Raw genomic sequence first — 498744 nt, forward strand, 5'->3', positions numbered from 1 at the left:
GGGGCCTGGCACACAGTGAGTGCTCAGTGAACGCTTGCTTTTATCCTGATTGTTTCCCATTCTCTTGGTTAGCAGCCACGGAGCAAGTGAGGGAAGAGGCAGTGCTGGTTCTGCTCTGGGCTGGCCAGCACTGGGGGCACCCTGGCTGCTGTTGGACCTCTCGAGGCACACACAGGGGAGGGAAAAGACTTCTTCCTCAGGACCTCAAAGCACAGAGTTGGGACCAACAGCCAGGAGTTGAAGTGAGGCAGACTTGGGCTGGGTACCAGGCAGAACTTTCTGATGTAAGGTCCTTCCTCCTGGGATGAGTGCTCCAGCGAGCTCTGAGTGAGTGAACTCGGTCCCTGCAGACACTCAGGAGGAGGCTGCAGCCACAGGGCCCCTGAACTGAGCAAGGTCTGGAACGTGAAAGGGTCTGAGTTAGAATACATTAAACACTGAGAAACCATGCCAGGCACAGTGAAAGTGCTCATGAATGTCTGCCTTACTGACCCTTAGGTTCCCTATGAGAAGACATACCCTGGTAGGAAGAATGTGTTACTTCACCCCCATTCTAGAGATGAGAATACTGAAAACAAACAAACGTGACCTGCTTGGAGTCCATTGCCACCTGGCAGATGGGCTGAGGACAGAAGGCTAAGTGACTTGCTCAGAGCCACACCACAGAGCCAAGAGGTGAGTTCTTACAAACCAAACAGACTCCACATGTCCAGCCTGCTGCCTGCCCTAGCCAGGTCCCCTAGCAAGGGTTGCTGCCCAGTTATCCAGAGCTATTTGAGCCCTTTTGCCCCTGGAGAGTTTCCTTATAACAAACCAGGCAAGTATCTCATTCCTCTTCACTAACCGGAAGAGCTGGTGCCTGCCCCGTGAGCATCTCTGTCCCTTCCAAGCAGGACAATTAAATGTCACCTGCCTCATTTCCTAAGGGACCAGTGGCTGTGCTTAATTCATTAGTTAACTCTGCACATTACCTGCTTCCACCAGGCACTTGTCTCATGATAAGCATCACTCATTATGTGCTTAATATGTTCCAGACACAAGGCTAAACACTTGTCCTGTGTTGTCTCATTTAGTCCTCGCAACAATCCGATGAGATAGACACTGCTGCTCCCCTGAGTCTGCAGCTGAAGACTTGGCGCTTAGGAGCAGACTGGGGCTGGGTTGTGCCGACTCTCAGGCATGTGCTCCCAATGCTGTCTTTCCAGATTTTCCGCGTTGTCCCCAGACTAGGGGAAAAGATGGAAATGTTAATAGAGATTCCATACAAGGAGTCGGAGGGAGACAGAGGGAGACAGAAGGAGAGACCCAGGAGAGGCACGCAGAGCCACCAGCCAATCAGCGCCCTGGGCGTCAGCGCAGGCACCCTTTAAATCAACACTCAGTCAAAACCCCGATGGTGACAACTGAGCAACTTTTTCTTTTTTCCAAGATTTCTTGGATCTTAGCAAATGTGTGCCAGGAATTTTAAAAGGAGCCTCACTGCCAAACCCTCTTTACCAACCAGCTGCCATGCCCTCCATTTCTCCCCATGCCTACTTCTCATTCCCACTCCGCAGAACTTCACGGGGTGGGTTCAGACAGCTGCAGATCTCTGGAGCTCTTGACCTCGTGAAGGGCTGGTTTCTTTCCTGTGCCGTGCAGAGAGCCGCTTCCTGGCGCTGCTCATGATGCCATCTGAGCCATTGTCTGCAAACTGGCTGAATATTCCCCACAAGTAAGCTAGATGGCTTTCCCATCCTCACTGTATAGGTGGTAACAGGAGTGAGGTGGCTTACCCGTGCTCACGCCACCAGCAGGGAGGTGGCGGCACTGAATGGATTTCCTTTGCATGAAGATGCCCGATGGTCACCACCAGACTTGCTCTTTGTGTGATCAAAGCCTGGCTTGATTTTAAGCAAAAACCTAAGTCCAAAAATCAAAATAGGGGGAAATGAGGACTCATGGGTCTGACTTTAGAGAAACAATTCACCATCAGGTTTCCCTAAATAGCAATTTCTCCTGGTGTATGAAAAAAAGGATTTGAGCTACGCACAGTTCTTTCAGGTTGGCGGCCCAAAACAGGCCTGGGGGCGGGAGGAATGCTGTGGCGCTACCCTCCCCCGCCCCAATCACTGGCGTTCCTTCCACTACAATCTGCTTTTCAGTTGCATGGCAACTTCGGTGTACGGCAGCTACTATGTCCCCATCACCAGCATCTTTCCACAACGCAGAGCTTCAGGGATACAACTCAAATCCAACAGAAGGCCAGGTTGCTTGAGAAAACCCCAACATGCGTGGCAGGTTACAAGGGCTCGTTTTCCACCGACAGCAAATGGGGCTTCTGTAAGATCAGCTCGAGGCAATAAAGATAGGACCTTTATGGCCCCGTGTTTCCTGGGGGCAAGTGTGGCAGTCTCTCGGGGTGGCTTGACCGATGTCTGTGTCTCTCTAGGGCTCTGCCAATGTATGTGCTTAATTCACACGCACTGGCCTCACCACTCAGCCTTCTAACCGCAGCCACACGCCACACACAGTCACATAGAAGTTCGGACAAAGTGAATCACGTTCTTGGGAGCCAAGAGTACTTACCCAGCTGCCGCTTCTGACCCGAGCCCTGCCCTGCGGAGAGCAGAGGCGCGAAGTGCTCAGGGAATGAAGTTTGTGCCGGGATGTGGGAACAATGCCAAGAGCCTTTCCAGCTCTCTCTCTGGGAACCTCCCGGAGGGGTGACTTTGCAACCTCCAGGCGTATCCAAGCAGCGGCTGGCCATCCCTTCACAGCAGAGCCGGGCTGGCCGAGCGGGAGGGCCTCTTCCAGCCTTAGAAGTCTGTGAGATTTCAGGAGCAGTCGATGGCTGCTGGGGTCAGTGGGGCAACCCCTGTCTCCAGCCTCTGTTTCAACTGCCCAGCGGCTCTCAGGGCACCAAAAGGGACCCACCGAAAGAGTTTCCAAGTTCTTCTTTCCCAGAAAGGGCCCTGGTTGGAAAGGCAGGAGCCACTGCTATTCCCACCAGGGTGTGCTTACGGAAACCGCCTGTGCCTTTGTGCCGTTGCTAAATGGACCTTTGCTTGGTCGTTGAATAGCTTTGTTCTCTCAGTCTGCGCTCCTGAGGGGCTCTGCCCGACCGAGTGGGCTGGTGGCGGATCCATTCCTGTCACCAAATCTATGTCTCCATGTCAAGCCCATTCAGAGGCCAGATGAATTTCTTTTAAAAGTGCTGGGAGCTGGGCAACGCCCCGACATTGTGATTATTGTGTGATGTTGGCCAGCAGAGTGCACGCACACCCTAGGTCGAGCGTTTCGGACTGAGTGTTGTTTGGATGTGAACAGGAGAAAAACAAGGCGTCAAAGTGTGTGAGACCGAGAGGGTTTAGACAAGAAGGTGTGCAAGGGGTCGAGTGGACGCATGTGGGTGTGCACGCGCCTGTGCAGGCACACGTGGTGGGGGGGGGAGTCCAATTGCCCTGGTTGGAATAGACAGCCTCGTCTGTTTGAACAGAAATTACTGATGTTTTTTAATTCCTGAAACATTTTAAAACATTGTGACCGCAAGCTTACTAAGTTCATTCTTGAGGAAGCTTCAAGGTTGCTGGACGAGGAAATGACGGCTCTGAGGGAGGTGCTTGAAGCAGCTGAGGGTCCCGCAGGGCCCCTCTGTGAATCACAGGACGAGTGCTGCGCAGGGTGGCGGGTGACAGACCGTTTTGTCGTTTCTTCCGTTTTGGAGATTTGTCCCTCCCGGGAAGCGTTACTAAGCGCTCTCTTGATCTGATCGTCACTTTCCCAGACAAACCCCTTCCCGCAGGAAGAGCCAGTCCAGGCATCCATTCATCCTTTCATCCATCCATTCATTCATTCACGTGCCCTGCCCGGGGGGAGCAGAGATGAGGGCCAAAGCCCTTGTTATCTGGGGCCCAGAGGTGGGTCAGGTTTCCAGCAGGTGACAGACAAGGCCTCCTGCGCTGGGTGGGGCTGGACCAGGTCTGTACTGGCGACAGCTAAGTTTGAGGCACTCTGTGGTCACTGAGGCCCCCTGACAGCCCTGTGAGAGAAGGACTCCTCTTTTGGTACACTTGACAGTGAAGAGCCGTGGCCTTGAAGAAGGGAGCGCCTGCCAGGCCCACGCTGCGGCCGGGCCCCCGGGGCCCCCGGGTCCGCACAGAGCGAGCCTGGGGCCGCCATGGGGCCCCAGTCTGTCTTGCTGAAAAACAGGAGATAAAATAAGAGATTCCTGTCTGGACGATGAGACTCTGCAACGAAAGCCATCTCCCGGTAACCTGCCTTCTTCTATCCGCACAGGCTGCAGAGGACGCCGGCTTCCCTTCCGTTAAATAAAGGGACAAGGTGATGCGACTGACAGTTACAAACGTCACGCCACCATGGTAAGCCCCGTGTGAGGCTGGAGCCCTTTGGTCGCCACAGCGAGAGAGCAGTTCCCTCCTCAGGACGGCCTCCCGGGCGCCACGTGCAGCTCTGCCACCCAATCCCTGCAGTCAGACCTTCTCTGGGGCACAGAGACTGAACACGTGGACTTGGCCATTGCTTTCCTGTCAGAACCCATCACTGCCACCAGCCCCGACGGCAGATTTAGACGGGGCCAGGAGGACGGAGGGGGCAGGAGGGCAGGGGGCAACAGTGGGCTTAAATCTGAGGAAGCAGAGCTGAGCACATGTTCTGGGATGGCTGGATGTGGGGAGAGTGTGGGGGCTGTGCCGAGGCGAGGCTCCCTTCTGCCCTGGCCTTGTCCCTGCCTCCCCCCTCCATGTGGGTGGCCTGGGGCGGCCTGAAGCGCGTCAGCTGTGGATCTGCGCTCAAGCAGACAGTCCCTCCGCCCGAGCCAGTGTCCACCTGGTGAAAGGTGGAGAGAGGCGTGGTCTTCCGAACTCCCCCCAAGAAGCCTGGAGGACCGGCTTCACCCTCAGCCTCCCCGCCCGGCCCCTCTTTATCCTGTGCCTTTTCCCTTTCTTCCTGGCCCTGGTTCTCAGGCACTGTCTCAGCTATGGCTCCTTCATCCCCTGACTCTGCACAGGGAGGGAAGGTCTGTGCGGGCTGAGCTTTGCCTCTCGTTTCTCCACTGGCTCCCAGCACCTGCCACAGAAGCTGTTTGTTGAATGAATGAAAGACCTTCACAGGAGAAAGCACCTGCCCGAGGCTCTGTGTCTCCTAGCTTCTCACCCAGACACAGTGCTTCCTCTGCCCTATGCTCCATTCTGCGGCCCCGGCCATCCCGATTCTTCCTGTTGGACTGATGAGGAAACCAAGGCTGTGAGGGGCAGAGGGGCAAGCGACTGGCTGGAAAAGGATGCACCACTCAAGGGAGCCTCTTGGCCCAGAGCCCCTCCCCCCAGCCAGGCTCCCCAGACGCCCTGGGGACGTTGGGCCACTGCCAGAGCCCCTAAGGGAAGCCTCCCTCGCACCCAGTCCACCCTACGCACGCCTGGAGCCCCTCCCCAGCAGGAACTTGCCGGCTGCTCCGCTCTGCCTCCTGCGGGGAGTGCAGCCCTGGCCATGCAGGCCGGTCCCACCACGCCCCCCAGAGCTTCAGGCCAGCGCTGCCCCGGGACCGGCTCTTCCCAAGGGCACGGTTTCCTGTCCACGCCTCACCGCCGCTGCCCACGCTGGTGCCTCTGCCAGAGGCGCCCTTCCCCCCCGTCGTCATCCGACGAGCTCAGTGCAGCCTGCAGGCCCAGCTTGCGTGCTGCTGCTTCTGGGATGCTGGGAGGGTCAGCGTCCTGATCCCGTCTGTGCTCACACAACACTTCGGTCAGAATTCTATCATCACCATTTCTGCAATTGTTTTCCTCCTTGGGCACGAGTGCCTGAGCCCAGTCACACCGGCTCCTTCACTGAGGACCTACTGTGCGCAGGCACAGCACTGGCTGCTGGGACGCCAGGTGAACAGGGCGGGCCCAGTCTTGCCCTCTTAGAATCTACCCCAGCGTCCAACTCGTGGTCTGGGCTGGGCCAAAATTTGGGCCTGGACATGCAGAGCTGGCCACACGGGGAGGCCCCACGCTGCCCTGGGGCAGTGAGGTGGGAAGACAAGGGTGTAGATGTGGACAGAGCGCCCTGCTCCATGGCGGGGTGGTGAACGCGGGCTTTTGCTCAGCTCTCCGAGCCTCAGTTTCCCCATGTGTGGTTCTGAGCCTCGGGGATCTGTTTACCTCCCAGGTGCGGGTGAGGTGACCTGCTCAGCACGGATGCTCTGTGAGCAGAAGCTGGAGGAAAAGGCCATGGCTGTCCTGGCAGCAAGGGCTGCAATGGGACAAAGTCCCACCACCTCCCCCCGGCCTGGGTCTGCGTGCTGCTCTCTGAGGCCCAGCCCTGCTGGCTTCCCCCAGCCCTGCTGGCTTCTCCCAGCCTGGTGTGGGGGGAGGGCTCGACCAGGCAGCTTCCTTGCCTCTGATGGAACCTGCAGGAGGCTGGCCTTCCCCCCTCAGCCCCGTCCTCTTGGTGCTGCATACCGGCCACCCCACGGATGGGGGTGCTCCCCTCCACAGCCCCGCCTGCAGACTTTCCCTCCTCTGCCAGACCATGAAGGGCCTCTGCGTTCTCCGTCTGTCCCTTGGCAGTGGTGGTGTCAGGAGGCCGGGGCGGGAGCAGCAGGCTTCGGGGAGAACACTGGGTGCGTCAGCATGCAGCGCTGAGACCAGGCCTTGCCTCCAAACAGGGCTGACTGGTGCGCCGGCAGTGGGAGATGCGGCAGGGAGGGGAGGCCTGCCACGGGGGCCGCCTCCACGCGCCTCCACCACTGCCCTTAGTCTCATCTCTGATCCTCGGTCACCCCAAATGGGGTCCGTCTGGGGGCAGGAGCACTCTCTGCTGGAGGTTCCAGCCCCCATTGCCCCCTTCCCGAAGCCTGGGCTGCCATGTGGCTCCCGCGTGGGGCAGGGACCCCGGGGGCCGCCCCGTCCTTGTTGCGGGGCTGTGATGGCCCGCGAGGACAGTGCTGTCCCCCCTGCGTCTGCCGGCCTCTCGCTCTGCACGGTGCTGCTTCTGCTCTGATGAGAAGTCTGGGGCAGTCACACCACGGCAGGACGGAGGCCACCCCGTGCACTTGGATACCCTGCCGTGTTTGTGAGTGTCCCCTCGGAGGGGACGCTGCTGCCACCCAGCCTGCCCTGGGTGGGTTCTCACCGGTGGGCCAGACTCGGGGGCTTGGGCTAGAGTGGGTCTGTGTCAGGCACCCTCCAGTGACCCCAGGAATGGCCAAGGCGGGAAACCGCAGGTGAGCAGAGGATGAGGGGCAGTGGGGTGGGGGCCTTTAGAGCCCGGCCCCTCTCTGTGAGGTTGTCTCTCTCCACGTCATCTCCAGGCTCCTCGGACCCAGCTCTCTCCTCCTGGGGCCTTGTCCCTTCCTCCTATGCATGGGAGCCGTGGGAGCCGCAGCTGTCACCACGCTTTACCTGTGGCTCCTCACTGGGCCCTCTTCCTCTTAAATCTCTTTATTAAACCTTCCTTGAGCACCATCACCTGAGTGACCTGCCATTTTCCCTCCGGGACCCAGCCCGACGTGCCCTCTTCCAAGCGTGCGGCACCCATACCGGTTGTGATTGATCTGCATGGTTTCTTCTGACTCCTCGGAGGAAAGTGGCATCGCTGGCTGACGGTGCCTTCGCCCGTCTGCTGGTAGGACGGAGAATCCTTTCCCACATCTGCTCGCCTCCTTTGCCCGTGTTTCCATCTCCTACCTCTTTGTGTCTTCATATTGATCTGTGGATGCTCTTTAAATATTCAGGATGTGAATCCTGAACCCGTTTGATGGGTTGCAAACATTTCCTCCCAGGCTGGTGTCTGTCTTTGCTTCTCTTTGGGGTCAGGCGTCCTGCTGAGGCTGGCAGTTTTCAAGGGTAGATCTGCTGCTGTTTCTCCTCAGGGCTTCTGGGAAGCTGATGAAAGTAGGCAATGTTTCCTCACCAAGGGTGCAGCTCTGACTTTTAGGTTCAGTTTTAACCCATCCAGCAATTTTGCGGATGTGAGCTAGAGGCTTCCTTCTCTTTGTTTTGACACACGACTGGCCAGCTGTCACCAGTTCCCCATCAAAGTGAAACTCGCAGTTCCCCATGAGCCCCATTCCATCCATGCGAGGGTCTGCTTCTGGACCCTTGGCTGCCCTGCTCGCCCGTCCCTCCACCAGCTGTGACGATGCCACGTTCACAGCTCTGTGGAACCAGGTATCGAGAAGGTGAGATGCCTGTCACTGTCCTTTTATCTTGCTGTCAAATTTTTCTTGAGTCTTTTCTCTTCTGAACGCTCTTTCTAATCAGCTTGTGAGGTTGGAAAGCCTTGAGGGGCTTTAATTAAGACTGAATTGAATTATAAGGTTAACTTGCAGAAACTCACCACCTGGAGTAGAGCAGAGGGGCCCAGCCTCCAGGACCAGACAGCCTGGGTTCAAATCCCAGTTCTGCCACTTCCCAGCTGTGTGCCCTTAGATGAGATGCTTGACTTCTCTGTGCCTCAGCTTCTTCACCTATAAAATGGGAGTAATAATAACCCCAATACTGCTGGAAGGGTTGGTATAAAAAAGTTAATGAGCTGAGATACGTAAGCACATAACTCATCAGACATCACCTCTTTTAAGATAAATCATTATTGAATTTATTATCAGGAAAGAAAAAAGTTGCCGGTTAAGCTGTGCTATGCCCTTAATTGTAAAGCACATCTCAGTTTCAGAGGCGTTCAAATGTGGAAAATGTATTTATTAGAATCAACACAGGAGAAGATTGCCTCTGTGGCGTCACAATACCTTCCCATCAAGGAGCCTGGCTCCTGTCCTTATTTATTGCGGCTTTTTTTTTGCCATCCTTCGGTAAAGCTTTACAGCCTCCTTCACATCAGCTCTTTAGGGTCTTCAATAATTTTTAGGAGGGTAAAGCCAAAAAGCTTGAGAACCACGGTTCTGCGTTAACAGAAAGGCAGGGGGACCTTAGGGTCATCTTAATAGGTGCTGACAATGCAGCAGATCCAAGCCCGTGCCCACTGCTGCTTGAAGAGAAACGGAGAGAAACTTGCCCGCCGGTGGAAGGGTGCTTGACCGCCATCCGCAGCAGGCATCCTGCGCGCGGGGAAGCACAGGAGGCGCTCGCAGGAGCAAGGAGATCCGTGCACCCCGCACGACCACGTCCCCGCGGCCGGGGAGGCCCGGCGAGCCCGCAGGCAGAGACGGAAGTCAAAGATGCAAATGTTGAACCAGAAGAGGCTGCACTGTGGCTACTCAATGACACCATAAAATTCCACGCAGCAAATTCAAGCAAAACCAATGAAGATTTATTAGGACAATTTCAAGTTCAGCAAGTTGGCCAGGTACAAAGCAAACATTTAAAAAATCGGGTTTTGTGCCCATCTCTGCAGCCCAGGTAGATACGTGATGAAAACCTGATTCAATCTGAGGAGATGTACGAAGGGGCTTAACTGAACCCGTGACATTTATTTATTAGGCAAAAATAAAGCAAACATGGCACACAGAAGATCTGTGTGGTGGACACATGAGTGTGTGTGACACCATTCTGTGTTTTTCCCACATTTGAACTAAGTCATAATACAAAGATGGCAACAGACAGCAACGTCATTCTACGTTGATTTTTATCTCCCCCCTCATTTCTTCTGTCCCCTGTCCTCCTCTTTCTTGGGTTAGGATTCTTGTTTTGTCAGAATACGCCCTTGAGTAATCCTTTCAGAAAGGGAGGTGGTGGCAGAATGTGGGAGTCCTCGCATGTTTGAATTTTTTAATTTTGCCCTGAATAAGGAATGCTGGCTTTGGGATGGTAGACTTAATAAGATCTCACAGAACTTTGGAGGAGAGCTCTGGGTCCCCTGGCGTCTTGTGACACTCTCAGGAAAACTGGTGACGGTCTAGAACATTCCTCCACAGGGAGCCTTCCTCCCTCCCTCCCTCTTCCTCCCACTTTGGCTCTCAAGCAGAAGAGCTCCTTCCTGGCGCACTCTCTTTGGGAGCATCTGAATCTTCGCTCAGTTTCTGGGGCTCTAAAACGGCCCATGTCGGCGGGCCTGTGTTCCTTTGCGCTGGGGCTGAAGGCGGGTGTCCTTCCCTCTTGCTCTGCGTCATGTGGCCCCTTTCCCCGCTCTGTCCTTGCTGCTGCACTTGGGGATGCCCGCTAGCCGGCCGTGGGGCGGCTGGAGCCAGCCCCCAGTTCCCTGCCTTCCCCCCCATTTCCATCCCCTTGCCCTTAAAGGGCAAATTCCCCCAACGGCGCCCGGCCTGGCCTTCCAGCTCACCGATCTGCTCCTCAGCCATCCTCTCCCTGCTTTCAGCCCGTCTATTTTAAATCTCCGAGCTCTCTAATTAGTTCTTTTATATCAGAGCCCATTCTTCCTGCATGACTACGATAACCCCTCAGATCTCCCTAAAGATAGTAATTGTATTCCTTTTAAAGTCTCTCTCTCTGCTGACGTGATCAATGCCGCGTCTCTGGGCATTGGAGTTCCTGCTCCTGAGATGATGGCTCTCTCACAGGGGTCTCTTCCTCACGCGCTCGGTCCTGCGGGCAGCATGCCTGTCTTGGCGCTGGGTTCCCCGGGCGTCCATCTGCCGCTGTGGCGTCGGCTCCCGAGGAAGATGAGGAGGTACGTCTTGCCTCCAGCGAGGTGGGAGGGACTTGCTCCCTTGGATTGGGGGGTCCCCTGTATTTCACTGGGGACAGTGGTTCCCCGATCTCTGTCCTGCAGGGTGCACTGTCTGCTGCATGCCACCCGGGGAAGGAGCGACTGGCCCCATGGCTGGTCCCCAGGCTCAGGGGACCACGCTGACCGTCGCCCTATCCCACTGGAGCCTTATCTCCGTGGCCCTGGATGTGAGGCACCAGGCCACCCCTGCCGCCCTCCCCAAGCACCTTTCGGGGTGCGGTTTTCTCTGATTTTGTTCTTTGCGTCTTTCTTCTACTTCTACAGAATGTTGATCCCCTGAAAAGACTCCTTTTCATTTTTTTAAAAACCAATTCAGTTATCAATTTTTTTTCTTTTAAAACTGTGCCTTTCTCACACTTGATTTTTGGCAGGGAGAATGCATGGTTTCACATTCGACTGAAGTCTCATAATGTTGTTAAACAACCTGAAGGGCCTGTTGGCCCCGGGCACCCAGCGGCCTCCCTCCAGGGCAGGTGAGGTGTCCCCAGCCCGAGCCCCAGGTGCCGGCTGCCAGGGAGCAGAGGCTACCTCTTCATCGTGGATGATGTTTTCAGACTGAGACTGAAATGTGGGTCTGCCTGACACCGTGAGACCCTACAGCAGAAAGTAATCGCAGTGCCGAAACTGCAAAAGCCATTCGTGCCTTCCAGCCCCTCTCTCTGAGCGAGGGCTGGCAACAGCCACTCCCCAGCGGGGACGCCAGCTTGCCCTGAGTTCCCCTTTGCCCTCAGCGTGCCGTCCTGAAGTGCCCGCTTGTCCAGGTGTGAGGATGGTGGTCCCTGTTTTGGTTTAGCAGGCCCCCCTCTGTGCCAAGTCGATGTCAGTGGCCAGAGGGGCGCTCAGCGGGGTCGGCAGCGTCAACCAGGCTAGACGGGAGGCTGGCAGCCCGGACTCCACGAGGTGGGCTCCTCCCCAGGCCCCTCAGCAGGGCCCACGCAGGGGCCTCGGCGGCCCCACCGTGCAGGGGCTTCAGAGCAGACCAGCTGTCCAGCAGTGGTGACACCAGCACAGAGCCAGCCCCATTGAGGCATCCTGTCACTCTAGATAGTGACCAAATGGCCCCCCCGGAAAGACGTCCCCACCGAAACCCGCGCCGCCTCCCGCTACCTCCTCACCTCCTACGTGCGACAGCCATCTCTGTCCTGGACATTTAATGCGCCTTGTCCCCGGCCCATTACTGGGCAAGTCAACCCATAACTTGATCAGCAGAGGGACAATTGGATCAGGGCGTGCAGATCGCTGGCCCCCTGTTACCGCGCGTGAATGTCAGAGCCCCCGGGCACTGAGCCCTGCTCTTTCCGAGTCTCATCTCTGAAAAGCAGATGGCGAGCTTTGAGCTTTATTGAATTTGCATTTGTGTATGTGATGCATCGACCGTAGCCCAAGGGCGGCTGCCTGGCCCAGTAGCCAGTCTGGCCCATCAGCAAGGCTGAAACCTCCTAGCCTGTGAGAGGCTCTCTGTTCCGGGGGTGCGGGGTTCTGTCTTCAGTGGGCGGTGCGCAGCCAGTGGCTGACAGTCCTCGACGAAGGCCTTTTGAACCTCGGGAGCGACTTCCTCGCGGAAGCCCAGCTGCCTTTGGCCCCCGGCTCCTGTTCTGGGGCTGGATCCTAAAGAAGCACAGACACAAGCGAGCCGGGATGGACGTGCGTGGCCGTGGCCGCACCGCCGCCGCCGCGGGCTTGCATGAGAAAGCAAACGCCCCACATGTTTGCCGGCAGGGAGCTGGTTAAATGAGTGACAGAGCACACACAGCGCGGCACACAGGGAAGACCGGGGGTTACTGAGCGGGAGGCAGCAGCCCTGGGTGTGCTGAGTGTCACGTGTCTGCCATGGGAGTGGAGAGGCCAGTGGGGAACAGGGCGTCACAGCCGTGAAAACCTGGGGATGGTTCCTCAAGAAATTAAACACCGGCTTCCCACACGGTCCAGCAATTCCCCTTCTGGGCACAAACCCCAAAGAACTGAGAGCAGAGCCTTGAGCAGGTATCTGGACATCAACAATCATAGTCCATGTTCGCAGGAGCCAAGTGTCCACTGACGAACGATGGATAAACAAGGTGCTGCGGATCCACGCGGTGGAGTGTTAGTCAGCCTTAAGGAAGGAAGGAGCCTCTGACACCGGCTGTGACACTGCTGGACCCGGAGGACGCACAGCAACACCAGGGACAAACCCCATGTGGTCTCTCACTTCCCTGAGGTTCCTAGCGTCGTCGCATTCACAGAGACAGAAAGGAGAGCTGGGGGGCCAGGGGCTGGGGAGGTGGGAATGTGGAGTTACATCTCATGGGGACGGTTTCAGTTTTCCAAGCTGAGAAGGGTTGTGGGCACGGATGGTGGTGACTCGACAATGTGAATGCTCTTAATCCCTCTGAACTGGACGCCTAAAATTGGCTAAGATGGTAAATATTATATTTTCTGATAAACATACTAAACAAAAAGATAACAAATAGTGAACAGAAGTTAAAACAATTTTTTTAAACAGTGAAAAGAAATTCCAAAGACTGCACGTGGAGCTGTCAGCAGCGGTCAGGTTTTGAGGACGGATTCTGGGGACTTTCACACTGTGTGTCATGTATTTTCGGGGACTTATAACAGCCAGACAGCGCTCATTGAGCCCGGCCTGAGAATCAGGCGCTGTCCCAGCACCCGGCCCCGCCTGCGAGGTGGTCCTCTCACCGTCCCCCTTGGAGATGCGGAAACACGAACACAGAGGTTAAAGAACGTGGCCCCGCCTCTCTCCACCCCTGTCACTGTCACGGGGCAAGGACCGCGTCCCGGTGGGTGACGACAATCTCAGTGCCGGGTCAGCCCTTCCCCAGGCTGTGCTCCCAGCACCCTCAGATGCGGATGCACTTGCCCTGGGTGGTCTGTGCCCCGAGAGGGACAGCGGTGTCTCCCGGCACGGAGGCCAGGTGGGCCCACAGCGTCCCTCAGACCTGACCTCCAAATCCAGCCCGCCCCAAAGTGGGCGTTGGGGGCGGGGGTGGGCTGGGGCCCTCTGACCTCTGGGCCGGAGTCACTTTTCTTGGCTGCGGCTTAAGGACTGGGGGCACGTCAGAGGGTCCTGGGCTGGGTGGCACCAGCCAATCCTTGATCCCGGGCAGCTGGTGTCACGGGGGTGCAGCAGCTCTAAGCTTCAGGGCCGTGGGCATTGTGGCCCCTGAACTCTGAGCAGGAGTGTGGGGGCTCGCTGTCTAAGGGGTGGCTTGGCCAGGCAGCTGTGTTGACCGCTGCATGCTGGCTGTTGCACTGAGGCCGTGGAGTGGGCAGGCAGGGTGGGCGTGGAGCTGCCCGGAAGCTCGGGAAGGCCCGTCCTCTCCCGCAGGCTCCGTGGACGCCAGAAGTCACACCGTCCAGCCTCACCGCCGCTGCCTGTGGCCTTGCCTGTGGCTGCGTTTCTCTAGTCTGGGGTCCTCACCTGTGATGAGGTGGTGGTCAGGGCCCCGAGGGGGCTCCGAGAGGGACTGAATGCCCCAGAACGCCCAGCACATGCAACCTCAAGGTGGAATACTATTCAGCCTTAAGGAAGGAAGGAAAGGATGGGCCATCTCGGGGCTCAGGACACAGTCCTCTAACTGGACTGGCTGGCTCTGGGACAACAGCAGGTGGACTGATGTCCAGGCGACATGCTGGCTGTCCCTGGAGGTGACGGAGCCTGTCGCCGTGCTGAGAGGTGATCACGGGCTAACGGAGATGAGGGGGGATGTGAAGAGGTGGACACAGAAAAGCCCCTGCAAACATCGTGGCTGTCAGCTCCCGTCGCTGGCGTGCGCCCTGCCGGGGGCTGTTCCCATTCTGCGGGTGAACACAGTGAGGTTCAGAGGCGCAGCTCCATCCTGGCCACACAGCTGCCAAGCACGAGGCTTGGGACCCTCTGGGTTAGGGTGTGGTCTGGGTGCCACCGAAGATGGACCACCTTCCTGGCACTGGCCGCCTTCGGAGACACGGAAGTCACAAAAACTGGGCACTTCCACCAGCCGTCAGACTCCTCAAACCCAGGAAAGAGGACCATGTTCTCTTGCTTAGGGACGAAGCAGAAGCAGAACCAAGTGTGTTTTCCATGTAGGAGCCCCAGGGCCCTGCAGGCCTCACCTCCAGACCCACTGGTGAGGGGGCTGTGTGTGTGAGAGAGAGAGGGAGAGCATGTGGCTGGGGCTGGGGCTGGCCTTGGATCCGTGGGTGGGCAGACTGAGGCCCCAGGAGGAGGGACGAGGCCTCACTGCTCTGGCCCAGTGGCTGGGGAGGGAGCCAGTGCGGGGAGGAGCCAAGATGGCCTGGGGGTTCTGGAAGCCTGCAGGCCCCTGGCCCTCACGCTGTGGCGGCCCCGCACGGTGCCCTGGGCCCCGGGCGTCTCAAGCCTTGGATGTGTGGTCCTAACCTCAGGGCCACCTGCCTTAATGGGCAGACCTGGGGGACACACTGGAGAGGCCAATGACGGGGGGGTGCTTCTTAAAACTGCACACCACAACCAACCACGCTCAGGACGAGTGATGGAGATGCGCCCCCCCGGGCGTGCGTCTCGGTGTCCGGCAGCCCCCAGCCAGCCCTTCTCGCCGGTTTCCGTGCCGTCTCAGCTGATTGCTGGACTTTTCCAGGGGCTGCCCTGGGGTTACTGGGGAGCCGCCTGGCCTGGCCTGTCTGGCTCAGGTCCCCAGCTGGCTCAGGTCACCCCACTTGCTCCAGCCGGGTTGTGGGTGAGCCAGCCGGGGCGGGCCTCACGTGGCAGACACGGTGAGGGGTTACGGCGCGCGAAGGAGGACAGTGTCAGGGAGACGTGGGAAAGCAAAGGGCTTATTAAGACGCTGAAACTGGTTCCAAATGAGGTCAGCCGCCGAAGCGCCTTGGAGGAGAGCCAGGCGCTGAGCAGCGAACAGTGTTTATTTCCTGACAGGGTGGCGGTGACGCCCGGGTGCCATCCCCTCACCCCACCCCCACCCCCGCTTCTAGAGGGCAGTTTGCACCAGAACACCGGATTGGAGCCAGGCTGGGGGTGGGGGCAGAAGCAGGGGGCCATGCACCACCCCACCCCGGGAACACAGGGCTGGCGACACAGAGCTGGCGACATTCAGAGGGCGCCTGGGGCAGGCAGGGGCCTCACCTACTCGGGCTGCGCAGGACAGCTGAGCACTGCTTCCTGACTACGGGTCAGATTGCCTGTTTTTAAAAATCCATTAATGCAACGAGCAGCACTTCGTGGCAGGGGCCATCTGACTGGGCCGGCTCCCTCCCACCCGGCCCCCTGCCCATGCTTGCGTTTCTCATCCGATCGTCCCTTCCTCCCGACTCCAGTCGAGCTCCCCTGACCTTGGCTGCCTCCCAGTGCAGCCCCCTGGCTAAGAGTGTGCTCTGGGGTCCTTGAGCCGGGCGACAGGCCAGCCCTGTCCCCGACGGCGTGTGCCCTCCCCTCTCTGTGGTTTCATCTCGTGTCCGAGGACAGTCACAGCCCTGGCACCCAAGGCTGGTGGGGCTGAAGCGACACAAGCAGGGGAAGCGACGGGCGTGCACTTGTTAATTACTAGCACGTGGTAATTACCGTTTCTGCATCAGTTGGACTGTTTCGTCCAACACGAGAGGGAGGCCGGCGTCCCAGCCCAGTTCTGAGCTGGAGAAAGAAGCTCTTTTGAATTCTGTTAAAAATAAGCACGTGTACATAGCACCGCTGTTGCCCAAGTGCCGCCCAGCCCTCCCCTCCTCGGCTCTGAGACATGGTGGATGTCACCCGCACCCGGAGCGGGACGGAGGCCTGAGGTCCGCCCCAGCGCTGCCGGCCCCCATCCCGGGCTCTTGCTCCCAGACCTCTCACCTTCCAATCCCCAGAACCGCCGGGTGGAAGGGAGGCTGAAGGATAAGCCACTGGTGTCGTCCACTCCGTCTCCAGATGGGCGGGGGAGCTGGGTGGGAAAATGCCTCTGCGGGGAGGCCCGGCTCCAGCAGAGAAGAGCTCTGGCCCCGGGAGGCGCCCGATGAGCCCTTGGGGTCCCCCTGCCCTGTCCTGTCTGCCTTCCGGCCAGAGCCACGTGGGTGGACACTTAGGCCGTGGAGCCCAGTCACCCTCACGTTACACCTGCTGCTTTTGTCACTGTGCACGCCGGGAACACGGTGCCCACCCAACCAGCCTGTCTCACCCCCTCGCCGTGGCTGCTCCCTGATCCTGGGTTGCAGAGGCGCACACCCAGAGCATGCTGTGATCTAAGTGCCACACACCTGCTTAAGCGGCGCAGACCAGGAGGTTTGGGCGAGAACTTGGAGAATGAGGTGCTGCCCTCTGGGATGAGGCCCTCGGAGCCCGGCCTAGAGTCTCCCCTGGTCCATGCCCGCCTGTCTTCCACGTGAGACAGCATTACCTAAAGGCCTTTGGCACTGCAGCCTGACACCCCTGGTGTCCCCGCCCCTAACCACGGGAACACCGTTCTCCCAGGCTCCATCTGAGTCCCTGCGGGCCCGTCCTCCGGGGAGCATGCCCTACGCCCCAGCCGGCGGGATTCCCCTGGGCTCCGTGGGTCTGCCGCCCCCCCGGCCCCCGAGGGCCTGCTCTGCCGCCCGCTCTCCTTCCACATCCTTCTCCAGTGGGCCCGTGGTGGCGTTCCCGCACTCACCCACGCATCTGTTCCTTCACCCACTGATTCGCTCGCTCAGCCCTTGTCTTGCTCAGGCTCTGTGCTGCCAGGGGAGCTGGCTCTAGCAGGGGGCAGGCAGCCCCGGCCCGAGAGAACAGCCGTTGTGGTGTCAGTTCCGTGACAGTGACGCGCCCTGTAACCCGCCCCCCACAGCGCATGTAGTTGAGGGGGGTGGTCCCGTGGCCTTTTGTAGCACCTGTGAATGAAAAATACTGCCTGCCATCTCAGTAAACAAAGGATGCTGCAGCCATCAAGCCATCGCGTTGCGGCCGCCCTGGATGGTACCACCACCCCGATGGTACCACTGGCATCAAGCTCTCAGCCACTGCAGCCGCCCCCTACCGTGCACCCTGAGGGGACTCAGGATGAGAAAGCGCAGGACACTGGCCCTGGAGATCTAAGGTGCACATCAAAGGAATGATTTCAGTGAGCCCAGACTTCTGCATCTTCCCATACATAGAAAAGTGCTGAATTCCTTGACTGGGGATGTCTGGTTTCCTTTAATTAACAGGAGTCTTTTGATGTTCCAACTACCTGGTCTTCATCACAAAAACGCCTATACATCCTGGCTCCTCCCCGACCTCTGCAGAGCAACCCCTCAGAGCCACCTGAGAGGCTGTCTCCGGGGCTTGAAGCCCTCAGGAAATAAAACACACTTCTCAACTTTAGGTTGTGTATTTTTCCAGTCAATGTGTCTTTCTTTCTTCTGCCCTGTTTAGCTCTGCGGGGTGGCCCGGCCGCTGCAGGGCAGAGAGCACTGTCTGCCAAGGCCAGGGGAGGGAACTTGCTCCAAACTTCATCTTTTGCAAGACACAGTCATTCCTCCCTAAGGAACAAAGTTCAGAGCAAAACCAGAGCCTGGAGCAGGGAGCGCAAGGTCTGCCTTTGCGGCTGTTTGAGGACTTGTGGATGCTTGAGGACAGAGTTGTGAATGTTGAGGATATTGGTTGGGTTCTTGGTTTCCTCATAGAGAGAAGGACCTGGAGGAGGAAGAAGTAAGGAAGGGAGTCAGGCTCTTGGAAAGAGGGGGCTGAGTTCAGAGCAGAACGCAATCAGGAAGAACTTCCTGGAGGTGGCAGCACAAGCCGATGCCATTCTGCACAGAGACAGACAGGAGTGAGCTGGGGTGCAGAGAGACTGACACGTGAGGCTGGCAGGGCTGTGAGTCCCAGCAGTTCTAGGCAAAGCCCTGTGGTGTGTGTGGGAACCAATGCAATAGGCTGACTACCCTGGGAAGGTTCACAGTCAGGTGGGTGCTTTCTAGGCTAAAGGACATTGTGGGTTTGAGGGCTTTGGTGGCAGAAAAGCAGACCTGTCACTTGTACCCTTTTTGCAAAGTCTGTTTCCCTCAAGCAATGTGCCTGCAGTGTACCCCTCAGCAAGGCATCGAGAAGTCTGCCCCCCAGCAATACACTCTGCTCTCTAGGCCCCCAGCAGTGCACCCTGTGCCACCCGCCCTCGCCCCCCGCAGTGCACCCTGTGCCACCGGCCCCCGCCCCCCAGCAGTGCTCCCTGTGCCACCCGCCCCCAACCCCCAGCAGTGCTCCCTGTGCCACCCGCCCCCGCCCCCCGCAGTGCACCCTGTGCCACCGGCCCCCGCCCCCCAGCAGTGCTCCCTGTGCCACCCGCCCCCAACCCCCAGCAGTGCTCCCTGTGCCACCGGCCCCCGCCCCCAGCAGTGCACCCTGTGCCACCCGCCCCCGCCCCCCAGCAGTGCTCCCTGTGCCACCCGCCCCCGCCCCCCGCAGTGCACCGTGCCACCCGCCCCCGCCCCCCAGCAGTGCTCCCTGTGCCACCCGCCCCCGCCCCCCGCAGTGCACCCTGTGCCACCGGCCCCCGCCCCCCAGCAGTGCTCCCTGTGCCACCCGCCCCCAACCCCCAGCAGTGCTCCCTGTGCCACCCGCCCCCCACAATGCACCCTGTGCCACCCATCCCCACCCCCTGCAGTGCACCCACTCCTTCTAGAGCAGCTGTGGCACCAGCTGGAGCCCATGGGGAATAGAGAGGAGACAAAAGTGGGAACAGCAGGCCATGGAGAGAGTGTCTAAACACAGGGACTATTTGGGGATCGGCTTTTATTTTTAGTTTGAAGTTGGTCCACCCTCCAGCATTATAGATATGGCTCCCTGGGCGCACAGTGCTGAGGTTTCTCTACTTACTGGTCACCTTGGAAACAACCCCTTGGGGCCTCAGTCTGCCCATCCGCAGATGGGGCGGCATGGGCCCAACCTGTCTGCCGCGCGGAGGACAAGCCCACACAGCTCCCCGGGCCCGCCGGACGCCCGGCGGAGAGCGTCTGGAAGGCCTCCAGGCTGCAGGCAGGAGGGCCTTTGCCGACAACTCTCAGAGACGGCTCAGAGGGGATGAAGCAGCCAGTCCCCTCCAATTGCCACTGACGATGTCCAGGTGTCATTAGCGCCAGTTAGGAGAAGCGAGGGCAGCAAAGCGTTTCCCCGGGGCAGGGCTGCTGGGAGGGCCATCAGGACAATTGAATTCCCCACCAGACAAATGTGATTACCGGCAGGGGGGGCTTGCCCCCCACCCGGGGAGCCAGGACATAAACAGCAGGTGGGGCGGCCGGGCTCACCCAGCCATGCAGGTCCCCAGCCCCAGCACGCGTGAGGCCGCCTCCATGTACGGCACGGCGGTGGCCGTCTTCCTGGTCATCCTGGTGGCCGCCCTGCAGGGCTCGGCACCACCCAAGAGCCCTTTCCCCTACCGAATCCCTCTGGACCCCGAGGGGACCCTGGAGCTGTCCTGGAACGTCAGCTACACGCAGGAGACCGTCTACTTCCAGCTCCTAGTGCGAGAGCTCAAGGCTGGGGTTCTCTTTGGAATGTCAGACCGCGGCGAGATGGAGAATGCCGACCTGGTCGTGCTCTGGACCGACGGGGACAGCGCCTACTTCGGGGTAAGTCCTTCCCCGGCCCCAGCGCCCTGACCTTGCCCCTTTGTCTACCCTCTCTCTCCTTAACCGGGAAAAGGGAGCTGCTCTCCCGCCTCTCTGTTCGCATCCACTCTGAGCATCCCTCGTGTCCCAAGCGTGGGGGTCTCGGGGATGCTGATGCGAGGACAAAATGGGAAATGGATGTCTCCCGTGGCCCTTCCGTGCCCGCACACCCCAGACGACAGAGCCAGACAGCCCAAGGAGCACAGCCGCACGTGAAGGACACACGTGCCACAGAAACGCATGCTCTCCTCTGCCCCACGCGCGTGAGGACAGACCCCACGGCCCCACTCGTACAGACAACACCTGGAGGTCACACGGGGCCAAGCGCAGTGCCCAGCGTGCACGCCCACCGCCCAGGACGCAGCGTCTCGGCCCGGTGCTGGTGCGCGTGGTGACCTGAGCAGGGCAGGCGCCCCACCCCCACCCCCACCCGGCCGAGGAGCCAGCCTGCGGGGCCGAGCCGCACCGCCGAGGACGCGCTCTTCACCCCACGCCTCAAATTCACCCCCATTCTTGCCAGAAAGGGTGGAGAAGGGGGGAGTTCTCCCTTCAAACTAGAGGGGCTTGGGGGCCTTCAGGAAGCTGAAGGGAGGCCCCCTGGGAGGCAGGGGCCCAGCCACCCCCCCAGCCACCTTCCTCCACACGGCTCCTCTCCCATGGAAACAGACACAGAAGGGTTAAAACACATTTTCAGTCTGGAGGCACTGGATCTGTGAGCAGAGAGGCTCCACTCCAGTTCAGTGTGGGACCCGGCAGGGGCGCCAGAGTCAGGACAGGCCCCCAGGCCCCGCTGCAAAATGGGGACAGTCCTCCCTCTCCACCTTCTTGGGCGGTGTGAGTTCACACGATCTGGTTCCAGCTGATCTTTCTGGAACCTGACCATGCTTCATCCAATTCCCACAGCCGTTCAACAGGCCGGAGCTTCCCGCTTCGCAGCTGGGCAGGAGGCCGGGTGAGCTGCCTGGTCAGGGCCCCGCGCTGGCCCCTGGAGGCAGTGCCTCCCACACAAGGATGCTCAGCGCTTACGGGTCACGGCCAAGGAAGTCCTGGGCAGCCTGGTTCCAAGCCGGTCCCAGAGCAGCAGCCCAGCCCCCGGGATTAGCTTTTCCTGGCTGCCAAGAGAGCTGGGGTGACTTCGCCCTCCCGCACACGGCTGGATTAATTTGCACAACAAATTCCTATGCAAACAAATGTCAGACTTGTTTTTCCATCCTAAGCAATATGTTCAACATATACACTCTAGATTTCCAGCTGAAAAATCACAAGTTGACTTTCTGCTTCTGTTTAAAACGAGTCCTGCAAAATCTGCAAGGTCCCTCAGCGCCAGCTTCATGCTGCTGCTCTTCTCTGGGGAGGACTTTGCAAAACTGTTTGCAGGTCCCTGGATCCCTTCCTCCCTCCCTCCCTCCCTTCCTTCCTCCCTCCCTCCCTCCCTCCCTTCCTTCCTCCCTTCCTTCCTCCCTTCCTTCCTCTCTCTCTCTCTCTCTAGTTCCTTCTTCCTCAAGGAAGTGGAGAAAACAGGCTTTAGCCCTGAATGCAGGGTTTAAAAAAATCTTCAGGCCAAGGACTGGTGGTCCCGTGTTGTTCCCAAACCCAAACAAAGGCCTGCTTGTCAGGGAGAGATCACAGCCCCTTGCCAGGTGGATGTCTGTCCCTTGCGCTGGCCTGGAGCCCCTGGGTGGCTGAGCCTGAGAGTCGGGGTGTGCGGGCAGCCCTGGGGAGAGTGGAGGGCAGGGGTCGGGCCAGAGCCGCCACTCTCGAGCATTCTGGGGAAACACAGGAGTTCTGTTGCCCCCGAGCCTCAGTTTACTCTCTTCAAGCAAGACTAGGACCAGGGCGAGGTGAGCAAGATGCCCAGGGCGCAGTGTTTCAGGCAGGCTCCCTCTCGGGGGCAAGCACGTGTGGGGGTCCCTGAAACCCTGTCCCCAGCCTCTCCCTCCCGCCGCCCCGCGTCTCCCATTTCCGGGGCTCCATGCGCGGTCACGGCCCCTCCCTCCACACACCAAAGAAGCAGATCACATTCCGAATTATGGCATCTTCCTTGCAACACAGCTTCTTGGGTCCCACCCAGAGGTCTGGGGACCTGCGTGGCTACCCAGCTCCGGTGAGTCCCAACCTGCATTTGAGGCCATGTGTCAAGGCCGCAGAGAAAGAGTGTGGGGTTGGAAGTCAACTTCACTGTCTGAGGCAGACACTGAACACGGGCGTGAGCCCCACCCTGGGCAGAGCCCCGGGGCCCCCAGGGCGGCCAGCCCCGAGCTCCAGCGTTCTAGCTCTGGACCCGAACTCGTTTCTGCAGGACGCCTGGAGTGACCAGAAGGGGCAGGTCCACCTGGATTCCCAGCAGGACTACCAGCTGCTGAGGGCACAGAGGACCCCAGAAGGCCTGTCCCTGCTCTTCAAGAGGCCTTTTGGCACCTGTGACCCCGAGGATTACGTCATTGAGGTGGGTGGCAGTTCGCGCCCAAGAGACTATGGGCTGCATGGATCTCTCTCACATCCTGGGGTCGCGTCCTCGGGGCGGCCGTGCACAGAGAGAAGGGACTCCGGGGGCAGCTGGGCAGGGGACAAAGCAGTTTGGAAGAAGCCAGCTCCACCACTGGCCTCTGATCCTACAGGAAGCAGCTGTTGGGTGACACAGAACCGACCTGTTTCTAGATGTGGGTCTCGTCCCAAAGCCTCTCAGACGGGGAACTGAGTGGTCTTGCGCCTGACACGGTCTCTCCTGCTCCATGCTCTTCAGTGGAATTCTGGGAAGAGCCCAGGAGACCTGGTTTCCCAGCCTGGCCCTGTGGCCAGCAGGCTGTGAGGCTCAGGGCAGGTCCCCTCCTCCTCCCGGCCTCGGTTTACCTGTCTGTAAAGGGAGGAAGGGAGCTAGGCGCTCTGTCAGTCTTCACCTGCTCTGAGTAGCCTCAGCCGATCTAAGAACCCATAGGCTTCTCATGCGGCTCCGAGACCCTTCAGGGAAACAGTTTTCTCTTGAAGACAAAATCCTTTTACTTTTTCAGTGCACTTTGACACCCATCGTCCTGTGTAACCCTTACCGTGTGGCAGTGGCACGGGCTGGTGGTGTGCCCGACGAGGAAACTGAGGCCAGGGAGGGGAAGGATCTGCCCAGAGATCCGTGGCGCAGTGGGGCAGACTTGGAGCCAGAGGGGGTGTCCTTCCAGAAGGTCATCTGCGTCCTCATGCTCTAGATCACCTTCCCCGTGGTCAAGGCAAGGGCAGGCAGAGGACCCTCTCCTGGAACTTAGCAGGGCGTCTGGTACCCACCTGTGCACAGCTCAGAGCCTCCAGGCTGGGTGTGCGGGAGCCTCCTGCCTGGAGCTCCAAGACACCTGTGCAGAGAACAGCCCTGTCCCCACTGGCGCTGGTCCCAGGTGGGCCAACCGGCCTGGTCCCCAGTGATCCAGTTGGCCTGATCCCCAGTGGTCCAGCCGGCCTGGTTCCCAAGGGTCCAGTGATGGTTAGCTGGATGGATGCCAAGCAAATGCAGGTAGAAAACATTTAGAAAGACAAAATATATAAATGTCTGATGGAAACCAGGAGCTCTGGGGATGGCCGGCCCCGGATTTAGCCCCTACCGGATCTACCCTGAGCCTCAAAGCTCCCCTCCTTCACAGAGATGAGAACCAGGCATGGCGCCTGTCGGGCGAGGGGGCAGGGACCTGGCAGCCCCCCCAGCTACCGGGAGTCGACTCTGGGGGATGTGAGTGGGCAAGTGCCGGGCCTGTGTCCGTTGCAGGACGGCACCGTCCACCTGGTGTATGGGATCCTGGAGGAGCCGTTGCGGGCGCTGGAGACCATCAACACCTCAGGCCTGCAGACGGGGCTGCAGAGGGTGCAGCTGCTGAAGCCCAACATCTCCATCCCGGCCCTGCCCGCGGACGTGCGCACCATGGAGATCCGCGCCCCGGATGTCCTGATCCCGGGCCAGGTGACCACGTACTGGTGCCACATCACCGAGCTCCCGGAGGGCTTCTCCCTGCACCACATCGTCATGGTACGTGGGCAGGGCCGGGGTGCGGGGAGAGGCGGCCTCCAGGCCCAGGCCCCCTTCCCAGCTCTGCTCCCGCCTGGGGCCTCAGAGGCCTGCAGAGAGGCGGTCTGGCCTGGAGAGCTGTCCGTGGTCCTGCTTGGACCAGGTGACCCCTACTGCCTGAACCCCAGGCAAGGTCTGAACTTCCTGCAGCCACCAGTGTGCTCTGGTCCCCGGTCACCCTGCGCACTCCCACCTTCCCAGCCTGGACCAAAGGCAACTGACGTCTTGATTTTTGCATCTTCCCCTGGGACTGGAATGGCTGTCTCTCTGTTTGTCTGTCTGTCAGGCCCCACCCGGAGGTGTAACAGAAATGACAGTAGCTGTTGAATGTCCACTGTTTGCCCGGCCCTGGGAGAAGGGAGGGGGGTTACCTCCTCCATCACCACAATAGTACAAACACAGTACTGAGTATTGTCACCCTTATTCCCAGTAGAGGAAGTGCAGCCCAGAGAGGTTGTGTGAGTTCCCAAAGTCACACAGCAGGAAGTGGTGGGCCTGACTCACAACTGCACCTGTCCCCCTGGTGCAGTCTTAGCCTTGGGCAGCCTCCCTGTCCTTGTCCAGCCACTGCACCTCCTCACAAGGACGGCTGCCTCCCTGTCCCCACATTTTGGGAAATGGCCGGCCTGGATCCCCATGCCCTTTGCCTTGGAGCTCATCAAGGTTCTGCCTCTTACCAGTAGTGGTTCCACCCTCAAAGCCCCGAGCCCCAGAAGCACCCCTGGAAATCACCGGCTTAACCCTCCCATTCTACAGAGTGGCAAGCAGAGGCCCATGAAGGGGAGCCACTGGGCCAGAGCCAGGCCAGGAAGGGTGAGCGGATGGGTGGATGTGGGTCTGCTGCCCCGACTCAGTACCCCACCCCCCACAGTACGAGCCCATCGTCACCGAGGGCAACGAGGCCCTGGTGCACCACATGGAAGTCTTCCAGTGCGCTGCCGAGTTTCAGAGCTTCCCCCAGTTCAGCGGGCCCTGCGACTCCAAGATGAAGCCCGAGCGTCTCAACTACTGCAGACACGTGCTGGCCGCCTGGGCCCTGGGCGCCAAGGTGCGTGCGTGCCCGGTGGCGCCCGGCTCGAGGGCCTCCTATGGGAGGTACTGGCGGGAGCCCATGAGGCCCTCCCTGGACCTGCACCACTGGGGTGCTCCGATCCCCGGTCACCCTGCCTGCTCCCCACCTTCCCAGCCTGTGCACAGTCGAAGTCCTGTGGCTCTTCTGAGCCACGAATGCGCCCTCCAGCCTCTGGGACTTCCCTGTCAAAATGCGAAAGCCTCGCATGCTGGTGGTCCTCATGGGCGCAGATCCTGTGTCCCCCTAGACTTGGAGAGGTTTCTGCATGGGGGCCCCAGGGCTGGCTGGTGGCAGGGCTGGTTCTTGCGGCCTCCACGGACTGCGTCCAGGGTCTGCCATCGCTTCCTCTACTAGCCCGGAGGAGGGGCGTGGGCGGTGGGCTGGCCTCGGGGCACAAGCTCGCCCAATTCCCTGACCCTGACTCTAATAAGGGCGTCGTGCCGCTGGGAGTGACTGCGCGTCAGTAGGAGCGCATCACTCTGATCCAGCTGCCCCGCCTACGTCACCCGCTGTAGCTCAGGCTCCGCGCTTGGTGGGCTCGCCTTGACCCCCGCCTGGGGCCCCTCTTGGGTAACCCCAGTCCGCCTGCCTGGGCTGTGGCACCTGGACACCTGGCCCCCTTCCTGCCCGCTCCCGCAGGCCTTCTACTACCCGGAGGAAGCTGGCCTTGCGTTCGGGGGCCCCGGGTCCTCCAGATTTCTCCGCCTGGAAGTTCACTACCACAACCCGCTGAAGATAAAAGGTAGGAAGCGCGGGGAGTGTGTCCCCGTCCCCGCATCCGTCTTCCCCTTGGGAACCCTTGGATGTGGCCGTGGCCAGTCAGGATGGTTATGCGGGCAGAGGTCAGCACTGCGCCCCTCTTCCCAGTGTCCAGCCTCCCCGTTACATGACCCGAGCGGCCTGCACCCTTCCCGTGTGTCTCTCGCTCAACGTCCATCTCCCGTGCCGGTGCCAGGCTCCCCAGCAGGGCTGTGGTGGCGGGCTCATCCCCGCACCCCACCTGGCGGGGGTCGAGCACCTTCACCCCCTCCACCCTCATAAACACCATCTGCCACTATGCAGCGCTGTCCCAGGCACCACCTGGGACAGGCAGGCAGAGGTTTCTTGTGTGCCCATTTTGCAGATGAGGAAATCGAGACCCAGTGGTAAAGGGATGCCATCAGGGCCATGAAGTGAGTAGGAATTTAGAGCTAGGAGGTCTGGTATGAGCTGCCCCCCACCATGGTCTTGGTCACCTGGCTTTGTTATGGCTCAGCCCACACTTGAATCTGGCAAGGAATCACTTAGATGTTGGATCTGTCTGAGTAAACGTGGCTCTCCCCTGTCCCCACACCCTTTCTTCACTGGCACCAGCCAAAGCAGAAGGCTAGTTTTAGGGTGCGCCAACCAATGAGGTTGCAAGCAATGGAGGGAGGCTGTAGGCTGGAGCGGTGCCCCCAGCACGGTCTCCCCTGGAAATCTAACTTGAGTGAGGCTGCTCAGACCGGGAGATGCCTGCATCCCTGATGACCCCTCCCCAACGGGTTGATCCTCTAGCACCCATGGGAGGGGGCTCTGCCACCCCTAGAGTAGGCTGGGCCGGGACAGGGCACCTGGCAGGGTGGCAGGACACAGGCCGGTCCAGGGCCAGAGTGGTCCCTGACCGCGGGGAGCCGTGGCCCCAGGACCGTCTTCCTTGCACAGGGAGTGCCTGCTCAATCAGGGGCGTTCCTGGCTGTGAACGTCCCTCTGGCTTCTCAGATCACCTCACAAGAGCAACTGTGTGCCTGGAGCGTGAGTGTGCGCCTGAGATTTCCTCTCCGCATGTTCCGTGCCAGGGTGGCAAACAGGTCCTGCCTGCGGGGCTCCTTGACTGGCCCTCCGCGGCGGCTCGAGCTCCTGCTGGAGAGCCGGCCGAGGCTGTCCCCCCCTGCAGGGCAGTGCTGGGACTCATCCGCGACTTCTGCCCTGGGCACTGGAGGGCTGGCTCTCATTGGTTTCGTGCTGTTGAGTTTATACTCAGCAAACACAAATCCACAAGGGTCCCCCTGTGCGGGATGAAGGATGGCGATCTCGGTCCCCAGTTCCGGCTCCAGGTCTCAGGTCCAGAAAGGTGAGAGGGCTTCTCAGGAGGGACAACCAGCAAACTGCAGGCACCTGAAAAAGCAGGAGCCCACACGGCCTGGGGGGCATCGTGGCAGCACTGGACCTGAGCCTGGAGGGCGAGGAGGGTTTTCACAAGGGAGGCAGACAGGTGCCACACTCCAGATGGAGGGACGGGAAAGGGAGAGCGTGTTCCGGGAACACAGGCTGCCCAGCCTGGCTGCAGTGCAGGGAGTGGGAAAGAGGGGTGGAGGGGATCAGAGAGCAGGGACCGCTGGATCACCTGGTGCCTGAAGGTGGAGCAACCGGACTCGGTCTTCAGGGTGGCGATGCCAGGTGACCCTGCATCAGACGCTGGGGACATTTTCCTCTCTCTGTTTCACCAGCATCTTGCATCATATGTAGCCACACAGCCCTCTTCCTTCCTGTCTCTTTTTCTTTCTGTCCCTCCCGGGCTGCGTGGCCCTGGGTGGGTGCCCTCACCCCTGCCCATGCTTGCTGAGCCCCCTCAGCCGTTCTGAAGCCGGAGGAGCTTGTGCCCACCCGCGCCCAGCTGGGCGTGGGCCCCGGGGTGCACTCAGCCAACGGCTGCTAGCGATCCCTTCCCGAATGCGTAACTAACACTGCTTGCCACCGCTGGAGTTATCTCCAGCGCGCACAGAGAGGAGCAGAAGTCCGCGTGGGCCTCGGCATGATACGGGGTTTATTGCTCATTTAAAACCTGAAAGCAAATGGATTTTTGAAAGCTCCTTAAGCCCAGGGAAGTCTGTCTCGCCCTGATGATCTGCCTGTATTTATGGAACCTTTGCCACATATTGGAGGCTCCCATCACTTCACAAATCTGGAGACGGGTTGCTTTTCTATAAATATCAAAATCCCACAATTATTTCATTATTTAACCCCCATCCGAATTTTAACCAATTGCATCTGCCTTTTTATGATTATCCTCTGATGCAATCAGCCCAGAGACACAGAGGCTGAGTTTGGACACTGCAGGGGGAGTGTGGCGGAGGGAGGGAGGGAAAGGGGGAAGGAGGCAGAGGGGGTGTTCGTGGCTCCACCTCCGAGTGGCTGAGCAGGGAGACAGCCCAGCCCACTGACGGCACCCTGGGCTGGGGTCCCAGCACCAGCACTTCCCAGCCCCGCAGGGTCTCCGGCTCAAGCTCTGAGCTTCGGTTTCCTTGTCTATACATGTGAGGCGATGATTCTCCGGTTACTCGGGTTCCCCCACCCACCCCCCAGCTCTTCTGCGGATTCTAGGGGGTGGGCCACGTCCACCCTCTTGCCTCCCACAAGGGACCAGCCCAGTGCCCCACCCCGAAGTACTCAGGGCCTCGCTGACCGTTTCCAGGCAGGGATAGGGCAGGGGAGGGGCTCCTGGAGGCCACATGGCTTTGCGGCTGTACCTGGGTGCCAGCATCCTTAGAAGGCGGGCCATCAGCTTTGACTGGCCACTAGGAGGCTGCCCAAGGAGCTTCCTGGACTCTCTTCCAATTAGCTGACGGCAGGAAGGGTCGGCAGGTGTGACTGCACCGTGGTGGGCAGAAGGGCTGAATTCTTCTTTGGGAGAGGCCCTTGGCTTCAGGCCCAGAGAGGGCAGCAGCTTGTCTGAGAGCACACAGAGCGCTGTTGAGCAAGAGGCCCCTGGGCCGGTGCGCGACCCAGGGGCCTGCCCGCCGGGGCCAGCCTTGCTGCGGGGGCCCCCCTCGGTCCTGCTCCGATTTGTCCTGAGATGTCCTCTCGGTAGACTTGGGTCCCGGGTCCCTGCAGGACAGGACTCGAAGCCAAAAGGCTGCACCTTAAATGTTTCTTGCTGGTTTCACCGCACAGACGCGCACTCGCCTGCCCGACGGGGGCCTGGGCTCCTCTGCGAGCCGGGCCGTGCCCTCCTTTCTGCCCAGACTGTAAAGACAGGCCGTCCTGCTGGCCGACTCCTGCTCAGATCCCCTTGGCTGAGCAGTGAGACCCTGGGGGGCTGGCGAGTCTCCCAGATCTACTGCGGGCCTCTCCCCGACCCGCTTCGGTGGCTCGGTCTCCTTGCCTGCCTGAACTCTTTCCGCGGCATTTGCCTCGTTTCCACAGACACAGCAGCTCTTCTTTTCCACGTGGGTGACGTCGGGGTGCGTGAATAGATCCTTGAGGTGGTGACAGCTTTGGGGACAAATGCAGGGCTCTCGGTACAGCCGCAGGCGGGGGCCAGTGTGGGGTGACCGGGTGCCTCCTGGTCGGTCTGCGGGGGGCGGCCGACGGAGCGGGCCTTGCCTCACCGCCGCCCGCCTCCTCCCAGGCCGGCGCGACTCCTCGGGCATCCGCCTGTACTACACGGCCACGCTGCGGCGCTTCGACGCTGGCATCCTGGAGCTGGGCCTGGTGTACACGCCGGTGATGGCCGTCCCGCCGCAGGAGACGGCCTTCGTCCTCAGCGGCTACTGCACGGACAAGTGCACCCAGCTGGTGAGTGTGGGCTGGGCCTGGCGCCGCTGGTCCACCGCTGCGACCCTGCGGGTGGGGCCGAGGAAGGCGGTGTGCGGCTTTGACTCCCGACCCTGCACTTCTCTTTCTCTCTCTCCTGTGGAGGCAAAGGAGGCTTCCGGTGTGCGTCTGACCTCCTGCTCCAGCAATAACAGGGCTCCCACTTTGTCACACCTGCACGCTCTGCATTTCCAAATGCGCGTTCATCCTATGAGTGAGACAGACGTGTTCACCACTAAAAACGCAGGCCGTGCGGCTAACGATAAAGACCCCCTAGGCCACAGCATCCTCTCCTCCTGCCCGAGACAGCTGGTTATGGGGTCTTACGTGTCCCTCCAGACTTTTCCCCTACATGTTTCTACACGCTCTTACGTGGGGTGTGTTTAAAAACAAATTGAATGCTAACCGTTTGCCCCATGACTTCCCTTTTAACTGACACCCGGCGTCCACAGTGTGGATTCACTGGGGGCGTTACCAGTGCTGGACCAGCTGAGGCCAGCAGGGCGCCCAGGACGCAGATGCACTGGTCTCTGGGGCCATGGGAGGGCGGGGAGGGGCACAGGTCGGCGCTTAGACTCAGAGCTGGCGGTGGGACCTAGCTGCCAGAGGAGTGGAAATGACTCCCCAAATTCTGCACCCTTGGGGCTCCCTGGCCTCACCCAGCCCCATCCTTGTGCTGAACTGTCCCCTTCTCACCAGTTCCAGGCCGCTGACCACTTTTCACGGGTGGGAAGAAGGCCACAGGGAGGTCCTGTGCACACGGGGAACATTTATCAGGTGGCTCCTAGCAGCAGGCTTGCCACGCACAGAGATGTGAGCTTTAATTTGAATAAATCTGGCAAGATGCCCCCCAGAAAGCCCCTCTGATGCCCTATGCACACTCAGAAGCAGCGGGTCCCCAGGGCCCGGATTTCCCGACCCACTGCACCATCAGTGCTGATATATCTGCTCAGTCGCTTGGGAGAAAGCAGCACGGTTGTTCAGTTTGAATTCCCTGTTTATGGAACCTGATCTTTCCATCTGCCTCTTGGCCGTTGGGCCTTCTTGCCTGTGAACATCTGTTCATAACGGGTGCCCAGTTTTTCTGATGGGTCGTCCGTCTTGCTCTCGGCGGCAAGTTCCTTTTCTGTCGTGCATGTTATTCCGCAGTCTGTTGTGAGTGCTGCAAGCACTCCCTCCGTGTTGTCCCCTTGCTGGTCACCCCGACCTGCAAAGTGAGTGTCAACAGCCCCGCTTCACGGGTGAGGAGACTGAGGCTGGCCGGTCGCAGTGCCTGCGGTGGCAGAGTGAGGACTCAGACCCGGGTCGGCCTGGCCACACACAGCGGGCCGCGGCATGATGCGCTCTCCAGTAGGTTTGTCTTCCTGGTGAGCTGATTCAGTGGGCTCTGTTCCTCACGTGGGCTCCCTGAGCCTCCAAGTGTCCCCGAGCCAGAGGGCAAGGTGGGCCTGCCAGCCCGCACAGCCTCGCCCGCACCCGCAGGGCATCAGCGCCTCTTGTCTGAGTCCAGGAGTGGTGAGGAATCTCGCCCACAGCTGCACCTGACCCTTTTCCATGTCGTGTCCCCAGACTGCCAGCGGGAGGGCTCTGTGGCCCGGCCTGGGGCTGGGGCTGCAGACTCCCTGGGAAGAGTGGCCCCAGACCGAGCCACTGCCCTTCGCCAGCAGGACGAGGTCATGTTGACAGCTGACCTTGAGAACGCCTCTCACCAGCCTAGGACCACAGACCTGCTTTCTCTCACCAGAGTCTCCAAATACCTTAGAGCGACACAAAGAATTCAATTTTCTGCGTTTTCCCCTTCAAACGGTACATTCTTTCTGTGGACGCTACTGAAGGGCCTCCCACGGAGTGGGGTCTCGCCTCCGTGAGCTGACACCAAGGGGCACCATTCCCACAGTCAGAAGCCTGTGTGGCCTAGAGCTCCTCGCTGAAGAAGACAAGCGAGAAGAAGGTCAGTGTTCTGGTCCAGAGGCCCCAGGACAGCTGTCCCCCCGCACCCGTCACACCCGCATCTCCGGGCAAGTGGTCGGCCGCTGGGGACCTGAGGGGAGAAACCCAGGGCCCACCCGTCAGCAGGGGCTCTGAGGCTCAACCCAATCATCACAAACGTGGCCATAAGGTTTCCCATTCCTCAAATCTTTGCAAGGGGGCCAGAAGTTACCGCAAATTTTCAATAATGACAAAGGACAGTAGCTGGTGGAGAACAAGACAGACGCACAAACGTGGTGTCAGGTGGCCTGCAGACAGTGCAGCAGCCTGGGGTCCCCATTGATGGATGACAGCACCAGGAACTCCCCGAGCTGCCGATGGTGTGCACCAAGCGGAACAGAACACGGAGGTGCGTGGTCGGGGCTACAGTGCCTCGTGGACAACACGCTTGGTGTGTGTAATCCATTTTAGGAGATGTTCTGTCTAAAGCGAGTGGACGTTAAGTGAGGGAAGACACCCATGCTCTGGAAGAGTCCCTTCTGCCCCGGTTGTGACGTGAGGTCTGGCCCGCCGACCACTCTGAAGGTCAGCGTCACGGCTGTAACAGGTGCTGGTGACAGCAGGGACTGGCTGCCTGGTGGTTACGCGGACATAGGGAGCTCATGCCACAGGGAAGTAGAGGCCTGCGGGTGCTAAAGCGTGGCAGGCTGGACAGGAAGACCCAGACCTGTCGCCATCTGTCATCCACCAGACATCACCCTGCGGAGCAGGGTGGCCACAGTGTGCTCACTTTGGTGGCCTCCGCCTTAGAGTCTGTGGAACTGACTGAACTGACCAGAGGGGAGGACCGAAGGGAAGCCATTGGTCCCCAGATGAGCCTCCAAGCCAGTAGAGCTGTTTTGGAAGACCCGGCTGTGACCACGACATCACTCTTAGGACAACAGATTTTTTTTCTTTGTATAAGTGATCTTTTAAACTTGGGTATTTTTCTTTTTTTTTTTAATAATTTTTTTATTGAAGTCTAGTCAGTTTACAATGTTGTGTCAATTTCTGGTGCACAGAGCAATGTCTCAGTCACACACACACACACACACACACATCTTCCTTTTCACATTTTTTCATTAGGGGTTCCTGCAAGATATTGCATAGCTTCCCTGTGCTCTACGGTATAAACTTGCTGGTTAGCTGTTTTACAGACAGTGGATAGTTTCTGCAGATCTCAAACTCCCAATCTGCCCCTTCCCACCCGCTTCCCTGCCGGGAACCGCAAGTTGGTTCTCAATGTCTGTGAGTCTGTTTCTGTTTTGTAAATACGTTCGTCTTTTTTGGGGGGGGGATTCCACATGTAAGTGATATCACACAGTTTTCTGGTGGGGGATTTAACTGCCCAGGGAGAAGGGCGGGCCGGGGTGACGCGGAGTCCAGGGAAGCAAGCTCCCTTGGCTGCTCCGTGGCCCGAGGTGCCGCCGGCCGCCGCGCTCAGGCCCTGGCCCTCCCGCGCCCATCCCCGCCCCCGCAGGCCCTGCCTCCCTCGGGGATCCACATCTTCGCCTCTCAGCTCCACACGCACCTGGCGGGCAGGAAGGTGGTCACGGTCCTGGCCCGGGACGGCCACGAGATGGAGGTCGTGAACCGGGACGACCACTACAGCCCTCACTTCCAGGTAGGGACCCCCCCACCCCTCCCGCCCTGTCGGACCCCCTCTCTCCCCACAGCCCACCCTGGGGCTCCTTCTCCCGGGCCGGGCACAGACCCCCGAGGAGCACACACAGCCGGCTGGTTCCTCTGGCGGACTTACTCTAAGGGAGGGACTCTGGTGGGGGACTCTGGTGTGTGGCCGACTGTGGGCGTAGGGGCACCTGGCATCCCTGAGATGACTGCCTTCGGGTCCTAATCCCTCCCCGGCCAGAGGCCAGCTGTAGCCAACCCTGGCCTCCCCCGGGGGGCGGGGCGGGGTGGGGCGGGGCCGGGGGCGGGGCCTGGAGCTCTCTGACAGCCCGTCCTCTTCTCCCCGCCCTCCGCCCCGCCCCCCAGGAGATCCGCATGTTGAAGAAGGTCGTGTCTGTCCACCCGGTGAGTGCCCAGTTAGGGACGGGGAGGCCTGAGGGGAGGGGCAGGACGCAATGGGGGAGAGCGGAGGCCATGGGAGGTCTTCTGGAACCATGTCCGCGCAGGGCAGGGGCTGGGGCTCCGCACCCCCGTGAGGCTCCCTGGGACTGCGAGGAGAGGCCCAGAGGGGACGGGACCAGAGGGTGCTCCGGGTGATGGGCTCCGCCTACCCGATTAGCCGACCACCAACCAGAGAGCTTTAGGGAGAGACGAGGGCCTGGAGGTCAGTGGGGGCCGCTGACGGTGCCGGAGGGGAGTCCCAGGCCAGGAGGGGGCTTGACACAGCCCGCGGCCCCTGTACAAAGAGGCCGCAGAAGCCAACAGGTAATCACTCCCTGGGGACACTCAGAGTGTGACCTCACCTGTGGGTTCCTCAGTAGCGGACTGACCAGCACAGACACACGTGGGATGGGCCCAGCACACCTGGCACCCCAGGTGGGCAGGTGCCAGAGGGCGTCTGTTGGCTTGGCTCTGCAGGGAGACGTGCTTATCACCTCCTGCACATACAACACGGAAGACAGGAAGCTGGCCACCGTGGTAAGTCACCCCAGCTTCCCTCTGCCACCTGCCCGGGGAGCACGTGTGGCTGTGTTGGGGGGGCTGTTCAAACTGGGACTTCCTACACTTTCATGAGGACCAGTCTTAACTCCTCATCTGGAGCGGAGGTTGCCGGAGGGCGAGGTGCCCCACCCCCATTCAATACACCAGTGGGTCTCGGGCTGTGGTCCCTGGACCAGCTGAGCCTGCATCCCTGGGAACTTGGTGAAAAAAAACATAAGCTCGTTCACTCCTCCTCAGACCTATGCAGAGTTGGGATTTGGGTGGTGACACCCGTGATCTGTGGTCTAACAAGCTCCCTGGGTTATTCTGATGGCTGTCCTAATTCGAGAGCCACTGCAGTGAATGTGTATCAGCATCAGAGCCAGTGCTGGGAGAGGCCATGGGCATGAGGTTGCTCCCTGCTCCGCACAGCTCAGTCGCCCAGGGAGACAGGTCTGCCACACCTGCCGCCAGGGCAACGAGGTGGAGGAGTGATTGTCAGACAGAGACCAAGGACGGGGCGGGGTGGCGATGGGGGCAGAGGAAGGAGAATCAGGGCTCTGGGCAGAGGGGAGGTGGGCAGGAAGGCCCGGAGGACAAAGAACATTCTCCGACCTTAGGTCGCCCTGCCCCTGCTTTTCTAACTGTTAATCAGCAAAACTAAAGGGGCGACAGAAACATTCATCATCATGCCGTGCCCTTCTGGGTTTCGCGCAAAGACAATTCTGTGCAAAGTTATGGCTGACTCTGCTCCGCAGGGAGGGGACACGGGTTCATCTGGGCTGGACTTTGGACAGCCAGGGAGGAGGAGCTACTAGGGGAGAGACTGTCCTCAAGGCCGGGTGTGCAGACAGTGCCAGCAGATGGGTGGTCACACGACGTGTCGTGCAGCTGGGGCACTTCTGGGGAGAAAGGGGATGCTGCTGACAGTTACGGGGGGTCAACGCGCATCCACCCAGGCTGCCCCGGGCACACTGGCCGCCTGCTGACGGAGCCTTGCTGACTGTCCTGTTAGTCGCTGTAGCTCCCAGCAAGCATCTCGTGAATCCCGAGGCTCCAAGCGGACCACACCTGGGTTACATCCCAGCCGGCCGTCCATGCCCCCGGAACCGCGGTCCACACCTGGCACCGCTCTGTCCTTTCACTCAGCCAGCGTTTATTGAGCTTTTGCTCTCTGGCTCCTTTCGCTTTTCTGGGTATAGTTCACACACCGTACAATTCACCCATTCCAAGTGTGCAATTCGACGGCGTTGAGTGTATGTGCTACGTGCAGCCATCACCTGTGAATTTCAGAACATTTCATCACCGCACAAGGAACCCTGAATCCTCCAGCCGACACCCCTACACTCCCTCCCTGTCCCCTCAGCCCCAAGCAACCCCTGATCTACTTGCTGTCTCTATGGAGTCACCAATTCTGGACTTCGGGTAAATGGGATGATATGATCTGCGCCCTTTTGTGACTGGCTGTTTTCACTCAGCATCACATTTCCAAGGGTCATCCACGTAGCAGCGTGAGTCAGTGCTCCATTCCCCTTTATGGCTAAGTGAGACTCCATCACATGGCTGGACCACAGTTCTTCACCACTCGCCTGTGGATGGACACTGGGGTGTGTCCACATCTTATTTAGCTTTGACACCTGTCTCCGAGGTAGGAATCTTTGTCTCTGTCTTCATAGGTGAGAAACAGGCTCAGAGAGGGGAGACACTTGCCCACGGCCACACAGCTGATGGCTAGGATTTAACCCAGAGATGAGTGCCTGCAAATTTCCTGCCTCATGCTTCCTTCCTACCTCTGGATTTGGGGTGACAACTTCTCTGAGTCCATGGTCACATACTCGGGGGGGGCAGGAGAGCTTTGTAGGCAGGCAGCCCTGCCCTAAGCCCCAGCACCCTCTTTACGATACTGTGAGGAGAGGCTCAGTACATAACACGCAGCTGCGAATGTGGGGCACCTGCTCCACGTGGAGGCTTGTTCTAACGACTCACCGTGTCCCCACGTAGGAACCCTCAAAGTCTGGCCAGGGCCCTAGGAGGCAGCTGCCCCAGGAGACAGTGAGGTGGAGCGAATGAGGGGACCCAGCTAGCAGGGGGCACAGCTGGGCCAGGTGCCCACCCTACATGTGCTGCCTCTTGGTAGAGCGCAGTTCATGCAATGAGTAAGCCCCAGGTGGAGCACAGAGTCTCCCATTCAGTAGGTGAGGCCACTGGGGCTGACGGCAGGGGAGGCACTTATTGGACATCCAGCCAGTGAACAGAGAAGGGGAGCCCCCGAGGCAGACCCTGCTCAGTGCTACTTCAGCGAGGGCCACGCTCCCTGCCCCTTCCAACCTCATCCAGGCCAACTGATGTCACTCCCTGGATGTTCCTGCCAGGCGAGCACCACTGGCGTCGCCAGGCCGCAGACTCCCACCCTTCTCTGGGAGGCTACCTCACAGCACCAGGTGGGATCGCAGAGGGCAGCTGGACCTTCCTGCATTCTGACCGCCCAGGGCCCGCTGCCCTGGGGAACTCTGACCGCTGGGGGCCTGCTGCCCTGGGGAACTCTGACCAACCAGGCCGCTGCCCTGTGGGACAGGGCCTTTGAAATGTGATTTCCCTCCCGGGGCCAAGACAAAGGGAGAGCTTCCAGAGGGTTGGGACTCTCTTGATGTTTGAGGCGAAGAATAGTACAAGGAACAGGAATTTGTGGAATCTTGGGAGGGAGGTTATCCTCCCGGTCTGAGGATCGGTGATGGAAGCCCTGGTTCCCCCCAGGAAATAGGGACTCAGAGCCAGGGAGCAACACAGGTGCAAGGCCGCCCCCCCGGAGCCAGCCAGGGGCCCGACAGCTGCTCCGGGGGTTGCCTTTTTTTTAATTAAAAAAAATGTTTTTGGGTGGGGATAATCAGGCTTGTTTATGTATTTGATAGCGGCGCTGCGGACGGAACCCAGGACCTCGTGCCTGCTGAGCACGCGCTCCGCCGCTGAGCTGCGCCCTCCCCTGGGAATTTCCATTTTAAACAGTCGTCCTGGAGCAGAGCCGCTCCAGTGCCTTGTCCAAGCTGGGCTGGGATGAGGAGGGAATGAGATGAGCCCTCAGAGGGGCTTTTTATCATCCTTTTGTTCTGCCATAAAGTATCAAGCATTCCCACCAGCCAGATAAACCCCACCCAGACCCACTTCACCGTTCACAAAGCGCTGGGAGCCCCGGCAAGGCACAGGCGGCCCGGGGCCATGCGCCCGCCCCCGCCAGTGGGCCAGTCCAGCCCGGCTCCTCTGCCACTGGCCCCTCCTCTCCTGGGTCTGGGCTCCACGTTCAGCAGCTCCGAGAGCAGGGACCTGGCCAGGGGCCTAAAGCCAGTGGCGGCAGGACTAAGAGCTCACCTGGGCCCCGGGTGGCTTGTGATGACGTCTAAGTTACCGGCTTCTCTTCTGGAATCCCTGCTCCTTCCAGGGCAAAGCTTTGGAAATGGCTGGGAGGCGGGCTGGGTCTGCTGTGACGGGAGGCCTCCTCTGCAGTCCTCAGTCCCCAGGCTCACACCGGAGGCCGAGGGGGAAGCTCCCCAGCCAAGGTCGGGAGCCTGAGTCCACTCAGGCCTTGCTCTTTACCTGCCTTGGACTCAGTTTCTGTATCCACGAAATGGGTACACGAATGCCCCTCTCTGCTGCCTCCGCAGTATTTTGACTCCTACCGCTTACCGCCACCTGAGACATGCTTGCTGGCTGACCTGTTTGCTTTCCATCTCTCTCGTCAAAAGTGGGGCTTCCAAGAGGGCAGGGACTTCATCACCGGCACCGCGTGATGAAGGGGTGAATGGCTGAACGCAGTGAACAAATGGCAATGCTGAATGGCAGTGTCCAGGAGCGAAGCGCCAGGGCTGACGGGCGTCCTCTCTGTCCTGCAGGGGGGCTTCGGGATCCTGGAGGAGATGTGCGTCAACTACGCGCACTACTACCCCCGGTCGCAGCTGGAGCTCTGCAAGAGTGCCGTGGACCCCGGCTTCCTGCAGAAGTTCTTCCACCTGGTGAACAGGTGACGGCCCCACAGGGAGGGCGCTGCCCTGCTCTCCAGCCCTGGGTGTGGCCAGGGAGCCCCAGCCCAGAGCCCCCCATGCCCTGGTAGGCAGCTGGGGGAGAGTGAGGAGTCCAGGAGCAGGGTGAGCACAGATGTGGCCATCGTGCCTCCACTCTCCCATGAGGTGCCTGTGGCAGACATCACTAATTGATCCCCACTCTCACCTCCTGTTGAGTCTGGACTTGGCCTGAGAAGCTCCCTCCACCCAGCCCTACAGCAGCTACTTCCAGCTGATCCAAGGTGGAACGAGAGAAGTATACTGGCCATCGCTGGTGGGGAGGCAGGGCCAGGGCAGTGTGTTAGGAGGCTGGGGAGGAGGTGGCCTGAGGGCTGCTCTGGGGACCCCACCCCACCTGCAAGATGTGCACTGCTGAGCTCTCCTCCCCTCTGCCATATCCCACCCCGGGCTGTTCCTTCTCCCCACCAGGTTCAACAGCGAGGAAGTCTGCACCTGCCCTCAGGCCTCTGTGCCCGAGCAGTTTGCCTCTGTGCCCTGGAACTCCTTCAGCCGCCAAGTGCTCGGGGCCCTGTACGGCTTCGCCCCCATCTCCGTGCACTGCAACAAGTCCTCGGCCGTCCGCTTCCAGGTACCCCTGCCCAGGCAGCGTCAGGGGCGCGTGCAGCTGGGCCCCTGTCGCGGTGACGCCCTCCCCGCTTCCAGGTGCCCAGGGGCAGGTCTGCAGCTGCCCGCCCCGCTGTGTCCCGCGTCCCCCACCAAGAACGCCGGCCAGCGTGGGTGACGGGTCTCCCCCACAAGGAGCTGGCAAGAAGCACTCACACAGACAGTTAGAGACCTCTGGGGGTGCAGACAGAGGGAGAAACTGACAGCCACCCCAGAAGGGCGCTCCCTTCAGTCACGGGGCTAATCTTGGTGGTGTGAGCCGGGCGCCAGCAGCCTCCCCCAGAGCCTAAAAATAAAGTGCGGAGGGAGGGGCAGGTGAGAATCCAAACAGTCTGAAACTGCAAGCTGGTTCCGCCTCCTTCTCTGAGACCCCCTGGGATTCAAAGGCATCTCATTTACTCCCCTGGAGCTGCCTGTCGGAGGCTGAGGCCGGTGCTGAGGTCCGCAGCAAGGAGGCTGCAGCCTGCAGATCTGGGAGGCAGGTTTCCTGGAAGCCCTGGGGAGCTGGGTTGATTACTAAATCAAACAGTGCCAGCACCCAGGCGGGGCTGACACTGGCTCGTCCCAGTCGTTCGGGGCAGGTGTAGCCGTCAGACGTGGTTAAACTGGCCCCTGAGGCAGGCTTGCCGGGGTGGAGAGGGAGAATGGCTGAAACAGCCTGCACCCTGGGGCTTCCCGTTGCTTCTCTGAATAAAGTGAGGGGTGGGCAAGGAGGCAGATGGGGTGCCCAGGATGACTCCCAGGTGAGGAACCCCAAGGGGCAATGGAGGGTGGGGAGCGGGTGAGTTGGGTTTGGGACAAGGTGAGTTGAAGGGCAAGAGCCCAAGAGGTCGCTGTGCGAAGTGCCTGGGGGGTGGCCCCTGTGTTGCTCCCTCCAGCCTGTTTACCCCCTGGCCCCTCCCTCGCAGGGCGAGTGGGATCGACAGCCCCTGCCTGAGATCATCTCCAAGCTGGAAGAGCCCTCCCCTCGCTGTGCAGCCAGCCGGCGCCAGAGCCCCGCCGGGCCCGCCGTGGTCAGCATCGGTGAGGGCGAGGGCTGAGCTCAGGCCGTCTCTTCCACCCCGCCCCTGTGGGCTCACACCAGCTCTGTGCACCCCCTACTCTGCGAAGACCCCCGTTGAACAGCCGTGTGTGCCCTGGATGAGGGGCTGCGCCAAGCCCCTGCTGGAAGCCCGGTGCATTTAGCATTCTCCCCCCCAGGGGCCCCCTGCATGGCTGAGACAGCCCCGGGCCCGCTCCCTGTTGACACGCCCAGGACTGGGTGGACCGAGGCCTCTGCACGGCTTTGTGATGTAACGTAAGGATAACCCCCTCGGAGGTCTAGAGTCCAGCGCCCCGAAAGCCCTGTCATCTCGCTGAGAGGGGCCGGCCTCCCGGGCCACGGGCCACACCTGGCTGGCAGGCTCGCCCAGGGTGGCCCTGCGTCCCTGGCCCCTGCTGATGGCGGTTGTGTTGTGTGTGATGGTGCGAGCGCTACTTAAACATTTCCCTGCAGAGTGGCTCGTTTGTCACAGTGGGCGTCTCCCCTGCCGACGGAGGCAGGACAAGCCATTTAGCTAGTTAGAGACTTGCCTGGGAAATTCCTCCATCGCAGGGTAAATAGGTATTTCCGCCCACCCAAAGGGAAACTAACAGCAAGTCCTGCCGCCACCCAAAGAGGCGACAGCAATGATCCAGGCTGGGGTCTGGGCGCCAGCTCCCTGGGAAACGAAATGACTAGCCTGGGATGACTGCTCTCTGCAGCGGGACGGGCGTCTGACGGGGTGAGCGGGCCCTAGCATCAGGCCTGTGTCGGGAGCCCTGCCCCCCGCCTGGGTCTTCTCTCCTGTGACCCAGGGCCAGTGCCGTGTGGGTTACTGAGAGAATAAATCTCACACGCGGGCCGGCCCCCAGCGACCGCTAACACGGGGTGGCGCTGCCCCCAGGGGAGAAAGCGTTGCCTGAACACCGCTCTGCCCGGCGCAGGGTCAGGCGCCCAGCCCGGGGTGCTGCGGAACATGCCGCTCGCGTCCTGGGTCAGTCTCCACCTCCCTCCCCTCTTAGCTGCCTCTTGTTTAAGGCCAAGTTCAGCTCTTCGGTGGTTTTTGCTGGGAGTGACAGATTCAACTCTGTTCAGCCAGTTCAGCAAAATGCTGCACAGCCTTTAGGGGAGAGAGAGCGTGATGGATGGACCTTCGAGTCCCCCCCCTTACGCCTCAACAGAGGCCTGCTAAGCAGCTGCCTCTCCTGCCAGCCACTTCATTACCGACGGGACAAGCAGGCCCAGGCGCACGGCACTGCGTCCCATAAATCATGGCTTCCCGCGCCGTAAGTCCCGGGGCGTGATGGCTGTGAAATGCCAGGCCTGACAGAGGCTGGAGAGCGGCCGGCCCTCCGTCATCTTTATAGTCTCGGATGACAGTGGGGAGGGAGGCCCCTCTGCAGGGCGCAGGCCTGGGGAAGGCGGCCTGGAACACCCCCAGCCTCTGGCCATGGTCGTCTGGCCCAAGAACAGCTTTTCCCTCTGATTGTGCCCTCCTGCCAGCCCATACAGGGGTCCCAGTCAGCCCAGAGCTCCGGGAGAGGGTTCGAGGGAGCCCCCCCAGCCTCATGCCGCCCAGCCCTTCCTGGTTTTGTTCCCCAAACACCCGAGAGGCACTTGTGACATCCTGGCCTCACCGAGGAGGGAGCTGCGAGCTGCGAGCTGCGGTTCACAGAGGAGAAACGCCTCGCCCGGGGTCCCTGGAGGATTAGTGGAGATCAGGAATCACACCCGGTTCCAGAACCTTCCAGCACCCACACTGACTCCCCCTCCCCTTCGCTCACTACCGCTCTCAGCCTGGTCACTCTTCCCCGGGGACAACGTGTTGTCCTCCCCCTGCAGACGGCGCTGCCGGCTTCCTGCCCTGCCACCCCAGCGCCCGGCTCTGAGTATTGCGCCCATGTCACTGATAGGAGTAGGCACCCTGGTCCACGCTAAGCTGCCCACAAACCCACACCATACGTGCTGTTTCTGTGCCACTGACAGATGGGGAAACTGAGACTAGGTGCGGAGGTCACCCAGAGTGAGCAGGGAGCCGGGAAGTGACCCCGCAGCTGTCTGACCGTCAAGCCTGGGCTCTCATCCCTGTTTCCTTACTTCGGAAACAGGCACTGTCCCCGGTCCTCACAGGGGCTAAGCAAGGACAGCTGGAGGAATGCTTTATTACCTGAAAACCAGCGGCCGGGTCCAGGCTCACGCACCTTCTGAAGGACCCGGGCGGTGGAGAAAGTGTGGGCGTGGGGGTCCAGCAGCCTGGGTGTCCGTTCCTCCCTCTGCCATGTGGCCCTGGCCAATTTGCTTTCCTTCTCTGGGCCTCCATCTCCCCCTCGCCCACTGAGGAGAAGGTCCCCCAGCCTCCTGGGGGCGACGGCTGACAGGGTGACGTGACCTGTCAGCTGGAAGCACCCGGCGGCCCAGGCGGAGGCGTGCCCGTGCAGACTCAGTGTGGAGAGGGCCTGGCGGTGGGGTGGGAGTGTCCGGGCTGTGGGCTCCGGCTGGAGCAGGTGTGTCCTTCAGGCCTGGACTGCCCTGTGGTCACCAGGCTCAGTGGCTGTTTAAGCTTAATTTTGAATGAATTGAGATGATGTAAACTAAAACGTTTGGGTTCTCGGTCACATCGGCCACATTTCAACCGCTCAACAGCCACATGGGACCATGGATACTGGGTGCACAGCCCAGACACAGAATTCCCATCATGCAGAAACTGGGCCGCGCCGCGCCACGGCTGGGGCCCAGCTGCACAGGGTGGGAGCCACCTGTACCCTCACAGCTGAGCCTCTCCTGACGGGCCCAGGGGCCCAGCTCTGGCTAGCTCTGGACAGAGCTGCTGGACACCACAGGGGTGTGGAGGTTGTCCGCGGGGGCATTTTGGGCAGGACCAGTCTCTGAGGCTAAGGATGGTCCCTCCTGCTGTGAAAGGTACAGCCTCCTTGGCCCCAACACAAAGCGTCAGCAGCACCCCGCATTGTGACCGCCAGAAACAACCCCACAGGCTGCCAAAGGTCCAGTGGGGACAGGCTCAGGTCGGAGATGCTTTGAGTCCCCCAGCTGTCGAAGGCGCTCACTCCCCGGCCCCGCCCGCTCATCCTCTGGTGCAGATGGAGGAACTGAGCCCAGGGGCTGCTGGGGGCACTCACTTTTCTCTGCTCCACTGCAGCGAAAAACAGTGTCATTATTGCCAAGCACCCGTTTGGTCCCCTTCCGGCCCTTCCACAATGCGCTGAAAAAGCGAACGGTCTCTCTCGGACACACACGGTTCTATTTTATGCTGTCTCTCGAGTCTCCCTGCCCCCCTTGCCCCCCCCCACGCACATGCTCCATGTTTCCCTGCATTCTCAGGAGGCTCTTGGATGGAAGGCAGCCCACTGTGTCCCACAAACCCCAGGCCAGAAACTTCTGTTTCTGTGGCAGATTCCTAAGAGGGACCTGGGAGCCTTCAGGGGAAGATCCTAGGCTGGAACCCTCTGTGCTGACGTCATGGGCCCAGGAGGTGCTCGCCCCTGTGTGGGGACCTGTGTCCTCTGTCCCCTCCCCAGTCAGAAGCCAAGGCTTTGCCCTGGACTTGGGTGCTGCGCTGTCCTCATCGCAGGCGCCTGCTTTTCTGGAGGCGAGAGGAGGTGGAGGGGAGAGGCGGAGAGAGGAGGCAGTTATTTAGGGCCCACGGAGGCAGTTGCTAGGAGACGCCTGGAGCGCCCGTGGGGGAGGAGCGGCCCAGGGAGCCGGGTGGGGGCAGCCGAGGGGCGTCACCCCCAGGCCGGCCTGGCCCGCTAATCCCTAAGGCTGGTGCTCGGGGGTAGCCTGCCGGCAGCCGGGGCCTTCGGCAATGAGGCTTTGAACTGGGGAAACAGAAGAACAAAGCTGAGACAGAACGAAGGCAGGACGGGAACCCGCTCACGCTGGGAGTGTTCTGAGGCCTCCCAGCTCTGCCACAAGGTCCCTGGTCACCGTCCCAGGTGCAGGCCCCCTGGCGACAGCTCTGTGGCCGTGCTCTGCCAGGCCCTTCCGGGCCACGGCCCCTGCTCCTCCCCATGGCCCAAAGGATGCCCTGTCGCCCCCTGCTCAGGCACTGGGAGAGGACCCTCAGGGGAGTGGGGGCCATGCCAGGGCCCAGGGCTGCTGCCTGCTGGGCCCTCCAGGCTCACCTCTGTGTGCCCCCGAGCCAGATGGGTCTGCAACTGCCTCTCCAACAGTGACATGGGTAAGACCGAGCTGGCCGCCCTAGGGAAGCCCTCTGGCCTCTCTGTGCACAGTTCAGGGGTGGGGTAAGCACAAAGGCCTTATCCAGGCTGAGTGGTGCTTCTGTGGGGGCAGGGAGGGTCCTCGGCAGGCAGACGCTCCACTGGAAGTGTCCCCAAGAGTGAAGCAGCCCGAGTGCCCCTTCTCCTCTTTGTGGATGGGGTGGCTGAAGCCCCAGTGAGTAAGACACTGCCAGGTCATGTGGCAGGTCAGGCCCACCCCAGGACCTTAGCACGTGACGGGCTCGCTGTCCACCATCACTTAACTCTTAGCGTCTCTCTGCCAAGTGATTTTGTCACCACTCTTACCAGCTATTCTGGAGGGAGGTGGGCCCCATGCCAGCTCCGTGAGTGTGTGGCATCTGGGAATTGAGGGAGCTGAGAGTCAGCTGGGGATTCCACTGCCAGGGCCCTTGGTCTTCACTGGGGAGAGGGGCACCTCGTCCCTGCCGGCTAGGCTCCACCCCACCTACCACGCAAAGCCCAGGGCCTGGGTGCCAGCGGCTCTGATGCAAATGCCTCGCTGGTTGTAGGGACATGGGGCCCACGTGGTCCCTGAGAGCTGCTCAGGCTGACAGACAGGAGGTAGCGAGAGGGCTGGACAAGAAGGGCCTGCTCCCCCTCCCCGACCCCCCTGCAGAAGGCTCAGCTCCAGGGACTGCTAGAGCCACACGCAGGCTGAGTCTCAGAGCCCAGGGAGCGGGGGAGGCCCTTCTCCCCTGTCTGGGTGTCCAGCCCAGCTTGGCCCAGCTTGCCCAGAATTCCCACAGGCAGTATTCAGAGCCACGTGAGGGTCAGGGTGCTCATTCTGTCCAGAAAACTTTCCAAAATAGATGCAGCAGGTGTGTCCGGATCAGGGTAAGGACGGGCCCACCTGCGGTCACTGGCTCAAGGGGAGGGTGACGTGGCTCAGCTCTAAGCGACCAGGCTGTGGCCCGGACCTCCCTGCAGCTGCAGGTGAAGCAGGCGAGACGGGGGCCGTGGGGGCGGACAGCTCATGAGCACCAAGCTCACGTCGGTGACCCAGTGCCCTTTCCAGGAAGGCCAGGGTCAGCTCCCCAGCAGAGGAACAAAAGCAAATAGGGGAATGAGCGTGGACGTTTCTGTTTCTGAGCTCAGCCCCCAGGATGGAGTCGGGTGGAACCTGAGTCCGACCCCGCCTCGTCCTGTGCCTCCCACAAGAATGGCGGTGGACTGGACATGTGCACGGACCAGGGGAAGCAGGCCAGGCCACCTGGGGAGCCGGCTGCCCTCCCCTCCTGGGCCTCATGGGTCCCCCTCGGCACCTCCCAGGCCCTCCCATGCAGGACCCAGGCCCGCCCGTCAGCAGGGCCCTGCAGGCATTCCTCTGCCCGAGGAGGCGAAAGACAGGCCCCTACCCCCCAGCTCGTGGTCTGGCGAGGGGCCCAAATGAACTTTCCAAAGCCCAGCGGAAGCCCAGACGACCTCCCGTGGCCTTGGCGTTATCAGCCTGGCCTGTTCTGGCCCCGTCCACAGTGGGGCTGCGCGGTTGGGGCATCTCAGAGCAGCCCGGGCCCGCCGGGGATCACCCGCGCTCCAGTTACCACAGGGCTTCCTTCGGGCGACTGGGTGTCTGCCGCCGCTGCTCCCCACTGGGCACGGCCATGCGGGGCAGCTTTGCTGGGGCTGCCTGGGCCCTGGGCCGGGCACCATCCCCGGCAGGGAGGCAGGGCTCCTCCCGATGCACAGATGAGAGCCCGGAGGCCCCGAGAAGGGGGCGGGGAGCCCCCAAGGCCCTCCGTGGGTCCCTCCCCGGGGCCGCGGGAGAGCGGGGAGACGAGGACCGGAGCCGTGCCCTGGCCAGGAGGATCACGCCGCTTCTTACCCAGCAGCCTGCTCCCTCTCCAGACCCAGCGAGCGGGGGCTCCGGGGAGGCCAGGGCAGGAGAGGGAGCTTCTGCCCAGGCGAGGGCAGGGCCCACCTGAGAGCCCCCTCCCTCCGCCCGCGCTGATCTCAGGCTGGGAACACTCAGGGGGCTTTCCCGTGTGAAGAGCTGCGGTGTCAGGCAGGAAGGGCTGCTTTCTGGGTTCCCAGCCCCTCCCAGCATCTGGGAAGCAGATCATCCCGCCAGCCTGGGCTGCGGGCGCCGCGCTCTCCGCTGCCCCTGCTGCGCCCCGGCAGACAGTGCTAGTCAATCCCCACGCGGCCCCCACTGCAGACACACCCCGCTGCTCGGGAGCGGGACACGGCGGGAAGTCCCGCGCCTCCTTGCTCTGACTCCTGGTGTTTACTAAGCACCTTCCCAGAAGCGCGTGCGGCTACATGCGTGGTCCCGAGCCCAAGGCATCCGAGCTGGTTTGGGGTGGGGTGGACTGCGACCGCCCTCTGGTCAGTGACCACAGAAGGGGCCTTCTGGGTCCTCTTCCCACCCTCCTTGTCTGCATCTGTTGGGGGGTGGTTAGCAGGCCTCAACTGAGGGCAGGGGGACCCAGATTCTGGTCCAGGTCCTGGGGCCCAGGGCGGCGCGGGCCTGTGGGGGTGGATCGCATGGGACGGGGTGGCAGGACGCTGGCCCCCTGATCAGCCGAGGCTCTGCCCGGTGGCCGGCCTGTCAGTAGATCCCCTTCACTCTCCTGTTGTCGGGGTCGAAGGGAGACTTCAGGTGAGCCTGGGCAGGGTAGGTCACCCCCATCCTCTCCAGGGCGTAGTCCCCACTCTTCACGAAGTCCAGCGAGACCTGATTGCAGAAGAAGAGGGCCATGGGCCACCCGCCACCCGCTGACGCTGAGCTCACACGGCCTGCCTCTGGGGACGGGGATGGGCAAGCCCCAGGGCCTTTTCTGAACAGAACACCTGCCCTGAGTGGGTACATGCCGTGCCCCCCGTGTCCCTGAACTGGGGTCCTGCGAGCCAAGGTCTGGCAGCCGGTGGGGCTTCTCCCACAGGGTGGCACACCTCCACCCATAACTGCAGATTCGTGGGAAACAGTGGGGACCGGGAACGTAAGCACGCCCTGGGCACACGGCAACAGTGGGCAGAGACCACAGGTCGGCCCCACCCAGGGGTCCCGTTCTCCCGATGCAGCGACTACACCCAGGGCCCCGCCTCAAGGAGGGAGCCCCCAGAGCACCCTCTGGGAGTTAGAGAACCCTCTGTCGGCAACTCAGGATGGGATGGAAAAAAGAAAGCCAAACCTGGGAGGCTTTCCATGTGACTGCAGCGACGGAGTAAGTGGCTTCCAGCCCAGGCTCAGTGCTCCACACCGCCCGCCCCGCGCCGCCCCCCCGCGCCCGGAGGCAGGAAGCAGAGCCCACCGGTGCCTTCAGACAGCCCAGCGTGGCAGCCCAGAGCTGGCACTTGGCCCTCACTACTAAACACCCCAGAGGCCCCAGATCCTGCTCCCATCCCCAGAGCCTTTCTTTCAAGGGGCAGTCTTCCCGGCCTACGGAGAGGCTGGGTTATCCAGTAAGTGTTTAACCACCAGCTCTCACGGGAGGCGGCGGGGAGTGGGTGCTGGGCGAGTCCCGATTGTATTGTTTGCCTGTGTGCCCATTTCCATGGTGTGAGCACTCGGAACATCCCTGATGGTGGACGTGGGAGCAGACACAGTCCCTCTCCCCAGCCAGCCCGGGCGACCCTGGCCTGCACTGGTCAAACCTAAGTTCTGGGCCACCTGTCCGCACAGCGTGCAAGTGCTCCCTCCCCAGTCACAGTAAGCACGAACCCATCCTGGCCACGCAGAAAAGCAAGTAACATTGCACCCACTCTCCGACAGAGCTTCAGCTGGGACACAGGGCTCTGCATCCGGGGTGTCAGAGAAGGTTCTTTGTCACAGCCAGATGTCACCACCAGCCATGGCAACCCCTTCATCACACTTATTAAGTCCCCACTCAGAGCAGAGATCTGGACAACTGCCCCGTGGGGCAGGTAGGAATCTATCCCCATTTTACAGATGAGGAAACTGAGGCTCAAAGAGACACCTTCATGCAAGGTCACCAGGCCAGTCAAGAGCAGAGTCCCTAGGCTGAGCCTGTGCCCCGAGCCTCCCAGTCCATGTGGGATGCAGCCTCCCCCTGCAGCATGCAGCCTGGCCGGAGGTCTGGGATGGGCTCCCTTCCCCCCTGGGTCCACACATCAGGCCCGGCCTATCCCCTGCACCTCCGCCAGGGCTGTCCTACTCCCTCCTGCCTGCCTCATCCTCCCTACTTCTCTCCAGTGCGTCCTCTGGTCTGAAGTTGGTGGGGGGCGGGGGAGCTGCAGCCCTGAGACCGTCAGAGGCTGAGGCTGGACGGCTCCAGAGCCAGGCCCAGCGGGGCAGGCATCCTGGGCCTGCCGGTCCGAGCCTCTGGTGGCCTGCTTCTGAGCTGGCACGGGGCTGGGGGCAGACTCCACAGAAGCAAGGTGCTGGTAACGACAGTGAGCCCCTCAACATCACACCACCCAGCCCACCACGGGGTGCCCTCGTGACCAGCTCGCCTGGCATGGGCTCCACACAGCTCCCGGGGCTCAGAGCCCAGGAGGCCCTCAAGGGCCCTTCTCAGCCCTCCCTGCCCTGCCAGTGTGGAGGGAGGCATCTGTGTTCGGTGGGGGATTATTTGGATTTATAAATGGTCACTTGGGCAAAATGTTTAGATTTTCTCCACGCAGAACATGCTGCCCCTTCTGTCTCACTGCCAAGTTCCCAAAACTTGTCTGTGTGCACGTGTTGTGTGCACGTCTGTATGCACGTGCATGTACCCTGATATATGCACACACAGCTATTTCCATGAACATGGGGTCTCCAACTCCAGGGAGCACAGAGTGTCAGGCCCGGCCCAGAGTCTCCTTCTGACCAGGAGAAGCCTAGAGCTCCCAAAGTCAGAAAGAAAACCCAGAAACCGCCGCTGACTCCTCCTGGAGACACAGCGCCATCCGTCAGTCACATCTCTGGGCTCCCCCCACGCCCAGCACACCCAGGCCCTGGTGTGGAGCCGGAGAGGACCCCGGGGCAGGGCTGGGGAGCGGGACTCACCGGCCCACCGCTGGGGTCCCGGATGTAGCCGTAGGCCAGGGTCTTGCCGATGGTGAACCCGAAGTCGGCCCTCCGGACGTGGCCCACCACCTGGCCATCCCTCCAGATGGCCTCCAGGCCAAACATGGGCACTTTCCTGAAAGAAGCAACAGACGGCTGGGGCCCCAGAGCCGCCCCCACCCAAGGGGAACACCTGCGCTTCGGGCTGGCCGAGGAGAAAGGCACCGCGCCCTGGACCACGGGCTCCACCCTGCAGGGCTGCTCTGCCAGGAGCCTGGGGATGCAGGCGAGTAACAGAGCAGAGAGCACCGGAGCCAGGCCCCACGGAGCTGGAAGACGCCCACCCGAGACGTCTGCACAGTCCAAAACGCTGTCTCACGGCTCGTTTCACTCTGTTCGGCTTTTCTTTTCTGACGGCCTGCTGCATAATTTATTAAAAGTGCTTTTCTTTACTACACGCAAGGTGTCGATGCTTGCTGTAAAAATATTAAAAATTCAAAATAGAAAACAAAGAAAAGACTAAACTACAATCACCGAACTGGGAGTCCTGGCAGACTTGCCCTCCTGAGCACCACGCGGGGGACTGCTGGGCCCCCCAGGGGCTGTGACGGGGCCGTGCCCAGCGGGGAGTGGCGCACGGCCGGGCTGGCTGCGGTGACTGGCTCTGTGTGAATCCCACACTGGGGGAAGGAGTCTGGACAAAGTGTCAGGTGCCTCCTGGTTCAGTGACCTGGAGTGAGACGGTCTGGGCACCCCTGGTCCAGCAGATGAGGGTGGGATGGAAGCTTTTGTAAACAAATTTTTGTATCCTTCGGTCTCGCCCCAGTCCCGCTAGAGTGCTGTCTCCATGCGAGGAAACAGCCCCAGGGAGGCCCCCTGCGGGGCCCAGGGCCCCAGAGCAGGGCAGCGGGATTCTCTGTGATTCCCCAGCCGGTGTCCTGGCCGGGTCTCTCCTGGGTCTGGGGAGGGTTCTGCAGCTCTGCAGGGAACACCTGACAGGGGAGCTGGCTGTGGCCCGGGCCATCCGAGGCTGCAGGTGCTTCCTGGAGGGCCAGGCGGCAGAAGGGCTCCGAGGATCCCTGCTCGGTCTGCACCCCAAACCAGAGCTGAGCTGCTCCCCGGGAGACGGCCAAGCAGCCAGGCGGCGCAGCAGCCTGACAGGGCCGGGGAGTGGCCATGGGCGGCGACCAACCCCAGCCCTGCTCTCTCTCTGCCGGCCCCCCAAGTCCCTCGCAACACTTCCTTGGAAGGCTCCAAACTGGGGAGAAGTGGCACCATTTGTGGCTGGCTGTCAGCTCCAAATCAACAAAGCTCGGGGACGCCCGCCACCCTGGAGACGGCTGCTACTCAGACTGCAGCTCACACCGTCTACATCCTCTGGCGCCGTGGTGGCTCGGCCCGGTGGGATCCAGGCACCCGGGGGACACCGTGGGCTTGGCCCCGAGGACATAACAGTGCTGTGCTCAAAGCCGCCCTCAGCTGGGAGGGAGGGCATCAGGCCCGCACGTGGGGCTCTCCTGCCACCTCTGCCACGTGCCTGGGCCCCCGTGGTCTCCATCTATAAGTGGGGCTGGTGGCCTCAGCCTGGCCTCCCTCCAGGGCTGTGGGGACGCTCTAACCGGCAGGGAGCTGGCTGGGCCTGGCAGCACCTTTCTCTCTTAACATCTGCATGTGAGGAGGGCTGCCCTCCCCGCCCCTTACTGACCCGCGCCAGACCCTGACCCGGTTTCATACCCTGCCTGGCCCTGGAGGGATCTGGGCCTGCAGCTTCAGCTCTGGAGCCAGGCCTGGCTTGGCCCTGCTCCACCTCTCGGGCCGCAGTCTCCTCCTCTGTTACGGGCCTGTGGTGTGAGTTCCGGGAGGGGGTGCCCGGCCCGGGTGGAGTCCCACCAGGCTTCAGAGGAGGAGCCCAGAAGCGCCTGCTTTGACTGCAGCGGTCACTCCCGGACGGACCCGGGCCCGGTACTCACTCGTCCACGGTGAAGCACACCAGACGCCGGCGGAGGCCCTCGGCCTGCTGCCTCTCCAGGGCCTCGCGCCCCAGGAAGGGGACGGCGGACTTCAGCTTGCAGGTGAAGGCCAAGCCCGCCTGCAGGGGACTGTCGTCGGGCCGCAGGTCAGCGTGCCAGTGTCGGTACCCTGGGACAGTGGGGAGACCACAGGGTCACTGCCCAGAAGAGGCAGGGGACAAGCCCCTTGGAGACACATGTGGACACCCCCCAACCCACCTCCCCACCCTAGAACCTCAGCGACTTGGGCAACCCGGGACGGGGTCCTCCCGGACTGCAGGAAGTCCCTTGGGTGAGCGCCCTGGGCCAGCCCGCGCCCATCAGCATCGCACGTCTGTGCTGTCAGGTCGGGGGAACTGAGGAGGGCTTGTTAAGGGCCGGGCAGCACTGAGGGCCCCTACTCTGATGCTCCTCACTTCTCTCCAGGAAACGACCTTCGGTGCTAAATCCAAATCCTGCTCTGGCCCCACCTGGCTGGGCAGAGCCCCGCCCCAGCTGCCAGTGTCAGAGATCCCAGCACCATCCCTGGGCCTGCGTGGAGGCCCAGCTCATGGGCAGTGAAGGGGGTCTGGGGAAACTGCCAAAGTCGGGGGGGACGGGAAAACAGCGGGCAAGGAGGCACAGGGGATGGATGTGGGAGGTAGCGGCCCCTCTGCCTCCAGCCCGCCGTACCGCCCAGACCCTGCACACACCCTTCTCGATGCTCAGGGAGTCGATGGCCCGGTACCCGGCGTTGACGAGGCCGTGCTTGGCCCCCGCTGCCATCACAGCCTGGTACACGGGCAGGCAGGATGGCCTCGGGACGTGCAGCTCCCAGCCCAGCTCCCCCACGAAGGACAGCCTCATGGCCCGGACCTGGGAGGACAAGCCGTGGTTCAGACACGAACTGAGGTCAGACCATCGGATCGAGGCCTGGCTGCCACTTACTGGGGGACACTTCCTACCGGCACGATTATTAGCTGGCTCTGGGCCCAGGCCAGTGGCCACCAAGAAACGGGCTCTCCCAAGGAGAGTGCTCAGGAGCGCTCTGGACAAGAGGAAGGGGTGCAGGTGCTGAGAGTGGGAGGAAGTGCACACGTGGTTCCCAGGCCTCAGACCTCCTAAGTGACCCCGTAGCCGAGGACCGCAAAGCAGGGGGTTTAAGAAGTGTGCTCTCTCCCAGTTCTGGAGGCCCGAAGTCCGAAGTCAAGGTGTCACGGGACCTTGCTCCATCTGTGGCTGTAGGGGAGGGTCTCTCCCGCCTCTTCCAGCTCCTGGAGGCCACCCTCCTCTGTGTCCACGTCTCTCTCATCAGGATACTTCCCATTGGATTGATACGCCACCCCGACCCAGGATGAGCTCATCTCGAGATCCTGGCCTTAACCACATCCGCAAAGACCTTGTCTCCCAGGTCCACTCACAGGGCCGGGTGGGGACGAGGAGACCTTCCCCTATTCAATCACTGCAGGGACCTTGGGATGGGCTCTGCGCCTCCCTTTGGCCTCAGTCTCCTTGTCTAGGAACGGGGGCAGGAGCCCGGCTTTGTCTTAGGAGACTCTGGGGTGGGGAGTCAGCACCACAGCTCACTAGTCGCCAGGGCTGCACTTGGCAGGTTCGAGAAGGGAGCAGCCGGGCATCGGGCGTGTGCTCTGATCGCCCCGAGCCTGGTGGGCCTCGGCCGGCCGGCCAAGTGCTGGGATCTGAAGACAGACACAGCCTCTGCCCCCCAGGTCTCGAGTCTTAGAAGGACTTGGCCAAAGCTCAAGTCAGCTGCGCGGCAACCACACCCCGCTGGGCACGCGAAGGGGAGGAAGGAGCGCGCCGGGAGGGACCGGGCGGGAGTCTTGAGCGAGTCTGCCGCTGCAGACGGGCCTTCCAGGCAGGGGGAAGGGCAGGTGCGAAGGCACAGAGCTGGGGCAGGTGTGGGGGGTGGGGGCGGGGGAACAGGGGAGAGAGGCAGCAGGTGGGGCTGGAGGGGCTTTGTGTCGACTGTGGATATTTGACCGTGAAAGTCACTGCCCAGAGCTGGGTCCCACAGGCCAGGAGAGGGACCACGGGCCCCACAGCCCCACGGAAGTGACCTGCTGCTTCTGGAGTGTCCTCAGGCTAAGTTCCTTATGTACACTGCTTCATCCAACCCCTCCTCGGTGGTGGGGACCGCTATAAAAACATCCAGGGGTCGACGCAGGAACAGAGCTCTGGAGACGCCCCGCCCGGCCTGAGCACACGCGGCTCTGACGTGGGCAGCTGGCCCCGGGGCGCGTGTGCCCCTCACACCGGTGTCCGGGGCCAGGAGCCACAGGGAGGCACGAGCGGCGTGGGCGACGCCTGGCCCGCTGGCATGACTTCCCTGCACAGTGGTCTGGCGGCATGTCACTCACCCCAGCAACCGGCCTTCGGGCAAGTCCTTGGACCCACGGTGTCCCCTGCGTGAGGCCCAGGCGCTCAGCCCGGGGACCGTCCAGCTCACCAAAGGGACAGGGGACTGCAGCAAGTCAGAGCTCACGGAGACGGACAAGCGGAGCCCATTACTGCTCGGAGCCGAAAGGGCTGCCCCGAGCGTCTCCCACCGGGATACTATCTGGGCCGAAGGAGCGCGGGAGCCGCTCTCCCGTCCACGGACCCAGCTCCTTGTAAATCTGACACTTTAATCTCATTACTGCTGCGGGGCTGGATCCTGCAAGCTTTTGAAACAGCAGAAATGTGCTCCGAGTTGACATTTGCCCGGCCTCTCAAAAAACTCAAAATTGACACAGAAAGCGTACTACTGACAGTGCCCTGCTTCCCTGGCGCCAGCCCCAGGCCCTGACACAGCTGCCTTGGCAGCGGGGTCTGACGTTAGGCAGCCCACAGAGGAGCGGGGGCTCAAAGCCAATCTCCTTTTGAACAGGGAAAAGTCATTTTGAAAGCTCACCCATTAACGGCCCAGGACTGCGGGTCTTGTCAGACACACGCCCCCGTTCAGTCGGGCCTTTTGGTGAGTTCACGGTGGGATGGAGCTGCCCCAGGCCCCTGCCCGGCTCCCAGGAGCCCAGCGAGGCCGGGAGGCCGCTGGTCCCCTCTCCCACGTACCCCCGTGCGCAGGCCCGGCACACACAGGGGCTGAGCAGACCTCCCGGATAAAGCAAGGAAGCAGGTGCGGGTGGACGGACCTCTGCTTCCCAGCAAAGTTGGGGGAGAGTTTGGGGATTTCTAGGTGCCTTTCTAAGTTGCCGGCACCACTGGTTCTCTAGACATCCTGCGTTTTCCTCCACTGAAGGAGGCGCTGGGAGAGCCCTCGTTTCTTCTGAAAGGACACGTACTAAGGAAAAAGGCCAGGAATGAGGACGTCTGAACACGGGCCTGGGGTCACCCAGACCTACAGGGTCGGCCCTCCCAGCCTCAGTGCTCCCGCCTGGTGAACGGGCCGAGGCCGGTGCTTGTGAGCGTCGGGTTCATGGGAAGCTGGTGCCTGGTACACAGTCACCTGCCAGGAAATGGGGGCTTGGATAGACTCTCAAAAGCCCCAAATGGAGGCCAAGCCCCTGCAAAACACAGCCCCGCGTTGCTATGGGAACCACAAGAATCGGATGGAGTCACAGGATCGCGGAAACCCGTCAGGAAGGACCTTAAACCAGGTTTTGTTTAAAGTCTTTTCTGACCCCAAAGACTCCCCCCATCCTGTTAGAACGAATAAAGTCAGCGAGGTTGCCGGAAACAAAGTCCACACACAGAAACTCAGCTACGTCTCTACACTCTAACAATGAGCAGTCTGAGAAGGAAATTAGAAAAAAATGCCATTTACAATCACATCAGAAAGAACAAAATACTTAGGAATAAAGCTAACCTGGGAGGTGACAGACTCACACGCTGAGAACCACAAACCCTGCTGACGGAGGTCAAAGACGCAAGCAACGGAGACATCCCGTGTTCCTGGCCTGGAAGACCTAGTATCGCCAAGGCATCAACAGGACCCAAGCAATCTGCAGACCCAGCACAGCCCCTGTCAAAACCCAACGGCATTTTTGGCAGAAATAAAAAAATCCATCTTAACAGTCACACAGCATCTCAAGGAACCCCCATTAGCCGGATAATCTCAGAGAAGAACAAGGCTGGAGGACTCACACTTTCCGATATTACGAAGCTACCATAATCAAAACAGTGTGGCAGACGAACTAATAGAAAAGAAAAGAGATTCCAGAGGCACACCCTCACGTAAGTGGCCCAGGGAGGTTCGGCGAGGGAGCCACGAGTGTCCCGGGGGGTTGGACGGTCTCCTCAACAGCCAGCGATGGGCACGCTGGGCCTCACCTGACACCACGTGCAAACACTAACTCGAAACGGACCGAGACTGTGTAACCCCCAGGAGAGAACATGGAGGAGAGCCCGGGACACTGGACTTGGCGATGATTTCTCGAGGGTGACACCGGAGGTACAGGCCACAAGAAGCAAAAGCAGCCAAGGGGGACCAGGGCGAACGTAAAGCCCGGTGTGCATCGAGGGCACAGCCGGCAGGAAGGCTACCCAGGGAGCGGGAGGAACGCTTGCGAATCACAGATCTGACAAAGGGTTCACACCTGGAATATACAAAGAACGCTGCCACTCGACAGAAGCAAGACAACCTGGTGAAGAAATGAACTGAGCGTGACTGAAGCACTGCGCTGCACACCAGCAGCTGACGCTACACTGTACACTGACCGTACTTCGAAACATAAACGTATGTACAAAAAAGAGAAATGAATCAAGGACTTGAAGGGACAGCTCCCCAGAGATAACACACACATGGCGAACAAGCACATGAAAAGATGCTCAACACCACTGATCATCCGAGGAAAGCCAGTCAAAACCACCAGGAGACATGAGCTCGTAGCCATTAGCGCGGCTACTACTTTTTTTAAAAAGCAGAAAATAATCAGTGTTGGCGAGAATGTGAAGGAATGAGAACACGTGGGCACAGCTGGTGGGAATGTAAAATGGTGCAACTGTTAGGAAAAACAGTATGGTGATTCCTCGAAAAATTAAAAATAAAACTACCATATGTCCAGCAGGCCCATTTCTGGGTACGTATCCAAAAGAACTGGAGGCACCGTGTCGAGCAGAAATTTGCACACCCGTGTCCACAGCAGCATTACCGACAGCAGCCAAGAGGGAGAAGCAACCCAAGAGCCCAGCAGTGGGTGGTGGATCAGCAAAGTCTGCTCCATCCACACAACGGCGTGTTACCCAGTCACTCAGGGGAAGGGACTCTGACACCTGCTACAACGTGGCTGAACACCGAGGACACAAGGCAGAGTGGAGCACGCCCGTCACATAAAGACAAGCCCCGTGACTCCACTTGTACGAGGCACGGGATTCACCGGGACAGAAAGGGGAACGGCAGTCACAGAGATGGGGGAGGGGAACGGAGGTTGCTGCTCAGCGAACGCGGAGTCTCAGTTTTGCGCGATGACTGCCTGGTGCGTGTACTTGGCACTAGTGAACTTATGCTAAAAGCATGGTTAAGGTGGTCAAAACGAAACATGCTTTTCTGCACACACGGCCCCTACAGCCAGGGGCTCAGGGACTCATGCTGTCTCCATGTCCTGGGCACCAGGAGCGAAGGGGAGAGGCAGTGGCTCAAACACGGGAACACTCACAGGGAAGGAGAGGACGGGAGGCCTGGCCGGGAAGCCCCGCGTCGTGTCCACAGAAGTGGAAGAAGGAGGTTCTAGAGAAAAGAGGGGAAAGACGGTCCTTGAAAAGATTAACGGTGGAAATATTTCCAGAATGGAAGGTGGCCGGCCATGAGCCCTCGGACTGCAGAAGCACACAGAGCACAGATAAACAAAAACAAATTCCTGCCCAGAAAACGCTGGGTAAGTGTAGACGTCGGAGAGGAAGAGGGAGGGGGCAGGGAGAGAGACAGAGACAGAGAGAGGGGGGGACAGAGGTTGCCTGCAAAGCTCACTGGACTGACTCTGGACGTCTTACTGGTGACAATCGATGCTATTCGACAGAGAGTAGTACCTTGGAAGCACAGAGCTTTGAACATAAGTCAGCCTAGAAACCCACATCCCTTAAGAGCTAGGGTGAAATGCAGATTTTTCAGATAAAGACACAGAGCTTGTCAGTCAAAATTCTTCATGAAAAAACTTGTTGAGGTTGTACTTCAGCAAAAAGAGTGAGAACAGAGCACCTGGCGCCTGGTATGCACCCCCCACCTCCACCTGAGACGCAGAGCCAGGGCGAAACCAGAGCAGACCCTCAGCCAGGTGGGGGCGGCCCCAGGAGCGGGGAGACTGAGGCGGGGTTGGGGTGGCTGTGCCCCTCTGCGTCCTGTCTGGAAATGGTGCCTCGGGACCAAGCCCCCCGAGCCTGGAGCAGGCTGGGGTCTGGTGGTGCACATGCCCGGCAGCGAGCACCCTGTTACCAGCAGACAGTCAGCTCTGCCAGTAAACGGGGCCTTCTGTGGGGCAGCCACTCAGTGTGGACCCTGCTGGCGGCGGGGTGTCCTTTTCTGCTTGGCCCAGCTGGGGGGACGGCGCAGGAATCAGCAGGGTTGGCCAGGGCCCATCTTTGCAGCGGCCAGTGTGGTTCTGGCCAGCTGGCCCGGAGAGGGGGGAACTGCTCCGAATGCCGGTAGGAGCCACCTGTCAGTTGGGTCCCCGGGAGGCTCAGGCTCCTGGACTGTGGAAGGGAGACCATACAGGACCCCTGGTGAGAAGAGATCAAACCGAGGCGGGGAGGCAGCCCCGTCAGGCCCCAGACACGTGGCTGAAGGTCATCACTGCCACGTGGGTCTTCTCCATTCTGAGCTGGCTCAAGGACCCTCTCCTTTTGGAAGGTTCTGGGCTTCAGACCCCTCTGACAGGATCAGTGGCACCCGGTGGGAAGTTCTGCGGGATGCTGGACGGTCCCCAAGGCTAAGAGGGTTCTCCCCTCTGCCTGCCACCTGTTTCGTTCAGGCCACTAGGATGGCGACTGAGAGGGCCAGCAGGGCGAGGTGTGGGAGGAGACCCCCTGCCCTCAGGCTGCCCAGTGGCCCATCAGCCCTGGCTGCAGCAGGCTTAAGGCTTATCTGCCCTGTGAGGACAGGTCAGAACCCAAAACAGGAGTCACAAGACGCTCGGAGCCCGCAGCCCCGCCCACCGTGGGTGGTCAGCAGTATCTGTTGCTGCACATTGGGCCACCTGCGCCAGATGCAGGTGGCAAACCATGCAAGGTGAAGCTTCTAGCCCATGCACAGACACCCCACAGGGGCCCCGGCATGGCGCCCAGCCCTCCTGGTGCTCACACCCGACACAGGGCAGGTGAGGGCCAGCCAGCCACCACAGCAGGGGCCGCAGTGGCTGTGAGCGTGGCTTGGGTGCCGCAAGCCGGCTAGGCTTAAGCTGAGTCACAAACGCTGCATCCCTAGCAACTGACATCCCTCTGAGTCTGCACCGGCAGATCCCGGACGACGGCGTTACGTCGCTCCTGAGGCTCGTGGGCGCACTCATCAGAACTGTCACGCTAGAGCCCCGGGCGGGGTGCCTGTCACTCCACGAGGCGGGGGACGCAGCCACACGGGTTTCACAGATGAGGAACCTGGGGCTCAGGGAGGTCGAGCCACTTGCCCGAGGCCCAGTGATGTCCTAGGAGATGCTGGACATTCAGCTTTTGGGGAGGGCGGGGGCCCACCACTGCCTGCGGTGTAAATACTCCTGCCGCAGCTGACGGCAAGTTTCCAGTGATTTAACCGCCTCGCTAGTTTTCCTACAGATTCAGCCATCGGCTATCGAGAGCTGGCACGAGTGCTTTCCAACAGGCTCGGAGGCCTCACTGCGAGTAAGTCAGAGCAGGGCTTCAGCAGCTAAGGTGCTCACGCCCTGCCCTAGACTGACTCAGCTGAATATTCTGGAGGATGGAAATATGCTCAGGTCTCAGCTAAACAGATCTGGGGGCTTGGTTCCATGCCTGGTGCTTCACTGAACTTCCTGCGAGCTTCCCGTGGGGAGGACCAGGATTAGGAGGGGTGCTGGGTCCCCACCCCGGCCTGGGTCCCCAGGACATGAGGGTCCATGGCCCTCCTGTGGGACGCTCTGGCCACCCGCAGCATCAGAACAAGCGTGGAGCCGCCCTCTGGGCAAACGCCGCGGGAGGGCTTGGGCAGATGAGCCCAGAGACGGCCCACCGTGCCCAGCATGTCCAGCCGCCTCCGGTCTCATCAGCTGGTTGTGGTTTCACACGTTCCAGGGCGTCTGGTTGTGCAACAGCACCCTGACACACCAGGTGCATCCTCCAAACTCAGTCGCCCCTTAAATAAGTGAGGATCGCAGGGGCCTGGGAGGCGGGGGGTGGGCAGGGATCAGAGCACGTGCAGCCCTCTGCAGGGGCCTGGGGTCCTAAACCCACAGGAGAGGGAAGAAGCAAGTTGGCAGTAGGTTTGAAGGATCTTCATTTTTCAAACCCGCTGGACATCCCAAGACACCCTTGGTTCCACAAAGATTCTGCTATGGGGGTGTGCAATCTCTCCTAGCAGTCTGCTCCAGAAAGCCAGCGTACAGCGGTGCTGGGCATTCTGGTGAAGGTGATGGAGGTATAGTGGTAGTAAAGACAGTGGTGATGGTAGTGGGTGGTGATGATGATGTTGGTGATGGTGAAGTTGATGGTAGGGATGGTCGTGGGGATGGTGGGGACGGTGGGGGACGGTGGGGGATGGTGGGTGGAGGATGGTGGGGTGGGGGATGGTGGGGACGGTGGGGGATGGTGAGGAGTTGGGGATGATGAGGGATGGTGGGGGATGATGAGGGATGGTGGGGGATGGTGGTGACGGTGGTGGTGGGGATGGTGATTTGATACCAATCTTTCAAGAATAAGAATAAAAGGTGTGATGCTCGAACCACACTTTACAGACTTGGCCCTCTCTGAGGATCAAAAAAAGCCACAGATTCCAAGCTGCTGATAAACGCCATGGGCCACCCCTAGAAAGACCCCATCGGCACCCACAGACGACAGCAGAGGCACCCCTTGCAGAGAAAGGGCAGGGTCTTCCCTGGAGGAGCTTCCAGAATCTCTGAAGCACACTCCCCGGGGTCCCTCAGAGGCACCCAACCTCATTCCAGCCACACCCTCTCCTCACATTTTCTCGGCAAGAAGATGTCACTGCCCCCGACAGGACACCGTGAGGAGTGGCCTTGGCCACCACGTCTTTCTCGGCCACACCCCGCCCCCGGCTCTCTAGGGCCGAGGCAACTTGCACAGGTTGTGCAAGACACTCTTTAGGTGACGGTTAAAACCCAGCTGGCCAACGCAGGGCCCGGGAAGGCCCGGGCCTCCCGCCGCCGGGGCCTCTATGTGACACGTGCAGGTGGGAGACGTTCCATCCGCACGAATCGGTCCCTAACGGTGCCGTGGCAAGGATCCACGCCGTCGGGATAAGAAATTCAATTTCCTTTTGGCCCGAAATTAATTCTGAGGAGAAAGCCACTTTATCACCTTGCCTGACGATGGGCTCCCAGCCCAGCACCTGCCGCTTTCCAGAGGGGCCCCCGCTTCGGCCGAGGCTCCGGGACACTGTCTCCCCCGGGAACCGGGCCAGGCCCGCTTCCACCGGGAACCTCGCCGGCCTCGAGGCCAGCAGTGGGAGGCACGGACATCTGGTCAGCTGGCCGCCAGCGGGACGACTCCCGCCCCCTGTTCTTCCTGTAGGAATGCGAGGCTGTGGAAGCCTGGGGCTCATCCAAGCATCTCAGGATTATTGCAAAACAGGGCTCGGTTCAGCCAGGGGCGCCCACCCGCGGCTTGCTGTGAGCGTGGGTCACTGGGGCAGCGGAGGGTCCTGCTCACCCACCCTCGGGCAGGGTCTGTGGTTCTGGGCTCTGACCCGCGACGTCCCGAGCTTCGCGACCGGGAGGTCATGCCACCGACTCAGGCATACACGCTCCTGTCCCACGTCTGGGTGGCTGGCACTCCACCATCTCCCACAAAGACTTGGCCCCCGCGTCTCCCCACGTTAGTGGAGTTGTGTCAGCACAGGTTCATGTTACTTAGGAGAGTCTGAAGCTCGCCCGGGCCCAGAGAGAGCTCAGGATGTCTGGACAGACCCACAGGACAGCCCAGGAGGGGCTCTGGATACGGTCTAGACTTTGTGCTACAGATCAGGAAACTGAGGCCCAGAGAGGTGGCCCCACAAGGGGGTTGCTGGCCCCCAGCTCTGTTGAGCACTGGGGGTTCTGCTCCAAAACCCCCAGATCCTTGCTGACCTGGCTCCCACCTCCACGCCTGCCTGTGAGGCCAGCTTGGGTGGAGGCCAGGGCAGCGGTCAGCCCCAGCTCCCAGGGCAGCAGTCTGGCCGGCAGCTGACTCCCCCACCTCTCCTGCTGGCTGGTGGATGGGAAGCCTTTGTGCCCCAGGCTTGGACCATCTGGGAACTTGCGGCCTGGGCCACTGTGAGGTCAGCAAAAGCCGTAACATCAAGGAGCCAGAGCCCAGCCCGCAGGCCCTCAGCTGAAGGTGTGGTCGAGGCAGGACTCAGTTCCTCCTCCTGCAAATGTGTTCCCGGGACCCTCCTCACGCGCAGGCCAGCTCCCTGGGAGTGGCTGCCTCCCACCACCCAGGGCCTCGCCCCAACGCAGGCTGGGCTGTGGCCGCAGCCTCCTCCCCCCGGCCCCCGCACCCAGGCTGTGAGCCCGTGGAGGGCAGGGCCTGCGTCTTCCATCCCAGAGCCCCCAGCCTGGTGGGCCCCTCAGCCAACATGTCTGGAATTCTTTCTCAGGGGGCTGGGGGCTCAGCACTGGGAACAGATCCGTCAGCTTCGGATGGAGTACTGGAGCTCGGCTGGGGACCCAACCTGGCTGAATATGAGCTGAGGGGCCTGGAAAGCTCTGTGCTCCCCCCTCCCCATCCTCCCCCTGGGCTCGGCCAGCACTGGGCACGGGGAGGAGACCGGAAACACCCGATGACCGCCGCGCGGCCGGGAGGCTGGGGCCGTGTGCCTGGGACACCTCTGCCCCTGGGTTCTGGCTCTGAGAAGCGTGTCCCAGGTCAATAATCAGAGTCCTGGAAGGCCCACGTCACGGGAACCCCACCCGAGGGCGACTCCGAGGAGAAGAAATGGCCCAATCAAATGTCCTATTTACAGACTGGGGAGAGGGAGGCGCGGGCCCTCAAAGTGGTTCTCAGACAACATTTCGAAGAACAAGAAACCACCACTACAACGTCGTAAGAGAACCAAGCCGCGTGTGCAAACTGTGCGCACGAGACGGTCCTGCTTCCTGCTTAAACTTCCTAGGCAGAGATTAGGGGAGGCGGCCGGGAGGAAATACACCGTTAACCATGGCTGTCTCTCCGGTGGAATCTCCAGGGTTTGCATTTACTCGTTCTCATTTTACGAACACTCCCAGTGCTCACAGGGCCGCGCTGGTGCCCGTCCACTCTTCAGCCAGACCCTGCGCGGGGCGAGCTTTATGCGGCACCTGTGGACTCTGCTTGCCGACCCCCCAGCCCAAGCCGTGCTAGAGGCGAGGAGGGGAAGGCTCAGAGAGGTCGTGTCCAGTCCAAGGGGTCGAGATAGAGGCGAGGTCTGCACCCAGGCCCCGTGCGCGGGTGCTGGGGTTGGAAGCCGCCTTGAGCTTTCACTCACAGTCAAGTGCTTTTGACAGAAGCCGTAAGCCGGTTCCGGGGAAGGCAGTGAAGAGAAGCAGCCTGCATGGGTCCTGCACCCCCTTCCTCCGGCCCAGGCACCCCATGGCCCCCCGCAACCTTGTGCCTGTCATCCCAGGCAGGGGTTCATCCAGGAGTCTGGCCTCTGCTTCCAGCAGCCGGAGGCCCGGCCCAGCCCGGCTCCCAGGCCCCTTAGGCCAAAGTGCGGCCAGACAGCCGTGGGCCAGGCCTGGGGCGGCAGCCAGGGCCAGGAAGGGCCAGCCCCAGGGGTGGGGAGGCAGCTGGAGCCCATTGTCCAAGAACAAGTCCCAGGTGCCTCGTTGGAGCGGCCCTAGGCTGGGAGGGGAAGTGTGTCCCACCTGGTCCTCTCCCACACAGACTCCTGAACCACACACAGGCTGGGCCTTCGCCAAGCTCCCAGCTCCCCTCCCACTTCACAAGCCGGAACCCAGCCCCAGACAGGGCTGGACGCTGCACGGAGCCCACGGGGGCCGAGAGGGCCCGAGCTGCCGACAGGGCAGGCTGGGTGCCTCCGTGGCCTGGGGTGGAGCTGTGCCATTCTCTCAAAACGCACACCCTCTCTGGTCTCGGCAGGCAGCTCTGCGCCAAGGAGGCAGGAAGCAAGCTAGACAGAGACAGCCCCAGCTTCCTGCCCGCCCAGCGCAGCCTCCGGAGAGCAGAGGCAGAGCGGAGCCGCCGGCCGGCGCTCCTCGGCGCTGCCGAGGTGCTTTTACCTGGTCCTCCTGGCAGCCTCCTCCCTGATGTCATCCAAACAGTGCTTACTTGCTAGCAGGACCCAGACTCCTCCCACCTCCAGCCGCTCTGCAGGCCAGGGTTGCGCTCCCCACTGACGGCCCTTAGCACTTGCCCCCCAAAACCCCCCAGATGAACAAGAAGGAAGTAAGGGGGGGAGGTGCCCCTGAATCCGGCTGTCTGTCCAGTCACCTCCCCCTGAAGGCCGCGTCTGTTATTGGCAGGTGTTCATGTGCTTTTTATGATTCATTCTCTGCGGGGCCCCTGGGAGGTCCATCCAACCTCTCTGAGCTCCATTCGGGGTAGCATCATTCTGGGGGCTCCTACATCAGGAGCTCAGGTAGGGCCCCGCTCAGTGCATCTGGCCGTGGTGGCCACCAGCAAGACCGCACACCTGTGACCAGGGTAATCGCAGAACCTCTCTCTGGCAGCTCTGCCCCTGTGGTTTCTGGCTGTCACCTCGGGGGGGCTCCCGGCATCGCGTGGGGGCAGGCCGCGGATGGTACTCAACACCGTGCGATGCCCAGGATGGCCGCAACACACACATCCGTTCCAAAGCGCCGGCTGTGCTGAGGCTGCTGAGCCCTGGGACGGCCACATCCACGCTGCCGCGAGGATCGAGCGGGACGGGACACGTGAGTCTCGTGCTCGGAACCGTGCCTGGCGCCTCGCGAGTCCCCGCTGGCAGCGGCTGTTATTTCCCCGTCTGCTCCTCACCTCGGCCTCGGGAAGGCAAGGTGGAGATCGTGATCCTTCTTTTCCAAAAAGGACAGCGAGGCCCAGGAACAGGCTGTGCTGACCCAGAGCTGGACCCGGAACCCTGGCCCCAGGGGCACTGAGGACGCGGGGTCCGCTCGACCCTGACGCAGTCCAGTCTCAGAGGCTTCCGGCCCAGGGACCTGGCCTTTCTGGAGTGGGAGATGGGCGGGGGAGCTCCTGGCGCCCGGGGGTACACCCCAGCAGCCCCTCCCCACTCCCACAGCACGGGGGCGGGAGGGGGGGGAACACTCCAGAAAGACCAGCTGTCTCCTCAGGGGACGCGCAGGCGGCTGGAGCCGCTTAATTGCCGGCTGGCCCCACCTAGTCATCTCCACGGAGGCGCAGGAAATACCCTGATCTGGGGGGGCGTGCCCCAGGCCTCCGAAGACAGGACACTGGGCAGCTGTCCAGGTGGCCCGGCCAAGGCCACCTCCCCCGGCAGAAGCTTGGGACGGAGCCCCCCAGCATGTGCCAGGCACCCATGGGGCACAGGAGATGCCTGACTTTGACCCCTATTCCTCCTCTGAGACCCCAACAGCCAGTAGGCCGGACCATCTGGTCCTCACTTCACAGTAGGGAGCCAAGGCCCAGGGAGGGCACAGGCTCTGAAGTCCCAGCCCCGGTTTGTTCCCTGGCAGCACACTGCTGCCACCTGCAACCCACTGCTGCCACCCGCAGCCCAGGGCACAGCGGCCCGCTGGGACCTACCAGGTGCCCGGCGGCTCTCACCAGCTTGTGGGTAGAGAAAGGGAAGGCCTCATTGCTCAGATCTGCATCAAGCACTTCTTGGAGAATGGCCCGGCTGTGAGCAAGAACAGAGTCAATCAGTCAGTCAGTCAACAAACACTTGCCCAGCACTCCTGGGTGCGTGCCCTGGGCAGGGGAGGCACTGGGGATACAGCTGTGAGCAGGACAAGTCCTGTCCTCATGGGCGAGGCCAACAACACACACTACCAAAGGCACACCGAGAAGGAGATGCACCAAAAATCCAGCCAGATAAAGCACCTTCAGCGGGAACAGTGGCAGGAGCAGTCGAGCCCTGGGCAGAGACCAGACTCAGAGGTGAGCTCTCGCAGGCTCTCCTTTCTCGATGACCTAGGGCAGCTCTCGAGCCGTCTAACACCCTCCAAGCCACAGGCCCCCGAGGGCAGGGGCTGCTCCCCTCCCCTCCCCGGCCCCACCGTGCCTGGCATAGAGCCTGGTCCTCATGCTTGACAGGTTACCCGAAACCTCTCGGTGTCCATGGAAACCTTCACTTCCCGGGTGCCTCCCTTTGTCTCCCTCCAGGCCTTAGTTCACTCTTGCACCCTCCACATTCCCGCCAGATTCCCATGTCCCTGCGTGACCATTTGTTATCCTACAGGTCTTGGCTCAGCTGTCACCTCCTACAAGCAGTCCTCGCTGACTCCCTGAATCGGGGTCAGGTGCCCCTCGTCTGGGCCCTGCAGTCCTAATACGTCTCCCGCCAGGGTCCCTCTCACACTGGTTGTACTTGTCCCCCCTGACCCAGGAGCTCCCCGCCAGCAGGGCCCCTATCCTGACGTGCCTGTCACAGGCAGGGCACTCAGTCAGCAGGACCAACTGAAAACAGGCTGGCTTTGTACCGCAGGACTGGCTCCCCGTTGGCAGGAGGCAGCCTCCCCCCCATTTCTGCCTCGCAGGGGTCCCAGCAAGTGCCCAGAAATGCTTCTGACTGTAATCCCCGCCCCCACGGTGCCAGGAGCCGCCCACCCACGCCGGCCGAGCTGCCCAGGGCGCTGCAGTGTGCCAGGATCCTTATGCAACACCCTCGGCACCCACGTGGTGCTGGCCCCCAGAGAACCCATGCCCAGTTTTTAAGATGCACGTCCTCTCTGCGGCCCTGGGTGGCTGGGGCCAGGGCTGCTCCCCTGTCTTCCCTGCTGCGGGGGTAGGAAGGAGGCTGGAGCTGCCGCCCAGGGCCAGTGCGGCCTCAGCAGCGCCAGGTACCCCAGCTCCGGCAGGTCTGCTGAGCTCGGGTCGGGGTGCCAGAGGCTGTCCCTCCCCCAGGGGGCAGCAGGTGGCGCTGGAGGGCACAGGCTCCCGGTCAGAGACCAGGTTCAGCTTCAGCTCCTCGACTCACCACCGACCCCCACCGAGGCTCGGTCCCCACCCCTACTCCATGAGGACAGTTAGCCCATCTCACAGGGCCCTTGCAAAGGAGGAATCTGCTAGAAAGCACATGCCAGACACCTCGGCGCTAACACTCGTAACAGTGACCCCTGACTTCCGCCACGGGCGGCCTCTTGAGCTCAGGTAAACTAAAATAAAAAATTCTGTCTCAGCAGCCACATTTCAAGGGCTCAACGGCCACACACGGCTCTTTGGCTACCGTGCTGGACCACGCGTTATGGAATGTTTCCTGAAAGTTTCATTGCACAGCAGGTCATATAGCCTGTCCCACGGCCCAGGCACTGTGCGAAACGCTTCCCACATGACAACTCAGAAAGCCGAGCCCTCATCAGCGGTGCTGGTAACATTATTATTCGTACAAGAAACTTTGGGTTATTTTTGAAAGGAGAGGACAATTTGGAGGAGAAAGTTAAGGAATTACCGGGAAGAGGAGCGCTTGTCTCCCTGCCCTGACAGCCATCACTCGCCGCCCTCCCAGGGCAGCTTATAATGAGGCTGGGAGAGCCTGGCCTGTCCCCCTGGGGCCCACACCTTGATCTGTCTGTCTGGCGCCCCCTCTCTCCCTTGCTCACCTGCCTCCCCCAAACCAAAAATAGCCCACTCCCTTCCCAAGGTCGCCATGGCAATGAAGCTGAGGCTTCCGAGGCTGGGCCTTGATCGGAGAAGCCTGGACCGCCACCCCATCAGCCCAGTGATGAATTCACCCGGGGGGAAACGAACCCACCCCCACAGGACCGGGAGCGTCCTCCGGGCCGGGCCAGGGCGAGTGCAGTCCCTGCATCACTTCACTGCCCTCCCTCCATCTGCAGCCAGAGACCTCTGCCCCTCCCCACACGTCCCGTTCCTCTCCTCCCGTCCTTCCTCAGCACGTTCCCACCCAGCCAGCTCTCATCAAGTCCACAGGAGCCACCGAGCTGCCAGACCCGGTGGTCAGTTCTCAGTCTTCATCCCACTGGACCCACTGACCACCCAGACACAGCTCATCATGCCCTCCTCTGAATCCTCAGGGATTCAGAGGCCCCTGAGTTTCGTCACACACCTGCCGGCCTCCTACCCCCGGCGCAGCGTCAAGACCCGTTCAGGCCCAAGCCCAGTGATGCCCTCCTCTGCTCAGTCTCCTTGCCGGGGGGAGCAGCCTCTGGACCCACAGGCTCTCGCCTCTGCTGCCCTCTGAGCACCTCTCCTACAGCCCCGGCCTCACTGCTTCACCTCCTGCCACAGGGCCTTTGCATGTGCTGTTTCCGCTGCCTGAAACACTGTCCCTTCAGAGAGCTCCAAGGCTTGGTCCCTCATTTCCTCCAAAGTCCCCTTAGTAGATACTGGTTTTCATGAGAAACCTGAAGTCCAACCATGATTCCATTCATCCTTTCAGCAAGCATGTACTGCGTGCCTGCCACGTGCCTCTGGGCAAAGAGCTGCACATGCAAAGCCAGCTCCAGCTCCAGCCCAGGGCCCAGCAGGGCCCTTCTGGGGCCTGAGTCCCCGTGCTTGGGACCACAGCTCAGTAAATACTTGCAGAATGAATTAGTGAGTGAATGATCATCTGTAGACCTAGTCGTCGGAGGTACTGAGGGAGGAGAGGTGACCTCTCAGGGTAGAGCATCGTTTCCAGCCCAGGTAGCAGGTGGAGCCCCCGTGGGCTCTGCCCACTTGGAGATGGCAGACGCGCTTCCTCAACTGTATCAACCATCCGGAGACACACCTGCTGGCCCTTTCGTGGCCCCGAATCCTTGGACGCTGATTCTCAGTGAGGTTTAGGCTCCTCGTGCTGATGGCTTTCTGCACCCTAGTGCTCTGAAAAGCACTACCCGGAGCGGCCTCTCTGGGGTCACGAGCGCACTTAGCTGACAACAACGCTCCATTCGGGGCCAGTAAGTGGTTCTGCCCCGGGTCCCAGGTAGAGGGACAAGGGCCTAGGGCCCAGGGCCCAGGGGCACCGAGGTGCTGGCTCCTCTCTCCTCACCTGGCTGGGCCCTGGACGCTGATCAGGCCCAGGTCCTCGGAGCTGTCAATAAGCTGGCACCGGAACTCCCGGTCCTGCAGCACCGTGGTGATGTGGGACCAGTTGTGCTGGGCCACAGCCCCGCCCACGGCCAGGTAGTAGCCGTCCCCTGGAAGAGAAGCACCCGACTTAGCGCAGCACTGCAGGACGGGGGAGGCGGGGCAGAGGGGTGGCCCGAGGCCTCCGGGTGGAGAAAACAAACGCTCTTTCCTTGAAGGTGAACCACAAAGGCCCAAACACGGTGACCCTCCCGAGGGGCCCTGGATTCTCACGGCCCACAGGATGAGCTCCCCTGAGGGCCGCACAGGCCAAGGGAGCATTTTTCTGGGAGAGTCTGAGGCTTCCTCCTGCTTCTCAAAGGGTCTGTGATCGGAAAGGGCGAGAGCTCCCAACGCCGGCGCGCCACGGGGAGATTCTGCGACGCGCCTCAGCCACCAGTGCTGGGGGACCTTGGACAAGTCTCTTCTCCACTCTGAACCTCAGCGTCCTCACCAGCTCCCATATCACTCCATAGCCCCATGGCCCTGGTCTCTGGGCCCCCCACCTTGGCCCATACGGGGGCCAACGCTGGTCCGGGGCTTTACAGGCAATACCCCGTTGATCCTCCCCGGGAGGCTGACACTCAGCACCACCCTCAGGTTTTAGAAAAGGAGACTGAGGTTCAGAGAAGTCACGTGGTGGAAGAAGGTTGGCCCCTGTCCAGCTCTGAGTCCATGGCCTACGGAGCACCCACTGGGCCACGCTGCCCCGGGGTCCTGCTGAGCAGAGGGCAGCCCACTCAGCACCCTGGGAGAGCCGCTGCCCCGGGAGCTGTGACCTCAGAGAGCTGCGTGGCCCTGGACCTGTCCTGAAGCTTCTCTGAGCCTCCACAATCTCATGTGCAGCTGGGGGTTCGTTAGTGTACCTCATCTGTAGAAACGCTGTGGCATCAGCCACTATGTGTGCCCTGGGCGGGCTCTCACTGGTCACTCCCCACGATCTGGTGGCCGAGGCAGCCCGGGAGGGACTCCCTCCCTCTCCACTTCCTACCCCCCATCTGGCTTCCTCTTTCCTCCCTGCCTGCCTTGCTCCATCAGGGCTCCCCATCCCGGAGTGATGGTACCCAGGCAAGCCTGACCCCCTGGTCCTGGCTTCCTCCTCTGCATAATGGGAATGAGAACAGACCCCCTCGCGGGGCTGCTGGGGGACCCAAGGAGCTGCCTTGGCACAGGCGTGCCGCCTGGGGCTCGGGAGCCGGCGGCCGGATGCTTGCGCCCTGGGATGCCCGCCCCCTCCCAGGCGTCCGGTCCTGCTGGAGGACCGCTTCTCTCCGCCTTCAGCGCCATTCGCTCTGGGCTCCCCGTGGGCAGGCCCGGTGCCAGCCCTCAGCCCACTCTGGGCAGAGCCAGTGGGCGGCAGCCCGGGGAGGCTCCGGAGTGCAGAGACGCCTGCCTGGGCCTTCCCCACACCGGCACCTCCCCTCAAGGCTCCCACAGTGGCGAAGCAGCCATCACTGTGACAGTAGGTATAACCAAAACAGACATGCCTCTCTTTCCTTCTGCAGCAGGGGAGGGGGCAGCCGGTAGCAGAGCCGGGGATGGGGGGCACAGGCCGAGCGCACAGGGCCTCTGCTCTCTCCCCAAGAGCGCTCACTGGGTGGGCTCCGATGGGAGGTCCTGGAGCCAGGATGGGCCAGGCCACCCCACCAGGAAGCCTGGAGCAGGGAACCCTTTGCCTTCTGCAACCCAGGGTCCCACAGCATCAGCTGGGGAGGCACAGAAGAGCTCGGCTTTGCCGTCAGCATCCAGGTGAGATCCCAGTAGGGGCTCCAGTCGTCCTCCTGCCCGCTTCAGGCAACCCGGGGACATTCCTGACCTCGTCACCCCGTGTTCCATGTGCTCCTCTGTTCCCTCAAGCCTGCCTGTCCATCCAGACCCAGCTCAGAGGCCAGAAAATTGAGCTGGTCTCAAAAGGATCCCCTACTCCCTGGGCTGGGGGCTCTTACAGGACGTTGGCTTCTGGACACCTACTAAGCGAGCCTCCAGCCGCATCCTCTGCCCCAGCGCCCGCCCCCGCCCCCCCAGCACACGCCATGGCTCCCAGGTAGCCCCTCCGGCCTGCAGCCATCCCAGGCCCCTCCCAGGAGGACGTGAGAGTTACTGAGGCCGCCCGGCTCCAGACAGATGGCAGCTGGTGGACCTGGCCTCCTCTGGGCAGCTGTCCTTTATCCAGAACACCCCAAGTGCCAGGTCCTGAGGTCAGCAGTCAGCCGGGTCCAGGTGCAGCCCACAAGGTGGAGAGGCAGTCAGGGGGCAGAGACCCCAGGCTCCGGGCACAGGCTGGGAGCTGTGTGCTGTGGACTTTGTTTTGTGCATGTACTCCTTTTGTGATACAAAATCCTACTCAAAATCATGCTTAGGACGGACAACTGCGTTATTTACAAGCTTGATGTGAAACGCCACATCCTCTCCACTTACTGGTGATCGGATCTAACAGGCATAATGAACAATCTTATAAGCACGCATAGTTAGTGGACACGTGGCTTCACAGCAGGACTGGTACCATTTTTTTTTGAGGCTGAACATAAAACGAGGTCCACACCTTGGTTTTCCCGTGTTTAGTGGTGAACGCGGGACCTCCAACACACCCCAAGAGCACCAGGCTCTCCTCATCACCCACCTCAGCCCTGGCAGGCCAGGGCCCCACCACGTGCCAGCTGCCCGCCAGGCAACTGCATCAGAGGCGCCGGAGTCTAGAACAGCTCCTGGCCCGTTCGCTTTGCCTGCCCCTCACCTCGGAGCCTGATCTTCCCCAGCCTGGCAGGATGTGATCCTCAAACTCTCGGGGCCAGGAATCCACTGGAGTCACCGGGGAGGGCACATGGTGGCGCATCCTTGGGCGGCGGCTCAGCCCACAGATGCTCTGGTGACAACTTCCCTTTGTGTGGGGACTAGTTTTGCAGGTGGGGAAACTGGGGCTCAGGGAGGCTGCTCCCCAGCCCTCCTGGGCCTCCAGGCTCTGGCTCAATCCCCTGTAGCGGCTCAGAGAGAGAAGGACCGTTTGCGTCCACTTGGGTAAACTGAGGCTCAGAGAGGGGCCACGGAGTCAGGCAGCAGCAGAGCAGGACTCTGGGGGCTCGCACCCTCACGGGGGTCCCTCTGTTCTGTCTCCCCAGCCGGACGCACTCTCTAAGGACGGCAGCCGTGGCTGGGCCTGGGCCTCCCCTCCCCTGGGGGGTGAAGACCAAACAAAGCTCCCACTGGCCCTTCTGCGAACAATCCCTGCTGACCTCCCTGCCCAGCTCTCCACAGGCACTGCCCTTGTCCTTTCTAGCCAGCGACTCCTGCCCAGCCCTTTGGGGCTCAGGCCGGACATCACCTCCCCCCAGGAAGCCCTCCTCATCCTGGCTCACCCGCTCCCCACGGCCTCCCGTAACCCGTGCTCTTGTCCATCGCCTCGCACTCCCACCCGGGGCTCTGTTGCTTCTTCCGCACCTTCCTCTCCCGGGGCCCAGGCCAGACCTTGCCCCCCGAGGCCCAGGGGACCCTGACTTCGTCCCACCAAGGACACAGCTAAACGGCCAGCAGTGCTGAGCCAGGCCTGGAGCTGGGGTCACTGGGGTTCCCGGGTGGGCCGGCTATGGCCCTTCCCCCGATGGCGCAGCTCAGCCACATGGAGAGCCGCACGGTCGGCAGGGGTGCCCAGGGCCCCCTCCTGGAGGCTCTCTGGGAATCTCCTCACCTCTCTTCTTCCCTAATGGAGCCAGGTGACAGCACTAGAGACCAGGTTGCCCCCACGTGAACCAAGGGGTAGGTTCCGGAGGCTAAGTGATGAGAGTCAAACCCAGCCCTGTGCAAACGAGGGATATGGCACTGAGCTCCCCATCACAGGGGGTGAGCAAGTAGAAGCAAAGGGCGGTCTGGGTGTCAGCTTGGGCACAGAGCTGGATGTCTCCTCGGGACCTGCCCCAGCCTGAGACCGGGAGTTACATGGGACCCGGCAAAGCCCGTCCAGCACAAGTGTCAGCAGCAGAAACAAGCTAAGCTCTCTGAGTGGGAGGCACGGCCTTATCCTTGGCCCACGCTGCTCCTGGCAGGGGAGCTGAGCACGCTCGCGCTGTGGCAGCTCCAAACACCACGGTACAGGCAGGTTCAAAAGCGTAATCCCAGGGCCCCCGGAGCCCAGCAGCGCGGCCTGAACAAAGGCTGCACTCAGCCTGAAGAGAAACCACCGATCTCCCAGGCCCTGAGAGCAGCAGGCACACGGGCGGTCACAGAGCGGCCCCTCCCTGTCCATCCCACCTCGCCGAGCGGGGCTGCAGTCACGGCGCTGCTGGGCCCATGCACGGGGCATCTCTTACCTTCAAAGGCAGGGGCCAGCGGGGAGGCCTGGGGGCCGGGAGCCAGGCGGCTGACAGTCAGGTCGCTCTCGGTGCCGCCCCGGTGGTTCAGCATGCAGGTGTACACTGTCGTGCCTGGGGGCAGGAGGAAGACCCCAGAGGAAGGGAGCGGCTGAGCAGGGTGGCCCCGCAGCACAGGGTAACCCCTGGCAGGATGCCCTCGTGGGGCGGCCTCAAGAGGCCTCATCCGAGTGCACCTCCCGGCTCCGTACCTGGGGGCCGGCTGACATCGGCCGAGAAGAGCCAGTCGGCGGCCTTCCTCGCGTCTGGGCCCACCAGGTAGAACTTCCCGAAGTAGGACATGTCGAACACGGCGGCCGCCCCTCTGCAGGCCAGGCACTCCTTCTTGATCTGGAAAGTTCCAGAAGTGGGGTGCTGTGGGGCTCTGGGACCTGCTGCCCCCAGGACCCTGGGGCACGGGCTGTTGGCTGCACACCTCCCCTCCAGCTCTACTGCACCGTAACCGCTCTCCTCAAGCACAGGGGCCGCTCTCCAGGGTGGACCAGAAGCCGTAAAGCAAGATGAGCCATTCAAGAGGGTCACAATCATACACAACATGGGGGGAGGGCATGGCTCAGAGGTAGATGCATGCTTAGTGTGCATGAGGTCCTGGCTTCTATCCCCTGTACCTCTGTAAAAAAATACAATAGAATAAAAATAAACCTAATCACCTCCCCGCCCCCTCCCCAAAAAAACTACTGAAGAAAGAATTTTTAAAAAGTCACACAAAACACGTTCTTCAACCACAGTGAAATGAAATTAGGAATCAACGGCAGAAGGAAAATGGGAACATTCGCAAGTAAGTGAAAGTGGACAACGTGCTCCTAATCAGTGGATCAAAGGAAAAGACCTCCTCAGGGGGCTCAGAAGCACCGGGGACCCCGGCAGAGAGAGCACCGCGTGTGCGGACTGACGGCACGGCGCCAGCACCTCCCTCTCCACTTTGAGGAACTAGAAAAGGAAAGCAAATGACACCAGTGCAGGCAGAGGAGAGAAACAACAGGGATCAGAAAGGAAATAAATGAGACCTCGAGAAGTGGAGAACAGCAGCGAAGGTAAACACTGTGACCTTGGGAAGGGCAACAGAACAGGCAAACCAGCTAAACTGACCAAGGGAAGGCTCAGCGCGCTGAGATCAGCAGCGAAGGAGGGCACGGCCGCCCGACCCACGGGTACACAGAGGCCTCAGGGAACACCGTGAGCATCCGGCCACCGACCGATGAGATGAGAAATGCGACACTTGAAACACACACAGCTACTGAACTGACCGAAGGGGAAACAAAGTCGGAATCGTCCACAACAGAAGAGACTTCATGGGTGATTCGCCCGCCGCTCCCCCACGAAGCCCCGCCCCCGGAGGCGTCACTGGTGCATTTTACCAGTCAAAGGGGAATCAATACCAAGTCTTCATAAGCTCGCCCCGTAAGGCCAGCATTGCCCCGATGCCAAAACCAAACACCCGTAAGGAAACAACACACCAGTGTCCCTCGCGCACATAGATACAAAGGAACCTCACCAAACTCCAGCAGACTGAATCCAACGCCGCATCTAAAGGGTCACACACCATGACCACATGGGGTTCACCCCGGGGATGGGGGGCCGGCTCACCACCCACAGATCAATCGATGGAATGCGTCGTGTTACAGACATGAAGACAGAAGCCACACAATCGTCTCAGCTGATGCGGGAAAAGTGTCTGACAAAATCCAACACCTTTCAGGATAAAACTTCAAGCAAACTAGGGGAAAAGGGAAATTCCTCCACCTGCAGAGTCACGAACAGAACCCCGGAGCTGCCGCACTCGGCGGTGAGAGACCGAGCGCTCCAAGAGCAGGACAAGACAGGGCCGTCCGCTCTCTTCAGTTCCATCAGCGCTGCCTGGTCAGCAGTTGATGGAACTGAAGCAATTAGGCACGAAGGCGGAATGAGGAGTGCCAGGAGAGGAGAAGCAGCAGCACGATGGTCCCTACGGGCAGATGACACGCTCTTGCGTGTGAAACCCTGAGGAGGCCACTGGAAGCTACTACAAGCAGTAAAACAGTTCAGCCAAGCTGCAGGATGCAGGGCCAATATACAGCCAGCAAAAAACGATTGTCTTTTGATGCACCAGCGGTGAACTGTCAACAAAATTAAGAAAACCACTCCACCTACATCACCAGAAAGACATTTTAGATGCTTGCAAACAAACCTAACAGAAGTCCACACTTGTACTCTAGAAACGAGAAAATACTTCCGGAAGAAATTAAAGAAGACTTAACTAAACAGAAAGCCACCCCACGCTTATGCAACAAGGACTACTGACGAGATGACGGTCCTCTCTGAACTGACCTGCAGATTCAGCACAGTCCCTGCCAAAGCCTCAGCTGGCTCCTTGGCAGAAGTTGACAAGCCGATCCTACACTTCATATGGAAATGTAAGGGACCCAGAACATTCAAAACAACCTTAAAAAAAAAGAATAACAAACATGGAGGACTTATTGCAAAACTTACTACGAAGCTATTATCATCAAGACGGAGTGGTAGTAACATACGGACAGACACATATAGACCAATGGACTAGAACTGAGAGTCCAGAAATAAACCCTCACGTTTACGGTCAGCGGATTCTTCACAAGGATGCCAAGGCAGTTCAGTGGGGAAAAGGGCAACTTCACACGTGGTGCTGCGACAACTGAACAGCCCCCTGCAGGAGAGGGGGATGGGCCCCTTCCTCACACCACACACAGCATGTAACTCAAAGCAGATCGCAGACCTCGTTACGAGGTTCACAACTGCGCAGCTCCGAGGAGAAAACACAGGAGCAGGTCTTTGTAACCTGGGTTAGGAGATGCCTGCTTAAATATGGCCCCCAAAACACGGGGGACAAAGGGAAAGAATGCGGAAGCTGTACTTCGTCAGAATTAGGAACCTTTGTGCTGCCAACAAGATTACTGAAAAAGTAAGAATGGGAGAAAATATTTACCCGTCATAAATCTGACGAGAACTCTCGCAGCTGAATGCCGGGCAGATGACCCGCTTACAAGTGAGCAAGCGCTCTGAACAGGTCTTTCCCTGAGGACCACCTCCCAACGGCCAACTCGGCACATGAAAGGTGCTCGGCACCGTTAGTCATCAGGGACATGCAGCCCCAGACGGCGAGACGCCGCCTCACACCCACGAGGATGGCTCGAATCAAAGAGACAGTTAACTACCAGTGCCGGTGAGGGTGGACAGGATGGAAGCTCACACCCGCGGGCGGGAATGTAAAACGGTGCGGCCACTTTGGAGAACAGTTGGCACTTCCTCAGAATGTTAAACACAGAGTCACCAGGTGACCCAGCCCTCCCTCTCCTGGACATGCACCCCGGGAGATGCCAGCATTCGTCTAGACACAGAAACTGGTACCCACATCCTGTAACAGCGTTATTCACCAGAGCCGAGTTTAACAACTCAGATGTTCATCCACAGACCAACAGACACAGAAAAAGTAACACATCGTGTGATGGACCATCATTCAGAATAAGAAGGAATGACGTATTGACGCGTCGTGAAACACGGATGGCCCGTGAACGCACCACATTCAGTGAAAGGAGCCAGTCACCAAAGGCCACCGCTGCATGAACCCGTTCCCTGGACTGTCCAGGTGAGGTTAGCCCACAGGGACACCAAGGAGACCAGTGCCGGGAGGCGGGCTGGGCTGAGGAGGGGCAGTGACTGCTGACAGGTGCAGGGTTCTCGCGGAGGGGAGATGAAGACGTTCTAAAATTAGACTGTAGTGATGGCTGTGCAACGCCATGAATAGACTGAAAACACGGACCCGTGCACTCTGAATGGCTGGATTGCACGGTCTGTGAATATATCCCAATAAAGCTGGTCCGTTTTTTTTTAAGAACTCATCATCCATCCTTACTTCCCTCCACACTGTGTGCAAACGCCCCGGCCCTGTTTTCAAGGTCTTCTGCTGTCCACCTGTTTTTTCTGCTTGGTCTTCCCTTGCAATGCCACAAGGCCACCCCCCTCTTTGCCCTAAACACCTCACCCCACCACTGAGCAAGTGTGCCAACCCCACTGTTCTTACTGAAAAAAATGACAACGGCAAAGCTGCCACTTTCGGAGCACTGACTGTGTGTCCGTGGCCCGCCCAGCTCCCGCCGCCCCAGGGAACCTACACGGCCACCCGGGAGCAGCTGTTATGAGCAGCCCATACTCAGCGTCCTCTGAGGCCCAGTGTGTGATCTGCTCAGGGGTGCACAGGTGGAACCGAGGGGGCCCTCCATCAGCGGGGCCGTGCAGCAGTGCCCGATGCCTAGAGGCCACCGTGCGCATCTGGCCCCATCGCGCTGGTTCCGCGATGCCGCGCGGGCAGGGGCAGGGAGCGAGCGGACGGTGAGTGTGTTCACTGGCCCGCGCGGCGGGTCAGGCAGCCCCCCGGCCGTTACACAGCACCGCACTCGGCCTGTGGGTCTGAGCCCCGGATGCTGCTACTCACCCCTCCCTGGGCACCACTGCCCTTTCTGGGGTCCCACCGCCCGCAGGCGTTGTGGGACCTGCCGGGGCTACAGACCGAACCCAAAGCAGCTCCCAGCCGCCTCTCGTCTACCCGGGCTGGGGAGCTGCCAACGCCGAGAACAAGCACGTGTTTCATGCTTCGGGATCGCTGAGGCGCGTGTGCGGGGGTGGGATGCAGCCACGGAGCCAAGTTGGCACCCCCTCCGGGCTCCCACATCCTCGAGGGCCAGAACCTCCCGCACATCTTGGAAGCCGCGGGTGCGGAGGTGCCAGACGGAAACCCGTTCACGCCTCCGAGAGGCAGCCCCCAGGGACGCCTGCGCTGTGGACAACCGTGCCTCCACTTCCCTGGCGGGAGCCCCTTCCCCCACGCCTTTACGAGAGCAAGCTTTGGAGGAAAGCCTGGCTCCTTCCCTTCAGGGTAATTTGTGCAGAATTTGGGGGAAATAAAACTGTGGGTCTTGTTCACAAAGTATTCAGTTTCAGGGCAGCAACAGCAGAGTGTTAACTCCAGCCCAGGGTGCGTCTGAGCAGGGCCCCCCCCCGTGCCTGCAGGGGCCCCACACCCGGAGGCTGGCCGGGCTGTCCTCCCGCCTCGCCACGGACCCCCAGGCTGAGACCCTGGCTCCCCCCCACAGACACGAGACCCGGACTTCCCTGCCTCCAGCCGGCCGGGGGTAGGGGACACCGCGTGTTCTGCTCGGGGACCGCTTTACAAAGCAGCGGGGCTGCGCGGGGCGGACGCTGGCATTTGCCTGCAGAAGCTGCGAGGGGTGGGGCGGGTCTTACCACGTCGTGGTGGGGTGGGAAGTCGAAGGTGTGTTCGGCTGCCAGCAGCCGGCCGTAGGCGTAGTCCTCGTGCGCCCGGTTCCCGTAGGCCCCACAGTAGTCGTAAGGCAGCACCTGGGGAAGAAGCGGGGTCGGCAGCCGTCCTCCCCTCTCCCCCTCCCTCGGGACACAGCGGGGCCTGGGCCGGGCCCTGCAAAGACAAAGACCCGTAGGTCAGATGCCCTCCCAGAGCCTCCCTCTCGTGGGACATCGAGGCCCAGGACAAGGGCGGGGCGGTGGCGGGCTCAGGCGTTCCATCAACCTTGCACAAATGACACCGTAATCTCCGTGGTGGTGGGAAGGGCAGGCTGAGCCGGCTGGGGTCCCAGGAGGACAGAGAAGTGGGGGTGGGCTTGAGCGCAGAGAGATGGGGAAAGACGGGGCCGAAGGAGGCAGGGCCAGGTCGGCTGGGACCCTGAGGGGCCAAGCCAGGGCTTCTGACTCAGTGCCAAGGCGGTGGGATGAGACCCAGGGATCAGCTCGCGGAGGAAGAGGGCGACAGAGTTGGGGGTGGGGTGGCAGCAACGGTGGGTCCAGAAGCTGTTGCCATGACGACCCGGGACCAGGTCCTGCCCTGAGCGAAGCCCTGCTCAGAGGGCCTCGCGCCCCTAGGGAGGGAGAGCCCTTCTACAGCTGAGGAAACAGAGGCTCAGAAAGACTGAAGCTTGCCTCAGGTCAGAACCCTGACGGCCTGGACAACCCTGGGCGGGTGGCCCTGGAGGCTGGCTTCTCAGCCACCACTTGCCTTGGCCTTTCCCGTGCTCTGCCAGCTGCTCCCAGAGATGCCCAGAACCCAGCACGCCGCTCTCGGCCCGACTCCTGCTAGTGGAGGCCCTCCTCCTCCTCTTCCCCACTCCCCACTCCTAACTCTGCCGGAAAAGCGTGAGCAAGCCAGTGAATTCTCACCTCCCAGCAGGGCCGGCCCTGCCCAGTCTCCTGCATGGGCGAGAGCGGGTATGAAGTTCTGAGTCAGGCCCCTCTGCTCCCTCAGTGCTCCCCTCCCCGGCTCAAGCCCTGGAGTCCAGGGACAGGCCTGTATGGAGTCTCTGCAGGAAGTCATCTCCCTGGCCCCCCAGGTGGCTCCCACGGGCCCCTGAGGCCCCTGCAGGGACGTCCCGGCCTGCTCTCGCTCGGCCAGGGAGCCCTGGAAGTGGGGGTGTCCAGTCACCCGGGGCCCTGGACTCCCAGGACGGCTTCTGGGTGGGGGCTGCAAAGCCTGCCCATCCCGGGACCAAGGGTACGTTCCTGATTCCTGCTCTGGCCTCGGTGGGCTGGCCAAGGATCCTGAGGGGCTTCCAGGGCAGGCCAGGCTAGAGGTGGTGGGCTCTGCAGAGAGCTGCTCAGGGAGGGGTCTGCCCAGGCCCCTCCTCTCTGCCAACCCCGGGGGAGCAGAGGCCGAGGCCCGCAGGAGCTCTGGCCTCCACGTCACCTGACAGGCCCTGGCACTTGCCTTGGGACACAGTTGCTATGGAGATGAGATGGGTTGCCCTGGAAGGCGACTGGTGAAAAATAGCAACGGGGAAGGGATTTTAATTTGTGCAAATCTGGATCGAGTGCTGTCCCCCTGGTTGGACCCGAAGCATCGCATCACCTGCTCCAAGACCCCAGGCCGAGGGTTTCACAAGCAGGGTGGTTTTGATCATTTTCTCTGAGAGTCTGACAGGCCCTGGGAGGCCCTGGGTGGAGGAGTGGGGCGCCCCCATAGGGCACCCAGAGGCCAGGATGCAGCGAAACTCCAGCTTACAAACTAGCACGTGGAATGCATAATTTTGTGCTAAATCCTGCCATTAACAGCTGCAGCTGCCAAAAATATCTGAACAAAATCACGAGAAAATGCTCTAATTTCTCCTGTAAACTGGGGGAGTCTTGTGCATGGCCTCCCCACTCTGGGACGCTGGCTTTCCCAGGCCCCTGGCCCGTCCGGCTCACTGAGCGCTGACCGCACAGCAGCCCCCTCGGGCGGGGAGGAGGGGGAGTGGGTGGGGGTCGAGGGCAAGGCCCCGTTGGTGGTGTGACCGCTGGGCCCTGGGGCCTACTCACCGGCGCGGCGCCTTGGGGACTAAACCATCCCGGCCGCTCCCAGCCGTGCCGCTCCTGGAACACGCAGCCTCGCTCGAGGAGCTCCTGGGCAGGAAGGAGAGCAGGCACGCTCAGGCCTGGCTGGACCCCAGAGCAGGGCAGGGAGTGAGCGACGCCATCACCTTGTCCCCGGGGCAGAGGGCCAAGAGGTCCTGGTGCTCGGAACCAGGACCCATGCCCAGGCTCTGACTCAGGCCCCCAGCACCCCACTGTGCCCCCAAGAATCCCCAAGGTGCAGAATTAGCTTCTCTTAAGGACTGAATTGCATCTTCCCCCAATTCCTGTGTTGAAGCCCTAACCCCCAGTGTGACTGTTTTTGGAGAGAGAGCCTGTGAGGAGGGAATCAGGGTGAAATGCGGTCCTAAGGGTGGGGCCCACATCCTGAAAGGAGAGGAGGCGCCAGGGCTCACTCTTTGCTGGGAGGTGACACAGCGGGAAGGCGACCGTCCGAAAGCCAGGGACAGAACTCTCACCGGGACAGGTCAGCGGGCACCTCGACTCTGACCCCCCAGCCTCCCAAGCAGAGAGAAATGCGACTCTGACGTCCAGCCCTCCGTCTGTGGGACCTGTCACGCCACCTGAGCAGTCTGGTGCTCCCCGTGACCCAGCAACGCCACGGCAGGTGCGCACCCAGGAGGAGCGACACCAGGCGTGTGTACAAGCCCACATGCACATGCGGCACAACAGCCACGAGGGGAGGACAGCCCCCTAAGCAGGGCCCATCCACACGACGCGATGTTACCCAGCCTTAAAGACACCTGCCGCCTCAGAGCTGAACCTCAAAAACAACAGTAAGGAGCAGAAAGCAGTCACAAGAGCCACGCGGCGCACGCGGCCTCTCATGTGAAACGGCAGGGCAGGCCGGTCCGGAGACAGCAGCAGACTAGCGGCCTCCCCAGGCTGGGGGGGTTGCTGAAAGGGGAGCTTCTGCCTCACAGCTCCGGGGTTTCCTTCTGCGGAGATGAAAACTCTCTGCAACCAGACGGCGGTGATGCTTGCCCACCATCATGAATGGACTTTATCCCCCTGAAGTGGGGACTTTAAAATGGTTAAAATGGCAGGTTTTATGTTACGTGTCCTTTAGCACAATAAAAAAAATTCCAGCAGACACAATGAAGTAACGTCGTGGCGGATGTCTCTGGAAATATATCTGGTTTGGGGGAGAAAAGAGTCTCCGCCGTCAGGTTTGGAAGGGCCCTGTGCCGGCACGGGGGCGTCCAGAGCCCAGGCAGAGGGGGCTTCGGGAGCTGAGTCTGGCAGGGACATTCAAGTGCCAGGACCTTTGGATGCCCAAGGCCGGGACGGCCTGCACCGCCCCCTTCTCCCTGAGGACCACTGAGACCTGGAGGTGGAGGGGGCATCGGGTCATGTGCCGACCGGTGACACCTGACACGTCCTCCCTGGGTGTCCGACAGGGTGGCAGCCAAGGACACAAAATCCACTCCCCTCCAGCGAGCGATGGAGACACGTCCACCTGAGACGAGTCACCTTTCCAAGGAGGGAAAACGGGGGAGCAGCCTCCGCTACTTAACCAGACCCACGTCCCAAACGGGGTACCGCGAGGAAGAGGTGTGGAGGCACGGGCAGAGGCCCGTTCCTCCCTGGGGGCGGGGTGCTGCACCCCCTCCGGGCAGCACCGCGCCATGAGCAGCCGGTCTGAGCCCATCGCCTGCCGCCCCAGTGCAGCAGGCCCCGAGCTCCTCAGGAGGCCACTGAGCTGCGGGGACGGCGCGGGCCGTTAAAGCCCGGGGGCAGGCTCGGGGGGAGCCCGAGGCCACGTGGGGCCCCCAGGGTTCCCAGCTGGCCCTCTAGGCCAGGCCAAAGGGCAGAGCCGCCCAGGAGCCCAGGATGTCTCTGTTCTCGGGGGGCGCAGCAGACCCCAGCCCCCGCCCTGAGTCCCAGTGGAGGAGGCTCCTTCTGCTTAAATGCCACCTGCGCCCGAGCCTGCCCCCGTCTCCTGCTCCGTCCATCCGGCCCACAGACGTTCCCTGAGCGCCTACCGAGAGCCTGTGCTCAGAGTGCCTGGGGCACAGCTCCCGTGGGCAGCGTCCTGGGAGAAGGTCAGCAAGGCCTGCAGCACAGGAGGAGGTGAGGGCAAGGAGAGGATGGGGGTGAATGGGGTTTGGAGGAGGGATGGGAGTGCAGGGAAGGCGCCCGGGGTGTCAGGGGCTTCGGAGACTACACAGGGGCAGGGCCCGGGAAGGGCACCTGACGATGGGTTTCACCGCATAAGCAGAAGTTCACCAGGGAGGACTGACACCCCAGGCAGGCTCCGCAAGCAGGCACAGGTCTCCCCAGCCCGCTGCTGTCTGGCCACGCCCTCCTGATGGGCGACTGCACACCTGCCCGCGCACCCGCCCCTGGGGACCCCTTACTGCGCTCCAAGCACGTTCCGTCAGCCACCACGCCATCTCACCTGCCCTGTCCCCTCACACTCTGGGCACCATGAGAGCACCTACAGCTGGTAGGGGGTGTGGTACCTCGTGCAGGGGGCCCCTCCTCATGTTGCGTCCGGCCAGGGGCTCATCGTGGGGGAAGACAACGGAGTAATTCTTGGCGTAGGACTCGTGGCTGCGCTCGCGAATCCAGCGGCTGTGGTCTGTGAGCGAGTGATGGAAGCGCCTGTCGTGGATAGAGGGGCCGGTCACTGCCTCGGGGAGGGCCAGCCAGGGACCGAGCGCAACTGGACCCTCCAGGGTCCTCCGTGAGGCTCAGGCATTTGGAGGGGGATGTTCTGTCCTCCCACCAAGGGGCCTTGAGCAGCCCCCAAACCTTGGGGAGCTCAGCCTCCTCGCCTGCACCCCCCACAGCTGTGAGGAGCAGTGAGCAGACACTGCGGGTGCAGGGCCCTGGGCTGGGGACGTGCTCGGGGCTGAGCCGCGCTCCTGGTCCCCGGCCTGGGCACTGGGCTGTGCAGGCCGGGAAGACGGGCCCAGAAGCCCAGAAGATCTGGTGAACGCTAACGTGAGGGATCTTCGGAGCTTGGGGCCAGCAGATGTGACAGAGTGCCCCGTTCTCCTCGCTGCCCCTCAGGTCAGACCCCCCAGGAGGTGCGGAGGCTCAGGAGAAGCCCAGCTGTGTCCGAGAACCCCGCTCCCGGGGACAGTGCGACCGGGATCCCCGCAGGTCTGTCCCCGTGCTCCTGGGGCGGCATCAGACGCAGCCACTTCGCCCCCTGGTGGTGTCCGGCTCCACCCGGCGAGCCCCACGTTATTTCCTGCTGAGCTAAGAGGCCCAGCATGTGTCCTGTGGCCCAGCCCCCGCCCCCAGCCTCCCAGTGGGCAGAACAGCCCGGGCCACCCAATAGCCCCTCCGTCTGGCCTCCCGGGACTGGCCACAGCTGCCCGAGCCAGACTGCGCACAGGCGCCCCGCTCACCACGGCCCCCGCCTGTCCCCCACGTTCACTCCCCACCTGTGGGCGTGTCACACGTCCTCCAGGGCCCACCTCCTCCCAGCTGCGTCCCCATCAGTGCCTCTGTCCTCAGTGACTCCTGTCTGAGCCCCGTCGGGAGTACCTGACCCTCGGTTGGCCCGCAGTCCCAGTCAGCACGATGTTCTGATCTGGGCGGGGGACGGGCTACCGATGCGAGAGTTAGCACTAACAGGTAACACTCACGGTCGTCATTATAGTTCAGGGAGCCCTGTTCCAGCACACGCCGGGGGGGAGTGCCAACTGCAGGAGCCCGTGGCAGTCCTCGGAGCGGCCTCATGTGTGGAACCCGCCTGCACCCGAGCGGGGCTACACACGCTGGCCCAGGAGCTTCCAGCACACACTGCAGGAGAGGGAGCCACGGAGCTGGCTCAGCGGTCCGGGGGGTCCCGGCAGCAGCACTTGGGCGGCAGGAGCAGTGAGGGGACAAAGTGGAGCCTGGAAACTCGTGGCAGGCTTGGGGGGGTGCCGAGCCGGGAAGGGAGGAGGCCAGGAGGCCTGCCCTCCACTGCCTAGTCCGTGGTCAGACTCACCCCCAGGCACCAGGGGCCACGTGGCTCTCAGGATGGGACGTGGTCACCCTCCCAGCCACTCTGAGGAGCCTCAGTTGTCTTCTCAAACCCCCTGGGTGGCAGGAACAGAGGAAGGAGACAGGGCGGGCACAGGGCTGGGTGACCCCTGCATGGACAGATGCTGCCCGACCCGGTAGGCGCCGGCCGGCCAGGACTGTGACCACTCTGTGCACATATCTGTGGGCATCGGCGAGGACACTCAGCCCAGGCAGAGAGTAACCGCGGATCAGCAGGAGGACCGCTCCCCGTGGCCCACACGGGCCCGACCGCCACGTCCACCTGCACACGAGCAGGCAGAGGGACCTGCGGCTGGAGGCCGCGGCCAGCATCCAGCCACCCTCTTGACATAGTAAGGAGCGACTCCTCCTTCCCCGGTTGCCGGGACCCCAAGGACTCCCTGAAAATATCACTCTGGGCGCCGCCTGCGCAGGCCCTGGGGAGGCGCCCCTCCTGTGAACCTCAGACTCACCCCCCGGAGCCAGCGGATCATTGTTCCCATTGCACGGATGGGGAAACCAAGGCTAGAGAGGAGGAGGGACCGGCTGAGGGCCACACAGCCAGTAGGTGGCGGGGCTGGGATGGCTGAGAACCCACTTGGGTTTCACAAAGGGCTGCCACCTCGGCCACGCACCACCTGGTGCCAGGCCAGCCCCAGGAGCCTCACACGCAGCCCAGGGTGCAGACGCGTCCTGGACCCCGCCCTGGGCCCCTCCCGCCACAGCCTGACGCCCGGGTCCCTGAGCCCGTCCTTCTGGGTGGAAGGTGAGGGGGTGTCGCAGCCGCGTGTTGCTGGGACCTTCCACTGGGGACAAGCACCGTGGCGCTTTTTCTTCTCAGGTTTTTGGTGACTTCCTGATGCAGCTCCCTCATTCCCTGCCTCTGCCTCCCTCACAGGGTCTCTGTTTCATCTCCTCCCCCAGCCCTCAGGCCCAGGGAAGCAGAACACCTCATTAGTGCTGAAAGGCCCTGGGTGCTGGTGGTGGCAGCCGCCAGCGTGGGGTGGGGGCGGGGCGGGGGCGCTGGGTGGATCCGAAGTTCCATGTCAGTGACCGCTCGGGCTTGGATGCAGTGAGCCGGTCGTCTCCTGGGTGCGCTGCCCAGCCAGAGGGTGGGCGGACGAGATCGCAGCCCCCACCCCTACCCTCTGGGCCCCAGCACTCGGGCTCCCTCCCCGGACCCTCTGCCTTCCAGCCTGTGACCCCAGGCAGAAGTGAGAGCTCTGTCTGTCTTCCCCACCCCCACCCCGGCAAACCAGCCCGCAAGATGCTCCCATGAACGTCTCAGCTCGCGAGAAGAGGCAGCCGATGAAGGCGCAGACCCCTGAGAGGGAGCTTCACCGGCCTGAGGGCTGGGGCTGCTGGCTGCATGCCCTGCATCCCGCCCTCCCTGCACCTCCTCCACCAGCCCGGCCTGGGAGGTGGGCAGGAGCCAGCACTGCTTCCCGGAGGCCCCTCGCTGGGCCGAGGGCGAGCCCGGGGCCCTCCCCTTCCTGGGCTGACGCCTCGCCCCCTTGGGCGGCTGGGGACAGTGGACACCCCTGCAGGCTTGGAAGCGAGGTCCCTGCCCACTCTGGCCTGCCTGCTGGGTGACCTCAGGCCAGTCACCTCCTGGCCTCGGCACCTCTATTTTGCAGTTTGTGGGGCAGGGGTTGCACTGGCCTATCCCTGAGGCCTCTTGCAGCTTTATCATTTCTGGAACGTTCCTCTCTTGGGAGAGCGGTGGGCACAGCCCCAGACAGGCTCTGAAGCAGCGCCAGAGCAGACCACGCTGTGCCAGGTGCCGCGGAGGGGGTGGCAGTCAGGGGATCTCAGTCTGTGTCTGTCTCTGGTGGGGCCAGACATCCCCCCCAGGGGATGCAATGTCCTCAACAGGCCAGGAAGGGACGAGGTTAGCAGCAGGGGAGGGGGCTGTGCTGAGCCTCACCAGCACCTCCAGCCCTGCTGGGCAGCTGCGCTCTCCCCAGGGCGGCTGTCCGCCAGGAGCGCCCACAGCAGAGCTGGCTGAACACCCACAGAGGCATCTCCAGGCTGCTGCCTCGACCGCCACCTGCAGTGCCCGGGCCACGGACTGCCTCCTGGGGACCAGACCCCAGTGCCACCGAGGCCCACCCTCCAGACCCTGCCAGGGGGCGCCTGCATCTCTGCCCCGCCTCGTGAGGGCTGTGGGCAACCAGGACGCCTCCCAGCTCGGTGCCAGCGCCCCGCGGCCTCAGCTCGGGCTGGCTGAGCGTTTCCGTGAGCGGACCGGACGCCGGGCCTTCCACCTACACCAACGTGCTCGCCGTCCCAACGGCAGTTACAGCACGCGCACCAGCAAGATCGCCGCAGCGCAGCCCGCTCCCGGGCGGCCTGCGCCGTGCCGCCTGCTCCCCAGGCCTCAGCCTCCCATCTGCAAAGCGGGACGGTGCGGTCCTGCTGCCAACCCCAGAGCTGCCTGGTCGGTCAGGCAGGACCCCCAGACCAGACGTCCCGGGAACTGTAAAGGGCCCCGGATCTGCCAAACCCAGGCACCCCGCAGCTCGGCCCCCCACTGGCAGCCTGCCTCCCTTCCCTTCCTTACTGCCACCTCTTCCAAGAAGCCCTCTGGATTTCAGGGAAGGCTCCTTTCTAAATAGCCCTTGATGTGTGCCGTCCCCGCCCTGGCCGCGGGCGGCCACCCCGCTCACAGGTGCCCGCACACTCGCCTGATGTCATAGCCATGCATGTCCTTCTCCGGGCGCCCGTGGACGATCCAGTGGGCCAGCTCCTGCCCACAGCCCCCGCCCAGCATCATTCCTGGCAGGGGCAGAGCCTCAGGTCTGCAATCCATCCCCGGGGCCCCTGTACCCCACTCCCACGCCCCTCCCATCTCCCCGAGCAGCATCAGCCCCTAAGCCCTGGGTCTCACGCCTGGGGCGTCTCCTAACAGGGCTTCACCCGCTCCCCGCAGGCCAGTTGGCCTCCACCCGTCAGGGGCCACGTGCTCCTGGGCCCAGCCCCCACCCCAGGGCCAACTCGGCCCTTCACTCGTGGAGATGCCGAGGATGCCGGGTCAGGGCAGACGCCGCTGCCCACACTCACCTGCGCTGTTGAAGCCGCAGCCCAGGTAGAACCCGCGCAGCTCGGGCGCCTCCCCCATCAGGGGCTTGTGGTCTGGAGTGAATGACTCTGAAAGGGTGGGGAAGGCCTGAAGCTCCCTCCTGGCCACGTGCTCCCGGGTGGGGTCTCCCAAGAGGGCATAACTGAGTGGGGGTGTGCAGCTGCCTCCGTCATCCAGACCCTCCCCATCCTCAGAACCCATCTCAACGCCCCTTCCTGCAGGGCGCCCCCTGACTGCCCCTGCCCCTCCCCTGAGCTCCTCGGCCTTCACTGCCAGAACTTTCGACCTGGGCCTGACCTGAACTTCCTGCCTTGTGGGGTCCGGGTGTGTCTTGTGACTGTCGGCATTCTGCTGCTGGTGGGGCCTCTCCCTGAGCCGCCAGCACAGCACATGGCTTCCGGGGCTGCATCACCTTCCTGCTGGTGACAGCAGGGCACTCTACCCACCGGGCTGAGCGCCCCGAGGGCGCGGACCAGGCTTTGCTCGCTGCTGTGTCCTGAGAGCTAGCACAGGGCCTCGCGAATGTTCACTGAGTGACTAAAGGGTTGTAAGTTCTTTGGGAGAGGGAGCAAGCCTCCTGCTTCCGTCTGCTGCCAGAAGCCTGGATGGGGAGGGAGAGGGACCCCTGGGCAGAATTATAAAGAGCTCAACTTTGCAGCTACAGTCCTGGGTGTGAAACCTGCTTCACTTGGTTTCCTCATCTGTAAAATCAGGCTCGTGGTACTTACCTCATAGGGCCGTTAGTCCATCTGCAAATATTTGCAGCCCACCTGTTTGTACCCAGAACTCAGCTGTGGAGGCAGCTCTGAACGAGACCAGTCCCACCCCTTCGGGGAGCTGACAGGAGAGTGAGGGGGACAGAAAGCGGAATGCTCACATAAGCAGAAAAGAGAGTGTCTGGGCCGAACACACAATGGATCAGGGGTCTGGAGTGGCTGGAGGGCTGGCTGCCCCCGCGCCGCCTGGCACCATCATAACTCCGGGTTACTGTGTGGCTGTGCAGCATGGGTCTCATTTACTCCGTCACCAAGGAACTGGGGCCGTGGGTCAGAGCCGCCTGGCTCCCAGCTGGGGTCTTAACCTCCCTGTGCACTGGTCACAAGCGCAGCCCTGCTTCCTGCCAGTGACCTGCGACCCCAGCCTCTGATTGTCAGCATCTGAGCTGAAGGAGGCCGCTAGCCCTGGGGACCTGGGGAAGCGTCCAAACAGCTCAGGGCCCCTGAGGGCAGAAAGGCCGCAGGGAGGAGGGAAGAGGCGGGTCAGAGTGGAGGGCAGGAGGGGAGGGGGCTTCCCTGGGCCTGTGTGGACGTCGGGCTGCAAGAGGCAAGGAGGGGAGGCCAGGAGGACGCCGGGGTGGGCGCCAGGGTGGGCACCGGGGCGGCCCGGAGAAGGTGGTGGCCGGGCGGAAAGGAGGGAGCGGCCACGGCTGTTTGGGGATGACCCAGTGAGCACTTGAGGGCGCTGGAAATGTTTCCAGGAAGTTCTGAACAGCCTCACAGGGAATTTGAGGAGACAGCCAACAGGAGAGGAGTCTGGAGGGCAAGGGTCGCTGGATGTTTGACAAATGACTCAAGACGGAGCAACTGGAGGACGCAGGCTGCACAGGGCCTCCCAGCAGTGCGGATGGGCCACCACCTTGGCTCTGACCTAGCGACCCAGGAATGAGACGTCTGCCTGCCCCCAGCTTCCCCGAAGTCAAAGGGGCCTGGGACTTCCGTGCTCTGTCCTGGAGGCCCAGGGCCACTGACCGGCGCGTCCTCCCCGGCCAGAAGAGGAGCCGCTGTCCCCATGAGACCTCCCGCACAGCCAGGAAACCAGACCCCAGATGTCCTCACAGGCACGTCTCCCCCCAAGTGGGGCTTGCTGGGGGCAGTGACCCTCGCCTAATTAAAATGAGAACACTCCTCGGGGTGTGCGTGCCCCTGGGACTGCTTCAGGCCTGCGTTTCTCACTGCCAGTCCCATGCAAGCCCCGGGAAGCTGCCAGCGGGCAGTGAGTCTTCAGCCCCCACCAGGAACCCTGTGCCCCAGTCCTGTCACCAAAGGCTCCTTTACGAGCCGAACAGTTTAAAGCAGCCGGGGCTGGCAGCCGTGGAGACACCATGTGCACCGGCAAGGAGGGGGCTGGACTCCCCAGCTGGCCACAGGCTGGGCATTGGCCCCCTGCCCCCTCAGTCCTCACTCCCTGCTCAGCCTGCGGGCACCCATTTGCTGGCCTGCCCCGCATGTGCAGCTTCCTTGCCTCCCCCCACCTGTCACCCGTGTCACAGAGGAGGACACCAAGGCTCAGGGAAGCCAGAGCCTCAGACACAGTTTACTCTCTGGCGATTCTCTTTCTAGACCTCTCTCCACCCCGGGCAGGCTCACCCCACCCACTTCCTGCCTTTGTTGAGGACTAGGGATCCCATCTGAGCAGGAAGGCCAGGGGATTCCCAGGTGATGGTGCTGGAACCGCCCTGGGGCGGCCTGTCTCGGCCTGCACGGACGGCCTCATCCCGCAGTCCCGCACGGCACCATTCACCCCTCTGGGTTTGGCTCAGAGGTCCCCACTCTGGGGGGCACACCCTGCACCCACCACCCCTGTACCTCCTATCCAAGCACTGTCCCCACGGGTCCGCCCTGCCAGCTGTGTGCATCTACCTCTGGCCCAGGCGGGGTGCCCGTTTGAGGTGGGAAGCCCCATAAAAAGAGCGGCAGGACCCCCAGGCAAGGCCACTACTCCCCTGCCCGCACCATCCGGTTCCCTGGCCCACCGGCTTTATCTCACTCTTTGCCTCTGAAACGGCTTACTTCTAGGAAAGTAGAACTTACCCCTAAAATTCTATCGGTTCCCTGAGCTAACTCCTGATTGGTCCATTTGTAGTACTTCGTTTGCATGGAGCTCACTCCTGATTGGTTATTTCTCTCACTCCTGATTGGCCCACTTACCTCATTCCTGATTGGTTATCTCTCCCTCCTGATTGGTCCATTTCTACAAAGCTTGTTCCTAATCAGTCAACTTTTGTTACACCTTATTTGAATATGATGTTGCAAACTGTAAACTTGCAGCCTATAAAAGCCTGTGTCAACCCACAGACGAGGTCTAGAGCTTGGAGTGCTAAGTGCTCTGGGGCTGCTGGTGTAATAAAACTGAGTTCTGAGTTTTCCAACTCCCAGAGTGCTGCTTGGTCTCTCGCCCAGATCCAGGTAGCTGTAACATTGAGCTGTAACACTGCGCTGTGACACACTTTTCTGCAACACGTTTAGGAGCGGCAATAAGTGATGCAGTGGGTGCCTGACCCCTGGGCTCAGCCACACTCAGCCCCGCAGCTGAAATGTCTGGGCTTTAGGGTCAGCTTGGGCCCCTCTACCACCCAGAGGCCACCCTGTGCCAGGCCCCCAGGCCCATGGAACACGCTGCCTCCCCTGCCCTGGTGCCCACCTACCCAGGCTCCCACTACGCGAGCTCTGCCCAGCCTCCAAGAGCTCTGCCCGTTGCTCCTAGTGTGCCCGGGCAGGGGGGCAGGCACCCTGAAGTCGGAAGGGGCTGCATGGACACTGCACTCCTTCACACCACATCCCTGCTCACGTTGCCCCTGGGCTTTAAAATTGTATTAAAAACCCACCAAAAAAATTAAAAATAAAATCACATTCAAATCTCCAGCTGCACAGCGTTTGGGACCCAGCTCATACTACTTGCTCAGTGTGCATGGGCCTCCCTGACCCTGGGGTCTCTCAGCACCCTGGGCAACCCCAGAAGGGCCCTGTACAAGCTTTAGTCATTGGGCAGCATTGTCCCTGCTGAGCTGGGAGTCACTTATGCAAGGACATGACACATCGATTTGGACTTTCAAAGTCTAGCCTGGCTGGCAGGCCCTGAAAAAATAAACCAGGGGCCTTGGCTAAATGCTTCAGCTCTGGGCGTCTCCCCAGCGATCTGTGCGCACACCGGCCGGCGGGGCAGGGGCAGGGGCTGCGCCACATACCTCTGGGGAGGGGGCACTCGGAGCTGAGCGCCTTTGTTCACGGCCCACCTTGAGTCAGCTCTCCCAGGGGCCAGAGAGGAGGCCCGGGCTTGGGCCTTTCCATTCTGTGTGAGCGTGTGGCCTGCCGGCTGGCCACCGAGGCCAGAGGACTAAGGGGTGAGACTGACTCGGAACTGGGGGCCTGCAGCCCTTTGAGAAGGCTGTCAGGAAAGGGCTTGGCTGGCCCCTCCTTTCCTGGCTCAGCCTCACAGGGTGCTGGGAGGGGCTCATCCCATTTTACAGATGGAAACACCAAGTTCTAGGGGATTGAGCCTGGCTGGGTACGTCAGGACGGGCTTGCATGGGGGCGGGTGGGAGGGAAGAGGCCTGGCTGCACGCCGATGAGCACATTTCTGCCCTCCCCGATCTCACAGAGATCTGCCTGCAGAGAGGGGCGAGCGCGGCCCCGGGGCCCTGGACTGAGGGATAGCCATCTGTGCCTGGCTCAGGCCGGCCTCAGGGGGCAGCCCTCCCCTGGCTCCAGGCCTCCCCACTCACCTGGGCCACAGACTGTGGACTTAACCCCTGTCCTCTCCAGCACAGGGACCCGGCGGATGGCACCTTCAATGTGCTGGGCGAACACATCCCAGTCCAGGTCGAAGAGGCCAAAGGCAAACTTGTCAGACACCTGGGAAGGCGGGCAGGGGACCTGACCTATGACAGCCGCCCCACCGGGAGGGCCTGGCCAGCCTCTCGTGTTAGGCGGGTGACAGGGCTGGGCTGGTCCCCTCCGGTCCCCTCAGTTTGCCTGCCCCTCCCCTCCCCTCAGCGGGGCCTGTCTGCTCCCCCTTCTCTGCCCACCGCCCGGGCCCAGGCCCACCTGCTCTGCCCTTGATTGTTACCATGGCCCCTGCCTGGTCGCGCTGCTCCCGGCCCTCCTTCACCTCATTCTCCTGAGTCAGATCGAGCCCTTTCTTGCTCTCAAGCCTCCCGCAGCTCCCTGTGACTCCCTGTGGCTCTCAGAGCCCTATGCGAGCAGGCCCTGCCCACGTCTACCACTGACCTGCAGCCACCCTGACCTTCCTTCAGTTCTTGGAGAAGGGCGAGCTTGATCTGACCTCAAGGCCTTCACCGCCACCTGGAACAGCTCCCCCGGCCCTCTGCCTGCAGGGCTCTGTGCGGACGCCACGTCCTCGGGAGCCCCACCTGAGCACAGCCTGGAGGCCATCCTTCCCCCCAAGTCTCACTAGGCTAACTTCACTCAACGCGCAGATCACCATCCAAAACAGCACCGTTTCCTGGGTGTCTCCCCACGAGAACACAGGTCTCCGGGGACAGGGACTTCTGTCTTGGCCTCCCTCTTGCCCCCAAAAGTAAAACAGTGTCCAGCCCAAAGCCGTCATTTGCCATCCAGTTCATGGACTAAATGCACGGATGTGGGAGCTGGGGTGGCCCATACACGCTCGAGGGGCCGCTGGGCCCGCTTCACCCCCGGAAGCTCCCAGGACAGCAGCCCGGGCCTCTGGGGGACACAGCTGCAGCCACAGGGCGGGGTGGGGGGTGGCGGTTGCTGGTGAACAGAAGGCTTAAATGTTTTGACCACTTTCTAAAGTCCTTGTTTCACTTTTTGCAGCCTCTGACTGTTGATGTTTTGAGCCAAGCCCTCCACCCGCCCGGGTCTGGATCCGCCTGTGTGCCAGCTTCTCCAGGGACTGGAGAAAAGCGAGTCCGACCTTGCTGGGTGGGGGTCCTGCCATTTCTCAGGCGAGGGCCCGGGGCGCTCCAGGAGGGGAGGTCTCTGGAAGGCGGCATCTCCACGCTGAGACGCAGCCCCACCCCTCCCTCCAGCCCTCTGTCTCACCTCCTCCCAGAAGATGGGGTTGGCCTCATAGCCGCCCACAGACAAGGCGTCCCCTTGGAGGCGGAGGTAGACCGAGGCGTCGTGATCACGGACGTTGGGCATGTTCTAGAAGGCAGAGCAGAGAGGCCTGGGGGTCGGCCGGGCTGGGCGGTGGGCCCAGCACCTCCACCACGGGTCATAGGCCCATGCTGGGTCCGGGGCACCCCCCTCCTCCTCCCTGTAGGACCCTGAGGACAGAGTGGACCCGGGGTCTCAGGTTACACAGTGGACAACCACCCCTGTTCAAAGCCCCTAAAACAGCAGCACAAACGTAAGAAAGAGGAATGAAGGCGGGAGGGAGGGAAGAAAACCTATAACCCGCAGAGATAAGAGAACAGGGTTGTGAACAGCAGACATGAGAACGTTAACCAACACTGGAGGGTGCAGAGCGGACAAAGGAGGGCGGTGACGTAGCTCAGCATTGGGGGAGGGAGATGAAGAGTCAGGCCTCCCTCCATCCCCTCTGTCCCCTTCATCCCCTCCAATCTGCAGAGGCCGAGCCTGGGGCAACCCCAGGTCCCTCCACAGGGGTGGTGAGTGTGTATTTGTGTGTGTGCACATGCGTGTGCATGAGTATATGCCTGTGTGTGACAGTGCACGCATGTGAGTGTGCACGTGTGCACATGTGTGTGTTCATGTGTGTGCAGGTGTGTCCGTGAGTGAGTGTGAGAGCATCTGTGAGTGTGTGAACAGGAAGTCAGACTAGGGTCTCTCAAAGCAGCTGGACCCAGACCCCCTCCCTCCTGCCCTGTCAGCCACGGCCTGGCTTGTCCTGCAGGGCCCTGAGGTCTGTCTCCAGAGAAATGGGTCCCCGGAGGCTCCAGGCTCAGGGATGGTGAGGAATGGGCTGCCCTCCCCACTGAAAAGTGGATTGGAGACTCTTTTGTGGAGACACTGAGTAGCCTGGAGAAGACTCCGGATGCTGACACTGGGGTCCCTCACCAAGAGAAGGGCTCACCCCTCAACCCTCTGCATGAGGCTCTCCTGATCCTGCTCCTCCAAGCTTCCAGTCAGCCTGAGGAAAGTCCCTCTTAAAAACAAAACCACACTGGGAGCTTCAGAGCTGCGAGAAGACGCGGCTCATAGAACAAGGTGCCGTGGGGGAGGAACAGTCCCAGACCGAGAAAGGGGCTTCCAGTGAGGCATGCGCATCCAAACGGAAAGTTCAGCAGAAGGACCGGGCGTGGCCAGGAGCAGCTTCCAGACGTTAGGCTAAAACAGGGGAAGGCATGGAAACCAGGAGAGGGAAAAAAATACGGAAATTAGAAAGTGAATCCTGAAGGTCTGACACCCACCTTACAGGGGTTCCAGGAAGAGAAAACAGAGTAAAAGGAAAGTCAAAGCAACAATCCAAGATGTTTTCTCAGATGAAAAATTGAGAATCCCAGACTGAAGGGCCCACACGTGCCCACCGAGTGCTGCGACTGGACCAGGGCTGCCACGGGGCCACACCAGGGAGGAACGTCGGAACGTCAGGACGTCAGCAGACTAGGTGGGTCCTAAATAAACAAACATCCTCCCTCGAGGCTGGACGACCTGGAGCAAGTCCTCAAAATCCTGACAACAATTTCAAATGCAGAGATCTTGACCCAGTCAATCCATCAACTGAGTATAAGAAAAGAATACAGATTCTTTTTTTCAGACATTCATGGACACAGGAACATTTACTCCCCCTGGACCCCTTCTCAGGAAGTGGTCAGAGACCGTGCCATGGATCCAGAAAGCAACAGATCCAAACAGAGCAGGGACGAGGAAGGTCCCAGGGTAACAGTCTAGCAGAGGCTGACGGAGAAAGTCAGAAGCGGCAGGAGGGCCGCTCCGGGGCGGGGGATGGGACTTGCAGACTTGATGTGATCGCTTCGCTGTGTGTGAGCACGCGGCAGGTATTATTTAAGGGCGTTTGACAGATCTGTTGAGATGTTTGGGGGAAACTGTGACAGTTACTAGTATAGATGCAAATATCCTTGACAAAATACTAGGCAACTGAATCCAGTAACATATAAAAAGGATTATATACCATGCCCAATGGGATTTACCCCAGGACTGCAAGGTTGGTTTAACATCTGAAAATCAATCTATGTAATACACCATATCAAGAGCTTAGTGGATGGAGACCACTAATTACTTCAGTAGATGAAGAAAAAGGCATTTGACAGAATCCAACACTTTCCAGGACAAAACCACTCAGCATCTAGGAACAGAAGGGGACTTCCTGATAATGGGTATCTAAGAAACACACACAGCAAATGCATACTTGTTTGCAGCTTTTCCTCGAAGACCAGGCCAAGAGAAGGATGTCTACACCCACCATTTAACATTGTACTGGAGCTCTGGGCTAGGGCAGCATTAGGCAAGAAAAAGTAATAAAAGGCATCCAGAGAGGAAAAGAAGAAGTAAAACTATCTCTATGTGCAGTGACGTGATCTTACATACAGACGATCCTAAGGAGCCCACTGAAAATGATTACACCTCGTGAAATAGTTCAACGAGCTCACAGGACTCAAGGTCAGTATACAACAAACAAACAAAAATGGCTACTTCTCTACACTAGCAGTGGACAATCGAAAATGAAATTAAGGAAATAATTCCATTTACAATATCATCAAAAATAGTAAAATGCTTACAAATAAAGCTCACAAAAGAAGTGCAAAACTTGTTCTCTAAAAACTGGAATGGGAGGAGGGTGTAGGTCAGTGGTATAGTGCATGCCTAGCATGCACGAAGTCCTGGGTTTAATCTCCAGCACCTCCATTTAAAACAAAGAAACAAACAAACTCAATTACCTTCCCCCACACAAAAAAATTTTAAAAATTAGAACATAGTTTTGAAAGAAATTAAAGAAGATCTAACTAAACAGAAAGCCATCCCACGTTTATGAAACAAAGCTATTGATAAGATGATGGTTCTCTCTGAACTGACCTGCAGATTCAGCACAGTTCCTGCCAAAACCTCAGCTGGCTCCTTGGCAGAAGTTGACAAGCTGATCCTAAAATTCATATGGAAATGTATGGGACCCAGAATCCTCAAAGCAATTTCTAAAAAGAAAAGAATAACAAACACAAAGGACTTACACTTTTGATTTCAAAACTCACTAAAAAGCTACTATACTCAAGACAGACTGGTACTAAAACTGGGCAGGAGACCTAAACAAGCAATTCTCCAGTGAGGACATACAAATGGCCAACAGGCACATGAAAAAAAATGTTCCATATCACTAATTATCAGAGAAATGCAACTCAAAACTACAGTGAGGTATCACCTCACACCAGTCAGAATGGCCATCATTCAGAAGTCCACAAATGACAAATGCTGGAGAGGCTGTGGAGAAAAGGGAACCTTCCTACACCGCTGGTGGGAATGCAGTTAGGTGCAGCCATTATGGAAAACAGTATGGAGATTCCTCAAAAGACTAAAAATAGACTTACCATATGACCCAGCAATCCCACTCAATCAGCTCAGAAGGAATCCTAATTCAAAAAGACACCTGCACCCCAATGCTCATAGCAGCACTATTTACAATAGCCAAGACATGGAAACAACCTAAATGTCCATCGATGGATGACTGGATAAAGAAGATGTGGTATATTTATGTAATAGAATACTACTCAGCCATAAAAAAGAATAAACTAATGCCATTTGCAGCAACATGGATGGACCTGGAGATCATCATTCTAAGTGAAGTAAGCCAGAAGGAAAAAGAAAAATACTATACAGTATCACTTATATGCAGAATCTAAAAAAAGAAAAAGACAAATGTACTTATTTACAAAACAGAAACAGACTCACAGACATAGAAAACAAGCTTATGGCTACCGGGGTAGAAGTGGGTGGAAAGTGATAAATTGGGAGTTTGAGATTTGCAGATACTAACTAATATATACAAAATAAACAAGTTCATACTGTGCAGCACAGGGAGCTATATTCAATATCTTGTAGTAACTTATGGTGAAAAAGAATATGAAAACAAATATACATGTGCTCCCTTTGACTGAAGCATTGTGCTGTGCACCATAAACTGAACAACATTGTAAACTGATTGTACTTCAGTAAAAATATATTTAAAAAAAAAGGCAGACTGGTACTAACATAAGGACAGACACATATAGATCAATGGACTAGAACTAGGTCCAGAAATAAACCTTCATGTTTATGGTCAGCGGATTCTTCACAAGGATGCCAAGGCAGTTCAGTGGGGAAAAGGGCAACTTCAGCACGTGGTGCTGCGACAACTGAACAGCCCCCTGCAGGAGAGGGGGATGGGCCCCTTCCTCACACCACACACAACATTTAATTTAAAATGGATCATAGACGTAATTATAAGAGCTAAGACCATGAATTCTTAGAAGAAAATACGAGGACAAATCTTTGTGACCTAGGTTAGGAAACACCTTCTTATATATGACACCATAAGCACAAGGGACAAAAGGAAAAAAATACATAAATTGCACTTCATCAAAATTAAGAACGTTTGTGTTGGCAGTAAGTTCAACAAGAAAGTGACAAGGCAATCCACAGAACGGGAGAAAATAGTTGCCAATCATACGTCTGATAAAGGACCTGAATCCAGAATGTATGGAAAACTCATAATTCAATCAAAGGACAAACAACCTAATTAAAAATGAGCAACGCATGTGACCAGACTTTCCCCAGAGAAGACGCACGGCTGGCTGAGAGGCACGTGAAACGGCGCCCAGCGCCCCGGGTCACGAGGGAGGCGCGGCCCCAGCCGGCCAGGTGCCGCCCCGCACGCGCCGCTGGCGGCTCGAGCCCGAAGCACCGGCGGCAAGGGCTGCGAGGGCGCAGAGACGTCAGGCCCCCGCGCTGCCGCTGAGAACGAAGAGCGGTGCGCTGCTTCAGGAACAGCCCGACAGTCCTCAGAAAGTGAGCAGGGAGCTCCTCTGTGACCCAGCGGTCCCCCTCCAGGTGTCCACCCGAGAGAAGTGAAAGTGTGTGTCCACACAAACCCCGTACGTGGATGCTCACAGCAGCGCTACTCACAACAGCCAAAGAGTGGACACACGTCCATCAGCAGATGAATGGATAAGCCAATGGCGGTATCCACGAGTGTATTATTCAGCCATAAAGTAGAGTGAAATTCTGATCCACGTACCACAGGGATGAATCTTAACACCGTCACGCAGAGTGAATGAAGCCAGACACAAGAGGCCACACCCAGCGTGGCTGCGCTTCATTGGAAGTTTGAAACGGGAAAGCCCATAGTGACAGAAATCAGGTCAGTGGGGTGGGAAATGGGGACTGATCATGTGTGTGGGACACACATGATCTTAGGGACAAAAGCAACGTTAGACAGGTAGATAAATGATAGGTAGATGGATAAAAACAGTGACAGCTACGTAGAAAACTGAACTGCTGGGGGAAACAAAAACTACTGCTAACTCCAGGAAACACAAAAAGTTGGACACTGTTTGCTCAGGAGTCAACAATATCTACATTGTCATCACATGGCAAATTCTGACTACTGACTTAACCAACAAGTGAACAAATAAACGAAGCAAAACCAAAGCATTTTAGAAAGCAAGCAGGGGTGGGAAGAGGCCCGCCTCCACTGCGGTTCCTCAGCCTCCCCCGAGCCTCTCTCTCAGGCCCCCCTGCCCTGGAGGTGGGCACATCAGGTGTGACCCCTCTGCCCCACCTTTGAGGACACACAGAGACCAAAAGGGACAGTCTGGCAGCTGTCCCTCCCTCCCACCCGAGTCTCCTGGTCACCTGGCTCCTCTGCAGAGCAGGAGTGAGAACGCCTGCTTGGAAGGGTTGCTGTCGGGAGGGGCACAGGAGGCTCTCAGTGCCTGAGCACTTCAGAAATAATCACAGTGATGTCATTACCTCTACTGTCACTGCTCTAAAAACAAAACCAACAAAATGCTGCAGCTCCACTGAGCAGGACAGTGGGGACACCTGGTGGCCAGGGAAGCCCCTGACTTGAGTTCCAGCAGGATCGGCACCCCCGCTTCCCTGCCCTGGCAAGGCCCCCGCTGCCTCTGGGCGTCCAGCACACACTCAGCTCAGCCCCAAGGCACCCGCAGGGCACCCTCCCTGCCCTCTCCCCGTGGACGCCCACCCTGTAGGTACGATCCCAGCCCACAGGTGTCCCTTCCCCGGCCTCAGCTCGCTCCCTCCCATCTGCTTCTCCTGTCCCCGCTCCATCCGAATCCTGTTGGCTGCTTCCTCTAGGAAGCCCGCCTGATGGCTCCAGCCTTCCCAGGTCTCTTCCTGTGAAGCACAGCTGGCTGGACCTTCCCAGGCCCTTCGTCGCGGTCATCGTGGTCCTCCCCATGGCTGCCACCTAGTGAGCACCTGCTACGGGCCAGCACTGTGCTCAGCCCTGCAGCTCTGTCACGTGGTTCCTCCCGCCTCACAGCCCTATGTGGTAGCTACAATTATCACCCAGTTTTCAAAAACAGGAAACTGAGTCTCAGGCAGCACCTTGCCTCACCCGGCTGGGTGTCGCACGGCTCGGGATGCAAACCCTGCGCCCCAGCACAACGCTTCTGCACGGGCAGGCGGAGGCCGGGGAGGCTGCGAGCCCAGCAGGGAGCCCCAGGCCCACTGTGCTTGATGACGCAGAGACCGGGGCCGGAGAGGAAGTGAGGCGCTCTCAGAGCAGCCAGGACAGCATCCGCTAGGACCAGGGCTGGGACAGCTCCTCAGAACTGGGGGTCCCTGGGGCAGCACAGCCCTCTGACCACCCAGGAAGAAGGACGAAGAGCACGTGGTTCGGCGGCTGAGACCTGAGCCGTCACCGGCCAGCGCCAGGGCGTCCAGGCCCCCAGGGCCGTGCAGCCTAGCTCGGGACAGACGGCATCCTGCAGTGTCAGACTGCCAAGCCAGGGAGCTGAGCCACCAAGGGGTCAGGCCATGTGAGGCCGGCGTCAGAGGCCTGCTCCTCTCCCAGACTCAGACTGCCCGGGTGCGGCCCCGGGAGGGCTGGCCTCCCGGACTCCGCAGGAGGAGCAGAGCGTGGGGAACCTTGCCCCCGGCCCCAGGTCTCCTCTCTTCTCCTGCCCAGAGACCCGGGGGCTGGCGACCCTCTCCTGCTGCCCCAGTGCAGCCTGGGGCTCCCAGCGGCACGCAGGGTGCCTGTGCGGGGGCAGCGTCCGTGACTAACATGAATGCCCCAGCTTGGCTCTGACCTGAAAATTCATGGAGAGGGTCCCTGGGCCCCCTCCTGAAATCTCTGCTTCTTCCTAAAAGGTGCCTCCGTGCCCGGCATCAGACACATCGGGGGATGGAGAGACTGAGGCCCTGGTCTGGGGGGTCTGGGGCTCTGTGGACGCCTGGAGGGCCTCCTCCCAGGACACAGACAGCCCTGCTCTGCCCCCACCCGAGCTGTAGCCCAGCTCCTCAGAGCCCACTGCGGCCTGAGGGCGACCCCTGGCGGCCACCGGGGACATTCCCACAGAAGCGGGCCGGGACTGGTCCTACCACGGGCGGGAGATTCCTCTGTCCTGGAGCCCCGCCCAGCGGGGCCCACGGCAGCGCCCAGGCCGTGTGAGCTGCATTGCGGCAAACGTGTCCATGAACGGGGAGCCCTATGCCAAGGGGCCCGCCCCGGCTCCCCATCCCCGCCACCACTAGGTCCACTAGCGGCCAGCCTGGTGGCCAGAGGGAAGCCAGGCTTGTCCAGGGCAGGGACGAGGCTCCAGGACCCGCTTTGCTGGGGTCCGACTCTAAACAAGGTCCACCTGGCCTTTCACTCTCCCCACACCCAGCCCTCCAGCGCCCGTCTGAACTGCCTGCGTTTCCGGGCCCCCCCTTCTCCCCCTCATCCCTTCTCTGCCACCCTTCAGATCCCTCAGAAGACCCTTCAGATGTGGCCTCTGCTAGGCAGCCTCCCTGGTCCACAGGCCAGGAGCCCCAGTGGCCCCTGGGCTAGCCCCCTAGGGGCCCCGTCAGACTGCTTTGAAATAAGTGAGTGTACTTACTGGTCTGTACCCTCCCCCCAGCTCACCTGGGCAAGAGCTAGGTCCTCATCTCTGTTAGGGCCCCAGTTTCTAGAACAGGGCCTGGAGCACAGAGCCTACCCAGTCAATGATGGGCGGGGTTAGATGGATTAATACATGTACGGATGGCGAACAAATGCAGGAGTGGGTGACGGGAGAGACGAATGGGTAGAGGGAGTGACGGATGGCTAGATACAAGGAGGGTGGACAGATGAATGGATGGATAAACAGATGAACTGATGGACGGATGGATGAGGGGCTGGAGGGAGGAAAGGATGAACGGGTGGAGCATGGTGAGATGGACAAAAGGAAGGAAATGAATGGGGGGACTATGGATGGAGAGGAAGGAAAGAGAAGCGGTCAGTGACAAGGTGATAGGAAGGTACCAGCCACCAGCACAGGAGAGGGGAGACGACAGGGGAGGAGAGGAGAGAGGACAGGGGGCATGCAGGCCCCTCACCCCGTGCCTCCCTTGGCAGAGGTGCCTCCAGGGCTCCCGGGAGGCTCTGAGGTCTGGGGAGTGTGCCCTCCCAGACTGGCACCCAGGGCATGTCTGGGAGCAGGTGAGCACTCAGGGGTTCCCAGAGACACCTGGGGCACAGAGCACAGCCAAAGCCAGACTGGCCGCACCACGCAGGAAAGGCTCGGGTGCCAGTGGGAAGCCACACCTCGAGGCCCAGGGGCCAGCACCCTCGGCGAGGCCTGTGCTGCCACTGCTTTCTCACACCACCCGACACAGCCAGGGCCACGTGCCCATTTCACAGGTGAGGACACTGATGCTCAGGGAGGTGAGGGAACCCACGCAGGTCATGCCACCTGTGAGTGCTGGGGTTCAGGGCCAGGTCCCCACAGTGCCTGGGACCACCTACTTACCTGGATCCCCTCAATGCGCTCAGTGATGACATAGGCGTGGTGCATGGCCACCAGCGGGACCTTGACTCCAGCCATCTGGCCCACGGCGCCCGCCCACACTCCTGCGGGCAGAGCACAGACAGCTCAGCTCTGTGACACCTGGTGGGGCTGCCAGCCGGGTGGGCACTGGGCACCTCTGCAGGCCTGTCTGCAGTGACTCCCCCAGGTCACCCCTGGGCCCCCATCCCTAAGAAAGGACAGTTTAGAGAGTAGCCAGCGTGGCCGCTCAGGAGCCAGGAGGAAGGCCATTCCCACCTGCACAGTTGACCACGCAGGGCGTCTGGATGGAGCCATGCTCTGTCTCCACGGCCGCGACCCGCCGCACCCCAAAATCATCCGTCCGCACACGGATGCCGGTCACTGGGCAGTTCTCGATGACCTGGGAGCGAAAGGAGCTGCTGCCAAAGCCATGAGGGCTCCCTGACCCTCTCACCACCCCTAGTCCAGAAAGGCCCCGGACCCCTGCTTTTCCTCGGGCAGGCTTCACGTGACACCGTCAAGGAAGCTGTGTGACCACAGGACGGAAACTAAGGCCAATACTCCTTGACTTGGAGAACTTATCCCCAAGTACAGGGCCTGTGTTTGTAAAGTGAATTAAAAACAAAAAGGAGGGCTCGTGCGGCTGACAGGAGCTTGCGGTCTGCTCTGGTGAAGGGGTGCACACGGTGCCGCCTGGCTCCCTTCCGACGGCAGACGCGGCCTCACAGGGAAGCTCCGGCAGTGAAACCAGAAGGGCAACACTGAGTGCCTCTGGGGGTTCTCCTTTCTTCTTTTTTGCTCATTTGTCTTTTCTAATTTTTCCCACAACTCTGTGTGTATTTGAGACAAAAGAAAGTTAAAATTACAGGAAATGATTTTAGGTGGGTTCTCTTGTCCAGCAGGGCCAGAACCTCAGGGAAGGGAGGAGAGCTGGCATCGCGGGCAGACCCGAGGGTGGCCGGCCTTCGCGGGAGCGGGTCCGAAGGCTCAGAGGCCCCACCTGGCCCAAGGTCTCACCGCAGAGAGAATTCACCTGTTCTCTGGCCTTCTGCTCTCTGGGCTCTTGGGAGGACTGGGCTGGGAGCTGGGGATGCGGGGTTGGGCAGCCATCGTACCTGCACTCCCCGGGCAGTGGCGGCCCTGGCGAGGGTGGAGCAGGTGCCGGCGGGGTCCATGGTACCGTCATGCGGCACGTACAGGGTCCCGAAGAGGTCGTCCACATTCATCAGCGGATACAGTGCCTTGGTCTCTGCCGGGCTCAGCACGTGGGACTCCACGCCGTAGGCCTTGCCCAACTAGGGGGAGGTGGAGAAAAGTAACTGAGTCCTCAGGGACCAGACCCCCTCCCCCCGCTCCCCTCCCACCTGGGCCTCCAAGGCTCAGCTCTGACCCTGCCAGGGAGCCTTAGCCAGCCACAGTGCCCCGTGGCCCATCTCGCAGGCCAGTTGCACCGAAGGCTGAGGAGCACGAGGAAGTGCTGGAAGTAGGCTCGGCCCACCCCGCCTTCTCCATCCAGCTCTGACAAGGGCCCTGTGACCCGGGGCCAGCTGCTCAATGTCACCTGGTGAATGGGGTGACAATGGTTCATGTGCTTGGCACCTCTAAAGAACTTACATGAATAATAAGGACCTATTAGGTAAAAGAAATAAAAATAACCGCCACAGGGGTAATATTTTGAGCTTGAAGATCAGGTTTGCTGGTCAGACCAGCTCCCCAGAGACCAACGTGGTCCTCTGTCCCCCCAGCCACGACCGCGGGGTGGCAGACCACACCCCAACACATTGTTTGGCCCAAGGGCAGCCAATCAAGTGTGCCCAGGCATCCGCCCATCAGGACAGGCTCCGCCCAACTAGAGAGAGCTGAGCCAATCAGATTCTCTCTCTGAGCGTCAAGAATAAAAAGTGGCAGAGACTTCACTCAGCAGCGCCAGAACTTGAGCTGAAAGGCCGGCAGCCACCTTTGGACGCCTCCATCCCAGCTGATGGGTGAGCAAGGGGAAGGAGGGGGCAGAAAGGGGCCACCTCCCAACCCCAACGACCTGCCCGTTCTAAGGAGGCCGCTCCTGGGGTGTGCGATTCCGCCGTTCATCGGTCTCCCTGAGCACCGAGCACGGCAATCACCCCGCTTTGCTGGGCCTCTCCCGCCTCTGAGGCTCAGTAAACCGCGGTCCTGCTTCAGAGGTGAGCAGGCCGAGGCTCAGAGGCAGTCGCCTGTCGCAGGTGGCCCAGCCAGCAGGGGCAGCTCCAGGGCTTGAGCCCAGACCTGCTGGCCCCTCCCGGCGCCCCCACCCCCGCAGATGCCCCCCACCCCCGCAGGTGCCCCCCACCCCCGCAGGCGCACACCCACCCCGGCAGATGCCCCCTACCCCCGCAGGTGCGCCCCACCCCCGCAGGTGCCCCCCACCCCCGCAGGCGCACACCCACCCCGGCAGATGCCCCCCACCCCCGCAGGTGCGCCCCACCCCCGCAGGTGCCCCCCACCCCCGCAGGTGCACACCCACCGACATGAGCCTCTTGTACTCATCCAGGCGCTGCCGGTTGGACGCTATAAACAGGCCCCCGTTCTGGATCCAGCCTGTGTGCAGCCCCGTCTCCTCCTCCAGGTCGCGGCTCACCACGCGCCTCGTGTGGGCCAGGAGCTCCACCTCCACGTCACTGGGCCGCAGCTGCCACAGCAGGCCTGGCCGGGGAGGGGCCGGGCGCCGTCAGCCCCAGCCCGGCTGCACTGCCCAGCTTCTCCCTGCAGGCCAGGCTTCTGAATATCAGGCAGCAGGCCCCAGAATTTCTCTGCAGGCCATGGGGAGCCCCAAGAGGTCCATGAGCAGGAGGTGACAGGGTCAAAGCTGAGTTTTAGGACGGCCTCCCAGCTCTTGGGCAGCGAGCAGAGTGACAACGTCAAAGGCTGCCATTTATCGAGCACCGACTATGCACCGAGCCCTGGGCTGAGCCTGTCACAGGGTAACTGAGCAGCCTGTGAGGCAGCCAAGACTATTTTATAGAGACATTAAGGTGGCACCAAATGGTTCTGTGCCCAAGATTACAAGGCAGGTGATGATGGGGCCAGGACCTGACCCAGGACCGGCTGAAGCCCAAAGGCAGCCTCTTCACCCACGAAGCTGCTCCCTTCAGAGCAGAGCTGGGGGAGTGGGAGGCCGGGGAAGAAGTACTGGCTGGGGAGGGCTTGTGCGGGCCCAGTTGAGGTGGGACAGTGGGACGGCAGGGGCAGGGGTGGGCGGGGTTGGCAGTGACAGCTCTCAAACACATGGTGCCTGAACCTTCTTCCGACCCCACGTGCAGGGACCGCAGATTCGTAGTGGGGTCTCGGCCAGAGAGGGAGTGTTTTCCCCCACAGATACCAGCAAACGTGGCCCAGGGTTAAGGTGGCAGGTTGGCTGCGCTGGGGGCATGCCACCGGAGGTGCTTGATACATGCCCACTGGCCAGTTGGATGAGAGTCATCGGTGCGTCTGTGCCCGCGGAGGACTCTGCTCTGTGTCACCCTGATGGCCCCTTCCCCGCCCGCCCTCTGCACCTGCGGGCGCCCCTCATCCCGGGCGGTCCCACCCAGGGAAGTGGCCTCTGCTCGTTAAGCAGGCAGCTGCCCGGACTCAGCCCTGGTCTCAGCGACGCCCCCCGGGGTCCCCCAGGCCACGTCTGGCCCTCCTCCCCCCACGGCTCTCCAGGGACTCGGGGGGCATGCAGGGCCCCCAGCCTGTCCATCTCCAGACAGACCCCGTGCCTTTCCTCCATGTCATTCCCCTCCAGCTCAGCTGCCTCTCTTAAGTGGAGGGTTGTCAACCCAGAGCAGGGCCCTCGCTGCATCCAGTCCCTCCCGCTCCCGCCTGCTCCCCGCCCCTACCCGCTGTGTGCCAGGTGGTCCCGGAGGTCAGCCGCTGCCGCTCCAGCAGCACCGCCCCGCTCACGCCCAGCTTGGCCAGGTGGTACAGGGTCTGGCAGCCCAGGCTGCCCCCGCCGATGACCACCACGCTGGCTGTGCTGGGCAGGGGCCTGCTCGGGCCTCGGGCCGCCGCCGAGGGGTCCTGAGACTCTTTCAGGGTCCGCTGGCACGGTACGCTCTTCTCGGTGGTAGGGCCCGCCCCACTGGCCAGGGGTCGCAGCCCCGGGCCCTGGGCAGGGCTCCGGCGCAGACATGTGGCAGCCACACGCAGGGCTCGGCTCAGCGAGGCCATGAGGACTCGACTCCAGCACCGCAGGGAGCTGGGGAGAGAGTCAGCGCTGGCTGGGGTGCAGAGGGGCGCCGCGGGTGCAGCGCCGAGAGAGAGCCCAGGGCACCGTGTCCCCGTGTTGTCACACTCCGACCTCCCTCCCGCCGCCCACCCACAGCGTGTGTGCACATGTGTGTTTGTCCAGCCCACGTGTACTGAGGGCCTTGTACACACCAGGCTCCGGCTGGGCCCGGGGAGACCACGGTGGGGACAGAAGGTGGGGTGGTGTGCGTGGTGGGGCAGGGCCGCAGGGTGGGTGGTGGGGAGCTGTGAGGCAGGCAGGGACACCCAACCCTCCAGCCTGTATCCAACACGCCATCCAAAGGAAGTCCCGTCTCTACAACAGACAAAAGTTACTTCTGCCTCGTTGGCCTCTCAGCCCTTTGGAACCCAAGGCAGAAGGTGAGCAAGGCTGTGGGGTCCAGGCCTCCCGGCTCCCTCAGGCCGTCTAGGAATCCAAGTAGGGGCTCAGAGGACGGGTAACCAGCCTCCCTCCTCCTCAGGGACCTCCCAGACCTCCCCAGCCAGAAAGCCTCAAAGTTGTTAGAGAAGGTGACAGGGAACCCACTTTCAAGGAGACAAGGTGCGGGAGAGCTGTCTCCCTGGGGGCAGGGGGAGCATGGGGAGGAGGGGAAGCCTCAGAGGGGCTCCTGGACTCATCTGTGGGATCAGCAGGACAAGTAAGAGGGGTTCAGCTGTGGTCGAGGTCCTGAGGGGGTCAAGCCGAGACTGATATCAATTAGCCAATTAAGAAAGCCAGCTTCCTGGGGGAGGGTGTAGCTTAAGTGGTAGGGCGCATGCTCAGCCTGCATGAGGTCCTGGGTTCAATCCCCAGCACCTCTTCCAAATATAAATAAATAAACCTAATTATCTCCCCCTCATAAAGCAAACAAAAAATAAACAAAGTGAAGAAAAAAGTCAACTTCCACTTCCAAGCGTGTACCACGTGCCAAGCCACGTTCTTTGCTCTGACTTGAAGATGGCTGTTGTCCCCATTTCACAGAGTGGGGAGACTGAGGCCCAAGGAGGCAGGCTGTCCTGCCCACTTCTGCAGATATCACAGGGCATATCACAGGGCCTGGTTTGGGGGAGGGGATGCTGGGGGGAACCACTGCCACCCCATTTCCCACCCTCACCTGTGGGCACTGCTCGCCCCCTCAAGCCTGCAGCCACCACGGGGTGTGGGTGAGGGGCTCAGCTCTCAGGCTGGTCAGGACTGCCCTGCCCTGCACGCCAGTGACCCCCTCCTAGGAGGTGGGGGCAGAGGAGGGAGCAGGGAGGGGTGATTTGAGAGGCTTCGGGGATGAGGGGTTGGCGGTTGGACCCTGGCACCCTGGTCCCTCTGTCACCTCTGCCCCACTTCTGACAGCCCCCCTGCCTTTCAGGGAGGGGCACCCCACAAGGGTCTGTACTCACCTTTCTTCCCTGGATCTCCTTAATCTTCCAGGAGCCCCAGGAGTGGTGTCCTGCTGGTGGAAACTCGGCATCACGAGTTGTCCGGAAGGCTTTCCGAGGCCAGGCATCTGCCCCCAGCCCGCGCTGCCCGGCCCCCGGCTGCCCAGCCTCCTCCCTCCCTCCCACCGTGCCAGCGTGAGTGCTGTGGCCAGGGGGCCGCCATGTGCTCCTTCCCTGCCCGCCGGCCAGGCCCACTGGGGCTGGGGGTGGGGGGGGCTGGCACGGCCCCAGCAGGGGCCACCCAGGGCCCTCCCGCCAGGGCAGCAGCTTCCACATTAACTTGCTCTGCTGCCCCCTCCAACTCTCTCCCACCCGAGTCAACAGCCTGGACATTCTCAGCCTGGCGGTGTTTGGGGTCAGAAAGATGGGCGGGGCCTCAAGTCGTTAAGCTGGGGGCCCAGAGGAGCCCTCCTCGCAGGCTGTAGGCCGGAGGGGTTGGTGGACGAGAGCTCCTGGCACAGCTCACTGGGAGGAGGGCAGGGAGGGCGCCCAGGTCCCCTGCCACCCACAGAGTATCCCATGGTCATGCCCACCCAGCCCGAGGGTCACCGCAGCCAGAGGCAAGGGACGTCCCAGCCTGTCCCAACCCCCCTGGCCTGGGAAAGGGCCCGGGCCCTGCCCCTCCCAAAGGGCGTACCTCCAGGCAGCCACAGCCTCCCTCGGCCCCGAGTGCCGGCCGCTGCCTGGCCCAGTGGCTGCAGCGGAGCAGCCACCTCCTTTCTTCCCGGCAGCAGCTGAGCAGGAGCCCGGGCTGCCCCCGCCCGCGCCCCTGGCCGCTCCGCCAGCCCCTGTCCCGCCCACCCCAGGGCAGGAGGCACCGCCCACCCCGGGGCCTCTTGGAGGCTGGCCAGGAGGCAGCCAAGCGGGCAATCCTGAGGCAGGCAGAGCTGCGCTTAACCCTGGTGACGGGGCAGGTGAGCTCACGTCCTCAGCTGTAAAACAGCCGTTTCAGGGTTACTGGGTGAGCCGTGCACCCCTGTCTGTGCCCGCCCTGCTCCCGACGCCGGACGGGAGCTTGGCACAGCCGGGTGGGCAGGAAGCATTGCCAGGCCTGGGGCTCCTTGCTGGGGTGACCCAAGGCCTTAGCACGGGCCTGCCTGTCCAGCCTCAGCTGCTCATCCCAGGGAAGGGGTGCTCACGGTTGAAGGGCCAGGGCCCAGAGAGGGGAGTCAGCTTGCCTCGAGTCACACAGCAAGCTAGTGGGGAACCAGGCCAGAATCTGCAGTCTGCCTCTGGGTCTCGGGCGTCTGGTTTGCACTCAGGCAGAGGATGCCCAGAGGAAATCTGGAAAGAACAAGCACGTTCACCAATGGTTGTGCAGAGTCAGAACGGGTGCTTATGTAAAACAGGACCTCCTCTTCCCGCTGGAGCAAAGCAGGGGTCAGCTGACAGTTCGGTAACGCTGGCTGCCAGGTCAGGGAGCGGTGAGGGGGACAGGACTGCTGCTCCTGTTAACAGACAGACACCTGTGCTCTTATTCCCACCGAGACTGTCCAGCTGTCTCGCTGCCAGTTGATCTGTCCTGTGCATTTACTGAACACCTACTGTAAGCAGAGCACTGCTGAGAGTCCGAGACAACTACGACCCAACCCCTGCCCTTGAGGGGCTCAGGGCCCAGGAGGAAGACAGAGGCCGGGAGGGGTGAGGTGGCATGGGCCGGCTGTGACGGGGCCGCTTCTGAGCAAGCTGCCCCTCCTTCCAGCAGGAACCCAGGAGGGCCTCTCGGAGGAGGTGACCTGGGCTCTGGCCTGCCTATGTGCTGCTGCCATTGTCAGTCCCCGTCATTGGGGTAGAGATTGTCACTCACTCCCCCGGCCCCTCTGGAAGAGGCTGACTCCCCAGCATGAGGCTTCCTGGGGCGGTGCGGGGGCCCAGGGCAGGAGGACACCAGCCTGGTCGCTCAGCTGATGGCAGGCCTGGCCCGGCAGCCAGGAGCAGGGCTGCCCTCCCTGGAGAGGGTGAAGGACAGGCCGAGAGGGCTAGGAAGGAGCACGCTCACATCCTCCTTGGGAGCCCTGGACATAGGGTGCACGGGCGAGGGACAGAGCAGTCCCGCAGCCCCGGGACAGCAGCCGCGGCAGCCTGGACCTCTCCTGGCCGTGGCTCAGACAAGCAGCTGTTGCAAAATCGTCCTAAGCAGGCGGGCAGCACCGTCCACCTGGACTCTGGACAAGGGGTGACGGCTGCAAGGCTAGGCCTGCCTGTGCGTCGGCTTTGCAGGGCTTGTCATCGATCTGGCCCTGCGCGGGTCTGGGAGAGGGGGATGGGCCGCCCCATCTCGGCACAGCTTCGGGGTGGGGGGCGGCACAGCCCGGGACGTGGCCGGGCTCCAGCCATGGACGCCGAGACAGGGTCCCGCCGCATCCTGCTGCGCTGTCTGGGCGGTGACCCCTCACCAAGCGTGTTCCCCGTTTGGGAAGTAGGGCCTACAACCCCTGCTCTGTCAGTTCCAGGTAAGTTTTCTAAGTTTCTCTGCACGTTATTACCTTTTCGTGCACTTTGTAGAAAACAACGGTGCCAACAAGTCATAGTCGACTCCAGGCCCGCAAATCCAGGCAGGCCCGTGGGGGACTCGCCCCGGCCCGCTTGGCCTGGACACACCCGGGCCAGCCCTGAGATGCCTCCTTCTGGCTCGGCCAGCCCTCCACCCCCACCTGCTGGCCGGGCTCCCGGGGCAGAGGGAGGTGTCTGCAGGCTGCCCTCCGACTGGGCAGGGGCCCAGGGTGGAGCAGGGGCCGGGCAGGGGGAGGGGCTCCCCTTGGAGCTCTGCCCGTGGCCCGGCAGGACACTGACAGTTCAGCACCACCTGCCGAGCGCTGACCAGCCGCCCCGGTACCCAGCCCCAGCCACCCCCAGCGGCAAGGCCAGCAGCACCTGGGGGCGGGGCCGGCAGCTGCTGAGGATGTCCTGTCATCTCAGGGGAGGGAGGGACCACCACTGCTCATCACAGGGACGAGAAAGCAGGCGGAACACAGCAGGGGCGCCGGACCTGGGCAGCTCATGGGCCAGGGAAGTTTCCAGAACAGTTTTTTTAAATTGAAGTATAGTCAGTTTACAACACTGTGTCAGTTTCTGGTGTGCAGCACAGAACAGCTTTTGAGGGTTGCACTTGCACTGCCAAGATTTTCTTTCCAAAAAGAACCTTAAAAGATAGAACAACATTGACTTCGAGCAATCGCCCCCTTTCGTCATCTGGGAGGAAGTGCTGGTCCCTCCGAGGCGGGTGGGCACCCCTCCCCCGGCAGCCGCACACCGAGGGCAGGTGGGAACGGCCGGGGCGGGGGTTGGGGGGGCTGCAGCCACCCGGGCATACACGCAGCAGGTGTGGGCAGTTTCAGGCCGGGGCCCCAGACTCCCACTTTACTCCGTCATTTGTTTCCAATGTTCTGATTGAAACAAATGTGGGGATGCAACTGTCACTCTGGCTACAGATGCAACTGTCACTCTGGCTACAACTGTCACAGGGGCTACAGCCCCTGCAGGCTGGGCCAGCGCCAAGAGCCCAAGGAGGCGGGGCCTTCGCAGGAAACATCGCCCCCTAGTGGCCACAGGTGAGCATGACACCCCAGGAGAGTGGGACCCAGAGAAGGCGACACAGCCGGGGGACTGAGACCGTCCCCAGGAGGGAACCTGCAGACAGGCAGGGAGGCGGAGCCCCACGGGGGCCGACAGCCCGGGCTCCTTCCGGCCTTCCCCTGGCAGGGAGCTCCCTTACTGATTACCATCGGCTCCGGCTGTTGCTGTGAGCAGTGTGTCTGGGATGGGTCCGCTTCTCCCCGTAATTCTGTTTTTATTTTATGTGTTTTGAGACTATGTTGCCAGGTGTATTAATCTCCAGGATTGTCACAGCTTATCGTCAAACTGTTAGTGAACCTCCTTCTCTAGGGGCTGCTGCTGGACGTCTAACGTGGGCTCTCCAGGTGGGCAGAGATGGCTGATTTCTGTGGTGTAAATGCTCCCTCGGGGGTCGATTTCAAGGTACCAACAAGGATGTCACCGAACACGGATGTGGGAAGAGGCCCCCCCGTCAGCTCCTGTGAGCTGGCACCAGCCGGCCCCAACGAGGGTCCCAGTGCACCGCTATCTTCACGTGTAAGGACACTTCCTGCCTCCATTGCATCCCGTATGGTACCGCAGGGTTACACTCGCTTCCTTTGGCGTCTGCCCGGCGCACCTTTTCCCGTCACTTGCCTTCACTCTTCCTGTGACGTGATGTCTCACGTTTGTCCAGAACATTCCTATTTGAATGTGACGAAATCTGTGTTCCCCACGGTTGGCGATGACAGCGTCTCGCTGGAGCTGCAGGGCAGAGCGTGGGGCCCTGCAAACCAAGGCTGTCAGCTGGCCAGGTGCGACCCGACCCCGGGAGCACAGCGATCTGTCCCTTTTCTGCTGAACGTACTGAACTCACTAACGAGGGAGGAAAGACAAATGCACCCTCGTGGGTGTGTTGGTGAGAAATCGGTTTAGAGGTGGTGTCAGCAAGAGGTTTTTGTCTCCTAAGAAATAAAATTAATTGGACCAGTGCAGGGAACTATATTCAATAGCTTGTAATAACCTATAATGAAAAGAATACGAAAAAGGATATAGATACACACACACACAGATCTGAATCACCCCTGTGTGCCAGAAACTAACACAACATTGAATTCTAAGTTGGACCAAAAGGTCCTCAGGGCAGTGGAAGTAGAAACCTGTTCTCTCCCCGTGTGGCTGTTTTTCCCGCATATGAACCGAAATCTAACGACTAAGGCATAGCCTGCTTGTGTGAATGGACTGAGGGTCATTGAGAAGCCTTGTTCTTCACGGGGATCAGGTTAACCATCACCAGGACACACCTGCGGGGGACTGACCGCCTCTCTGCGCCAAGCCGACCCCTCACAGCCATGCAGTTTTTGAGGCAAAGGCTGCTACTCCCCTCCCCCGCCATCCACCCGTCTCGCCTTCTTCCTTCTTCTATGGTGATTGGAACCCGAATGAAGACTACATTTCCCAGCCTCCTTTGCAGCTAGGCGAGGCCATATGACCAAGTTATGGCCAAAGGGAGATGGTGAGTGAAGGTGTCCTTTAAGACAGAGGCCGTGCGGCTTCCCTGCCCCTTCTCCTTTCTATTGGCTGGAATGTGGATTCAGGGGCTGGAGCTGGAGCCACATCTTGGACCATGAGGTGAGCTCAGGAGGCCACCTCAGGGGACCACAAAACCAGAAACCCTTGGGTCCCTGACACTGTGAGACCAGTCCCAGCCCTGGGTCACTACTCAGACTCTTAGTTGAGGACGAAATAACTGTCCCTCTTCTTATGGGCTGCCCCTCACTCACGACAGGACTGTGACCCTAAGCAAAGCTTGCACTGGCGTGGAGCTGCAGGGAACGGAGGCCGGGGGTCTGGCACAGCCATCTGTGCTGTGGCCCCGGCAGCACCCACGTCCAGACGTGGAATTAGTCACCCAGGGACGATCCAGGTGAACAACGTCCTGCGCAGACCTTGTGTGAATGCACAGGTTCTCTTTTTTTAGGGAAAGTAAAGGATTAAAACTAAACCGCTAAATCAACTCTACTTCAATTTTTTTATAAAAGAACTTTTCTAATAAACATTTTGATGGACACTAGAAATTTAAACTAAATATATCGTTAAGGGAAATAAATACATCAACTTGTAACTAAGGAACAGGGGTCTGAGTTAACCCAAAATGTTGTTAAAGTCTCAGCGGGAGAGCGGCCCGCCGGCGCACCCTCCCCCTGCTGTGGCAGGAGTCACCGTGAGAAGCCACCGGGATCGGAGCTGTAGTTTTAAAACCCTGTAATTTGTGCACATTTAATACATTTGTAATTTTCTACTTGGAAAAAATTACACTTTAAATAGATAATTTGAAAATGCTTAATGGAGACATGAAACTTTTGTTCCAGGAATCAAGGCTTGCCCCAGCCTGGAGGGATGCCGACGTGTGAGAAGCGAGCCCGCCGCCAGCCCTTTGCTGTCACACACGGCGGCGGCAAGGGCGCCGGCTTCAGTTCAAGTTCAGCCTCAGCATGACCCTACAAGTTTTGCTGTGGAGCATTTTTATCAAGTTTAAATTTAAAAAAATAAATTCGAGGTGCTTTATAAGTCCATTATAATCTATTTTTTGATCAGTAATTATTTAGATGTTTCTTCATTTGCAAACATACGGAAATTTCCTGTACATTTTCCATTATGGACTTCTGACGTCACTCATTTTGGAGAGAGGCGCTAGACCAGGGAGTGTGAATGTGTGAAATGCGCTGAGGGCCGCTGGACGGCCCGGGGCAAGGTGTGCGGGGGGGCGCGGTATTCTGCACGCGCGGTTGCTCATTGTGCCATCCTGCTCCCAGGCCTCACGAACGTCCTTTTTGCCTGCTTGACCTTTCAGTCACGGGGAGTGTCGGGTGAACCCTCCCGCGTGCGGCGGCGGGTCTTTCCAGCCCTCCTTGGGCTCGGGTCAGTTTGGCTTTGCGTACACTGGGGCTAAGTTATACGGAGCATGCGTGTTTAGAGCGGTGATGTCTTTCCAACAAACGAAAACTTCATCACCGTGTAGTCAAATTTTCCACCTGTAGTGATGCTCTGACTCTGCTTTGCTTTGAAAACTGTCCCACGTGAGTTAACACAGCTGCGTCAGTTTCCTTTTGGAATATCAGTTTTCAACCTTTCACTCTCAACTTTTTATGCTTTATAGTTTAGAGGTATCTTTTGTAGAACACACACACACACGGAGAGACTGATTTTAAGCATCTAGTCTGACGCTCTTCCTGTCAATTACTTCACGCTTTTAGTTGCTGTATTCGGCCCACTTACCTTATTGAAATTACTGGTATGTTTACCTCCACCACATTATTTGTGCTACACATTTGTTCTGTCCTGTCCGTTTCTTTTTTCTTTTCGTTCCTCCCTCCATATTCGGATTCAACTTTTTCCTCCGCAAGTTTATAGGTTGCATTGCTTTTCTAATCTTCTAGTGTTACCCTAGGAATTTTAGCAGGCACACTTCGGTTACTGTGGCGAAAACCCCCAAGGTGACCCCCGTGAGTCACACCCTCCTCTCGAGTGCAGGTGGGAGCTGTGACAACGGCGATGGGTCTACTCCCCTGATCGTGCTTGGTTAGCGAAGACCTCTTCCCAGCAGACTGAAGGGAGAGAGTCTCTTGCCGGCTGTGAAGAAGTGAGCGGCCACACTGCGAGGAACTGCGGGCGGGTGTGCGCCGAGAGCCACCCCCGGCCGACCGCCGGCAGGAAGCCAGCCCTCAGTCACACGACTGCCAGGAAGTGAACGCTGCCAACAGCCTAGGTGAGCGTGGACGTGAGCTCATCCCCGGCTAAATCTCCGGATGAGAGCGTAGCCCGGCTCACACCTGGGCTGCGACCTTGGGAGACCCTGAGCGGAGGAGCCAGCTGAGCTGACCCAGAGAAACTGCGAGATAATAGATGTGTATTGTTTTAACACATGGTGATTTGTTACCAGCGATAGAAAACAAACAGTTATCCAAACTAGGAAGTACTAGGTGTTCCCTGGGCCTCACTGCTGCCGTAAAATCATTACAAAGTTGTTTTATTAAAACGAACTTTTCTATTCTCCACGGATGTTTTAAGATCTTCCCTTTGTCTTCAGCGCCCCAGTCTCCCTGAGCCGATTCTAGACTGCGTGTGTGTGTGTGGTTTTTTTTAACCCTCCTTGGCATTCTTCGGATCCGTGAATCTCTGGACTGGTGAGCTTCATCAGTTCTGGAAGATGGCTAGCCAGCGTTCCTCAAATACTGCCCCTCCTCCACGCTGTATTTCCCCTCCTTCTGGAGTCTGTCTGGAGGAGATGCACGTTGCACCTGCTCGGTCTTCATTTGTTTAATCTCTGCGATATCAGTGACGTCATGAGGACTATTTTCCAGCTCACTAACTCCTTCTCTGACCACGTCTCATCCGACCCACCCACTGTAATTACAATTTTTTTGGTGAAAAGGGCTGTTTGAAAATGGCATCACCAGTGGGCTTCTCTCTTCTTTCAGACAGAGAGCTTGCACCGAGAGCCAGCTTTCCACGGGACCCCCAACTCCATTCTGTCTGGGGCTACAACGTCCCCTGCACCCCAAGACTTCCAGGGCCGGGGCAGCAGGCGTTCCCCAGACAACGCCCATGGGCAGCTGGAACCCAAGTCGCTTGCTGGTACCTCTCCCTCTGGCAAGGCCATGCCTTGTGCGCCTGCTACGAGAGCGCAGAGTCAGAGGTGAAGGTGACAGCGTCACTCTGGAATGCAAACACACTGTGTGCGGCAGCGGCCCGGGCCTCTCTGCAGGCCGCGCGTACGTCCCACGACAACGCTTCTTCCTCGGCCCCCACCACGTGACGCTGTGCGTCCAGGCTGAGCCCAGCTGCCGAGGGTTCCAGCTCATACCTCGCAGGCCTTCCCGGTTTCCTCCCCCCAGAGTTTCTTGCTCTTTACACAGGTTTCCAGTCCCTCTGAGTCTGTCTTTAAGCATCCTTATTTTGTACTCTGCTTGTGGATCTGGTGCAGCGGCCTGTGGGTTTTGTTGGCTCTTATTTCCTTGTGTGATCTGTGCTTTTGGACAAGGAGTGTGTATTTATTGGAACTTCCCCTCGGGGAACTCTTTGAGGTTGAAAACTGGAAGCAGATTCTTCCAGAGATATTTGCACTTCCTTTTCCCCGGCACCCAGCAGCGCCAGCCACCTGGGGTCCCACTTCACACTCAGCGCCTGGCCTTTCAGACCCGCAGGAAGTGTAAATGCAGGCGGCACCTTCTGAAGCGCCAAATTAGAGCCCCTCCTTTCCTAGGGCTGACGTCACAGAGCGCCACACCTTGCAGCTCCGGAGCCAGAGGCCAAGAGCAGGGCGTCGAGGGCTGGCCGCCTCTGCGGGCCCTGAGGGGCCGTGCTCCCGCCTCTGCCCCGGCCTCGGGCGCTGCGCTGGCCGGAGGAGGATGCAGCCCCCAAATCCGCCGCCCTCCTCACCGGCCCTTCTCCCTGTGTGCGTGTCTGCGCCTGGACCCACAGCTCCCTTTTGGTAAAGAAGCCCATCACGCCGGTTTGGGGCCCACCCTAATGACCTCACCTTAGCATGACTACACCTGCAAGGACCCTCTTTCCAAACAGGCACATGCACAGGCGTCAGGGGCTAAGACTTCAACACAGCTTCCTGGGAGGGACGCGGTTCGACCTGTAACACAGATTCTCAGGGAAGCTTTTGTTTTTTCTTTCCACCCATCGTCAAGGTCCACAGAAAACGCTTCTTGCTGTCTCGTGGAGGCTGTGGTGGCGAGGTCCACTGGCGTCCCAGCTTTTAAACAGGGCACATCTATTAGACTTGGTGCTCTGGGGGCGCAGTGCTGGGCTTCGCCCCGCCTCCCCCACGCCCGGCCAGGCTCCGCACCTGGTAGAGCTCACCCACCTGGGCACGCGCCCATGAGCAGAGACCGCTGACCTCTCTGGACTCCCTCCCTCACCTGCCTTCTGGCCTCTGTGTGTTGCTTGTTACCAGCTCTGATGAAATCAGAACTATTTCCCCACCGATTCTGTTGTTTACGAGGAAGACCAGTTAGAGCATCTGATCTGCTGCTGTAGGCAGGATGATGGCCCCCCAGAGGGACCGTCCACATCCTAACCTCTGGCACCTGTGGCTGCGTGACCTCTCATGGCAAATGTGATGAAAGCTAAGGACCTTGAGATGGGAGGGGTTTCCTGGATGATCTGGGTGGGGCCAGTCTAATCACACGGGAGCCTTTCCCAGCTGTGGTCAGAGGGAGACAGAGATGTGACGACACAAGGAGATGCCAACTGTGTCTCTTTGAAGATGGAGGAAGGGCCCACGGTCCACGGAAGGACCGGCAGCTTCTGGAAGCTGGAAAGGCAAGGAAGTGGATTCTCCCCCAGAGCCTCCAGAGAGACACGCCCGGGCCGCACCTCGGGTTCAGCCCAGGGGGACCCGCACGGGACTCCTGTAACCGACAGGGCGGGAGGACCAGTGTGTGCTGCTCTTGGCCTCTGTTTATGGAAATTTTGTCCAGCAGCAACAGACCAGCCCATGCACGTCCTGCTGGAGACGGACACCACGCCTCTTCTCTCCGGACACACTCGTCACCTCCACCCCGGCCGCCGTGCTCAGAGGACGCTGCTTCCTCCTCCCAACGCTTCCGCTCACCTCCACCCGCTTTTCGTTCATTACCTCGTCTCTCTGAGCGCTGACCTTTGTGCTCTTCAGCGTCCTCACACCTCCATCCGTTTTCAGGTTCTAAGACTATCTCTTGACTTTTACCTGGAAGAGATGAGAAAGGTAGTGCGCCCACACGGCCTCCTACCTTTTGGCTTTTCCTCTTTCCAGCTACATTTCCTGAAATCATTTCTACTCTCGTTATTATATTGTTACCAGGTGCTGTAACCAAACCTTCCCCTCGGTCAAGGCGGGTTCCTGCACTCATTCACCCCCAAACCCGCGGTGTGGCTTTCCCACTCGCCCGGCTCAAGTGGGCCTCAGGTTTGCTCATTTCTCTGCACAAGCGGCGTCTCCGCACACAGCAGCCCCTGAGGTCTGAGGGCTGGGAACTGCCTGCCTGCCGACTTACATCTCAGCGACTCCGTGAGCATAAACCCCGGGGCCCCTCTTTCTTTTCAGGAGGACTTTGTGGCACCGAATGTGCCCGGGGTGACGTCTAAGGCAAACGCAAGTGACTCCTTGTAAGGCACTCAATCTTTTGCTTGCTGCCCAGTGGATTTTTCATCTTATCTTCGAAGTCAAGGGTTAACCATTCTGTGTTGATTTGTCCCGGAGTGTGCAGTGCCTTTTCATTCCTGTTTCTGGAAAGGTAAAAACGCATGAAAACATTTGTCCTGGCCCATGATTTTGGTTTTACCCAAGTGTGTTATCCACGTGCCCGTGATGGGGGAGTTCTCTGAGATCTCGGCTTTATGCAGGGCCCAGTCTGGCTGCTGGCTTCCGGGGACCCGTGGCTAATGCCGCGGGTGTTAGAATCCCAGCTGTCACCGCGGACGGCCCAAGAGCCCAGAGGCTGCCCTGGTGGCGGCTCCTGCCTCTACTCTGCTCCGTGTCTCTCCTTCTTCCGAGCCCAGGCTCGCACTCGGCATCTCCCGCGGCGTTCCTGAGTTGGTGGCGGAGGACTGGGGTGGAGGAGGGTGTCCACGTCACCTCAGAAGATAGGCTGTTTCCATCTTTCATCCAAGAAGTGTTTCGCAAATTCTGGACACAGCGGCCTCCAGGCTGGACCTGCCCCCCGGGAACTCGCAGGTGTCAGAATTAAGGGGCACGATGCTCGCTGCCCTCTGAGAGCCCAGCTCTGATCTGCTTCCCAGCAGCCGGGGGGCAGCCCTGGGCAGGCAGGCCCCTCCTCCCTGCTGGGCCTCCCCTGGCCACACGCAGGCCTGAGGCTTCCCACCCTTTCCGGGTCCGGGCTTCACAGCAGGTGGGGTGCCCTCCCCCGCAGCCCCCAGCCCCTGGTGCCCCCAGGTCCACCTGCAGCTGCCCCTCAGGCCTCCACAGCTCTCTGCTCCCCGGCCTGGGGCTTCCCGCAGAGCTGCCCAAGCTCGCTCAGCCCTTGCTCAGGGCAGCCGAGTGCTGACGCAGGAGCTGGTCAGCAAGGTCCAGGCCTTTCCTCCCCTCCATGCGTGGACGCGAGAACGCAGAACTGGAGGCTGGCTCTCGGGGAGGTGGTGTTGGGACAACTGGGCCTCTCAGGCCTGAGAAGTTTCCTGGGGTGCGGGGGTCGGGGGTGACCCTCCCATCTGGTTCTCAGGGGCACCAGCTTGAGTCAGGCGCTGGGGCTCCGGGTCCTTGAGACCAGGGCCGGGGGCAAGCTCCAAGGCTCTCCACCTGTGTTGCCTCAAACATCTGCACTCACCTCCCTTGTCTGTAACTAAAACTGACATCTGCCGAGCGCCAGATGTACACCCAGCTCCAAGGCTCCCTTGACCTTCACCACCCCAAGGTGGACTTGTCTCCTCAGTAACAGGACCCAGCATTCTCCAGGCTGTGCACCCAACCCAGGTCCTGCATCTCTAGCCTCTAGTGCAGCCAGGGGTGGTCAGGAGGGGAAGGGGAAATGCTGCACCAAATTCCACTTCTAGCCATGGACTCGATGGCAGGAGCTCCAGCAGCCACCTTGGACCACGAAGCGACTATGAGGGAAGTGCAGGCTGCGGAGGAGAGGAGTCTGGAGTAGGGGTGGGCTCCAAGCCACCCTGGACCACTGCCTCTGGACTGCTTCTCCATCGGGGAGCAATCCGTCTCTACCACACTGTTCTGATTTTCTCTATTATAAGCCACAGACGCACCCTCTGGGGAGCCTATTTTTATCTCCAACGTGTATATATAAACAAACAGGTTCAGGAGTTAAAGAACACATCCAAGTGTCAGGGCTGGGGTCCGAGTCCCACCCGAACGGGAAGACAGTGACGCCACCTCAGGCAGCTGCTGGAGGAATCACAGGACCTGCACGGGGGTCCGTGGCGCGGAGCCAGCCTGGAGCTGCCTGGTCGGTGGCCTGGCATCATTATGTGCTGTCTGGACCCCCAACCTGTGCTGGGGCTGAGCCACCCCAAGCCCCATGTCTGACCCAGGCCACTGTCCCCTGGGCCAACAGCATCCCCACAGGGAAGACCCTGCTGGACACAGGAATCCGGCCACCCTCTCATCCCCACCACGAAAGACCAGTCACTCTTGCAGAAAAGAGTTCGGGTTTATTTGCAGTAAAAACCGTGATCTGAAAAACCTACTGGCAAATGTACAGTCTGTATTCTGTTTGGGGTCACCAGCAGCTGCAGGAGCCCCAGATCGCTGACCCGCATGCTTCGGGCTCCTAAGTGTTCACAGCTGACCTCAGGCCCCGGCCCGCAGCCCCCCGAGGGCCTCCCGTCTCCTGCCAAAACCCCCCGGGCCCCAGCCTCCGCCCAGCCCTCCTCCCCGCCCGCACCCTGCAGGGCAAAACCAGAGCAAACCGAGCCCAGGTTTCGGAACGAACACAAACAAAACGAAACATTCACAAGAACCAGGCTTGCAAATCAGGTTTGCTCAGTGTCGTTACCATGACGCCTTGTTTCCTGATGATCTCAAACATACGTTAATCTCTTGCCTGATAAAGTCTCTTCCCTCTTATTCACAGATAGAAAACGGGAGCTTTGGATGAAATAATCACAAGCCTTTTTCCCCCCTTAAAAAGCAAACAAGCCAAACCCCAAACGAAACAAACAGAACCCAACAACAAAGACCAAAGCAAAACCTTTCTGACAACCGTAAACACAAGAGGCAGGCCGGCTTCCTCCTCCCCCGTCCCGGGCTCACGGCCGGGCCAGCCGGGCTGGCTGCGCCCCGCTGACAGGGGTTCGGGCCTGCTCTCTCCGGGAAGAGTCTTTCTTCCCCTTCTTCCCCCACGGCCCCCAACGCGGTCCTGTCACCCTCACTTCCAGCCGTCACGGGCTGCCTCCCCTCCTCCTTGCTACTCTCAGAGCCCTCCCCATCTCCTCCCCACACCAGGATGCTGGCTGGGTGAGCGACCTCAGGGGAACCCCCGGCCGCAGCGAGGCCACCAGCGCCCACGCCGGCAAGATCCAGCCCTCACGACGCCCAGTCTCGTGCAGCTGATCAAAGGGAGGAGGCGAGCCACGGAGCCCGGGTCTCACCGCAGCTTTGGCGCGGAGCTCGGAGGAGACAGGGTCACTGGGTCTCATGCAACGTCCGGGCAGAGGGAACAGGGTCAGAGGTCAAGGGCCAGGAGGGGTGAGGAGGGGGAGTTCAGGGGGTGGAGCCACCCCCAAGAGCACTTATTTCGGCTGGCCACGGTCCCGTTTCGTGGGCGGCAGGAGCCCTTGGAAGGAAAACTTGCCAAGGCTAGAACCAACATCTGTGCAAAGGCTGGGGAGACCCTCAGGGGCCACCTTGCAGGACACGGGAGGCCCAGAGGGCCCGCCTGCCTGGGAGCAGTGGGGCGCCTCCTCCGGGGGAGGCGGGTGAGCAGCAGAGGCCGAGCGAGGGGGAACCCCGCTTTCTTCCCCGCCCACGTCAGGGTTACAAAGGCAGCAGCCACCTGGCAGCAGGGCAGGACAGACACACCGAGGACGCGGGGCAAAGGGCAGTACCACTGGCTGGGGGCAGGGTCGGCAACTGCGACGTCCCTCCGGCTCCCCCCGAGAGCGCGGCCCGCCCCGGGGGCCTCCGCACGCCCCTGGTGCAGAGGGTCATGGGGGGTCGGGGGCCGCACAGGCCTCACCACGCTCTCCTCCTCTGTACCACGCACAGCTGGGGCCGGGCAGGGGCCGCAGCCTGGCTGCGGTCCCTTCTGCCTCTCAAGGCCTGAAGCCTCCCCCTGGGAGAGCAGGAAGCAGGAGGGCTGAGGATCCAGAGCCTGAGCAGCAGGGGCCAGGGGAAGGTCCCCTCTGCAGTCCCCAGCCCTCCCCCACCAGCATCTGCCATTCAGACCTAGGCTCCTGAGGGCCATCTCAACGGGACAGGAGCAAGGTGCGCTCTGGCCTCAGCGGTCACCCAGCACCCGGCTCGGGTGCCACTGGTGCTCCCTCTCCTCAGCACACTGGTGGTGGCAGGCAAGCAGGGCTGGCCTGGATCCCCTCTATGTACAAGCAGCGTACCCAGGACAGGCCGCCCGGGGCAGGCTGATGGCAGGACCGTCCATGTGCAGGACTTCAAGCACCCCCCACCCCACAGGCTGTGGAAGGCTGCAAGGTTGGCGGGCAACTCCCCTCCGAGTCACGGGCTAGAGGCAGACTTCAGAGCTGGAGCAACTCCTCCAAGAAAGTCCGCAAGTCCCGGCCGCACACTTGCTGTCACTGGACGCCCTCCTCTTCTACGTATGTTGAAGGAAACCAGCCAATCTGAAAAAGACGGCGGACTCACGTAAGCACGTGCACGTGCGTGTGCCTGCAGGTGTTCCGAGGTGAGGCCAAGCCGGGGCTCGTGGAGGCTGGGGAGCCTTAAGAGGCTGGCGTTCTAAGGCAGGTCCGCCCCAGGAGAGGCCCCGGCGAAGAGGCTAAGAGCCTGGTGGGGCCGCAGCGCCGGGGCAGGGGTCACTCTGAAATGCGCCAGCCCTGGGCAGTTTAAGATGACCTGCCCCCCTCACTGGCTGCCAACTGGAAAAAGTTAAACCCTCTCTGGAGGCAAGTAAGGTCATCTACGGCTTCTGCGGTGTTTCAGACGCAAGCTCAGCGCCAGCGAGGACCAAGGGCAAGAGCGCAAGAGAGAGTGCAGACCACGGAAGCCAGCCGGCAGGGCGTCCAATTGTCGCAGCCACCCGTCCGGACAGGTAACAGCGCTAACCCGTGTGCTGCAGAAAGCTGACGGAAAAGCAGAGAATTTCACCTGAGAGCCGAAACCAGAAATCAAATAGAATCCTAGACCTGGAAGATAGAATGACCGTAATTACTGAAAGGATTTAAGAGCCGATGAGACAAAGCAGAAAAGACGAATAAACTGGAGTAAAAAGTAGCTAGATGGAAATCCAGAGACAGTAAATGGAAGACACGTAACAGCGTAAACAACACGGAGGCCGTGGTGAAGACGACCCCGCATCCACGCGGACTGAGCCCCAGAGGGAGAAACGAGGGACTGGAGCAGACGTGGCCTCTGAAGAAATCTCCCAAGCTGATGCAGGACACCAAGCCGCACGCTCCAGAATCTCCGCGAACCTCGGACAGGACAGGTGCGGGGAAGAGCGCGCCAGGCGCATGGTAACAGAGCGATGAGAGACAAAGGCTTGTTTTCTTTTTTCAGCACAGACCCCGGAGGGGAGTAGCGCACACACTTCCTGCAAAGGGGCCCCAGTAAGAACGCGGACTGACGCTTCCACGGAAATGACGGGGGCCTGGTGACCATGGAGAGACATCCTCAAAGTGCTGAAATGAAAGGTCTTCCCGCCTGGAATTCTAAAGCCAGTAAAAACGCCCTTCAAAAGTGAACTCGATACAACTGCTCACAAAAAGGAAGCAGGTCTCACTGGGGAGACGACTGACTCCTGGGAGACAGCGACGAAGGGGAGCAGCTTCCCCACAGCAGGAGGCCCGCTAACACGTCCACAGGAAGTAACGGGGAGTCAGCACCGTCCACGCCGACAGAGGTAACTGGAGAGGCGAAGGGCATCGATGCACGACGAAGCTAGCGGCCAAAGTGTGATGAGGGAGGCACGCTCATCTGATTTCAAACTACCACCCTGCACATTACTTACGAGTTACCGTCGCTTTACGGTGGAGAAACGTGGCAGACACTGCCTTAACCCGGTGATCAAAGTTACCATCGCAATAATGGGACAAACTGACACCGTGAGCCTCTCGCCAGGACACTGCACCAATGACAAAGACATGACGCCCCCACTGTGCTGTTCCCACAAAAACTACCACCTCAACTCAATTGTAAGAAATGCCATACCCACCTGAACGGACGCACAGTCCACAAAGATAACTGGCCCACACTCTTCACAGTGGCAAAGGCACGCAAGACAGAGAGAAGCTGAGGACCTTCCCAGATTAAAGAGAGCTGAGGGTCATGGCCAACAAAGGCAGCGCCAGACACGACTGCGACAGCTGTGGAGTCTGAGTGGGTTAGACACTCGTATCAAAGGGAAACGTCCTTGATCTCAGGAAGCGCACACTGAATTTCTTTAGGCGTAAAGGGCTATGATTTCTGAGACTGACTCTCAGATGGTTTAGGGAAAAATAAACGCGCATACACACAGAGAATGCAGATGAAAAGCCAAGTGGGCAAACCATTCTTAACTGGTAAATCTGGGCGTATGGGGGTCCTTCACACGACTGCAACTTTTCTTTCAATTTGAAATTGTATCAAAGTAAATTGCAAACATTTTACAATGAAAACATTTTAAACAGAAAGTGAAATAAAGACGTATTCAGATCCAGCAAAAATTGAGCAGACCCTCACACGAAGGAAAGGAAACTTCAAGCACCACGAATGTGGTTTTGGGTGGAAACACAACAACGCAGGAAGGAAGGCGGAGCCCTGGGCCAGGTACAGAGGTAACTTGAAATGAACGTTAACGGTTTAAAACAACAGTAACGTCTTATGGGGTTAAAAAATATGTCAAATAAGACACATGACGATACCCGCACAAAAATTGGGAAGAAAATTAATGTAGTCAAAGGTTCTAAGGTCCTTGCGTTGTCTGGGAAGCGGTGAAAGTACTAACTTGAGGTGCTCTCTCAGAAGTCAAAGTGCACATTGCAACCTCCAGGGTAACCGCTTAAGGAACAGGAAAAGAATGTGTAACTAGCAAACTATGCAAGGGAGCGAGAAGTGGAATAGAAAAACTGACCAATCCGAAAGTAGGAAAGAAAACACAAAATAAGGAATAGGTGTCGCAAACAGAAAATGAACAGATGGTGCATTAAGATCTCAATTTCTCAGTGCTCACATTAAACGTAAATGGGCCACAAACACCAGTTGAAAGGCAAATGCTGTCAGATCAGATTTGCTCATAGAAGTCCATTCATGATAAGACTTTATTGCACAGCTATCTTAAATGCAAGAGTACAGAGAAGTTGAAAGTCACACAAGAACGAAAAAAGTGTGCCACGCGAAACACTGATCCCTGCAAGAAGCTTGTGCCTCTCTAGTGGCAGGTAAAGTGGCCGTCACAGCAAGAAGAACTGCCAGAGAAGAGACATTCCACAGCAGCCGGGTTTAAGTCCCAGGGGTACCCAGCAGCCCTCTAAGTCAGCGGGTCTAGGACTGAACTCTGCACGGACATCACCCGGGGAACTGGCTGGCTTCACGACTGGGGCGAGGGCCCAAGTGTGTGCTTATAAATCGCAGCTCCAGGTGCCTCCTACTTTTGAGAGCTAGTGGCCCCAGCCCTCTAGGTTGGCTGCCTAGGACCCAGTGGCAGATGGAAAATGGATCCGACCCGAGGGCCTCCAAGAGACAGACAACATGCTAGGTGGAGGCAAGCCAGTTCCTGCCACCTGGTAAAGGAATGGTGAGTGATGGGAGCCAAGTCTGGCCAAGTCTGCGGGCAGCCGCAGCTCCCAGGAGAGCGCCATGTCTCCTAACGCGTGGTTCATGGAGCTCCGGCCCCCTGCTGCGTGACTGCCAACAGGCAGCTGGAGGTCTGGGGGTCCAGACAGGCGACTATGGTAAGTGGCCACGGGGGCTCAGAGCCTCAGGTTGGGTGGGGACACCAAATGTCCCTTCCCATCTCACTAGGGTGTAAACTGGGCCTTAAGGAATGGCAGGAGGTCAGTGAGGACACCCAGGCTATTCCTGGTCCCATGGCCTTCCTGCTGCAAAGAGGGTTGGCCACATGCAAGTGACTGGAAGACTGCACCCCACACTGTCCCCCTGCTGTGGCCACAAAGGACCATAGGATAGGACTGGGGCCAGATCTGAGCCAGGGAGTCACCTTCCTCACTGTGCCATCTTGGCTCATGGAGCCTGTGGATGGACACCCAGTCTCCTGGGTGCGGTAAGAGGGCAGGGTCATTTTGTGCCCAATCCTGCCTGCCCGATCCCCACAGGGGCCGAGCCGGAAGGCCCCCCTCCCAAGCGCCGCAGGGATGTGGGGCCCCGGCGCCGGGCCGGCCCACTCACCCGGCCGTTGGTCTCGCCCTTCCACCAGCCCTGGTCCCCGCCGATGCGGCTGTAGATCTTCACCACGTCGCCTTCCCGCAGCGAGAGCTCCCGCATGTCCCGGGCGGCGAAGTTGTACCTGGCCACGGCCGTGCCAATGACGCGGGGCGTGAACACTGCTGGGGGAGATGGGTGGCATCACAGGGCTGCAGGGCTGGGGTCCTTCGGGCCAAGCCGGGTCTCTCTCCCAGCGCCCGGCCCTGTGCCCACAGAGGAGGCCGCCAAGCAGAGAGGCCCTGGGGGGACAGACCAGGCTCTAACCCCAGGGCCCCTGAGAGACATGGCCTATCCGAGCTCCACTGACAAGGAGGTCGGAGCCTGGCCACCACAAGAGGGGCCGTCACAGGCAGCAAGCGTGCCCGTGGGGAGGAGAGCAGATGCCGCCGCTCGGACCTGCTCCTGCGGGGCCTTCCTGTGTGCCCAGTGCATGGGCATCACGTGGCCAGCAGACAGCTGAGCGACCTCTGCCCAGCTCCCAGCCTTCACCCTGACAAAGTGCCTGGAACTGGACCCCATGGCACCAGTGCCTGACCTCCCTCGTATCTCCAGTTCCAGAGCCCAAACCAAATTGGAAACCCAGCTGGAGCAGCCTGGCCCAGGGCCGAGGAGCCCCGACAGGCAGATGAGCATGGCCATGAGGGGAGGGCAAACATGGCAGGAGTTGCGGGAGGGCTGTGACTCTGGCAGCAGAGGGCCGCGCGGTGAGGGCCATTGGAGGCCTGTTCCCCTGCACCCAAGTCTGTAAGTGCTCCTTACTGCCGCCACGGGGGGCCCGCCCCAGGTCTGCTCCCACCCTCCCCCCAGAATGGCTGCTGGCTGATTGCTGCTACCAGAGGCAAAGCCCCAGTGAGCAATGGGGGACAGTGGCTGATAAGCTGAGTGGTCACAGGGGTGAGCATGTCAGGTGAGGGCAGCGCCAAGCCTGACTGTCCACAGGTGCTGCAGCAGTCCCCCTGCCCCTGCCCCCTCCCGAGCCACTTCCTTTCCTGTCCCACTCCCCCTCCGCCCCACAAGAGGCTGCGGGCAGCTGTGGGCCCATCCAGGCAGGGGCTGTGGGCCGGCAGGCAGCCCCGTGCCAGGCCCGCCAGGCAGCTGGCGACAGGCCGGGCCCCCCCACGCCCCGAACGGCAGTGGTACCTGACCAGAAGGGCGCAGAGGAGCCCTGAGAAGCAAGGCTGAGGCCCTGAGGACTGAGAAAAGAAAAGTTGTAGGAAGTGCAGGAAGCTGCAAAGAGGCGAGAGAGAATGTGAAAGAGGAGTCCAGAGGAGCATCCGCACGGGGTCCCAGGCGCGGCCTCAGGCGGTGGGGACGGGGACCCAGGGGGGCGGCGGGACAGCACGGGCCTCGAGGCCCACCCGGGCACAGGCGCAGCTCGGCCACCTCCTGCACCTGTTTCCTGGACCGCCTCCTCCCAGCAGGCGGGCCCGAGTGAGGACCCAGGAAACTACACGTGCAAATTGCCCAGCCCCTCGCCCAGCTCGCAGCAGATGCCCCCTAAAGGCCTACTGTTCCTCGCCTGGACTGCTCTGCCCGGGTGGGACCCGTGGTCCTGCAGGCCCCTGCAGGAGGAAGCAAGCTGGCTCATAGTCAGAGCGGGGGGCTGGATGCCAAAGACCCTGGGCCCACCCTGTCCCTCCCTCCCTCTGGCCCCTGGAGCCCCATCTGCAAACAGACGTCCTGACTCTGGCTCCACCACAGTGGCGGCCCCTGGGGAGCTGGGGCACAGCCACATATCTGAGGACAGAAGAGACCTGTCCTGTTCTCTCTGCACGCTGACCTCCAGGCAGAGGCACCAAGACTTGGAGCAAACAACTCAGAGTGGGCACTCCCCACCTGTCACGGGGGGCCACCAGGGCACCCTGGCTCAAGAGGGAGTTGTGAAGAGCTACGGGGCCGGGGCCACTGTTCCCAGGGGTGGGAAACGGGAAGAGGCTCCTGGCTTAGGTCAGCAAAGCCCACGGGAAGCCTTCCTCACACCCAGCCCCCGGCCTTACCTGGGGACCGGCTGGAGGCTCTGGAGGCTGAGCGTTCCCGTGACTTGTAGGGGTACTTGAGCGTGGTGTCCAGTTGCTTGAAGCTCTCTTTGAGCGAGTGGCACTGGTAGTACTCAACTAACTCCTGCAGGATGCACACACTCATTGACCGCTGCCACCGCCTCCAGGTGCCCTGCCCTCCCTCTCCCACCTCCTCAGGTTCACACCCGGGGGACTAATCTCCTTGACCACTAAGGACTACCCTTCCTCCTCTCCCTGCCACCAGCACCCAGACCAGGGGTGGGTGGTCAGTATCACGAAGGCCTCTGATCCTGAAATTTCTCTCCCAAACATTTCTAAAAAGAAATCAGGAAAGAATGCTGAGATAGATGGACACAGATGCTCCCTGCAGCACACTTGACAATGGAGGAAAACTGGAAACCCCTACACATCCAACGCCAGGGAAGTGCTTCTAGGAATCCCAGCGTATCCACGTGCCCGAACGCCAGGCGGCTGCAGCAGGAGCAAGAAGAGAACCTCCTCACTGATGTCGAGAAGTAGACTGAGCCTTGGGTCCAGCATGGCCGTGGCTTGGTTTGAGAAGGGAACATATAAGCCACCCCCAGGCTGCACTCGGAGGTGGCGAGGACTCGCCCTGAGATGAGGACACTGGGTCTGGGGGGGACTGTGGGCACTTCCTTTCACTGTGCGCTCTTCTGTGGCCACTGCGGGGCGTCTGAGAGCTTACATGCTCTAGTCCCATGGGCTCACGTGTAATTAGGCAAAGACACACTTTAAGATCATCTTAAGAAGAACAACGCCTTTAAGAGCTTTCTGGCTGGGCTGGGACAGTGGCAGGTGGGCACTGGAAGCCACGGATGTGCGAGGTTGGCTGGCAGCCAGGCCCTGGATGGAGCCTCCTTGGGCCTCAGTTTCTGGTTCTGACAGAAGGTTCGGGTGAACGCGCTGGGGTGCTGGTGGCCCTCACTGTCCTCCATGGGACTTGGGGGATGAAGTCCTGACGTGGGGGGCAGTAAGGAGGCCCTAGCTGTTCCCAGGTGCCTTCCAGACCAGTTTCCCTGGACCCTTCCCACACTGCGCCCCAGCCCAGGGGTGCGGGACTCCCCCCTGCAAGGCCAGCCTGCAGGCACGGCTGCGGTGGGAGGCGTGGGTCCTCCTTTCGCCCTCAGGGCCAGGCCACGGGAGACCCGGGGTCACCTACCAAGAGGCTTTCGAATTTCTTGGCTTCAGTGATGTGCACCCAGCTGTCCTTCTCCACCACCTTAATGTGCTTCACCTCCTCGTTGAACCTGGGCCAAGCGCACGGCGGCGCGGTTCAGAACGGCACTGGGGGAGGGTCTCCCTGACCCCCCCCCGCCCCCCGCCTCCACATACTTGATGCTAATGGCAAAGCGCTCCGCCTCGGCCGGCCGCTCCCTGATTAGGTAGGTCCCGCTGGCGTGGGATTTGAGCAGGTTGTCGGTCTGCTGCCTCTCCATGTTGCCGGCAAACCTGGAGCAGAGGAACGGGGCCTGCTCACAGACACGGCCTCAAGGGCACCCCGCCCGGGCCACAGCCCCGCCCCGCGGAAGAGCCAGCTGCGACACGAGGCCACGCCCCCAGGAGGCGGGGCGAGCGGGGCCGGGCACCCGCGCGCATGCGCACAGCCCGCAAGGAGGAAGACGGCTGGGGAGAGGCGAGGACCCCAGACCTCGGCCGGTTCCCTAGGGCCTCCGCCCTCCAGAACCCTGGGCCTGCAAGAGGCATTCAGCGTAACAGACGTTACATCAGGCCTCTTCTGCAAGTTTTCACTACTTAAAAAGCAGCGAATAGAAACGCCGCCTGTGGGGTTTTGTTCTGTGTTGCAACACACGGGAGACCACCACCATCTCCGTCAGTGAGTTCCGGGTGGGCTGACGCGACGCTTTTCTTCCAGCTCTATGGGAGTGAAGCCCACCCCCACCCTTGCCTCGGGAACAAAGCGTGTCCCCATTTGCTACTCCCTGCCAGGCTGAACTGGGACTTTTGCAAACAGATGCATCCCAGAGTTCTGAGCTGAGCGTTACCCCATCAAGTGAGAGTCCCAGGTCAGCCCTCCGCCCTCCGCATTAGACCCAAGTGCAGAGTGAGCGACGCACTGAACACACCTGTGGGTCACAGACATGCACGGGGCTGAGCCTCAGTGCCAGGGAGGCCGGGGACACTGAGGCTGCAGGCACATTTCACTGCTGGGCACAGGGGTCCCGGAGTGGCTTCAGGGATGAACCCCAAACCGAAAACCATGAGGGGAGACCTTCCTTGGGTGAGGGGCCCACTGCTCTGGGGCCGCCGCGGGGCGCATTTCTACAGGGAGCCGCGGGCACTGCGGGCAGTCATTTCCAGGCAGCCGGTGAGCCCGCGGCCAACCAGCATCCGAGACTCACACCCAGCACGTCCACTGTCATGTTTTACTAATCAAACAGCCCCCTGCTCTCAACAAGCTCTGTGTGCGTAAATACGCAATTATCATTTTGGCCTTAAATACACCTCCTCGTATATTTTATACGATGAAGCGCAAGTAAGATCCCGTTAAAAAGGGGCTTCATTCTCCCAGATGTTCGAACCTGATGATCTGTTTATCTATGCGGAAACAGGTGCCTCGGGGTAGAAAAGATTTCCCCCAGGCTCCCAGGGATTCAGAGCGAGGAGGGGAGAAGGGGGCTGTGCAAAGCGAGGCTCAACCTTGGAGACAGCCTGCCCAGGGCCTTGGAGGGAACACATCCCCACAACGAAGGGGCCCCGCTGGCCCACTCACCAGGGGTACGCGGTGTAGTCGATCTCCCGGGAGGGCGGCCGGCTGATGGGCGGCTGGCAGGAGAGAACGCTCGGGTTAATGTCTCTCCAGGGGCTGTCCACAGGGTGGGGACCTGCGGCATCTTGTCATCGGTGGCCCGACCCTGGGGCCCAGCGCTGGCTACCAGGATTTCTGTGGACTCAGGCCCAGAGCCACTGGAGTGGGAGGTCCCTGAGGGCAGCAGCTGGGACTCACCATCTCTGTGTAGATGCTCAGTGGGTTTGATTGATTGAATGAAGGACGGAAGGAATGAGAGAATGAACGAATAGCATCCAACTAACAGTGCACTTCATCCCCAGGGAGGGGAGCGGCCTGAAGCCTGCTGGGACCTCAGCAGTGGACAGGAGCACGTCCCACAGCTCGAGTTCCCTGCTGCCTGCCGCCCCGAGGACCGGCACTGGGCGGCTTGGCCTGCAGGTGGAAGGCCACGTGTGCAGGCAAGCCTTGGAGCCCTCCAGACCCCACGCTGGGCCTCGCCGGCCAGCGCCCCCATCGTGGCCTCCCCTCACTGGGCCCCAGGCTGGGTAAAGCCTTGCGGACTACTCCCCACCCCATTCACCGTGCAGACGGGGAAGCAGGCCCAGGGCAGAGCACCTGCCAGCCTACCCCGTGAGTCAGTGACACTCTTCCTCCTCTGCTGTTGGTCCCCTTGACCTGTCTGCAAAGCCTGTCCAAAACGCTTTCTCCTTCAACTGGGCCGCGGGGCCAGAGGCCGGGCAGGGCCCGGTGGGCGGAGCCGGGCTGCCTGGGGTCAGGCACCCGCCCCTGCCCCTTCGGGAGAAGTCTCACTGCCTTACTTTGAGCTGCCTTTCCTCTTGGGGCGCAGGGCTGGGGGCGCAGCACATTCAAGGCTGACGGCCTGGTGCCTTTTCTAACAGGAGTTACTTGCTCTGCAGCACCTGGACGGAAGGGACGCCATACTGCCTTTTTCCCAAATGTCCTAACATCTAGCCCGGATCCTTGTTTGGAATATAAATGATCCTGAGATTCGGAGAAAGGCAGCTGGGTTTTGCTCCGTCATACCTGCTACAGAGATGCCCTTTTAGTTTTTAAAACCACGATGAATTATGACAACTCACTGGCCGGGTTCTCCCCACAGGAGGGCACCCCTGCACCTTGGCCCCCCACCCATCTCCTCTCTGGGCAGGGGACCCCCTCGCAGCTCCGGGGCCAGCTCCCAGCGGCCTGAACAAGTCCAGGACGTCCCAAGTGAGGAGACAGCTCTCAGCACCCACGACACCCTGGCCTCCGTGTCCAGAAGCTTCTGCGGGAAGCACTCACCTTTCCATCCACGGGACAGGGCTTCACAGATGAGCTCGGGAAGTAACCTGACTTCCTGGTTTGCACCAGCCGACCCTGGAAGGGGACAGATGATCAGGGCCAGCGGGACCTGGCCTGGCCCGTGGCGGGGCGAGGAGCAGGGTTTTTGTTAGCACTCAGCTTCTCCTAAGGAGGACAAGGGGTGTTCCTGACAAGCCTGTCACAGCATCATGGCCCTGCTGTGACCTCAGCTGACCTCACAACCATTTTGGGCAGGAAGGTGAGGGGCGTCCCCACTTCACAGATAAGGACACTGAGGCCCAGAGAAGGTGCACGACTTGCTTGGCACTGGGACCGAGACCCATCTCCGGCCAGGCCTTTTCTCTTAACCACACCAGCCCTGCCCAAGCCATGAGGGGCGCGTGGACGGGGGGTCAGCAAAACGCAGTGCGGCCTCGGAGGGTCTGGGGGCGGCTGCTTCATATCCCTGTTCCCTCTGCCTGGAAGACCCTCCCCCTCAGCCCCCTATGTTCACATCGGCAAAGCGTCTCTGCAAGGCCACCCAAACCTGATGGCCCTGGTCACACTTGGGGAGGGGAACTTGGTGGTTGGGGTCAGCGTGGGACAGGCGTGGTACCACAGAGGCCTTCTCAGCTCCCAAATCTCCCGTTATGAGGCACAGTCTAGCACAGTAAGTTCATAAGTAAACATGTAGTGACAAGGCCCGCCACGCAACAACAATGACAACAGTGACAGCACCCGGGCCAGCTCCCGGCACCGGCGTCGGCCCCGAGCAGGGCAGCCCTGGTCGCCCAGGCCAGGTAAGCGCCCCGGGCTCCCATGGCACCGTGCAGACCCGCGGGGGCCTCAGGCTCCCTGGAGCTCCGGCACCTGGGAGAGGGGCGGTGCTGATGGCTCCACTTTATTGGGCCTCACACCCAGAACAGTAGGTGTCACGGCTCAGAACCGTAAACCACCACGCGGACCTGTCTGAGTCCACGTTTGTCCCCTGCACCAGATGGGCTCCTAGGGGAGGGCGCTGGGGGTTCTCGGCCATGGTGCCAAGCATGGTGATGCTGGCCTGAGCTGGGGTGGGGTGTGAGCCGGGAGGGTGTGGCGTGGCCTGGGTGGAGCCTTGGGGATGGTGTGCAGGACCCAGCGAAGGCAGGAGGCAAACCGTGGGGAAGGGGCTTGGACACCAGGAGGAGGGCCTCTCCCTACCCCGTCCAAGCAAACACCCCGAGGCCTCCGGCCTTGCTGACAGCCCACGCCTCTCCACCCCGGTGGTCTTATGCCCCAAACCGGCCCCTGCCCGGGGGAGTGGGGAAGCAGAGGGGGCAGGGGGGGGACCCCAACCCTTCCAGGCCCAGTACCCACCTCCCACCACTGAGACTCGAGGTCCCCTCTCAGCAGCTCGATCACGTCGCCCGTCTGGAAGGTCAGGGCCGGCTTGCCTGGGGGAGCGGGGTTGCCGTGGTAATTCTGCACGGCCACCATCTTGGGACCTGCAGACGACAGGGCCAGAGGGATGTGGTGGTGACTCTGTCCTCGTGGCAGCCCACCCAAGGCTGGCCTTGGCCCCCGCGGCCTTCTCAGGGCTCCTGGACGAGTGGGCGGGGCCTGTACCGCCCCTCCCTACCTTCTTCCCACAAGACTCACACGTCCCTTAGTTAAATGTCAGAAGTAAACTATTTATGTGATTAACACATTCAGCGTCTCGTTTTGGTAAACAGCAGTCTAGTTTTAAACAGCACCCTGTGTGTTTCCACCTAGACGCCTTTCAGATCCGTGACTGGGGGTCAGCCACGCGGAGCGGAGACGGGCAACCCCTCCTGTCAGAGGCGCGGGCTGGGCTCAGCGACTTGCCAAGGGGCAGCTCTGGGTGGACCTGGGGACCCAGCCGAGCGCCCCGAGAACCTGCAGCCGCCCCTGGACCGAGCCCTGCTCTGAGCGGCCCCGCCCCGCGTGGGCCCGCGCCTGTCAGGGCTGGTCGCCCCGGCAGCAGCAACAGCTGCTTTGTGTGGTGTCTGTGTCCGTGAGTAGCTTAGACTCTGTCCAGCAGTGCTCGGGCCGTGTGACACACGAGGCTTCTGGCTCTCGGCACTCCCAGGCCCCGCTCCTACTGCAGAGCAAGGGGGACTCAAGGGGACAGAGACAATGGCGAGGTGACACTAGCAGCGTCCTGATGTCTGGACTCTGCTCGGGGTCTCTGGCTGCAGCTCAGGGCCTCTCCTGGGCTAGAGGGACCCTGACCCCTGCAGGCTGGGCCCGGTCCCCACACCCGGCACTGCACCATCAGAAACTAAGAAGGCTCCGGGGGCGGCGGCCGCGGAGGAGATGGGGTCAGAGGGCGGCACACACCCGGGGAGCCTGGAGCGCAGAGCACTGGGCAAAGCTGACGGCCACTCTGGCCAGGCCCAGGCTCGGCTCCTGGGGGACGTGGACACGGACAATAGCAGAGGAGGCCCAAGTCCCGCAGACTCACCTGGTCCTGCTCCAGAGGCGTCCTGTGAGGACAAGGACAGAGGACAGTGAGGAGGGAAGGCTGCCAGAGCATCGACACTCCCTTCCCCCCACACCCCAGGCAGAAGGGTCAAGGCAGGAAGCGGGGAGGAGACGGACACGTACTGGACACTCACAGGCATATGTGACCCTCTTTCCCTGTGTGACAACCTTTTCCCCATGTGACACTATTCCTACCTATGCCCTCTGCCCTTGGGCCCCTCCGCAGTGCTGGGACTTCCCTCCCCTTCCCCATCCTATCCCTCACCATTAACTCCCACCTCCTCCAGGAAGCCTGCCCTGACTACCCCAGCCGAAGGCCTCCCTGCCTGGGGCTTGTCGTCTGTCTGGGACATGTCCTGCTGCCTGCACTAAATTCTGCCCTCCCTCCTCCACGAGGGCATCTCTGTGCCCCATATAGGGCTTAGCAGGAGCCCTTTAAGTGCTGGTTAATTTGACAGGACCCCACAGCTAAGGGACATGGCATCCACACCCTACAGGTGAATTCAGGGACTGCAACCCCAAGTCAGCCAAAGAGAGGGCTCAAAGCCAAATCAGGATGGGGGCGGGGGGCGGTTGCAGGCAGAACTGGACAGCCGGGCAGGGAGACCGCCATCAGGGGCCAGGAGGCCGTGCACGGGGACCCATGTCTGCTGATGTCCATGAAGGAAAACAAAGGCCCCTCGCAACCCCCAGGGGCCCTGCCAGCCCGCCTGGCCCCGGAGCGTGAGGGCCAGAAGGGTTGAGTCTTTCTGGCTCCAGGCACAGGGCTGCACAGGCTGCAGGGCAGTGGGAAGGGAGCGGTCTGGCGGACTCACCAGGTCTGCAGGAGAACCTGAAAAGGAAGCACATCCGGGTCAGAGGGCAAGCGGCCAACACCGAGGACTGGGGGCCTATCACCCGCAAGGCAGGCGCCGAGGGGTGTGCCTGGGTGTGGGAGTGAAGGGAGCTTCAAGGCCCTTCGTTTCAGACACAGGTTGTAGACAAGTTTGGCAGGTGACCACCACATGACCACGATGTCCCTCAATGACTTCTGAGGGGAAACCCCGAGCTCTGGGGGCCCACGGGAGAACGCAGACCAAGTATCAGACCCAATGGAAAATCAGTTTTCCTGCATGAGCCAGCTCTGCTCCAACAGCCTGATCCTGGGTGGAACCTGGGCTCAAAGGGAGGATTTCCGTAATTGATTAGTGATGCCTGCCGTGGGCAAGGGACAGGAGGTGTCAGTAGGCATGCTACCCTGTTTTCCAGCATGCTCACTCACGGACACGCAGCACCTCAGCTCATCAGATGGAAGGCAGGCTTTCCAAAGATTCTTTCCACCTGCCCTGGGGTGACCCCAGGGGAGGACACAGTGCCAGGGAGGGCCCCAGCCATCTGACAAGCGGACTGCCACTTCACCACCGGACAAAGCCAGCACCACAACGTGTGGCTGATGTGACTTCAACACCATCTAACACTCAGAGTCGCAGACAGACCCAGCAGACAGAGGTGCCAGGTGTCGGGCATTGGGCGGGGAGGGTCAGGCCGAGCAGCTGGTGCCCACAGGGAAGGCAACAGTGAGGCTCAGCCCTGACAAGGGCCTCCCCGGGAGAGGGGCTCTGGGAGCAGCCGGCATCTCCCTGGGACATCCTGGCTCTGGGGGCAGCAAATGGTTAAATGGGCCCTGGCATGGGTTGCTGGCACAGTCCCGAGGTGGAGCTGACGAGGCGGGAATGCCGCCTGAGCCCAGAATGAAAGATAAGAGTGTGGATCGGAGAGGAAGCAGCCTGGGCTCTGCAGAGGGAGAAACCAGGAGTGGCCGGGGCGGGGCAGGTCCCCCCCAGAGCAGCAAAGAAGGGAGTCACGCATATGCCCTTGGGGGAACCACGGGCGCCTTAAAATAAAACCAGGTGCCCAGCAAGGGCTGTCAGTGACACGGGGAGGAAGCCGATAACTTCAGCTTTCAAAAGATACACGACTGCCTATCTGGTAAGGCCCCAACTATAGGTATCATGAAAACACACAAACATAAAAAAAGATCGTGGGCGGGCGGGGGGGGGGCGCGTGCATTTGCAAAAAAGGCTGAATGCAGGTGACGGCTAGCGGGGGTTGTTTTTGCCTGCTGCCATCATACGTCGATTTTATCTCTTGCTTTACCTTTCTCTATACTTGCTACGGAAAATGGGTACTTAGTAATCCCATTAAACAAGATCAAAAAGACTGTTTAAAAATAAGAACACCTGACAAGAACTACACCAAAATGGCACCTTTGGTTATTTCTTGGTACGTTCACAAGTGCTCGTTATTTTCTTCTTTATTTCTTCTCTCTCTTCTTCTCGTTTTTTGATAAATAAGTATGTGACTTTTAAAATCAGGGGAAAAAAATGCCAAGAGAAAGGCACTGTCCAGTTCCCTTGTGCAAAGGACACGTGGCCACCAGAGGGCAGTGTCCACGGGCAAAGCTGGAGAGCCGTGTTGGGCCGGTGGGCGTGTATAGCATCCTCCACCCCGGAGGAGACGGCGCGGTTGCTGGATCTCCACTCGGCCGGAGTGGCCTGAGGTGGGGCCCAGGGGGTCTGGGCTGACCCGCTGGACCCTCCCGGATCAGGGCGCTGGGCCCGCAGTCACGGTAAGGGAGGAACCGACAGACTCCTACTCTGGGAGGTGGTGCCCTGGGTGACAAGCAGGCCTGACGTCTCCCCGTCCACCTGGAGCATGTCAAGCCCTCAGTGAGTGCAGCTTCCCCGAGTGTGGACAGAGGCAGCACAGCAGCATCTCACGGGGAGCCGGGCCGACCCCCCGCAGTTGCCCCGTCCAGCCGGCTGGTGCCCCCAGGATGAAGCCACGGTGCCCGCGCCTCGCCAGACCCAGGGCTCAGCCAGCCCCTGACTGCAGCAGCTCTGAAACCTTTCAGAACCATCTCAGACCTTCTGGCTGCCGGTCCAGCCGCCCTAGGCTGGGCACCCACCCCCAACTCATCCCCCAAACCAAGACAATGCAGAGGGGTGTTGGCGCCGGCGAGGCAGGCAGGCTCAAGTCCCTTCCCCTCCCCGAGCTCAAGCACATGGGTGCTCGTGGCTGCAGCTAAACAGGGCGGGGCCTCTCCAGGTGCAGGAGAATCCCAGGGTGAGGTGTTTCTCTGGGATCAGAAATCACCATGCAACCGCCAAGAAGGCTCTGTGCCCTCTGCGCGGGGGGAGACTCTAGAGGCTTATGGCTGGAGTGGGGCAGGGGGTGCAGAAGAGGCAGCAAGGATCGAAGTTAGGAGGACTTTGGCATAAAGTCCCCACACCTCCCACCCAGGCTGGGTCTTTTGAAACTGTGTGACCCGGGACAGGTGTCTGCCCCACTCTGGGCCTCACTGTCCCCATCTGGTCTCTGCCCCTTGGGGTCACGATGGGAGAAAGGAGAATGTAGGAATGCCGCCATGGCTGGCAGCTGGGAGGGATGGGACCCTCAGCTCAGGACCCGCCCCTGGGCGCAGGTTCCATGGGCAGGGTTGGGGCTGGTACTCACTGCTCTTGCAGGGGGGGGTCACTTCCAGGCACTCCTTGTGTGCCCCGACGCCACACTTGGTGCACAGGTAACCCTGGTAGAAGGTGCCTCTGCACCGGGGGGGAGGGGGCAGGTGAGGCAGACCGCCAGACCTGCCCTGCATCCTGCCCCACAGACCACCCACTCCCCGAAGCCTTGGTCCCCCAGCACCCCTGCCCTAATGCGCAGCCTGGTGCTGGCTCTCCCCTCCAACAGTCCCCGGTCTGGCTTTGCGGCCCCACACAGGGGTTCCTGGGCACCCACAGGGACAGTCACCTCCTCTCCCGGCCAGATCCCAAACACCTGGGGGCTGGCTGGGTCCCACAGCAAGGGGATGTTTCCCCAGGTCCTTGGGGCCCAGCACGGCACTGGCCTGGGCGGTCAGCGGCGACGGGGACGCAGGACAGCCGCAGAGCTGGGCTCCCGCGGGGGCCGGGAGGTGGGAGTGGGTGGGGGTGGGGCAGGAGGCCCGCACCTGAGGAACATCCTGCAGGCTTTGCAGTTGGTGGTCCTGTCGAACGTGTACATCTGGAAGCTGTGCTGGTTGGCGTTGGCTTTGTCGGGCTTGATGTTCGACCTGACGGGGGGAAGCAGATGCCAGGTTCCCTGAGCCCCAAGAAAACAGCGAGCCAGCAGAACGGGCGGGGCCGGGGATCGGGGGGGCAGGACGCAGAGCCTGGGTCTGCCCCGGCTCCCGGGCAGACCCGGGGGGGGCCCTGACACCCCGATGGGATGAGGGCCCAAAGGGGGCTGGAACATGAACCTGCACTGCCATTCGAGAACCTTCCGGGGGGACGGTAACAGGCTACGTCTGGCTGGGCTTGGTATGGGCGGATGCAAGCGCTTGTCAAGAGAGCAAACTGCACTTAGAATTTCAGTCCGCAAGCTTGAAATGTTAGCATCCGAACAAATCATGAGCTGGAGTTCCCCCTGCAGGGCACCCCGCAAGCCAGGGGATGGGCACCGATGTCTGCGAGGCGCTGAGGCACGTCCGCTAGCAGGTGGCGCAAGGGCTGGGGACGGCGCGTGACAAAGGGCAGCACAAGGTGGGCGCTGACTGTAACATTCTTTCAGCTTGGTAAACACCTGACAAATTTCATAATAGAATCTTCGGGAGGAAACTCCAATCCTGGCCCACCGCCAGGCCGCCACCCATTCTGATGGATCCCAGACGTGACCTCCAGCAGCCCCCTGACCTGCCCCCCTTTCACCTCCATTTCCCCAGGAGGAAAACGCCAGGGAGGTGCAGGCACCTGCCCAGTGGCCCCAGGACCCTGCCGCTCTGGCTTCAAGCTCTGATGTGTCTGGGGACCCCGGTGGTCACCCTTCTCTGCTGGACACACTGGGGCTCCTCCTACATGGCACGGACAAACAACTCTGAGGCTTTCCCCAGAAAGTGACAGTCCACCAGCCCGTAAGGCCCCGAGGGTCCAGGTCATCACAGGTCCACCTGGCACCACGGCCATTCCTGGCCACCCACTGCTCTGCCAGTTAGCTGAGTGAGGCTCAGCCCCAGGGGCAGGGGACGGCTGAGCCTGCCTGGGACAGGCTGTGGCAGATCAAAGAGGAAACCCCCGGGTGGGGCTGGCGTCACGGGGCGGTGAAGACAGGCTTGGTCTCCGGTGATCTGAACCACCTCTTGTCTGAGAGGCTCCCTGGGCAAAACCCATGCAGGGCACCCACCCCCCGTAGCGCTGCCACCCTCAGACTCACATGGCCATCTCAAACTGCTCCATCCACTTCCTCTTCATGTCTTCCGTCTTGCAGAAAAACTGGAAGCCCTGCTTTCCTTGAAGGTGAATTAGATAGAAGCCATAGGACCACTGCAGGAGGAAATGGGACACGCTGGCCACAGGCACGGCTTCTGGCACGTGGACACGTGGACACACACAGTCGTGCTGGGGCCTGTGCACGCACATGTCTGTGCACGTAGTCACGCGTGTGTGCACGTGCACTGTATGTGTGTGTACTCGTGCCTGCGTGTGCACACGTGCCTGTGCGTGCATGTATGCACGTGTAGGCACCCCCTCTACCAGCACGTCCCGGGACCACCCCCGCCGAGGTGTGTCCTCAGCGGAGGTCTCTGCTGGTGCCGCCAGGGCCACCTCTCGTGATCCGTGCTCGGGAGCTCACCGGGGCCCTTCCAGGACGCCGGCCCACCCACTTTCACTTCCTAAATGTGTTGCCAAAAACCTCACTGGTCTCAGGTAGGATGACAGGAGGAAAAAAAAACAAAAAAAAAACAGGAAGAGAAGACCATGGCCCGGGGGAACCGCAGCGAAGCCGGCCCAGCTGCCCCACCGCTCAGCCACCACCAGGCCTGGCCGTCTCCCGGGGCTTCCCAGGGGGCCCAGAAAGAAGAGTTCGGAAAGTCTGAGCCACTTTGTGTTGGAAGTGATGGAGGGAAAAAGGATGAGAGGGAGGGAGGGAGGGAAGAAGAGAAGACAAAGGATGCAGAGCGAGAACAGACCAACCCTGCTGGCTAGGAAACCACCCAGATCCTTCACCCCGGGACTGGGAGCGGGAGCAGCAGGAGGGAGGGCGGGCCCTCACGCCACTCCCCTCCGCAGTGGGCGAGTCTTGTTATCGCGAACATGTGTCGCATCGTAATTCAGACACTGAGGGAAGGACGGAGGAGGAGGAGGAAGAGGGTCACCAGCCCGGCTCAGGAGGCGAGGAGGAGGCGGCGAGGACAAGGGCGCGAGGCGCTTACCATTTTCCCATGAGACTAGGAAGCATGAGGAGAGGAAAGGAAAAGGGGAGACGTGGTCACCCAGGGGCCTGGCCCAGCCTGCGGTGGGTCCTGCAGTCCAGGGCACCGCCCACTGCCAAGTGCCCCAGCATGGGGCGGCAGGGCCAGGGCCCTCCTCCAAGAGAGCCAGCTGCCAGGGGCTGAACTCGGAAGGCGCGCTGTGCATTTGGCCCCCGCCTGGGAAGTGGCCTCAGGTCATGCCCCAGGGGCCCTCGTGGCTTGTTCTGAACATGAAGGTCAGGTGGGGCACCCCTAGTAGCTCTTCCAGGTGATACCTGCATTCTACCTGTACGCGCGGAGTCCAGGGTCTGAGATTTTTAGCACATTGGTTCCTGGCCCCCACACCTAGCCCAGGGCTGCACACAGTAGGTGCTCAAGCACTATGTGCAGAAGTCTCTGCAGGAGCAGGGCTGAACAGGAGAGCACGGAGGCTCACCCACAGCAGCCACGGCCCCACCCCCAGTACTCACGGCCCCAGAGGCCACAGCCCACTGGCTGGACATGGAAGTCTGACAAGCTGCAGCAAGGCTCACCCAGAGCCCTCCTTCAAACCTGGGGAGCAGCGGGAAGGTCTGCTTGCTGCAGGGGCGCCCGTGGGCTGGAGTCAGCTCCAAGGCCGCTCAGGCCCGGCCCTCACCAGAGACCTTGGGCCGGCCCCTCGACCTGGCCGCCTCAATGGGGAGCTGTGACCCGGACCCCCTCCCCCGGGAAGGCTCAGACAAGGGCCAGGAAGGTGCTGGGCCCGGCAGAGCAGGCAGAAGGCGACTGCCCCGCCTGGCCACCCTTCCTCCGGCCAGCCCCGGACTCCTCCCTCGGGGGGTGGCCCCGCGGCCCCGCGGCCCCGCCAGGAAGCCGGGCACACCTTCTTGACGTCCTTGTTGTTCATGGGGTCGTCGGTCACCTTGTGGAAGGACAGCTCGATGACCTCCTTCAGCTCATAGCTGTAGCCCCTCCTCTTGCAGACGATGACCACCTTGTCAAACAGGAACAAGTACCTGGCCCGACAACAGCGCGGCCCGGGACCCGTCAGCACGGCCAGCACCACGGCCAGCGCGCTGGGCTCCGGGGCCGCGCGGCAGCCGGGCAGCCGGGCAGCCGGGCGGGCAGCGGGAGGCTGCTCCCTGCCCAAGCCCAGCCCTCCCCCTCTGCCTGGCCCACTCGGCGGCTGGCTGACCCCTCAGCCAGGTCTCGGCTGCCCAAATGCAACTCCTCCAGGAAGCCCTCCTGGGCTCCCAGCCCCCAAGGCCCAAGGTGCACATGGGCTGCTCCACTCCCCGCTGCCCCAGCTGGCCTCTGACGGTCACTGCCTGCTCACACGCCCAGCCCCCACTAGACTGGGAGCCCACGGGGGCAGGGCTCGGATCTGCTGTGACCCTGGCCGTGGCCCCAGGTCTCGCACATAACAGGTGAGCGTGGAGGACCAGACACGGGGCCGGGCCAGCTCATCCCGTCACCCGCCGGCACTCCCACGCAGTCATCTGGCAAAGAGCTGACGCGGCCACTGCATCTGTCCTGGTTCCCGGGGGCCCGTGGGCTCGCAGACCGGGGCCTCTGGCTGCCCCCCAGCCCAGCCCAGTGTGGGCCCAGGGCAGAGCAGCCCCAGGGCCTGACCTGGCTCACCGTCCCTCTCGCTAAGAATGAAGGAAGCAATTAAAACGGAGCGACACAAAGCCGAGTCCACAGGAAAGCTGCTCCCCCACCCGCAGGGGAGTGGGGTGCCTGCCTCAGGGGTGCCGCCCAGCCCAGCACCTGCTCTGCTCACCTGTCTTGCTTGGTGTGGTTGACTATGGACCGGACCTTCAGTTCCCCATCGATCTTCGGTCTGCCAAATTCCTCCAGTTTCACTTGCTGGAAAGAAAGGGGAGGCTGTGAGCCCCAGTGCCAGAGCAGGACCCCCAGCCCAGCCCCTACACAGAGAGACAGGGCAAGCAGACCCACACCGGGGGCCACCTCCCGCAGAAACCGAGGGCGGGAGCTGTGCGATGAGCCCGGGGGCCTGGCTGGCACTGAGGACGAGCAGGGGCAGCAGAGGATGGGGAGGAACCGGCCCCAGAGGCTCGGCACTTGCCCCCCAGCCCCGCCGAGGACTCTCTCCGGCTCTGCGGCAACAGAGAGCGATTGATGGTGTGGGTCATGTTAAACAGGCCACTGTTGTGTGGAGCCCAGAGCGGGAACCTGGCAGGAAAAGCCAGACGCCCAACCCCGAGAAGCCAAATTAGAAAGAGAACAAACAGCGCCTATCAGATGGAGCGGGCGGGGCGTGGGGGTCCTGCCAGTGGTTCACGGCCACAAGGCAAAACCCCCTCTCCAGTTTGCAGAGACCTCATTTTCGTTTTCCGCCTGGTTTCTGTCTCCGTTTTGCTTTGATTCAGAGAGATGTCCCTGAGCACGTCCCCTGCACGGTCTATGCAGACATAACAGGGAGGGGGGACGCCCCAGGATGCTGACAGGCCGGCCCACTGGCGCTGTGATGGGTTTCTCAGCATCTTCTTTCAGAGTTTTCTGCATTTTTCAGAAGCTGCCAGAGCATGACTAGGGGCACAGCTTCAGTGTCACAGAGGAAGGGGCCAGTGCCCTGCTCAGGGACTCGACTGGGCCTCCACGTCACATCTCTAAAGTGCCGAGGAAAAGTGCCACCTCCAGCGGCTGGGACAGAGCCAGGACCGGGTTGGGGGAACGCTGCAGGGCTGGACCGGGTCGGGAGAACCCGGCGGGGCTGGGCAGGGCAGGGCACCTGGCCACAGGGCTGCGCCACACCTGCTCACCTGCTGATTTCTTTTTGTTATTTAATGAGCAAATGTTACTCATATATAAGAACTAAAAACAAAAAGGTCTTCGTGTTACAAAAGTAGTGCCTAGCATTTAGAAAACATCTGACGCCCAGTGAGAGGAGAACCCACAGCCCCAGACCCCACCAGGCAGCAGCAGCAGCAGCCCGGGGCGCAGCCATCCTCAGCCCCCTCTGCACTCTGAAAGGAAACAAGAGTGGGGTCGGGACTTCATGCCATTTGGCAACTCTTATCTTTGCTGGGGGACACGTCACAAATGTCCTGTCTGGGTGCTTCTGACCCTGGTTAGGGGGACCGGGCTAGTGGGCGGCCCAGGCATCAGGGCCCCTTCGCAGAGGCTGCTGTGCTGACTTGCCCTTGACAGGGATCTGCTTGGACCCTGTAATTTCAGGGACCAGAGAGTGAAAATGTGTGTAAACCAATGGTTCCGGTCCAGGGGTACTTCTGCACCCGGGAGACATCCGGCGATGCCTGGAGGTGTATCTGGTCATCACTTGGACCCCGAAGGGTTGGGGGTGCTACCAGCACTAGTGGGCAGAGACCCCAGGTTTTGCTCAACAGCCTACAAAGTGCAGCAGATGATCCGGCCCCAAAAGTCAACGGTGCCGAGGCGGAGAAACCCTGTTTAGATGTTCGGCAGATCCGTGAGAAGTGGGGACTGGTTGGCAGTCAGGGAAATGTCTGCCTCCTGGGATGGCCCTGTAGGACACGGTGGCTCACCCAACACCCCAAGGCTGAGCCTCTGACGGACCAGGCTGGGGACAGGGTCCCGTGAGGTGTCAGCCCTGCCTGCTGGAGCCCAAGGCGGGGGGGAGAAGCCAAGGGCAGCTCCAGGCAGGGTGACCAGACCCTCTCCGTTGTCCCTCCTGGGACAGGAGTTGTGAGTGGGCCAGGGGTCCTGGACCAGAAGGAGCCTCCCGCCTCCCCGGGAGCCACATCCTCCTCCTGGACCCCAGAAAGTCTGGTCCAGGCCAGGGAGGGAGGGCGGAGCTGCCCTTAGCCCGAGGCCACAGCTGCGCTCAGGGCGGGCGGCTGGGCGGGCTGAGGCGCACAGCCGGCGGTCCGAGGTCAGACCCAGCCCCAGAAGCTGCTCCGGGCTCTCGGAGGGCAGCGCTTGGCATGGCCCGCTTGCCTTCCCATCCGGGATGGATGGAGTGGGTGGTCACCTTCCGCTTACTCAATATTGCGAAATTTTAAAAAATACGTATATGTGGTTTTCATACAATATGATGTAAATGTGCAGTCAAATTGTAGTAATTCTACCTGATAAAACTGAAAAAGGAAGTACGTGTATACGGTCTTAACCTTCACTCTTTGGGGAGTCAGCCGCACTCACCAGGTTTTCTATAGAGCTCTGAAATTCGCTGATTTTCTTCAGGGTCTCCTTGTCCCGCTTAACTTCGTTTATGTACATCGCCAAGTCCTGGAACACAACAGGGGTGGGCCCGGGTGAGCAAGGGGTGAGCAGGTCTGTGCTGGGTGGGGCGGGAGGGGGCTCAGCCCCCAACCCCCACCACACTTGTCCAGGGGCGGGGTATTTCCAAAGCACCTTCCACCGTCCCCAGAGGTGGCTGGTCCTGGAAATGGCACAAGGGTGAGAAGCCTCACCTCACTGGACAAATGAGGCAGGAAAGGTGACACCCCAAAGCTGCGCCCCATCGGTGGGCCAAGAAACTCCGTCTCCTACAGCAGCTCTCCACCCCTTCTAGGGGGTCCCTTGCCCCTTTCTTGACAGCGCAGTAGACTTGGACCAGCCCACTTCTTAGCCCTCAGGAAGTGGGCACCCCTCCTGGAGTCTCGGCAGAACTCAGGGACCCCATCTACCCCGCCATCCACACACTGCAGCCTCCTGCTGGCCACCAGGGGGCACTGCCCGCTGCAATCCAGAGGGTTGAGTGCGCCAGGCACCCAGCGTCTGGAGTGGAGTCCCTGAACCAGGCAGAGGGTGGAGGTGACATCTGGCTCCAGCCTCCCCTCCAATGCCTCCAGGTGGTCCCTACGAGGAGCCCAGAGGCAGGGCAGAGTCCAGGATCTTGAGGTACAACATTACAAGATGGGCCTAGTGAGCTATCCAACCACCGTGGCCTTCGTGGTGGTCCAGGCCACAGGGTCCACACACGGCTGGAGTGAAGCTCTCCAGGAGCACAGGGCCACTCCAAGAAGCTCTCGACACAGACCACTGAGCAGCGTGGGGACAGAAACCAGAGAGGGGACAATCCTGGGAATGTCACTATGCAAAGACCGAGGTGGCACAGGACATAGTCAGGTGACAAGGACAGGATCGGCCTGAGCCAACACACAGGTGGGAAAGGACGGAGCACATTCAGGGGCTGAGAGCGGCCCAGCTTGCCTGGGAGGTGGGGCACTGGTGGTAAACACAGCTGCAAAGCCGGCACCAGCACCTGGGGGGGGCCTGCTTGCGGGATGAGGAGCCTGACGCAGTGGGCAATGGGGAGCCGCAGAGGAGGGACGTGAGTTAGGCTCCCCTTCCAGGGGCTGAGCTGCACAGTGAGCTTCTAGGGACAGAGGTTTGGAGGGGAGAGGCGGTGTGGCTGGGGGTGGTGGGCACTCCAGAAGCAGATGCTGCAGCCGGGGCCATGGGCAGCACCGCGCCAGGTGGCCCAGAACTGAGTCCAGCGCCCGGGCACGGGTGGCGGCCCTGGCAGACGGTCAGGAAAGCAGGAGGACGAGTGGCCCCGGGGGAGTCACTGTGGGCCAGGGGACACCAGGAAGAGACCCCTTGCGGCAGCCCCCCTCCACCCAGCCTCCGCCCTTGAGTGTGTCTCACCCACCTCCCTGCCCCTTGCTGTCCCAGGAAAATCTACGCCTACGGTCACGGGGTAACGTTGTTAGCGAGTCCAAGTGCTGCCAACGATGGCGGGCCTGGCGCCTCCCGCCCCCGGCTGGCCCGGCCCCCCGGTCCGTGTACCCGCCCACCTGCATGGCCTCCAGAGCTTCTTTGAGCTGCTGCCTCTCTGGCCGGTCGGTGGAATGGCTCAGAAGTTCCTGGAGGGGAGAGAGGGGACTCACGTGTCACCACTCGGGGGTCCTGGTCTCTGCCCGCTCCCCCACTCAGCACCGGGTGTGCACACAGAGCCGGGCCCTCGGGACGAGAGCCCGCCGCCCACCCAGGATCTGGTCCGGCTGCCCAAGTCCAGCAGGCAGCCAGCCAGCCCTAACCCAGGGGACACACCGCTGCAAGGTGACGTGTCCCCAACTCTCGTGGACAACGGAAGGGACGTTAAGACAGTGTAAAGCAGCGTGCTGAGATGGTAGGGGGCCTGCTGATTCACTGACGAGCTTCGCACGGCTCCTCGCAGAAACAACCGTCCGCCCCACAGGCCTGTCTGTCCAGAATGACTCTATTTCCACGGCCACCAGGAAGCTCGGGGACTGGGTTCAGTGATCAGCTACGGCTCGTATTCCCGGCCTGACGACACTTCTGTCTCCTTCCAGTTCTTCTGCCCTCTTACTGACTTGAATCATAACTTCCCTTGTACATTCACTACGACAGACGTTCACGAGACACCTGAGCGCTGACCCGACCCTGACACGCATTTCAGTCTTTGCGTGCCGGGCCCGGACTGTCTTCCCTGTGTGGCCCCCACAGCCCTGGAGGCTGCCGGGCCCTGACACTCTGGCCGCTCTCACCTTCAGGAGCAGGTGGTATTTGAGGACCCTCTGCATGGGCACCACCAGCAGGTCCTGCAGCTTAAACTTGCCGTCCTGGACCTTCAGCGTGCATTCCTGAGGGCCGGGGAGCAGCAAGTGAGTTCGGAGCTCCCTGCCTGGCAACGCTGGGCCACAGTACTGCCGACCCCAGCCTGGGGAGGCAGGGCCGACCCAAGCCCAGGACTTGGCCCCGGCGTCTGGGCCTTGCCCGGGCTGGCTCCCAGAGACACGCCCCCAGCCAGGTGTGTGCAGACAGGTGGATGGGGGCCGGCTGCCTCTCACGGCCTCAGGGGTTTGCAGCGGCCACGTGGGGTCTCTGGGATTCTGACTGACCCCTGGCCTGCGGTCTACCAGAGACACTCGGGAAGCCAGCTCACTGAGGTGGACTGCCCTCAGGGGCTCCCCACTGGTTGCCTGGACACAGGGGCATCAGGCGTCTCCAAGGGGGGGCGTCATGCCTAGCATTCCTGGAGCAAAGGGACGTTGCACCAGGGTTCACTCTGGAAACAGTCTGGCCAAACACCACATGGGAAGTCCAGCGTCCAGGGGCAGCCCGGCTGCCCCAGTGAGGGGCCTGGAGAGGGGCTCACGTGGGAAACTCAGCAAGGACCAGAGTCCAGCCCTGAGCCTGGGGTGAGGACACAGCAGGGGTGGGAGGCTCTGAGGCTCCCAGCAACGTCGTTACCTAGGGCCCCCTTGGCGTCAGGGGTCAGTCGCAGCCCCTCACTCAGCTGGACCTGGTCCCGGGCCCTGCCACCCCCGCACCCCGGGACTCAGGCTGGGCCCTGGTCTGGGACGGTGACCTTCCCCTGCCCACTCCCAACCCCAACAAAACAGAAAGGAAAAAAATCATCTCCAAAAACATCTACACAAAAAGTCACATCACCGCCCCGTCCCTACCTTCCCACGAGACCCCCAAGAGGCCAGGGCACTGGGAAGGGCCAGGGCCAGGGCCAGGCCGGGAAGCCCCTTTACCTCGACTTTTTGTCTGAAGTCCTCCCTGCTGGCGAGGAGCTGGTTCAGCGTGTTCTGGGCGTGCTCCATGTGGCTGCAGTACTCCCCATAGATCAGGAGCCTGGACGGCAGGGGCGCACACACGGACACACACACACTCGGTGTGAGCCCGCTTTCACCGCAGGCTCTAAGCACAGCAGACGGGTCACTCCCCGTGACAGCTCCCCACGCGTTCACACGTTTGATGGTTTTGTTCTTTCCGTGTGGCTGCCTGCCTCCCTCCCTTCCCGAAATACCGCCGGCCTTGGAGGAGGGTTGTCAAATGCTGGGATGGAGGGCACCCCTGTCCTCCCCAAACCCGAAGAGGGACCCTTCTGTGGTTCTGTTTCAGGTCAGGGCCTGGTGTGGGGATGCCATCCTCAGCCCCGCATCCTGACCCTGGAAAAGGCCAAGCTGGAGAGAAGCCCCCTTTCCCAGGCGGGGGGACCTCAGCAGGCTGAAGCTCCAGCCCACACACGGGGCATGAAGGCCCGTCCTGGTGGCCCCTGAGCTGACGTCTCAAGGTGCGGGGACCCTGTGGGCCCCTCTTGCTTGCACCCGGCACTGCTGCCCTGTGCCTGGATCCTAGGCACCCGCCTCTCCGGGCAAGGTGACGTCAGCCCCAAGTGTCCCTCGGCTCCTGGGAGACGGGTACGTCGGCCTCAGGCGCCCAGAGGAGCCGTGGGGAAGCCGCCGTGGGAGCAGGCGCTCTCTGTGATCCAGCCCCGCCTCCCCCTGCAGGCCCCGCTGCGTCCACTGCATCCTGGTCTCCCACCGGCCAGCCTGGGTCTCATCTTGTGCTGCCTCTTCCTAACCCCCTCTTCTCTGACCCCAACTGGGCGTACGACCGTTCCCCAGGGCCCACAGACGGGAGCCCCCAGCCCCAGGGCCCCAGCACTCTCAGGGCCTCAGGTCCCTAGCCTGAAACTTCATCTTCGAAAACCCGGTCACCGGCTACAGAAGAGGCCCCTGCAGAAGAACCAGGCAGGGGACGCCTCCAGCGCTGGGAGCCACCCCGACCGGATGCTTCACCCACGACGTCATGACTTCACCCCACTTACAGACGTGGGATGATGAGCCCCACTCTCAGGCGAGGAAACTGAGGCCTCAGTGAACTTGCTAAGAGTCCTCAGCCAGTAAGGGGTGAAGGTCTGGCCGCCGCCGCAGCCTCGCCAGGCGGCCGGGCCAGGCACAGGAACCTGTCAGATGCCAGGTTACGCTGCGCGTCAGCACACGTCTGAGGCCGCCCCCAGCCCGGCTCTGGGAAGCTCGGGACAGTCTCTGGGAACAGGCCCGGATGGCCTCAGGGCCGTTTCTCTGTCCCCCGTGGACGCAGCTTCACCTGGGGGCACCCGGCGAGGCACGCAGGGTGGGCAGTCGGGCCTGCGCCGTCACTGGCTTCACTTTCCAGGGGGGAAGGTGCTCCAGAGCCTCCTGGTCCGTGGGAATCCCTGGGGTCTCCCCACAGGGCCCAGGGGGCCAGCAGTGACCACGGCTGGGCCAGGCATCGGGAGACCCCGGCTCTGCCAAGACCTCCCCGGGGCCTTGAGGGTTTGGGGCAGAGGGCCGGGTCCTGTGTCTGCAGCCTGGAAAGCAGTCGGCCCCAGCTGGCAGAGTGTGACGCTCCGACCAGGAGCCACAGTGCACGAGGGCCTGAGCCCTGGTTTCCACTTAAGTGACTCTGCTATTCAAGTGAGAATTTTCATTGAAAAGTTGCTTAAAATCCATCATCTCTGGAAGCAGTTGGGGCCTGGAGCCAGAGGTTTCTGTGCAAGTTGTTTGAGGTGAGCTGACGGGTGACGGCCTGGACACCCACATCAAGGAAAATCTGCGTGGGCAGCGAAAACGCTGATCGCAGCCCAGCAGACGCCTCACTTTCCAGGTCACAAAGGCCCCTGCCTCCTGCTCTCTCTCAGGGCCCCCACGCACTCCCCGTGCTCTGCAGACCTCATCCCAAATGCCCGGGGCCCCACAGCTCTGGAGCGGCCAAGCCAGCCTTTTGGGGGCCCCCTTAGCTTCCACACTCCCCAGGCTCAGCTGAGCCCGAGGTTTTGGCAGACAAGGTGTGCGGAGAGCAGATCCCAACCCTGCTTTCCCCACAGCATCAGCCTGGGCTGGCAGCCTTCTCCAGCCAGCAAACTTGTTCTCATCTGTCAAAACCCTGCCCTATCATTTCCCGCTGCATCCCTTCCACTCCCCACTCTGTCCCCTGGTTCAGTGGGGCCAGACAGAGAAGTATGGAATGGGCAGGGAGCAGCGGGGCAGAGGCCTGTCCGGGCAGGTGGCACGCGCAAAGGGGACGGGGCACCCCCACCTCCGCACCGGCTCCGAGCCCCGGGACGGGTCTCCCTCCTCCCCGCGTCCCAGCATCCAGCCTGGAGCCCCGGCCTGCACAGGCCCTCACGCGTGCACATGCCGAGCAGCTGTGACCACAAGCCTCCTGCCGTTCTCCTCATCTGTAAATAGGTGAGGAGGAGACCGCACCGCGGCCACGTACAGCCCAGACCCTGCGATGCAGCCACACCTCGTCCTCACCGATGCACCACTTCCAGCCTCTGAGACTCGACAGGACTCCTAGGTCACCAGTAAGGCAGTGAGCCGGCCGGGTCCCAAAGCAAACCCACGAGCCATGTGGTGCCCAAGCCCAGTCTTCCCGGCCACACGGCGAGGCTGCAGTGGTCTCTCCTGAGTCCCTTGGACAACACTCCAGGGCCGGACCCTCTTGCATCCCCGTCCAACTGCAGAGCAGACACACACCCCCCTGCTGACCTTGTGGGCAGCCTGAGATGGAGGGGTGGGACTGCACAGGGACTCAGCTGGCCAGCCAGGGATGCCCTGTACTGGGCCGAATGGGGGAGCCCAAAGCCACGTCCACCAGGAGCCTCGGGAGAGAACCATACTTGCACACAAACGAACGTATTTACAGAACAGAAACAGACTCACAGACAGAAAACAAACCTACGGTTACCAAGGGGAAGGGAGTGGGGAGGGATGAGCCGGGAGTTTGAGATTTGCAGGCACTAACCACTAGATATAAAACAGAGGAACAACGAGGTCCTCCCGTACAGCACAGGGAACTGCATTCAGTATCTTGTAATAGTCTATAAGGAAAGAATATGAAAAGGTGTACATATATATATTCACTTATAACTGTATCACTGTGCTGCACACCAGCAATTAGCACAACTCTGTAAACTGACTACACTTCAATTAAAAAAAAAGGAAAGGGAGTCTTTGCAGACGTAATTACAGTGAAGACTGAACTGAGGCCATACTGGGCTAAGGTGGGCCCTAAATCCAACGAGAGTGTCCTTGCAAGAGAGAAAAGGCGGAGGCACAGAGGAGAAGCCGTGTGAGGACGGAACAGAGGCTACAATGATACGGCCACAAGCCAAGGACGCCACGGGCCCCCCGGGGCTGGAAGAGGCAGGAAGGACCGTGGCCCAGGGACCCTGGCTTGGATGCTGGCCTCCAAAACTGAGAAAGAACGAAATTTCTGTTGTTTGACGCCGCCAACTTTGAGATCCGTGGTTACCACTGCCCCAGGACGCTCACACTGACCCCTTCACCCTCCATCCACACCGCAGCACGTCTGAGCGCTGACCAGGGCCCCCACCCGTCCTCAGCTTCGCCGTCCAGCAAAGGTATCGACAGAGTGGGAGCTACAGGCCTCTCCAGCTGAGGGTCCGGGGCAGCCCTCCAGACAGGGAGCCATGCGAACCCCGGCAGGAGCTGTGGGCGCTGAGATACGGGAGGGCTGTGTCCATGCAGGACACCCAACCTCGGGCTCTGAGATGACGGGCCCCTGAGACCCTGGACCCCACGAATGGAAGGCACAGCCAGAGTCTAACACTAGAGCAAGGAGAGGCCACAGAGCGCCAAAGCACTCACCTGCCCAGAGCCTCTCCCCAGACCCTCACGGAAATCCCACAGGGTCCCGTCATCGGGGGGACGGGTGGGGGGACCTGCTGTTCATCGTGTTCCAGATGACGTTCCTCCTGACAAGACCTGCGCGAGGCCCCACAGCAGTGCCCCCGACAGCCAGTCTCCTGCCTTCCCCGGAAGGCTGGCGTCCTTCCTGGTCCTTCCGCCCCACGTCCAACCTGCCTGACTCCCTGACCCACCAGAGGTCAGGCTCCGCCACCATGGGCAGCCTCAGCTCTGAATACAAACAATGGACTTTAATGCAAACTCCTCCCCAGAGCCAGCTCCCTCTGTGTGGGAGATGTCTCCTTCACTCCCACGTGGCAAGGCTCACAGGAGCATCTGTCTGCCTTGTCTGAGGACCAAGGCTGCATTAATGGAAGTATAACCTCCAAAAAGAAGGAGGTGACTGTCCTCTGCACTCGGTGCTGATCATACTGTGCTCAGATGCTACACCACCCTTCATCCGTGTTGAGCTGCTCAGATCTTGCCACTCGAATTCCTCGATGGTTTCTCCTGCTCTCGTTAAAAAAAAAAACTAAATCCCTATCTTGGCCTACCAAAGCCCGCAGAACCTTGCAACTGCTCCTTGGAGAACCTCCACTTTGTGCCCTTAATCCTGCTCCTCTGGCCTCTGCCAGTTCCCAAAATAGTCAGAGCTCCAATCCCTGGCCAGGGCCTTGCCCTCTGCTTCTGCTGCCCCCAGCTCTCCAGAGGTGGTCTCTTCCCACCTGGGACCTTGGGGGTCCCTATCCTCTGATACATACCAGCCCCCTCCCCACCTCGCTGATCCCCCTCCCCGTCTCTCAGCCACTATCACAGCTCATGAGAAGTCTTTTGTCTGTGGACTTGTTTCCCAGGAAGAGCAGAGCCTGCTCTGTTCACCATGGTGTCCTTGGCCCAGAGCTCAGGAGCCACACAGAACAGGCATCATAAATGCTGGTGGAATTGGTGAGCCAGCGGATGTCAGGGCCTTCGAGGACTCAGGGATCGAAATAAAACTAGAAATAAAAAGGAAAGTCCACTGACAGATGACTGGATAAAGACATTGTGGTGTACATGTACAATGGAATACTACTCAGCCAAGAAAAAGAATAAAACAGTGCCATTTGCAGCAACATGGATGGACCTGGAGATCGTCATTCTAAGTAAAATAAGCCAGAAAGAGAAAGAAAATTACCATGTAATATGAATTATATGAGGAGTTAAAAAAAAGACACAAGTGAACTTATTTATTAGACAGAAACAGACTCAGAAACATAGAAAACAAACTTATGGTTATCAGGGGAGAAAGGGAGTGGGAAGGGATAAACTGGGAGTTCAAAATTTACAAGTACTGAACTATATATAAAATAGATAAGTTTCTACAGTGTATATAACAGTATATATTTAATATCTTATAATAACCCATCATGAAAAAGGACATGAAAACGAATAGATGATTGAAACACTGTGCTGTACACCAGAAACTGACACAACATTGTAAACTGACTATATTTCAATTTAAAAAGGGGAGGCAACAGAAAAGGTGGACGCTGGGGTGGACCCAGTGATTTTGGCAAATGAGCTCTGATAAAATACAGCCAGCCCTGCTCCCAAAGGGACCCCGACAAGAGGGCTGGGCCCCCGACGCCTGGCTGGGCGGTGACTGTCGGCAGAGCTCCTGGTGCCAGGATGCACTCCGCTCACCGCAATGCTCAAAGGTGGAAAGGAGGCCCGGGGGCAGGTCAGCCCAAGGTTGTGCACAGAGGATGGCACTGGGCCTAAAGCACACTGGACCGCAGGACAGGATGGGCAGCCGAGCCCGTGTGCCAGGGAGGTGGAGGGTCCCGGGGGCAGGCAGGCCGTCCATCTGTGCCATTCCTGCCCTCCAGCCTGGGCACCGGGCCTCGGAGCCAGTCTGGCTTCAGCCTTCTTCCCACCCGCACCCCACAGCCAAGGAGCAGCGCTCATCAGGCACTGAGAAGTGGCTGCTGTGCCCGCCACCTGGGCGAGGGTGAGGTCTGACGGCAGCTCGAGGCCACCAGCCGGGCTCCATGGGCTCACCTGGCCCGTGGGCTTGCAGCCAGGTGAGAGGAAAACCTCCTCGGGGACAGATGGCAGGCTAGGGAGCCAGCCTGGCCCCCAGCCCCACCTGCATCCCCACCGCTGGGGCCGCCGGCACGCGCCCACCTCCTGCTGGTGCCTGGAGAAAGCCTGTCTGCGCTCCTCTGGCTACCACTGCCACCTGTTCGCGGGCACTGCTGGCCCCCTCATGGCCCCGGGAGCCCCCCGACCCACGGCCCCTTAGGGAGCAGGCTCGAGGACCCGTGCCTGCTCCGGGGGACACGGCTCCTTGCCTGGGGCTTCAGGACACCTGGGGAGAGCACCTGAGCACCCGGCCCTGGGCAGGGAGGGCTGTGAGCTGAGCTGAGGGACCTGGTGGGCAGTGCAGGGGGCGCTCCTGCAGAGGAGGACGGGACGGAGCCACGGCCCCACCAGCCCCCGGGGGGCCTCCTCCAGCTCCCAGGACCCCGACCCCCCATCAGACCCCAGGAATTGGTATTTTTAACAAGCTCCCAGGTGGCACCGCTGAGCAGCCAGGCAGAGGAACCACGAAGGGAGAACCTTCCGGCTCCTTCAGAGATTCTACAAGGGACAGAAAGCGAGGCGCCGTCTCCTGATGGATCCCTTGAGACGCCAGCCGCTGAACCCACCATCTCCCCCCCAGCCCCCTGCAACGCCAGCATCTTGCGAGCACTCCGCGTAGACTGGCTTCGTCCCTGTCAGCAGCCCCGTCTTGGAGAACCAGCTGCTGAGGTGTGAGAGAGGGAAGCAGGGGCCAAGGCCTCCGTTGGGACAGCAGAGCCAGCCTGACAGCTGTCCCCTCACACTTGGTCAGAAGCTTCCAGAATCCAGTCCTCCCCCACCAGGCTCCAGCAAGACATTGTGGAGAATAGAAGTCTGGCTCGGCACCCCCACCATCAACTTGGGGGACAGAGGGGCTGGTTTAAGGCAAAGAATCACACAGACTGACGAAGACCACAAAACAGCAATGCAGTTAAAAAAAAAAAAAAAAGTCCCTGCAGTGGTTCCCAGGAGCTGTCACCCTCCTGCGTCAACAGTGTGATTCTGGACGAGGGTCCCACTCACTCACGGGCACAGTTACCAGGGGTGACCTTCTGGCGGGATGGAGGCTGGGCCCTCTCCACATCTAGACTCAGCCTGACCACTTGGGCACCAGCCTGGGGTGGGGGACCACCTGGGATTCTGATGAGAGCATCTTCAGCCCCTCGGGCTCCACGGACATTTGCCCCGAAGCTGCCGGGAGCCGGATGAGACCAGGGCTCTGTGCATCACGGCCCCAGAACCACCGCCCCACTACGTCCAGGGCTGAAGCCGATTTCTGCCAGGATGGCTGCAAATCCCTGCCCGCTGCTGCCGCGTGCAGCCCGGCCTGGACACCCAGGTCCGGCCCCTCCGCCTGCCAGGCCTTCGCTGGGTGTGGACCGGCGTGCTCACAGCCCAGGACTGCCCTCTGTGCACCCTCACAGCACAGAGTGGCACAGACGCCATCCTTGTCCCTGACCGACCGATGAAGAAGCCAGGGTGCAGTGTCACCCAAGGGCAAGGAAGAGGGACTTGGCCTCGGCCCTGAGGACCCGGAGCCTGGGCTCCCAGCCAGTCCCCTGCAGCCCCGACCCCTCTCTCAGGCCTGCACAGCTGCTCCATGCCACCCCCAACCCGGGCCCAGCACGCAGGGACAGACTGTCCCAGAGCCCAGTTTCCCCGGGACCTGGAGTGCAGCAGGGGCACCGTGATGGCTCGATGCCCGTCAGCCACCGAGACCCCCAGGAATAGAGGTGGAGGGGCTGCGGGACCCCCGAGCGGCCCCTCCCATCCAGGCTGTGAGGGCAGTTTACATGTGAGGACGGGGTGGCGGGCGCCGCCCCCGCCTCAGACACCACCACACGCCGTAAACTGGGTGAAGTGGCCCTGCCAGCTCTGCCCCGACCCCGGGGCAGAACTAAAGGGACGCCTGGAAGCTCCTGAGGCCCTGCAGACAGGGAGGGTGGCAGGGCAGGCCTGCCACTCACCTTTCCTTGAAGTCCAGGAAGACCTTGGCCAGAGTGCTGCCCCCCGCCATCATGGACACGTCGATGGCCCTCAGGAAACTGTGATGCACCTTAATGACATCCTGGGAGGAAAAGCAGTAGGTGTGTGAACAGGCACGGGGGCCGGGAGAGCACACACGCTCTTCCGCCACACTCATCCAGACCCGTTGTTCTGATGAAGGATGCCACGCGAGCGGCCGGGCAGGGGGTGCACCCTCCACAGAAACGCCCTGTGCTGTTCACTAGAAGGTGCTTGGTGATGGGCGTGCACGGAGCCCTGAGCTCATGGAAGCCCCACCGCAGTCTGAGAGCAGCCGTCTGCAGCCCGCATCAGCCTGTCCAGACACGTGGTACCCGACCCCGGGCAGGCTGTGGTGCCAGAAAGGGACAATGTCCCCAGCCAGCATCCTGGGGACCCGCCCGCTGTGCGAGGGAGTGAAGGGCCCACAGGCTCAGAGGGATGAAGTCTCCCCACCGAGGAGTCAGGGCTTCAGCCCCGGAGAAGTGTGTCCCACTTACAGAGCAGGCGGATGGACGCAGGCAACCCCACGGCCCCCCAGCCCCCCACCCGGGCCCCCCTTCTGCCTGTGGTCATTTTGCCACTGTTCATGGCAGGATGAACCCCAGGTCGGGAGCACAGAGGGAACGAAAATCCAGGGTCTGCATCAGCCTCGCCAGGAGGTGAGCAGCGCCCACCCCTGGAGCTGATGAGGGGCCGGGGAGCCACGGGAGCTGCCACACCAGCTGCTGGCATCCTGCAGGGAGCAGGGCCAGCGCCCCCAGGGGAAGCCCGGCCACGCGCGCCGCCCTGCTCTGCCGACCGCGTCACGGGGGGCCTCCTCACAAGGACTCGCCGTCCCATGTCCGTGCTCAGGCTCCGCAGAGCAGCACAGCTAGGTCTCTGCCCAGCGAGGTGGGGCGGGCACATTTCTCTCTGGCTGCTGACAAAACCTCACGCTTTCTCCAGGGTGAGTGCGTCTGAGGTGTGCCACCAGCACAGGCAGCGGGCGGGGGAAGCGCCCAGAAACTCCCATCCCCTAAAACCAAAGACTCTGGAGGGAAGGGCGGCCGCTTTCTTCCCATCTGTCGGCCCCCAAAACACCCTTTAGCCAGGACCAATCATGCAACTGGCAAGAACCAGCCCTCCGGGACCCCCAGGGATCAGCCCTCGGGGACCCCTGGGGATGGTCAGGCTGGAGCTGGCCTGAAGCCCCAGCAGCTAAGGAACCACAGCCTGCACGCGGCGAGCTGGGGTGGGGGGCCCTCACCTCCAGGTTGATGAAGACAGCTGCCATGTCCGCCGGGCTCAGCACCAGTCTCAGGGGGGTCATGTAGTTCTGCAAGAGAGAACCCCATCACTGCCGTCCCGCCCTAGGGGACACCAATCACCTTCCAGACCACAGTCTCCAGTGGGAGGGGCTCCAACACCCTCCGAGCAGACGGGTGACCGGCAGGCAGCATCCCGTGGCGCCGCAGTCCCCCCGTCAAGGGTCCGCGGATGGGGCTCCCCGCAGGGCAGCTCCTCAGCCCGGCACACAGCTCAGTGCTGACCGGAGAGCGCGTGCCTCCTGGGGAGGTCCGGGCACCACCCTGCAGGGCGAGCACAGTGCGGGACGTGCGGGCCCGGGTGGGATCGGCCTGAGCATCCAGGCAAGCACACTCCCCACCGGGGGGGCAGGCTGCACGGAGGGCCCCGCGCACGAGCCACTGGACCTCAACCCTACAGACCCCTGGCTGGGCTTTGCCACTGCTGCTGGGGCTCCCCGGGAGGAGAGGGCGTCGCCCAGGGCTCTACCTTAGGATGGAGACAGGGCCACGATGCCCACTAGTTCCTGAGTCTGCACTCCGGAGTGTACCCCTAAGCCTGCCATCAGAAGAGGCACTGCCCAGCCCAGTAAGCCCCCAGTGGCGGGGGCGCTTCTGCCTGAGGCTCTGAGCCCAGACTCGGACGAGGTGCCCACACGTGGAGCTCAGCCCCTGCCCCGGAAGCCCCTGCAGGAACCCTCCCCTCTCTCTGCCCCTTCTCCAGCAGGGTCCTGCCCCCTGGACCGATCCTGGGCCGCCGTACAGGCACTGGCCTCTCCGGCTCGGTTTCCTCACCTGTGACATGGGGACAGCAGTGTCCCTTGGGGTGGTCAGGGGAGGATTACAAACGTGGTTGTTCCCAAGAGTGTCCAGCACACCACACGCCCCGAGCTCAACCCCCGACGTGCACTGTGCCTGCCACGGGCCGCGCCTGCCCTCCAAGGCCGCGTTCCAGGGGTGGAGACAGTTTTTCTGCCACGGGACTCGGGCTGTGTAGAGCCTGCGGGGCCCTGGAAGGAGCTGACCCGGGAGCCGGACTCGAAGGAGAGGGTCTGCTGGGGGAGGGGTGGGCAGGGTGCAGCTGGGATGACGTGTCTGCGGAAAGGCTAGCAGGCGGGGGCCTGAAGGGCGAGGGTTGGGTGGGGGAGGAGGAGGGGAAAGGTCAGAGACCTGGGGCCAAGGGGCATCTTAGGACTCCTGGCTGGAGGCTCCACAGGGCCCTAAACAGTGGGGACCCCCCCTGGTATCCCCATCACGGCCACAGGTGGCCCTGCGCTGTGACCCGGGCTAGGCAGGGAGGTTCTACCTCAAGAACGATCCTGCTTCCTTCACCCCAGTAAGCACCAGCAGCTGGCAGTGAGGACGCCCCAGTGACAGGGAAATGGCGTCAAGCCAGCGCCCACTGGAGGCCAGGACGGGGCAGGGGAGGAGGCCCACTGTGGTCCTGCAGGAACTGGGCAGGCCGGCGCGGAGACAGCACTGACCAGCCACTTAGGGGAGCGCAGGGTCAGCCTCGGGGGTTCCAAAGACTCACGTCATCGGGCCCAGCTATGTCCCAGGTGCAGGCCACTCACAGCCACCTACAGGGGGCACTGCCGTCTCCCACTTACAGAGGGGAGGCCAGGTGCAGAGTGCCCAGCTGAGAAGGTATGTGTAAGGAGCTTAGCTCAGGGCCTGGCCTGGCTGAGAGCATACAGAAGGTGCTTAGCTCTGGGTGAGGGCGCAAACATAAAAAAATGAGCCGCAGTGACGCTGGGCTTAGGCTGGGAAGAACTGCAGAGACCCGCTCAGGACAGCCCAGGGCCAGAGCTGAGGCCGAGGGACGGGAGGTGGGACCCCGGCCGACGTGGCGGCTGACACGGAAACTGACCTGGATGGAGCTTGTGGGGAGGGCAGAGGGCAGAGGAAAGGTGAGGGCGACCTCCTTTTTGGCTACGAAACCGAGAGGGCCACCGCGCACCCCCTCCACCACCGTCGCCCCGAGGCCCTGCCTGGAGACAGGGACCCGGTGGCCAAGGCCCACGCCCACCTTCTCAATGTCCTCCAGGGTCCGGCAGTACTTGGCCTCAGTCTCCTGAATCTCCAGCAAGCAGCAGCTCCTCTTGTCGTCCTCTGTCATCCCCATTTTCTAGAGGAAGGATGCGGGACATGAGCCAGGACCCGCCAGGCCCACCGCCTGCTGATGCCCAGGCCCGGCCGTGGGGTCGCCGAGCTGAAAGGGTGCAGCCAGGCGGGAGGCGGGACAGGCAGGCCCTTGCCTCCCTTCTGCAGCGGAGGAAACTGAGGCACGGGCAGGGGACGTGGCGTGAGCCTGGCACCGGTGACAGTGCAGAGGACCAGTCAGAGACTTCTGAATCTCGGTCTCCACCAGACCGGCGTGAGGCCCTCAGAAGCGGCCCCCTCCAGCACGTGCAGGCGGGCACATCACACCTTCCCAAGGCCCGAAGCCCGGCTCAGCCTGGGAACGCGGCACTGAGGGCCCAGGACCCCCAAAACTGTGTAAGGATGTGTGCCTGACAGCACCTCCCTGGGGACAGGGTCCTGAGTTGTTTCAAAGGGGTCTGAGACCTCCCTGAAGGTGGAGGAAGGCGGCGCTGGCAGGACTTACCCCGGCCTTCCTCCACCTGCCACTTACCTGCATGTATCTAATCTGAAAGCGTGAAGGAAGAAACAGGAGAAAGAGCCAGTTAGCAGTGCTTATTCTCATTCAAGCTGTGCTTGGGGGAGGCCAGGGGGCTGCACACTTTGCCAGCAGCCCCAGAGGTCACACCACACCCTCCGCGCATCGGCCTGGCTGGGTGGGATGGAGGGACAGTGCCGGGACCGAGCACGGGGCAGCCTCCCCTTGGGTGGGGTCCGAGAGTGGCACCTGCCACCCCCTGGCTTTATCCTCCTTTGGAAACACCATCCTTCCTCGTGTCTCCCACTTAGACTGTTCAGAGAGCCCCAGACATGAGAGGGGAGGAAATAAAACAGCTGTTTTATGTCAGAGGACCTGGTGGGTGGCCGGAGGCCCACCCTGCCTGGACAGACAGGACAGCTCGTGGGTCCAGCACCGAGCACTGGGACCCAAAGCAGCACAGGGCAGGTGGGACGTGGGCCTGTCCCCAGCACACAGGCGGGCATCTGCCCCAGCCCCGCAGGTCCTGCCGTGTGCCTTCAGGACCAGGGACAGCAGCAGGCTCTGGGGAGCGCCCCCTAGGGCCTCCACAGGCCGGGCGGACGGGGTCTCTCGGGAGTCTGCACAGCTGGGGGCGGTCCCCAAGACAACCACCCAGAACTCTACACCCCATGCCCTTGCTTGACCTGCAGGACAGCAAGGTCCCAAAGGGCCCGGGGGGTGCGGTGGCCTGTCTCAGCTTGCTGCCAAAGACGGAAGGCCGGCCTTTCAGGGCAGCTCCAGGGAGGCTAAGCAGGGCCCCCTGCAGCCGGGCACCAGCCTGGCCTTCCAGCCCTCGTGGCCCACTGCCCTGGAAGGCTCGGGAGCAGGGCTGCCCACTGCAAGGCTGCCCGGGGGAGGGCAGACCAGGGGTCACAGACCCACAGCTGCCTCCGGAGCGAGATCCCTAGCACCTATGGAGAAGGAAACCCACCTTCAGACGCGTGAGAGGCCACATGAGAAAACGTCCTTGACGGCAGAGTCTGGAGGCTGTGAGCCGCCGCCCAGCACCCCTGCCCCTCTCCCGGCAGGGGAGCCCCTCTGAAAGGCCTCTGGGAGCTGTCTCCCAGAATTCTGCTTCTCCATCCCCAGCTGGTTACTCCCACACCAACGAAAAACACTGAAATTTGCTTTCTGAGAAATTTCCCCCATTTCTTGGGTGAAAACAAATGGTACCAAAAGCCTCTGCAGTTGGTACGCGGCATCTCGGCCGCCCCAGGAGCCTGGGGGTGTGAGGGGGCTGTGGCCCGCCCCACCAGGTCCCCGTCTCCCATCCTGGCCCAGCAGGGCCACCCCCTCTCCCCCAGCTCGGCAGCTGTGGGCGACACAATGGAGCTGCAGCAGACAGGCGTCCGAGAGATGATTAGCCAGCGCCCGTTGGAAAGAAGCACCCGCTCCTGAAAGATGCGCAGCTGGCTAGCCGAGCCAAGGGCGGCTCGCCGCTCTCTGCACAAAGGGGTGGAGGGGTGCGGGCTGCTGAGACCAGCAGAAGTCACTGCCTGGGCTCCCTGGGCAGGACCACGAGCCCCGGGCGCCCTTCAGAGACTGCCACGGCCGCGCGTCTGGGGAGGTGTCGTGCCGGGGCGGTCACAGTCTCCCTAGAACATTCCAGAGGGAAGAAGGGCTCCTGGCCGACTGGCCCGAGGGGAGGACCCCCATGGGGGCCGGGAAGGACCCGGTGCAGCTCCCTGTTGGTGGCTCAGACGCTGGGGTCAGCGCAGAGGCTGTGACGCGGCGCGGGGCGGGCGGGGCGCAGCGCAGGGCGGGCGGGGCGCGCAGGGGCTCACCATGGGCTGCTGCACCTCCACCTTGATGATGTCCTCGTAGATGTCGTCCCCTTCATCTTCGCACGGGACGCAGTCGTAGATGTCCTCTCCCACGTCATGTTCGCTGCACAGGAGGGAAGCAGGTCAGAGGGCTGAGCGGCCGTCAGCGCCACCACAAGCCACTCCCTCTCGGCCTCAGTCCCTTGGTCTAAGGACAGGGCGCACCCCCTGCCTCCCGGGGTGTCTGTGAGTTTCACTCGGGCAGCCTGGGGAGCATCTGGTGCCCTTCCTGCTGCGCTTCTAGAAGGTCCCACCGTGACCACGCCCAGCTTCTGCAGCCCTTGAGTAAATGCAGGGGCCACACGCCGGGACCTGAGGTGAGACATCGCCCTGGGGAATCTTTGCACAGCCAATCAACAGGCGTGCCCAGCCTGGGGCCTGCGCTCCCGTCCCCCGCGGCCCACACCTGTGACCTGGAGGCCCGAGGACTCCTGGCTCAGCCCAGGGTCCCCCAGCCCTCGCAGAGGAAGTGTGAAGGTCAAAGTGCAGAGCTCACACGTGAACATCTTCCCTTCCAGGCGGCAAAGAAGTGGAGCAGAGGGGCTCGAAGTTTGTGACAGGACTCACCAACCCAGCAAGGAAGCTACTGCTTAATTTGTAGTTCAGTAATAAACCTTTGTTTCAGCTCATGATCTTGCCAGCAAGTCATCCCCTCTGATCTGCAAGACTTAGGTCATCGGACACCTCCCCCAAGAGGCCTTCGGGGCTCCACCGCCCGGTCTGCGATCCGGGACTCTCCCTGACACTCCTGTACGAAGTGCACCCCTCTCACCGCTTCTGCACTTGCTCTGTAAGTGCCCGTGGATGAGCCTGCCTCTTCCCCAGGAGAAACCCCGCTTCTTAATTCCGCTGACCTCCACGCCTGACCCAAGGAGGTGCTTGGTAAACATTTCACTGAATCAGCACACGCGCCGACCGAACCACCCACCAGTTCCCTTGGGGCCGGCACAAACCGCCCCCCATTCCGCGAGGGTCACTCTGGCCTGGGGCTAAGGGACGGGAGCCACCCTGGGCCCGGGGCGGCCAGCAGTTCAGTCTGCCGTGGGGTCCGTCCTCAGCGCAGCCATGCTCCGGGCCAGCTCACCCTGGAGGCCCGTGCCAGCCCCGCGCACCTCTCTGTGCGAGGACACACCCCATGGCCTGGCCCGGAGCAGGCCCGGCACAGTTCTCTTCCGAAAGGCTTCAGAATGAGGTGGAGCAGCCCCCTCCCCACCGGCAGAGCCGGAGTCCCAGGGACAGGGAGGGACGGAGGCCAGGGCAGAAATGACACCACCCGCTCTTAGGAATGGGTTCCTGGCCCCGCCCCACACCCAGCTTTTGAATATTAACTGTCATTCTATAGGCTGGGGTGGGCAGGGTGGGTGGGAAGAGAGCGCTGAAAATCTAGCGGACAGGGAGTATTCAAGGAAGGCCTTCCCGGCCGGAGGGGCTGGTCTCCCCAGAGCCCTGGACGCCTCCCCGTGGGACCGAGCTGCAGTGGGGCTGTGGGCAGGTGCATCTGGACTTCTCTCTGGGCGGTTCCGGGGCTGGGCCAGCTCCCATCTTGGTGAGACCTCCACAGGCGGCTGCTTTGGGGTCCTTCCCTCTATGCTCTACAGCCACTCCAGGTGTGAGGTAGCCAAAAGCTGGCCAGAGGACAAAGCCAGGTCACACTGTGCCGGACCAGCCGCCGGACTCTTGTAACTACGATGTAACAGCCGCCCACCCACTGACGAGACACTTCGGACCCAGTGCACGTGTCAGGCACCGGAAAGCATGTCTGCCTTTCAACCTCACAGACCCTTGGCGGTGGAGAGCACCGGCCGTCTCAGGTGAAAGTCGCACCGAGGCCCCAGCAGCTACCAGGAGAGGTGAGGGGAGCTCAGTCAGGCTGGTCCTCACCCTCTCCCGTCCGCCCTCCACCGCAGGATGAGTATCTGGATGTCGGCAGTCCTGAGAATGCATCCTGGGGTGCAAATCAGTACCCAGACGGTGACAGAGCCTCCCCGCTCCCGCTGGAACCAACGAGAAGGCAAGGAGGAGCATCTGCAACTCCTGGATTTGCTCACTCCCCGCCTCGGAGGTCCGTCCCCCAAGGCAGGCCAGGGGAACGGTCACTTATGTTGACACAAACCACCCCCGCCTCTCCAGATGCTGTCCCCAAAGGAAACAGTTCCCGCAGCTCTGCCCGCCAGGTTCCTGGGGTCCAGGCGAGTCCCTGCAGGGGTCCCTTCCTCTGGGTTTCAGACACCCCGGATTTCTGTCTTGCAGCCAAGCGAGGCTGGTGACAGAGGCCCCATCGAGAATTCTGACAGCGTGGAGCAGAGGGGAGACAGGGAAGCTCCTGGGCTGCTAACTTAGACACCCCGAAGGCACATCAGGCTGCTCGTAAGGTCTGGAGACACATCGGCTTTGCTCTGATGGGCCGGTGGAAGGAAGGTGGTGGGGCGCGTGACAGTTAAATAGTTGAAGAGCCGATGAAATGAATAAAAATGACAATGCCAGCCTGGAAAGAGTCCTCCAGGTCACCAGTGCAGCAACGGCAATCTGCCAGCCCAGGAGCCCCGGTCCTCACCCTACGTTTGGGGAAGCACCCTAGTTGATCCTAGGATTCCATCCCACTCAGCCCGGAATCCCTTTCAGCAAAGGCCTCCGTGCCGCCCCCACCACCAGGCAGCCGGAATCAGGGCCCAAGATGCAACTCGCTCATCTCCCAGAGGAACTCAGGCTCTCCGTCGTGGGGTGGGGAGACCGGGGCGGACATGCGGGAACTGGCCACGGTCTTGCAGAAGCCGTGTTCCTGTTCCGGGGCCTCCCGGTCAGGTGGACGGGTCCCCTGCTTTCATTGGCCGAGTCCCCGATGACGCGGGCACTGAGGGCTCTTCAGAGAAATACAAGAGGCGATCTGTTGATCTTGAGGTAAGGCGGGCACCTGCCCCACGTGGAGCCAAAGCAAGAGCTGCAGTATTCCTAGGAGGGAGAGGACAGCGAGGGCTGGAGGGGTCAGAAGCTTCCAGGACGGGTGGGACTTGAAAGGTGCTTGGAAGCCGTGTGGACTGCAGGGTCCTAGGAAGGTGCCCTTCTACGCCTCCCTCCTTCCTGGCGCCATCCTCAGATCCTGGCACACCGACGTCTACAGAGCTCCCGCTGCGTTCTAAGCACGGGGCAGAAAGCCTTCGCACAGGTCTCTCACCGTGTTTTGACGACGGTTTGCACAGATCGAGCTGCACCCTTAGGCGTACCGTTCTGACGAGGGGACAGACACACCGGTATTGTGCACACCCCGCCATGTCACAGACATTCTCATCTCCGGAGACGCCCCCTCCTCCCTGATCCACCCCTAGTAGCCGGCCCCACCACAACGGCTCCTCACCGCAGGCTACTTCCGTCTGCTCTAGAACGTCATACCAGCCGCCTCGTGCGTCATGTCGCTTCCGTGTCTGGCCTCCTGCCCTCACGTCACGCCTCTGAGATCCACGCAGTTGCCTCCACCGCAGGTCATCCCTCTTTACTGCTGGCCCTAATCCATGCTCTGAAGGCGCCGCAATCTGACAGCCACTCTCCTCCTGAGGAGCACCTGGGTGGCCTCCACGTTCTGGTCGTTCTCAGTAAAAGCTGCTATGAGCATCCCTCTTCTTTTCCTTTCCGTGGACTGAAAGCGCCCGGGGAGCGGAATGGCCGGATCACAGGCGGGTGTGTTCAGCTTCATCAGCAACTGCCACGCGCTCTCCCAAAGCGGCCGCGGCATCTACTGCCCCCCGAGCAGCGTGCACCGGCGAGTTGTTCCTGGTCCTCCCCAGCTCTGGCGCTCCCCAGACTTTTACATTTTAGCCACTGGGGTGGGTATGTAGTGAAATGCACCTGCGGTTGCTTTTGCACCTCCCTCCTCATTGATGACGCTGAGGATTTCCCCATGTACCGACGCGCACCTGTGCATCTTCCCAGGTGGAAGGCTTGCTCCAGGCTTTTTCCACTTCTAACGATTGGTCGCCTTTTTCTTATTGAATCCTAGGAGTTCTTTGTATATCATGGATACAAGTCTTTTGTCAGATTTGTTTTGTGATTTTTTTTTCAGTCTCTGGCATGGCTACTCATTTTTTTTCATGGTGTCTTTTGATAAGCATTCATTCTGAATTTTAATGAAAGCAAATCTATCGCATTTTTCTTCTTCGGTGTCCTGATGCTACCCCGTGTCCCATCTAAGAAGTCTTCATGCCTCAAGTTAGAAATCGTTGCTTCCTTCCATGCTGCAAGGAATTTTCTCCTACGTCCTCTCTAAGAACTCTGCGGTTTCAGTGTTTATGTTCAGGTCTCCGATCCATCGCAAATTAATTTTTGTGTATGGTGTGAGCTAGGGGTTGGGGTGCACGTCCCCATCCCCACATGGATACCCAGGTGTTTCAGAACAATTTGTTGAACACTTTCTCTTCCTCGTTGGATGGCTTGGATCCCGTGGACAAAAGCCAGTGGGCACGTGGGTGTGGGTGTGCTCTGGCCCCTCGGTAGAGTCAGCTGTACTTATGCCACTCAATTGCTTTCGTCTCATCGAGAGTCTTGAATTCAGGGAGCGTAAATGCTCTAGCTCTGTTCATTTATAGGACTGTTCAGACTATCCTCAAGTCCTTTGTGTTTCCACACAAACTTTACGGTCACCTTGTCCATTAAACGAAAAGAGAGACTGCTGGAATTGTAACAGGAGCTGTAGGCGAATCTACAGTTTAACCTGGGGAAAACTGACATCGTAACAGTATCGCCTTCCAATCCATGAAGACAGTATACACTTTCGTTGATTCGGGTCTTTAGCTTCTCCCGGCGACACCCTGCAGTTTTACCACCGAGGCTTCGGGGTGTAGGAGGCGTGTTTTTGCCCCGCCTATTCCCTCCCCCTTCAGCTTCTGGGATTCCGGTTATACCTGCTAGACAACTTGACGCCGCCCCATGTCTGAGGCTCTGCACATTTTCCAGTCTCCTTTCCTCTGTTATCTAGAGTGTGCAACTTCCACTGAACTATTTTCAAGTTCAATGACTCTCTCCTCTGCCATCTGCAATCTCCTATTAATGAACGGGGACTGTTCATTTAAGTTATCGTGCTTCTTGGTCCGGGAAATTCCATTTGGCCCTTTTTTTAATAGTTTCTGTTTCTCTGCTGAGGCTCCCCATCTGTTCCTTCGTTTGGCACACACTTTAGTGGGAGTCCCCAACCGTATTTGTAAAAGCTGCTCATTGTGAGGCCAAGTCACCTCAAGGTGGGTTCCCACTGCCCCGTTTCCTTCTTCCCTTGACTATGACTCACTTTTTCTTGTTTCTTTGCAAGTTGGATGCTTTTTTTTATCGGACGCTGGACAGTCTGAATGATTTATGACGAGGACTCTGGGTCTGACTCTCTCTCCTGAAGAGGAATATTTGTTCTGACAGTTAGCTTGGTCGGCTGGACCCAGACTTCACACTGCATCTTCCCTGCCGTGGGCAGCAGCCGAAATGGCTGCTAAATTAAGTTTCCAGCTGCTTTTTTTTTTTTTTTTTTTTTTTGCTGGAAACCTTAGGGACTTCCCTGCGTTTCATGGTCAACCCGGGATTTAGGTGGATTATATAAGCAGATTCAGGTCTGTGGGTCCCTCCCCGCCAGCATTCCCCTCCTAACTTTCTGGGCTGTTCTCTCAGCCCCAGCTTCTTTCCTCTGACACCTCAAGCCAGTGAGAGTGCAGCTTTTCGCGTGGATGAAGATGTGCCCTCAGCAAAGGACAACAAACTCTCCAGTCCCATCCACGGTGAGCGCCCCTCGAAGAAACGGCAGGTTCCTGCGGGTGGGAGAGATGACTCTCTTTCCCTTCTTTGTACTCACGGAGCGAACAAGACCACAAGACTGAGACACCGGGAGTACACCCAGGTGGCTCCCCAGACACACGTCCACCACCATAACCTCGGCTGTTTCTCTTCCTCAAAACCAATAAAGACAAAGCACAGTCATTCACACGGGGTCCATTTTCACGCACCACATTCACCTCTTCTAATTCACTCTGGGCGCTGAGGTTAAAAATAGGCAGCCAGAAACAGGAGACGAAGAGCTGTGTTCCGGCATCTGAACTTGGGACAGAAAAATCTCAAAAATGCAGACACCATCACCTCTCTCCATTCCACAAAATGTCTGTTGCCCACAGCCGGCTGAAGGCTGCGGACATGAAGGTAGGGGTCACGCCTGTAACAGCCTAACTTCACCCTTGAGTCATGAGGGCCCTCACCATCCTGCTCTCCGCACTTACAGTGCTTTGCACTTATGAAAATACTCTCCAACCATTATTTAATTCAGGCCAATGAACACTAAGAAACATAGGTTCCTGCATATTATATGAAGTCATAAAACGGTAACACTAAAATTTCGTCCTGTGCGTGTTCCACGTTAGGGGAGAAGGAGAAGTAAAAGAAACAGCAAAGAAGTGGGTTTTTTTTAAAATGAAAACAAGTAATGAAAAGGAGTCTGTATGTATTTACATGCGTAGCTGAATCGCTGTACTGTACGCCGGAAACTAACACTACATTGTAAGCCACCTGCACTTCAATTTTAAAAGAGAAGGAAAAAAATGAAAACACAATCACAAAGCAAAATTAAACACATCTGTTAAACTCAGCAATTAAGCTGAAGAGACTATCAGACTGGAGGGTTTAATCAACACTCTTCCTAAGAAGAGCTCTGTGCCAGGAGGTGGCGTTAGGGCCCGGGGGATGCAGAGAAGACAGAGGAGCCAGCGAGGTCTGTCCCAGTCCAGCTGGGGAGACGGTCGGGGCAGAAGGTATGTCTGAGACGCAGACGCCTCTAGAATAAGGGAGTGTTCTTTGCGTGGGTGGCAAGCTCTGGTCCCAAGAGTTTTCTGTTCCTTTGGCCGATGCTGGCACGGAAATTCCACATGTGCGCTGCTAACTCTTAGCGAAGGCGTCGCCCCCAGGAACAGGGTAGGGGACAGGCTGCAGGTCTCAGCGCCTGCTCAGGCAGATTAGCCTGTGCTGTGACCGGCCGGGCCCAGTGCGTCTGACGGCCGTGGCTGCTGACGGACACAGCCGGCGGGTGTGGGCTGGCGGGGAGGGGAGGGGTGCAAAATCAGGTCCCGGCGAGTCTGAGTGTCCCGGAGCGCAGCGCGGTGACCTGGAGGTGAGCCTGGCGGCGGAGGACCCGGGCCTCTGTTTCCTCCCGCGATACGAGCTTGACGGACGTCCAGCTGTGCCCTGGACCTCAGAATCGGAGCCAGCCCCCTCCCCCCGCCACGGCCCCCCGCACACTGCCCTGCGGGGGAGGGGCAAGGAGGTCGCGCCTGCCCATCCGGGCCTGATGCACTTGACCCAACCCCCAGCCCAACCTCCCACAGTCCTTGAGAAGGACCCAAGACCCTGCAAAGCCGGAAAGAGCCTCTGAATTGCCCCGGTGCGAGCCCACCGCGTCAGGTTGCTCCGACTTCATCCCGATTCTCTCCACACCATCTCGTGGACACACAGAGCCTCGTCTTCAGGTTCCAAGTTGTCAGAGGCTGCGCTTCACGGAGAAACTCCATGTCCCGGCGCACTGAGCCGGCTGCGCACAACCGCTCCCGGTCAACGCTGGACCACAGGGCTGGCGCCCCCTTCTCCCGCAGCTCAGGCTGGAGCACCCCTGGTCTCCCGCCATAGGAACTTGACTCTCCCGAGAGTGACCCTGAGAGGGGAAGCGGTCAGGCGAGTCCAAGGTGCCGGTTTCCTGCTCTACAACTCTGGGTGGGAGGACCTAAGCCTCAGTTTCCCCATCTGCAAACCGCAAGGAAGTCCAACCTCCTGGGAGGGTCGTCGGAAGGATGAGCCAAAACGTGGCGACCCGCGCAGGCCTAGCATGCAGCAGGTGCTCAGTAAGTGACCGGCGCGCCCCCCTAGACGGTGGGAGGGGGTGCAGTGGGAGGACACTGAGCCCAGGACCACGCGCAGTACACGGAGGCCGTCAGCCCCGCACAGCCAGACGCTCTGAAACACAGCAGATGAGACAGGTGCAGCCGGGCGTCGGCACTGATTTGTCTTCCGAGGGTGTCAGAGAGGGCAAGGTGGCCCCCCTCTGCCCAGCTGTCCAGGAGAGAGTGGAAGACGCTGTGAACGAAGCAGTCCTGGACTGTGGCAGGGACGCGGCCACCCACACCCACGTGAGCCCATGCCACAGCGAGCCCTCAGTGCCCCCTTCAGCGGGACGCCGCGGCCTCTCCAGCCCCAAGGCCACGTTCCCGGGGGGCAACCTCCCTTCTGGCCTCCTATGCACCTCGTCCTTTCACTCCCGCTGTTTTCCAAAAGGCAGCTGCGCCGACAGACGCTACATCCTGACCATCATCTTGGTCCTCATGGTGGCCGGGGAGCCTCGAGGGGGGCCCGAGCGCGGCCTGCTGCCCTCCCGAGAGGGCAGGACCCGCCTCCCTCACCTCCCGCAGTCACCCCGCGGCCCCCGGCCGCCCCGAAGCCTCGCCTGCCTGCCCCGATTTTGTTACAGAAAGTCAGCTGCTCAGAGAGCCCCTGAGTCCCCGCTCGGCCGCCTTAGGAACATCAGACAAAAGCAAACAATCTCTCCACTTCTGCCTCTGGCAAGCCTGTGTTTACGGTGGACATGAGACATCGCCACCCACAGGCGCGACGTGCATCCTGGCCCCGGGCGTCCGACGCTGGGGAGCAGGCACCTAGCCTCCGGTGACTGGTTGCTAGGAAACCAAATCGGACGTCTCCTGACCTCCGTCCACACCAGTCAGTGGGGGCGGCAGAGAGGGTGGGCCTGGAGGAGCCGGCTGTGCGCTGTGTGGTCTGCACGTGGGGACAGACGGACAGGCAAGGCACCGCTTACACAAAGGAGGGCGGCCTCACGTGCCCTTGGCAGACCCTCGCCCCAGCACACGAGGAAGGGGTTTCTCTCCCCACAGGTGGGGAAAGCAGGGGCCAGAGAGGGCAAGGTGGCCCCCCAAGGTCGCATTCGGGAGCACAGCTAGACAAGCTGTGGCCTCCAGATTCCCAACGGGGGCTCGGCTCGCCCGGCAGTGCCTCCTGTGTTTCCTGCCAGGACACCCTCTCTTCCAGGGATTCTTGCTCAGCAGTAGAGGGATCTCCCATCCTCCAGACCTGGTCACAAGGATGAGGATGGCTCTGGGTTTCCATCCTTCCTGTGTCAGGTCAAGTGTGCTGTGTGACCTCAGGCAAATCACACACCCTCTCTGAGCTTAACTGCCTCAACTACAAAATGGGGGTAGGACCACTCAGCTGGCAGTGTCGTTGTGAAGGCTGAGGTGATGGGGTCAAACTCAGGCCCAGGGTCTGGCACCAAGGGGGACCTACTGAGCTGTACCTGGAGCCACTGCTTGGATCCTCAGTATAGGAGGAGAGAATGTTCAGGACTTTGCTCCCCTGGGCACATCCTCTGTGTCACAATGTGGAGGGCCAAGCTCAAGTTATCTGCTTTTCCTGTGCTCTGTCCCCTTCGGGTGACCCTCATGGGGAGCTCATCTCTGGGGCAGGAAGACAGTGACAACACAGTGACAGATAACCCTGGTGGACTTTTTAATTTCCTGGGGAAGGGCCACCTCATTCAACCTGGTGGGGTTGGTGATGCCTCCTTGGAGGAGGTAACCTCTGGGTGGGTTTTGTAGTATGAATAAGAGTTCGGCAACCACTACAGCAGATATTTTGTACATGACGGGATTTTTTACAGTAAAATCTGGCACGTTATGTTTATTCTCTTCTTTTTAAGCAATTATTTCTCAAGCGCCACTGTGTGTCAAATCGGTGTTGAACACATGGGACGTACCGTAAAGAGGGCTGAGTCTTCATCGTCACGGGTCCCGGAAGGCAGTACCAGGAGAATGACCTGGAGAGGCCCTTACTGGACGGAGTAAACCCGTCCTCCTGCCCACAGCCCAGCTGGCCCTGCCCTCTGCTTGGAAACAGCAAATGAATGTGCACATCCCTCCACATGGGCCCCCTTACCCTGCAGAGACTGTGCTAAATCAGACCACAGCATCGCTGTGACAGCCTTGGCCCTGAAAGGACCTGAGTTTAACTAGGCATTAAAAATAAAAACTCGTGTAAGTCTGTGCCGGATCTGCTGACCTGCACCATGTGGATATTCAGCGGGACAGAGTGGCAGCGGGGCCCCTGCTCTGCGTTCATTCCGAAGGGCCCCTGTGCTCGTTCTAGCACAGGGAACGAACAGACTTCTTGCCCACAGGGCGAGGGGTCAGGGTTTCGAGGTCATTGAAGCCCTGGGCCCCCATAGTAGCCAGGGCCTTTTGGGACAGCTCAGGCGCAAGGAACAAGGGGCCAAAGTGTCCCAGGAGGGCAGGGCAGGGAGCCTCAGAGCCGCAGGGAGCGGAGCCGGGGGCTGTCGGTTCCATGGGCTGCAGCCAGCTGCTTCTAGAACCAGGAGAGAGAGGTGCTCTGAGCCTGTTTACCGGGCAGCCTGTGTGGGTGGGCTGCCTTCAGCCCAGCCACCCTGCAGCCAGCTCCGGGCAGAGACCACAGGGGCGGGAGAGCCAGGCCAGGGGTCCAGGGCCACCTGCTCCACCACTGGGCTGCACGTACAGGGTGACTCTGGGGCCAGGACTGCCGCCCTCGGTTCCTGAGAAACAGACACAGCTGAGACCCAGACTCTCCTAGGACCCCGGCCCCGAGTAAGGCAGTGGCTTGCCCGGTGGGGACGGGGGCAGGTTTTCCCCACATGTGCGGGTCTCCCTGAGTGACAGTGAACTTCCACGCAAGGCAGCGTGAACGCGAGGGAACGTGGGAGAGCTTTTAAGAGCTTTCTTTGCAGCTGGGAGCGGCGGGCAGGCATGGTCGCTGGGGTGGGGGTGAGTCTCTCCCTCGCGTGAGGGTCACAGTCAGGCAGAGGGACTGTTCCTCGCGCCCTGCAGTAAGGGGCCGGTGCCCTCCCAGCAAGCGGCTGCCCCCCAAACCTGTGCACCCCCACCTCACGCCCCAGGGACACAGAAGACCAGCTCCAAGAAGACGCCCAAATCCCCCTGAAGGCAGCCTCGCGACTCGGGAAATTTCCACATTTTGTGCAGCTTAAAAAAATTACCCAGACGATGCTAACGTGACACATTTAAAGCTGCGAAGGTCATTTTACGATGCAGTAAAGCACACGGCTATACGTTCCCGGATAAATCACATTCCCTGCTGTGTCGCGACCACATGTGTTTAAGCCTGAGAAGCACTTCAGTTTCAAGGACAGAGAGACCGGTGGCCAGGAGCAGGCTCCTCGACCGCAGACCGTGGCTCCGTCCAGCTGGAAGGGGTCCACGGACCGCCGGGGCGGACGCCTTCCCCCGGAGCAGGGCTGAGCGCCGCCGTGCGAGCCGCGCGGGGCCGGGATGCACGCGCCTCTGCGGCCACTTGGCCTGCACAACGCTCCCTCTTGAAGCAGCAGAGACGGCAAACCCTCTCTCGACGCCAGGCGCCCCACCCTGAGGCCCAGCCCGGCTGGGGGTCCCTGCGGGCCTTCCGAGATGTGGTCCTCCCCATGACTGCCACAGAGCCTGAATGACTCTGGTTTCTTGCAAACACCACACGGTGTCTCAAACCTGCCACACCTCCACAGGGTGCAGGAGGCCTCGTCTGAGGCGGGAGCTCGGGGTCTGGGGCAGGTTGCCCCACCACCACCACTCCCTACAGCCCCTCTCGCGGGCATCGCGCCCTGCCAGGCCTTTGCAAGGCTGCTCCCCCTGCTGGGACGCCAGCTCGTGGGCTCCAAGACCCGGATGTCACTTCTTCCGAGAAGTCTTCCCTGATTTCTGAGCTGGCTGTCACCCGGCCCCACTCTGGGCTCCCACGGTGAACTGTATCATGCACGTTGGTCTTCTGTGTGCAAGTCTGGCTCCCAGTCCTGGGTGGGGGGCACCCCCAGTGCAGGCACCTAACCCCAGGCCCGCCCAGGAGTTGGGCAGGTCTGAGAACCAAGGAGCAGCTCCAGGCTCCCGGGAGCACCCGGAATGCAGCAGGGGGCCACAGGGAGGGGCAGGCCGTTGTCTCACCGGCAGTTCAAAACCAGGCCTCGCACTTTGGGCTCAGTTTGCCTGATAACGCGTTTTTTAAGTGGCAACATTTTGTGTTAATTTTTTCGAGCAGCTGCTCTATTATCTGATTATACATTATTCAGTGATCTCGCAAGGGAGCTTAGAGCACCTGAGGGCAGAATCTCAGTCCAGAATCAGCCACTCAAGCCCGGGGCTCTGCCCTGCTCCCGGAGTGCTGTCTGGATCAAGACCTGGGCTGCCCGCAGGGGCCAGAGGACGGGCGGCGCCTACACGCTGCAAAAGGGACGCTCAGCGGCTCCAGTCCCGACGCTGTGCTGAAACATGCGCCAGGCTAGACACTGCTTTGGATACAACGGGTTAAGTGAAAATACATTCGTAAAATTCACTTCTCCTGTTTCTTTCTCTCTTAAATGTGGCTACAAGAGAACTTACAACCACCCAGGCGGCCCGTATTGGACAGCACTGCTGTAGCCACTTGGGAACTGCAGAGGCCACATTCCTGGTAGAATGGGAGGCCGGGACCCCCGTCCCTGCCTGGGAGCTCACGGTGTGCCCGCTGGGCACCGTGCTATGCCAGTGCCACCGCGAACCCTCCCGCAGACACCGACATGGGTGTTACACACAGGGAAACCAGGGTGCGGAGCCTGGGTGACCCGCTGGAGGCCACACGGTGGGACATGCCAGAGCCCGGGCGCCAGGTCTGCCCAGAGACGCCCGCAGCCGCTTGGGGAACAAGGCAGACTCTCGCGCGCAGCCTGGTCGGTGCGCCGGCTTTAGGGGTGGGCCCTCAGCGTGGGGCAGCACCTGTGTGGGCTGCGGCTGCAGGGCCCTCAGTAGCCCTCCGGGGTGACACTGGGGCGGTGAGGGCTGGAGACTCCCCGGTAGGAGCAGCCCCTCCAGGGAGTATCCTGAGAGGGGCCCGTGTGGGAGACGCACGCCTCTCCTCCGGGGACGCCCGCGCTCGCCCCTCTGGCCACCCCCGCCTCCCGCTGCGCAGAACCCCGGGTCCCGGGAGGCAGGGGCGCGCCTCCTTCCCCTTGACAGTTCCAGCTCCTGGTCTCGAGCTGACACGGAAAGTGCGGAGTAACCAGTTGGCGGCTGAACACACGCAACGACTGACTGGCTGGCTGGCTGAACGGAAGCGTTCTTCAGGCCTGCGCACCTGGCGGTCCCTCACTGGCGACCCAGATGCCCCCAGGCTCCCACGAGGTGGGTGAGCCACGTGTGGAACGAGTGTGTGACCTTCCCCCAAGCAGCTGCAGGACGCCGGAGGTCTGGGAGACGCCCCTAGAAACACAAGGTGATCATCATTCCTGACGCCCAGCCGAAGCCCAAGGGAAGAATTAGCCACTTCTGCCGGAAACGTCGCTCCCGCGCTCCCCGCTGCTGCCTGGCCTCAGCCCCAGGCCACTGCCCCGGCTCCAGCCTTTAGGAGCCACCGCTGCGTTCCCTCACCCGCAGAGGCCGGGTAAGAAGTGACATTTCTGTTTCCGTCTTGTAAATTGCCATAATGGATAAATATTAATCTCAAGTCCGCAGAGACAGGATGCTGGGAAATCCTGATTTTCAGTGAAAGGAGAAGGGGGGAGCATGAAAAATTTATTAAAATGGAGCCTCTGGGACCAAACCACAAGTTAAAGGCTCAAATTCATTCCCCTTCCCTATAATCTATGATTTAGGTTTGCAAAGCTGCAGTCATGAGGAACTCACTGGATTAAGGAGGCTCACTCTTAAGGTCACGGAATAACATTACTGAACTGGGCAAAGCCACACATCGCCCGGCTGGCTTCTCCGTGCGAGAGGAATGTACGTTTTGGTTTGAGAGGTCGGTCACGACCGAGACAGGCAGAGAAGGGGGAAACGGGCCCCCTGGGGCCGCCGCGTCAGTAACTGCCCAGGATTCTTCAAAACTGAATGTGCAGCGCACGCCACTGGGGACAGGCAGCGGCCCGGGGATGGCAGCAAAGTGGGGCCAGGGCGTTTCACGCCAGGTCCGGGCGCACAAAGCCGGCGCGGTCCCGGTCCTCCTGGAGCTCAGCTTCTGCTGACCACTGAGGCGTGTTTCCGGAGGGCACAGACCCCCCACCCTCAGCTCGGTGACTTAGGAGAAATGGCAGATCAGGGCCTCACATCCAGCACTGGGCAGGGGGTTCCCCTGACTCCGGGGGGCACTGACTGCCTGGTGGGGGGGTGAGGGCACAGAGTCTGCCACTCGCTAGCTGGGTGACGTGGGCCAGCAGCTCCCCTCTGGAGGCCTCAGTTTCCTTATCTGTAAAGTGGGGGCACAAGGAGATGGCGGGGGTGGGTGGGGCTGTAAACAGAAGTCCCAGCAGGGCCCAGCCCCATGAACGCTCTGTAAGCACCGCCCACATCACTGCCATCATCACCTGGGGGGCGCTGTTAGGCCGTGTGCACAAGGTGAGTACTGCTAGGGGCCGAAGATGGCCGGGGCAGGGGGTGACATGGAGATGCAGGCCAGCCTACGGCAGACAGACCTTCCCCACCCGATCCCAGAGCATCCCATCAACAACCCAAGGCCAAACAGGTGTGTGGCGGCTCGGCGGTGCATGGGGGGTGGGATGCTGGCCAGACCAGTGGAGTACAGGGTCTTCCCGAAGCAGGGGACACTTAGGCCTGGAGTTGGCAGACCAGGGCTGGCAAGGTGGAAAACGCCAGGAAGGGAGGGTGGGAGGCAGCTCCAGCCCTGCGCTCAGCACGCAAGGGGGCGGCAGGTGGGCTGGGACCCGGGCCCTCCTCCAGCTGCGCCTCTCTGGGCCTGGGTCCCCTCCCTCCCTGCAGGGTGGGTGCGCAGCCGTCACCCAGCCCCGCCCTGAGGGTCGGAGGGCATTTTCCCGACTTGTTCTCAGTCGCCCTCTTGACTGCGGGGACCGAGCTGGGTGGGCGCCAGCGTCCAGGTGGGGAGTTCCGGGCCCTGGCTGTGACGGGTGCAGGCCCCACTTCTCCCCATGGGGAGCTCTCCACCCTCCGACCCACGGTGGGGTCGGCCAGCTGTCCCAGGGAGTGGCACGCTGCACCCCGGGGCCACCCCGGGGCCCTGGCGCCAGCCCAGTGCCAGGAAGCCAGCCGGTGGCAGCTCTGCCCACTGGCCGGTGAGGCGCTTCGTTCACAGAATCACGTGAGACTGGGCCGCCAGCTTGATGTCCACGTGCTGATGCTTCAACGACTCAAATTATTTAAATGGATGGGGACCCTGCAAAGAATGTCTGCCTGGGTCCCCTACCCTGGAGGTGGCCCCCGACAAGCGGGCGGGCATCGAGCTGGAGGCCTCGCACTGCAGGGGCACAGTAAGCGCGGCTCCTCCTCCGATCCTGATCCCCAGTCTCAGTCCGTGCCGTGAGAGGGAGGCAGACAGACGGCGAGTGTTTCCAGAAGGAGCAGCCGTTTGTCCGGGAACAAAGAAACAGGAGCAAGGCCCCATTGGCAGGAAGCTCGGGAGGAGGGTCCTTGGCCTGGCCTGAAGGGCAGTGCACCAGCCAGGTCAGGAGCCACCAGGGACCACCTCATGACCTGGACAAGCCCGTCACCTCCCAGGCCTCTCCGTCCCCCTCCTGCAGGATGGGGCAGCCCCCCCCCCACCTCCCTCCCACTGCCCCTTCTAGGAGCTGCAGGCCACAGGGCCCCACCCTGGCCACAGCTGACCACGCAGAGCCCAGAGATCTCTTCTGGAAGAGCCAGGGGTTCCTGCCAGTCCCTGGGGGCTCCAGGACCCGAAGGTGAGACAGCTGGGGAGGGGTGTTCATGGCACAGAACACGGAAATCCTCAGAGAGAGGAATGGAGCAGACACAAAGCAGGCAAAGATGGGGCCACCGGGAGAAGGGGAGACGCCCAGTGGCTTCGGGTGGCCTGGCCCCTGTCTGGCCCCACGTCGGGCCACGAGGCAACCCTGAACCGCCAGCCACCTTTCTGTGGCCTGTGCTCCAGGGGCTCCTGCTTTTGGGAATGCCAGCCCCCGCTCTGAGACACAGACTCCGAGGGCCGAGCCAGCCCCACTTCCCAGCCCTCCTCACATCTGACCCGGGCAATCACAGTCAGGCCACTGGCAGATCACCCCAGACAAGCTGGGAGCCTCCTAGAATGCAGCTGAAGAACTCACCCACGAGACCCCACTAGGGCCCGCGGGAGCTGCACCGCCAGCACCCCCCAGGGGATGCCGGGCAGGACGGCCACGGCCGGCTCCCCGCACGGGGGCCGCTGTGTGCGGCCCCTCGGCCCCGGCCCCCCCTCCCGCTGCTCCTTACTCTGCCAGCTCCTCCAGGCTGCGGTAGACGTCATCATCGTTCTCCGCGGTCTCCTCCGAGGGAAAGGGCCTGCGGGAGAGGAGACGAGAGGGTGTGAGCGGGTCTCGGTGGCATCGCTGCCCCTGGCCTGCCGTCCACCACGGGCGGGCCCCTGGAGCGGGCGCCCTGCTGGGCCCTGCCCGGAGGCGTGGGCGGGCTTCTGTCTGCTCTCCCGTGGAAGGAGACCGGAGCCACATCACAGGGCTCTGTGTCACAGGACCCCCGGCGGAGGTGCGGAGAGTGAGGACACCGTGCCCAGCTCAGCCCTGGACACTGCACTGTCCGTCCCTCTCTCTAGGCCCCCACATCTCTGCTGACAAATGAAGGGGCCGGGCTGGGGACAGCAGGACGCTTCCGTCTGTGTGACTATCATGCCTGCACACATCCGAGGAACTCCAGAGACAGGGTGTGGGGCTCCCCCAGGCACCCTGGGCGTGCAGCACGGGAACCTGCCTCCAGGAGACAGCAGGTGGGCCACCAGTGCTCTTATGCACAGCCCTGCCCGTGGGGGGACAGCTGTCCGCACCCCAGGTCTCTCTGGCCGTAAGAGCACGTCTGCTCATATGTGGGTAGAGCTGGCCTCTTGAACACCAGGCGGGGGGCCTGGAGGCGAGCCGACCTCCTCGGCCAGCATCGCCGAGGTCCTGCACCCTCCCTCTTCCAGCTGTGCTCCCATCAGCCTGACGGGCAGCATCGCACCCCCTGGGGGCTGGACAGACATGCCAATTCTCAGGCCCCATCCCAGGCCCAGGGGGCTCAGGATTGCCAAGGGTGGAGCCCAGGAATCGGGCTTTTCATAAGGCTGGGGTGACTCCTTCACGTGCTGGCCCCTGCTGTAAAGCCCTGCGCTCTGAAGTCCCTCGGGCGGGTCTACCTGCCCCGCTCTGCCAGGGGCTCCCTGAGAGACCTGGGTAGCAATGTCCTTCTGTGTAAGGTTGTCCGTGGGGAGGTCTCTAAGGTCCTTCTTGCCTCCAGGGCCCTGAGAGCCCAGACTTGGCCTCAACATCCTTGTGGCTGGCTCGGACCCTTCCCAGAGCAGGGGAATCCAAGGTTAGGGGCACAGGCTTGAGGAGGCAGAGTGGGGCAGGGCTATGTCTTGTCAGATGTTGAAAACAGGTCAGCATGCTGGGACACACTCAAGACAAAAGTAACTGTCTCCATTTAGAGCTCCATTTAGAATTTCTAATAATGAGGGAGCATCTGTGTTCTGCTTTATGATCCGAAACCTTCCATTTTCCGGCTCAGGGTGTCAGCAAATCCACGGCATGCACACCACCTCTCGCTCTGGATGTGCCCCGGCAGACATCACTAATCAACTGCCTACTCCTACCCTCGAAGCCCAGTTCTTAACACAGGGCTCTCCCCCTCAAGCAGACCAGGCACTCAGAGGAAACGCACCTGCTCTGCAAGTGAGCTAGGGCAGAGGGAAGGAGAGGAAAGGTTTTGGAGTGAGGCACACCCAGGCGGACCTGACTCCTAGGTCCTAGGAGATCAAAGTGACCCCTTACGCTGGGCTGCTGTGAAGACTCGCTGAAAACGAGGCCCCAAAGTGGGAGCTGCTACTTATTATTTCTGTGCATCCTCCTCCTCCAGACTAATTACCATGACCCAAGAAAATCAACTTTTGGTGCCTCATTAGAGCCTGAGAGCCCGGTGTCCAGAATATTTCAGGGTCTTATTTCCTTCCAGACAAATAGAAAGTTAGGGTTCGCTAAAACAAGACAGAGTAGTCGTTTCAAAACATTTTGTCTCTTTTTAAAAAAAGAAATTGATCTTGTGTGTGTGTGATTTCCCTATAATTTCCCTTCTCTGTGTCTCTGTCAGTGTCTTGGTTTACACCTCTTTTCATCTCCTTCATCTGTCCTACCCGACCGAGATGAAACAGGAATGTTAAAGTCAGGAGAATTACCCCGCTGCCCACAAAACCCTTCCTGCTTTTGTTCCAACACCCCTACTGGGGGCTACAAATCCCCTCGAGAACGAAGCTGCAAATCCAATTAATTTCTGCCATCGCCAAACAAAGACAGGCTACAGCCGGAGTGGGGAGGAGCGGACGGGGGGACCGCCTGTCAGGGATGTCGTGGAGCCTCGCACCCTGGCTGCTGGGACGGGAATGCAGGGGGTGAGGAGGCCGTGCCAACCATCTGGCCTCCCTCTGCTCCCCTGTCCTGTCCCCACTGCCCCGGGCCCACTCTACCTAAGCCTCTGTACCTGCTCTTCCTCCGCCTTCAGCCCCCCCCTGCCCCATTCACCCAGGTCCCGCTCTACCTCATGTGGGAAGATGCGGCCACTCTCTCAGCCTGGGTCCACTTCTGCCTAGCAGAGTCCACATTAGAGAGGCATGGATGGATAGATGGCAGACAGACGGGTGGGTGGATGGATAGACGGATGGATGGATGGATGGATGTACGAACGGATGGATGGACAGATGGACAGGGGGATGGATGAGTGGGTGGACGGATGGATGGGTGGTTGGATGGACGGATGGATGTCTGGGAGGACAGGTGGGTGGGAGGGGTGGACTTTGTGGGCTGATGGACAGATGAATGAGATGAGTGAGTGAGCCAGTAGGGGGCAGGGGTGGGAGGATGGGTGGGTGGGTGAACTAGTTGGGGAATGGATGAGGGGACAGATACACGGGTGTCAGATGTTCTCAAGCTGTTCACTCCCCCCAGACAACAACAAACGGCCGTCCTGAATAAGACACGAGGAAGCATCTTCAAGACGTGCTTATGAGAAACCACACAGCGGTACCCAAGTCAGCCTGAGCTGTGACTTGACGACACCGACCCTGACTTAACACTGGGGGAGCATATTTGCACAGAGGGCGTTTGAGCAGTTTCCGGGGCCACATTCCAGCTGTAACTTCCAGCCCGGCAGGGGCTGGACCAGGTGTGACTCTGTGGTCACTCTGGCTCCCTCCTTCTGTCGCAGGCACCAGCTGATCGCCCAGACCCACTATGCAGCTCCCCCCCAAGCCCCTCTCCCTGGCTCAACAGGACATCCAGACGCTCCTGGTGCAGTTAACTTGCTCTTTAAGAGAAGGGGATGAGAATCAAGTGTGGTGAAACCGCACAGAAACGCCCGTGGGTCAGACACCAGAGGGCAGTCATCCAGGTCCCCAGGGCGTGGGAGGGGTTCCTCTCGTCCCATCAGACCTTCATGAGGACGCATTTCCTCGAGCCTGGCTTCTGGGAAGCCAAGCTTCCCGCTTTCCCCACTTAGGGAATTAAGGGGATGCCCGAGCAGGAAGCGGAAAAGCTGTGAAGAAATTGCCAGCAGAGCCCACGCACTGGGCAGCAAGAAATCCACCCTGGCCAGACTCCTCACTCGTCCTCCCAGGGCGGGGCGAGAGGCTCGAGCCACACTTCCACCTCCCCAACCCAAATCACGCCTCCCACTCCGAGGTCAGTTTTAGCATCCAGCTGCTGTGACTGCTGGCCGTGCGTGGGCAGGACAGCAACAGTCCCAGTGCCAGAGGCAGAGGGTCCCCAGCTAGAGGAAAAAGGCCTAAACAAAGGGCACCCTGAGTGGGCGGCTGAGACAGACCCCAGAAGAACAGAGAGGGCCGCCGTTCCCACGCCAAACCCTGCCGTCCTCCCTTCCCCCATCCATCGGGTATTTACTGGGCACCTGATCGGAGCTGGCCTGGGGGCTGCCATCCGTCACTGATCCAGGGAGAAGGCAAAGCCTGAACGTAGCCCTGGGTTCAACAAATCAGTCTCTGGTCCTTGCCCGCGGGACTTCTTGGAGAGGCTGCTAACAGCTGTGGCCTCTGAAAAGTGCCCGCTGGTGCGACTGTGCCTGTGGCCGCATGGGAAACAGACACGTGGGGAAGGGGCAGACCCGACGCTCCGGGGCCCTGGGTGGAGGTGTGAGCACAGGAGCCGTCGGACGGGGACGGGGAAGGTCCTGCGTGGCGGCAGCAGGCTTGGTTTATCAAAGACCGAAGGAGCCAGTGAGAGGAGCTCCGAGCGCAGGGGCCCCCTTGGGAGGAGGTCCCAGGCCTCCGGCTCCTGGCGGAAGGACTCGCCCAGATTCATGCTCCCTGTGCTGCGGAGGCTGCGGGGCCTGGACCCGGGGCTCCGGGGGAGCTCGACCCGCCTGTCGGCGCTGATTTACTATCTTCTGGACAGCAGCTGCCGAACCTCCCGTCTGAGTTTCACGCACTTCAAACCCAGCCCCAGCGCAGCACGCGGCGGGCCCAGCCCAGCTGCCGTCTGGCGGCGGCCGGCCCTGTGTTATTCAATCCATCCTGGAGCCCCACGGGCAGGGCCACTTCCCTGGGGGGCCCTCCACCCAGACCAAGGAGCCCCTGGTGCAAGGCAGGTACACATTTCGTTACTGCGCTGTCTGCAGAGGGCCCTGCCAGGACCCAGACCGCTGCCCCCAGGCGCCACCGTCCCCCACCCTGGCGAGCAGCCAGAGCAGAGACCCCACTGCCTCTGTCACTCTCATCTTAGGGGAGGCCTTGTGGGAGGAGCTAAGAACCAGGCCTGTGTAGATAACAGATCCAGGTTCAAACCCCAGCTCTGCTGCAGACTTGCTGTGTGACGCTGAGCAGTGCACCCTCCCTCTCTGAGCCAGCTTCCCCAGCTGTGGGATGGGGGTAATGGTAAGTGTTACGATCAAAGGAGAACACACACAAGCCAAGTCTCAGCCCAGGTCCTTGCTCCCAGCAAGTGTCCCATGAGAGCCTGGGCCACTGTCCCTCCCTTTCCCGCAGTTCACCCCAGAGCCCACCTGCAAGTCCAGGGCCTCAGACACAGGCAGTCCCCCGCCTCCCCACGGCCTCCCAGTGGGCCCACCCCGGGTTTCCACTACAGCTGTAAAGTGCCCCTCGCCCAGGGCGCCTCCAGGACCACCACCAGGTCCTCCCACCCAGTGCCTCCGGGGAAGCACGCTCCGCAAACCAACGTTCACACTCGGGAGGTAAGAAAGCTTCGGGTCCGAGTGTGGCTCCGACCGCCTAGCGGCACCCAGAGAACCTAGGGCACCGGGTTTATGTTCCCACCTCTGCTGGCGTTGCAGATGCAGGTGATCCGGGCCTGAGGCACCTCAGCTCCTCCCCGCACTTGGCACGTGCCGGGAAGAAGGCAGACTCCTGACTCATAGGAAAGCGCTCCCTGCGAAGAAGATCCGCGTTTACCGGCAGCCTTACAGAGCAGCGCCATCGGCAGACGCCCTGGTCCTCCTTGGCCACTCTGGTGCGTCCGACAGGAAAGGCGGAGCCTTGGGCTCCTGGGTTCACATACTGGAGGGGGAGACCAGCCCGTGGCCCCCCAAGAGCAGACTTGGCCTTAGAGGCCTGGGGGTGCTCAGCTCCTGGCATCTGTCCTCTGGGGGCGACCACTGGCCAGCTTGTGCAGGACCAGCGATGCAGGAATTCCAGTGCTAGCGCCGGGACAAGCCAGCCGCTCCAGTCCCGCACGCGGAGGACCGGCAGCACCTGAGAGCCCTCGGAGGTCACTCCTCTGGCCCGGACAAGCTTCCTATTCCGAAGTTGGCCTCAGAATTAGGTGCGACGCGGCTGTGGGAGGTCCTGGCACCAGGCCTGGCATGGACACCGCCACACTCAGACTCACCTCACCAGCTGTGATCAGGGGCCCAGGCAGGTGCAGGGGAGCAGAAGAGGGCGCGTGGGTGGGAGGGGTGGGGGAGCGGCTAGCCAGGGCGCCGGGCACTGGGCCACACCTCCGGTGTACCACTTTGCTGGGGAACCGGCAGCCAGGCAAACTTTAAAGTCACATCAAACCACAGCCTGAAGGCCCTGACAGGCCCGTTTAATTATTCAAAGAGCCACCTGGGTGCCGCCTGCTAATTGGCTGGGAGGCCTTGAAGCACCGGGTTTTGCTTATTAAAAGTGGCTCCCCGGCTAAATAGCCTGGCTGCCCAAACAAGCCAAAGGACCTCGTTTCTCTCCTCAGCCCACCAGGCACCCACGCAGACAGGCCATCACGCCAGGGGCTGTGCCGGGCCGTGCCCGCTTCCCACCACACCTACACTCAGCTCAGACTGAGTACGCGTTGTGCCAGAGAGGAGGGGACCCATGCCCACACCCCCAGGAAGGTCGCGTAAGGCAGAAGGGCGCGAGGATGGCCACAAAGGCCCAGGAGTAGGTGGAGGAGGGAAATCGGGAGGGCCTCCCACAGGAGGTGCCAGGGAGCTGATCTGGTGAGAAGTCTAATTGGAGCTCAGAGTTCCGGCCTGTGTCAGACAGACAGGGCTGGAATCTGCCATCTGGCTTCCTAGCCCCTGAGCTCGCCAGGGGACCTGAGTTAACGCCTCTGTAAGACGGGGACAGACCACTTGCATTTTGTGACACTTCAGGAGAAACAGTGTGGACGTGCCTCCCGCACGGCCTGGCACTAAAGGAGGTGGAGGCGAGGGTGACAGTGGACATGGTCAAGATTTAGGGGCTGCAGGAGGCAGAGGTGAGCACGTCACCTGCACACTCGGGGACGGGCAGGCTCAGAGGCTGCAGGGCCGGGTGGGGCAGGAGTCCAGTGGGGGCCAGGGCTGAGGGACAGAGTGACAGATGCCACTCAGGTGTCACCGCTAAGACCTCAAGCCAAAGTCAGCACCAAGGTAGGAAGGTTCTCGGTCTCCCTGTGTCATGTGCAGAGGCAGGCCCAGCAGACGTGTGGGTTGGGGAGGAGGTGCAGCTGGCCTCAGGCTACTGGGGGAGAGCCGAGTGAACCCCCAGGTCCCAGCCAGGCTGTCCCTGCCCTTGCCTCCAGAATCCCAGAGAGACAGAAGAGGACATGGACCTCGGGACAGGAAAGGACGGTTCCCCCTCCCCAGCTGGTCATCCGAGTGAGGGGGCGCCTGGAGCTGCTGTTGACTGACAGAGGAACGCGGTTTCTCGGCAGCTGCGAAGCTGAATATAGTTTGGTTTTCCGACAGCTTCTCAGAACGGCAGCAGTTGGGAGCAGAAAGGCCAGTGGGTCAGCAGGGCCATCTTCCCCTGGGAGCGAGGTCCAGCCTCCTGCAGCCACTCGGCTGCTTTCTTGCCCTGCCACCTTGACCTCTTCCCGGGGACACCTGCCAGGCCAAGGCGGACATCCTGGTGGCCTGCCAGGGTCCCGCCCGGACAGAATGCTCTGGAAACACCCCCTGGGGAATAGGAGGCACTACAGAGCCCGCTGTGGGCCTGCACAGAGAGGCCACACAGCCCAGGCTTCCCAGAGCCACAGCCTGAATGCCCCTTGGACAGATTCTGCTTCCAGCCCGCGGGCCAAGTTCTTGTGCATCCCCGCCTTCACCAGCAGAAAACCACAGCACACTCTGCACAAAACACTTCCGAACTGGTCACTGACAGGCCAGATCCCCTTGGCTGGGGGAACCGCACCCAAGCGCAGACAGGTCGGGCAGGGAGAGGTGGCGGCTGGGAGCACTGTAGGGTAGGGATGGATGGATGAGGGCAGGCCCGGTCCCAAGATGAAGCAGGCCGGGGGGGGCGGCTCTGCCCAAGGTTCCAGAGCCTGTCGGCCGCAGGGCAGGGTGGAGGCCACCTCCTGGCCCTCAGCTTGACACTCAGTGCCCTGACAATGGCCCCGATGCCCCAAACTGCTCCGCACCAGGGCAGCTGAGCCTGGATGGAAACCCGTGCCCTCCCACACCAGGGAACACGCTGCCCTTTCTTCTTCTCCACGACCAAGGCTGTCTGCTCCCGTCGTGCCCCTGCCAGCCCGGGACGGCCTGTAGCAGCAGAGCTCGTGACACTTCCTGACCTCCCTCTGCCCCCAGGCACCACCCGGGCTTCTCTGGGACATAGTGACAGTGGCCTGTCCGGGTTCATGTCTGGGCACAGCAGTGAGAGGCAGTAAGAAACAGACTGGGAACTTGCTGTGCCGGGTGGGCATCCAACCCACACTGCGGGCTCTGGACGGAGACCACAGGAGCAGATGGCACGGCGAGCCCGTGCTGGGAAAGGGCACCCCCCTCGTAAACACACGAAAGCTCGGAGACTCCGTGGGGCCCCTCCTCAGGGGCCCGCTCGGGGTTCTTAGAGACCACCAAGCAGCTGTGTGGCCTCAGGCAAGGACCTCCCCTCTCTGAGCCATGTCTGCCACCTCCAGACGGTGGCTGGAGGGCTGGGGTCAGAGCCAGGGGTGCTCCTCTCCCCTCCCCCGACTGCCTGCCTGTCTGCTGGGATGAAGGGTCAGCCCAGTGGCCCTTCCACCAAGTTCTAGAAAGGCCTCTGCAGGCCCCCAGGACCTGCCCACCCCTCTGTGGTGGACCCACCAGGACAGAGAAGGCAAACCTGGGCCTGCCCGCAATCACCTCCTCCCCTTGCCATCCGCTCTGGCCGTGGCAGGCATCACTAGCCGATCACATGTTCTCTCTGGCAGAGCAGGGATGGATTGAACTCCAGGGGGAAGACTGGTCTGTGGACTCCAGTTAGAGAAGCAGGCCGTCTTCTTGGGGGACCTCCAGCCGGCCCTCCTTCTCACACCTGCTGCCCAGAGGTGGGGTCAGCCCCAGGGCAGTCAGGCTGAGCCTCCACCCCTGGCTGGGGGGCACACCCACCCAGCTGAAAGGACACAACTGAAACCCAAGCCCTTCCCCTGCTTCACAGACAAGGGGTTCACAAGGCCTCAGGGTGGGGTGCCCTCAGTTTCCCCCAGTCAGTCAAGACAGATACCCACAAGACGGCGCCAAGGCTCAGAGGTGGAGACAGCTGACCGAGGAGACGAGCCAGGAAGTGGCAGGGCCAGACCTGGAGCCAGGACCACCCCCAGGAGGGCCACAGCGGGGAGGAAGCCGGGGGGGAAGGAGCCCGCGCCCCTCATCCCTGCCCAGGTGTCCGCAGCATCTTGGGCTGCAGCCCCTGGCCACCCCGTGGGACAGACCAGCCGAAGGGCCTGGGGTGTCACTCCCTGCACCGCCAGCACCGCCCGTGGCCTGTCAGGCCCCCGCTCCTCTCCCATCACAACCCCTCCTCCGAGCCTCCATCCGTCCTGGCTGCACATCCACCTCACTGGTCCTGGGCTCCACCCTGGAGGCCCTGTGGGGACGTTTCTGGACAGAATCTCCAAGGACACTGCCTTGAAGAAGCCCCCTCCCACCAGGGCTTCCCCACACACTCAGACCAGAGACCCCGCCCCCATCCTGCCCACCACTCCCAGCACGGTCTCCCTCCCGCGCCCTCCCACGTGCTCCTGTCCCCCTACAAGGCCCCCTCTATCCCACAGGGACACCAAGCACGACCCCTCCCTGAGCCTCCACTGCCCAGATCTGTCCACACGGCTCTGCTCACTCTTCGGAGGACAGAGCCAGATCGAACGCTGCCTCGTCTGGGAGGTGCCCTGACCACTGCATCTGAGCACCTCCGTCCCATCCCTCTGCCGTTCCCCCACCAGGCTCGTCCCCCTAGAGCCCGGGCCCCGAGAAGGCAGCACGCAGTAGGTGCACGTGACTGGAGACGGTCCAGGACACGAGGGGACAGCTGAGTGCCAAGGTTCCAGCACCGGGTGGCTCCGGGCTCGTGTGAGGACAGGGACAGAGCTGCCGCCCCAGACTGTGCCCTGGGGCACCTGGCTTGGCCAGTTTGGAGCAGAGAACTGGGCCGCAGTGCTTCTGGATGGCACCAGCCCCAGGTCTGGAGGCGGCCCTCAGCAGGGAGGGATGGGTACCGGCCAGCTGTCCAGCCCTGCGATTGCTCACCTTGGAGTCTTTAGGGCCGAGGGCCCAGCCAAGCCTCAGGGCTGCACTCCAGGCCTCCACTTTAATCAGAACCACTGGTGTCTCGCTGCTGCCCTCCTGGGGACGGGACATTCATTCCATCCCAACCCCGCTCCCGGGCTGCTGGGCAGAGTCCCAAGCTGGAGAGAGACGCAGGGCCCGTGGGTGCTGGAGGGCCGAGCACCCAGCCTCCCGAAGCCACCAAGCCCGCCGGAGATGGGGCCAAGGCCAGAACAGCGCCTCCGCCATGAGTGGCCCTGCATCGTGGAGGGCCGGGACCTTCAGCGCTGGGCGGGGAAGGGCCTGCCTCAGTACCCCCACCAGTGACCCCACTGAGAAAACAGAGCCTCGGCCGCCCCCAGGGTCAGCTCTGCCAGGGACTGAGGCTAGAAGGGGCCCAGAGACACCAGGGGCGGCAGATCTGTGCCCATCAGTGCTGGACCCAGGCCCCAGGACCTCGGACTCCCGCTGGGAGATGGGAGGATGGAATCCAGGTTCCACCCCCACCACCTGGGCCACCCTGGGCGAGAGGTGCCTTCCGGGGCCTCCACCTCCTCTGCAAAGTGGGGCTGAAACCCTGATTCCCAGGGTCCAGGTGAGCACTGGTGAGCCCCTCCGTGGGACAGACGTGGCCTCACGCCTGTCGCTGCTGCTGTGATGGAGGTGGGGGGACGCGGGAGGAAAGGCAGCTCTAGAAAGGCCGACGGAGCCACACAGGACACAGCCCTCAACCTCACGCCCGACTGGTCACGTGACAGCAGTGAACCCAGCTACTGCCAGGGGCCGCTTATGCCCGTGACTCTGCGCTACAGGTCTGGGCGTCGGGGACTAAGCAGAGCTACACGCGAAAGGTAAGTCAGTCACCGTGTGACATAACTTTACAAGAGTAAAGAGGCGGAAGACCGAAGATTCAGGACAGTGATCACTTCCTGGCAGGGCCGCCGGGGGCAGGACCGGGGACAGGACTGGGGATTGGTGCCCCATGAGCTAGAAGGCGGGTTCCTGAGATTTAAAAAGAATTAAAAAACTAAATAAATGAATAAATAAAAAGAGACGGGCTACTGTTTGGCACCGAGGTGCCCGGTCCACCCCGACAACAAGCATGGGTGTTGAGGAGGGACGCGACAGAGAACCATGGAGAGACGGGCGACCCAAGTGACACGGGGGGGACTGTCCCTTTACTAGCAAAGACCCTCTTCCGACCATGAGATGAGCAAGTCTCAGGCTTGTCCAAGCACCGTCTTCACACTTCGTAGCTGGATGGACCCAAGGCACCTGAGAGCCTTAGCAGACGACACCAAATCTCGCGGAGTTTCTGATTCACCAGCTGGGCAGCCTCTTTCCAGGCTGAGCCTTGGGCCGGTCCCTCCCCACCGGCCACAGTGCGGCAGAGCTCAGGGCTGCAGAGAGCACGGCTGACCTGGCCCCAGGGCTGGGCTGGGGCCCGGCTAGCGACCAGCCTCGCGGCCACACCCCCCACACCTCTGGCCGCACGGGACGTCACCTTCTGTTGCAGAGCTTTCTTGATGAGCTCACATCCCTCCACGTATGTATAAATCCCACTGCAAAACATGACAAGACCTCCTCCTCGGTCTCTGAAAACGAGCCGGTAATATGACACAGCTGCCCGATAAATGTTTGATGTGGTATTTGCTGAAGAGGCAGCCTTTGATTGCTTTGCTTGTTACAGAGTGAAGCCGTCCTGCTCCCTGGGGGCAGGGCCGGCCTGGAGGGGGCCGTGGCTCCCGTGCATGTGTACACTCAGCACCTCTATCACTGAATGTCGTGGGGACAGGGCGCCCGCCAACGAGGACACCACCATCCTTGGAAGCCCACTCTCCCACCCCTGCTCTCTGGAGGGGGTCTCCGAACCCCAACCCTCCCTGCCAGCTGCTGGCTGCCTTCTGGGTATTTAGGTCCCAGGCCGGCAGGGGCTAGAGGCTGAAGGACCCCCGCCTGGTCTCTCCCAGAGCCTGCTGCCCAGCAAAACTCAGGGCTTGAAACAACCAAAATTCATTCTCTCAGTGCTGGAGGCCAGAACTCCTAAATCGAGGTGCGGGCAGGGCCACAGGGGGCTGGAGGGGAGAAGCCCTCCGGCCTCTCCCAGCTCCCGGTGGCCCCAGACGGTCCTGGGCTTGGCAGCCTCGCTCCAGCCTCTGCCCTGCCTCCATGTCCCTCCTCTGTCCCTGGGTCCCCTCTCTGTGTGTCTCTTACAAGGAAGGACACTGGCCATTGGATTTAAGGCTGACGGGGCAAGATCTTTAGTTTAATCACATCTGCAAAGACTTTTTGCCAAAAAGCTCATATTCACAAGTTCGGGGCACATCTTTTTGGGGTCACTGCTCACCGGCTACACCCCCCAGCCATGGGTTCACCTGAGGCTCCATGGCAGGCAGTGTCCTCAGACCTCGCTTTGAGAACCATGCTCCAGCTGCTCTGCACTGGCCCTGGGCTCTGACCACAGGCGCTGACCATGGCCAAGGGAGCCTCCCCTTCAGAGACCAGGATACAGGCTCAGGGCGAAGAAGCATGCTGAAAAGCACGCCGGCAGCCCAGACCCGAGTGCCTCAGGCCAGCCCTTAACCCTGCGCCTCCGTGCTCCCCTCCTGTCCCCGCACCCTGCCCTGCACTCACCTGCCAGCGACCGGGGTCCAGTGTCCATCTCCCCCCCTGACAGTGGCCAGTTCCCGCCTGGCCCGGGGGCGAGCATCACCAGGCATGCACAGAATGAATGAATGAGTGAATGAACTGACAACTCCTGGGCCCAGGCACCACTGGTTCAGGCCCCAGTTTCCTCATGGGTAAAGTTGGGGGGGGTGTGGGAGCGCACAAAGGTCTGAAAGGCTGGGTTCTCAGCACCCCGGGCCAGGTCTCAACCCCCCAGTGTTTTCGACCAGGAGGCAGCTCACGCTCCAGGAACTTATTCAAGCAACAGCTAGCTGATCCTCTTGTCTTTGCACAGGGACACCTGTCAGGGAGGATGGACCAGCCCACATGGCACATGGCACATGGCACATGGCATCTCTCCCACCAGGATTCCGAACTTGGGTCCCCGGAGCCACCGGAGGAGTCCTGGGGAGCTGGTGTGGCCCTCGTGAGCTGTAAACTGGAGCAGACAGGTGCCCCGGACGCACACAGCCCCCAACAGCTCTGTGAGCACCGCACGTGGCTGGGGCGCCGCCAGACACTCCCTGCACTGCGGAATCAGAATCGGGAAACACACACAGCCTGCCTCCGCCCTCACAGCCTCCAGGCGGGTGCGGGCAGAACCCCCCCCCACGCAGACGAGGACGCTGAGACCCAGAGAGGCAGCTCCTCGTCTCCCATCCCTCAGTGCTGGACCCACTGAGGGCAGCGCTGTGCTGACAACGGTGAGGACGCCACCTTCTGAATCCTGACAGCCACCAGGAAGGAGCCACAACTGTGGCCCCGCTGTACCAGGGGGGCCGTGGAGCCCGGGGGGGCCGGACCCGGCATCCCACCCGCCCCCCAAGCCCGCCAGGTCACTGCCAGGTGCACGCCTGCCCCCGCAACACGCTGCCGAGGGCAGACTCCGCGCCGGGGAGCAGACGGGCCCACTGATCTCTGCCAGGCCATGGAGGCCGTGACCTGGACCACTCACAGCAGCACCGTGTGGAGACCCACCAACCGACATTCACGTGGAAGAGGACAGAGGGAGGGGGGACGGCAGGACAGGGCACGGATGGAAAGGCCGCAGGACAGATGGGTGGAGCACAGGTGGGGGAGGGGGATGGACACGTGGAAAGATGCTGGGTGGACGGACAGACGGGTGGACGGATGGATGGCCAGACACACAGCTGGATGGCTGGATGGACAAAAGGACATGCGGGCAGGTGAGGGGGGCTGTGTAGATGGAACGGAGCAAGTGTGGAGGGGACAATAACAAAACCCCATTAGCTCAGCCGAGCTCAGCTGGACGCCTGTTCTCTGTGGGCAAACTGACAGCACAGTCCAGTCCAGCCGACAAGGCCACCGAAGGTCCAGGTGTGGAGCAAAGACAGAAACCCAGCTGTGTTTTGTCTAGTGAATGCCCCCTGCCCGCCGTGGGAGCCCCAGCCGGCCGCTCAGCCCCGGCCCGGCGGGCCTCCGGCCTCTCCTGGCCGTCTCCAGCAAGAGCTAGCTCCCCGCTGCCCGGCACGAACTGGCCAGTTAAGATATTTTTAAACAAATGTGTCTCTTTCTGGCCCTCGTGCCCGCAGTGGAAGCAGCAGAGAGACGCGCCCACAGCGTTTCTTCGAAATTCTGTTCAGGGGCGGGTGACGGATTGAGAGGACGTGGCCTTCCTGGTGTCTGTGGTATAGACGGGCTCAGTCAAAGTCTACCGGCCACCGCCTGTCAGGCACGGAGCCCGCTTCTTCCCTCAGGCCTTCTGACAGCCCCACTCATAGATGGTGCCCAGGCTCAGCTGCAGGGGGTAACCACTCCGGTGTAGGGGAAGGATGCTCTGGGCCCTGGACCGTAGAGCAGTTTCAAAGGCTCCACAGTGCTGCCCAGGAGCGCCTCCTGGGGGCCAGTGTGGACAGGACACAACCTTAGTGCCGCCAAGGTCAGCGTTCGGTTCTCCCCTTTGCCCCAGGTCGGAGTCTGAAATGCGTCTTGTGGACTCCAAGGCGGGTGCCTTCCAGCGGCCCCGGGGAGGGTCTGTCCCTTGCCTTCCACATCTAAGACGACCCGCATTCCTCGGCTTGTGGCCACATCACTCCGACCTCAGCTCTGTCAGCTCATCTTCCTCAGACTTAAAATTACAGATGTAATCACATCTATAAAACCTTTATCCACAGAGAACCTTCGCCCTGTCACAGGGTCCAGAAGTTAGGAGGTGGACATATCTTTTTGGGGGGGTCCACCTTTCAGCCCACCACCCAGCCAGCTGCCCGTGGACATTTACAGAGTGTGGGGTCCTGCACTATCACGTTGCATGGTGCGCAGGCTCACAGCAGCCTTGAGTGGCCCGGGGAGCCTCCCCAGCCTGGAGGAGAAGAGACAGAGGTGCCAAGAGCATCCTGCCGAGACCGCCATGGGCTGGGGGCACCTTGGCCTCACCTTTCAGCTTGTCACAGAGAGGGTCTTGCCCTTTGCCATCTCTTCCTTCCTAGGCTGTGATGACCCCCAACAGGACACCCCTCAGTCTGGGTGGCCGGTTACGGCTGTGACAAGGACTCGCATCCGCACACACTGGGCTGGACGGCCCGGCAGGAACCGCGCCGACCGCCGCCCGCCCCGCCCCCACCGCCGGCACCAGGCTGGGGCTCTTAGGTTAAGTCCCCCGTTCCTCAGCCTCTGAGCAGTGTACCCGGGGCTTTTGTGGAAAGTCAGCTCGTTATGCACAGAGCAAGGGTTGTGAAAACGGTCACTTTTTAAAGGAGCACGTTGGGCTCCCATCCAGCTGGAGAAGAAACGAGGAGGGGATTCTTCAGGGCTGCGGCTTCGTCTGTGGGCTTCCAAAACAGAAGAGCAGCCGAAGCAGCCCCTTTTTGCGGACTGACAACACTGCAGGACGCCCGCACACGGAGGGCCCAGGAGTGTTTTGTGTCAGCGACGGTGGCACCCAGGATGTTAAATCGCCTGTGGAAACCTCGCCTGAACCGTGGACGAGGAGACTGTTCAATCGCGTTGCGCCACGGGGCAGCGGGAGCCTGTCTCCGGGCCGCGCCCCGCAGGACAGCAGCAGAGCGAAGCCCCCTCCGCAGTTCCACCAACCTCGCAAGGGCGCCCGCACCCACCCACCCCCAGGAGGAGTCCCTTCCGCCCTCCTGGGCCTCTCAGCCCCACCCTGCTGACCCACGTTCCCCAGAGACGTCAGGACGGGCGGGTCCTGTGCTTGCCCCCACCCCATCTGGAACCTGGTCTCCCGGACCCCAGCTCTGCGGGTCAGAGTCCACAACGGCTGGTCCACGGCGGGGGCTGCCCGCCCCCCACCCCGGGACTGTCAGGGACGAGAGGGCAGACACCCGGGGGCCGCGGGACTCTCTGAGGCTGAACTTCGCTAGAAAATCCAAGCGGGACTGAAACGGAGAGCGGGGAGAGTCCTGTCGGGGGCCTGCAGCCCCAAGCAGGCGGCCCCCGGCCCCGCCCATCGGCACAGACAAACTCGGCCCCTTCCTTGGAGGCCAAGCCCGGCTCTGAGCACGGAGAGTGCGTTCAGGTCGCAACGATCTGTGAAAGGACGCACTGGCCGATCTCATTACCTAAACGGAAGGAGGTCCTGCAGCCTCAGTAACACGCTCGCGAGCTCTCCCTGGTGTGAACGCGAGCCTCTGGCCCCCCCGCCCCTTCCAGCCGCCGCCAGCAGGCCACTGGACAGACACCCATTACTCTCAGGACTGAGACACAGGCAGCGTCTCTGCGCCAAGCCCCACTGTGACCGGGGGTGCCTGGAGGGCCGGCGCGGCAGCGCGCTCCGCAAAGCTCACCTGATGCCTTTGTTCTGGGCCAAGTTGTGAAGTGAGAGTCTGGACACCGCGGAGATGACCTGGGGGGAGAAGAAAAGATGCTGCTGTAATATCGCAAGAAGCCCGAAAGTCATCATAAAACCGTAACGCAGCGTTTCGTAGACGTCGGAAAACAGTTCACAGAACTCTTTTCATCTCGGGTTAAAAACAACCCACAGTGTAAGATGCTTCAGGCTAGACACCAGTTTTGTGCTTGTTGTGAGGAACGTGTCATTGTGGCCGTGTCGTCGTGGCGCCCTACTACTTGCTGAGGGCTGCGGCACTCCCGGTGCAGGGCCCCGGAGGGGAGCAGGCGGGGCTCACGCCCCCTTCTGCCAGCCCCCTGCACCTGCTGTTAAGCTCCTGCCGAGCCTTGTTCTCATCCAGGAAAGGGTCTGCCCCCCCCCAGGGCCACGAGCATGTCAGCAGACATCACACCGCGAAGCGTCCATCCCAGGCTGCTGCTCTGGAAGTTACCGTATGATTAATGACCACCTCTGTTCACGGCAGGTGCGCGTCCATTTCAGAGATGGGGAAACAGAGGCCTAGAGAGGCCAAGTGACTTGCCCCACATCACACAGCAGCTCGTGCACAGTGTAGACGCAAGCATCTGAGTGCAGGGCTCCCTGCTCTTCCAGGCCCTCCTCTCTATGGGTGACCATTTAATCAGAAGTTTGGCTCCCTGGGGGGGGGTCAGGCTATAGAAGGAAAACAGAAAACCCCACGTTCAGGCTGCATGACGGATCCCAGCAGGCCCTCCCCGGACTGACAGCCTTGGGGGGCTCAGGGAGGAGCAGCGGCCTGTCCCACTTCTGCTGCCCCTGCCCCTGCCCCAGCCCAGTCCCACCCCGTGTCCAGCCTCCCCCAGTCACACAGGACCTGTCCGTCTCCCAGCCTCAGAAGCCTCAACGCAGCCACCCACAGATCTTCAAAAGGACAGGCGGCACGCAGGGGGAGGCTCCACGGACGGCTGCTGGGACCCGGGAGGAGGCGAGGGCGGCGATGGATCCTGGAGCACCACACGCATGCGCGTGCGGGAGGCTGAATGAGACTCACTCCGGGAGGGACAGGGCGCCCGCCGGGCCAGATCCCACCCACCACGGAGACAGGTGCCAGCCTGGACTTTGAGAGTCCGCTGTGCGTGCAGGAGATCATCTTTGTGTGTGTGCGCGTGCGTGTCCGAGGACAAGGAACACGAACGTGGCCCACAATGACCACTTGCTAAGTTCGCCGCCACACTCTTCTGGGCACCGAGTGTCCCAGGAACTGAGCCCGACAGGCCTTGGACGCGCACCGTCCCGGCGAAGCCTCACACCCCTCCAAGGCCAGGACTGTGTGCGCGTGCGGGGAACGGGCAACTGAGGCCAGGCCACTTGCCCCAAACCCCCGCCCAGGACACAGGGCCCAGGCTTCTTTCAGGCTGCTCTCCTGACAGAAAGGTTTTCAAAGGGGGAGCAGAAAACTCCAAGCAGCGCAGAGGGGCCCTTCCTCAGCTGGCGGGACGCAGACTCAGCCACGACGCCGAGGGCTGTGTGCTGTCTTCCGGGGGGCTCTGCTCCAGGGGCCGGGACTCGCGGAAGCTACGAATCCGAGGAATGGCACGGTTCTCCTGTGTTTTCTCAGACGAGACTCAATCGGCTTATTGTGCAGCTGCCCAGCCGGGGCGCCCATACTTGAGTGCTCCAAGAGGCCTTTCATAAATAACGAGTAACTTGACTTCTGCCATTATTCTTGGCTTTTAAGGGCTCTAAATATTTAGGAAGGACAAAAATTAAAGCAATACTGCTTTATGGCCTTCTAGTTATTGGACAGAACGCTAGAAACGTTGGGGCTGAAGGGTTTGGCAACTGGAAAGCACACGAGCCAACCATCTCCTGTGCCTCCCATGGCAGACATCACCAATCAACTGCCACACTCCTCCCCAACGAGCCAGACACGGGCTTGGAAGCCTACCCGCAGAGTCTGCACAAGGCACCAGCCGCTGGGCAGCACTGGCACCGGGGCCGAGACCTGTTTGCCGACCTGGACTCAGTGCCAAGGCTGAGTTTCGCACCGGTGGAGCCCAAGACAGACAGGGGCTGCTGCAGGTGAGTGAGCAAGGTCAGGAGACAGGTCTCCGCGCCCCTGGTCCCAGCGGACAGAGCAGCTTCTCCAGCCTCAGCCCTGAGCTCTCCGCTGCTTCACTCCAGGCCACAACCTGTCACTGGCAGTTCGTGGAGGGCTCCGCTCCGGGTTCCCACGCCACACAGGGGCAGCTCCTTCCACAGGGATGGCCGCCCCAGCTCTGCCAGACGCGCCCTGTCCGTCGCGCCACCTGGGCTGCACGTCTCCTCCCGGCTGGTGTCTGCAGGGATGGAGACTCTGGGGCTGAGCACCACCCGACTCCGGCGACCCAAGCCCCAGGGCAGGGGCTGCTGGGAGCAGACGTGGGGCCCGAGAGTTGTGTGGGTCAGACGAGGGGTGGTGGCCCCCGTGAAACGTTGGGGAGCAGTGCGGCTCCCTGCAGGGGGGCGAAGCACCTCCCCGAGGCGCCTCTGGTGGGGGGTTGCCCCACCCCCAGGACACAGAGGAGCTGGGCTTCCCCGGAGACGTCGCTCTCCAGTGATGATCAAAACCCTTCCAGCCCACGGCCCTGCCCACCCCGCTGACAGCGCAAATGTCAAAGGATGACATTTTCCCACCTTTTATGTCCACTTCTCACGCATCCCTGACAATGAGTGAAAAGACACCCGCACCTGCCCCTCCTCCCCCGCCCTGCCCCCTCCTCCCTCCACACACGAACGGCTCAGAGACCCGCCGGGGCCCAGGCTGCCTCAGCGCCAGGCAAGCAAAGGAACGTGTGTGCAGGTTCGGGCAGGGGAGCACTGGGAGAAAGGTGTGCGTCTTCAGGGACCAGTCCCGCTGGGGCAGAAACGTGCACAGCCAGCTCCCCAAACCCGCGGCTGTCTGCGCTGTCCTCTCAGCTCCACCCCCGCCTCGACCATGACCTTTAATGTTGCATCTCCTTTAATACTCGGGGAAGGAGCAAGGAACAGAGTGACAGCCCAGAGGCCGGGAGGCTGGGGTGTGGGGTCTGCACCCTGGATTGCAGTCTTGGTCTGCGCTGACCCCGCGGCTCTCCACCTGGTCTGCATTCAGGAGACGCCGAGACGCCAGCGGCCAACCAGCGTCCTCACAGGCATGGGAGGGGCTCTGGCAGGCAGACCCCCAGGCCCACCGCAAAGCCTTCGACAGAGGCCAGGCGACTCGGCCTCAAGACAGGGTGCCCGGCTTCTCCTCACGCTCGACTGTCTTGTTCACGTTCAAAGCCCCTCCTTGTCCTGGGAAAGCTCTCCAAGGTGAGAGCTTTCCACTTCATCCCTCACGTGCTGGACGCAGCCATCGGCAGCGCACCCTTTCCGGCCCTGCTGGCGTGAGCCTGCCCTGGGACACGGGTCTGTGCAGACGGATTCCGGGGGCTCCTCCCCCAGGGGCCCCCAGCAGAGCTGTGTGCCGGGGGTGGGGCTGGGGACCAGAGCAGGTCTGGGCTGCAGCCGGGGGCCTGCTGGGCGGGGGTGGGACGAGCCCAGGCAGTCCTGGGTGGAAGTTGGCCTCCCCCAGCCCCCCGCCTGTGCCACGGGGAGCAGGCTGCCTCTCCCGTGTGCCTCTGCGGGGTTCGGTGGCAGCAGGTGCTCGGAACAGCTCCCAGAAGGGGGTTTTGCACAACCAGGGCAGCAAGCAGATGCAGCCTCGCCACCCCGCTTACTCGAAAAACACACAGGAAGCGGGAAGCGCCTGCTTCGAGCTCCAGGCTCACGTGCTTGTTAGGATTTAAAGATCAGGACGAGGGCTGGAAGGGCAGACAGAGACCAGAGGCGGAGGGAGAGGTGGAGGGGCAGAGAGCGAGGGAATCCTTGACTTTAAAAAGCAGCATCGTTCGGGGGTCTCCTGGGGAGGCAGGGAGGGTAGCCCAAGGCCTCTGGGCAGCTCTGCAGCCGCCGCCCCTTTGCTGGAGCCTCTGCTGAAACCTGCGGGAAGCAGCTGGACAGCAGCCGTGCAGGGCTGGCCCCCGCGGGCGGAGGCAGCTCGGGGCTGCTGGCCCGGCCCACCCTCCTCTGCTCAGGTCCCTGGGCTGCGGGAGGCCCAGCCACGACCAGACAGCCACCTGCCCAGCAAGGGCTATAACTCAGGTGAGGGCTCACCCCCTGCCTCTCCTGGGCAGAGTTTGCAAACTGCAGGAGCTGACCCACTGGTGGGGCATTAACTCACAAAGGGTCCTAATGGCATTTTTTTTTAATCAAGTAAGACGGGATGGGAAGAAAAAGGATGCGATGGGAAGGGTTGGGAAGGGATGGGACAGGACGGGACGGAATGGGATGAGATGGGATGGGGTGGGATGGGGTGGGGTTGGGTGGGGTGGGATGGGATGAGAAGGGGATGGGATGGGATGGGATGGGATGCGGTGGGGTGGGAAGGGATGGGATGAGATGAGATGGGATGGGATGGGGTGGAGTGGGGTGGGGTGGGATGGGATGGGATGGGATGGGGTGGAGTGGGGTGGGATGGGATGGGATGGGATGGGATGGGAAGGGACGGGGTGGGATGGGATGGGACGGGAAGGGACGGGGTGGGATGAGATTGGATGGAGTAGGGTGGAGTGGGACAGGAAGGGATGAGATACAACAAGACAAATAATACCAGAGAAAAGAAGTAAATTAAATATTATTTCATGAAACTTCTGTTTCAGTATAGAGGACACAGATGATTTTAGCTTCTCTGAACTAATCACTCAACAAGCGTTTCACGCACCCTCCTAAGTGCAGGCACTGTGTAGCCAGGACGTGACAGACACAGGGCCAGATACAGGGGCACTTGGCCCCTCCATAAGCTAAGCGCCATCTCAGAGCTCTAAGAGCCCCAGGAGGCTCCCTCCCACGAGATGGGCAGGGCTGCAATTGTGGCCCCATTTTACAGACAGGGAATCTGAGGCCCACGACCCACGGATGTGCTCGAGCTCACAGTCAGCCGTGACTCTGAGAGGGGAAACTTCCGTTACCCACCCCACTGTACCTTTGGGGGGTGGTCTGTGACAAATGTCCTCCAGCCTCCACACCCCTCTCTTTCCCTACAGGGTGGGCAGAGGCCGTGGTTCCTGGGGCTCCATGCAGAGCGCCTCAGGCATCCCAGGCAATGGACACATTTCATGTCCCACATTCAGCTTTTCCAAGCTCTTCTGGAGCTGGCATCACATTTGACCTTCAAAACCAGGCTCTGAGCTGCCTCTTCTCATTTCACAGATGAGAAAAACCGCAGCTCACCAAGTTTATATGATGGGCTTAAGTCAAAGAGTGACTTTAATTAGAACGCTCAAAGAACGTCTCAGGATATGGGTGAGTAGGTGGATGGGCAGACGAACAGACAGGCAGATGGGTGGGTGAACGGTGGATGGATGGTGGATGGTAGGTTGGATGGATGGATGGACAGATGGGTGGACAAATGGATGAATGGATGGGCAGATGGACAGACAGCATCAGCAGCAAAGGTGCCAATGGGAGCCTGCCTCGCGATCCCCGCTTCTTAATTACCAGAACACGAGCTACCATTCACTTAGCCCTGACCAAGTGTTAAGAGCTGGGATCAGCACGACAGTCATTTCCCCATGTGTCACTCCTCCCCCAGCTCTCCATTTATGAGACGGGGACACGGGGCTAGAGAGAGCAAGGACTTGCCCAGGTCACCAGCCGTCAGGGTTGCCCTGGGAACTGATGGTGCGTTACCCACCCTGAGCTTCTGTCCGCTGCGCCACACACCACGCGGGAGCCTGCAGTGTGCGACGGACCCCGCACCCCACCTGGATCACCTCGCCCCACTTCTCCTGCGGTTAATGAGGTCCACCCAGTGGACGGCAGCAGACGTCAAGCAGGCCACTTGCAGGCCTGGCTCATGAGACCTCCCCTCTCCTGGAGGAGGGCGGGGCTCACAAGCCCTACATTAAAGGTGGCAGAGCTGCCACCAGCCTGGGCCCCAGACGGTCTGCACGGAGCAGAGGCCACACATGCACGCACTCTGCCCACCGGGAACCGCCTTGAACGGATCCACCACCTCCCGTGAAAGCCCTCACAGCCCAGATCTTGTCACAGCAGCCTTGCTGTCACCACAAAGCACATCGCTCTGCACTGCAGCTCGGAACGGGAACCTCAGAACGGCCAGAAGTGATCGGGGAAGAACAGAGATGGATACAAGTCGGCCTTGGAAAGCGCCAGGCTCCTGGGTGCTGGCAACAAGGCGCCCAATTGCCAGTCAGCGGGCAAGGGGACGAGTCCGCCAGCCCCGCCTCCCCGCCCTCATCAGCAATCATTCAGCAGGAAGAGCGCAGACCAGGAAGACGTCCTTATCAGACAGGACCAGCATCGGGAAACACAGGCAGCTCCACGAGCCAAACGGGAAGATTACCAAACCCATTTAAAGACGTTGCCCCGGAAACTCGCCTACCTGCCGGGGAAATCTGCAGCCACCTCCGCTGCATGTTTAGAAGCAAATCGTTGCTTTCCCCAGCTCGGCCCGCGTGGCCCTTGGTTTTTTTCTCTTCTCACCTCGGAGAACAAGGTCACAAAACCTGCGCTGTTGCCTTTGGAATGACAAGTGGCCGGCGAGGAATGATTCATTATGAATCACATGCAGCCCCAGCTCGGGTTCAAGCTCTGCCTCACGGAGAAGCCGGGAAACAAAAGTGACTGGGGGACCGGCCACCTCTCAGCCATCACCTTCTGCACGGCGGCGCCACGGTACCTGATGGATGGGGTTTTCCCTCGAGGGAGCCGAAAGGATGCAGAGAAACCGGAGGGAGCTGGACCCCAGACCCCAAGACAGCAAAACGGCAAAATGAAAAATGCCACTCAGCAGAGCCAGGCGACCTGTGACAGCCTCGAAGGGGGCAGCACTTGGAGGGAGGGTCTGAGCTTGAAAGCGATTTAGGAGGAAAGAAAAAGGCTGAAAAAGTCTACGACCCGCTCAGAATCGGCCCAGTGCTCCTTCCTGCCCCGAAACTGGGCTTCGGTGAGATCTGAAACAGTACCCCAAACACAGCTGCGCTCCCTCACTCAGTGGGACCCTCACAGGCAGGGGGAGGAGGCCACCCCGAGCCTCGGGCACCAGCAGCCTGATCTTCAAGCCCCGTACCCTGTGGGTGGTGGCATCTGGGGCGCGGACAGATGAACAGACGAAGGCCAACATGGAGGGATCCCCGAGCCCCGCTCGCTCCTGGGCCCCTGACGGCAGCTTCGCACCCCTCTGCCCCCAGGGCAGCCAGCATCGCACACGCCCTCGGCTCTCTCTGTGCAAGGGTCCCGCTGTCTCCACAGCCACCCACCCGGGGACAGCACTGCTCACCCTTGCAAGTTGAGAAAAGGGAAGCTCAGCGACGTACGGGGACACGAGCGAGGTCTCACAGCTAGGGGTGGGGACGCCCGAGCCTGGCTCCTAAACCATGAAGGAGGCCCCACAAGAGCAAGGACGCTGAGTGTCTGTCTCAGCCACCCCCCCGGCCCCGACCTCACCCGAGGCGGGGTGGTCAGGACAGATGCGGGCTGCGTCCTGGCTCTGCCCCACCCCTCCGGCCTCAACTTCCTACTGGGAATGAAGGCTGAGACTCCGGTCTGGCGTTCCCATGGCTCAGATCATGTCTGACAGTACCGTCATGGTGCACAGGGCAGATCCAAAGGGCAGGGGGAGCCCCTGGAGGAGGGGGCCGGGATGTCAGAGCTGTGAACCGCCCAGGGCCAGGGGCGTGGGGAAGTGGACTGGACACGGCCCAGGGCCTTGGAGACCCAGGTGCCCACTACATTAAGCCCAGGACGGGAGATGGTGCGAGGGCAGGGGCCAGCCCCAGTTCCACCCTGAGTTCTCTGATCCCAGCACCCCACCTTCTCTGTGCCTCCGAGGCTGTGTTGGCTGGAGAGCTGAGATTTAATTTCCCCTCCTTCGTGACACCCCTGGGAGAGCTGGTAGAGAGGGCCTGACCCCGCTCCTTGGCACCACCCCCTTCCCACTGCCGCCAGCTAAGGTGCCAGCTGCCCCGGCCAGTGTGGGAGGGTGGCGACCCAGCCTCTGACACCTCCGGAGGAGAAGGAAGCCCAGGGCCCAGCCAGGGCAGGAAAGGCCGGGGGAGGCACTCCGTACACCATGGGAACCAGGAGAGGAGAAGCTGGAAGGGAGGCTGGACCCAGGTGGCCTCGTGGACCCAGCGAGGGGCCGGGTACAGACGGAGCACCGGAGCAGTGCGCCCCTCCAGGAAGCCTCCCAGAGGGGGCTCGAGGCCCCTTCAACAGACAGAGTCCGTGGCTCATGGAGGGAGACAGGTGCGGGCGGAAGGGAAGGCGCACGACCCTGACCGGGCTCGTCTGTACATGCCTACGCTGGGCTGGCCTCGCAACAGGCGTATTTTAAATACCTGTGATTCCCAGCAAAGCAGCAGAGAGGCCCGGACCCAGACAGGACCGGCCTCTGCCTACGAACACGCTCCGGCGGGCGAGAAGAAAGCTGCGTCCACCCTGAGCGATGCCAGGACCGGGCGGTCTCAGGAGCCGCTGCGCGCCGGCCGCCTACGGTCCCAGGACTGGGACGGGACCAGGTGCGGCCTGCACTTCAGCGGCTGCCAGTCAGGAAGGCTGGCAGGATCGGCCAGGGAAGCTTAAAATCCTTGGTGGAAGGAGCTTAGCGACCCTCCGGCCCACATTCTTCAATCTGCAGGTGGGAGGCCTAAAGTCCACCTAAGGGGATGTAAGGGATGTGCGAAGGCCGCCGCTGACTTCCAGGCAGGCCCAGTCTGGCCGGCAGGGATGCCGGGAGAGCCCCGCTGGCCGGCCTCGCTGACGACCGCGGCCAGCGGCTGGCAGGCCTCCCCTCGCCCAGCCTTCACCAGGCTTACCCCGCCTCAGTCCCTCACAGCCCCCTCCCTCCGTGAGACCCTCGTGCTGCTCTTCCCTTTCACAGACGAGCGACTGAGGCGCGGGGCGGGGGGTGACGCACGGGTGGCGCGTGCTGGGCAGAGGGGGACCAGCTCACCCCTCGGGCTGCGGGCTCCCAGACCCTCTCCCGGCCCTGCTGCAGAAAGGCCGCTCGCCCCCACCCCTGGTCTGAGGCCAGCAGACAGCAGAACAGCAGATCACACTTCCCGCCTCCAGGCCTAGGAGCAGGCTTGCCCAGTGAGGCCCTGCGGCTCCCGGAGGCCAGGAAGCCCATCCACCCGCAGCAGAGACTCTGGGGGCAGCTGGATGGGCCGCGCCCCGGCCACTCACTGTCTGCGAACGCAGCTCACTCATTCACCCTGACACGCCCACCCTCCTCCCTGTGCTCACAGCGGGGACGGGGCTGCTGCTGGAGGGGAGCAAGGCTGGGCCCCCCCCCCACCTGGCAGGTAAGAGGCGGATGCAGGTGTGTCCACACCTCAAGCCCAGCTGCAGACCAGCAGGACGTGGCTCCTGTGGACCCGACGCGAGGCCGTGATCCGAGACGCAGGTCTGCCGCCCAGCGGGGTGAGCCACTGCGCCGCAGGTTCAAGGACCCCAGGGCAGCACCAGACGCCCCGCCCAGGCCTGCGAGGCCGACACGCCCCACAGAGCCGCACGGGGCAGGGCAGGAAGGGACCCGGGCCCACGCGGAGACCTCGCCCTCTCCAGGAGGCCCCCGCCGCACTCTTCCCTTCCCTCTTTCTGGTGGTGGAGACGGCGAACCAGGAGTCCGGACAGGAGGCGTTTACACAGCCTGCCCCCACCCCAGCCACACCTGGCTCTGCTGTTACATCAATTCCTGCGGCGCCTGGGTGGTCTGACCCCATCACAGTCCTATGGGGTCAGGACCAACATCCCCATTTTCCAGGTGAGGAAACTGAGACCCCGACAGGGGACCTCACTTACCAGGGACCAACGGTAAGAGGCGGCTCCGGGCTGTCTGACCCCAAGCCCTTCCTAAGAGGTGTCTTCTGTCTTTTCACTGAGGAGTGACATGCCTCCCCCTCAGACTTATAAGAAGTTGCAGAGAAACAGGGAGTGGATTCTGTTCACCACCCACCCCGCACCCTCGAACTGCAGCTGGGGACACCGGGTGCCGGGACAGTGGCAGTCCCCCAGCACACAGTCCAGAGGATGCCAGGCCACACTCCCCAGAGGCTGGGACACACCCACTCCCCCAGGCAACCTGGCAATGCTGCTGAGTGTCAGCTCAGGAGCGGAGCTCAGAGCACCACACCAAGCAGCAGCCTCCTTGATTGAGCCGACACGCAAGTGAGCCTTGAGCCCTGACCCCGAGCCTGAGCCTGAGCCCTGACCCCGAGCCTGACCCCTGACCCCAAGCCTGAGCCCTGACCCCGAGCCTGAGCCCTGACCCTAAGCCTGAGCCTGAGCCCTGACCCCGAGCCTGACCCCTGACCCCGAGCCTGACCCCGAGCCTGAGCCTGACCCCGAGCCTGAGCCCTGACAGTGAGCCCGGCACTGGGCCCACCGCCTCACTGAATCCTGAACTGTCCAATGAGGTGACTGTTGCAGTGCCCTTGTCAGAGGAAGAGACAGGGTCAGAGTGGTCACCTACATGCAGTGGTAGAGAAGGCTGAGAACTGGGATGGTCTGATTGGCGCCTCAGCCTCTGGTCTGAGCCTCACCCGGAAATCCCCCAGCCCCCCTCCACCAGCCCCCCTCCACCGGCCTCAGCATTTCTGGCTCATGGGCTCCAGGCTGAGCGTCCTCCATTTGTCAAACTCCCGGCTTGCTAATGGGGGCGAGGTGACAGCAGTCATTACCTGGAGAGGGCCGATGGATTTCAGAGCTGCCTCACTGCCCTCCCTGATTAATGGCCATTTTAACGGGAAGGGGAACAAAAATTGTGTCTCTTTACTGCGGCAATAATTTTTCAATATACACACTTATCTCTGAAGCGATGACTGAGGAACTCGGTTATTAACTGCAAGCACAACCCCGCTCACTGAGCGGCGTGAATCTCTCCTCTGCTGGATCAGCCCTCGCCTACTCCTCGCACCTGCCTGACGCCAGCGCCGGGGAGGGCCTGAGGAGCCCCGCGGTATTTTCTCCACTCTCTCCCTGGAGCTTCTGATGATGAAGGAGGGTGTGGCTCTCCGGCCCTTGCTCCTGGTGCAGGGAGGAGCCCAGCCTGTGCTGTGTTCGCAGGCTCCCAGCTCTGCTGACATCTCTGCTGACAAACCGGGGAAGGGGAACAAGGATATCAGGTTCAACCGCCGGCACTGTAGCAGCCTCGAATCTGCATGAGGATGGCCTGGAGCAGCTCCACAAATTACAGGACCAAGCGGCAAATCCAAGCATTTTAATGGCTGGGTGGGTGTTTCTGGAAAGGTCTGACAGCAGCTGAGCATTAAGAAAGGTCGTTCCGAGTCTGAGTGATGGGGGTCCCCACCCACCCCCAGCCAAGGAGCTGGTACTCAGTGCAGCTGAGTCCCTGACACCTCACCAGAGAAATGGAGGTGATACAGACCCACACGGTTGAGAAGGTGTACCCGCTCTGCGGAGTCGCCATCACAGTCACAGTCATCATCTCTGCCCCTCCGGGGGGACAGCCTCCACTTCCCCCACCTCCAAGTCTCCTGTGGGTGTCACCGGACAGCGGTCACCCTTCACTGTGGACTGAACATTTGTGCCAGTTCATACACTGAAGCCCTAACCCCCGACGTGACTGCCTTTGGAGGTGATGAGGTCATGAAGGTGGAGCCTCATGAAAAGGATTAATGCCCTTAGAAGAACAGACCTGGGTGAGGGAGGAGCGCAGTGGTAGAGCATGTGCTTGGCGTACGCGAGGTCCTGGGTTCAATCCCCAGTGCCTCTGTTAAGGGAAAAAATTAAAATTACAAATTAAAAAGAACAGACTGAAGAGAGGTGGTCTCTCTCTCTCTGTCTCTTCAACACATGAAGACACAGCAAGAAAGCAGCCCTCTGCCAAGCAGGGAGAGAGCCCCCAGCAGAAGCTGACCACGTAGGGACTCTGATCTCAGACTTCCAGCAGCCAGAGATGTGAGACATACGTGTCCTGTTTCAGCCACCCGGTCTACAGCATGTCTGTCACAGCGCCCTGAGCTGACAGGACCACCCTAAGAGGCGGGCCTGCAGACCCTGCCCCCGCCAGCCAGGGAAAAACCTCCCAGGAACACACCTCGGGGAGGGGGCACCCCCAGCAGCAGCCGCACCACACTGCCCACAGCGGGGGGCCCTCGTTCTTGCGGGGGTGGGGGGTGTCCAAAGGCAGGGGCGGGAGGAGCCAAGGGCAGTGGCTGATCCCTGGGTGTGGGGCACCCGCCCTCCCTGCTCAGACATCGCGGGATTCAGCCTCTGGCCCCTGCAGGAGGGAGCAGGGGTGGGGGGCTCTGCCACCCATCCCAGGGTCCCTGTGGTTCAGCCGTGGAAGCGGGGCAGAGCGCCAGGTTTGGCGTCACTAACCCAGCTCTGTATCCAGCTAGGAACTGTCCCCGCCATCTCGGCAACACCCTAAGCCCTGGCGGTCCCAGGCCCTCATCTGTAACGTGGGGTTGACAGTCGGCTGGGGACTCGCCCTTCCTCACCTCAGCAGTGTTCAAGGAGTAGCTGGGACATGCCAAGCACTGCGCTAGGGACAACAGACCAGAGGTGGCTGCTCAACATGACAGGGACAAGACAGGGGGTGGGGAGAGGATGGCATCAGGGAAGGCCTCCTGGAGGAGGTGCCACTCAACCTAAGTAAGACCCGAGGGATGAACAGGAGTCCGCTGGGTGTCAGAGTGCCAGCATACACGCAGCAGGCTCACCACAAATGAAGGCAACCTTCCCACAGGGTGGCCTCGGGGTCGGGCCCAGGGCCCTGCCTCACCGAGCACCTGACACCACACACGGCCCACGAAGAACCTCTCTCCTTCCCGAAGCAGTGTCAGCCCACGAGTCCCTGCTGCCTGGCATCTGCAAGCCCCCTTTGTGCCAAGGAAGCCCGCGCAGGAAGGCAGTCTGAAGTGGTTTCCCCCTGCGCACTGTGACTGGGGAAAGAGACGGAAAACAGCCACGGACAAAGCTCCGGATCGCTTCCCGAAGAGCAGTACCATCTCAATTCCTGCTTAAGCCTGGCCCATCACGGTGGATTTTCTTCCTACCTCAGGTAGGGTCCAGCGATGCGTTTGGGGGGAGGGGAAGGCAGAGCCTCTGCCTGGGGAGGGCAGCCGAGGGACGAGCCACCCGCACCCCTGGCCGCACGAGGGCCACGGCCGGGAAGAGCACGAGGCACGCTGTCTCCGGGAGGAATCTAGTCTGTAAAACAGCGAAAAGGGGGCTGCCAACTGTCCCAGCCCCGAGGAGCCCGAGGGCACCAGACGGTCACTTGTCATGTGGGGCCTTGATGGGGTCCCGGGACAGAGGACACTGCGGAAAACGAGGGAAATGTGAAGCCAGCACGTCCACGCTGGCTGATCAATTACCGCCGTGCCCCACACTAACGCAGATGCCGGCACTGAAGGGAGGCTGGGTGCGGGGGACGGGAGCTCTGCAGCATCTTCTCTGTTCCTCTGTAAACCCAACATGTCCTAAAAACAGCATCTATTTAAGGGGGGCTGCCCTGGGGTTGTGCAGGGGTGGGCAGCCCGCCCGGTGCCCCCGTCTGTCATCCCTCCAGGTCGCTGACCTTAGAACTGACGGGAGGCAGATGAGAACTCTGAGCCTGGGTCGCTACAGGTCCCCCGCGCAGGTGTCAGTGCTCAGACGCTCCAGTGACCAGAGCCGCAGCTCCACCCACAGAGGGGCTGTGGCAGATGCTGAGGGGTCACGCCTCCCCCGTGTCACCAAGCGGCCCCGTGTGGCCGAGCCGGGCCCTGAACCCCGACTGGCAGGCTTTTCCCGCCAGCCGCGCAGCTGTAAGAATTACGCTGCCAGCAAAGCACCTCCAGGACACCAGGCTCCAGACACAGAGGGACGCAGACGTCCAGAGGCCTGAACCCTTGTCTGCTGGTGGCTGGACACAGCTGACCCCTGACAAGGCCCTTCCTCTCGTGCTCTGGGTTGTTCTCTATCCACGAGGATCCTCCCCAGGAGGAGGATGGAAGGGACCCACCAGCTCCGGAACCCCGAGAACACAGCCCCCCGTCGGGGGCCCCGCTGACAGTCCGGTGACGGGGACTTGGTTCTCAGAACCAGGCTCCACGGGTTCGAGTCCCGTCATGAGCCTTCTAAGGCTCGCCAGCGTCTCCTTAAACGGTCTTCCCCGGAGCACCAGCAGGGACAGCAGGTGGACACGGGGACGGAGGGGCCTTGACTCCTTGACCAGCCTCCCCGGAACCCCCACCCCAGGCCCACAGCCCACAGCAGGGACTGCGGGGAAGGGGGGACCCAGAGAAAGAGCCCACAGCTCGGGGAGCCCCCAGCAGCCCCCAAGGTTTCCAGGTCCTCCCTAGCACAGCTACCGCCAAAATGTATAATTCAACATTCTGTATTTTCATCCCAGACTGGAATTAATTATCTAATGTCCTATCAAAAGCAGTTCTGTCCTCTGCACGGATCCTGATGTGGCACTTCCTCCCCAGCCCCGGCTGGCATCACAGCACAGCCAGGGAGGCCGGTCAGGCCTCCAAGCCGGCATTTGCTGAGCACCTACTATGTGCCTGGCCGACTCTGCTCGCTGGCACAGAGCCAGACCAGAGTCGCGATGTCATGTCTGGTGCTTGGCGGGTGCCCAGGGAGCATCATCTGCGGTTACCAGGGAGGGCCCCAAGATTTCAACCTATCCTGAACTAACTCTGATCACTGAGGATGCGTCACGGAAAAGAGAGTGCAAGGAGGATACAGGAGTAGAAAGTGGTGGTGGTGCGGGACACTCTGGGTAAGACGGAGGGGAAGGCCTCTCCAAGGACATTCACATAGTTAACGTGCCACCAGCAAGGACCTTGGTCCTCCCCTGCAGGCCCTCTGCCTGGCTGCCCAGCCCTCTCCTTCCCTCTCTGGCTCAGCTGGGCCACGCCCTCCTCTAGGCACAACTCAGGGCGATCTGCCCTCCTTTCCTTTGCCGCAGTCCCCACTGCTCCCTGCTGTCTGCACCTCCCGCCCATTCACTTGCATCCTTGCTCGGCCTCTCTAGGTGTGAAATGTCGGAGATGTGGCTGCACTTGGCAACTGCTCAGGACCAGGTAAGGGGCTGGGACTTAACCAAGGGATCGTGGCAAGAAAGGTCCTGGAGGGGAGGAGGCCATAGCACATTAGAAAGACACAGGGCAAGGCCGGCCTCGGGTGCCTGCCACAAGGGGGGCTCCTCCACCCCACCCTGCACCCCCTCACTCAGCCCAATGGCAGAGGCCTTGTCATCACAGCCCCCCAAGGGTGGCCCAGCTGGTGCTCGGCACAAAGGACAGGTCACCAGAATATGTTGCTGTTACAGCCAACTGAGGTCTGTACTGGGTTTAAGGGTCCCCCCAAAATTCACATCCTTCCCAAGGCCTCAGAATGTGACCTATGCAGAAAAAGGGGCCACTGCAGGTGTGTATGGTGGGCCCTTCATCCAAGGTGGCTGCTGTCCTTGTAAGAAGAGAACCAGAGACACCTGGAGAGGAGGAGCCACGTGGCCACGGAAGCAGAGCTGGGAGCAATGTGGCCACAAGCCAGCAACACCTGGCATCACCAGAAGCTAGAAGAGGCTGGAAGGACCTGCCCCCCGCCCCCGCAGAGCCCTGGAGGGAGCATGGCCCCACCTACACCTTGAATCCAGGCTTCTGGCCTCAGAACCAGCAGGGATGGACTTGCTGTTGTAAGCACCTGGTGTGTGGTCCTTGTCACAGCAGCCACAGGACACTGACGCAGGCTGGAGGTCACAGACACCGGTCCAGGGTTGAGGGCGCTCAGCCCTTCAGAGCAGACCGACCCCTGAATGCTCGGGAATTACAGCGCCTGACCCAAGGCGACGCTCCAGGGCCGGGGGCCCCCGCAGCAGAGGGCAGCCAGCCACCGAGGCAGGGCTCCCTGAGGAGGCAAGAGCCCAACAGCCCAAGAGGACAACGATGGCTTCATCCAGGAATGAGACAGGGCTGGCGCATCACGACGGCCCGGAACACAGACTCAGTTTTTCCCAGAGGCCCCTGCCTGGCACCCGGGGTTCCAGAGGGGGCTGCACATCCACCTGTGCTGGGCCTGACCCTACAACGACCCCCAGCAACAATCTCCTGCAGCTCCATCCCTGGGCCCCGCCCCTCCCCCTCTCTGATGCATGCCTCTGAGTCACAGGGAGGGATGACCCGAGGCTGCAAAAGCCCGGATGCCCCGCGCACAGCTCCTCGAGCAGGTGGACCCTGCATCGTGGCTCCCCTAATGATTCTGAGAGTCCCGGCAGGTGACAGCGACACCCTGCACAAAGTCCAGACCAGGGCTGGCGAGATGGCCTGTGGCTGCCCCGGGGAAGAGGTGAGGGGTGGTGCCAACGTGGGGACAGCGCAGCGGGAAGCAGGGGCTCACAGCAGGGCCGGCGGTGACCTGCCGGGGAAGCTCAAGCACGTGAAGATGAATAGGAACATACTGAAACAATGTGAAGACGAGGACAACCACTCTGCTGATCCCATGCTGTCCCCACAGGGCGGATGGGCCGCCTTCGAGAGGCGGGCTGCAGCTTGGGGAGGTGACCGCCCCGTCACGGGAGGCGTGCAAGAAGCTGGCTCTGGCTCTGCACAGGCAATCAGACCAGAAGGCTTCCCAGATCCAGGGCCGCTCCGGAGGTCAAGTGTACCGCAAAACCCTCCCCGACGACCGACAGCTTCGCCTACACGGACTCCAGCAGCTCTCCTGATGGAGCAGAGGGACTTCAAAATGAACGGCAAGCATTCAGGGCACTAACACTAAGATAAGATAACACCACACACACACACACACACACACACACACACACACACACACACGGGCATGCACACACTTGACAAGCCACCTGGACAAGGTCACACGCATCGATGATGTGCCGCCTCCTCCTGCCGCCCCCCACGCTCCACTGTCCCTCCGCCGGGAACGCTCTCACCTGCCTCCTGCCTGACCTCAGCCTCCTCCCAAGTGCCCTCAAAGGTCACTCATCCAGAAGCACTTCCTTCTGCTCCCTGGGCCTTGCTGGAGCCGCCGCCTGGCTGGGCCCTGTCCACTGTGCGGCCTGATCGGGGCGGCAACTCCCACTGTGGAGCGTGGCAGGAACTCCCAGGGCGCCCAGCAGACGCTGGCCACGTGCTGTCTCTCCACCCGGGTTACCGGGCTGGGTTGACTTTGTGAAAACTCATCAAGCTGCCCACTTCCGACAGATGCTTGTTTTGTTACATGCGGGACACTTCGATGAAAATTTACATGAAAAAACAAACCTTTCAGCTTTACACCTAGAGCCCAGAGACATTTAATCAGCTTTAGTCATTCAGAACCACACAGCTGGAAGCCTCCGGGTGAGGCTCAGTGAGAACAGAATGCACACGAAGGGAACTCCCAGAGGGGAGCAGGTGGGACCCCCAGGGACACCTGGGCCCTGTCCTGGGTCTGCATCAGCCCCCTGTCCCCGCTTCCAGCCCAGCCACCATGAGCGCGAGGGGGCCCACACAGCGGGGGTGCAGGGCTGTCCCCAGCTCACCCCGGCCTGTAAGTCCTCCCAGGAGGGCCCGTTCACTCCACCTGCGGCACGCGGGCGGACAGGCAGAGTGTGGACGACTTGGACCCGGGAGGCCTCTCCAGGGCTGGGAAGGCACAATCCATATTCAACAAAACCTGCGAATCTTTTCTGAAGCGGTGGCTTCGCTGGCTCCAGAGCATCCTGTGATTCTTCCAAACCTCTGAGCACATTCAACTGGGAGAGGGGTGGTGGGAAGCGCATGGGGCCATCTGCTCGGCCCGCATGCAGACCTGCGCCACCCGCCCTGGCTTCTCCAGCAATTTCAAGGTGCATGTGCTCAGGTGTCCCTGTCACAGGGGTGAGCAGGGACCTGGGTTTCTCCTTAATTCCTAAATGAGGCTTGATCTGAGGACTCCAACTCGCCGACGCTTCCCTTGAGCCCACTGTGCACTCACGAGGGCTTCAATCACGCACCTCGGGGAGCGGATGGTTACTACTCACACTGCACACCAGCGCCCAGCCCAGCTCGTGCGTCCCATGGGGGCAGGTGAGGCGTGACCTCGGGGCAGCCCTGCTCCCAAGGCGTGGCCCCAAGTGACAGGCGACATTCCCTGTGCCCCCGACCCTGTCCCCCCGCAGCCATCCGACAGCTCTGAAGTGAAGGGCCTCCTCAAGCCCATCGCCCCGTGAAGTGCAGAAGCCCCGAGGTGGAGACAAGCCCGCGCTCCACGCTGCCCCCGGCTCACGTGGCCCAGTGGGGCTGCCCGGAAGCGCCCCCGCTCCCCTCTGGGCCAGAGGGAGCACAGCCACTGGTTCAGCCCCCGCCGTGGGCGCCAGGCCGTGACAACGCAGCTCAGGTGCTCAAAGCTCAGGCACCGCTCTCCACTACCTTGGGGACCCACCATTGCCATGACTCTGCTGGACGATGAGACGAACCTTCTGTTTCAAATATCAGAAGAGCGCACACAGGAGGCTGAGCAGCATGGGCGGTGGGGCACAGAGCGGCCCAGAGAAGAGAGAGAGAAACCAGTGAAGGCCAAGGGGAGGGCAGGATGGGGGCGCACCCATCCTCCACAAAGAGCCAGCAGGTGAGACCCAGTGATTCTGTGCCAAACCCCAGGGGCCGTTTTAGTGTGTTTTGTCCGGATCAGCTCTCATGGTCCCCGGCACATCTCTGCTCCAAGACTTCTCGGTCTGTCTGCTGTGCCAGGAATGTGGAGTGGCCCCGTCCCAGGGAGCCCTGGTGTGACCTCATGGGGATTCGGGGGCCGGAGGGGGGCCTCTCGGCACAGCCAACTACACCTCCAAGCAGGACCCCCACAGTCCAGGCTGAGAGCTGGAAGACTGTCCCCAGGCCCCCAGGTCAACTTTTACATCGAGAGACACTTGGTTCAACATCCGACCCTGTCTGCAGGCCTGGCTGTGCGTGCAGCCATCACGGGACACCCCCTGACCCCGGACAAGCCCAGGCTCTCACCCCCAGGTCCCTACAGCAAGACCCACGCCCCACGCGTCACTCCACAGCCCAGCCCATGACACAGCCTGTGGGGTGAGCCCCATGGGAACCGGGCAGGGGGATTCAGCCCAGGGCTTAGATCAACACAACCAACTGCTCCTCGCCAGCATCGGGGGGAGGATGAAGGCGTGGGCACTGCATGCAGGCTGCGGGGCGGGGGTGCTGGGGGCCAGCACTGGGGCCCAAGTGAGGGACTGGAACCAGCCCCCGCTCTGCACGGGGCACAGTGCCCGCCCAGCACCCGCCCAGGTCCGGGCACCAAAGGAGACTCTAGCAAAGGGCTTTGCACACTAGGAGCCCTTGCGTTGGTGCTGATGCGTGTAACTCCCACCGGACACGCAGTCTCATCTCCACGTCGGACCTCGCGCAGGACCCTCTACAGTTAGTCACCAGACCTACAGGAGCGTCGTGGTGCCACCAGCAGCAGCAGGACGGAGCGTTCACCACGTGGGCACGCACAAGTGCACCCCCCACCACCAGCCTGAGTCCAGAGGGCACCCCGTTCTGTGGCTCTCTCCTGGGCAACCAGCCGCATAGTGGTCTCTGATGGGAGGGCTCCCCCGGGCACAGCCCTGGAACACCGCCCCCCAGGAGCAAAGGCCTCGAGGGGTCGGGCCTGGTACGAGGTCTAATCCTGAAGCCTCAGGAGCAAGTGGGCATCCACGGGCCCTCCCACCCTAGGAGCCATCGGCACCCAGAGAACACGCACCTCCAGAGGCCACCCCCCCTCCTCTCTCTGATGGTCCCATCAAAGGATTCCCTGTGAAGGGGAGGAGCCAGCCTGCCCGCCCCCACCGCCCCCGCTGCCCCCTGGCCGTGACTCAGGCAGCTGATCACATCCTGCCTCAGTTTCCCGGTCTACTGAAAGAAGGCCCATGGGCATAATCAGTGCCTGTTTCCCTGGTCACTGTGGAAACTGAAGGAGCACACTGGACATGGAGGGGGCCCACTGCCTGCAGGAGGAAGTATGTTTAAGGGTCCGCCCCGTCAGCAGGGAGCTGTCGTGAATTCCCAGTCCCCCCCAGGTGAAGCTAAGAGGCCCTTATGAATGATGCAGCGAAAACCCCAACCAAAGGCAGGACCTGGCAGAACCCGCGACTGCTTGGGGGGGCGCGGCATTTGGCACCCAGCACCCACCTGCCTGCGGGCCTCCACATACCAGGCTGGGCCTCGCACACTGTAGAGGACTCCTTGAGCCTCTGAGCCACCGAGCCACCCACCCCCTCAGGAGGCATGGCGATGACCCCCCCACAAGACAGACAGCAAACTAAGCCAGAGAAGGCCCGGCCACAGCCCCAGGTCGCTGTGTAGCAAGGCCGAGGGGCCTGAGACTCTGGCCTGCAGAGGCCGCACCTGCGATCTGCACCCTACTCTCCCGCTGCTCCGTGCAGAGGGCTCCCCTTCCCAAGCCAGGCCCTTGGACCCCGAGGGAGGCATGGCCCAGAGGGCAGGACTTTCCTCCCAGATCACAGACAGGACCGCTCTTGGCAGGACAAAGGCAGGACTGAGGCCTCAAGAGACCGGTCTGCCCCCTCTGCAGCAGTAGGGTGCTTCCTGGTGGGGGTAGTAGCCCCGGGTGGGGCCCAGAGAGCCAGCGGGCAGCAGCCTGGCACGGCCCAGGACAGCAGTGCACTGTCACAAGCCATGCCCTCCTTCGTGGTGGGGCAGGGCGGGTGGGGGGCCATCTGCTGGGCCCGCTCAGTGGGAAGTGACCTCTCCACCCTGATGGAGTCCTCAGAGATTCCCTGCAAAAACTAATTGCCTGGAAGCATAAATAACACGGCCCAGGGATGGGGTGGGGGTGGGGCCACCGAGGCCACACAGGCCCCCAAATGGGGAACAAAGCAGACCTCAGCTGCTCCGAGCCACCCACCCGCTGCTCCCAGGGAGGGGGGGGCCCAAGAGGAAGCCAGGCTTTCAGAGATGTGGACAGCTGGGCCCAGGGAACTCTCTGGGTCCTATGAACCCACCTCTCTGGAAAAAGTAATTACCGGCCAGCAGCCCCCTGCCCCAGCAGACCCCCTACCAGCCTCAGGACACACACGGGCCCCACGCTCATCCCAGGAGGTGCTGCGAGGACTCCGGCACCCTCCTGGATGCCCCGGCACCCACGGACAGCAGGAAGGAGTGTGGGGCTCGGGGGAGCCAGCCACAGCCACAGGGACGACAGTGCTCATCACAGCCGGCCGCCAGCCCGTCTCAGTTTCTCGCAGTGTCCCCATAACCCCTGGGTGAGCCCCCATCCTGTTGAAAGATGAGGGACGGAGGCCCGGAGGGGAGGTGACTGCCAGAGGTCCTGCTGGCTGTGGAGGCGACAGAGCATCCCAGCCACGCGGGGACGCCCGGCTCCCTGCCCAGCACGGCCCCGGACGCAGGTGGGAGGGGAAGGCAAGTGCTGGATGAGCCACCTGCCCCCGATGGAGAGAGAGAGAGTCCCTCTGAAGCAGAACAATGAACAACACACTTGGAGCGAAAGCAGCCTTTTCCAGGGGCCCCACTCAGGTGAGCTGCAGGGAAAACCCAGCCGCGGTGGGCACACCCCACACCCGCCACGCCCGGCTCCAACGAGGAAGGTGCGGGGTGAGGGGGGCAGGTCGGACCTGGGCTCGGGCCCCGGCTGCTCAGCCCTCCGTGAATCAGGGTCCCACTCGTGAAGGGATGAACCCGCCAGGGAGACACCCTGAGGTCTGATCCGGCTCCCCATTCCCACGCCCGCCCAGGGGATGTCTGTCTGGGTGCCCCGGACAGTCCTGGGCAAGGGCCCTCGGTCAGCCTGGCCAGAACCCCTGCCCCCTGCCTCCTCATAGCAGCTTGCCTGCTCGCCCGGCTCACGGCCCTCCCTCACGCCCAAGCCGCGTCCAGCGTCGAGCCCAGCGCGACACCAGCGTCACTGTCCCCCACTGCAGCAGCCCCGACCACAGTCTGCTTTCAGCTCCATACGACCGCCCAGGTCTGGTTTTCCTGCACACGCCAGTGCCACGGAACTTACACCTCAAAACGGCTGGAAGGCAAATTCTGTGTGGATCTCACCACAAGTAAAACAAAACAAAACAAAACAGCCGCTGGGAGCGAGGACGCAGCGGCAGCACCTTCTGGACGTCGTCGGCTCTTTAGCGCCAGCCCCCCCACCCGGGCCGGGCGGTCCCCCCAGGCACTTCCCACAGGAACCCGCACGCGCTCCCCGGCGGCGTTCACACCCGGGGCCCGGCCTCGCCGCGGCCGCACGAGGCGCACGTCCTCCGGAGGGCCAAAGCCAGCAATCCCGGGTCTCACCCCAGCCAGCGTCACAGGCCTGAGCTAAACGACTTGTTCCAAGGGCGTCACCCATCAGCGGGCTTCCGCGTACTTAACACCTTGAATCCAGACCCAGAGAGGCTGCCATTAGCAAGATTAATTGTCTGCACGCACTATTTAATTCTTCCCGCTCTGCAGAAGCAAAAGTGACACATCTCCCAATTAGAGGGCGGGGGCCCCGTGAGACGGCCAGTCACTCAGGAGGACGACACGTCATCGCCGCTTACACGGAGTGTCCGTCAAGGACATCCCTGCCGGGCACCATGCAAGGCTCAGGCCTGAGAGCCCCTTGGGCGTCGGCGGCGGGGGGGCACGCAGGGACTCGACCTCCAGGAGAAGTCCCACCGCTGACCTTCTCCAGGTAAGATGGGTCAGGGGACAGAAGGGACGCGGACGCCTCAGCCATCATCTATTCCTTTGCTTCAACTTGGGAAGTTGAGGCCCAGAGAGGCCGGGCGCTGCCCAGGGTCATGCCCGTGAAACCACGGACAAGAGGCTGGAACAAATGTCACGTGACCCTGGACAAGTCACCTCCCATCTCGTGGCCCAGGTTCCTCATCCAGGAAATTAGAATCAGCACGGCCCCCGCCCCAGACGGAGTGCTGAGGACCGAAGGGGCTCGGAGACATGGTGCCCAGCTCTCTGCTCACAAGGTCATTCACTCAGAAAAGTGTGTTCTCTTGTGTCTCCCCTGGCCCTGCTGAGACCTGGTCGGGCTTCCCGAATGTGACGGCGCCCTGCTGACGCTCCACAGGTCGACATGGATACAAGGCCGGGGACCCCGCAGCGTCTGCCCAGGAGGCGTCGGATCTGCAAGATGAGTACTTCCCGTGAATGACACAGGACTCAGAGGGGCCACTACTGGGACGACCCACCAGCTACCATCCTCGCAGGGGAAGGGGATGCGGACCCGGCATGGGACGAGCAAAGATAACTGACAGCACCCGGGCGCACGTCCCTGTGGAGGGCGATCGGCGGGCACTGTGGGGGGCCTGGGCCCACGAGGGAGGCGTGGCAGCCCTGCACACCCACGGGGCGTGGGGCTCTGCACCTGGGAGAGGTCTTAGGGGCAGAAACTGGGGCGTGAGCCAAAGATAGAGCCCAGGTGACGGTTCCAGCTGGGGAGTCAGGCAGGCATGGCCTCGAACCCAGCCTCGCGCGGTCACACAGAGCAGTCTGCGCCTGGGCCTCCGCACCTGTGATAAAGGGCTGATGGCACCCACCTCCCACCAGCCGCCGGGACTCAAGGAGTAATGTCTGCAGTGGGCCCAGCAGTGCACACACACTGTGGTTCCTGGCCCGTGATCTGATTGCTTCTCTTCAAGAACAGCAGAAGGGAAAAAACCCAAGAGGAGGGAATGGGACCTTAGCTGTCCCCACATGTGGCAAAGTCTCCTAGCCGCCCCACCCCCCAGATCTCTCTCCCTCCTTCGCAAGAAATGAGTTCCCAATGAACACAGGGCTGCCTGGCTACAGCTCCCACTTCCCATCCCCTCTTGCAGCGAGAACACTGGGTAAAAAATAGAAAGCTGGGAAGAAGATCCCTGCTCTTAATAGAAAAGTGCTGCCTCCCCCTTTTTCTTCCCTGATGCACGGAATGGAGCATGGATGTAATGGCAGAAGCCGAGCAGCCATCCTGTACCACGAGGAGGCCACATGCTGGGAACAGGGATGGCAGAGCGAGGGATGTGCGAGCCAGAGCTGCGGAGACCGCGGTGCTGCCCAGACTTCTGCACTAGAGAGAGAAAGACTGTGTTTAGCTGCTTTTACAAGCTCTCCTGTTTGAGCAGCCACACCCGTCTCACCACCAGCCATTGGTCTTCCCCAGCCAGCAAGGACCAGCCATCTTCTACAACTAACATACAAAAATATTCAGATCTCCTAACATCCATTTGGGCATTTTCCGGTCTGAAGAGGGGAAGTTCAAATGCAATAAGGAGGCAGAGTTGCAAAAAAAAGAAAGTGAAAACAAAGAGACTCCTCTCATCAAGGCTCTTGAGGGCGAGAACCAGAATCATGCCCAAGGTGGTGGCGATAAATAAGGGCCCACAAGGAACAGAGGAAATGCGGGGACCCACGGCAGGCGCAGCCGGGGCACAGGGAGGCTGGCAGGGCCACCTCGGGGGACACGGTCTCCAACCTCCGCTTCCCCAGGCAGCGGCTCCTCTTCTCCCTCACTCCCACTCTCTCCCGTCCTCTGCTCTGGACTGGTCTCTGCTGTCCACCCACGGCCAGGAGGACCAGCAGCCAGCCTCCCCGACCCCAGCATCGGGCTCTAGCCAGCACCTCCGACCAGCTCCCAGCCCACCTGCCCAGGAGAGGGGTCAGCTCGGCCCTGCTCACTGTGCTGAGCCAGGACACGGGCCATGGGCCACAGGACACAGGGCACAGAGCAGAGGGGACAGGGCACAGGACACGGGACAGAAGAACACGGGGCACACGACACAGGCCACTGGGCACTGGCCAGCCTGCGGCGCAGTGCGTCCTAAATCAAGTGCCCGCCCCAGCCCGGGCTGCTCCAGCTCTGTCCAGGGTGAGGCTGAGAGGGGCAGAAACGGAGAACATCTGACCCCACGCCCTGGCCTGGAAATCGGGACCCCCAGGTCCAAGCCCACCCCCAGCACCAGCCCGCACTGAGGCATTAAGCCACCGCTGCCCCAGAGCCTCGGGGCTCTCGTGTGGGTGGAGGGGCAGCTCTCCCGTGCGGACGCAGCCGGCTCTCAGCAGAGAAAGGAGAAGAGCAGAGCTCTGGAGACGCCCTCCACCCCCGCACACCAGGCTGGGGCCCAGGCTGGTCCTGGGGTCAGCCGGGGGCCGCTGCACCACTGCCGGCCCCCCGTGCGGCCCCCCGACATTCACCCACCGAAGCCGACGCCCCGCCCAACTCTCGCGCACGCTTTCCCCAGAACCTCGCCCGTCGGCACCACGCGGCCTGAGCCTCCAACAGCAGGACAGACGGCACATGGAGAACACACACAGGGGCTCCCGGCGGCCCCCGGCCCCGGCGGGGTGAGGGGACCCGGCAGGACCGGGCTGATTCTTCCTGGGGGGCACCTGAGCCCGCCAGCCGCCCTCCTGGGATCTGGAGTGGGGCTCGCCTGACCCGCTCCCCTAGGCTTCCCGGGCTCAGGGTGCCCATGGGCTCGGCGCAGGGGGCCCGGGGAACCAAAGGCAGGCAGCTTTTCCGCCCTGTTAGTGGAGAACATTCCAGACACAGGGCTGATACCTCACACGAGGACCAGTCCTCTCAGGGACCAGGAGACGAGGCAGCAGCCAAGAAAGAGGCAGAAGGAGGCACGTGAGCCGCCCCCCCCACCACCCTGCGCCCTGGACGTGGGGCTCCTGTCCCCCGCCACGTGTCCTCAGCCCCGCAGCAGGCAGAGCGTGGAGAGGGGGATGCGGGGGGCGGGGGGAGGAGGGAGACCACGAGACCCTCGGTGACGGTGCAGCTGGGGGCCCCAGGGAGCCTCGGGGACAGGCCGGGCTCCAGGGTGAGTGTACAGGGCTGTGCAGGTTGGATTCGAGGCCATCCTGGCTCATGCGGGGGCGAGTGGTTTGTGAGCTGGGGAGCGTCCTCTGAACAAAACAGGCCTCTGTTTATTTTGGAAACCAGGCAGGAGGCGAGGGGCAGGGAAAGCAAACACCCTTTAGAGAAGGCTCGCCCCGCAATCTACAAACACACTCAAGCAGGGACAGGATGAAGTCACCTGCCCAGGGTCTCTCGGGGGATCCGCCCCGGGGTCCCCAGAAGCCAGCCTGCAAGGGTCCCCGATGATTCCCACTGCCTGAGACGGAGCCTGGACAAAGGGCAGCCCAGCGGTCACCCTGAGTGGATGTCGTCTGGGGACCGGGCCTGAGTCAGAGGACGGGGCCCAGGCTGCAGCGAGAGGAGGGGCCGGGGAGGGGCCACACAGGGATGGGCTGGGGCTCAGGGGCCACCGGGCTGGGAAACCCAGGGCCGAGCTCAGCTTCAGCCACTGAAAAACCGCTCCTGAGCTCCTCTAAGGAGGAAGGAAGGAAACTAACCCTTAGTCCAGGGAGGATCCCTGGGCCTGAGGCGACCACAGCCGCGGGGGCGGGGGGAGGGTGGCAGCCCTGGCCGGAAGAGGAGGGGCCAGCCCTTCCCACTCAGTCCAGGCAGACACAGCCCCAGGGGGCCCTCGGAACCCCCGAGACTCTAAGGGAGCCCATGGGCCTCTCCCCGGAACACAGCGCACCGAGGCGGCCTCCGGCCCTGGCACCCGGACCCCGGCGCCCAGGGAAAGAAAGCTCGTGACTCAGGCGTGCGCACCTGTCGCCCGCCTGGGCCTGCAGTGTCCGCACAGCCCCACGCGCTCAGCCCCAGCACCGCATCCCCCCAAAGGCAGAGGACGACACTGGTCAGAACACAAAGCAGTGCCGTCAGACGGGGGAGGCAGGAAGAGGGGGCTGGGGAAGGAAGGGCAGGAGGCCGATGCTCTGGAGACGAGAGGAGGGGGCAGGAAAGGGAGAACACACGGGGTGAGGATGACGGGGGGGGGGGGGGGAGTGGAAGATGCTAATCTAAACGTCAGGGGCAGGGAGGGAGGGGAGGCGACCCCCCAGCCAGGAGTGAGGAGATGTTTACAGCCAGTAAGGCAAGCGCCAGGGCGGTGAGCGCATCGTGGAGAGCCAGAGAGGTGACCAAGGAGACTGAGAGACAGTCAAAAAAGAAAGTGCAGCCCTGGCGGGGCCTGGGGGGAGGGGACCGCCGCTCTCCACTGCAAGCCCGACGGCCTGACTGGATGGCCTTTGTGCCCTGTGCGCATGTATAATCTCTTGGACAGAAATTACTAAGAATTAAAATGATGAACTCGAACATCCATCAACAGATACACGGATAAATGGAACGTTACTCAGCCACCAAAAGGAATGAAGTTCTGAGACCAGAACCTCCAAAATATCACGCTCAGTGACGAAGCCAGACCCAGAGCCACGTGCTGCATGAGTCACTCCACACGAAACGTCCAGAATGGCTAAACCCAGGAGCCGGAAAGCGGGTGCAGGGCTGCCTGGGGCTGGGGGAGGCTGGGCGGGGGGGGGCGCGGAGACGGGGGTGGCTGCTAAGAGCTATGGGGGGTTTTTTGGGGCGATGAAACGTTCTGGAATTAGACAACCCTGTGAGTATACATACTAAAAAGCGCCGAGTGTACACTTCAAAAGGGTGAACTCAGTGGTATGTGAATTATATCTCAATAAAGCTGTTATATTTTTTAAGTGAGAACATTGGCTTCGACACATTGGCAAAAAAGCCGCCTTGAAAAGGCCAAAGCTGTCGACTGAGTCTGTGTCTCCTTCATCAGCAGCTGCACCGAAGTCCTTATAAAAGTCAGGGAGGCTCTCAGCACAGACACGGGCCGGTGACCAGCACCGCGTCCCGCCAGCCACGGCCGCATGCCCGGCCCCCGGCCCCGCTCACAGCCAGTGCGTTTCCGCGGCCCGCCTGCAAGGGAGGCCCTCGATGCTGGTCGCTAAGTCAGTCATGTTTGCACACCGCTTTGTTCGTGGAAGTGACGTTTCAGTTCCGTGTAATGCTTTAATTCCGTTTTGATTTTATCCCAAAACCTTCCATAAGCTGTCTGTTTCTTCCAGATTTGTACTGACGAGGGGACGATGTTAACACAAATGACGTGTGGCTTTTCAGATTTTTTTTTCTTAGCAACTTGAAGAAAAGGTAACTGACACCAACGTTGGAACGCTGAGAACGCTGTGGACTCAGTGCAGCGGGCACCAGCAGCCCTCAGTGTGTCCCGTACTGTCCCTGGGTCTCGGGGCACACGCTCCGTCCAAGGTGCCAGTCAGCCCTTCGGAAGGACTGGGGAAGCCCACCTCCCTGAGGAGCCCCCCCAGGCACTGAGGGTGTGGAAAGGGGCCCTCCCTGGGCCTCCAAGCGTTACAAATCTGCACACTGGAGGGCCTCAAAACGCTGCCTGAGTTAAGAACGAGCGGCATTTCCACCTGTACATGAAGGTGCCCCAGACTGGCACCCAGCGCTGTGGCACCAGCGTCCCTGTGCTGAGCAGTCAGGCGAGGGGGCTGGGCACGGAGCGGGACACAGCCAGTGCTCACGGACAGGAGGACGGGTGAGGGGGGCTGGCGGGGCACAGACAGCACAGGGGCAGCAGGACAGCCCGGAACCTCCTCCCGGGAGTCGGGGCTGAGCCAGCGGCCAAGTGCACAGTCACCTACCAAGTCCCCCACCCACACCCCGCAGCACGAGGATGACCGCTCTGGGGAGGGCCCCCTGAGGACAGGGTCCCCTTTCTGTGCCCCTCCGCCCGGGTACAGCCACCCAGGCCTGCCCAGCTGCCCCTGGCGCCCCTTGAACCATTTCCCTCAAACGGCCCATGTTCTTGTCACTCCCAAGAGTGATCAGGAGCATGAAACACTGGTGCAACCATGGCTGGGGGCTGCTGGGTGCCCCCTGAGACCAAGACCCTGACCCCACACCCCAGGGCTCTGCACACAAATCAAAGCTCTGCAATCACCAACGACCTCACGTCACAGAATCCCAGGACAGCTTGAAGGTCAAACCACTGACCTCAGATCCACCAGGGCCAGGCAGCTGTGGGCGGTGGGCCCCTCCAGAGCCTTCTCTCCCGACATGTGGAGCCCCCGCTTCCCCACAGCACATCTGGGACCCACCCAGGTCACAGGGGCCGGGAAACCTCGGGGACCACCACACCCCCTCCCTCCACCACAGACAGACACAGCAACCTGCAGGGGGCACGGGCCTGCCAATCGGGGGGAGTGAGGCCACACCCACCCTCCCCCGACCAGGCTGGCTGGTCAGCGTCCAAGGGGAGGCCCTGGCTTGGATCTTGGGCAGCTACGCTGTCCCCCACACTTCCTGCAACCAAGGCACAAACTGCACGTCCAAGGACGTGGGGCAGGGAGACACCACCCAGGACGCAAGCCCCGCTGGGGTGCTGCACCCATGTCCCCAGTTACAGAAATGCAAACCTCACAGGCCCGCCATCATCAGGGCCAACAAGCCCAGCCAGCCGGCCTCCGGCTCGGAGGAGCACCACTCCTCCCCCGGGCACGTGAGGACCTGCTGCGTGAGGCCAGCTACCCAGCCCCCGCCACTGCTCTGAACTGAGGCCGATCTGGGCCGTTCACTTGTCCCCCGCACAAAGACTGAAGGTGCCCCAGCTTCCCCGCTGACCTTGGGGACCAGGAGGCAGGGTGGGGAGAAGGCGCTTCGATCCAGCTGGTCCAGCAAAGCCGAGGGACGGAGCAGGCCGCCAGGTGACTACCTCCAAGCTCCACAGAGTTGCTGACGCCCGCTCGGAGCAGATTTACGGGACGGAGAGAGTCTCGCCGGAATCACAGCTAATTTATGGGCTCTGGAGGGAGATGCTGACATTTCCTAGGACCTGCCGCTTCCTCGTAAGTCACTCTCCTGTTCTCGCTTGGCGCGGGCCGGGCCACCCATGCTTTGTAAATAAATGCCAAGCCTGATGAGTTTCCAAACAACCAGGCCGAAAGTAACAAAGAGAGTGACAGTCACCGGCGGTTCCCAGCGCACCTCAGATGATCACAGAGGCACAAACGGTGCAGAAGGGAGGGGGCGGGGCGCACCCCCCCCCCCCGAGAGCACAGGAGGGCAGAGGCCAGAGAGGGGCCTGTCACCCCTGCAGCGGTCCTTGGGGTCACTCGGGGGAGGAGAGAGGCGAGGAGGAGGGGGGCCTGGCCTGCTGGAGTGAAAAGGCGGAGGGAAGAAGCCAGCCTAAACTGAGGTGCGGCCCCGCGGCCGGCCTCACCTCCGCTCCGGCTCCCAGCAAGGCTGGTGGGCGCCGCATCCTCCCTGGAGAGAACCCGTCGGGACCCACCAACCCCCGCCCCCTCCTCACTGCCCCCCCCACCTCTCAGACCCTCCTGGTCCCGGACGCCCCCCACAGACAAGGCCCTCCAGGGTCGGCCCCAGCCAGTCCCGTCCCTCACGGCACATTGCGACTCTGGCCAGTGCACCACTGGCATCTCCTTCCTGCTCAGAGCTCCCCGAGGGCAGGGCGCAGCGTCCAGTCTAGCGCAGGGCACGTCCAGCAAACACGTGGGATTGGCCAGTGAGCCACCCCCCATGACCCCACACTGAGGCCCAGGGAGGGGACACAGGGGGCTAATTCCCTTCCTGCCCTCCGTGTCCTGTGCCACCTCTGACACCCGGTTGTCCCAGGAGGGCAGAGAAGTCCAGGACCCACCTGGAAGCGGGGCCGGCGGGTGGGGAGGGGAGCCCGGGCGCCCCATCACAGAGCACGCTGCCGTCCCAGGAGGGGACGCACCCCTAGAGCTGTGACCCGAGGAGCCCTGAGGGTGAGGACGGAACCCTAGGGCATGGGAAGGACTGCTCCCCGGGGTAGCGGGGATGTGCCCCCTTGGAGGGACTGGGGACCAAGAACGTGTCCAGTCTCTTTTCACATCAGCTTCTGGAAGCACAGCACCCACGTGAGGACAAACAGAGTCCAAAACCCCGTGTGCAGTGAGAGAGGCTCGTTAGTGAATCACTGAGACCCCCTCTCTTCCAGAAGCCATTCCTGACCTGCTGCGTGGGCACTGTCCACTCGGCATCGCAAACATGGGTTCGCCGGCGCTCCCGTGGAGCCGGGGGCTGGGCTGAGTGGAAGTGGGGGGTGCAGGGCGCGGAGCCCCCACTCCCACGTCCAGGGCCAGAGTCGGAAAGCCCCAGCAGTCATCCCCTCCCCAGAGGGAAGTCCGGGCTCCCGGCTTTGTTCCCCACAGAAAACCGCAGCCAAAACAGCAGATCCCTCGAGGTCATGAGAGCCTGGCCCCGAGACCAAAGCCACCACGGAAAAGTCTGGAACCTTTGAGTCTAACGGCCTAAGGAGACTCGAGGAGGGGGCGGCAGCTTCAAGCCGACCCTGAAGCCCTGAAGGGACTGGGGTGCAGAGGGACGAGCTTTTCGGTTCTGGTCTCCGGAACAGACACGCCTGCGCAGCGCCTGGCCGGAGCGCGCCCCTCTCTGGGGTGGCGCTGCAGCCCTGCAGGGCCCCGAGCTCCGGGCTGGGCGCAGTCCCCAGGAACGTGATGACGGCGAGGGCATCTCGGTCCAGCAGAGCCTGCCAAGGGACTCGCTTCTGGGAGCCCAAGGCCAACACATGCCCCCTCCCATAGTGCGGAGGGGCTCACGAGGAACAGGGAAGAATCCTGTGATGTTCAAGTTACAAAACAACAACATAGGCCCAGGCTCGGGCGCCTAGCGCCCTCCAGTGAACCACAAGCCTGCCACCCCATCCTCACAGAGAAAGCTGCTACGAGAAACGGGCACTGCATCATTCCAGCAGACCCTCTCCGGGGGGGGACAAGCTGGACACCTGGACGCCGGGCTGGGCTTTCTCGTCCCTCTGTCTTCCTCAGGATGGGGGGCCGTGTGCCGCCTTTTCGAAGTTCCTGGCCTGAAGGTTACTCCAGGGCTGAGTCTGAGCCCTAGAGCCCACCAGCGGGGCCAAAACCCAGTTTCTCCCCTGTTCACCTGCCCCGGGCCAGACCACGGCCTCGCGCATCTGCAAAAAGGCTGGAACGGCTGTGAGCTACGGGGCCCACTGCCACGAGCTACACACAGGAAGTGCTTAGAACAGAGCCTGGCACAAATCCGCTCTCACTAAATGTTAGCAAGGGATGGTGGGAGGACGTCCACATACACAGCCAGTGGTCAGGCTGCCTCTCCGTCCCTTACAACATCTGGCCAGAGCCGTGCAGACCAGATGCCCCGATGGGCCAAGAGGACGAGAGAATCTTGTAGAAGATGAAGGATGCAGGTGCACGGGGCGAGGGGAGACACTCAGACCCAACCTTCTTCTGGATTCTGTAACTGCACCTGAAGGTTGTGTTTCTATTTCTCGGTGTGTCCCCTTAAATCCAGAAGCACGCATTAACATCAAATTCTTTGTGTCTACCAACAGGGATGAGCTTACAAACTCCCTCTCCTAAACTCAGCCGCAGAGACAGCTGGTGGCCTCCCATCCTCCATTCTCCCCTTCAGCCTTACCAGGTGCAGTCCCGTGTTATCAGGGACAGCCCAGTACAAAAGACTGTATCTCCCAAGTTCCCCTGTAGCTATACCAGGCCACGTGGCTACAATCTGGCCAATAAGGAGGAACCAGAATGGTGAATGGAGCTTCTGCAAAGTCTGCTTCCCCTTCACCATCCTTTCTACTGTGGGGAACAGAGAAGTGATGGCTGGAGCTCTCGCAGCCATTTTGGGCCGTGACCTTGAGGCTGGAAGCCAGCGATGAAGAGGCAGGGAAGAAAGGGGTGAGGTGCCTGGGTCCCTGATGATTCTGTGGCAGCATCACACATGCCCTACACTACCTACCTCCAAACTTCTTTTATGAGAGAGAGTAAACCCTTGCAAGTTTAGGCTACTGTTGTGTTGGGTTTTTTGCTATAAGCAGCCAAGTCTATTCATTCAAGGTGCACCTGGAAGTACCTGTTGAAACACAGAAAAGCAAAACAAAAAGAGAACGCTCAGGTCCCACCTGGGAACACCTGCTTCCTGGCACTCTGTCCCACAGAACTTTCCCGTGATGGAAATGCTCCGTGGCCACAGACACGTGGCCACTGAGTACTTGAAATGTGCCACCAAGGAACAGAATGTTCAACTGTGGTTAATTTTTAACAGCTTTATTTGAGGCTGAGCCACGTACGATAAATCGTACGCATTTAAAGTGTGTAATCTGATTGGTTTTGACGTCTGCACGCACCCGTGAAACCATCCACAGATCAGGACAGTGAACATAGCCATCACCGCATGTGTCCCATCCTGCCCACGTGACCCCACCCCACTGTACGGACAGTATCGCCCGAGGCCAGCGGGCTCGTAGCTGACTCTCCACCGCAGCCAGCCTCCGGGTGGAGAGAAAAGCCTGCAGCCCAGAGCCTGCCCAGGGCGTCCTTCTCCAGCTTGACCTAGTACCTCACCAGGGTACCGGTGAAGAGTTCAGAACCCTGGGCCGCCATCCAGCCCTGCTGAACCACAAGCCCCCCACGCGGGTCTCAGGGCTCCGCATTCTGAAACACACTCCCTCTGCTCTAATGCCCTGATGCCCACTGAAGCTTGAGAATCACGGTTTGCATCACTGCCCAAAGGATGCATTCAGGCGGCCCAGACAAGTCTGCAGACTGATTTTCTCCCAGAAGACACTGTACCTGACAGATTTTCACATCAAAGCCAAGTAACAGTGCACACACCTGGAGAACAGCTGTGTTCACTGGAGGGGGCGCTGTCCCCGTGACCTTCTGTCCCTGTGCCAGCAGAAGAAATGTGTATTTGGTCTCTGCCCCTCCCCATCGCTGACCCGACCCAGGACCTCTGAGACTCGCGGAGCTTCCCGAGTGATAGGAGTGTCTTTGCTCCTAATGAGGCGACTCTGGGTGGGCTCCTGGGTAGTTCAGGACAGGGGCTGATCTCCAGAAGGACCAAGCTGTGATCAGAAACTTGGAACTTTCAGCCCCATACCCCATCCTCCTGGGAAGGGAGGGGGCTGCAGACCGAGTTAACCACCTGTCATGCCAACCTGACGAAGCCTCCGTAAAAATCCCTAAACTGCGGGGTCTGGAGAGCTTCCGGGTGGTGAGCAGGCGGAGCTGCCGGGAGGACGATGGAAGCCCCGCCCCGCCCCACCCCGCCCCCATGCCTCGCCCAGTTCGCCGCCTCCATCTGTCCGAGCTGCACCCTTTACAACGAAGCAGTAGCAGTGGGCTGAGTTGCACTCAGACTCGAGGAGGGGTGGCGGGGAGCTCGATGTACAGCCGGTCGCTCAGAAGCACAGGTGACAACCCGGACGTGTGACTGGCGTCTGCAGTGGGGCCAGTCTGCCGGGCTGAGCCCTTCCCCGGTGGGGTTGGTGCTGACTGCGGGGGCGTCAGGGTCGCTCGGGGAGGGAAACCCCCGCATCTGGTGTCAGAGGTGTCCTGTGAGTGAGCGAAAGTGTTTTAGTCCCTAGTTCACGCCTTCCGGCTGATGGGGGTACACGCCTGTGGGGAGAACCGTGCGCCCTGGCTGGCACGCTGTCCCCTCTGCAACGTTCCGTCCCGACCACGCTTTCTTATTGAAAAACATCTCAGAGAACTTCCATGACTGTGGGTGCTGTCACAGCCACGATGGACTCTGGCCCCAAGACAAAACCCCAGGATGGGACATTGGGCAGGTGCTCGGGGCCGCCCAGCTGGGTTGGGTCAATGCCCTGGATCCAGGCAGGGAGCCACGCTCACCGGAAAGGCCTGCTCGGAGAGGCAGCCTCCAGGCACTGAGAGAGCCCCCCGCCACCTTGTGCAGAGTCACTGCGCAGGGACACAGCCCTGGCAGCGGTCCCCGGAGAACCACAGGCTCACGACACCACAGCCCAACCAGGTCCGGCCCCGTGAAGCTGCTTTCGCCTCTCCAGCAACGTCCGACTGATTCTGGAAGGCCCCAGACGGTTCCCGAGCGGAGCCCCGCACATAACTTGGCGAGGCATTAAGTGCTCCAGCAGGCCGTTCCCCCAGGGGCTGCCTTCCGGGTGAGCAGCAGAAGTCAGCAGAAGGGCTGGCTTGTGCTTCCTGCTTCCAGACAGCGCGAGCGCCCGCCCCACCGCCCTCAGCCTCCCTCAGCCTCCGCACCACCACGGGCAAAACTCCGCCCGCAGCTGTCAGAACCCGTGGGGCCATCCAGGGAGCACTGGGGAGGAACGGTAAAAACCAGCCTGTTCCAGAAAGACGCAGGCCCCCAGAAGGGTGCCCACGTGTGCTTGGGGAGGAAAGAAAGGACGCCTGGGGCGACCGCCAGGAACTGCCGGTCCGGCCTGATGCGTTCGTTCTGCAAACGCTCACGGGGCCGCAGCTCTGGGTCACGCACGGTTCTGGTTTCTGAGATCTGCAGACGAGCACGAGACAGACCCCTGTTCCCGTGGGACCGGCGTTCTCTAGGGAGACTGACACGAGCAAACTAATAAGATGACTGAGCATTCGGGAGGAAGCAGGGCAGGGTCGGGGGGGGGGTGGACGGGGAGGGAGCAGTCAGGACGGGGTGGGCAGGGCAGGGAGGACCTGAAGGCGGTGAGGGAGGGGCCGTGCAGCCATCTGGGGAAGCACGGTCCAGGCAGAGGCCAAGCCAGGGCTGAGTCCGGAGGGGAGAGCGGCCTGCTTGACGGCGCAGCTGCGAAGAGGCCGGTAGAGCTGGGCAAGGAGAGAGGCACCAGGGACAGCAGGGCAGGGTCACCCGTGGGGATGCTGGCTGTTCCCCTGAGTGTGGGGCCCAGTGGAGGGTCTGAGCAGGGGGCTGCACCGTCAGACCTGGAAGCATCTGGAAGGCTACTCTGGCTACTGTGAGAACAGGCTGGGGTAGGGGTCGGCAGGGGCCGCAGCAGAGAGAAGAGACAGGAAAAATAACCCAGGGGCCTCAGCCACCCACGTGGGACGCGGCAAGCGGCGGCCAATTCTAGAAAACTCATGGCTCCTCGGCCTCAGCCAATGGACCTTTGGGGCTGGACGGTCCCTGCTGTGGGCTGCATCGCTGCCCCCCGTCCAGATGCCGGCAGCACCCCCTGGCCCCCAGTTATGACCACCGAAACGGTCTCTAGTGCTGTCATGAAAAAGAACCTGAAACACATACACATACAGGTGGATACGTGTAACTGGGCTGCATTGCTGTGTGCCTGGAACTACATAAACTGACTGCACTGCAATAAAAAACAAGATACAAAAGAGAACACGTCTCTAGATGTCACCATGTGCTCCTGCGGGCAGAACGGCCAGCTGGGAGCCGCGGGGACAGACCAAGGCAGCTAAACCCCCGGGGGGTGCGGGTGGGCTGCGCGGGGCGTGAGAGGGAGAGTGGGGAACAGCAGAAGTTCTGGCCGGGCCCCCCACCCCCGGCTCCAGGTGGATTCGGGACAGCGTGTCCCCGGCTCCCACAGCCAGTCGAACGACCCCCACCAGCTCACTGGCCATGAACAGAGACGCACAGAACCCAGCATCTGGCAACAGACTTATCAGGCCCCCTCCCCTCCCCACCTGGACACACCCCTCCCCACCCGGACACACCCCTCCCCACCCAGACACACCCCTCCCCCTCCCCGGACACACCCCTCCCCTCGGACACACCCCTCCCCCCAGACACACCCCTCCCCCAGACACCCCCCCTCCCCACCCAGACACACACCCCCTCCTCACCCAGACACACCCCTCCCCACCCGGACACACCCCTCCCCCCTCCCCGGACACACCCCCCCCGGACACACCCCTCCCCACCCGGACACACCCCTCCCCCTCCCCGGACACACCCCTCCCCACCCGGACACACCCCTCCCCCTCCCCGGACACACCCCCTCCCCCCGGACACACCCCTTCCCACCCGGACACACCCCCTCCCCCCGGACACACCTCTCCCCACCCAGACACACCCCTCCCCCTCCCCGGACACACCCCTCCCCACCCGGACACACCCCTCCCCCTCCCCGGACACACCCCTCCCCTCCTGGACACACCCCTCCCCCCGGACACACCCCTCCCCCCGGACACACCCCTCCCCACCCGGACACACCCCTCCCCCTCCCCGGACACACCCCTCCCCTCCTGGACACACCCCTCCCCCCAGACACACCCCTCCCCTCCTGGACACACCCCTCCCCAGACACACCCCCTCCCCACCCACACACCCCTCCTCACCCGGACACACCCCCTCCCCACCCAGACACCCCCCCCACCCGGACACACCCCTCACCCCCCACCTCCTGTATCCCTCCTGTCTCCAGACCTTCCAGCGGGGCCCCACTGAGGTGCTCAGGCTCTGGAGGAGGGACACAGAGCCCATGTGGGGGAACGATGGGGAGGCAGCGGGAAGGTCCATGGAGCTGTGGCAACAGACACTGCCCTTTGGGGACGGAGAGGTTATGGGGGAGCAGGGGTGGGGCCCACAGCGGAGAGGGAGAGAGGAGCACACAGCAATGCCAGCAGGCTCCCCTAGTCCGTCCCGGGGACAGGGTGGCCTCCCTCAGGAAAGCCCCTCTTCTGTCCAGAGCCCCCACAATGCCAGAAACCCCTGCTCCAGCAGCACAGATGGCAGACTGACTACATACAGCTCAACGTTAATCCTGGAACACAAGCCACCACCCAAGCAGAAATGACAACTCAGCTGACACACCTCAAGCCCTAAAGCCCAGGAAGGGCCCTGGGCTGTCACATCGGGTCGGAAGGCCGTGGCCCTGGCACGTGAGACACAGAGTCAACACATACCCCGCAATTCCGCTCCTGGGCGCGTACCCAAAGCTTCAAGCACAGGTCTCCAACAAGTACCAGTCCATGAGCTCCCAGCACCCAGCAAGGCCACGGCCACCAACAGAGGAACGTGGCGGGCCACACGATGCAAAGTCACTCAGCCAGAGAAAGGCACAACTCACTGACGCTGCCACGTGATGGTCCCTGGAAACGTGTTCTGCGTGCAAGAAGCCACGGAAACCACGTGTGCTCCGACTCCACTTAACACGGCGTGTCCAGGAGAAGCGACTGGTGGCTGCCGGGGGCGGGGGGAGGGAGGAGGAGGGTAGTTCCTAATGGGTGCGGGGTCTCCTTTCAGGGTGACGGAAGGTTCTGGAATTAGTGGTGACGGCCGCTCTGCACTGTCCACTGATTTAACGCCAGAGAACTGCACTTCACAAGGGATAAAACGGTCAATTTTACGCCACATGTATTCTACCACCAAAGAGGGAGACGGACAGATGCACAAGCCCTGTTCCGAGTCACACAACGAGCAGCAGCGGAGCAGGTCCAGGGCTTCGGAAGACAGAACAGGACGCCAGTCACGTCCTCCCGCTGCCACGTCTGCCCTCGGCCAGGTGGCATCAGCATCCTCCAAGGCGCAGGCGGCTCGCACATGGAGGGGAGCCGGGAGGAAGCAGGGGGCCCCGGTCGCAGCCGTTTGGAGAAGAGGGGCTCGAGGGGAGTTCTTTTGGGGTCCTTCCCGTCCCGGCGCAGGGGGGCGGGCACACACCTACTGACACGGGCCCCCAGGTTTCGTCCTCCAGGGCCCCCCACCCTCCAGGGTGACATCAGGAGATTCTCCTGAGGTAGACACAGGCTGCCCCACGCAGGAACCACATCTGCCCTTTGTTCCCTGCAGACTCGCCCCAACCTGACAGTCTCTGGGGGATTCAGCTCGTTCTGGGATCCCACGGGCAGCAACTGCCAACATCCATCTGAACTTCCCCCCAGGAGCAGAGATGCCACAACGAGGAACTTCCTTTTGAAGAAAGTGCCAGGAGAGGGGTGCTTGGCTGCTTCTCAAAGCCCCCCGAGAACACAAGCCTCCAATGAGCCCCTTGTCTCCCACTGGGGGCTCAGAAGTCACGTGCACAGCACGGCCCACAACACATGCACACATACACACACGACACAAGCATGCACACGTACACACACAGTCACGAGTCCACACGCACCACACACGAGCATGTGTACACACACCAGGGACACACAGCACACACGCAAGCGCACCCACACCTTACGTCTTCCCTTCCCTGGCCTGGCAGGAAATGCGCAGGGCCACGGGGAGCAGGGGGGGCCTCCTCCCAGACGTGCTGCCCCTCACTGGGTTATCATCCGCTCCCTGGAGGAGCTGGGGGCAGCCCGGAGCCAGGCCTGGTCTCTGGTCTGGCTCAGATAAGGCGGAATAAAGGAGCGAGGAGCCCGTTACCGGGCTGAGCGCTAACTGACAGTGATCACGGGGCAGCCGCTCTCCCGGGATAACGCCCTCTTCGTAGGGAGGGAGGGGGTGGGCGCGGGCAAAGGCAGCGCAGCCCAGACAGACAGGAGCGCCTGCCTGCCTGCGGGCTGCAGGGCCGGTACCCGAGCCCCACGGAGTGGCTCTGGGTGGTGAGTGGGTCTCATGGGGTGGGGTGGAGATGGGCTGGGGGGAGAGCAGGGAGGGGGGAACAGGGGGAAAGCCAGCTGGGGGCTGCAGGATTTACCCGACAGACAGAGGAAGCCCCATCTCTGCACCCCTGCTGGGTTTCCTGGACAGGCCTCGGCTTTGTCTGCCTGGGCCTCCCTCCTTGCCCACCATCAGAGCCAAGTGGGCCCCAGACCATCCCTCCCCACCCAGGGGCCAGCGACGGGCCAGCCTGAGAGCCCATTCAGTTCCCTGGACTCTGCACCTCTCGTCCCTTGGGGCCCCGATCCTGTCCTCCCCTTGCCGCGCCCAAGTTCTTTCTCCGTTCCTGATCACAATCCACTCTCAAGAGAGGATCCGAGATAAAGCCTACTGGGTTACTTACATCAACAGGAACCTAAGTCAAAGGAATGATTCTCTAATGGTGGAATGTCAAACTGAACATTTTTTATGACCTATCAGAGACCTGGGAACCCACCCCAACAAAAACAGAGACCTTTTTGTTTTTTTGCTAGAAGGGCTTTTTTATGTTCACAAAAGGTAGAGCTATCGTTCACAGTGAGTTGCAGAGGACATAACCCCCAACGTGCTGTTAGCGACGGTCCCAGTGAAAATGTGAACACTGCACAGAGGGGCCACAGCTCATCCTGCCAAGTGGCCCCCCCCGGCCCCCCGGCCCCCTGGGGCTGCACTCACTCGCTGGGCATCCTCCCCACCCTGGAGGCAGGTGTCACCCTCCCTTTAATTTTACAGACGGGGAAACAGAAGCTTTCGGGGGGTGGGGGGTGGACAATCTGCCGGATGAAGCACCCCTAAAGGGCGGAGTTGGTTCTGTCTCCCCGTCCCCCCAGAAAAGGACCCGAAAGACCCCACAGGGAGAACCTTGGAGACAAAAGAGGCTGGCTGGGCACTGTCTCAGTCCAGCCGGGGGGCAATGCCACAGACCGGGTGGCTTAAACCTCACGTGTCGATCTCTCACAGTTCTGGAGGCTGGAAGTCCAAGATCAAGCTGCGGGCAGATTCGGTGTCTGGGGAGGACCCGCTTCCCGGCTCACAGACGGCCGTCTTCTCGCGGTGCCCCCCGTGGTGGGGGGGCGAGGGAGCTTGCTGGGGCGTCTCTCTTGCGAGGCGCTGATCCCAGAGGCTCACCCCTCATGACCCCATCACCCCACAGGCCCGCCTCAAAGAACCATCACACCGCGGATCAGTTTTCAATGTATGAATTTGGGGGACGCAAAGCTTCAGGCCACAGCAGCCCCCCATCCCGCCCGCAGAGGCTGGGACCATCACGCAGAGAACTGACACAACCCTGGGAAAGCCGGGCCCCCCAGCGGCCTGCCCACCTCGCGGCCCCACCCGCTGAGACCCCAGCCCAGGCCGCCGCCCGCCCCGCCCTTCCCCGCCCTCCCCCGAAGGACGGTCTCGTTTCTCTGCCTCACCAACTCCATCTTCCACAGTGACTGAGATGCTGACACCATTAAACACGACTTAATCTGCTTTCCCTGACGGTACATCCCCAGGCTGAGGACGCCTCTGCTTTCCCACTTGAAAGACACCTCGGGGTGACTTTCCCCAGTCAAACTTAACAGGGAACCCGTTAGAAACGCTGAAGGAGATCTGGTGCCTCTGGCTCAGCTAGAAACTGTCTTTAAGCCAAGAGGAGCGAGGTCTCAGCTGTGGCAGGAAGACAGGCCTGCGGACGGCGCAGCGTCTCCTTCCCCAGCGGCCCAGCGCCTCGTCCCTCTGACCCTCGCCAGCTCCTGCCCTGGCTACCACGTCACTAGAAACAGCTCAGAATCCAGGCCAGACGTAAGAGCCCCTGAGGGCGGACTACTGAGCCCCCCGGTGCCAGGACAAGGCTGGGCCTCCACCCTACCCCCAACTCCAGGGGGCTGGTGCCAGCGATGCAATTTTGCTTCCCGTTTTGTAGATGAGATGGCTGAGGCCAGTGAGGATGTGTAGATGACCAAGGTCACGCATTTAACAAACAGATACAGAACCGAAATCTGGGTGGGCCTGACACCCCCCTTCTCAGCCCCTGGGACCCACTGCCCCCCACCCCCACCCCAAAGATCCGGTGGTCCTTTCACAGCATCCTCACCACCTCGTCCCTCTCTCCATGTGTCCTGGCCTGGCTTGGGCCTCGGGGCTGACGACTGGACTGTCCATGCCTCCTCTCGGGCCTCCCTCGCTGCCCTGTTGCTGCATTTCCGACACATACCCCAGTGCCCACCAAAGGGAAAAACCACCATCATGTGCTGCTTCCATGGGTGCAGCACCGTGGCATCGCTCCCGAGTGCACCCCGCCCACCTGTGGAGCTGGTGCGGACGGGAAATGGAGGCGACTTCCCAGGCCTGGCCACCGAGGAGGGCCCAGCAGGGCCCTGAAATGAGCCCTGAGCCTCCAGCCCCCGCGTTCTTCGCTCGGCCCTGGGGCTGCCCCTGGGCCCTGCCCCGAAGCTGCACAGCCCCAGCCGAGGGCTCCGGGAGCCCGGGTGCCCAGACTCCCAGCCCAGGGCCCGGCCGCCCACCTCCTTGCCTTTCCAGGCCGTGGGTCACAGGCTGCTGCTCGCCAGGTCGCTGGATTTTCCTTGAACACTCTTCCCCTCTCGGGAGGGAGAAAGGGCACTGAGCCACTCCTGCCACCAGCTAAAATACTTCAGTCTCAGATCAGACAGGAACGCGAGCCGGAAACAGCACAGAAGCCGGAGTCAGGTGGACGGGTCTGTTTCAGGGGAAGCAAAAGGAATAGCGCGGCCGCGGCGTCCTTGGGCCGGGAGGCGAGGGCCCTCCTGCCCTCTGGTCCTTCAGCGGAGCCCAGGGTCACCTTCTGCAGACCCGCACTCCGGGGCAGCGCTCGGGGAGCTCCGCCCTGCACTACCGGGGGCTGCCATTTCCTCGCCAGGTGCTGTGGGAGGCCCGGTGTGGACCTGCCCTCGGGCCAGACCTGCCTGCCTGCCAGGAGCAGGCCTCCAGGGTGGGAAAGAGGCCGCTCAAACAGGTCAAGACCTGCTGTGGAGGCCGGGCCTCGTCCCGGGCAGCCCCGGGGGGCTGTGGTCAGTCCTCCCCCGAGCCGGGGCCTGGGCTCGAGGGGCCAGGGGAGGGAGCCCAGGCTCCACCCTAGACCCACAGAGGGCCTCCGTGTCCCTAGTGGCACAAGGGTTCTGTCTGGAAGACGGCTGAGGCCAGGCATTCCAGGACCTGTGCTGGATCAACCCAAGGCGGCTTCACCGAGGAGGAGGTGCCGAGCCCACGCCACTGGGTCAGTCAGTGGGAGGAGAGGCCGGGTGGCGGGGCAGAGAGGTGCGCAGTGCCCCTTCTGCCTGCCGATCGCCTGGGCACTAGGGCCTGCAGCTCTGCGGGTACCACACCGACACCGGCAGGGGACGCTCCTCCCTGGATGCCCAGCCTTGAGCCCCAGCGGGCGGCCAGCCCCCCCAGGGCCCCCGGCACAGGGAGCCCTGGCTTGGCTCAGGGTCGCGTGCCTCATGTCGCCCTCCAAGCACCCTCCACTCTCCCCTCGGCGAGCAGACATCTGCCAGCCTCCATGGCTGCCCGCTGGTGACCACTGCGTCCCCCGAGGTGACAGGCACCCAACTGGGGTCCTTGAAGGTCACAGTCCCAGGGTGAAGGTCATTGTCCCCGAGGTCTCCAGGTACCGTGAACACACCCAGACCGACCATCCCCAACTCACAGCTCCCCACCCGCACCCTCTCTGGCCAGTGCACCCTGTGTGGGGCGTCGATCGGGTAGAACTCATCATCAGTCTCTGATTAACTAAAAATCAGAAAATCAATTACTTAATAAGTGTCGTTGGTTTCATATGTGTAACCTGTGAAAACTCGAAGCCCTAAGGGGAAAGATGGGGATACTTAAAGGGTCCGTGGAGGACCGAAGAGGGGGACAGAGACGCAGGCTCCCGTGAAGACCTTGGCCCCCAGCCTCAGGGGTCAGGCACGTGAGAGATCTGCCCCACTCTCCTCGCCAGCTCGAGAGCAGGGACAGTGGGGGCTGGCCGCTCAGCACCCTGACCCCTGCACCTGGCCACACAGGCATGCCACAGTGTTTGCCGAATGACTGACTGAATGAATGGCTTCTTCCAACCGTCAAGTGTCCAACAGGAAAGTTGTTTCTGCTCCAAGGACCCGGGACGCTGAGTCTTGAGCCCAAATACAGGACCCCCTTCCCTAACGGCCGCTGTCTGCAGCCTCCCAGACCGACCCAGGGCTGCAGCTAGGAGCCCACTCTCAGCCCATCCCCTCCTGCTCCATGACACTGACTGATTCCTCCTGTCAAGACAGGCCCAAGGCACTCACATTCCCTGCACCCACCTGCACTGGGTTCGGGACACGCCACAATGGTGGCGCCGCCAGGGCCGAGGTCACAGCCGCCTCATCCCAGGAAGCCTGGGCCTCATGTCGGCCACTGCGGTGACACGGCTGCACGCTGCCCAGACTGAAGGCCCGGCCTTCCCAGGACAGCTAGAACGGTCCGGTCCTCGCTAGACCAATGGGACTGCGACCGGCCTCAACTGCCCCACTAGGCGTTCTCGTCTGTGAGAGCGGCCCAGCGGCAGCCTGTGTGCACCTTCTCAGTGAGCATCTCATCAGAGCCTGCTGACCTGCACGGATTACCAGCCCTCCTTGAAGAAGCACCTTTACCTTCAGACGCCCAGGGACCCGTGTCACCCAGCAGCGGCCCCCAGCATCCCCGGAGGCTGCGCTGGGAAACAGGTTCCAGCTTCCGAGCTGGCTACACCGCGTTCCCCCGAGCTCCTCTGGCCCCGCCTGGCTCCATGAAGCCACAAGGAAGCCGGGGGCCTGAGCAAGTACCAGAATCAACTGCAGATTAACACAGTTCTCCACGGCCCATCTGCTGGGATGTTCGTTCCTCCTGGAAATGAAGCCATGAGGCCTGGACGTGAGGGTTGTCTAATGACGTCTGCAGGTGGCAGTTAACCTGAGCGTGTCCAGCACTGGCAGGTTTAGTGGGCCAGACGAGGCCACACAGGTGTGCTGACCACACTGAGGAGACGGAAGGGGGTCGCGACTCACTGCGGAGCTGGTGAGGGGCCTGGGCATCATCTGGGTTCAGGCTGCTTTGCAGCTCTGGAAGTTCACCCCATTCCCTGGAGGCGGGGCGGCAGCCTCCCTGCTCCCCCAGGCTTAGCTGGAGGGAAAGGAACACCCACCCTTGGCTCTGTCGCCACTATGACCCCAGAGTGTCCGCCTGCCTGAGCTTCCCACCCAGGGAAGGGGCCTGACACTTGGCCTTGGGGAAGCAAGTGTTCCTAGTGGACCTGATGGCCTGGGAGGGAGAACTCTGGGGTGGGGAGGTTTTAAAGGTTAAGGTCAGGGGACAGGTGAGAGCTGGGCTGGACGGGGCAGACTGCGGCCATTCCGTGAGCGTTTTCGTGACCGTCAGCAGGTGACATCTGGCTGCCCTGCCCACTGAGGCCCTGTCCTAAAAGCTGAATGCCTGCCTCCCTCAAATACATGGTCAAACGAAGGGAAAAAGCATTCCAAACATATGATTAAAAGACGAGCAGGACACGCGAATGAACACTTCTCCCAAGGAGACACGCGGATGGCCCGCAAACACGTGCAAAGACGCGCAACATCGCTGACCCCAGGGGGGTGGAATCAGACCACAGGGAGATACTGCGTCCCACCCGTTCGGGTGGCTGTCATCAGACACACACACACACAGAACAACAAGTGTTGCTGAGAAAGTGGAGAAACTGGAGTCTCATGCACCGCTGGTGGGATGAAATATGGTGCAGACGCCGTGGAAACCACGATGAGGTCCCTCAAGCACGTAACGCAGAATCACCGCGTGAGCCGGCAATCCCACGTGCGGGGAAGCAAAGCAGGAACTCACACAGATATTTGCACACCTGTGTTCACGGCAGCCCCCAGCCTCGCCTCTCCCACAGATCTGGCTTGTAAACCAACGCTGATCAGCAGGCCTGCCTGAGATCCTGCACCCCCGCGCGAGGCTGGCGGCCCCCGCTCTTTGGGAGTGAGTTGGGGGCATCAGCCTTCCGGAGCCTGAACTTTGGAAGGTGAGCGGGATGCGGGCTTAGGAGTCGTGAAAGAAAAACACTGCAGCCGTGTCGGTAAACAAAGGATGCTGCGGCCATCAAGTCGTCAGACGCTCCCGCCGCCCCAGTGAGCGGGAGGGAGCCCAGGACGCAGACGAGCAGGCAGCCCGGCCCCTGCAGCCCCCCTCGGCGCCCCCTGGGGGACTCAGGGTGGGAAGGCACAGGACGCTGGCCCTGGGCAGCGCAGGGGCGGATCAGAGGAGGACTTCAGTGGCCCAGACCTTGCACCTTCCCACACACAGACAAGCGCTAACTTCCTTAACACGAGACCCCTGGTCTTCTTTAATTAACAGCCGTTTTTTGATGTTCCGACTCCCTGGTCTTTGTCGCAGAAACTCCTGTGTATATCTTGGCTCCTCCCCTGCCTCTCCGGAGCGCTTCCTCAGTCACCTGAGAGGCCGTCTCCCGGGCTCAAGTCCTCAGACAGTCCGACGAATAAAACATACTCTCAACTTGAAGGTTGTACTTTTTCTGCAGTCGACAGAGTTCGAGAATAAACATGAAAAGCTCTTGCACACACACGGTCACCACAGCTCTGCTCAAAACAGCCAAGAGGCAGGAACCGCCCAAATGCCCATCAGTGGGTGATGGATACAGACGTGGTCCGTCCATACAACGGAATATTACTCAGCCTCTAAAAGGAATGGCGTTCTGACACGTGCCACATCGTGGATGAACCGCGGACACCTCCTGCCAAGTGGAAGAAGCCAGACACAGAAGTCCACGTACTGAGCGATTCTGGGAAACGTCCAGAAAAGGCAACTGTGTGCGGACAGAAAACGGACTAGTGGTTGCCAGGGGCTGGGGGAGGGAGAGGAGGAAATAGGGTTTCCCTCTGGGGTAAAGAAAACGTTCTGGAACAAGGCAGCGGGGAGGGCTGCGCCATGCTGGAGATGTAAGGAACGCCACTGCAATGGACGCTTTAGCACGGCTAAAATGGTACACTTCGCATTTGGTCCGTTTTATCACAATAATTTTTTTTTTGAAGAATGGAAGTCAAAAAGGACAACCCAGGATAAATATTCCAGGTCTCCAGCCCAAACTCCCTAATCCACATTTCAGGCGGCAACTCAGGAGAATCTGCCTGCACCCTTGTTGCTGGGGACCTGGGGAAAGTTTTCTGAACCACAGCGGGGCCTCTTCCCCAGCAAGGTCACAGCCACACACCCCGCAATTCAGAGGCTTCTTCCCAGGGCCCCACCGGCCACAGACCCCCGCCATGTGGCATCTGCAGAAGCAACAACATTCCTTGAGAAAGGCTTCCAGGATGCCGAGAAAGGACACTTTGTTAAAATTATTTGCATTTTGATGTTTTTTCCCTCCTTTCTCAGTCCCATTCAGCTTTTTTGTTGCAAACATCAAATTGCCAGAATTCAACAGAAACAATTAACGTCTTGGGGCACTGGGGAGAAACAATTAGCCAATTAAAGTTTAATTACTGTGGATGCCGACCAAAAAAAAGCATGTAGGGCGAACCAGGACTAGCTGAGAACATGCAGCTCCCAGACACCCGGGTGGGGCCTGCAGGGCAGCCATGGAAGAGCGCGATGATGCAGACGTGTGTGGCCTACCCGACGCCCCCCACCCCCGACGACCGCCACCAAGAGGTCGGCCAGTCAATCCAACCTCCGTCCTCAGATGGGGAAACGGGCCGGAGAGGACCGCAGGAGCCTGCCCACGCGCAGGGAGGCTCAGCGGTCAAAGCAGGGCTTGGACGCAACGCTCCTGAACCTCCTCTAGCCCTGGCCTCCCCGTCGGATGTGACTGCTGCTCCCACGGCACCTGAGTCCCCTCCCCAGAAACAATCATAAGTGAGAAGGGCGTCCACAGGTACAGATCCGCCCCCAGGGGTCACGGAGTGACCTCCTCGGCCAACGGCCCCTCCCTGGGACCCCACAGCAGGGGACGGAGGCACGAAACCAAAGACCCAGAGGCTCCCCGGCCTCATGCACAGGCGCTGACCATCTCACACAGGGCGGCGGGCCCAGGTCTCCCAAAGCTCGCCGACTGCAGGGACTCAGCCACCGAAACCAAAGCTTCCTCCGCCTTCGCCCACCTGACAGGCGACGACGACCAGTGGTCCCTGTCTGGAGTGGGAGGCAGAGAAGACGCAGGATCAGCACCCGATGGGCTTATCTGACTCCGTGTGCGCGCACGCGTGTGCACGTGTGTCCGGTGGGCGAGCTCTCCCGGAAGCAGGTGGTTAACACGTCCTGAGGTGACAGTCCTTGAATAAGAGGAGGAAATGTTCCCAGAGGCCCGGAAAGCCCCCGCCGGCAGGCCTGCCTCCTGCTCCCCCGGGGCCGCCCGTGAGTAAGCAGTCAGCGCCGCGGGTGCTGCGGAAGCCGCGGCCGAACAGGCGGGCAGCGCAGGCGAGCTCGCGGCGGCTGCGGCGGCCGATGGGCATCGCGCAGGCACAGAGAGCCCGGGTGAGCGCGAGGCAGCCGCCCTCCGCAAAGTGACGGGCGGGCGCGGGCCGGAGGTCGGGCTGTCGGACGGATGCCCCAGGCCGCCTGCCACCTTCCTCCTCGCGCGGAGCCCGGAGGCCGCAATGGTCCATGAGGACACTAAACGGGGAAATGGGTGCAGGGCAGTGGGGCGGAGATGTGGGCAGGGCTGGCCCTGCAGGCCCCAGAATGGGCCAGAGACCGCACCGCCGCCGGCTGCCAAGGCCGCCACCGCCTGCTCGGGCTGGGCTGGTACAACGCGGGCACTGCCATCCACGGGACCCGCACGTGAGGACACACAACCACATCATCTCAAATCTCCCTCCAGCAGCTCTGAGATGGGGCTGACCTGCAGACCCATCGTGCAGAGAGGAAAACCATGGCCCAAAGGTGAGGCGAGCTGTGGTCACGCCCACTCCCCAGCATCACATTCTGTCCCAAGCCCCCACAGGTGTCTCAGCTGGTCCATCTTTACCTGGCTTCCAGAGCATCAGTACTCTCAAAGAATCCAGAGGGCAGGGGTGGGTGGGTATTCAGGGGAGAAGCCGGGACAAGAAAAGGGGTGTTAGCAACTGCAGGCCAGGTGGGAGGTCTGGCAAAGTGAACTGGCTTCCTCCCATGTGCCAACTCCAGTAGACTGTCGGGGTGCTGGGACGCCGTGCTGATGGGCTCAGTGGGAAGTGCTGGGATCGACAAGTGATGCCTGCCACAGGCACTGGAGGGGGTGACAGCATGTGCCAGGTGCTGCCCAGGGGGGTGGAGTGGGCAGAGGACAGGCTGATGAAAAAGGGGGTCCCAGGCAGAGAGGGATGGAACAGAGACAAGCACAAAAGCCAAGGGGGCCGGGGCTGGGGCAGCAGATCCAGGCTCTGGGCCCAACCAGGGCAGGGGACTGCTGATGGGCGGACAGTCGGAGGGACTGCGACGCTGGCAGCACGCGCCTGCCTCCCACATCCAGGGCAGACACAAGGCTGAGGCCTCCTCATCCCAGAAGTGTGACCAGGCCTGGCCCACCACCAGTGCACCCTCAGACCCAGCCTTCCCCACCCTCCCAAAGCCCCATTCCCAGAGAGGCGGGTTTCCTCAGCTGTTAGGGACCCATGGTTTCAAACTATGTTTTTAACCTCTTCCGAACACTGTCTGCAAGCAAAACATCAGACAAAATGCAATACAGAAAACAGATAAAAGTGGACTCACTCTGCTTCAGTGGCGCCCTGCCCTCTGCCTCCTCCTGGCCTCCCGAGAGGGCCCAGATGGTTCCAGATCCACTGAAGGAGGGAGTTATCTGCACCTGTTCTGACCTTCCTCAGGACAGACGTGCATTCACTGCTCTGTCCTTAAAGAGCTGCTGGTCAGCCCTCCCCTCCTGAATCAGGCCTCTTTTGGCCTCACCTCAGACAGCCCTCCTGACCCCGACATGGCCTCCTGGCCTCTACATTGCCTCCTGGCCCCCACACGGCCTCCTGGTCTCTACGCGGGCCTCCAGCCTAGCTTCCCGACCGCCTGCGGGTGGCGGGGTTCCACACGGCTGTCCGCGCCTTGTCCCTGCACACAGCTGCCTCACTTGGCAGAAGGGAAGGGGCAGGTGAAGCACATAAGAACTTGATCTCTGCCGTCCGCAGGACCCGAGCCGACCCCAGTGTCACCATTGCCACAGGACACGAGCGAGGTGAGTCCTGTCTGGGCCCCGGTTTCCGTCCTTCCTTCCTGAGGCCCCTGAAGACAGCCAGAGCTCGTGGATGCAGAGGACGTGGTTCCCGACGAGGCCAGCCCTTGGGGGGACACTGCACCCCCCTACTCCCGCACGCTAACTTAACAAGTGGCCTGTCGTCCCCGAAGCCGTGCTGAGGGGCAGGTTTAACGGCTTCGGGAGATTCTGAGCCCAGCAGAATGTCCTGATGGATAATAAACAGGAGCATTCCACACACTTATTAGAAGGTGCGCTCTGCTCCTTAACTCAAGCAAGAGAGACAGCCTCCTGGACCATCCCCTCGTGTTGTTAATCCACCCAAACAGGGGCCAAAGTGAGGCGCGCTGACCAGGCAGAGCTGCAGGTGCAGGGCAGCCGGGCTGGGAGGCGCAGGGAAGCAGCGCCAGACTTCACCTGACCCGGGTCCCTGATGTGGGCAGCGGGGCACCCCCGGGGAAGACCCTGGAGGGCCACCTGGACGTCCAGTCTCCCCAGGCCCCAGCGAGGCGGCTGGGCCAGCCTGGGCCTCCTGACCCACTGAGGGTGCCAGGGCCTTCTGCAAGGTGCCCCCCACCCCATCCCCACCAAAAGCTTCTTGGCTCCTCCAGGAGGATCCACGCACTCACACCAGGACAGACTGGCGCCCCCGCAGCTGGATTCCAGGCCCCTGGAGACATTAGTAAAGAAGGCACGAAGGTCCCTACGGCGAGGAAGCTCACAGCCCCACCGGGGGCGGTGACCCACGGCCCAGGCAGGGGAGGAGCCTACTCAGACAGCGGGCATCCGTGTGGGGAGGCAGCCCCACCGTTTCAAATACTGAGATCTGAGCACAGGCCCCAGGGAGGCGAGGACGGTGGGTGGGCGGGCGGGCCTGCAGTGGCGGGGAGGGCCAGGCGGGCCGAGGACACCTGCAGGGGAGCCCAGCGCTGAGAGACAGCTCGGGGGCAAGTCGGCGGTGGGTCCTGGGACGAACAGCCCAGGACCACGCGGAACCAGAGGCCGGCCGAGGCCTCCTGCAGGCGGGGGTTCACCCCTGGGCTCCCTCCTCCCTCCCTGCCTCCTGCCCACGGCCCCAGAGGTCAAGAGGTGACACGTCTCACTCCCACGTGGGAGACATGCTGACAGTGGCCATTGCACAGAGGACTATGCCCCCGAGGAAGACGGAAGCCCGCCAGCTCACTGACCACGGGTGGAGCCTTCCGTAGCAGCGCCCGTGGGGCTCCGAGCGGCGGGCTTAGTGGCCCTGCTCCCATCCTCCAGGGGAGGGAATCAACTTCAGGGAAAGCCACCTGCCCGGGGCCGCAGATGGGGCCGAGCTGACCCCAGCGGCAAACCCAGGGCCAGGCACTGTGCTGGCGAAGCCGGCCACGACCTCCCTGCCCCGCTCGTAGCAAACTCCCAGACAGGAGACGCTAACTAACCAAGGCCATGTGACCCTGTGCACGGCGCTCACCCTCTGAGCCTCCGCCTGCTGCTCTGCAAAACGGGTCCCGTGCACCGAGGTCGCCCAGCTCACAAGGCGGAGGTGAGGCTGCCATTTCGTGATGATGACTGTCTACCACCTCCAGGCCCTAAAAACCAGAAGGAAACCGCAGGGCCCTGCAGCCAAAGTTTCCAACCAGACTCCACACAGTGGCGTCCTGGGAAGACCCAGCTCGTACCGGCCACCCGCTCCGCCTTCCCACGCTCCTTCCCTTCCTGAACCCCGTGCGCCCAACAGGCGCCCAGAACAGGGCACACGGGGGACGTGAGAAGGGAAGGGAGCAGGCCCCGGGTCTCCGGCTCCCCACACGGGCCAACTCAGCATCTGGCTCCAGTCTCAGGCCCTTCTCTTGAACCGTAGCTCCAATCTTCCCCGACTGGACTGGTTTGAGCCGAAATCTAATACCTTTAATGTGACCCTTCGGGAAAATACCAGGGATGGTGGCCAACAAAAAACTTCCGGAACCAACGTTCTGGATCCTTCAGCTCCTGCTGGAGCTGCTGGAGCTTGCGGGGCGGGCTGGCAAGAAGAGGGACAAATCACTCATAAAAACGGTGTGACTGCGTGTTTACCGCCTCTCCGAGGACCTATGACATTGCTGCACCCTGGGCCGTCACTGACTTCGCTCTAGCCCTGCAGAAACAAAAGCTCAAAGAGCCCAAGGATGCGACGGTCCGACCCTCACTGGGTCTGACAGGAAGCCCTCCTCCCCACCGGCCGCCCCTCCATCCCCGCTCCGGATGAGAGAAGGTCCCAGAAGGACAGCGCAGTGCGCGGGCCTGGCCAGCTTCCCGGGGACAGGGCTGCCCCCAGGGCTCCCGCAGCCTCTCCAGGGGGCCCCCGCCTGCTGTCCGTCCCAGACAACATGGGGCTGCCCCTCCTGGCACTCCTCCTGGGTTTAGAAAACCCTTTCCTGCAACTTCGAGCACCCCGAAGCATCAGCTCCTCTCTGCACCCGTCCCAAAGGGAAGGCGGGAAGGGGACGCCCAGAGGCCAGAGCGGCAGGAGGAGGGCCCTGCTGGTTCTGGAAACAGGCGGACGCCAGGCAGCCCGACTCCACACAGCGGTTTCCTGGAGAGGAGTTCTCCCTCCCCAGCAACGGGAGCTTGCATTGCAGCCGCCTCCACAGCGCCCAGCCCCCTCCACGCCGAAGTCACGGAGGCAGGGCCCCGGTGGCACGGCTGAGGCAGAGCCGGCCGGCGCCCGGGGAAGAGTCTCACCGTCTCCCTCCTTTTTCCACCATTAACCACACAACAGCGAACCTGCGTGACTCTCGGAGGACAAAGGTCATGTGAGCCCTTCTGTTTTATCTCTCGCACAGTAAGTGCTTAATAAACACTCGGTGAATTGAAGGCTTAATGGAGAGATGAGTGGAGGAACCAACGAATGAACGACCCTTCCCTTCCCGAGGGGCGACCCCGACAACGTGAGAGCCTTGGGAAGCAGAGAAGCAGCTGTTTAGAAAATGACCAGCACAAAACCTAAACCCAGACAGGACCTGCACACCATAAACTTCCTTAAACAACAGCAAAGGAAAAGGTGCAGCTCAGTGGCGGAGCACGTGCTTGGCAGGCACGCAGTCCTGGGTTCAGTCCCCAGCACCTCCATGAAAATAAATAAACAAACCTAATTACCTCCCCTCCAAAAAACATTTTTAATTAAAATAATAATAACAGCAAAGAAAAAGATCTGGGGATTTCCAAACCAGCCTGAGACTGACTAACCGGCTATCCCACGAGGGTCCCTTTCGCTCCAGAATCCCGTGTGTGCAGGTGCAAGACAACCAGGCAGAAAGCCAGCAGGGAACCTCGCCCCTCAAATCCCTGCCCTGCGGTCCCCGCGGCAGACCACTGAGAGCCGGCCCCTTTCCCACGCGTCCTAACACAAACCCCAGCTCCGCTCTCACCCGGGCCCAGGCAGGCTCCAGTCAGCAGAGACCAGAACTGCCCCCAGAGATAGATCCTCCTGCCCCGCTGGGCTGGCAGGCGCGGGCGGCAGAGCAAGCTGGCATCCCTGCGGCCGGACATCCCCGAGCACCGCCGGGCACCGCTGGACAGGCGGGGGTGAGCCCGCAGGGCCGGGCTCCTGGGCCGTGGGGACCTTGGCAGCGTCCGCTGTCTCTGTGCACGGAGGTGACTGGTCCGCAGGCCCGTCCTCATAAATCACACCTGAATGAGAGGCCCAGGCCCCCCAGACCTGCTCCTCACCCAGCAGGCCGGAGCCCCGCGCTGCGCCCCTACCCGCCGTCAACCGCGGCGCTTCCCAGAGGCACTGGGGCGGGGACAGTCCCCGTGTTCGGATACCCGAGCAGGGCAGACAGCTGTGTGGCCGGGGGGAGACGGGGCCCTGCTGGTGTGTGTTTTCCAGGGTGTCCCGTCCCCAGATGTCAGGAGGGACTTGCCGAGCGAAACAGGCCGTGGTCCGCGGCTCCCATGTGGGGAGCACGTCTCGGCGCCCAGCCTCTCCCAGCCCCTCATCAGACGCAACCCGGAGCGCGGACCGCCGGGAAGGAGAGTGGCACGGGGACACGCAGTCAGAGGGAAGGGAGGACGCGGCGGGCAGGCCGCGCTCCCACCAGGGCCGCCTCCCCGGGCAGCGCCAGCAGCCTCAGGAGGCCCGGTCCCAGCCCGGGCGGCCTCCACACACACGGACACACGGGCCAAAGGGAGGTGCGGCCGAGAACCAGAGCCAGCCCCTGCCATGCACCGGGCGCCGAGAGCACACACGCACGGGTCTGCGTGCTGCTCAAGAGACCTCGGAGGGCACGGGCCTCGTCACCAGCTTACAGACAGGACTTGGAAAAAGTCACCTGGGCATGGCCGCCACGGGTGACAGCAGGGCTGGGGCTTGAATGCAGCCTTCAGGGCTCCGCGGTCCGTGTGCTGAGCCCCGCCCCACCTCGGGCTCTGATTCCCAAAATGCAGATGTTAAGTCTTCACGAAAAAGTAACAGCAAAGAAATAAGAGAGAGGGGCTGCCACCCAACCACAGGGGTCGGCTCCATTTCAAGCAGACCTGGGGGCGGGGAGGGCACCGCAGCGGCCACAGCGCCGCCATTTGACGAGCACCTGCTCCAGGTTGGGCACCACGCCGAGGGCTCCCAGCTCCACCCACTCCTCGGCAAACCGGGAGAGGTCAGAGTCACTGGGTCATCTGCTGAGGTCGTCGGCCATTCTGTGGGCCCAGACTTTGGACCAGGTCCCTCTGACCCAACAGAAGAGCAGGGGCAGGACCAGGCCAGCTCTGGGCATCGCAGCACTCTGCCAGCCCTGCCGCTCCCAGAGCCCGGGGACCCTGCGTGCCGTGCCTCCACGCCGGGCTGGGCGGGTCCCTCGCCGCCACTCCGTCCCCAGCACCCACCTACACCGGGACTAATGGTCCAAACCCACTGCACTCCGGGCTCGCCCCATGCGGGCCCTCTGTGTGGGGGTCAAACCACCCACCGCCACGGGGGCTGCCCCCTTGCTTGGTGCTCACCAGTCAGCAGGCCCCACGACGAGCGTTTCACCCAAGTTTACATGCTCCCTGCATCCCTGCACGTGGCTGCAGCCAGGGGAAAGGAAAGCGGGGTGCAGACCAGCGGGCGTCTGAGCGTCACAGCGGGCCAAGCTGGGGAGCTTGGCGGGGGTCTAGCCCGTCTTTTTCTCCATGCGATTATTTTAAATACCAGTGTGTGTATGAGTGCATTTGTGAAAGTGTGTGTGTGTGTTCCGAAGGGCCTTCCCTGGTGCTGTTCACAAGGAGAGGGAACAGGAGAGAGATTCTAATCCATGTGGAAGCCACTCTGAAAACGGAGAAGCCCGCGTAGGGGAAAGGACTGGCCAGCAGGGCTCCACTCACGCTTCCGCGGCCCCCGCCCCAGCACCGAGCCCCGGACAGAGGAAGGCGTTAGGGCCTGAGTCCAGACCGGCGCCCTGCAGCCGGAGGGACCTGGGTGAGTCATTCAGAGGAAGAGAAGCCTCTGAGAGCTGACTGATTACACAGAGGTGGGCCCTTGGACAAGGTTCCCCAATCTCATTTCTAGAGATTTTCAGACCCAAAGGAGAGTCTGTCAGACCCAGGAGGCTCATGGGAAAGCCCCAGTTACTGACGCTAATTCGACACTTGATGGCACTTCAAATAAAGGCTCCTCCTGGAACTGACTTCTCAGCATTTGCAGCTGCAGATACAAAATTCCCCTTGCACTGCATGAATCATGCAGCCATAGAACCCGCCTCAAACACCAGGTCCCCGATAACAGCCCTCAGATAAAGCAGGCAGTAAGCGTCTTCTGACAGCTCCCAGCAGCAGGCGGGAACTCGCCCCAGGTAGTCCGGGGCCATCTTGCAGAGCCGGTGCCAGCAGCAGGCCCTTCGCCAGCAGGCAGGGGCTTGGAGACACCGGGACCCAGGGCAGCGGGGAGCCGGGCTGACTCCAGCCCTCGGCCCCAGTCCACCACCGAGAGACCTCGCTCCTGCCCCCATCTTTTCAGAGGGACCTCGGGGCTGCAGTGCTTCCTGGTGGGACGTGTCACCCTGCGCTGGACTCTGAGCCCAGGATCACCAGGAAGCCGCGAGGAGCCGCAAGCCCCACCTCGGCCTCTGTGCTGCCCAGCCCCAGGCCGCCCTCACCTGTGCCGGCGGGACGCTGCAGCACCGCTGCCAAGTGACACTCCCCGAGAACACGGGGAGCCGCCCCGGGCGATCTGCCCCAGACCTTGGGGACCACCTCCAGGCTCTTGGGTGTTCAGATAACCACCCTCCTTGCCCGATGCCTCCTCAGAGCTGGGGGAGATTGTTTCAGGTACAACCTCGATGCCTCCTTTCGCAGAGTGGCACAATGAACGCGTACCCGCACCATGTCTGCCGGCCCCGCCCCCTCCAGAGCAGGTGCTAACATTGGCCCGTCATCCCATGATGAGTCGGAGATTTGAGGTATAGGAAATACATGCTCAGGGCTGCTCAGACAGCAAGGCCGGGCCAGGGGGATCGCCGTTCCGTGCCCGTCTGTGCCCTGCATCCCCCCCATCCTCCTGGCTCCGTGACGCCCTCACCCAGAATGGCTGGAGAGGCAAGAGGGGCCACCCGCCGCCCCCAGCCCCCGACGTGCCCCCTCCTGTTTGTGACACAGCCCAGCCTACACCTGCCCAGCGTGGGCTCTGCGTGGAGAGGCCAGGCCCACCTGCCGCGGAGCTGGCGCCAGGCGAGACCACTCACCTTGCCAAAGTCTCGGACGTCGAAGAGGTCGAAGGGGTCAAACAGCTCGCTGTTTCTTAAGCCAAATTTGTCGTGGCAGACTTTAAGGAAGGTACGTATGTTCTTCAAACACAGGAACTAGAGGAGAGAAGGGAAGATTACTCAGCTTGCACAATCTGTGAGGGCAGCAACGCTGCCAGCAGCAACCTCTGCTTCCGTGTGCCAACAGGGACCACCACCTCCCTGCGCAGAGGACGCCCTGCTGTCACAGGCGGCCCCGCTCGCCCGTGCGCGGGGATCCACACGTCTGAACACTGAACAACATACGCTGGTTTTCAGTCAGCGCGCACACGTGCACACGTGTGTGATGCCTTCCTGGGCACGGACACGCCCCGTTTCCTGACACGTGACAAAGCCCCACGGAAGCCGTGTGGACCGGGAGCGGCACACACACCAGACGCAGCAGGGGCTGGTGGTGCACAAGGCCGAAATCCACTTCCCAGATCGACACTGGGGTCCCTCCTCCACCCGGCAGCCAGGCACCTGCAGTGGGCTTGGCAACACAGCCCAAGCCAGGGGGATGGGGCAGGCGCCGACCCGGACAGCCAGCTTCCAGTCCCCGTGGGAAAGAGCTGGTCAGGACGTGGGGGCAGCAGGCCTTGGGGTCACACAGCCCCGGGTTCGAATCCTGTCGATGATTCTAGCGTGCGGGACCTGGAGAGAGTGGCTTCCGCTCCTGAGGCCTGGCTGCCTAACAGGACGGGCCTGGCTGGGTTAACTGTGTACCCTGATGGCAGAGTGGGCGTTAGGTACGTGGGAGCCATCAGCCCACCCAATCCAGCTTGGGGTGGGGGTGACCGAGGGGTGAGGACTGCGGCGCACACAGCTGAAGGGTAACCCGGGGTCTACCAGTCGTCCTCATCCATAAGCAGCACTAAGGGCCCAACAGCCCGACTTCAGGAGACCTGCCGAGAGCCTGGGACTGCGTGCCGGAGAGTCAGACCCATGGACAGACTTAGATGAAGGACAGGCCAGAATCAGAAGTGACGGCAGGTCCAGCGAGAACCTAGCTACGCCGAGAACTTCCATAGGGCAGGTGCCCCAACAGAGACACCAACCTCCCCGCCGCCCGCCCCCAACGGGCGACACGCCCAGGCCTGGAGCAGCCTCTGCGCTGGGCTGCCCCATCCTGCTGGCCCGGGCGGGTCACTACCACAGCCGACACCGGCTCCAAGGTTGTGCCCTGTTAACCATCCTGTGTGTGTGCGTGTGTATCTGGGTGTGTGCGTCTGAGTGTGTGTCCGTGTACAATTCTCCTGAACATGTGAGAGTAACCTGCAGATGTGACCTCCTTTCCCCCAAACATACGAGCGTGGTTCCTGAGAACGAGGACGCCCCCATCCACGGCATCAAAGGCAACACCAGGAGATTAACATACACCGACCCCGCCCCGCCAAGAAACGCCCTGACGTTTCTTCCACACAGGAAGGCAAAGGAAGCAAAGCGTGCTGACAGAAGTAAAAGACAGCCCGGCCCAGGGTCCCGCCCCGTCACACACGGCGCTGGTCAGCACGTCTCTCGTCTCCATGAACCTGGAGCAGGGCCCTCCAGCAGAACTTTCTGGAGACGGAAACGCTCCGTATGGGTGCTGAGGGCCGGGCAGCCACGCACACGTGCCCACCGAGCACTCGGAACGCGGCCGGTCCCACTGAACCACCGCACTTTTCATTTAACTTTATTCTAATCCATGTAAATTTAACAGCCACGCTGGCTACAGCTACTGGCTTGGACGTGTGGACCTAAAACTCTCCCAGCCGTGCCTGCCCTGACACTGCAGACACAGAAGGACCAAACTCACGGGATTCCACTTACACGAGGGACCCAGGACAAGGAAATCCACAGCGACAGAAACAGGGTGGGGTGGGGGGAGGGGGTCCAGTGTTTACCAGGGACAGAGTTTCTCTTCGGGATAACGAGCAAGTTCTGGAAACAACGGCGGTGATGGTTATGCAGCATTTTCGGGAAGGCTCCCCATGCCACCCAACTGCATTCTTAGAAGCAGTTAAAATGGTATATTCATGTTTTGCGTATTTGACCCTGATAAGAGAACTTAATGGAAAAAACAGAGAGACACAGAGAAACAGACCGCAGGGAGGAGGCTGGGTGAGGACGGAGGTGATGCTCCCGAGCCAGGGAAGCCACCAGGAGCTGGGAGAGGCCTGGACAGGCGCTCCCACGGAGCCCCCAGGGAGGAGCTTGCCCCGCGGACACCACGCTCCCGGACTCCCAGCTCCCTGCCTGAAAACGCGCCAGGTGCTTTAAGCGCCCCGCCTGTGGACACCAGCGCGCAGCCTGCAGACGGAGGGGCCGGGTCCGGACCAGAGCCCACCTGGCACCCCCGCCCGGCCCTGCAGCTTCAGACCCTCCTGCTCCCGCCCGGTCCCCCCACTACACCCCCTGCCGCCCGCAGGACGGCTGCAGCTTCCAGTCTGGCTCCACTATTTTTTGCACACCACTCGTCTCTAATTGCCGCTAAGTGTGTATTTTAATTCCGCCTCAGCCTCCCATTTTTAGAGCTAATTACACAGCTCCTAACCATAATCGCAGGTGGCCAGCCAGGCTTCCTTTCGGGGGCTCAGAATGGGGCAGGCTCCCCATGGACACAGCGTCTGCCTGGCCCGGCCCTGCCCCCACTGTGGCCACTCAGGCCCCTAACCTTCCAGAACCGCCCCAAGCCCTCCCTGGGCTGGCACTGGACAACAGCTGTGCACACGGATTCGGACCTCGGGCCAGGGACTCCGCGGGACTGGGAGAAACCACCGGGCTCCACGGGGGGGGGGGGGGAGTGGGCAGCAGCCGCACCCCCATCCATCCACGGGGCTCCTGGGTCCTGGTGCTGCCTGCCCTGGCCTCCCACCAACAATTACCCCATTTTACAGGTAAGGAGAACTGAGGCCCAGAGAGCGGAGAAGGTTGGCTCCAGATCAGAAGGCAGCAGAGCTGAGACTGGAGCCCGTGTCTGCTCCAGAGTGGCGCACGCCCTTTGGGGGGACGGGGTCTGTCTCCAGAATGCCCTGGGTCCCAGTCCCTTCTGTCCGGTGTACGTGCCAACACTCTCTCACGCTAAAAGTGGCTAGAGTAGGTGATACGGTCATGATCGCTGTACAATGAGAGAAACTGAGGCCCAGAGATGGAGACGGGACAGGACGGGACAGGCCCCCTTCTCTTTCCGCTCAGCAAGGGCAGTGGGTAGCCGCTGCTTCTGCTGTTCACGTCCACTCCCTGTCCTCCTCTGCTCCGTCCTCACCACCCCTGGGCCCGGCAGGGTGTGTGGCCAGAGCCCAGCCAATCAGAGCCCCGTGCTCCCTCACTCACATCAGGGGTGGCTTCAGATTCTGGAAGAGAGACTCCTGAAGGTACAAGTGACAGGACGCTGGGCCAGAGCGGCTGCAGGGACGTCCCAGCCACAAGCAGAGCGACGGTGGAGCAGGGGGCCGGGGCCAGTGTGAGCCAGAAGCTGCCCATCCGTGTCCTGTGGCCACGGAAGGCCTGATGGGCGGCCGTGTTCCCGTGGCTTCAGGGCCGAGCGGCATTCTCTCTCCTCGGCCAGAGGGGCCCTCCACAAAGGGCGGTCACTGCTTCACCAGCATCCAGAAGCTCGGCCTCAGAAGTCCAGCCGAGTGGCCACGATAAGGGTCTGTCCCCAAAATCTGGCCCCGCGGCAGGCGGCCCAGCACGGGGGCAGTGCCACTGCGGCAGGCAGCCCAGCACGGGGGCAGGGCCACTGTATTTGTCTAGGGCACCCCGTGGGTGTGGGCTACCCCCCCCCCCGCTTCCCCAACCCCAGCCACAGCAGGGCTCTCCTGGCCTTGAGCAGTGCCTCGTTCGGGCCCAGCTGCTGCGTGGAGAGGCGGGGCTGCCTGTGTCCCGGACACGTCAGCCCCTGATTTCGGGCCCTTTCCAGTCTCCTCGGACCTAATCAGGCTGAAATCAGATTAGCGTGAGGACACAGGCTCCCTGGCGCAGCAGGACAGGACAGCCCAGGCCTGCTGCTCACTGTCACCTGTCACTCAGCTGTCCCGGGGCCCCAGCATGGGGACCCTGGATGTGAGAAGCAGAGCAGGGCCCTGAGGACACGGGCTGGATCTGAGCCTCGAGGTCCCCGTCCATCCCTGGGGAAGGCTTCCTGGCCCAGCTCCAGTGGCTCCACTCTGGCCACTTGGCAGCCACCCTGCTGATCGGGGAGATGCTGCCAGGGACACCCCCAGCCCGTGGGAGAGACATGGAGGTCCTGCCCCACCGGGCAGGCAGCCTTCAGGCCCCCGAGGCCCCTCCCGCTGCCCCTCCCTGGGCGTGCTGTCCCCCCAGGCAGGGCTGGAAGGAGAGCCCCGGAGGGCAGGTCCCTCCGCAGCTCATTCACACGCCCGCTGCTCACGCATCCCAGCTCTGAGAGGCAGCAGCAAACAGGGAAACTGAGGCACGGGAAGCTGAAGCCCCTTGCATGAGGTCACATGGCAGCTGGCTTTGGCCGGGGATCTGCCATTTGAACGTACGTGGCCCGGGCACCGGGCAGGCAAGGGAGGGAGGTGACAATGGCAGCCTGTGCTCCAGTGACAAACCCACTGACAGCCTGCGATGGCCCCCGAGGTGTGAGCCGTCGCAACCCCATTCCAAAGACGGACAAAGCGAAGCTCAGAGCAGTGACACGGTGGGCTCGCATTCATGCCGTAACGGTGCAGAGGCACTGATGACCACAGGCCCCTACCTGAGGAGGGAGGGAAAGCACTGCTGAAGAGGAACAAGGCGGGGTCTGAGCGTCCAAGGTGGGCTGGCTGCCCTGCCCCTCGGAGCCCCCAGGACGCCGGGCACCCCGGGGCTGGACTCTGGGATGGGACTCACCCCTCTGTGCAGGCCTGACTCCTGGCTCAAGGCTCATCACTACGAGGGGCTGCACTCTGGTGCCCTGCCACCCCAGAGTCTCCAAAGCTCTCGTGTAGCAAAGGTTTCCACGGTGCCAGGCTCCTGGCGAAGGGCTGTGCTGCTCACGGCAACCAGGAGCCATCGCAGAGAGACTGAGGCCCAAGAGGCTGCCCAGCCCTCCCAAGGTCACCCGCAAGGAGGTGACAGAGCGGGGACGGGTCTGGGTCAGCTGAACCTCCAAGGCCAGACTCCTGGCCTTCGCTCCATCCCTACAAGGAACTTTTACTCTGAGCCCCAGTTTGCAGGGGTGGAAACTGAGGCTCAGAGACAGCACTGAGTTTCTTGAAATATTTCAACAAGTGGCACTAAAACTGCGCTTGGTGACGACAAGTCACTTTGCTTCCTCTGGAGCGAAACGAACTCCTGGGGGGCCAGGCGGCGGAGGCCTGTCGATCAGATGCTCTGACTGGCAGCCAATGACAAGGTCTTTGATCAATAAGACATGGGAAAATGAATTAATTCCTTGTTTATTTATGCTATGCTCATTCAAAACCCATTTTAAGTGACCTCATCACTATTTAATAGACGCTGCCTGCTGGACTGGAGCTTTCAAATTTGGGGCCCTTGGGGTAAATAAACAGGTGGCCTTGAGGTGACAAGCTGGCCAGATGCTCTGTAGGGGCGGGGCCTGGGACCCTCTTCTCCCCCACCTGTGCCAAACACCTGGGCAGCGGCCCACAGCAGGGGCTCGGAATCTAGCGAGGGAATGAATGAACAAATGGTCGATGGATGACCGTCTACGGCGCATTAACCTTGTCTCTGAAACGGCCCTGCTTCCGCCACCCAGCAGGGATCCCGTGACGGCTTCAGAGGCGTCCAAGGCCCCACAGATGGCTGCAGCCACGTGGGTGGCAGCTCTCACTTCCAGAAGCATCTCCTCCAAAAACAAGCAGGCAGGGGGAACGTGGGGTCCACGACCACTGACTCCCGCACACGTTAGCACTGCCCGCCGGCTTCTGTGCCCTGGCCGGGCATAGCGCCTCGCTCGTTCATCCAAGGACAAACCCCCAAGCTGGGATCACTCATCACCCACCTCACAGCTAAGGAAACAGGGAGGCCCGGATCTGGGTCTGTCCAACCTCACGGCCCCAGCTTCCCACACCGTCGGGGGCCGAGCCGCCAGGTCTGCCCGTAGCACTGGACGCAGGGGGCCTCCCCGGGGTAAAGGCCAGCGCGGCTCCAGCTCACCGGCTGCTCCACGCAGGCCCAGCCGGAGATGTACTGAGCGGCTCGGGGACTCGATGACGTCCGGACAATTTAACAGGAGCACCTCCTCCACGGAGGGCACCTCCTTCACTTCTCACGCAGCGGAGACCCGGAGACAGAGACACGCGGTGCCCGCGGGCTGACGGATGAACTCCTACGGACTTCATGCAGGGCCCGAGATACCGAGGTCTTCCAGGGCCCGGCCTCGCCCCACGCCAAGGGCAGGCCGTGAGGGACAGCGGCATCCTGCTCACTGCTGTGCCCGCCACTCGCCGTCGGGCCGCTCTGAGAGAGCCTGGCACTCAGACGTGCTGCGCCGCCGTCGGGTGGAATTCCACTTTCTCCAGTGGCATCGTCAGCAGCTGGGCCTGCACCGGGAGCAGAGCTCTGTACACCCGCGGTCTGCTCGCTGCTCTGCACGGCTCACGAGCTAATACGCGCTCCCGTTTCACAGGGGGAGACACGCCCTGGGGTCCACCAGGTTCAACCCGCAGTGACGGGAGGGTCAGCTCTGACCCAGCTGGTCTGGTCCAGTCTGCCATGAAGCAAGACACCTGCCGCGAGGGACCCCCAGCGCCATGGACGGGGAAGCCCACCTGTCGGGGTGAAGGCAGCTGCACTGATCTCCTAGGGCTGATGCCTCCCTCTGTCTCATCCCAGCTCTCCTGGGAGGACGGTGCTCCCCAGGGATGCGGGCCCCTCCTCCTCCCGCCAAGACTACCAAGTGTGATTCAAACTGCGCTCAGCTGTTCACAACAGCCAAGACAGGGAAGCAACCAAAATGCCTGTTGACAGAAGACTGGGTAAAGGCGTTGTGGTGTATTTATACAATAGACCACCCCTCGGCCATAAAAAAGAATGAAATAATGCCATTTGCAGCAACACGGATGGACCTGGAGATGGTCATTCTAAGAGAAGCACGCCAGAAAGAGAAAGAAAAACGCCATATGAGATCACTAAAGTGTGGAATCTGAAAAAAAGACAAACTTATTTACAAAACAGAAGCAGACTCACAGGCGTAGACACAAACCTAAGGTCACCAGGGGCAAGCGGGTGGGAAGGGGTAAAGCGGGGGTTCGAGGTCTGCAGCCACCAACTACCACACACGAAACAGAGTCAACGAGGTCCTCCTGCGCGGCACAGGGAACTGCACTGAGCCCTGAGGTAACAGACGGTGAAAGGGGCGTGAAAAGGAACGTACGCACGCGCAGTGTGACTGAACCGTGACGCTGCGCACCAGAACCCGAGACAACGCTGTAAGCTGACTACACTTCAATCCAAAAAACCCGTGAATAGGGAGGGTGTATCTCAGCGGCAGAGCGCGTGCTTAGCACGCACGAGGTCCTGGGTTCAATCCCCAGTGCCTCCGTCAAATTAAATAAATGAATCTATCAATAAAATGTTTTAAAAAACACACTTGGCCTCTTCCGTGCTGGAAGAGGGGGTCCCTCTAAGGCAGACCACAAGTCCACCTCAGCAAGCCTCCTGACCTCTGACCCCTGATCCCGGAACCTCCTCCCACAAGGACGCCTTGACCCATTTCCGATGCCCTCTGGCCCCTTCCAGGAGCACCAGGCGGGGGCCTTGGCCTCCCCACACCCCGCCCCCGGCTACTCCCCTCCTCTCTGGTCTGTAAGAAGGCGGAGGCTGCTGCACACCCGGTATCTCTGGGGATGCGGCCCAGCTGTGCTCAGCCAGCTCCTTCCACGCACCTCCCACCTGCTCGCCAGCCCCAGACAACTGGCGTCGTGAGACCAGGAGGGGGCTTCCCAGTGAAAATGCAGAGGGGGCTCAGGTGAGTCACAGGAAGCAGGTTCTGAAAGGTGAGGAGGCCAGCTTCCAGCAGGAGGGAGGCACTCTGGCAGCCAAGCCAGGCAGGGCTGTGCCAAGATGCTGACGGCGGCGAGGCCTCCCCATCCTGATCTCAGTGCACTTCCTCATCAACGCGTGAGGGGAAACTCACCAAGAACAACAGTCCTGGAGAAGTATGACCTTGGAAGTCTGGGCAGAGCGGGTGGCTGGCGGAGGAAGCTGCGTCCTCGGCTTTGTCCGCAGTCAGCACTTACTGAGTGCCTACTGTGCGCCAGGCCCTGCCCCGGGTCCCAGACTCAGAGAACACAGACGGAGGTACGGCAAGAACTCCTCTGAGCCCGCAGCTGTCCGAGGAAAGAATCAATGATTTCCTCTCTGTACGGGATGGGAAATTGTTCCCAGCAGTCCTCAAAAGATCCAGCGCTCCAGCTAATGGCCTGTTTGAGCCGGAGGGATAAAACGTGGCCCGCCTTATCAAGACTTGAAGGTCAGGGTCAAACCAGAGGGTTTCTGCAAAGCCAACAGGAAATTGCTTTTCGAGTAGTTCTCTGTGCAACCAACATCGCTAAGCCAGCTTCCGAACGCCGGAGGGTTCCACTCCACCATCCTTTTGCTCGGGTCCTCGGGCAGGCGAGGCTCAGACAGATCAGCTCGGCTGAGGGGGTGCCCTTCCCCACCCCAGAAGCCCCGAGCCAAGCCATTAACACTGGCTCACAAGCCCTGTGACATCGCCCTTGTCTCTGCCACCTCATTTTCTCCATCTCTCCCTCTTTCCTGACAGTGGCCTCAAGGTCAACATCAGAGCATCCACCCTCACACTCGTCCACCCCCATCCCTCCCAATCTGGCTCCAGAGAGACCCCACAGAACACACTGTTTCAGTGCCCCCTGCTCCCACCTGCTGAAACGAAAGCCAAATGCATGCCTTAATGGCCCGCCTGCCCCAGACCAGGGCTCTCTGGTCTTAACGAGCCAGTCTCCTCACCACGCCTTCCGGCTGCGCTGGAGTGGTGACGGGGAAACAGCTGAAGCACCAGACAGCTTCCGAAACCAGAGGACAACAGCAAGCATCTCTCCACGTTTGGGACCAAAGGCCAACCCAGCCCTTCCCGGGTGAACACGGCGCGTGGGGGCTGGGCCCCTCCCCTGCAGGAGGCCCCACGCCAGCCACGCATGCAGCCGAGGGTCACAGCTCTTCTGAGACAAGCAGCCAAGAGGGCAGCCTTTCTACGAGGGACTGGGAAACAGGAGTGGGCACGTGGGGAAGGTCAGAGTGGGAGGCGAGGTGGGTCCAGGTGACTTTTCACTTGGAAGAGAGCCCCTGGGGCTTGCCAGATGCACCCGCCCCCGCCCTCCGCCTCCCCTCCTGGGGAGGCCCACAAAGCCCTAGTCGCAGGAGGGCGGCGTCACCTCCTCCCCAGCAGCTGGTGGGCTGTGAGGCCACGGGCCCGCCATCTCCCCTCTCCAACCTCAGCGTCCTCACCTGCGCAACAGAGCCGCCACCACAGTGAGTCCTGTTCCCCGTGCCAGGGAGCACCCCTGGGGCTCCAGGCAGGTCAGCTCTGCAGACACTAACGTGACCGTCCAAGTAAAGAACTGCCCCCTTTTACAGGTAAAGAGGTTGAGGCTTGAAGAAGTTGTTTGCCAAGTGCAGTGGCTTGAAAGGCAGTCCCCAAGAAGATGCCATGCCCTGACCCCCAGAGCGTGTGACTATGACCTTATTAGGGAAAAGGGTCTTAACAGACGTAATTAAGGATCTTGAGATGAGACCACCCAGTGGGTCCTTCTAAGAGGCACACAGAGGAGAGGTGCAGAGAGAGGAGGGGCTGGAGGATGGAGCAGTCAGGGTGATGCAGCCACAGCCCAGGAACACCCGGGCCACCTGGAGCTAGGAGAGGCGGAAGGACCCGCCACCCCTGGAGTGTCCTGAGAGATCCCGGCGGCACCTGGATCCGGACGTCTGGCCCCCAGAACCGGGCGGGAAGGAACTCCTGTGGACGGCAGCATGTGGCCTGGGGTCCCGTCCCAGCAGCCCGAGGTTCTGGCCGGTGGGAGGTGCCCGGAAGCCCTGAACCATTCGTTCCACGACCTCAACACTACAGGCAATGTCCCACCCGCAGGCCCTCATCAGAGGTCTAGGCAGTGGACGGATGGCTGATGAACAGACGAATAAAGAGGGTTCCAATGAGAAACTGAGGCAAAACCCCTGGTTTCTCCCACCTGCCGTTCCTGCTGCTTACAGGTTTCCCCGTGGCCCTACTCAGCGGGGGGCCCCAGACCCCAGACCTGGCACCCTGGGGCCCTCAGCAACTGTGGTTTTGACCCCCAGGGCCAACCTACTTGCAGGGCCAGGGCCCCAGAGAGAATCCAGCCAGGTAGCGAAGTCAGGAAGCGCCGTGCTGGGCCCCACCCCCGCCCCCTTGCCGCCCCTGCTCTGGACATCATGGGACCTGGCTCCAGCTTTGGACCCCAGATTGGGGTGGGGGGCTCAGCAGACCCAGACAGCTTTCAGGCGGAGACATCTGAGTTCACAACCTGACACCTCCCCCGGCCACACCGTCCTTGGGTGCTCCGCCCACCATGACCCCAGCTCTAGGCTGACCGCCCGTCTCAGGCCCCCAGACCTGCCTGTCCACGGCTGCCTCCCAGTCTTCTTTGGGAAGGTGCCTGGCTTGAACACCCCAAAAGCAGGGAACCAACACCGGCCACCCCAGGAGGAGGACCCTGCTCAGCGAGCCACGCCCCTGCTCAGCCAGGGGCTGGAACCAGCACCCAGAGGCAGCCGAGATCCCCTCACACGCAAGTGGCCTCCCACGTGCGGGAAACCAGCGCGGTACAGGCGGCATGTTTAAGGTCTCATCACCCGTCACGGACACCAGAGACGCACATCCTTCTCCAAGGTGCCACAAATGCTGCAGGAACTGTCATTCAAGGCCCACACTGGGCGCTCAGAAGTCAGCACACATCACTGCGAGAAGAGAGGACAAGATGTCACGTTCCGTTATCATCCCCACGGCTCCCAGCAGCTCTGAGAAGCAGCATGACAGAGACACACACCACAGCCAAGGTCCGTTCGTCCACGGGCCACCTGCTGAGGGCCTGCCGTCCCCACCAAGGCTGCTGAATCAGCTGTCACCGAGCGGGGATGGAAGGGGTCACCCCAGGGCTGGCCAGCAAGGCCCAACAGGGAACAGTGTCCACGCAACAGCCAAAGCAGGCGATGCTCCCCCGCTGCCCCGCTCTCTGCAGGTGCCACAGGGAGTTTCAAGAAGCATCTCTCCCGAGGTGCTGGAAAGAACCCAAAGTGTCCAGGGCAGGAGCAGCACGTAGTAGGTGCTCAGTGAAATCTGGGCCAATATCAGGCACATCCCTGGGAAACTCCAGCGGGGATGGGACTGCTCCCCACCCAGGAATGGAAGGCGGGCTTCCTGCGCCCCCCGCTCATCCACTCCCACACCAGCCTCGCAGGGCGATGGGGTCTGTGCCTGCATCGTGAGGAATGAGGCCGAGCACAGAAATGTCTGCAGGTGGACGTGGACTGAAGGCAATGGTTCTGATGTCCAGGCAAGTTGAGGGTAAAATGTAAGCACGTTTTTCCTGTTTTTAACTGGACTTTATTTTCAGCAGACTGCCGTGTGTGCCTCACACGTAAGCTTAGCTAGGAGAGGACAGAAGGCACTTACTTGCCCCTCCCACGGCCCCAGAGGACACCCACGGGATGGGAAGCAGACACGCCGCCGGGCCAGGAGCACGGAGGCCAGGACGCCTGCCAGGCGTGGCCTGCCGGGAAGAGGCGGGCCCTCCCGGGAGCGACGTCCAGGCCCTGGGTCTACAACCTGCCGGAGTCCCTGCCCCTCCGGTCACAATCCTTCAGCCAAATACACACTACACATGCCCCAAAGACTCAGGCATCTTTCTCAGCCCAGCTTCCGGGGGCCCGCAGGGCCAGGCCCTCCATGAAGAAGCCGAGGTGAGGGTCTGGCTCCAATGCTAGCACCAGGCTCCCTGCCTCCTCGCCCCCCGGGGCCTCCGCTGCACACGGTGCCCTTGACATAGCAAGTCTCCGGCGTGGCTCCCAAACTCGCTCCTCTGAACTCGCTCCTCTGTTCACGTGGGGAAGAAACTGTTGTTCCCAAGTAGATCCAACTGCCACTGACCTCGGGCTCAGGGAGGCCAGCCCGGCCTCGAGCCACGAGAGGCCTCCACTCTCCAACGGGGCACAAGGCACCACAGAACTCTCTGGAATCCAGCCTCACCTCACCCTCTCTGGGCCTCTCCTGTCCCGTCTTAGTCACCACTGTCAGCCTGGGAGGGCAGCAGGACACTGGGGACACACCCACGCCGGGCACAGAGCTCACCAGGGGTCCCGGGACAGGGCTGCCCCTCTCAGAGCCTACCTGAATGGTAGCTCCGAGGAGGCTGACCTCCTCACAAGGTCATGGGAGAGTGGGGAGGGAGGGGGTCCCACAGCTTAGTGCTGGTCTGAGTGAGATACAACCCCACACACATTAGAGTAGCAACCGTCAACAAAACAGAAAACAAGTGCTGGTGAGGGTGCAGACACACTGGGACCTCGTGCACTGTTGGCAGGAATGTAAAATGCTGCAGCCGTAGTGGAAAACAGTACAGAGGTTCTTCAAAAAAAAGAAAGAAAAAGAAAATCACCCTATGACCCAGCAATTCCACTTTCAGGTATAGACCCAAAAGAATTGAAAGCAGAGCCTCAAAGAGACATCTGTACACCCATATTCAAAGCAGCATTATTCACAAAGCCAAAGAACACAGAAGCAACCCATCTATCAACAGGTAGGTGGGTATCAAATTCAAAAAGACACATGCATGCCAGTGTTCCCAGCAGCACTCTATACAACAGCCAACACATAGAAGCAACCTAAACGTCCATCAACAGATGACTGGATAAAGAAGATGCAGTGTATTTATACAATGGAATACTACTCAGCCATAAAAAAGAACAAAATAATGCCATTTGCAGCAACATGGATGGACCTGGAGATCGTCATTCTAAGTGAAGTAAGCCAGAAGGAGAAAGAAAAATACTATACAGTATCACTTATATGAGGAATCTGAAAAAAGAAAAAGAGAAAAAAGAAGACACTAATGAACTCATCTACAAAAGAGAAACAGATTCAGACATAGTAAACAGTCTTATAGTCACCAGAGGGCAAAGGGGGTGGGAAGGGATAAATTAGGAGTTTGAAATTTGCAAATACTAACAACTATACATAAAACAAATAAAGAAAAATTTTCCTCTGCACAGCATAGGGAACTATATTCAGTATCTTGTAGTAACCTATAATGAAAAAGAATATGTAAACAAATATATGTATGTACGTGATGACTGAAACACCATGCTGTCCACCAGAAATTGACACAACATTGCAGACTGACTATACTTCAATGACAAAAAATTTTTAACAATAAAAAAAAACAGTTAAGTGGATAAATAAAACGTGGTCTAGCCCTACAAGGGACTATTACTCAGCCTTAAAAAGGAAGCCCCTCCTGACACACGCTACAGGGTGGACCTAAGGATGTAGTTCTCAGTGCAAGAAGCCAGTCACCAAGAGACAAATCTTGTAAGAGTCCACTTATATGGGGTCCCCAGAGGAGTCAAAACCCTACAGACAGATGGCAGCGGGTGGCTGCTGGGGGTGGGGGAGGGGAATGGGAAGTTGTTTCAGGGGCAGAGCTTCAGTTTTATGGGAAGTTGTTTCAGGGGCAGAGCTTCAGTTTTACAGGATGAAGAGAGCCACGGCAGGGACGGTGGTGATGACCACACAGCAGTGTGCACGTTCTTGGTGCTGCGGGGCCGCACGCTGCAAAGGGCTACCAGCATGGGCCCCCCCCAGCATGAGCCCCCCAGCATGGACCAGGTGATTCCTTTGGGCCCCCCCTGTGCCCACCCCCCACACCGTCCCCAGCCTTCCCTGCCCCTGTGCCCACCACCCACAGCCTCCCGTCGCACGGGAGGGTCTCCGGCTCCCCTGGGAAGAGGAACAAATGCAGCCCCGGATGGACACAGGGGGTCTGGGGGCCTCGCAGCGGCAGGGACAGGCCTTCGCGGGGCAGGAGTCCAGGGAACTTCCTCCTTCTAAGGTGTTTCTTCTCTCCACTTTTCCAGTGAGTAGGTGTTACTTTCAAGACTCCTCAAAAAGATTCCTCCGCCGTGGATGGGGCTTGGGGAGGAGTGCGACCCGGGCACGGATTAAAAACACAGGCCGCAGCCAGCGAGTGTCTGAGGACGTCACCTTCTGACAGTCAGAAAACGGAGATCAGCGAGACGCCGCGCTTTCTGGAAATCCCAGCCGCACCAGCGCCAGCGGCCCCTCCCCCAGCGCTGCCCCCCAGCGGGGCGGGGCGGGGGCGCCATTGTTCGCCAGGCGAGCAGCTGGGCCCTCCCCCCGAACCGCGGGTCAGGAGTATTCGCGGCCGCAGCTGCACACTCGCCCCCGCCCCCACGGGGGGGGGGCAGCCGGGCAGGGAGGCCGCGCGCAGGAGGGCGGGGCCGGCGCCGGCCCCACCTGCCCGCGTGCACGCGGAGGGCGGGCCTCAGCGCCGGCCGCGCGCTCCCCAGCCTGCGCGCCCAGGGCTCAGGCAGCGGCCGGTCCCTCTGGTCTCGGCGTTTCCGGGGCTCTTGGGCTGGAATACCCCCCCTTAGCAGGTGGGGAACTGAGGCCCAGACGGGCACGGAGGGGCCCCCCCTTGCCGGCTGCCGGGGGTCCTGCGCAGGTTTAACAGGGAACAACGTGGCTCTGTCTTTTCTCCCAGTAGAAACGTCTCCCAGAGAAGGGGGGGCGTGGACTAAAGCAAAACCCACAGGCGCTCCCACCGTAAAGCCTGAAGCTCCACTTAGCTGCTCCGGGGCTTTCTCTGCTCTGCTTCTTGACTCTGCATTTCTTTTAAACAAAACTGACTGCTGGGAATAGCTCATCAGTCTGAGCCCTGGCATTTCCTCACCGGCAACACGAGCACCGGCTCCCAGGCTAGGGGCGTGGAATCTGCCCCCACCCTGCCTGGCCCGTCTTCTACATCCCGTGCCCCCGAGTCCCCACCCCTACCCCCTGCTGGATAGTCTGGTTGTTTCCACAGTTTCACTGCTGTATTTGCATGACAGTCTGAGCTGATCCTCAGAGGCCCTGCTCCTCTCACTTGGGGCCAAAGGCTCGACCTCCACTAGAGGTTCATCGTGGTGGGGCCACCAAACATGATCGCCACAACCCACAGCCTTCAGCCCGGATGGGCACCACCAAAGGGAGATGGCTGAGCCAAGGAGGACCAAAGCCCTGTTTCCACCCCCACCTTCATCCATCCAACCATCCATCCATCCATCCCCCACCTTCATCCATCCAACATCCACCATCCCCCACCTTCATCCATCCAACCATCCATCCATCTCCCACCTTCATCCATCCAACATCCATCCATCCCCATTCAACCATCCAACATCCATCCATCCATCCCCCACCTTCATCCATCCAACCATCCGTCTCCCACCTTCATCCATCCATCCATCCCCCACCTTCATCCATCCAACATCCATCCATCCATCCCCCTTCATCCATCCATCCACCCCCCACTTTCATCCATCCAACATCCATCCATCCATCCCCCTTCATCCATCCAACCATCCCCCACCTTCATCCATCCAACCAAACATCCAACCATCTAACCATCCACCCATCCATCCCCACCTTCATCCATCCAACCATCCATCCATCCCCCACCTTCATCCATCCAACCATCCACCCATCTCCCACCTTCATCCATCCAACAATCCAACCATCCATCCAACCATCCATCCCCCACCTTCATGCACCCATCCAACCATCACCCACCCCTTGCCCACCCACCACGGGAGAGACCCTTAGTTAAACATTAAACCGAAGCTCCCAGGATGGGTCAGCAAGGTGCCCACCCACCTGCCAGCCTGCCCCACCCCCACCCCAGGGGTTATTTTCCGGAGAAGGGGGCGGGGGCTGCGGAGGGAAGTGAGAAGGCAGCAGAGCGGTTCAAAGGGGTGAGAACTGAGTGCAGCCGACCAGCTGCAGACCACAAGGGCCCCCCAGCCCCACGCTTCTCCCAGACCAACCTCATTGACCTTGGGCCCATCTGACTTGGCCCAGCCAACACACCACCTCCTCCCAGACACCTGCCAGCCCCCTCCCTTCCCGGGGGCACCCACCTCTCAGTCCGCACCTCTCCGACACTCTGGCCCCTAGCCCAGCCATTCAGTAAGGCCCCTGAACCCTGCACCCCTCCCCACCAGGAGCCCAGGACTCCGAGGCACCAAGTACCCAGTCAACGTGTGCATAGGAGAAAGAGGAAGCAGGGTGCAGTGGGTGGACCTAGGTTCCCTCCCTCCCAAAATCAAAGACATATCCCTGTCCTCACCCCCAGAACTGCACGGTCTGGCCTTATTTGGAATAAGGTCAGGTGTAACTGAGGTAAAGACCTCGAGAGGAAAACACCCGGGATCAGGCTGGGCCCAACACCCAGCGAACAGTGTCCTTTCTCCAGACAGGCGAGGAGAGGCGCACACGGAGGAGGAGCTGCCTGAGACGAGGGCAGTCTGCCCTGGGACAAGCGAGGGGGCCGCGGGGGCCCCGAAAGCTGGGAGAGGCAGGAGGGCCCTCCCCGGAGCCCCCGGGGTGAGCGCAGCCCCGCCCACACCTGGATCCCTGACCGCCGCCGTCCAGAACTGGGAGAACAGAGTCTGCTGTGTGAGCCCCCAGTCTACAGCACTTCGCCAGGACAGGACGCTCAGGGGAGCCCGGTCCCCGCCTCTGGGCCTCACTCCGAGGCACCTCCTTTGCCCTGGCCCTTCCCTGGGGCTGCTCAGGCCCAAGAAGGTCTGATCTGAGGGGACTTCCACCACCTCCCAGTTTCAATTCTAAACCACGAGAGACTCGAGACCTACTTCCCCGCCGCCCCCGCTCCCCGGAGAGGCCCCCACCCCCAGACAAAGGCCGAGGCGGCCGGGGCGCTGCTCACCCAGAGGCTCACCCTGAGCCCTGGTCAAAGGACCTCCAACCCGGAGAATCGCTCCACGAGGCTTCGCCCTGAACCTGCCTCCACTGAGCAGCACCGCCAGTTACCACCTCCACCAGGAAATCCAGTACCCGTCCGACACGGGGGGCTGACGGTCTTAGGTCTTCTCTCCGCTGGGAGCCGGCAAACGCCACCAGCGCAGAGAAAGGAGGTGCCCTACGTGAAGGAGAGCCTCCTTCCTCTCTCTGGACAGTTTACATCAGATGTCCTGCCAGCCCGGGCCTTGGTGCTTCTCAACACCCTCTGTTCAGCAAAGGGGTCCCAGACCTGAGGAGAAGGGGTCCCAGGTGCAGGAGATCAGAGGGGAGCAGCAGCTCCCTTGGGAAGACAGGCCCTTCAGGTGCCCCCTGTGTGCCAGACCAGGGAATGAAGGCCCCTCAGGGCCGGCACCAACAGGGCAGAAGCGGAGCCGGCCACACCGAGCAGGGGAGGTCGTCCAAGGCGGGAGCTTGGGCTGGACTTGGAGGAATCTGAGAGGCAGGCGCTCAGAGGAAGGAAGGAGGTCACACGGCTGGGTACCCCAGGGCAGGCTCCGAGGCCGACGGCCTTCCCTTCCACCAGGGAAGGCAGAGAAGCGGAGAGCGCCCCCTCCATCACCCACGCCTCGGCAGACATCTCTAATCCAGCTGCGCCCCCGCGGCAGCCGTGCCCGCATGCCCCTCCCTGTCCTCAGCTCAGGCAGGCTGGGCCCCGGACCACAGTGTGGAGCCCCCAGTGAAACTGGGGGTCAGCATGCGACCGAGGAGCCAAGAGCAGCGGAGGGAGAATGCAGCTCTTCAGTGGGGAGCCTGGCTCTCTGTCTAACAGCCTGGCACCCAGAGGCGGGCCAGGCCCCATGATGAGAACTAGGGTCGAGGAACACTGGTGTCTGGAGCTGCAGACCCCACGAAAGGCCTGGAAACCCCCTCTGCTCTGGTCACGACTCAGGACACCTGGGGCACCAAGCGGGTGTGTGCCTGGCCCCTTCCCCAGGCCTCACACTCTGGCAGGAGCAGCATGGCTCCGGCTCCTGCTCCTGCTCGAGGGCCAGCAACAGCCACCCACCCTCCTTCCCGACACGGAGCGGGGCTGCCCGGGAGAACACTGGCCGGGAGGGCCCGGCAGGGCCCAGCGGCTGACCTCTGGTTCCCACGGCCGGTTTCATCCCCCACTTCCAGCCCCACCGGCCAGCCCGGGGGACGGCGCGGCCAGTAGCACCTCGCTCTTTAAGAAACAAGGACAAACCATACTCAAGTGGTCTGGGCCACTGAAAGCCACGTGGGAATTGGCACGCCGTGAACCAGCAAGTCTGAAGGGGCGCGGAAGGGCAGCCTCGGACCCCCAGAGGTCGCCCGGAGCAGAGCCACCCCTCACGCTGCACCCGGCCCTAGGCCTGGAGCGGGGAAAGGGCACCCCCCAGAAGACCCCCAGCCTGACTCCTCGTCCCACAGGCCCACGCAGACCCCTAGCATTGATCGTCCCCCATCTCCTGACAGCTCCGTCCCGGGACACCCCCTCCTAATGGCCCTCGGTCACCATCGTCCCCACCCAGGTGGCCTCCTGGAAGCCAGAGGCTGGGCACAGATGCAGCAAAATAAGCTGGCCCAGAGAGTCGGGGGAGCAGGCAGACCACAGGGGAGACACCCAGCCCCACCTCTGCCCACCCGCTCCCCTCTCTGACCCTCACGGGCCCCAGCAGCAGAGGTTCCAAAACACGCGGCCGGGCATAAAGACAGGGATGAAGATGCAGGAACCACCCGCTCCCCTTGGCACAGGGGTGGGACTCCTCTGCAGAGAGGGGCTCCGTCCCCCACTGCCCAGGTGGCCCGCAGGTCACGCTGCCCAGGGACGCCCGCCCAGACCCTCCCTCCCAGCTCCGCCTCTGAGCACAGCCGGGGAGGCCTGCGCCCGCCTGCAAGGCTCCAGCCGGGCTCTACACTGGGAACACCCACACCTCAGAGATGACTCTATCAACACAGAGGAACCTGGACACGCCATTCGACAGGAGCTCTGCTCCAGGAGTTAATTCCTTGAACGGTTTCTAGAGATCAAAGTTTGATGTGGGGTTTTGTTGGCTTCACCTTTCAGTTTTATTTCGCTGAAATTATCTTCCCTGTTACGCTGGGAGTCTGGACTCCCACGTCCGGACTTCCCTGCACCTCGGGGTCCCTGCCTGTCATCCTGAGCCTGCCTGTGCCCCAGACCCTGCTTCTGCAGGCCTCGGTTCACCTGCAGTCAGTAATGGGTGTCGCCGTGTGCGGCTTTAACGACGGTAACTTTTAGTTTAGGGACTGATTGTTTTCACCCATGAGAATCCTGTGAATTATTTACAGGAGAAAATACTTAATTCTTGCAGCAATGGCCCTTCGAGGGCTGCGAGGGTGAAGGGAATGTGGTAGGACCTGGGCTGCACACAGAGGGCTGGCTCCTTCCCGAAATGCATGGCAGACCCCAGGGGGACACGGGCAAGCGGGGCTCCCTTCCCTTGAAACAGGAGTCATCAGGTCCCAGCACCCAGAGGCTCAGTGAAAAGAGCATTTCTTCCCTGAGTATTAATTAATGACCGATCAGGGACGCGAACCCACAGCAGAGTCTGCAGCCGGGACTCACCGGAAGACCAGGAGACGCCACTGGTCAGAGCCGAGGGCGGGCGGGTAGGGGTGAGGCGCCCTGGGCGGGCCGGGACAGCACAGCCCCCGCCTCGGTGGGGCAGGCTGCTAAGGGAGGGGCCCTGCCTCAGACGTGGCCTGGGAGACATGTCCAGTCACGGGAGCTGGCGTCACTCCTGTTCACGAGGGTGTATGAATGTCACGTCACCCTATGCGGGAGGCGCCTGCAGGTGCGCAGCACGACTTCATGTCTCAGCAGGAAGACTGCCCAACAGACTCGGACACAGCCTGATTGTAGGGCTCCAGGACAGGTGACTGCAGAGGTGTGGGGACGCGGGACAAGCAGGTTCCGCCGGCAGGCCCCGCCCAGTTCCGTAACTAGAGCGGGGTGTGCACAGCTGAGCACAGGGCGTTCTCCTCCGGGTGTACACAGACCCGCCAGCCTGGAATACACATGTGTACCGGCACCGCCCACACCAGGCCCGCGGAGGGGGAAGCGTGCTGCCGGGGGCGCCCCAGACACTCCAGGGTCCCCACCCACGGGGTCAGCCCGGGGCCCTGGATGACGCTGCATCTGTGCAGGCAGCCCTCAACAGGGACAGCCACAGACGACGTCCAAACCTCCTGCTGCACGCAGCCTCCCGTCACAGACCCTGGTGACCCTCAGAAACGGAGTGGGTGCCCAAGAGAGGACCTACTCCTCGCTGACACCTACGTGGAGTCAGGCAGAGGCCCCCGGACCACCTCTGACACCCCTGGGCTCACTCCTGGCTCAGGCACCACTCAAGCTCAGGCCTGGGAAAAGGAGGCCCCAGAGAGCTGGCTCACGTGTGGCCAGCACCCCAAAATCAAAAACCAAGCAGGCTGCGTTCACCCTCCACAGAACCAGCTGCGCGCTCGTTTCCTGATTAAACCTTTACCAGATCAACAGCAATAAAGCAGTCCCAAAGAAAGCCGTCCGAGGCGATGCCCTTTTGAAGAAAAACCACTCTTTCCACAGGCATAAACCACTTAGAAACAACACCCAAGTCTTCTGGGGTTTGAGGCGGCTTTGCTGGGTCTCTGCAAAGGCCGTGGTGTTCGCCTGGAGATGAACCGCGCACGGGGGTCTGCAGGTCCCCGGAGAGCTGGGATCCAGCGTGCCCGCCCCTGGTTACATCTTTATAACCTTTTGCAGAAACTATGGACTTTGAAGGCAAAGCTGGTAACACGATGAGAACGGAAGGACCAGGGGAGGAGGGGTCGGGAATCACGCCCCACACTAACCAGAGGTGTTTCTCTTGGTGGACTGGCTCTGCAAGGAGGGTGCAGAGGTGGGCACACCCCCCACAAAGTCCAGCCTGGACACTGCTGTGGTCAGCCACATGGAAACTGGAAAAGAAGCAGGAAGCTCCAAGCCAGACAGACAGCACAGAGGGTGGGGCTGGAACGTCCCCCAACTCCCGTCAGGGCAGATCCCGGACGGGCCGCCGGGAGAGCCGGGCCTTCCCTGGGCCCTCGGCCAAAGCCAACCCCGAGGGCGGGGCCTGGGCTTTTCCCACCCTCCACGCCCCTGCCCGAGCCCCACACCAGGGCGCCCTCTTCATCACCCCGTGTCCGATCCACGGTCAGCTCTGCACAGCCCTGGACCCCTGGTTTCTCTCCCTCCCCCACCCTGCATCCCCCACCAGGGCAGGCCCGATCAGCTTTCCTGCGGGGGTGACCACATCCGCCTCCTCCCCAACGTCCCAGACTCTAGACCTGCCCTCCAATCCACTCCCAGCACTGCAGCCACAGCAGAAGTTTCTGAAGCCAAATCCAGGCACATCGTGTTCTCTCCAACTCCTTCCAGGACTCCCTGGCACCCAGGATGAAGCCACCCACCCAAGAGCCACACCCTGCCTCCTTCAAGGCAGTGGCTCCAAGACCCTGTCACTTCCCCTCGAGATGACCGCTGCTCCCACTCTCCCCTGAGACTCTGGACCCCTTGAAGAGACGCCAAGTCTCACTCATCTTTCCCTCACCCTGAGGGCAAGTCTCTCACAGGCTCAGTAAATGTTCCCTAAGAGCCAGGAGGCCCAGGTGACCTGTGGCAGTTGCAGGAAGAGCTGGAGAAATCCAGGAGGACTCCCTGGAGGAGGCGCGAGATCTGGCAGCTCTTAAAGGAAGAGAGATCTCCAACAGGTAGTTGGGAAGGAAGGGCCTCGAGAAAAGGCGCAGCCCCCTCCCCCAAGAATCAAACTACAAGTGAAGTGACCACTGTTCACAGAAAGGCCTGGGGCCAGGTGTTCTCCAGCCAGGGCCCAGCTGTGCCCCGGCACGGTCCCACTGCACCACACGGGACTCAAACAGAAACCATTGCCTGCCGGGTCCCAAAACTGGATTTCACACAGAGCAGAGTTTCCAAAGGGGAGGATGGGCAGGCACTCACGATCCGGTGCCCACGAGGAGCCGGGGACTGGGGCCCGCATAAGGCCCGAGGCCCCAGGGACCTCACACATCACACAGCAGCCCATCTGAAAGATGAGCCAAGTGACCTGGGCAAGGGGTGACTAAGACGCTGGCCTAGGGGCTCACTGGCCTCGTCAGCCACGGAGCAGGTCTGAGGCTCAGGCCTGGCCTAGCTCCTACCACCACGACAGGGACCCACCCTTCCCTCCCTGAAGGAGGAAACAGCGCAAGGACAGCCTGGGCTTAAAAGTCCCTCGGGCGTGTGCCGGCTGCAGGAGCAGGCAGCCTCTCCCCGGCCCCGGCCACGGCCAAGTCCGCACATCAGCGGCGAGGCTGGTGCCTCCCGGTCCTGGAGGCCCACTGCCAGCCTCTGGCTAGGCCACGACCAGGGACGCTCCTGCGGTCCTCAGGGACCCGAGGGGATGGGGTACAAACGCTCCAGCCCCCCCACACCCTGTCACAGTGCCAAAGGCACCTGCAGGCTGGCGGGTCTGGCCACGAGTCCGAGCCCCTGCAGCGAACACGCTGCCTCCCAGGCGCTCTCGTCTGCATCTGCGGCTCTGCCCGCCTGAGCCCGGCGGGCTGACAGATGTTTCGTTTAAGCAGCTAAATTACCGCAAATACACCCAAAGAGATGACAGGCCCATTTCTCCTAAGGTTTATTTGCATGAGGAGGGAGTGGTGTATGGAAATTCTATCTTCCCCCTTATTGAGGAAAAAAATTTTATTACACACATGAGTTACGAACAGAGAGTGGGTGACAGTGTAGGAATTACCAATGGGAGCGTTGACACAGGGATAAACCTCACGTCTCAGAGGCCCACCAACACCCTGCGGAGGCCACAGGTGCACGGGAGGCCTCGGAACTCCCACCTCCATCTCCCACAGGTAGACTCAGACAAGCACCTGTGCTTTCAGAGCCTCGGTTTCCAGAGCTGCCAAATAGTCAATGACTCCTCTCCCTCCAGGGGCTGCCCTTTGCTGGGGCCTGACCCACAGCTAAGCGCCTCCAGTCTCGTGACTAATTAGGATCATTTCAGCATCGTCAGGTGGCCCTGGGAGCAGCCCAGAGCAGGCACAGCGAGACAGGCGACCCCATCATGACCAAGGAACGTCAGAGAGGGCTGAGCGCTCCCGCACGAGAAACCGTCCTGGCCAGATCCACTGCCCACCGCCACTGAGAGGCAGCCCAGGTGCCGACCTTCAGTCCCCAAGCCACCAGATGGCAAAGCAGAAGAGAGACTGAGGGCCAGAGCCCCTCCGCTGGGCAAGGCGAGACGGGGCCATGTCACTCTGGCCTCCTTCCCGGGCTGAGCATTTCCCACCACCAGCAGGAGGCCCAGACAGGCAGAGGGGGCAGGATGGGGCCCCAGAGCGGGTCCAGGGTTCCCAGCAGCAAGAACGCACTGCTCAGCGGCCACCTGCACCACCTGTTTCCTGACCCGCAGTGGGGATGCGGCCATGGGGATGCGGCCAGGGCTCCCCGCAAGCAGGGAGGACGGAGGGGCAGAGCCCTGTGGGCAAAACCCCTCAGCCGCTTGAAGGAAAGTGGGCGTGAGCTCCGAGCCCATCCAGAGGTGGCTGGCAGCGTCCAGACGCACCAGGGCCGGAGACAGACAAAGAGGGCACCGCGCAGACGGCAGACCGAGCCTGGCCTCCCGACCCCAACGCCCACTCAGATCTGTCACACATGCACCTGGCCCCAGAAATGCGATGCCTCAGTCCTGGGGAACACAGCTGCACAGCCCATGCAGAGCTCCGCCAGACGGCAAACACACATCTCCCACACACACACACACACACACACACACACACACACATACACACAGAGGCACACACACACACAGACACACACACAGAGACATACACACAGAGGCACAGACACACACACACACAGAGACGCACACACACACCCCGGGGATGGGTGGGAGGCGATGTGAAAGCCTGGATTTACTGACTCAGTCCTTCACTCCAGACAAAGCCGGTGTCCCCCATGGCCCACCCCTCAGCTCCAGCCCAGGAAAGACTCAGGAAGCACACTGCCCGCACGTGACTCTAGGATGGGATGTCCCCAGGGGTCCCGGCCCAGCCTCCCTGCAGGGCGGGGAGACTCCAGGAACCTCGCACCATCAGCCAACGCGAGGAAGCCGAGATGCTCCCAGACACCTCAGAAAACACACGTCCGCCCTGGAAGCAGGCGCTGCGTCCGCAGGCTGCTTCCTGGGGCGACCACAGCTCCCAGGCGGCTGGCCTGACATGGGGCGCCGTGTGACAACGCCCCTCCTTAAGACGTGGTCAAGGACAGGAGACCGCAGGGTCAGAGGCAAGGCAGCTTCCACAGAGCGAGTCCACGTGCACAGATCCCGTGCGTCCCTTCTAGACGCCCCGACAGCGGGTGGCCCTGCAGGGACTGCAGAAGCCCAGGGCCATCCTCCCTCCCGCCCCCGGAGGACCTAGAGCAGACATGATGGTCCCATTTTACAGGTGGGGCAACTGAGAAACAAGCACGAAGCCAGTGGCCCGAGAGCTCCGGTGCTCCCTGGACCCGCCTTCCCTCTTCACTACAGGGAGCCATGAGGGCACCGGGGACTCAGACAAGTCCCTGCTATCAGCAGCCACAGACCCGGCCCGCCTCCCCAGCGCTGCCCTCCGGGCCCGAGGCTGCCGCCGGCCCAGGATGCAGGAGTGGAGACAGAAACACCCGGCCCCACCCCGGGCCGCGCCCCTGGGCGGGCAGTCTCCCCCTGACCCCCGGCTCAGCCCCCCGGCGGGAACCTGCTGGGCCGGCCCCTCCCGACGGCCACCCGCGCTGCCCGCAGCTGCCAGGGCAGCCGCGCGGGCCCGACGCCACCGGGCACTGCCGGCGGCACTTCTAGGGGCTGCAGAAGAGTCTGAGCTGGAAGACAACATCTAAACACTCACGTATCTAAGTACGCTGTTTGTGTGTTTGCCTGTACACCGACGTGGTCTCCAAACGTGACTTAGCGTCCCTTACGGAGGAGGCCCTCACGGGGAAGGTGCCCTGTGCCCGTGGGTGCCGCCTGGCAGGCACCTGCTGCGGCTCCTCCCTCAGGCCCCCCCCGCCAACCCTTCGAGGGCAGCGCTACTCCCGTCACTGTGCTGCAGTACACCTGACATAAACCTGAGCACGCTCACAGCCCCACCTGGCCCCAGAACCTCCACCACGCCCGTTAGCAGGCACCTCACCCCCTCCTCCGCCAGCCCTGGACAGCCGCCAGGACCGCCCCCGTCTCCTCTCCGTCCCCACGGACCCGTCCCTCCTGGGCATTTCCACGTAAGTGGAGTCACGCGACGCCTGTCCTCCTGCGCCAGCTGCTTCCACCCAGCACGCTCCCGAGGCCCGACCACGCTGCAGCGTCAGGGCTGCGCTCCGAGTGGCTGGGTGACGCCCCGCTGCCTGGACGGGGCGCACGCCACTCGTCCCCTCGCCCGCTGAGGACACTGCTTTCACCCCCGTCCTGCAGAGGACGGGACCGAGGCCCCGCCACGGGCAGACTCGGCGGCCACGGTGGTCAGTGGCAAAGCCAGGCCTCCAGCTCTGGGCCCTAGCCACACCGACTGTGCCCCGACACCACGAGAGGCGGCGGCGGCCGGCCCCTCCACAGCCGGGAGCACAGAGGCCCAGAGGGCAGGGGGACGCGGCCAGAGGGGCCGGGGAGCCCAAGCGCCCGTCTCCGGGCCCCGCCTCCCACCTTCTCCCTCTGGGCCCTACAGCAGGGGAGGGGCGTGGACAAAGCCACCTCAGGAGGAGAGAGACTTCCCCCTCCCCAGCACCCAGACGGGCGCTCAGAACCCGTGAGTCACCATCGTCTGAGGACAGAAACAGCTCGGATCTGAAAGGTCCCTGGTCTCACCAAAAGGACTGCCGGGGGTCTCTGAGGTAAGCTGGGCGCTGGGGAGGAAAACACAGACACCCGGTGTCCGGGGCGGAGGAGTAAATTAAGAGTTGGGGGAGATCGGGGGCAAGAGAGGGAGTGTCTCAGGGTGTGGCTGTCATGAGCGTGAGGCTCTAGAACCTTCCACCACCCCAGGGGGACCTGGACACAGGGCGTGAACGGACGAACCCTCCCCAGTGTCCTGCGTGCCCAGGACACGTGGCAACAGTCCCAAGAACCTGACACCCTGGATGCAGCTGACAGATGAGCAGTCCGTGCTGCATCCACGACCTCTGTCCTCCCGGGAGGGACACCCAGGCCCAGGAGCAGAGGCCCGCCCGTCTCACCGGGCCACACCTTCAGGGACACTCCTGCCAACCAGAGCCAGTCCCCAGGGAGCAGATCAAAACGTGGGCCTTGGGAGTCAGGCGGGAGGAAGGCCGGGCAAGTCCAGGCCCAGCTTCTCGTGACGGCATGGCCCTGACAGGCGGGGCCGCACTGGCCCCTCTCCCCGGCACTGGGGTCGTCCACGCGCTCAGCACGGTGCCTGCACCACCACCCCCGAAGGCATCCTACGTTGGTGAGACAGACGTGACAATCAAGCAAGCGTGGTGGAAACTGGAAGTGTGGACGGTACGTCTGCGGAGAGGCCGGGCAGAGGCAGGGCTGGGTGGGACCAGGAGGCAAACGGAACAGAGAAACATTTGGAACCCAAACCCGCCCACCTGCAAGATGGCTCCGTCTGGGCCTGTGACAGCCACCCCCACCCCGCACCTGACTCCGCCGCCCGCCACGTCCCGGGAGACACCTCTCCTGCTGCAGCCGCCAAAGCCCCGAGCAGAGCGGGCGAGCTGGTCAGGAGGCGGTGAGCAGCACCTTACCAAGTCCTCTGACCAGCATCCCCGCCCCCCACAGAGGACAAACGGGCCCCGGGGGCCCCGGAGGACTTGGGGGTGGACCCCATCCCTGGAAAGACCCGGAGGAGGAGCAGCCCCTGGAGGGACGGGAGGCCGGGGGCCAGCAGCCGTGATCCCTTCCCGCCTGGACCAGCGCTCGCCAGACACCCATGCACATGCTGCCTTTAGAACCAAAAGCACGAAACAAAGCAAAACCACAGAAGCACTTGCGGCCTAAAGTTTACGCTGGCTCGAGGGCACAAGGAGTCGGCATTGAAAGTAGTTACTTTAATCCTTACGTGAACGCTGCGAAGACTGCAGACGAAACGCGCAGAGCAGAAGCACCGTGCGTTTTGAGCAGCACTCAGGCCCCCGAACCCACGCTGGCAGGTGGGGAGCCTCGCCTGGGGACCCCCCGTCCCAGCCGGCAGTTCGGGCGCCCACTGCCCAGCCCAGCCTCCCTCTGCAGCCACACGTCTGTTATTCTTGTTTATCTTTTGGATCCAGAAACCAGAACAGTCAGGGCAGCTGCAGGATGCTGACCAGGGGGCCCCCGATGGCGGAGAGCTGGGACCAAGAGCGCGGCCCGAGCTCGGCCCGGCTGCTCGCGAAGCTTCCAGGGCTGAGCGGGGCAGGGGCTTGTCCCGCCCAAGCGTGGTGCCCAGTGTGGAAGCAGGTCTGCGGGTCCTGCGGCGGCCACCCCTCTCCCCGCCCTGACCTCTCCCCCGTCAGGCTCCAGAGCACGAGCTAGGGGAGGGGCCTCTACAGGGAGAGGCAGACCCCCCCACCCCTCCTTCCAGGCTCCAAAGGGCCGGACGCCCAGAGTGAGGCCGTGGAGGGAGAGGATCCCGGTGCGGTGGGGGGGGGCACCATCCACTGAGCACGTACCACCTCCAGACACTGGGCTGACAGCTTTGGGTCCTCTGCTCTCAGCCAAACCCCACGAGGTGGCTGTCAAAACCCCCTTTACAGCAGAGGCGGTGGGGCCTGAGGTGGGGGCAGGGGTCACACAGCCAGGAAGTGGAGACCAGGATTTGAATCCAGGTCCCAGAGGGTCCGGTGCTGCGCCTGTCCCCACCCCAGGGATGAGTCAGCGGTCACCCCACTGCCTGGGGCGCACAGGCCAGGCGCAGGGTGAGAAAACGGGTGGGTCCCTGGGGGGCTGCCCCCAGACAGCTCCACCAGAGTGGGCGGCCCAGGGTCCCCAGGTGCATGGAGGGAGGAGCAGACAGCGGGCAGCCATACAGAACTGGACGGAGGATGTGGATGGGGCAGGCAGAAACACAAAAGCCACACTCTGTAGGCAGAGATTTGAAGCACAGAGGCACAGCCGCTCACACGGCAGAGCTGGCCTGGCCAGGGGGCTGCGTCTTGGGCACATGAGGACCCCGCCCAGAGACCACCCCTTCTGGCAGCGCCCCCTTCATGACAGGCCTGAACGTCACTCCAGACCATGCGCCCGTTCCAGCTCAGAGCAGGCAGGAAGCACGCTGGCAGAGAGGCCCCCAGCACCTCCTCCAGGAAGCCTGCCTCAGCTTCCCGAGTGGCAGCCCCCAGCCTCCTGCCTGCTGCCTTTCTCTGCATCTCTCTTTCTTCACGAATTCTTTATTCTGTCTCCCTCCACTCAGAAGGACACGGTTCTCTCTTCTGCCGGATGCCTGGGGGTGGATGTTCGGCGAATGGGACTTGAGTAATGCCAGAGTGACCCTCTCCCAGTCACCTGGGAGCAAGTGAGGGGACCCCACCCCCGGAAGCTAAGCAGCCAGAAGGCAGAGCCGGCCAGCCCCGGGCCACCTCTGGGTCCAGGCCCTGCGTGGTCCCCGAGACTCCTCATCCGCAGAGGCCCATGCAAGGGCTGGTTTTCCGGTGGAATGAAGAGCAAAGTGAAGGGTCCTCCAGGGACTGAGGGACACGGGCAGGTTGTTGAGGCCTCGGCCCCCACGCAGCTGTGCGACCTCAAGACGGCCTGTCACCTCTCTGTTAACCCGGGCACAGCCTCACAGGGTCTCACAGCGTCACCCGAGGCTGGGCAGCGGACAACAAAGCTTCCCAGGACAGGGAGCGGCCAGGCAGCAGCCATCTGCCTGGGGGGCAGAGTGGGAACCCCCCACCCCAGCCTCTGCCCCTATAGAGCCCATCTCTGCAGCATCCACCCATTTCCAACCCTTAGTTACCTAAGGGCATCCAGTTTTCAACACCAGCTCAAGTGCCACCTCCTCCATGAAGCCCTCCAGTCTCCCTGGCCCCAGGGATCCAAGCTTCGGCACCCGCTGAGGACCAGCACCACCTCAAAGGACATGACAGCAAGTCCTGCCCCCTCCAACCCCAGACTCCCTCGGAAGGAAACGGCAGAGGATGAGACCCCTTTTGGCAAGTGTTCCCCCATCACCCTCAGAGGAAGGGGCAGTGCTGCCGTTCCCCAACCCTGGGCCCTCCACCCCTCGGCCAAGGATCCTCCATCCATCCCCTCCCCCTCCCCCACCCCCCACAGCCTGTGGTGGAAGGGTAAATTAAGAGAGGGAGGGGCAGAGCTGGGGCCCTGGCAGTCCACCCTCCAGGCTCTGCTGCGGCTGGGCCCCCAGAGGCAACGCGAAGCCAGGTGGACAGTGGAGGGGGAGGGAAGGCAGCTGGCCCAGGAGGCAGCGGGGAGCTAGGACCAGTGTCCAGCCGTGGGGAGCGAATCAGGCCCCTGGGCGTGGGGAGGGGGCACGTGCTCTGAGACTGACCCGGCCTGGTTGGAGGCAGGCTCTTACTTTCTCTCTAAGCTCCCCCAACAGCCTGCGAGAGCCCCCTTCCAGATGGGGAGATGGGGGCTCAGCCAGGCCAGTGACCTGTCATCACCGGATCCTCGCCACAACGCAGGGGCCCGCTGCCCTGCCGCCGCCAGGCAGCGCACCTCGCTCACTACATGCTGGAGGACCTGTTCGCAGCCAGCGCCGCTCCAGACGCCGCTCCAGATGTGAGGGGCCTCAGCCTCCCCGGCGGAGAAGTGGGGCTGAGAGCAGAGCCCCAGCCACACGCGTTCCGCGAAGCGAGGAGGTCGCCCAGGCAGCGCTCAGCACACTTCCTGGCACAAGATCAGCGGTGGAAAAGCTTTGTTCTACGGAACACTTCCTGTGTGAGCAGCTGACGCCAAGGGCTCTGGACACAAACGGAGACACGACCGTGATTCATGCAAACTGTGATGGGAGCCAGGAGGGGGCAGCCCGGAGGATGCGGCCACCTTCGCCGGCCCCGGAAAGGGCTCTAAGCAGACGGGGAGCAGCAGGCCGGCTCCGTGCCTGGTTTTGTACAGCCTACAGACCTTAGTAGAAAGGTTTTTAGGATTTCATGGCAGGGGAGGGAGAATAGGATTTCATAACACACGAAAAGTATATGAAATTCAAATTTCGTTCCCCAGAAATAAATGTTATCGGTCACAGCCACACACTCGTTTACAGATCATCCACAGCTGCCCTCGCACTGTGAGGGCAGAGGTGAGCTCTTGCGACAGAGACCGTCTGGCCCGCAGGGCCAGAAATATTGACTGCCTGGCCCCCGACATAAAATGTTTGCCAATAGCTGCTCTGGGAGGGGGTGGCTGTGGCCGCCTGGGTGCCGAGCGAGAAAGAGCTGGATTCAAGGGGGGCAGTCAGAGAGGAGGGCCACCTGGTAGGGCCCCAGTCCCAGAGCTGCAGGGCATCGGCCTAAACCAGGGCACCCCACGCCGGGCCCGGCAGCACCGTCTTCTCCTGGGAAGCCACAGCCACAGACATGGCCTGGGCACAGGGACAAGAGGCAGGGGCCAGAGGACACCATGCTGCCAAGGAGGGGACATCCTCGGTCACCAGGACCTCATGGGGGCTGAAATGAGGCACCAGGGTGGGGGCACCTTGTGGCTACCCACCTTTGTCAGCTGAGCCCCCATGCCCCCATCCCAAGCCCCAAGACACATCATTTCCGGGGCTCAGGGCACAGAGGAGGTTGGTCCCCCAAGATGGCCTCCCCAGCCAACACACAGCGTTCTTCTTGGTTTGACCCCAGCGGCCCATGCCAAAGCCAGATCTTCATAATCAGCGCACATGGCACAAACAGGTCATGAGCCACCAACGCCAGCTTGTGCCCTCCCACAACCTGCGCAGGTGACACCCACCAGCCTTTCCTGCTGACTCCAGACCCCAGCCTCAAACCCTGCCCCACACAGCCCTGCAAGTGCCCCTCCGGTCAGCAGGTCAGTGCTAAACACCAGGCTCCAGGTCCACCAGCCTCCACTCCCCTCTCCCCTCCCCTCCTCCTCCCCGCCCCCTCCCCCACGCCCTCCCCCTGCTGCACACGCTGGGGGCCACAAACTCTGCCACCTGGAAATGCTAATGTTAGGGAAATCAGTGTTTCTCAAGCTTCTTGTCATTACCCTCCCCCTTAGGAGCCTTTCCAGGCCCTCGTCCTAACTGCCCTTCCCGCATGAAATTTTAATGCCACAAGATGTACTGTGTATCTGTTTTGTTTCCTCTGCACATTTGTGTTTGACACTTAAAGAGAACGTGATTTCTTCACCTCCGCAGATCTGATTCCCAGCCCGCTGGGCACGGGTGAAATACAATATATTATGAGAATTAACGAGATACATTTCTTTTTACATTTTAAACATGACCCCCAGAAATTTCAAAAGCCAGATGCAGTCACACATTTCTACTTGGCAGCGCTGAAGAGACAGAAAACAAATATACACGTGAACATGTGCAGCCCCATGTGTGCACACGGACACACACACGCCTGTGTTTACTCAGATGCACACACGGCCCTGGTCTGACTGCTGAGAGCGTCTGGAGGTGCGGACACCCTGCAGCAGGTGCACCTGCGCCCGGATCTCGGCTCCTACATACGCCTCTGCCCTGCGGAGCCAGCTCCTTAGACACACGCCTGCGTCCTGAGCTCGGACAAGATAAGATACAAGAGGAGCTTAGATGTCTTGTGCCCCGAAAGAGACGATGCTCCAAAAATGGTGGGAGGCTCAAGAAGACACACGGAAGCCAGCTTTAAGCAATTCCCACTGGTCACACCTGAGCCGATCTGGGCATCAAAATAAACACTGACAAACACAGGTAATACTCCGCAGAGTAAGACAAGGAACCGTCAACCAAAGTGGTGGAGAGAGAGAGAAAAGAAAGGAAAAGAAAAAGCAAAGAAAGCAGAAGGTGGGACTAGACCCCGAAGCTGTCTCAAAGTTCCTTCCTGGGAATATTTGTGACCTCCGAGGGGGGACAGAGGGCCCTCACGGTGGAGACCCCGGCAAACACTGCCTTCATCAGGTGATCAAAGCCAACACCCCCAGCAAGGGGACACTTGGAAACCATGTACCACCTGCTAGACAGGATGTCAGGACAAGGCAGCATCGTGGCTGCCCGACCCCTACGGGTGCAAAGCCTGAATCCAACCCGAGGAGGTGGCAAATAAACCCAAAAGGAGGGACATTCTGCAAATAAACCCAGGGAAGGTTCTGCCTGGAACCTTCAAAAGCAACAAGGTTGGGAAAATCAAAGACAGGCTGAGGGGTGGCCCAGCCCTCAAGTTGACCCTTTGCTGAAAGGGGCATTTGTGGACATATGGGTCTTCTGGGCTCAGGTGGCGGCACTGTGGTTGTGGAGGGGACCCTCGTCTGTAGGAAGCACACAGAAACACTCGGGGATACAGGGCACCGAGTCACCAACTCGGTGTGGTGTGTCAGGATATTTTCAAAATTAAAAAGAAATCAGACTCAAAAAGGAGGAAAGATACAGCTTCCTTGTTTCCGCTAGAATCGGCCCCTCACACCCCGCGGCCTCAGGAACCGTGTCCTGCTTGCATTCTGGACACTCTCTGGACACCTGAAGGCCACGTTTTCGTCCATGGGCACCTCGTCAACCCACTGTGTTTCCTGCTCACCCAGAGGCGTCTCGGAGCAGGGAATGGACCCCTGCCTGGCAGCCAGGGGCCCAGTGACCATTCCTCGAAGGAAGGACCAGAGCAACAAAGGAGCAGAGGCCTGGCTTTGCAGGACCCAGGAAGGAAGCCTGGGGAGGGCTCACCCTGGTTTGGAGGCGGAGGGCCACCACACATGGATGCCGGCATCCCCCACTCGGAAGCTCTCCAGATCCTGGGTTTTGGAGAGTGAGCAGCAAGGGTGTAGCTCCCGAACGATGTGGGTTTTACTAAAGCAAAGTGTGGAAAGGAAGAGTTAGAGGTACATACCCGGCACACAGCGTGGGGAGGCAGGGGCCAGGCTCGCAACGCAGCAGGGTGGGAAGAGAATGAAATCAGAGGAGGCTTCCTGGAGGAAGGGCCAATAGACTGGCTCCTCCGGGAAGATCCAGAGCAAAAGGAGAGGTAGTCTTCCAGCAAGGGCACAGCACACGATGGACACTGATGGCAAAGGTGTGGGGGTGGAGGGGGCAGGCTGGAGCGTCAGACACGAGGCAGGGACGGGAAGGACTGGAGGCTGGAGGTGTGGGCAGTGGGAAACCCTGGCAGGCTCGGGTCCCAAACAGATGGGGTCCCCAGTCTGTTCTACGGGGAGAAGGCCTGCCGGGTGGTGCGGTCAAGAGTCTGGGCGGCGGTGCCTCAAAGGTTCAAATGCAGGGGCTGTCTGCTGGCATCAGCAAACTCAGGGCCTCATAACCGAAGCTGCTCCAGGCACACACGCTCTCTTATTAAGATCAGCAGATTGTGGCCATGCCTAATTAGTGTAATTAAACCCAAGGTGGCTTCCAGGCATTTTGGATATAAAAAAAATAAAAATAAAGCATACCCTGCTGGCTCCGGAAGGACAAGACAAAGGGGCAACTTGCATCCATCCCTGAACACCTCCCAGTACCTGGCTCTGTATACAGCAGATACTCAGTAAGTGCACACTGCTATTATGCCCCTTTAGGGCCAATAACCCACCTGAGGTCAACTCAGACGGAAGGGGGACTCGAAATGCTGTCCTCTAAAAATAGGATGTCACCAGAAGAAGCCAGTGTGGCACTCTGGAGCGAGGGGCTATGTGGCAGGCATTTGAGCTGGACGGGCCCACGGACAGGCACCCCATAACAGCAGGGAGGGGGACAGGCCCTGCCCACTCGCCAGCAAAGTGTCCAGATTCCCCACAGGAAACAGGCACGCACTCCCCCCTCCCTGTCCATCCCACGGAAACAGACACACCACGAACCACCTGAGAAGGAGGCCGGGCATCCAGCAGGGCCTGCCCAACAGCGGAGGCGAAGCTTGTGGAATCACAGTCTGCCTAAACTGTCCTAGCAGGGAGGGAGACCTAAGTTCAGGCGCTAGTTTTACCACTTACTATCTGTGTGACCTGGGGAAGTCACTCGACCTCTCTGAGCTGCAGTCTCATTTATGAAGCAGGGGTGGCATGCCCCTCCTCAGATCGTGCCCAGCCTAGGGCAGGATGGGTGAGAAACGGCAGCCACGACTGTTCTGGTGATGCAACCACCGGGGACCAAGAGGACCACGTCCTTTCCGTCCCCCACCTAGGGAACGTAAGCCCCCCAGAGAGCAAAGAGCAGCCACACAGAGAGCCCACCGGGTTCCTCTCCCAAGCCCTGCACGGCCACACGTGGTAGGAACAATGGTTTCATTCACTGTGAGGACACAGATGGGGCCACCCAGCTCACCGCCTGACCTGGCGGACACAGGTTTTACGGAGCACCCACAGTCATCCCTGTGCCAGCAACCGAAACACAGAGATCCGTGTGACCAGCCCCACCCTCCACGTGACAACAGACAAGCTGAGGTCAGGAAGACGAGCCCTCGGCGGTAACTGCCAGTGTCCAGGCGCCCCTCTGAAAACCGCTGATGTCCCCTCAGCGCGGCATTAAGGCCCTTCTCTGACTTTGCTCACCAAATCCTCCCAACATGGCTATGATGTGGCCACTAACTCAGCCCCCATTACATACATAGATGGCGAAACTGAGGCCCCAAAGGTGGTCACTGCGGGGGAGGTGACAGCGCCAGGTGTCAATAAGAGCATGTGGCCATGAAGGCACAGACACTCACCCATCTGGTTCTCCTCCCCAGCCCCCCTCAACACCACTTCACCCAGCCTGGGGCAGGGGTGCTGGACAGGACTTTGCCGGCTTCAGTGTTGCCGGCCCGAGGATGGCTCCAGGGACCCCAGGAAGACTGCGCTTCCAGCGCAGGGGCTGAGCCAAGCCATATGCCACAGCCAGCGCCCCTTCCTCCCCGATCCTGCCCGAACCCAGCGGACCCACCCACCCCGGGCTGGGCCCTGGGCCCCAGCCTCTCTGCCAGTCAGTCGGGAACCTCCAGGAGCCAGCAAGCCTGGGCAGCCCCTGCAGTTCACAGCCAGAGGCTGACACGCCCGCGCAAGGCCCAGCTTTGCCCTCAGCGGCTCTTCTTCCCCTTGGTTCCTCCAGCCACCAAGTAGGGTAAGTCCTTCCCAGCCTCCAGGGACCGCGGGTGACAGCAGAGGAGAGCACTGGATCTGTGAAAGCATCCTGCAGCCAGGACAGCTGACCCCAGGACCTTGGGCTACTTAGCGCTGAGTGTGCCCGAAGATGGCACTGGCTTCAGGGGAGCCTGAGGACCAGAAGGCAGGTCAGTGCGGCCAGGGCTCCCTCACCGGGCCACCCGCCTCCGTGGTGCTGGGGTATCACTACAGAGTGGGAAGGCAGCCCCTTCCTCTCCCCAGGACTCTTCTTTGCCAGCAGCCACCCTCCATCTTCCCTGGAGTGGAGGGGGGTGCCCCCATCTCCTTGGAAACACGATCACAGCCAAAGGGCAGAGGCCATGCAGCCCAGCCTGGAAAAGCAGTGACTCACTCCATCCCTCCCTCCCCCAGCCCATTTTCCGATGTCATGCTTGTGAATGGCCGTTGTCCACTTGGACTTGCCGAGGGTCACAGAAGAAGGGGCTCGGGGGCTAGCAGGAAGGTGGCTCCTGAGGAACACAGGCCAGACCTCTGGTGGCCCCCTGGTCCCCTTGGGCACCTAGGGCCCTTTCAAAGGTGCTGGGATGGGGGTTGCACAGCCGGGGAGTGTAGGACAGGAGATTCTATTCTGCTTAAGTCTTAACCAAGTTCCCTTTAAGGGGCCAAGAAAGGCAGCTCCTGCCGGCCAAGGAGACATCTTCCTGCCTGCCCGCGGCCACATGCGCCTCAACCGCGACAAAGACCACACTTGAGGAAGCAAAGGGGCTCCCTATGCCAGTAAGTTTGCGACCCTAAGGATCTGGTGCTGCTTGCATCACCCCCACCCTAGGGTTCAGGAGGACACAGAGGCCGGCAAGGGGGTCGGCACGCCCAGCCCATCAGCCCCCTCATCCGCCAGGGCTCCCAGCTCCCAGCCCTGCCCAGCCGGGCCCCTCCCGCTGCGCCCCGAGCCCAGCTGCCCGCTCCTTCATCCTCTGGGGCATCCAGCCACCAGTCGCAAAGCCGGGGTATGCCACGCCTGTCGAGGCCTCCGGCCCGGTGGGATCTCCGGGGTCGAAAGGAACCCTCACTGGGTCCTGGCGCCATGGCCTGTGAGACGAGGAGGCGGTGGTAAGCACATAGCCAGGGTTCCCCTCACTCCGGGAGGCGCAGCCCCAGTCCCGGGCGCTCCCAGGCAGCTGCCCGCAGGCAGAGATGCGCGCCCCAGGTTTGGGGGACTTTGGCCAACTTCGTGCCTCCCGGGTTCGCCCCTCGGAGGAGCAGGCTCAGAGGCCTGGGACGCGCCCCCTCTCCGCTCCCGGTCCCCCCGCCTGCCGACGTCCGTGAGCAGCCGCTCCGACCAGGGTCCCGGGACCGCCTGGCGGCGCCAACACCCGCGGACCAGGGCCCCTCTGGCGCGCCCAGACCCTCACCTGGGACATCTGCGGCCGGAAGTTGATGTCCTTGAGATCAATGGAGCCGGGGGAGAGGTTGTGTAGCAGCTGGCACAGGAGGACGCCGTCGCGCAGCGCCTGTGCCAGGTCGAAGACCACGGCCGAGGGCCACACGACCCGGTGGTTGGGCGGCAGGACCTTGCAATCGATGAGCCAGCGGCCACATTGCCGCCACTGCTCCATGGCGCCCGCGGCGCCCGCCCGCCCGCCCGCTGCGTGCTGGGCCGACAGGCTCACGGCAGCGCTCTGGCCAAAGTGCGGCGGCCGCGGGGCATACCGCCCGCCCGCGCGGGGCTCGGCGGCCGGGGCGGGGCTTCGCGCTGGCGGCCCCGGGTCCCCGCTGCGCCGCCGCGCGTCCCCTCCTCTTCCTCCTCCTCCTCCGGCTCCTCGCGGGCCGCCGCTCCCGCCCACGTGCGGCCGCGGGGCGGGCGCAGGGCAGCGCGCTGGATCCCCCCTTCACACACCCAAGTCCCCCCGGGCCCCGGACCGGGCTCCGTGCAGCCCGCCTCCGCAGCGCCCCGCGATCCGCCCTGCCGGGCGCCGCATTCTGAGCTCGGGGCGCCCGGAGGCCGCCGTAGCTTCTGCCCCGCCCGAGACAAAGGCCCGGCGGGTCGCTCGCTCCGCGCGTCCGGGGCCTGGGCCGCCCTCGCCGCCACCGCTTTGTTCGCCCTGCCTTCGGGCTCAGCGCTCGGCGCCCAGCGCTCCGACTCCGCGGCTCGGCGGCTCCAGGGCGCGGGGGGCGCGGGGGCGCGGCCACGGGCGGGGTGGGGGCGGGGCCGGCGCGCGCCTGGCCCCGCCCCCGCCCCCCCACTTCCTGCCCCGCTACCGCTCGCGAAAGTTGCGGAGGGCGGGGGCGGCGGCGCGGCCGGGGCCCGGGGTCCGCCGACTTTCTTCGAGGGCCGTCAGGACTCAGGCAGCTCTGCGCCCGGGGCGCGCGACCGCGCCTGCGGAGTGATAGCCAGTCGTCGTCTCCGCGTCCCTCTGGCGTTTCAGAAGATCAGGAGGTGGCCCCTGTCGCGCTGCGCGTCTCTGCGTGGGCCTTCGGGAAGGATAGACCCTACCGAGGGCACCGACCGGGCCGAGGCGTCCCGCAGCCGCGCGGTCCGTCGAGCGGCCCCGCGGGATCATTCGAGGCAGGAGGCGCACGGGCCGGAGACTCTCCTGGAGCGCCTTCCCATCCTATGTCCTGGCCAGGGACCCGCAGGAAGCCCCCGCCCCACCTCGACCCCGCACAAAGGCTGAGAGTCTCCTGTTTTGTAACCCAGAGGCCTGCCACTCGCAGCTGCCCGGAGGGCAAGTCCTGGCGTCCGAGATGGAATACGTGACAGCAAGTGGGAGAGAGGGAAAGAGATGTGGCGAGACGCGCCGGGCGGCCGCCCGCCTCCCTGCTGGCTGCGGGGCCCACTGACCCCGCCTTGAACTCCTTCCCGGGCCACGCCCTCTGGGAGGGGGTGGGCCTGCTCTCTGCAGCTGGCCCCCGTGACAGTGGGAGGGCTTCTCGGACAGAAAGAGCCTATCTGGCCGCGAAATAATGTAGATCCTGACTCGGCTGTCGGGAGCCCTGGGTTCTCAGCACTGATGTGCTGGGTGACTCTAGGGAAATCTGATCTCCTCTCTAAGACTGGCTCAGGCACGGAGTGGGGGTGGGGTGACCAGTCTCTGAGCACCCCCACACACTTGGGTTGAACCCTGGACCCGTGTTAGCTGGGGCAGCCCGGGGCAGCTGCCCGCGTAGCCCAGTTCCCCTCCTCCTTTGGTACTGGTACAGGAGCCAGGGCAGAGCGACACCCCCACCTCACTGTGAGCCCAGCAACGGTCCCCTGAGCCCTCTGTTCTGGGCCCTCTGCAGAGTCAGACTTGCCCCCTTCCCAAACGGAGGAGGAAGCATGGGGACCCAGGCCAGGTTCTGGCTCATGCAGCAACGTGGAGGAGGAGCTGGCCTCCCAGGGCTCACCCCAGACCCTGGCAGGAATAAAGTCAGGCCAAGTGGCCAGTGACCTCTAAGTTCCTGCCCGGGCGTCCTTCCTGCGAGGAAATGGGTGCGGCAGCTTCACGAACCTGGACAGAAAAGAGCTGCTTCAGCTGGGGGGGATTGAGCCTGCCTTGCCCAAGACAAAAGGATATAACCCCACGGCAGCAGGCGGATTCCTCCAGCATCGCCCCAAGAAATCGCAAAGTGGGCTTCATCGCCTCCAGCCCCCCACTCTGAGAGCCTGCACAGACAGGCACCTTCCCCTGGCAGGGACGCCTCCCTCTCTGTAGACTGGGGGGCGCCCCACTCCGTCAGAACTGCTCGTGAGGAATGAACAGGATTCTTCATCCAGGAGCTTTGCACAGTGCTTGGGCCGGATGGGGTACCCTCTTCATGTCCTCGCTGCCCTCGGCCTTCCTGCCTGGGCAGGGAACCGGCCAAGACGATGAGCCAGGACTGGGACACAGGCAGGCACCCGCCAGCCCGCAGCACTGATGATCCTCTGCCGCCCCCTGCTGGGTGCAGAGGGCACTGTTGCCACCTGGCTGCCCCTTGGGCGGGCGCTGCCCAGCGGCACCAAGAATCAGGTTTAGCCTGGAGAATAGCCCCGGAGACCCAGGCCTCGCCACTGAGCCAGTCACAGTACCTTCCTGACTCCCAGTGTCCTGATGTGGACGACAAGGACAGGACCCACCCTGGGTGCCTCCCAGGATTTGGGGAAGGTGCTGCAGGAAGGCTGGATGGTTGTGAACGCATGAATGAAACTTTCTCCTCCCCTTAACGGAGGCACCGGGGAGGGAGCCCACGTACGCCAAGCAGGCGCTCTACTGCCGAGCTGTACGTACCCACCAACCCCCGAATGAAGGAAGAGATGGAAACTCTCTTCCAAACGCTTGGTGTGTGATGAGCAGGTCCGGACTGTGTCAGCTCAAAGTATGTATCAGGAAGAGGGGACACCGTTCCAGAAACTCTTAGCACCATCCGCGTCTTCTCAGACGCGGAGCTGTTTGCCGGAACCGCCTGTGGCACCCCTCCGGGGGCACCATTGCCTCCACGTTCTATAGAGAGGGCACCCTGGAGAGGAGCTCGCAGACTGCACGGGAACGGTCCCCGCCGGCGGCTGCAGCTCAGCTTGGCCCACGTGTGGTGCCATCAGTTTTCCTCAGTGAGGGCGGATGGGCCCAGGAGAGGCAGGAAGCTGGGGCTCCCAGCCCAGTGGAGCAGGTGGAACCCAGGGGCGGGAGTCACGTTTGCCAAAGTATGGAAGGAGGGTCCCAGGCCCCCTCTTCCTGGGCCCCTCAGCCTCCACCCGCACCACCCGTTCCCCCTCAGTCTGCCCTCAGCAGCCACCAAAGACCCAGTCCAACCTTAGCGAGGCCTCGTCACTCTCCTGCCCGGAGAGGGCTCCCCTTCACCAGAGACAAAATCAAATCTCTTCCCCTGCAAGTCCTGTGTGGTGCACCTCGCCCCTGAACAACCTCACTTCCTGCAGCTCTCCAGCCACGCCCAGCACTCCCCAGCCCCAGGGCCTTTGCACCTGCCACCCCTCTGCCTGGGACTCGCCCAGATGGCCGTGTGGCTCGCACCCTCACTTCCTGTGCTGAGCCTCCTCCCACCACATGACTCCCTGTACTTCTGTGCACTTCTCGCCACCGTGTCTGTTCCTGAATGGCTCAGTCTCAGCCCTCTAGACTGTCAGCTCTGGCAGCAGGGCCCACCTCTGGTCCTGTCCCCAGTTCACTCCCAGCACCGTGAACTGGGCTCAGCTCATGGGAGGTAGTCCAGAAACACGTGTTGAATGCAACACCAGAAGAATAAACCGACAGCTCAGCGAAGCGCGGCAACTGCAATCTTACAACCAAACGTCTCCTGTCGTGGAAGTCAGACAAGAGCAACCTGAGTCAGAGGCTTAAAGACAGGCTGTGTAATCCACTGAACTGCAGTGTATCTTACCATCATGAAGGGAATCTAGAACATTCCACTCCATAAGAGCTGCACCGACTTAGCACAGTATTCTCACGGTCTTCGTCATTGTGATTGCTGCTCCTATTTCTTGAGCACGGGCGGCCGGCCTGAGGGGGTTGTGTGTGTCACCTGGTCCCCATTAAGCCTCCCAGTTACAGTCATCGCTTCTGTTCTTCGCTGTTAAATGCAGAAATCCAGCACATTGGGAGCTGCCCGGCGTCACAGCAGGATGCGAAGGAGTCGGGCCCAAACGCCAGGCCTCTCCGGCACCTGCTTACCCACCCACATCTTGCTGTTGCAGGGAGTTTCTGTGCCCGGCACCTAATTCTGTCGGGCGACACACTGGTTTGGGTAGAGAGGAATTGAGGGAGACGGGAAAATGCTGTGGTGTCGAAAAACACGGAGATACTGACTCAGCAGCAGAACGCAGAGCCGGGAAGGCCGCTGCGGGAGCTGGCGCGCGCGCTCGGAGTTTCGGGGCCGGTGGGGAAGTGGCTGCTGGGGAAAGAGCTGGTGTCCCGGCACAGAAGTGCTGCCACCGGCCCGGAGCTCCTGGGAGCCTGGAGACAGCAGGGTCTGGGTGGGTCCCAGAGGGGGCCTTCGGAGGAAGATCAGGCCGCTTGGTGCCCGGGCCTCTCACTCCGGCCTCGCAGGGAATGATGCCCAGCTCCGGGCCGTGCACTTTACTGAACTGCTTGCAGGTGGCGGGTCTCAGAGGACCTGGCCAAGGTTAGGCGCTGCGCAGAGCTGGGGTTGGATCTCTGGTCTGAAGACCGAGTCTGATTCCTGCGACACTTCCAGCTGGGGTCTTGGCTTCTGCTTCTGGCTGATGTATGATGGGCTCCAGGCAGCAGCACGGGGTGGGGGGTTCTGAGTCCACAAACGCTCCACCAGGCCTCCTGGGCGCCCGCGGAGTTGCCCTTATCAGTGGGAGTCCTCCTGGCTGGGGAGACACCAGGAACTTGCTCTGCACAGGACACGTGTGAATCTTCATGTGCTGTGTGTGGTGCGGGCCGCAGTGGAAGGGCTGGAGCGCTTCCTGCCGCCTTCAAACATCTGAGACTGTTCCCTTCCACACAGGCCTCCTCAGAAAACACTCGCAGCCAGACCGGGGGTTCTTCCACCCAGCTTTACCCCAAATGCCAAGAGCCGCTGCGAGGTTGCAGTGCTTCTTGTCAGCGGGGTGCTTACTCCATAGCCAGGGTCCCAGGGCAGGACTGGGACCTTCTCCTGCCAAGGCCCCCCTCCGAAGCCAGAGCCCACCCCCTCCCCATCCCTCCCCTTCTCTGTCCAGAGTACCGAGCACTGGCCTTGTTCGTGGGGTGAGGGGGAAGCGAACGTTTCAACTCTTCCCAACATGACTGGGTGAAGGAATTATTCTCACGTCCAAACCACATGAACACACACATTTTGCAGATTCCATTTGCAGCTACATCATGCAAATTCAGCTGTCACAATTTCCCGGGAGACCATAGGTGCAGAGAAAGACCATCCGGCCCATCTTGGAGTCAGACGACGCCCACTGGGTTGGGGAGTGTGGCTTTTTACATTTTGTTCAAAGAGGCAAAATGAGGACTTTTCACTGTTCGTTGCTTTGACTTTCAAATTAAGTCCAATACTGTAGTCCACGGATCGCATGCCAAACTGTGACCGCTGACGTCTTACCGCCAGGGGTCCTTGTCTGGCCCCTCCTGCCCACTGGAAGGGGGCTCTGCTCTCCTCCGCAGGCGCTGTGAGGTCAGGGTGCGGGCAGGGTTACTTGAGGCTTTAAGGAGAGGAGGCCTCCCACACTTAACGCCTTTGTAGGCAGGACGCCGAAAAGTCCAGACTGGGGGCAGATCCTGGATTTCTTCAGAAGCCAGCTCATCGTGACACCAACAGGCCACCTCACCAAAGGACAGACGTGGGAATCCAGTCTGACTGAGGGAAGCCCCAGGCCCCGTGCAGCTGTCTGTGCGTTATGGGACCCAAGGGGTGGCCCAGGGGCCACTGTCACTGAAGCTGGCAGTAGGCAGACTGGGCTGTGACACTCCGGCTGCTGGGAGCTCTGGCTCTCATGGAAAGGACCAGCATCCCAAGGGATTCAGGGCACAGGGCCAAGGATAGCCCTGTCCAAATCTGTCCCTGCTTTGCCGTTACTGGTGTCCAGTGCTGCCTCGACCTGGGCAGGAGACAGCCCACCTCCTGCAGCCCCGCCACCTCCCAGGGCAATGGGTCAGCACAGCCAGACCCCCGCACGAGCGCTCCGAACCCTAGAACAAGCGCATCAGCCCCAAGAGACAGCCTGCGCCCCGGAGCTGCCGGCCCGCGCTCCCCGCCCACGCCACGCCTGGCAGCCTCGGATCTGTCTGGCTCCGTGATTTGCCTGTTCCAGACATTTTCGTGTCTGTGTGGCCTTCTTTCAGAATAATGTCGAGGTCCATTCATGTTGTAGTGGTGTGAATAAATACTCCGTGCCTGTTTTTGTTTGTTTTGCTTTGCTTTGCTTTGCTTTGGGGATGTGTGATCACGTTTTCATTTGTTTAGAGGAGGTGCTGGGGATTGAACCCGGGACCTCGTGCCTGCTGAGCCATGCCCTCCCCGAAACGTGCCTTTGTTTCGTCAAAGTGGAGCTGATTTACAGTGTCATGCTGGCGTCTGGTGCACAGCACGGTGACTGAGCTGCCCTTGGACACACTGCTTTTCAGATCTTGCCTTTCTGGCCTTCCCCATGTGCTGAGCTGACCCTAGGAGGGCCTGGGGTCCCTCAGAGAGAAAGGCCACGAGTGAGGGCTCCCGAGTCCCAGGCAGCCACTCTGCACCCTGAGTCAGCACTTTGTCTCCGAGAGTCAGTCTCCCTGTCTGTGAAGTGGGCGTGACGGCGATCCCAGGGCAGAGGCCTCACGGCCTGAGTCAATGAGACGGACGCACACACCGCACTCGGGACAGGCCTGGCCCTCCGCGGTCGGCTTGTGAGCTTTCCTAGCCAACAGCTTCGTGCCGCTCCTGCTGCGATTCAGGAAGTCAGAACCTCCTCCGCTTCCCTCCATTGTCCGAATGCCCAGAGCGCAGCCCACCTGGGGAATCCCAGCGCCTCCGCCACGAGGGGGCGCCGCCGGGTGCCCAGCCCCGCACATGCCACTTCTGTCACCTGGACCTTGGCTCAGAGCCTGGCCCAGCTGGCCTGTCCTCCCAGGCCCCACTGCCCCTCACGTTGCCTGTTCACGCCCTCGGTCACTGCTGCCTGAACGAGGGGTCTGCCCCCCAGCACCAGCGTGTCCGCCAGGAGAGCGCTGGCGTCTCCCCCTCTGCACACGCTGTAACTTGAACCTCACCAGCTCCGGTTATGGCATTTCTGGGCACCCACCTTCCCTCCTGCCTCTGGCCCCAGGCCTCCTCTCCCTCTTCCCTCCGGGGTCAAGATGCAGGTCAGAGTTCTCAAGGTCCATACTGCCTCGGCCCGGGACATCGTGAACCCCACTCACCTGGGCTCCCCAGGCCGTGGCCTTGGTTCCCTTTATTGTTGCCGTCCTGGTGTGATGGGGAGAACAAACCTGACTCCAGAACTGGACCTGTTTCTTTTACTTAAACTTCTGTGTCTACTGCTTTGGCTGCAAGTTAATCACTAAAGGGGTGTTGCCTCTAAGCTTAAATTACACACAACGGCCCATCTCTGGGACCCCTGCCCCCAGGCAAAGAGCATTAAGCTAAAATGCCTTCTTTTCGCTCACAGGAAGCCTCCTGAGCAGGCCCGCCTGGGACTGACTGCGGGGAGGAGGCAGTCGGCACAGGCCCTCCGGAGGGCGACGGACACAGGGATGTTTGACTTTACTCCCTCCCCTTTCAGTGTAAAAGAAACCCGAATTCTACCTCAGGCAAGATGGCTCTTTGGGACACGAGTCCACCATCTCCTTGCTCTGCTGGCTTTCAGAATGAAGTCGCTAGTCCTTGCCGCAACACCTCATCCCTCGATTTATTGGCCTGCTGTGGGGCGAGCAGTATGCGTTAACTTGGTAACAGTGGCAGGTCTTTGCCAACAGCTGCTGGCATCAGCTGTGCTCGGCCCGGCTGTACCCTGTTCCTACAGCTGCCCTGGCCAGAGAGAGGCCAGTAGGACCCCGAAGCCAGGGTCCAGGAACGGCCTGACGACTTCCTGGCCACCCCCACTCACCTTTCCTTTCAGGCAAAACAGACCCTGCTGTTCCCCCAACGCCCAGTTCCTTCCTGCTCTCCGACCCCCACTCCCAACACTGGGCTCTGGAGGGGTCCCAGGAAGCAGTCGCTAGCAGCCTCAGCCAGCTGGCAGCAAGAGCCCCAGTGCTGACGGCAGGCGGGGCGCCAGGAGCGCCTGGCATGGGGGCTGAGCACGAGAACGCTCCCCAGGGGTGAGCCGGGGCAAGAAGGTACCTCGTATCTCAGACGTTCGAATGTAGGGGAGGGCTGATGCTCGAACCATGGAAATGATGGCTGTGGTGGGCAGCCGTGAACACACTGGAGAAAGCCGGTGAATGGCGGAGTGGTTAGTCACCCACCGGGGGCAGAACGTGAAAGCCGGAGCCGCGTGTACAGGCCCTCGAATGAGCAGACTTCGCCCCGTAGCTGCAAGGCAGCGGAGGCAGTGCAGCCCCAGGGGAGGTCAAGTTCCGAGCCAGCCAGGGACCTGGCTGAGGGGCGGGGCCACGAGACGCGGGGGTGGGGACACTTGGGTCTGTGCACTGGGACCTCATCCACCCACACCCCCTCTGGAGCCCCTGGGCCAGAAGAAGTGGCCATTATCCCCGGAAGGCAGCAGTCCCCCTGTCTGAAGAACACCCTCTGCCGTCCGGGACGTCACACCTCTGCTTCCGGCCGACAGCACCTTGGACATCGGTCTGCGCCTTAGACTAAGGAGGAAGAACCTTAGCTTTTCACTCTCTTTTTTGAAGAGCCATTTTAAAAGTACCCCACACCACGGCCATTCACTTCTCTTTTATGGGCACCACCCCTCGGTCCCCCGGAGCCTCCCCATGGGCTTGTCGCTCCCTCCCGGGGACCACGGGAGACAGTTTACGCAGCTGTACGGCCCCCTGTGTCCCATCTCCTAAGAAAGCTGTATTGACATCACATTTAGCCACAGACCGGCCGGACAATCAACCCAAGATTCCTCCATCTTCCCTGCACCAGTTTCCACGTTAGGGTTTCCAGTGGGCTGAATAGTGGACCCCAGAAAGATACATCACATCAAGCCCTTGAAGCCTGTAAATGTGACCTTATTTGGAAAAGGGGTCTTTGCGGAAGTGACGAACGAGACTCCGAGATGAGATCATCCTGGATTATCTAAATCCAACGACAAGTGTCTTTGCTAGAGACACGCAGAGGGCAGACGCAGGGAGAGGAGGGGTGGCCAGGCGGAGACCGGGGTGGAAATCAGGGTGATGTAGCCCAAGACGCAGAAAGCCAAGCCTTGCTGGCCGCCCCGGGAGCGGGGTGAGCGGCACGGGACACCTGCCGGAGCTTCGAGGGGGAATGCAGACCTGCCAGCAGCGGGGTTTCCTCCTGGCCAGGGAGGGAGGCCCCTGAGAATGAAAAACATAACGAGGCCATTGATTGAATGGCATCAAATGCGATTCATGCGGTCACACTGATACATTTTTAAATCTATTGGTCTGAAAAGGGATAGGTGAAGAGAGAGAATGAAGCGTTTGTTCTTCGATTTAAGTGTTTTAGCTCCTTTACTGTGCTAGGGTTCCTGCACAGCAACCGCACCGATTTCAGATGTGCAGCTCGATGAATTCTGGTAGACGCGTGCGCCCGTGAAACCACCACCACCAGGGGCGCTAGCATGTCCATCTCTCCCCAGGAGGTGCTCATTTTGAACTCCCAGCTTATCCCTTCCCGCCGGCTTCACCCTCCGGTAACCATAAGGTTGTTCTCTATGTCTGTGAGTCTGTTTCTGTTTTGGAGGTGAGTTCATTCGTGTCCTTTTCTGTAGATCCCACACGTAAGCGATCTCATGTGGTATTTGTCTTTCTCCGTCAGCCTTGCTTCACTTAGGACGACCGTCTCCAGGTCCGTCCGTGCTGAATTCTACTTTCCTTCAGGGTAACCAGAGTTGATGAAGAAAGTTCTTCCTTACGGAGAAGAATTCCAGAAAATAAAGGCAGAAATCACATCGGCACCAGAAGGTCCTGAATTTGCAATCCTTGATGAACAACAGGCCTGAGTTATGATCAGTGATGGCAGGTAGACTTACCCCGTGAAAGACGGATGGGGCATTTGGTGGCGAGTAGATCAGGCTGCCAACACCCACAGCTGGTGGCCAACCTTACTGCGGAGAGCGCGCGGCACCCAGGAGGCGCCTGCCCACGCGTGCGGTGCTGGGAAGCCCGCAGCACCACCCGGGAAGGCAGCCGGTTAACAAGGCCAGCCCCGTCTGAAGAAGGCGCAGATCTAACTGCCAGTTCTCAGGACACATAGAGGGACGGTCACTTTAGTGACGTCGTGGGGACACAATCAGCCAGGCCTAGGATGTGGTGAGTCGAGAAAAAAGTGTGGAGCTTCCATGACGATCCTAGAGGAATGTCACATTTCTTGCAGCCACCTGGCCAATGTTACTGAATACCCGACACCGGATCCTTTTCGGTGGGCTGCAGAATTACAGCATCCCTTGAGCCCCCACCAAGTCCGTCCTGTGGACGTGTGGCATTGGCTGGGGAGGAGTGGGACCCTGACACTCGGGAAGGGACATCCGGTTAGACACAGACGGCGCTGAGGAGCTCCAGTCCCCCAGCCACTCTGAGCCTCTCTCGCCAGAGGAAGTACCTCAAAGGCGCCGTGACACCCTTACCTGGGAGCGGTGCTGTTACTCTGGGAAGGAGATGCTCTTCCCCTCAAAACCCACCCCAAACACCCTTGCTGCCCCAGAGCCACATCTAGGTTCAGATCTCAGCATGCCCTGAAGCCAAGCACAAAGGCGGATGCAAGAGGAAACAGCCTTTACACTAAGAGAGTGGAAAGATTTTGTACAGATTGGCGGAAACCAGGGCAGCCGTGCGGGGAATGGCTTCTGAGGGTGTGATCAAGGCAGACAGAACACAGCACGGGATCGGGCCAGAGGTACTCACACGAGTGCCTTACCAGAGATCCCGGACTCAGTGTGTCCCTTGTGCGGCTGGGATCGAAACTGGCTGAGACTGGTCTCCACGGTAGCCTGTGCTTAATGAGGCCGGAACGCCAGGACTTCACCAGCACGCCGCGGAAGGAGTCCGAGGGCTGGAGCGGAGGGGAGGGCTGGAGTCCACTCACCCCGTGTACCTGCCCACCTCTCCTCCCCTGCGGTTCCGGCACTGGGAACTGCATCAGCGAGGGGCACTGGGTCCTTGGAAATCTCTGTGGTCGCCGTGTCCGACCGGCCGAGTGTGGTGATGGGAAACCCTGGGGTCCCTGATTTCAGAGACCCTGGGGTCCTAGAGCAGCAGAGACAATGGCCAAAACCGAGGTGAGCCCCGCTCCTGAAAAGGGCGAGAGGGGCTAACACAGCCAGAAAGACCCGCCCATGTAGTCGACAGCCGCATCACGAGGAAAGAAGTCACCCACTGAAATGGTGCTTGGTCCCGAGAGCAGGAAGAACCCCAGGACTGGCGACCCCAGACCTGGTTTCAGGGGCCAACGTGGAGATCCACAGCCTCTCCCCCAGTTTCAGGCTTAAGCCAGCTTGCTGAGCCCGAGCCCGTGAGGGGCGAGGAGGCCCGGTCCCGGGAGGAAGGGGCCGCGCAGCCGCAAGGCGCGCCGTCGCTCTTTCTCCAGGCTCTCCGCCCCGGGCCCTGGGCCCGGCACCCACGGGCCGCGCCCCAGGGGCAGGCGTGCCGGGCCTCTGGGGCATTACTAGAGACTGGCTCTGAATTAGCACGAACTCCTGGGACATCTGTTCTCATTCTCTTTTGCCAAGAAATGAACCCCGCCACCTAACAACAGTTATCAATATCTCTCACGGCTCGGAGGATTTGCTGGCTCAGCTTGGTGATTCTGGCTTGAGGCCTCTCAGGTGCCCCAGGTGGCTGGGGGCTGGGGGCTGGAACTGGCCAGAGTCACCTGGAAGGCTGGCCGTCAGTTAGGATCTCAAGCTACTGACTAGGACACCTCCGAGAAGGCCCTCGTGTGGCCGGGGCTTCCACACGGCACGGCAGCTGAGTTCTAAGCGCAAGTATTCTGAGACACAGAGAGCCAGGGGAGACGTACCCCCATCTCTGGACCTAGCCGTGAAGCCACACGGTGTCACTTCTGCCACGTGAAAGGGTCACCAAGGCCAGCCCAGCCCGGGGGAGGACGATCCGGCTCCATTTTTGACAACAGGGCGTCAAGGAACTCGCGGACATGTTTAAACCCGTTACGGTCCATGCTCTGGCCGTGAACTGTTTGTACTTCTTGCACATGCAGAAGATCAATTTTTTTCTTACATGGAGTGCTAGGGACTGAACCCAGGACCCTGAGCATGCTAAGTGCACACTTTACCACTGAACTACACCCTCCCCACCCCATGCACAAGCAGAATAATTCACCCCTCCAAGACCCCACCCCAAAAGCTCGTCAATCTTGGCCTCGTGTTCTCAGCGTCAAGACCAGGTCCAGGGGCAAACAAGGCGGTGCAGGTGCATTTCATCAGGCTCGGCTCGTGCTGTGCAGTCTGTCCAAAGACTGACGGACTGAAGCCTGGGCATTGGCCCCCACCCACACACCCAACAGGCAAAGGCAGGACGGGCCTGAGTCGCTGCCCGAGAGGCTCCTGTTCAGAGCGAGGAGGCGGGGCCGGGGCGGAGGTGGGGACACACAGTGGTCCCAGGCCTGCAACATTCCTAAATTTCTGGGCACTTGATGACTTCCTTGAGGCTCGAGGGATGGTCCTCGTGGCTCCTGGCTCCATCCTTCCTTTCCCACGACCGCAGCTGCATTTGTTGCTAAACCTCCGGGTGTTGTTTGAGGAGTATGTTGTCATCAAGTCTGACTCCTGCCTCGAAGCCTGGGGGGTCAAGTCGTAGTCTAGTTTTGCACTTTCTCTGCCCCAGCAGGGCTGACGCTAGTGCGATGCTCTTAAGATCTGTGTGGGAAAGCGGGGATGGGAGAACGTAAAACACCACAAAGTTGGCTGCTCTTAATAAAAGTCAGCCTTGAAAAAAGAAGTGTCCCCGCGTCACTGCAAGCCTTTGGTCAGTTTCCCGAGCTGCAGAGAAGTTGGTTCCGGTGGGTTTTGCCTATCTTTCCTTGCCTTTGGGAAGGGGCAGAATCGGATTTCCTATTCCATTTGCGGACGTCTTGAGAAAGTGTTGATTCTTCTTTTAGAAACTGCCCACGGAGACGTGGTTCACAGGCGACTGCAGCGCACCCGTTTAAGGTGCGCGGGTCAAAGGCTTTCAGTATCGCCTCGGGATTATGCGAGCCTCACCCACTCTGATTTTAGCCTCACTGAAAGAAACCCCATCCCTGTTAGCCATCGTCCTCCCACTCCCCGCCCCAGCCCTGGGCAGCCATGGTTCTGCTTTCCGCCTCTGCAGGCTGCCCGGTCCCGGGCGTTTTATGTCTGAGCAGTCGGACAAGCTGCGCTCCTTGGTAGCTGGCTCACTTCGCTCTGCGCGATGCTGGCCAGCCTCACCTGTGCGGAGGCTGCATCAGCACTTCATTTCTTTCTTGTGCCTGAATGGTCCTCCACTGCGTTGGTCCACAGTGATTCTCCAGCTGTTCGCACCGGTTTAGCTGGACGGTTAAGCGCTTGGAAAGAAAAGGACTGGGAGCTTGGTGACAAGGAGCTCCGGGGAAGAGGCACTGGATGGACCTCTTAGAAAGGACACTGGCTGCGACCATCCCTGTGTCCTGGTGGAAGGATGTCTCCAAGGCCCATCCACTGCCGAGCAAGCTCTCAGTGATCAGATGGACACGAGGACCCTCCTGCCGAGGTTTTCAGCCTCTCATCCCAGCCAGTGCGGGGCCTGCTTGTCGGGCCGTGTGTAAAGTGATCGTGGTGGGAGGGGTGGAGGCTCAGCACAGAGGGCAGCATCACCTCCGCCCCTGAAGCTGACTTGCCCACCGCCAGCGCGGAGCCGACGCGGAGCCCCAGCACGGCACGCTCCCCGGGGACCCAGCCGTCCCAGAGGACTCCCCATGGCGGTGGGGGCAGAGACGCGGTCTCACCGGAATGCACGCAGACCCTGGGCTCGCCTTCCCCGCCCTTACCTCCTCGGCCGGCTCCACCGCCCCAGACTCGGGGTGGCCGCCATGCCCGTCCCGCCCCAGGGCTCCCGAACCAGGAGGGAAACGCTGGGCCACGGGGTCTCTCACTCGTGGGAGCCACTGGTCTTGCACTCGCCCCGTCACCCAGAGGGCCCGCCTGACAGAGTGTGAGCGGCCTGCAGAGTGAGAGCCGCACCCTTGGGAACCACGCCAGGAGGGCTGGAGGTCCCGGCTCACAGATTCAAGTGTATGCTCTGATCCGGAGAGACACCTGGTGCTGTCGCCCAGCCTGACCCCGGGTGTCTGGGAATCGGAGGGCGGAGGTGGCAGTGGCTCCTTGGACCTCCAGCAATGCCTCCCATCGGTTTTAATTCTGCCCCGCATCTTTGAGCTCTGATGACCTGGAAGTCCTGATGCTTCGGGGAGGGTTGGACCCGCCAGGGGGCACAGCAATGGCTTCTGCGATCTGGAGGAGGAAACTGTTGCTCGGGAGTCTGGGGTCACTGGATCCAAACGCTGAGAAGCGGGTCACCTTACCGGCTGGGGCGGTGGAGTCCTAATGCCAAGGAGAAAGTGAGCTGTCGCTTCGTGTTGAGGGCGTGAGAACCACGTCCGGAAGCCAGGGGCGTCGTCGCTGGTACATTTTAGTATTTCTGCCGCCAATAGCAAAGTTAATGGAAAGCTACAGCGTCCAAAGATAGACAGACAGACAGACAGATGGCAGGATAACAGGGTTTATGCCCTTCAGGAACGACGGTGTACGTCAGCCCACTAGCTGAAGAAATCTTGGCCAGCTGATCCTACTGAGGGCGAAGAAGAGGCCTTGTGACGGTCACAGAGAGCAGCACAGTAGCACCAGTGCCTGCGTCCCCTGCCTGGAGGCATGCACACACTCGCACCGGCCACTCTTCCACATTTGCATCTATTTACATTATATATTAAGGATCTCTACATTTGTATCCACCTCATTCCCCGTGTGATTTTCAGTGCGTTTTGTTGGAAGCTAACTTTCCAGTTTAGTTTCAGGTAGAACAACATTCAGACAGGAGACTGAGGAGGAGAAGCAAAGAACACAGCCCAGAGGCAGACGCTACAGCAGCGGGACCTCGTACCCCCTCTGTCTGGGGAGGTGGGGAGACTGTCTTCCTCCTTTTTTCTTATTTTTTCAATTGAAGGCTAATTGATTTGCCATGTTTCAGGTGTACAGCAAAGTGAGTCAGCCATGCACGCACACATGCATGTGTATGTTCTTTCTCTGACTCTTTTCCATTATCGGTTATTACAAGGTGTTGAATACAGTCCCCTGTGCCGTAGAGGAAGGCCTCGTGGTTTAGCTGTTTTGTACACAGTGGTGTACATCTGTTAAACCCCAGTTCCGAGTCTGTCCCTCCCCCTGCCTCTGTCCCCTTCGGTAACCATAAACTTATTTTCTATGTCTGTGAGTCTGCTTCTGTTTTGTAAATAAGTTCATTTGTATCAGGTTTTTTTTTTTGATTCCCCATATACATGATATCATACAATATTTGTCTTTCTCTGTCTGGCTTACTTCACTTAGTGTGATCATCTCTAGGTCCACCCATGTTGCTGCAGCTGGCATTATTTTATTCCTTTGTATGGCTGAGTAGTGTTCCATTCTATGCATCTACCACATCTTTATCCATTCATCTGTCGCTGGTGAGACTGTTTCATTCTTGAATCAAAGAGAGTTGCATCTTGTTAGGCAGAAATGGAGAGTTAGGGTCTTTTTGTTTCTTCGTTTTGCTTTTATTGCATGGAGGCTCAGACATGGGTAGAAATGTACATACAAACGGCAGGACTGTGCCCGTGAGGGCGATTTTGCCTGCCGCCAGTAAACCTCTCCCATTAACGCAGATCTAAATGTCCTTCGCCCTCTGCTTTGTGTTGCAGGGAGCAGGGGGCTCCACCCGGAGAGGGTGCTGGAGATGAGAATGCTGGAGGAGGGAGCGCGACCTTGCTCTCTGCTCCCTGCTAGCTTCCCGTCAGCGTGCAGTCCCCTGGCGACAATTCTTCACGTTTCCTTTTCTGAAGTAGCAGCTGAATCCAGTCTGCAGTTTTTCCAATGGGTACAGAATCCACAAGGCCGCCACTCAGGGGCAGCAGCTGGCTGGCACCCCCTGCTCAGGGTCTAGTCCTGGCCCTGCTGGGAGCCTATTTTTGATGCAGAGACACCAGCTCCAGCTGCCGGTGTCCCCACCTCAAAACTCTGAGTTTCAGCTCTTTGGTGTCCCTCCTTTAAGTCTCTACATTCTCATAATTCCATCCTCTTCTCTTTGGTCTTTTAGCTGCTAAGGTGGCAGTTGCTTCCTGCAGTTACTACCTAGAGATGTTACAGAGGTCTTTATTTTATTCTGAAAGTTACCTACTTAACAACTTTGTACCTAGTGATCAGTTTCTTCTATTAATTCCTCTCTGGTCAAATCACTGGCGTGATTTCCTCTTCCAGCTGGACCCTAAGTCCCTTATCAACGATATATATTGCAAATTTCTTCTCACCTCTGTGACTTTCCTTTTCACTCATTTTTTCCCTTTCTTTCTTTCTTTATTGGGGTATAGTCAGCTTACAGTGTTGTGTCAACTTCTGGTGTACAGCACAATGCCATACATGGATATACATATATCCATTTTCATATTCACTCATTTTTAAAGTAAGTTTTTAGATTTTAACCTAGGAAAGTTTTAGGTTTATATAAAAATTGCAAAGACAATACAAGTGTTTCCATATACCCCACATATACACCATACCTGTGTACATTATCTTGTATATTTAAGGCTGTCTGGCGTATGGTCAGTTTTTGTAGATGTTCTGTGTCCTCGTGAAGAATGGCATTCTACAGTTGTGGGTTCAGTGTTCTATGAATGTCCCGTACGTGGACCTCCTTAATTAGCATTTGAGGAAAACTGTGAAAAGGAAACTTCAGTAAGGAAAAGGACAGGTAACAAACGAGAGTGTTACTGGAGCATGCTTTGGAGGTGGAGTGCTTAATTTTCATGGCAGTGTGGGGACCTGGCCCGGCTGGCTGACATGAGTCAGTCAGAGACCTATTTTTAAGAGCGTACCCCCGGCACAACACTGAATTATTAAAAATAATTGCATCAATTACTAGGGGCAAGAATGCGAACAGCAACAGCAGTGGCAGACGTACACAAGCAGCAGTAGCACAAAACCACCATCAACACGAGGCTAAGACCAACAACAACGTAGGAGCGAACTGGGCGCAGGGCTCCTCCAGAGGCCCCGCCCCCAGCGGGAGGCCCCGCCCCCCCGCGGGGCGATCGATGGCTCCGGCTCGTGGCGCCGGCCTGCCCGGGCTCGGCGCTCGGCTCGGCATGCCTGCGGCGCTGCCATGGAGACGCGGCCAGCGGGCGCCGCCCGGCGGGAGGCGTCCAGCCCGGGGTCCGCGCGTCGCCGAGGCCCCACCGCGCGGGTGACACGAGCCGGAGGGTGGGGGGCGCGGGGCGCAGCCCCGGGGAGGGCGGGGCCGCGCAGGAGGACGAGCCCGCACGGCGGGGCCGCGCGGCGGGGCGGGGGGGGCGCCCCGGCTCGGCTTTCACCCGGCGTCGTGCTCCTCTCCGGCCCAGGGGCCTCCCGGGGGCGTGGAGCAGAAAGGAGGGGGTACCAGCGTCCCCGGCACGGGCAGGTCGGGCCCCCGAACCCGTGTCCCGTCGGGCTCTTGGGACCTCCGTCGTAGGTCTGGACATTAACGCCCCAACGGGCGGTTTCCCCGGGATCGCCGCCCCCCCCACCCCGCGCCCCCGCTTAGTTAGTGGAAGGCCTGGGCTGAGGCGCAGGTCTGCCTCTTAAGCCCAGGCCCCCTGTGCGCATCCCCAGGGCGCGCGCGACTGCAGAAGCGACGCGCGGTGGCAGCGTGGCCTGACGCTCTGACCCCCAGAGTTAAGAGCGATTCTGCCACTGCTGTTGGGGCCCTTTTCTCCCCAACACCTGACAGCACGTTTGTTTGTTTGCAGCATCACCTCCGGGAAGAGTTGAAGACTAGCCAGAAAAAAAAAAAAGCACTGGACAAATGCTGGTTCCAAAACCATGACCGGTGTCAGCACACCTCTGCTGAGTTGAAAGCCGAGCGGGGAGCCCTGAGAGGGGCTGCTGTCAGTTTCCGTCTCCTTGTACGGGGCCGTTTCACTGGGGACACTAGGTTCGTCTTTTCAGATGAGGTGCTCCAAGCCGCGCTGTCAGAATCGCAGCAGACACCTGGCACGTGTCCCCTGTCCACTCCACAGCTAGTGACACGCACACAGCCGTCCCGGGGAAACGCTGCGGCCGGGGCGCCGGTGACCTGCTTGCTGTCTCACGTGTGGTTCTTAGGTGTGTTTTCAGAATGCTCGGAGGTGCCTCTCAAGTTTCCTTGCAAAGAACTCACATAAGGGTGTGGCCTCCGAGTGGCCTGAATTTCTCATTTCCACCATTAAGTTAAGTAAGGAATCCTCAAACTCAAGAGCTGAGAAGCATGTGCATTTAGTGCAAAGCAGCTGGCGGCTGTCCACGAGGACTGGCTCAGAGGGGCCTGGTCCACGGGAGCCCAGGAGAGGGAAGGCTCCGGCCCGTGATGAGCGGCCGCGTCCCACTGGCGGAGAAAGCCCTGTCTGAAGGCTACGCCCGGCTCCGGTACCGGGACACGTCCTTGCTGATCTGGCAGCAGCAGCAGCAGAAGTTGGAATCTGTGCCGCCGGGGACGTACCTGAGCAGGAGCCGAAGCATGTGGTACTCACAGTACGGAAACGAGGCCATCCTAGTCCGGGACAGAAACAAGCTCGAGGTCTCCCGGGACACGGGGCAGTCCAAGTTCTGCACGATCATGTGATTCTGGGGTGGAAAACCGGTCCCAGGCTCCAAGCTGTCTTGCTGACTCCTAGTCCTTACCGGGAGGTTTTGAACAGTGAACAAGACTGAGATGTAGTGGAGGGACCCAAGAATCTCGGAGATGGTGCCCCAGCCCGCGAGCAGTCAGGGGGCTGGGGGACTGGGCTTCCGGGCTCCTTCTGACCTCCCAGGCGCTGCAGGCACAGCCCAGCCTGGGGCACTCTAGATGCAGCTTTGGTTATGCTTCCAAAGAAATCAAGCAAGAGTGACGCCGCAGTTGCAGACAGCCCTTCCACATACTCAGAGGTGGTTTTTAGGATTCACTTCTGCCTGGTAAAGAATGGGTCAGAGCTAGAAACGGGGTGGAACTGGCATCATGTGTGGTCGAAAACCCACTTGCAGGACCAAGGTGGACTTCCCTTAAATGGTCAGCAGCTGTGGCATTTCACCGGGAACTTTGTGGCCCTTGAATTTTGATTCTAATTGTGAAACTGATTGCGTGTGATGCATCGTGTATGTAGCTTCTATACTGGCCTCCTAATACTTGAGACTTGAGGGCAAATGCATCCAAAAAACATCAGGGAAACCCCAAATCCATTAAGTTACACACCAGTTGCTTACAGGGATTTCAAATTTAATCACAGCGCTTCAAAAGGCAGGTTCTCAGCTGACAGTATTTCAGCCTCCTTGCCCTGAGCGTTGGTCATTGTGTGTTGGTCATTACCACACACCGGCAGCCTCGGCCCCCCTTGGACGGTTTTCCACGTCATTTTGAAAGGCTCTGCTGCCTGCTGGAATTAAAGCCCACGTGGCAAGGCCAGTGTGGAAGGATCTTTTGTCGAAGTCAAGTCTTCTTTGCTAAATACATCTTTAGGGGCCCCTTCCTGCCTCACTCCTTATTTTTATGTGCTTGTCCGTGGTCACTTGGCTTTCAGCTTTTTCCTAACAGTAACACCTAAAGATTGCTGAAAACCCCAACAAGGAAATACAAGAGGCAAATCCCAGCGTCCTCCCCAGAGGCAGCACGGTCAGCGGCGGGGAGGGCGTGTGTGCTGCTTGTCCTGCCACTGTTTTCCTCGCTCAGCCGTACAGGCAGGGCATTTCCATCACGCTTTGAACGGCTGGGTGGCCGTGCTCCTGGTGGGCAGAGGCCTTCCTGCTGGCCACGCACACGGTGCATCTGGAGCTTCACCGTGTGTGGTTCTTTGGGCCGGTGTGCAAGTCAGCTAGCAGACAGCATCCCCCCCGATCAGACATCCAGCCAGGGGACATCTGGCTGAGAGTCCCCTCTTGCGTGCTGCCTTAGGTCAGAAGGCTGGAAGTCACATGTCCTTCAGTGCCTCCCGGAGCTGAAGAGGATGGCCTGGTGCATCTACAGAGTCAGGCCTCTGATAGTGGAACTCCCCAGTAGACAGGCCTTGTCAGCATCTCTGCTGTCCTTCAACTTGAGCCCTGTTTGGGAAGAAAGCGAACTCAAGCGTACCTGCAGCGCCTCTGTACGGCGCACTAGACTAACCTAGACGTGCCGTGGCCGGGGCAGCCCCACGCAGAGGGCGGCAGCCAGGAAAGCAAGCCCTGGTCGTACGCACAGGTGACTGCCGTGCCCCGGGCTCCCGCAGACAGCTGGCGCTAAGCAGCTTAACATGCAGGGAGGGCCCATCTGCGTCAGGGTGCCTGGGTGGCTGGCCTCCCCGGCTGAGGTGGACACGGCCCAGCCAGTCCCCGTTCTAGGGGAGCTTGGGCTGGGTAAGAGAGGGCCAGGGGTCTGAGCCAGGTGACGTGTGCCCCCGAGGGAATGCAGTGAGGTGCCGGAGGAGGGCGGCCTAGGGCCTGGACTTGGGCAGAGCCCTCTCCTCCAGGGCGGTTCTGCCAGGCTTGGCTCACGCAGCCTGACTGCTTTGGAAACAGTGTCAGAACTCGCATTTGTCTCCACCGCCCCTCATCCTTCACTGATGCCTCCACCGTGTGCCGGGTCCCATGTGGTGGGGGGACCCAGCGTGCCCACCAGCTTGACAGGGCTCTATGGGGATGTCTGGGCCAGCCAGGCGAGTGTTAGATGCCTCTAGTCTCAGAAACCGCCTGGGCGCGGACTGAGGGTGCAGCGGGGACACAGACGCCCTATCCTGCACGTCTGCGAAGGCAGGTGGCTCGTGCAGAGTCACACCCCTAGACCCGGGGCCCTCAACCCCGGGCCTCCCCGCTGGGCAGAGGACCACAGCCACGACCTCTTAAAACCTCCTTCTGATGCTTCAGGTGTTCCTGCCAGGAGCTGAGGGATGTGAGAACCAGGGCTGCATCCCGTCGTCCGCGCTGGTGAGGGGAGAAGGGAGGCCAGAGAGCACGGGAAAAGGAACATCCAGGTGCCTCTTTTTTTCTTTCTTTTATTATGAAAACAAAACAAATGCCCCAGGAGAAGGGTCCATGGTTACCAGAAACATCAAAGAGTACTTTCTACCATTTTTATTCTGTTGTGTTGAGGCCAGCATTGCAATAAACAAGCTAACACTACTTACATTGGACTCATTTTCAGTAACTGACATTTACAGGAATATACTAGGAACGGCACTAAAAAGGTTAAGAAAAGTTACGGTCAACTTGCATGCACGTCGTACAGAAAAGTAACGCTTTAAATACAAACAAGGAAGCTTCCTGGAAGTGCTGCGCCAGTATGGAGGAACAGCGCTACACTGGGTGTGACAAATCTTTTTATCGTGGGTGATGGCTTTTCCCAAAGGACGCTGATAAAAGATGTGAACGCTGCAAAAGAACAAAAACAAAAGCAAACAAACAAAAAAGAAAACGTGTGTCAACAGTCTGTACGCAAGATGAGTGAGCGAGGGTCTCTGGAGTTCAGTTAACACCCGAAGCCCGCCCCGGGCCTCCAGGGGTTTCCAAAGCCGCTTCCACTTCCTGCGCGTGGCCAGCCTACTTAACCCGGCCCTTTCCCCCGAAAGCCTGCCCTGCAGTTCTGGGCCCTGGAGCAGCTCTGCTTTCCAACACAAGAGAAGTGGAAATGGTGAACACTCACAAGCTGACCTCAGGGGGAGGGGGGAAGAGGTCCCCCAAAACTCTGCAGTCAGTTCTCAAGCCTGGACAGGAAGCCCTTAAAAACTGCGGCACGGATGAACTACACCTGCTCAGCACGGACGCCGCCCTTGGGGAGCGTCAGAGCCAGTGGAGCTCTGGAAGCGAGGGGCACAGGTGGTTTGAGGACTCTCCCCTCGCACAGAACCAGGGTGTCCAGAGACGCTCCGCTTAGCCAGTGCTAAGCCCTAGGGCCAGGAGTGCCCCACCGAGCGGCCAGCATGGCGACCCCTCCCGCTCGCGGGAGCCCCCAGCCCCGTCTGTTTGCTCCCCAGACCCGTGCCTGCCGCCCCTGCCCCCGAGATCCCTCTCAAGACCTGGCGACTCTGCTGTGTAGTAATCGCTTCCATTGAGTTTAAATTCTCCAGTAAACATCTGATTAGGCAACACCTTCGAAGAACGGGGCAACTTTTAAAAATGGCAAGTTTAAAATCCATTTGTGTTTTTATTATAAACAAGACTTCGTGAAAAATTTAACAGGCTGGCTCAAAACTCACCAAATGCCAGAATCACTGGCAGTAAGATAACTGGCAAACTGCCACCCGCTGCCTCAGCAGCCCTCCACACCCTTCCGCACCCATCCGAGGGGTCCTTGGCCACAAGGGCTGGCGGGACCCGAGCTGACTTTATGATTTATAAAAATCGCCAGGTATTAGGATGCCAAGGACTAGTCCGCCTGTCCACCCTGAAGGCTGGCAGAAGGACCTGGCCCCTGGACAGGAGGCCAGGCCAGCCATGGCTCCCCGCAGCACCTGCCTCGGGGAGGTCCTCATAGGAACGCTTGGGAGAATGCCCCCTTTCAGTCACTTCTGTGCTGACTGCAAAATGCACAGGCAGAGAGCCCCTGGGGAGTCTCGAGGGAAGGAACCCTCCTGGGGCCAGAGGCTCCTCCACCCCGGAGAGAGAAGACAGGCCAGGGAGGGGAGGGCCAGGCCACTGACGGCCGGCTGGAAGACTGCCGTGGGGGCCGCACCCCTCCCCTGGAGGCTGGGGGGCGAGGCGGCGCCCACCCCGGGGCCCGGGCACTCCCAGCCGAAGCCGCAGTGCTCAGGGCTCAGGCGGGCGGCGCGGGGTGTCCCAGGACTCAAAGGCTACGTGGCAGCCTCCGGAGAAAACAAACCCAAGCATAACCTTCTGTTAAACTCTGTATATTATTATTATTTTTTTTTTTACAATAGAAAGTTAAAAAATCAAGACTTAGATTTACTATACATTTCTCTCTCTGATTACAAAGCTTATATCATATAGCTGGGGTTCCCTAAGCTGAATTCTTTTAAAACAGTCCCGAAGAGACCAGCGGTGAACACAGAAGAGCTAAGCAGAGTGGAAACGAAGAGCGCGCCGCGGCTGGAGGCCGCCTCTACCTGTAAGTCTCCAAATTTCAGACACACACACACGCACACACGAAAGAACGAAACGAAGACCCGACGGTCCCGGGAGCGCGCGCCGCCGTGGCCGTGGCCGTGGCCGTGACGTGACTGAGCACCGCGGGGGGGCAGGGAGCTAGCACCTGGGGGCGGGCCCCGTCCGGCAGGCCCCGGGCTCGCCTCACAGCACTTAAAAGGCCTGCATCTCTGCTGCTTCTTAAAAATGCGTTTCTTTTGCAGTTTTTTCTTTTCTTTAAAAAAAAAAGACCAATGATGTTAATAAATAAAGTTCTCATATATACACGGAGCTGGGCAGGCGGCTCCGGAGTGTGCGGCGGGGGCAGCACTCACGAGCTGGGGATGCACGTCGGGCAGGCCTTTTGTAGAAAACTGCTAAACCTTACAAAAAAAGTCTCCTTTTGTTTTTTTTAAATTTTTTTTTTGTTTTTTTTTTTTTAAAGTTGAGGTAAAAGTTTCAGTGTTTGGAAACCTGTGCACTGCGCACGCAGCCACCGTGTTCCCTCCCAGGAGCTCCCGACGCCGCAGAGACCGGGCGGACTCGCCGCGGCGCCCCGCACCCACCCCGCCCCGAGCGCTCTGGCTGGTGCCCGGCTGGCGCCCCGCTCGGCCCAGCCCTGGCTCTCCCGGCAGGCAGGCAGAGCCCTCGGACATGAGGGCCGGGGCCCAGGCCCCCAGGGGTGCAGATGCCGCCGGCCATGCCGAGCTAACCGCCTTCAAACACGGTGCAGTCTCGGAGAACCTCCCGTGAAGAGACCCTGGGGCTACAGACCAGCCGGAACGAGGGGAGGGCTTCTCCAAGAGGCTTCAGACACACCTTACACATTTCTCTACGGCCATCAGGTCAGAGCCTGAAGGCAGTCACCTCCGAGGGATCGAATTCAGTTACGAAGGAAAGACTTTATGCCCGTTCACAGCTTCTCACAGAGCCTCACGTCCACACACAAGAGGGCTTTGACCTATTAAAGCAAGAACTGGAAGAGAGCGTAACACTGAGTCAAGGAGAGAACCCGCACACCATGAACAAAAGGAGTGTATTAACCCGAGAAGGGGCGCTGCAGGTCCCGGCGGGCGGCGGCGGCGGCTCCGGTCGTGCTCGTGGGGAGGGCGCGTCTACTCCGAGTCGCTGCTGTCCGAGCTGGAGCCGCTGGAGCTGCTGCTCCCGGACGCCGAGGAGCTGCTGCTGCTGAGCCGGCTCGGCCCCCCGGGGGGCACAGGGCCGGGCTTCTCTGGGGGAGACGCAGCGGGTGAGCGGCCTGCCCCCCAGCCCACACGCCCAGAGCCCGCCCGGGGGCCCCTCCGCTCACACCACCCGCGCCACGGCCCACGCGGTCCCACCCCTGTGGTTTAGTGAGCAGTGACAAACGCCCGGGGAAATGCATCAGCGCACTGAGGCGGCTGTGACAGCACAAGGAACGCATTGGCCACCGTGCCGTTCCTGGCGGAGAGCGCCTCAAGCCCTCAGGTCTCCTCAGAGGCAAGACTGCCTTTAATCACTTACAAGGAGCTCCTTCAAGATCACACCCCGGTTTGTGCTAATGAGTGGCTGAAGGTGAGGCCGCCAGATGGCCGCGGGACAAGGGCTGGTCACCAAGAAGACCAAGTGATTGGGGGGTGGGAACGCTCAGCTCCCCCAGCACCAGAGACAGCGCCATAAAAGCTCCCGACTCAGATGGCTTCCAGGTGTGAAGACACAGGTGCGGGAGTGTGGTGTGCTGGGGAGGGCGTGGAAGCGCCCCGCCCCGCCCCCATACCCTGCCCATGACTCCCATTTGGCTGTTCCTGAATTGTATCCTTTATAACAAACCATACTGGGTTTCACTCCTCATTCCTAAGTTCTGTGAGCCACTCCAGCAAACTCTCAACCTGAGGGAAGGGTTGTGGGAACCCCTGAGGTACAGCCCGCCAGCCAAAGGCGCTGGAGGCCTGGCCCTGCACTGGCATCTGCGGTGGGGGCAGTCCTGTGGGGGCTGAGGGCCTGCACTAGCCCCGAGCAGGCAGTGTCAGCGCTGAGCTGAGCTGCTGGATGGCCAGCTTGTGTCAGAGACTGGCGACCTGGTGTGAGGAAAACCTACACATTTGGCATCAGACATGTGAACAAAAACAGCTCAAAGGTCAACACATGTAAGTGTGCTTAGAAACTGGGGAAAAATGAATGCAACCTGCTAAGAGAACCTAGGGGGTATGGACGGAGGGGCTGGCGGAGCAGTATGAGGCAGCCGCCCACCCTGCCCTTCCCAGGATGAGCTCGGGGCCTCTTGGCCCCACCCTGGCCCTGGGCATGCAGGGCCCGGCAATGGTGGCACCCGGCTGCTGCAGGGTCAAGATGGGCCCTAGACTGTGACCGCTGCCTGGGCCCTCATGCCCCTGGGGCCAGGAGAAGAGGTCTGCCCTTTCTCACAGGCCCCAGAGAAAGGAGGCAAGGAATCCATCACCTGCTCACCCAAAGTGAGACCCCACAGTCCACAAAGTGCAGGGCCTGGGGGCTGGAAGTCAGAGCCTCCTACGATGCCGGTTAATTGGCTGGGAACTGGTGTTACTATCTGGGGACTGCCAGAAAGCTCTCTGCTAGGCGCCAGGACCCACTGACACTGCGGAGTGGGGCTCCCGTCCCTCCCAAGTTGTGGGGTCTGGCCCCCAAAGACCACAGCTGGGCCCTACCAAAGAGCCCTCTCCTAGGAGCTCCGGAAAGCGGTGCTTCCACAGGCGCCTCCCATCTGCTCAGCTCCGCTCCAGGGCCAGGGTCCTGGTGCCCCATTTTCAGGAAGGGAAATCAGGGTTTCAGGAGGGTAACAGCCTCCTCCGGGGGAACACGGCGGGCTAAGAGGTGGACCCCCATGTGCACACCAGGCCTGCTGCCCACTGCCCTTGCCAGCCCTCCCGTGGGCGGCGGCCCGCGAAGGTACCTCTCTTGGCGGGCTTCTTGCTGTTGCTCAGCTGCCCGCTGACGTCCTGCAGCCGCCTCTCCAGCTCCTTCTTCTTTTCCTGAGCCAGCTCCTCCTTCGACTTGGCCGCCTGCTTCTTCCCGCTGGTCGCTGTGGAAGAGTACGGGAGCTGAGGCCGCTAGCGGACAGCGGCGGGCGGCCCAGTGGTGGCGCGGCCCCCAGGGGCTGATGCCAAGCTCCCGAGGGGCCAAAGTGACTAAGCAGACACGGCATCCCTGCCCGCCTGGCTCTTCCTTTAGAACCACAGGACTCCCAAGGAGGGCCAGACCGCTCCCGCTCCTGTCGGAGCAACGGCGGGACGCGTGCGCCTCCGCAGAGCCCTGTGCGAAGGGCAGAATCATCGCCAGAGCCCGGGCCTCTGACCCTGGTCCTCCTCCACCGCAGCCACGGCTCTCCCTGGGCCTCAGGGAGGCCCGGACTCTGCCCTGAGCCCAGTCCGCCACCTGGCACGCCTGCAGCACCACCTCTGAGTCCCCCAGCAACTTACCGAAGGTCAAGTGTGCCTGACTGCCGGGGCAGCCCATGCTCCGTCCAGGAGAAGGCACTGCCCCGGCGGCACACGAGGACACGCACCCCGAGGGGCCACACGCAAGCCCAGGTGCAGCCTGCATGCTCCTCAGGGCCGGGCGGCTGCCCCGTCCTCCTGCCGCCTGAGGGCAGCCTGTGCTCACGCTCCCCAGGACCCGCTGACCCAGGCAGTGACTCGCTCCTGTCCAGTGAAGTCAGCGACTTCCCGGGGAGCCCGAGCGATCGTCCATGCTGGGAGGCCTCTGGACCCTCAACCCCCAGCAAAAGGGAACCGGTCTGCCCAGGCAGGGGACCACCGGCAGGTCACCTGCAGCCCAGGCCCCAAATGGAGTCGCAGGGAGGCTTGTGGTGGGAGTCCCCACCAGAATGTGAGTGAATCGGGCTGGGGGCCGACCTCGGGGTCCTGCCCGCTCTGGTGAAGGCTGAGGCACACGAGTGCTGCCCACCTGCCTGGGAGCAGGGGAGGAAGCGCTCCGGCTGGGGGGGGACTGCAGCCGGTCTCAGCCAAGCCCCTCGCCCCTGGCTGAGCAGACAGACAGAAGCTGCATCCTTGTGTCCTCAGGGCAGGAAGGCGGTGAGGAGCGCAGCAGCCGGAGACCCGCTCCCACTCCCCTCTGGAAGCTGCCTGGCTCCCACCCCACACCGGGACCGGAGGAGCGATGGGGACAGGGGGGCGGAGCAGGGAGGGGCCGCAGCAACGCTCTGCCCTGACAACTTACAGAATGGCTTCCTCTGCTTTTTCTGTAAACAAGACTTGACGTATCTCTCTAGCTCCCGCAAAGTAGTGGGTTTCAGAGTCTCAAAGTCAATCTCTATCTCGTCGGGGTTGGAGTCCCTGAGCGAGGGCTCCCGGGACTGGATGATGTGCACCACGCGGCCCAGCTTCTCCCCCGGCAGCCGGTTGATGTCCAGGCTGAGCTGCCGCTTCTCGTCGTAGCTCATGGGCAGCCCCTCCTCTTCCTCCTCCGAGTCGTAGGAGGCCGACGCCTGCCTGCCGCCCTTCTTCGGCTGTCTGAGACAGAAGGCAGGGGGCGTCGGCTGAAGCCCCCGAGCCCTGCCCTAGGCCCTCCCCCTCCAGGACCAGGCCCCCTGACCAAGGGGCAGCCCAAAGCAGTGCCCCAGACAGAGAAGCCAGGCCACTGCCGGGAGACTGCACGTGTGTCTTCAGGGACGTGGAAGACCCAGCGAGAGGTCACAGCAGAGGCCGCCCCCGGCTGGGGGTGGCCTGGGCCAGGAAACAGCCGTGGCAGTCAGCTCCCCTCAAAACCCCACAGGCACCACAAGCTCAACAGGTCAAACTCGCCCCAAATTCAAATAGCCCGAAAGAAGGCAGGAAAGGGGGCAAAGGAATAATTAAAAAAACAAAAACAAAAACAGGACAGACAGCAAATAACGGAACAGGAGACGGAAATCCAAGTGTATCAGTAATCACGTTAAACATAAATGGTCCAAACACTCCAATTAAAAGAAAAGGGTGATCAGATCAGACGAGACCCAAACCCAATTTACACGGTGTCTACACAAGCCCCCCTTTAAATATAATGACAAGAGTCGTTAAAAGTAACAAGACGGGGGGCTGTGCCACGTGAACACTACTCGAAAGAAAACCGCAGCAGCTGTGACCACTTCAGACAAAGGAGGCCTCAGGGAAAAGCGGGGCGCTGCAAAGCGACCGAAGGGTCCACCGACCCAGGACGCCACAGTCCTTGCGTGTGTGCAGCTAAAGCCAGGCTTCAGAATAGATAAGAGCTGACACAACGAAGGGGAAGCAGAGAGTCTGCAACTATAGGTGGAGAGTTCAGCCACTCTCTCTCGGTAATTAATAAAACAAAAGGCAAGAACAGAAAAGACCCCAATGACACCACCAAACCGAATTCTTAATTAACATGTTTTTGCCTTTTAGAGTTTTTAAGATTTTTTCCCTCCTGACATTTATACCAGACGTCAGCCAATGCAGGAGAATATGCATTCTTTTCCAGTCCACATGGAACATGCACCAGGACACACCACATTCTGGGCCATTAAGTGAATCTTAACCAGTTGAAAAATACAAAGTATGTTCTCTGATCCTAGAAACCAGTAACGGGAAAACATCTGGAAGAAAGCCTCAGATATTTGAAATTAAGCAACGTGCTTCTCAATGACCGGTGTTAAGGAGAGCCTGAAAGGAAACTGAAAAACGTTTTGCACTAAATGAAACCACAACATGTCAAATTTGTGGGGTCCATACAGCTAAAGCAGCCTTTAGGTGCAAATTCATAGCATTAAGATGCTAGTATTTTTTTTTTAAAGTTCTGAAATCAATAATAATCTAAGCTTCTATTTTAACAAGGTAGAAAAAGAAAAACCAATTAAGTCCAAATCAAGAAAGGGAAACGGCAGAAGACAGACCAGAAATGAAAGAAAAAGAAAAGAGAAAAACCGGTGAAGTCAAACGCTAGTTCTCTGAACAACCAGTGAAACTGACCGACCTCTCTCTGGATTCACTGAAGAAAAGACACAAGTGACCAACACCAGGGACGAAGGAGGACACATCCCGACAGACCCGGAAGATGCTGAAGGATGAGGGAGCGTCACAAACCCATGGTGAGGTGCAGTGCACGCATCCCAAAGCTGACTCGAGAAGAAACCGGTAACCTGACCGGCCTTTATCTACTGAATAAAAAGGACTGAATTTGTGGTTAGAAACCTTCCAACAGCACAGACTCCAGGCGCAGACAGCTTCACTGGTGAACTCCATCAAACACTTGGAACTGACACGCACTCTACAAACCTGCCCAGAAAACAGAAGAGAAGGGAACACGCCCCTACTCGTTCTTGATACCAAAACCAGAGGCACAACAGGAAACCTGACTCCTGCCTCCCCCTCCAAAAGGGAGGGAGGGAGGAGAGAACTCCGACTGCTCTCACTGCCCACTCGGTGGCTCCGTGTGCCCTTCTTCTGACTTCCAGCACCAAGGCCTGTCCACTCCGCCTCACAAACAGTTCTCAAAGCAACACGTTTCCACCCCCACGGCCGCACCGGCCTCTCTTGCCTCTGTGACCCCAATAACCTCCAAAGGGGAGGAACCGTCCACCCAATCCTGCCTCCACTAACCCATTCCCCACACGGGCCAGGCCTGGCCGCTTCCAGCTGAGACGTTTCATGAATCCCCTTCATCTGCTCGGAGAACAGGACGCAGACACCTCGACAGAGCCGGTGACCTCAGCAGCCTCGCCACTCCCTCCTCCCGGCCCGGCCTGTTCTTCTGCGGGACTGACCTTGTCCTAATTCTCAGCAGGAATACAATCTACTGGTCTCCACGGCTCTGTGCCTGCTCTTCCTGATTCTTGGAACCCCATCCTGACCCTCTGTGCAGCTGTCACCCCCTCCTCCAGGAAGCCCTCCTTCTACCTCCGGTCCTGAATGCCTCCCTCACTGCCCTCACCTCCCTCTGTCGTCCCTGCTGGTCTGTGGCTGGCATTCCTCGGGCCAGCGCCTGGCCACGGAGGGAGCTAAAGCAAAGGTCGTGGGGACCAGAGGCCTCACTGTGCGTCAAGGCCTGGTCCCACCACCTGACCCTCTGCCCACCAGCTAAGCCGGGAACGGAGTGCCAAGAGCCCCAGGCCTCCCACAGGAAACTCCCGAGCCCAGATCAGGAAACTGCCCCAAAGCCTCGAGACACTGAGGTCCACGCCAGGCGGTGTGACCGCTCCAGTGCCTGTGATGGAGGCCGGCCCCACAGGGGGCTGGGTGGCGCCCTGCACAGCCCAGTCTTCCCAGCAGAGACCCTGGTCCCCAGACCTCTCCACGAGGCGGGCAGGACAAGGGCCGGCAGCCCCGGCCCGTCTCCTGTAGCAGCCCCGGGACCGGGGCACGGGCTGCGCACAGGCACCCTCCCACCACAGGCGCCCACCTGCCGGCCGCCGTCGTGCTGCTGGCCCTCTTGGCGGGCGCCCTCCTCTGCGGGGGCTGCCTGGCAGGCGGGGCGGCCTTGGCCTTCCTCTCCTCCTCGGGCCTGGCCTTGTGCCTGTCCTTGTCCTTGTCCCTGTCCTTGTCCTTCCTCTTCTTCTCCTTCTTCTCCTTCCTCCTCTTTGGCTTGCTCACCGGGGCCTGAGACAGGGCGGCCAGCTGCTCGTGCACGGCCTTCAGCTGCAAGACACAGGCGGCTGAGGGGGCGCCCCGGGGCGGCCTCTGCTGCGCAGGGAGGGGGCCGGGGAGCCCCGGGCCTCGGTCTCCCCGCCAGGACGGGCACCCCGGAAGGACTCGGTACACGGTAGCTCTGTCCTTCTTCCTAGTTTTCATTTCCCAGATAAGCAAGGGTCTCTAGAGAGAGGTCTGAACGCCTGCGCAAAGGAGATTCTCCCCAGCCGCCCGTGGGCAGCCGCTGGCCCGTACCCAGCCTGCCGTGCGGCTGGCGGCGTGCTACGTGCGGGACGTGCTGCTCGCTCCAGCGGCCCCCCGAGGGCGTGGGAGGCCCCCGGCCCGACGGCTGCCCCCCGGGGGCCTCGTCCCTGTACTGTCATGTCTGATGCGGCCCAGCTCAGAGGCTCTGCCCCACTCTACTATGCGGTCTCCTCCCTGCGGGAGGCCCCAGAAATCTAGCCCCTCTTGGTCCCATGTTGCAAATTAGGAGAGTGAAGAGGGTGGGGAGGACCGATTTACAGGTGGGCAGAGGCTGAGGCAGGACACCCTCGTTCCCATAGGAGCCGCGGCGCCTGGCCCACCTCAGCGTAACCAGCTGCTGGGGCCAGCCAGGATGCGGCTTCTGCAGGTGCCTCCCTGAACTTCCTGGAGCAGGGAGTGGCACCCAGGACTCCAGGGACATCCCGACATAGTCAGGCTCACGTGGCCCCAGGCCTACAGGCGCTACTGAGGGCGCCCCCAGAGCTGACACCTTCCCTGGGTCCCCTCCCCCATGGTGAAGGATGGTGGTGACTTGGAGGGGGGGGGACGTGACCAGAGCAAACCTCGGGTCGAGGCTGGTCAGGACTGGGTCATGGTCCTGTTTCAGCCCCCAGCCCCGGCCGCCCACCTGCTCCTGCAGCTCCGCCAGCCTGGTGGCCCGCTCCTCCTCCGAGTCTGAGCTGCCTGAGTCCGACGAGCTCTCCTCGCTGCTGCGGCTGCTCTCGGTGCCCTTGCTGACCACAGGGGCCGCGGGGGCGGGCAGTGCGGGCGCCTCCACCGGCTCATCGGGCATCTTGGCAAACCGCATCTCAAACACATCCTGTGGGAGAGCAGAGGCCACCTGAGGTCCTGGACACCCATGGGCGGCCCCTCTGAGTCGGGGAGACTGGGCCACCTCCAGCTTGCCCTCTGTCCCACCCTCCCTCCTCAGGCACTGAGTGCCGGTCCTGGGGCAGGGAACACAGGGCCGACGGCCAGACACAGCCTCCAAGGAGCCAGCACACAAGCTCTCTGGCTGGACACGCACGCCTCCGGCAGGAGACTTGTATGTCCTTCAGCATCCAGGCCGAGGCGGCCACCTTCTGCCAAACAGCGAGGGGGCCTTCCCAGGACCCAGCCACGGGATCTGGAGCCGGCCCACGCCTTCCCGCATCCTTCCTCTGTGACCTACTGCATCAGCCCCTCTGCTCTTTGAGTTAGGTCCCAAAGTTGGCTCGAGAAGCAGTCCTATCAAAACTGCCAGCACCTCGCAGCCTTGGGAACGTGCTGGGCGAGGGTCCCCATCCCCTGCTGGCCCAGGTTCACCGCAGATGGGACGAGTGGCTGCGAAGGGAGGGTCTCTTTGCCGAGCTTACACGCCTGAATCCACGTACACCTGGTTTACACACATGCGCTGCAGCCCCACTGATCGGGTGTCCCGCTCTTGAAAGAGCCTACTGTGCGTCTGGGCCCCCAGAATCCCCTCCTGGTATAAAGATGTCTCAGAGCTACGCTGCCACACAGAGCTGCGGCCTGGCCTCCTCTGGGCAGAAGGCCCCCCGAGGGCACCGACCTGGTGGCCGCCGCAGCAATGGGCTCTAGCCCGAGCCTGACTTACACAGCCGGCCGCGCAATTACTAAATTGTCATCAGCAGTGAAGACCCCAGCCTCTGTGGCTGCACTGCGGACACCAACTTTCATGGGAACAGAGTCAGAGCTGCCGGCCTGGGGACTCCGCCCCCAGCGCCACCTGGTTTCTTTACAAAGCAGTTTATGAGGTTCAGGAGTGTCACAGAGCAATGACTGTGCGGGGCTTGGCAAAGCCCTTTGGCTTCATGACCCAGTGGGGATGGTCTCGGTACACAACCTGGGTCCTGGGGGCTTCCTCTGGTGGACTGGGACCACTGGGACTCTCTGCCACATTTCCCAGCAGGGACAGCGCGCAGCAGCCAGAGCTGGGAAAGGCCTGCGGCAGGGCCCACAGGCACGAGGAAGGGAAGACAGGTCGGCAGGACCGAGGCAGGGAAGGAGGCTCCTCCTGCACCCCCGCGGGGGGCCGGGGCCTGAAGGATGCTCCTGAGCTACCGCGTGGGGTTTCCAGAAGGGTCCTGAGAGGGAGCTGGGAACGGCTTGTGGAACAAACCACCTGGGTCCTCTGAAAAGAAAACTACCGGGGTGGGTGTCCATCCACTTTTTTACTCTTTCCTCCAAAAAGAATGTCTTCTGAGTGTATCACGTTTAAAACAGAGGTGCTATTATTTATCAAGGCAACAGCCCACGTGATTGCAAAGAGAATAAAGAACAGATTCCGTGTACTGACCCAGGTAAAAATCCATGGCAGCCCCCAGGCTCTGACAGATGACCCCACACACGCACACACACAGCCCGTGTGTGAGATCTGTGTGCACGGACACCAAGTCCCGCCACTGCAGGCCAGACTGCGCTTCCCAGCAGGCCCCACGTTTCTCCCACACACCATCCGCCTTGTCGCCAGGAGAGCTGCAGGCAGGCTGCACACAGTCATCACCAGCACAGCACCCACGTGCTGCGCCGGCGGGCTCGCAGCGAAGAGCAGGGAGACAGACACCTGCCTTCTCTCTGTCTCCGCCCTACCACCGCCATCCTCGCCCGCTCACTGCTGCTACCCAGGCCTGCAGCACCTGGGAGGCTGAAACTGGCCCATTCGCCACCACGTCCCTGGGAAGCAGGTAGGGGGCCCAGCTGCCACTTAACCGCCACCAAAGAGAAACACGATTTGGGGATGAGGCCCCCGACCCCACAAGGCCCCACGCCTTCCAGGCTGGATGTTCTTGGTGACCCCTGTGTCTCTCCTGGGTGTCTGCCCTGATCCCACCTGCGCCAGAAGCCCGGCCCCACGGAGCACCTCAGTTACCTGCAGCTTCCTGGCCATGGCCACCACCTCGTGGTCTGGGGGGTTGTACTTGTAACAGTTGGAGAACATGAGCCGGATGTCGGCTGCGAAGCCCTGCGCGTCCGGGTACTCGCGGCCGTCCATCTTCCTCTGCAACACACAAGCCTTGGGTGTGAGGCCACCGCCTGACCCCGCTCGCCCGACTCGGGGCCTCTGCATGGCCACAGCCACGGCCAGCCTGAGACCTCGTCCGGGAGCCCAGGGAGGAGCAGAGAGGGGGCTAGAGGGCTTGGAGTGGGGTCTGGGACCCCACAGACAGACAGACGCCCTGGCTGAAAGGAAAAGGTGCTCCCAGGAGTCCTGGCCCCACGGCCACCACCCCTGTCCTCACCCAGAGCTCCCAGCTCCACGCTTGGGGCGACTCTCCACGCACGTCAGTCCCTGTCTGCAGGAGCTGCAGGGCCCTGAGGAACGTCTGGTGAAAACCTGCTCTCTACCAACCTGGGGGGACCTACGCAGTTCAGGGAATGAGACATCTAATGTCTTCCCTCCTGAGAATCCAGGTGCTGGGAGCCAGCCTGCCTTCACAGAAGCAGCAGATGGTCCCGGCCGCCCCACCGGGAAAAGCTGGTGGCAGGCATGCTGCACGTGGGGCACAGAGTGTGTCCAGCGAGGGACGCCACGAGGCGGACACTGAGAACCAGCTGGCAATCGGGCAGACTGCCTGCAAGGGACTGAGCTCCCCCTGCCTGGACGGGTTCACAGAAAGCTCACCTCCTGTCAGGGGTACGAGGTGCCCCTGCCCCCGAGGGCCCTGCTTCGCTGCAGCAGGACATCGTTGCTGGAGCCCCGCCACCTGTCTCACTTGCACCGAGACTGACAAAACCCCGGACCTGATGGAGGGGCTGATAGTGCCCCGACTCCAGGGCCTGCAGCCTCTCCAGCCTAGAACACACCTCCCTTCTCTGGCCCTTGGAGAGCTTCCAATGGCACTGTGGCTGCCTGGCTCCGGCCCTCTGCACAGCCTCCCCATTCGAGGGTGACTCAGCAAGGGAGGACAAACGGGCACCTGAGACCCTCTCAACTTCCGTGAAATTCTTGGGCTCCAATCCTAATTTGGCCACCAGTCACTTTCCTGGTGTATCTGGGAGCCTGAGTACCGCTGCCCCATGGTCAAAACCTTCTCCAGAAGAACCGGCCTGAGTCAGGAGTTAATCAGGAAAGACGGACCCAACCATTAGCTCAAATCATCTCTGGAAAGGAGGGGGGCCAATGGCGCCAGAGGTGAGGTCTCCCCTCCACCTGCCTCTGCTCTGCTTGGATTTTTATGACCCAATGTCTGTATTTTACTCACACAGATGGGGGAAAAAAAAAGAAAAGTAGTTGCCCCTCCTGGGCTCCCAGGGCGGGGCCCCAGCACCACTGAGCCTGTCTGAGGAAGCCGGCGCCCCCGCCCTCACAATTAGGATGAGGGTCAGAGACAGTGAGGACACTGCTGGGTCACCAGCCCAGCCGGGCCCGCCTGACTCGGCCAGTTCCCAGGAGCCACTGCTCTGGACGGCCGGCCCGGCCCGCCCCCGGGGGAAGGAAGACTTCCTACGAGATTCAGCCCCAGGGTGGTGGTCCTGGGACACAGGGCAGACTGCCAGAGACCAGCAGTTTAGGGCCCAGACCCAGGTGATGGCAACAGATCACGTCCCCCTTCATGGGGGCACCTTTCCAGGGTCAGCCAGGCCCCAAGCCAGGGGCATGCCTCCGACTGTCCGAGACCGAGCCAGGCGGAAAGAAGACAGCCGCACCGGGGCCAGAGCCCAATGTGGGAGCTCACGGAAGACCTGTGGGAGCCCAGCGTTGCCCCAGATTAGTTAACCGCAGCCCCACTCTCTCGTCGCGGCCTCGTCAAGGCTCTCTCCTCTGCTTGCAAGCACCTGGCCTGACCTGAAGCAAAGGACCAGGGAGGAGCTCCCGGGGCAAGAAGAGCCTGGCCGGGAATTGGGAGGCCTGGGCTCCAGTCTCAGCTCTGACACCTCCACGTCCGGGGCCCGCTTCTGTTAAGTGAGGGAGCAGAGCCCGGAAAGGGCCTCCTAGCCTGGCATTACAGAAACAGGCAAACGCACTACAGTGGAAATAAGACGAAATAACGAATCCGGATTCAGGAGGAACAGATGACAAGGAAGCTGCAGATGAAGTGACCGGCGGGCAGAGCGGACCTTCCTCCGTGACTCTGCTAGGCCCGAGCTGGGGCCCCTGGCAGCCCTGAGGCCGTGTTTGCCGGCGGTCGAGCCCGCAAAGGATGCCAGCACCACGCCAGGTGCTGCCTGGCCCGGGGGGGAGGCCCCGGCCTGCGCCCCCGTACCTTGACGGTGCTCAGGTCCATTGGGTGCTTGATGATGTCGTGGTAGTCGTGCAGCTCCAGGGCCTCGGCGTCCACTGGCTTGTAGAAGGGCCAGGCGTAGGCCGCGTGCTTCTTGGACAGCATCTCCTTGAGGATGCTGTCGCAGTGCCGCAGGTGCTCCGAGAGCCGGCCCCTCTTGCCCGCGTGCTGGGGCACCTCGCCGTCCTCCAGGTCCTTCTTGGGTGGCTTGATGGGGCGGCCCCCGCTCTCCCGCCGTGCAACCACCTTGGCCTGCTTAGGGTCCGACAGCGGTGGGGGCGACTCGCTGCGGCTGGCGGTGATGGCCGACGTTGTGGGCGTGGTGGTGTCCGCTTTCCGCTTCACGCCCTTCTTCTGTGACAGCGAGAGGACAGTGAGCCCCAGGACCCACACCCGCTGTCAGGACCAGCACCGCCGCGGCAACGCCCCCGAGTGCCGACCACCTCCAGGCACCGAGCGAAGCAACGACATGCACGGCCGCCCCGCGCCGCACACGATGCCGAGGCTCAGGGGGGCCCCGCGGCCGGCCTGAGGTCACACAGCTGGCGGTGGTGAGGCTGGACTCTGAAGCTACCCCTGGGCTGCCTGAGATCCCCCTGAGCCCCCAGGCCCTGCAGTCACGGTGGGTGCTCACCACCCCAGCGACGTGAGGCGCAACACGCGGCCCACTGCACCCCACCAGCACCCAGGCCCGGTCGAGCCAAGGCTCAGGGACCAGCACGACCGAGGATTGCCACCTCGTGGGACTCGGGCTCAGGGACAGCAGAGATGAGAGGAACCCTGCTCAGAAAGGCCACAGGGTCCATCCCAGATGAGGGCCTCAAAGCTGGCTGCAGGACAAAGGGCTCCAGAAGAGCATGCGGGCAGCGGGGCGGGGCGGGGGCAGCGGGGACGCAGGCAGCAGCACGAGGTTTGGGACCAAGGACTCCCGGGGCCTGAGTGTATGGGCAGGTCTGGACTGGACCCTGAAGGCAGCGGAGTGGGAGAAAGACTGCCCGCACAGGAGGAAACACTGAAACGCCTGAGGGAGCCCTCCGTGGGTGTCCAGGGCAGATGCTCACACGGATGTGTCCGGTGAGTGACAGCACGTCTCGTGCCTGGGGGTCCCAGCCGCCGGGACCTGTTCTGCAGCCAGGGCTCAGGGCGACCCCGAGACCAGCTCAGATGGGGGGAGGAGCCCTGGGAGCCCCGAGCCCCCAGACCTCTGCTGTCTGGAACGCCACCATGGTCGCTGCCCCAGCCAAGCTGCCGCCCCCAGGCTGGCAGGGCATGAGCCAGCTCCCACACACACTGAGGGGCGCCCACGGGAGGCCAAGCACGTGCCACAGAGGCCCCGGGGCTCATCCGGCCATGGCAAACGGGACATGCTCCGAGACAGCCGGGCGCTGAGGGAGGCGGCCCGGCCAGGCGCCGCCCAAAATACAGGCAGTGACGGCCACGGGGTAGGGAAAGCGGCGGAGGCGGCATTTTACCTGGGGGGCGCCATTTAACCCCTCTGGGCGCCTGCATCGTCATCTGAAAGATGGGGGAAATACTGTCTGCCCCAGAGGGTCGCTGTGAGGGTCAAATCGGAGAAGACGACACACGTCAGTGGCCGGCCGGGGCCTGCCCACAGCAGGCGGCTCGGCAGTCCTCGCTGGCCCCAGGCCTCGCAGCGAACACCCACTCGGAGCGCAGCCCGGGCGGGGCGGGCCCTGCCTGGACAGCTCCCGGCAAGCGGGGAGCGGGCTGTGGGCTCACACTGGCGGGGGCGCAGGCCGCCGCCCTCCCCACGCCGACCGCTGGAAATCCAAGTGCGAGCGCCTGCAGGGCCCGGCCGCGACCCCTGCTCTCCGCGCCCTCCCACCTCGACCCACGCGCTGCAGAGGCCAGAGAAGCAGGGGTCCAAGCGCAGCCGCCCTCACCAGCTGTGTGACCTGCAGCTCCGGCCTCGGGCTCCTCGTCCGTGTCAGGAACCACGGCCCGCCTTGCGGGCACCAAGGAGCCACTCCAGAGTCACAGGTGCCAAGTGCCCGGCGAGCGGTCGGTGCCCCGGGGGAAGCGGTGGCGCTCCCCCGCCAGCCCCACCCCTGCCTGGATCCAGGACCCTCAGCGGCGTCACGCCCTGGGGACGCTCACCTTGACCACGGGAGGCGTGGGAGGGACGACGGGGATGATGGGCGTCGCGGGGGGCGGCGGGGCAGCAGCCGGGGGCACGGGGACCGATGTGACATTCGCGGTGATGGTTGGCACAGGGGTGGCAGCAATGACAGGCGTCTGGGAGACAGCAGGGGGGACGCTCTGGAAGGGAGCGGCTGGGGACACAGAGGACACGGCCGCCACCTGCTGTGAACCTTGAAGACAAGGGACAGGGCTGAGCTGGCTGGGCTCTGCCAGGCATTTCTGGGAGCTTCTGCGACCAACCCCTCCATCCAGGAAGTGCCCGGCACCAGCAAAGTGAGCCCCTCCTCCCGAGACCCCGCCCCTGGTCTGAACGACTGAGTGAGCCGGACGGGCCGGGCAGCCTGCTCGGTAGCAGCCAGGGGTTAACTCAGATTCCCAGGAGACCAGCCAAGGGACCCGATGGAGTCACGTAACAGCCACAGCCCTGTTACAAAGCGTGACACATCCCGGCCGCTCTCCAGGGCTGGGCCGCCAGTCAGCCTCCATCGCATGCACCCTGTTCTGGCTTCTGGGACCAGGTAAGACCACCGCAGGGCTCCTGGTGCTAACCCTGATCCCCACAGGGCTTCCTGACATGTCGCAAGGAGCATGACGTGCGCAGAACAGGCAAGGTTTTAGGAGAAGAAAAGGGACCGCGTGGCTCCTGGGAGAGCCGGGGCCAGGAGGAGCCGAGCAGGGACATGGTCAGAACAAGGTCCCCTCCCCAGAGCAGGCTCCAAGGCAGAGGCAGCAAGACCACCAGGACGCCTGCGGGCCTGACAGCGGAGGCCCAGCTCCCAGAGCACCTACTGTCACTGCCCAAATGGGGAGACGGAGCTCAGGGCGTGGAGGGCCCCTCAGAAGGGATGCTGTGGTCAGCGGCCAGCCCACCTGCTGGGGCACCAGGCCAGAAAGCCTAGACCGGCCCACCCCTTTACCTGCGCTCTGGGCTCCCGAAGCTGGCTTCCGGCCTTTGCCCTTTGGAGCAGGGGGTAGTAATTCCACTTCCTCCTGGGGCATCTGGGCCACTTTCTGCAGAAAAATTTTCTCTAAGGCTTGGGCCATTAGCACTATGTCATCTGTGGGCTGAAGACATGGGAGAGCTGGGGTTACACGTTGGAAAGGAGCCGTGTGTCTGCAGCAGACAGCGCTGACAGCAGCTCAAAAAAAACACTTACTTATTTACCCATCATCAGGCTTACTTAATTATTATGATGACAAATTTTAATAGAGGGGCTGGGGATTGAACCCAGGACCTCGTGCATGCTAGGCATGCACTCCACCACTGAGCTCTACCCTTCCCACTGAAAAATGTTTATTTTAGAAATTCGTTAGGAGAGCTGGTGGGGCAGGAGGGAGGCCAAAAAGAACATACTTTAACATGGAAACTCTCAGAAGCATTCAAAACGCACTCTTCATCCCATCGTGTGGGGAAAAAAAGAGAGGCTGCAGCTCAGTACTCCAGATCACCCCTAAACAGAAACCCCACAAAACCGGGACCCTACGACACTTCCTTGTCCGCTCCTCCCGCTGAGAACCACCCCACAGACACACCCCCTCGTCACCAGCGCTCCGCGTCATCATGGGCAGCTGTGAGGGGGCGTCACACTGTGCTCGGCCCACCTCCGACTGCTGCGTGTGCAGGTGCTGGGACCTTCCCCGCACACGTACGGGCCCGCACCGATTCCTTTAGTGTTTCCAGAGGTAGAGGTTCTGGGTCCAAGGATGTGGACATTTTAAATCCTTTTTCTCCTTTTGGGTCACGGAAGGTAATTATGCTTATTTATGTCCATTTTTTAACGGAGGGCATGGGACCAAACCCAGGACCTCACACGTGCTTGGCACGTGCTCCGCCACTGAGCTCTACCCTCTCTCCCCGGGTGTGGACGTGTTATAGCACTTGGTGTGCAACGGTTCCCTCTGAAGAGGCTGTTCTACCCTCGTCTCCCTGCAGGAGTGGGGTCCACACGAGGCGACCGCTCAGTGTGCAGCAAGTGGGAGCCCCTCAGGGGGACCACGGCCAGACCAGGGCTGAGCTTGGCCTGCGCTCGAGCCGCTGCACGGTGCCACCCCCAGGCGGGCACCCTCTCCCACCCTGGGGTCGGCCCTGGCCCACCCCGGGGCGGGCACCCCCTCCCGGCCCCGGCCTCCCCGCGTGGGGGCACCTGCGTCCCCTCACCTTGTTGTAAATGTAGCAGTTTGTGAACATGGTGTTGAAGTCCTGCATGCACTCACTCGCACTCCAATAGTAATTACTCTCTAGCCTCTTCTTAATAGTCCCCATGTCCATCGGGTTTTTTATTATCTTATGATAATCCTAGGAAAAGAGATTTTTCACAGGCGTCACCACTGGCTCTGGCATAGGGATCTTTGCGATTCCAGGTGTGGCAACGGTGCACAAGGCAGTCGTCCCGCGGAGCCGGGGCCGGGCCAAGTTCCTGTTCGCCTCAGGGCAGGTGGCTGCCAGGTCTGGGGTGGGCACTCGGCCAGCACACAGCCCTGCCAGGCCTCTCGGCCGACTGGGTTGTGTGTGGACCCAGCACGGCTCTGTGCTCTGGACGTGGGGCCAAGTCCCTTCCCCAGACTCCAGACTCGGCCCCAGGGCCCCTGGTGCCCAGGGACGGAGCGGCCCAGGCCGCTGGCTACCCCTTGCAGCAATCGGGGTTCTTCTGTTCCGGGCCAAAGAAGAAAGCCATCGGGTGGTCAGGCCGCCTGGGGCGTGCAGCTGGGGCGCTACCCCTGGGGAAGCGGGCCTCGCCCGCTCTGAGCACGTGGCTTCACGCGCAGACGCGTCAGCTGCACGGCGGTGTGGGCACAGGACGGAGGCACGGGTGACCCTCTCCTTCTGAGCCCCATCCCCGTCGACTCCGGCTCCCCCTGCTCCCACCCACAAGGCCACCTGGAGGCAGCTGCCCCCAGCCCCCCAACGCCCCTAAGTGTCCTCTCTGCCTCTTGGTCACTGCGTGTCCCAGGCTGTCCTCTGCCGGACACTGGGCTCCCGAAGCCTGGGCTATGCCTGGCTTACAGGACCGGCCGCACCCCAGCACCACCTCTGCCCGGGCCAGAGGGGCCAGCCTCCAGGAGTCGGGTTGACAGAAGGGCAGGGGTCCCAGGGAGGGGGCCACTCACAGGCAGGTTCAGCTTGATGGCGTCCACCGGCTGGTAGAAGGGCCAGGCGAACTGGTGTTTCCAGAGCGTCTTCACCACCACGTTCTGCATGTACTGCAGCTGGTTGGTCTTGCGGCCGGGCTTTGCGGGGTTGGAGACCTCCGGTGGGGGCGGGTTCACGGGGCCCGGGGCCGCCGGGATCCCCGCGGGGGCGACCGTCGTCGTGGTGGACATCCTCCAGCTGCTCGCTCACTGGCTGTCACAGCAGCGGCTCGGGGAGGCCCTGGCTTCCTCTGCGCGCCCCACGGAGGCGCCACATCCCATCTCTGGGCCCAACCCCGCAGCACCTGCAGGGGAGGAGACAGCAGGGAAAGGCAGGTTACCCTGGGCCCGCCGCCTCGCCCAGCCTCAGCCGGCTCCCTGGGCACAGCCGTGCGGTCATGGCGAGGCCAGGCCAGGCACGTGCACCCCTCGCCCTGGCCACTCCTCACCTGTCACAGGACCACGCTCCCCCAGATGCTCTCAGGCTGGGGAAGGGAGAGAACGTGTCCCCGGAGTGGGTGCGGAACGTGAGGGCGGGAAGGCGGCCGTCCAGGCGGGCACCGAGGACGTGGCCACCCTCGGCTCACTGCCCACCAGCCCCTTGCCTGCCAGGGGCCGACTCTGCACTCCTCTCCACTGCAGCAATTGTTTAGGGAATGATCCACACGCAGAGCTACCACATCGACCTAACAGCCTGTCCAGGAGGCAGACTGTTCTCGGACCAGGTGCAGCACAAGGACCCTCTTAAGCGAGGCCGCAAAGATGGCGGTTCTAATGTAGCCACGACAACGGGCTCTGGTTTGTGATGGCGCCAGGCTGTGATACAGCCGGACCTCGGCCAATCGTGGGGGTGGGAGAAGTGGATGTGGCCCTGCATCCTGGGTGAGTGAGGGGCTGCAAGACCGAACCCCGGCCCTCAGGATGCTCTGAGGGAGAGCTGGGGAGGGAGTGGCCAGTGTTGCCCCACGAGTCACCAAGAGACCGACTGCAGCCCAGAGAAATGAATGCTTTGCTGTAAGGATGAACGGGCCGCCCCCAACATCGAAAGCCCGCCACGTCTGGGGAAGAAGTCGGTGGCCCTGCTGTTACTTTAGGGTGCAGGACGCACTGGGGGCTGCACACGGAATCTGGACTCGGGCAGCATTTGTGCACACTACTGCATTCAGCCGGGGTGGGCTGGGCGCAGGGCCTGCGTGGGGGCCAGAGGGCCTTCAGGAGGGACAGAGTGGTGCGTGTCGGCTGCTGGACCCAGCCCTTCTACAACCTGCAAAAGCAGATGGTTAAAACTTAGAGACCTTCTCGAGCTGGTATCGACCACGTGGCCTGCCACGTGGGCGTGTCTACACTACAGCTGTCAGCGCCCCACAGACCAGGGCTTCCCCCAGGCAGCTGTTTGTTCAACCCTGACCAGCAACCCTCTCCCGCTCCGGCCCAGAGTGAACAGGACTTAAGACAACGGGCACATCTCACTCGCCAAGCGACGCTGCCCCGCTCGCCCACCCTTCATCCAAGGGACGCTGTGGGAGCACCCACCAGGTGCCCCGGTCCGCCTGCCGTTCTAGGGGGCCAGCAGCTCCCCTGCTCCGTGCTCTCCCCAGGTAAGCAGGCAGCTTCAAGCTCCCCCACCTCACCAAGCCCCTGGCAGCGCCCGGCCCCCAGCGCATCTCACCACCAGACACAAAGCCGCCTGGCCTGAGCCCTCCTCCTTGACCCCTCACTGCCCCACCCCAGCAGCCTCCCGCTGGGGTCTCCATGAACCCCCCACAGGTCTGCCCTCTGCCGCATGGCCCTGCTCTACACAGCAGCGGTGCTCCTGGCCAAACCAGCCCAGGTTGGATCACGTCACTCAGTTGCTCAAGACTCTGGTGGCCCGAATGCCCCCAGGGGAGAGCATGGCCAGTCCTGCTCCGGCTTGCGGGGCCCAACCTGACCAGTGACTCATCTCCCTGTCCTGGCTGCTGCAGCCACACAGGCCTGTGCCCTCCCCTGCCTTCTTGGTCTCCTCTGCTCCGATGCCACCACGTGTCAGTGCCTCCTAGAACCTCTGGAACCTCCCAGACGCCGGGCAGCTCAGGGTTGCCGAGCAGATGCCGGGGCCAGGCTCCTGGTCCCAGTCCCAGCTCTGCCCGTCACCAGCTGCAGGGCCCAGTCCCCGTGTCCCCACTGGGCTCACTGAGACTAAAAGAATCCAACACACAAGGCACTGGGGCCTGTGCTGGACACACACCGACCACGGCACAGTCCTGCTGTGACCGCTGCAGCGGCTCCGAGTGAGGGTCCCTGTACCTGCCACTCCTGAACCTGGGCCCAGAAGCCGGCCCACTGCAGCTTGGGCCCCCAGGTGTAGGGCTGCTGCTGCACGGACTGGGGAGCAGGGAGAAGGCAGGACTCAGCCAGGGGCTGAAACTACCTGGGTGGGTATGGGGTCCGCGGGAAGGGCCCAAGGCTGCTGGCCAAGGCGCAGATCAGCCTCCTTCAAGCACAGGGACGGGCAGGCACGGCTCTCTGCAGGGATGGGCTTGGGTTACCGTGGGGATCCTTGGCCTGGCCCTCAACGTTCCCCCCTCTTCTGACCAGAGACTGACCACTCCAGATCTGCAGCCGAGGAGACCAGCTCCTGGCGCAAACTCAGGAACACACCCCCGGTCCTGGGGTGATGCCCAGGGACAGCACAGCTGCCCATCCCGCCCAGGAGGAGCCACGGGCCTGAGTCAAGTGGACAGAGTGGCCTCCTGTGTCCGGCCTCACACCAGCCCGGCCCAGGTGCCCCCTCGGCAGTGCCGGGGGTCCCAGACAACGTGGCGAAACTCTGAGAGCAGTGCCGGGCCTAGTACACGCTCGACGAGCACCTCACAGGCACAGGAGACCTGAGCCACTCCACAGCGGCCCGAGCAGCCACCCCAGCAGTGTCTAGGAGGTTCAGAGGGAACACGTGCAAAGGGTGCCGGGCACATGTCTGGCAGGTGGACGCCCCGCCACCCGTGGGACTGCATAAGGCAATGGGACCTCCCCTGGTCTGCAAATGTGAGTGCCATGCCCAGCACCTCCACTGAAGGTGCCCCACCTGCAGGTACGTGGGGATGACCACAGGGGTTGTGGCCTCGCTACCACCCCCTGGCCAGGTGGTAGCACACAGCACCCCTGACAGCAGAGGCAGGCACCTGGCTCGTCCTTTGTCCCCCACAGCCTGGGCACCAGCCTGACAGGGAGGAAGGGAGGGCAGCTAGAGTGTGAGAGGTTGGGGCCCCCCACGAGCCCCTCCACCCCAGGCACCAGAAGACCCACCTCCTGGGAAGGGCCACGTGGCTGGGGAGGAGGCTGGCAACGGGGGCCGTCGGGGAGCTCCAGCCAGACCCCTCTGCAGCGGGAGGACACCCCCGGCTCCCGGAGGAGGCCATACGGTCGCACAGGTCACGGGGCGCTGTCCCCTCTGGGGTGGCAGTGAGTGAAGAGGCCACGCCGCCCCCACCGGAGCACACGACTCACACGGAGACAGAGCCCGGGCCCGCGGGCCACGCGTGCAGGCCAGGCGGAGCTGCGGCGACACTGGCCTTGCCGAGGAAACGAGGTGCTGGCTCCAGCACACTGGGGGCCGGAGGGCATGTGGCCTCAGGATGCTCTCAGGAGGCGCAGAGGGACAGCCGCCCGCGCCCGGGACCCCGCCCACCGCGAGCCGCCAGGGCGCTGCTCCCCTTCTGCTTGTGACTCTAAATGGGTGGGGTTCTTTTTAAGAATATAATACTTTAGTGGGGAAAAACAGCGTGAAGAGATTTCTATTTTGGAAGGAACACTCAGACCAGTCCAAGCTCGTTCCTCCTCCTCCAGGGCCCAGGGACAGGCCAGGCAGCCCAGCGTGCCCCACCCAGGGAAATCCTGGGGCCGTGACGACCCTGCAGGCAGCCCATCCTCAGCGGGGCCCCCAGCCAGGGCACAGTCGGCCACGCCCGCTTCTCCCAGACGCCCACTTGTCCGGGCGGCACAGGGGCGAGGACACAGGCCAAGGGCACGCCCACGCTCCCTGCTGGCGGCCAGGGACTCGCAGAGCAGCTGCGCTGTCCCTCACCCCCAGCCTCCCTGGTCGGGGCAGCAGTCAGGGCCACATCTGAGACCGGGAAGGCACGGGCTGCTTCCAGCCCCCGCTGACTCTCTGCCAGGACTTGGCCATGAGCCAATACCAGCAACAGATGGGGGGTGAAGAGCGATGGGGGGCTTATGGCAACACACAGGGGAGACTGCAGGCAGCCGCCCCCAACCTGTGCCCAGGGCGCTTACGGTCCCCAGTGCTCTCAGCACGGCCCCACCCGCGCCTGGCCCGGACCCCACTGACTGCCCTTCTGGGTGAGGCAGCGGAGAAACACCAAGAAATACGGTGCTGGTCAGCTACGGCCTCACCTCTGCCGAGGGTGAGACCCCACATGGTCCTACGAGGTTAGTGACCAGGCCCGTCAAATGGATAACAAAGCAGAGGCTCCTCCACCCTTGGGGTGTGTCCAGAGCCTGCCCACGTGGGGCTTCGGGTACATAAACCCAGGACTTGTGCCTCCCTGACCTGGTTCCTGGCATCATGGGTGACCACAGGGGAGAGGAGGAGCCGGGCAGCTAAGGAACCAGCAACCGGCGGCCAAGCCACCCAGAGGGCCCTGGGGGCAGGTCCGGGCCAGCAGCACCCTCAAGCCCCTGGCCAGATTCTAACTTCTGGCCAAAGACGTGCAGAGGTGTGCACACAGGGGGCCACACCAAAGGGCAGCAAGGAGCACCCACTTGGGTCTGTCTCATCGCCCCTGCTGGCTGACCTCCGGCACAGCCAGCACCTGTCTGGTGCTCCCAATCCAGCCCCACGTATGGAGACACGGTTTCCCGCCCACAAGGACATGGGGTCCAGGGACACCCTGGACAATGGTTAGAGAGCTGCGTGACACTGGCCCGTTGGGTGGAAGCAAAGGAGATGCCCAGCTTCCCAAGCCACCTGGAGAGGGGCCACAGCACGGCAGAGGAGCAGGGACAGAGCCCACAGGTCCCTGTACACCCGCCTCCACGTGCCACGCGGAAGACACGCGGTCACACTGGAGAAGGACCCAGCCCCTGGAGACATTTACAGCACGTCTGCCCAAAGCAAACACAGCCTTCCCCCTGCTCTCGGCTGCCCGGCCCCACGGACCAGGACCGGCCCCTCACTCTCCTCCCAACTCTGCGTGGTCCCAGCAGGGAACCATGGGTCGCCCGAGCAGCCCTGGCTGGAGCCGGGAGGGAGGCCACAAAGGTGCAGAGACAGCTGGTCTTCCACAGAGGAATGCTCCCGCTCCTCCCCCAGCCCTCCCCCTGCCCTCCCGGTGGGTACTGGTCCCTCACGTGACCTCCTCGGCGCGGCAGGCCTGGGCTCCACATGGGAACAGGGATGCCCCAGCCCCTCCCCTCGGCCACACCAGGCCCCACCCAGGACAGAGGCGTGGCTGCCCAGCCCACCTGGCCTCACTGGCTGGGGACCCAAAGAAGAAACAAAGAAGTCCCGTGGGGGCTGGCTCAGCCGCTCCTGTGTCCACTGGCAGGCCCTCCTCCTCCAGGGGATCCCAGTGGAGGGCCTCCAGGCCCCCAGACTGAGGGAAACTAGGCAAATTCAGAGTTTGGCCTGTCCCTGTGGTCTACACCATCGTGGCTGGATGGGACACCAGGAGGGGCCACAGAAGGAGCAAAGAAGGCCCAGCGGGAGCCCAAGGTGGGCACATCCAGGTGCTGGTCACAGATGGGGAAACTGTGGCCCAGGCACTCCGAGCTGCCAGTGGCACACCCCGTGCAGGGCGCTCACCACGCAAGGCCCCCGGGCACCCACACTCCCGGGACAGCCAGTGAGCCCGGGGGGCCCCGACCTCCCCTCACTCCAGCACCCGGCCCTCTCGGGACACAAGCAGGCCACGCCCACCACGAAAGGGCCGGAAGTGACCACCGCCACCTGGCTCGCGGCCGCGGCCTCACCACACAGGTCAGAGCCTGACCACCCTGCCACTCCCCCAAGCTCTCCCGGGCACGTCCTGATGGGGGTCCATCCCACAGGGTGGGGGTCTCCTACAGACACCGCTGGCTCCCAGGGTCTGAGATAACCCTCCGAATAAATACGAACATTCACTCTGGGGATAAACAAGGACCACTGATGGCCTTTCATTGGCTACAAGGGGTCAGCTTTTGCTGTAAAAGAATGAGGGAAAAAGCTCACCGCCCCCAAGAGTTTTCTGGGGTCGCAGCTGGAACAGAGGAAGGCGGCCCATTGCTGGAGCTGGCTGCTCCAGCCAGTGAGGACCCCTCGCGCGGCCCCCGCTTGGCCGGGGCCGGCTCCCCCTCAGGGTCCGGCGAGGCAGCGGGCGCGACCCCAGTGCCTGCGCCCTGGGCCAGTTTGCCAGAAGCGCCTGTGAAGCAGTGAGTCGAGGGGCGCCTACTTTCCCACTGCCCATCTGATGATCCTTTGGGCTCCACGGTAAACCTTCAGGGGTGACAGTGGTTCTGTGGCTGTAATTCGTTTAGAGGCTTCATCTTTCAGAGATGCGCACTGAAAGCCTTATGAAGGACATAGGTCTGGAATTCGCTGTGATAATGGGGGATGGGGAGATGAAATGAGTGGTGGTCTGGAGGACCAACCAGGGGGCTTCTCCTGGTCACCCTGGAAAGCCCCCAACCCACCAAGAAGAAATGGGTGACCCCCCATTTCCCTAGGTGGTCAGGACCCTGCGTCCACCACCCAGACAGCAACTGTGAGACCTGGGGGATGTGACCCTTCTCCCCCCTTGCCTGGCAGGGCACGAGGACCCCGGCTGAGATGCACTCAGGCAAATCAACAGGGACTGGGAGATCCAAGTGGTGAAGCACAGGGGCCTAACAGACCCCAGTGCCCTAAGGTGAGACCTGAGACATCAAATATGTCAGTTGTCAGGTGTCCCCATCACCCCCACCCGCCCCCACGGGCTCGGGGGTGTCTCACCTCCTGGGGGTGAGCACCCAGCAGCAAACCGTGCAGCTCGATCTCGCTGGGAGCAGAGCCCACCAGGCCCACTCATCAGCGGCCGGGCTGGAAACCAGCCTTCTCGAACGTGGGCTCTGTAAGCACACGTAAAACAGGAGTTTTACGCCCGCCGTGAAGGAGCCTTGAGGCCCTGCTCCCCCAGCTGGCAGCCACGTTGCTGCAAAGGCTCCTCACGGCACAGACCACACGCCCCCGCGCCGGCAGCCCTCCGCCACCGGGATGCCCGCCTGGCCGCAGGGCAGGGCGCCCGGGCGCAGCCTTCATGGGGCGTCCACTCTGCACTGGCACAGCAGGGCAGGGATGGGACCTGGCTACGCAGAGGGGAGACTGAGTGAGGCTCAGAGGACCTCCCCCCTGGCGGAGGGGCTGCCCGGGAATCTGGGTGAAGGTCAAAGTGAAGGAACAACCTTCCCTTGAAGCCAGAGGATCTGAAACCGCCCAGAGCGGAAACTCTCAGACGAGCCACAAAAGCCCCGCACACCAAGGACAGACCAGAGACGGGTGTTCTGGCAGGGTCCTGAGGAAAGGCCTGGACACCAACCAGCCAGCCGGGGGGGGGCACACTGACCAGTCACCCACCCTCCAGGGTCACACACACCCCTCCATGAGGGACCGTGCCGGACACACCTGGCCAGTGACCGCAGACCGGGTGAGGGGGCCCAAGTGCCCCCGGCTCTGGGGTGGGGTGGGCCTGGAGGCCGCGGGCCACCTCCCGGCTGGGCCCAGCCTCCTCTCTCCCGGGGAACTGGAATCCTAAGTAAAACACAGAGATCTGCCCCTGTAGGCTCACTTAAAGCAGAGGGATATGTCAGAAGACACTCAAGGCCAGGGCTATTCAGGGTCCTGGACAAACAAGGAGAGTGTGGGGACCTGTGTCCAGGGGCCGCTGTGGAAAAACATCCAGCAACCAGCAGAGGCGGCTCCGGCCCTGCTGCCACAGCGCCGGGCCACTGGCAGGACCTCGGCAGGCAGAGCTGGGCGCTCCTGGGCAGCCCGGATCCCGCACCTCGAGGGGCGTCGGGGGTGCTGGACAGAGGGGCAGGCGGACGCCCCCTCACCAGCATCGGGGGCAGCACCACGGCCATGGGGGAGGATGAGGCCGGACAGTGGGCTGGGGTCAGAGGAGGAGGCAGATGGAGGGGCAGGGGGTCCCCTGGAGGCTCCTGGGGTGGAGGGCGTCAGGCCTGAAGGAGGGACTCCTGAGGCACCTCCAGGGAGGAGGGGAGTTTTGCGTGGGACACTGACATTGAGCAGGGCGACGAGAGGCAGGAAAAAAGCCAGGGAGCAACTCCCTCACCTTAGCGCAGGGCCTGGGGTCGGGGGCAGGGACCCCTCCTGCCCTGCTCAGATCCACCAGTCCCGCCCCGCCGGCAACAAGGACAAAACTTTGCCATCCTGGAGGCGAGTGGAGGTGGGCTGACTCTCTCTGTGCCCCTGGGGGACCCCCAATGCTACATGGCCCCATGACCATGTGCCCCATCCTGGCGTTGATGGGGGTCACGTGGGCTCCACTTTCCAGGTGAGAACAGAGGCTCAGGGGTGAAGGGGCACAAGGTCACCCCATCAGAAAGAGGCAGAGCCAGGCCATGAACAAGGCCGTCCACCAGACCCCCAGATCCTCCACCACCTCCCAGAACCCTTGCAATAATCCAGCAGAAAAGGGAGTGGTCAGCCGCAGGAAGGGGCCAGGCCCACTGCCCCAGCTCCTCTGCCCGCGGGCGCCAGGCGTCAGGAAACCAGATCCGGGCGGGCAGGCAGGGTCAGCCTGAGTGACAGGCGAGGCCAACTGCCTCCTCCCTCGGGGCCGGAGCAGGGACCCCAGGGAGGCCCAGGGGAGGTCAGGTGGGCCAGCAGGGGCCTCCGCACACACTCTGGGCTGTGCACACCACACACCGTGCCCAGGCAGGGTGCAGTGCCACCAGGCTGCCATATGAAGGGCCTCTGCCCGGAGAACGCGGCCCGGACCAGGGCCCCGAGCCCACTGCAGGCCTAGATCGCCCCTACTCTCCAGCAGCAGTGGACCCAAACAGGCCCAGGCCTGTCAGAGTCCGGGGCACCTCCAGGTCTGTCTCTGTGTCTGCTGATGGGCCTGCAGCCACGGTCCCCTCCCAGATGCCCCCCATGTCCTCTGGCGCTGCACCCTGGCACCTCAGCACCCCAGCTCCTCGTGCCCTGTCAATCAGTTTTCCCCGAAGTCTTATGCTTCCCCCCAGCCCCCTAGCCTGCCTGGAGGAAGCCACCTCAGAAGGTTTCCTCTCCTCTGGAACCCTTGTCTCACCATGGACCTGAGACACCGGCCCCAGGGGTCGCCACCACCTTGCCAACTGGGGCTCCCTGCTCCTTGCGGGAGTCAGGCCAGCCAGCCTCACCCCCGAGGCTCTGACCCCAACCACCTTTCAACCAAACCACTCCCGAGAAAAGCCAACAGAAAGAACACGAAGAAACACTACAACCAACACGCACGTTGAGGGATGTAAAGCCCCACAGGGCTTCCAGGGAGACGCGCAAACACTCTCTCTCTCTCAGAAACGCTGGGTTCTAGCCCAAACACCTGGCAGCCAGGACCTGGCGTTGTTCCCCTGGGGACCCCCAGGATCCCAATGGGCACCCTGCAGGGCACCTCCCTGAGGACAGGCCACCCACCCACTGCCCTCGATGACCCCTTCCATAGGGCTGGGAAGGGGACAAGGGACCCACCACTCGATGGGGAATGTTCTCAGGGGACACAGTGAGTGAAGATGGTGCGGCCTGGAGCGGGAAGAGGGGGACCATCCTCTCTGGGTCAGTCGGTCCCACAGAGGATACTTGAGGCCAGGTGGTCAGCTGCACCTGCAGGGGGCTGGGCTGCAAGCACCGCACTGCGGGGGGCTCTGCCCAGGGCCGGGTGCCACCCACAGGCACTGGCCAGTTCAATCGCAGGGAGGGAGAAAAGAGCCCGCCAGCCTCTCTCCTAAGACAGCCGGCCGATGAGATCCAAACCCACGTCCTCAATGTGCGCCACCTTACAAACCACCAGTACCTGGGCCAGGAGGGCCCCGCCTGACAGATGCATGGATGGGATGAAGGTCACTGCTGCACACGACGGGGCCCGGCCCACCCCACCCCACATCCACTCAGCACACCCTCACCTTTCCTCTCCAAATCCGTCTCCTGGGGATTGCAGAGGGTAGGGGCGGGGACCACCAGAGCAACTGACCAGCCCCTTGTCAAAAAGACCAGGGGCCCAGCACGCGCCCACCACACCCCGCTCAGTGGGGCCCAAACCTGCACCAGGCCCAGCCCACACCGCCGTATCCGCTCATCCCAACAGAACACCCTCCACTCGATGTCCGATCCCTGCGTGTTAGCGGACCCGAAACCCCGAGCAGAAAGCACCTCGCTGTCGCTGCATCCCGGCCTGACCAGGCCCTCTCCTCCAGCCAGGCCTCCACCTCAGACCCCAAGCAGCAGCCCGCAAACAGAGCAGTGCCCCCCTCACCCCGCCTGACAGCTGGGAAATGAGGCTGAGAGGAGCTGGGTGGCCACAGAGCCTATAGGCCTGGGGGTAGGCAGGAAGCCCTGACCACTGCCCAGTCCTGATGCCAAGGACCAGGGGTGGCCAGCTGGCACCAGCCCGGAGTGGGCCCGAGGACAGTCCAGCCTTGGTGAACCAGGGTCCGTGCTGGGCTCTCATGTCCTACCGCCCAATGCAAACATGTCCCCAGGTGCCCACGCCCTTCCAGAACAGCAGGTGCTCCCATGGGAAGGCAGTGAAGAGCCTGGAAGTCCTGGAGAGGGACGGGCACATGCTCTGGGCACAGGGAGCGACCCTGGCGGCCCTGCCCTGCCGCCCACTCCCAGGATAAGCTGTCTCCTGGACGCCGGGCACCACAGCCCAAGTGCCTGCACGCTTACCCAGTGCTCCTGCTGCCTCTCCCAGCCTGCGGGGGACCCTGTCACCCCAGGTGATGGTCACACAGTCATCTGTGTCTCCCCACCCGAGACCCACAGCAGTCCGGCAGGGACCGCCTGGTGGCAGCTAAGACATCAGAGCACAGAGTGGGGTGTACCTTATCTGGCGCACACAGCCAGCACAGCCCGAGTTCTAACGTGCAGCTGCTGGCACCAGGCTGGCACCAGGAGGGCTCTGCCTGATGGCATAAGCAGGCCAGGGGCTGGGCGGCACCCCCTCCCTGCCCTTTCTTTCCCTTCGCACCCACATTTCACCTCCGAGACACTGCCAGGCCAGGGTTCCCTCAAGTTCTTCTTCCTCCTGGTAACGCCATCACTGGGTCTGGCTGCATGGCACCACAGATGCGGGGACCGCCAGGGGGACAGTGGGGACCACCAGGGGGACAGCAGGCACCACGTGAGGGGCAGGTGCCGCACTCGGCCGGACAGAAGGTGGGGACTCTCCCACTTCTGAGTCCCGAGGCTCCAGTCCTGGGGACCTTGGGGGGGACTCCCGAGCCCCAGCTCCTCAGGACAGCTTGGCCCCTGACACAGGTGTCCACACCCCTCCTGAACAACACTGCGGAAACACCTCCACACGGGCCATCAAGCCCAGCTTCTGACACTCGCAGAAGAACCCCACTGGGCCACCGGCAGCGCCATCGCAGCCGCGTGGTGCTCCCCAGGGGCTGGAAAAGCACCCACCCAGGTGCCTCATCACCCTGGGTGAGCTTTCCCGGTGCCACGGTGGGGGGGCTTGCTCCCAGGTGCATCTCTGCAACTCGAGGCTATGAAGGCCCTCGAGAGGAGGGAGGCTGCGAGCCGATTCTCCTGTGGGCCATGTAAACCCTGGCGAAGAGAGAAACGCCTGCTCCCACCATCTCTGTGATGAACGCACGTTGAGAGGGGCCCCCGAAAGGTGGCGCTTTGCCTTTAAGAGCCCCGAGCTGCTCAGGTGCAGGGGCACAGGCACCCAGAGCAAAGGTGCAGGCGCCAAGGGCTTCGCCACAAGCGGGTGCTGAGAAGGCTCAACAAAGCACTCAGCACCTGGACACCCACCAGCAGCCCTGACCCAAGCGCGCCAGGCCGTCCAGCGCTGCCTTGGCACCTGCTGACCTCCTCCATTGAAACAAGGGGCAGAGCCATGGGAGGGAGGGCGGGCGGGCTCCCAAGCAGCCCTCAGCCGCTGGGGCTCCCCTGCCAAGTTCCCAGAAGGCTGCATGCAGTAGGCAGGCTGCTTCCTGCCACGATTCAGCCAAGCTTCCTCTGGAAGCAAGGGTGCTCCAACTGGACACCTGCCTGTGGACACAAGGTACAAGGGGCCTCCCTGGGTGTCCCAGCACTTTACAGCTGGCCCATCAGCTGGGGAGACAGAGGAGGAGGACCAGGCTACTCTCCAACCAGGACTACCGAGCCAATCACCGAACTGCCCCGAAAATCAAGTGACTTGCATAGCGGATTCAGGCAAGTGCCCAGCTGCAGCCGCTCGCTGGGGGAGGGTGGGCTCTGGGTCTGGGCCACCCTGCTCCTGATCCAGCCCAGCTCCCCCCGGAGCTCTCCCAAGAACAGGGCCCACCAGCGGTGGATGGAAACCAGGCAGACACCGGGCCAGCCCCGCGGCGGCGTCCCATCAGTCCTGCACCAACCACTCTACTCAGAGCCGCGGCCAGCACTCCCCGGGGAAGGCTCTGCCCAGAGAAGCAGGAAATGGCCGTGCACCTCACCGCTTGCCGGGCACAGGGCTCGGGCGGCTGGCACCTCGCCAGCCTGGAGGAAGAGGGCGCAGGAGCGGCGGCGGGCGGGCTGCAGCGGGAGCCAGTCGCTTCACTTTGTTCACCGCCCCCCTACTTTCACTTTCTGCCCAGAACCACTCTGCTGGGCCAGCCAGGCGGAGCAGAGTGTTTACAAATCCCCTCGTATTCATAGCTCACTTCCGAAACACGCGTGAGCTGCTGCTGTTGTGAAAAAGCAACTTCTCCACTTTCTAAAAACAAAACAAAAATCGACGCTCTACAGGGGGCTGGGACTGGACCCGAGCTTCCGAGGAGCTGCTGCGGCAGGATTCCAAGCTCCCTGGGCCCCCCGAGGTTACCAGAAAGGTCAGGGAGAAATGCCCCAAGCCGCCCAGCATCGCCTCCAGACCTGCAACGCCGTGTGCCCTATCTCTCCTGATCTGTAACCACCAGCTCACATCAAGGCCTCAAGACAGACAAGGGCAAACACAGAGCTTTATTTGCAAGTGAGAGGCCGCACTAGGGCTGCGGGAGGGAGGGCCGGGAGGGCCAGAGGTCCCTAACGCCTGGGGACTGATCCCTGCAGGAGTTCAGGCATTTTCCTGACCCCCCTGAAAGCCAACTGCTCCCCCAGGAGACGCGCCACCCAGACGATTTTGTGTGGATTTCAGGATCTCCCCAGGCCACTGCATGGACCCCGGAAAAGAACCCCCATTTTAAAGAAAGAGTCAAGGAGAAAACCGACAGTGCAGGGTGAAAAGAAAACTTTCTACTTCGTCCTCAGCGGGGGGAGGGGACACGAGAGGAGGGACGAGGGAGAGTCCTGCACTTACTAGCTTCCTGCCCTCCAGCCGGCAGTTTGCCCACTGACACACAATACCACTCCCCACCCCCTCCACTAACTCTGCAGACACAAACCAGTTAACACACGGGAGGAGGCCCAGTTAAGAACTTCTGGGTAGAAAACTTTCACCCAAAATTAAGGGCCGCGGGACGGCCAAGGCCTGCGCCCAACGAAGGGACCCCTCAGGATGGAACACGGGACCCGCCCCAGGTGGGTCTCCTGGCGGAGCTGTTCCGTGCCCGCCTCTCATCTTCTCCAAACTGCCCCCTGGCCGCCCAAGGCCTCCACTACGGCCCTGCCTCCGTCTGAGCAGCTGGTGGAGAAGGAGCGACTCCCCAGAGCTTTATTCACGGGGAGCCCAGGAGGGCCGCGGGGAAGCGTGAAGTTTAGGGTGAGCGTTCCCCCCTCGATGGGCTTGTGCCATGCTGTCAGGCCGGGGCCCACCCCGAGTGGGAAGGAGGGCACGCACCCCCCTCCTCCCGCTCCAACTCGACCTCGCCCGGATTAAGCGCTTTTCACGCTGACTTCAAAACGGGAACTGGGTCTCCTCTTGGCCGGGCTGCAACGACCCGGCAACTCCAAAGGGCTCAAAGTCAGCTCGGGCCCCGAACTCTGGAGAAAACGGCCTCCGCGCCAAGCCGTCGGTTCCCGGGCCCGGCTTCGCCCCCCGCCCCGGGCGCGGCGAGCGGCGACAGCCCCCGCGCGAGTCCCGCCGCCTGGAGTCTGGGCGGGCGGGGCGGGCGCGGGGAAAGTGGCGCCGCAGAGCACCTTCTCCTCCGCGTCTTCCTCGATCCCCCCTTCGAAAGATGGCGGGCGGAGGAAAGGGGGAAAAAATCCTTTCCGTGAGGGAGGGCGCGCGGGAGGTCGCTGGCGCGGGGCGCGCGGGCCGTGCCAACTCCGGGCTGCGCGCCCCGGCCGAGGCGACGCCCCCGAGCCCGGGACGCGGGCGGCCGGGAGGGCGCGGGCGGAGGGGAGGGGGCCCGCGCTGCCGCCGCCGCCGCGACCCCGGGCCGCCGCCGCCGCGCTTTGTTGCATCGTGGCCGCGCACAAAGGCGGCGGCGGTCCGGGCGCCCGGCTCCCCGGACGCGCCGGAGGCCTGCGCGGGGCGCACGGGGCCGCGCTCCCCGTCCCGCCCAGCCCGCCGCCGCCCGCGCCGCCCGCCGCCCCGCGCGCGCAAGGAAGCAAGAGAAAGGCGTACTTGGCCTCTGCGGCTCCGGCGGCCGTCCCCTCCCGGCCCGCGCGGCCGGCTCCTCTTTGGCTCGCCGGCCCCGGCAGCATAATAGACGCGCCGGAGCCGAGCAGGGCTCATGCGCTGCGCCGCGGCGCCTGGCGGGAGTCGTAGTCCGCGGCCGGGCCCGCGCCGGGGCCGCCCAGGGGAGGCCGTGGCGTGTGGACTACATGTCCCGGCCCCGCCGGCGCCCCGCCCCGCCCCGCGCGCCCCCGCCCGCCGCCCGCCCCGCCGACCCGGCCGCGAGCGGGCCAGGCCCGGGGGGCGCGCGGGGGCGGGGCGCGGCGCCGGCGGCGACTTGGGGCCCCTGAGCGGTCCTCCTGCGCCCCCTCCCGCGCATGGGGCGTGCGCCTCTGGGCGAATTTCCTGATGCCTCGGGAGGCGTGCAAAAGGCGGGAGGGAGGCCCAGCGCCTGCCTGCCGCCGCCACCACCCCTGCCAGAGCACCCCGGAGCCTGGGGCGCCGCTCTCGAACCCCTGGCGCTCACTGTCTGGGCGGCGCGCACCTGCCGGGCGCCCATGTTTGTAAACAAACCGCGCGCCTAATTAGCCTGGCGGGGGCGCGCGGGGTGTGTGGGGGGAGGGCGAGGGGCGGAGCGTCGGAGCGCGCGCAGGGGCGGCCCCGCCCGGGGAGGAGCTGCGCTGGGCCCCGCCCCCTTCTACCCACCTTCGCCTGCCCACCAGCTACCCACCACCTCCTGTTCCCACCACAGGCTCGGGTCCGGGCTCACGAGTTCCTCGTGAGAGAGCGCGCCGAGTCCCCAGAGCTGGCGAGGAGCACGGGGTGCTACTGGCTCTGCCCGGAGCCCTCGCCGCCCAGGCAGTTTTCCCATCCGCCCAGTGAGGGGCAGGAATGAGATCAAAGTCCCTAGCCCGAGATTCCAGCGGTGCGCCACAAGGGTGAAAACGGGGAGCCCTGGCCCTTCTTCTGCGTTTTCAAAGATTCGGCCCGTGGACCCGCTTCGGGTCTTGTTCTTGGTGGCAGTTCCTCGCGCGTACACGTTAAGTAAATTTTTATCCTGCTGTAACTTAAAGTGGGTGTTCGCAGTGTGCGCTGGACCCCCACAAAAATGTGAAAAACGAAACAATTTTCCTTGGTACTCCCTGAACTTGCCAACTGCAGGGTCAACTTTCTTTCTGTGGGCTCGACCCATGCCGAGCCCCTGGGCTCACTGGGTTTGTTTCCGGTTGAGCAGGAGCCCTACTACCCCGAATGCGCACGTCTTTATATTATTACAGTGAACGGCCGCTCTGCTGGGCTTGTGCAGGCCCGCACCCACCCAGGACAGGCCCTCTGTGCCTGGCTTCCAGGTGAGGCACCTCTGGGAGGGGAAGTGGCCCTGGGTCACAGAGAGCTGAGGTGTCAAAGCCTGGGGTCCTGGGAAACACAGTTTGTAGGAGAGAACAAAACCTTCCCCCACCCTCCCCACTGCCTCTTTCCTGGGAGCCCGGGACTTCTTACACTCCCAGGGGCAAGGCTCTGGCTAGGGAAGGCCTTTGCCTTTTCAGTTTACAAAGTGGGAGAAAGTCAGAGAAAAAGTGTGGACAGTAAGGATCTGCAGATTGACTTTTTGGAACCATCATCCCTGTTACATTCCTCCTGAAGCCCTGGTTTGGTACCCCAGTTTATAGACTTCTGTTTTAGTCACTTCCAAGGCTATGTCCCCTTCCTGCCACCTGGGTCTCACCCTCTTGGACATCCTGGGCACTCTGGCCATCAGCATGGTTCATCTCACTGCTGAATATGATCCCACCTCACTCCTCCTGAGGCCCTAACAAAGAGCTTCTCCACTTGGTGTTGACCTTGCAGAGCTTGGATGAAGTGCACACAGAGGCTGCCCCTGACCAGCCAGGCTGTCAAGGCTGCCGACCGGATGCCCAGGACCCTGATGACCCTCCTGTGCCCTCCTGCTGACCCAAGAAGTCCCTCCCAGGAGTATAGCAGGACCCTGGGCCACCCCTGAGAGCCCGGTTCTGATGGAAGGACCCACCTCAGTCCCCACCTCTCCCTTGTAGGCACCCACCGGTCCTGCCTGCCCACGCATGCCTAGCCCAAGTAGCTCCGTGGAGTGACCTTCCCTGAGGCTGGAGAAGTTTCTGGGAAACAGAATCTGTAAGAGAAAGGCAACAGATACCCACATTTGAGCATCCCAGCCCCTGGGCTGACTACCCCTTAAGCCTGGTGTAGGCTCCCCCAACCCCGGCCTTCTTGCAAGCAGGGCTGCCTTGGGAAGGGATTCAGGTGGCCCTTACTGCCCCCACTTCCGCCAGCGTGCTCCCTTCCTAGGTCTAGGTTGGGCCTCCGTGGACACACGCCTGAAGTAGAACCAGTTAATCTCCCCAACTGGGGTTTCCTCATCTGTCAAAGGAGGGTAAACATAGCCGTGGGAGGGGGATGGAGTGTGCGGGATGGGCCTCCGACCCTCCTCATGGAGGCTCACCTCTCTGCCTTGATCTGTTACTTCCTGGGCTCTTTACTGGCTGTCTCCACCCTCCCGCATGGCAGCTCCCTGAGAGCAGGGCTCTGTCTCCCCAGGGCCTACAACTGAATGAATAGACTTTCTCTTCTGCACACCTGTCCCACTCTTCAGACTCCATCTGCAAAGCTCAGTGCAGTCAGACCTCTGCGAGCTAAGGCAGTTGCCCTGCTCACCCCTACATGAGGCCCTGCGGACTGGAGAGCCATGGCCTTAAAGCTTGCACTTGGCCTTGAACCCTTGCTCGAGCCAGGCCAGGGCTGCAGCCCCAGCTGCCTCCTCCCCGGTGCTGGCTCCACCCACCGTGCCCCTGGGGTCACAGGGCAGTTCTGTTATCACTTTGCAGTTAGACAAACATGAGTCTCTTAAAAGTTTAGTTATCATGAGTCCTTCCCCAGGAAAATGATCAGCATTCAGAACAGCTGAAAAAAAGGAATTTCTGTCTCCGCCAAGCAAAGGCTGGGCCACAGAAGTCTGGTGGGTGGGGAGCAGATCATGTAGTGAGTACTTCCTGTGAGCCAGGCAGTGTCCCGAGCTTTACATACGTCATTGCACTGAATTTAACAATTTTATGAGGAGGGGATAATTATGTCTACCTTACAGGTAAAAATGGAGGCACAGTGAGGTTAAATGACTCGCCTGAGCCAAGGTTTGAATCCGGAGGCAGGGGACAGGGAGGTGATTCACAGTTCACCTGCCGAATGCGTTCTAACAGCCTGCATCGTGGCGGGCGAGACGAGGCACGTGTTTGAGGAAGCACACGTGCAGGACGGTTGCTTCTCTCACATGGCGGGGGCCCCCACGGCGGGGTCATCTTGGAGAGCACCTTTTCACTGCCCTGTCTTTCCTGCCCCCGAAGTGGAAGATCGTGTGCACAAAAGTAATAGTAACGTCCTTAAAAGTGCAGTGTGGAAGGGTCTTTCTTGGGCATGACCCAGGGGCTCAGGTGACCACAGAGAGTGGGCTGTGCTGTGTGAATGTGGCCTCAGAAGGACAGCCAGCAGGAGGCATGGCAAGAAGACAGGTGTGGGGCCCCCAGACTCTGTCTACCCGTCTGTGAAATGGTACCTGCCTTGTACAATTGATGGGAGGAGAAAGGTGGTGGACAGTCTCATGCATGAGATGGCTCGTGCACTTGTTCGTTCACCACAGATGTCCTGGTCCTGATGGAGGCAATGGTGCCCAATGCCTCTGCTTCCCGGCATGGCAGAAACAAGAGGGAGTAAGATAAGACCCCGGCTGCCCTGGAGCTGACACACCCTTGGGGACACACAGACTATCTCAAAGAAGTGAAATACGCAGCATTCCTGACAGTGCTCTGTGCCAGGGGGGAAGTCAAGCCAGGGACGGAGCCGGGGAGCTGGGCTAGTGTGACCACGGCAGCTAAATGTGGGAACTAAGATTGTGGGTGATTTTAGTTTATTTTTCTCATTGATCATTTTCCCCCCTGTAGCAAACAGGTATTACTATGTAATGAGAATTGAGTTTTGTTTGAAGACGCAATCATGATACAGTACAGAGAGGGCTGGCCTGGCAAGCTCTTCAGTCCCTGGATCTCCTGGAATCCTTGCTCAACGTTTAGATGCCCCTGGCATTCCTGGGGCTCTGATGGCTTAAAAGACGATTAAACCACCATCTTGCCTTTGCACCCACAGGAACGTTTTCTACATTGAGGTCCTGTGACACCATGGCCCCATCTGTGTCCCCTCCCCATGACCCTGCCTCTCACAAGGAATCCCAAGGGTGTGAATGTGTTAGAAATGATTGAATTGAGAGCCTAATGTAGAGATAATAAATAAATAAATAAATAAATAAGATTATGGAAGATGCAAAATAATTTTTTAAAAAAGATTAACAAAAAAACCTAGAAGTTTTGAAAAAAAATCCTGGAACTTCTAGAAATCAAAAATATAGGCCACATGGAAATTTAAAACTCAAAGGGACAAGTGGCTGCTTAGACAAAGTTGAAGACAGAATTAGTTCCCCGAAAGGTAGATCTGAGGAAACCAACCAGAATGAAGCTTAGAGAAACAAAGATGGAAAATATTGTAAAAACTGGAAAGTTCGGTTAAGAAGCCGGGAAGAGGTGCTAACCATCCTAATAGGAACTGCTGACACGGAGAATTAAGAAAAGGAGTGAAGAAGACTTTGAACAGGTAAGACGTGAAACTTTAACAAAATACATGGAAGAAATGAATCCCTGGATTCAGGAAGCACAAGTAGGATGAACAGGAGTGAATCCACCATCTAAACATGTCTTAGAAAAACTGAAAAAGCATGAAAGTTCTGAAAAGCAATTGGCTATGGTAAAATCAGCAAAAATGGCAGCACAGAGAGCTCCAAGGGCCCAGGGTGCCACAGAAATAGCACATAAACTGGCAAAAGAACAAATCAGAACTCTGGAACTCTGGAAACTAGTCAAAGGCTTACAGGAACTGAGAAAAACAATCAGGAAAAGGGTAGCTTTATCTCGATGTCTAAGGAGATTTCTATTGAATTGCAGACTGACCACTAGGCTAACCAAACACAATGCAGGGGCCACACAGCAGAGGATCCTGGCTGTTCAGCATCCCTTCAGAACAAGTCACCAAACAAAGAACAGCAACAGTGCAGAGTACAGCATCAGCAAACCCCAGGACAGGTTTTCAGAGTTGTCAACATTGTAATATTCAAACTGTCCAATTTTCAACAAAAAATTATGAGGCATGCAGAAAAACAAAGTATGGCCCAGGTATAGGAAAAGAAAATGAATGTAAACTGTCCCTTAGGAAGCCCAAACACTGACTTATGAGACACAGACTCTAAATCAATGCTGTTAAAATGCTCAAGAGCTAGAGGGAATCACATAACATATCTCCCCAAGTAGAGGTTAGCAGTGAAAGGAGAAGAATCATTAAAAGGAATCAAAGAGAAACTCTGGAGGTGAGTTGAACAACTGAAATTTAAAAACTCATTAGAGGGGTTCTACAGCACATTTGAGCAAGCAGAAGGAATGATAAGAGATAAGTCAATTGAGATTATCCAAACCAAGGAACAGAAAGAAAAAAGAGTAAAGAGAAATGGGCAGAGCCTAAGAGACCTGTGGATGGGAATCACAGAAGAAAAGGTGAGAGACAATAGAGAAGAAAGAATATCTTTAAAAATAATGGTCCCAAATTTGGTGAAAAACATGAGTCTGCATATCCAAGAAGCTCACAAAGTTTATCCATGGTGGTAAAAACTCAGAGATCTCCACATTATGATCAATATGTCTAAAGACAAAGAGAACACCCTGAAAGCAGAAAGAGAGAAGTGACTCACCAGATACGAGGGATCCCCAGTAAGATTAATAGCTTCTTTGTCATCAGAAACCATGGAGGCCAGAAAGTGGCAGGATGACATATTCAAAGTGCTAAAGGAAAAAAACCCCCTGTCAACCAAGAGTTCTATAACTGGCAAAACTATCTTTCAAAACAGAAGGAGAAATAAAAATATTCCCAGAAATAAAAATTAAAAAACGGAGTTTTGTTGCCAGTAGACCTGCCCTGTGAGAATTGCTAAATGGAGTCCTTCAGCCTGACATGAATGGACATTATGCAGTAACTTGCATCCACTTGAAGAAATAAAGGACAGTAAACGTAACAACATAGGTAAGTATAAAAGTCAGCACTAATATGTTTTTGGTTAGTAACACCTCTATTTCCTCCATAGGATTTAAAAGACAACTATATAAAACAATAATTATAAATCTATGCCAATAGGCATACAATGTATAAAGATGTAATTTGTAACAGTAACAACATGAGGGACCGATGGCCCAATATAGGAGCAAGGTTTTTGTATAGTATTGAAACTAATCCAAAGTAGTATGTTATAAATTAAGGTGTTAATCGTAATCACCAGGGCAACCAAAAAGGAAAAATAACTAACTAAAAAATATATATGTATATATGGAAGAACATGGTACAGTAGCAAATATCTATCTAACGCAAAAGAAGACAGTAGTGGAAGAACGGAGCAACAGAAAAAATATAAGACATATAGAAAAATAAATTGCAAAATGATAGAAGTAAGTGCTTCTGTATAAGTAGCTACATTAAATGTAAATGGGTTAAAAAGCAGTGATTGACTAGAATGGATCAAAGAAAACAAAAAGAACATAATCCAACCATATGCTGTCTACAAGAACCAAAGAAACGAATAAGTTAAAAGTAAAAGAATAGGACAAGAAACTTAATTTAAACAGTAACTGAAAGAGAGTTGGAGTGGCTATACTGATACCAGACAGAATCTGTTACAAGAGACAAACACATTCTATAATGATAAGGGCCTAATGGATCAAGAACACATAATGATAATAAACGCGTATGCACATAATAACAGAGCCCCAAAACACATGAAGCAAAATCTAACAGCACCAAAGGGAGAAATAACAGTTCAACAATAGTAGTTGGAGACTCCAACACTAAACTTGTGATAATGGATAGTATAATGAGATAGAGGATCATCAAGGCAACAGATGATTTGAATAACAATGTAAACCAACTAGACCTATTGGACAGATATAGCTCACTCTACCCAGCAACAGCAGAATACAGAGTCTTCTCAAGTGTATGTGGAATATTCTCCAGGATAGACTATATCTTAGGCCACAAAACAAGTCTCTCTAACTCTAGAAGATTAAAGTCAGATGAAATATCTCCTCCGGCCACAATGGAATAAAGCAAAAAAATCGATGACAGAAAGAAAATTGGAAAATTTACAAATATGAGGAAATCAGAGAACATACTCTTACACAACCAATGGGTCAAAGAAGAAATCACAGGGAAATTAGAAAATATTAAACAAATGAAAAAAAAATCCAAACATACCAAAACTTATGGGGTGAAGCAAAAGCTGTGCTCAGAGAGAAATTTATAGCTATAAAAAAAGAGGAAATATCTCAAGTCAAACCTAAACTTCCACCTAAAGAAACTAGAAAAGGAGTAAACTTAAAGCAAAAGGAAGAAAATAATAAAGAAGACAGCAGAGATAAATAAAGTAAATGGGAAAACAATAGAAAGAATAATTCAACTAAAAATTGGCTTTTGAAAACAACAACAAATTGACGTGTCTTTAGCCAGGTTGATCTAGGGAAAAAGAGACGTCTCACATGACTAGAATCAGGAATGAAAGTGGGTGTTGCTATTGACCTTACAGAAATAAAAAAGACTGTAAGGGAACACTATGAACACTTGTATGCCAACAAGTTAAATTACCTGGATGAAATGGACAAATTTTTGGGAACACATGAACTACCAAAACTGATGTGAGAAGAAACACAAAATCTGATATCTATGATGAGTAAAGAGATTAAATCAGTACAGTCTGCCCTCTCTATCTGGGGGGCTCATAGCACCTGGGTCTTCGTCTACAGATGTGGTTAAAATGGTAAATTTTATGTTATGTGGATTTAACCTCAATAATAAAAATATTTACAAGCTCCTGGCTGACCCTCATTTTGATGGCTGGTTGACCGGGAGAAGTCAGGAAGGGAAGGAGATGGCTTCACCCTTGGGAGATGCCTCTAGTCTGAAACATGGCTCTTCAGAAGCAGTGGGGCCCCAGAGAGGTTACCTTTGGTGAGGAGGAGGAGGGTGCGGGTCTGGAGGGAAGTTAAATAAAAGAGACAACAACCAGTGTAAGGGGGCGTGTCACCTACAAAGGAACGGCAGCCGAATAGAGCAGGGCTCTCAGCAGCGGTTCTGGAACACACTGGATAACGGTGCTGAGAGAACCAGCTGTCAACTCCAAATTTTCTGCCACTGATATACTTGTGAAGACTAACATGTGAGCCCTTGGCACAAACAGACCTTGCTCAGAGGACCACTAAAATTTACACTCTGATGAGAGGACATTGAACCCAGAAGAACTGAGAGCTACTACAAAGGACGGCAAGCAGGGAAATCAGACAACTTGCAGGTGTCCACTGCTGAGCACGGACTGTCTATAGGGCAGGCCGTAGATTAACCTCAAATGTCCAGGCTTCCCCTTCCTTGGGCATCAAGCCCCTCATTCGTGCTGGGCACAAGGCCTCCCCACATGAAGACTGCAATTCTCAGCCTCCCCGGTAGCTGGGAGTGGTCAGCTGGACAAGAGTAGACTAGGAGAGCGCCCCTTCCAGAACAGCGCTGCCGCCCTCCTCCTCCCAGGGCTGCCAAAATGGACCCAGGTGGTGCCACTTTGGACGTGAGTAGAAGCCACATGTTGCCCTTGCGCCGCCATCTGCAGGAACCCCCACCCAGCCAGCCATGGCCACTTCGCCTCGATCTCTGTTTCCACGGGGGAGAAGTAAAGCTGTTTACAGTGTGCCACTCTGGGCTTCTATCCCTGGAAGCAGATGTTAACCCAACTCCTCTAACAAGAGAGATGGGCTGGGAGTGGGTGGGGATGAGAGCACAACATTCTGTGTTCTTTCCACACTTGGGTAAACGGAAGAGGGACAGTTTCATCTTCGAAGAAGTAGGACTTTAAAATGTCAAGGGGAACCCCTAACATAATAGCAATAGGATGGGCAGCTCCCAAGCCATCAGAGGATGCAAGAAAATAAGAGATTCTTATGTTTGGAGGGCTGCTTGTTGGTACTTATCAAGTTCAAATGGCTTCTGCTTCTGGGAAGATTGAATAGAGACACACTTCTCTGTTCGTCCTGCTAAATACAACTAAGAACCCTAAACACTACATACAAAATAGAAGAAGAGTCTGAAAAGTGGAGAGAAGGCAGCTGGAGATCCCAGGGCTCAAGGAATGCCACGGTAGTGAGTTCTTTGGGTTTTCCTTTTGCCACTTACTGTTGAAAAGCTAGCAACCTGGAAACAAACAATGGTCACAGACACAAAGTCTGCTCTCCTGAGCCAAAGGATCACAAAAAGGGCAGCCTAGCAAGACAGAGAACTTTTAGACAGTAGTGACTCTTCTGTAACCCGACACCACGGAAAGCACTGTGGCACCAGCCCACCCAGGTCAGCAAAGGCTGAGTGGGGAGGCAGATGACTTCTACCCTCTCCAGGCTGTACTGGGACACCTAACCGCCCCCACCCCCGACACCTGTCCACACTGCTAAGGCAGTGTCAGAGAAGAACAAAGCTAAATAGTCAAAATAGATTAGAATCCAGGATCCAACTCTAGGCTGTCTATTACAAACCTACTTCAAATATGATGCAAGTGGGTAAAAATCAAAGTATAGAAAATAATATACTACACAAACACTAATCAAGAAAGCTGGAGTAGCTAAATTAGTATCAAACAAAGTAGGCTTCAGAGCAACAAAAATGACTAGGGACAAAGAGGAACGTTACATAATGATTAACATGCCAATTCACCAAGAAGACATAATAATCCTAAAGGTCTATGCACAGAACAACAGAGCTTTAAAGTACATGATGCAAAAAATTAATAAAGCTGAAGGAAAAAAATGGACAAAACCATGATTATAGTTGGAGATGTCAACATTCCTCTCTCAGTAACTGACAAGAAAAGATTGGCAAGAAATAAGAAAGGAAATCAGAAAATGAAAAATACCTTCAATCAACTTGACCCGATTGGTAGTTACAGGACATTTCACTCAACAACAGTTGAATATACATTTTTTTCTAAAATGTCTATGAAATAGTCTCAATATAGATTATATTGTGGATCATTAAACCAAACCTTGAAACATTTAAAAACATTGAAATCATGCAAAGTATGTTCTCTGACTGTAACAGAATCAAATTAGTGATATCTAACACACATGTAAGAAAACCTCCAAATAAGAAATTAAACAACACAGTTCTAAAACCCCTATGAGTCAAAGAAGAAGTCTCAAGGGAATTTATAACATATTTTAGATGTCATGCAAATGAAAACATATAAAAATTTGTGGAGTGCAGCTAAAGCATGCCCTAGAGGGGGAGTCTTCATAGCATTATGTGCTTGTATTAGTACAGAAGAATGGTATTAGATAAATAATATAAGCTTCCTCCTTTAACTAGAAAAGGAAGAGTAAGATAAAAACAAAGCAAGCAGAAGGGAAGAAATAATAAAAGCAGAAATTAGTAAAATTGAAAACAAAACAGTAGAGAAGATCAATGAAACCAAGAGCTGGCTCTTTCAAGAAATCAATAAAATTAGTAACACTGTAGCCAGACTGACAAAACAGAGAGAAAGCACAATTTACCACTATCAGAAATGAAAGGGAAGATATCACTACAGACACCCACCTCCGCACTAAAGAGATAATAAGAGAATATCATGAACAGCCCTATGCACATAAATTCAGTGACTACGATGAAATGAACAAGTTCCCTGAAGAGCAGAGTTTCACCCAAACTCACTCAAGAAGAAACAGATAACATGAACAGTCTCATAGCTATTGAAGAAATAGAATTTTCAGTTTAAAATTTTATGAAGAAGAAAATAATCTAGGCCCAGATAGTTTCACTAGAGACTCTATTCAGATTTTTAAAAATGAAGTAACACCAATTCTACATCGTCTCTTCCAGAAATTAGAAGAGGAAGACATTCTAACTCAGGTTATGAGGTCAGCATTAATCTGATAGGATCCTGACAAAGACAATTCAAGAAAGGAAAACTATAGACATATATCCCTCGTGAACATATGTGCAAAAATCCTCAACACAATATTAGCAAATCAATTCCAGAGATACATAAAAAGAATAACACATCATCACCAAATGAGATTCATTCCAGGAATGCAAGGCTGGTTTAACACTTGAATATCAGTGAATGTAACTCAGCATATTGACAGACTAAAGAAGAAAAGTCACATCATCATATCATTTGACTCAGAAAAAGCATTTGACAAAAATTCAAGACCAATTCATGATAAAAACCTTGAAAACTAGGAATAGAATGAAAGTTCCTTAACCTTAAGGGCATCTACAAAAAAACCTATGGTCAATTTCATACTGAATGGTCAAAGATGATGCTCTCCCCCTAAGATCAGGAATAAAGCAAAGTAGTCCACTCTCAGTTTCCAACACGACACTGGAAATTTCTTACAATAAGGCAAAAGAAAAGGGGTGGGGGGCATCTTTTCAAAGAACAAGTTTTGGTTTCACTGATTTTTTTAAATTTGTTTTTGTATTCCTTATTTTATTGATTTCTGTTCTAGTCTTTGTATTGTTTTCTTCCTTCTGCTGGATTTTGGATTTAGTTCTTCTTTTTCTAGTTCCTTAAAGTGTAAAGGTAGATTGTTGATTTTAAGTCCTTTAAAAAAAATGTCTTTACAGCTTACATTTTCTTCTCAGCACTGCATTCACTGCATCCTTTAAGTTTGGCATGCTGTGTTTTTGTTTCCATTTGTCTCAAGATAGTTTCTAACTTCCCTTGTGATTTCTTCTTTGACCCATTTGTTGTTAAATAGAGTGCTATTTAAATTCCACGTACTTAAAATTTTTCCCCATTTTCCTTCTGCTGTTGGTTTCTGGTTTCATTCCATTGTGATGGGAAAAGACACTATGATTTCAATCTTTATGATCATTCAGAGCTTGTTTTGTGGCCTAACATGTGGTCTATGTTGGAGACTATTCCATAAGCACTTGAGAGGGTGTGTATTCTGCAGCTGTCGAGAGTTCTGTATGTGTCTCCGTTGGGTACAATTGGTTTATAGTTTATACAAAAGCACGATGTTTGGTTCATATATGTTTATAACTGTAATATCTTGGTGAATTGATCCTTTTATCAGTATGTAATGCCTTTCTTTGTATCTTTTAGCAGGTTTTAAGTTAAAGTCTATTTTGTCTGATATTAGCATAGCCACCCCTGCTCTCTTTTCATTGCTACTTGCATGAACTATCTTTTCCATCCTTTCATTTTCAATCTATCTGTGTATTTAGATCTAAAGCAAATATCTTCCAACTGATTTTTGACAGAAGTGCAGGGGCAATTCAATAGAGAAAGGATAGTCTTTTCAACAAATGGTGTTGGGAGAACTGTACATTTATTGCATAAAAATATACCTATACCTCACACTTAATACAAAATTTAACTCAATCTGTATCACAGGTCTACATGTAAAATGTAACATTATAACTCTTCTAGAAGAAAATGTGGCCTGGACTAGGTAGAGTTGTTAGATATGAAATTGCAAACACAAGTCATAAAAGTAAAAAAATGTGGTAAATCGGACTTCATTTAAAAAGAAAAACATTTATTTTGTGAAAGATGCTGCTAAGAGAATGAAGACAAGTACAGACTGGGAGAAAATATTTGTTAATTACACATCCTACGGAGGAACGTATCCATCAAACCAAAATAACTCTCCTTACTCAAAAATAAGAACATAAACAACCCAAATTTAAAAATAAGCAAAATATTTAAACAGACAGTTCACCAAAGAAGATATACAGGTGAAAAATAAATACATCATTAACCATGCAAACTAAAACCACAATGAGATACCCCACCGAGCTGGAGGCAGGGACTCAAACAGGTATTTGCACAATCATGTTTATAGCAGCACAATTCACAACAGCCAGAAGACAGAAACAACCCAGGTGTCTGTCAGTAGATGAGTGGGCTGAAAACTGTGGTGCACACATACAATGGAATATTACTCAGCCATGAAAAGGAACAGTGTACTGACACATGCTACAATGTGGGCAGACCTCAAAGACATTATGCTAGTACACCAGGCTCAAAAGGACATGTGATGTCTTACATGATTCCAGTGATAAGAAGTACCTAGAATGGGCCAATCCAGAGAGACAGAAAGTGTAATAGAGATTACTGGGGGCTGGGCTGGGAGGGTGGGGTGGGAGTAGGGAGTTTTTTTTTAACAGATGCAGAGTCAATGATGAATGAGTTGATGAAAAAGTTCTGAAAATGGATAGTGCTGATGGTTGCACATGTTACTGAATGTGTTTAGACTGCATGTCTCCACTTAAATGTGCAGTTTTCTCAATAGTAAACACTGCAGCATCCTAGGATCCACAGACACAGAATCCTGGATACAGAGGAACCGCGTGTACGAGGGAACCAAGTACGTGGAGAACCAATTAAAAGTCATATGCAGATTTCTGACTGTGTGGATGGGTTGGCACCCGTAACCCTCAGACCGTTCAAGGGTCAACTGTACACCTAAAAATGGTTGAAATGGTAAACTTTATGTTATGTATATTTTACAATAAAAATCTGTTGGCAAAAATCCCACGGGGAGACTTTACTACACATCTAATAGAATTGGGATAAAACCCTGAAACGCTGACCATACCAAGCTCTGGTGAGATGCAGAACCAGTGGAGATCCACACTGCCGGTGGGAGCGAAAAATGGTACAGGTACCCTGGGAACAGTTTTGGGGTTTCATAAAAGTTAAACACATACTTACCAAATGATCCAGCCATCCCACTCCCGTGTACTGACTCAAGAGAAACACACGTTCATCTTCACACGAAAACCTCTATCTGAATGCTTGCAGCAGCTCTATTCACGATCCCCCCAAAACGGGAAACAACCCAAATGTCCTTCAGTGAGTAAACAGTTAAACAAACAGCAGTCCATCTGTGCAATGGAACATTACTCGCTAACGAAAAAGAACAAACCACACAGCAGCAGCCTGGATGCCTCGTGGAGTGAAAGATGTCAGCCTCAAAGGTTAGTTATTTGCTGCCTAATTCCATTTCTGGAAGAGACAAAACTGTAAGGATGTGGCGCACATCGCCAGGGATCAGGGACAGGGGAGGATCCAACTGCAAAGTGGCAGGGGGAGGGAATTTGGAGGTTTGGAATTCGACAGTCCTGATTATGGTGGCAGTGACACAAATCTACTGTGTGTATAAAACTCACAGAACTGTAGAGCCCCCCCCATTTCAATTTTATTATATATTAATTTAAAAAGAAAAAAGGGTTTACCAACAACGGTGCCTTCTGAGTGCTCACTGGGCTCTAGCCCCGGACTGCGTTCCACATTATCGCACGAGAACCCTTAAAACACCAGACCGGTCAGACTGGCTGTTCCCATTTAACAGGTGAGGAAACTGAGGTGCAGGGAGGTGCCTGGGTGTGTCTTTCTCTGAAACTCACAATTATACCCACTGTGCCACTCAGAGCCTCATAAAAACCAGATTCCGTGTTCTGGTCATGATTTCTAGTGAGGAGAGCTACTCCAGGTGGAGACTGAGAGGATGCCCCCAGCCTCATCAGGGAGAAACCCGGACTCTGACACCAGACAGACCACCCAGTGGGAGGGGGACACGCATGGCCTGGGCTGGATGGATGGGTGAGCACCGCAGGGCGGCTGGAGCTGCCTGGCTGCTGTCCCAGGCAGGGGAGACAGCTGGTCATACTGCAGCTGCTTCAGAGCTCCCCGTGGCCACGGGCCCTGCCAACGGAACAGCCCGAAGCTGTGATACCCCCCCCCACCAAGCATAGCTGAAGAGGGGGTCCTGGCCCCAAGTGACCTCCCCGCTTTGGGTTGGCCACTGGGAAGGGCCTCTGAGCTCCCAAGAGACCAAGGCCCTTAGACGGACAAGGCGGGCAGTGTCAGAGGGAGCAGAGGCTGGAAAAGCAGGGAGACAGCGGGCCTGGCTGAGGCCGCAGCCACAGGGAGAGGCAGCAGGGCTGGGCCCTCCCGAGGGAGGGGGACGTCAGGGCTGGGCCCATAGCAGGGGTCTCCAAGCATGGCCAGGGCCCTGCGGGTGGCCAGTGAGAACTGCAGACCCCCTAGACACACTGAGGGCGCCTGTGATCCTGCTGCCCCCCAGTCAGCGAGGAGGCCCTGCGGCCTCAAAGAGGCTCCCGCTGCTGCCTGTGCACCCACCCACCCTGGACACAGGGCAGGGGCTCTGCCCTCAGAGGCTCGAGGGACACAGACAGCAGCGCTGGCCTCTCGAAGACTGACCATGCCGGTCCCCTTGCCTCGGACTCACTCAAGGCTGTGCCATGCCCGGCCCAGGGCCAGCTCTCCTCCCAGCTTTCCTAGCGGGGGCCGGGCTGAGTGCCTCAGACTCACGCTCTTTGCTCTCACGAGGGCCTGACAAGGCAGCTCCACCCCCATTTGCAGCGAGGGCAGCAGAGCCCACCGAGGCCACCCTGGGAGACCCAGCCAGTCCCAGGGTGCCTCGGTCTGCGCCCAGAGCCCTGCTCCCAGCCATGTTTCTGCTGCTGCCCCAGGCTTGGCTCTTTCATCCTCATGTCTTCTTGACCTTCTGCAAGCTTGGCGTGGGGTGCTGCAGGCTCGCTCCCTCCTGGCTGGAGCTGTTTCCCGGCCTTGGTCTCAGCCGCAGGGGGCTCCAAGCTGGGCCATGCTATCTCTGCACCCTAAGCCCGCCCTCCCTGCAGCTTGCTGGCTGGGCCCTACTCGCCTCTCCAGTCAGATCTCCCCTCTTCCTCCAGCCTCGCCCCTTGCTCCCCACACCCCTGGCCTCTGCTCTTCCGGTGTCTCTGGTCAAACAGCATCTGGGAAGGCCTCTTGGATGGTCCACCAATCCACTGGAAGCCTGTTCTAGAACCACTGGCCTGCGGGTCTGGCACCCCCTTAGTCGGGGAGGTCCTCAGGGCAGGGGACCCGGGTGGCCTGCTGCACATCCACAGCCCCTGGCAACACCGGGTACCTGGGCTGGTTCCAGGGACGCTGGTGGATGAGAAGGGCTGGGGATGGGGCTGGACGGGACGGAGAGATATTGGTAACAGCCTCGCTCAGCTGTGTGTCATTCTCCTGTGGTGGAAATGAACAGAACCCATTGCTACTTCCTTTACTCACAAAAGACGTCTGATTGGAAGAATCCCAGTGGTGTAAAAGGAAAGTGGATCCCTCCTGGGTCCCTCCCCTGGACGCCTGGGACAGGTTGCGAGTCCTCCAGTGCCTGTGCCTTGCAGAGTCTCACTTTCTCCCCACACACAGCTCTGTTCCACAGAACGCGCTGCCCCGTGTGTCCTCTTCCATCGCTTGCTTTTCCTTTTTCCCTGCCCTGGCCGTGGCACAGCCCCCCGTGGTACGACGTCCCCAACTGCCTCACTGCTTTGGAGGCTGCAGAACGTCCCAGTACGCGATGCGCCGTGGCTGACCCTCTCCTCCCCCAGGGCTGGACGTTCAAGTTGCCTCTGATGACTTCATCACTATAAATAAGCGAGGCGGCCAGGAGCATCCTCGGGCGTCCTGCAGCTTCTGCAGCTGTTTTGGAGGGAAGGGTTCCCGGAAGGGAACTGCCGCTGGGTCCGTGTGTCCTAAAGGCCACGGAGGCCCTTCTTTGGTTTGGGTTCCAGGGACCACTGTTTCTTTTATGTGAATGTTCTTCCCTTCCCTCGTAGGCCCTCCTCGGTGGTCCCTGGCGGCTCCAGCACAGCTGGTGTCTGGGATTACATCCAGTCAGGGCACCCGCATCCCACTTCCTCTGCCCCAGACAGAGCCAGGCAGCCCCAGCTTGGAACCTGCTCCCACGTTCCAAAGCAGGCCCAGAGTGGGGAGCGCCTGTCCCATCTGCCTGGGGGCTGGAAGCTCTGGCCACGGGGCTGGGCGTGGCGGGGCAGCCCTCCCTGCCTCCAATTCCACGCCACCCCTGCCCCCCACCCCGCCCGAGGTCCAGCTCACACAGGAAGACAGCTGCAAGTAAGCCCAGGCTGCAGGCCAGCCTCAGAGAAGCTGCGTCCACTTCCCCGCCAATGCAAGGCCCTTAGCTGCTTGCAGGGGGTTTTAAAGACCCCAGAGGAGACAGCCGCCCAGGGGCAGAAGGAGGGGCCACTGAGGCTCCTTGAGGGAGCCAGGGGTGGAGGGAGCCTGCCTGCTGGCAGCGAGAGCTCCTGGGCACAGACTTCGGCCCCGGTGTTTCCCCTGTGTCAGCGTTTCTATTTTAGGCTGGCTGCTCCTGTTAGGGAATTCTCAGCGAGCTGTGGGAAACCCAGAAAGGCAGGCTCCAGGTCTGCCCAGCTTCTGTGCGCCCTTCCTGGGCCCTGTGGTCCCCTCTGGCACCTGGGCGAGGGGCGCACCCCAGGCTGGCACACTCGCTCGCCCACATGAAAGTCCCCTCTTTCCCTGGGTTATGCGTCCCCATAGGGAATGTTCCCATCTCGTGACCCGGTCGGGCTCCAGGACTTTATCCCACAGAAACAATCGCAGACAGAAAACCCTGGAAATGACCCAAGCGCACACAGGGCCGTGGGAAGGGGACGGAGAGGGCAGCGTGGGGCCCCGTGGGAAAAGCTCGCGACAGGCCGTGAGCACGCAGGGCTGCTGGGACCACAGCCACGTGGAAACAGCGTCTGCCTGTGCCCCCGGGAAAGGGCCCCGCGTCTCTGGGGCAAGGCAGATTCTGGAGGCCAAGGGCAGGGTGGAGCCCCAGCCCCGCCTTTCGCTTTGGCCTTGCGACTCCCTGAACCTCTGTCTTCCCCAGCTGTGAAGATCTGAGGAACTTACAGCCGCGGCGGGTGGGTGGACGGGCTGGTAGGAGACTGTGCCTAGAGCCCTTAGGCCAGTGACAGGCATGCGGTGGGCTCCGGGGAAGGATGGCCGCAGTGCTTTGTGCAGCGCGGACACACAGGAACAGTTTGCCGTGAGGGGGAGACGCAGGTGGCCTGCTAGCAGCCAAATGCACGTTCCCGTAAACCTCTGCCGCCCAATCCAGACCCGGCCCCACCCCCACCCCACCCCCACCCTGGAAAAGCCTCTAAAGACTTTGAGAAAAAATGCCCTGGCTTTGTGGGGCTGATCTCCATCTCGCTTGCCACTGGAGCGCGTTCCTTCTCACTGGCTAACCACCGGGGTTCGCCCAGGCCGAGGCGGGGAGGCAGGCGGTCTGCAGACCGGAAGAGGTGGGGCCTGGCTTTGGAAGCGGGAGCTGCATTCCAAGGATTCCTCCGGGGCGACCGCCCGCCCTGCCTGGCTCCCGGTGCCCAGCTCCGCCTGGAGAGGGCCCCCGGAGACCCCCGGCCTGGAGCCGGGCGGGGGCCCGGGGCAGCAGGACGTCGTCGCGGGGACCTGAAGGTCAGTCAGGACAGGCTTAGATCCAACGGGAGGTGGATGTGGACGTTCCAGGGCTCGTTCACGTGGAGGGTCTTGATGCAGGACCCCCTGCGTCCCCTCCGGGCGGGAGCCCGCAGCCGTGGCGGAGGTGGAAGCGGCGGCCGGGGGCGGGGCTTAGGGCTGAGCCCGGGGTCCTCGAGGAAGGGGCAGCTCAGGTGGCTGTCCCACCCCTTGGGGCCGAGGTGGGGCTGGGGGCCAGGGCCTTCAGTCCTATCACAGGGCGGCGCCAGGCAACCTGCATGGGCAGCCTCCCTGGGAGGCGGCAGCGGGACCGGAGGTGAGTCAGGGTGCTTCTCCGCTGGTGGGAAGGAGAAGGGAGCCGAGGGATGGTTCGCGGTGGGGGGCCCACCCTGGCAAAGGCCCTGGAAGGAGAAACCCCACAGTCACGTCTTGTCGAGCGTCTTGTCGAGAGCTGTCTTCTCTGCTCTTTCTGTTCCCGGGAAACTGAGGCCAGGGAGGAGTTCAAGGGTGGGGGCACAGTTGGGACTAGAAGTGGCTTTCTGGATACCGGGGGTGAGAGCTGCAGGCCTGCTGGGCCCCCGGGGTCACGGGGGAGATGCCTGTCCTGATGGGCCTCGGGGAGGTGTGAGGGGAGGGAGGCCAGAGACTGAGGGGAGAGGGGGACACGGCCTCCCAGACCGGCTGCCCTGGTGTCATTTCCAGGGGAAAAGGGATTTTAACACAAAACCCCACTGATCTTGGCAGGCAGGAGCCTTGCGGTCTCCAGGCAGCGTCAGCAGCTCCCTGCAATGGTGGCCTAGCAGAGGTGGGCCATCCAGTCGGGTCATCTGGTGAGCAGGGCCTGGAGGCCCGGGGTCCTGGGTGTCTTCTGTAGCCCTCCCTCATCAACTGCCATGGAATCCAAAGCTCTGGGCTTGGCCGTTAAAGGGCCAGTCCTCCGCACCCAGCTCTGCCTGCTGCGAGGAGCATCACAGCATCCCTGCCGTGCGGTCTGCTCCTTGGTCACCTCCCAGCAAGCCCTGAGAGTGCTGTTCCTGACGAAATATGTACCACTAGGTGGCAAAATACGGTTTTCAAAAGCTTCAAGTCCTATAACAAGGTGATGCTCTTAATTTCAGTTCTGCCACTTCCATAGACCCTTGCTGACTGGTCCTGTTGACACAGGTTGCTCTCTCGCTTTTCATTCATCCACTTATCCAGCCATGCATCCACATACCCACCATCCATGCATCCATCAATCCAGCCACCATCCATTCATCCAACACCCCCCCACCATGCACACATTCATCCGTCCATCCACCCATCATCCATCTAATCTCCCCCCGGCCATGCACACATGCATCCGTCCATCCACCCATCATCCATCTAATCTCCCCCCGCCATGCACACATGCATCCGTCCATCCACCCATCATCCATCTAATCTCCCCCACGCCATGCACACATGCATCCGTCCATCCACCCATCATCCATCTAATCTCCCCCACGCCATGCACACATGCATCCGTCCATCCACCCATCACCCATCTAATCTCCCCCCGCCATGCACACATGCATCCATCCATCCACCCATCATCCATCTAATCTCCCCCCGCCATGCACACATGCATCCGTCCATCCACCCATCATCCATCTAATCTCCCCCACGCCATGCACACAGGCATCCGTCCATCCACCCATCATCCATCTAATCTCCCCCACGCCATGCACACATGCATCCGTCCATCCACCCATCATCCATCTAATCTCCCCCACGCCATGCACACATTCATCCGTCCATCCACCCGTCATCCATCTAATCTCCCCCACGCCATGCACACATGCATCCGTCCATCCACCCATCACCCATCTAATCTCCCCCTCCACCATGCACACATGCATCCGTCCATCCACCCATCATCCATCTAATCTCCCCCCGGCCATCCACACATGCATCCGTCCATCCACCCATCATCCATCTAATCACCCCCCGGCCATGCACACATGCATCCGTCCATCCACCCATCATCCATCTAATCTCCCCCCGGCCACGCACACATGCATCCGTCCATCCACCCATCACCCATCTAATCTCCCCCCGGCCATGCACACATGCATCCGTCCATCCACCCATCATCCATCTAATCTCCCCCCGGCCACGCACACATGCATCCGTCCATCCACCCATCACCCATCTAATCTCCCCCCGCCATGCACACATGCATCCGTCCATCCACCCATCATCCATCTAATCTCCCCCCGGCCATGCACACATGCATCCGTCCATCCACCCATCATCCATCTAATCTCCCCCCGGCCATGCACACATGCATCCGTCCATCCACCCATCATCCATCTAATCTCCCCCCGCCATGCACACATGCATCTGTCCATCCACCCATCATATATCATCCCCCGACCATCCACACATGCATCCGTCCATCCACCCATCATCCATCTAATCTCCCCCCGGCCATGCACACATGCATCCGTCCATCCACCCATCATCCATCTAATCTCCCCCCGCCATGCACACATGCATCCGTCCATCCACCCATCATATATCATCCCCCGACCATCTACACATGCATCCGTCCATCCACCCATCATATATCATCCCCCAACAATCCACACATGCATCCGTCCATCCACCCATCATCCATCTAATCACCCCCCAGCCATGCATGCATTCATCCATCCATCATCCATCCATCAACTCTCCACCACTCATCCACCCATCTACCCACCCACCCATCCACCCTCCATCCATCTGATAAGCACAACAGAGTGTGTATTGGGGAGACTGGTGGTTGGGAGTGCAGCCTCTGTCTTCGCCAGTCCTGACTCCATGGTTGTGCCTACTGCCTGTGGGTCCTTGGGCAGCTTCTCAACCTCTCTGAGTCTCAGTTTTCTCCTTGTGAAAAGGAATAAAGGTACTGAATTCCCAGGGTTGTTGTGAAGGTGCAAGGACATAACATATGTAACAAACTTACTAAAGAATAAACCTCCACCTCCTCTTTCTTCTCTCCTCCTGGAACCCAAGCCAACTCAGCCAGGAGACACTGAAGCAGGAATCACAATGAAAGATGAGGGTTTCCACTGGGGAGGAACTGGGGGCTGTGAAAACACAGCCAGGAAGACTCACCTGGTTGGGAGGTCAAGGGAGAAGTCCCAAGTGAATGGGCATTGGCTGTAGGGGGAGAAGGGTGCCCTGAGGAGGAGAGCCTGGTGGAGGGACCCGAGTGAGTGGGGAGGGTGCCCAGATGTGCTCATGTTGTCCAGCTGATGGGACAGCCTTGAGAAATGTTGTATTTATGAAAACTGTTCATGGCAATAGGTTCACTTGCCAAGTAGCCCCCATTGGCCGAAGCCCAGCTAAGTTCTAAAAAACCCAAATCTCCAAGGTGTTTTCCCCTTTTCTAGTCTTTAATCCTCTCCTCCATTTCTGCTTGGGATTTTTCAGAGCCTGACTGCATTTTGGGAGGGAAATAAAAGAATTTAAAACTTAGACAATAAAGGAAACCCCCTGCTTTGGTTCAATTGCCTTACTTGCCATATTCTTTGGCTTCAGGATTTTAGCTGTGACTGCGGGATGGACTGCAAAAAACACCCAAAACCAAATCAAAAACAAACAAAAAACCAGCCCAAACCTCAACAGAGTTAGACTTTCTCATTTTCTAATGAGCTTTTCTGGAAGGCCCTATCTCCTGGGGTGAGGAAGGCCAGACCAATCTACCTGGGAATCTGGTTTGAGTTCTGAGTTCCAGGGTCAGCAAGTACTTTCAGTTTGGGGCTGGAACGTGGGGTGCACAGTTTGGGGGTGGCATGAGGCTACAGGGGGAGGCCAGTCTGGTAAACCCCACCAGCAGAGTCTAGGTTTGGGCCCAAGGGCAATGGGAAGCCAGCTCTGAGTCTTAAACTGGAGAGTGACAGCTCAGAGCTGGGTTTCTACAAGTTTTTTTGGCTGTGCTTCAGGGAGGTTTTGGAAAGGTCAGTTGGGAGATGGGACTGGGGTAGGATGGAGGGAAGCAACCGGCTTTGAGAGCCATATAATGGAGCGCATCCCTAATGAGCTCTGTTCAGGCCCAGGCAGCCAGGGGGATGCAGACGCCCTGCTTCATCCTGACCTGGTTTTGTTGCCTTTGGCAGCCACTGCCTCAAGCTCCAGGGCAGCTGGCCCAAGGCGCCTAGGCCTCCCGGGGACAGAGAGCCACAACCAGCTGGGGGCTGGGGGGTAGACAGGGACTTTGCCGACCCTGCGTCCTCCTTGGGAGGGGAACTCAAGCCAGCTGCCAGTCTTGGCTCCTGTATCCATGACAACCACACAACTCAAATTCCCTGGGCATTTGCATTTCAAAGGCTCTGTCCATTGGTTTCCACAGGTTCCTGTGTCATATTCGGTGTTCCCATTTTCAGCTGGGAAATAAGACTGCATGCTCTTCTACCCGGGGCGCGGCCATGGGGCTGCGGACATCATGACCCCCTCCACGACTCTAAGGCCCATGTGGCTCGCAGAAGTGGGACCGCGGGGTGAGAGCGCGCGGGACTCGGGGCCAGAAGGCCCGCTCCATGTTCTCCCTGTGCCCCTGAGCCGTCCTCTCTCGCCGCCCCTTCCCCATTTGTAACTGGAGGTGGTAGTACCTGTCTGGGTCATACCCTGCAGACAGCAGAGCAGCCTGCACGCAGTGACTGTATCTCCGCGGTGGGGGCGCAGGAGACAGCAGGTGCGGGCCGCGGGCTCCCTGCTCCGAGGGGCGGGAAGACCCCGCCAACCCCGCAGCCGGCCCCGCGGGGGAGCTGGTGGGCCGAGTGCAGGGGACGCAGCTCCCGGAGTCCGGGTTCTTTCTGCACCTTTTGGAGCTCAGGTTCCTCGTTTCAAAGTTGCAAGGTAAGGGCCCTTTACGGGGGTGTCCCGAGCATTAACGGAGACACTACCCGGGAAGCACTGCCGAGGCCGGCCGGACGCTCTGGACGCGGTAGCCGCCGCTCTCCGGCGTCCGCGACGACGGAGGGACGCGACCCCACGGGTGTCCCATCCCAGAAGAAACGGCAGGGCCTCCCCGCCCCTAAATCCCGGGGGGAGCTCTGCTTCTCCCTGCGGCGCCGCTGCAGGGCGAGCTCAGGATATTCTCATTCGAGCGGCGCACCAGCACTTTCCTGTAGGCATCACCATACTTCCGTTTTCAGAAAGTGCTGGAGAAGGGCGGGAACCTGCCGCCTTTGGGGCTAACGCCTTTTAAGCAGGAAGCGCGCTCAGCACACTATCCCTTTAAGGCGTTAAGCCTGGCCCAGGCGTTCTGACCCTCGCCGCTGCCCGTAGCTCCCCTCCGAGAGGCCGGCTTTGTGCGTTTGCCCCGCCCCACTCGCCCCCGCCCCTCGAGTATGCGCACGCGCACTGCCGGCCCCCGCGCCGCCTAGTCGAGTTCGGCCCGGCTCCCGCCCAGGCGGCGGCCGACGTGACGCCCGGAGCGCCAGCCCCCGTCCCCTCGCCGCCCGGCAGGTAAGCGGGGGCCGCCTGGCCGGCGGGCGCGTCCGGAGAGCGCGGGGGCCGGGGCGGACGCCCGTGCACCCGAGCCGCCCGCCGCCGCACGTGTTCCCGCGGGCCCGGCCCGGGTCCAGCCCCGCCGGGCCTCCCGGCGCAGACGCCCCGCGCCCGCCGCCTCCCTCCCGGGCGTCGCTCTGCGCCCCCTTCCCCGCGCAGCGCCCGGCCCGCCGGCGGCGGCCCCCTCTCCCGACCCGAGCCCGCCGCAGACGGACTCGCACGGACCGCCGCCGAGCCCCGGGGACCCCAGCGCGCAGGTGACAAGCCCCCGGCCCCGGGACTGCGACTTCTTCCTGCAGCCCGCGTGCATCTTCCCTTTGCCTCCAAAGAAAGACCTCAGACCCACTGAGCCATTTAGTGCCTGGATGTGGCTCGCAGACCCCTCTGTCCTCCTCTTGCAGAAACGCCTCCACCCTGGCTTGCTGCTCGCCCCTGGCCCGGGCAGCCAGGCCCCATCTCTCCCCGAGAGCCCAGGGTCCCAGTCAGGTAGAGCCGTCCTGGGGGCTGTGTACGAGCCTCCCTGTAGCCTTCTCATCCCGTTTCTACTCACCCAGGTCCGTTATCGCAGTCTGGCAGGTCCTGTGCTAGACGCTGCGTCTAAGGTTGGCCCAGCCCCATAGGAGGCAGGCAGGTAAGCTGCAACCCTAAGCCTGTTTGAGAATCCAGCTGGGGTGAGGAGAGCCAAGTTCGTTCATTCCGTGGGGCTGGCCCGTTCTGTCCTGTCTTCCCACACCAGCGGGTCCAGTCTCTGGGGTAGAGCCCAGAAATATGCATTTTACAAACAGTCCGGGAGAGCATTCATAAGTTTGGGAGGCTCAGCCTTAGATGGTCAGGCCTACCCGGTGCCAGTGCCGAGAGGGGGTGGGGAGCAAGGGCTCAGAGCCCAGCTCCAAATGTTGAGTCAAGAAATAGTGTTTCTCGAAGTTCGGCTGGATTTTTGTATGTTCCTGTTTTGCTAGCTGAAGGGCTGGGCAGGAATTAGGCCAGGAGGCTGAGCTGGGAGGGGTGGGCCGCCTTGTCTGTAAGACCTCCTACTGCATCCCTGATCCTGACCTGAAGGCAGACAGCTTGTGGGAGTCACGCTCCGCCTCCTGATGGGTCTTGGTTTTTGTGATCAAATCCGGCCTCTGAGCTGCCACTTCCACTCCAGACGGAGGCTCTTCTGTTCCCACTGGTGTTTAGCTGGGGCGGGCCACGGGCTACCCTTCTCTCAGCTCTTGCCGTGGCCTGGCTTCCTCAGACACTGGGTTCTGTGAAATGGACTTTTCAGCTCTCTTCCTTGGCTCCCCGCCCCCGAGTGGTCCAGTCCACCAAGGGGAAGGCAGCACTTGGGTTAATTGGCTCGGCCTGGGTGCACTGAAGATAATCACCAAGCAGCCAGCATTCTGAGTACCAGCTTTGTGCTGGCACTTTGTCCCCGGGCGGGTTTACTGACCTGCCCCTCCCCTCCTCCACCCAAGTGCTTGGCCTTTGGGTGCCTTGGGATCCATCCGAGGCTGGGATCCCGGCTGCAAGTAGTCAGCTGTGGCCCCGCAGCACTCTGCGCAGCTGTGTTGCATCATAATTTCTGTCCCCTCCTCTTGGATGGACAGAGACCTGGAGACGTGTTCTCTGATGGCTTCTGTTTCGTCTTGGTGTGACAAGAAGCCTGTGCAAGCTTCCAGTTTTAAGCGCCAAGCCCGAATTCACAATGCGTAGACTCATTAGATTGACGGTCGTGCAGCTTCTGGGAGTTGGATGCCTGTGATGTTTGCAGAATGTCCTGGCTGCTCGCCTCAATTGAGTAATGTGTTCCCTTGTTTCAGACTCACCTGGTGTGCTTCTATGCCGTGTATCCAAGTAACGGAATCTTTCTGTGATAGAGGAAACCAGTTACTTACTGAGTAGTTCCCGTTTTCAGGCTGAAACCTAATTGAGCTGCAGTCTTTGTCCGTCCTCTGCAGTGAGTGTTGCTTGCAGAGTGTCCGTGCGAACTTCAGGCTGCTTCTGCAGAAGGCTGTCTGGTGGGGACTCCAGTGGGCAGGGCTGGCTCTGGTTTGTGCTTTCCGGCCGTGTCTTGTGGTCACCTTGCCAGGGGACAGAGGGCCTTTCTGCTCGTTTGCGTTCTGGAAGCAGTCTTGTGTCTGCAGCCTGCACGTGGAGACCTCCAGGCTGCCAGGAGGTGTGGGCCCCTAGGGTGAGCTCTCGTGTTTTCAGTGGCTGTTGGCACCGCTGCATCACCGGGACGCACTGGAGGGTTGGGATGAGTTCCCAACCTTCTGCGCCCTGCAGTTCAGTCTCTTGTAATTTGGCACGTTTGTTTCCTGACAAGAAGCATTTGCTCTTTTTATTAAAATGTATCAAGGGCTCTTTGAAGAGAATTGTGTTTTGTTTGTGTGGACTGTGCTGTGTTCCTGGGGACACGTGGGTAACAAAATAGGCGCCCTTGAGGGTGGGTCTCTGACCACAGTGGGCGAGGGCGGCACAGGTCTGAGAGGCATTAGCCTGGAGCTAGGGTGACAGGGTCCTCGGTTCAGAGCAGTAGCTGCTGCAGGGCTCAATAAGGTGGTCGGAGGTTTTTCAATTATTTTTCCTGCAAATTAATTTTTGAAATATGGTTTGTTTATTGGCTTCGGTCCTCCATTGTAGGTTTTGATTAGCAGAGAGCCGTTCCCACAGCGAGGCCTCCACTTGGAGCCGTGAACTCCGCCCCGTCTCCCTGCCCGGTGGGCTTCAGAGCCATGGCAACCGAGGAGAAGAAGCCGGAGACCGAGGCTGCCCGAGCACAGCCCACCCCATCATCATCGGCCACACAGAGCAAGGCGCGTCTCGCGGGCTCCTAGGGAACTGCTGGGGCACTGCCGGGGGACTGCCGGGGCACCGAGGCTGGAAGGGGCTTGGAAATAGTATTTCATGCCCATGAGTCAGTTAAATGTTGCCAGTTGTTATTCCTCGACCACATCCCCAACCAGTGCTGCTTCTGTGCCAGGTCAGGGAATCCCAGCCTGTCCCCTGGTGGAGGGGCTCCCGTGCCAGGTCAGGGAATCCCAGCCTGTCACGGGGCGGGGGGCCTCTGTCAGCCATGCAGGTCCTTGGTCTTGATTGGAAGAGTCTCTGTGGGACTCAGAAAACATCTCTGACTGAGGACTCCCGCCCTGGCCCCCCCTCATGTAGACTGCAGGCAGGCCTTTAAGCAAGGGAGCGAGCCTGGTTTGCTGTGGGGGAGGCTGAGCTGGGGTAGGGGCTGCAGAACTGGGGCTGGCGCTGGTGGGGCTTCCGTGGTATGGCCACGTCAGGTGCTGCTTCCAGCCGCGCTGGGGTGGGCGTTGCCTCCAGGGGCCTCCCCGTGCCTGGCAGGATGGGGGGCTGTCTGTGGCGGGGGGGGCTATGGGAGAGGCAGAGTTTGTGAGGGGAGTAACGAGCTCAGGTTAGGCACGTTCAGTCTGAAAGGTGACATCCGGACAGGTGAGAGTTGGAGGAGGTGCTGTCAAAAGACAGGTGTGCGCTTGAGCTCAGGCCGTGGGACTCAGATCCAAAGTGGCGATCAGCTGAGTTGGACAGCGGTGGCAACTTTCTGCTGACTGGGACTCTCTCTAACAGCCTACACCTGTGAAACCCAACTACGCTCTAAAATTCACCCTGGCTGGCCACACGAAAGCTGTGTCCTCTGTGAAGTTCAGCCCGAATGGGGAGTGGCTGGCGAGTTCGTGTAGGTGCTGGGACCACGGCTGCGGGAAGAGACAGGGAGCCCGGGAGGATGGATGGGGGGCCTTGCTTTCTGACCCTCCGCTGCGGCCAGCGGCATGTCCCCTTGCTGTGACTGTGCGGAAGTCACTGCCTGAAGTTGTGCCCATGCGACTGTGCGGGGGGGCGGGGACCGCTGCTCCCTGTGCGTGGCCATGCTCGGGGTTCCTGAGGGTCACATGGCCGCTGGGGCTTGTGTTGAGGGGCAGCCCAGACTGGCCTCTGGATGACCGGAGACCCCCGTTGCTTTTCACGCCTTTCTTTCAGCTGCAGATAAGCTCATTAAGATTTGGGGAGCTTATGATGGGAAATTTGAGAAAACCATCTCTGGTCACAAGCTGGTAGGTCTGGGCCCTGCACCCTGGAGTTGCTACTGGGGCGCTGGGTTGGGGCCATCTCCTGGGCTTGTTGGTTAAGATCTGAGTCCCTCTCACCCCTCCAGTGTTTTGGGTAGTTATTTGCCTCTTGTTTCTCAAGCAAATACTTTGGACGACCTCGGCCGAGTTTCTGCCCGACTGTACGGCCTGGCCTAGCCCGCAGAGCAGGCTTTTCCTTGGGGCCCGAGGTCCCGGCCGCATGGTTGGCAGAGCTGGGGGTTCCGAGCGTGGATGGCCTGCTCGTCCATCTTCAGTTGGGCATTGCTGGCTGGGCCCGGTTTGCCCCATCGAGGTGGTGACTGCGTGTCTCCTCCCCAGGGAATATCGGATGTGGCCTGGTCGTCAGATTCCAACCTCCTTGTTTCTGCCTCAGATGACAAAACCCTGAAGATCTGGGACGTGAGCTCGGTGTGTGCCGACTCCTCCCGCGAGGCCTGAGCGGCTGGGGGTGCGGGCGGGGGCCGAGTTGGGGAACAGCCTTGCCTGTCGTCAGAGGGGCTCTGCAGCTGTGGTGGGTCCAGCCTGAAGTTGATGTTTGGGGAAATGACCGCCGGGAGTGGCTGTCTGACAGAACTTTATTGTAGGGGAAGTGTCTGAAAACCCTGAAGGGACACAGTAATTACGTCTTTTGCTGTAACTTCAACCCCCAGTCGAACCTCATCGTCTCAGGCTCGGTGAGCGCGCTGGCCTCTCGGGGGGGGGGGTAGGGGGGTGGGCGTCCGTCGCACCGGACGTCCTGGCCCTGTGGTGGGGATGGTGGCCGAGCAGAGTCACTGTGCTGCTCCTGGGGGCGGCGGTGGCAGGTCTCGGGTTGCAGGAAACCCGTCCTCGCCTTTCCTCCCTGCGGAATCACCGTGATGCCCTCTTTTGTCTTCAGTTTGACGAGAGCGTGAGGATATGGGACGTGAAGACGGGCAAGTGCCTCAAGACTCTGCCGGCGCACTCGGACCCGGTCTCAGCTGTAAGTGCCTCTGAGCCGTGCGCGGCTGGCGCCCCGCTCAGCTCTTGCCGGCCACCCAGCAGTAGAGCGGCGACCAGGCATGGGGCCCTGGGACCCTGACCGAGAGCTCAAGGCCCTGTGCTGCATGGGAGGGCGGGTGTGCGCGGTGCTGGGGAGGCGCCCTGAACCGAGTCCCCCGGGACAGGCAGGCAGCCAGGCCTGGAGGTATGACTGTGGATGAGGTGTGTGGAGTGGAGGTAACTTGGGGGGGGTGGCCCAGTCGTGGGTGAGACATTGGAGGACGGAGCCCACGAGTGCTGTCCCCCTGTGGTCCAGGGCCTGCCGCCTCAGACGCGGACCACCCGGGCGCAGCCGGGGCGCAGCGGAATGAGCAGGGGTTAAACTATGCACGGGTCCTAAGTTGCTTTACATAAAAATGGTCGAAGTATTTCTTTGTTAGCAAAGAGCCTAAGGTGGTTTCTTAGCCAAGTTTGCCTTTTGAAAAGTGGAAGGAATCACGTGTAAACCACTTACTCGGTGTGACCAGCAGATGGTCCTTTCAGGCTCTAAACTCGTGGGGGTGAGCGACTGTAAGCGGTTTTGGCCTCGTAAGTCCAGCTGAGACGGTGTGCAGGGCCCCGACCCATCAGGGCCACGTGGGCACTGGCCCTGGGGCAGGGTCCTCGCTGCGCCGCTGTCTCGCCCAGTGCCAGGGGCTCCGGGGAAGGTGGCGGCCGTGGGGAGGGTGCTTTGCGACCCTCCTGCCCCGTGCAGTCGCTCCTCTGTCCCCCACGGTCGGGGACGCCATCCAGCAAGCAGCCACGCGAGAGGTGACCGGGAGACGAGCTGGAGCGACGGCTGTGAGTTGAGAGTTCTGTGTTAGGTGGCAGGTTGGGATTCTCTCTCATGACGGCGCAGGGTCTTTAAAGTCTTTGTTTCTTACAAAAACAGTTTTTAAAAAAGGTTGCGCAGTGTTGCAAGTAGACATTCTCCTGAGCTCCCACCTCGGAGTCAACTGCCGGCAGCTGGCGCTTACCCTCTGGGGGTTTTGGTTTTTTGACGTTAGTGATTTCCAGCATTACCTCCTCTCAGCAGTGGTGCTGCAGCTCTGGGGCGCCCTGCCCCTGCTCGTGCCCCGCAGAAAGGTGTCAGGGGTGCCCGCGTGGGTGGGCGCAACCCCGGCTAGGCACCCCGAAGGACACGCGGCAGGGAGCGCGGGGAGTGTCTCTGCAGCGGCGCGGCGGGGGCGTGCGCGCGCGGCCTTCTGGGGGACCTGTCCCAGGCTAGCGCCCTCGGCGCGGGCGTCCTGCTGGCTTCGTCCCGCTTCAGTGCAGCTGCTGTCCTGTCGCCTGGATCGCCGTGTCAGTTCTCACCTGAAGCCCCACTGTCTGCTTCGTGCCCTGGCCGCTCATTCACCCACTGTTTCCTGGCCTGGTGCCCCGTGCCCACTCATCTGTCTGCAGGTGCCACCCACCCCCAGAGAGCTCAAGCGACTGCTCTGAGTCGAGACCGGGCGTCCCCATGAGAGTCTGGCCCGGTGCCCTCACTGCTCTGCAGCACTGGCTCTCCTGGCCGTGTTCTGGAACGTGGGGAGCGGGCTGTCTTGCTCTCGCCCCTGAGCGCTGGTTGCGAGGGAGAGCCCTGCCAAGTTTGCTGGCGGTGATGTTTGGATGCGGTGGGGAACCAGCAAAGCCTGGAGCTGGGGCCCGTGACAGCTCATTCTCATCTAGCGTGGGGGCTTCGTCAGATGGCGTTTTGCAGATTCAAAGGGATGAATGTGATTAGAATGACTGCTGTGAGTTTTAGAGAAAGTCTCTGGGAGGCTAACGAGCACGTGGGGAAGGCTGAGTCGTGGCTGCTGTCAGCACTGCCGTGGGAGCGGAATGAGAGTGGGCACAGCCACACCGGCCGCACGCGGCGGCAGCGCCGAGCGCAGGGGCCCAGACTGGGGCGGGCCCTGAGTGTGGAACACCGAGGCTTCCAGGTTTCCCACAAAGAAGAAGGTCAAGTGTGTTTTTAGTAGTTTTCGGCGTTGGCTCCGTGCTGACGTGGTGTCCCGGAGGTGCTGGGTTGAGTGGCCTCTGTCCAACTCGTCTCGCCTGCCGCTGCTCTGCTGAGGCTGCGCAACAGTCCAGGTGGCAGGTGCGGCTCCTCCCGTGCCCCTTGACAGTCAAGGCAGGTGGGTGTGTCCCTGGCCCAGCCTCTGCTGTGAGTGTGCTGGAAATGCAGATTCTCAGGCCCAGTGCTGGGTCTTCAAAGCTCTCGAGGTGCTTCTGTGTGTGTGTGTTTGTCTCGGGGCCACCTGGCAGCGTCTGGAAGCATTTTAGGTTGTCACTGCCAGAGGTCCTGGCGTCTCGTGAGTCGAGGACAAGGGAGCTGCTACACAGGACAGCCCCTGGCAAAGGAAAGTGTGGCTGCGAGTCGGTGGCGTGAGGTGGAGACGCTGGCCTGGATGGTGGGGCCAGACTGGCTCCCCGGCCCCAAGTGAGTGAACCAGGTGCCCTTCGTGCGGGTCGCCCGGTAGGAAGTGCGTCGCTCGCAGCAGGAGTCGGGGTTCACAGCGGGTGTTTGCTGTAAGGAGGCTTATCCTGCCCAGGACGCAGACGCAAGTGGTGGACATTTATGATGAGCTCTAGCTTCTGACATCGCGGTTCCTTTCGTTTCCACTGAGATTCAGGTGGAAAAAAGAAAGGGGACAAGCTCAGAGGTTAGCCAGTTACGAGGAAGGGACTCATCAGGCTGCCGTTTCTTTATCAGAAGGTCTGTGCACCTGTCCCTGTTGTGGGCGGAGTTAGGCACCCAGATCAAGTAACTGGTGTGACCACGTGGGCCAGCATCGAATTGGCGGGCCTCACCACTTCCCAGGCATGAAGCCTGGCGTCTGGGGCAGCCTGGGCCTCGTGCCCGTCCCCTCTGGAAGGCTGGAGCCAGCTCTAGTGTACCCAGCGGTTGGTGTCTGGGCACTCGGGCAGTCATCTGGGCGTCCTGGGGTCTGAGAGCACCCAGCGGGCAGGGATGCGTGGCAGAGAGGAAGCACTGGAGTGACCGAATAACTGGGCGCCTCTCCTGCTGACCTTCCTCTTTCTCGGTGGAAGTCACATCCTCAGGGTGAGCGTCAGGGCTGGTTTTCTTCCTGGGGTTCAGGCGCTGGTCAGGAAGCAGGCTGACTGCTGCCTGAGGCACCAGGTGCAAATGAGCATTTTGTCTGTGCTGCTGGTGCCTCTCCGGGAATCTTCTGGAAAACGGCGGAATTTAGCACTTGCTCACAGTGCAGCCGGATGTGTGCGCCCCTGTCGGGGGGCGTTGGTGAGCAGGAGGGCCACTCGGGGAAGACGCGGTCTGTGCTGAGGACTTAACAGTGAGTTTCTTTTCTCCTCCCCTCCCTCACTCTCAGGTTCACTTTAACCGTGACGGATCCTTGATTGTCTCCAGTAGTTACGATGGGCTCTGGTAAGTGGAAACGCTTTACTGCGTCAAGTCCGCACATGTTGGGTAAAGGCCCCGCTGCGCTGTTTGTGCCTCTAGTGCTGAGCCTCTGCCCCTAGGAGCTCGTGGCCAGCAGGGGCTGCTGGCAGGTCACCAGACGCTCAGGACAGCTTTGGGGGAGCAGATGCCTCGGAGAAAGACTGTAGAGGGGTGGTGAGCGTGGCTGGGAGTGCAGGCTCCTGTCACCAGTGAGGCCCCAGGCGGGGAGCCGGGGGCGCTGCTGTCCTGCATGTGGCGCCTGTGGACATCGAGAGGGTCCTGGGCCCGTGGTGCTGGTGGTGAGGTGGGAGGAAGGGGTGAGATGAGGGTCTGCATGGGGGGCTGGTCACAGCAGAGACCCTGGCCCAAGGAGGGTGAGGGGAGAGCGATGCGGGACGCCGTCTCCTGCAGGACGTCTGTTCAGTCTGCGTGGGTGATGCTTGTAGAGCTTGGAGTCTGTAATGCCGGTGTTTTCTGGATTCTTCAGGAGACATGGGGGAAAACGTCCGGGTAGTGTTCAGCTGTGGCTCAGCACGCTGGGTGTAGCGCGCCGGGCAGTGTCTGGGCTGGGCGGGCCGTATCACGACTCACTCGTTTCCGGGCAGGAGGCGATGCCCCGGCTGAGCGGGCGGCCCAAGTGGGACTTCCCACTACAAGGGAGAAAGGAAGTGCACTAGGGGCTTGTCCACATCTGGCAAACGTAAAGTGAGTAAGAGAAAGCAGAGTGACCAGCGCTCCAGGTCAACGCGGCGCGGGAGGAGCGTAGCTCGGCGGGTTAGCTGTGACTGGCGGGCGGGCGGGCTGAGCGCCCTCGGGGGCCGTCGGGCGGCGGTGGGGGTAGCTTGGGAGATGGGGACCAGCAGGTGTAAATGGCTCCACACGAAGCAGATCAACAGGGACCTACCGTAGAGCACCGGGGCCAGCGTTCAGTACCTTGTAACAACCTGCAGCGGGAAGGAATCTGAAAAAGAAAATACGTGTCTGTAACTGAGCTGTTCTGCTGTAAACCTGAAACTAACATGTTGTAAATCAACTATACTTCAATTAAAAAAAAAAGAAATACAAGACCGCGAGCGCCGAGACGCACTGAAGTCTGATTATGTCTGGATGAAGTGCACGTCTCTGAAAAAGAAAACTGAAAGTGAATCGATGTTGGGAAAAGTACCTCAAAGAGAGTTAATGATAAAGAAAAAGGGAGACTAAGATCTAAAGTTAAATGCACAGCTATTAATTATGAGCGCAACACTTTAATCTCTGAACATAGAAACTGTAAGTGATAAATACGTAAAATATAACGACTGACAAAAAGTGGGTAAGAAAACATGTACAAACACATTTGCAAATAAAATTTCTTCTTAATTAAAAAAGAAGAAAATTAAAGAGAGGCTGTCAGGTTTGGGTTTAAAAGCCTTCCGACTCTCCGTCGTTTTCCAGCAGCTCAGCTGAGGCAGAGTGCTCAGGGGGCCTGGGGTAGAGGGGTCGCGGGTGGTGTCGGGCAGGTCCGGAGCAGAAGGGGGACCCAGGGGACCGGGATGAACCAGGCAGAGCTGACGGACCCACCCATGCAGACAGCGCAGCCCTGGAGATGCGGCCGAGAACTAGGGGTTTACGGGGCACGAGCCCTTCCTGCGTGGCAGTGAGTGTGCCGCTGAGCCGCGAAGGAGCCCGTGGGGCTCTGCGGGTCCGAGCGCTGCCACGCTGTGTGTTCGCCACTCAGGAGGAGTGGCCCGTGTGGGGTGAACAGAGGTCTGTTTTCTTAAGAGTGCGGGACAGCCTCAGGATTGCTCGTGGACTGGCTCTAAAAGCTTTGTAAAGAAGCTGAAAGAGAAAAAGCCCACCAAAAAATGTAGGGTGCAAACTTACCAAGTTCAAAGATGAAGAATGCGAGAAACGTAGGAAAGTAAAATAAGCTGTGTTCTTCGTAAAGCAGTTAGTCTAGGAGCCGAAGCAAGGAGAGAGCAGAAGACGGGTGGGGGGGGCGCCGGGAGCGGGGGCTGGCCCACCTCTGAGCAGGATGTGTAGACCGGGCAGAATCCACATTTCCTAAATTGAGGGAGGGGGTCACGCAGCAGAGACAGAGACAGGTGAGCAAAGGTCGGATTTTGCCCTGGACCCGAGTAAGGAGCAGAGCCTTAAGGCTGCTGAAACTGTTCAGACCACAGCACGAGACGGGGAGCCCCAGGTCACCTCTGGGGCCAGCATGACCTCACCCCCAAGCTTTGCTGCTGGTCCAGAAAAGAAAGCCGGAGGAAGCTTGATGTCAGCATTGGCAGGAGAGCATTACAGACAGTCCGGTGGTGCCTGGAAAAGTAGGATTCTGTCCCGGGGGCTCCCGCATCCTGAGAGGACGGTAATAACGTGCCTCACATGGGAGGTGGATCATCTCATGATTACACCAGCGCACGAGAGGCAGAGATCCACGTAGTTCATCACCAGCACACGTCAGACAGGCACCTGGTAGAATCCCGCGGCCGTTCCTAACAAAAACTGCAGCAAAATAGGCCGATATCGTCGTCTTTTAAAGAGACATCTAAGAAACGTGTGACAGGCGGTGCCGCGCTCAGTGCGCTTCTGCTGGAGCCAGGAGCAGACAGGCCCGCCCGCGCCCTTTGCTGCCCAGCGCCGTTGGGGGCCTTGTTACCGTGACCGGAAGGTGAAAGCGACTGAGCGCTGGGCAGAGGTGTGTCTGTGTGGGTGGCACAGGGTGCACTCTGTGAGGTTAAAACTACAGACACTTTAAAGCTGTGGACTCATTTAGCCCTCAGGACAGCCCCGCGACGCGGGTACAGGGTGGTCGCCGTCCCTGCGCCGCAGCTGGGAGACGGAGGCCGGAATGAGCACCTGCCCGCCGTCCCTTGATGGGGTCTGAGGTCTGGGTATGTCGGGCTCGGAACCGGCTCCGAGCCACCGGGCCCTGCAGCTACGGAACAGGAAGGTCGGTGTTGAAAACTGACAGTTTCTGTCTCTCCTGGGAGTTACCAGAGAGCAGAAGGGAACCAGGCTCCCTCTGTAACAGTCACCAGACCTTAGGGCACTTGGAGCATGGCTGCGAGAGAGGGCAGGTTCTGTAGGGTGAACGTGGTAACATGTAAGTGAGGGACACAGAGCCCAGAGGGAGGGGCAGGGACCCGGCGTGTCCATGTCCTGGGCTGATACTTGTGAGCCGTTCCATTTAGACCCTTCCACCTACACAAAATGGAGTTAAAACTCTCAGCAGCGTAGCTGAGCTCTCAGGGTGGGGGTGTAGCTCAGTGGTGGAGCACAGGCTTAGCACGCACGAGGTGCTGGGTTCCGTCCCTGGTACCTCCATTAAATAATAAATAAATCTAATTACCCCCCACCAAAGAAAAACAAAAAGAAAAATACTGAACAGAGAAGAGGGGTGAGGATTGTTTCTGGGTGTCCAAACCTGAGGCACCGTCAGTGCGCCTGCCGATGGGCAAGGTCTTGGGAGGATGGCCGCCTAGGTGGGGCGGGGTGGGGCGGGAGTCACTCCCCGAGGGGGGCCTTGTTGCGGCAAGAAGCAGATGTGGAGAGACCCGCCCCAGTAATGGTACTGGGGGGTTGAGATTTGTCCCGAGTGAGGGCATACAGAGCAGGTGGGGGGAGATGTGAGAGGTGACACGTGGGCACCTGTGCACTCTTACCTGTGAATTCGTGTGCCCTTGACCCTGCGCCCCTTTGCTGGAAACCCGCTGTGGACGCGTCTGCGCTGATACACGTAATGGCTCCCCAAACGGGGCGTAGGGGCAGAAATCACAGAAACAGCTGGCGTTGGAACAATGTGACGCCCCGCACGTCCACTGGCGCAGTGGCTCCTTGAATGAGTCCTCTTGCTCCTAAAGTAGAGGATGTCACAGCAACGCACACGGTGTTCTGTTGCTATGAAAACCCTCTCCCCCGGGGGTCGTGCGCCCGGCATGTTTGTGCGGAGGGACCTGCAAGGAAGGAGGCTGGCGGTGGGCCGGGGAGAGGGTGGCCTGGTGGGGGGCGGGGGACAGACACTTCCTCCTCCGTGGTTCCACCTGTTGCGCTCACAGTAGAGGAGGTCAGAGCACTGGCGTAGCCTGCGTGTGTGTGTGTGCGTGCCCCCCCGTGAATGAGCAGATGGAGCGTCGTAACTGAAAAATGAGGCGAGTTATGTGTCAGTCCTGAAATGCACTCGAATCAGAGCTGGAGAACTACCTATGGTCACTTGCTTCTTAAAATCATGTTGTTTTTTTTGCTTTGCAGTCGGATCTGGGACACCGCCTCGGGCCAGTGCTTGAAGACGCTGATCGGTGAGTCTGCTGGCCTCGTCCTCCAAGGGGCGTCAGGGGGTCCGCTGTGTGGGCTCCTCCCGCACTCTTCCCGCCCTCCATCTTCTGTGGTTTTCTGGAATCCTCCCACCCTGTCCCAGACCTGCTCCCTGCGGGAAATCCTCCTCTTTTGATCATCCCCCACCACTGGCTCCTTCCTGGCTGACTCTGCTGTCCAGCCTCCCCTGGGGCTGCCCGGCCGCGTCCTCTGAAGGACCCGTGAGCCCCTGGGACTCTGCCTGTGCTCAGCAGGCCCATGTCTCCCTCCCCGGCCTGGGGGACTCTCCGCTCAGGTTGTTCCTTGAGCAGATGGGTGGAGCCCCAGCCCCTAGGACCCTGTCTGCTGGGGGTGCCTCAGGTGGGCGGGAAGGATGGGGGAGAGGCACCAAGGTCTTAAAGACATGGTACACTGTGCCTTGTGGGGGAGGGGAGGCTGGGATGAGATGGAAAGACAGCCCCGCCTGGGCGTGGTGTGGGGGGGGCTGGAGGGAGGGGATTGGCCCCCCGCGGCCTTGGGCCTGGGAGGGTGACAGGGAGGTACGGAGCCCTGGAAGGGCTGAGTCGGGAGAGCAGAGAAGGCCCGCCCCCTCAAGTCCGCCTGGAAGGGCTTTGCTGCTGCGGGTGGGCTCCGCGAGAGAGGAGGGGACAGGGCACAGGGGCATAGAACACAGAACCACCGCAGGCCAGGTGGGCTGTCCCCTGTCCCGGAGGCCGGAAGTCCAGGATTGAGTCACCTCGTTCCAACTTACGCCCCCTTTAAGGGCCTCTGGGCTGATGGAGCTGCAGCCTGAGGTGCCTGGGTTGGGCCTCAATGTGAGAATTTGGGGCAGGACACATTTTAGCCCCTAACAGTGGCCTTGTGGTTCTCTTGGTCTACAAGGCCACCCTCCTGGGGCTTACCTTTGCTCCTGACAGCGACATTGCCCCTTGGCTGTCAGTGCAGCCATCTCTGCCCGGCGGGTGGGGTGTGTCCTTGGCTATCAGTGCCCAGCACGGGCTCAGCTGTGTTACTGCATGTGATCCTTGCAGCCACCACGCAGCTGGGCAGGAAGCTGGTGCCCAGAGAGGTTAACAGCCAGCCAGCAGCCAACAGCCTGGGGTTAGGACTGGAGCCCAGGCAGGACAGAGTCAGGATGGAAGGGGTGGCGGCGTTGTCTCTGTCCCGTTTCTAACTTGAGGTCTCGGGACGTCGGCAGCTGAGTCCTGAGATGCTTTGCTGAAGGAGCTCGGGGATAGATCAGGCGCTGCCTCCCTGTCCAAGCTTCGGGGAGGCCCCCTGCACGGCCCTGCATCCCGGGGGCAGGGACCTGCACGGCCTCACGCCTTCTCCTGTGCCTTTCCAGTGTCTGGGACCAGTCAGAGGGAGCAGAGGCCCCCGGTGCGCGGGAGGCAGGCCTGGGTCCCCCGAGGTGGTAATGCAGGGCTTGCTCTCCCCGGTGCGCGGGACACACAGCCTCACCTGCTCCCACACCAGGGTGCACATGGCTCCTCACTCAGGCTGGGGTTCGCCCCCCCGCGCCGGCGTGAGGACTGGGGCTGTCATGTGGCCAAGATGCTTCTGAATGGGCAGCTCCCTCCCCAGCCACTCCCAGGAGGCGGACAGCTCTGAGCCACATCCACGCGGCTGCCCGGGTGCGCCCTCAGCCTGAGTGTCAGAAGCGAAGGTGCGGGTGTGACATCACGAGAGGGGTTTCTGGGGACAGTTACGCATCTCCTGCTGTAACAGGAAACAGGAAAGTACCCGAGGTAGTTCACTCAGGCCACTTTTTTCTCAGTGGAAGTAGTTTCTGAGTTTCGCTGGGTCTTTGCAAACTCTCCCATGAGGACATCCGTCCTGGAGCCCCTCCCTTGCTGTGTCGGAGAGGGAAGGCCCGGCCGGTTGGCTGCAGGGCTTCTGCTCCGAAGCCCTCGTGTCACGGGGTCCCCGGGAGAGCCGGCACACACTGGCGCCAGTGATGGGTGCGGGAGGGGCGGTGTTGGCACAGTGGCGATGGTCTCGCTGGGCAGCCTGGTAGGGGAGCTGCCCTCCCAGCTCCCCAGGCAGAGCCAGGGCCCGCGTGCAGCCATTTCTGTGCTCCATGCAGATGACGACAACCCTCCCGTGTCCTTCGTGAAGTTCTCTCCGAATGGCAAGTACATCCTGGCCGCGACCTTGGACAAGTAAGTGATCCTGTCGGTGTGGGTGGGCGTGAAAGGAGGTTCTCTCCAGTGGGCTCCTGGCCGGACGCCACTCTCCAGAGGGGCCCAGTCTCAGGCCATGTGCTCCGTGCTCACTGTGGTCACTGTGGCCAGGTCTCCTGTCTGAGGGGGTGGTGGGCACGGAGGCCTTGAGGTGCTCCCTGACCTGCCCCGGCCTCTCCTCCCCGACAAGCTTCAGGGAAGATGTCACTGGCTGTCGGCCGCCCTCTGGGAGGCTGCTCGCGCTCGGCCTCCCTGTGGGCTGGGGGCTCGCGGGGTCGGCCCCCGTGGGAGGAGGAGAGAGTAGCCACTGAAACCTATTCTGGGCGTGTCTGGAGCAGGACCTCCCACGTCCCCTTCTAGCGGAGGTGAGGACTCTACTGGCCCAGGGGACACCCAGCAGCTTCTTTCACAAAAGTGTCTTCGAAGGACACGTGCCCGGGGCTCTCGTGCTCTGCTCCCCGGTGTCCCCAGGTCCTGGGGAGGGATGAGCGGGGACAGGCGAGAGCACGCTGACCCGCCCTCTGCCTTGCAGCACGCTGAAGCTCTGGGACTACAGCAAAGGGAAGGTGAGCAGCGCCGGTGGGCGGGGCTTCCTGGCATCCGTCTGGTGCAAGTTTCCCAGACTCGGGCTCTGGCGAGCTGGCTGGGCAGGGCTGGGCCAGGCTGGGCCGGGCATTGGGTCGGCTGCAGGGTGCTGTCGAGGGTCAGCCAGTGCAGCCGTCCTGACCGCAGGCGGCCCCCGCCTTTCAGTGTCTGAAGACATACACGGGCCACAAGAATGAGAAGTACTGCATATTCGCTAATTTCTCTGTCACTGGTGGGAAGGTACGTGTCTCCCATCCCCACAGACGGGCGCTTCACTCTCAGCGACGCTTCTGGTTGTTAAGTGAACGAAGTCACGCTTTGCACAGTACTGGTGACTGTCCCTCGCTTGTGGGACGTCCTGTCACACCTGGCCCCTCTGTCCAGCAGAGGCCCCGCGCTGCGGTGCCGCGGCGGGGTTCTGGCTCTGGGTCCCGACAGGCCGTGTCCCCCCCCCCACCTGACCCTCTCGCTCTAAGGAGTAGGTGGTGCCGTGCAGCCGAGCTTAAGTGACGGCAAATTTAGAACCTGCCGATTTGAGAAACCAGTTTACGCCCGGAAGCCGCCCCGAGGCGCAGCAGAGCCGACGGGTGGCCGGGGTGGAGGGGGCGTCCTGGAGGGGAGAGAAGCTGGGGGCTGTGACCTCCCCCGCGTGAGGCGGATGTGCATCCGTTTCCCACGGCCCTGACCCCGTGTCCCCGCTGCTGTGGCCAGTGGATCGTGTCGGGTTCGGAGGACAACCTGGTGTACATTTGGAACCTGCAGACGAAGGAGATAGTGCAGAAGTTACAGGGCCACACAGGTGAGCTCCCAGCGGCCGCGGCCTGCTGCCTGCGGCGGGGCCACCCGCTGGTGCGCTGAACGCACGGTGGGTGGGCTCCCGGCAGAGGGGGCGGGTCTGGAGCGAGCGGGTCGGAGGAGGCCCTGCTGGTGACCGTCTGCTTTCAGATGTGGTCATCTCGACGGCGTGCCACCCGACGGAGAACATCATCGCCTCGGCCGCGCTGGAGAACGACAAGACCATCAAGCTCTGGAAGAGCGACTGCTAGGCCCGGGGGGCGGGGCCGGGCGGGGGCGGGGCCGGGCCCGGGCGGGGGTGGCGTGGTGCCGTCCCCGGGCTCCGCGCGTCCAGGCGTCCAGGCGTGGGGACCCGGCGGCCCTGGCGTGAGCCGCCGCTGAAGAGGACTTGGCGGAGGGGCGTGTCCGCCACCAGCAGGTTCCCCGAGTGGCTGGTGGCGTTTCTTGCCAGCTCCTCTCGAGCGCCGTCTGCGAAGCGTTCCTAGTCTCTATTGTGTTCAGAGTCGACAAAAGTTTTTAATTTTTTATTACAAAAAGGTGACGTTCAGCTTATCACGAGTTGTGTTTCTTTCCAGTAACCGTTCTGTGCCGGTTCTGAGGATTTGTTACCTGGTGCAGGCGCTGGGACCCGGTGCCGCCTGGGGCTGTGGCCCGGCCTCGCCGCCCTGCCCCCTGCAGGGCCGCCCCCTCGTCTGCTGGGCAGATGGTCGGGCCCGCGCGTCTCTGCCCTCGCGTCCTGCCTGCGGCGGTGGCCGGTGTGTGCGGAGTCTTTCCGGAAAGCCCCGAGCCCGGGGTTCCGCCCGTCGTGTAGAGGCCTTTCGCGTTCGGGGCGGGGCGGCCGCGCTCAGCCCCCGTCTGTCTCCCGGCGCCCGCGCGGCCGAGGTAGGAGCGTGTGCGTGTGGCGGCAGCTGAGCTCTCGCAAAGCCCGTCTTCTCTTGGCTTCTTTATGAAAAGTCTCCCAGTTGGCAGGAGGGTGGAAGAGTTTTCTCAGAAGGTGGGCGGCTCGCTCTCCTCATCCCCGCGGAGCCTGGGCTGCAGAGGACCAGGCCGACGCCCTGCAGGTTACCGGCATCTGGGCGCGGGCGCAGGAAGGAGGCGGGGGCTCCGACTTGAACCGGAGCCCGGGACCCCGATAGGTCCTGCTGGTGTCGCAGAGCTGGCGAGGGTGCGCGGGGCCGTGGTCGGGGGGGCGCAGGCTGGCGCCCACCTCTGATGCCACCTCAGGAGCCGTGGCTGGGAGCTGGCCGTCTGCACCTGTCTGTCCCCCGGCGTCTCTGCCCGCTCAGCCGTGGCCCCCGAAGCGTCACGCTGCCTGTGCTGGGAGCCAGGGTGCGGACACGGGGCTGCAAGGCAGCGCTGACGGGCAGCTGCCGCCGGGCCAGGGGACCCTCCCGGCAGGGCTCTGATCCCGTCTGCACCCCGAGACCTTGGCAGTGGGGGCCAGTGCATTATGGACAGGCCCCAGAAGGTGTGGGTGGCTACATCCCTGCCTGGGCCAGGGGGCTGCCGGGCCAGTTCTCAGGCTCTGGGTTTGCAGGGGTTGTCCGTCCCTAGTCGGAGGCACAGCCTGTACCTCGGCCTGCCCTGCCTTTCCCTGGGTCCCGAGTGCAGGGACACAGCCTGCAGGTGGAGGGGCCGCCCTCTACAGGCTTCCCGGACCCTCCAGTGGCCCTTGTCACACAGAGAGTGACAGTTACAGACGCATCTGTAACTGTCCTGGGGAAGCAGACGTCCAGACGGGTCGGCCGTTCTAGAAGCTGGTTGCTCCTGTGGCAAGGACCCCGCGGGTGCAGCGTGGCTGGACGGGAGGTGCTGGGACCCAGGTCAGCGCAGCAGTGGCTTGGCTTCAGGATTTCCTGAAATGTTGAGGGTCTTTGGGTTTTGTCGGTTCTGGTGTTGAGCTCGCCCTGGGAGGAGGGGGTGTGTGTGCAGAGCACCGTGTCCTGGAATATAGCTTATTTTTTCTACATGTGAATTCTCTGTTGTAGATTTATGTAAAGATACATTCTCTTTTTGAAAATAAAGAATTTCCTGTCTTGTAATTGTGTCTGGTAAGAACTGTTCCTCTTCCTCAGCACGCGGCGGTTACCGCAGGGGCGGTGGGCTGGCGCAGGCGGGCTGCTTGGGCTCGGCGGTGCCGTGGGCCCGCGTGCTCTGGTGGGAAGTTCTTGGTTTTGTCAAAATACCTTTTTCTTACTATGAAAATTACACATTGTGCTCATTATCAACAGTGTGAAAAAATAGGCGGAGACAATAAATCACCCTGTTTCCTCCTACCACTAACGTTCTGGGGATGATCTGGTATTTTAAAAACAAAACCTTTTTATTATGGAACGTTTCTGACGTATAAAAGTGGGGAAGATCCCTGGGTCCTGTCATCCAACTTCAAAACCTTTTAATGATGTTCCTCCCTGGTTATTTTAGTGTAAATCCCAGATGTTTTATAATTTAAGCCGTGAATGCAGTGTGTCTCTAACATTCTCCCACGGCATTACCACAGCACCATCTTCACAGTTGAAATATCAGTTCTGTAACCAGATACCTGAGGTCCAGGTTTCCGCAGTTGTCTTCGCATCTGATGTGTCTGTTCCACGCACGCACACGCGGCGCTGGTGTGAACCGGGACCCCAGCAAAGCCCCTGCCTGCACTGGGTTGATCTCCAGGGTCCCCCTGTTTCTCCCTTGGTGTCTCCGTGGAGACCGGTCTCTTGTCCCTTAGGCCCCCGTCCGGGTTTGCCTCTTGCACCTCTGGGGGCTGCTGACCGCCGTCCTGTCTCGGTTCAGTGTCCCTATGGGTGGACTGTTGGATTTTAAATCGTCGGTTGGGTTGCTTCTATTTAACTTGACATTTTTTCTGGGTCCTTAAATGAGCACTTCATTTAAAACTTACAGCAGTTTGCGCTGGACAGGGAGGGGGGAACGCTCTCTGAACCCTGTGGGCTGCCTTTCTGGGGACTTAAGTCCATGGAACTTTAAGGGCATCCATGGAACACAGGCATGTGCTCTCTCCTGGCGCGGCCTGTTCTGGAGCCTGTGAGGAGGGCACTTGAAGCAGGATGCTTGGCCATGGGGCTGCGATGCATCTGCCTCCTGGGCACCGCTGGCCCCTCCCGGGAGACCCTGGGCCTGGCACCAGGTTGGACTTGGGGTGGGCAGGGGGCAGGAGCGGGGCAGTGGGAGCAGCAACAGTGCGAGACGGTCGTGACTCGCACAGATAAAATGCACACTTGCCAGCGGCTTTACTTGGGAAACCTGTAAGGTGTCAGGACCAGTTCAAAGGAGAGCTCAAGTCCCACACTCACGCAGGCACACAGGACCCCTGGAATGAGTTTGCAAATGGATTTAAAACTGGCACAAAAAAATCCACAGGGCACTCATCAGTCACGTGCCACTGGGCAGTTCGGGGTTTCTGTGGAGAAGAATCTGATAGCCTGCAGTGCAGCTGGTAAAACGGCTCTGAGACACCAAGGTGGTAGGGCCAGCACAGCGCCTGCCCTGGGCAGCTGGCCCTTCTAGCTGTGCCTGTTTCAAGGGCACACATTTTGTCTGGACAGTGACAGTTAGTCAGACTACTCCATCAAAAGGTTGGGACACAAGGAAGGAGAGAGGGTTCCAGTGAGGCCTTCGGGAAGTGCGGGGTCACCGGGCAGCCAGAGGACAGGGGCCCGCGTGCTGTTTCAGTCCCCCTGCTCCCAAACACCGGGCTCAGGCCTCAGGCCTCACTTGGATCTTTGTCCATTCCCTCCTACGTGGCCCTACCAGCCTCATGGCTTTAAAGTGGCCGATGTGCTGCAAGTCTCAGTGTTAGACCTGACGCCCAGACCTGCTCCTGCAATCAGCCTCCCTCAGAGGGACCGGACACTCCCGTCGCTGTGTTGGCAAGTTTCGCTGGCCTTGAACATCTCCAGAATGACCACTTCTCAGCCCCTGGACCAGCCCCAGGCCTTTCTCCCACCGGCTCCAGGCTTGCCCTCTGACTGCTCTTGGCGTGGCTACCAGAGGGATGCTGTTAGAGCCCATGGGGCCCTGGCCAGTAGCCCTTGTGCCCTGGCCTAGCCCCTCCCCACTCCTCCAGCCACAGAGCCTTTGCACGTGCCTTTCTCCATCTGGAACATTCTCCCAGAGGGCCCCATGGCTGCTCCCTCCCTCCAGTCTTGACTCAGGGCATCTTAGACCTTGCTTTCCCTGATCCCCCCCCCCCCCCCCGGTGTGAGGACCCCACCACCACCACCCTGCGCCTGCCCTGCTCACTCCACAGAGGTCACCTCCTTCGGGCTTGTCCGCTAAGGCTCTAGAATGGTCCAGGATGTGACCTGACCTCCGGGAGCAGGGGTCCTCTCTGTGCCCGGGCCAGGGCACCACGGAGGGTGGCGATTCAGTTACTATTGGTCCCCTGAGTGTTGAACGAAAGTCTTTAAGCTTTCAAGAGGCCTCGAATCTCTGTGATGCTGAAAAGATGCAAATGGAAACCTCTGAAGCCAGGAAGGCCTCAGACCACAGCCACCTGCGGACCTAGTCTGACTGTCCCAGGTCCACCTGGCCGCACCTGCCCCGCTCCCAGGCTCAGACGTACCTACGCGAGATGTAAGCCATCTGCTGTCCCACCCCGACCCTGCGCCCCACTCTCCGGGGCTGCGGATGAGGAGGTGAAGGCACAGGTGCGGTGACGCGGATGCAAGAAGGCTGCGATCCACTTTGTATCGTGAAAAATGCCAAGCAGCTCAGCGAAGGGAGAGTTGCACGCGTTTATCCACAGCCGTGCTTGTGCACCCGGCCGTGTCGCGCCGACGTATTGGAGCGCCCACGTGTATCACACGTCCGTGTGTTTGCACAACCACGAGCCAAACACCCCGGCCCCACTAGGAGGAAAAAGGAAAAACAATGGTTAGATGCCACGAAGTAGGTGGCAATGCCTTAACCGTATGCGTGTTGTCAGGCCCGAGGGCCTCTTCCATCCTTGTCAAGGGGAGTGCTAACCTTCTCTCCTTTCATACAACACGTCTAGGGCTCCGCGCGCTCGCTATTTAAGGGCCCGCAAGCGCACCGCTTTTCGCTTACGTCGACTTCGGTCTGGTCCTCAGATACACTAGGGGAAGTGGCTGCATCCAGCGGGGACCGGCCACTATACCTACTCTAAATAGCTTATTTTTTTTAGCGTGAATTAAGAAAAATTTATTTTTGTGCTTTAATATATTCATAAAACCAGCCAATCAGAGGCTGCGAGGAATACCCAGAAATCCCAAACGTCCCTCAGAAAAATAGATTCCCCCGGAAACAAAACAGCGCCGCCGCGCACTTCCTACAGCGACACGCCTCGCGGACTGTCAGGAAATGTCTCGGAACTTTCTGCGGAAATGGAAGTGGTCTGTACGAATCAGAGGACGAGGAAGGAAGATCGGCTCCACGGACTTCCGGACGCGGCTCTGCGCTTGGAACTGTGGGTGCAGGAGCAGTTGGGGGTGCTGCGGCCGCGGTCTGCGCATGCGCCCAGCCCAGCCCGCGCCGTCCCTCCTTCAAGGCCGCGTCACTCGGCGTGGCGCAGGCGCCGCTCGTGTTCTGCGCGTGCCCGAGCCTCTTCGCTCGACTTCCGCGCACGCTCGCAGCCAGCTCCGCGCGGTCTCTGGGCTACAGTTCGCGCCCCGCTTCGGGGCCCAAGTCTGCGCGGTGCCGGCTTCTGCTTCTCGCGTCCGCCCTTTCCTTAGAGTTTTTAGGTTTCATTCGATGCTGTTTGTGCTGACCGTGCCCGCAGTGTAGGCGGTGCCGCGGCGCCTCCCCACGGCTGCGGGCGCGTGGTCCCCGGGCGCCACTCGGGACTGCGGGCGGCGTGCGGCCGGCGTGACCCTTCCATAAGCCATGCGGGCCGAGTAAGGCGTGTGCGCGCGTGTGTGCAGACGTGGCCGCAGTGTCCGTGCACGCTTGCGCGTCCACAGCGCGTGCGCGCGCACAGACAGCACAGGGGGTGGCCAGCGGCGTCCCGCACCCAGTCCTCTTTCGAGGCGCTTCGGGCCAGCCCGTTAGTTACAGGCGGAGAGCTCCCAGGTGCGCACGGAGGGGGAGGAGGGCCGAGGGCGTGACCAGGGAGGGGCTGTGCGCGGTCCGGGCCAGTCGTTTTCGTGCCCCGCGCCCGCACTCCCCAGGTGCAGCGCGAGGCCTGGGCGTGCCCCTGGGGCCGGTCAGGATAGCGGGCTGCTCCAAGGGGCGTCGGCCCTGTCTCGGTCACTGCGCGGTCCCAGCGGCTGGGACTCCTCACTGGGACAAGCTGCTGCAGGCCGTGCTCGGTGACCTTCCCCAGCCCGGGTGGGCCAACTTCCCCCGCCGAGTGTTTTCCTTCCTGCCTGGCACGCTGCCCTCTGTCACCTGCAGGGCCCTGGGCCGCATCTCCAAACCTGGGCCACATTTGCGCGTCCGGTTGTTCCGAGGAATTCCTCCGTTCCTCAGCACTCTGCTCCTCCGGATCCTGCCTTCACTCCCTGCCTGGTCTGGGTGCCTCCAGGGGAGTTATCCCCGATGGGCGCTGTTGTTCTTTCTCAGCACCTGCTGTGAGCCAGGGCCCCGGCAGCCCCGCACTGTGGTCCTCCCATTTCACTCCGCGCCCCCATGAGGAAGGCGCCCTCGGCACCCACACGTGAAAGCTTAAGACACAGGCCGAAGTGGTTGGGTAGCGTGGAGCTCACACCTCCGATGGGACGACAGAGGGGTTGAGCCAGGCTGTGAAGCGGAGGTTAGCGGGGTCAGCTTGTGCCAGACTCTCTTCTACAGCCAGGGTTTCTGTGCACAACCACCCTGCCTGGGACCCTTGGGTCTCGGCAAATGGGGGGGCTCTGTCCAAAGTGGCAACGGGGTGTCTCCTGCCCACTGCCGGGCCATGTGGGGCCTCGCCCTTCCTGTGAGTCTGCAGGCTTCTGGTCCTCATGGGCTTGGAACAGAGGGGCAGCTTGTTCCTCAGGGGCCTCAGACCAGGCCCTTCAAGCTTTGGGGTGACTCCAAACTGCCTAGTGTTAAAATGCTGATTCCTGGCAGAGCCTGCACCTGGGGGCCAGAGTCAGGCCTAGGAATCTGCACTCACGCTCCATCTTGACAGCCTGTGTTTGCTCTGGGTGCCTGGGGATGCCACGTCTTCCAGGGGACTTAGCGATAATGACGCCAGTGTGGGCAGGATTTGCAGAACAAGGCGGAGGCTGCCTCTGGGGGAAGGTGGCCCAGAGGGTCTTCTCAGGGTTGGGAGATGTTGGGAGACCAGGGGGGAAGAAGGATCAAACCTGCCTGTTGTTGCCTGGGCTGTTGTTGCCTGAGGACCCAGACCCGGACAGTGGAAGCCCGGGCCTGTGGGAGCCTTTGCCTTGCAAGTCTCCCCGGGGAACTGCCAGGTTAGATACTGGACGCCCCATTAGACTGCAATTCTCAGATGAATGATGAGCACTAAAAAGTGTCCGCGTGTCTCAAATATTTCATGGGACATGCTTCTACTAAATGTATTCGTTGTTTCTTTGAAATTGTCCTGGATTTTTCAGTTGCTAAATTTGGCATCCGCATTAACAGGGGAGGTGGAAGCCTCCTGTCGCTTGTGCAGGAAGCAGCACCTCCCAAACGGTGCTCCAGGGACCACTCATCCCTTGAGGTTCCCTATGGAAAAAAGGAAAGGAACTTGTCTAGGAAATTATATATTAAGAAAAATTGCAATGTCCTTCCCCACCCCCCCCCCCCTTTTAAGAAAAGAAAAGCCTGCTTGGGTGGCGAGGGTAGGGATGGAGCTTGTGAAAATGAGGCCTGGGGGGCGAGTCGTTTAGTCATCCATCTTGGCTAGTGGGCGGGTGGGATGCGGGTCTGTGCCGGAGGGAGGAGGGAGGAAAGCAGAGGGGGAAGAGGGAGAAGGGTCTTAGCTCATCCGAGGCCAATCTGGACCGGCCAGAGCCCAGACTGGGGCACCCCCTGGTGGCCGCCACTGGATTTGCCGACACAGAGCTTGGATGGTTGACTGAAAACCCAGCCGGGTTCTGGTCCATCAGACCACTTTTGGCCCCAGGAAGCGCTCAGCCAGCGTGCACTGAGTGGACGACTTCAGGCAGCGATCCGGATTATTCAGAGCAGAGTAGTCCTGCTTCTGTCCTGATTACAATAGTCTTATCTTCAGGCCCAGGCAGCTTTGGAGAGCTTGAACTGTCCAGACGCTGGTGACGCCTGCACTGGATCTGATGGAGAAATGTCAAGAGTCAGGATTCGGGCTGCTGGAAGAAGTCTCAGGCCAGCTGGGGCCCCCAGACGTGGCCATTTACCTTTCCCAGAAACCCATCTGTGTGATGGCCCAGCTCTGTTGGCGTTCACAGCTCGGAGCTCCTGGCACCTACAAAGAAGGGCAGAGCCGGGGTGGGGGCACTGTGGAAATGCTCCCCCCGCCCCCAGACCCGTCCTGCAGAGTTAGGGGATTGGGGGTTGAGAGCTGAATCTTGACTCAGGAATTTGTCTGGAGACACATCTTACCGGCAGCGCCTGTGGGCTGCGAGCGGTGGGGGTGGGTGGCCGTGGTGGGGTCTGGCCCCTGCCCTGCTCACCTCCAGCTTACAGACTTGTGCCTGCTGACTGATCAGCCCCCAAGGCCTTTCCAGGTTCCTGGGAGGTCCTCAGCTGGGGGGCAGGACACTCCCAGGAATGATGGCCGGCCCTGAGGACTCATTGTCTTTTGGAACCGAAGGTCACCCAGGCCTGGGGCCATCATGAGCCTTTCGGGGTGACTGCTGGCGCTCAGAAAGTCAGCTTCAAGGCTGCTGCTAGCAGCCACCACACAGACCAAGGGCCTTTGGAATCAGGCAGGCCCCGGCCTGTTTTGCCCCTGTCCACTGGCTCCTGTCCTGCAGGCCTGGGGGTGGCCGGTGGGTCACCCCCTGGATGGTGGCTTCCTGCCCATTGTCTGGGCTTTGCTCTCTCTGGGAAGTGGCACCCCCAGGCGTCGGTGTCCATCCTTCTGCTGGGTGGGAAACGTGGGCTCTCTAGTCCACCAGGGGGCGGCCTTGTACCTCTCAGGGGGGACAAGGCCACCAGGCCCTGGGGGAAGGGCCTGACACCTCCCCTTCTTTAAACCTCAGCTCAGCCCCGGAGCGGAGCCCAGGGTCTGGCTCTCTGCCCTGGGACAGCCATCTCCCTTGGGCCTCACTTTCCTCCCTGGATGGGACTGATGCTCAGGGCTTGGCTCAGACCGAGGGATCGGTGGAGAAACTGAGGCTCAGGGCGTTTCCAGGACGCCGGAGGGTGGTACCCACAGCTGCGGCGCACAGAGGGTCTGGAGCCCAGGCCCCTGGGCCCTGGGAGACATGGGGACGTGCTGTGGGCCGAGGGGGGAGGCGTCAGCTTTGCGGGGTTTCTGGCTCGCACCCGACGTGCGAAGTCTCCATCCAGGTGCGCTTTTCCTGGTGGTAGTTCTTTCAGAAGTGTGTTTTGCTCATCACGCCCGGGACACCTCCTCAGGGCCTGTGCGTCGGAACACACGGGTGCGGAATAGCCTGCTCGGGCTGACCAGTCGTTCCGACGGACACTTTCTGCATTATTACCAGCTTCCTGTTTCCTGCAAGTTACCGAGTGGTGCAACGGCCCTGAGATGGCCTTGGGCGTGCCCGGGGCTGGGCGAGCAGTCGTTTTTCCTCCCTGATTTCAAAGCCTCTCACAGACTTTCCTGGCAGTGGAGGGCTCTGTCTAGAGGCCTGTGTGCAGGGAGGCGGGGGAGGCCCAGGCAGGGCGACTGACTCTCCAGCTCTTTCTGCACGTCAGTGGGCCCGGACGGTTTCACACAGGATATTCACTGTGGCACACAGACCCTGCCCCGCGTCCTGGCGGCCCTGAGGGTGGGGCATGTGGCTCTGCCGAAGCACGGAGTTACTGTGGTTTCTTTTCTACCCCCAAGTGCTGTTACGAAGTTGACGCTGTGTCTTGGAGCCGATGGCAGGAGGGGAAGGTGGGGTCTTTGAAACCTGCTTTTTTCCCTCTGCAGTGTTTGTGGAGCCTCCGAGCAGCGTGGCCACGTCCCTCGGCCATCCCTCTGAGGGATGCCCCCAGGTTGCTTGGCCAAGCCTGCAGGGAGGGTGATGTCCTCAGGGGATGCTATTAATAAAGTGACCGCTGACCCCGGATGTGCGGAAGGCGGAGGGGAACGAGCGTTCCCAGGGTCGGCGTTTGGCCGAGGCTCTTCTTGCGTGACCGGCGGCCTCCTGGGCGCTCTGGCTCTGCCCTGGCCCCCGTGGCCCCGATGGACAGGAAGCTGTTCGTGGACCAAGCACAGGGGCTGCCCTTCCTCTCGGATATAAATATCCCGGGACCAGCTCCCTGCAAGTGTCCTGAGGCCCCGAGGGAGGGAGCCTCAGGCGTCGGGGGACCCTGCTGGGCCCAGACACAGGTCATCTGCCCTGCAGGAGCCAGCTCGCAGCCGCTCCAGAACTTTCCCAGGCTGCCCCGCTGCCCAGTGCTGCTTACAGGGCCTGACCAAGGGGTCCGGCTTTATTTCTCTTCTCATTCAGTCGTGTGTGGGACAGACGAGGGGGTGGTGTCTGCACCTCCCAGGAGTCCTGGTGGCTGGACGGATGAGGAGGGCGTGATGGGGGCGAAAGTGGCATTTGTGCGTTTTGTGTCCCCTGCACCCGTATGCTGCTCTCCCGGGGCCGGGCCCTCGGGTTCCGGGAGGGGAGACTCATGTTTAACGAAGTCGTTGCCGGGAGGACTTGGCTAGCAGGAGGCTGTGCCGGCCCACGTCCAGCTGTGGCGCGGGCATAACCCCTACGGCCCCTGGCTGGGCATGCAGGCTCTTCCCACAGGGCTGTGGGGCTGTAGCCCCCTGGGGCGTGGGCTCTGGTCCCTCCCATTGGAACCTGGAAACGCTCCTGCTGGAGGAAGAACCAAGCGCTCCCATCCCCGTTAAAAAGACCCAGAGAGGCCGGTGTGGATAACCACCCGTGATTCTCCAGGCCCCGTTCAGTCCCCGACATGTGCTGGGGTCACAGAGCCCCGGGGGCCTGGGAGGGAACGAGCCCTGCTGGTTCTTGGGCCCAGTGGGCCCAGTTTGGCAAGGCTTGGGTGGTGTGGAGGGTACTGAAAATGATGAAACTTTTACAAATCCATACAAAATGAGACTGGAAAGAATTTAGTTTAAAAAATGCTGCCAGGCCGAGCATGGCTTACGCTGGAGGAGGCGGGAGGCTCGCTGCCCCTCTCCCAGTCTGCCAACCAAAGCCGCCCACCCCCGGCATGCAGGCCGGAACCAGGTGCCACATGTAGTGTCTCTGCTCCTGGGACCTCCACGTGACAGAGGAGAAAGCTGAGGTTCAGAGAGGACCCCTAGCCAGAAGGAAACAGAGGGGATTTGAAGGCGGCTCTGGGGAACTGTGAAGCCCAGGCTAGCCCTTGCTCTCTGTTAGGGACCCGAGACCTGCCAAGAGCCACCCTCCCCTACCACGGGGGTCCTGTGCCACCCAAGGCCAAATACTTTGAGAAGTTCTGCTTACAGTTCTCCCAGAGGGCCAGCATGCAGGGCGGCTTAAAGGCTCTGAGAAGTCCCGTATGAAGGAATTCTGCTCCCCCTTGGTCCCCCAGCACCTCCCAAACTCCTGTCCCCACAGAGCTGCGCCAACAACCCCCACGGACCCTGGGCTCCTCAGACGTGCGTTTTGAAAGGTGCTGCCCTGCGGAGAAGGAGGAGGCAGGACAGGAGCTCTGGGAAGTGTGAGGGTGGGCTGGGCTCTCCTGCCTGCCTGGTCCATCCCCCGGGCAGGCGGGGCAGGCGGGTGAGGATGGGCTTCCTGCTGGGACCTCCTGAAGTGTTGCCCCAGACTCCAGGCCCCACTCCGTAGGAGCCTCAGGCCCTGGGGTGAGACCTTCCCGTCTCAGCACCCTCTTCTCAACTGAATGGAGAGGAATCATGCGCACCTTGCAGGGCTCTTGGGGAGACACAGGGAAGGCCTCGCCCAGCAGTGACTGTAAACGCCCTTCGTTCAGGGGACCTGTGCTTGTTGAAGCTCTACTTGCGTCTTGCCCTGCGCCAGCCGCGGCAAGAACACATCGCCAAGTGGCACATGGTCCTACCCTCTTGGACCTTCAGGCCTGGGGTGTGGAGGGGAGTGGATTAGGTTCGTGAGAGTTCCAGGGGCTAAGGGGACTCATCCTGGGATGGGCAGAAAAGGACAAGGCTGGAGTCAGCGTCAGAGTCTGCCCAGGAAGTGGGGAGAGGGAGGGCTCTGGGAAGAAGACACAGTCTGTGCAAAGGCCGTGGGGCAGGAGGGAGCAGCACCCTTCAGGATTGGAAGGAAGGAGGGACGCACAGAAAGACCCAGGGATGGAGTCTAGGGGGCAGCAGAGGCAACAGGGGAGGGCAGGGGCCAGGCAGCAAGCTCTGATTCCACAGGGCAAAGAAGGGCAGCATGGAGGAGGTGGCCCAGGGAGGCACTGAGGTTGTGTAGGTGGGATGTGGGGCTGGCCTGCACTGGGAAGGGTGGACTCTCCACCTGATGCTCCTCTTGGTGTCTAACAGCCCTGTCCTGCCCATCCGCCTTGTCTGGGGCCCCAGGGTGCTGGTCTTAAGGAGGCTGGAGGATGCTCTGCCCATGGGTCTCCTTGGAGATGTGGCCACCCCAGAGCCCTTTCCTCATAGCCTCCAGATCCATCCTCTCAGTCAGCCCCGCTGGTCCCAGATGCGGGAGGGGGTGAGAAGGGGGTGTTGGGAATTTGGGGGTGCAGTTCTAGATGTGCACGCTGAATGTCTGGGGCCCTGGGGGATGCCCGGCGGGTGACTGAGCACAAGGCATCTCCCCAGGGCTTCCCTAGGTGAGGAGGGCGGGGGTCACTGCTACGGCCTCGGCCCCACTCCCAGCATGTCCCTGCACCGGGACGGCGCGGGCAGCAGTGTCCACTCCCAGGGCCGGCTGTGTGCCAGCTCGGGCCCCCCAGAGCCATGTGGTATGGGGTGTTCTCCCATTCACCAGTGAGGGGAGAAGCAAGCACAGGGTGGGGTCACGGCTGGGGGTGTGTAACCTTTGGGGTCACGTGCCTGGGCCCCGACCTGGACCTTCTGTGGACAGTGAGGGCTCAGCCCCGCAGGCAGGCATGACTGAGGAGGTCCCACCAGGGACGAGGGCAGGCATAGAGGCGGGGGGAGGCCTGGATGCTGCGGGCCCAGACTGGCCCGGCTCACTCTGCTCCTGAGCATCCCAGACCCGACCCGATGACCCGCCCTTGCCCCTCCCCGCCCCCGCCCCTGCTATTTCTGGCCTCTCGGAGCCTCGGCTGATCACGGGCCCAGGTCCCTGCGGGCTCCACGCGCGGCCTGCAGCCCGCAGAGGGGAGAGGAGCCACGCCGGGGAGCGGAGCCACGCCGGGGAGAGGAGCCACGCCGGGCCCCGGGGCTTGCTGCAGGGCCAGGGTGGTGGTTACCGGGTGCCTCCTGCTGGCCGGGCTGTGAGCCGGACGCGGGGGGGGGGTGGGGGTGCAGCTGGAGCCTGGAGCACAGGCGGGAGTGCCTGGTGCGGCTCTCTGGGGCTCTCTGTCCAGGACAGTGCAGGGCGGTCTCCTGCTTAGACTCTGGGGGTCCCACCCACCGGGCTGAGCCCCCGCTTCATCCCCAGGGGCAAGTGAAGTTCTCTGCGTGTGGGTCCTGTGGCTACTGTGACCGCTGTGACTGCAGACTCGGGGCCGAAAGCCACAGAAATGTATTCTCTCCCGTTCTGGAGGCCAGAAGTCTGAAATCCAGTGTCACAGGGCTGCGCTCCCCCCGGAGGCTCCAGGCGCGGGTCCTTCCTGCCTTGTGCAGCTGCTGGGGGCTCCAGGCATCCTTGGCTTGTGGCCGCCCCCCTCCAGTTTCCACTCCACCTTCACGTGGTCTCTCCTCTTCTGTCTCTGTCTCTTTTTTTTAATGGAGGCCCTGGGGATTGAACCCAGGACTTTGTGCATGCTAAGCACACGCTCTACCACTGAGCTGTACCCACGCACCTCCCCCTTCTGTCTCCTGCAAGGACACCAGCCACTGGTAACCCAGGGTGATCTCACTTTGAGATCCTTAACCTAATTACATCTGCAAAGACCCTTTTCCCCACTAAGATCACATTCATAGGTTCCGGGAGACATAGCTTGTGGGGCCACCATTCACCCCACTGCACTCGCCAAGCCTCAGTCTCTGCATCTGTAAATGGGTCTATGGTGAAGGCCGGCCAGGGCTGGGCAGGCTGAGCTGCCACTGTTGTTTCCAGCCTGGACCTTGTCCTTGACCCCCCGAGGGCTGGGTCCCTCCAGTGAAGCAGCCCTTCCCCGGGGTCAGGACTTGGGTTTTGGCCCTGCACTGTCACCAGTCCCCTCCAGACCTCGGGGAAGTCACTCCTGCATCTGTGAAATGGGAAGATTCTTGCTGGCGGGGTGAGGTTTTGGGGGTCGTCACAGGCCTTTTAAACTCTGAAAGAACCCTGTTCCCGCTCCAGAAAAATGCAGTTGTGTTCAGGATTCCAGGGGCTCAAATCCCCTAGAAGCTGTGTGCTTTTCATATTTTCCATCAGGCCCAAAAGGAAATGCAGAGGCTGGCGAGGCTGTGCAAGTAGCCAGCCCCCTCCCCACTCCAACACTCCCCAGTCGGGTGGGGAGGCAAAATGAAGCTGCGTGAGGTGTGAGGAATGAACCTGGGGGTCAATGGATTTGGGGCCACATGATTGATGTCAGGAGCCCAGGGCGTGCAGGCCAGGAAGGTCAGAGGTCTCTCGCTTGGAACTGGGATTAGAGGGGCTGAGGCTGGAAGGCAGCTGGGAAGGAGGCACCGATGGCCTCCCTGAGCTCCACCCCTCTGGCGCCGTCCCAGTTTGGATTCATCTACCAAACTCACGCTACCTCAGGGCCTTTGCACGTGCCAGCCTGAGGTCTGGATTCCCTTTCTTCAGATCACTGCATGGCCAGCTCCGCCTTGGCCTTCAGATCGAAGCTGAATCGTCACCTCTTGGGAAAAGTCTGTCTTGACACCCCAGCCAAAATCAGCCCGCAGCCACCTCCTGTCCCGAGCACCGTCCCCCTCGGTCCCTGTGTTTTCCTCAGACTTCTCCTTCTAGAAGTTGACGCCCACAGTGCCGGTTGTCCACTCAACTCTCCCTCCACGAGACCTTCCCAAGAGCCCCAGTGGAGGGCTCGCTCAGGTCCTAGAGCCCCGGAACGTGCCCCCATCCAGACAAACACACCCGCGCCCTCACGGGTCACACCTACTGTGCACACGTAGGGCGTGAGGAGGCAGGCAGGGTCGCCCCCTTTTGCTGAGGAGGACACACAAGGGAGGAGGGCCCGGCCATGCTCAGGCCGTGCTTTGCTGCCCGATGTGGTCAGCGCAGGGCCTCGTGCACGGGTCCCCCGGGCCCACCCTGGATACCGGCCCGGGAGGGAAGAGGAGCACGCAGCCCAGAATCCCAAGGTCGTGGGCCAAGTGTGGAGGACGCTGGCTCCCAGCGGAGCGGAGGCAATGCAGGGGTTACTCCAGGCTAAGTAAACAAGAGAGCTGGGCAGGAAGGGATGAGTGAACACGGCACGTCAGCCGGCCCACAAGCTGGTCCGCGAGCCGGCCCTGCGGAGCCCGGGCAGCGCCGTGGGGCTGGCTGCTGGCGGGGGAGCTCCCAGCCTGTTTGGTGACGAGGAGGCGTCTTCGGGGCCGAGGGCCCTGGGGGAGCTGCAGCCTGGCTCCAGCCCCACCTTTCCTGCACCCCCAGGTGCGGCCCTCAGCTGGGTCTGGGGAGCCGTTCTGCCTCCCCGCCCGCCCTGGCCTCCACGTTTTGTTCTAGGCCCGACGGAAAGTGGGAACCGAACCCAGCTGCTGGGGGCTTTGAGCCCTTCGGTCTCGTTCACTTCAGGCAGTGACGAAACAGTCACTGCTGATCGGCAAGGGATGTCCTCGTCCCGTCAACGTGCAGCTGTGACTTTTGTGAAGTTAAACACTCCGAGCTGCGTGGTGACCATGGCGCTCACCCGCTTGTCCCACTTGCCGTAACAGGACAACCACACGTGTGAACGACAGAACGTCTTTCCCCGTTGTGCGCGTGGCAAGTCCGTTTCCAGGAGTGTCTTTTGTCCTGTGGCTTTGTCTGTAATTTGTTTCTCATAGTATTTTTTTTTTAAGTTTCTTTTTGTGGTGGGGAGGTAATTAGCCTTTTTCTTTATGTATTTAGCGGAGGCACTGGGGATTGAACCCGGGACCTCAGGCGTGCTGAGCACGCGCTCTGCCGCTGAGCTGTGCCCTCCCCCACCCCGTCTTGCACGGCTGAACGTTACCATTTTTCTGCGTCCAGTCAAGTTGCTCCTTCCTCGACCGTGGTCACGTCGGCGTGTCTTGGGGGGGCTGGGGGAGGCCCTCGGCCGGGCAGCTGTGGCGGGTGTGGAGCTGCTCCCTGGGATTCAGCTTGTGCTACGGGGGGTGGGGGTGGGTTCCAGCCAGCGGTGGGGGGGGCACGGGTGCGCCCGAGCCATCGACCCCTTCCTGGAAGCGCATTTCGTGGTGGAACGGTTTGGGGTCACCCCCACGGGCGCTTGTCAACCTAAACAGGACATTGTGTGCAGTAACAGAGATTGTGCTCTGTTTGTTTGTTGGAAAATCAAAGATATGCGAACGGGTGTGCGTGTGTGTGTGCGTGCGAGCATGGGGAGGGAAATGGGGCAGGACTCACCCAATTAGCAGTTTAAAAAAATGCCTTTTGATAATCCTGAGAAATCCGCTTCCTTTTCAGTCCAGAGCGCGATGGGCCCAGCCACTCCCCGAGCCCTCAGCCCCCACCCCTCCGGTGTCAGGGGCGAGCCTCGGAGGGGAGGCCTTGAGCGGAGGAGGGCTGGCCCCGGGCAGCGCACGGGGCCCAGGCTGGTGCTTCCCCTCGGCACGGGGGACGCCGCAGAGCGGGCGAGGACGGGAGTCCTTGAGCCGTTTCCAGCTCCTTCCATCAAGCTGGGCAGAGGTTACGTTGGCTCCAGACAAAGCTTGACCGGCAGGCTTCCCAGCACAGTGCACTGGCTGTGGTCACTGCTGATGTCTTTCTTCCGACCCACTTCACAGATGGGGACACCGAGGCCAGGGGAACAGGGCCAAGGTGCCCAAAGCCGCAGAGCCAGCGAGAGGCCTCGGTAGGACTGGGCCCTGCCTGCTCTGACCTGGGCCGTCTCTGCCTCGTCACCGGATTGTGGAGAAGATGACCTGGCTGCTCAGCTGTGGTCAGGCTCATGGCTCCAGGTTTTGCCTCCTTAGGGAAAGCGCCTCCAGCCAGGGTCCCCTCAGATGGTGAGGAGTATTCGCTGGCAGAAAGCAGGTGCATGATCAATGAGAGTGACGCCGGAGGACCAGAGGGTCCAGCTCATGTCATTCTGTGCATGTTTGAGGCTAGTGAGCCCCGCACGAGGGGACAGTTTAACCCTCTCGTGATGGGCCTACTGGGACAAGTGCCCCCAGACCTTCAGCCAATGGGGAAGTGGTCAGATGCCCAGCCTCCCCAGGATGCCCTGGAGTGGGCCCACCTCGCACGTCCCCACAACCTCCCTGGGTGGCGAGGACGATGTCCCAGCACCAGGTCCCTGGACCCCTGGAGCCAGGCATCTTGGAGCAGAGCACGGGCCCTGTGGTCCTGAGGTCTGGCTTCCAGTCCTGGCTGTCCTTCTCCAGCTCAGCCTCAGTCTTCCCCTCTGTGAGATGGGCCTGCCGTCTCTCGCCATCAGTGAGAACCGGACAGGGTCCCTCTCTGTGTCAGCCCCGTGGGCATCACAGACACAGAGCATCTTCACATTTCCTCCACGCTTCCCTCCTGCCACTTCCTGCCTCTCCCAGGCCCTGGGAGAGAGGTCCGTGGTTGCTCCTGGAACCGTCCACGGAGTCCAGGCCTTGGATTACTGAACCCAGGAGGCACGCCCTCTGGATTTATTGCCGGCCTGTCCTGGATGAGTACGGGCTGGCTCTGATCCCTGAGTGCCCGCCTCGCTTCCACCGGCCCAGCCAGCCGACGGGCAGCTCTGGGCCAGCTCAGAGAGTTTCCAGCGGGGGGTGCAGGGTGGAGGTCGCGGGAAGCCCAGTGTGGGGGTGTGGTCCCCTCACCGGCATGTGCAGCCACACGCGTCCGGAGCCCAGGTCCTGTCCACACTGGCCATGGGGCCACGTGGGGTCTGCTCGGTGGTGTAGAGGGCTGAGAGTTTCTGGAGGGGTTAGACCCAGCAGGTGGCAGTGGGAGGGGGGCGGGGTGAGGGGTGGCTGTCCCCGGTCCAGCTTTCTCAGACAGTAAAGAAGTCGCCCCAAAGTCCCACAGGGGGCCAGGCAGAGCTGGCCCTGGAGCTGGGAGTCCTGAGCCCCAGCCGGTGCTGGAAGCCGAGGGAGGAGGCGGTGAGGGGGGCCAAGGACCTGCAGACACACCTCGGGCTGGGCAGGGGTTGGGGACTCGAACCTGGCCTGTCTCTGAAGCTTTCAGGCACTTGGAGTGTTTGACTTTCCACCCCCCCCCCGCTCGGAGTCCAATTAATCAATAGAAGAATTCTCTGGTGTCGCACCTCTCCAAGCCCCGCAGGCTCCTACAAGACTGAGTAACACAAACATCAATTTCTCGGGCTGCATGCCGCCGAAAACACGGCACTTTTTCAGATTGAATTGCGACTGTGCGCTCGGTGTAAATAAAGGAGAGGAACAGCGCAGAAGATTTGTTACCGCGCAGGACGCGGCTGCTTCCCTCCCCACGAGTCGCGGCAGGGAGAAAGCGGGCGGGGGGGGGGGCAGGAGACAGAGAGGGAGAGAGAGGGAGGCAGAGGCGATCGGGGACAGGGAGGAACCTAGAGGGATGGAGGTGGGATCTGCTCGCAGGACCTGCAGGAGGGAAGCTGGGGCGGTTTTCTGGAAATCTGCGGAAGGGTGGCCGTGGAGGGGGGCGCTGCTGGTCTCGCAGCGGCTGGGGGGTGGCCTGGACCCTGGCGCTGGGCTGCCCCAGCCTTTCTGCATCCACCACAGGGCAGGGTGAGGCTGGGCCCCAGGGGTGCGGGACCCGACGGCCTTGCCAGGCTCCGCTGGACCGTCAGAGGCCAGGAGGGCCTCCGTGCTCTGCTCGTAGTTGAAGAGAAGGGACAGGGACTAAGAGGTTTCAAGCCCTTGGCCCCCCCACCTCGAGGGCTCAAGGCGACTCTGCTGTCCTCTTTTCCATTGCAGTCTGAGGTCGATTGGTTCTTGAGAGTCCCTGGTGAGTGGAGGAGCCAGGACTTGGCTGATTCACTTTCCCCTCAGCAGCGGGGCTTCTGGGGGCTTCCTGGAATCAGGGGGCTTGCAGCCCGAGGACTCCCTCCCGCACCCACTGTAGGAGGGCCCTGAGGGTCTCCGTCATCTCCCCTGGGCCCTAAGGGGCGGCCTGGGCAGAGTCCTCTCTGGACTTCAATTGCACGGACGCGGTGCACACTCACAGTGCCGGGGAGGGGGGCTCCCAGGGCCGCTGCTGGGCTCGGCGCTCCGGCCTCTTCTTTCTAGGCCCCGCTCTCCTCGCCTGCTCTGACCTCCCTCACCCATCGCCCATCGCCGGGGCTTTCTTGTTCCTGGAGGCCCGGATCTTCCTGCCTGAGCAGCACTTGAAAGTCCCTAATGTCCCACAGTGAAAAAAACACAAGGTGACCGAGTGTGTACCTCCCCCCCGGCCCCCCAGGAGCCCCCGGTGCCAGGCCTGCCTCCCTGATCCCCTCCGACGCTGGTTGCCCCTGGGGAAGGGAAATCGGATGGGTTAGATGTTTATTACCTTAGTGATGGCTTTTTGTCCAGCGAGCCATATTCAGGTTTTATTTTAAAATAGTTTAAAAATTGAGGTTTAGCTTATACACAGTCAAGGGCATGAATTGTAAGTCTATGGCTCCGTGAGATTTTTACATACTTTTCATGTGTCAGCTTTTAAATGCAACAAAACGTAGATTTGAGAGGAGCCCACCTGACTCATCCCCACCGTGCCGTCCGGGCGGGAAGGAGACAACGTCCTTCCTGCACTGGCCTCCTTCGGCCGAGACCTTGGCTTTTCACCCTCCGCCAGCTTTTCACCGACTCTCAAGGAGTTATTACCTGGGGTCAACAAGTGCCAGGAGTAGCGGGTAGGAGGGGACCACGGCTCCGGACTCTCAACCCAGTGCTGTTTATGTAACCACGCGCTGGGTCTCGGGTCCCTTCCCCAGGTGGCATCCCGGGAACCGAGGCCGTCAGCCCGTCGTGCAGGGTACGCAGAGGGCTGTCAGCCGGCACGCAGGCGCGTACACATTCGTTCTCCCGTTCAGTCATTCAACAAACGCCCGGAGCCTGTGGTCGTGCCCTACCCTGTGCCACATCCTTTAGATGCAGTGGCTCTTTAATACCCGGCCATGTGGGGATTACTGTCCCCATGTTGAAAGAGAGGAAACTAAAGCTCAGAGAGGGTAAGAGACTTGCTCAATGTCACACAGCCAGAGAGTGGTGGAGTGGGGACCGAACTTGAGCCAGTCTCATTTCCTGAACCCCTAAACCTGCTTGCTTAAACTTCTACCTTCTCCGTGGCTTAGCTCCAACCGGCCAGCCCTCTGCCTGTCTCAGTGCCATCAGGGGGTCCTCTGGGGTGGGGACAGTCCTGCAGGAGAAAGAGCTGCTGGCTGGGCTGGCGGAGGTCTTGTCCTGAGGCAGGCTGCTGAGTCTGTGCTGCTGGGTTGCGCCTGTGATCCAGCTCCTCCTCACAGGTGCTCCTCCTCACATGTGGTGCTCCTCCCCACGGGTGCTGCTCCTCCCCACAGGTGCTGCTCCTCCCCACAGGTGCTGCTCCTCACAGGTGCTCCTCCCCACAGGTGGTGCTCCTCCCCACAGGTGCTGCTCCTCCCCACAGGTGCTCCTCCTTATAGGTGCTCCTCCTCACAGGTGGTGCTCTTCCTCACAGGTGGTAGTCCTCCTTGCAGGTGGTGCTCCTCACAGGTGGTGGTCCTCCTCCTCACAGGTGGTCCAGCAGGGGCCCAGAGGTCTGGTTTGACCCTCAGCCCTGCTCCATGGAGAGGACACACACCACCCCAAGGCACACGGCAGCTCGGCTGTTCTGGCCCTGGCACCCAGTCATCAGGGCCGGGTAATTGGCGGGTGGATGGGGCGAGGGTGACTGCTTGTGAATGTCAAGTGGCATCAAGTGAGCGAGTCAGGCCCGCTGTGGGCGAGCGCAGGCTGCGGGCACGACAGTTAAGTGTGGCTAATTTGGTACAAGAACACGGACGCCACCCACAATTTCTGCATCTTGGAGAAACAGGGAACATTGTGAGGCCTGTTCCAGGTGCAGCAAGAAGCGGGGGCAGCAGTGGGGGGCCCTGGCAGGGCCACTGTACGAGAGGCCTGGGATGTGTGTGGGGTGGACAGAGGCAGCCGGGGCTTGGGCCCCACCAGCCACTTCCCCTGCCAGCGTGCAGGGGTGGGGCGCCTGCGCTGGTGGGAAAGGCAGACTTGGCTCCAGATGGTGACAGGTCAGGGTGAAGGCAGAGGCCGAGGACTGTGTCTGCCCATGGTCCTGTGAGCTGTCCACCCTGGGCCCACCAGGCACCTGAGAACTGTTCCCACGTGCTCACACTCTCTGTCTCTCTCCCTCCCCTTCCTTACATGGGGAGCAGCTGGAGGGTCCTGGGAGTGTGGTGTGAGAGGCCTGGCATGGACACCATGGACCATCCTGGCCTGGGGTGGGCTCGTCTGGTGAGACAGAGACGGCCCCCTGGAGAGGTGTCTGCACCCAGGTCACAGCTGGCTGCAGGGTGAAGCTGCCAGCTCAGGACTTGGCATCTTTTCTCAGAAACACCCGTGCCCTAAAACAGTATGGTGAGTCCTTACAAAACTAGACACGCACTTACCCTGTGACCCAGCAATCCCACTCCTGGGCATATATCTGGGGGAAACTCTAAGTCGAAAAGATATATGCACCCTCATGTTCACAGCAGCACTATCTACAATAGCCAAGACATGGAAACAGCCTAAATGTCCATCAACAGATGACTGGATAAAGAAGATGTGGTATATTTATACAATGGAATACTAGTCAGCCATAAAAAAGAATGAACTAATGCCATTTGCAGCAACATGGATGGACCTGGAGATTATCAAATTAAGTGAAGTAAGTCAGAAAGAGAAAGACAAATATTATATGATATCACCTACATGTGGAATCTAAAAAATGACACAAATGAACTTATTTACAAAACAGAAACAGACTCACAGACACTGAGTCTTACAACAAACGTAAGGTCACCGAAGGGGAAAGAGGCGGGGGAGGGACACATCAGGAGTTTGGGATTAGCAGAGAAAAACTACTATATACAAAATAGATAAACAAGGTCCTACTGTGCAGCACAGGGAACTATATTCAACATTTTGAAATAACCTATAATGAAAAGGACATATATGTATAACTGACTCACTGTGCTGTGCAACAGACACTAACACAACACTGTAAATCAGCTGTACTTCAATTAAAAAAAAAAAGGACGAGAACCATGCCCTCGGTTCAGAAGCAAGAACACCGGCCCAGGCTCCGGACTGGAAGGAGAGAGACGGGCCCAGCGGGCAGGGCGGTTCTGAGCTGTCCCCGGGCAACCAGGTGGCTCAGCTCTGAGCCCGGCTTTTCTCCAGTGTCCCCTGAGGGCTCAGGAGATCTCCAGGAACCAAGCAGGCAAGACCCCTGCCCCGCAGCTTCTGCTCTGAGACAAGACGCTGCTGGCTTGGTGACCACAAGGAACATGGGAAAGGAATCCTCATTCTGTCCGAAAGGAATATTTGAAAGTTTAGGGGCCGCTGTCCCTGCACAGTGAGGGCTTCTTGGCTGCTGACAGCATATGCGTTTGGGCTGGCGGACAAGGAGCTGCAAAGGTGAGAAGTCTGTCGCCTTGGAGCATGGTTAAGTGGACCCTGCGTGCCAGCTGCCACCGCCAGAGCACCAGGAGGCTGAGACCCCAGTGCCGCACCAGGTGGGGTGCCCCGAGGCGGCTGAGCTGGAGCAGGGTGTCTGAGGCGGCCTGCTGGACCCTGACTCACCTTTTCTCTTTGGAACAGCACTTTTGGGGCTGGCCTGGGACGGCGTGGATTCCCGGAGTCCCAGAGGGCGCGCCTCCGCTCTGGTGCTCCCCGAGTCCTGATGACCCCATTCGCCCAGGGCCACACAGCTAGTGTAGGAGTGGGTAAGAGCAAGGGAAATGACCAAATCTTCTGGACTGAATGAAAATTAAAACACAACATACCAACTTTGTGTCTTGCAGCTAAAACAATGTTTAAGGGAAAATTTATAGCTTAAATTTGTTTAAGGAATATTTACATATAGAACATTTACTTAAAGAAAAATTTAAAGTTAAATGCGTCTATTAAAAGCATTTATAGTAAAAGAAAATCAGTGATCTAAGCTTCCACTTTAAGAAAAACTAGAAAAAGAGGCAAATTAAATTCGAAGCAAACAGAAGGAAGGGAATGATAATGAGCAGAAATCAACGAAGCAGAAAGGCAATAGGAAGGCATAATTAACGAAACCAAAGTTGCCTGTACAACAGGGTGATACATAACTGACAAATCTCTGGTGAGACTGTCCAAGGAAGAAAGAAGACACAGACACCAGTGTCGGGAATGAAAAGCGGGACATCACTACGAGTCCTACAGACACTCAAAGGCGAGCCAAGAACATGACAAGCAGTTTTACGCCCAAACTTTCTACAGCTGAGGTGAGACAGACAAACTCCTTGAGAGACATAAGCTGTCAAAGCTCTCGCAAGAAAGAATCATCTCATATGTACTGAAGTCCCACATGCATTAAAGAGTTTGTTGCTAAGACCTTCCAGCAGCAGCAGCAGCAACAGCAGCAAACTCCAGGTCTGGAGGAGTGTCCTGGCGAGTCCCATCAAACACTTACACGGCCTGTTCCAGAAAGCAGAGAAGGGAGCAGTCACTGGCTCTTTTTACGAGGTTGGCGTTATGCCAACACCAAAATGCGACAAAGACACCACAGAGAAAGAAGTACAGACCAGTATCCCTCATGCACTTTGACATAACCGTTCTCGATAGAATATCAGTAAATCAAGTCAAGCACTGTCCCCAAAGGATAGCACATCATGACCGAAGGGATGCAGGAATGCAAGTCTGGTTCAGCATTCAAAAGCTGATCAGTATCATCCACCATAGGAACCAATTAAAGAAGGAAAACCATATGATCATTTCAACAGGTGTTAAAAAAAAAGCATTTGGTAAAATTCAACATCTATTCATGAAAGAAAACTTTCAGCAAACCAGAAAGAGAAAGGAATTTCCTCAGTCTCACAGACGATGTCTACAGGAAACCTACAGCTAGCATCATAATTAGTGATGAAATACTGAATGGCTTCCCTCCAAGAGCAGGAGCAGAGCGAAGGCGCGCAGTGTCGCCTCTCCCCTTCAGCAGTGTGTGGAGCGAGTGCTGCCAGTGGAATAAGGCAGGAAAAAAAATACGAGGCACACAGATTGGACAGGAAGAAACAGAACTGCTTCTGTTTTCATCCAGCATGACCTGAAGTTCTCTATTTAGAAAAGGTTTTTTTTTACTGATTAAATTTGTCTGGTGGTTATAGGACTGCTCAGGTTTTCTATTTCTATTAGTTTCCTGTGTCTTCTTGAGTTTGTTTTCTTTTTCTTTTTTGTATATTTGTGTATTTATTGGCATACAGTCAGCTTTACAATTTGTGTCAGCTTCTGGTGTGCAGCACGATGCTTCAGTCATACATGCACGTACTTTTCCCCCCAGCTTTATTACGTAGAATTTTCGCAGTCCGACTGCACACACACATTATGTTGCATGTAAGTACATAGAAACAGCACACCGCCCATTTTTCAGTTTTCGTATATGTACTAATTATTGTTTCTAAGAACAGATTAGATGTTTAGCCTTTTTTTGATGAATTATTTTCTTACTGTATTTAAAAACGTTTGCCCACTTCATCTAAACTTCCTGTACCTTTCAAGTACATTGGCATTTTGTTCATTTTTAATAGCGTTAGATTTTGCGTATGTCTACGTAGAAATGAAATCTCAGGGTCTTTGTCAGACTGCCGTGCAAACTGAGTTTCTTCTTCCAACCGTTTCTTCTTTTTTGTTGCTGTTCTTGTCTTCTTTTTGTTTTTATTGCTTTTTTGGGAGGACGTAATTAGCTTTGTGTATTCAATTATTCTTTTTAACGGAGGTACTGGGAAATGAACCCAGGACCTTGTGCGTGCTAAGCACGTGCTCTGCCACTGAGCTGGACCGACCGTCCCGCCACCATTGCTTCTTGTGCTGTAAAAACACTGGCTCGGTGGCTCGTTTTGAGTCGGGGCAGTTGGAGTTTTGCTTCATCTGGCCGTCCGTGCCTCTCACGCTCCCTCCCCTTGGACCAGCCCTGATCGGTCTGGGGTTCGTCTACCAGACCCTGGGCCCCTAGTTCAGAGTCGGATCTTGAGGTGGTGCTTGCGCAGGGGCGTGACCCCGGCCGGGACCCCTGGGTGGAGGAGGAGGGCAGCGCGGGTTGGGAAGTCACGCTTCTCTCCCCCGGCGTGTCTGTCCGCAGGCGGTTCTGCTGCCGGCCCGCAGCCCTCCTCCAACCCCCCGCCTGGCCTGCGAAGCCCCTCACCCTCTGGTTTCAGCTTCAGCATCGCTGCTGAGAGAAGCCCCCAGCCAGGTCGGCCCCCTTCACGCTCCCCCCGAACCCCGCCCTTTGCCTTCATGGCATTTGGTGCCTTTCGGGCTCCAGGTCAGCCCTGGACGGTCGGCCTGACGGCCAGTGGCCGTCGTTCTGGAGCCTGGCCCCTGGTGCCGGGCCTGCTGGAGGGACTGCGCCGCGTCCGTCCACCGCGGGACTGGATGCTTCTCGCCCAGACTCCCCTGGCCCCCTCGCCTTGTCCGGTGTCAGTGGGAAACGGCTGGAAGCAGGCTGATTTTGTCCCCTTTTATCCACTGCTGGGCATCTGGCCACGCCAGTCTTGTCCTGTGAATCTGAGGATGGCTCTCGGTCCCTCCAGGCCTCTCTGGAGGGAAGGCAGTCCGCCCCGAGTCGAGCACGCGTGCGGAGGTCCCTTTCGGGGTGCAGGGTGACTTCCTGTTTGAAGATCCGCTAAGTTTATGGAATTCGAGAAATGCTCTGTTAATAAAGGCAGAAGGAACCTTTGACCCCCCCCTCCCCGCGACATCCTGTAACAGGAAGCGAACGCCTCTGCCCCACCCACCAGAGGGGCAGGAAGACGTCCCGTCCTGTCCCGGGAGGAAGGTCCTTGCCTTTCCACCCCATCCCGACCTGGGAGGTGCTGCGTCCCCTTCCCTGGGGGAGCGAGCGAGCCAGCTGGGCGAGGCCGCGGGGCTTCGAAGAAGGGCCAGGGCGCTGCAGAAAGACTCGGGACAGCCCCGCTCTCTTGGGGTGCCTGTCGGGGGTGGGGGAGCTGGTGGGTCCGCAGAAGGCGCCCAGGAAAGCCCGTCTGGGAGGAAGCCCGCTCCCCACCCAGGGCGCGGCGGGCGAGCAGACACATTATTTAGGGACTAGAATAAAAAGCCATTCACTTTACTTCAGTTGGCCATTTAGCTCAATTTGTGTGTTACTGCAGGTAATTACTCCAGTAATAACGTGCCGTAATCTGCGCTGATTGGGGGCTGGTCCTGGCTCGGGATTAATACTGCCGGCCGTGTATACTAATTACCCGTGTGTTACCATGGTTATTTGCATGGACGCCGTGTTAACGACACCCTGGAAACATAAAGCAATGGCGGGTTTTGAATTAAATCTTTGTGTTCTCTTAGAGCTAAAAGTGCATTTTACATCAAATAATCATGAATAAAATGAGATCATCTTGGCGGAGTTGCCAGGAAGCTGATTAACTGAACTGCAGAAATGTGACTTTACCCGGCTCAAGAATTAGCGCCTCCCAACGTTGTCGCGTTACTAGGCAACCCCCCAAGATGACATCACTCACACAGCCACGCTGCCGGGATGTCATCGCCATGTACTTACAGTGCCTCCGTGGAGCGGGTGTGCACTGCCGAAAGGACATTATTTTCCTCTGGGATGATGGGCATGAATGGCGAACAGGCTTCAGAGGGCCGGGCGGAAAGAAAATTTGGGAACACCTGTGTGGCTCCTTCTTGGGGTGATAAGTGCTTTATTTCCACCAGGTTACAATAATGGGTCCAGATGAAAAGTTGCGTGTCACAGCACACATCGGAGAGCAGAGGGTCTGTCTTCTGCCAGGGAGCAGGCTGCTAGATGTGTGCCCAGGCCTCGAGGAGGCAGAGAAGTGGCAGAGCCCCCAAGCTGGGCAGCGTGCTCCCACCCCCGCCATGTTGGCCCCGGTTCCCTGCTCTGGCCTAGAACCAACAGCAGGAGGGAATAACCAGAGTGGGGACATGGCTGCTTTGCATGGTGCTGAGCACCCCGTCGTGGGGGGGCATTCAAGGGGAAACTGGATGACCCAAGCAGAGAGGGAAAGGGGAGGGGGCAGGGGGAGGGGTGTGCTGACCCCTGTGGTCTCTCCCGGTGGTCACGGCTCTGGTTCTGTGGCTGTGTGTCAGTGTCCGCTCCCAGCCAGGCTGGCCACACAGTTGAGGCCTCTTGGAGCTGGAGGTCTAGGGGGCAGCAGTGAGCAGACCTCAGTGAGGAGTGAGCCTGGCTGTGGAGAGTGCGGAGGGGGATGGAGGAAGGGCTTCCTGGAGGGGCTGCAGAGGGGCGAGGCCGGAGCTCAGGCCTCTTGGGCCATGAGGGGGTCTGGACTCAACCTGAGGGTGCTGGGGGGCCACGGGGGCTTCAGCAGCAGAGGCAAGCGACTCAGGCGCCCTGAAAATTGGCTTCCTCTGGCTGTGGCACTGGGGATCGGGCTTGGCATCAAAACGCGCCTGATCTCTAGGTTGGGCCGGGACAGCTCCTAAGCCGCTCTCGCTCTTGCCTGGCGTCAGCGCCCCTCCGCGTGGGCTCGTTCCCAGCCACCTGCAGCCAAGCTGGCCCACCGCCCCCCACACGCCCTGCTGAAACCCACCCACCCGCCCGTTGGGAAGGCTCTCCACTCTCCGGCTTCCGGTCCAGAAGCCATCGCCTCCTTCACCCTCTGGGCAGGACCTTCTCCGTCTCTCCTGCTGGTTCTTCTGCCTCCTCCCCACCTGGGAGCACCAGGGCTCAGCCCCAGCTGGCCTCTCCCGGCCCCTTAAATGCCACCCACGTGGTGATGGCTCCGCGTCTCTGTGTGCACGGCCCCACAGCTCCAGCCTCCACCCTGAGACCCAGAATTCTATGCATCCAGTCACCCACTCTCATGTGTCAACATCTTATAATCTTAATTATGAGACTACCTAGCAGCTCAAGTTCGGCATGCCCAAACCAGAAACCCAGCCTTCCCTGTGTCCACACGTCCCCTAAACGGTGTCCTCACTCCCCATCTGGCCCTGCTGACACTGGGACGTCCTTGAAGATGCTTGGAGGCATTGTCCTCTGCGTTCCTTCCACCCAGCCATGCGGCTCCACCCCCACCTCAGGGCCTTTGCACCTGCTGCTCCCCGGCTGGAGCCCCTCCCCAGATGTTGGCTCCCTCTCTCCCCACTGTTCTCGGTCCCTGTCCCTGCTTGTTTGCTGTGTAACATCCAGTCCACTCACAGCTGCCCAGCTCCCTCCTTAGAGGGGAAAGTCTGCCTTGCTCCTGTCAGACCAGGAGCTGTGCTGTGGTGGCGGTGAAACACCCAGGACAGCCCCAGGCTCACTGCTTGCTGGGGCTTGGATCCATCAGCGCCCCAGACAGACAAAGCGCAGCCGTTTGGGGTCTGACAGAGTTGCTACGTTCTTGCTCTGCCGAGTGAAGACACTCACACAAACAAAACAGACCCCAACTTCCACCTGCTGTTACCACGAGTGCATGAAACAAAGGACATCTGCACACCCACAGAGTGGAAGCGACGTGAAGTCGGAAGAGAGGACAGCTCATCACACGTCCAGTTCTTCTTTGTCACCCACGGCGGAAGATGTCACCACCAGAGCCCGGTCTGGGGACCGGGGCCTGCAAGGCCCTGGATCTAACTCGGCCTCTAAGAGGTCCTGGGAGCTGGGGTGACCCCTGGGGTCCCGGGCTGGCTGCCGAACCTGCCCACGGTCCCCAAGGCGCCCTGGCAGCTATGCTGTGACCATGAGGGCAGCCAGCCCAAGACAGAGCCAAGGCATGGAGGAGGCAGAGCCAGGAGAGACAGGGGGGCAAGGTTCTCCCCACCTCTCCTGCTCCTCCCCCCACCTGAGCCCAGGCCTCGCCTCCCAGGTCTGCCTGTGACGCTCTCTGCACCCCAGCCCGCTGCAGCCAGAGAGACTGGGGTGGGCCCACTAGCCGTGGACCCTCTCCTGGCCCTGTGACCATCAGCTCCCAGCGGGCAGGGCTGGCCAAGAGTGCCGGCCGGGTGCCCTGCCCTATTCAGGCTGGGCTGGGAACCCCCGGTGGGCCGCGCCAGGGTCAGCCTGGGGTCGCAGTGCTTTGTGTGTGTTTGCAAGGGGGTGGCCGCCGGGGGGCCTCTCACGAGGAGCAGGAGGGCCAGGAGCGCTCCCAGCAGGGACACCTGGGCCCTCCCCTTGACTTTGGCGTTTGGATCCCATGTGGGCCCGGAGCGGGGTGCAGACCGCCCGGGACAGGGGCGCTCTGCTGGGGGAGGCCCCTCCTGCGGGCAGAGCTGTCAGCCCAGAGGAGCTGCAGGGCTCAGAAGTGAGAGGTGAGGGGCCCGGGCCTCACCCTCGGCCTGACCTAGAAAAGAGTTCACAGAAACAGCTCGGCGTGAGAGTGGGGGCCGGCCCCGCCCGGGCAGGGGGTGCAAACTCTGGTGGCTGGCCCTCCGCCTGCTGTGTGAACTTGGGGGTCACTTCCTCATCTGAAAATGGGGTGAGTGACAGCCCAGGGTCACGGGGCTGTGGGGACAGTGGGGACACACAATAAGTGCTTCATCGAAGCTGTCGGTTCCTCCTGGGGGAGCCGGACCAGGCAGAGCTACTGCAGAGCTGGAAACTGAGGCTGATGAGCGGGTGGTGGAGTGGGTGACTCGGCCCAGGAGGGACCGAGGGTCCCTTTGTCCTGGGTGGTGAGGGCTGACCCCTGCGGGCTCCCTGCCTCCCTCGTGGTGTACCCTCCCCGACTCCTGCTGAAGCCCCACCACTGGCAGCTCCCCAGCTCCTCATCACAGGTTCGACCCAAGGTCCCCGGCCGTGGGCATCTCTGTCTCTTCAGGGGTCCCCAGGCCCCACCACCATGGGGCCGGCGTGGCAGGGCGGCCTGCAGCCAGCGAGGACAGATGGACTGAGGGCGGCGGGCACAGAGCTCCCCACCTCCTGCCCTCTCTAAGCCACAGCCATTCCCTAACTCCGATTTTTCATTAAAATGGCAACGGGCTCCGAGCCGCCCAAGGTCACGGGGCTGCCAGGGGAGCTGAATGCAGGCCATTACGCTGGCCGCTAATGTCCCTGCGGCCGCGGCTCTCGCTGGCGCGATCAAGCTCCGGGGACACTCCAATTTCCGCCTGTCCCGCAGTGATCGTATCAGGGCCTGAGTGATCTCCTCGCTGGCGGGCGGCGGGAGGCAAGGGGACAGTGAGCCCGGCCACCCCGCGGCCCTCCAGCGCCAGCGTGCCTCCCTCGGGAACAAAGGACACAAGGCGGGGCTGGCGGGGCTGAGAGACCGCTGCAGGGGCCTCTCCCTCACCACTGGTGCCGAGTTCGCGCTCAGTTCACCTGCTGCAGGACACACGGTTCCTTCCATCCCCTTCTGGCTGGACGAGCCTGGGGTGGGGCGGGCTGACTGCCGAGGGGCACCGGGCCGTTTGCGGTGATGGAGTGTGCTGGGTCTCCACAGGGCAATGGTTACAGGGCCGCAAGCATTGTCAGAACTCTCAGGCGTGGGCATGGAAAGGGGTGGGCTGCGCTGTAGGCAAATTATAGCTGAACAAAAGCCAGAAAGGGTTCTTCCCACGTGTACCAGACCCAGTTGGCCCCCGGATGGTGCAGGCCGGACACGCTGCTCAGAGACCGGGACAACCAGAAAGGGCCCGTGCCGTCTGTCCCTTTGTCCCTCTGCCCCCTCTGGGCCTGCAGCGGCTGCCCCCTGTGAAGCCGGGACGGGCTCCTGGGATGAGGGTCTCCTCTCAGAGGCCTGGCCACCAGGGGGGCCCACCTCCCGCCTAGCCTCTGGCCCTCCCTGGCCGGGCCACGAGGCGCCCGCTGGGAGCCGAAGGCAGGGCTCTTCTGGGGACACGCCTTCCTCCTGCAAAAACAGCACCCTGGGGAGTGTCACCAAACAGGCAAACAAGCCAAATGCCCAGAGAGCCCGGTGCGGGACGGGGTGGAGGACGGAGCTGGCATCTCAAAGCCACTCGGCTCCTTGACTTGCTCCCCCATTCCGGTGGCCGCCTGGGGAGATGATGGGCTGATTTAGCGTTAGGCGCTCTCTTGGGGCGAGGGGCTCCCGTTTGCCCCCCCGAGCAGTAATTGAGATTATAGGGAGGCTCCTGGGAGGGGTCCACCACCACTCCCCTGAAGGCAGGCCAGCCCTCTCCCTGCCTCCGCCTCCCCCAGCTCCAGGGCTGCAGGCAGGGCCCCTGGCCGCTCCATCTCTCCCCCGCTGACAGCCCCTGCGGGAATTCTGTGCTGAAGGAAGTAGCTCCTGCCTCCCTCCCTCCCTGGGGCTCATGAACCTCCCCGGGCCTTATGTATAGCGCCCAGCTACTTACTCGGGGGCCCTGCGTCTTCAGTGGTGCATTACCCCGTCGGCCAGTTAGACCGGCCACCTGTAACTCTGCTACCTCCCCCCGGAGGGGATGGGGAGACCCCACTAGCCCCCCTTGAGGAAAGGGAGGCTCTCAGGAGGGCGTATTTCTTGGCCATGCACGTTCGAGGAGCACCTCCTGTGTGCTGGCTCCGTGCAGAGGGCCCCCTGGGGAAGCGCTGGGGCCGACACATGGACACGCTCTCCTGCTGTCGGGGGAACGTGGGACAGAAGGAAGCGGCTGCACTCCTGGGCTCCTGTGCTTGGCTCTGGTGTGTCTGGGATGCGCTCACTTCAGAGATGGGAAAACTGAGGCCCGCAGATGGCAGGGCATTTACCCAGCCTGGGACCGGAGCCCAGGTCTGTGTGGTCCGCCCCCTGCCCCGGCTGCACCCCAGACCAGGTGTGTGGGCATCCGACTCGGGCCCAGGCACCAGCATTCTGTAACGCCCCCCGAGGGGTTTGATGGGCAGCCTGGACACTGGGCTGATCTGCTCCCCCCGCCAGGCCCGGTGGCCCTCCCTTTACTGTTTGATATAAAGGTCTTAGGGGAGGATAATTCATCTCATACATAACTTTGAAAAAGAAATCAGTATAATGTCCTGACTGTGATGAAGGAGGAACTGAAGGGAAACCACGGGTAACAAGGTGACCGGCATTGTGGCGTGTGCATGCCCGGGTCTCCTCCAGCAGCAGCCGCGGGGGGTCCCCGCGCACAGGGAGGTGTGGGCCCCAGCACCTGGACATGCGTCTGTCTGGGGTGTGATTCCCCCAGAGGGTAAAGTTCCAAACAGAGCCAGGCACGTGGCCTCTAATTTATAGGCGGACGTGTCCCTGGAGAATCCAGGGCTTGCTAAGGTCACATTCAAGACACTCAGGGTTCACTTTGTAAGCATCTAGCTCACGTGGTGGACTTGAACGTCTGGTGGTGTCTTTAGAAGTTGTGTGAGACTGGGGACAGTGTGGTCGGTGGGGCTGGTCTGCACGATGGAGGGCCCTCGTTCACTGCCAAGGGCACAGCCCAGGCCTGCCAGCCACGGCCATCAGGAAAACCCAAAATAGCCCTTCCTGAACTCCCGAAACGTCCCCTGGAGGTGGAGCCACCTGGCTTTTGACCATCATGATGGATCCTGGGGACAATAAATATTCTGGGGAACAGAAGGTCCTGAACAGAAGGTGTCTTCACGTGCTTGGAGGCCTGGTGGGCCGCCAGGGTGGCCAGCGGTGTCCAGAGGCCCAGAGAGCTGGCACCGGCACAGCAGAGCCGAGAGGCCGGGGCCGGGCCAGGGCGAGGAGGGCAGGACGCTCCTCGCAGGCTCCAGGAAGCTCTGGATGGAGAGAAGCACTGCCTCAATGCAATCTTCTTAAAAACCCAAATTAGTGCAGACAGCCACAGCAGACAAAACACCCGGTTCTTGAGTATGGGGGTCCCTGCTCCTGCCATGTCCCTCTGCCCCAGGCTGGACGAGGCTGGGCGGGCTCCTGCCGCGGGCGCTCACCCTGAGGGCTGTCTCCCGGGCGGAGGCGTCCGTGTGCTCGGTGTGGTCCTGCGGAGCCCTCCTGTGGGTGCCGGGGCCGTCCAGACCCTTCACGACCACAGTGCCACGTGCCACGTGCCAGTCAAGGTGAGGCCTCGCTCTGGCCGCAGACCCAGAACCCAGCGGCCTTGACTGGGGTGGGGAAGGCCCAGCCCGGCGGCTGGTGGGTTTCCTGGTGGGTGGAGACTCACCGGCAGGTGCGGGGTCTTGGGTCTCGAGAGCATCTGAGCAGTCGGTCTGGGTGCCTGGCGACTCCACGTGAAAGGACGCACATCTCTGAAGCCGTCACAGAACCACGCTGTGCTGGGTTGTGCTGGGCTGGGTGGTGCCGGCCCATTTTGAGGCACCGAGGCACCGAAGAGGGAGGCCCACTTGATGGGTGGGGTGCCCTGCGGGGCTCAGATGGCAGGGGTGCCATACCCAGGCCAGTGGCACCCAAGTCTGCAGGGTTTGGAGGACACTGGGCATGAATGTCTTAAAACCTCCCCAGGACTGAGGGCCAGTCAGGACGGGGTCAGCGGACCTCCGAGTCTATGGTGACAAACACTCCCAGCGTGGACATCACCTCCGCGGCCCGCCCCTCCCCTGGGATGGCACGAGCAGCGTGGTGAGCAGGGCTGGTGCCCCTGCCCGTTCTATGGGCCTCGGGGCCCTCTGCCAGGCACTCTGGTGACCTGACAGGCCCCCAGCAAGCGAAGACGCCTTCTGTTCAGGACCTCATGTCCCCAGAACGTACACACACGCTCCCCTCCAAACGCCTTCACCAGCGTTGCTGTTCTGCCTTGGAAGGCCGCCGTCCGAGAGCGGTGGGGCCGCGGCCGTTCCAAGCACATGGACGGGCACCAGCGGTCCAGTGCCCTCACCTGTGCTGGACTTTCCAGGTGTGTGTGTCCTCCGAGCGTCCTGGGACCCCATCTTCCAGACCTGGAAGGTGAGGGGACCCCTGGCCGGGAAGGCCGAGTCAGAGCCCCACCTGGGCTGGGACCCCCTGTGTCCTCCAGGGCGAGACCTTTCTGTGCCCTTTCAACGTCACCGAGCGCCGGAGAGGGCAGCTCCTCGGCGCCGCCACCCGCTTAATCTGTCTGGCTGGACTCGCCGCCTGGTCCTCACCCTGGTTATTGCATTTCGCGCCGAGTGGCTCGGAATTCCTGGGTTATTGGCTCATTTTTCATTTTGCGTCTGTAGTAGCCAGACTTGGAAATGAAAAGGGCTGCGGGGCCTGAGCCTGCGGGGGGCTGGGTGTGAACCCGGAATCGGGACGGGCTTTCGCTGGCAGCTGCGCAGGGGAGGGAGCGCGCGCGGCCTGTGACTTTGCCGACCGGTGGCCGAGGCCCCGCGTGACCTGGGGACCCAGGCGGCGCGGCCGTGGTCTTCCCGGCTGCAAAGTGGGAGAGTGAGGCCACCTGGAGGGTTTTATGGTGCGTCGCTGGTGTTCTGTGAGCGGGGCTACGATGGTTTCTGTAAGATGCTGTCACGACAACATCCACTTCATGTCGTGAAACAGCAGAACTGCTCTGCCTGGGGGGTGACTTCGGAAACATGCATACGAGGAGGAAGCATGAAATGGCTGACCTGAGAATAGCTTCCTCTCTGATGCTCAGTTACCCTCCCCTTCCTCTCTGCCTCCCTCTCCGGCAATCTGATGATTTCGGGGCCCACAGTGCGCTGTGTCAGCGCGTCGGAAGCTCCCCCGAGGATGGGAGGGCACAGGACTTAACTGCAGCTCCTCGCTCCGGGGGTGGGGGCGGTCTCAAGACCCCCTAAAAAGTCCTTGCCTTCTGGGGGTCCGCGGGCAGGCGGAGTGATGGAGAGAGCGCTGGTCTGTGCGTCCCTGGGTCTCCTCTATTGTACGGACAAGAAGGGTTAAAAACGGGCGCAAGCGCACAGCGCCGTGCAGCCGGGCTAGGGCTCGAACCCAGGTGTCTTGATCACAGTGTTTCTGTTTCGATATTCTGTCCGCAGTCAGCTAACATTTACCTCCCCTGGGGCTCAGCACGTGGGAAGTGCAGCTGGGAAGGTGTCAGGCCCCACGGAGGCTGAGGCAGGAAACACACACAGATCAGACACAGGACAGAGGGACATGAGTGCTGCTGGGTCTTTGAGGACGGGCCTCCAGGGGACGCCTCCGTGGCCGGGCCGGGGCTGCTGTCCGGGGGTGGTGGGGATGGCCTCCAGGAGGCGACCTGGAGGTGGGATGGGCCTGCTCCACACAGAGGAGGAGGCGAAGGCTGGGGGCCAGGGGTGGCCAGCAGACCCTGCCGCTGTGTGCAAGGTTTCACTGCAGGCCCGTGAGGGGGACTCTGCCCTGTGCTTGAGTGGCACGTGGGGACTGGGTGCAGGGCCAGCGTGTGGCTCCCGTGACGGGCCGTCCAGCCCGGTCCTTCAGGGGCCGCATCCTTGCCGGGGTCTTCGGCATCCGGATCCGATGAGACCCACTCCTTGGAGGAAAGCCCGCCCCAGGAAAAGGCGAGCGCTCTGCGACCCCCTCCCTGCTGTCCGTGCGGGCTGGGCTCACGTGCCCTTTTCCAGGACAGCCGCCTGCCTTCCAAGGGGTCACTACACCCCACAGGGCATTTATGAATTCAAAGATTTGCAGATTCCTCGGCAGGCGTGTTTCTTGCTAGGCAGTGATATTTCAAAGTCTGGGCAGCTCCCAGCCCATCGGGCAGACCCGGGCACCTGCGGCCACGCCGTTTCCCCGAGCCCTGGGGCCCCACCGGGCAGCGCTGTGGGCCTGCGGCGCCCGCCCGGCGAACACCTGCGGGGCCCTCCAGCACCTGAGGTCCCTGTGAGTGTTGCCCTGTGTGCGTGGCTGCCTCCTGGTGGCGGGAGGCACGCGGCCTCTTTTTGGCCTTTCCCTGATAGGCAGAAGCCCAGGAGGTTGTCCAGGCAGTGGTGGCCCGGGGTGGGGAGCCTGGGTCCCGCCTCTGCGGCAGCCACGTGTGGGCGGCGCTGCGTCAGGGGCTGCGGGGCTGGCAGCCTTCCCTCGGGGCAGGCGGGCTCACACCCTGGGCCTGGCAGCCTGTGGGGCGGCACAACAGACACACCACCCCAGGCTGCCTCTCCCGGGTGGAATTAAGATGGGACGTCTGGGAGGAAACCAGAGAAGCAGGGAGGGGGGTAGTGGCGGGGAAGGTGGGCAGGGGAGCAGAGCTTCCCGGAAGTCTGGGGCAGGTCGGGGCTCTGCCTTGACCCCTGTGGGTGCCCCAGCTGTGCCTGTCCCCGCAGGCTGCCAGGGCAGGTGCTCCCCTGCGGGGACAGCCAGTGTGCCTGAGGGCTTGTCCCTCTCTCTTTATAATGCACCTCCCATAAGTAATCTATTTAACTTAACCCTTCCAACACCCTAGGACACGGGCCTCTCCATCGCTCTGTGGGGCAGCCAGCCCGCGCCCTCTCCTGCCTGCTGCATCCAGGCTCTGGGCTTCCAGGGCTGGACCAGGTGGGTGGGCGGGGGGACATGGCAGCTCGCTTGTCACAGGCTGGAGAGAGACAGGAGGCACTGTGTCTGGGGTCCGGCCCGGGCGAGTGTTTCATAGGTCATGTTTCTCAATGTAAATTTCCTTCTTAAAAAATTTTTTTTATTGAGGTGGAATTCACATGTCTAAATACTAACCATTTTAAAGCAGGCAATTCAGTGGCATTTAGCACATTCACAATGTTGCGCAACCACCGCCTCTAGTTCTGAAACACTGTCACCACCCCAAAAGGATTCCCCCTCCCCAGCCCCTGGCTACCACCAATCTGCTCTCTGTCTCTAGGGATTTGCTTGTGCTGATGTTTCACGTCAAAGGAGTCGTACCACGCGGGGCCTCCTGTGATGGGTCTGAGTTTCTTCCGCGTGGGAACGCCTGTCCGTGCCGCTGAGTCTTCTTTTGAGTAAAATGGGGGAGTGGAGTTGCTGGGCCTGCGTAGCTCCACGTGTACTTTTGAGGACCCACCGAGCTGTCTGCCCAGATCTCCTTCTTGTGAGGCTGCGTCTGAAACACCAGTGGGCCGGCATTCCGCATGCTGTATTGCCTTTTGTTCTCACTCTGGCGCTGAGAGGTACGTACTAACGTGATTCGCACTTGCAAGGCGGGGAAATGGGCTCCCGGAGGTCGGTCGGGTGGCCCGCTACCGTGCGGTGCAGCGAGGGCTTTGGGCTCTCCCGTCGTCGGGCCCAGCCTCTGATCCTGCTCTTCCTTGGAGCGTCTGTCCTGTCCCTGCCTCCTCCCAGAAGCCTTCGCAAGGGCTGTCTGGGAGCAGAGCCCGGTTACAGTTTTATCTTCCGAGGGTAAGCTCCTCGCAGGCAGTGAACTTGTGTGCTTGGCCTCTGTGGGCCCCCCTGGACCATGCACACAGTAGGTGTCTTGCAAATTACCGAGTAGTGACTCTTAATGGGCTCCCCAGGCTGGTGCTGATCCCGGGCTGCGGCTGTGGCCTGGATAGACTTCAACTTCTCAGCAGTCGCTGTGGGGGGACCGATGCCTGCTGGGGTGTTCTGTGAACTGTGGGTCAGCCGGCTTCTCGATCGTCTTTCCGACTTAAAGGAAAACTATGCGCTTGGAAAATGAGATGCTGCCAGGAGAGCCCAAGTTGCCTACCTCTCTCCCAGAAAAACAGATCATTATTTTCCTTCCTTTTTCTTCCCGCCCTTAGCAGAGCAGATGTTAACTTTCCAATAAACGGGGGAAAAAATAGATGAGAGACATTTAGCTGTGCAGACCAGAGTTATCACTCTGATTTCAACTGGGACTATAAAATTTTATGAGCTATTAAACTGTCCTAAAGCCCCTTTAACACACTAGCTCGAGTGCCTGAGATCACCCATTAGGAAAAGTGGGCCACACCAGGAGGACTTCTGCTACCAACACTCAGTTGTGCTCAATCAATAAAACTTTTAACGAGCCATGTTGCTTTGGGCGGATTATGCGGATCTGCTGGGAACGGGCCAGCCAGTGGTCCTGGACACATCCTTGAGCGCGGCTGTAGCCGGACAACAGAGCTCTCAGCTGGGCCCATCCCCGCTGAGCCTTCCAGAAGGTTCTCCTTGCTTGAGCTTCCATGATCAAGAGGTGGGTGTGGCTGGGAGGTGGGTGTGGCTGGGAAGCGGGGCTCAGAGACCAGCATGTCACAGGGATGCTCGCCAAGAACCTGGCAGGGACCCCAAGGGCAAGACCCCACTGTGGGGCGGGAGGTCGAGTCTGGACGGTGGGCATCTCACCAGGGAGCGCTGGGGGCCCCTTGGGAGTGGAGAGGCCCTCCTCTGGGGTTGACCCCAGCCAGAAGACTGTGGGAAGGGAGCCGTCACTACGCAGGTGGTGCTTCCGAATCCTGGCAGGACTCTAACCTCAAAGAGGGGATGGGGGCCCAGGGAGGCGCAGGTCAGTGCAGTCTCTGACCCTCAGTCTGCCTGCAGGGCCGTCTACCTGTGTCTGGTCTGCTGGCCACCCAAGCTGAGAGGCCCTGGGCTGGGCTGGTGAGAGGCCCAGGGGGCTGCCCGGCTGCTGGACAGAGGGGGAGGTGGGCAGGGTGAGTCTTGGTTGGAGGAAGATGGATGCTGAAGCGGGGCCCTGGGCTGTGGTCTGGCTGTGTCCCTTTACCCCCTCGGTCTTCCCAACTTGGTTCTTCCCTGCTTCCCCGGGGCCAAACGAGAGACTCCTCAGGACCGTCCTGGGGTGAGGATGACCATCCGTGAGCCCCATGCCTGCCCGTCCCGTCCTGCCCGCAGACGACGTGTTCGGGGGCCCAGGGACGTGACCTTTCCTCCCTACTCGGCAGCCACGGTCCCCAAAGCCTGGGCGCTCAGGGTGGCCGGGAGGCCTGGCCTTGACGGCCATCTGCAGGGCCGATCGGAACCCTAACCTATTGCAATAGTCTGGTTGGGCAATTCTTGCGGCGAGCTCTGCCCAGAGCGTGGTCTGCGTGTCCGCGGCGGCGGCGGCGTGGGCGCCTCTCCCTGCCGCTGCTCACGGGCTGCTCCATCTCTGCCTCTGTCTCGGGCCGGCTTCCCTGCGATGCTCTGGCCCCGAGGTCAGGGGGGCTCTCCTCCCAGGCCGGCAGCCCAGCCGCTGTGGTGCCTCCCAGCTGGGAGAGGGCGCGGGTCAGAGGCTTCCTGGGGCGGCCCCGGCAGACGGGCCTGGGTCAGTTTGGGTTTGGGGGGGTGTCCCGGGGCAGCGTCAGTGCGCAGACCGGGCAGGAGAACAAGCCTGCCGTTGAGGAGTGTGCTCCCCAGACGCCAATTAGCCTGGAATTTGGAGGCCCGGGGCCTCCCCCCGCCTGGAGATAGGGCCTCGGATCCACTCCCCACCAGGAGTCTCCTGTGAGTCCCATGACCGGGAGATGCTTCCGGGGGCCAGAGGGCTCCCAGCCTCCCACTCTCGGCTGGGTTGGGAAATAGAGGGGTCTGGGCTGCAGGCCGGGCCTCTGGAATCCTGACCCAGTCCTGCCATCAACTCCAGGAGGGGCTGGTCAAGTCACTGTCACACTGTGGGCCTTGAGAAGGGGGGGCAGGAGGAGCCCCCCACCTTGAAGTCCGGGGTCTTTGGCTAAAGTGTGACTACAAGGAGCTCCATATAAATAGTGCTTTGTTTCCAGAGAAAATTCACACGGCTACTGGCTTTTCAGCCATTTTCACTCTAGTATGAATCAGCTGATCAGACCAGCTTGCATGCAGGGCTGGGAGGGGTGGGGCACTGGGCACCGGGCACCGGCCATTGTGATGAGGGGAGTGGGGCAGACTGGGAGGTGCCTCGTGGTGCAACAGCACATCCTGAGGGTCCCTGGGAAGAAGATCCAGGAGGAGGAGGTGTGACTTTAATTTGGGAAGCTGAGTGGGGAAGGAGAGGCCGGCACTGGAGAGGAAGCCTGTGTGTGATGAGAACTTTCATTCTGGGGTAGCGGGGAGCCAAGGAGGACTGTGCAGTGACGGGATGGTAGGCTGGCACCCATGTTTTGGGAAGTTGACGCCAGCAGGGAGTATGTGAGGGCTGGACGGAGAGATGGAGACGGAGCCCTGAGCTCTTAAATGTCCGGTGAAGCCAGTGAGAAATGCCAGCAGTGAGGTGGGGGCTTTGGACTCTCCCTGCCCTTTGGCCGAGGTGGCAGTTTGACTCGATGGCTCTGCCACGTGGAGCCGCCCCAAAGCTCCTGCCACTGCCACCTCCGCCCCCTCAGATGAAGCTCTGTGGGGAGGGGGAAGAGGAAGACATTTGGCTGCCCCAGGGCTTCCGGAAGCTGCTCCAGGAGCACCAGACCTATGAGATGGTAGCGGGGCCCCCGGGAAAGGGCTCTGGGGCACGGGGGTCTCGGGGTCCCAGGTTCGGGCCAAACCCCATCTTTGCTGCAGGATGCCAAGCCCTCAGTCCGCATCTCCCAGGCCCCAGAGCCCCCATGTTGACCCTCAAGTGTGCACGCCCGGGGCCCCCATGTGGCAGGGCCCAGAAAGCCCCCTTGGGCAAACGCTGATCACGTCCCCTTTGAACCCCTGCCAGTGGGGAGGGTGGGCGCACCAGGAGTCAGCGGGAAAGGAGGGCCCAGGTTTTCTGGGCTGGGGGCGCTTGCTGCCTTCCCACTGCAGGAGCGATGCCAGCGGCTGGAAGAGAATTAAGGCTCATCAGGTACTGGGTGGGCCTGGCACCCTGCACGCACACGCCTAGGTTCATCCTCACAGCACCCCTGGTGGGTCAGGACCACACACGTGCCCATTTTACAGAGTGGGACACTGAGGCGCAGAGACATCAGTCTCCGGACCCTGCCCACTGCCCCTGCTCCTCTTCCTCTGGGCGACCACAGCCCCTCCTCGAAGCATTACCTGGTGTCTGGAGCGGGAAGGAGGGAAGCTATTTCTGCCATCCCCCACCCCTGCCAGGGGCTGTCAGCTCTCGCTGGGCTTCTGTGGCCAGGGCGCTGCTACCCCAACCCCCGTGCCCTTCTGGCCGCCCCTTCTCTGCGATGCCATTGGGTCCCCAGAGGGCCGTTCTGGGCGTCTCCGTCCTCCTCCTCCACACCCAGCTGCCCGTTTCCCTCTCTTCCCTCAGCAGCCCCCCGGGGTCTTTTATGACAGGAGTTTCCTCAGGGATCCGCACACCCCGCGGCATTAGTTTTCACAGGCTCTTCCGTGGGGGTGCCCCGCCCCGGCAGGCTCCCCTCAGCTGGTACTGGTGCCGCTCTGTACCCGGTGCCGCAAGGGCTTTGCTGGGGGTTCGAGGCGTGTGGGAGGGCGGGGGTCCTGGTCCCGGGCACCCTGCCTACAGGGCTCCTCAGTGCGGGAGGGCGTCCCCGCAGACAGGCGCCCCTTCCCCGGCCCTCCAGAGGGAGGCGAGGGCGCTGGGTGCAGAAGGGGCTCCGGGTTTGGTGTGACTACTGGGTGCAGTCACTGGGGGGCCTTCTGAGGCAGGAGTGGTGCTGGCTGGGCTCCTCCAGAGCCCGAGGCTGGCACAGAGCCTGGGACCCTCTCCACTCTGGCTGAGTGACCGACAGAGCTGGGGTGTCCCTCTTACTAAGACGTCCCCTGCCCTGGACCCCAAGGACCAGGACGAAGTTCCAGCCAGACCCCTCCTCCTTTCACAGATGTGGGACGGGAGGCCAGAAAGGGGACTGAGGAGCCGCATCTGTACTCTCCCTCTGAACCCTCCCCCCTGCCCCTCCCCCTGCCCCTCCCCCATCCCACCTCTCTACACCCTCCCCCTGCTCCCTACCCATCCCCGCTCCACATCCTCCTGCACACATCCTCTGTGGGTTCCCCTCTCCCACCCCCAGGACAGGATGGACACTGCCCTGTCCCAGGAACACCCACTCCCTTCCCTGCCTCACCCACCTGTCCTCTCGCTGCCTCTGGGAGCTTGGGGGCCTTGTTCCCGCCTCCCTCCCCCCCTTCCTGGGCTGAGGGTTGATAGCCAAGTCCTAATGACCCAGCCATTCGGCCCCTGGGGACAGGGGGAGACCCTGGGCTCAAGGCCCCTGTCCCTCTGTCCATCCACTGACACGTCAAGGGATCTCTCACAGCCATGCCTGGAGCGGTCGTAGGGAAGCGAGGCCGTGCGCACCCGGCCCGGTGTCTCTGGCCTTCGGGGCTGTGAGAGTCGGTGCCTTGTGGACACTGAGGACACCGAGGGGACACCCAGCCAGGCCCCCGGGGAAGCGCCCAGTCTGTGGGAGGACACCATGTCGCGGCCAAGAGATCGGTCCCTGAGAGGCTGTCTTGGCAGCGTGGCCGTGTCACCAGTCCTCACCCCCTGCTTCACCCTGTCCCAGTCTGGCGGGGACAATGCCTCCCGCCTTTGTCCCTTTCCTGAGAAGGGAGAGGGCCTGCCGGGCATTAGCAGACCCCTCAGGGCCAGGACCAGTGCTGGACACAGGAGAAGGGCTTCTGCGCCTACAGCAGGCGGGGGCTGGGGAGCTCAGGGCGTGGAGTCCCACCCTGCCCCGGCGCCCACGCCCTTTGCTGCCTCAGTTCCCCGGGGCGGGGCGGGGCGGCGGCACAGAAGCCGTGGTGTCTCCCTCTCTCCCGGGCACTTTGGAAAGTGTGTTCGTTTGGCCTGTGGTTTCTGAGTGGTTTGGCTCACAGGTGCCCAGAGACTCAGCCGGCGGGGAGTCCCCGCGCCAGCCGCGGGCGCCCGAGGGGTGGACAGCCTGGCCGTGGGCGCTGGCTGGAGGCCGCTGCTCTGCCCCCGAGGCCGCCCCGCGGCTTCGGGCAGGTATTCAGGGACTCGGCTGTTCCCGAGCTGGCTGGCTCCCCAGCCATGCCGGGGACAGAGTGGCTTCTGGCTCTGACCCCGGAGCCTCGGGAGGGGTTTGCAGCACTTGGCGGGGAGCGGGCAGCAGTGGGGACAGGCCTTCCCGGGCGTCGGGCCTGGGGACACCAGCCCACTCTCGGGCAGGGAGGGGCATCACATGGGGCCAGGCAGACAGGACCTGGTGACCTTAGAGGGACGTGCCCTCTCTGGGATTCAGTTTCCTCCAGCCTCACAGGGTTTAATCGTTCACTCAGCGGGCTCTGAGCACCTACTGTGTGCCTGCTCCTGGCCCGCCCTGCTTTTCCCTGGGCTCCCCGCCCTCTCAGGCCTCAGCCTCCCCGCTCCCCAGGCTGGCCGATGCCCCACCATGGTCCCAAGGCCGCCGTGTTTCTCCTGCAGCGTGGCGCCTGCCTCCCTGGCTCTGCTTTGTGCCTGTCCTGGGGCGGGCGCCCCTCCAGCACCCAGCCCTGAGTCGAGCCGACTGCCCCGTCTCCTGGCTCCTGAGTGACGGGGCGTGGTGGGGGGCTGGGCTGTGGGGGGGCTGGGCTGTGGAGGATCTGGGGGGGATGATTCCAGGAAGAGCGACACCCTGCCTGCTCCCCAGGGTGAGGCTGCCGGTCCCAGTGCGCTCGGAGAACAAGGCCCGACTTGGCCACACTCCTCCAGCCCACAGTGCAGGGGTGGGGCGGGCGGCGGGGCGTGTGTTTCTGCTGTAGGCACCTTGTCCCCCTGCAAGGGCTCTCGTCCAACTCGCACAACCGTCCTGGGATGGAGGCGCTGTTCTGCCCGTTTTACAGATGAGGAAACTGAGCTCCAGTCCACAGAGCAGGGAGTGGCTGAGCGGGGCTCCATCCTGGTCTTTGCCGGGAAGGTCAGGTCTGGTGTCTGAGGCCCCCTCCCCCAGCGCTCGGGAGAGCCCCGCAGGAGCTCCCGTGCCCTCAGCACCATCATTACTGCGTAAAACACTCCCGGAGGAGCCGATCGCAGTGTGTGAGCAGGTCCAGGCCCCAAGGCGTGCTCCCCGCCAGGCTCACCTCAGCACCGGGCTCCTGCCCACGTCGCAGCTTCAGACGCCAGGGCTCCCTTAATTAGCTCCCTGGGGGGCGGGGCTCCCGGCTCCCTTCCAGGGGAGGCTTTACCCTGGGTCCCCTCCGGCTGGGCTCCCGGGGAAGAGCTGGGGCGGGCAGGGGCGCTGCTGCGCTCTGCGTGTGCAGACACACCAGCCCCAGCCGCAGGCACAGGCACAGGGGCAGCCCCACGGGCACCGAAACACCCACAGGCGTCACGCCCTCTGAGTTCAGACCCAGAGGCGCGGATCCAGGCGCACCCTCGCCGGTCGGGCGAGCGCGCGGCCCCACATCTGCACACGCGGCCCCCACATCTGCACACCCAGGCTGTGGCCCGGAGCCCAGGCACACACAGTGACCCATCACCATACAGACGCACCCGGAGCCGGTGGGGGGGCAGCCTGGATGCCCTCCTCCCGCCCACGCTCCCCTCCCCAGCAGCTGGCCCTTCTTTTGCAATTCTTGCATTTATTTCACAGTCCTTTACATCGGCAGAGGCTTTCAAAACACTTCAGGCTTGTTTACTGAGCTGTGCGAGAACACGCTGTCTCCTTTCCAGCTCAGCCTTCCAGCAGGATCAGGAACGTGCCCGGCTCTGCGCTGGGCCAGCCGCGCGGGTGCCAGCGGCGGCCCCCCTCCTTAAAGGGCCAGCTGGGCTTCCCCGCCGTGCGGGACGGCGCCGGCTCGGACCTGGGACTGCTGACCGGCGCTCGCACCCCCGGGGCTGCTGTCTTCTGACATTGGGTCCCTGGGGACACAGAGCATTAAAACGTCGAGAGAGGAACCAGCACAGGGGGGCCTTGAAAGCACCCGCTCTGTCTCCGCAGACCCGTGACTGTTGTGCTGACAGAGGGCCCCAGTCTATCATGACGACCTTGTAACCGGGATTTGGTGAGGGACCCCTGGGCACCCCCGCTCAGCCGCTCCCTGAGGCAGGACTGGAGTGGCGAGCACGGCGGGGCTTTATCCTCTGCTCCCGCCTGGAGGCCAGTGCCGGCTGCCTCCCCCGCAGCCATGAGCCCCCAAGGGCAGGGCCGGGGCCGGGCACCCCCCGCCCCCAGTACCCGCCCCGCAGACGGCTCGTCCAAGGTGCTGGAGCCCACAGACAGGCTGCTTCAAGCTGCGTGCTGGAGGGCTGAGTCCGAAAGAAAAGCAGAGCCACCCGGTGGGAGGTGGGGCCCCGGGGACCAGGCCCCCTGCCCCTGCCCGGTGCCGCCGCCTCCAGCCCCGCCAGGTTCCAGCCTTTACAACGACCACCCTGTGGCAGACAGCACCCCTCATCGGAAGACCACTGGGCGACCCACAGACCTTTCCCCTCATCCCTCCTTTCTCCTGGACCTGCCTCCCCAGGACCCACTGCCTCCTGACCTCCTGGCCCATTTGGACTTCAGCTTTGTTGCTGGATACAGCTCCACTGCATGCAACTTCAAGCAAATGAAGTGAGGCCATCTTACTCCTCCAAGGCCTGAGGAGGTTTGCCAGGGACACACGCATGTCAAGGAAGACAGACAAGAGATGGGAAAGCAAAGCCAGCCCCAGGGATGGAGTTGGGAAGCCAGCAGAGCGACCATGTGGCCGGCCCTGAGGGCAGTGCTGAGCTTACTGGCAGCCAGGGCGAAAAGGGAAACGTGACTGAAAAGAGGTCTTCCTGTTCAAGAGAGAAGCCTTCTGTGGCCTCGTTTACTGGAGGGTCCTCACGCCCAGGCCTGGAGGGACAGGCACTGAGGAAGGTGCAGCCCACCCTTCGTCTGAGGCTCTGCGTGAAAGCTGTGAGAGGAGCCTGCTGCGGGGTCAGCTCGTGGGTATTTACCTGTCAGCAGGGAGGAGCCTGGGAGCCGAAGCCCTGCCCAGGGAGCGAGGGCCGCCTGGAGGGTTGGGGATTGGACGTTTCGAGGCAGAAGACTCTTGGACCCCTGGTCTGGAGAGCCTGGGCAGACTGCGGCGCCACCCGGGAGTGAGGGGCCCTGGATGAACCTGGAGGTGACAGCGGTCATTGTGGCTCTGGCCCCCGGGGGGCTACTGTAAGGGCTGCGGGTCCACCTGCAGGATGTCAGTGGGCAGGCTGGCTTCGGGCCCCGCCTGGACGCTAACTGACTGAGGCCTCGGACAACTCCTGCCCCGCCCAGGCCCCTGGGTCCCACACCTCTGGCTCGCTCTAAGTCATGCCTGGGGACACGGGGCACACCTGCCCAAACGGCCTCCCTCGACCCTCGCCCACCACCACCCCCTCCTTTCCGTGGACCTCACGCCCCATGCGGTTCTCTCAGGGCTGTTTACACAAGGGGAGAGCCAGCCTGGTGTGGCGAGTCCTTGTCTCCTGAGCCCGCACGGTGACGCCGGGGACGCAAGGCCAGACCAGATGCCTTCTTCTCCTCCCCCTGGCAGGGCAGGCTCTCCAGCCCCATCGGCTTGGTGGTTCTAGACGTCCCCTTTGCCCGCCTGCCTCCCCCCATGACAGCTTTACTCTTCTCACCTCAAGTGCATTTTCTCTCTAAAAAATTGCTCTGTGTCTTCACATTTGGAAGGGAAACACCCGTGCGTGCCAGGCAGGCGTGGGACGGTCCCCGGATGCTCTCAGCCCCCTCCTTTTGCCTGAAGGTCTGGGGCGGGGTCTGGACTGAGTGGAGCCCCCAGTTCCCCAGCTACAGCCGGGCATGGTCCGTGGGTGCCAACGACTCTGGGACAGAGGCGAAAGGTCTGCTCTGACCCAGCCACATTCCGGGCTGCAGCCTGGAGGCAGCCTCTCCGAGGTGGGGCCCAGCAGTCCAGGCGTCCCACCTCCCGGAGTCCTGGTGTGGCTCCGGCCTGTCCTGGGAGCTGGGGGGCCGCCCTCCCCAGCTCCAGGGGTCCTGAGCAGTGTCGGCACTTGAAGGCTGGACATCTGTGCCAGGGGCTGTGGGAACAACAGCAGCCACGTCCCTTGGGAGCTGGGGCCTGAACCCTCCGGCCACTCCTAGGGGTAGGCACTGGTGGGGGCTGTGGGAACCGGGACAGCCCAGGGGCCTCGGGGCAGACAGGCCTGTGTGGGCCACCAAGTGGCTGCCTCCCCGCGTCTCCGTTTCCTCCCTGGAGGGGACAGCGGCTTGCCCAGCGGCCTCCAGGCTGGGGCAGACCGTACAGTGGGGCACAGTTGAGGACCTAGCAGCACCCCTGTTGGGGAGATGGAGGGGCTCCTCCCAGGAGACGCAGGACACGGAGAGGCACAGCAGATCCCGCAGGGCAGGCCACCCCGCCACCGCCGTCTGCCCTGTGCCTGTGTCTTGGGCCCCAGGGCCAGCCTGGGACGAGCAGAGGCTGCTGTAACAGGCCTCCTCCTCCCTGGCCGCAGCAGGCCTCTAATGGGGCAGTGCTGTGTCCCGGCCAGGCCACCCACGCACAGGGCTCCCTCCCGGCACTGCTCAGTGTCCCCTCCCCTAACCAGGTGGCGTGGGACCCTGGCTCTGGAGCCAGCTGGGCACTGTCCCTCAGATGCATTTCCAAGGCAGGGACGCTCAGCTTCAGACCAGGCAGACGGACTCTTCTGGGGCCTAAGAAAATCAGAAAAGCAGAGCTCCTCCTGAGCCTCTCCCCTCCCCACGTGCTTCTCACAGCGGGGCCAGCGCCCGCACGGGGGCCCTTCCAGGCAGGGACTGCCCCCAGTTCCAGGAGACGGGCTCTCTCCCCTCTGGCCTGGCCACCCTGGTGACCCTGGAAATGAGCACCACGGAGCAAGGATCCTCCTCGTCTGTCTCTGGAGCCCTGACCCCTGGTCCTCTCCAGCTCCGCCTGGAGGATGCGTCCGCTCTTGGCTGTCAGCCGGCGGGATCTTTCTAGAACACAGATCCCACCGCGTCACTTGGGTCCTGCACAAGCTTCCACGTCTCCCGCTCGTCCTCCGGAGGATGTCCAGGGGAACCCGGGGACCCCACCTGGGCTGCCTTCCTGTCCCCGCTCTCCCTGCTATGGCCACACCTCTGCCCCTTGGCGTAAGCCCCATTGACAGCGTCCCTGCCTCCCTGTCCGCCCATCACGCTGCACTCTCCTCCACGTCCAGCTCAGCTGTCCCTTCCCTGGATCTCCTGTCCTCGACAGAGACCCCGCCCCCGGCCCACAGCCATCTCACCCTCCACAGCACCTGCTTTCACTTCCTCTCCCCACTTCACTTCACCTGCCGTGGTTCCCGGGGGCCCAGATGTGCGGGGCCAGGCCGTCTGGCCTTCCTGCTCCACACGGGCTGCTGCACTGCAGTCCCGTCGAGGGCAGAGGCAGTGGTCCGGGGGCCTCAGGCTGAGGGTCACGGAGGACTTTGGGACACGCCGCGAAGAACCCCCGCCACGTGGACACGTCTGCTCTCCCGGCCTCGTTTCCAGGGGTGTGAACCAGAGTGGGCCTGGGGCTGGGGGGGTGGGGGTTGGAGGGCCGTGGCCAGGAAGCCCGTAGTGAGCCGCGTACTCACGTCATCACCATGCTGGTGAACCAGCCAGCGCCACCCAGATCCCGTCCCAGTGGCGCTGGGACCTCGGGAAACCTCTCAGCCTCAGGAACGTTCTGGGGCCGGGCCCTGCGCTTGCCCACGAAGGCCTCTGGCTGTGGTTCTCAGCCCAGCCCTGGGAGGTGGGGGCGTGAACCTGGCGCGGACGAGAGGCCACCCCCGGCGACCGTGGTCCCAGCGGCCGTGCCCCTCCACTGTGGGTGTCTGAGGCCCTGAGGGGGGCAGGGCCCTTGCTGATGGTCACTCTTGTGCCAGGGTGGGCGCCCGTCTTCCCAGACCCGGGGAACCTCTCATGGCTCATCTCCAGGGCCTCTGCACAGCCCTCACCGTGGGTGTCTGTTTACTCCTGTCCCTGTGGTGGTGTCCCGGGGGACGTTCCAGGAGCACCCAGGCACCCTGCTCCTGGGACACAATCTTCCTCTCTGAGGCCTCTCCTCCTGCCCCGCTACCCCCAGGGGAGCCCAGGGCCTGCGCTGGGGGTGAGGAGTGTGTCCAGGGCCTCGAGGAGGAGGGGCTGTGGATTCTGGGCTGGACCCTGGCCCTGCCCGGGGCTTCCTGACTCCTTCTTCTTGGCTGCACAGCTCCCTGGACCTGCCCCTATTCCTTCCCCAACTCCCCACCACTGTCAGTCCTCACTCCTCTCTCCCAGCCTCCTCCTCAGTCTTGCCCACCTTCCCAGTGCCCTGGAAGCTCACCTACCCGGTCTCAGCCTGCCATGGCCCAGTGACCCCGGCCTGGAAGTGGGGCGCCCATCTCGGCTGGGCCCAGGGAGTGAATGTGTTCTCCAGCTGGCCTTGTGCTCAGCCTGCCTGGTCGGTGCCGGTGGGGGTATGAGGGTGGGGCACCTGGGAGCTTTGTGGGTGACCACTCTTGGCAATGCCAACACAGGCAGTGACACACTGCTTGGTTTCCGAGTCACCGAGTCACTGTGATGGAGGGAAAGCAGGTTTGTGGCAAGTCCACAGGAGTCGGACACTGCTGGTAGCAATTTGCAAGAAGGTGGGGGACCCTAATTTTCCCCCAGAGCATGCACACCCACGCCTCTGAGGCTGGCCTCCTGCGTGGCCCCACTGGGGCTGTTCCCACAAGTGTCGATGTCCCCATTCAGCAGGCAGGTAAACTGAGGCCCAGGCAGACTCACAGGAGAGTGTCTGGGCTGCAGCCACCTGCCCAGGGCTTGGGCCTCGAGCTCCCGGGGTTACCTCTAAGGACTATTCATCCTGTGGGTACCTTGGGCCTAACTGGCTGCACACCCTCCTGCCCTGGACCCTTCCCCGCAAGCTGCTGTGTCCCCAGAAAAGGTTCGGCCTGTGGGGTCCCCGGGGAGTTTGTGCCGGAGCTGGAGTTGGCCCGGGGGCATTTTGCCCTCAACACACTCCCCCTGAGCGTTGGTGCCTGGCCGTTGCGGTGAGACCGCGGGGGTGTTTCCTCCGCCTGTTTCTGATTTATTCACACAAAGCTCGTCAGCAGCCCGTCCCCCACCTGACGGCCGAGCTCCATCTTCTAGCTGGGAAGCAGGAAGCTGTAGTTCTGCCAGGAGAAACTAAAGCATCGGCCTCGGGCCGTCTCCCGGATGCTGACCTCTGGGTTCAAGTGGCCTCAGGGTTAGATCAGGGCCCCCCCTGCCCGGCCCCCAGAAGGAGGCGGGGGTCAGGGAGAGGGGTGCAGAGCGGGGCAGGGGTCTGGGCTCTGCCGGGGCTCCTGCGGAGCCCGCTGGCCACTCGGGGCTGAGTGCAGTCATCCGAACGAGGTGTGGTCATTGAACAGCCCCGGGTGCCCCGGCCCCAAAGCAAGGCCGAGCCCAGGGATGTGTCCCTGGGTGCTGCGGCTGTGTGTCTTCCTGTTTGCCTGCGTCGCTGTGCGTTGCCGTGGGCGTCCCCCGGCGCACGGAGGGTGGCCAGAGCGGGGCCCCCAGGGAGGCTGGCGGTGGCCTCCGGTCTTAGCCCTCAGGTGTGGAGTCCGGGAGCAGAAACAAATGTTACCTGTGCATTGCAGACGGGAGGTCAGGCTCAGGGCGGCGAGGTGACCTGCAACGGGGCATAGGGCGGGCTCGGCGCAAGAGCACAGGGTTCCACAGGAGAAGGGGCGATGTGACCGAGGGGCTCCTGGTGGCTGGGGATGTCCCCATGGCGGTGGGGGAGCTCTGTGGTGCGCCCTCTGGATGGGTTCTAGGGAAGAAGGGCTGAGTCCCGGCGCCTTGTGCCCCCTCATCCCCCACATCGCGGGCTGTTCTGGCCCAGTGGGCAGAACCCCCAGGTGCGGGATTCAAATCCCACTGCCGCCTCCCAGTCCCCATTGATTGGCTGGCTGCTGCCGCCCTTCTGAGGAAGGACACGGGCTCAGCGAGGTTGAGGGTCCAGCCCAGGGACCCTTCAGCCGGTGGGGGGGGGCTTGCCCTCCATGGAGGGCTGCCAGCTGCTGGCCCTTCCTGGTCTCCACCCCCGCCCCCTCCGTCCCACACTCCCTAACTGACGGTGGCTGGGGAGGACCCTCTCTGGACGGTAGGCATCCGGGAGAGGCACGGGCCCGAGTGTGACTGTTCCCAGGCAGGATCTTCTCCCCGGTGGGGGTGGCAGGGAGGGGCTGCGGGGTGGGTCTGACCAGGCCTCCACCCCAGAGGAGCCCTCCCCCTCCAACTGGGCAGCTGCTTTCTCCCCAGGGTCTGCCCCTGCTGCACCCTCCTGGAGCGGCGGCTCAGGTCCGGCCCTCTCCGCACCAGGCCCTGGGCTGTCGGCCCCAGGAAGCAGCATTCTAGGTGTTCTGGGTGGGGCTCCAGCAGGGACAACTTCCTCTGGCTGGAGGGCTGGCGAGCCCAGCTGGGTTATCACTCTGCCTCAGTTTCCCCTGTGACATGGGGATCGGCAGCCCCCATCATCTGTGCCCCAGGGCCGAGGGGTTGGAGTCAGAGACAAACCTGCTACACTCCCGGGACAGCGTCCCGACAGGCCAGCATCCCAGGCGGGACACAAGGGCCCTGGAGACAGAGAACGCCCCCCGGCTCTAATCCTGAACTTCAGTCCCACGCAAGGCGAAGCCAGCTCACTGTCCAGGGAGTACGCTGTGGCCATGGCCGGCCCCCAGGCGGCTGCCACGGTGCAGGCAGCCGTCAGCGCCGTTCCTGGTTTGGAGACTTCATTTTATTTATTTAGTTTATTATTTAAATTGTTTTTCTTTAAAAATTTTTTTTAAAAAGTGAAAGAGTGGAGTAGGGGCTTCTTCCCGAACCACCTGCGGGTGGAGCTTGGGCAAGTCCACCCCCACCCTGCCAGGCCCTCCCAGGCCGGGCTGCCCGCTCACGGGGATCCCGCGGAGCCCTTTCCACGTTCCTCCTGACCTCACTGTGGTTTCCACTCGGCCACGGAACCGCCCCCCCCAGGAGGACCGTGCGCCCTCACCTGTCCTGATTTCCCTCTGCTGCTGTGCCTTTGAGGTCTGTGCGGGGTTACAGGCAGGGCACTTGTGGGGGAGCTGGGGCGCCCTCCTCCTGGGTGGGCAGGGGCTGAGAGTGCAGAGCCTGGGGAGCCCCCGAGTCACGAGTGAGCCGAACCGACGAGCCAGGCTCCAGGGAGCGGCAGGGCTGAACTAGACCGCAAGCCGCGAGGGACTCCAACCGAGGGGGAGCGCCACTCCTAGCTTCCGGCTCCGCTCAGCTCAGGGACGGTGAATCAGGCGCCTGCCGCATGCGGGACTTGGATCAGCATCGCCCAAGTGCAGGCTCCGTACGGGCGGCGCCAGAAGGGGGGCCCAGGGGGCCACAGAGCGCAGCACGGAAGAGAGGACCTCCGCTGGGACCGAGGCGGGGTTCGGCAGTGACGAGCCCCCTGGACAGCACGCACCCCGCCTCACCTCCGGGGTCCTCCTCCCCAAGCCCATCGTCCGCCCCCTTTAAGGGACATCTGCAGAAACCCGGCCAGCCCTCCTCAAAGCTGCTCGGCTGGCCAGAGTGAGGAAAGTCTGAGAAACCAGCCCAGCTCGGAGGGGCCCGAGGAGACGCGACGCCCGAACGCCACGCGGGCCCTGGGGCCCTGGGACAGAGAAGGACGTTAGGGGACACTGAGCAAGTGTGTCGCCGTTGGCTGACCCATCGTAACCGACGCCCCACGCGGACGCCGGGTGCCAGCGATCGGGGGAGCTAGGTGCCGGGAGGTGGGGGTTCTCTGGGCAGCCGCCTCAGGCTTGCTGCAGATCTTCAACGAGTCTATAAAAATAAGGTTTACCAACAAAAAGGAGGTTCCAGAGCCCAGAACATGTCAGGGGGTGGCGCCTGGCGGGGGCAAGGCCCTGCAGCCCTGTCCCAACACAGCTCACGTCGCCGAGGGATTCTGCGGGGAAGGCCGTGCCCCTTTGCCTGACCCCGATTCCTGCCCTTGTTTGTCTGTTGAATGCCTTCCGCACATGGAAGCCCCACCAACACGCTGACAGCCGGTCCTCCGAGCCGCGTTTGGTGAGCAGCCCCGGACGGGGTGTTGGGGCATTGTGATCAGCTGGGCCCCCCTCCCCTGTCCCGGCCCTTCCAGGTGGGCAGAAGGGCGGGCAGCCCCCATGGGGGTCAGCCCTGCCCCATCCCGCCCCTTCCTCTGTGTTCGTGCTGGCTGGGCTCGGCGGCAGGGGAGGGCGAGGCTCGGGAGGGAGGGTTTTGGACACAGACGGACTGGAATCAGAATCTCGGGGGAGACCTTGGTAAGGACCCAGCTCTCTGCTTAGCATTTTACCCGTGTCCTCAGATTGAATTTTCACGTCCTAGTGAGGCCAGTGTGACTGTCCCCACCTTTCAGGTGTACGAAGCTGTGGCAGTGGTGGCAGGACTGGGAGTCCCAGCCAGGTCGCTCCAACTCAGAAGCCCAGGCTCTCAGCCAGTTCTCCCTGCCCCTCTTGGGCAGAAACAGCATCTTCCCAGACGCAGTGAAAACACCCAGTGGCCACGTGCCCGTGTGTTAACTGCATCCTCTCCGGGGCGTGGGGCTGGTGGGGCAGCGACACGCTGTAATTCACACACTGGGACTTGCTCAGACTTCTTTATTGTTGTTTTTACAGTGCGCATGTATTTCCTTTATCATCGGAAACAGTCGTTCCACTGGGGGAAGGATGTTTGAGTCAGCCCGAGGCAGTGGGGAGGGAAAAGGCCCTCTTTCCATCCCCTCCCTGCAAGAGGGTTTCAGAAATCCACCCCCTGGAATTTCTGTTCTTAGGGGGAAGCTTGAAACTCAACAAGAGCATCTCTGTCCCTCTGGGCTTGCTGCCCGAGCCGGCTCTCTGGAGCATGGGGCAGGCGGGGCTGTGAGTCCCACACACCCATCCCAGAGGGATAAAGAGTGCCGCCCGCAGGCGTCAGCTCCCCTCCTGCACGCTGCTCTTAACCATCCCGAGTGCTTCCAGCGTTCGTGTCTCCAGGCCACTGGATATCCCAGTGGCCCACAAAGGACAGTATTAGTGACCCCACTTACGGGTCGAGGAAGCCAGGACAAGGCGAGAGAGCATCCAGGCTGGGGGGCGGGAGGCCTGGGTGCTACTCTCTGCCTGGCCGTAAGCTTGCTGGGCGACCCCAGGTGAGAATGGGAGGTTGAGGGTTCTGAGCTGTTATCCAGTTGTCAGCCACCAGGGGCCAGGCAGGACACCAGAGCTCACGGCAGGTGGCTCACAGAGAGAACTGAGTGTAGGGAACCAGTCCCAAAGGTGCTGGAAGGGCAGAAAGGCCAGGCAGGAGGGAGAGGAGGTCTGCAGGGGCCAAGGTGTTCCTGGGGTCCCCCATGGTCTCCCATGGAAGACGGGGCCACCTGGCTGTGATGCACTGCCCAAATCCCCATGGCAGGGTGGAGGTGCCCATTTTCCAAGCTGCTGGGATTGGTGCCTGCCGATGTCCTGGAGCTGAGCACTTCTCCAGAATTGCCTCATCTGAAAAGGGCTGACCCGCCCAAGTTTAAGCCTGGTGGGCAAGGCAGCATGAAGTCCCAGTGCCCTGGAAACTGGAAGTGACACCACAGAGCACATTTTAAAATGGATTTTGGAACCGGGCAGCGGCGCAGGTGAAGTAGGGACAGATCCTGGCATGTGATGGTGGTGCAGCCATTGAGACTTTACCTGGTGGGGAGGTGGGGTGGAGCACTGCGCTGGTGGGTGCAACGCTTCAAGTGTTTGAGATCTGGGGGGAGAAGTGGTGATTATAAGGACTATGGGTCTGGATGCGATTACTGGCTACTGTCAGTGGACGGGAGAAGCATGGTGAGGGCCTGGGATGAAGTGTGGGGTGCTGCCAGCAAAAATGGTGGAGAAGGAATTCTAACTCTGCCCTCTTATAAAGCAGCTTTAAAAGGGACAAACATTGTAAGCAACCACTTTTTCTCCCCCAGAACACTAGGAGTCACCCAAAGGCTTGCAGCAGCCCCGGGAATGCTTACTTGAGGGAAACAGCTAATTCTCAGTGAGTGCAGTTCATCCGATGGCCTGTTAACCCAGTCCCCCCACTGCTCTTCAGCTCGGCAGTGGCTGTGAGAATAACAGCCCACGTTCCCAATACTGGAGAAAGCAGAACAGGCCTCATGCACAGAGTCCTGACTAATTATGTGTTCTGACTCGTCTTGTGCTCTCTGGAAGGCCAGCTCCAAAGCTTGTCTGCATTTCGCCTCCCTCAGAATTGGCCTAGGGCTCGAGGCGTATGCTGGGGCAGTTACTGAGCACAGTTTCTGAGCTCTGCTTGAGGTGACAGAGAACAGCTGGGCAAACAACAGACTAATCACAAAGTCTGGGAGGAAAGGCTGGGAACGAGATGCCCCCAAGGGGTTTGGAGAGCTTGGACTCGCTCCTAGGGATCTAAGAGGCAAAGCACGCTTCCTCAGGAGAGGCCGAGCAGGCCCCGAGCTCTTGCCTCCTGCTGGCACTCTCTGCAGAGGCAGGAAGTGAAGGCTAAGGCAGAGTTGGAAGCTGCCTGGCTCAGTGTTGATGGCTTGGCCCCAGAGCCCTTTGGCAAAGACTGGAAAGTCCCCCCCCCCCCAGGCCCTTAAGGAAATCTTTGTCCATCAGTAGCTGACCATATGCTAACAAAACAGAGATTTCAGGTTCACATATGACAATCATACAGATGTTACAGAATTAGTTCCAAAAAGTCACTTAAAAAAATTCCAACAACTGCAATCAGTAGCAGCAAAAACAAACCTTGGGGAGAGGACAAAATCTGGTGTCCAGAATTGCCACATTATAGTATTCAAAATGTCCAGTTTTCAACTAGAAATTATAAGGTATGCAAAGAAACAAGAAAGTATGGTTCATACACGGGGAGAAAGAAATCAGTAGAAACCATCCCGCAGGAAGTCCAGACTTGGGACTTTTTAGACAGACTCTGTGTGAGCAATTTAAAATGTGTCCAATGAGCTAAAGGAAACTACGTCTAAAGGACTAAAGGACAATGTCTCACCAGACTGAGAAAATTGACAGAGAGATAGAAAATATAAGAAAGAAACAAACGGAAGGTTTGGAGTTGAAAAGCACAATAACTGAAATGAAAAAGCCACTAAAGTAGCTCAGCCACAGAGTGAGGAACAGAAAGAGTCAGCAAATTTGAAGGTAGGTCACTTGAGATGATCCGTTCTGAGAAACAGAGAGAAAAAGGAATGAAGAAAAATGAACGGACCCTCAGATCCCTGTGGGACATCACGAAGTAAACCAAAATACGCATAATGGGAGTTCCAGAAGGAGAGAAGAGAAAGAGAGAGGAAGAAAGGATATTTGAAGAACAGTGGCTAAAACCTTCCCAAATTTGACAGGAAATATTTTTTTTCATATCTAGGAAGCTCAAAGAACTCAGAGATTCACCCATCGTAACCCAACCTTCAAAAGCTGAAGACAAAGTGAGACTCTTGAGAGCAGCAGAAATGAAGCACCATGCACAAACAATCCTGAGTAAGACAGCCGAGGACGTGTATTCAGTTTGCACCTTATTCCTAAAATATCTGATTTAAAAGATAATTGCATGAAATAATAATTATAAATCCAGGCTGATGGGCACACAGTGTATGAAGACACAGTTTGGATGACAGTGATGGCATAAAAGTAGGGGGTGGAGATACACAGGAGCAACATTTTTATGTACTATTGAAAATCAATGATATTAATCTAAACTAGCTTGTTACAAATTAAGATGTTAATTGTAATCTCTGGGGCAACCATGGGAAAGTAACTCAAAATGTACAGTAAAAGAAGTTACGTGAAATTAAAATGGTACAGCAGAAAATATCTATTTATCACAAGTGTGGGCAGTGATGGAGGAACTGAGAAACAAAGAAGACATACAGAAAACAAATAGCAAAACGGAAGTGAGTTCGTTCTTAAAAGTAATTATATTAAATGTAAATAGGTTAAAACTCTGCAATTAAAAGGCAGAGATTAGCAAACCAGATAAAATGACAGGATCCAATGATGTCTATCTACAACAGACAGACTCACTTCAGAGCCAAGGACACGAACGGGTTGAAAGTAATAGAATGGAGGAAGCTATTCCATGTAAACTGTTCAAAAGAGGGCTGGAGTGGCCGTACTAATACTGGACAAAATTGACGTCGGCACAGAAGTTGTTATCGAGACAGAGAAGGGGGGTGTAGTGGTAACAGGGTCAATCCACGAAGAAGACTCAATGATTATAAACGTATACGTACCTGACAACAGAATTCACGCAGCAAAAAGTGACAGAACTGGGAAAAGCGGACAGTTCAACTACAATAGCTGGAAACCTCAATACTCCACTTGCAAAAATAGATATAACAAATGGAAAAGCAACAAGGAAATAAAAACTTCAACAGAACCATCCACCAGGGAGCTTAACAGGTGCCTGTGGAACACTCCAGCCATCAGCAGCAGAATGCGCGTTCTTCTCAAGTGCGCGTGGAACGCTCTCTGGGACAGACCGCGTATTACAGCATGAAACAAGTCTCAGTGCATTTTAAGGGATTGAAATCATACCAAAAAATGTGCTCTGACTGCAACGGAAAGAAATTAGAAATTAAAACCAGAAGGAAATTTGGGGAATTCACAGATATGTGGGCATTAAACAACACATTCCTAAATAACAAATGGGTGGAAGAGGAAGACGGGAAACTAGAAAAAATACTTCAAAAAGAATGCAAACAAAAACAGAACGTACCCAAACCACAAGGGATACGGTTAAAGCAGCGCTCAGAGGGAACTGCATGGGTAAACGTCTAGTGTGAAAAAGATCTCAAATCAATAACCTCACCTTCCGTCCTAAGAAACTAGAAAAGGAAGGAGAAGCTTTACAACAGAGGGGGTAGGGCTGCGGGCATCCGGCCGTGGCTGTGCTGGCTACTGCATCCGGCAGCTGCCGGCCCGGGGATAGACGGAGCAGCCTTGCGAAGGCACCGCTGCCTCTGGCTTGTAGACGCCCCCTGTGAAGATGGCGCGCATCCTCCGGGACGCGTGATGCTGCGCCCCCACAGGCAGAGTCTGGGGGCTGGGAGCCAAGGGTTTCGGTAGGAGGGGCCCTACTCACTGTCGCTCCCAGTGACCTATTTTGGAAATTTTTATTTTCCATCCCCACGACTCCAGCTCTGCGGTCTACAAGTCCTGCTTCCCAGAAGGGGACACTTGCACCAGGGACACCATAAGAATGCCATTAAACATGAAGTCATACCTGCCACCCAGTCATTCCAGGCTCCTTTTTGCCAAGAGGCCATCCTGGAAGGGGCAAGTGGCCTGGAGCCAGTCAGGAGGCAGCGAGCCTGACCGTCTGGCCGTAAGACCAGCCACAGTGACGGGGGCCCCAGAGGAAAGAATTATGAACTATTCTCCTTTAAAACTAAGAATTCTGTTCATCAAAAGACACAACTGAGAGCCGAAAAGGCAAGTCACAGACTTGGAGAATATGTTTGCCATACAGTCACCTGACAGAAACCTCACACCTGGGGGGCAGGAAGAACGCCTACAAATCAACAAGGAAAAGATGACCAGTAGAGAAGGGGGCAGGACTCTTGAACAAGCTCTGCTTCAAACAGAAGGGAAGAGGAAGAGGAAGAGGAAGGAGAAAGAGAAGGGGAAGGAGAAAGAAAGAGGAAGAAGGAGAAGAAGAGGAAGGAGAAAGAGAAGGGGAATGAGAAAGAAAGAGGAAGAAGGAGAGGAAGAGGAAGGAGAAGGGGAAGGAGAAGGGGAGGGAGAGGGAGAGGAAGGAGAGGAAGAGGGAGAGGAAGAAGGAGAAGAAAGAGGCGGAGGAGGCGGAGGAGGAGGACACTGATGAACAGAAGAAACAGACCTGCAGACGTAGTGGACAATCTTGTGGTTACCAGGGAAAGGGTGTGGGATGCGGTATATCTGGGCGTTTGAGATTTTAAAATGTTAACCATTATATATAAAAACAGATAAAAACCAGATTTGTTCTGTAGAGCACAGGGAACTATATCCAATATCTTGTAATAATCTTTGATGAAAAAGAACGTGAAAGCAAATGCATGCATGTATATGGACATGCACAACTGGGACATATGCTGTGCACCAGAAATTGTCACGTTGTAACCGACTGTACTGCAATTTAAAAAACATAGGATTTCCAGGTAGCCACTCAGCCTACGAAAAGCTGGCCAACCTCATCATTCATGTGGGAAATGCCAGTGAAACTCCAGGGGGCACCAGCAGACCTACCCACCAGAACGGCTACAACTTAAGACACCGGCAGCATACCCTGTGCCGGCGGGGCTGTGCCGGAGCCGGGACTCCCGCCGCTGGTGGGCGTGCGGGGCGGCTCCGCCATCTTGGGAAGCGCTCCGGTGTGGCCCGCGAAGCCGGAGCCCAGCAACTGGGCCCTCCCACAGGGGCACACGGGAGCTATCCTACCGCCACGGTTTGAACGAGCCGAGAAGCTGCACCTGCTCCGACGTCCATCATCAGTCGGGGGTGGACTAGCTGTGTGGGTTCCCGCCACAGCTGCGGCCCGACAGTAATGAACCGTGGGCCGCGCGCGAGCGGCGATGCTGGCGCCTCCCAGGCAGCGTGCTGAGCGCGAGGAGCCGGGGAAGAGGAATTGCTCGCTCTGTCTGGTTCCGTTTAGGTGGGTTCCAAAGCAGGCAAACCTACCCTGTGGCTTCAGGAGTCAGGGCAGTGGTTACGGGGCTGTTAGTGACCGCAGGGGGTGGTGCTTGGGTGGCCCTGGTCTGGGTTTTCTGAGAGCCCACCACAGTGCGCGCTTCGGGGGACGCACTGCCCTGCGTGGTCGGGGTGGTCGGGGTGGTCGGTTAGTGGTCGGTGGTCTACAGGCTCGTGAACTCTGCCACTCGGCTCTCTCGGGCTGCTGGGTCGCCCGCCGGTCTGTAATCTGTCCCCTCTTTCTTGTCCACGTGGCCCTGGACCTGGTCGGTCTGGCTAGACCTGAGGTGTGTTCTCTGGCTGCTGGTCAGGGGTTTCCTGGCCTCCGAGTCTCATGATGAATGCATGACCTGGTGATCTCGGATCCTCACTCCCCGTTCGGGGTGAGAGGACCTCCCCACTGTTACGCACCCAACTGTGTCCCCCAGATCCCTGTGCTGAAGCCCTGAGTAACACCCAGCGTGACCGCACTTGGGGACACGGCCGTTAGGGAGGAACTTAAGGTTAAATGAGGTTGTAAGGGTGGGACCTGATCCGGTGGGACTGGTGTCCCTGTAAGCAGAGGAAGAGAGCACCGAGCTCTCTCGGCCCCCACAGGGAAGAGGCCACGTGAGGCCGCGGGCAGAGGGCGGCCACCTGTGAGCCAGGAAGCCAGCTCGGACCAGCACCCAGCCCGACGGCACCCTGATCTTGGACCTCTAGCCCCCAAAACTGAGAGAACACCCTTCTGTCCTATAAGTGCCAAGCCCGCGCTGGGCAGACTGGGACGCCGCCCCCACGCCCCCGCGCCTTGTGGGGGGGGCGATTCCCTGCCCCGGGGGCCAGGTCGCCTCCCTCCGCTCCCACCTGGCGCGGGTGTGGGCTCCCTCCCGCCCACCTCCGCGAGGGCAGAGGGCAGCAGGTACTGGACGGGCCTCTGAGGCCAAGGGTGCTGGGTTCGCATCCGGCTCCTCCGCTTGCCGGCTTTGCCTCCTGGAGCCTCAGTCTTCCCTGCGGCCAAACGGGTTGGTGACACCCACAGCGCCTTCTGCCGAGGGGTCAGGTGCGAGCGCGGGGCACGTGGGGAGCCCTCGGGGAGGGCAGGGGGCCGTCCGCACCCGTCAATGACCCCGTCCGAGCCCTCCCGAGGGGCCGACAGGAGGGGCCAGCGCTGGTCTGGGAGTTCACCCTTCTCAGCAGCTCTAGGCTCATCACCTTCTGCACTGGGTGGGGAAAGGCAGTCATGGAACTTGCCTGTTCGGGAGGAGAGAGCAGAAATTGTCCCAACGAGGGGCCCGAGGTGCGGGGCAGACCCACCCCGTCTCCCCACGGTTCTGGAAGAGGGCGCTTGTGGCCTTGCTGCTTTTTAGCTTGGCCGAGCAGGTGGAGCACAAAGACGCCATCGCCCGGGGCTGGCGCGGGGCCCTCCCACTGGCAGGACCCCGGCGCCCGGCGCTGGGCGGCGTCTGAAGGCCCTCCGGGGCTTCCCGCCTCCCCTGCTCGCAGGCCCCCCGCTGGCCCTGACCCTGGAGGGCCCTCCCCCACCCCCCGATCCCCGTCGCGGAGCCCTGGGCCGGTGAGAGCTCATCACGCGTCTCTTCCCTGCAGGTTGCTGGGCAGGCTCTGGATTTTTAGGTTTGATACCCACAAATGTGGGCACGAGGGGGTTGCCGTGAAGGCCATGTCCTGGCTCTTTTCTGCGTCCACATTTGAAGCCCAGACCCCAGGGGGCCACCTGCTCGGGATCTTCCAACAGCAAGTAGATAAACCGATCGGGCCGCAGCCCTTGGGGAGGCTGACACAGATTCTGTTTGCTCACCGGCTGGAGGAGATGTCTCCAAATTTAATTGTAATTGAGGGCGAAATACGCCTCTTCTGCGGGCGTTTCGGGCCTTGTGCGTAACCGCTTCACCCCCTCCCAGTCCCCCTTACGCCGCCTCAGTGTGCCGTGAGCGATTACTTTATAGGCTGGTAATGGGCTCAAACAATATTCAAAGCCTTTTGCCCGATGTAGCTTTTAGGGAGGGATTGAGATGATAATTATTTAAAGACCCATTTTATCACCTCGGGGTTGTCACTGAATTGCTCCTCCCCAGCCCCCCCCCCCCCCCCCCCGGCGCTGCTTGCTGGCGGCCTCCCTCCCCCCACCCCCTGGGCCCGCCTGTTCCTTAGCAGGTGCGTGGGGCTCCCGGCCGCCTTCATTTGGCAGTGATGATGCCAGGCGACTCACGGGTCCCGGCTGGCAGTGGGGCGCCTGCGGAGATGGAAGTCCGGCCCCACTGGTTCCTCGTTAGCTAAATTGGGGCAGAGTTTACTGGCCACTCAGGAGGCAAGGACTCTGCGGCCCGGGTCGCAGGAGAAGATATTTTGCTGCCTGCCGAAGCCTGGGGGAGGACGGCGCATTAGCCAGAATGCGGAGGGCTGGGCGGGGGACGAGCCCACTGCCGCGGAGGCCACTCTATTTTTATGACTCAGCCACGGAAGGAAGAGAATGGTCACCTTCTTGGGAAATCCTCACACAATTGCATAAAACCATCTCTCCGCGGGCAGGCTGGCACCTGGGGTATGATTCTGTAGCGCAGAGATGGCTCAGGGAGTCGGCTTGGAAACCAGGACGGAGGGGCAGGGGCGGAGGGGGGTGGCTCTGATGGGGGTGCCATGGGGACATTGCTGGGTCAGAGGGGAGCTGCTTTCTTAGCATCTGGCAAACTCCTGCGTTGCATCCTAGGGACCCCCTTGAATGTCCAGACCCCCAGCTCGGGGCCATCTTTGGGGACCTGGAGAAGGGGGCACAGGCAGCTTCCGAAGGAAAAGACCTGGGCTTTGGGATCAAGCAGACCTCAGACTGGATTTCAGCTTTGCCTCTCACCACCGTGACTTTGGGAATCTCAGGAGACCCTTGTGCACGGTGCCTGGGCGGTGCAAGCAGGGCTCCACCTGCTTCCGGGAAGCCTGGACGGTGTCTGGGTGCTTCAGGGTGCATGTCCTCTGACCCCACCCGCACTGCTGGGGAGGACTCATGGGCTCCACCAGGTTCCCAAAGAGCCCTCCACCCCGTCAAAGAAACGAGGGCGCCCCTAGTGCAGGGGGCTGGGTTGGGGTGGACTGGGAGCCCGCAGCCCCTGGGAGTCAGGTGAGGGGCCTCGCCCCCTAGAGTGGCCCCCCGAGGCTGCCCCGCTTCCCAGGACACACTGCCGCCTCTGAGCATAAGGGGCTCGCCGCTCCGGTCTTCTCTAGGACGCAGCTTTCACGCCTGTGAAAGCATCACAAGATGCCTGGGTTTGTCGTGTTTACCGTCCTGGCCCTTCTTTGACTTTCTTGGCACCGTCGCTTGGTAAGGTCTTCAATGAGCTGATGGACGGTTAAGGGAGGAGTGATGAATCCTGGTGTTAGTTCACGTCGTGTGCAAGAAACTGTGCTTTGGAGACAAGCAGAGACATGAGTTCTTGCCTTGCCTTGAATCTGAAGTGGTGGAGGCTGGAGAGGGGGAGAGAGGACTGCTCTCCCCAGCCCGGTCAGGAGGCCAGCCGGGTGGGAGAGTGGGCTCCGTGGGGGGTGGGGGCGGCAGAGCTTTTTCCTGTCGATGCGAAGATTCCACATGAGGACGTCGGCTGGGTCCTGCTCCTGCCCCTCCCCTTGGCAGGACCGCGTGGTCCTTCCCGAGAGCCCCGGAGAGGAGCGAGTGATTCTGGGAAAGTCACTTCCCTTTCTTCCTTTCCTGGGCCTCAGTTTCCCCATCTGTCCAAGGGCAAATGAAAGCGTCTCTAACTGACACTCTAGGATCCTATGACTAGGCTTGTGGTAGGTGCTCAAAACGCTTGTGGGCATTCATTCATTCAACAAACCTGTGTGTGTGTGGGAGCCAGGCTTGCAGTGCGTCCCTGCAGGTAACTCAGAGTGAGGCCCAGGCTTCTATGCCTGCCCCATCAGTGGGCACCGACAGGGCTGCGGTGGGTAGGAGCCCAGAGCAGGGCCCCAGCCGACCCTGGGCATTCCAGCAGGAGCGGGATGGGGGAGCCAGGGGTCTGCGTGGGCAGGGGACGGGGCTCGGGCTCGGGAGAACGCAGCAGGAGGCAGGCTTATCCTGCAGGGCCCTGGGGCTGAGGGTAGGGGGTGTGGAGAAAGAGCAGCTCTGTGATGTGAGTTAGGATCCGTGGTCCCTGGGTGAGTGAGGTCCACCCAGCCTGGTGTCAGCTCCCTGTGAAGGACAGAGCATGGGGAGAGTTCCTCCCTGGGTCCCGCCCCAGCGCCGTCCTCCTCCGCTCACTCTCCAGCATCCTCACGCCCCCGGGTGGTTTCCGCAGGTCCAGCCAGGTGAGGGGCCTTTCCAGCAAGAGCGGAGCAGCCGCACCCACGTGTCTCTGCTGGGTCTCATGAAAGGGGCCCAGACTGGAATCGATTCCTTAAAGCTGGAATCAACAGCAGTAACTGGTATTAATACTGACTGCCCTCCCTCCATCGCATGTCGCACTTGGGCTGGGGAGGGTTGTTTCCAGGCACCGGCCGAGGCGGCTTTGCCGGGCGGCGTGGAGCTGGCTGTCCCGCAGAGCGTGCGGGCGGGAGCTTCACGCGGGGCCCAGGGACCCTGTGCCGGGGGCACTGCGGTCCTGCCTCTTTGGCCTGTCCCAGCTCTGGTTTCCCCATCACGGTCCCCCTGTGACTGGACTCACTGGGCACACAGGTCTGGAAGGGGCATCCACGACCTCAGCGGCTCAGGACGGGACGCTGAGGAGGGGAGGGGTCTGGGCATTTCCACAGGCCCGGGGCTCCTGACTTTTGCTTCTGCCTGCCCGTGGGGTGAAGGGCAGGCCCCTGCCCGTGGGGTGAAGGGCAGGCCCCTGCCCTTGGGGTGCCCCGAGTCTGGATGGGAGACAGAGGGAGGGCATCGTACAGGAAATGGCCCGCGTGGCTCCCAGCAGCACCCAGAATGGGGTGGCCCTGGCTCGGGCCAGCTCTTTGTGGGGTTCTCTCTTGGGCCTGCCAAATCTTCGGTCGGTCTACAGGGTGGGAGCCCAGAGTCAGGAAGGGGGTGCCCCGGCTGCCAGACTCTGCTATTGGTGCCTGGGCGTGTGTTGCTGCAGTCAGTCCTCCCTCCCCTCCGAGAGGATCAGTCACTAACTCCCTTGTTCCAGGTATGTAACTGGGGGCCCAGAGGGAGCCCCCCAAGGCTTCACTTTTATGGGGGCAAAACAGGATCCAGGCCTGGAGCCTCTGCCTGCCAAGTCCCCTCCCACACCCCATTCCCCAGCAGTGTGCCCAGGGACGTGGTGTGTGTTGAAAGGATGGCCGGCCTCCTGGGGGAGTGAGTGTCACATTCATGCCTCTAGAGGTGCACCGCATCCAGGAGAGGGCTGAGGGGAGGGCCCTGAAGATTGTGTCATGTGGCATGCATGTGTGTGCCAGTGCTTTGAGGATCCAAGTAGACATTATTTATTATAAAATGGTAAGAGGCTGGGTATATACACAATTAGACATTTTCTGACTATTAGTTGCGAATCTTCTGGAAAAAATCCATACTGAAACACAGAACTTAAATATGGAAATTGAAGGAAGAGCTCAGGAATCAGCTAGAGAGAAGAGGAAAGAGAAGAGTGTCTCAGGAGACAGAGAGAGTCATGTAATGTGTTCCTGAGCTTCCTGGCAGCCACAGCAAGGAAAGCAAAACAGGTGTGTATTCTGGCCAGTGGGAGGAAGCAGTCACCAGGAGGACTAACTTTCCTGGGGCCAGAGCCCAGCATTGGTTGATCAGATGTTTCCTTATGAAAGAGGAAGGGGTGGGCCATGCCTTCAATAGGCTTTTTCTTCTACGATCTCTCAACGGAGGCCAAGAGACTTCCGTGAGGCATGGAGTCAGCTGAGCAGACACCTTCACTTTCTGGCTGTGGAATCCCACATGAACTTGGACAGAGAGTGGTCCCACAGAGGGAGGAGGGGCCCTGGGACTAGGGGTGTAAGGGCTGTAGGCTGAGAGCAGGGTTGGGGGTCTCCAGGCAGGCCTGTGGCTGGCTGGACTGGGTTCTTGTTGGTCTGTGACCCTGGAGTGGGGCTGGGCCCTTTCCTGCAGCTGGCTCTCTTCCCCACAGGCCCTGACTCCCGGGCTCGTCCCAACCCTGTCCCCAGCTTCTCCCGGCTGTCCCCTGGTGCCCCCGCTGCCCCCACTGCCTCTAGGGGAGCCAACCTGCTGGGGCCATGTTTACCTGCTGGACGTGGGCAAACAGACTGAGGACGGGGGCAGGGAGAGGAGACAGTGTTGGGCCAATGGACCAAAGGTGATGGAACTTACCCCGTGAGTTTACTTTCTGTCCCTGAACGTCCGTCTGCCCTCCGCGAGGGACACAGGCTGAACCATGGGGCACAGAAGGCCCGGATCTTGCCTCCGGGAATCCCGTGGGCTCGACCAGGCGGCGGGAGGAATACACAATGAAAAACAGAAAACTCGAAAGGGCACTGCTAATAGCAACTTTGTATACTGGGCGGCTCACTGCGTGCTCTCGCACGCGTCGCACAGCAAACTGGCACCGTCATCATCTTCAATTTACAGACCAGGAATACTGAAGCTCAGAGAGGCTAAGCTGCCCGTCCCGGGGCACCTCCCAGTGAAATGTCAGGACTGGGGTTTTAATGCATGTTGTTCTGGTTCTTCGGGAAAGCACTGTGTTGTCCCCGAGTCCAGGAGTCGGAGGCAGCATTTGAAGGCCAGGCAGCCCTGGCTGGCGGGGGTGGGGCTGTGGGGACAGCCCCGGGCGCGTCCCACACAGGGCAGGTGCAGGCAGGCACAGGCAGGCGGGCAGGGCTCATCCGCACCTTCGGCAAAGCATCCACTGTGCGCCGGCCCGTCGAGGGCACAGACGCGAGCGGAGAGAGCAGCCCTGCCCTGTGAGCGTCCGCCAAGTGCGGAAAGTGAGCCTGGGAGCGGGAGCTGCTGAGGCCTCATCTGCTGGCTCAGGGACCCCGGCTCAGCCTGGTTTAATCCCGCTGCCACGATCCCCACCCACGCGGCAGGAGCAGAGCCGGCGGGGCGCTCTGCCCGGGCGACACCACCTCCCGGCCCCTCTTCCTCCCAGGGTTGCCGCAGGGACTGGTTAACCCCGCGTGGGGGGGACTCAGCGGGCCAGCTCCAGCCCTTTCCCTGAGCGGGTGCTGACAAGGGCCAGTCAGCTGTGGCTGAGAGGAGACTGGAAGAAGCTTCGGAGTGCTGGCAGGGCTGGGCGGGAGGGGCTCCCCAGCATTGTCCCATGGCTGCCTGGGGGGACAGGACACCCCGAACGGCCCTCCCCCACCCCTGCACTGCAGGACACAGGACCGGCTTCAGCACCAGCTCTGTGTGAAACCCTCCCATCCCGGGAGCAGGGGTGGGGCTCGGCCCTGGACCCCACTGCAGCTCCTCACCCCCACCACCAAGGGGCTGCCATCAGGGGACCAAGAGGCCCTCAAGTGGCCTGCCCCGCTGGAAGGCGGGCAGGTGCTTGGCAAGTGACTCTCTTTGGACCCCAGAGCATGTCACTGGAAGTGGAGGCCTAAGCAGGAGCGCAGGCATTTCAGAGAAATGGCAGCGATTTAGAAGCAGAGCTGAGGGTCCGCTCACAGCGCGCCTACTTTGCCAGAGCTGAGAGGGGTCATCGAGATTTCCTTCCGCAGGGCTGAGCCCAATACGGAGTCTCCCTCCACATGGGATGCTCCTGAGCCCCTATCCCGGCCCCACTTCCTGCAAAGGGACAGCCACCCGCCTCTCCTGGGGCTGCCCCCGGCTGCACAGACCCTCCTCCAGTGCAGAGCCTCCCCTGGGCCTGAGCCCATCCCTGTGGGTGAGACATGGATGGCTTCGTCCATCACCTGCAAAACACCACCCAGATTCTGCTTGGATACCTTCCATGATGGGGAAATCACTCCCTACAGCGAAGGACTGAATTAAAAACCTGCCTCCTTGAAGCTTCTATCTGTTGGCATTTGTCCATGATTTCTTTCAACGTATTTTTACTGGGCACCTACTGTGCGCCAGGCTGTCCGTCGGCATCAAGGACAGAGGGGCGAACAAGATGGAAGAGGGTCTTACCCTGTGGCACCCACAGTTTGGTGGAAGGGAAAGTAAGTCGGGGGGAGCCTAGGGATGGGGGCAGTACCGGGAGCTGCAGGAACTCGGAGTGGGGCCACCTGTCCCAGAATGGGACCAGGAAGCGTCTCCCAGACAGTGACAGGTGAGTCGACACCTGGAAAGTGAGGAGGGTGTATTCACCAGGTGTGGGTGTAAGCAACCCAGCTCCGGGCAGGCAGGATCTGGTGGGTGAGTGTGGACTGCTAACACCAGTTCAGTGGGGCTGGAGCCTGCGTGGGGGGAGGAGGATCAGGCCGTGGTCACGGTCTGCTTTCCCCTGAGCCAGGGATCGGCAGGGTGGGGCCGTGGGGTGCAGGGTCCATGGCACAGGAGGATCCCAAGGGCAGGAGGAATTCCAGCCCCTCACCCTCCTTTCCAAACTCGACTCCTGACCACCACCCCCACACCCTGCTCCATGCTCCAGCCACCTGCTTCTACCATTGTGCACTCTGTGCCCTCTGCCTGAAACGCTTCTCCCTGGCTGAATGCGGTCCTGGTTTAGTCACACCCACCTCCAGGCAGTCCTCTGTCATTTCCCAGGTCATCTGGGTGTCTTTTCTGGGTATGACAGCAACATCTGGGTCGTTCACTCTTCTGACGCAGCCCCCCCACAACACACATCTTTTGTGTCTTCCCCGTTGTGCCCCCCTGAGCACTCCTTCCTGCAAGAGGTCGGGGTAATCTCAAAGCCCTGTTGGAATCAGGGTGGGGTCCACGCCTGCGCCGCCCGCTCCCGGGCCATGGGCACATGGCGTCTTCCCCTCCGTGGGCCTCCTCTGGTCCGCAGGTGCTCGGGAAAGCCGGACGGGCTGATGTCAAGCTTCCCGCATGAAATGCCCCCACCCCAGCAGCCCAGTGGATCACGACTCTGAATTTGAGGGCTGGGTCTACAGCTCTGCACCCTGCTTCTGCACACCCACGCGCCCCTCAGCTGCCGGCCGACCTACTTCTGGGGGGTTTGGAAGTGCAGGGCCAGGCAGCATGGGGGGGCTGGGAGGCTGGGAGGAGAGCGTCACCCCAGAGGTGACTCCCAGGGCCGGGGACCAGGCTGGGAGCCGGGAGAGGGAGGAAGGGGCTCGTTGGCACCCTCTGCACGCTGGGCCCCCAGAGCAGCACAGCAAAGGGGCCAACAAGGGAAGCGGCTTTGCAGGGTTCCTTCCAGGGCTCCGTCAGCCGAGCCCAGAGGCCTGGCGGGAAGGGAGAGAGAGAGGATGGAGCCTGGGTCAAGGCCGGGCTCTGGGCTCAGGTTCACTGTCAGCGACGTTGAGAGTCTTCCCTCAGGTCAGCAGAGGTGCTTCCTTGAGGAGGAGGACCCAGCTGTCTGTCTGATGAGGACTCTCTAGAGGCCCGGGGCAGCCTGGCTGTCCTCAGGAGCGCTCTGAGCCTCCCTGCAGCTCTGTGACAGCCCCACACCCTTGCCCCCTTACGGCGGGGGGTGGGGGCTCCGCGTTGGCTGAGGGCCCACAGCGGCGAGGCAGCGCCGGCCCTGCCTGGTCTCCGGTGGCCTCCTTGGACTCACCTTGGGGGAGGCCGCCTCCTCTGGTTGCTTCCCCTACCCCAAGCTCTGAGGCCTGCAGCAGCCGAGCGTGTGCGGCTGGAGGCTCACGGACCACGGCTGCAAGTTCAGAGCGAGTCGTGCGGCCGGTGGTCAGAATGTATCTGGCTCTGCTGCCCGCTGGTTGGGCCACATGCCCCACCTGGCCTCAGTCTCCTAATCTCGAAAGTGGGGATGGTGAGCTTTCCTAGCCAAGCCATCCCACACTAGCAGGACCGACCCAGGAGCCGAGGAGAGCGAGGGCGTGCCTGCGCAGGCCCAGCCCGAGGGTCCGCAGCGAATGGCACTTGGGGGCTGTCCCGTGTCCCCTGCTGACGTTCTGCGTTTTTTTTTGGTGGCAGGCAAGGTCTGCGACAGGTGCTGGGGAGTTAAGTTCCCGCAAACGACCCTAAAGCAGGATGCGGGTCAGTAAGGTGCCCCCCTAGACAGGGACATTCTGGAATGTGTTCCATAGTCTCACAGGGCCCCCGGGGCCTGAGCCCCCTGCCAGCTGCCGAAGCCCATCGAGAAAGCAGCTTCCTTGTTCTCCCACCTTCCCCCTCTCTTCCCGCTCCCCACCGTGCTTCCCGGCATCCCTGCCCGCAGCTGCAGCCTGGTCTCCAGTCTGCTTTAAGAGGGGACCCGGCCAAGGCAGAGTGGTTGGTTCATTACCCTGCCCTGCAGAAGCGTGGAGGAGACAGGAAAGTACCCAGAGGCTAGCGTGGCTGTGGGGAGGGGCAGGGAGACTGGGGGCTTCCTGGGGGAGGCACCCTTCGAGCAGAGTCTAGAAACAACCGAAAAGAGGGCGTTGGAACAGAGCCCTGCGCCCCCGCAACCCCTCCCCCACAGCCCCGTCCCTGGCCCTCAGCCCCCGACGGCCAGCTGGGGCCCTCGTGGGCAGAGCGGGTGCGGCGGCCTGGCCAATGCTCCACGGATTGCAGGTCGGTGCCTCTGAACCTTCTTATTTGCACGAAGTTAATGTCATGTCATTAGCGGCCCGAAAGCTTGCAGGGAGTTAAATATTAAGTGGTGTGTGTGTCCTGCGAAACGTGGTCTCTGGAGTCCAGGGCTGGCGGTCAAGGCCGTGGCCCTTGGTCTTGGCTTTAGCGTTCTCTGACAGACGGGTGCTCCAACCGACCATTGTGGGAAGACGCTAGCGTGGCAGCCCTGTCTCCCGGGGGCTCAGTGGGCCTCCGAAACGGGCCAGTCCCTCGAAGAGACTCCCAGATGCCCTGCTGGGCTGGGGAGGGGGGCTGGCTGCCCAGGGTTGGGCCAGGGCCTTTCCAAAGGTTCCTTGGTTTCCCAGGACCCAGCCTGGCAAGGCCCCTCCTCGGGAAGAGGGAGTCCCACGCCCTGGGACTGGCCTGGGGGGAGGTGAATAGGAAGACACGGGTCCTTCGGAGCCTGGGGCTGGGATGGGGGCGTCTTTCCTGGGGCCTAGGAGAACAGTCCACAGGCAGATGTCAGGTCCCATGTGTGGGTCCACGGAGGGGTGGGAAGGCAGCCCCCAGATCCAGAAGGACAAGTGGGCTGAAGACTCCAGTGGGGGGATCACGAAAGGGGGCTCTGGCCATTCGTCCCTCCCCCTCCCCTTCCCCCATGTCTTCCTTACACAGACTCTTCTCAAAAGCGTCAGCTCTCACATCAGCTCCACACCGGGTGCTGCCCGAGCAGAGCCGGGTCTCTGCCCTCCGGGGAGCCCCAGTAGTGGGGGCGCAAACACAGCGGGCTGTTTGGATGCAGTGCGGTAGGTGCTCCAACAGGGCCACACAGGAGGGCACGGCTTCAAGGTGTGCCTTGCCCACAGGCAGGGTTTGGGTATTCAGACAAGGTGGAGGGCGTTACGTCTGGAACATGCACAAGTCAGGGGGTAGGAGGCTGTGGGATAGCTGGGGAGGGCTCAGCGGGGACCCCCAAGATGGAGCAGGGACAGTGTGCTGCACAGCCTCGGCCCGTGGTCCTGTGGTTAAGGTCCTTCCCCCGGGGAGGGGTGCCTGCACCCCGATGTGGTTTATAAACATCTGCTTTTGTGTCTGTCTTCCTCAGGAGCGCCACCAGGTTGGTGCGTCTGCACCCTCTGAGACGGTGGACAGTAAGAGAGGTCGTGGGAGCTGAGTGAGTGCTGAATAAGCGGGTGGGTGGGTGGATGGATGGATGATTGGGCAGTAGGGTGGGTGGCTGGATGGATGAATTTGTGGTGATGGGTAGGTGGTAGGGTGAACAGATGGATAAATGAATGGAAAATGTTGGACAGGTATGTGGGGCAGCAAGGTGGGTGGGTGGATGGGTGGGTGGCTGGCTGGCTCCATCCACTGATATGTGTGTGTGGAGGGTAGGTCCTTTCTACCCACCATTTCAGTTCAAATCAGAAATTGCAGACCTTGCAGGCTTTCACGGGGAGCCCTGAAAACCTGCCTACTGCGCCACCTCTGCCGCCGGTCTGTTAGGAGTCGTCCTCTCACCTTGAGTGGGGCCGAGTCTCCGGCTCCCGCTGCGGGTGGTGCTCGCCAAGCCCAGGTTTCCTCGCTGCAGGAGGAGGCACCCTCTGCTCAGGTGAGAAGGGGGTGGGAATTCTTCCCTGAGTAGTTCGGTGAAGGGAGAACGCCCCCCCCGACCCCCCCTCACCTGCACAGCCCATAGTCTGACCAGAAGCTTGGAGAAGGGGGTTGAATCCCTCAGGTTTCAGGACCTGGGGGCTGGGGGCTTCCCCGGGGGCACTTGCCCATTAGTAATTAGAGAAGCCTCCATGCTCTCGTCAGTAGAACCTTCTGGAACGTCAGAAGAGGGGTTGCATTCAGGAAGTGGAGAATCCAGAGCTGGGCACCCAGGTGGAGGAGGACCTGCAGGAAGGTTCAGCTGGTGTGGGAGTCGGCCTGGGGCAGGCAGGGCGGCCTGGGGCCTCCTTCCAGGTCTGAGCTGTCGGTCTGCCTTCACAGAAGACCCCCAGGCTGGCCATCTTTCAGGCTCTCACATGTTGTCAGGGCCACAGGTCAAATGCAGGCTCAACGTGGCATCAACAGGTGAGAGGTTGGGTCACCGAGGTCATGGACAGGACTACAGGGTGGAGAGAAAGAGGGGACTTTGGACTTTTTCAGAAGAACAGTCTTGTTTGTTCGTTAGCTGGGCCCCCAGCCATCCTTCCGTGTGGCACAGAGATGACCATGGCCTGAAACGGGAGCAGTGTCTGGAGTCAGTGGGGAGCTGAGAGGGGAGCAAAGGCTTTGGCATCAGATCCGGGTCTAAATCCTGGCTTCACTGCCGTCCGGCAGCATGAGCAGGAGCGGTCTGGGGGTCCAGCCCCACCACCTGTTGAATGGAGAAAGCCCCCACCTCGCAGGACGGGGTCAGAATGGAGCTGCTGACATAAGCACTTCTCTCCCAGGCGTCAGGACCGCTGGACGAGGACCAAGGTCGCCCCGCTTGTCATGACCTCTGCTACCAGCTCTTGGCATACATCTGAGCAACCAGACGGATGCTTTTCACAGATGCTGACATAAACAGGGAGGAGGCTGCAGGCCCCGCTGGCACCGGCGTCACTCAGGCCCCGGCTGCCTCCCTGCCCCCCTCACCCCTCCACCCATGGCCCCGTCCTGTGGGCAGAGGGGGGCGCTCCTGGGGTGTATGTGACATGAGAGGGACCGGGGACATGGAAGGCCTCTCGGGACTGTTCAATAAACAGGTGGGAACACTGTCGTCTAAGCTCACGCTGCTTCTTGCAAAGTTTACATGTCACAGATTTTGATTCTGGGCAGCCAGCACCAACCATCCTGGGGCCACATGTTGTCAGTTAGCCACAGCAGTGCCCCCCAAGAAGTCTTGGGGCGTCTCGGCTGTGAGGCCCAGCCATGGGAGTGGAAAGAGACCAAGGGTCTCAGTGGGCCTCAGGGGGCAGAGATGGGCAGCTAAGGCACGTGGCTGGCTGCTGGCGGAAAGCTCAGTCAGTAACACGCCTGGGCCCTGGTGGCACCGTCACTGGCCCCTCAGGCCTGGGGGGTCGCGGCAGCTGTCCACTGAAGACCCCGGGGCTCAGTGACCCGGGGTGACACAGCTCAGCCTTGGCCCAAGGGCTCCGTGAGAGACCCAGGGGACCCAGCCCGGTTTGCGCTGGTCTGGGATCTGGGGGGGCGGGGGGAGGAGAAAGCCCGCAATGACCCCCCTGCGCGGTCTCAGCACGCCGCCTGGGAGCTCCGTTCCAACACCGATTTACGATTCAGTTGCGAAATGGGATGAAATTAGGCGTTCCCCCTCTGGGTATCTCAGTTTCCTTCTTTTAAAGGTTCTGTTCCTCTTAGTAAAGTTTACTTACTCCTGGGTGAACGTCTGCGTTGTGTTGCGGGGGGAGGGTATGGAGGAGAGAGGCCTGCCAAGAATTTTCCTTCTCCGCCCGGGAGCAGCCCCAGCGAGGACCCAGCGACCACAGGAGCTGTGCTTGCTCGCCGCGGGGCCCGTGGGGCCCGGTGGTGAGGGGCAGTCCTGGTCTAGCCCCGGCTCCACCAGCTGTGTGGCCCTCGGCGGGTTCCCAACGTCTCTAAGCCTGACTCACTTGAGTGGAAGCGGGAATGCATAGTGCAGGAGCCAGAACAGACCGTGAGACCAGGGTTCAAGGCCGCGCGTGTGCACATGCATGCAAGCACACGTGTCCCTGGGTGCCAGTGTGCATGTGTGTGCATGCGTGCACGTGCCTCTGTATGTGTGTGTGTGTGTGTGTGTGTGTGTGTGTGCAGGGGTGCCTGGCACGTGCAGATGGGGAGTGTGGAATTGCGTCAGGAGAAGGAAGCAGAGAGCTTGTTCTCGTGAGGCGTCCGTGCTGTGAGGGAGACAAGCAAGTGGACAAACAGGGACGCCTGGAGAGCACGTGTTGCGGAGGGGAGGGTGGGGGAGGGGAGGACCTGCGGCTGGGTTGCAGTCAGGCCGTGGCCATGCTGGGGGAAGAGGGGGCAGTGACTGCAAAAGCTCAATGCGTTTGAGGGGCAAAGACCAGAGCAGAGGAGAGGGGGTGGGAGGCGAAGCCTGAGGCTGGCAGGGGCAGCTGTCTGCGTGTCGCTGAATGCGGAGGCTCCTGTGTGCTGGGTGCACCAGGTGAGTGCAGGAAGGCTTCTTGGAGGAGGAGGATGCTTTAGATGGTTCTGGATTGGTCAGCAGATTATCTCCATTCACATCATCAGCCATGCAAGATGCCATCAAAGAAGGAGGAGGGTAGACATCCAAGAAAGCGCCTCTGGACAGGACCAGGCTCCTGGGCAGGAGAACAGGGACTGCCACCTGCTGCACGCCCCCCACCCCTGGATCTGCCGCGCCTGCTCCCAACTTCCAGGCCCCGGGCGGATGTGGGCTCCAGGGCAGCGCTGCACTTGCCCACGTGTATCCCGACTTCCTCCTAACCCGCTTCCCTCCAGATGACATTCTACAAGCCGCATCCCCTCCGCGGAGTCAAGATGCCTGGGGAAATTCTCCCCGCTGGGTTTGCCCTGGGTCCAGTGGAAGGGGAGATGGCGGACATGGGGGCAGAAGCCCCTTGGCCCCAGCACCCCACCTCGGGCTGCAGGCCCCCAGGACACCTCGGCTTTGGTGTGGCCCAGCCTTGTCCCCAGGCATGAGTGTCCTGGCCCTGACTCGCTGAGAGCTGGCACAGCCGGGCTGGCCATGCCCACGGGGCCTGCAAGTCTCAGTGCCCACGGCTGCAGACAGGTGGGCACGGTTTCCAGACACCGGGCATCTTTGCCAGCTCGGCGGCGCCCGGCTCACTGGAGGGTCTGGAGGGAGCCCCGCCCTGACGCGGGGTTGCGTTTCATCCACTCGTTTGCTCCCCCAGCGCCTGCTCCCTGCCACTCTCCCCTCCCTTCTCTCTGGGCCACGCCGCACTGGACTCAAAGCCCCGCTCGCTGTGGGCTGCGGGGACAGCCCAGCGCCAGGTCTGGCACGGAGGGATGCTGCTCGCCCCTGGGGGAGGGTCCAGGCTGCTTGTGCGGGACACTCCTTGACCACGTTCTGCTGCGGCCGCGCCGGCGACCATCGGCCCCGAGGGCCGGACCCACCCTTTCTGCCTGTGCTTGCTGTTTCCTCCCCTTCTCCTCCCCGTCTGCACAGCTCCTCCATCCTTGTGGTCTCAGCTGGGATGTGACTTCTGCCAGGCAGCCCTCCTTGATTTCCCCGGTCTGGATTGGGCCCCCGAACAAGCATACGTCGCTCTTGGCCCAGCCGAGGCCCCACCACACAGACTTAAGCCGCTCGGGGAGGAGCAGAGTCCCCAGAGCCTGGACCTGTTCACGTTTTCCAAGGCCCTGCTGAGCCCAGTGAGTCCTGTGTCAAATGCTCAAGGAACCAGGGAAGGGAGGAGGGAACTGGGGGCGCTGACCGGAGACCACAGGGCTTCCTTTTGGATTCTGCTGCTCCGCCCTGGCTGGAGGGGCTGGCCCGAGTGCCCAAGGGGCCCGTGAGCCAGGGAGGGAGAAGGGCTACTTGGAGCGGCCCTGGCACCCTGGGGCGGGACCCATGACAGAGGTCCGCGTGCTCATGCCGGACCACAGGGAGCCCAGGGCATCCCGCCTGCCTCCTGGGGCCCTGGTTCTCATGGCAGGCGGCGCATGGCCCTGGAACCGTCATGGGGGTCAGGCTGTCTGCACCCTGCTAGTGTCTCGATGGGCACTTCTGGGACAGAGCAGGGGGTTCCCCAAAGCCAGACCTGCCAGTCCTCCTCGGCAGAGACCCCCGACATGTGCCCCAAGGAGGGCTGTCGGCGTGGCCCACGGGGCTGGGTCAAGCTCCGGACTGGAATTTAGCTCTGGCTGGGGCTCACTGTGTGAGCTTGGGCAAGTCCCCTCTTGGGCCTCAGCCTCCCCATCTGTGAAGGGAGGGTCCCCAAGGCTCCCTCCACTTCCTTAAAGGAATCTTGTCCCAGGTGGAGCCTCAAATCCAGGCTCAAGACCCAAGCAGACCTGGGTTCAAATCCTGCCTTGACTGAATACTGCTATGTGACCGTAGGTAGAAGCTGAGCCTCTCTGAGCCTCTGCTCTGTGCTGGAGGTGAGGGTGGTTGTGGGAGGGCTGGCCGTCGGGAGGGCCTGGGCCACGCATCTCCGGGTGGAGAGAGCAGCCGCAGGCCCCTCACCTGCTGCTCTGCCGGCCTGTAGTGACCACACCGCAGGCCCTGCGACGGGGAGAGAGGGACCCCGGCCTTGGAGGAGCAGGAGGACTGGCTTCATTCCTTGCAGCCCGCAGGTGGGAGTGGCCGCCCAGCCCGGTGCAGCCGGCCCTGCGCTCTGCAAGACCGTGCTCGCTGTCTTGAAAATAAGACAAACCCATGCAGAGCGAGCTCAGGGGTGGAAATGCAGCAGATACGTGACCACGGGGTGTCCTGGGCCGCCTTCAAGGGGACGTGGCGTTTGCCTGTTCAGGAGCCCACGTGCAGGATCCGGGCGCTGGAGGTGGCAGGGCTGCAGAGTGTGACTGACCCCCGCTCCCAGCCCCAGGGGATCGGACCGCTGGTGACTCCTCCTCTCGCCTCCTCACCGGGTCTCCACAGTAACCCTGTTTTATGGAGGGGTCTTCTGAGGTGGGAGCCAAGGGTTCAGGGGGAGGTGAGAACCCCCACAAGCTCAGTGTCTGCCCTCAAGGGGCTCCCCGTCTGGCAGAGGGGAAAAAGGCAAGCCCAGGAGGCCGCGTCCCCACCTTCCCTGGAGGGGAGCCCAGAGTTCCCAGGTGTAGCCCCACCTCCAACTCTTGGGAGGGGAAGTTGGGGAGGCCTCCGCGAGGAGGGGGCCAGGCGGGGCCCTTGGTAGCCTCAGTCTCCCGCTCTGTAGAATGGGAACAGTGAAACCTGCCCTCCCCCTCCCCCTTTCCCACCTCTGTTATTGTGAGGAATCAGTGGCGTCTGCAGGGGGCTGGCTGCTCGAGAACTTTCTCCAAGCCCTTCCAATGTCTAAGGATAAAGCTTACCCAGAGTAAAACCACAGAGATGCAATGTGAGTACTTCCCCTGCTCACCCCACTCCTGAGGGTCCCCCCTCCATCTTCTCCGTGTGTGTCTCAGCTTCTGGGAGTCACCTGCAGGCTCCCCATCCCACCAGGGGGGATCCTGTACACCCCCAGACAGAGCCAGGACCTGTGGGGTGGTGTGGGAGGCAGGTGTGAAGCAGCATCAGAAGCACTTCCTTCCAGAAGAGCCCTCCTGACGTGGACCAGTGCGAGCCATAGTGAGCACCCCGCCAGCAGGGGCAACCAAGCAGAGATCAGGGGACCAGCTCTCAGAGGTGTCACGGCAGACTCAAGGAGGCCACAGAATGATCTGGGAACCCTCGGCCTCGGCACTGACCTCTCGGCTGTGGAAGGCAGGCGGGACCACAGAGGACGGGCCGCTGCCTGCCCGCCTCCCGCCCCAGGCCTCCGTCCACTCTAGGGAAACCTGACCCTTGGTTGCTTGAAAGATGAGAGGAACTTGGGTTTGATGTTTTGAAGAAGTGGCTTTTTATCAGAAAGCCCTCTGGGAGTCTGGGCGCAACCAGTGAAATTATATCTGTTGTTTCAAGGAGGGGAGAAAACTTGGGCTGATGGTTATTGAGATTTATGGCTTCCCCTGAGCCTAATTGCCTCGGAATCTCTTTAACAGTTGGGTTAAGTGGTGCTGAGACGGACAACAAAGCCTGCGGTGGCAGCTCCCTCCCCCTCCCCCTCCACTCTCTCCCCTCCTCTCCCTCCCCCTCTCCCCTCCCCTCCCCCCTCACAGGCTCTCCTCCCTCCCTCTCCCTTCCTCAGGCTTTCCCCTCCCTCTCCCCTCTCTCCTCTCTCTCTCCCCCTCCCCGTCTCTCCTCCCCCCACCTCTCTTTTCTTCTCTCCTCCCCCCTTCCCTCCCTCTTTCCCTCCTCCCCCTCCCCCTACACTGGGAGCATACTGGATGGACCACCAGGCAGGTGGCCGGGGTATCACCACTCATCTTCAGGCCTCTGAACCATTTTCCCTCTTACTGCTGGTGGCCGGGGCCCCAGAGGGGAAGGGGGCCGGGGGAGGTGGCAATCCCGGCCGACAACCAGGCGGCCCTGCAGTGTCCGAGCGCCTCGAAGCCCCAGGGGCCAGGCGACGGTGTCTGTGCTGTGGGGCGGGCTGCCCAGCGCCACGCTGCACTCTGCACGTGCTGTGCCCTGCAGAGGCGGAGGTGGGACCCCAGAGCACAGCTGGGGCCAAATAAGGAAGAGCTTTCTAACCGCAGCCCAGGCAGGAGTGAGCTGCCTGTTTCTGGAGGTGTGTAAGGGAAGCTGCATAGCCACCAGCCGGGAGTCTTCTGCGTCAAGGTGAAGCTGATTCAGCCTCTGACCTGGGGCTGGACCCCCTCCTCCCGCGAGAGCTGCCTCGCCCCTGCCCCCCACCCCAATTCGGGGGCAGGCTGAAGGGTCAGTGCGCATTTCCGAGCCTCTCTTTTCGTGGCTGTCTCCTCCGGGCTGGGATTCACAGCAGTTCTAGAGCACTGAGGGGACGGGGCACTGGGGACCAAGTTTGTGGGGCCCCCTCAGGGGCGGTGAGGCAGGGACACCCTCCTCCCTGAGGTTGGCTTGAGCCCAGGGCTGCAGCTTCAGAGGCAAAGGTAGGCAGGGCTGGGGGGCCGGCCGATCCCTGGACGGCAGAGCCTCCATAGTGCCGGGTCCTGCTGGGGCCAGAGGTGGCCCACATCAAGGGGACTCCTGCCGGGAGGGTGGAGTCTCGGGACCCGTGCATGGGGAGCTGAGGTTGGGGGAACCTCAGGGGGCATCAGACCCCTTTCCGGCCCCTCCAGCACGTGGAGGAGCTGGCCATGTCCTCCTGCACAGGGTGGGCCGGGTCTGCTCCCGTGTCCAGAGCACAGTGTGCGCGCTACCCAGCCTGCGTGCCCCTCCCCACGCCCGGGGTGCAGGTGGGGCCTGGGTGGGGAGTCCGGCTCCTCACACCCTCTAATAGGATTAGGACCCCTCCCAGGCCTCCTCCCAGTGGAGGAACATCCCTGCCCACCGCTGCTGGGCTGGGCCATCGTGATACAGGAAAATGGGGTGCAAGAGGATGGCCGTGTTCCAGTTCTCTGACGGGTCCTGGGGACGCACCCCGCCAAGTGAGGGTCCTTGGCTTTGCAAAGGAAAGAATTCAAGAATGAGCCAGAGTTGAGTAAAAGTAGATTTATTCAGAGAGATACATGCTCCATAGACTGAGCGTGGGTCGTCTCAGAGGCCTGAGAGGCCACAGGGAGGGGGTGGGGGGCGGGGTGGTTAAAGTGAAGGCGGATATATACTCCAGGAAAGGCCAGACAGAGGGACCAGGAGGCAGGTGTGGCTAGTTTTTATAGGCTAATAAGTGGGACGGTTATTCCAACTACTTTGGGGAAAGGGTGGGGATTCCCAGGAATGGGCCCCACCCTCCCTTTGACCTTCATGGTCAGCCCCAGCACTGTCATGGTGCCTGTGGGGGTGTCATTCACCACGCTAGGACATTACAATGTGTGTAATGAAACTCAAGGTCCACTGGAGGTCGGGTCTCCCACCACCTTGGGCCTCCAGGTCTATTGTGAATGGACTTCTCTGCCTTCTTGCTTGGTGCCAATAGCCATGTCAGTCCTTCAGTGGCTGTGTCCTGCCCCCGCCCTCCTGCCTCAGTGGGCCTGGCTTGGCCTAATGATGAGCTGGTGGAGACGAGTGAGGCACTGTCAGCATGCTTGGCCTGTCTGCCCTCTCATGCTCTGGGGTCTGCCACTCCAGGAGCATCCCCGGGGCTGCTGGTTCAGGGAGCCCATTGGATCACAGCCTGCAGCCTGAGGCCAACCCAGCCAAGCCAGCCCAGCCCACCAGAGCCACCTCGACCCACAGATGCACAGGCAAGGACACCACTGTTGGTTGTAGTAACGATGTCAATTCTGGGTGCTTTGTTATGCAGCAAGAACTGACTAATACATGGAGGTACTATTATTATCTTCCAATGGCACCAGTGAAGAAGCTGAGGCTCAGAGAGGTTGGGTCATGCACCCAAGGCTGCCCAGCTGGCCAGAGGTAGACAGAGAGCTGAGCCCAACCACAGTGTAAAGTGCCACGTGACCTTTCAGTCCTGGTGAGAAGTGTCAGGCAAATGTGGGGCTTGGCAGCTCTCAGGTGCTGGGTTCAGGCCTCAGGTCTTGGGGGACAGCAGGGCTGGGGGGCTGCATTCATCTCTCTTGTTCCATCTCTGGATTTGAAGATTTTGTGGCCTGACACCAAGATCCCACACATTTATCTGCCAGACACCTTTCAGATGGACCCCAGAGCTTCGGCCCGGGTCAGGACCACCCCCTCTGTCCTGCAACACTGGTGGCCTCCAGCTCATACCTTGGCCACATCTGGCCTCTGGTCCAGCCTCCACCCACCAGCTGGAGGGACAAGCCTAAATCATCAATCTGATCCTACCATACCCTGTGGCTCCCCAGTACCCTGAGGACTGAGTCCCGACTGCTTATCACGTTATCATGGCCCGCGAGGCCCTGGTGACCTGCCACGTGCATACCAGACTGCTCCCACACTCACCTCACCACATATTCACAACACCCTCGCACACTCACGTTCACACTCACATTCACACACTCTCACCCTCATTGTAGTCATATCCACACATTCACACATGCACACACTCACACATGCACACACACACACACACACACACACACACACACACACTCAGTTTCCAGCTTCAGCTCCAGCCTCCTGGCCTCTGTACCTGGCCTTCCTCTGCCAGGAATGCCTCTTTCTGCCCACCCCCACCAGTCTGGCTACATGGCCTCCTCCAGGAAGCCTTCCCTCCCTGCATTTGGCCACCCGCAGTGCTTCCCAGTCCCAGCACGCCCCGTGCATTTCTGTCACTGGTGACACACACACAGCAGGTGCTCACTCGATGTTTCCTGGGTCATCATTTACCCCAGAGGGTTGCTGAGAGGGTGGCCAGGTCCCTCTCAACCCCAGGAGCAAGGCGTGGTCTCTCTGGGGGGACCTTCCCTGGCCCAGCCTTCGCGGGAGCCTCTGGGCTTCCTGGCCCCAGGAGTCAGCTGCAGCCAGGCCCCAGGACAGTGGCCGTGTGGGGTCTGCCCTCAAGGTCTCTGGTCCTCATCAGCTCCCTGTGGCCCCCCCACCACAATGCACCCACCTCCTCCTCCCAAGGAACAGACAGGATAGAAGAGCCCCTCCTCTCAAGATCCAGAACCAAGCAAGTGGATGGAGCCTGAGGCCCGGACCACACTGCACCGTGGTCCGTCATTGGCCAAATAATCTGATGGTCAGCTTGGCCGCCGAGAGCCTCGTTTCAGTGACGAGGGTACGGCGGCAATTCCCACGGAGGTCCAAGCTACGTGTGTCTGTCGTGGAAGTATGACCGTCCCAGGGCTGGTTACACTGTCAGCACGGGGATCTGAACTCCTCCTCCCCAGGGACGCTGTCCAGGCCTGGCCCTCCCAGCACTGAAGGGTCTGATGAGGGAAGGGAGGCACCCCGGCCCCCACCTGCATCAAGGTGCCGTGGCCCTTGGGGCAGGTGGGGCTGGCGGGCAGAGCGCCATCTTCAGGCAGAGGGCACTGGGGAGGGCAAGGACAGCCCGCGGGAAGGGCGGTCTGTGTTTCCTTGAAGCCTGAGTCACTAGTCTGGGAATCCTGGCCTGACCTTGGACTCCGGGGTCGAGTCTCCTTGTTTGCAGTGCTCACCTTCCCAGCTGGAGAACCTGTGGGGACCCTGGGAGCCACTTCTGCAAGGATACCATCCGGCCAGAGGAGGCGGTGGAGAACTCTGGACAGGATGGTGGCCAGGCCTGGTGCAGGGTAGCTAAGCCCCACCCCTCCAGGGACTCAGGGACGTCGGGTGTTGTGCGGACACTGCAAATGCAAGCCTTTCCCGAATGCTGAGCAACTTTGTCTCCCACACCCTGGGGTTCACGGCGAGGGGTGGGAGACACGGCTTTGCACTAAACATGTTTGCACCCGGCCCAGGACCCGGCGGCCTCACCATGAGCAATGGCCCCGAGGAGGGCTAGGCTCCGGGGTGAGAGAGGGTGTCAGGGAGAGGCTGTAGGCCGAGCCAGGAGACGGGGCAGAGCTGCATCCTCAAGATGCGCCGAGAGCCCCCAGCGTGCTGCGTGGGCTGGGTGTTCCGCTGGGGTGCTCCGGCGGCGCTGGGGCTGTCGCTCCCTCCCAGGTGTTTACTGAGCACCTGCTCCATGCCCAGCCCTGTGCTGGGTGCCGGGGAGATGCGTGAATAGGCAGTGAGAGTGGCCAGGCCAGTGACAGGGCCAGCGACAGGTCCAGCTTTGCCTACTGGAAAGCACAGTTCTGATGTCGGCCAGGAGACCGGATTGCAGAGGCTGGACCACAGGCAGGAGAACAGAACCCCAGGAGAGAGAGACCTGGACTCGGCGCAGGGGTGGAGGGGCAGGGAGAGCCCACACGAGAAGCCGTGTGCATCTCCCTGAGAAGCCCTGGGCTGAAGCCGCACCTGAGGCTTCTGTCCTCGTGGCTGCGGGATCCACGGACCAGCGACCCGGCAGCTCCACTTCCAGGCACGCGCATCCTGCTGCCGGGGGGTGGGGACCACCGCAGCCCTGCCCGTGCTGGCCCCAAGCTGGAGAGGACGCAGGCGCTCTTGCGTGGCAGCACGGGAGTAAATCCACATGTGGCTGCAGGACGGACCAGCTACACCTGCACGCGTGGCAAGTCTCCCCTGGGAGCTGGTGACAGCCGCCGGACACCAACTCACAGATGAGCCCCTTGTCAGAAGGTCAAGCAGGCAAGAGAGAGCCGAGGGCTTAGGAGTCAAGACTGGTGCCGGCGGTGGCCTGGGCCCGGGGAGCGGCGACGGGAGGGGCCCTTTCTGTGGTGAAGTCCGGTCCTCCCTGGGCGGGGGTCGTGCAGAGCAGCACTGTGTGAGAAGTCCCATCCTGTGTGCACTTTCGGTAAGCTGGCTACACTTAGACTAAAGACATCAAGGAATTATGTTTAAAAAGGAACGTGATGCCCCCGGGTGGGTCCCAGGTACCAGAAGGCCCAGCGCCCCTGCCGGGTTTTGGAAGGCTGAAGGTTTCCTGTCCGGTCATGAAGCCCCTGGTCTGTCACCCTGGAGACTGGGGTCAGGGTCTCGCCAGGCTGGCCAGGGCCTCCCCCGTCCCCAGGCTGGGTCCAGAAGCCTCTGCACGGGCTCAGGTGAAGGGGGGACAGGGCTGTGGGGGAGATGACGTCCTCCGTGGGAGCAGCCAGCCGGGGGGAGGGGCCCCCGGTGCGTGGGGTGGCATCTCGTGAGGGTCGCTGCGCAGCCTCCCCGACTCCTCCGGCACGGGTGCCACGCCGCTGCGGGAGGAAAGGACGTTCTGAGGTTGTTTGCGTCCTAGTTGCCTTGGCAAACATCAGGAAAAAGAAACAATTCGACCCGCAGCCCTGGCTCTGGGCGGGAAGGCACAGCCCGCAGGTGGGGCCGGGCGTCCGCACCCGCCTGTGCGCGCGTGCGAGCACGTGTGTGCGGCCACGCGCTGCTCACACAATGCGCACAATTGCCTCTGAAGTAATAGATGTCTTCTGTAGAAAGAGGACCCTTTTTTGAATTTCAATGGGCTGTCTCAACAATGTCCGTTTAATTAGTGTGTTTCGAAGGGGAAATGAAGGAAAATTATAATTCACTGAGCACAGGGTTTGGACGTGCTCCGCTCTCGCGGTGGGTTCCGGAGGAGACGCCCCAGGGCCGCAGAGCCTGGGCCCGGACCCCTCCAGGCCAGGGGAGGGAGGGGAAGGCCTGGGTGGCCGGGGCTGTGGACACCGAGGGCCCGGGCGGGTGGGGTGCCGTGTCCCTGCTGGGGCCGGGCCAAGCGCCGGACTCGGGGACACGGAAGGGGGGGCGGGCCGAGGGTCCCTCCCCTCATGGACTGACGTCCAGGGGTCCCTGGGCGGGCGACGTGGTTTTGCTGAAAGAAAGCGAGTGCCCACGGGAGGCCTGGGTTGGATTCTGAGTTTGCCAGGGCTCGCCCTATCCCCTACTTGCAAAAACTGTACAAAGGTGGAGACTGTGACCTGAATGACACCACGCCCAGGAAAGCGTCTACAGCGGCCGGTGAGCGTGGGGAACGTGGCTGCGGAACTTCCTCAAGGGCCCGGGGCAGCCGTCCGTCTGCTACGAGGGTCTGGGCCTGGTTGAGTTTCTCTCTGAGTGTGAACAACCTTCTAGAGGTCCCGGGCTCAGCAGTGCAGGGGGCTGGGGGCCTGGCCCTCCTCAGGGGTCCCCAGGGGCCTCTGATTACTCTGCGCTGGACAGAGGCCGGGACCCCGCGGACTGCCCCGCCCCGCCCAAGGCCCCTGCTTCCCCCTGGGGCCCACGCCCTGAGAGCCTCCCCTGGCAAGTGAGGGAGGCCTGGTGCTCGGCCCTGGCCCGCAGCCTGCCTCCGGAGGGAACCCCCTGCCCCCGGCCCCGCACCGTGCTTGGGCCTGGGCTGGGGGAGGGGAGTCTTGGGATCCTCCCACCCGCCCACCCCCTCGGCCCCTCAGGCCTGCGTGTGCTAGAACTCTGCAGACGGCTCTTGCCCACCCGCCCAGGGGCTCAGCCTGTGTCAGAGCGGGAGGCTTGGGCGGGCGCCAGGCAGCCTGCGCTTCCAGGGCCCACAGAAGCCCCTCAGCCAGCGACCCCACTACCCAACCAGGCAGCAGCTGCCCTTTTGAATGCCCAGCAGCCAGGCGAGGGCCAGGCCCCCGTCCGCTGGTTCAGCAGAAACGCTGCTGCCCCACAGGAGGTGAGGGAGGTGGAGGCACTGGCCGCACTGGTCCCACTGGGAACGACCGGCCCCAGATGTGACTCCAAAGCCCCTTGCCTGCTCCGAGGGGGCACCCGGGCCACTCGAGACTCCGGGCCACTCCCCCCACTCCGGCTCCCTCTGCTTGTGCCCTCGGCGCACCGCCGGGTCCTGCCCACTCCCCGCCTCCGCCCTGCCCCACCGAGCCCACAACCCACGGGGGCCTTGGGCCGCCGGCCTCCCTGCTCCCTGCTGTCGGCACCTGGGAGGCTCCGGTCCGCTGCCGCCATGTGAACGGTGCTGCTGTGATCGTGGCACGAGCCTTGTTGTTCCCTCCCCATCATGCTGTTTCCCTCTTGCAAGGGCTCGGGCACTTTCCCGGACACGATCTCTTACGCACCAGGGGCTGGCGGGGTGCCTCCCAGGAGGAGCTGGAGGGTGCCCCAGCCGCCGAGCCGCAGCCTCCTGCCGTGGACGAGCCGGCTGCTGCCTTTGTGTCCAGCGCGTGACCTCACTGCAGCAAGAACCAGCATCCCCGTCTCAAAGACGCAGAAACTGAGGCTGAGAGGTCGAGCAACCACGTGGAGGTGTTTGGAGGGGGCCGAGTGTGACCCAGGTCCGTCCGACTGGAGGTCAGCACGCCCTGCCGGGACCCCTTCGGCACATACGCTGTTCCTGCGTCCTCCACCCAGGTGTCCACTCCACTTCCCTTGTTTGTCTGTCCTGGAAGGCGTGCCCGCACCTCCCTGTTCCTACCTGCTACCTCGTCCCCCAGGAAGCGCAGTCGCCGCCCCTCCCCCAGGCCCATCTTACAGACCCCTCATGGGGTCCACAGGCCCTCGAGGTGCCAAGTCCGGACTGGGTCACCTCGTGTCCGCACGGGAGGGGGCCTGGAGGCAGGCCATGTCTGGAAGGCCGTCCCTCTCCCTCCTGCGCTGCTGCCCCCGCAGGCCTCAGCTCGAGCTAGATGGACAGCTGGGCGGATGGATGGGTGGACAGGTGCTGGCAGACGTGCAGCAGGTCCTGTTACAGAAGCCTTGGACAGTCTGAAGATGCCCTGAAAGGGAGACATGCAAGGCAGCGTCAGAGGGAGAGGGAGACCGGCTTCCCACACCTGGGCTGTGTCAGCAGGTGGAAGGCCGCTCCACGATGGAACCTCACCTCTGGGACAGACCTGGCAAACCGAGGCATCCGCTGCCAGGCCCCCTCCTGTACCCATGGCAGACATGACTAATCGAGCAGGGCTCCTCTCCCGCTGAGCCTGGCTCCCAGCCCTCCCTGTTCAGCCAAAACCAACTGATTGCAGTTGGCACCGAAGACTGGTCTGGCCAACCCAGCTGTACGTTATTATTAAAATTCAGTAACTGAAATCCAAATCTGCCGGCGTCCTGGCCTGTGGGTGCCACAGAGCACCTGGAGGAGGGCAGCTCAGACCCGTTCTCTGCTGCCCCTCCCACCACCCGGCCAGCATCCCTTGCAGGGCACTCGGAGCTGGCTGGCCCCAAGGAGCTCCATGCTCTGCCCCAAAGGCTCCAGGCCCTGAGTCGAGGTCCAGGGGGGTTGGCCCAGTCGCTGCCCTCAGTCATCCTGGGTTCCAAGGCCCCGTCTCCAGTTTGCCAGTGGGTCCTGGTTGGGGAAGGGGGCCTAGAAACCTGCAGTTTTCACAAACAGGTGCAGGGCTCTGGGACCCCTGACAGCACAGCCTGGACGGTCCGGTCCTTGTGGCTGGCGGGGCACTGCTCCCCCGTGGGACGGCTCTTCCTTCAGCTCTTCCCTGAGCTTGGGTGTCCCCCCGCAGCGGTCACAGCGGTAGGGGCCTGCCCTCCAGCACCTCTCAGATGGCGTCCCTGGGGAGGGAACCTCCCATTTTGCTCCCTCTGCTGCTCGGTGGGGCCCGGCGGTCCTTGCCAGACCCTCCCTCCTGCTGCTCCCCTAGCTCCAGTCCTGCCCCACCTCGCCGCAGCCCCCCGCACCTATCCTGCTTGGGCCCCCGTGTCCATCACCCGGCCCCAAACAGCTCTGTGAAGGAGGGGCATGCTGAGCGCTCCGCCAGGGTGCAGACTCCCTGCTGGGTCTCCCTGTGACCCCGGGTTCATGGAAACCTTCCGGGCGCCCTTGGGGTTTGAGTGACTGGCTCTAGGCCTCCCATTGGGGCTGAATCCCTGCTCTGTCCCCTGGAGCTGTGCGACTTCGGAAGTTACTCAGCCTCTCTGGGCCTGTGAAATGGGGTTATGCACCTGCCCCCGGGGTGTGGGGGAGAATCCCATGGGAGGAACGGAAAACAGGCCCTTTATGGTTATCCTGGGCCCTGTGGGGACAGTGCCCTCTGAGGAGCACGGGTTTAAGATGCGATGAGGCAGCGTGTGCCTGGCGCGGAGGTGCCGCTATTAATGGTGGTACCATCGCCCTGACGGACGGCCCGTACTCTCCACGACAGAGGGACCCGAGCCAGCGGGCTGCGGGGTCAGGACACACGCAGACCTACGCACAGACGCCCTCTGTGCTCGGAGCCGCCGCCCAGGCCGGGCCCACCCGCCAGCCGCTGCGGCTGCCTGCACGCCGCCTCCGCCCGCCGGGCTCCAGGCCACACACAGCCCGTGCTTCCCCCCTGAAAGTCAACAGACCCATTTTAGCAAACGTGGAAGCCACAGAAAAGCAGAAAGGTGTAAACACCGTCCCCGGAGGCCCCCCCTCCCGACCTGGCCTCCAGGAGTCAGCTACCTTCTGGGTCATTCCCGCCCGGCTTCTCTTCCATGGGGCGCCGCGTCCAGGGCCTCGGTGCTCACACACACACCTACGGCCCGGGCCCCATTTGGATGCTCATTTCTCAGATGGGGAAACTGAGGCGCCAGGAGGTGAGTCGTGGACCCCAAGTGTGAACCCGGGTCCCCCGGGCCCCCAGCCAGCTCCCAGCCACAATGGGACTGAACAAACGTGTGTGAGCAGTGAGTGTGCACAGCGAGGAGAGGAGGTGCTGGCGGGCGAGACCCTGCTGGGCGTGCACGGCCAGAGCATCTCCTATGCCCGGGAGGCCGCGGCTGGAGCTCGCACCACTGGCCATCCCACGTCCTCCCACTGGAGGCCAGGTGGGCTTGGCTGCCGAGGGGCCTTGTCTGTCCCCATACCTCTTTCCAACACAGTGTCTGCATCCGGCCAGCGCAGAGGCAGCGCTTGGCTCGGAGGAGCTCCCACATAAATCACCCCACGCACTGCAGCTCACAGCACACCAACCATCCTCGCCCAGCTCGCCTCACCCCTCCTTTCCCGCCTGCCCTCCACCCCTGCCCCCGCCTCTCCCCTGGGCCTGCCTTCCCAGCTCGATTAGCTGGCCCACGGACGGGGCTGTCTTCCAGGTGAACATTCCTTAGAAAAATGACTTCATTATCACCTTGGGCAGCTTGGAGTTGGGGGAGGGATGTGTGCGGCTGAGGGGGGGCAGGCGGGGTGGACGCCACCTCTGTGGCTCTGCTGCCAGGAGCTGGGCCCTGGGTGGCAGGAAGGCCTGGAGCCCCGGAAGGCAGGGACCCCCAGCTGGGCAGTCCTGACGGAGACAGATCTCTGGGCCCAGGGGCTGGACGGGAATATTACATTATGATAACAAATCACTCCGCTGATTGGAACTTAATTACGTCTCTTTCATCTTGGTGACAGTCACGCACCTGGGCTCGAGGCTGGCCTGGGGGTGGGGGCGCCCAGCCCCTGGGGATGAGTGCAGCTGAGCCCCCCACTCCAGAGGGAGCCACAGCTGCCCCCTCCCCCTCTGCAGGCAGGGCAGACAAAGGGGGCTTCTCCTGCCAGAGAACGAGTCTCCAGGGTCTTGGCAGAAAGGAAGCGCTGGGCCAGGTCAGGGTGGGTCAAGGGGTCTGCCCAGTCCTGCCGAAATCAACTGCGGAGGACAAGCTGGCCTCAGCCAGGCTCCGGGGGAGGGAGGCCGTGCCGGAGACCGAGCCCCAAGGTGGGCAACTGCATCGGCATAACTTGGCTGCCGCTGACCTCGGCACAGCCCTGGGATGGAGGGTGTCCTATGTCGGGGCCGGAGGGCGCTGGCCTCTGGGCAGGGAGGTGGGCTCAGGTGGCTTCTCCCTGCCCCAGGGTGGTGCAGGACAGAGCGGTGTCTCCAGCCAGCTCTGGGGAGGCAGGCAGCTGGGCCTCTCGGGAGCACAGGCCGATGCTGGCCGGGTCCTGGTCAGCGAGCAGAACCCTACTAGTAGCTGCCTCTTTGAGGGCAGACGGATCCTGTGGATTTTTCCAGAATGGCTTTGATTCGAGAAATTTTGTCCCAGGAACCAAGGAAATTCCAGTATGTGGCGTTTTGGCTGCAGCCCTGGGGCTGCTGTTCCCAGCTGGGGGCGAACTCAGGTGATCGTGAGCATTAACCACAGGCCTTGGCAACGGCCTCGCTGGGGTCCTTGGTGAAGGGCCGTCCTGGGTCTTGGCCTCCGCGTCTGGAGAGCGGGGTGAGGGCCACGAGCCCCAGGCTTGGCGTGAGGCCGTGCTGCAGGGATGTGGTTCCGTGATGAGCTGCGTGGGGCCCCCACCCCGGCCGGGGCTTGGTGCTTTACAGTGTTAGCTGCCTGAATCCTCCAGCCCATGCTCCCAGGGTCCAGTCGCTGGCCCCAGTGTACACATGTGGAAGCTGAGGCACAGAGGGGTGACGTCACCTACCCGAGGTCGCACAGCTGCTGAGGGCCGGGGCAGGGTTTGAGCTGGGGCGTCAGGCCCAGACGTCTGCTCCGAGGGCAGCTCTCCCGTCCGGCCAAGCGCAGGTGCCCGACACAGGCAGGTGCTGTTACACTGCTGTCATTCACACCACGACGCGTCCCTCATTGAGCAGGAGGCCCGCCCGGCGCGCGGCGAGACTGGGACACGCGTCCAGGGAGCTGGGTAGGAGAAGCCGGTCCCCCTGGCGGCCCGGGGCAGGGCCGACGCCCCAGAGTGCCCCAGGCCTGGGGGCTCTCCCGCCTTCCTCCGGCCCCCCCCGGGGTGCGGCTACTCTGGGGGCTGCCTTGCCTCCCGCCCTGGAGGCTGGGGCTTCGACGAGCGTCGCCACCTGGCGGCCTGTCCAGGGTCCTGGGCCGGGGGCCCGAGTGGCTGTGCTGGCACCGTGTCTCACAGCTCTGAGTGAAGGGGTCTGGCGGGGGCCCCGCCCCTTCACCTCCACCCAGAGGCTGCTGCCTTCCAATGCAAGCGCCAGGCGCGACCCCGGCAGAATTAACGCCGTTTCATAGACTGGCTGATGGCTGCTGAGTCATCGCACGGGGCGATCCATCAGCTGGGCCGCTGATGGCAGGAGCCGAGGACGATGTCATTGCTTTAGGGACAGGGAGAGGGCGGGGTGGGCCTCGTCTTCTAGCCAGTTCCTGGCAGGGCTTGGACGGCCGCTGCGCAGGGAGGGAGGGGTTGGGTAGGTGCCGCTGGGATTTGGATGTGAGCGGGGCGCGTACGGGAACTGGGTGTGCCCTGTAGGTGTGAGCATCCTTGGGGGTGCGCCCAGATCCCTCTTGAGCCAGAGCCACATCTTTATCAGACTGCGGCCCCTGCTTCCGCCCACGTGGTCACCATCTACCCCAGGGCTCCTCTGGGAGGCGCCCACACTGACTGCCCGCTGGCCCTGCTGGCCCGTGCCTCCCAGAGCTCCTGGGACTGGTCCAGGTTTGCCCCCCGGCTCTAGACCATCATCGGACCCACCTTCTGTCTTGTCCCTTGTCCCTAGCCGGGGAGCTCAGCCCCACGCCAGGGCCACTGCCATTCTCATGCTTCTGTCCCGGGGGGGCTCTGCCTCCTGCTTCTGTTCACATCTGCTGGCTCAGACGGCACCCCGGCCCCAGCCACCCTGCTCCCTCACCCCGAATCTAAAGTGGAAAAGGTGTTTGTCTATATACACGGAAACTCGGGTACACAGCCGCCTTCACGTCCAAACCCCTGTTTCTGGGTAGAAAAATACAAATGACAGTGTGTGCGGGGAGGTGGGACACCTGCAGCTCAGCCAGCTGAGCGTGTGCTCTCTGAGCGCCTCAGAGGACGGGACGCTGACTTTCTAGCAAGTAACCACTGGGCCTTTGCTCGGCTGACGTGCGGGTGTGGCCTCAGTGGCAGGCTGGGGCGGCCTGGAGCCGCCGTGGGCTGTCATGCACGTGTGCAGACCGAGGCCGTCTCGGGCGAGAGGTCTGGTGAGCCACTGCCAGTTCCCACATCCGGTTTGCTCCGTGCAGCAAGCTGACACGGGACTGCTGGAAGAGATGGGCTGCACCCCTTCCCGCAGACCCTCTGTCGGGAAACGCAGGCGGGAGAGTCGGGCATGCGGAGACCCACGGGATGCTGCCTCCACCCAGGTCACCCTCTCAGCGGCATTACCTGCCCCGCGGCGTGCAGCTGTGCCCGCCCGGGCCGGGGGCATTTTCAGGGGATGGGGCTAGAGGGCTGTGGTTCTCGTCCCGGCACAGACGCTCTGGCTGCCCTCTCCCCCCAGGCCCTGGTGGTCACAGCCGCAGCGGATCATTCCAGATGTGAAGGGCGGCCGAGGGCCGTCTCCCCCCACCCCGAGAAGGCCGGGGGTGCCTCCCTGCCCTGAGTGGAAGGGACCACAGGAAAACTGAGCCGAGTGGACGAGTGAAGCCTGGAAAACATGCCCAGCCTCCCAGAGCTGGTGAGGGTTTCGGAAGGAGTTTATTCGATATGTCATGTTTATAAGAATCTCGGGGCAACCTCTGGAACCCTAGCCCTGGCTGGAAGTGGAGCTTCCGGATGATGCCCTGGGGATAGATTTCACAGACATCCGATCCCTGAGGACCTGACCCCGCAAGGTGGAGGCCTAGCTTCCCTCCCTCACTTGGCGGCCATCACAAGGAAGGGGACATGTCTGCGCCCTGAGCCTCCATGTACTCGAATTTGTTTAAGCTGCAGGTGTGAATCTTCAAATGAATCCTGCCCAGAAGCCGGATTTACAGAACACAGAGAGTGGCTGTCCTGCTGGCCGCGGTGGGGAGGCGGGGACTTGCCCTGTGGCCGGCCTCAGCTGTCACAGAGCTTCTCTGTGGAACCCTAGGCCGCCATGGACCAGGCTGGTTGGACCTAGGTGGGGGGGGTGGTCAGAGGGGCCGTGGGTCCCAAGCCTGCTGTGTGCAGGGCTGCGTGCTGGGGTGACAGGCCTGTGACACACTCACATTCGCTGTCTGCATCTGCCCGCCTTGGAGGCGATGTGTCGGCAGTGTGAGTGTCGGCAGGGGGGGAAGTGGGCTGGGTTCTCACAATGCGGAGAGATCAAAGATGCGCTTGGCCGTGTCCTGATCCTGGCCTGAGTGTCAGACACGGGACAGGCCCCTCCCTCCCAGGACTGCCCGTGGGGGCCCCACCTCGTGCCCTTTCAGTATGGTTCCTGGGACCCCCTCTTGCTGGCTCTGGAGATGGAGGAAAGCATTCATTGTAAGGAACTGGCTCATGTGGTGAAGGCAAGTCCCAGTCAGTGGTGTGGGCTGGCAGGTGGAGACCCAGGAGAGCTGACGCTGCAGGCGTCTGAAGGCAGTCCCTGGAGAATCCTCTGTTATTCAGGGAAGGCTGGTCTTTGGAGTTGCTGCGGGCCTTCAACTGATTAGACGAGGCCCACCCACACTGGGGCGGGCCATCAGCTTCCCAGAGTCCAAGGATTCAGATGTTAACCTCAACCAGATACACCCTCATAGAAACAACCAGAAGAGTGTTTGACAAAATATCTGGGCCCCATGGCCCAGCCGAGTGGATGCATAAAATTAGCCATCATGGTCATCATTTTTTCCCCTAACTTTGTTGATAACATTTATTTTGTATGCATTTAAAAACTGATTTCAGTTGCATTTTCAGCTTACACAGGACCTGACAGACACACTGGGGTTGTATAGATTATTTGAGGAAGTGAGCTTGCGTCCACGCCTCTCTTTAGAGATAGAAAGCACCTCCGGAGTGAGCGCAGGGCGAGGGGCCCCGCTGGGGCACGCGGCCCGGTTCTGGGGCAGCTGCTGCGGATAACAGCGTCAGCCCGTGTGTCTCGTCTCAGTGACACGAGAACCCCTCCCGTTCCTGTGCCTGCGCCCCCTAGCGCCGACCCCCCAAGGTGCACAAACGCAGCCCTGCTGCCCCACGCAGCCACGCGGGTTACCTTTCAATGAGGAAAATGCTGAACCTCTGAGGGACTCCACCCCCACTGCCATGACTGCTTTTGGGCCCAAAGGGGTCCCCCAACCCCAGCACCTGTGAAGACGGGAAGTCATGGCGCACCCCGGGAAGACAGCGGGGAACGTGGAGACAGAAATCCCAACCCCCACCAGATGCCAGCCAGGAACCAGCCTGCTGCTGGGCATGGGGCTGGGGCGGGGAGGCCGGCTCCTTCCAGAAAGCAAGGGGAGTGGGCTCGGCCAGAAGCGCAGAGTGTTTTCACTGCTGTGGGCCACGTCGCTGTGTCCACACCCCTGCTTGGGCCTGGGGCACACTCTGAGGTTCTGGGTGATAAGACTTCAATACATCTTTTGGGGGAAGGGATAGAATTCAGCTCATAACCAGTGACGCCAAGGGTCAAAGGTATCACAACCATAAAAGGTCTTGCCTGGCCTGGCCCTCAGGAGGTGGCCCCGGTGGGGCTGCCACTGAAGCTGTGGGGTGTGGCTTCTCAGCAGGCCTGGCGGAGGGAGCGCCTGTCACCCTCGGTATCGGGGGGCCTCTGCCCTGGGCCCGGTCAGTACACACTGCATAGGACCAGGGTGAGGCCCACGTGGCCCACGTTCTTGGGTCAGCTGCCCAGGGCCCGTCTCCAGGGCAGGGCTTCCCATGGGAGGGTTGTCACTGTCACCTGTGGGCTCTTCGGGGCTCCCAGCAGGAGCTGGGAATCAGCTTCAGGGGCTGAAAATTTCCAAAGCTCCACATTCGCAAGACCCAGGATGATCTTCCTGCCCCACAGGTGCAGCTGGAGCCCACCTCTCTGCCCCTGGTCTGCAGGACTGTGGCCGGGTGACCTGGCTCTGGTGGGGGCAGGCGGGGGTCTGTGACGTCTGAGGGTGCGAAAGGCAGCGGAGGAGGGGCAGGGCCCCAGACAGGTGCAGTGCCTCCCACCGGCGTCACTCCTTCCCACAGAGCCGCCCCACTGAGCTCGGCCGCCCCAACTCCCGAGAACAAAGCCCCAGGCCCCCTTTTATCTTCTCTGCGCGGGGTCCTGGGGGGAGGAACAAACAAAGGCCTGACGCAGCATCATTTCCCTCCCCTTCACCCTCTGGTCCACGCTTTTCTTTCCTTTATAATGTATTTTAATAGGGCCAGACCAAGATGGATGGCCCTGAGCCCGGGGAGTGGGGACCCTGCCTGTCCTCCTGTCCCCCCGCCCACCCACCAGCCCCGCGGCCCTGGCGCTCCTGCCCGGAGCCTGGAGGAGGTGTCACGCCCGAGGGCTGACGGCAGCTTGCCCATCCCTGCCCCGGAGCTCTCTGCTCTGTCTCCTGGGGTCTCCTGGGGGACCAGTCTGGGCCCCTCGGGATGCTGGACCCTCCGCCTCGACCCTTGTTGGAAACTGCTCCCTGCTCCTGCCTCTCCCGGGGGCCAGCCAGGCTATGTGTGGGCCCCGGGGGTCCGGCCCTGTGCCCAGCCCTGAGTGGGAGGGCAGAGGGGACCGCAACCCAGCTGCCCCCGCCGGAAGGACAGGAGGCGCGGCCGCCTAACCCTCCAGGCGAGCCTCTGCTCCTTCCGTCGCCTGTTTGCTTGCAGATGCAGCTCCTCTTCCCCGTCGGCCCATTGGCTCACTTCCTCTCTGTAAAACCTGCTGGTCACGTGTTGTGCGTTCCCCCAGCGTGGCCTCTGACTTCTCACGGTCCTGGCACGCGGGCGGCAGTGTCCCCACTCCGCAGGTGACGAGACTGGGCCTCTGAGCCTCTAGGCGCAGCGGTCAAGGTCGAGTGGCCAGGTGAGGAGTCGCTTTGTCCTGGCCAGCGCCCTTCCTGACCCCTGGTCCCATGGGGAGACTGAAGCCCTGGCCAACCAAGGGCCTGCCGACCCCTTGAGCCTCAGGGGAACAGGGCCTGGAGCCGGGGGCTCAGGTCCCAGGCACGCCCCGTCTGCACTCAGGCGCAGACAGTGCCTTTGGAAACCCGACAGCACGGGCTCCCTCCCGGGGATCAGTCCACAAAGTGAGCAGAGAACGTTCAAGGAGGGAGCGACGTCTCCCTTAACAAGCGGGCTGATGGTCACTTTCTTCGGCTGGTTTCTCCTTGTGGGGGCGGGGTGGGCCTACTCACGACGGACGAGGGATGGAAACGGCCCGCACGTCCATCAACGGTTGGATGGATAACTACACGTGTCCATCCAGGCAGCAGACTATCACACAGCCACAGAAGGGGCGGGAGTTCTGACACACAGGGCTACAGCGTGGGCGAACATCAGAAGCTGAGCGAAGGAGGCCGGGCACAAACGGCCACCTGGTGTGTGATGCTACACGCACGAGCTGTCCACAACGGGCAAACCCACAGAGACAGAAAATAAATGAGGGGCTGCGGGGGCTGGGGGAGGCAGTGGCTGCAAGACGAGATGCGGCTCCTTTCCAGAGCGATGAGAGTACCCTGAAACTCGACAGTGGTGATGGCTGCATAGCCCTGTGGTTATACCGAAGAGCACTGAGGGGCGTGCTTGAAAGGGTGACTTTTGCGGCTTGTGAATTATATCTCAATTAAACAAAATACACACACACACACACACACAGCCCTACGGGGGAGTTCTGGTTGGCCCAGGACGATGTCTTCCTCTCTGGCTAAACAGCAGAAAAGGCTCTGTTTCTGGTGCTTTTGGAATCGGGGCTTGTGTGCAGCCCAGGCTCTGCTCCAGGAAGGGCGGCCGGTGTCGGGAGTGGGACGGACCCTACCCCCGCTGAGCTCGGATCTCCGGAGGGCAGGGCTGTTTCAGCCCCTCTTCGTCCAGCTCCTCCATTTCTCAGACGCAGAGACTGAGGCTCAGAGGGGGCCCTGATTCCATGGGGTGCTCTGAACTCCCAGCCCTCCGTCTGGGCCAAGCAGCCCCTGGGTGGGTGGGTGCTTCTCCTGGGTCCACCTGGAGGCCCAGAATTTGGACTCCAGGCATTGATTTCAAACTGTCCCGTGGTTTGCAGTAAAATATGGCGTTTGTCTCTGCTGCCGCACAGGACAGGACAAGGTGTGCAGCGGCCTGAAGCAGCAGGAACCGCCTGCGCCCCCACGGCCACGGTGGGGCTGGAATTCCGGGCAGCCCGGCTGGGCACGTCTGACTCGGAGTCTCCCAGGAGGCTGCAGGGATGCCGGCTGGGCTGACGTGCCGTGACGATGAAGACTGGAAGGCCCACTTCCGGGGGCTCGCACACGTCCCCGGCAAGCTGGTGCTGGCTCTTGGCAGGAAGCTCTGGTTCCTCCCCGCGTGGACCTCCCACAGGGCAGTCGGCTTCCCCAGAGCCAGCGGTCTTATGACCGGAAGTCAGAAGTCACACACCACCAAGTGCACAGTGCCCTATGGGTTACAGAGGCCAACTCTATTCATCAAGGGAGGAGACCTCACGATGGCATGGACGCCAGGACGTGGGTTTCTGGGGGCTCGCAGGCTGCCTCCCACGCACAAACTCATGAAGTTGACATTTAAACCCAAAATCCTTCTGGAGTTGCTGCGTGCAGCCTCCTCAACCCTTCAGTATTGCTGCCTTCAGTCCTTCCAGATAAATTGGCAATAATTTACCACGATTACTCCTGCGGCACCACGCCCTGGGACCATCCCTCTGCCGAGGCGACATTTTTAAAGCTGCCCGACACCGTCTCTTTAGCAGGCAGGAAGGCTGGCAAACCCGAGCACTGACGGCCCAAATCATTCCTGCGCACAACCCGTCCTGTGCATGGCAGCCGACGCCAGACAGTGCAGACCGCAGCGGGTCATGGCACCAGGGCTCGGTGCTGGGGGGAGGGCCAACGCCCCAGTAATAAAGAGCACCCATGAATCAATAAGAGAAGCGGTGCCCCCGGGACCCTCTCCCCTCATCTCCACACGCTCTGCTCTCGGAGGCTGACCCTTCCAGACAGAATCCTGAGCTCCTGGCCCTCCCGCTCCGGGGTCGGGTGTTGGTTTCTCTCCAGGAGGCCAGCGCCTGCCGGGTGCCCCCTCCGCCAGCCCTCTCTGCTTCAGGGTTCAGGCCACCCCTGCCTCCCCCTTGCCCCTTCAAGCCCAGGGTGGTGACAGTCCCTATTTCCAGCCACTGGTGGGGCCCCGACCCATGCAACTGTGCAGAGACTCCCTTTTGTAAGCACTCCTCAGGCTATTCTGCTGGAGAGCACCCAGGTGGGGACCCCCGCTGATGTCCACCTGACGGGGAAGACGGGCAAAGGAAGGGCAGGTGACCAGCGGCCCCGCCCTTCTTGGACATTCTGGCTCTCCGCGAGGGGCTGAGGTCCAAGCAGGACTGTGGACAAGAACGAGTGTTCACATACCCTGGTCGGGAAAGAAGTGGAAATTAAAACCCTGAGAAGACACCCCAAAGAGTTGCCAGGAATATGGTAAAAGTGGGTGCCGGTCCCTTCGTGGGCTCACCAGGCCGCATGGGCACAGCTGGACCAAAGGCCATCTGGCAGCGGTGCCAACAGCACCCCCTGACCCCTTGTCCCACAGCCAGGGAGCTGGAGACAGGCTGAGACAGAGAGATGTGCAGGGAGGTCGGGGCGGGGAGGCTGGAGCCCAGTGGTGGGGCGTGTGCTCAGCGTGCCCACGGTCCTGCGTTCAATTCCCGGTACCTCCAATCAGTCAGTCAGTCAACCTCATTACCTCCCCCAGAAAACAAACAAAAAGAATTTTTGAAAAGAATTAAGAAAAACGAAAAACAAACAACGAAATGCGCCGAGAAGGATATTAATCAGAGGTCCTCGAGTCTGCGAGGAGTGTACCCACTGTAAATGATCATTTGAATATTTAATGAGCGGGAAAAGGTAGATTGTATAATTTTAACTGAAAAAAAAAAGAGGGCACAAAATGGTAGGTCTGGTATGGTCTCTAGGCTGGAAAAGGTGTACATCTGTAGATGCAAAGAGAAAAAGACTGGTGGAAAAAACCAAGCTCTCAATAAACGGTTATTTCTTCGTGCTGGGGTTACTGGTATTTTTATTTTGTCTCTTCTTTATCCTTCTACGTTGTCCGGACTTTCTCAATGAATTACTTTTTTGTTTGTTTAAGAAGGAAACAACTTCAAAAGTCACACCCCAAAGGACCGACACAGACAGAAGGCGCATCCGGGGCAGACTGCGCGATGTGACGGGGCGGCGTCGCACACGGGTGCCTGCATGCACTGCACCCTGCAGGTTCCAAACCCCTTTTCTCTGCGTTGTCAGCAGGGAAAGACTCTGGCAGAGGCCCCGGGGACTCTGGCCACAGTGGACTTTGGCTGGGGAGCTGGTGGGGACACTGGCAGGGCGGCGAGTCCCCAGGGAATGGACCCTTGTCATGCATCGAAAGTCATGGAAGGAAAAACTGACAGGCCACCAAGAGCCAAGTCAAAATGAAGGACCCAAGAGATGGACGGGCAGCGAGGGATGGATGGAGGGTCCTGGGGCTAGTTAGGGCCATGTGAAGCCCTGGGATCAGGGTCGAGAGGGTTATGGAACAGAATGCAAAGGAAAGAGGTTTTTAAAAGCCATCGCGGGGAAGTGACAATACTAGATGGATGGGGGACTGCCAGGAAACTGATGAAGACTGGCCACCACATCCCTCACCTGCAGGCCCTGCTTCTGACGCCCTGGACCGGATTTTGTACCTGAAATTATGCACTTGTTTTCTTAAAGAGGCCTGCAAATTCCGGGGGCTCCCTGCCCCACCGAGCCGGGAGCTGCCTGGCATGGATGTCTGTCTGAGTCCCTGGGGATGATTCTGGGCTTAGAGAGGGCTCCACCCCTCTAGCCCATGCACACCTCCCTCCCCACCCTTCCCCCTCCCCCTCCAGTGGGACCCCGAGGAGCCTGGTCCATTTCTCAGCCTCACTGGACCCTCTCCTGGCTCCTTCAGCTAAAAACAGTCCTCCTCCGAGACGTAGGCTGCACCCCTTCCTGGGGAGGCCTGGGTGGGGCCCCTGGCTGGGTTAGACCCCCACCCTCCGTTATCACTGCCCCGCCCCAGCCGCAACCTGTCACTGTAGTTCCCAAACCAGAAACCCCGGGGACAGGGTCAGAATCTGCCGTGGTCACTGTGTCCCCAGCAGTGGACACTGTGCCCACCACCCAGGAGATACTCAACAGTTTTCAAAAGAGACACCAGAGTCGAGGAATGGATGAAACGGGTCCTTGCCAATCCACGCCGTCCCCGCAGCCCCCTCTGGTAGGTTCCCGCGGAGCTGGCGGGAGACCTGCGCGCGGCACCCTTCCTGCTGGAGGAGCCCTGTCCCAGCGCGCCCGGCCCTCCCCTGCTGAGCTCCGTGGGCGAGCAGGGCGTGGGCTCTGCAGGAAGGCTTCTTGCTCAGATTTCCTTCCCCCCTGCAGAGGCGTTCTCACTCTGCTCCCCCCGCTGGCCCCCTCTCTGCCCGTTTCGGGGTGTCTAGCTGGAGCTCACTCCAGGCTTGGTGGAAGGAGGTGTCCACTGGCCCCAATCTGTGTCCCTTCCCGCTGTCCCTCGCCCTCCCTGGTGCCTGGCCACCAGCCAGCGAGGTCGCGTGCCCCCAGCCCAGTCCAGCCCAGCCCCACGGCAGGTGGGCCTGCTATCTGACCTCGGACTTGCCGATGTCGGGAACACGCTGTTAAACGTGGAAAATACGCTTTCCTCCTGCTGATCTTTCTCCTTGTCATTTAGCAAACGTTGATTCCCCTCCTGCAGGTGGAATAGAGACGCAATCGCACACGTCTCTTTGGGGTGATTCAGTCGTCAGAGCCGCAGGTGGCGGCAGGCGTGGGCTCCTCTTGTCGCCTCATCCACGGTCGCTCCGTGACCTCAGACAGTCATTTAGCCTGTCTGGTCTGCCAGCTCCCCCCGGCCCCCACCTGCTAGGAAAGGAGACCCCCGTGCCCCTGGCCTGGGTGAGCAGGAGGCTCCGTTCACCAGCCGGAGGAGCCTCCCGGAGAGGCTCAGAGGAAACCTTCTGCGAAAGAGCCAAGTTCAAGGTTGTGTCAACACCGAGCACCATGAAGTGGCAATTATCCAATTAACTTGATTAGTGTAGACAGAACCGCCAATGTCTGCTCGGCGTGCCTCCCTCCGCCCGTTTCCTGAGCCAGACAACCGCGGCAGAAGGGAGAGAACACTGGAGACAGGAGGCCGGGCCCCTCTGCGCCCTGATCTCCCCAACTCCAGTTCGGGGCTGATAAAGCTGCCCCAGGAGTTTGTGGTGAGGACTTGTGGGCAAACCTCAGGAAGAGCTCTGGGAAGACCGGGGAGCCGGCACTTAAAGGGAGCCATGTGGGAGGGCGTGGGGCAGACCAGTCTGCATCTTGGTGATCCGTCATTTTTTTCTTATACCACTTTAGACTCTCAGTAAGTGTACACTTCCTGGTACTTCCTTCTATCAGGGTCAGCGTGGGCAAGTTGCTCTGTGCCTGGGTTTCCTCATCTGTTCCATGGGATTCTGACAGCCTGAGCCTCAGAGAGGCACAAGCTCCGGCAGATGGGATGATGATGGTAGAGGAGATGGTGGAGGTGGAGGTGGTGGCGATGGTGGCAATGGAGGCGATGGCGGTAAAGAAGATGATGCTGGTGGTCACGAGACGATGGTGGTGATGGTGCTGATGCTGGTGGTCACGAGACGATGGTGGTGATGATGATGATGCTGGTGGTGATGGTGATGGTGGCAATGGTGGTAAAGAAGATGATGCTGGTGGTCACGAGACGATGGTGGTGATGGTGATGATGCTGGTGGTGATGGTGATGGTGGCAATGGTGGTAAAGAAGATGATGCTGGTGGTCACGAGACGATGGTGGTGATGGTGCTGATGCTGGTGGTGATGGTGTCAATGGTGGTAAAGAAGATGATGCTGGTGGTCACGAGACGATGGTGGTGATGGTGCTGATGCTGGTGGTCACGAGACGATGGTGGTATGCTGCTGATGCCGATGATGGTGATAATGATGCTGCTGCAGATGCAGATGCTAAAACACCTTTCTCATGGGCTCACTGGACAGCCAGCCAAGGAAGCATCCTTGCTAGAGAGCCCTTCCAAAGTGATCCCTCTGCCACTGAGAGGTGGAGTCGACTCCTTTCCCCTTGAACCTGGGCTGGCTCTACAGCCTTCTCAACCAATAGCACGCCATGGAAATGACGCCGCTGACTTCCAAGTCTGGGTCAGATGGAGACTTGCAGCCTCCTTCCCCCCACCCCCAGACCTATTCGGACATCCTAGGAGCCCTCGGCTGTGACATGAGAAGTCCAGCGACCCTGAGAACACCGTGTCAGAGAGGCCACGTGGAGGCAGTCTGGGTGAGAGTCCCAGCTGAGCCCAGCCATCTAGTCATGCGGCAAGGAACCACGCGTGTGAAGAAAGCCGTCCAGACCAGCCTGGCTGTCCGCTGAATACCACCAGCAGCTCCCAGCCAGCGGCCCGTGGAGCAGAGGGGTTGCCTAGTGGAGCCCCACTGGGATTCCTGACCCTCCCAGTCTTGAGGTATAGCGGCTGCTGTGAGCTACCAAGTTTGGAGGCAGCGTGTAATGGAGCGATAGCCACCCGGCCCTGGATGCTTCTGGTTCTCAGCCACTTGCCAGACAAACATGTGTCTCCAGGTGGCTACTTGGCTTGGCGTCACAGGCCGAAGCCCCCCTACCTGGTCCTTGCCCTGCTATGGGGTCCCCTTTAGACAAAGAACCATTCAGCCCTCCAACTTCTCAACACAGGGGAAGGCGCGTGTGTTTCGAAGCTGGTGTTCACAGAGCCGTGAAAAGTCACAGGAGGGAGGCCTGGGAGGGCCGGCACGGTGCGAGCGAGGGCACCCGGGGCCCAGGTCGGGCACCACCAGCGGCCGCCCGCAAGCCCACTCCGAGCAGGGTGACATTGGCGGGAGGGTGTCCCCAGCGCAGCTCTGGCGGCCCCCACACTAACCACAACCTAACACTTCCTCCCGCCAGGCCCTGCTTATGGGGGGGTTCACTGGTGGGGGGTCCTGGCTGGAGGCCTGAGGCTACCCGGAGGGGAAGGGCGGGGGAGGGGCAGGAGTCCGGGCAGGGGCGGCTCCCGTCCCTGCTTCCGCCTGTGTCCAGGCTGCAGGGCGAGGTCCCCCGGTGCCCTGGCTGCTGAGCCCTGCCCTCTCAGAGCCTCAGAGCTGGCCTGTGCGAGGGGGCGTCCTCTCCCCTCATTTTACAGACGAGGATTTGGGGTCTCCGAGTTTCGGGATTGGACCAAGGTCGCAAGGCAGGAGACAGATTTGAGGCCAGGTCTGCCTGACGCCTAGGCTATGCCCCCGGCCTCTGAGAACGGGGGGGGCTTACACTTCAGGGGGAAGGGTCTCTGTTCCTCCTCTGAGGCCCCCAATTCTTGGCCAGAGCAGGGAGCACACCTCATTTATCTTGGAATGCCGTCCTCTTCAGAGAAAAGTTGTCGCCCCACCACAAGTGAGGTTCAAGTCTCCTGATGAGACAAAACTAGCACAAGTGACTCCTTGTCATTAGTTTTGGGGGATCGGAAAGAAAATGCAGGCAAATTCTAGGCGGCGTGGGTGAGGGCGGGGCCCGCAGAGCGCGTGGCTAGTCCTTTCGGGCTGAGGGCGTCTTCTTAACACGACAGGAGCCGCTTGTGCCCCTGGGCCCCCGACGTCTCTGGGGCCCTGGACACAGAGACAGACCTGAGTTGCTGGGGTCACCGCAGGACATGAGGATGCTGGGACTTGGGACCCTAAGTGGTGTGAGGTAACGCCCCCCCGCCCGCGACCCTCCGCTCCCGCAGAGCTCAGCACGGGCCTGGGGAGTCCCGTTCCTGGGACTGGCAGCTCCCGTTCCCGCCAACGCTCCCGGTCCCGAGCCCCGGGGGCCGCAGGCAATCCCTCCCAGACCTGGGCTGGGAGCAGGGCCCCCCGAGCCAGACAGGTCTGTCTGCGTTCCCCTGCTCCTCCGTTCCCGATGCCCACTGACTCTTCTCTGCCCCGTCTGGCACCCACACCACAAGCAGACACGTGGCGGGGGGCACCGACATCGCGGGCACACTGCCCACGGCGCCCCCGAGTCTCCTCCCTCCCTGTCTCTGGAGCCTGGTGCTCACTGAGCTGGTACTGTCCACTACGGTCTCTCGGCCACATCCCAGAAGGTCACTGCCATCCTCTCCCCCTTGACAGCCCAGGAAGAGGAAGTGGGGGGTTGCAGAGGGAAAGACACAAGCCTAACAAGTCGCAGAGCCAAGGCTTGACCCTCCAGGCCCCCCCTTTCTCCTAAACCACGTGTGGCCACATCCTGGTCTCTTTCTGTCTGCTGACTCTGGTGACACGTGGCGGGGTGGAGGGACAGTGCCCGCCACGTACAAGCCGTTTTGTGAACACACATCCTCGGAGCGAATAGTTGGGTCATACGGTTGATGTATATTTAACTTTTTAAGAAAATACTAAATTTTTCCAAGGAGACTCAATCACATCATATGCTTACAGTAGTGAATGAGAGGTGCGGTTGCTCCAGCCCCTCGCCGACAGTCGACGGCCAGTCTTCTTAATGTTAGCTGCTCGGGTGGTGTGGAGTGCTTGTCTCGTGGAGGCTTCCCTGGCAGCTCCTCGGTGGTTCGTGACTCCGCACGCGTTTTGTGTGCTCACTGGCTGTCTGTATATCTTCTTTTGTGGAACGTGTGTGGAAATCTCTTGCCCTCTTTTAAGTTTAGCTGCTGGTCTTTTTACTGTTGAGCTTTAAACATCCTTTATATGTTCTAGATACACAAACTCTGTCTGATACACGTCTTGTGATTTTTTTCCCCTCAATATGTGCCTCGTCTTTTTTAAGATTATTATTTTTAGTGGAGGTACTGAGGATTGAACCCAGGACCTTGTGCATGCTAAGCATGTGCTCTACCGTTTGAGCTGCACCCTCCCCCTTTGTCTTTTTATTTTTTGATGCTATCTTCTGAAGAACGAAAATTTTTAATTTTGATGAAGCCCAATACAGCTTCTTGAAAAAAGGTTCATGATTTTTGTGTTCTATCTTAGAATCCTTTGCCTCCCCATGTTGACAAAGGTTTTTTTCCCCCCCAAATTTTCTTCTATAGGTTTTGTAAGTTTATGTTTGAAACTTCATTTTTGATCCATCTCAAATTAATTTCTGCGTATGATGTAACAGTTGATGTGTAATTTTTTATATGGATCCGGTGGAGACAACAACATTTGTTGGAAACTTTCCTTTCTCCACCGGATTGCTTTGGCATCTGTGTCAGCGTTTGGCCACAGGGGAGTGTGAGCCTGTCTATTTCTGAATGCTCTATTCTGTTCCATATGTATATGGAGAATGTATACATTCTCTCTGTAACAGGTGAAGTTCAAGGTCTTCTCTGATCATATATAGATATACACACACACCCATTATGTATTATTTTATATAATATAAAATGCAGCATTATTTTACATATATACACATATATAAACCTTTGCCAAATAACAAACTGTCTTGATTAATGTAGCTGTATAGATACTCTTGCTCAGATAAGGTAAATCTTCCAACTTTGTTCTTCTTTTAAAAATTTGCTTCGGTTGAGGGGAGGGTGTAGCTCAGTGGTAGAGCGCATGCTTAGTCTAGGATGGTCAGTACAATGCTGAACAGGAGTAGCAAGAGAAAATCCTTGTTACCAGTCTCTGGGAAACAAGGCAGTTTTTCGCCATTAAGGATGATGGTGACTATAAATTGGTTTTCTGTATATTCCCTTTATCAGTTTGAAGAAGTTCCCTACTGTACCTAATTTACTGAGTTTTTTTTTATTATGAATGTGCAATGAATTTTCTAAGTGTTTTTTCTGAATCTTTTGAAATCACCTACTTTTCTTTTGAAATGGGAAGATTTTCCTCCATTAGTCTGTTAATATGGTGAATTCTATTGTTTTTCAAATGTCAAACCAACACTGCATTCGTGAGATGAGTCTCAGGAATTGAGAAGTTACCTCATGAGGTATCATCCCTTTTTCAATATTTTTGGATTTACGTTGTTAATATTTTGATATTTCATTAAAATTTTGAAAAACATTTCTCTTAAATCTTTGATACAAGATTTGAACGATTGACAGAATTCATCAATGAAACCATCTGGGCCTGGAGTTTGGGGATTATTTCTGATCAATTAGACTTCCTTAATAGCTATAGATTTTCTTCCCCTTCTTCTATCAGTTTTGGTAAGTTGTCTTTCCCAAGAAATATGTCCATCTCGTCCACGTTGCCATGCTCTGGGGTGTGAAGTTGTATACAGTATTCCCTTATTATCTGACTAATATTTGTAGGGTCTGTAGTGATGACCCCTTCATCTTGGTAAGTTTTGCTCTCTTTTCTCTTGATTGCCCTCGACAGAAGTTTGCCAATTTCATCAACATTTTCAAAGACCCCGTCTTTGGCTTTGCTGGTTCTCCCGGGTCTGTTTCTATTTCATGAATTTGTGCTGTTATCTTCATTCTGTCCTTCCTTCCACTTACTTTGGATTTGGTTTGCTTTCCTCTGTCTCTTTTTTTAATCACCCTAAAGTGAAAGCTTAGGTCACTGATTTTGGATCTTTCTCCTTCCGTAATGTAATTATTTGAGGCTGCGAGTTTCCCTCCAAGCACTGCTTTAGCCGCACCCCATGCAGCTTGATATGTGAAGTCATTTTTAGATTGCAGCTTTATTCCCTTCATTTGGAGAGGACAGGCTGGGTCAGGAGTCACATCTATGATTCCTCTTCTGGGCACTAGGACAGAAATCAGCCCATGACCCACTGAATCCCTTGGCCTGCTGTGGAAAGGGCAGGGGGTCACCTGGATTCTCACATGGGCTCCATCCACCCCGTCCATCTCAGACCTCATCCCCCTGCTCCTCTCAGAAGCTGTCTTGCCAGGCTTCTCCCTGAGGCCATCTGTTTGTCTCTGCTGTTGCTGGCATCCCGCCTGCCTTGCACTCCTCTCGTGCCGTGGCTCCAGGCCCCTGCAACAGTCCTGTGCAGCATCCGTTCCTCTCTCTAGACTTCAGTTTCTTCCCACATAAAGGGAATGTCTTGGTCCTCATGGCTGCCATTAGTCCATCCTTCTATGAACTGAGAAATCTGTCTGCCTCCTTGTCTAGGCCGGGGGTCTTGCATGAGGTCTGATAGTCAGGGCAGCTCTCACCTCATCACTGCTGCTCTGGCAGACTTTATTTCCCTGTTTACAGATGGGAAAGGGGGCCCAGACGGCTGGGTCCGGTTCCCCGATGGACCAGGCGTGCTCTCGCTATGGAAGAGGTGTTGTGTCCTCTTGTTCAAGCTGGAAATGCCGGCCAGGGGTGGGGCGGGACCCGCTGCTTCAGAGGGGCTAGCTCCTCCTAAAAAGGTCCTTGTGAAGATGAGGGACAGCCAGTGGGGGGGGGGTGTGCTCAGAAGTGCAGCAGCCTGCTGGCAGAAGGAGAGCTGGCCTCCTTCCTCAGCCATGAGGGCGATTTGGGGAGTGTCCTTTCCTTCTTCCCACAGTCAAGTTTTATTCATTTACCTTCAGGCAAATGTATCAACGTCCGCTCCGTCTGGGCACTGTGCCATGCTCCCTGGCCCTGCCACCACCCTGAGATGCTGGACGTGGTGCTACCACTGGTGCCCATTTTACTGGTGAGAAAACAGAGGCTCAGAGAAGTGACTTGCCCAAGACACACAGCCAGAAGCTAGGGGAGCCAGGGGGAGCCCAGGTCTGCCGGGCCCCACAGGACAAGCCACAGATTCCCCCATCCCGCCCTGGAGTGTCCTGGAGAATGCGAGTAATGCGCGCAGAGGTCTCTCCCTTCGGGCTGCCTGTGGCGGGATGAAGTCGTCAGGGCCCTGCAGGGAGTTGCCCCTGGCCAGTGGAGGCCAGTGCAGCCTTGCTGGAGATACTGACACAGCTGCCAGACAGATCAGGACTTCTTGGCGACCCAGAAGCCATCCTAGACCTCCCTGGGGGCAGTTACAGAGCTGCGGGCACCTTTGCTCATGGGACCCAGCAAACCTAACGTCCACTGGAGGGTCCACCTGAATGGGACGTGAGGCTCAGTTAATGAGCATCCTTTGTAGGCATCGCAGGTCCAGGCAGAGCAACTGTGGGCTGCTTAGACAGCCCAGCTGTCTCTACCCCCACCCCTGGGGCTCCCAGCCACGAGGCAGAGGGCTCACAGGAGAGCTGGCCAGCTGGCCAGGCACTTTTGCCTACTGGTCGTGATCAGAGGGGCCTGAAATCCAGCTCTGCTATAAGTTTGACTGTAAAATGCAGAAGCACCGGGAACAGCTCTGGGCTGGTGGTCTGGGCGGGGCGAGGAGAGTCAACACTAATTCGTCTTCAGATGGCCGAAGGCGGTAATCACTGGACTGACAGGGCTGAGGAATCCTGTTAGTCCTTTGCTCAGCCCCGTCTGTCAAGTGGCTCCCAGACAAAGCCACTCCCGGGGGCAGCGGGGGCAGCGGGCGTGATGAAGAGCTCGGGCATTCACGGAGGCCGGCGGCGGGGACCCCAGAGAGGCACCAACCCCCGCAGCTCGCGGCAGGGGCAGCTGGGGGGGGGGCTGGGCCTCGCGAGCCCGCTGGAAGCTTCCGGGGGTTGGAAGGCTTGGGAGGTGGCCTTGGGCAAGCCCCTCCCTTCTTTGGGGCCCCAGACTCCCATGCGTAAAACTGGGGCAGGGCAAGGAGGGAGGTCCTCCGGGGGCACAGTGGTCTGCGGGCGTCCCGAGCCCTGCCTGGGACAGCTTTGCTCACTCGTCCTCTGCAAGGTGGTCTGGTCACGGGGCCCACCGGGGGCCAGGGCAGTGTGCGCCCCGCAGCCGAGCTGAGCCGGCTGACCCGGCAAGTTCGTGCAGCAGCTCCCTCTCCCGCAACCTCCCCCACCAGCCAGGTGGGGCCGGCTTTGCCCTCTCAGAACCAGGCTCCAGCCGCAGACCACCTGGACCACATTCCTGGCGGTGCCCCAGGTGAGCCACAGTGTAAAGCAAGTCACAGCACCTCCAAGCCCGGATCCCTCTGCAGAACGGAGCTGATCATCGCGTTCACCTCTGCCCGAGAACGCAAGCACCGGGACGAGCGCTCAGTGGACACAGCCCTCGGCTTACTGTCAGCTGAGGGCCAGTCCCCCGGGGCTCAGGCCCTCCCGGGGCTCCCACCCCCTTCCTCGCCACAGCACTGTTACCAGGTGATCGAGGCCCTTCCAAGCCTAGGCCACTCCAACCTGCGGGGGCAGGACTGTTGCTCCACACTGAGCACCTCGAACCCCCATCACCCCCACCCCCTCCCCAGCTGTGCTCTGACCTCCCCAGCGGGAGACTTTGCTCTCTCATGTCCCCTGACCAGACCCTGTCCCATAGCCAGGCGCCTCTGGGCCAACGTGCCCTGACACCCCCTTGGTCTTATGTCCTGTCCTCTTTCTGGCCTGTGAGTGTCTGGTCCACCTTGGTGGAACCTGGCCCACGGGGCATGTGGCACTCCAGGGTGTCACCTGGAGATCGAGGGAGGGGGACCTGGACTGTGTCGGTTCCCTTCCAAGCTGCCCCCGCCCCTCTGACCCTCCACTGCTGGCTCACAGGAGGCACTGCTGAGGGAGGGCACACTTGTGGGGTGCTGTGGTCAGTGTGGGGGCTCAGGGCACCGTCCTACAGCTCAGAACCTCTTGGATGAGCCCAGCCATTCAGCTGTGTTGGCAACAGACAGCCAGGGACAAAAGCCAAGCGGGTTCTGCATCAGCCTTTAAAAACCACTGAAATGATCTCACTTGTCACGCTGTAGTCCAAATATTTTGGCCATTTAGATGCAACCTTCCGTGCTGGTGAAATTAAGTGTATTATTAATCTCACCTGGCCCAGTGACAAGGTGGGCAGATCAGATAAATCTCCTCGCAGCCGATCAAGCGAGGGCAGGCATATCCTTATCGGTGCAAAGTTGACATGGGTGTTTCCGGCACAGCACTGCTGGAGCAGAGCCTGCCTGGGGAGGGGGGCGGCAGGACGGTGGGGGCTGGGGGCCCCCCACGAGGGGAGGGTGGGGCAGCGTGGGGAGGTGGCTGAGAGAAGAGACATGACCCCTGGCTTCAGGGTTCACGAGGCAGTCACGTGGGGGTCACAGGGTCGGGGTGGGATGGGGTCTTCTGAGCTAGAACCCGAGCTGGAGTTGGCTGCAACATCAAAAATCAGGTTTCATATATGTTGCAGACAGACTTTTGCGAACCCTACTTTTTTCTAATTTTATTTTATTATTGTTTTTTAATTAAAAATTTTGGGGGGAGGGTAATTAGATTTATTGATTTTGTTATTTTTTTATTTAACAGAGTTACTGGGGATCGAACCCATGACCTCATGAATGCTAAGCATGCACTCTACCACTGAGCTACACCCTCTCCCTTCTCTGACTTTAAATACTCATTATAGAAAAGGAAGAAAATGACGAAGGAGAATGTTAGTGAGCACCCGGCTCCACTGCCAGAAGTCACTCCTGAGAACAAATCGGGGTGGGGAGTTCTTTCCAGGTTTCTGTGTAAGGATTTATACCTGGAAATTTTCTGTATATAATTTTAAGCTGCCTTTTCCCCCACTTGGCAGTATACTGTTTGCAGCACGCGCGTGTGCTTTACTGGAGCTGACCCTTTATCATCTGACAGATGCTCATCGGGGTCCGTGCGGGCTGTTTCCCACCTTCCCAGCCGCCGGCTGGGCCTCGCGCATCCTTCCTTCCTGCAGCTCCCCCGAGTTTCCGTTTCCTTAGGCTGAGGAGAGGGGCTCGGACTCGGGCCCGTTCTTGCTCTGCTGCGGGCACCACGGAGGCGCTGCCTGACGACCAGGGCATCCCCAGGAGGGAGCTCTGGAGTCACACACCAGTGGGGCAGAGGGCGGAGGGCTTATGTTACGGAGCAGGAAACTGAGGCTGGGGAGGGGACAGCTTGCCAGCGGACAGGCTGCACTGACGGGGGCACCTCCCTGAGTGTGAACCCCAGGAAGCGACCGGTCAGGCTACCAGGGTGATAGTGCCCCTGGTCAGCTAGTGCTTCTCTGAACCCAGTGAGCCGAGGGCCAGCGGCCGGGCTGCCGTGTGCCAGGCTCACGGGGCCAGCCCGGCCAGCCGGCTCCTAGGGACGACCTAATGCAGGCACGGGCCGTGTTGTGTGGGGACAGCCGGCTTTCCCAGGTGCCCCGGCTACCGTCTCTGCCCGGGGTCTCAGGTGTGCAGCTGCAAGGTGGGAGCTCACCTCTCTGCTGGTGTCCCCATGCCCCCCTAGCCAGCTCTGAGTGGCCCTGAGGTTCCGCTGGGAGGCCCTTCTGCCTTTCCAAGCATTTGCTTCTTAAGAGCTGAGACCCAGCGGCCCAACCAGCAGAGCACAGCTCATGGGGACAAGCTCTTAACCAGCTCAGCTCCCGGGTCTGAGCCCCGGCCATCTCCCCATCCTCGGACGTGGGCGTGGGCCTGCGCAGACTCAGCTGAAACGGATCTGTCCCTACGGGGAGGCACGGTGCCCTGGGATATCAGGGATCCACATACAAACACTAGGACGATCTGGAAATTTGTAACCACGAGGTTTAAACTGTTGATGCTGGAGCCTGGCCTGGGCAAACTCGCCTTCCCCCAAACCGCTGGACTCTCGGCCCAGGGGGTAGCACACTAGAGACACGCCTGGCGGGGCTGTTACTCCTGTGGTTCCCTCTGTGCTCGCTCGGGGCAGGCCCAGGAGGGGCTTTGCGTCTCGATCTCATTCGGCCCACACTGAGCACCACAGGATCAGCCCTGTCACCCCCTCAGTGGGGGTTCCCTCCTGATTCGGGGTGTCTGTACTTGGTGGGGTCCAGCTGGCTCCTCAGGGTGGGAGGGCTGGTGGGCAGGCTCCGGGGTCCCCAGCTGGCCTCAACCAGGGTGTGCCCCTCCCCTGTCTTACTCTTGCACCACGGGCCTTTGAAGAAGAGCCTTGTGGCTGAGCTCGTGTGAAGCCACTGGTCCTGGGCAGCCATCCAGGCCTTGGGTGAGACCTGTGACTGCCTGGGTCTCCGTCCCATCCTGTGTCTCCATCGCCCCGGGCAGGTGGGAACCCTGATGCTCATGTCCCTGGAGGAGGAGAAGATGGAGCAGCTGGAGTGGAGCAAGGGGGAGGGCAGGCCGAGGCCTCTGGAGGTGGCTAGGAGCCTGAGGGAGGCCCGGTGGGCTGCCACAATGACAGCAGAGAACCCGGCCCTGGGAATTTACAGGAGGTGCTGGCGGGAGCCCGCACTTGGCCACGGCTGCCTGGAAGTGGGAGGTGGGAGCACGGGCTGTGGGGGGGGTCAGGAAGGGGGCCCCGAATGGGCGAAGTGAGGGTCTGCGCCCGCAGCTGAGGAAATGGTCCCTCTCCTTCGGCTCATCAGTGACACCCGGGCCTGGGGCTCGCCTTCCCCGTCGGTCTGTCCATCTGTCTGTCCTGCCTGCAGGGCGCTGCCCCGCCCCCCAGGGAGGGGGGTGTGGAGGTCAGGCCGGTGCAGGTGGGTGGGTCTGGGCCTCTCCTCTTGGGCAACCTCATTTCTAGGACACTTCCTCTTGGGGCAGTTTCTTGGCTCAGAGGTGATCTCTTTGGGGAGCAAGGACCCCCGTTAGTAGGAGAACAAAGGCCAGTTGTCATTATCAGCCTGGGGATGGGGCGCCCTTGAAGGGAGCTCTGGGGCTGGGGGCTGGCGGACGGGGTGAGGTGGGGTAACGGTGGAGGGAGTTAAACATCCCCCCGGAGATTTTCTCAGTGCCAAGTCTTTGGGCTCTTCCCAGAGCAAACCCTGACAGGCTTCCTCACGGGGGCTGGAGACTCACTGTACAGAAGGGTAAACTGAGGCTCTGGGAGGGAAAGGACCTTCCTCTGAGTACAGCAGGGCCGAGATGTAAACAGGGACGCTGAGAGCCCAGCCCCGGGGCTTGGGGAGGAGCCAGGGCCCTGAAAACCATGTCCTGCCTCCCTCCCTCTCTCCCTCCAGGAACATTTTGACCTCCCATGGTGTGCCTGGTGGGGAAATGGAAAGCTGGTGGTCCCGTCCCCAGGTCCCCAGCCTCGCTGAGCCCGCACCCGTGGGAACATCAAGTAAACAAACCTCGCATAGGGACAGAGGTGCAGGCTGTTGCAGGGCGCAGAGAAGCGCCGGCCGAGCTGGGAGGCCATCAGCCAACCGCCAACGGGGCCGCCCCGGGGCTGGGCCTTCCAGTGCAAGGTGGAGGGGCCTGTGTGGACCTCATCCAGAACACAGTTTGGCCGGGACCGGGATGGCTTGTGGGCAGGGCTGGGTGCCGGCAGAGGGAGATGACTCAGGGCAGGAAGGGAGGGCCCGGCCCGTTTCTTAGGAGCTTGGACTTTATCCCGAGGGCAGTGTGGAGCAGGAAGAGGTTTATAAACTGGCAGTAACCCGATGGGCGGGGGCGGCAGGGGCTCTGCTTCATGCTGGGCAGAGGGAGACTCCGGCCAGCTGATGGGGCAGGGTCTCCAGCCACAGAGGGTAGGGCCCAGGCCTGCCGGGCCTCCTCTGCGGGGACAGCAGCTTCCTTGGACCCAGAGCTGCAGCCTGGAGGCAGGTCAGGCCCCACTGGGCTGCCGCTGGCCCAGGGCTGCGGAGCAGCGAGCCGGGCAGCGCTGGCCCCGCCGGCTGCAGGGCTGGGAGCGGGTACCCGCGTGTTCAGGTATGGCTTCCTGCGAGACAAGGTCAAGGAGCAGCAGGCGAACTCCTGGGCTCCTCTTCCACTCCTCGACGCAGACTCCTTCTTGCCGCCGCTGTCAACAACCACTCCCACCTCCCTGGGGCCGCGGCTGCCACACGTGTGATATTTAAACCACGCTGGTGGCTGACAGAGACGTACGGATATTTTTAATCCCAACAGGCTATTACGGTTCATATCATGTCTGTCAAATAAATATTATGAATCATTTCCCGTTATCTTTATGGGGGCAAGTTGACTACATCACTGAGATTGGGCACGGCGGCTCTGCCCAGTATATTCATCCACCTCTGTGTATACGTATGTGTGCAGAGGGAGATTTATGCAGCAGTCGTCAATGATAAATGCCCCCGATAAAACACATTATCTTCTTGCTTGATGGGCGGCATCTGGAGAGGGGCATGGTGGACAGGAGCCAGGGAAGGGGCGGGCCACCTTCAGAGCCAGGCTGGCACTTGGATGGGCACCCAGGCTGGGACTCTCGGACTTTGCCCTGCTCCTCAGCTCCTGGGATGCGTAACAGTGATTTCCCTAGAGATATGTTCTCACTTCATGTAAGAAAGGCTCCATGATTAGGAGCTCTTATCTCTCATTTTATAGAAAAAGAGACTGATGTTCAGAGAGGGCCATGTGACGGCTGGCGGCTGAGCCAGGCGTGGCCTCCCCTTCCTAGCACCTACCCGAGCACCCAGGTTTTCAAGTCTGCTGCATGGTCCTCCTCCCTGGACTCTGGTCTTACCATCCACATACCGGTGAGAAGCAGGGAGGTGGAGCAGCTCACTGGAGGCAGGAGGCCGAGGTGCTGGTTGTCCCAAGGCTTCCCTAGGGAGCCTGACCGTCAGCCTCCAAAGCGAGTGTACTGACGTCAGAGCTGGACCCATGGCATGGCCTGCAGCCAGTCACAACCTCCCTCAGCCTCAGTGACACCATCTGTGAAGTGGGGAAACAGGACTCCTGTCGGATGAGATGGTGCCTGGCAGTGGGGGCCAGACCTGGCACCAAGAGGCCCCCAGGAGACACCAGGGTCCTCTCCTGCTAACTCGGAACTCTCCGGACCACCCTGGCACTCTGCCCTTCCCGGCTGCCCACCACCCCTCCTTCCCCTCCGCACCTGTGGCTCCTTCTGGGTGACCTTGGCGATTGGTGGGAGCATCTCTTTGGAGGCCTCTGGAAGGAACCCACCAGCTCCTGCCGGGAGCTGCCCTGAAATCCTGGTCCTTCGCAGAGGCCCCTGTCCCCTCAGGCCTGTCTCACACGGCTGGTTTGCCCAAGCCGCCTTTCAGCTTCCACGGGTTTGGAGCGAGCCTCCCGGGTGCTGGTAAGCTGCCTGCCTTCAGAGCACCTGGTTCACATGGAGCCCAAGCTTTCACTTCCCTGCGCTGGTC

The 498744-nt window shown here is 60.7% G+C and overlaps 8 protein-coding genes, 3 long non-coding RNA genes and 1 other non-coding gene across 24 annotated transcripts; 7 read left to right on the plus strand and 5 right to left on the minus strand.

The window, feature by feature from the left end:
* The first annotated feature begins 19836 nt into the window (after positions 1-19836).
* Positions 19837-40385, plus strand: DBH (dopamine beta-hydroxylase). The gene is made up of 12 exons (XM_072959023.1): positions 19837-20154; positions 22493-22639; positions 23939-24196; positions 25107-25283; positions 25947-26049; positions 29677-29843; positions 33310-33453; positions 33825-33863; positions 34377-34436; positions 38324-38451; positions 38921-39080; positions 40024-40385. The coding sequence occupies exons 1-12, from the start codon at positions 19837-19839 to the stop codon at positions 40153-40155; spliced, it is 1833 nt and encodes a 610-aa protein (XP_072815124.1). The 3' UTR covers positions 40156-40385.
* A 2474-nt stretch (positions 40386-42859) lies between these two features.
* SARDH (sarcosine dehydrogenase) lies at positions 42860-108587 on the minus strand. Of its 5 annotated transcripts, none has more exons than XM_072960493.1 (23): positions 108463-108587; positions 107787-107836; positions 106545-106707; positions 106004-106362; positions 104647-104825; positions 103262-103441; positions 102423-102546; positions 102129-102229; positions 93256-93360; positions 91953-92082; positions 87433-87519; positions 87057-87147; positions 82851-82992; positions 80332-80415; positions 78253-78366; positions 73188-73326; positions 72937-73050; positions 68559-68706; positions 65153-65246; positions 52045-52207; positions 51314-51482; positions 49344-49479; positions 42860-47069 (listed from the first exon to the last, which is right to left on the minus strand). In XM_072960493.1, exons 4-23 carry the CDS (start codon positions 106332-106334, stop codon positions 46944-46946), a joined length of 2757 nt encoding a protein of 918 aa, XP_072816594.1. In that variant the 5' UTR covers positions 106335-106362; positions 106545-106707; positions 107787-107836; positions 108463-108587; the 3' UTR covers positions 42860-46943. The 5 variants fall into 5 exon arrangements, with proteins under 5 accessions (XP_072816594.1, XP_072816596.1, XP_072816593.1 ...); XM_072960495.1 differs by having other exon boundaries at positions 107787-107839; positions 108463-108529; XM_072960492.1 differs by lacking the exon at positions 106545-106707 and having other exon boundaries at positions 108463-108581.
* An 11935-nt stretch (positions 108588-120522) lies between these two features.
* VAV2 (vav guanine nucleotide exchange factor 2) lies at positions 120523-288601 on the minus strand. Of its 3 annotated transcripts, none has more exons than XM_072960499.1 (27): positions 287834-288601; positions 251163-251279; positions 194953-195011; positions 178793-178861; positions 162501-162603; positions 160084-160182; positions 158018-158086; positions 156732-156832; positions 148714-148813; positions 147718-147813; positions 147004-147072; positions 145403-145489; positions 143040-143125; positions 142179-142272; positions 140239-140348; positions 139001-139102; positions 138508-138596; positions 135828-135844; positions 134993-135014; positions 133885-134012; positions 132529-132603; positions 131209-131261; positions 129810-129926; positions 129637-129724; positions 128436-128559; positions 126403-126560; positions 120523-122681 (listed from the first exon to the last, which is right to left on the minus strand). In XM_072960499.1, the coding sequence occupies exons 1-27, from the start codon at positions 288035-288037 to the stop codon at positions 122634-122636; spliced, it is 2484 nt and encodes an 827-aa protein (XP_072816600.1). In that variant the 5' UTR covers positions 288038-288601; the 3' UTR covers positions 120523-122633. The 3 variants fall into 3 exon arrangements, with proteins under 3 accessions (XP_072816600.1, XP_072816599.1, XP_072816598.1); XM_072960498.1 differs by having other exon boundaries at positions 126403-126557; positions 142140-142272; XM_072960497.1 differs by having other exon boundaries at positions 142140-142272.
* Positions 288602-305485: 16884 nt separating this feature from the next.
* LOC140696200 (uncharacterized) lies at positions 305486-309319 on the plus strand. Its single transcript, XR_012072368.1, has 2 exons — positions 305486-306142; positions 309061-309319. It is a non-coding gene; the product is annotated as an uncharacterized lncRNA (long non-coding RNA).
* BRD3OS (BRD3 opposite strand) lies at positions 306142-309319 on the plus strand. Its single transcript, XM_031673714.2, has one exon. It carries the CDS (start codon positions 306554-306556, stop codon positions 306806-306808), a length of 255 nt encoding a protein of 84 aa, XP_031529574.1. The 5' UTR covers positions 306142-306553; the 3' UTR covers positions 306809-309319.
* A 2356-nt stretch (positions 309320-311675) lies between these two features.
* On the minus strand, positions 311676-344521 carry BRD3 (bromodomain containing 3). 3 transcript variants are annotated; one of them, XM_072960503.1, is made up of 12 exons: positions 344368-344521; positions 329633-329958; positions 328683-328820; positions 327442-327535; positions 326480-326694; positions 324344-324715; positions 322009-322137; positions 319765-319956; positions 318646-318881; positions 315469-315761; positions 314183-314311; positions 311676-312505 (listed from the first exon to the last, which is right to left on the minus strand). In XM_072960503.1, exons 2-12 carry the CDS (start codon positions 329843-329845, stop codon positions 312390-312392), a joined length of 2127 nt encoding a protein of 708 aa, XP_072816604.1. In that variant the 5' UTR covers positions 329846-329958; positions 344368-344521; the 3' UTR covers positions 311676-312389. The 3 variants fall into 3 exon arrangements, with proteins under 3 accessions (XP_072816604.1, XP_072816601.1, XP_072816603.1); XM_072960500.1 differs by having other exon boundaries at positions 327442-327589; XM_072960502.1 differs by lacking the exon at positions 344368-344521 and adding an exon at positions 330103-330485 and having other exon boundaries at positions 327442-327589.
* On the plus strand, positions 330487-333410 carry LOC140696199 (uncharacterized). Its single transcript, XR_012072367.1, has 2 exons — positions 330487-331251; positions 332231-333410. It is a non-coding gene; the product is annotated as an uncharacterized lncRNA (long non-coding RNA).
* Positions 344522-362677: 18156 nt separating the features above from the next.
* Positions 362678-385248, plus strand: WDR5 (WD repeat domain 5). Of its 5 annotated transcripts, XM_072960506.1 has the most exons (16): positions 368166-368290; positions 368887-368963; positions 370138-370274; positions 370961-371133; positions 371912-372020; positions 372323-372396; positions 372751-372840; positions 373017-373106; positions 373310-373393; positions 376767-376822; positions 381071-381117; positions 383220-383295; positions 383849-383882; positions 384067-384141; positions 384613-384700; positions 384847-385248. In XM_072960506.1, the coding sequence occupies exons 4-16, from the start codon at positions 371053-371055 to the stop codon at positions 384945-384947; spliced, it is 1005 nt and encodes a 334-aa protein (XP_072816607.1). In that variant the 5' UTR covers positions 368166-368290; positions 368887-368963; positions 370138-370274; positions 370961-371052; the 3' UTR covers positions 384948-385248. The 5 variants fall into 5 exon arrangements, with proteins under 5 accessions (XP_072816608.1, XP_072816606.1, XP_072816607.1 ...); XM_072960504.1 differs by lacking the exon at positions 370138-370274; XM_072960507.1 differs by lacking the exons at positions 368166-368290; positions 368887-368963; positions 370138-370274 and adding an exon at positions 362678-362812.
* Positions 385249-389569: 4321 nt separating this feature from the next.
* LOC116278538 (U6atac minor spliceosomal RNA) lies at positions 389570-389695 on the minus strand. The gene has a single exon (XR_004187863.1). It is a non-coding gene; the product is annotated as a U6atac minor spliceosomal RNA (small nuclear RNA).
* Positions 389696-429083: 39388 nt separating this feature from the next.
* On the minus strand, positions 429084-431478 carry LOC140695930 (uncharacterized). Its single transcript, XR_012071780.1, has 4 exons — positions 431201-431478; positions 430538-430701; positions 430096-430192; positions 429084-429475 (listed from the first exon to the last, which is right to left on the minus strand). It is a non-coding gene; the product is annotated as an uncharacterized lncRNA (long non-coding RNA).
* A 4786-nt stretch (positions 431479-436264) lies between these two features.
* Positions 436265-457553, plus strand: LOC107034882 (uncharacterized). Its single transcript, XM_072959004.1, has 7 exons — positions 436265-436319; positions 437410-437642; positions 455499-455629; positions 455929-455997; positions 456261-456435; positions 456819-456902; positions 457265-457553. The coding sequence occupies exons 1-7, from the start codon at positions 436265-436267 to the stop codon at positions 457340-457342; spliced, it is 825 nt and encodes a 274-aa protein (XP_072815105.1). The 3' UTR covers positions 457343-457553.
* An 8866-nt stretch (positions 457554-466419) lies between these two features.
* LOC140695931 (uncharacterized) lies at positions 466420-470851 on the plus strand. Its single transcript, XM_072959025.1, has 2 exons — positions 466420-467791; positions 469973-470851. The coding sequence occupies exons 1-2, from the start codon at positions 467510-467512 to the stop codon at positions 470657-470659; spliced, it is 969 nt and encodes a 322-aa protein (XP_072815126.1). The 5' UTR covers positions 466420-467509; the 3' UTR covers positions 470660-470851.
* Positions 470852-498744: the final 27893 nt, after the last annotated feature.

This window comes from Vicugna pacos, chromosome 4 (assembly GCF_048564905.1).
Source record: "Vicugna pacos chromosome 4, VicPac4, whole genome shotgun sequence".
NCBI lineage: Eukaryota > Metazoa > Chordata > Mammalia > Artiodactyla > Camelidae > Vicugna > Vicugna pacos.

Bases quoted from the DNA above. Each gene is read 5' to 3' on its own strand.
- DBH (XM_072959023.1), top strand. From the start codon at position 19,837: ATGCAGGTCCCCAGCCCCAGCACGCGTGAGGCCGCCTCCATGTACGGC. The intron at 22,640-23,938 runs GTGGGTGGCAGT...TGTCCGTTGCAG, and splicing joins CCGAGGATTACGTCATTGAG to GACGGCACCGTCCACCTGGT. The intron at 34,437-38,323 runs GTAAGTCACCCC...TCTGTCCTGCAG, and splicing joins ACAGGAAGCTGGCCACCGTG to GGGGGCTTCGGGATCCTGGA.
- SARDH (XM_072960493.1), bottom strand. From the start codon at position 106,334: ATGGCCTCGCTGAGCCGAGCCCTGCGTGTGGCTGCCACATGTCTGCGC. The intron at 102,547-103,261 runs GTACGATGGCTG...TTTCGCTCCCAG, and splicing joins CCACTGCCCGGGGAGTGCAG to GTCATCGAGAACTGCCCAGT. The intron at 73,327-78,252 runs GTAAGACCCGCC...GGAACTTTCCAG, and splicing joins TCCCACCCCACCACGACGTG to ATCAAGAAGGAGTGCCTGGC.
- VAV2 (XM_072960497.1), bottom strand. From the start codon at position 288,037: ATGGAGCAGTGGCGGCAATGTGGCCGCTGGCTCATCGATTGCAAGGTC. The intron at 158,087-160,083 runs GTGGGCGTGGGC...TCTCTCTTGCAG, and splicing joins CCCTGGAGGACATTGAGAAG to AACTACATGACCCCCCTGAG. The intron at 147,073-147,717 runs GTGAGAGCGGCC...TCTCCCCTCCAG, and splicing joins AATACCACCTGCTCCTGAAG to GAACTTCTGAGCCATTCCAC.
- BRD3OS (XM_031673714.2), top strand. From the start codon at position 306,554: ATGAGCGGCCGCGTCCCACTGGCGGAGAAAGCCCTGTCTGAAGGCTAC.
- BRD3 (XM_072960500.1), bottom strand. From the start codon at position 329,845: ATGTCCACCACGACGACGGTCGCCCCCGCGGGGATCCCGGCGGCCCCG. The intron at 327,590-328,682 runs GTGAGGGGACGC...CCATGTCTTCAG, and splicing joins ACTGCTACATTTACAACAAG to CCCACAGATGACATAGTGCT. The intron at 319,957-322,008 runs GTAACTGAGGTG...GCTCTCCCACAG, and splicing joins CCATGGCCAGGAAGCTGCAG to GATGTGTTTGAGATGCGGTT.
- WDR5 (XM_072960507.1), top strand. From the start codon at position 371,053: ATGGCAACCGAGGAGAAGAAGCCGGAGACCGAGGCTGCCCGAGCACAG. The intron at 371,134-371,911 runs GCGCGTCTCGCG...TCTCTCTAACAG, and splicing joins CATCGGCCACACAGAGCAAG to CCTACACCTGTGAAACCCAA. The intron at 384,701-384,846 runs GTGAGCTCCCAG...GTCTGCTTTCAG, and splicing joins GAAGTTACAGGGCCACACAG to ATGTGGTCATCTCGACGGCG.
- LOC107034882 (XM_072959004.1), top strand. From the start codon at position 436,265: ATGGCCGGCCCCCAGGCGGCTGCCACGGTGCAGGCAGCCGTCAGCGCC. The intron at 436,320-437,409 runs GTTTGGAGACTT...TATAAAAATAAG, and splicing joins AGCCGTCAGCGCCGTTCCTG to GTTTACCAACAAAAAGGAGG. The intron at 455,998-456,260 runs GTGAGTGCTGAA...CAGAAATTGCAG, and splicing joins AGAGAGGTCGTGGGAGCTGA to ACCTTGCAGGCTTTCACGGG.
- LOC140695931 (XM_072959025.1), top strand. From the start codon at position 467,510: ATGTGGCTGCAGGACGGACCAGCTACACCTGCACGCGTGGCAAGTCTC. The intron at 467,792-469,972 runs GTAAGCTGGCTA...CCCTCTTGCAAG, and splicing joins CCATCCTGTGTGCACTTTCG to GGCTCGGGCACTTTCCCGGA.